General features: G+C 37.2%; 1 protein-coding gene, 1 long non-coding RNA gene and 2 pseudogenes across 3 annotated transcripts; 2 read left to right on the top strand and 2 right to left on the bottom strand.

Moving 5' to 3' along the window:
• Positions 19,577 to 20,430, bottom strand: Gm12393 (predicted gene 12393; annotated as a pseudogene).
• On the bottom strand, positions 141,788 to 156,884 carry Gm42258. 2 transcript variants are annotated; one of them, XR_881142.1, is made up of 5 exons: positions 156,724 to 156,884; positions 148,621 to 148,723; positions 143,290 to 143,392; positions 142,084 to 142,125; positions 141,788 to 141,856 (listed from the first exon to the last, which is right to left on the bottom strand). It is a non-coding gene; the product is annotated as a predicted gene, 42258 (long non-coding RNA). The 2 variants fall into 2 exon arrangements; XR_881141.1 differs by lacking the exon at positions 142,084 to 142,125.
• An 85-nt stretch (positions 156,885 to 156,969) lies between these two features.
• Positions 156,970 to 511,540, top strand: Cnbd1 (cyclic nucleotide binding domain containing 1). The gene is made up of 13 exons (NM_001371269.1): positions 156,970 to 157,121; positions 176,145 to 176,217; positions 181,263 to 181,376; positions 224,371 to 224,526; positions 372,379 to 372,524; positions 384,357 to 384,544; positions 391,773 to 391,904; positions 393,400 to 393,532; positions 417,362 to 417,471; positions 418,916 to 419,072; positions 463,800 to 463,867; positions 493,754 to 493,813; positions 511,386 to 511,540. The coding sequence occupies exons 1-13, from the start codon at positions 157,034 to 157,036 to the stop codon at positions 511,503 to 511,505; spliced, it is 1,545 nt and encodes a 514-aa protein (NP_001358198.1). The 5' UTR covers positions 156,970 to 157,033; the 3' UTR covers positions 511,506 to 511,540.
• On the top strand, positions 433,653 to 435,515 carry Gm11868 (predicted gene 11868; annotated as a pseudogene).
• Positions 511,541 to 574,725: the final 63,185 nt, after the last annotated feature.

Here is a 574,725-nt window from a genome sequence, read left to right as displayed (position 1 = left end):
TACTCTTTGGATCTTGATCAATTATGAAGTTCTGCATAAACTGCTATCTGCCACACACACACACACACACACACACACACACACACAAACACACACACACACAAACACACACACACAAACACACACACACAAACACACACACACACACAAACACACACACACACACACAAACACACACACACACACACACAAACACACACACACACACACACACACACACACACACACAAACACACACACACACAAAACTTTCCTGATGAAATCTGAGATGATGAACATGAATTTTGATTATTTAGACTCTGTGTGTGAGCCTTTTGCCCTAACAAGATTTTTTCCCAGAATGGTTTTCCAGTGAGCAAGAGGAAGACAAGAGGAGGGTTTGGAGTAGTACTGGTTGGACAGTTGTATTAACAGTGCTCTTTTTGATTGTCCAGAAAATGGAATACAATTAAAACAACATGATGGCCTAACTGTGCTGACACTAAATTATTGATCACAATAAGCATGGCACTATATTGCCATCTGACTTACATATTCACATGCGAGCACTCTGTGCCCTTTGACTACCATCTGTGGTGTCTATGACACCTCTTACAAAGAAGATCACTATTTTAAGTAAGCTTCTTTTAGCCCACCCCCAAATAAGCAGAAAATTGTCTTACCTGCAATGACTGGTAATAAAAAGAAAATCAAATCACAGTAACTGCATTCCTTTTAATAAGAACAAGTGTTCAATAGCACGTTCCACTAAGTTTATAGTGGCCTTATTTGTGATAGCCAGAAGCTGGAAACAACCCAGATGTCTCAGAACAGAAGAATAGATGCAGAAAATGTGATTTTCTTACACAATGGAATACTACTCAGTTATTAAGAATGAGGACAAGGTTCCGCGGGAGCCACCTTGGTTCTGGACTCCGCTGCGGGCAGTCCGCACAGGTGAGAGTGTGGACTACAGAGGCTAGCAGCTTCTGGGACACGCGAGAGCCGCAGAGCGCCGTTTTCGGGCTCCAGACATCCAGTCACCTTCCTGCCAGAGGACAGGTGTCCACCCAGCCTGGGAGGCCTTTGCCTCAGGATCCGCAGGAGCCATCTTGGTTCCAGTACTCCGGGGAAAGTATTCTACACAGGTGAAAGTGTGGACTACTGAAACAATGGCTTCTGTGACAGGCCAAAGCAACACAGCTTCTGGGAAAGATCCTGTTTTGGGCTTTCAACTTTGGCCAGGAGGAGGTCGAAACGCCAGATAACTGTGCACCTTCCCTGAAAGAGGAGAGCTTGCCTGCAGAGACTGCTCTGACCACTTCAACTCAGAAGAAAGAGCTAGTCTCCCAGGTCTGCTGATAGAGGGTAACAAAATCACCAGAGGAACAATCTCTAAACAGAGACAACTATAACAACTAACGTCAGAGATTACCAGATGGTGAAAGGTAAACGTAAGAATCTTACTAAGAGAAACCAGGACCACTCACCATCATCAGAACCCAGCACTCCCACTTCGCCCAGTCCAGGACACCCCAACACACCCGAAAACCTAGACCTAGATTTAAAAGCATATCTCATGATGATGGTAGAGGACATCAAGAAGGACTTAAATAACTCACTTAAAGAAATACAGGAGAACACTGCTAAACAGGTAGAAGACATTAAAGAGGAAGTACAAAAATCCCTTAAAGAATTGCAGGAGAACACAACCAAACAGGTAGAAGACATTAAAGAGGAAGCACAAAAATCGCTTAAAGAATTGCAGGAAAACACAACCAAACAAGTGATGGAATTGAATAAAACCATCCAAGACTTAAAGAGGGAAGTAGACACAATAAAGAAAACCCAAAGTGAGGCAACGCTGGAGATAGAAACCCTAGGAAAGAAATCTGGAACCATAGATGTGAGCATCAGCAATAGAATACAAGAGATGGAAGAGAGAATCTCAGGTGCAGAAGATTCCATAGAGAACATTGGCACAACAATCAAAGAAAATGGAAAATGCAAAAAGACCTAAACTCAAAACATCCATGAAATCCAGGACACAATGAGAAGACCAAACCTACGGCTAATAGGAGTGGATGAGAATGAAGATTTTCAACTCACAGGACCAGCAAATATCTTCAACAAAATTATAGAAGAAAACTTCCCAAATCTAAAGAAAGAGATGCCCATGAACATACAAGAAGCCTACAGAACTCCAAATAGACTGGACCAGAAAAGAAATTCCTCCCGACACATAATAATCAGAACATCAAATGCACTAAATAAAGATAGAATACTAAAAGCAGTAAGGGAAAAAGGTCAAGTAACATATAAAGGCAAGCCTATCAGAATTACACCAGATTTTTCACCAGAGACTATGAAAGCCAGAAGAGCCTGGACAGATGTTAAGCAGACACTAAGAAAACACAAATGCTAGCCCAGGCTACTATACCCAGCCAAACTCTCAATTACCATAGATGGAGAAACCAAACTATCCCACGACAAAACCAAATTCACACATTATCTTTCTATGAATCCAGCCCTTCAAAGGATAATAACAGAAAAAAAAAAACAATACAAGGACGGAAACCACGCCCTAGAAAAAGCAAGAAGATAATCCCTCAACAAACCTAAAAGAAGACAGCCAAAAGAACAGAATGCCAACTTTAACAACAAAAATAACGGGAAGCAACAATTACTTTTCCTTAATATCTCTTAATATCAATGGACTCAACTCCCCAATAAAAAGATATAGCCTAACAAACTGGCTACACAAACAAGACCCAACATTTTGCTGCCTACAGGAAACTCATCTCAGAGAAAAAGACAGACACTACCTCAGAATGAAAGGCTGGAAAACAATTTTCCAAGCAAATGGTGTGAAGAAATAAGCTGGAGTAGCCATTCTAATATCTAACAAAATCGACTTCCAACCCAAAGTAATCAAAAAAGACAAGGAGGGGCACTTCATACTCATCAAAGGTAAAATCTTCCAAGAGGAACTCTCAATTCTGAATATCTATGCTCCAAATACAAGGGCAGCCATATTCATTAAAGAAACTTTAGTAAAGCTCAAAGCAAACATTGCACCTCACATAGTAATAGTGGGAGACCTCAACACACCACTTTCACCAATGGACAGATCATGGAAACAGAAACTAAAGAGGGACACAGTGAAACTAACAGAAGTGATGAAAGAAATGGACTTAATGGATATCTACAGAACATTTTATCCTAAAACAAAAGGATATACCTTCTTCTCAGCACCTCATGGCACCTTCTCCAAAATTGACCACATAATTGGTCACAAAACAAGCCTCAACATATACAAAAATATTGAAATTGTCCCATGCATCCTATCAGAACACCATGAACTAAGGCTGATCTTCAATAACAAAATAAATAATAGATAGCCAACATTCACGTGGAAACTGAACAACACTCTTCTCAATGATACCTCGGTCAAGGAAGGAATAAAGAAAGAAATTAAGGACATTTTGGAGTTTAATGAAAATGAAGCCACAACATACCCAAACTTATGGGACACAATGAAAGCATTTCTAAGAGGAAAACTCATAGCTCTGAGGGCCTCCAAAAAGAAACTAGAGTAGGCACACATTAGCAGCTTGACAACACGCCTAAAAGCTTTAGAACAAAAGGAAGCAAATTCACCCAAGAGGAGTAGAAGGCAGGAAATAATCAAGCTCAGGGGTGAAATCAACCAAGTGGAAACAAGAAGAACTATTCAAAGAATCAACCAATCGAGGAGCTGGTTCTTTGAGAAAATCAACAAGATAGATAAATCCTTAGCCAGACACACTATAGGGCACAGGGAAAGCATCCTAATTAACAAAATCAGAAATGAAAAGGGAAACATAACAACAGATCCTGAAGAAGTCCATAACACCATCAGATCCTTCTACAAAAGGATATACTCGACAAAACTGGAAAACCTGGATGAAATGGACAAGTTTCTAGACAGATACCAGGTACCAAAGTTAAATCAAGATCAGGTTAATAATCTAAACAGTCCCATATCCCCTAAAGAAATAGAAGAAGTCATTAATAGTCTCCCAACCAAAAAAAAGCCCAGGACAGATGGGTTTAGTGCAGAGTTCTGTCAGACCTTCAAAGAAGATCTAATCCCAGTTCTTCACAAACTATTCCACAAAATAGAAACAGAAGGTACTCTATCCAACTCTTTCTATGAAGCCACAATTACTCTGATACCTAAACCACAAAAAGACCCAATAAAGATAGAGAATTCGGACCAATTTCCCTTATGAATATCGATGCAAAGATCCTCAATAAAGTTCTTGCTAACCGAATCCAAGAACACATCAAAACAATCATCCATCCTGACCAAGTAGGTTTCAACCCAGGGATGCAGTGATGGTTTAATATATAGAAATCCATCAACGTAATCCAGTATATAAACAAACTCAAAGACAAAAACCACATGATCATCTCATTAGATGCTGAGAAAGCATTTGACAAAATCCAACACCCATTCATGATAAAAGTTTTGGAAAGATCAGGAATTCAAGGCCCATACCTAAACATGATAAAAGCAATCTACAGCAAACCAGTAGCCAACATCAAAGTAAATGGTGAGAAGCTGGAAGCAATCCCACTAAAATTAGGGACTAGACAAGGCTGTCCACTCTCTCCCTACCTATTCAACATTGTACTTGAAGTCCTAGCCAGAACAATTAGACAACAAAAAGCGATCAAGGGGATACAAATTGGAAAGGAAGAAGTCAAAATATCACTTTTTGCAGATGATATGATAGTATATATAAGTGACCCTAAAAACTCCACCAGAGAACTTCTAAGCCTGATAAACAGCTTCAATGAAGTAGCTGGATATAAAATTAACTCAAACAAGTCAATGGCCTTTCTCTACACAAAGGATAAACAGGCTGAGAAAGAAATTAGGGAAACAACACCCTTCTCAATAGTCACAAATAATATTAAATACCTTGACATGACTCTAACTAAGGAAGTGAAAGATCTTTATGATAAGAACTTCAAGTCTCTGAAGAAAGAAATTAAAGAAGATCTCAGAAGATGGAAAGATCTCCCATGCTCATGGATTGGCAGGATCAATATAGTAAAAATGGCTATCTTGCCAAAAGCTATCTACAGATTCAATGCAATCCCCATCAAAATTCCAACTCAAGTCTTCAAAAATTAGAAAGGGCAATGGGCAGATTCATCTGGAATAACAGAAAACCTAGGATAGCAAAAACTCTTCTCAAGGATAAAAAAACCTCTGGTGGAATCACCTTGCCTGACCTGTAAATTGATCCATTTCTATCTCCTTGTACTAAGGTCAAATCTAAGTGGATTAAGGAACCCCACATAAAACCAGAGACACTGAAACTTATAGAGGAGAAAATAGGGAAAAGCCTCGAAGATATGGGTACAGGGGAAAAATTCCTGAATAGAACAGCAATGGCTTGTGCTATAAGATCAAGAATCGATAAATGGGACCTCATAAAATTGCAAAGCTTCTGCAAGGCAAAAGACACCGTCAATAAGACAAAAAGACCACCAACCGATTGGGAAAGGATCTTTACCTATCCCAAGTTGGATAGGGGACTAATATCCAATATATATAAAGAACTCAAGAAGGTGGACTCCAGAAAATCAAATAACCCCATTAAAAATGGGGCTCAAAACTGAACAAAGAATTCTCACCTGAGGAAACCCGAATGGCAGAGAAGCACCTGAAAAAATGTTCAACATCCTTAATCATCAGGGAAATGCAAATCAAAACAACCCTGAGATTCCACCTCACACCAGTCAGAATGGCTAAGATAAAAAATTCAGGTGACAGCAGATGCTGGCGAGGATGTCGAGAAAGAGGAACACTCCTCCATTGTTGGTGGGATTGCAGGCTTGTACAACCACTCTGGAAATCAGTCTGGCGGTTCCTCAGAAAACTGGATATAGCAATACCAGAGGACGCCGCAATACCTCTCCTGGGCATATATCCAGAAGATGTCCCAACCGGTAAGAAGGACACATTCTCCACTATGTTCATAGCAGCCTTATTTATGATAGCTAGAAGCTGGAAAGAACCCAGATGCCCCTCAACAGAGGAATGGATACAGAAAATGTGGTACATTTACACAATGGAGTACTACTCAGCTATTAAAAAGAATGAATTTATGAAATTCCTAAGCAAATGGATGGACCTGGATGGCATCATCCTGAGTGAGGTAACCCAATCACAAAGGAACTCGCACAATATATACTCACTGATAAGTGGATCTTAGCCCAGAAACTTAGGATACACAAGATATAATATACAATTTGCTAAACGCATGAAACTCAAGAAGAACGAAGACCAAAGTGTGGACACTTTGCCCCTTCTTAGAAATGGGAACAAAGTACCCATGGAAGGAGTTACACAGATAAAATTTGGAGCTGTGATGAAAGGATGGACCATCTAGTGATTGCCATATCCAGGGATCCATCCCATAATCCTTCCAAACGCTGACACCATTGCATACACTAGCAAGACTTTGCTGAAAGGACCCAGATATAGCTGTCTCTTGTGAGACTATGCCGGGGCCTAGCAAACACAGAAGTGGATGCTCACAGTCAGCTATTGGATGGGCCACATGGCCCCCAATGGAGGAGCTAGAGAAAGTACCCAAGGAGCTAAAGGGAACTGCAGCCCTATAGGTGGAACAACAATATGAACTAACCAGTACCCCAGAGCTCGTGTCTCTAGCTGCCTATGTATCAAAAGATGGCCTAGTCAGCCATCACTGGAAAGAGAGGCCCTTTGGACTTGCAAACTTTATATGCCCCAGTACAGGGGAACACCAGGGCCAAAAAGGGGGAGTGTGTGTGTAGTGGATTGGGGGGGGGGGTTGGTATGGGGGACTTTAGGGATAGCATTGGAAATGTAAATGAGGAAAATACCTAATAAAAAAAAGAGAAAAATAAAAGTAGTGAAAAAAGAAAAAAAAAAAAGAATGAGGACATCTTGAGTTTTGCAGGCAAGTGAATGGAAGTAGAAAATATCTTCATGGATGAGGTAACTCAGACTCAAAAGGATATGCATGGTATGTATTCACTAATAAGTAGATATTCCCTTTCCCCGCAAAAAAAAATACACAATAACTAGCATACAATCCACAGAACTTAAGAAGGTATACAAGCTGAAGGTCCCAATGAGGATGCCTCAATCCCATTTAGGAGGGAGAAGACCCAATCATAGGAGGTGAGGGAGGGAGGAACCTGGATGGGAAAGGGGCCAGGAAGGGGAAGAAGGGAACATGATTAGGTATGGGGGGGGGGGCAAGGACTGAAGCCCTAAGGATCAGCAGAAAAATTCAAAACAGGCAACCTCAGGAGGTATGTAGTAGGGGTGAGGGGGACCTCTAGAATATACCAGAGACCTGAAAGGTGAGAGACTCTCAGGACTCAAAGGGAGGGACTTTAAATGGAATGCCCTACAGTGGGGAGAGGGAACTTGTAGAGTCCATCTGTACTGTCTAGTTTTGTGTCAACTTGACACAGGCTGGAGTTATCACAGAGAAAGGAGCTTCAGTTGGGGAAGTGCCTCCATGAGATCCAGCTATAAGGCATTTTCTCAATTAGTGATCAAGGAGGGAGGTCCCCTTGTGGGTGGTGCCATCTCTGGGGTGCTAGTCTTGTTTCTGTAAGAGAGCAGCCTGAGCAAGCCAGGGGAAGCAAGCCAGTAAAGAACATCCGTCCATGGCCTCTGCATCAGCTCCTGCTTTTTGACCTGCTTGAGTTCCAGTCCTGACTTCCTTTAGTGATAAACACCAATGTGGAAAATGTAAGCTGAATAAACCCTTTCCTTCCCAGCTTGGTTCTTGGTCATGATGTTTTGTCCAGGAATAGAAACCCTGACTAAGACACCACCTCAAGTAGAAAGACAGGGCATCAAGTGGACAGATAGGGTTGCCATCCCACAACACTCTGACCCATAATTTTTCCTGTCTGGAAGAATTTCAGGGACAAAAATGGAGAAGAGCCTGAGGAGAAGGAGGTCTAGTTATAGGCCCAGATTGGGATTTAACTCAGGGGGAGGTCCCAAGGACTGACACTATTACTGATGTTATGGTGTGCTTATGAACAGGGGCCTATCATGACTGCCTGCTGAAAAGCTCAACAAGCAGCTGAAAGAACAGATGAAAACATTTACGCCCAAGCAATGGACATAAGCTGCTGACCACTGTGGTTGAATTAGGGAAAAGTTGGAAGAAGCTGAGGAGGAGAGAAACCCTAGAGGAAAACCAGCAGTCTCAGTTAACCTGGAACCCCGGGATCTCTCAGACTCTGAGCCACCAACCAGGCAGTATATAGCAGCTGATATGAGGCCCTCAACACATATACAGCAGAGCTCTGTGGGGTCTGGATTCAGTCAGAGAAGATACAACTAACCCTCTGAGAGATTTGGGGCCCCAGGGAGTGGGGAGGTCTGGTGGGTTTGGAGGGTATGGGGATATCCTCTTGCATATGGGGGAGGGGATGAGAGGGTGAGGAAAGGAGGTGTGGGATGTGGAACAGTGGGAGGGTAGACTGGGAGGGGGATAAAATCTGGACTGTAAAAAATAGTTAAAGAATAAATAATAAAAGAAAGAAAAAAATCCTGTATGCTTCAGTAAGTAGAGTATCTCAAACCTTACAAAAAACAACTGAAATTGTGTTTTGATTTATGATTATTAAAAAGATTTAAGCAATTCTTTAAGATTCCTTGGAATTAAATTCAAACAGCCTAAGTATAATTCAAAAGAGAAGACTAACCTCTGAAAATAAAGGAAATCACCAGTGAACAGTCCATATACCCCCCAAAATGACTTATACATAAACAAACAGAAGCCGATTTATTGGAGCAATATCTGTTTTTAGGAGAAGATAATAAGCTAGTAATAATTCTAAGATTGGCTGAGTCATAAAATTTCTCTGTACTGAGTATATGTGCTTAGGCAGGAAAGGAAGTTATTAACTTATTTACTTTTTTAGTTTATAATCATTCAAAAGACAAAGCATTTAATTCTATTTTAATTTCTTCTGTGACCGAAGTTTGGGGAAGATTATACATGGTAGGGTGTATGGTGACTTACAAACATTATTTTGTATAAATCAAGTACTCAATAAATATTTATAAATCAACTAAACAATATTGAGAGAGAGAGACAGAGAGACAGAGAGACAGAGACAGACAGACAGACAGACAGAGAGAGAGACAGAGAGAGACAGAGAGAGAGACAGAGAGAATATCAGAACACAACCTGCACAGAAGAAGCATGTGAGCCCAACACCAGCATATATGAACAGTAACCTGGTCTGTCTCTGTCTGAGTCCCAAGCTTTGCTGAGGAGACCATCTTTATCATCAGTTTTGAGGATGAGGATATTTCCATGCAGATAAATCAGGATGCTGCAGACAGCAGAAGCACCCAGTCATCCAGAGCATCATTGTAAGAAGCAGTTTCTGTGGACAACACAATGTTCTCTGTAAAACCACAGCATAGATTTGTTAAACTACAGCACAATATCAACAATGGACCAGAAAGACACACTGCTTTTTCTGTATTGTACATAGCTACAGATAATATCATGTCCCAAGGGGACTAAAGACATTTATTTTATATGTTTTTATATTTTAAGCAGTTAGTAAACTACTAGCTTTAGATTTAAAAATGTTCAAACAAAACTTCCAAACATATTAAAATTTTTTCTTGAGATGATGGCATTGAATATTTATTAACTCCCAATTCATAACGTGGAGTCATAGAAACTAATAGTCAAAAGAACTTTTATATCATAAAATATCTATAAGTCTATTTAGAATTGTTTTCAATGGTAATTTTCAATGGTAATTTTATGTAACAAAAAACTTCGTGTATTAATATTTTTCTTCAGTCTTCTACAGGTGCAACATGAGCACATATGAATCAATTCAGCTCACATGGAAATTTGAGGCACTAACATGATTTTAACTAAAGTACTTTAGTCACTAGCAATACTTTCTGTTTCTTTGATTATAACACTTGAAGTCTTAAATTTATAATTAAAATGTATGAACAGCAAATGTAACAGACATTAAGGGTAAAAATGCCTTCAGGAAATTGTTAATAGCTAGTGGCATCTGTGACTAATGAATACTATATTAGTTTAGGCTGTGACTAATAGAATAAATGTTTTGAAAAATCCTTATGTTAGTATATGATGAACAGTAATCATATTGTGATGAATTTGTTCTGTGAATAAGGATGAGGTATGTGTGTAAAGTTTTCTCATTGTTGGTACCAAGTGAAGACTATTATTGCTTATTTATTTTCATCTAGTGAGCTAACTAGAAGCATTTCAATTAATTGAACATCCATGATCTACTGTTATGTAAGGAGATTAAAAGTTCAATTCCCAAAGAAGATTGTGTATCTACAATTAGCTTCCCAGTTAAGCTGCTTTTAATGGTGCCTTTTTTATGGTCTAAATATATGAATAATATAGACTAAAGCTTCAGGAAATTCTGAGCCAAACTAAGGTATTATTTATTCCAATAAAATATATATCAACTGCTATTAAAATAGTTGCTAGTTTATGAATAGTTGGTGATTTTTAATGATATGAATTCATATATGTGTTGATGTTGAACCTAGCACAAGCAGATTATTTCTCAGCGTTCAAACTTAGCAAACACAAAACATCTTTATTAGACTAAGATAGTTGGAACTTAAGGTTTTTGCACTCTGCATCCAATTGAAATATCACTTACAATGGCCACTTGTTCTTAATAGAAGCCAGCGTCTACAATAGGAAGAGAGGTTCTTGGTCCTATGAAGGTTAGATAGATGCTCCAGTGTAGAGGAATTAAGGGCAGGGAGGCAGGAGTGGCTGGCTGGCTGGAGGAACAGGGTCATAGAAGCAGGGGGAGGGGAGATGGGATAGAGGTTTCTGGAAGGGAGGGAAAGTGGGAAAGGGATAAAGTTTGAAATGCAAATAAAGAAAATACCCAATCTCAATCTCTCTCTCTCCCTCCCCCCCCCCTCTCTCTCTCTATATATATATATATTTACTGGACCAGAAAAGAAATTCTTCCGGTCACATAAAAATCAAAACATCAAATGCACAAAACAGAGAAAGAATATTAAAAGCAGTAAGGGGAAAGACCAGTATGCACAGTAGAGCACGCTGACTGCAGAAGCAACATAGCTTCTGAGACAGGCCTAATTTCGGGCCTTCATCTTCAACCAGGAAGCAGATCTGAGCTCCAGACATCTGTGCACCTTCTCTGCAAGAGGAGAGCTTGCAGGGGAGAGTTTGACTCCCAAGAGTGCTGACTGAGGCTAACAGAATCACAGGAGGAACAAGCTCCAGCCAGAGACAGCTATAATAACTAAGGACAGAGATTACCAGATGGCAAAAGGAAAATGTAAGAATCTTACTAACAGAAAGCAAGACTACTCACCATCATCAGAACCTAGCACTCCGACCTCAGCGAGTCCTGGATACTCAAACATACCCAAAAAGCAAGATTCGGATTTAAAATTGTATCACATGATGCTGGATGATTTTAAGAAGGAAATTAATAACTCACTCAAAGAAATACAGTAGAACACAGCAAAAGAGGTAGAAGTTAAAGAAGAAGCACAAAAATCCCTTAAAGAATTACAGGAAAATACTGCTAAATAAGTAGAAGCCCTTACAGAAGAAACAGATAAATCCCTTCAAGAATTACAGGAAAACACAACCAAACAGGTGATGGAATTGAACAAAACGATCCAAGATCTAAAAATGGAAGTAGAAACAATGAGGAAAACCCAAAGGGAGACAACTCTGGAGATAGAAACCCTAGGAAAGAAATCATGAACCATAGATGCAAGCATCAGCAACAGAATACAAGAGATGGAAGAGAGAATCCCAGGTGCAGAAGATTCCATAGAGAAAATGGACAAAACAATCAAAGAAAATGCAAAATGCAAAAAGATCCTAACTCAAAACATCCAGGAAATCCAGGACACAATGAGAAGACCAAACCTACGGATAATAGGAGTAGATGAGAATGAAGATTTTCAATTTGTAGGGCCAGCAAATATCTTCAACACAATTATAGAAGAAAACTTCTGAAACCTAAAGAGAGAGATGCTCATGAACATACAAGAAGCCTACAGAACTCCAAATAGACTGGACCAGAAAAAAATTTCCTCCTGACACATAATAATCAGAACAGCAAATGCATTAAATAAAGATAGATTATTAAAAGCAGTAAGGGAAAAAGGTCAAGTAACATATAAAGGCAGGCCTATTAGAATTATACCAGACTTCTCACCAGAGACTATGAAAGCAAGAAGATCTTGGACAGATGTTATACAGACCCTAAGAGGACACAAATGCCAGCCCAGGCTACTATACCCATCAAAACTGTCAATTACCATAGATGGAGAAACCAAAGTATTCCATGACAAAACCAAATTCACACAATATCTTTCTACGAATCCAGCCCTTCAAAGGATAATAAAGGGCAAACACCAACACAAGAAGGGAAACTACACCCTAGGAAAAGCAAGAAACTATTCTTTCAAAAACCCAAAAGGAGAGAACCTCGCAAACATCATCTCACCTCTAACAAGGAAAATAACAGGAAGCAACAATTACTTTTCTTTAATATCTCTTAATATCAATGGACTCAATTCCCCAATAAAACAACATAGATGAACAGACTGGCTACACAAACAGGACCCAACATTTTGTTGCTTACAGGAAACCCACTTCAGGGAAAAAAACCCAAAAGAATGGGAGTACCTCAGAGTGAACGACAGGAAAACAATTTTCCAAGCAAAGGGTCGCAAGAAACAAGATGGAGTAGCTACTTTAATATAGAATAAAATTGACTTTCAACCAAAAATTATTAATAAAGATAAGGAAGGACACTTCATACTCATCAAAGGAAAACCTACCAAGATGAACTCTGAATTCTGAACATCTGTGCTCCAAATGCAAGAGCAACCACATTCCTAAAAAAAGAACTTTATTATAGCACAAAGCACACATTGCACCTCACACAATAATAGAGGAAGACTTCAACATCCCACTCTCCTCAATGGACAGAACATGGTAACAGAAACTAAACAGGGACACAGTCAAGCTAACAGAAGTTATGGACAAAATGGATTTAACAGATATCTATAGAATATTTCATCCCAAATCAAAAGAATATACCTTTTCTCAGCACCTCATGGAAGCTTCTCCAAAACTGATCATATAATTGGTCACAAAACAGGCCTCAGCAGGTACAAGAAGATTGAAATTATCCCATGCATCCTAGCAGATGAGCGCAGATTAAGTCTGGTGTTCAATAACAAAAAAAGCATCAGAAAGCACAATTACACATGGAAGGTGAACTATGCTCTACTCAATGATAACTTGATCAAGGAAGAAATAAATAAAGACTTTTTAGAATTTTAGAATTCAAAGAAAATGAAGGCACAACATATCCAAACTTATGGGACACAATGAAAGCAGTCCTACGAGGAAAATGCATAGCTCTGAGTGCCACCAAAAAGAAACTGGAGAGAACATACACTAGCAGCTTGACAGCACACCTAGAAGCTCTAGAACAAAAAGCAGCAAATACACCCAAGAGGAGTAGACAGCAGGAAATAATGAAACTCAGGGCTGAAGTAAACCAAATAGAAACAAAAAGAATTATTCAAAGAATCAACAAAACCAGGAGCTTGTCCTTGAGAAAATCAACAAGATAGATAAACCCTTATCCAGACAAACCAGAGGGCACAAAGACAGTATCCAAATTAACAAAATCAGAAATGAAAGGGAGACATAAAAACAGAACATGAGGGTATTCAAAACATCATGAGAACCTACTCCAAAAGGCTATACCCAACAAAACAAGAAAACCTGGATGAAATGGACAATTTCCTAGACAGATACCAGGTATCAAAGATAAATCAAGATCAGATGAAACTTAAAACAATCCCACGAAAATCTGGAACTAGACAATGCAGCCCACTCTCTTGCTATCTATTCAATATAGTACTCAAAGTCCTAGCCAGAGCAGTTAGACAACAAAAGGAGGTGAAAGGCATACAAATTAGAAAGGAAGAAGTCAAAATGTCACAATTTGCAGATAATATGATAGTATACTTAGTAACTCCAAAAATTCTACCAGAGAGCTCCTAAACCTGATAAACAACTTCAGTAAAGTGGCCGGATACAAAATTAACTCAAATAAATCAGTAGACTTTCTATACAGAAAGGATAAATGGGCTGAGAAAATAATTAGAGAAACAACACCCTTCATAATAGTCACAAATAATATAAAATGCCTTGTTTTGACTTTAACTAAGGAAGTGCAATATCTCTATGACAAGAACTTCAAGTCTCTGAAGAAAGAAATCAAAGATCTCAGAAGATAGAAAGATCTCCCATGCACATGGATTGGCAGGATTAATATAATAAAAATGAAAAATGGCCATCTTGCTGATAGCAATCTACAGATGCAATGCAAAACCCATCAAAATTCCAAGTCAATTCTTCCTAGATTCAGAAAGAACAATTTGCAAATTCATTTGGAATAACAAAACAAAACAAAACAAAACAAACAAAAACCCAAGGATAGTGAAAACTATTCTCAACAATAAAAGAATTTCTGGGGGACATCATCATTCCTGACCTCAAGCTGTATTACAGAGCAAAAACAAAAACAAAACCAAAACCAAAAAAACATGTTACTGGTATAGAGGCATGCAGGTAGATCAATGGAGTATAAATGAAGACCCAGAAATGAACCCACACACCTATGGCCTATGGTCACTTGATCTTTGACAAAGAGCTAAAACAGTCCAGTGGATAAAAGACAGCATTTTCAGCAAATGGTGCTGGCACAACTGGAGGTTATCATGTAGAAGAATGTGAATTGATCCATTCTTATCTCCTTGTACGAAGCTCAAGTCCAAGTGATTCAAAGACCGACACATAAAACTAGATACACTGAAACTAATAAAAGAGAAAGTGGGGAAAGGCCTTGAACACAGGGAACAGGGAAAAGTTCCTGCACTTAACACCAATGGTGTTATGCTCTAAGATCAACACTCAACAAATGGGACCTCATAAAATTGCAAAGGTTCTATAAGGCAAAGGATGCTGTCAATAGGACAAAATGGCAACCAACAGATTGGGAAAAGATCTTTACCAATAATATATCTGATAGAGGACTAATATCCAATATATTCAAAGAACTCAAAAACGTAGACTCCTAATAACCAAATAACCCCATTAAAAATGGGGTACAAAGCTAAATTCTCAACTGAGGAATACCAAATGGCTGAGAAGCACCTAAAGAAATGTTCAACATCCTTAGTCATCAAGGGAAATGCAAATGAAAACAACCCTGAGATTCCACCCCACACCGATCAGAATGGCTAAGATAAAAAACTCAGGTGACAGCAGATGCTGGCAAGGATGTGGAGAAAGACGAATACTACTCCAGTTCTGGTGGGATTGCAAACTGGTGTAATCACTCTGGAAATCAGGCTGGTGGTGCCACAGATTGGACAGAGTACTACGCAAGAACCCAGCTTTAACACTCCTGGTTGTATACACAAGAGATGCACCAACATATAACAAGAACCTATGCTCCACTATTTTATTTTTTGAACACAGATTGAATTCGTTTTTATTGACAATATGTTACAAATAGCACTGACTAGAACTAGACATATGTTCTTATTTATGATAATTTTATAATAGTTGATGAAATCACATTCATATCTTCAAAACTTTAGAAGAATTTGTAAAATAGTATCACTTTTTGTTTTTCCAATTTTTTTATTAGTTGTTTTCTTCATTACATTTCAAATGCTTTTCTGAAAGTTCCCTATACTCTCCCCAAGCTTTGCCCCCCTACCCACCCACTCCTACTTCTTGGCACTGGCATTCCCCAGTACTGGGCCATATAAAGTTTGCAACACTAAAGGGCCTCTCATCCCAGTGATGGCTACTCAGTAGGCCATCTTCTGATACATATGCAGCTAGAGACACGAGCTCTGGGGGTACTGGTTAGTTCATATTGTTGTTCCACCTATAGGGTTGCAGACCCCTTCAGCTCCTTGGGTACTTTCTCTAGCTCCTCCTTTGGGGGCTCTGTGCTCCATCCAATAGCTGACTGTGAGGATCCACTTCTGTGTTTGCCAGGCACTGGCATCGCCTCAAAAGCGACAGCTATATCAGGGTCCTTTCAGCAAAATCTTGTTGGCATATGCAATACTGTCTGTGTTTGGTGGCTGATTATGAGACGGATCCCTGGAAGGGGCAGTCTCTGGATGGTCCATCCTTTAGTCTCAGCTCCAAACTTTGTCTCTGTAACTCCTTCCATGAGTATTTTGTTCCCAATTCTAAGAAGGGGCGAAGTATCCACACTTTGGTCTTCCTTCTTCTTGAGTTTCATGTGTTTTGCAAATTGTATCTTGGGTATTCTAAGTTTCTGGGCTAATATCCATTTACCAGTAAGCGCATATCATGTGAGTTCTTTTGTTATTGGGTTACCTCACTCAGGATGATACCCTCCAAATCTACCCATTTCATAAATTCATTGTTTTTAATAGCTGAGTAGTACTCCATTGTGTAAATGTACCACGTTTTCTGTATCCATTCTTCTGTTGAGGGTCATCTGAGTTCTTTCCAGCTTCTGGCTATTATAAATAAGGCTGCTATGAACATAGTGGAGCATGTATTCTTATTAGCAGTTGGAACATCTTCTGGACATATGCTGTGGAGAGGTATTGCTGGATCCTCAGGTAGTACTTTGTCCAATTTTCTGAGGAACCGCCAGACTGATTTCCAGTAAGCTTGCAATCCCACCAACAATGGAGGAGTGTTTCTCTTTCTCCATGTCCTCAACAGCATCTGTTGTCACATGAATTTTTTGATCTTAGCCATACTGACTGGTTTGAGGTGGAATCTCAGGGTTGTTTTGATTTGCATTTCCCTGATGATTAAGGATTTTCAACTTTTTTTTTTTTTCAGAAGCGTCTGAGCCATTCGATATTACTCAGTTGAGAATTCTTTGTTTAGCTCTGTGCCCCATTTTTTAATGGGGTTGATTTTCTGGAGTCCATCTTCTTGAATTCTTTATACATATTGGGTATTAGTCCCCTATCTGATTTAGGATTGGTAAAGATTCTTTCCCAATCTGTTGGTGGCCTTTTTGTCTTATTGACAGTGTCTTTTGCCTTACAGAAGCTTTGAAATTTTATGGGTCCCATTTGTCAATTCTCAATCTTACAGTACAAGCCATTGCTATTCTCTTCTGGCATATTTCCCCTGTGCCCATATCTTCAAGGCTCTTCCCCACTTTCCCCTTTATAAGTTTCAGTTTCTCTGGTTTTATGTGGAGTTCCTTGATCCACTTAGACTTGACCTTAGTACAAGGAGATAAGAATGGATCTATTCACATTCTTCTACATGATAACTGCCAGTTGTGCCAGTACCATTTGTTGAAAATGCTGTCTTTTTTCCACTGGTTAGTTTTAGCTCCCTTGTCAAAGATCAAGTGGCCATAGGTGTGTAGATTCACTTCTGGGTCTTCAATTCTATTTCATTGGTCTACCTGTCTGTTGCTATACCAGTACCATGCAGTTTTTATCACAATTGCTCTGTAGTAAAGTTTTAGGTCAGGCATGGTGATTCCACCAGAGGTTCTTTTATCCTTGAGAAGAGTTTTTGCTATCCTAGGTTTTTTGTTTTTTTTTTATTCCAGATGAATTTGCAAATTGCCCTTTCTAATTCATTGAAGAATTGAGTTGGAATTTTGATGGGGGTTGCATTGAATCTGTAGATTGCTTTCAGCAAGATTTTTATATCATCCTTAATATAATAGCCAGAAGCTGGGAAGAACCCATATGTCTTTCAACAGAACAATGGATACAGAAAATGTGGTACATTTTAATCATACTCTGCTATTAAAAACAATGAATTCATGACATTCTTGGGAAAATGAATGGGATAAGAAAACATTATCCTGAGTGAGGTAACCCAATCACAAATGAACACACATGGTATATACTCATTGATAAGTGGATATTGCCTAAAATGTCCTAATACCCAAGATACAATTCACAGACCACATGAAGCTCAAGAAGAAGGAAGACAAAATGTAAGTGCTTCAGTCCTACTTAGAAGATGGAACAAAACACTCAGAGGAGGAAATATGGAGATAACGTGTGGAGCAGAGACTGAAGGAAAGACCATTCAGAGACTTTCCCACCTGGTGAGCCAACTGATATATAGACACCAAACCCAGACACTATTGTGGATGCCAAGAAGTGCTTGCTGACAGGAGCCTGATGTAGCTGTTCCTGAGTGGCTCTGACAGAGCCTGGCAAATACAGAGTGGAATGGATGCTTGCCGCCAGTCATTCGACTGACCATGGGGTCTCCAATGGAGGGGTTAGAGAAAGGACTGAAGGAGCTGAAGGGATTTGCAGTGCATAGGAAGAACAACAGTATCAACCAACCAGACCCCTTAGAGCTCCCAGGAACGTAACCACCAACCAAAAGAGTATACATGGAGGGACCTGTGACTCCAGCCACATATGTATCTGAGGATGGTCTTGTCAGACATCAATGGGAGGAGAGGCCCTTGGTCCTGGGAAGACTTGATGCCCCAGTATAGGTGAATGCCAGGGCGGAGAGGCAGGGGTGAGTGTGTGGGTGGGTGTACACCCTCATAGAAGCAGGAGGAGGAAGGATGGGATGGGGGTTTCCAGAGAAGAAGGCATTAAGTGAATAACATTTGAAATGTAGATAAATAAAATGTTCAATAAAAAAGGGAGAGAAGAAATTTTGACAAGGCATATAGGAAGGACATGAAGAGAGTTGAAGAGGGAAATGGGGAGTTAGATATGGTAATATTTCATTGAATGCATCTATGAATTCTCAAAGAAAAATCAGTAAGGAAAACTAAATTCTTAGGAGAGTAAAAACCCAATAAGCAAAATAAAAAAGGTATATGAATTCCCATTCTAATTTTATGAACATAATTCATATGTATACGCACAAGAGCTTTCGACCAAAGTTAGTGTCCAAAAGAATGTACTTCAATAAGCTTATAAAGACTGTTTCAAGCAATGATGTTGGCAGTGAGCACGGGAAGGCTTCTCCTAAGCAGTTGTAAAACACATTTAAAATGGAACCTGGTGTCACTCTGAAGGAATGTTAACTTTACACTATTGGAGAAGTTTACCAAGTTGGCTTCAGAGTACACTAACTTTATGTAGCAGATTTCAAAAGAAACAAATATTCAACACTATGATCAGGCCATTATATGTAGCAAGCCACAGCATCCGTGATAAAAGAAATCTAAATGAAAATCCCTTGTTGAAATACTTTACATGTTTCATGAAACAGAAATGAAGATAACACATTATGCAGTTAGTGCAAACATCCTCAGTGTCTTTGTTCATACACATGAGTTTTACCTAAAACATGTCATCTTTGTAGCAGGTTTTCTGTGTCTACACTACTTGGCTGAGTGCATAATCTGTTACAATTAGTGTCTTCTTGTCACTTTCCTGGCTTTTCTATCCTCCTAAGATTTGTTTCCTGGCACTGCCTTAGCTACTGCTAGAACCATTGAACTTACCTTAGTTCTGTGGTTTGGCAAAGTACTAACTTCTACTATTGTAGGAGCCAACACTTTGCCTCCAGAATTTCTCCCCTGTTAGGTCTAAAATTTGAAGATTAATTGTTGTAATTGCTAATGTCTTTGGCAATTACATTATTCTCAAAATTGCTCTCATTATTACCAAATATATTATAAATCCACTGCTATCTTTTCTATTATCAGTATGCCTGCCAACAAAGCTGCCATGACCACAGCTGTCATTTCCACCTAAACCACCTCCATGGCTACCACCAAACTTTCCAAAAACACTTTGACCACTTTGATACATGAAGCACTACCTATCTTTTGCTTTTGCAGGGATTTTCTTACTTCACCCCTGTGGCCATTTCTGAATGTCAACTTTATTCTTGGAGTCATGGTCAACAAAGGCAGTTCTCTTCTTTCTACTGATTTTGTTGGTCATGAGGTCATAATTTCAGCACTTTCAACTTTCCCATACTTTTCCGAAAGACCCCATAGACAATGTTCTTCAGAAACAGCTTTAATACCAGGAGATATTTTTTACAGTTAAGTGGAAAACTGGTCTTTGACAGTCTTCTTTTGACATAGCTCTTTTTGGTTTCACAACTTTCTCCATCCACCCATCTGCTCTATCATTCATGGCTACATCTATCTTATCCACAAAGGCTGAGTGACAAAGCCGGACCCAAGAGCATGTGATGTTTGGTTCTTTCATTACCACACAGAAGATGAGTGTCCTTATTGCTTAAGATGGCTCCTCAAACTCACATCAGTTGTTTTCTAGCTCATTCCTCTGATGAAGAACTTTGTTGATATGGACATGACAGAGAAGAAATGAGAACCTGGCTTAGGCAGAGATACTCAATGTGGTCTTATTTTGCATTTCTATGATGAACAGAGAAGTTGAAAATAGTTTTGTATGTTTTTTCTGCTTTTTTTTACTTAACCTTTTTTTTTTTTTTTTTTTTTTAAGAAAAACCTGTTTATTCATTAGTGTATTGTATGGAGTTTTTGTTTAGTTTTTTGCATTCTTTGTGTATTTTAGATAGGAATAGTTTCTAAGACGTATAATTAGTGAATATTCTTCACCCCTTCTGTAGGATGTTTTACATTTGACTAATTGTTTCCTTTGCAATGTAGAACTTAATTTCATGAGATCCATTTGTCTATTGTTGACATTATTTCTTGAGTGGCTGGAGTCATACCCAGGAAGCCTTTCTATGCCTCAAGTGTGAATATTTTCTGTATCAATTTCATACCTTCCAGTTTTACATTAAGATGATTGTTCATTTGGAATGTAAAAGTTTTTGCTATATTTATTTAATGTGTATATATACTACGTGTGTGGTTTTTTATGCAAATATAGCAGCCAGATGACAATTTGTGGGAATCATTTCTCTTCTTCTATCAAGTGGACCCTGAAGATGGAACTTGGGATATTTGACTTAGAGGCAAGTGTCTTTACCTACTAAACTATATCACAGACCCTGGAACTGAATTTTGTGTGGTTAGTGATAGAGATATGGGTTTCATTATTTTGCATATAGACACATAGTTTTCTCAGCACTATTTATTAAAGAGGTTGTTTTTCTATAATTTTTGATTGATATCTTTGTAAAAGAACAGGTGCTTTGAATACCTTTCTCCTTCCTTTGACCTTATGGTTATATCTGTTTTTGATGGTTAGGTATGTTACTTGAATGCAACCGATACACAGATTGTGGTTTTACTTATTTGTTTCTTTTGCTAAAGAATAATTAAATATGCAGGCTGTGGTGGCACACGCCTTTAATCCCAGCACTCGTGAGGCAGAGGCAGGCGGATTTCTGAGTTCAAGGCCAGCCTGGTCTACAAAGTGAGTTCCAGGACAACTAGAGCTACACAGAGAACCCCTGTCTCAAAAAAAAAAAAAAAAAAAAAAAAAAAAAAAGAATAATTAAATATAATTACAAATTCAAATTTTCGCTCTTGTGATATCCACATTATATCTACTTCCTCTAACTCAATTCACTGTGATCCCATTTTTCTGCTTTATTTTAATCTACTAGATTGGGTCTTCTGTTGGAAAATTGAGACAACCAGTATTTAAAATTATTGAAAAGTGTCTATCCCTTGTCACTGTTGACTTTTAAAGTTTTTGTGTCTTCCTACTCTTCATTTGCTTAATTACTATTGTAGTATAGTTTATTCTTTACTGTAGACATGTGGATGGTTTATTTTTCTCTTTAGTATGAAGTATTTCTTGACATATCTTCTGGAGTTCTGGCTTAGAGATCATTGCTCAATCCCCAGTCAATTTGAAAAATGCTGTCTGGAAGTAAATTATTGTTCTTTTTCTCTTTTGCTTTGTTTTAGCTTTTCAAGACAAGGTTTCTCTGTGTAGCCCTGACTGTTTGGGAACTCATTATGTAGACAAGCCTGGCCTCAAACTCAAAGAGATCTTCCTGTTTCTACTGCCCAAGTGTTAGGATTAAAGGCATGTGCCACCATTGCCTGACCTAGAAATAAATATTTTATCAAAGATTTTATCGAAGGTTTGCCATAACATGAACAATGGCAAAATAAAAATCACAATCATGTCTTATGTTCCAAACATGTTATGAATTAAATTAACACTAATTGTACTGTATTTAGTAGTATACTTTCTACTATTAAACTAAAAGTAGAATAAGGAAAAGAAAACAAATAATGGAATAGTAGGGATGTGAGGAAGCAGAGAAGAGGCTGTTTTGTTTGATGTAGAACGAAAGAGAATATATAGAAATACAATGATATAACCTAAATTCAATCAGGTCATTCTATGTTCTTTGTGATACACCATCAGAAGTAAAATGAAAAATGGAAGAAGGGTGAAAAAGAGAAGAAATACTGAAGAGAGAAATGAGGATAATAAAGAGGGCTAGCAAATTAGCTATCCTGCTAATTTGCCACTGAGTATTAAATAAAGGTGGATTAAAAATGAAAGGAAAAACATTACCTGGGGTTATAGAACCTGAGTACAGTCATGTCTTCTTGTTGGCTCCAGTCTTGACTGTCAACATTGCTTCCTTGGTTCCATTCTACCATACTGCTGGTTGTTCCTTTGGTAGGTGTGGCCACAGATGCTGCTCACACATCTGGGGGTCCTTCATGGGACAGGACAAGAATGTGGTTCTTGCACATTTTGGGTAGCCTTTTGTAAAGTTTGGTAAGCACATGTTTGGTCAGTCCTCTGGCTTATATATTCTTTCTACCTCCTGTTCTGCAACGTTTCCTGAGACTTAGGTGTTTGATCACATGCACATGCATCCTATGGGGATGAGCTCCAAAATTCTGTACTTCAACTGGGCTGCGGTTTTCTGTAGTGGTCTCTGAGTATTGCAAAGGGAAGTTTCCTTAATGAGGGGTGAGGGCTACACTAATCTTTGGGAATAAAGACAAGTATTTAGAATAAGTTATGCGGTGTGCCAGTTTAGTAAAATGATAGTCATAGGTTCTCCTCCAAGATTCATGACTTCACTATCCCTGGGTAATTGGCTAGTTTTTCAGTACCAGGCATGGTTTCCATCTTCTTGAGCAGGCCTTACATCCAACCAGAGAGTTACTGTTAGTTAGTGCCAAGGTATGTGTGCCAACAACTGTGTATTTCAATCACTTGTGGTTTTCTGTAATGGTCTCAATCTGTTGCACAGAGTAGTTTCCTTGAGGAAGGATGGAAGACACCAATAGATGTGTTAACTTGGATGAGGGAAATCTAATGAGATCTCAAACCTAGATAAAGAACTGTAGGCAAATATGAATAGTCCATGAAAGAAATAGTCTTTCCCAGGGAAATAGCACACCAATTTGCCTAATACTAAATCATACATGCACAGGAAACAATGCACAGACTGAAATGGTTATATTTATGCATTTAGAAATATTTTTATGTATGTCACACAATCAAAGGATAATAGGCCTTGACTTTGAAAGAGAGCAAGAGGTATGGGATTATTTGGAGTGAGGAAAGTTTTTAATTATGTTATAATTCTCCCAAATATTTTTAAAAGTATTTTTTCTTATGACTTACATTATTTGAACTCTACTGGTATATTTAACTTATATTTGGTAATTCCTTTTGTTTTCTATGAAAGTAAAATTTAATTTTGTAGTTTCTGTTATTTAAATTTTACTTCACAGAATGATAATAACTAAGGGGCTCATGAATGTCGATTTGTTTATGCCTGATAATTGGAGAGTGGGGAAATAAACTTGAGTGTTATCATGGAATTTAACAATGTGACCACTTTCTCTATTTAGAAATTTAATATTTAGTATACTTTTTACTTGTAGTAGAGTCATCATTATGAGTCACTAGAAAGAAGCAACTTCACCAAACAGATCAGAGTACTTATACCAGAGAAAGATTAATGAGCCAGGTTTTATGAAACATTGTTTCCTCCTGTAGATAAGGGCAACACGTATATTTTGTATCGAATATTATTCTCATAAGAGAAATCTTTTTGACTAAGCTAAATAAAATATTTGTTGCATAAATAAACAATTCCAAAATTCTTGGTACAAAAATTTTAATGCTAATTGAAAAATAGGTATTACAAGACGGCCTAATTCCAGTGTTTGAGAACTGGTCTGAGGCACTGCAAGGCCACACAAAAGAAGCAGAAGATACAGGGTGTACACATACAGGGCATAGTTTATTAGGAGATTTTTTGATAGTCATGTGAGGCAGTGAGACTTGGATGGGTCCTCTAATTTAGGTCATATGTGTATGTATATGTATATGTCAAGACAAAAATGACTTCATCCAAGGCATATCATAACTGCTTTAATCTCAAACTAATACTACGGAGGCGAGCAGGGTCTGATTGTAAAGCCCACATATCACTTAAGTGGTTTTGTCTATTTGGATTTTTTTTAATGAGTCAGTACAAACTAACTAGGGCTGCACTGGGAAGTCATAGAGGTTATTAATATCTGAATGTGAACCTGAATCCTATACTTCAGCAGTGATTGTCAGTTTGACCATCCAACCATTGGACACAATTTTCTCTGGCAGTAGACTGTAGTAGAAACAAGGTCAAGTGGACACACAGGAACATGTCTGTGGAATTTTACATTTGAGTTTTCTGACCTATAAAAATTCTTACTCCTTTCTTACCTAAGGCACAAGCAATGTAGCATTGCGACTGCAACAAAAATGTGCTTTGTTAAGCAATTCAATATTTTTATTATTTTTTATAGAATATACACGTTTTGATCATACTTCCCTCCCTAACCTCCTCCCAGATTTCCCTATCTCCTTATTCAACCTACTTCATGTTTTCTTACTCTCAACAAAACAAAACAAACAAGGAAAACAACAAGAGATGAAGTCAAAATCTCTAAGTACTTGTAATGGGTAGTGTACATGGACAAGAGTATCCAGGACAGGGGCTGAGTAGCAAGAGGAAATTTACTTTTGTAGACAGTCCTGTTAATGATATACCACTCTGAGGCAATTTGCAGTCAATAGAAGACACTTTGACAGAGGTGGAAGTCTTGCACAATATTGGAGAGGCCTCTTGGGGGCTATACAGAAGAGATGCTAATACTTATTTATAGCAAATGTTTACTTGGCCTGTTCCATATGCTGGAGTTGATCTACTGACTGGAGGAAGAAGGCACTATTATTTTTTTCTGTTCTATCAATGAGGCCTAGGGATGGTGAACTGGCATTGGGGTTGGGTTTGTCTTTCTGTTTCTAACTATTGTGCTGTAATAAGTAAGGTTCAGGAATCTATACAAGGAAGTAAAAATCTTCAAAAGTCATTTATCAGTGCAGCCTTCAGAAAGCACACATACAGGTATTGTCCTGGGCCCGTTCATTTTACTTAGACCCTTCATACTGACTTTTTATTAATTAAATGAAAACAGCATAGTTTGAGGCTCATAAGGGCAACTGCAAGGTGCTTTTAATAAGAACTGTCATAAGTTCTTTATTCTTTACATTGGTTTGACGCTCCTCTGAATAAAAGCCGTGGCTCTCAAGTGTAAACTTCTGACCAGTACCACTATAACATCTGGATACTTGGCTTGAAATGAGAATTCTCTGGCCTTATTCCTGGTTTTCTAAAATTGAAACTGTGGAGTGGAGCCCAGCAATCCTGTGTTTTTGTAGCCATCTACTTAGCTGTGATGGGTGTCAGTTTGAAAAATGCTGATGTTAGACCTTTGGCACAACTCACTTTTATACAAGAAAATTTTATTTCAAACTCATCAGTTTTAAAGATTAGATAGCATCCATGGGTTTTCCCCCATTGGAAATCGACCATTGCTGTTTTACCTGATGTATTTATTTCTCCTTTCTACCAATGTAACCTGCTCCATTACGTAGATGAGCTTCTACTGTGTCCCTTACAAACCCAGGAGGATCTGGTCTAGATGAGATGACACAGTAAAGCATATGCTTCATTTTTTTCATTTGAGCCTCAAATGGGAATTGTGAATAACATCATTTGCCATGGCTTGGTGATATGCAATGTAATCAACTTGAATTTCTGAAAGAACCAAGTAGTTTTTAATGAACAAACCTGTACCTCTATGGGGACATCATGATGTAGGAAGTGACATTAAAAAATGCAATCTTACTTTGCTGAGAGTTTTGTTGTTTGTTTGTTTGTTTGTTTGTTGTTGTTGTTGTGTGAGCTGCAATACTTATTGCATTAAGGAAGTACACATGTGGAAAGCCAGCTGGGAGTTTAGGCAAGGTCAGATTCATTATTTCTTAAGGTCATTACATTGCTTGATCTGGTTCTCTGTGGGCCTAGAAATTAATTTTTCAAATTTGCCCTGATATCTTTTGGGCATTTTTACTAAATAAAGTCTCCAAGAGGCTGATATATTGTCTAGAATGCTTACTTGGTAATCACAACTCAAAATATTGAACTTTAGGTGGAATAGAATGTGGGGGACTTTTGGGATAGCATTGGAAATGTAATTGAAGAAAATACGTAATAAAAAAAAAGAAAAAAAAAGAATGCATGCTTATCTTGGTATACATAATTGTTTTCCTCTCAGCAAAACTAAAAGTTGTTAAATAAAATCTGGGATGCTGCTCCTTGGTCGTGGACCAGTAAAGGGTTCATGAATAAGAACACTGTTCCAGTACATCTGTCTTCACTTGAGATACACTAGCAAGAATCTAATTGTATAGTTGTCAAGGCATGACTTCTGGATTATCCTGAATAGTCCATTTAAAATGTATCTTTCTGGCCTTGTCAATCATTTCTCTTTTATTACTATACTTATTTTTCATAAGGAGACAATAGAACTTATTTTATTATGTTGTTTTATCCTTATATGCTGAGATATCATTCTAGTATTACAAACTCTCAATTTAACAGTTATAAGTAGTTTTTATTTTCATACATCTATCTATCTATCTATCTATCTATCATCTATCTATCTATCTATCTATCTATCTATCTATCTATCTATTTTTAGGTACAGCTAACATTTCTTTGTTATAGAGGCATACTGTTGGCAATTGCATGCAGATTTTCTACACTTTCATTTCATGTTCAAAGCATAATTTAAAGCAGAGTGTGTGATTTCTGGCAGGAGTGGAGATAATGGATTTGGCCTCCATTCTGCTCTCTTTCATCAAATGTAGGAAACCATTATTTGTTGGAAAAATGTACTATAATGCTAAGGAAAAAAACCATACAAACAAGAACTTCCACCAGTCATGATACAGTCCTTTGGTACTTAGTCTTTATTTTACAGTGGCAGGAAGAGGTTTTCAGATTCTTAAAAAACAGAGTTTAAAAATCACATGCCACTCCTGTGTGTGCACAAAAAGGAAGTAACTGATTGAAGTTTTTCTTAAATGTTTATACATGTTGAATTATGTCCAGAATTTATTTTTAGGTTGGAGCCATTAACTCTCATCTTTCCTTCACACTCCTTCCCTCTTAACTGGGTCATACTACATAGTTCAAATTTGCCTCAAAGCTCATAGTCTCCTACTTGCTTCATTGGCTTCCACCCAAGTATTGGGATTACAGGTACATGTCACCAAGCACACTGATTGCTTGGTCATTCATTCATTCTTCTCTACAATAACAAGATTCCTTATTTCTTTAATCACAGCTCTCACAACTCACACATCACTGTTGATGTAATATTTGTTGATTGAATATTTACATTACCAAAAACTCTATCAGGTACAGTACCTTATTAATCCCGCAGAATGGCTCATTGTGTTAGTATACGAATTATAAATTTGGTCAAATTAACTTGGGTAAATTAAAGTAGACACATATATTCAACCTAGTGAAAACTGGCTTGCTCACTTGCTGTTTTTGTTAAAATGAAATCTCTTCTGTAAGAGTGTTAAAGTTTAAATACTTTTTTTTTTTTTTTGGTCAGCATACAAAACTGTTTTATTATGGCTTGTCTGTCTGTCTGTCTCACACATACATATGCTATTGTTGTGTTCTTAATCACCCTCATACTACCCTCTACCCTTTTCTATAGTCTACCCTGTCGTTCCCCTTTCTTCTCCACAAACAGCCACCATAAGCTTTTGTGTTGAATGTATTGTGTTTTTCTGTTTTTCTCATACCAGCTCCTTTAAGATCTCTTCCTTTCTTCTCACAGCCTTGAGAGGAGGATGATGTAGGTAAATCATTTAGTGCTGAACACCCATCAGTCACATAGCACTTTGATCAAATATGAGTCTCTGAATTGATCAACACCTTCACAAAAGGGGCTTTTTTGCTTCGAGTACAGTTGTGCTTCTCTATGGGTATAAAGCCAAAGTATACACTTTGAAGGCAGTTTGATAACAATACTAATATTCTTGTCCTTTTGGCCCATGCTTTTTCTAGCCACAAACTTAGACTAGGTTTATAGTATTATACCCATGTGGAGTTGATATTATATGTAAAATCTTTTTGTTTGTTTGTTTGTTTGTTTTTCAAGATTCATCTTGTGATCTAGAATGTAGCCTATTTTAGAAAAGTTTCCACCATTGCTGAGAAGGTTTTCTGTTTAAGAACTTGTGCCCTGTGCCCCATGTGCTCAAGGCTTTCCCCCACTTTCTCTTCTATTAGATTCAGTGTATCTGGTTTTATGTGGAGGTCCTTATTCCACTTGGACTTGAGTTTATACAGGGAGATAAGAGTGGATCAATTTGCATACTTCTGCATGCTGATTGCCAGTTGAACCAGCACAATTTATTGAAAATGCTGTCTTGTTTCCACTGGATGGTTTTAGGTACTTTGTCAAAGATCAAGTGACCATAGTTATGTGGGTTCATTTCTGAGTCTTCAATTCTATTCCATTGATCTATCTGCTTGTCACTGTACTAATACCATGCAGTTTTTATCATTATTGCTCTGTAGTACAGCTTGAAGTTAGGGATGGTGATTTTGTCAGAAATTATTTTACTGTTGAGAATAGTTTTCCTATCCTGGGTTTTTTGTTATTCCAAATGAATTTGAGAATTGCTCTTTCTATTTCTATGAAGAATTGAGTTGCAATTTTGATGGGGATTGCATTTAATCTGTAGATTGATTTTTGGCCAGATGGTCAATTTTACTAATCCATGAGTATGAGAGATTTATCTTCTGAGATCTTCAATTTCTTTCCTTCAGAGAATTGAAGTTCTTTTTGTACAGATCTTACACTTGTTTGGTTATAGTCATACCAAGATATTTTATATTGTTTGTGACTATTGTGAAGGGTATCGTTTCCCTAAATCTTTCAACATGTCAGTGGTTTCTTTGTGATGGAGCATTGTTTTGGAGTTTAAATACTATCCACTTGATTTCAGTTACTCCAAGTTATTTTCTTAGTCAGTGTTCTATTACTGTGAAGAGATGCTATGACCATGGTAACTCAAAGTATGTTTGTGTTTGTGTTTGTGTATGTGTGTGTGTGTGTGTGTGTGTGTGTGTGTATGTGCATGTGTGGGACCATAATTACACACTTGTTTTAGTTTCTCTTAGAGCATGTTTGTTGAATACGTTTGTCACAGTGTCCATTAGCATATCAAGTGCTAAGCTACTGTATCTCCAACAGGTTTTCCTGTCACTGTTCTTGCCAGCACATTGGAGTGTATGCTACTGATGTTTATTCCCTATGAACCAGCCATGTTCACCATGTGTGTTTTCTCTTCCGTCTGTAACAAATCACCATAAATATACCTGAGAAAACATGACCTTAGAGTATAACCTTAGAGTATAACAGTTCAGAAGGTGAATAGATTTCAGACTTGTGCTTTTTCTGGAACCTCTGTGGGATGAGAACTAGTTTGCATTTCTTACCTTTTGGCAAGTCTCTGTGGTCTTTGGCTCATAGCCCCTTCTTCCACATTGAAGTCCAACAATGCCTAGATAATCACTTTCACTTCTTTTTCTGCTTCTTTCTTTTAGTTTCAATAGTTAGCTCAGGCACACCTGGATTACCTTGGATAATCTTTCCTTTTTTCAAATTAGCTGAATAACATGTGTAATTCTCCTTTATCATGTGAGAAAGACATTCACAGTTTCTGAGATAAGGATATAGTTCTCATTGTTAGACATATTTGTCACATGAATTTTTCAAGTGATTCATATCAACTTCCTTAAGTGTTTAATAAACTTTTGAACTCATTGAATGGCTTAGAATTTTCTCTGTGATCTGGCTTTCCTGGTTGCAGGATAAGTTAGTTGTTGTCCTGGTTGCTAGTGAGGTGTTGAGGTAAAAAGTATAAAGAGACAGTGCTCTGAGATTTGTGCACACAATGAATGCCCCCCATCTCTCCTTAGACCCAGGCTTCTATGTGATGTTTCTGACCTCTTTGCTCTACTTTCTCTTGAGCTCAGCCTGTCACGGTTACTATGTGGCTCCATGGGATCCTTCATGATCAGGCTTGCTTCAATATTCTAGTCAACCTTCTGGACAGTGGCCTGAAAATATCTTAGTGTCATCAAATCTCTTGTTCTATGTCACCACTTCAGACAGACTTTTCTTTTAATTTTGATGTACAGCTTCTATCACTCTTTACCCTGCCCCTTCCTCTACTTGTGACTTTTAATGCTTTTGTTCCTAACAGCATACTACTATACCTTTGTTTTATACTAGGATGCAAGTCTCATGAAGTCTCAAGCTCATTGATTTTTATAAAAAAATATTTTAAAAAATCATTTATTATTTATTTATTTATTTATTTATTTATTTATTTGTTTTTGTGAGCTTCTTTGTGTTCATGAGTGGAGGTTATATGATAATTTGCAGAGGTCTATTTTCTCCTTTGCATATTGGATTTCCAGGGATCCAGTGATCAGGCTCAACACTAGACATCCTTGCATGATCATCATCTTCCAGGCATCTTGTACTTAATGGATTCAGTATTGCATTAATACTAGGACACGGGATAGTGTTTTATGCATCAAGAAGATGCTCATTGAGTAGCTAGTAAAATGTAAAATCACAGGAGATATTTACCAAGGGCTTTCTGGGAGTTAACAATGTTCTAGAATCTCCAAGGGTGCTATCACATTTCATCCTGTCAATGCCTGCAGATGAGAAGACTGAGTCCTGGAAAAAGAAGGCTCACACAGTTGCTAAGTCCGGTCTCTATGAAGATAGAACTGTTGTTCTGTGAGCTAGCCCTGGGGCATGCATTTTTAGTTCTATGTTTAGTTTTATGTTATAAACAAGCATGCTAGTATTTTCTCCTTTTAATTGCAAAATTAAATTTCTTTCTGACAATTTCATGCATACTCATCATTGAATTTGTTTATTTTTGCCACTTATAACCATAATGTTAATTTTTAATATTTGGTGAGTCATAAAAATCATAACAGTTTATTTACTTGAATGAGCACAAAATTTTGAAAGTTTTTAAAAAAATTCTCATTAAAATTAGGGTAAAGGGTTTTGTCATTTTCTGGATGTTGATTGAACATCATTTTCAGTACCTGTCTATACTGTCTATATTCATTGACAGTGTATGTATAACTTGATCCAGTTTTTTCCTAGTAAATCCAGAGTGAGAGAAAAGTGAAGAACTCATTGCATACATATGTTTCTAAGCCTGGCATAGAATGAGAAATAGGGCAAGGGCTAATTTTATAAATCCCTAAAATATGAAAGAAAATTATTCTTAATAAGTGAGAGTGTTGAGTTTCTGATGTATGTGCCAGATGGCCTGATGGAAATTCAGCACCATTTCCTCCCTCCCATGTTTTCTCCTGGATTCCTGCTAATAACATTTCCAGAATCTGTGCCAGCAGGGTTCTGGATTAGATTCTACCCATGAGAGGCTCTTGTGCAAGATTTGGAAGGCAGAAGAGCAACAGAAGCCATTATTGCCCCTGCAGGCAGGTGCATGGGCTTCAACAGATGGGCCTATATGAAATCTGGCCAGAATCTTCCCAGCATCCTCTACACCAACCATTTGGCAGCTGCAGGCAATTGCAGGCCCACGGGTAGCGGAGCTCTGTGAGCATGCCCAGCCTCACTTCTGGAACATCAGTAGAGACTTCTCTGACCTCTATTGTTCCAAACCTGTAACTGATTTCCATTGGTTTTGTAAACTGTTCAATCATTTCATTACATTTGTTTCTAGACAAACTACCTAGACAAAGTGTTTTCTACTCAGAACACCGATTTTTTTTCTTTTTTCTTTTTCTTTTCTTTTTTTTTTAAGCACATTACTTGCTTTCTTGAGGGATATTTTATTTGATGTGTGACTTATAATTTGTCTCCTTTTTCAGGATAGAAAATATTTGTAATGAAAATGAATAGAACCATTAGCATCGATTGTTTCTTTTTTCACTTGAGCTTTAATTATCTTGATTTGCATTTAATTAATTAATTAATTAATTATTCATTCATTTAGTATGTGTGTGTATCAGAGATAACTTGCATTGGTCAGTTCTCTTCTTCTACCATGTGTATTCTGGGATTTGAACTCCGTTTGTTCAGCTTGGTGTCAAGTCCCTGTACCTGTTGATTGATTTTGCTGCCTTATCAATGTTTTTTAGATTGGGTAAATCATACTCAGTTATTTTTGGATATCATGTTAACATAGCTTTCTTTCTTTCTTTTTTTAATTAGGTATTTTCCTCGTTTACAATTTCAATGCTATCCCAAAGGTCCCCCAAACCCACCCCCCCCAATCCCCTACCCACCCACTGCCCCTTTTTGGCCCTGGCGTTCCCCTGTACTGGGGCATATAAAGTTTGCAAGTCCAATGGGCCTCTCTTTGAAGTGATGACCGACTAGGCCATCTTTTGATACATATGCAGCTAAAGACAAGAGCTCCGGGGTACTGATTAGTTCATATTGTTGTTTCACCTATAGGGTTGCAGTTCCCTTTAGCTCCTTGGGTAATTTCTCTAGCTCCTCCATAAGGGGCCATGTGACCCATCCAATAGCTGACTGTGATCATCCACTTCTGTGTTTGCTAGGCCCCGGCATAGTCTCACAAGAGAGAGCTATATCTGGGTCCTTTCAGCAAAATCTTTAACATAGCTTTCTTAATACTTGCATAACTTCAGAAATAAAGTTGAACTAGGATTCTTATGCAGATAAACATAAGAATTTTTCAACACAAAAAGTGGAAAAATCCTCAAAAATATTCAATAATTTATTCTTAAACAAACAAACAAACAAAAAAAGACTTTTAGATTGCTTCCCAGTTCTTCTTTCCATGAATACTTTCTGTTCTATGCCATTACGCTTAGGATATATCTGTGCCAACTCATATATATACAGGAGTTTAGTTCAAAACACATCTTAAACAACAAATCATTGGATTTTCCCAGATTGAAGCTCAGGTCTTCTAAGATTCCACAACCTCTTGTGTACTTTCTCTTGTAGCACTGATGTTTCTGTTACATTTACATTTCAATATGTTTTCTATGTTATCTACATTTCAAACTCTGAAGACAGAAAGTGTATCCTAATAATAATTGTTTGCCTGATGATTAGTCTGAGTACAAACTACTAGAAGAAGTTCAGAAGAAAGATTTTATTGTTTTTCTATAACTTTACTTCTGATTCAAAATAAACCTATCATATCAAAGGACTAGATGAAGTAATGGACAAAGAGAAGCAAACCATCCACTGTGCAATGTATTCCCTGTATGTAATAACCAATGCAAGTGGAGAGGGAAATTCTTCTTAGAATAATTAAGAATTAAAAAAACCCAATATACATATTAAGTTTAATTACTCAACATTACTGTTTCATGTGACCCAACAATTGTAGGGAATGTGGCCAGAGTTTTTTTTTTTTTTTAAATAAAAAGTTCGTGTTCTTTGCCTGGAGGACTTAACAAATGTCTGCATTAGATTGCTTCAGTGAGAAATTCAGAGAAGGGGCAGAAAGCATGACATGGGATGCTTTATTTTCAGCTAGGTCTTGGGCAATCTTGTGCTGATGAAGAAGAGGTGTGCATTATGGACGCTGTTCCACAGAAAGAGCTGGGTTGCCATCATGGACACCAAAACATATTAGATGTAGTTTATATCACCAATGCTTAATTGTTGACATCAAAGCACAAGAAATGGTGGAAGTTAAACATTCAAGGGTTTTGTTATTGTTGTTGTTGTTTGTTTTTGATACCAGGATTGTGCTGGGATACATAACCAATTGTTACCAAGTCAATAAGGCCATGATCCAGGACTAGGAGAAATTCCTGTTGCCTATACTATATATCTGCTTCTAAGTATGAAATACTCATATCTTATTTCAGCACCCATTACCCTCAGAGTTGGTTTAGAATTACTGCTATTTTAAGCACAGGAAAAGTCATTACTAAATCCATCTGTGTAATTATGTTTTAGGGCAAAATAAGGTAAGGAAAAATTTTTTGTCCTTATTGTAGGTAAGAATAGATAAATATGAATGGTATTACTCTTTTATGAAAATGTTTAGTTTATCAGAGAATGAATGAAAAATAATTTTTAAAAATCAGGTATTGGACTGTGTAGGGAATATGATTAAAGTAAAGGTGAACTTGGATTCAAGAAGATAATTTCTCTATGAATACAAAGTAATTCCATATTCCATTTCATCTCTCTCTCTCTCTCTCCCTCTCTCTCTCTCTCTCTCTCTCTCTCTCTCTCTCTCTCTCTCTCTCTATATATATATATATATATATATATATACATGCTAACATTATGTATTTTGGAATGTAGATCTGTAGTTTGGGAATTAAAATAATTAAACATCATCTTAATTATACCAGTCAAATTTTATCTGATTTAATATATTTTTCCCCCCAGAGCATAGTGTCTTCTTATTTTGGTAGATGTTTCTTACTAGATAAATCACACATTCATCAAGAATTGCTTTGATTGCCTGAGAGAGAGAAGAAAATAACTCACCCTAAATTAAAAATAAGACCCATCTAGTTTAATTATAAAATGGGAATGATTACTACTGCTCACTGATTACTTAAATATTCATGAGAACAAGTCTCCAAATTTAGATGGCTGTATATTCAAAGATAAAGGGTGTGCTTATATTTTTTATAAGGAGATAGTGCTAATCCATATTCCCCTGATAGAGCTCTTGAAAAGCTCTGGAAGAGGACTCTGTGGTTTCTGTGCAGTTACAGGTAGTATGCCAGTCTTCCCCTGAAGTTGGTGATCTGGCTCAGCATGGTTTTGCTTCAGATGCAAAAAAAAAAATATCTTATTGTTTTTGATTGTACACAACACTTCTAAAATTTAATATATGAATTCTGAAAATTGATATTTTGACTTTTAAAATATCCTCATAAAGGACAGTGGGGACAGTTTTAGGTATCCAGAGGAATTCTGGGATTCCTTGAAATAAACTGGAAAGAGGAAGAGGAATACCTCCCCTGTCATGTAATCCCTACTTTTTTAATTCTGACTCTTGAACAGTAGTTGTAGAATGGCCTCTAGATATAGCTAAAGCTTTTGAAGATGAGTTGAAGGCTCAGAGAAATGATAAACAATAGGAAGTCAGAGATAGGAACAGAAATTAAATAAAAACCTCAAATTTTAGAGTTTAAGCTTAATGCCAGTTCTATTATTATTATTATTATTATTATTATTATTATTATTATTATCTTTGTGTCTTCTTTTTTTTTTTAATTAGGTATTTCCTTGTTTACATTTTCAATGCTATCCCAAAAGTCTGCCAAAACCAATCCCACAACTCCCCTACCCACCCACTCCCACTTGTTGGCCCTGGCGTTCCCCTGTACTGAGGCATATAAAGTTTGTGTGTCCAATGGGCCTCTCTTTGCAGTGATGGCCGACTAGGCCATTAAACTCTTTGGACATTCTCAGACTTAAATACACATCTGGATTGTCTCGTAGAAAATAGGATCACCTAAGAGAAGTGTCTTAGTTCACAGAGATCCAGTCCAAGGATTTTTCTCTAGGATAATTTTGTTTATTCCATGGGTTCATTCTCTTTCCACTGAACTAAAATCTTCTGGTAGACACTCTATGACTTATAAATTGGGACAGATAAATTGAAAGATGTAAGGTTTTCTTAGCCTTTCACTTGTGCAGGGCACTCTATCTTACTTTGAAGCTTGATTTTGCACATTGCTCTTTCTTCCTGTGGTCTCTCTCTCTCTCTCTCTCTCTCTCTCTCTCTCTCTCTCTCTCTCTCTCTCTCTCTCTTCATAAGGAGAGTAAGAGCCACAGCATTTCTTCCCTCTCTTCAGGTGATTCAGGAAGGAATGTTGTGAGAATAGCAGGTGGAAATGCATCTTGGACTGAATACCTTGTATGCAGCAGCAGGTAGAAATTATAACTCAAGTAAATAAGCACAGTATGATTCAGTGACTCAACTAAGCTGTAAGCTATGTACACCCACCATTAATTGATCTTCCAGTGGATGAAATCCACTCCAAAGCAGATGATAGTTAGAAAACTATAGTATGCATACTGAAAAGCTTTGTCAGGAATACAATAGAAACCACCTAGTGTACTTTAAACACTTAAACATATCAGTATAGGTGACTAGAGACCTAGGATGCCAGTGTCTAGACTGGAGGAGCAAAGGACAACATTCTCATATCCATTTCAGGTGTTCAGGTATTTAGAAAGTCTTCAAAGTCTTAGGACACCCTGAACACGTTCATATTTCCCTTCAGAAGCTAATGTGACTCCCAGGAAACCTTGAGAGACTTATGCAAAATATCCATATAGGATATTATCTATTTAGGTTTATCGTTTTTGTCTCTTGCAAAGGATAAATAGTATGACTAGTGCTTAATGTTGCCTCTCAAATTGCACGTGAGTGACATTTGCCAGCACTCTTTCACCTTGAAGCCACTGAAAAGAATTCTGAAGAATATTTCGGCTTCTTGGTCCTGAGAATGGGGGAGAGATGCTTTGGTTTCTGAAGACAATGCAATGTTAACAGTTTCCCATTGTTCGTGGTTCCTTACTTTTTACCATTTGTTTTTCTCTATTAATAAAAAGTTCTACTGATAGCTTTGGTCACTATTAATTGGATAATTTCAACACATAATTCATATGTGTATAATAAAGTTCTGACTCTATTAAGAGGTGAGATTGAAAAATTGTTTATTAGCATGTCCTAGAAGAGTGAGTATGACCTTTGGGCCTTAGAAATATTCCTCAAAAATGACCACATAACAATATTCTAGCAATTGTTTTGGAAGGGAATGTATGAAGAATCCACTTTTGTTTGTGATGGAGAGTAAAGAATCTTAGAATCAGAGCTTTGTAATAATTTATCAGTATATATATATATATATATATATATATATATATATATATATATATATATATATATGGTGGCTTTTTCCATGGTGATGAGAGTTGTTTACATATGACACATATCTAAAACTCTAACAAATATTGAACTGCTGATCCTTGGGAGAAAATACAAGTTTCTGTGGTGGGAACAGAGTTTCTGTCATTGATTGTTACCTTTTTTTCAAATGCTACAGATTTACTCATTTCCACATTATAGACCTGTAGAAAAACACATTTTAGTTTATGGATAAAATATCACTTCCCAATGGATTTAGGAAGAGTCATAAAAGGACGATAGGGTATCTTTATGAATAACAGTAATATGTAACAGTAATTAGTAGAACCATAGAAGAACACATTTCTTCTATTATTGTTCTTGTAGGTATGTATATGAATAGGCATGACAAGCTGATATTTATTAATCAATATTGATCACAGCAATGCTCTTGAATTACTAATATTTGTGACTAATTGCAAAAACCATGGTATCTGAAAACACTGTTAGGTTGTAGAATTATATAGCACTGGGACAAGAAGTTTTACAAGTAAGGGTTTTGATCTGTAGCTTTAATGCCTTTTGAGGAACATGAGTTCAGACTGATATTCACTAACTAATATTAATACTATTTATATTAATACTATTTACCTGTTTCTATGGCTGCTTCTTTTAATGAGATTTTTCTATGCAATGGAACCACATGGATGGTGGCTCTATATGCTTCATGAGGCTTGTGATTGGAGTATCAATAAGGACAAGAATGAGAATGGAAAATAATTCACTGTTAAGTTCCAGAGAGCAAAGACCCAGGTACACTGATATTAGTCCTAAGTTTCAATGCTCTCTTTTACTGAGTCTGTACATTCTTTTTCTTTTATTTGCCAAGTACAGAAAGATCTTCTTAATCTACTTAAGCCTTAGTTACTAATTTTCATTAAAAACAATAATATAAAATTTTGAAGATTATTATACCAACCAGTACCCCCAGAGCTCCCAGGGACTAAATGACCAACCAAAAAGTACACAAGGAGGGACCCATGGATCAGCTGCATATGTAGCAGAGGATGGCCTTGTTGGACATCAATGGGAGGAGAGGCCCTTGGTCCTGAGAAGATTCGATGCCCCAGTGTATGGGAATGCCAGGATAGGGAAGCAGGAGTAGGTGGGTTAATGAGCAGGGGGAGGTGGGATGGGATAGGGGGTTTTATAACATTTGAATTGTAAATAAAGAAATTATCTAATAAAAAATTAAATGGAGCAATGAAACATGCATTCTTTAGTGTCTAATAAGTGTTTGGCAAAGAAACTCATCATCACCTTTTGAAACTAAAATATATTATAATTTTTTGAAAACTAAAAGGTCTTCTACCACTTTGTTATACTCTAAGGCTTTATGCAGCACTTACAATGGTGTAGTCACTATGGGAATGGACATAGAGTAGTGTAACTAGGAGAATATGTGGACAGAATCAAAGCAGTTTTTGCTACAAAACTGTTGTGATGCAGTTGTGTTTGTTTGTTTGTTTGTTTGTTTGTTTATTTTTCCTTGAAGTTATGGTAGAGAAGACTGCCCGAGAAGGAAGCCCTTGAAGATTACTTTATTCTGCATGTCACCAAAGACAAAAGTGGCTGTTTATTAATGTATTAGAAAATGTGACTCAGGATTGTAATCATAGATATAGAAAACTTAAAGCAACCTAAACATTTATTACTAACTCATCAACTAAAGTGATTAGTTGCTGATATTTTTAATCTAATTGCATAAACCTCAGTGACTAAATCTTGGTGACTCATGAATATGTTTATCAATTTCAAAAACAACTCGTTCAAATCTACTTCATAGGAGTGTGCAGCTAGATGTCTGGGGTTCAACTGTGCAGCATGGATTTCTTTGAATTTATTTTGCTCATAAAACCCACAGTGGAATTCTTATCTTCACTGCTAGAAAACACTTTACAAATACAAAGTTTAAAATATGCATGTAAATATTGACTTATCTATGCTTCTTTCAACTTTTTATACTTTTCATCAAATAACTATTCATTCTTCTAACAGTAGTGATAGTAAGCAATACATTAGAGAGCAAATACTTTTAAATGGAATAGTCCTAAAATGTGAAAAGAATTACTAATTCACTATTAATAGTTTCTTATAACATAGGCCTTCATAAGATCACAGCTTCTGTAAACATTTTATTTTGAAAGAGTCAAAAGCCCAAGCTTTACCATATATATACTGGGGAGACCAATAGTTTGCTAAATTTGTGACATTCTGTGAGAACTAAATTCAAGATAAATGACAGTATATAATAACATTCATCATAATGGGAGCAGAGAGAAATTTATGGAAGATAAAATCTTGTATTTGAATTCCTTTTCCCCCTTCCCCCCATGCCTGCTTTTTTTTTCACCTAATAGCCCTGGTGAAGTCCACTTTTCTTTTACTTTATTATTTCCATAGTCTCCCACCTAACCTCCCTGTCTTCCTTGTCTCTATGGGCAACCATTTTTAACTTCTAATAATGTGAATTGCCATTGTTGTTATAACTACTAAGTTGTCCAAAACTAAGATAAAGTAAGTATTGTCAAAGACGAGTGTCAAGAATAACTTTCACAAGTGAGAATTGTTGCCATAACAGATATAAACCAAACATGTTATGAAAATATGCTGATGAAGGGTTTAAAACGAGTGACTTTCTATAGAAGTGTACATGCAAAGCATATACAATGGGTATTTTCACGAACAAAAGCACCACTGTCAAGATCTCCCACTCAGTGTTTTGGGTGCTGTACTGTTAAATCAAGATTGAAAGTGAGAAGGCAACATCAGTGTTTTGGGTGCCGTACAGTTAAATCAAGACTGAAAATAAGAAGGCAGCATAAAATTCTAAAATTTTTTAAAATAATTTTTTTAAATAAAAATTTTAAAATAAGAAAGCAGTGCAACATGAGAACAAAAAGAAAAATCTTAGGATAGAAAGAAAGTGAGAATCATTTCCTTCTTAAAAATTATTTTTCTAGTGAATTTCTTCAAAACTTTCAAATCCTTATAGTTTTATGTATTACATAACCCATAACAAATATGCAGGATCATGGGTCAAGTAAACCGTGTGCGGACACCTGTGAGATCATGAGCCAAAATTATTTTCTTCTTTTTGATGTCAACTTAGGCATTGGCCAGTGTAACAAAAATCTGTTTTTATTAGATATTTTCTTTATTTACATTTCAAATGCTATCCCGAAAGTCCCCCATACCCTCCCCACCACTCCCCTACCAACTCACTACCACTTCTTGGGCCTGGCATTCCCCTGTACTGGGGCATATAAAGCTTGCAAGACCAATGGGCCTCTCTTTCCAGTGATGGCCGACCAGGCCATCTTCTGCTACACAGGCAGCTAGAGACATGAGCTCTGGGGGTGCTGGTTAGTTCATATTGTTGTTCCTGTTTAGGAACACCCTACTGTGAAGAACATCCCAATAGAATTCCTGTACATAGATATGATTTCTTTCTTTTAGCACAGTTTTAAAAGATTGACTGGCATACATATTTTTATTGTAGAGAAGCTATTTTAGAAGATAATCATTTGAATAGCCTACAGTATAGACATGCTATGTGTACAGAAATTATTTTTCCAACAGAAATTACTTTCTGATGGAAGCATTGGTTGGGGAACGCCAGGGCCAAAAAATGGGAATGGGTGGGTAGGGGAGTGGGGGGGGGGAGGGTGTGGGGGACTTTTGGGATAGCATTGGAAATGTAATTGAGGAAAATACGTATTAAAAAAAGATATTTATCATCATATTTCATTTTTACGCCAAGTAAAGGTATGCAATTTTTATATATTTCATGTGAAGTGTTTAGGTATATTTTCTAAATTGTGACTCTTATCTCATATAAAGCTATAGTGGTATGTTTTGATTAGGCTGATCAGAGTGAGAAAATATTATGCAAGAGAGTGAACTTTGCTGCAACATTTTATTAAAGAAAATCATAGTTTTTAAAATAATATAAAGATTTTGTTTTCAAATATTTTGTTAAATAATGAATAAGAGCTTAACTTCCAACTCTTTCTGAGAATATTTAATCTACTACAAAGATTTGGTGAAAATGCATTTGTCTATAAGATACAATTATTTTTTCAAGTTATTTATTTATATGGTTTTAGGTAGGAGAGTTTACCAGAAGTAGAATAAATTAAGTTTGTAAGAAAGTTAACACAAATTCTGCTCCTCTCTCTATTACTATACAGAGTTTTATCAGATAGTTTTTTTCCAATTTTGGCTTGTCCTAATTTATAGCCTCAGTTTTTAAAGCATAGGTTTTATAAATTTCTGTCATTGACCTAAATATTTGTTCTCATATTTGCATTAGCCAACTTATTAACACTGTAGTGACATTAACTTGTAGTTGTTGTACTGACATCTTTAGGGATATCCAATTTTAGTGGCAAGTGTGTGTATGTGTGTGTGTGTGTGTGTGTGTGTGTATCTTTTAAATGACTGCTATTTTTGTTTCAGATAATATTCTCCAGGGAAGCATACAAGGAAACATACAAGACTGTTGGGTTATTCTCACTCTTTGTAGACAACCAAGACTTAAAATTGCTCATCATAATACCAAATACTTTGTCCTGAGATATTCTCATCTGCTATTTTGTGAACCTAAAATGTATGAAGAAATGTAATGCTGTATGGACACTATGGAGTATGTCCATCTTTACCTGTGTTTCCTTAGTAAAAGCCTCCTGCTTTCTGTTTGGGAAGATACTGCTTCACTATTGCTGGATACAAGCAATAAACTTTAATCCCTTGCTGTCCTCTATGAACTGTACAGTTGCCAAAACATGAACGCATTATACTTAGTGAATACTAGTACAATACTAGTGAATGTGACTATTTCTGATTTCTAGAAGTTTTGAACAAGTAGACTTCCGGTGGATGGATTTCTTCTACTTGGAAGAAAACTTAGATATGAGAATTTTTTTATTGTAGTAATTAGAGATATATATATAGTCTCATTAAAATTCTGTATTATATGTTATAATCTATCAAAAGGATGAAAATAATCTTAGCTTTAAGTAACTAATATATACAAGTAGGCTATATTGTTTTGAGTGGTAATATTGAATTATAATGTAGATGTGAATAGCTACTTCTGTAACAAATAGAAACAAATTAAAGAACTTCCCTGAAAAAAAAAACACAGTTAAAAATTTACTTTTACTTAGATAATTGTTAAAAGTTAATTTTAAGCATTTTATTTGTTTATGTGTATGTATTGAGGTGTGTGTGTGTGTTTGTGTCTACGTATGCATATATGGGTGTGTGTGTGACAAATCCAGCATGTGGTTATTAGAGGACAACATTTAGGAGTTGGTCTTCTCCTTCCACCTTGTGGTGTCTGTAGATTGAACTGGGGAATGAGGCAAGATGGCAGGCTTCTTTTCTAGTCATCTTGCTGCCCCTACAAACAGTGTCCTTACATATTTCATCTGTGTCTATATGTTCACTGATTTGGCTAAAAATAGTAGTTTTAATTTTCTTGTTTCAACAATTTATATACAGCAATAAGACAAAGAAGAAAAATATTTCTCTATATGTACTACTGACACAAAAATAGAAACACTACTGAATTTGAATTAGAGAGATTATGCTTTATAATCTATTATTCTTATTTGGAAACAAATAAATTGGTGTGTACAAACTTTTATTTCATTACTTGCTTCATCTTTGGAAGTGTTTATATTTTCTTAAATTTTCAGTATGTTACTGAAAGACTCTGAAAGGAGCCCCTCGCTCAGGCCTCAGGACAATAGCGGACACCCAAGAACTCATGATAGACCGAGCTTGATGTAAACCACATGAGGCTTTATTTGGGGAAAGCCAGAGCTCTGGGGACGACTCATATCCCACACAGAGGTAGAGGAGTCGACCTCGAGGGGAAAGAGGTCCCAGTTTTTATAGGCCCCCAGGGTAGAAAGGAGAAGGGGAGAGTAGGGGATTTCCAGATCTAAACAATGTCTATTATCAAGAAATGGGTATGGGAGGGGTACAAGGAAAGAGTCTGGTGCAGGTGTAGCAACTCAGGATTGGCCGGGCTGTGGTTGCTGGGGAGATTTTCTGACTCTTTCTCAGCAACCAATATCACAAACACCTGGCAATGGTCTTCCTCAGTGGGCACACACATGGGTTCAAGGAATGGTCAAAACATTGGCAGACACACAGGTTCAAGGAGTGGCCAGAGCATTGTGCACCTCTATTTTTCTAAATCAGTGAAGCTAGTTCTGCTAACAGTGACATCTATCTTGCCAATTTCAGGGCTTCTGTGACCTTTTACATTCTGTCAGGATCTTTCATTACCAAATAGTAATTCCATTTTCCTGCAACTTATGATATTTACAGAGGTCATGTATTATAAACCTTATAAGCTAGCTTTCATGAATATCATAAAATCCTTATTTTGTGAGTATTGTTGGCATGCTTATTAGTCATGTGTATAATTGTGCAAGTTAAACTGTACTTTTCTTTTGGAGTATGATTTTTGCTGTGTTTATTTTTTACATTGGTGTTTCAAACAAAATTATTTTGGCATATACTTTTTGCATTGGTTTATATATGTTTATGTTTATTTTAACCTTCTTGATTCATTTATAAGTTTTGTGAAACAAACCAGTGTGTTGATTTAATGCTCAGTATACAATATTTGTATTATGTATTTGTCATATTACTGAATTCTTTAATTTTTGTTTTATTTAAAATTTTTTCAATACAGTTTGAATTTGTGTTACTCTTCTCCTTGTAATGTTTCGCCAGCAAAACACACTCGGACAACCAGATCCTTCTATGGCAAAGCTTTATGGCTTACTTCTCAGGAAGACCTCGAATACAGGAAACTCAGTCCTTTTATAACCCACAAAGAGCGGTTGGAGACGTGTCAGCTCCTGATTAGCTGCTCACCATTAGCCCAGATGACGCCACAGGACAGGCAGGGCACAAGGCATGGAAAAATACCCCGGCACATGTGCAGACTACTTGTTTACTAGTTAGAACACCGGACATCAGCGCCATCTTGTAATGGTGATTGCAAGGGCGGCTCCTCACATGTTACCAGTCTCATTCATTATAAATTTTATGCATTTATATGTATGTATATTCCTTTGTAGTTATTATTTTCCCCTAGAGATACATCTATATGGTGTAGGTGTATTAGCTCTCTGTTTTTTAACAGCGCTAACTGACTTCTTATGTTAGTAGTCAAATCATCACATTTCTCTACTTTCCTACCTCTGCTCTTCTGTACCAGCTCCAGCTTTGCTTACTGCTTTCTGAGTTTTGAGTATTTTCAAATTTTAAATTAAAGTACTTGGCTTATCAGCTTTATTTTTTCTCTCTTTTTAAATTTAAATTTAATTTAATTTGTAATTCATTTTTTACACTCCATATTCCATTCTCCGACCCTCCCTATCCACCTATCCACCGTCCAACTGCTCCACATCCCACACCTCCTCTCTACCCCCCATCTCCACGTGAATGCCATCATTCCCCACCCCACCTGACCTCTAAGCTCCCTGGGGCGTTCAGTCTCTTGAGGGTTAGGTGCATCATCTCTGAGTGAACACAGACCCAGAAGTCCTCGACTGTATGTGTGTTGGGGGCCTCATATCAGCTGGTGTATGCTGCCTGGTTTGTGGTCTACTGTTTAAGAGATTTCGGGGATCCAGATTGAGACTGCTGGTCCTCCCACAGGATCACCCTTCTACTCAGCTTCTTTCAGCCTTCCCTAATTCAACAACAGGGGTCAGCTGCTTCTGTCCATTGGTTGGGTGCAAATATCTGCCTCTGACTCTTTCAGCTGCTTGTTGAGTCTTTCAGAGGGCAGTCATGATAGATCCATTTTTGTGAGTGCTTCATACCCTCAGTAATAGTGTCAGGCCTTGGGACCTCCCCATGAGCTGGATCCCACTTTGGGCCTGTCACTGTACCTTCTTTTCCTCAGGCTCCTCTCCATTTCCATTCCAGTAATTCTTTCAAACAGAAACAATTATGGATCAGAGGTGTGACTGTGGGATGGCAACCCCATTCCTCACTTGAGTTCTTGTCTTCCTGTTGGAGGTGGGCTCTGTAAGTTCCTTCTCCCTATTGCCAGGCATTTCATCAAAAGTCTCCCCCCGACCCCCACCCCGTGGGTTCTGGGAGTCTCTCACCTCCCAGGTCTCTGGTGCATTCTGGAGCTTCCCCCCAACCTCTCATTTCCTGAGGTTGCCTGTTTACATTCTTTCTGCAGGCCCTCAGGGCTTCAGTCCCTTTCCCTCACCCAATACCAGATCAGGTTTCCCTCTTGCTACCCCTCCACTGCTCTCCTACCCCTTCCACTTTCCCTCCCAAGTCCCTCCCTCCCAATTTGTGATTACTTTCTTCTCTCGGGATTGAGGCTTCCTCACTTGGACACTTCAGCTTGTTGAGCCTTTTGAATTCTGTGGACTGTATCTTGTGTATTCTGTATGGTTTGTTTGTTTGCTTGTTTTGGCTAATATCCACTTACTAGTGAGTACATACCATGCATGTTATTTTGGGTCTGAGTTACCTCACTCAGGATGATATTTAAACTTCCACCCATTTGCCTGCAAAACTCAGGATATCCTCATTCTTAATAACTGAGTAGTAATCCATTGTGTAAATGAACCACATTTTCTGCATCCATTCTTCTGTTGTGGGATATCTAGGTTGTTTCCACCTTTTGTCTATCACAAATAAGGCTACTATGAACATAGTGGAACATGTTTCCCTGTGGCATGGTGGGGCATCTTTTGGGTATATTCCCAAGAGTGGTACAACTGAGTCTTCAGGTAGATATATTTTCAATTTTTTGAGGAACCTTCAGATTGATTTCCCAGAGCAGTTTTATCAGTTTGCAATCCCACCAGCAATGGGGGAGTGTTCCTCTGTCTCTACATCCTCTCCAACATGTGTTATCACCTGCAGTTTTGATCTTATCCATTCTGACATTTACAAGGTGGAATCTCAGGGTTGTTTTGATTTGCATTTCTCTGATCACTAAGGACTTTGAACCTTTTTTTTAGGTGTTTCTCAGCCATTTGAGATTCCTTAGTTGTGAATTCTCAGTTTAGTTCTATACCCCATTTTTTGATTGGGTTGTTTGGTTTTTTTGGTGATTAATTTCTTGAGTTCTTTATATAATTCGCATATTAGCCCTCTATCAGATGTGGGGTTAATGAAGATTTTTTTCCCAATCTGTAGGTTGCTGATTTGTCTTTTTGACTATGTTCTTTGCCTTATAGAAGCTTTCCAGTTTTATGAGGACCCATTTATCAATTCTTGATCTTAGATCATGAGCCATTGGAGTTTTGTTCAGAAAATTTCCCTGTGTGCCAATTAGTTCAAGGCTCTTTCCCACTTTCTCTTCTATTAGATTCAGTGTATCTGGTTTTATATTGAGGTCTCTGATCCATTTGGATTTGAGCTTTGTACAAGGTGACAAATATGGGTCATTTTTCATTCTTCTACATACAGCCAGCCAGTTAAACCAGCAGAATTTATTGAAGATGCTTTCTTTTATCCATTGTATATTTTTGGCATCTTGGTCAAAGATCAAGTGATGGTAAGTGTGTGGTTTTATTTCTGGTTCTTCAATTCTATTCTATTGATCAATATGTCTGTCTCTGTACCAATATCATGTAGTTTTTAATCATTATTGCTCTGTAGTAAAGCTTGAGGTCAGGGATTGTGATTCCCCCACCTGTTCTTTTATTGTTAAGGATTGTTTTTGCTATTCTGGTTTTTTTGCATTTCCAGATGAATTTGAGAATTGCTCTTTCCATGTCTTTGAAGAATTGTGTTGGGATTTTGATGGGGATTGCATTGAATCTATAGATTGCCTTTGGGAGGATGGCCATTTTTACTATGTTAATTCTGCCAACCCATGGGCATGGGAGATCTCTCCATTTTCTGAGATCTTCGATTACTTTCTTGAGAGATTTGACGTTATTGTCATACAGGTCTTTCACTTGTTTGGTTAGAGTTACCCCAAGATATTTTTATACTATTTGTGGCTATTATAAAAGGAATTGTTTCCCTAATTTCTTTCTCAGCCCATTTATCATTTGTATAAAGAAATGCTACTGATTTATTTGAATTGCTTTATTTGAAATGATATCCAGACACTTTGCTGAAGTTGTTTATCAGCTGTAGAAGTTCTCTGGTAGAATTTTGGGGGTCACTTATATATAATATAATATCATCTGGGAATAGTGATACCTTTATTTTTTTCTTTACTAATTTGTATCCCCTTGATCTCTTTTTGTTGTCTTATTGTTCTAGCTAACACTTTGAGTACTATATTGACTAGATGTGAGGAGAGTGGTCATCCTTGTCTTGTCACAGATTTCAGTGGGATTGCTTCAAGTATTTTTCCATTTAATTTGATTTTGTCTGTTGGTTTGCAGTATATTGTTCTTATTGTGTTTAGATATTGGTCATGAATTACTGATCTCTCCATAATTTTAACATGAAGGGGTGCTGTATTTTGTCAAATGCTTTTTCAGCATCTAAGGAGATGATCATGTGATTTTTTTTCTTTGAGTTTGTTTATATAGTGGATTATGTTAATGGATTTTCATATAGTAAATCAACCTTGCATCCCTGGGATGAAGCCTACTTGATCATGGTGAAAATAGTTTTGATGTGTTCTTGGATTCTGTTTGCAAGAATTTAATTGAGTATTTTTGCATCAATATTCATAAGTGATATTGGTCTGAAGTTCTCTTTTTTTGTTGGGTTCTTATGTGTTTTAGGTATCAGAGTAAATTGTGACTTCATAAAATGAGTTAAGTAGTATTCCTTCTGTTTCTATTTTATGGAATATTTTGAGGAAAATTGGTATAATGTCTTTTTTGAAGTTCTGTTAGAATTCTGCACTAAATCCATCTGGCCCTGGGCTTTTTTTGGTTGGGAGGTTTTTAATGACTTCTTGTATTTCCTTGTGTGATAAGGACCAGTTTAGGTAGTATGCTGGCTAGTTTTGTGTCAACTTGACACAGCTGGAGTTATCACAGAGAAAGGAGCTTTAGTTGAGGAAATGCCTCCATGAGGTCCAACTCTAAGGCATTTTCTCAATTAGTGATCAAGGGGGAAAGGCCCCTTGTAGGTGGTGCCATCTCTGGGCTGGTAGTCTTGGGTTCTATAAGAGAGCAGGCTAAGCAAGCCAGTAAGGAACACCCTTTCATGGCCTCTGCATCAGCTCCTGCTTCCTGACCTGCTTGAGTTCCAGTCCTGGCTTCCTTGGTGATGAACAGCACTATGGAAGTGTAAGCTGAATAAACCCTTTCCTCCCCAACTTGTTTCTTGGTCATAGAAACCCTGACTAAGACAATTTGGTACCAGCATAGTGGCATATTCCTGTGACAACCTGACCATGTTTTGGGGAGGACTGTGGAAGGACTTTGGAACTTTGGGCCAGAAGATCCATTCGATGTTAGGAGCTCTGAATGTTGTGTAGGAGCTTGGAAGATAATGTTGAGAAGAGTGCAGAAGATGGAGGCCTGGCTTGTGAAATTCCAGAGGGAAGATTAAAGATTCTTATTAGGACCATTGCTGTTTTGATTGTGAAGATTCTGTAGTTCTGGTTAGCTGGGGCTGAAGAATCAGCGATGATTAAAAAGATACCAGAACTACTAAAGCAAAAACTTTGCATTACTGGGACTATTGCTGGTTAGCTGGAGCTAAGAAATTAGCGGTGATTAAGAAGAGACCAGCATCACTGAGGTGATATCTTCTGGGAAGTGTTTTTGAGAGCACAGAGGCCATGGAAGGCCATTGGTCAAAGTGCAGCCTCAGTTGCAGTTGATGGCCCAGGACTGAAGGGGTCATGAAAAGGAGTTGAGGCTTGGCACCATGAAGAGAGCCTATGAGAGGCTATTGTTGAAGCCTAGTTACAGTGGAAAACAGCAGTGTTTTGGAGATGCCAGTTCCATGAGATGACCACAAAGAACAGCACCAGCAGTGGAGTACAGGCATCTGGAGCCTAGAGGATGACACATGTGCTACAAAGGGCATGGCTGGAGAAGTGACCCAAGCCCTTAGAGGACCCCAGAAGATCATGAGTTGGATCCCAGACATTGGACAGTTGGAGTTTAATTTTTGCTTTTGATTGTGATTGTGCCATGATATTTTTCCCTCTTGAAGGAAGAAAATATTTTAGTGAAGCCCACAGTTAAGAGACTTTTAATTGTAAAGACTTTGGATTTTAAGAGAGATTGAACTTTTAATAATTTGTAAAGACTGTGGGACTTTTTAAAGTTATTTAAGATGTTGGACATGAGTAAGAACTAAGGGTTGAGGCTTACTAGTGATGTATTTGTGTGTCAAGTTGACAAGGGGTCAATTGTACTGGCTAGTTTTGTGTCAACTTGACACAGCTGGAGTTATCACAGAGAAAGGAGCTTCAGTTGAGGAAATGCCTCCATGAGGTCCAACTCTAAGGCATTTTCTCAATTAGTGATCAAGGGGGAAAGGCCCCTTGTAGGTGGTGCCATCCCTGGGCTAGTAGTCTTGGGTTCTATAAGAGAGCAGGCTAAGCAAGCCAGTAAGAAACACCCTTTCATGGCTTCTGCATCAGCTGCTGCTTCCTGACCTGCTTGAGTTCCAGTCCTGGCTTCCTTGGTGATGAACAGCAGTATGGAAGTGTAAGCCAAACAAACCCTTTTCTCCCCAACTTGTTTCTTGGTCATGATGTTTGTGAAGGAATAGAAACCCTGACTAAGACAAATAGTTTACCTGCTCTTGATCTAACTGTGGTATCTGGCATCTGTTTAGAAAGCCATCCATTTCATCTAGATTTTCCAGTTATGTTGAGTATATGCTTTTATAGTAGGATCTGATGATTTTTTGAATTTCCTTCATTTCTGTTGTTATGTCTCCCTTTTCATTTCTGATTTTATTAATTTGGATACTCCCTCTTCGCCCTTTAGTAAGATTGGCTAGGGGTTTATCTATCTTGTTGATTCTTTCCTTTTGCTGATTCTTTGTATTGTTTTCTTTGTTTCTACTTGGGTAATTTTTCACCCTGAGTTTGACTATTTCTTGCATTCTACTCCTCTTGGGTGAATTTGCTTCTTTTTGTTCTAGGGCTCTCAAGTGTGCTTTTAAGTTGTTAGTGTAAGATTTCTCCAGTTTCTTTACCGGGCACTGAGTGCTATGAACTTTCCTCATAGCACTGCTTCCATTGTGTCCCATAGGTTTGGGTATGATGTATCAAAATTTTCATTAAATTCCAGGAAGTCTTTAATTTCTTTCTTTATTTCTTCCCTGACTAAGTTATCACTGAGTAAAGAGTTCTCCAGTTTCCATGTGTATGTGGGCTTTCTGTTGTTTTTGCTGTTATTGAAGACCTGCCTTAGGCCATGGTGATCTGATAGGATGCATGGTATTATTTCAGTCTTCTTGTATCTGTTGAGGAATGTTTTGTGACCAATTACATGGTCTATTTTGGGTAGGTACCATCAGGTGCTGAGAAAAAGGTGTATTCTTTTGTTTTAGTGTGAAATGTTCCATAGATATCTCTTAAATCCATTTGGTTCATAACCTCTCTTAGTTTCACTGTGTCTCTGTTTAGTTTCTGTATTAATGACCTGTCCATTGGTGAGAGTGGGGTGTTGGTGTGTTTTGAGCTTTAGTAAAGTTTCTTTTATGAATTTCAGTGCTCTTGCATTTGTGGCATAGATGCTCAGAATAGAGACTTTCTCTTGATGGATTTCCTCCTTGATGAATATGAAGTACCCTTCTTCATCACACTTGATAACTTTTGGTTGAAATTCTATTTTATTGGCTGTTAGGATGGCAACTCCTGCTTGTTTCCTTGGACCATTTGCTTAGAAGACCTTTTTTCATCCTTTTACTCTGAGATAGTGCCTGTCTTTGTTGTTGATGTGTGTTTTTTGTGTGCAGCAAAATGCTGGATCTTGTTTGCATATCCTGTCTGTTTTTTATAGGTGAGTTGAGTCCATTAATATTGAGAGATATTAAAGAGAGATGACTGTTGGTTACTTGAATGTTCGTTTTTGTAGGTGGTTTTATGTGCTTGTGACTCTCTTATTTTGACTTTGTTGTAAGATGCTTAATATCTTGCCTTTCTTTGGTTCAGGTATCTTCCTTGTGTTGGAGTGCTCCTTCCAGTATCCTCTGTAAGGCTGGGTTGATAGATAGATACTGTTTGAATTTGGTTTTTGTCCTGGAATATTTTGTTTTCTCCATATATGTTGATTGAGAGTTTTGCTGGGAATAGTAGCCTAGGCTGGCATTTGTGTTCTTTTAGAGTCTGCATGACCTCTGCCTAGCTTTCATAGTCTCTGTTGAGAAGTCTAGTGTAATTCTGATATGTCTGCCTTTGTATGTTACTTGATCTTTTTCCCTTGCAGCTTTTAATATTCTTTCTTTGCTCTATGCATTTAGTGTTTTGATAACTATGTGATAAGAAGATTTTCTTTTTGATGCCATTCATTTGGTGTTCTATAGGCTTCTTTGACCTTTATGTCCATCTCTTTCTTTAGGTTGGAGAAGTTTTTTCTATGATTTTGTTGAAGACATTTTCAGGTCCTTTGATTTGGAAATCTTCCTTCACCACTATTGCAATTATTCTTAGATTTGGTCTTTTCATTGTGTTCTGAACTTCCTGGATGCTTTGGGTTAGGACTTTTTAATGTTTTGAATTTTCTTTGACAGTTGTATTAATCTCTTCTACCATATCTTCTACACCTGGGATTCTCGAGTCTATCGCTTGTATTCTGTTGGTAATACTTAAATCTGTAATTCCTGACCTCTTTCTTAGGTTTTCCATTTCTAGGTTTGTCTCCATTTGTGTTTTCTTTATTGTTTCTACTTCTACCTTTAGGTCTTGGATCACATTATTCAATCCCTTCACCTGTTTGTCTGTGTTTTCCTGTATTTCTTTCAGTGAGTTATTGCTATCCTCCTTAAAGGACTCTATTAACTTCATGAGATATGATTTTAGGACAGATTCCTGATTTCTCAGGTGTGTTGGTGTATTCAGGGCTTGCTGTGGTGGGAGAACTGGGTTCTGCTGATGCCCACATATTTTGGCTTCTGTTGCTTATGCTCTTTTGCTTGCCTTTTACCATATGGATATCCCTGGTGTTTGTTGACCTAGGTGACTCTAAGGAGTCTGCCTTTTTTGTCCCTGAGTTGTCTCTTGGTAGGCTTGCAGCCCCGGCTGGAACAGACCACCTGTGGGTCCTTCCAACTGGGGGCTCTTCACAGGGGCAGAGAAGCTGCAGATCTGTTGCCTTGGCTGCAGTAGATCTCCTGGGAGGCCTTCAGACTGTTGGGTCTTCCATGGAGCAGTCAAGCTGTTTTCCAGCTATGCTGATTACAGCTGACCTTCAACTACTCTGAAAGCATCAGATTCTCAACTGCTCTGCATGCAGAGGGTTCTCAACTTCTCAACTGCTCTGAGTGAAGTGTGTATGACTGTTCCAAGTGTGCAGCAGGTTCTCTAGGATGTATCAGGATATGGAGACTTCACATCAGCATACCAACCGGGAGTCTGCCCCAGCAGTAAGGACCAGGCAGAAGGGGTAGGAGGGATGGAAGGAGGGGGAGTGGTATTTGGGAGGGTGGGTGTACTGGCTGGTTTTGTGTGTCAACTTGACACAGCTGGGGTTATCACAGAGAAAGGAGCTTCAGTTGAGGAAATGCCTCCATGAGATCCAACTGTAAGGCATTTTCTCAATTAGTGATCAAGGGGGAAAGGCCCCTTGTGGGTGAGACCATCTCCGGGCTGATAGTCTTGGTTCTATAAGAGAGCAGGCTGAGCAAGCCAGGGGAGGCAAGCCAGTACGGAACATCCCTCCATGGCCTCTGCATCAGCTCCTGCTTCCTGACCTACTTGAGTTCCAGTCCTGACTTCCTTGGTGATGAACAGCAGTATGGAAGTGTAAGCCGAATAAACCCTTTCCTCCCCAACTTGCTTCTTGATCATGATGTTTGTGCAGGAATAGAAACCCTGACTAAGACAGTGAGGTTTTCATGGGTGATGGGTCCTGAGTCTACCAGGCTCCCAGCAGCAGCTCTGGGACTCAGGACAGTGGGGACAGTGGTGGGGGGTTCTTACTAACTGCTCTGAGTGCAGTGGGTCCTCTAGGATAGATTGGGATATGGAGTCTTCACGGGAGCAGACCAACTAGGGGTCTGTCCTAGTAGCAAGGACCAGGCAGAGCTTATCAACTTTAAATGAGTGCCCTTTCATGTTCTCAGCTTAAAGATGAAAACCAGGAGCGTCACCAGGACCTTTGTGTTGAAGATTTTTTTCTTTTGCATGTGCTTTTACTACCCTAGAAGTGACCATGTTTTGTGAGTGTGTAGGCTTAAGCCTTGAGATTTCTCACTTTTCTTCAGCTAAATCTTTAGTTTTCGATAATGGCTTCATTTTGCCTTGATACCAATTTTGTACTGGAATGTCCTTTCTCTTTCATAGATATTATTTGATTCCTAATCATTTTATTTTTTAAATTTTACTGAGCTTTCTTTGTTCAACCTTACTGTTCAGACTCTTTATTTGTGATGGAGACTACATGTTTTCTTTTTATTTCTTTGTTTTGTATCATGCAGGGGCTGCAGGTGCATTGTGTATTGCTATCCTCCTGCTTCCAAGCTCAGCCATGTTGAGCTCCTCTTTTCTCTGTGCTCTAACTACTTCTCTGAGTTCATTTTTCTATATTGAATTTTTTGTATCTGGGATTATTTAATTACACTTGGCAAATTAATGAACACACACTCAGGTTTTTCACTTTTTCATTTCTCATCATTTTTTTTCCAGCAAGTTTCTCCCTTTCCCTGCTCTTTGGTGACTTTATTTTATTCTCTTTTCTTCTTTCATCCTTTCTTATTTTCCTCTCTATCTTTGTCTCTGTCTGTCTCTGTCTGTCTGTATGTATGTATGTCTTAAAGAAAATGCGTAGTGTCTGTGGAGCTCGGAAAGAGGTGGTATTGAATCTTCTGGAGCTAGAGTTATTGTTGGTTTTGAGCCTCCGTGTACACTGCAAGAGTAACAAGTGCTCTTATATGCTGAGTCACCTCTCAGACTCTTCATTCTTTTGGCATGTTAGTAAAAACCTTCTGTGAAGTCCTTTCATATTAGACTTCATTTTGGTTTGAGAAAAGAGTTTTGTCTAGACTAAATAGTTTCCATCAATTCACATAAGAGGGACTTAAGTAGCCTTTTGGTTGCATATTTTCTCTCACGTGGATATCAGCTTGATCTTCAGGTACGTGTGTTCTACTTGGAATACCATAGAGGTCAGGAAATTAGTAAGAGGACATAGAAGAGTACTTCCAAGAGAACTTAGTGGTACAAAGAGATAAAGAGTGAATAATAGGAAAAGAAACATTAAGGAAATCTACTACAATAGAAACTTACACACACACACACACACACACACACACACACACACATCACAGAGTTAAAATTTCATTACCCTATAATGGGGCAAAAATTCCACTACTAGCTACAATAAAGTATACAAAATACCCAGTGCCAGAAATAGGTTATCTTTTAGAATTGTTGTCCAGTAAGTTGGCATAGACCCTTAAACATATCACGCTATGCCTACTATTGCTTATCCTGCTCCCCAAACTTGACTGTAAGTTTCTATTGCTAAAGATACTACATACTGAGTTAATGGCCAATGGCAACTTTTACAGCAACACGTGCCTCTGAATGAAGCATTTTAGACTCTGCTTCCTTCCAGACATCTAAGATTGGCAGCTCCAGGGCTGTTCATGATTCAGCCTCATCCCATCACAGCAATTTACTACCGCCTAAAAGCTCAGTCTCCTTGTAAGATTCCTGAACCTCTTGTCTACTCCTGTCTTGTCTTTAGTGACAAGGCATTTTCGAGATGCTTTCACAGTTGTCTGTGTGTTCTGCTCTCATTAGGTGCTGCTTATCTCCCACTTTGAACAAAAAGGCTCCACTTTCAGGTTTGCTTGCTCTTAGGAAGTTCTCCATTCTCTTTGGGAGGGGAAGAGATCTGGACTGTACTAAAAGCAGCAGTCCTGCTCATACTGTGGAATGTGCTACCTGGAAGTTCTTGCTTTACCTTTTGCCATGATGATGCAGGGAGTAGTTGTTTGTGGTTATTAATTCATCAGTGTACAGATATGCTGTGTTTCAGAACAGTGCATGTTGTTCACCGATGGTGAAGTAGGATAAAGGAGTTGTCTCTTGAATTCTACACAGATGTGGAATTTAGAGAAATTATGAGTAGTACATGGGTAAGAGCATATGCTTTGTGATCCTGCAGAAGTATCACTATGGGTGGTACCATGCTGTCCAGTGTTCAAGAAGACAGGTGAATGTGAGCAACAAGAACTTCCTGCATGGTCTCTGTCTGGTTTCTGACTCTGCTCCTCTTTCAATGCCTGTCATGTCTTCCTTCTGTGATGGACTATGTACAGGAAATGTAAGTTAAACACTCTCCTTGCTCCACCTCTGGTTGCTTTTAGCCATGAAGATTATAAAAGCATGACAAAAAAGCAAGATAACACATTATACCAATAATATGTTTCCATTTTCTTGTCTATATGATGATAAAATATAGAACCTTTACCCTAGAATTGGGGTGGGATGAAATTAACTAATACACAGTTATTCGTTAGCTAAAACCTGTGCTTGCAGCACACTGGATATTTGACAAATGTGATTGTTGCCCCCGTCTCTACCCCACTCCCACCATATTTCCTTACTCTTACATCTGTTTAGTTCACTATTTGTGAATTTAATTTGTAATAGGAAGGTAAGAAAGGCATGATCAGCTTTCATGTAAAAGCTTTCATATAAAGTTTTTCATATAATGATTTCCAAACTTGAAGTGGTAAACATTTATGAATAATTTTCATATTATTTCCAGTAGTTTCAATTATGTGTAACAGTCAATAGAAGACCTTTGGCCTCAGTATTCATCCAGTTCTACTTTGTGTGCATATCTGCATATCTGTGACAGCTAATGAAGCCTTATTATTCTCTATATGGCTTTTTGAAAAAGAATTGATATATTTGGAAATTTAAGGTGACAAATGAGAGGAAAATATTCAATAAAGAAAACAAATTACTTGAAAACGCCTTGTTGAGGAAGCTCCCATGACTGCATCATAAGATAAATCTGAAGTTGTCATACTTCATTTTGAAATCCAATCTTTTCCTAGTAACTTCATTTCCTTTAAAATAACAAACTCAAAGGAGTAGTCAAGATATAATTGAGAAGTAATTAAAATCAAGTCTTAATTTAAGGTTTTGAAAAATGAAGATGAATACTAATTCGATGCAGAATATGTTGAACATTTGAAAGATGCTTAAGAAAGCCAAATGTTTCAAATTTTCCTTGAATTGATAACATGGGCATGGAATAAATTAACAAAGGAGCATCTGGGTGACGGATATTGTAAGATCCTCAAAACAAGATAACCAAAGGAAAAGAGCGGCATGTAACTGTTCAGACTTATTGTGGTCTTCATACACCACTCTGTGGAGGGACCATCAATGTCTATTTTCGGCTCAATAATCATGTTGCCTGTATAAATCATGATTGGTGCACTGAAACTTGAGAGGAATTATATAGATCGTCTATTGCAATCCTTATAGTAAATACTCCAAGAAGGTAATGTTTCAGTCCTTGCTTAAAATTCTGTCTGAAAAGCAGGCAAATCTCATTTATTAAATGGATTAAATTGTATCCCTAAATTACTAAAATCTTTGGGATTAATATTTCCTCCTCTCTTACATTAAATATTGACAGTTTTCCATTTTCATGTGAGGCAGAGTAGTGCAGTAGTGGAAGTAAAATTTGAGTCACATTGTTCTGAGCTAATATGATTTCTGTGTTTGCTAGGGATGTGACAGTCTATTAATATTCTGTAGTCTCAAGAATCTGTGGTATCTTTGATTGAAATCTGTTGCTCTTAACATCAGCAGCATGGAAACACTGCTAATTTTGCTCAAAATTGTATCTCAACAGGCAAGCACAGTTTTTGACAATAAATAAGGAGGTTCATATGGTATCTATCTATAATGATTGCTCATTTGCCTATTACTAACTCTGAGAGTCATTTGAAGTTGATTGAAGCAGAAGTTGGCTGTGCTTTCTGCAGCCCTTGCTTGGAGATAATTCCTATGATATATGATTTAGTTTTATGAGAAGACAACCTTACTTTTGCCTTTTCCTAACTTGTAATAAACTCTAACTTCTCACTCCTCTGAGGTTCTGAATATGCCTCAAGGCCCAGTTTACACTCCATCATTTTCTTTAAAAAATCTGTGTGTCTCCCTGGGAAGGGGAAATAGAACAAACTTGTAGAACCTCTAGTGGGGAGCAGAACAAGAAAGATCAGGTTGGGAGGAAGAAGTAGGGAGAGAGTACTGGGAGAGAAAATGGAAATCCAGGCATCTTGGGAACAAGTTATAAACCTAGTGAAATAGAACCCTCCAGGAATCTATGAGGGTGACCCCTGCTAAGATTCCTAGTAATGGGGATACAGAGCCTGAACTGGCCAACTCCTGTTATCAGTCTAGACTTCTAGAGGAGGGTTTGGGACACCAACCCAGCACATAACCTTATCAACCACATAAACAAACCAACCTACAATTTTCCTTACCTACAGTTGTGCTGGGGTAAAGGTGACTCAAGTTGTGGAAGGGTCTAACTAATGACCGGTCCAGCCTGAGCACCATGCCAGGAGACGGAGCCCATTCCTGACACTGCCTGCAGAGCCAGAACCCAGAGGCTGGATATTCCAGAGAGCTAGAATGAAAACAAACAGGAATGACAAAAAAACCAAACCAAAGCCAAGACAAATAAAACAAACCAAAGCCAAAACAACAACAACCCTCCTCCAAAAAAAATTTTAAAAAATGAACATGCCTAATAATGTTCTGCTGTACTCAGATTGGTGACTAGCCCAACTGTCATCAGTGAGACTTCACCTAGCAACTGATGGAAACAGGTTCAGAGACCTACAGTGAAACAAACATTAGACAGAGCTCTGGCAGTCTTGCTGAAGAGGGGGAGGACGGATTGTAGGAGCTAGGGGAGTCATGGACATGACAAGAAAACTCAAGAATCAAGTATATGGGCCTCATAGGGGACTACAGATACTGAAACCACAACCAGGAGCCTGAATAGGATTGATTTAGGTCTTCTGCATATATGTTACCATTGTCTAGCTTGGCCTTTTGTAGAACTCATAACAGCATGAGCAGGGGCTGGCTGTAACTCTTTTTCCAGTTTTTGGGACCCTTTTCCTCATACTGAGTTGCCCTGTCCAGCCTTAATATGAGGAGTGATGCCTAGTCTTACTGTAACATGATGTTCTATATTTGGTTGACATCTATGGAAGGCCCTTTCTCAATAGAAATAGGGGAAGAAGGAAGGAAGGTTAGGAGGGTATGGGAAGAGAGAAGTGAGGAGAAGTCAATGAAAATAAGAAGTCAAATGAAAATTTTCAAAACTTATGGGACACTATGAAAACAGTGCTGAGGAAAGTTAAGAGCACTAAGTGCCCTCATAAAGAAAACGGAGAGATATCATACTAACAAATTAAAAATACATCTGAAGACTTGAGGAAAAAAAAGAAGCAAACACACCCATAAGGAGTAGATGGCAGGAAATAATCAAACACCAGGCTGAAATCAATCAACTAGAAACAAAGAGAACAATACAAAGGAAAAAAAAAAAAGCCCAAGAGATGCTTCTTTGAGAAAATCAACAAGCTAAACAAACTCTTAGCTAAACTAACTAAAAGACAGAGAAACAGTACCTAAATTAACAAAATTAGAAATGAAAAGGGAGACATAATGACACTGAAGAAATTCAAAGAATTATTAAGTCTTACTTCAAAAGCCTGTCTCTACAAAATTGGAAAATCTAAATGAAAAGGATAATTTTCTAGACAGATAGCAATTATAAAAGCTAAATCAAGTTCAGATAAACTACCTGAATAGTCCTATAACATCTAAGGAAATAGAAGCAGTAATTAAAAGTTTCCCAATCAAAAAATTCTCTGAGCCAGATGGGTTTAGTGTAGAATTCTACCAGACTTTCAATGAAGAGCTAATGCCTATACTCCTCAAATTATTTCACGATATAGAAACAGAAGGAACTTTGACAAACTCATTCTATGAGGCTGCAGTCACCCCAATACCTAGACCACACAAAGACTTAGCAGAGAAAGCAGATTTCAGACCAATTTTCCATATTATCATTGATGCAAATAATACTCAATAAAATCATGGCAAATGGTGTCCAAGAACATATCACAGATATCATCCACCGTGATCAAGTAGGCTTTGTCCAAGGGATACGAGGGTTGGCTCAATATATGAACATCCACCAATGTATTCTACTATATAAACAAAGAAAAAAAACCCTCATGATCATTTCACTAGAAGCTCTAAAAGAGTTTGATAAAAATCCAGCATCCCTTAATGATAAAATTCTTAGAGAGAGCAGGGACAAAGATGCATATCTCAACATATTAAAGGCAATATACATCAAGCCCGTAGCTAAGATCAAAGTAAATGGAGAAATACTTAAAGCATTTCCATTAAAATCTGGGACAAGACAAGGCTGTACACTCTGCCCTTATTACTTCAATATAGTCCTTGATGTTCTAGCTGGATGAGATTATGGGGTGCAAAATGGAAAGGAAGAAGTGAAAATACCATTATTCACAGATGATATATATGATAGTATACATATGTCACCCTAAAAATTTTACCAGAAAACTCCTACACTTGAAAGCAACCTTCAACAAAGCAGGTGAACAGAAAATTAACTTAAAAAAAAAAAAAAACAGTAGCCCTCCTCTACACATAAATTAACTGAGAAAGAAGTTAGCGAGATAGTAACCTTCATAATAGCCAAAAATAATATAAAATTCCTTGCTGTAACTCTAAACAAGCAAGTGAAGACGTGGATGAAAAGGACTTTAAGTCTCTGAAGAGAGAAATTGAGGAAGATATCCAAAGATACAAAGATCTTTTCATGCATCAGTAAGATTAAGATAGTGAAACTAGCCATCTTACCAAAAGCACTCTACAGATTCAGTTTGATTCTGATGGGGTTCAAATTTCCAACACAATTCTTTACAGATTTTGAAATTACAATTCTCAACTTCATATGGAAAAAGAAAAAACTCAGGATAAGTAAAATAATCCTGAATGATAAAAGAACTTTTGGAAGTATCATAATCCTTGATTTCAAGCTGTGCTACAGAGCAAAAGTAATAAAAATGATATGGTAGTGGTATAGAAACAAAAAGGTGAATGAATGGAATAGAATCAAAGACCCAGAAATAAACCCACACACCTAGGGCCACTTGATTTTTGACAAAGAAGCCAAACTACACAATGGGAAAAGGGAGAGCATCTTCAACAAATGACGCTGGTCTAGCTGGATCTTGTAGAAGAGTGCAATTAGATCCATATTTATCACTTTATATAAAATTGAAGTCCAAATGGATTGAAGTCCACAACAGAAAATCAGATACCCTATGTCTAGTAGAACTGAATATGGGGAATAGCCTTGAACTGGTCGGTGCAGAAGACAATTTTCTGATCAGAACACCAATGGCTGAGGCACTAAGGTCAAAGGTTAATAAACAGGACATCATGAAACTAGAAAGTTTCTGTAAGCTGGGTGTGGTGGCACATGCCTCTAATCCCAGCACTCGGGAGGCAGAGGCAGGCGGATTTCTGAGTTTGAGGCCAGCTTGGTCTGCAAAGTGAGTTCCAGGACAGCTAGGGCTATACAGAGAATCCCTGTCTCGAAAAACTAAAAAAAAAAAAAAAAAAGCTCTGTAAGTCACAGAACATTGTCATTAGAACAAAACAACAACTTGCATATTGGGAAAAGATCTTCCTTAACCCTCCATCTGACAGAGGGCCAATATCCAAAATATAAAGTGAAGAAACTAGACACCAACAATCCAAATAACCCAATTGAAAGTTGAGGTACAGAGCCCAAGTCTGCTAGAGGAGTAGGAACTTTATCTGCTGACTTGTTTCTCCAGCACGATATTAAAATATTTCAAATATTCAGCTTATATTGGTAACAATATTCTTATAGGACATATGGAATAACTGATCATTTATATATAACTGTACAAAATAAACATTGTCTCAAAGGATATATTATTTTCAGATTTCTTTGAATCATTTTAAATCTATGAGACTTTATAAATGTGACCCAAAGCACATTTTTATGTATTTATGAGAAACATGTCTCACACTCCTAAACAGCTGTTACAAATAATACAAACTACCTATCATCTAGCTATCCATCCTTAATCTATTATCTATCTAGTCATTTTAGTCTTAGCGGATTAAAGTTGTTTTTCTGAATTATTTAAATGTTTTGGGTCTTTCCCTGCTAAACTGTAAATGAAGCTTGTGGATAGTTAGATGTCTCAGTGGGTAAGTGACGGCTATGAAAGCATGAGGACCAGAGTTCGAATCCTAACACCTATCAAGTCTGTACCCGGTCCCAGGATGCCTGCAATGTCCTTACTGGGAGGTGGAGGTAGATCCAAGGAGCTTATTGACTAGTTAGCCTACCTGAAATAGCAAGATTTCAGGGTCAATGACCTATTCCGTCTCGAGAGAATAAGGCCCATTTCGATGTCCACATTTAAAACATTCTAGAAATGAGATGTGAATAACTGAACCTAATTTTTACTTTCCCAGAAAGACTTTATGCAAGAATACATACAACAAAATAACCAGAAAAGACAAGTAATAGCTACACAAAGAATGCTTTTTTTCTCTGCCTTTTACATCTGAAGGCAGGTTTTATTATATAAGTTTGATGGGTTTTTGAAGCACAGGACTTAAGAACTTTTTCTTCGGGTAGAGATCAAAAGGTACAACTGTTTCTGACAACATAAAACTCAAGGAGAGGATTTACAATGCCTCACTATAAAAGCTTTCCCCTGAAATGTGCACTTATATGCTGTGTCATGCAACAAATCTCCAAGTGTCTCTTAATGATCATTGACACATCAGTTCACTACATCTTGGGCATATCAACCATGTTTTTCAGTTAAAACCTTGCTTTGGTAATGTATCTAAAATCAAATATATGTTTTATAACATCTTGTGGTCACTTTTGTGTAATGGTTGTAATTTTTCTTATTAAATATATTCTACTGAATCTTTAATATTTATGTTCTGTGTTAGCTCTTATTTTTGAAGTCTGATGCACATTTGTAAGCAAGAACATTTTACTATTCCTTTAGAATGAATAGTGGGCATATTTCCCAGGTGTATGTCTACAACATTTGGTATCACACTGTATTTAAAATCTATTTCAATAAAAATATGGGGATAAGATATGCAGTTTTTTTCATAGTTCCTTAAATGTTAGTATGGCATAAGCTGAGTATGTTAAATAAATGAAAATTTATGTTTCTTAACAAAGAATGATTGGAGTTTTAAATGAATGCAGGTCTATTCTGGTTCCTCAAGTCACTATAAAAGACATTTCATCTCTTTGAACAGAAGAAATCCAACAACTTTCTAACATAATCAGTTTTCTTGATTCTGTCTTCTCTGTTTTGCTCACATTGTGCTCCTTTGAATCCAGAAGCTTTGGATGAACTGTAGTCATTGTCCACTGTAATCAAATCCAAGGAGTATCTGGGAGCTTGATTACTAAGGAACCAAAGAGCATCAGTCAGCTTACTTCCTAAGATTTGATAGTTTCTGGAGGTCAATGCCTCCCCACTTTCATTTCATTGTTACTTTAAAATATTCACACTGAAGATGAAGAGGTAACTCCAGGTTTAAGAACACTGGCTGTTCTTTTAGTGCCCAGAAAGTTCACTGCCCAGCACTGTATGATAGTTCACAATCTGTGGTATGTATAACTCCAGGTACAAGCGATCCAATGCTCTCTTCTGGCCCCCAGAAGAGCCATGTATGCATGTGGTGCCCATACATACATGTAGGTAAGCACTTATATACACGATAAAGAAATATTAAAAATATTTAAAATACCTGGCTTACAAACTGATCTAGAGTACGTCCATGTTGACATCCCACATATGTAGATAGGGACTATTTGAGGGGAAGGCAGTATGAGCAAATTGCAAACTGAAGAAGGTAATTTTCTAGCTATCTATTTATCTCACATAGCTTTGGGAAGAAAAGGGTAAACCAAGGGCTGCCATACACTGCAGTGGTTTGGTGCTGGAAAAGCAGCAAGGTACAAGTGATCTCTGCTCAGGGCACAAGGAGTAGTATGACCTGAAATAGTCTGACACCCAGAGCAGTTTTAAAAATAGCATTATCCTGTGTTATATGCTGTTGTTGAGTCCCTCTGTCAGAATTTAGCAGATGACAGCTAACACAGTCTTTTTGTGTCAGCCAATTACTCCAGGTGTGGCTAATATGCTCAGTATCACTCCATTGGAGCAAACTTGTATTGCCCTCCCAAAAAGGTATGCATTGAAAATAGTTTCTTTGTTGGGTGTAGGTCTTTGTGTCTACTTCCCATTCTCCATACTGTGATTTTGTCTGGTTTGAATCTGTGCAGGTTCTGTGCATTCTGCCATGCTTTCTGTGATCCCATATGTGTACCAGTCCTTTTGTGTCTATAAGACCGTTTCCTTGATGCCTTCCTCCACATCTGGTTCTTATAAACTGCCCCTTTATTTCTGCATAGGTAACTGAGCTTTGATGGAAGGAATTTGATATAGACATTCTCACATTCATCACCTTACACTAATCCATTTTGATGAGTTTTAAATAATTATTGACAAATGGCCTCATTGTACTCAAAAAGGTTTGAATAAAATTATTTTAGTGTTTATGCCAAGATAAGCATCAAGCTCTAACTTCTAACAATTGATTAAATAGAAGTTAAACTAAACAATATTTGAAATTCATTCATTTCAAATTTTCATATTTTAGTTTTGTTTCATCTCTCAAATTGAATGTTTTAAACATTTGGCCAAGCACAATGGTGCATGCCTTTAAATCTCTGGACTTGTAAGGTACATACATGTGGGTGTCTGGAAAATGGACACAGTGATGCGAATGTAATATGCAGATTTATATCCTGCAATGTTCATAAGCAGGAGAGAAGTATGGTTGTTCTTCCTTCAATAACTTATATCTCTCTGTTGTTTTATTAGTTACTTTCACAAAAGTGATTTCATCTGCTCAATTAATGTAGCTATTAAGAAGTATTTTGTATGTTAGCTACGCTGCTCAAGCTCCATTGAAGGCAGTGGATGAGCTATTTTCATTAAACAGGTACTAGTACCTTGGAAAACTAAATCCTAAGAATTCGATAAGTTTGTCCTTTCTGTGTTTAAGAGCTCCATTATCTCTGAATGGTCCATCCTTTTGTCTTAGCTCCAAACTTTGTCTCTGCAACTCCTTCCATGGATATTTTATTCCCTATTCTAGGGAGGAATGAAGTATCCAGGCATTCCCGGGGTCCATCCCATAATCAGCCACCAAACACAGACACTATTGCATACGCCACCAAAATTTTGCTGAAAAGACCCTGATATAGCTGTCTCCTGTGAGGCTTTGCCAGTACCTGGCAAATACAGAAGTGGATGCTCACAGTCATCTATAGGATGGAACACAGGGCCCCCAGTGGAGGAGCTAGAGAAAGTACCCAAGAGCTGAAGGGGTCTGCAACCCTATAGGTGGAACAACAATATGAACTAACCAGTATCCCCAGAGCTTGTGTCTCTAGCTGCATATGTAGTAGAAGATGGCCTACTCAGCCATCATTGAGAAGAGAGGCCCCTTGGTCTAGCAAACTTTATATGCCTCAGTACAGGGGAATGCCAGGGCCAAGAAGTGGGAGTGAGTGGGTAGGGGAGCTGGGCGGGTAGAGTGTATAGGGGACTTTTGAGATAGCATTTGAAATGTAAATGAAGAAAATATCTAATAAAAAAGATTTTTAAAAAGAGTTCCATTATCCTCTTTGACTTCTTTCCCCTTTAAAGTGAGCATGAGACTGTGCTCAGATTCTAGATCCCATAGTGACTTCTGAATGCAGATGTACGTTTAATACAGATACACTATGATATGGATATTGTTCCAAGACAGTGAAACCCTTTCTATAGAAAGCACATTTATATGCTTCTGAGCTGTCAGCAAGAAATTTTGTTACGATGGGTAATTGGTGAAGAATCAGTTTTGACAAGACCTAGTTTATTTTCATGAAGTTTACCAAGAACAATATTTTAAAAGATTATAAACCATTTTCTTTTTTTTAAATTTTTATTAGATATTTTCTTCATTTACATTTCAAATGCTATCCTGAAAGTCCCCTATACCCTCCCCCTGCCCTGCTCCCCCACCCACCCATTCCCTCTTCTTGGCCCTGGCATTCCCCTGTACTGGGGCATATAAGGTTTGCAAGACCAAGGGGCCTCTCTTCATGTTGATTTCTGACTAGGCCATCTTCTGCTACATATGCATCCAGAGACATGAGTTCTTGGGTTAATGGTTAGTTCATAATGTTGTTCCATCTATAGGATTGCAGACCCCATTCAGCTCCTTGGGTACTTTCTTTAGCTACTCCATTGGGGGCCCTGCTCAATGACTGTGAGCATCCACTTCTTTATTTGCCAGGCACTGGCATATCCTCACACAAGACAGCTATAAACCATTTAGTTTGGAGCTGAGACAAAAGGATGGACCACCTAGAGACTGCCATATCCAGGGATCCATCCCATAATCAGCCTCCAAACGATGACACCATTGCATACACTAGCAAGATTTTGCTGAAAGGACCCTGATATAGCTGTCTCTTGTGAGACTATGCCGGGGCCTAGGAAACACATAGGTGGATGCTCACAGTCAGCTATTGGATAGATCACAGGGCCCCCAATGGAGGAGCTAGAGAACGTATCCAAGGAGCTAAAGGGATCTGCAACCCTATAGATGGAAAAACATTATGAACTAACCAGTACCCTGGAGCTCTTGGCTCTAGCTGCATATGTATAAAAATATGGTCTAATCGGCCATCACTGGAAAGAGAGGCCCATTGGGCATGCAAACTTTATATTCCCCAGTACAGGGGAACACCAGGGCCAAAAAGTCGGAGTGGGTGGGTAGGGGAGTGGAGGGGAGGGTATGGGGGGACTTTTGGGATAGCATTGGAAATGTAATTGAGGAAAATACCTAATAAAAATATTTAAAAAGTTGTACATTTTAACAGATTGTTGAAACAGATGGACATATGACATTCACTACTATAATTTACATCAACATGCTTCAATGAAGATTTGCCTTAATAAAACAACAATTCAAACTATTTCAATGATTCAAATTCAGTTTCTTAATATGTCTACTGTATATCTCTTAAACTTAACCTGTCTAAGTCAATTGAAAGAAAAGACAACAGGTACAAAAACTACTTGTAGCAAGCTCTTTTGCAAGATTTTATCTTCACCACTTCTAATTCACAAAATCAATGGTCTCCTGTTGCCAAATGTGTCCTTTCTTTCATTCTGAAGTTCCTGTTTACTGAAATAGAATAGTGAATTGTGTGTTGCATCTGTTTGAGGAAGCAGGGTAACATTGAAGCATCTGTTTAGCATAGTTGTACGTGTTTGCATCTGCATAGAAACTTCCTCTTTCTTTAATCCTGTGCCCTTGCTTTAATGGAGTTAATTAAAAGGATTTTTTTCTTCTTCTCCCACTGTCAGCTTAGCTCAGATTTTTCTACACATGACACTGATTATGTTCTCCAAGCAAATCCAATGCAAGCATTTCTTTTTACTAACAGTGCAGATATTCCTGGCCTTTATTGCAGTTATATCCTAATAAACCCACTACATGTTGAAAATATTATAAGTTGAAGATAAATGTAATACAACAATCAGCAACTCTGTAGGGTATTCCTTCTTTAGCTCTGTGATTAGACGATGGCTAGAGCTGCCTTTCATCCACTGTTAAGAAGGAGGATCATGCAGCAACACATTGCTAAGATCCACATTCACATTCGTTTGCTGTTGATGTGTTTGGCTTTTTTTCTTTTTTTTTTTGTACCACCATCATAAACTAAGAACATCATGAATTGAAGCAATATAACTCATGGCTCATCTACATTTCAAAGAATTACTGAGATTATTAAGAGACTAGAAACATAATAGAATGCATGATAAATATATATGTGAATATGCAGATGTATATCTCACATTGGTTTACTTATTGATCTGCTATTACCTAAATTTTGATTAAAGCACTGTTTTTCTTACTTTGAGGTTAAGAATGTTCTCATGTTACTCTGCTCAGTTTAAACTCAAAGAATGCAATATATTGAGTCGTAGAAGTATGTGATGGTTTTATAGCATAATTATAATTGCCTTTTAACAGCCAGCTCATCATAATTTATATAATAAAGAGTTATTGGAATTTATTAAGTCAAAATGGAAAATGCTTTTATAGTTTATTGCTACAAAATAAAAGGTATATACTAAATTCATATGCATTAGTTTTCCTATTATATATAAATTCATTTTGCTTCATTTAATTTTATCATAGATAGGTTTTATATTCAAATCTTGTTTATTCCCAAAATGAAGCAAGATCCGTAAATGTTGACATAAGCAGTTATATGTGTGAGTCAGAATAAGACCAAACCCCCCAAAACAACAGCAACAACAACAAACCCAAAAACCTAGTGAGTTTCCCATGTGTTCTGAGTCTTGCTAAGCACTGTATAACTCCAGGATAAAGAGAACATACTTATTGCATTGTATATAAGGGAGCTGTTAATAACCATCATCCATCAGCTATAGAAAAATGTTGTCATAAAACACATCCCTTTCAAAAAATTGGATCAGAGATGAAGTGTGCATTGTACAATCTTAAGAAGATAAAACAGATTTATGCCTTAAGCCACATAATACTTCAATTTAAAAGTCATATTTTATACAAATAGAATAGAAATACCCCCAATGTGAATTGATGCAGGAGCAATACTGTTTATGGCATAGACTAAGAAACTGTGTTAAGCACATCTTTCCAGTATGAGCAAAGCATTAGGAATAGGAATAAAACATTTATCTTAGGCACTAGAGCTTAGAATACGATCCAGAGAAAACTGAGGGGAAATAATTTAAGGTTTTTTGGGGGGTGGGGGTGGGGGAGGGGATATGGGACAGTGTAGTAATGACTAAGGGAAGCCTGAAGACAGATGCCTCAAATCAAATTATCTTTAAAGGAAGAAAACCCAAGTGGAATGTATTATAGATGTGTTGTGGTTCAGTACCAGATGACAGACAGTGAATCGGGGTGCTCTGGAGAAAGAAGCTAACCAGTATAGAAGATCACATGCTCCAATTTAGCACACACAAATAGTATCAGTTCATATCTTCTAATTGTTTAAGGATTTTGTACAGGGATGAATAGATGGCTCAGCAGTTAAGAGCACTGGTTGCTCTTCTAGAGTACTTAAGTTCAATTCTCTGTACTCACATAGTAGCTTACAAACATCTCTAACTGCAGTTCTGGGAGACCCACACCCTGTTCTGGCCTCCTAAGGCTCTACACTCATATGGTGTGCATATATTCAAGCAGGAAAAATAATCTTGCAAATAGAGTAAAAAAATAAATATTAAAAAAATAAAGTTTACACATGTATGCAATGTGTTTTGATCAAGTCCACCCATTTCCTTAGTTTTAATTTCTCCTGTTTCTTTCCAGACCATCTGCCCACATCTTAAGTTCTTTTTTTTTTTTTTTATTTTACTCTCTGAATTCACTAAGTGTGGGCCACTAACTGTATGAATGTAGGGCTAACTCCTGGAGTGTGAGCTGCCTCTCAGCACCCAGATGATGATGATGATGATGATGATAATGATTTATGTATTTATTTTACATCCTGATCACTGTCCCCTCCCAGTCACCTCCTCCCACAAACATCCTCCCTTCCCCTCTCCATCTCCTCTGACAGAATGTGGAATCCCCTGGGTATCCTCCAACCCTGGCACTTCAAGTATCTGAATGGTTAGGTGCTTCCTTTTCCACTGAGGCCAGACAAGACAGCCCAGCTAGAAGAACATTTCCCACAGACAGGCAACAGCTTTGGTATAGTCCCTGTTCCAGTTGTTTGGGACCCACATGGAAAGCAAGCTGCACATATGCTACATATGTGTGGGGAGAACTAGGTCCAGCCCGTATATGTTCTTTGGTTGGTGGTTCAGACTCAGAGTCTCAGGGTCCAGGTTAGTTGACTCTGTTGGTCTTCCTGTAAAGTTTCCAGTCCCTTTAGGGGCTTCAATCCTTCCTCCTATTCTTCGTACGTGTCCCCAAGCTATATCCACTGTTTGGCTATGGGTGTCTGTATCTGTCTAAGTCAGCTGCTGGGTGAAGCATGGATAAAGAAAATGTAGTACATCTACATAACTGAATTCTATTCAGGTATTAAAAACAAAGGCATCATGGGTTTTTAGGCAAATGAACAGAACTTGAAAATATCATCCCGAGTGAGGCAACTCAGTCCAAAAGGACATTCAAGGCAAGTACTCACTTACAAGTGAATATTAGCCATAAGATGCAGAAACCATACTATACTCCACAGACCCAATGAAGCTAAACAAGAAAGAAGGCCCAAGTGAGGAAACTTGAATCTCACTTAGAAGGGGGAATAAAATAGTCATTAAGAGGCAGATGGAAGGGAGCTGAGAGGGAGGAAAGTTAGGGAGGGGAATGGTGGGTTCAGGATCAGGTGTGGGAAAGAGCAGGAGAAATTGCTGGATGGCCATGAAAATGAATGGCAATCTGCAACTAAAGGGGGTGAGGAGGTGAGCAGGGGCATTTCCAGAACCAGATACAGACCTGGGATAAAGGAGGAGTCCAAGCATCAATGAGGTTGTGGATAGCCCTGGGGCTAATTATATTTGATGTTAATTCTGTTCTCCTGTGAGTGGCTGCCAACAAGGAGTGAGTCATCACTCAGGTGATTTCCTGTAAACCTCCTTCCCACCTAAATTTGTAAAATAAAGGAGAGCTGATGAATGGGCAGATAAAAGGGAAGGTACATCAGAAAGGGGGAGGGGGAGAAAGAAGAAGGAGGAAATGGAAGAGGGAGAGGACACAGAGGAGGAGGAAGAAGAAGTGTTTTCATTGCTGGGGTATATTTGGGAGATTTACTGCAACAAGGGTGACCTTAGCTGTGACTCACTACATTGATGATATGGAACCTGAAGAGGCCACCTCCTGTAGCCAGTCAGGAACCCCAATGGAGCCAAAAAGACAGCAGCCCACTCACAAAACTTTCAATCCAAAATTTATCCTGTCTATAAACAGCCAGACTCTTGAAGAAAATCTACTTTCCCTTTCCTGTCAGTGATCAATTGCCAGCAGTTCCTCTTAGAACAGTGGGGCTCTGTGACTGCCTCTGAAAGAACCTAGTGGGGAAACCACCACTCAACTCCTGATTCAGCATGCACCCAAGAATCACGAAAAGAACAGAATGCCTTGATGTGAAAACACGAGGTAGTTTAATGGCGGAGCTCCAGGTCGAAACGTATCTCACACAGGAGACAGTGGATTAGACCACAAAGCTTGGAAGCTAGCCTTATAGAAAAGCGGCTGGGGCTGGGGGAGGAATTGGTGAGGTTTCACATGATTGGTCCATTTAAACATCAGCAGACTGTATATGCAGATAACATTTAACTTAGGTCAGAAGGGTGGGATATAGGGAGGCACCGGGCCAGTCGGGACGTGTCATTCTCTTTATCTTTATGGCCAAGCAGCCTCAGGAATGTCTTAAAGACGGGCATGCCCGGGCATGTCCTGGCCTGTTCTGCTATGTTCTCAGCCCCAGGTTTCAAAGCTTACAAACAACTTTTTGGGCTATTTGACATAAATTACATGAATCAGAGGTCTCAAGTTTTATTTTCTTTTACCTCTGCCCTCTGTCTTGGGATTTTTGTCTAGCATGATCCTGTGGTTGCTCTCTCTCTCTCTCTCTCTCTCTCTCTCTCTCTCTCTCTCTCTCTCTTTCTCTCCTCCTCCTCCTCCTCCTCCTCCTCTTCCTCTTCCTCTTCCTCTTCCTCTTCTTCTTCTTCTTCTTCTTCTTCTTCTTCTTCTTCTTCTTCTTCTTCTTCTTCTTCTTCTTCTTCTCCTCTCTTCCTTCCTTCCTTTCCTCCTTCCTTCCTCTTTTCCTTTCTTTCTTCCTCCTCTTCATCCTTCTCTTCTTCTTTTTCACCCATCTATTGCCTTTAGTTCTTAGAGTCTATCCCTCCCTGCTGTGTAAAGATTATTATAGTCATTATTTTTCGTTAAGAAATAAAGACTTTATTTAGGACTTTTATGGTTGGTTTTAGGTAAATAGGTAAATGTCTATTACTATATGTAATGCATTTCGATATAGATAGATATGGATAGACACAATTTGTATGGAACATGGGAAAAAGATGTGACAGTGTTGGTGTTGTGAGGAGATAATACCTGTGCTGGTTTAAGAGAGTGAAACTGTGTCATATATTATATAATCATTTCTCCTTTTCCCATTCCTACTTAGGGTTTTTTTTTTTTTTCTTCTTATTCCTTATCCCATCTTAAGTTCTTCAGACTTATTGGTAAGACAAGTACTGAAAAAAATAATTGAAAAGGAGAAGGGGTTTTTTAAATTGTATGTGTGTGTATATGTTTGTGTGTGTGTGTATGTGTGTGTGTGTGTGTGTGTGTGTGTGTGAGACAGAGAGAGAGACAGAGACAGAGACAGAGAGAGAGAGACTCTTTGTGTCTGTGTGTGGGAATGCCAGCATGGGCACGTAGGTCAGAGAACATTCTTAGGTGCCAGTTTTTACTTTCTCCCTTTTGAGATAAGATTTCTTATTTTTCTTTTATTGTGTAGTTCAAGAAAATAGACTGAGAAAAATCAGAGATTGTCTTGTCTCCGACTTTCATCTCCATATAGGGATTACAGATCACTGTGCTACATGTATTATTTTATGTGGGTTGTGGGGATTGAAACTTAATTCCTGATACTTGTGTAGTAAACAGTTTTATGCACCCACCTTCTCATACTAGAAGGACTTATGCTGAATTAATAGTTCAACACACTCTTAGTTGGCTCCATTCTTTTGGACACAAGCTGAGGCAGAGCATCATGGTAGCCTGGAAGTAGTGTGGCAGAATTACTCACATGGAAGCCAGAAAGTTGAAGAAATAAAAGGAAGGAACCAAGGATAAGATACAGCTTTGCAACACTACTTCCAGGCTACCATGATGTTCTGTCTCAGCTAAAAATGAATTGAACTATTAATACAAAATAAGTCCTAGTTTATAGGCATATGAAAATATTCATATATCTAGAGAAGTGCTGCTAGTTTTCCAGACATCTCTTAATTGAATCCAGTTGACCAGAAAGATTAATGATCACATCTATGCATAGCTCCTCTTGCCTCTTTATTGATGTTTGTTCAACTCTTCTGAATTCACTTTGATTCTTGTGATGGCATGCTGCCCATTTCTTCTTCCACGGTCAGTTTAAATGGTTAGTTACTTTGATATCCCTGTGTATAAGTCTTGTCATGGGGTATACCAAAGAAGACTGCACAGACATGCATTTAAGCTGATTGAAATTTTCAACCCCATAGGAAGAACAACAATATCAACCAACTAGATCCCCCAGAGCTCCAAGGAACTAAACCACCAACCAAGGAGTACACATGGAGGGACCCATGGCTCCAGCCACATATGTAGCAGAGGATGGCCTTGTTGGGCATCAGTGGGAGGAGAGTCCCTTGGTCCTGTGAAGGCTTGATGCCCCACTAGGAGAATGCAAGGGCGGGGAGGTGGGAGTGGGTGGTGGGTAAGGGAACACCCTCATAGAAGCAGGGGGGGGGGAGAATGTAGGGGATCTCTGGGGGTGAACCAGGAAAGGAGATGACATTTGAAATATAAATAAAGAAAATATTCAGTAAAAAAAAAAGAAAAGAAAAAAAAGTAAACTTTTAAGCATAAAAACTATGTTCTAGGGTAGCATATTTCAATTAAAAAAAAAAAACCCAGAAAGGCAACTATAGAAGCCAAAAAGCAAGGTTAGTAGGTTTAGAGACTTTATACAGAACTATGGACTTTGATGGATTGAGTCTTTTCTTGTTTTGTTTTAGCAGGCAGTCTTGTCTATGTTCTGCCTCTTAAAACCTGAATGGCATGTCCATCATGGAGTCAGTTGTGCTAAGGTCTGGGGGCCTGCTAGGGACTTGTGCCTCTTTACAATGTGAACTGGGTATATGCACTTAACCAGGAATCATTCCCAGTTCAAGTACAAACAGATTCAGAGACAGTGTTTGCTTCAAATTTACACCACAACCACTAGCAATCAACTGATTGTCTTTTGCCTATCACATAGTAAGTGTTTTGATATTTTAGCCCCTATATTGAAATACAGCCCATCATAGCTGATGTCTCATACAAAGCTGTTAATATAGTAGCAGTCCATTAGATAGTCCCTCATCATCTATTTATCTGAATGTGAATAAATGCATGGAAATATAATGACAAAATCCTGTATGCCTGATGAGGAACATTAATATCTCCTAGCAAGAAGGTAGTATACCAGCATCTTGTATTTTCCCAGTTGGTTGCTTTGTGTCCTTTGGTGAGTCACTTTTAGTCAGTTTTAAGGAGTCATAAGATAGTGGCATTATGATGGAAAGAATGGGAGAAACATGACTTTACTGAAGGTTTGGCGGACATATTTTGACAGTATTCAAAGATTCTGGAGAAAGATTCATCTAGGGGAGGTGTGTGGGGTCAGTGTAAGTAGATGAATATATATGTACTTACCTGTGCATGTGAATGTGATGAGCGTGAGGTGGTGCTCCTGGAATTGAATATGATATCTATCTTCAAATATTTGCAAACCTGTGGCTAAATAAGAGATTTTATTGTTTAGTATGGCTGTAAGGAAAGAATTTTTCTTACCAAGTAGGATTGAGAGCTCACTAGATATTGTTGTTGCACAATGTAAAAGAAAGTCTGAAAGGCTTATGATCCTAGGATGGATTACTTAAATGTAGTTGGACAACCACTTGGATGAAGGACAATAAAGCATGGAATGAGATGGGCATTGGTGTCAGGGAAATCTTTACTTGAATATCATTCTTCTGTGTGCTTGCTTTATGATTTTTGATAATTAGCAATGCTATTTATCAAAATTCTCCAACTCTGAAATATGGGGATAATATGCAATTAGCCAGTTTGAGAGACATGGAATAGACAATTCTGAAATTATTCAGCATAATAAATAAAAGTTTTGTACCTGAGGTATAACATATGAAAAATAAATCACCAGCTTAGCCAGTTTCACCTCTTATATACTGCTTGTCACTGTGAAAACCCTGTAAGTAGCAGTGGAATATTCTCTCTGTCTTTCTGTCTCTGCCTGTCTCTCTCTGTCTCTGTCTCTCTCTCTGTCTCTCTCTGTCTCTCTCTATCTCTCTGTCTCTCTCTCTCTGTCTTTCTCTGTCTCTGTCTATCTCTGTCTCTCTCTGTCTCTCTCTTTCTCTCTCTGTCTCTGTCTCTCTCTGTCTCTCTCTCTCTCTGTTTCTCTGTCTCTCTCTCTTTCGGGTTTTACCCAAAGGCATATGTACAACATGTATGCTTGGTGTCTGCAGGTATTATAAGATGTTAGATCCTTGGAACTGGAGTTACACATGGTTCTGAGTGACCATGTGGGCACAGGGAACTGAGCCTGAGTCCTCTGCAAGGTTGAGGACTCTTAACCACTGTGCTCCATTTCTCCAGTTCAATTGTTATTATAAGCTTAAGTGGAACAAATGTTAGAAAGCCTGTGATTATGTTCTACACAATGGTTTTACCTGTGTAATCCCTAATTTGAGGCCTTCCAGAACATATATTGGTTCAGTAACAAGAAGTGTAGGATACTGGGGAAAGCACGCCATTAAAGTCAATGTCATTTAAATAATAAAGGGATTTTTCAATGTGTAGAAATAAAATTATTTGAAAGAAAATGCACAATTTTAATTTAGAGGTATAATCCATAAAGCTTAAAAAACTATCAGGACCCAAGCTCTGAGTTTGCAGGGTGATGGTAACGTGAGTGAGTTTCTTACTGGGTTTTATAGCTTGAAGAGGAAGAGTTTGAGGAGACTTAGGAATCTGGCACCCATGCCTGCCAATCACTACTGGAGATATTGTCAGGAAGAGGACCACTCTGTGGCTAGTCCCTGCCAGTGGCACCTGGGACTGGGCAAGAGGAGCCCTGTTACTGATGCTCTTCAAACAAAATACCTTCACTACCTCATTTGCCAGGAGATAAATCCCCTAGTATACAGCTTGCCATAATGTCTTCCAAAGGGCAAATTCACCTTCTTCTGGTATACTTGATTGGAAACTATCAGGTCTTATGTATGTGCCTTATGTATGAGTAGCTTGGTAAGGCAAAAGCATGAACTTAAAATGTAAACAACAACAACAACAAAAGAGATATGAGAATTGTAAGAGCATTTTAGCTATAACTTGATTCAGTTCAGCCTCTGTCCATTCTTCATTGTTGCTACGTTTTATGTGTTTGCTGAAAGGACAGATGCCTGTTACCCACATAGCTTCTGAGGAAAAAAGTAAAAAAGAAAATTTGCACATTATTGAGGCCAGAAAGTCCTTTTAGGGCTGTCTTCTTCTTTTAATCAGAAGACAAGCAGGAAATTGAATGCTTCTGCTGGCTTTGCCTTTAGTGCTGTGTCAAGACAAATGACACTCTGCAGAGAATTTTAATGCCTTTGGCTGTAGTTTTTTACAAGTCAGCATGAGGAGAGTTAACTCATAAATGATTTAGTATTTTCACCAAACAGGAAATATTTGAAGACGTTGGTCCGATTTAATATACCTCTGTTGAACATATAGGAAAAGCCTTATTCTGCTCTCTAAGTCCACTGACACTGAGAGAACATATTTTTCTACTGCAATAAAATCACAACCTGTGTACTTTAATATTCAGGAAGAAGATGGAAAATGAAATTGTCCACATTAAACCCATCTAAATTTGACAACATTTTGATGGTCTTTTGAATCAAAGTATATTTACTTTTGACACAAAATAATGGAACACGGTCAAAAGAAAAATGAAACATAAAATGAAATAGATATGAATAATCTCATCAATCACTCTACTTATATATTGAATAAAATGAACTGACAGCATGTATATGAGTTTAAACTCTACTTTGTAGAGCTTTGTCAAGATACTGGATGTGAAGGATTTTTTGAGAGTCTTAAGCCTTGCTAAGTCATACTTAGCCACCCTTCTGTCAAATACACAGGTTTTAACCTTGTATTTATTATCTAATTACCTTCTTGTAAACATGAATGGATCTTAAAAAGTATCACATTCAGGAGCAGAAACAGTTCTAATGAAACGAGAAGCTCTCATTATCCTTTTTGTTTGTTTGTTTTTCTTTACCTTTTTCTGTTCTTAATTTTCATTAAAAACTAATTTTGAACTCAATACCTTTTGATTAACAGGAATTCTAATCAACTATTTCAGTGCTAATGTAGAGTTGTTTCAAAGTGAAAGAATTAAAATAGAGGATCAGACCTCTGTTCAATTTCCAGGAATATCTATTTTTGTGTGGGAGCAATATGTGGAGGTGTCCATTCAGCCTTATAGTCACCATTCCAGGGACGGCCACAGGGTGAGGAAGCAAATGTGCTAAGATTTTAGTTTTTGAGTAAAGATTGTGGATGGCTTCCTTTCCTGTAGGCTCAGATGAAAGTATTTTATGTTGCCAGGGCAGAACCTATTGGGAGGTAAATGAGGTTGGAGAAAAGGAGTCTACATGCCTACAATAGAGCAGTTGTAGGAATAGATTAGAAATGTGTAGGTCATATTAGACTCCATTATATTTCTTCCTGGTGTGGTTGGAATGTATTTCTCTAAAGGTCATGTGTTAGAACTTTGGTTTCAAATTTATATGTTAATGAGATCTAGAGACCAGTCTCTTGGGTAGTAGTTATGAAGTCATGAAGGTGTGGTCCCTGGACTAGCAGCTTGCTCTCCTTTCCTTGTGATGTTCTCTATAAGTCTTTTCATGTGCATGTGTGTGCACTTTAGGTTTATGTATGTATGTTTACATGTGTATAGTTGAATATGTATGTTCATGTGTGTATAAATATGTGCGGAGGCATGAATTTTACTGGGTGTTTCTTCAAGTGTTCTTGATTGACTACTGAGGCAGGGTCTCTCTAAAAAGCAGAGCTCAATGATGCTGGCCTATGCAGTTAGCCAGCTTCTTCCCTGATTTCCCCTGTCTTTGTGTTGAATGCTGGGATTATAGGTAATCACCACACCACCCAGCATTTTACATGGATGGAGGTTAGTTCTCAGGCTTTTGACAGGAGCACTTTATCCACCAAGTTGTCTTTCCAAACATCTTTGCACTGTTTTGTAGCAAGAAGACCTTGGATGTGGGGCAGACGCTGCTATCCTGTCCTTAGACTTTCCATTTCCTAGAACCACTGGTTAGTTAACTAATCTTCTCCTCCATATAAATGATCACATTTCAGTTAGTTAGTTAGTTATAGGAACTTCTATTTGCTCTGCAAATACTATACATTAGCTTTGTCTCAGAACTTTCACTGTGGAAGAAATTTGAAGGACATAAGGAATTGTTTTGTGGAATGAGTTTCAGAATGATATTTAGGGAATAATATAAATATTAATGTATTAATTAATTAATTTATTTTTTATTAGGTATTTTCCTCATTTACATTTTCAATGCTATCCCAAAGGTCCCCCATACCCACCCCCCCAATCCCCTACCCACCCACTCCCCCTTTTTGGCCCTGGCATTCCCCTGTACTGGGGCATATAAAGTTTGCAAGTCCAATGGGCCTCTCTTTGCAGTGATGGCCAACTAGGCCATCTTTTGATACATATGCAGCTAAAGACAAGAGCTCCCAGGTACTGGTTAGTTCATATTGTTGTTCCACCTATAGGGTTGCAGTTCCCTTTAGCTCCTTGGGTAATTTCTCTAGCTCCTCCCTTAGGGGCCGTGTGACCCATCCAATAGCTGACTGTGATCATCCACTTCTGTGTTTGCTAGACCCCGGCATAGTATCACAAGAGAGAGCTATAACTGGGTCCTTTCAGCGAAATCTCGCTAGTGTATGCAATGGTGTCAGCATTTGGAAGCTGATTATGGGATGGATCCCTGCATATGGCAATCACTAGATGGTCCATCCTTTCGTCACAGCTCCAAATTTTGTCGCTGTAACTCCTTCTATGGGTGTTTTGTTCCCATTTCTAAGAAAGGGTAAAGTGTCTACACCTTGGTCTTCATTCTTCTTGAATCTTATACGTTTGGCAAGTTGTATCTTATATCTTGGGTATCCTAAGTTTTTGGGCTATTATCCACTTATCAGTGAGTACATATTGTGCGAGTTCCTTTGTGATTGGGTTACTTCACTAAGGATGATACCCTCTAGGTCCATCCATTTGCCTAGGAATTTCATAAATTCATTTTTTTAATAGCTGAGTAGTATTCCATTGTGTAAATGTACCACATTTTCTGTATCCATTCCTCTGTTGAGGGGCATCTGGGTTCTTTCCAGCTTCTGGCTATTATAAACAAGGCTGCTATGAACATAGTGGAGCATGTGTTCTTCTTACCGGTTGGGACATCTTCTGGATATATGCCCAGGAGAGGTATTGCGGGATCCTCCGGTAGTACTATGTCCAATTTTCTGAGGAACCGCCAGACTGATTTCCAGAGTGGTTGTACAAGTTTGCAATCCCACCAACAATGGAGGAGTGTTCCCCTTTCTCCACATCCTCGCCAACATCTGTTGACACCTGAGTTTTTGATCTTAGCCATTCTGACTGGAGTGAAGTGGAATCTCAGTGTTGTTTTGATTTGCATTTCCCTGATGATTAAGGATGTTGAACATTTTTTCAGGTGTTTCTCTGCCATTCAGTATTCCTCAGGTGAGAATTCTTTGTTCAGCTCTGAGCCCCATTTTTTAATGGGGTTATTTGATTTTCTGGAGTTCACCTTCTTGCGTTCTTTATATATATTGGATATTAGTCCCCTATCCGATTTGGGATAGGTAAAGATCCTTTCCCAATCTGTTGGTGGCCTTTTTGTCTTATTGACGGTGTCTTTTGCTTTGCAGAAGCTTTGCAATTTTATGAGGTCCCATTTATCGATTCTTGATCTTACATCACAAGCCATTGCTGTTCTGTTCAGGAATTTTTCCCCTGTACCCATATCTTCGAGGCTTTTCCCTACTTTCTCCTCTATAAGTTTCAGTGTCTCTGGTTTTATGTGGGGTTCCTTAATCCATTTAGATTTGACCTTAGTACAAGGAGATAGAAATGGATCAATTCGCATTCTTCTACATGATAACCTCCAGTTGTGCCAGCACCATTTGTTGAAAATGCTGTCTTTTTTCCACTGGATGGTTTTAGCTCCCTTGTCAAAGATCCAGTGACCATAGGCGTGTGGGTTCATCTCTGGGTCTTCAATTCTGTTCCATTGGTCTACTTGTCTGTCACTATACCAGTACCATACAGTTTTGATCACAATTGCTATGTAGTACAGTTTTAGGTCCGGCATGGTGATTCTACCAGAGGTTCTTTTATACTTGAGAAGAGTTTTTGCTATCCTAGGTTTTTTGTTATTCCAGATGAATCTGCCGATTGCCCTTTCTAATTTGTTGAAGAATTGATTTGGAATTTTGATGGGGATTGCATTGAATCTGTAGATTGCTTTTGGCAAGATAGCCATTTTTACAATGTTGATCCTGCCAATCCATGAGCATGGGAGATCTTTCCATCTTCTGAGATCTTCTTTAATTTCTTTATTTAGAGACTTGAAGTTCTTATCATACAGATCTTTCACTTCCTTAGTTAGAGTCACGCCAAGGTATTTTATATTATTTGTGACTATTGAGAAGGGTGTTGTTTCCCTACTTTCTTTCTCAGCCTGTTTATCCTTTGTATACAGAAAGGCCATTGACTTGTGTGAGTTAATTTTATATCCAGCTACTTCATTGAAGCTGTTTATCAGGCTTAGGAGTTCTCTGGTGGAATTTTTAGGGTCACTTATATATACTATCATATCATCTGCAAAAAGTGATATTTTGACTTCTTCCTTTCCAATTTGTATCCCCTTGATCTCCTTTTGTTGTCTAATTGCTCTGGCTAGGACTTCAAGTACAATGTTGAATAGGTAAGGCAAGAGTGGACAGCCTTGTCTAGTCCCTGATTTTAGTGGGATTGCTTCCAGCTTCTCACCATTTACTTTGATGTTGGCTATTGGTTTGCTGTAGATTGCTTTTATCATGTTTAGGTATGGGCCTTGAATTCCTGGTCTTTCCAAGACTTTTATCATGAATGGGTGTTAGATTTTGTCAAATGCGTTCTCAGCATCTAATGAGATGATCATGTGGTTTTTGTCTTTGAGTTTGTTTATATACTGGATTACATTGATGGATTTCCGTATATTAAACCATCCCTGCATCCCTGGGATGAAACCTACTTGGTCAGGATGGATGATTGTTTTGATGTGTTCTTGGATTCGGTTAGCAAGAACTTTATTGAGGATTTTTGCATCGATATTCATAAGGGAAATTGGTCTGAAGTTCTTTATCTTTGTTGGGTCTTTTTGTGGTTTAGGTATCAGAGTAATTGTGGCTTCATAGAATGAGTTGGGTAGAGTACCTTCTGTTTCTATTTTGTGGAATAGTTTGTGAAGAACTGGAATTAGGTCTTCTTTGAAGGTCTGATAGAACTCTGCACTAAACCAGTCTGGTCCTGGGCTTTTTTTGGCTGGGAGACTATTAATAACTGCTTCTATTTCTTTAGGGGATATGGGACTGTGTAGATGGTCAACTTGATCCTGATTCAACTTTGGTACCTGGTATCTGTCCAGAAATTTGTCCATTTCATCCAGGTTTTCCAGTTTTGTTGAGTATAGCCTTTTGTAGAAGGATCTGATGGTGTTTTGGATTTCTTCAGGATTTGTTGTCATGTCTCCCTTTTCATTTCTGATTTTGTTAATTAGGATTTTGTCCCTGTGCCCTCTAGTGAGTCTAGCTAAGGGTTTGTCTATCTTGTTGATTTTCTCAAAAAACCAACTCCTCGTTTGGTTAATTCTTTGAATAGTTCTTCTTGTTTCCACTTGGTTGATTTCACCCCTGAGTTTGATTATTTCCTGCCTTCTACTCCTCTTGGGTGGATTTGCTTCCTTTTCTTCTAGACCTTTTAGGTGTGTTGTCAAGCTGCTAATGTGTGCTCTCTCTAGTTTCTTTTTGGAGGCACTCAGAGCTATGAGTTTTCCTCTTAGGAATGCTTTCATTGTGTCCCATAAGTTTGGGTATGTTGTGGCTTCATTTTCATTAAACTCCAAAAAGTCCTTAATTTCTTTCTTTATTCCTTCCTTGACCAAGGTATCATTGAGAAGAGTGTTGTTCAGTTTCCACGTGAATGTTGGCTTTCTATTATTTATTTTGTTATTGAAGATCAGCCTTAGTCCATGGTGATCTGATAGGATGCATGGGACAATTTCAATATTTTTGTATATGTTGAGGCTTGTTTTGTGACCAATTATGTGGTCAATTTTAGAGAAGGTACCATGAGGTGCTGAGAAGAAGGTATATCCTTTTGTTTTAGGATAAAATGTTCTGTAGATATCTGTTAAGTCCATTTGTTTCATCACTTCTGTTAGTTTCACTATGTCCCTGTTTAGTTTCTGTTTCCATGATCTGTCCATTGGTGAAAGTGGTGTGTTGAAGTCTCCCACTATTATTGTGTGAGGTGCAATGTGTGCTTTGAGCTTTACTAAAGTTTCTTTAATGAATGAGGCTGCCCTCGTATTTGGAGCATAGATATTCAGAATTGAGAGTTCCTCTTGGAGGATTTTACCTTTGATGAGTATGAAGTGCCCCTCCTTGTCTTTTTTGATGACTTTTGGTTGGAAGTCAATCTCATCAGATATTAGGATGGCTACTTCAGCTTGTTTCTTCATACCATTTGCTTGGAAAATTGTTTTCCAGCCTTTCATTCTGAGGTAGTGTCTATCTTTTTCTCTGAGATGTGTTTCCTGTAAGCAGCAAAATGTTGGGTCTTGTTTGTGTAGCCAGTTTGTTAGTCTATGTCTTTTTATTGGGGAGTTGAGACCATTGATATTAAGAGATATTAAGGAAAAGTAATTGTTGCTTCCTGTTATTTTTGTTGTTAAAGTTGGCATTCTGTTCTTGTGGCTGTCTTCTTTTAGTTTTGTTGAGGGATTATCTTCTTTTTTTTTTTCTAGGGCATGGTTCCCGTCCTTGTATTGGTTTTTTTCTGTTATTATCCTTTGAAGGGCTGGATTCATGGAGAGATAATGCGTGAATTTAGTTTTGTCGTTGAATACTTTGGTTTCTCCATCTATGGTAATTGAGAGTTTGGCTGGGTATAGTAGCCTGGGCTAGCATTTGTGTTTTCTTTTTTTTTTTTTTTTTTTTTTTTTTTTCCATTTTTTATTAGGTATTTAGCTCATTTACATTTCCAATGCTATACCAAAAGTCCCCCTTACCCACCCACCCCCACTCCCCTACCCACCCACTCCCCCCCTTTGGCCCTGGCGTTCCCCTGTACCGGGGCACACAAAGTCTGCGTGTCCAATGGGCCTCTCTTTCCAGTGATGGCCGACTAGGCCATCTTTTGATACATATGCAGCTAGAGTCAAGAGCTCAGGGGTACTGGTTAGTTCATAATGTTGTTCCACCTATAGGGTTGAAGATCCCTTTAGCTCCTTGGGTACTTTCTCTAGCTCCTCCATTGGGAGCCCTGTGATCCATCCATTAGCTGACTGTGAGCATCCACTTCTGTGTTTGCTAGGCCCCGGCATAGTCTCACAAGAGACAGCTACATCTGGGTCCTTTCGATAAAATCTTGCTAGTATATGCAATGGTGTCAGCGTTTGGATGCTGATTATGGGGTGGATCCCTGGATATGGCAGTCTCTACATGGTCCATCCTTTCATCTCAGCTCCAAACTTTGTTTCTGTAACTCCTTCCATGGGTGTTTTGTTCCCACTTCTAAGGAGGGGCATAGTGTCCACACTTCAGTCTTCATTTTTCTTGAGTTTCATGTGTTTAGGAAATTGTATCTTATATCGTGGGTATCCTAGGTTTTGGGCTAGTATCCACTTATCAGTGAGTACATATTGTGTGAGTTCCTTTGGGATTGTGCTACCTCACTCAGGATGATGCTCTCCAGGTCCATCCATTTGGCTAGGAATTTCATAAATTCATTCTTTTTAATAGCTGAGTAGTACTCCATTGTGTAGATGTACCACATTTTCTGTATCCATTCCTCTGTTGAGGGGCATCTGGGTTCTTTCCAGTTTCTGGCTATTATAAATAAGGCTGCTATGAACATAGTGGAGCATGTGTCCTTCTTACCAGTTGGGGCTTCTTCTGGATATATGCCCAGGAGAGGTATTGCTGGATCCTCCGGTAGTACTATGTCCAATTTTCTGAGGAACCGCCAGACTGATTTCCAGAGTGGTTGTACAAGCCTGCAATTCCACCAACAATGGAGGAGTGTTCCTCTTTCTCCACATCCTCGCCAGCATCTGCTGTCACCTGAATTTTTGATCTTAGCCATTCTCACTGGTGTGAGGTGGAATCTCAGGGTTGTTTTGATTTGCATTTCCCTGATGATTAAGGATGTTGAACATTTTTTCAGGTGCTTCTCTGCCATTCGGTATTCCTCAGGTGAGAATTCTTTGTTCAGTTCTGAGCCCCATTTTTTAAGGGGGTTATTTGATTTTCTGAGGTCCACCTTCTTGAGTTCTTTATATATGTTGGATATTAGTCCCCTATCTGATTTAGGATAGGTAAAGATCCTTTCCCAGTCTGTTGGTGGTCTTTTTGTCTTATAGACAGTGTCTTTTGCCTTGCAGAAACTTTGGAGTTTCATTAGGTCCCATTTGTCAATTCTCGATCTTACAGCACAAGCCATTGCTGTTCTGTTCAGGAATTTTTCCCCTGTGCCCATATCTTCAAGGCTTTTCCCCACTTTCTCCTCTATAAGTTTCAGTGTCTCTGGTTTTATGTGAAGTTCCTTGATCCACTTAGATTTGACCTTAGTACAAGGAGATAAGTATGGATCGATTCGCATTCTTCTACATGATAACAACCAGTTGTGCCAGCACCAATTGTTGAAAATACTGTCTTTCTTCCACTGGATGGTTTTGGCTCCCTTGTCGAAGATCAAGTGACCATAGGTGTGTGGGTTCATTTCTGGGTCTTCAATTCTATTCCATTGGTCCACTTGTCTGTCTCTATACAAGTACCATGCAGTTTTTATCACAATTGCTCTGTAGTAAAGCTTTAGGTCAGGCATGGTGATTCCACCAGAGGTTCTTTTATCCTTGAGAAGAGTTTTTGCTATCCTCGGTTTTTTGTTATTCCAGATGAATTTGCAAATTGCTCCTTCTAATTCGTTGAAGAATTGAGTTGGAATTTTAATGGGGATTGCATTGAATCTGTAGATTGCTTTTGGCAAGATAGCCATTTTTACAATGTTGGTCCTGCCAATCCATGAGCATGGGAGATCTTTCCATCTTCTGAGATCTTCTTTAATTTCTTTCTTCAGGGACTTGAAGTTTTTATCATACAGATCTTTCACTTCCTTCGTTAGAGTCACGCCGAGATATTTTATATTATTTGTGGCTATTGAGAAGGGTGTTGTTTCCCTAATTTCTTTCTCAGCCTGTTTATTCTTTGTGTAGAGAAAGGCCATTGACTTGTTTGAGTTAATTTTATATCCAGCTACTTCACCGAAGCTGTTTATCAGGTTTAGGAGTTCTCTGGTGGAATTTTTAGGGTCACTTATATATACTATCATATCATCTGCAAAAAGTGATATTTTGACTTCCTCTTTTCCAATTTGTATCCCCTTGATCTCCTTTTGTTGTCGAATTGCTCTGGCTAATACTTCAAGTACTATGTTGAAAAGGTAGGGAGAAAGTGGGCAGCCTTGTCTAGTCCCTGATTTTAGTGGGATTGCTTCCAGCTTCTCTCCATTTACTTTGATGTTGGCTACTGGTTTGCTGTAGATTGCTTTTATCATGTTTAGGTATTGGCCTTGAATTCCTGATCTTTCCAGAACTTTTATCATGAATGGGTGTTGGATCTTGTCAAATGCTTTTTCTGCATCTAACGAGATGATCATGTGGTTTTTGTCTTTGAGTTTGTTTATATAATGGATTACATTGATGGATTTTCGTATATTAAACCATCCCTGCATCCCTGGAATAAAACCTACTTGGTCAGGATGGATGATTGCTTTAATGTGTTCTTGGATTCGGTTAGCGAGAATTTTATTAAGGATTTTTGCATCGATGTTCATAAGAGAAATTGGTCTGAAGTTCTCTATCTTTGTTGGATCTTTCTGTGGTTTAGGTATCAGAGTAATAGTGGCTTCATAAAATGAGTTGGGTAGAATACCTTCTACTTCTATCTTGTGAAAAAGTTTGTGCAGAACTGGAGTTAGATCTTCTTTGAAGGTCTGATAGAACTCTGCACTAAACCCGTCTGGTCCTGGGCTCTTTTTGGCTGGGAGACTATTAATAACTGCTTCTATTTCTTTAGGGGATATGGGACTGTTTAGAAGGTCAACTTGATCCTGATTCAACTTTGGTACCTGGTATCTGTCCAGAAATTTGTCCATTTCGTCCAGGTTTTCCAGTTTTGTTGAGTATAGCCTTTTGTAGAAGGATCTGATGGTGTTTTGGATTTCTTCAGGATCTGTTGTTATGTCTCCCTTTTCATTTCTGATTTTGTTAATTAGGATTTTGTCCCTGTGCCCTTTAGTGAGTCTAGCTAAGGGTTTATCTATCTTGTTGATTTTCTCAAAGAACCAACTCCTCGTTTGGTTAATTCTTTGAATAGTTCTTCTTGTTTCCACTTGGTTGATTTCACCTCTGAGTTTGATTATTTCCTGCCGTCTACTCCTCTTGGGTGAATTTGCTTCCTTTTTTTCTAGAGCTTTTAGATGTGTTGTCAAGCTGCTAGTATGTGCTCTCTCCCGTTTTTTCTTGAAGGCACTCATAGCTATGAGTTTCCCTCTTAGAAATGCTTTCATTGTGTCCCAAAGGTTTGGGTACATTGTGGCTTCATTTTCATTAAACTCTAAAAAGTCTTTAATTTCTTTCTTTATTCCTTCCTTGACCAAGGTATCATTGAGAAGAGTGTTGTTCAGTTTCCATGTGAATGTTGGCTTTCTGTTATTTATTTTGTTATTGAAGATCAGCCTTAGTGCATGGTGATCTGATAGGATACATGGGACAATTTCAATATTTTTGAATCTGTTGATGCCTGATTTGTGACCTATTATGTGGTCAATTTTGGAGAAGGTACCATGAGGTGCTGAGAAGAAGGTATATCCTTTTGTTTTAGGGAAAAATGTTCTGTAGATATCTGTCAGATCCATTTGTTTCATCACTTCTGTTAGTTTCAGTGTGTCCCTGTTTAGTTTCTGTTTCCATGATCTGTCCATTGGTGAAAGTGGTGTGTTGAAGTCTCCCACTATTATTGTGTGAGGCGCAATGTGTGCTTTGAGCTTTACTAAAGTTTCTTTAGTGAATGTGGCTGCTCTTGTATTTGGAGCATAGATATTCAGAATTGAGAGTTCCTCTTGGAGGATTTTACCTTTGATGAGAATGAAGTGTCCCTCCTTGTCTTTTTTGATGACTTTGGGTTGGAAGTCAATCTTATCAGATATTAGGATGGCTACTCCTGCTTGTTTCTTCATACCATTTGCTTGGAAAATTGTTTTCCAGCCTTTCATTCTGAGGTAGTGTCTATCTTTTTCTCTGAGATGAGTTTCCTGTAAGCAGCAAAATGTTGGGTCTTGTTTGTGTAGCCAGTTTGTTAGTCTATGTCTTTTTATTGGCGAGTTGAGACCATTGATGTTAAGAGATATTAAGGAAAAGTAATTGTTGCTTCCTGTTATTTTAGTTGTTAAAGGTGGCATTCTGTTCTTGTGGCTGTCTTCTTTTAGGTTTGTTGAGGGATTACCTTCTTGTTTTTTCTAGGGCGTTGTTCCCGTTCTTGTATTGGTTTTTTTCTGTTATTATCCTTTGAAGGGCTGGATTCGTGGAGAGATAATGCGTGAATTTGGTTTTGTCGTGGAATACTTTGGTTTCTCCCTCTATGATAATTGAGAGTTTGGCTGGGTATAGTAGCCTGGGCTGCAGTTTGTGTTCTCTTAGTGTCTGTATAACATCTGTCCAGGCTCTTCTTGCTTTCATAGTCTCTGGTGAAAAATCTGGTGTAATTCTGATAGGCTTGCCTTTATATGTTACTTGACCTTTTTCCCTTACTGCTTTTAGTATTCTATCTTTATTTAATGCATTTGATGTTCTGATTATTATGTGTCGGGAGGAATTTCTTTTCTGGTCCAGTCTATTTGGAGTTCTGTAGGCTTCTTGTATGTTCATATGCATCTCATTCTTTAGATTTGGGAAGTTTTCTTCAATAATTTTGTTGAAGATGTTTGCTGGACCTTTGAGTTGAAAATCTTCATTCTCATCCACTCCTATTATCCGTACGTTTGGTCTTCTTATTGTGTCCTGGATTTCCTGGATATTTTGAGTTAGGATCTTTTTGCATTTTCCATTTTCTTTGATTGTTGTGCCGATGTTCTCTATGGAATCTTCTGCACCTGAGATTCTCTCTTCCATCTCTTGTATTCTGTTGCTGATGCTCAAATCTATGGTTCCAGATTTCTTTCCTAGGGTTTCTATCTCTAGTGTTGCCTCGCTTTGAGTTTTCTTTATTGTGTCTACTTCCCTTTTTAGGTCTAGTATGGTTTTGTTCATTTCCATCACCTGTTTGTATGTTTTTTCCTCTTTTTCTGTAAGGACTTCTACCTGTTTGATTGTGTTTTCCTGTTTTTCTTTAAGGACTTGTAACTCTTTAGCAGTGTTCTCCTGTATTTCTTTAAGTGATTTATTAAAGTCCTTCTTGATGTCCTCTACCATCATCATGAGATATGCTTTTAAATCTAGGTCTAGGTTCTCAGGTGTGTTGGGGTTCCCTGGACTGGGCGAAGTGGGTGTGCTGGGTTCTGGTGATGGTGAGTGGACTTGGTTCCTGTTAGTAAGATTCCTCCGTTTACCTTTCGCCATCTGGTAATCTCTGGAGTTAGTAGTTATAGTTGACTCTGTTTAGAGATTGTTCTTCTGGTGATTCTGTTACCGTCTATCAGCAGACCTGGGAGACAGATTCTCTCCTCTGAGTTTCAGTGCTCAGAGCACTCTCTGCTGGCAAGCTCTCTTACAGGGAAGGTGCGCAGATATCTTGTATTTGGACCTCCTCCTGGCCGAAGAAGAAGGCCCAAAACAGGACCTTTCTCAGACACTGTGTTGCTTTGGCAGTTCCCAGGTAGTACAGACTCTCACCTAAGCAGACTAAATTCCTAAGTTCCTTGGAGTCCCGGGACCAAGATGGCGACCGCTGCTGCTGTGGCTTAGGTCGCCTCCCCAGCCGGGCGGGCACCTGTCCTCTGGTCCGGAAGGTGGCCGGCTGTCCCCGGCCCACACAGGGTGCTGCCTCAGCGCCTCTGTGCTTCTGCCTGTTCCAGAAGCTGTCAGGTTCTCTGGCGCACCCTCTCACCTGTTCAGACTAATTTCCTAAGTTCGGCGGGTCCCGGACCAAGATGGCAACCGCTGCTGCTGTGGCTTAGGCCGCCTCCCCAGCCGGGTGGGCACCTGTCCTCTGGTCCGGAAGGTGGCCGGCTGTCCCCGGCCCACGCAGGGTGCTGCCCCAGCGCCTCTGTGCTTCCGCCTGTTCCAGAAGCTGTCAGGTTCTCTGGCGCACCCTCTCACCTGTTCAGACTAATTTCCTAAGTTCGGCGGGTCCCGGACCAAGATGGCGACCGCTGCTGCTGTGGCTTAGGTCGCCTCCCCAGCCGGGCGGGCACCTGTCCTCCGGTCCGGAAGGTGGCCGGCTGTCCCCGGCCCACGCAGGGTGCTGCCTCAGCCCCTCCGCGCTTCTGCCTGTTCCAGAGGCTGTCCTAGCATTTGTGTTTTCTTAGTGTCTGTATAACATCTGTCCAGGCTCTTCTGGCTTTCATAATCTCTGGTGAAAAATCTGGTGTAATTCTGATAGGCTTGCCTTTATATGTTACTTGACCTTTTTCCCTTACTGCTTTTAGTATTCTATCTTTATTTAGTGCATTTGATGTTCTGATTATTATGTGTCGGGAGGAATTTCTTTTCTGGTCCAGTCTACTTGGAGTTCTGTAGGCTTCTTGTATGTTCATGGGCATCTCTTTCTTTAGATTTGGGAAGTTTTCTTCAATAATTTTGTTGAAGATGTTTGCTGGTCCTTTGAGTTGAAAATCTTCATTCTCATCCACTCCTATTATGCGTAGGTTTGGTCTTTCATTGTGTCCTGGATTTCCTGGATGTTTTGAGTTAGGATCTTTTTGTATTTTCCATTTTCTTTGATTGTTGTGCCGATGTTCTCTATGGAATCTTCTGCACCTGAGATTCTCTCTTCCATCTCTTGTATTCTGTTGCTGATGCTGGCATCTATGGTTCCAGATTTCTTTCCTAGGTTTTCTATCTCCAGCGTTGCCTCCCTTTGGGTTTTCTTCATTGTGTGTACTTCTCTTTTTAGGTCTAGTATGGTTTTGTTCATTTCCATCACCTGTTTGGATGTGTTTTCCTCTTTTTCTATAAGGACTTCTACCTGTTTGGTTGTGTTTTCCTGTTTTTCTTTAAGGACTTGTAACTCTTTAGCATTGTTCTCCTGTATTTCTTTAAGTGAGTTATTAAATTCCTTCTTTATGTCCTCTAACATCATCATGAGATATGCTTTTAAATCCAGGTCTACCTTTCAGGTGTGTTAGGGTGCCCTGGACTGGGCGAAGTGGGCGTTCTGGGTTCTGATGATGGTGAGTGGTCCTGGTTTCTGTTAGTAGGATCTTACATTTACCTTTCGCCATCTGGCAATCTCTAAAGTTAGTTGTTATAGTTGTCTTTGTTTAGAGATTGTTCCTCTGGTGATTTTGTTACCCTCTATCAGCAGATGTGGGAGACTAGCTCTCTCCTCTGAGTTTCAGTGGTCAGAGCAGTCTCTGCAGGCAAGCTCTCCTCTTTCAGAGAAGGTGCACAGTTATCTGGTGTTTGGACCTCCTCCTGGCTGAAGATGAAGGCCCAAAACAGGATTTTTCCCAGAAGCTGTGTTGCTTTGGCCAGGAAGGTGGCCGGTTGTCTGGAGCCAAAGATGGCGCCGCCTCAGAAGCTCTGTGGCTCTCGCCTGTCACAGAAAAGGCTGGCCTTTGTATTCCACACCCTCACCCGTGCAGCCTGCCCTCTGTGGGTCCCGGAGCCAAGGAGGCTCCCGCCGGGGCCTGAGGCACAAACCTCTCTGGCCGGGCGGACCCCTGTGCTCTCACCAGGAAGGTGGCCGGTTGTCTGGAGCTGAAGACGGCGCCACCTCAGAAGCTCTGTGGCTCTCGCCTGTCCCAGAAATGGCTGGCCTCTGTATTCCACACCATCACCCGTGCAGCCTGCCCTTCGCGGAGTCCCGGAGCCAAGCATGTATTAATTTATATGATCTTTGTTACAAATGCTTGAAAAGAATTCTGTCAAGGTGACATAACACATAACAAACAAGCAAATTGTATTGGCTTCTAAATGTCAGCAGAGTATGGATGCCCAGTAGGAATAATAGAAAAGCTGTCAGAATAATCAATTTATGATTTTGCTTAAAAATTCATTGAACATTACTTTTAAGTAAATTGCCTTTTATGATCAATTCTTGGAAATATAAAATCTCTTTTTTCTAATATAAGAGAACAAAGAGATTAACTATGTATTAAAATTATGCTACTAGTTATCCTCCTGGGCCTGGGATGGTGGCTGGCACTTTCTAGCACCTATATGGTGACTCACAACCATTCATGACCCAGTTCAAGGGGATGTAACAGACACCCACACACAGTACACACTGGCAAACTACTCACACACATAAAGTTCAATAAATCTAAACATTAAGAAAATACATCCCCAGCTATGTCAAATAATTTCTCTGGGAGATAAAAACCCTTAGGAATTGTAATGGCAAATCTCATTATTTCTTCCTTACTATAGTCTGGCTATCAATTCTTATACTGTAATTACTAGGCAGAATGGCATTATATTGTAGGAAAATATTTCTGGTTGTTTAAATAGTCAAAAATATTAAATATATTACATTTTGCTAATTGATATCTAAACTCAAATTCTGTTAGTGAGTGAACATTGCCTGGAGAGAATCGATTTTCTGTGGAATTAGGCCGCCCAACACCAAGAAAAAAGCATTCTTAGCTCTCCAGTCACAATAGATAAACAAGAAGCCGTGCTGCCTCTCTTTCCCAAGTTCACCTATAAATTTTGAAAATTCATGTTTTGAACTTAACAGAGTGTTTAAGCTGTGACATAATTTTGGGGTTGCAAGGAGGTTAAAAGGTTTTCTTTCTAAGGAACCAGTAATGTTTTCAGAGAAAATTGGTGAATTTTTTCCCCATATTTCATACAGTTTTCTAACTAGGCTGCGAGACATCCCGGTGCTTCTGAAGGTCAGATTTTCCCTTACTTTTTCTTTATGTTCTTCTTTTAAAATATTTATATCTTGACTTCTCATCTTGGGTCATTTTCTGACCTACAAACAGATTCACTCCTGACATATCTCAAAATTCCTATCTTGAAAATTCTTTCTCTGGGCCCCCACAGTTCATTTCTGCCTAGCTCTCCATTCTTTCTCATTGTTAAAACAATCCGATATTTATTCTTTGGAGAACCAAGTCTCATCTAATTGAGGCATTCAAATCCCTTAGATTCCTTCACCTTCAAGGTTCAATTTTGCTCATCACACAACACGCATCTTTATAACTAAATTTTGACTGTTCCTTTTACTTTTTCTTTTTCTCCCTCCCAAATTCACCCATCATACACCAGTCCCCTCTAGTCCCTTCCTCTATACCTAAAATCTCGGAGTCTACAGATTGTAGGTTGGTTATCATTTATTTAATGTCTAATATCTACATATAAGTAAATATGAACAATATTTTTCTGTGACTGGGTTACCTGACACAGAACGATTCATTCTAGTTTTATCCATTTGCCTGCAAATTTCATGATGTCTATGATGTCTTTTTTTTTTTTTAAACAACCTAGTAATACTCTATTGCATAAAGTACCACATTTTCTGAATTCATTCTTCTGTCAAGGGATATCTAGTTTTTTTTTCCCCAATGTCTGGCTATTATGAATAAAGCAGCAATGAACATTGTTGAGCAAGTGTCCTTATGATAGCATGACCCATCCTTTGGCTATATGACTATATTGATATAGCTAGAACTTGAATTAGATTGACTCCCTCTTCTCATGCAACATCACAGAGTATACCCCTTTACTGCTTATGCTTATAAAATATGCATAACTCTATATTCAAATGCATTTAATTTAATTGGTTTCCCAAATATCCCTTATTTTATTTCATATATTTCATCCATTTGCATGTCAACCTGTAGTCTAATAATTTGAGCCAATGCCCAGTACCGCACACAGTGCTAGTTTTCAGTTGGCATGCATGCTTATGGTCATAGCAGTTACTCAAATATAAAACTGAGGCAAATAGCCTTCTTTGTTTCTCCTGAGAGCTGTTCTGTATCTCAGGCCTTCCATATCCTAACATCTCCAGGGTTAACACTAAACTTTTGGCTTTAATTATGTTTCACTGTTTTGCTGGAGGGTAGGTGGATGGTCTTTAGAATCCTGTTCAGATGCCAAGGTTAGTATTCATCTTGATTGTTTGTAGCCTGTGTCATAAAAGTATTGCATAGTGTGAACATTTTCTACCTGCAAGAAGTCCATCAGATTTTGATTATCTGTGATAGCGAAGGACAATGGAATTCTTTTTTTTTCATTAGTTATTTATTTCATCTACATGTAAAATTCTATCCCAAAAGTCCCCCACACCCTCCCCCACCCACTCCCTCACCCACCCACTCCCACTTCTTGGCCCTGGCGTTTCCCCTGTATTGAGGCATATAAAATTTACACGACCAATGGGCCTTTCTTTCCACTGATGGCCGACTAGGCTATTTTCTGATACATATGCAGCTAGAGACACAAGATCAGGGGGGTTACTGGTTAGTTCATATTGTAGTTCCAACTATAGGGTTGCAGATCCCCCCAGCTCCTTGGGTACTTTTTCTAGCTCCTCAATTGGGGACCCTGTGATCCATCCAATAGCTGACTGTGAGCATCTACTTCTGTGTTTGCTAGGCCTCAGCATAGTCTCACAAGCGACAGCTATATCAGGGTCCTTTCAGCAAAATCTTGCTAGTGTATGCAATGGTGTCAGTGTTTGGAGGCTGATTATGGGATGGATCCCCAGGTATGGCAGTCTCTAGATGGTTCGTCCTTTCTTCTCTGCTCCAAACTTTGTCTCTTAATCCTTCCATGGGTGTTTTGTTCCCAATTCTAAGAAAGGGCAAAGTATCCACACTTTGGTCTTCTTTCTTCTTGAGTTTCATGTGTTTTGCAAATTTTATGTTATGTCTTGAGTATTCTAAGTTTCTGGGCTAATATCCACTTATCCGTGAGTACATATCATGTGAGTTCTTTTGTGATTGGGTTACCTCACTCAGGATGATGCCCTCTAGGTCCATCCATTTGCCTAGGAATTTCATAAATTCATTCTTTTTAATAGCTGAGTAGTACTCCATTGTGTAAATGTACCAAAATTTCTGTATCCATTCCTCTGTTGAGGGGCATCTGGGTTCTTTCCAGCTTCTGGCTATTATAAATAAGGCTGCTATGAACATAGTGGAGCATGTGTCCTTCTTATTGGTTGGAATATCTTCTGGATAAATGCCCAGGAGAGGTATTGCTGGATCCTCCGGTAGTACTATGTCCAATTTTTTAGGAACCAAGAGACTGATTTCTAGAGTGGTTGTACAGGCTTGCAATCCCACCAGCAATGGAGGAGTGTTCCTCTTTCTCCACATCCTCGACAGCATCTGTTGTGACCTGAATTTTTGATCTTAGCCATTCTGACTGGTATGAGGTGGAATCTCAGGGTTGTTTTGATTTGCAATTCCCTGATAATTAAGGATGCTGAATAATTTTTCAGGTGCTTCTCAGCCATTCGGTATTTCTCAGGTGATAATTCTTTGTTTAGCTCTGAACCCCAATTTTAATGGGGTTATTTGATTTTCTGGAGTCAACCTTCTTAAGATCTTTATATATATATTTGATATTAGTCCCCTATCTGATTTAGGATTGGTAAAGATACTTTCACACTCTATTAGTGGCCTTTTTGACTTATTGATGGTGTCTTTTGCCTTACAGAAGCTTTGCAATTTTATGAGGTTCTATTTGTCTATTCTCAATCTTAAAGCACAAGCCATTGCTGTTCTATTCAGGAATTTTTACCCTGTGCCCATATCTTCAAGGCTTTTCCCCACTTTCTCCACTATAAGTTTCAGTGTCTCTGGTTTTATGTGGTGTTCCTTAATCCACTTAGATTTGACCTTAGTACAAAGAGACAGGAATGGATCGATTCACATTCTTCTACATGATGACTGCCAGTTGTGCCAGCACCATTTGTTGAAAATGCTGTCTTTTTCCCACTGGATGGTTTCAGCTCCCTTGTCAAAGATCAAGTGACCATAGGTGTGTGGGTTCATTTCTGGGTCTTGAATTCTATTCTACTGGTCTACTTTTCTGTAGCTATACCAGTACCATGCAGTTTTTATCACAATTGCTCTGTAGTAAAGCTTTAGGTCAGGCATGGTGATTCCACCAGAGGTTCTTTTATTGTTGAGAAGAGTTTTTGATATCCTAGGTTTTTTGTTATTCCAGATGAATTTGGAGATTGCCCTTTCTAATTGGTTGAAGAATTGAGTTGGAATTTTGATGGGGATTTCATTGATACTGTAGATTGCTTTTGGCAGGATAGCCATTTTTACTATATTAATCCTGCCAATCCATGAGCATGGGAGAGATTTCCATCTTCTGAGATCTTCAATTTCTTTCTTCAGAGACTTGAAGTTCTTGTCATACAGATCTTTTACTTCTTTACTTAGATTCACACCAAGGTATTTTATATTTTTTGTGACTATTATGAAGGGTGTTGTTTCCCCTTATTTCTTTTTCAGCCTGTTTATCCTTTGTGTAGAGAAAGACCATTGACTTGTTTGAGTTAATTTTATATCCAGCTTCTGCACTGAAGTTGTTTATCAGGTTTAGGAGGTCTCTGGTGGAATTCTTAGGGTCACTTATATAGACTGTCATATCATCTGCAAACAGTGATATTTTGACTCTTCCTTTCCAATTTGTATCCCCTTGATTTCCTTTTGTTGTTGAATTGCTCTGGCTAGGACTTCAAGTACTATGTTGAATGGGTAGAAAGAAAGTGGACAGCCTTGTCTAGTCCTTGATTTTAGTAGGATTGCTTCAAGTTTCACTCCATTTAGTTTGATGTTGGCTACTGGTTTGCTGTATATTGCTTTTATTATGTTTAGGTATGGGTCTTGAATTCCTGATATTTCCATGACTTTTATCATGAAGGGGTGTTGCATTTTGTCAAATGGTTTCTCAGCATCTAATGAAATGATCATGTGATTTTTGTTTTGAGTTTGTTTATACAGTGGTTTATGTTGATAGATTTCCATATATTAAAGCATCCCTGCATCCCTGGGATGAAGCCTACTTGGTCAGGATGGATGATCATTTTGATGTGTTCTTGGATTTAGTGTGCAAGGATTTTATTGAGTAGTTTTGCATCGATAAGGGAAATTGGTCTGAAGTTCTCTTTCTTTGTTCGATCTTTGTGTGGTTTAGGTATCAGAGTAATTGTGGCTTCATAGAATGAATTGGGTAGATTACCTTCTGTTTATATTTTGTGGAATAGTTTGAGGACAGTTGGAATTAGGTCTTCTTTGAAGGTCTGACAGAACTCTGCACTAAACCCATCTGGTCCTGGGCTTTTTTTGGTTGGGAGACTATTAATGACTGCTTCTATTTCTTTAGGGGAAATCAGACTGTTAAGATTGTTAATCTGATCCTGATTTAACTTTGGTTCCTGGTATCTGTCCAGGAAGTTGTTCATTTCATCTAGGTTTTCCAGTTTTGTTGAGGATAGCCTTTTGTAATAGAATATGATGATGTTTTGGATTTCCTCAGGTTCTGTTGTTATGTCTCCTTTTTCATTTCTGATTTTGTTAATTAAGATACTCTTCCTGTGCCCTCTCCTTAGTCTGGCTAAGGGTTTATCTACCTTGTTGATTTTCTCAAAGAACCAGCTCCTCGTTTGGTGAATTCTTTGAATAGTTATTTTTGTTTCCACTTGGTTCATTTCAGCCCTGAGTTTGGTTATTTCCTGCTGTCTACTCCTCTTGGGTGAATTTGCTTCCTTTCCTTCTAGAGCTTCTAGGTGTGTTGTCAAGCTGCTAGTGTATGCTCTCTCTAGTTTCTTTTTGGAGGCACTCAGGGTTATGAGTTTTCCTCTTAGGACTGCTTTCATTGTGTCCCATACGTTTGGCTATATTGTGGCTTCATTTTTATTAAACTCTAAAATGTCTTTAATATCTTTCTTTATTTCTTCCTTGACCAAGGAATCATTGAGTAGAGTGTTGTTCAGTTTCCACATGAATGTCATCTTTCTATTATTTATGCTGTTATTGAAGATCAGCCTTAGTACTTGGTGATCTGATAGGATGCATGGTATGATTTCAATATTTTTGTATCTGTTGAAGTCTGTTTTGTGACCGATTATATGATCAATTTTGGAGGAGGTGCCATGAGGTGCTGAGAAGAAGGTGCATTCTTTTGTTTCTGGATAAAATGTTCTGTAGATACCTATTAAATCCATTTGTTTCATAACTTCTGTTAGCATCCATGTGTTTCCATTTAGTTTCTGTTTCCCAGATCTGTCCATTGATTAGAGTGGGGTACTGGAGTCTCCCACTATTACTGTTTGAGGTGCAACGTGTGCTTTGAGCTTTACTAAAGTTTCTTTAATGAATGTGGCTGCCCTTGCATTTGGAGCATACATATTTAGAATAGAGATTTGTCTTGGTAGATTTTAAATTTGAGGAGTATGATGTGCCCCTCATTGTCTTTTTTGACAACTTTGGGTTGGAAGTCAATTTTGTTTCTTTGGACCATTTGCTTGGAAAATTGTTTTCCAGCTTTTACTCTGAGCTAGTGTCTTTCTTTGTCCCTGAGGTGTGTTTCCTGCAAGCAGCAAAATGTTGGGTCCTGTTTGTGTAGCCAGTCTGCTAGTCTATGTGTTTTTATTAGGGAATTGAGTCCATTGATATTAAGAGATATTAAAGAAAAGTAATTGTTGCTTCCTGTAATTTTTGTTGTTAGAGTTGGCATTCTGTTCTTGTGGCTGTCTTCTTTTAGTTTTGTTGAAGGATTACTTTCTTGCTTTTTCTAGGGTGTAATTTCCATCTTTGTGTTGGTGTTTTCTGTTTATTATCCCTGGAAGGGCTGAGTTCGTGGAAAGATATTGTGTGAATTTTGTTTTGTCATGGAATACTTTGGCTTTTCCATCTATGGTTATTGAGAGTTTTGCTGGGTATAGTATCCTGGGGTGGCATTTGTGTTCTCTTAGGGTCTGTATAACATCTGTCTAGGATCTTCTGGCTTTCATCAGCTCTGCTGAGAAGTCTGGTGTAATTCTAATAGTCCCAACTTTATATGTTACTCTACCATTTTCCCTTACTGCTTTTACTATTCTGTCTTTATTTAGTGCATTTATTGTTCTGATTATTATGTGTCGGGAGGAATTTCTTTTTGGTCCAGTCTATTTGGAGTTCTTTAGGCTTCTTGTGTGTTCATGGGAATCTCTTTCTTTAGGTTTGGGAAGTTTTCTTCTATAATTTTGTTGAAGATATTTGCTGGCCCTTTAAGTTGAAACTCTTCATTTTCTTCTACTCCTATTATCAATAGGTTTGGTCTTCTCATTGTGTCCTGGATTTCCTGGATGTTTTGAGTTAGGATCTTTTTGCATTTTGCATTTTCTTTGATTGTTTTGTCCATGTTCTCTATGGAATCTTTTGCACCTGAGATTCTCTCTTCCATGTCTTCTATTCTGTAGCTGATGCTCACATCTATGGTTCCTGATTTTTTTCCTAGGGTTTCTATCTTCAGAGTTGCCTCCCTTTGGTTTTTCTTCATTGTTTTTACTTCCATTTTTAGATCTTGGATGGTTTTGTTCAATTCCATCATCTGTTTGGTTGTGTTTTTCTGTAATTCTTTAAGGGATTCCTCTTTAAGGTCTACTATCTGTTTAGCAGTGTTGTCCTGTAATTCCTTGAGGGATTTTTGTGTTTGCTCTTTAATGGCTTCTATCTATTTAGCAGTTTTCTCTTGTATTTCTTTAAGTGAGTTATTAACGCCCTTTTAAAAATTTTCAGCCACTATCATGAGATATGATTTTAAATCCTAGTCTTGCTTTTTGGGTGTGTTGGGGTATCCAGGATGTGCTGTGTTGAACGTACTGGTTTCTGATGATGCTCAGTGATCTTGGGTTCTGATAGTAACATTCTTACGTTTGCCTTTTGCCATCTGGTAATCTCTAGTGTTAATGTTCTAGATGTCTATCGATAGAGCTTGTTCCTCCTGTGATTCTGTTAGCCTCTATCAGAACTCCTGTGAGTCCAACTCTCACCTGAGTCCCAGTGGTCAGAGCACTCTTTGCAGGCAAGCTCTACTCTTGCAGGGCAGGTGTCCAGAAGTGTGGAATTCTGATCTACCTCCTGAATCCTGGGATCAGAGCCCTCCCTGTAGGCCGACTCTCCTTTGGCAATGAATATGCCCAGGGGTCTAGGTCTCAACTCTGCCTCCTGGCTCAGGATGAAGGCCTGAAGGGACCCTGTCCAAGAAGCTCTGTTGCTTCTGCCGCCCATGTGCTCTTCCATGATCACAGGTCCTAGGTGTGCTAGGGGTCCTGTGGCGTGGAGAGTCCTCTGGTGCCCTTGGCGCCCAAAAATAGTGGCTCTGACCTGAATGGATCCCAGCCTCTTGTAGGGCTGTGTTTCTTCATTCCTGTTCTTGCTGGCACAAGACCCTCTGCGATTCTTTGGAGCTGATGTTGAGTTCCACTCACCTGTGATCCTGAGGTGGTCTCGAGGTCCTGCACTGTGGAGAGTACTTTAGGGTCCTTGGCGGGTTCAGGCAGAAGATGGCGGGGCTGGCCCTGACGGATCCTCCTGGTCCAACTTTTTGTTTGTTTGTTTGTTTGTTTGTTTGTTTGTTTGTTTTTTGAGACAGGGTTTCTCTGTATAGCCCTGACTGTCTTGGAACTCACTTTGTAGACCAGGCTGACCTTGAACTCAAAATCTGCCTGCCTCTGCCTCCTGGTCCAACATTTTAAATCTACTCTTTTAGTCTCTCAAATCACAGACTGATAAAGTACTTGTTATTATAAATTACCTACCTTATGGTGTTCTTTTCAATCAGTAAGAAATGAAATGAAACATACTGCTTTTGCATCTGTGATAGTGTCTACTGTTTACTGACTGAGGTACCAAGAAGACAATTTAAAAACAAACAAACAAACAAACAAACAAACAAACAAACAAAAAAACCAAAAATAAAACCAATACTCTGTTATTCACAATGGGACCATGTTTTCAATAATCTGGTTCTGTAATCATGCTCTATGTGATCTTAAAGAGAAAGAGCTTGGAAAATTTTAGGTGCCTAATTTACTAAAGAATAATAGCAACAAAATGACTCCTAATGACATTCTTGCATAGACCTCATCATAGAAGTTTTCTCATGCTGCAGATAAGAATATAGAGACCCACAGCCAGATAGTGTGCAGAGAGTGAGATATCTTTAAACACTCAGCCCTAAACAGGAGACTCCCCTAGAAGGTTAGGGAATCCTGCACAAGAAACAGCAGAAAGAATACAAGAACAAGAGAGAATGGAGGACATCAAAGAAAGAAGATCATCTAAACTCAACATGACTCACTATGCCTGAATTCACAGATACAGTGGCACCATGCACAGGACCTGCATAAATCAATGCATGATGGGGTTCTAGAGCTGAAAGGAGAAGTGTACACATGTCCCATCTCTAACCCAGAAGCTATCCTAAATTGATAACCACTTGAAAATTAAATGTGTTCTTTGTCCAAGGGGGTTTCATCGGGAGAACAAAGTACTCTTTAGGAAAGATTGCCTGCCTAGCAATAGATAGCCAAAAGAAAATGAACTCAATGTCATCTTTGAAGATTCCTTGGCATCGTGTCATGTTAGGGTTTTTCTTTTACCTTTTTAAATTTGATTTACGGTTTCTCTTATTTTCTTATAGGTTTTCATTTTTGTGTTTTTATGGAATTCATGAGTATGCTAACAAGTGGGTGTCTGCATCTACAATTCATTAATATCCAATTTTTTTTCCTTTTTAAATTAATTAATTAATTTACACTCCAGATTTTATTCTTCCCTCTCTGGTCCACCCTCAGATTGTTCCGTATCCCATATGTCCTCTCACAACCTTGTCTCCACCAGGATGTCTCAATCCCCACCCTACAACCTCCACCCCACCTGACCTCTAAACTTCCTAGGGCCTCCAGTCCCTTGAGGGTTAGGTACATCATCCCTGATTGAACCCAGACCCGGCAGTTCTCTGCAGTATATGTATTGGGGGCCTGATATCAGTGTCAGGCCTTGAGACCTCCCCTTCAGCTGGATCCCACTTTTGGCCTGTCACTGGACCTTCGTTTTCTCAGGGTCCTCTCTATTTCTATCCCTGCAATTCTTTCAGACAATAAAAATTATGGGTCAGAGTTTTGACTGTGGGACAGTAATGCCTCTCCCTCATTTGATGCCCTGTCTTCTTGCTGTAGATGGGTTCTGTAAGTTCCCTGTTCCTATTGTCAGGCATTTAATCTAAGGCTCATCCCTTTGCTGTTCTGAGAGTCTCTCAACTCCCATGTCTCTGGTGCATTCTGAAGGGTCCCTCCACCCCCCCCAACTTCCTGCCTTTTGAGGTTGCCTGTTTCCATTCTTTCTGCTGGCCCTCAGTCCTTCAGTCCTTTTCCTCACCCAATACCAGATCAGGTTCACTCCTCCTACCAACCCCTATTCACTTTCCCTTCTAGGTAGCTCCCTACCTCCGCACATGTGGTTGCTTTCTTCTCCCTCCCAAGAGGGACTGAGGAGTCCACATTGGGCCTTTCAGCTTGTTGACCTTTTTCAGTTCTGTAGATTATATCTTTGGTTTTCTTTTCCTTTCCTTTCTCTTCTCTTCTCTTCTCTTCTCTTCTCTTCTCTTCTCTTCTCTTCTCTTCTCTTCTCTTCTCTTCTCTTCTCTCCTTTCCTTCCCCCTTTCCTTTCCTTCCCTTCCCCCTTTCCTTTCCTTTCCCCTCCTTCCCCTCCTTCCTTTCCCTCCTTCCTTCCCCTCCTTCCCCTCCTTCCCCTCCTTCCCCTCCTTCCCCTTTTCTTCCCCCTTTCTTCCCCCTTTCTTCCCCCTTTCTTCCCCCTTTCTTCCCCGTTTCTTCCCCTTTTCTTCCCCTTCTTCCCCTTCTTCCCCTTCCTCCCCTTCCTCCCCTTCCCCTTCTTCCCCTTCCCATCCCCTCTCCTCCCCTCCACTCCCCTCCCCTTTTCCTTTCCCTTTCCTTTTTCCTTTTTTTCCTTTCCTTTCCTTTCCTTTCCTTTCCTTTCCTTTCCTTTCCTTTCCTTTCCTTTCCTTTCCTTACCTTTCCTTACCTTTCCTTACCTTTCCTTTTTTTCATCTTTCTTTTCTTTTCTTTCCTGGTTAATATCCATTTATTAGTTAGTACATACTATGCATATCCTTTTGGGTTTGAGCTATCTCACTCAGGATAATATTTTCTAGCTCCATTCATTTGCCTGCAAAACTCAGGATAATCTCTTTCTTAATAGCTGAGTGGCATTCCATTGTGTAAATGAACCACATTCTATGTATCCATTCTTCCATCTTAGGACATTTTGGTTGTTTCCAGTTTCTGTCTATCACAAATAAGGTCATTGTGAACATAGTGGAACATGTGCCACTGTGGCACTGTGGAGCATCTTTTGCATATATTCCCAAGAGGGTTTTGCTGGGTCTTCAGGTAGATCTATTTTCAGTTTTCTGAGAAACCTCCAGATTGATTTCCAGAGTGGTTGTACCAGTTTGCAATCCCATAAGTGTTCCTCTTTCTCTACATCCTCTCCAACATGTGTAGTCACCAGAGATTTTGATCATAGCCATTCTGATTGGTGTAAGGTAGAATCTCATGGTCATTTTGATTTGCATTTCTCTGATCACTAAGGACTTTGAACATTTTTTTAGGTGTTTCTCACCCATTTGAGATTCCTCTGTTCTGAATTCTTGGTTTAGTTCTATACACCATTTTTTGATTGGGTTGTTTGGTTTTTTTTTTTTTTTTTTTTTTTTTTTTGGTGGTTAACTGCTTGCGTTCTTTATTTATTTTGAATATTAGCCATATATCAGATGTGGGGTTAGTGAAGATTTTTTCCCAATCTGTAGGTTACTGATTTTTCTTATTGAGTATGTCTTTTGCCTTACAGAAGCTTGTCATTTTTGTGAGGTCCTGTTTATCAATTGTTGATCTTACATCATGAGCCACTGGAATTCTGTTTAGGAAATTTCCCCTGTGCCAATGAGTTCAAGGCTCTTTCCCACTTTCTCTTCCGTTAAATTCAGTGTATTTGTTTTATGTTTGTTTGTTTGTTTTTGTTTTTATTTTTTGAGACAGGGTTTCTCTGTAGCTCTGGCTGTCCTGGAACTCACTTTGTAGAGCAGGCTGGCCTCGAACTCCTCCTGCCTCTGCCTTTCAAGTGCTGGAATTAAAAGTGTGCACCGCCACTCCCAGCTGTGTATTTGGTTTTATGTTGACACGCAGACTTAAGCTTTATGCAAGGTGCCAAATATGGGTCTATTTTCATTCTTTTACATACAGATAGCCAGTTAAACCAGCACTATTTATTGAAGATTCTTTCTTTTTTCCATTGTATATTTTTGGCATCTTTGTCAGAGATCAAGTGTCCACAAGTATGTGGTTTTATTGCTGGGTCTTCAATTCTATTCTGTTGATCAATGTGTCTGTCTCTGAACCAATACCATGCAGTTTTTATCACTATTGCTCTGTAGTAAAGCTTGAGGTTAGGGATGGTGATTCCCCCCAGCTGTATTTTTTTTTTTTTTAATCCATGAGCATGGGAGATCTCTCCATTTTCTGAAATCTTTGATTTCTTTCTTGAGAGATTTGACATTATTGTCATACAGGTCTTTCACTTGTTTGGTTAGAGTTATCCCAAGATATTTTATATTATCGGTGGCTCTAAAGGGCTTTGTTTCCCTAATTTCTTTCTTAGCCTATTTATCATTTGTATAAAGAAAGCCTACTGATTTATTTGAGTTAATTTTTTTATCCGGCTATTTTGCTGAAGTTGTTTATCTGCTGGAGAAGTTCTCTGGTAGAATTTTTGGGGTCACATATGTATACTATCATATCCTCTGCAAATAGTGATACCTTTATTTCTTCTTTGCCAATTTGTATCCCCTTTATGTTGTTCTGTTGTCTTATTGTTCTAGATAGCACTATGAGTACTATATTGAAAAGATATGGGGAGAATGGGCATCCTTGTCTTGTCCCCGATTTCAGTGGGATTTCTTCAAGTATGTCTCCATTTAATTTGATATTGGCTGTTGGTTTGTAGTAAATTGCTTTTGTTACGTTTAGGCATGGGTCTTGAATTCCTGATCTCTCCAATACTTTTAACATGAAGGGTTGTTGCATTTTGTCAAGTGCTTTTTCAGCATCTAAGGAGATGATCATGTGATTTTTTTCTTTGACTTTGTTTATATAGTGGAGTACTTTAATGGATTTTTGTATATTGAACCATTCTTGCATCCCTGTGATGAAGCCTACTTGGTCATCGTGAATGGTAGTTTTTATGTATTCTAGGATTTGTCTTGCAAGAATTTTATTGAACATTTTTGCATCGATATCATGAGCAATATTGGTCTGAAGTTCTCTTTTATTTTTTTTTTTGGTTGGGCCCTTGTATGGTATAGTTATTAGAGTTATTGTGACTTCATAGAACGAATTAGGTAGTGTTCCTTTTATTCCTTTTGTTTCTACTTTATGGAATAGTTTGAGGAACATTGGTATCAGGTCTTCTTTGAAGGCCTGGTAGAATTCTGCACTAAATTCATCTCATCCCAGGCCTTTTTGTTGTTGTTGTTGTTGTTGTTGAATATGGGATTCTTGTGCCTTTTTGTGGCCTCTTTTCCTCCCATGTGTTTTTTCCTATTCTGATATGTTTTTTAAACTATTACTATATTATGTTTACTTTTTTTCTTGTCCCTTAGAAGCTTGTTTCTTTACTATTGAGAGACAGAAAGGGAGTGGAGGATGGGAGAGGGAGGAGAAAGCACAATCACATCATATTATATGAGAATAATCTATTGTCAGTAAAAGACAAAACTAAATATTACAAGATACTAATAATGAAAAACAGCTTGTTTGGAAGTTTTGGGTGCAATAGTATTTTTTGTGTGTTTTCGTTTTGTTATAGTTTGGTGTTGTTTTCTTGGTTTGGGGGATGATTGGTAATATTTTGGGTTTTTGTTTGTTGTTTTGAGAAAGAACTTAAAGTCAGGTGGGCAGAGAACCTGAGAGGACCTGGGAGGCCTGGGGAAAAGGGAAGAATATAATTGACATATATTTAGATTTAAAAATTACTTTAATAACAATTAAGCTATAATAAAAGAAAAACAAATACTTATAGCTTTTGTTTGTCTTCCCTTTTGTAGCAGCTTCCTTGCTTCTGCTATCTTTTTCATGATTTACAGAACTCTGGGCAATGCTGAGTCCTTTAACGTACTCTCAGTGCTCTTCACAGATCACTCTTCTTTACATTGTATGCCACACCAACTCCAGTGAAGTCTGTGTGACAAATCCTAAGGCTTGGATGCAGTCCTGAGGCAAAAAGCTTCACGGAAACTTAGTCTTCTGCAGTCTTGGCATCCCATAGCACGAATGCTCCAAAATTGTCCCTATGTCAGTCAGTGAATGGATCTGTGTGCTTTCCTTCAATATTGTTTTATTATGGTACCTCCAAGGAATGATTTGACAAATTCCTAAGTTGCGTTGAACTTTGCTTACTGGCCTTCAACAATGTCGTAGGCAGTCCTTGAGCCGACGCTGGGATTGAAATTTAGTAAGAATGCTACGCATTCAGACTAAAAGCCTCCAGTGTTGACAGAGAGTGAAAGAAATCAGCCATTGCAATTTACTGGAAAAGAGCTAGAAATCTCAGGGCTAGTTCTACAAAGTAAACTTAGAATAACAGCTGAATCACTCCCATGTGCATGAATTTAAAATGGCCTAAGAAAAAGGAAGGTTGTAGTCTAAGAAGAAACTACAGTAAATACTTAGAATAATAGATGAATCACTCACATACACAGGAGTTTTCATTGGCATAGGGAGAAGGTTGATTATACAATAGACCACAATTGGAACTATGTCAAGGGCATAAAGCCCTTGCACCTGGCTTCTAAGAATAAGCTGACTTTAGGTGAGGCTATTGTTTTTTTTTTTGTTTTTGTTTTTGTTTTTTTTTTTAATTAGGTACTTTCTTCATTCACATCTCCAAACTATCCCAAAAGTCCCTCACACCCTCCCCCCCCCCACTCCCCAACCCACCCATTCCCACTTCCCTCGGGCCTGGAGTTCACCTGCACTGAGGCATATAAAGTCTGCATGACCAATGGGCCTCTCTTTCCACTGGTGGTCAACTAGGCCATCCTCTGATACATATGCAGGTAGAGACATGAGCTCCGGGGGGCACTGGTTAGTTCATATTGTTGTTCCACCCATAGGGTTGTAGATCCCCTCACTTCCTTGGGTACTTTCTCTAGCTCCTCCATTGGGGGCCCTGTGATCCATCCAATAGCTGACTGTGAGCATCCACTTCTGTGTTTGCTAGGCCCTGGCATAGTCTCACAAGAGACAGCTATATATGGGTCCTTTCAGGAAAATCCCGCTAGTGTATGTAATGATGTCAGCGTTTGGAGGCAGATTACAGGATGGATTCCCAGATATGGCAGTCTCTAGACAGTTCACCCCTTCACCTGATCTCCAAACTTCATCTCTGCAACTCCCTCCATGGGCTTTCTGCTCCCAATTATAAGAAGGGGCAAAGCATCCACACCCTGGTCTTCATGCCTCCTGAGTTTCATGTGCTTCCCAAATTGTATCCTATATCTTGGGTATTCTAAGTTTCTGGGCTAATATCCACTTATCAGTGAGTACATACCATGTGAGTTCTTTTGTGATAGTGTTACCTCACCCAGGATGATGCCAGGATGGTCCATCCATTTGACTAGGAATTTCATAAATTCATTCTCTTTAATAGCTGAGTAGTAATCCATTGTGTAAATGTAACACATTTTCTGTATCCATTCCTCTGTTGAGGGGCATCTGGGTTCTTTCCAGCTTCTGGCTACTATAAATAAGGCTGCTCTGAATGTAGTGGAGCATGTGTCCTGGTTATCAGTTGGAACATCTGGATATATGCCCAGAAGAGGTTTTGCGGGATATTCCGATAGTACTATGTCCAATTTTCCGAGGAACCACCAGACTGATTTCCAGAGTGGTTGTACAAGCTTGTAATCCCACCAACAGTGGGGGAGTATTCCTCTATCTCCACATCCTTGCCAGCATATGCTGTCACCTGAATTTTTGATCTTAGCCATTCTGACTGGTGTGATGTGGAATCTCAGGGATGTTTTGATTTGCATTTCCCTGATGATTAAGGATGTTGAATGTTTTTTCAGGTGCTTCTCAGACAGTCCGTATTCTTCAGGTGAGAATTTTTTGTTTAGTTTTGAGCCCCATTTTTAATGGGGTTATTTGATTTTCTGGAGTCCACATTCCGGAGTTCTTTACATATATTGGATATTAGTCCCCCATCTGATTTAGAATAGGTAAAGATACTTTCCCACTCTGTTGGTAGCCATTTTGTCTTATTGATGGTGTCTTTTCCCTTTTAGAAGCTTTGCAATTTTATGGGGTCCAATTTGTTGATTCTCGATCTTACAGCACAGCCATTGCTCTTCTATTCAGGAATTTTTCTGCTGTGCCCATAACTTCGAGGCTTTTCCCCACTTCCTCCTCTATAAGTTTCACTGTCTCTGGTTTTATGTGAAGTTCCTGGATCCACTTAGATTTGACCTTAGTACAAGGAGATAGGAATGGATCAATTCAAATTCTTCTACATGTTAACTACCAGTTGTTCCAGCACCATTTGTTGAAAATACTGTCCTTTTTCCACTGGATGGTTTTAGCTACCTTGTCAAAGATCAAGTGACTATAGGTGTGTGGGTTATTTCTGGGTCTTCAATTCTATTCCACTGGTCTACTTTTCTGTCGCTATAACAGTACCATGCACTTTTTTTTCACAATTGCTTTGTAGTATAGCTTTAGGTCAGGCATGGTGATTCACCTGAGGTTCTTTTATCCTTGAGAAGACTCTTTGCTATGCTAGGTTTTTTCTTATTCCAGATGAATTTGCAGATTGTCCTTTCTAATTTGTTGAAGAATTGAGTTGGAATTTTGATGGCAATTGCATTGAATCTGTAGATTGCTTTTGGCAAGATAGCCATTTTTACTATATTGATCCTGCCATTCCATGAGCATGGGAGATCTTTCCATACTCTGAGATCTTCTTTAATTTCTTTCTTCAGAGACTTGAAGTGGTTATCATACAGATCTTTCACTTCCTTAGTTAGAGTCATGCCAAGGTATTTTATATTTTTTGTGACTATTGTGAAGGGTGTTGTTTCCCTAATTTCTTTCTCAGCCTGCTTATCCTTTGTGTAGAGAAAGACCATTGTCTTGTTTGAGTAATTTTATATCCAGCTACTTCAATGAAGCTGTTTATCAGATTTAGGAGTTCTCTGGTGGAATTTTTAGGGTCACTTATATATATTCTCATGTCATCTACAAAAAGTGATATTTCAACTTCTTCCTTTCCAATTTGTATCCCCTTGATCTCCTTTTGTTGTGGAATTGCTCTGGCTAGGACTTCAAGTACAATGTTGAATAGGTAGGGAGAAAGTAGGCAGCCTTGTCTAGTCCCTGATTTTAGTGGGAATGCTTCCAGTTTCTTACATTTTACTTTGATGTTGGCTACTGGTTTGCTGTAGATTGTTTTTATCATGTTTAGGTATGGGCCTTGAATTCCTGATCTTTCCAAGACTTTTATCATGAATGGGTGTTGGATTTTGTCAAATGCTTTCTCCACATCTAACAAGATGATCATGTGGTTTTTGTCTTTAAGTTTGTTTATATAGTGGATTACATTGATGGATTTCCATATATTAAACCATCCTTGCATCCCTGGAATGAAACCTACTTGGTCAGGATGGATGATTGTTTTGATGTGTTCTTCGATTCGGTTAGCAAGAATTTTATCGAGTATTTTGCATCGATATTCATAAGGGAAATTGGTCTAAAGTTCTCTATATTTGTTGGGTCTTTCTGTGGTTTAGGTATCAGAGTAATTGTGGCTTCATACAATGAATTCAGTAGACTACCTTCTGCTTCTATTTTCTGGAATGATTTGTGCAGAACTGGAATTAGATCTTCTTTGAAGGTCTGATAGAACTCTGCACCAAACCCATCTGGTCCTGGGCTTTTTTTGGTTGGGAGACTATTAATGACTGCTTCTATTTCTCTAGGGGATATAGGACTGTTTAGATCATTGATCTGACCCTGACTTAACTTTGGTACCTGGTATCTTTCTAGAAATATGTCCCTTTCATCCAGGTTCTCCAGTTTCGTTGAGTATAGCCTTTTGTAGAAGGATCTGATGGTGTTTTGGATTTCTTGAAGATCTGTTGTTATGTCTCCCTTTTCATTTCTGATTTTGTTAATTAGAATGCTGTCCCTGTGCCCTCTAGTGAGTCTGGATAAAGATTTATCTATCTTGTTGATTTTCTCAAAGAACCAGCTCCTCATTTGGTTTATTCTTTGAATAGTTCTTCTTGTTTCCACTTGGTTGATTCCCCCCCCCCCCCCAGTGTGACTATTTCCTGCTATCTACTCCTCTTGGGTGATTTTGTTTCCTTTTATTCTAGAGCTTTTAGGTGAGTTGTCAAGCTGCTAGTGTATGCTCTCTCTAGTTTCTTTTTGGAGGTACTCAGAGCTATGAGTTTTCCTCTTAGAAATGCTTTCATTGTGTCCCATAAGTTTGGGTACTTTGTGGCCTCATTTTCATTTCTCTGAAAAGTCTTAAATTTCTTTCTTTACTTTTTCATTGACCACGGTATCATTGAGAAGAGTGTGTTCAGTTTCCATGTGAATGTTGGCTTTCTGTTATTTATGTTGTTATTGAAGATCAGCCTTAGTCCATGGTGATCTTATAGGATGCATGGGACAATTTCAATATTTTTGTATCTGTTGAGGCCTGTTTTGTGACCAATTTTAAGGTCAATTTTTGAGAAGGTACCATGCTGTGCTAAGAAGAAGGTATATCCTTTTGTTTTAGGATAAAATGTTCTGTAGATATCTGTTAAGTCCACTTGTTTCATAACTTCTGTTAGTTTCACTGTGTCCCTGTTTAGTTTCTGTTTCCACGATCTGTCCATTGATGAAAGTCCTGTGTTGAAGTCTCCCACTATTATTATGTGACGTGCAATGTGTGCTTTGAGTATAGTAAAATTTCTTTAATGAATGAGGCTGCCCTTGTATTTGGAATATAGATATTCAGAATTGAGAGTTCCTCTTGGAGGATTTTACCTTGATGTGTATGTAGTGTCCCTACTTGTCTTTTTTGATAACTTTTGGTTGGAAGTCGATTTTATTAGATATTAGAATGGCTACTCCAGCTTGTTTCTTCAGACCATCTACTTGGAAAGTTTTTTTCCAGCGTTTAACTCTGAGGTAGTGTCTGTCTTTTTCCCTGAGTTGGGTTTCCTGTAAGCAGCAAAATGTTGGGTCCTGTTTATGTAGCCAGTCTGTTAGTCTATGTCTTTTTATTGGGGAATTGAGTCGATTGATATTAAGCGATATTAAGGAGAAGTAATTATTGCTTCCTATTATTTTTGTTGTTAGAGTTGGCATTCTGTTCTTGTGGCTGTCTTCTCTTAGGTTTGTTGAAGGATTACTTTGTTGCTTTTTCTAGGATGTGGTTTCCGTTCTTGTATTGTTTTTTTCTGTTATAATCCTTTTAAGGACAGGATTGGTGGAAAGATAATGTGTGAATTTGGTTTTGTCATGAAACACTTTGGTTTCTCCATCTATGGTAATTGAAATTTTGGCTTGATATAGTAGCCTGGGGTAGCATTTGTGTGCTCTTAGTGTCTGTATAACATCTGTCCAGGATCTTCTGGTTTTCATATTCTCTGGTGAAAAGTCTGGTGTAATTCTGATAGTCCTGCCTTTATATGTTACTTGACCTTTTTCCTTTATTGCTTTTAATATTCTATCTTTATTTAGTGTATTTTTTGTTCTAATTATTATGTGTCGGGAGGAATTTCTTTTCTGGTCCAGTCTATTTGGAGTTCTTTAGGCTTCTTGTATGTTCATGGCCATCTCATTCTTTAGATTTGGGAAGTTTTCTTCTGTAATTTTTTAAAAATATATTTGCTGGCCCTTTAATTTGAAAATCTTCATTCTCATCTACTCCTATTCTGTAGGTTTGGTCTTCTCATTGTGTCCTGGATATCCTGGATATTTTGAGCTAGGATCTTTTTGCATTTTGCATTTTCTTTGCTTGTTGTGCTGATATTCTCTATGGAATCTTCTGCACCTGAGTTTCTTTCTTCCATCTCTTGTATTTTGTTGCTGATGCTGGCATCTATGGTTCTAGATTTGTTTCCTAGGGTTTCTATCTCCAGCATTGCCTCACTTTGGGTTTTCTTTATTGTGTCTACTTCCCTTTTTAGGTCTAGTATGGTTTGTTCATTTCCATCACCTGTTTGGATGTGATTTCCTGTTTTTCTTTAAGGACTTCTACCTGTTTGGTTGTGCTTTCCTGTATTTCTTTAAGGACTTTTAACTCTTTAGCAGTGTTCTCCTTTATTTCTTTAAGTGAGTTATTAAAGTGTTCTTGATGTCCTCTACCATCATCATGAGATATGCTTTTAAATCCAGTTCTAAGTTTTTGGGTGTGTTGGTGTGCCCGGGAGTGGGCGAGGTGGGAGTGCTGCGTTCTGATGATGGTGAGTGTTTTTGGTTTCTGTTAGTAAGATTTTTACGTTTGCCTTTCACCATCTAGTAATTTCTGGAGTTAATTGTTATAGTTGTCTCTGGTTACAGCTTGTTCCTCTCGTGATTCTGTTAGCCTCTATCAGCAGACATGGCAGACTAGCTCTCTCCTGAGTTTCAGTGGTCTGAGCAATCTCTGCAGGCAAGCTCTCCTCTTGCAGGGAGCACAGATATCTGGCTTTCTGACCTGCCTCCTGGCAGAAGATGAAGGCCTGAAACAGAACCTGTCCCAGAAGCTGTTAGCTTCTGTAGTCCACACTCTCACCTGTGCAGACTAGTCTCAAAGGGATCTGGGAACCAAGATGGCTTCCCCAGGTGCTCTGGTACAGTCCTCCCGGATGGGGAGGACCCCTGTCCTCTGACAGGTAAGGTGCCCGTATGTCTGGAGCCCGAAAAAAAGAGGTCTGCCTCAGAAGCTGTCCTCTAAGGACCTTGGGGGTGTCCTCCGACTCCTCGCCCAGGTGATCCGGTGCTGGTGCAGGGACTTGTGACCCTGGTCAGGCTGGGTTTACTGCTTCCCTAATGCTGTCTCAGGTCCTGCCTGATTGGAATGGAACAGAAGTTGTGCTCCACTCATCAGTGGTCCTAAGTTCTCGTGGAGAGTCCTCTAGGCACCTTTCGTGGCACTGTCCACCGACTCCGTGCCCAAGGTGCTTCCCTAATGCTGTCTTAGTCCCACACAATTGGAATGGAACAGAAGTTGTGTTCCACTCACTGGTGGTCCTAAAATCACGTGGAGAGTGTCTAGGGACCTTGGGGGGGGGGGTGTCTGCCGAGTCTGCGGTGAGGCTACTTTTTATCCCAGTTGTAAACACTTGGTTTTTTTCCCAGTTGCAAACACTGCCTGGTTCCTGTTAGATTTTATGTACGTATTCCTCTGTTTTGTGTAAAGAGTAATTTTGCATTGAGTAACCTCAATGTACCTTCAATGACCTTAATGTATCACTTAATTTCCTTGTTTTCTTCTGTAATATAAATCTGATGCTCGCTTTGAGAAATTACACTCAGATTCAACACTCTGATATTCATGTTTGTTTGTCACCCTGCCGACTCCTTGCCCACCTGAGTACTAGAATCCTGATTCTCCCACAGGTTGAAGTACCGACTGAGTCCAGTCTGCAGCAATTGTAATTCATCACTTCTGCATTTAAGCAAAACTACTATTAATAGAATATCTGTTATGTCACTCAAATGAATAAATAAATATGAAAAAGTCATCAGGGGAATGCAAATCAAAATAACCCTGAGTTTCCACCTCATACCAGTCAGAATGGCTAAGAACAAAATTTCAGGTGACAGCAGATGCTGGTGATGATGTGGACAAAGAGGAACACTCTTCCATTGCTGCTGGGTTTTCAAGCTGGTAAAACTACTCTGGAAATCAGTCTGGCAGTTCCTAAGAAAATCGGACTTAGTACTACCTGAGGACCCAGCATATACCCAAAAAGTGCTCCAACATATAACAAGGACACATGCTCCACTATGTTCATAACTGCCTTATTTATAATAGCCAGAAGCTGGAAAGAACCCAGATATCCCTCAACAGAGGAATAGATAGAGAAAATGTGGTACATTTACACAGTGGAGTACTACTCAGCTATTAAAAATGATGACTTCATGGAATTCTTAGGCAAATGGATAGAACTAGAAAATATCATTCTGAGTGAGGTAACCCAATAACACAATATCACACATGGTATGTACTTTCTGATAAGTGGATATTAGCCCAAAAGCTTGGAATACTCAAGATACAATTCACAGACCATATGAAACTCAATAAGAAGGAAGACCAAAGTGTGGATACTTCAATCCTTCTTAGAAGGGGGAACAAAATACTCTCAGGAGGCAGAGGGTAGGTGGAACTTTGGAGGAAGGGGGGGGAACAGGGAGGTTCAGGTATAGGAGGGGACATCAATGATATATAGAGGGTCAGCAATTTGAACAGAGGTATGTAGCAATTGGGGATTGGAAACTGGGAGTAACCACCAGCAAGTCCTAGGTGCCAGGAAAGCAAGAAGCTCTCAGTACCCAAAAGGGATGAGATTAGCTAAAATGCCCAACAAAGGGGAAGGAGAACCTATTGAGGCCCCTGGTTGGGGGGTAGGACCACCCACTCATCTCAAAAATTTTAACCCATAATTGCTGCTGTCTAAAGAAAATATGGGGACAAAGTGTGGAGCAGAGACTCAAGGAAAGGCCATCCAGAGACTGCCTCACCTGGGGATCCATCCCATGTACAGGGATCCAATTAAAAATATGAAAAACTTCAATATTTCCAGTTTCATTAAGGATGAAAAAATATGATTATGTCTAATTTTGATTGTACATGTGAGAAGACAGAACCTCATTTGAGGATCAGTCTTCCATCAGATTGCTCTGTGGGCATATCAGTGGGACATTTTCTAATTGGTGTAGGTGAGCACAGCTCATTGTTGGTATTAACATCCCTCAGCAAATGAGCCTGAACTATATAAGAAAGTTAGCTGAGCATGAGCTGGACAGAGAGAAATACATAATCAGTTTTACTTCGTGACTTTTGCTTCATGGTCCTAGCTTGAATTCCTGCTGTTTATCCTCAATGAGGACTATCACCTATAATATGAAATACACCTTTTTCTTTTTCTTCCTGTGTGGATTTTCCTCAATGTTTCATGACAGTACCAGAGAGCAATCTAAAGCAGATGCTGAATGTTTGCTATGTCTCCCTAAATACCAAATTCCTCTCCAAGGCAGGTGTTTTCTAAAAATAGTATGAGTAAGAATTTTTTAATTAATATGTTTGCAGCAACCTTGTTTCTACTCTTTATTTATTTCATTAGAGGAGAAAAATGCATAGGGAACAATATAGACACGTTAAAATGACATACAATTTTATTTTCAAGCCTAACAATCAATCATTTAATCAAATCAATCAATTGATCAATCATGTAGGAGACATCTATTGGTTACTTAATACATACCACATGCCATTCTTGGTCCTGGGTATACAAGATTAAATAAGCAAGACATGATTAAAAATGAAGAATTTCACCAAGAAAAAAATGATTCCAGTCTTGATAAATACACATAAACAATGCAATAGCATTGTTTAAACAAAAGCTCCCAGCTAGAGTTCTGACCAATGCAATGGAGGCTTGAATTGAGGGGGCTGCATATGTCTGAAAAAAATAAGAATGTCAAAGAGGAGGTCATATTCTAGTTTAATTTCACAGAAAGGGAGTTTTTATAAGTGGAAGGAACAAAAAGGTAAAGAAATAAAGTTGGTTAGTCTAGTCATAATGGACTATCATAGATAATAAACAATGTGAAAATTTATCAAAATATTACTAATAAGTATTTTTCAAAGTATTAGTAGATAGATGAAAATTTGCAACTTATAGCAACCATTTGAAATAATAATAGTTTTTTTTTTTTGTCTGTGTGCTATATGGTGCATACATGTTTGTGAATGTAGAGACACATATATGCTTAGGTATGCAGAGGGCAGCACTGTCTTGTTGATCTTGGAAGTTTTGCTAGCTTGGCTGGCAAATAATTCCCATAAATCCTCCTGTTTTACCTCTGCAGTATTGGGGCTTCAGGTGTGCTCTGCCAAAATTGACTTTAAAAATACATATAAACTTGACTTATCTTTAATGAATTTCATTTTTACATCTCTTCTGCTTCTTGGTCCCTATCTCCATTTCTTCCCACATCTCTGCAAGTCCTCAAATTCATAACCTCTTTAATTGTTGTAATGTATACAACCTATTAAGTCCTTTTAGTGTTGTTTATATATACATGTGTTTGTGGCTGACTTCTTGGGATAACTTATCAGGGGTCTTGTTCCTGAAGAAGACTAATTCTCCCTCTCTTAGTGACTACTGAGCTCCTGGAGATTTTTATAAAGGGATGTGCCTTTGTGAAAAAAATTCCCCCCATGTTTGTGTCTCAACAGGTAGTGTCATTATTCAGATTTTTTCAGTAGCTATATTGTTTAGATTTTATGGGTGAAGCGTCCCTGTTATATTGAGATGAAAGTATCTCACACGAAGCATCCTGCTACTGTGACTCTTAAAATCTTTCAGTGTAGGGCTGGAGAGATGGCTCAGAGGTTAAGAGCACTGACTGCTCTTCCGAAGGTCCTGAGTTCAAATCTCAGCAACCACATGGTGGCTCACAACCACCTGTAATGAGATCTGACGCCCTCTTCTGGCACATCTGAAGACAGTTACAGTGTACTTACATATAATAAATAAATAAATCTTTAAAAAAAAATCTTTCAGTGTGATGTCCACTGAGCCATAGCTGTCAACATTGTATTGTGTGGACCAACTAGGGATGGACAGACCCGTGGTTGTTTATTCTCTGCATTTGACCAGTTGCGGATCTCTGTAGAAGCCTTTGTGTGTTGTAAAATGATTTTTCTTTGGTAGTGGGAGGATGAGATTTGCACCTATTTGTAGGTAAAAGGATAAGTATTTAGTATACTATTCAAGATTATATCCCTTTAGGGAAATGGGAGTTGTAGGTTTTTTTCTAGGGTCTATACTTTCTTTATCCAAAACAGTTTGCTCTGTTTACAGTACCAGACATTAATTCTCTCCTTGGAATGAAATAATAGTTCAATTAGATAACTATTGGTCATTCCTAAGAATACCACTATTGCACTATCAGGAAAACTTTGTCTAATAAGTAATTTGTTTTGTAGTCTTTTCAACTGTATAGAACCAATCAGTGCTTTCTTTCTTTGGCAGCTTGCACACCAAATTCAAACACTGTGAGCCAGTTCTCAGTGAAAAGCTTCTAGGTCAATTCCGGCTCCATTGTTCCAAGTATCCTAAGTATGTGGTATTAGTACAGCAATGTTACTTTCAATTTCTGGGAAGCAACCAAGGGCTATGGTAATCTCCTGTAGAAATTTAGGGGAAATCTCTTGTACACCTCTGACCAAGAGGGAACTCACAAGCATTGATCGGCATCTGTTGTTACATTGTCCTCCTTCTCTTGATGATCCAATTCAGCATGTTTCCAAGCAATCAGAAGCCTTTTTCCTTAAGTGTCTATCTTCTTCCTTAATTCAAGTCATCTCTTGTAATGTTTTTGGAGGACCTTAATGTGACTCTGCATGAACATATACAACCTAGACCCACTTTCTTTACCCCATTGCTTCTTCTTTTATATGATATGAGAGCCTTTTCTAGCTTACTTATTTCACTGGTATTTCAACAGGCATGTTAAATACTTGCACATTTTATGAAAAGGCAAAGATTATGTTGGGAATATTTGGAGGCTTTGGTTACAGTAACTACATGGAGTACAGCTGCTCATTTTGGAAAGGGGAGGATTAGATGAGGTAGGGGTGAGAGGGACAGCCTGTGTCAGGATTTTTCAGACTGCATGCTTTTGAACTCTAGGCCTATGGAGTCTTCTACTTAATGCTGGGAAACATTGGTGTAAACTGATATTTTAGCACCAAGGTCACTGTTGGAGTAGTTGGCAGTCACCAATGATTTTTAAAAGCTTATTACAGGTCTTGTCTAGGATGCTATCTTTGAACCACAAATATTTAGTCATGAGGACAAAGAGAAATGAGTTACACAAAAGTTAGGGGTTAAGGAGAAGAAAATACACTAATTAATGTCTCCAATAAAGTGTGTTGATTATAAAAGAAGCTTGATTCATGCATACACTGGGTAGAGACTTCAGTTTTATGTGGCTAACTTGAAGAGTCTCAGATTGTGTCATTCTTTGTAAATTATCAAAAGGCTTTACTCTTCTATACGGGTAGGTCTTATTTTGGACAACAACAGTACAGATTAGTTTTTCAGGAATGTGACTGCAGCAGAGATTTTGGGGAACAACCTGGCTGAGAGAATATCTAACTGTCTTATGTCCTTCCATGAAGGAATTCTGCCTGTACATACTTGCTCACCTTAGTTCCTAAAGAATTCTCTCTTGAGCAGGAATAATCCAGACTTATGTTAGGTGAACTGTCACAGTCAAAAAAAAAAAAAGTCTTCAGGATGTATAAAGGGATTGTTGTAGGGTTATAAGAGAAAGGACTTCATTTCTAGTAGAGCCACATCTCACTATTCCTCCTTTTACAATTATGAAACTTTTTTTTTTTGTCAAACATCTTATACTCTTAGAGAAATGTGACTCTATAAGGACACTTTTGTTTGAAGGCTGTTCAAAAAATTCTCTGGAAACTTTTGATTGGTTCTGATGGTTAAATAATGGTACAACTTTGTTTTGAAATTTACATGACAATGTTTAGCTTTTTATTTTATTTTTTGTCTAAAAAGTGGGTAAGAAAGAAGGTAAGCATTTAGATCATTCCCAACCCAAATAGCATTTACAATTTTCATTTCCAGTTTATTCCCTTAAAAGATTATTCCTGCCGGGCAGTGGTGGCACACGCCTTTAATCCCAGCACTTGGGAGGCAGAGGCAGGCAGATTTCTGGGTTTGAGGCCAGCCTGGTCTACAAAGTGAGTTCCAGGATAGCCAGGACTATACAGAGAAATCCTATCTTGAAAAACAAACAACAAACAAACAAGCAAACAAAAAAACCCAAGAAACAAAAGAAGAAGATTATTCCTGAAACTCTTCTGTTTCTGTCCTATTGAAACCGGCACCTGGAACCCAAGCTGCCACATAAATAGATCACACCTACCAGTTACAGATACACTACCTGTGTTTTAGATGAGCAAACAAATAGCTTCTTGATTCTCTTTCTCTCGCTTTTCTGTAATTCGTGTCTTGACATCATATGGCTGGTATGATAAAAAAAAATTATAGATTGGGTGGCTTAAGCCAAAGCTTCATAAAAATTTACAGCTTGTAACCCTTTGCATAAGGCATGTTTAAGTACCTTGAGGATATAAGCATATATAATTGGTATACAAACCAAATGTTTACTGATAATAAATCATAAAGAAAAGTCAATTATTTGGTACAGGTATATAATTTTACTTTTTAAAAACCACAAAAACAGATTTTCATTCTAATGTTGAGGCTGCATTTATTTTTACATACTTATATTTTGAATGAACATTTAATACTTCAGGATTTAGAATACCTTCAACATTTTCCAGAATTGATTGCTGTTTTGATTTTTATTATAATTATCAATGCTGAAAATGCCACTTTACAAAAACATGTATTACAAAATGTCAGAAGAATGTTTTGGGCCATTTCAGAGATTGTTAGAAATTTTGTTCTAATTCTAAGCCAAAATTCGTTTAATGAGTTTTTTAATGACTTACAAGTCATTAAATCAGAGAGCAATTTTAAAAATCAAACATAATGTTCTGACTCTGTGTCATTAAAAGCTGCACTAATTTGAAACTTACATGATAAGGAATGATTGTAGGATAATATTAAAAGCCTGTGTTTTCTATAATTAAGCCATGATTTTTCTGTGAGAGCAGCAAACTTTGAGTGCATAGTAAAAGCACTGCAATTCATAATATATAATAGTCTCAAAGCTCAACTAAGATGTTTTAGGAAGCCTTCACTGTTGGTGCAGAATATTTCACAATGCCCAGTGTCTGTGTACATTTTGTATGTTTAGAAGCCAGGCTATGGTGAAGCCATACAAATTAACACAGGTGAATGCTGCCCCAAACACATTTGCTCATTCCACACTTGGATTAACTCAGGTACACAATGCCACTCAGGGTCATGACCTATAGTTTAACAAATTCAGATTTAAGCAACAGCAATAGTTATGGAGGCTGAAAGTGAAGATGGAGGTCAGAGGGTCTGCATTACTGGAGGTGTTGTTTCTTGTTCCTTACAGATGAGTGAGGCAGAAGAGGATAAGCTTTTATATTCTCCTCGTGAACATTCTAGCAGCTTATCCCAAATACTGCTAATGCTGGCTTCAATAGAAAGATTCAAGTATGTGCAAGTTGTATATACACTCAGTTTATAAGAAATAATGTCTCCATGACTTACTCTTATCTGGAATAAATTCTTAACTTCTGACATTTGTGTACAATGTCCCTTTGTTTTGTAAAGCAGTTGTATATTTCATACTTTCCCTTCACTCACCAGGGCAGTATCATTGTACATTTACTGATGTTAGGCTGAAAATGTCACTTATGTTTGCATCTGTTGAGTGATAATTAGAGTTTAATGCAGAATGGCAGTAAAGGTCCAGTGTGAAAGTGTAGAAGTACCTTATAAGTCATCAAGTGCTATGTCAATAGAAAATAGGAATGTTGTGATATTTAGTAAGGGCTGGCTGACATGTGCGAGCATATAAGATCATAGATACCTCTCATTTATATGTGAACTAAACAAAAATATCAAGTATTTTTGTGTTAAATATTGTTTTAAGGATTAACGATGGATCAAAGAATGTGATTTACATTGAAACATTTAGGCAACATTGATTTCAAACTGACTGTAAGTGGCTGAATTTATTTTGTTAATCCACAGGGAAACTCAGGAAGAGAGTAGATCAGCTCAAGGAAGTGAAAGCTTCTAGTGATATGTCTATAATCTATCCTCACTTTTCCAGGACAGATACTCCTAGAGAACATGCTAACATCCTACATTTTATAATGGTCATCTTTATGCACCTGACTTACTTTTCTGGTTGGCTATGAGAGCCCATTTTGAGTTTAGATACAAGCTTTTTCTCTATATCCCATTAGATTTTTATTCTTACTGGTATTAGTTATTTTTTTCTCTGATTTGGACAATTGACTTTTACAAATATGTCCCATCCAGTTATTTGAGGATCTCTCTTTGTTTCATTCTTTTATTTCTGTTATATCCACATAGTTTGCTGGTATTTTTGGAAGTGGCCTAAACTACCTGGGTGTTGGTATGCTTGGGAGGAAATGAAAGCAATTGTAGTTCTTACTTGGCAGGATTGTCATGAGGATTAAACATCCCATCAGCACTGTTGTTGATAATGGAACTGCAGTCGGCAATCATGATTTACTGATTAGAAACCACCAGCCTCAAAGTCAGTTGTTTAGAGGAGGAGAAATTGCAGGAGGATATTTCACAGGAGATCTAGGTCATGGTTCCCAAAAAAAGCAGGAAGTAAATGAAGCCTCACTATGCTGATACCTGCCACTTCCCTCTGTATGTTCATTCACTGGATGAACAATTAGGATTTTATTATATATACAACTTGCATGTACATTCAGTTTTGCTACTTAACATTTATTCTAATGTCATCAACATCATGAATTAGTAGTAAAATAATGCAGCTTTTGTTTGTTGAAGGAGAGGGAGAAGTTCCAGCTCATCTGCTGGGATTCATTTTTGGTGTTTAGTTGGCAGAAGAGCTTCGGTTTGAATTTCAGCCTTTGTTTTATTATGAAAGAAGATCAATTTTTAAAATTTAAAATAGGTTCTTTTGCAATACAATATATCCTGATTATAGTTTCTTCTACCCTCTACTCTTTCCATCTTCCCCCTACCTCTCCTCTCCTTTGTTTTAGATTCATTTCTTTTCTGTCTCTCATTATAAAAGAACAGGCTTGTAAGAGATAACAACCAAGCATGACAAAATAAAATATAGAATGATGGAAAAAACTTCCATACTGAAGTAGGACATGGTAATGCAATAGGAGGAAGACTTCCAAGAGTAGGCAAAAGAGTCAGAGACCTGTTCATTCTCATAGTCAGGAGTTCCATAAAAATACTAAGCTAATAGCTATAATATACATTCAGAGGATCTACTGTTGACACACGTATGCCCAATGCTTGCTGTGTCAGTGTCTGTGAGCTCATAATGTATTGTGTCTTTCTTAGTTGATTCAGAAGAGAATCATAAGGACAACTTAAAAAATCTGTACTCCACCAAATTGGAAAATCTAAAATAAATAATTAATTTTCTGGATAGGTACCACCTAGCCAAAGTTAAATAAAAATTAAATAAACAATTTAAATAGATCTATAATCTCCTTGTGAAATGGGAACAGGCAACAAATGTCTTCCAAACAAGCAATAACAACAGAAAATCTCCAGGATCAGATGGTTGTAGTAGAGAATTTTACCAGAATTTCAAATAAGAGTTAACATCAAAACTCCTGAAATTATTGGACAAAATAGAAACAGAAGGAGCATTGCCCAGTTTATTTTATGAGGCCAAACTATATAAAGTCTCAACAAAGAAAAAATTACAAACCAACATTCCTTAAGAACATAGATGCAAAAATACTCAATAAAACATTTGCAAACCAAATCCAAAAACACATAAAAAATGATCATCACCAAGATCTATCAGGCTTCATTCTGGACACACAGCAGTGGTTCAATATATACAAATCAGTAAAAGTAATCTAAAATATGAACAAATGGGGGAAAAAAGCACATTATCACCCCATTACATGCAGAAAAGTCCTTTGAAAATGTCAACACCCATTCATGACGAAATTTCTGAAGATATTAGAGTACAAAGGACATACTTAAACATAATAAAGGCAATTTACACCAAGTCTATGGTCAACATCAAATTAAATGGAGAGAAACTAAAAGCAATTCAACAGGAGTCAGAAACAAGTTACTCTCTCGAAAGCAATTCAAATAAGTCAGAAACAAGATACTCTCTCGATATCTATTCAGCATAATATTTGAGTTACGAATTTCTCTCCTGTGTCTCTCTAAGCTTTCTTCCACTCAGGAGAGTACAGGCCACAGAAGCAGGAGAGCTTGTGGGACAGGGTCCTCTGAGACTACATCTGCAGCCAGGAGGTGGAGCTGATCTTCAGTCCTCTGTGCACCTTCCCTGCCAGAGGAAAGCTTGCCTCCAGGGAGTGTTCTGATCCTGGGACTCAGGTGAGATAGGCGTTTTCTCTCCAGTGTCTCTCTAAGGCGGGTCCACTCAGGAGTACACAGGCTGTAGAAGCAACAGAACAGCTGGGACAGTGTTGCGGCCGCCAGCAGCTCGCAACGTGAACGGTTCGACTGAGAAGGCCGCTCGAGCTGTAAGAGAGGAATCTAGACGGGGCGGAAGAAAGAATGTAGCCAAGACAGTTACTCTGATCAAGGCTCAAATTTTATTGTTGCGACACTAGTTATGAAGGAAGGGGGAGGGGACCCGATTCCCGCCGAATAATCTCTGGTCCAGTAGAAAGGTGCACGGGTGTGGCTCCGCAGGTTCCAGCAGTGGGCGTGGCAGAACGAATGAGCAGGAAGCTCCACCCCTGAGCAAGCAGGTTTCAGGCTGGGGGAGGGGAGACTACATCTCCTCCCTATTATTAACAAAATAAAAAAAAAAAAAAAGAAAAAGCTGGCCTGAGGGGGGAAAAATTATCTATGCTCAATAGTTCTGCCTGGAATCTAGGGTTAAAGAAAAAACTTGCTTCACTGGGATTCTTTAACTTTTCTTATGGTAAACTGTATCTGGCTTAAGACTGTCCTTTCTAGTAAACAACTAACTGAAAGGCCTGGAGCTGCAGATTCTGACTTTATAATGCTAATTAGTACTTTATAGGTAACTTTCTAGTTGAATTTTAAGTAGGGCGTTGGAACTCTGGCTAAGTTTGACTGAACGATGTGAAAATAACACTAAGTTGAATTCCTCCGCATTTTTGGAAGATAGGTGGGAAACAGGGAGAAGGAGTGACCGGCTCTTGTAGTACAAGGCCAATTGGCTTTTTTATTTGGGTGGGAGGCAGTGAAGGGCTTGCCCTTTCAATAGTACGTCTCCAATCTCTCTCCCCCCTATTAATTAAGTTAAATAAGGCAACGCTTAACTGAGGTGATCAAATGATTTTCTCATCCGTAGATGAGTGGGCTTTTAACCTTGGCTTGGGTGGACATGGACCCGATTCCTCCCGTGGGTAAAACCCACACATGTGGCTCTTGGTACCTTTTGGGGAGGCGAGGTAGAGCCGGAGAATATTTTTTATTTTTAACCAAAATTTGGTACCAACCTCTTTCAAACCGGGTTTATCTCACAGGAAACTCAGAAATGGTCAAGCCGGACCTTCCCTTGCAGTAAGTATCTCTGCACCAAACGGTGCCCATACTGAATTTGTACAATCACAAACCAGTATGCACAGTTCTGAGTGCTGTGCAGCTCCTAAAGGAGAATTATCAACCTCAGAATTAGCAAAGCCTAAGCAAGAATTATGTCGTTAGTAACACCACGATTTGTGGCTAAAATAGGAGCTGGAAGTCGTTCCTCCTCATCCCTGTTTTTTCCACAGCCTATTGAGCTAAGGACACCTTGCAGTAACAGCAAGGGTGAAAAGCCAGAGGTCAGCTAAGGGGCTAAGCCTGTCTATCAAAATAAAAACCAATCTTTATTAATATAGAAAAATCTACTCTTCTAGCCCTCTAGGTAAACCTAAATTTTTAACTCAGACTGAAAGCCACATGCTGGAAATGTCCTGAGACTGGGGGTAACAGCTGCCACCTGTGTGCTCTAGGGGGGCAGGGATGCACATCCACTGGTCCGCCTCGGGAATGTTGATTTACCTGCTTGAAAGACAAAATCTTGAAAGACAGTGAGAAAGTAGGAAAGCAGAACTTCTTTCGGGGAAGTCTAGGTACTTTATTCAAATGTAAATTGTAAAGCTGAGGCTAGTCTCCTGCCTCCTGTCGGGAGCTGGTTCAGAGAGTAGCTGGAGACACAAACAGCTTTGAGAGCTGTTGCTCTCAGCTGAATTTTAAGCACAAAAGGAATTTTAGTCTTTAGAATGATACTTACCAGAAGAGTCAGAATCTGTGTTCATCTGACGAATTAATCTCTCTGGCAGCCACCGCGCTCCATCTTCATCTCGTGAAAAAACACAAACTGAGCCCCTACCCCAAATTAGAACTGGATCTGGACCCTTCCATTCATTAGTCAGGGGGTCCTTCCATTTTACCAATGCATAAGAATTACAAGTAACTGGATGCCAGTGGCGATCCGCTGCAGACTGGCCCTTGATATCGGTGTGCAAGAAATTTAGGACAAATAAAGTGAAGGCAAGGTGGGCCTTTGGTGACCTTGGGGGATATAGCTGACCCTCTTTTGTCTTAAAAAGCCAATTCTTTAAGGTGCGATGAGCACGTTCAACTATTCCTTGTCCCATGGGGTTGTAAGGAATTCCAGTTTTATGTTTAATACCAAATTCTTTACAGAATGAAATAAAGTTTTTACTGGAATAAGATGGCCCATTGTCTGTCTTAATAAGTTTAGGCAATCCCATGGCATTAAATGCTTGTAGGCAATGATCAATTACGTTTTTTGAAGCTTCTCCTGTATGCAGAGAAGCAAAAAGAAATCCTGAACAAGTATCAATGCAAACATGTATATATTTTACTTTTCCAAATTCTGCATAATGGGTTATATCCATTTGCCAAATATGATTAGGCATAAGGCCTCTAGGATTAACTCCTAGATGCGGCACTGGAGATAAAGTAATACATTTAGGACATTGTTTTACGATCATTCTCGCTTGCTCCTTTGTGATCTTATGTCGGAGTCTTAGGGTATGGCTAGAAAGATGAAACCTTTCGTGATCACGTTGGGCCAAAGCAACCCGATCTGAAACTAAGGCTTCTCCTATTAGAGCTCTGTCAATGCGATCATTACCCTCTGCCAGAGGTCCAGGAAGACCAGAGTGAGACCGTATGTGGCCAATATAAAACGGATTTTTCCGGGCGAGAATGATGTTTTGTAATTCTGAAAATAAAGATCCTGACGGCGTATTGAAGTTAAACGTACCACAGGTTTCCAGTAAGGGTACTGACTGAGCAACATATAAACTGTCAGTAAAAATATTAAAAGCCTCATGCACAGACTGAAAAACCTTCAGTACTGCTGTTAATTCGGCGAGCTGAGCCGAGAGACCAAGAGTCTCTACGATAACCTGTTGATTACTAATAAGATATCCAGCTCGCCCTTTAGAGGAGCCATCAGTAAAAATCAATAGAGCATTATTTAAAGGCTGTAAGGAAGTCATCTTAGGAAATATCATATCATGCACATTTAAGAATTTTATCAACCTATCTTGGGGGTAGTGGCTATCTAGAGTTCCTTCAAACCCTAATTGCGCAAGCAACCAATCTGTACTATGCTGTTTCAGCCAAGTGTCCTGACTCACGCTGTAAGGCTGGACAATGATATCTGGCTCCTTTCCAAAATAAGTCAATGCCTGCCTTCTTCCAGTGATAATCATCTGAGCCACTGCTTCGTGATATGGCAAGATATTACGTTTGGGAGAAATCCTCGAATGTATCCACATTATAGGAAATTTTTGCCATAGCAATCCCATAGGCACATGAGTCGTATTAAAAATTAACAGGTGCAGTGGCAGGGAGTAATCTATGTAAGTGACAAACTGTTTTTCAATAGCCTTTTCCACTAGCTGTAAGGCCAGTAATCCTTCTGAGGTTAGGGATCTAGGGGAAGTGGGATCAGAACTCCCTTTAAGAATATCAAATAAAGGTTTCAACTCCCCTGTAGTAAGCTTTAGATAGGGGCGAAGCCAATTTATATCACCTAACAATTTTTGAAAATCATTTAAGGTCCTTAAGTTATCTCTACGAATAACAATTTTCTGGGGAAAAACAGCTTGATCAGTGAGTCTAAAACCCAAATAATTATAAGGATCCTGAGTTTGTATCTTTTCAGAAGCAATTTGTAATCCCTTATCAGCCAGGGCCTTTCGTAAGTCTCCATAACACAAAAGCAAATCTTGGGGGTCCTTTCCCGCCATCAAGACATCATTTGTGAAATGGATGATGTAAATATTTGGCCATTGTTGTCTAACAGGCTGAATTGCCTTTGCCACAAACCTTTGACATAAGGTGGGACTATTAGCCATGCCCTGCGGGAGAACTGTCCAATGATATCTTTTCATGGGTTCCTTGAAATTTACAGAAGGAACACTAAAAGCAAATCTCTCACAATCCTTTGGATGCAAAGGGATGGTAAAGAAACAATCTTTCAAATCTATAACAATCTTATAATATCCCTTAGGAATGGCTACTGGGGAGGGAAGCCCCGGTTGTAAAGTTCCCATAAGTACCATGGTTTCATTAACCTTTCTTAATCTTGCAACAGTCTCCATTTTCCCGATTTCTTCCTGATAATGAAAATGGGTGTATTCCAGGGAGAGTGAGACTCCACCAAATGTCCTGCTTCTAACTGCTCCTGCACTAGCAAAGAAGCGGCCTCTATTTTCTCTTTAGGCAAGGACCACTGATCTACCCATACCGGAATATCATTACGCCATTGAATTTTTTCGGCGTGGGATGCAGGCAAGACAGTGGCCGCTACTGAAAATACTGTAAACCTCTCACGTTAGAGTGGGGTTTAAGATCCTCAAAAGTCTTAATTTTCTGTCCCTTCTTTATTAGTCCACGATCAGGCAGGGGTCCCTGCCTGAACGTCTGTTCAGTCACCATCTCCTTAGAACTGCACAGGATAACGCCCATCTGTGACAACAGATCTCTTCCCCACAGGGTTACAGGCAAATTTGGCATAACATACGGCTGAATACTTCCTGATTTTCCATCCTCATCTCTCCAGGTTAGCAATTTGGAACTACGTTTTGGGTTACTGGCATAACCAATTCCTTGAAGGTGAGTCAAGGAAACAGACAGGGGCCAGTTTGAGGGCCAGTCCTGCCCTCTAATTATCGTTACATCGGCCCCGGTATCTATTAATCCTTCAAAGCTTTTTCCATCAAGAATCAATTTAAGGTTAGGTCTCTGATTAGTGATAGATTTCACCCAATTTACGCCAAGGGAGTCAAAGTTATTCTGTCCTTCTTCATTTTCAAAGAATTTAGATAGTGACCAGCGCAAAGGGATCAAAGTAAGTTGAGCAATTTTCTGATTAGCGGGTATAGTTATAGCACCACGAGGGCAAGCGGCTATGATTTTAATTTCTCCCTCATAATCATTACTTATAACACCTGGATAAATCTGCAGGCCTTCTACAATAGAACTGCTTCGTCCTAAGAGAAAACCACAGGTTTCTACAGGTAGTGGTCCAAAAACTCCGGTAGGCAGAGTTTGGACTCCCACTTCTGGGGTTAATGCTACATGGACAGTGGAACAGAGGTCCAGTCTTGCATTTCCTGGGTTTGACCTGACAAGCTCAAGAACTGATCTTGTTGGCTGGGCAGCAGATTTATAGCCCCATAAGCTGTCTTCTTTGAGTAACTCGGGGCCTGGGGCTGACCCCTTTCCTCGTTTCCCGGCACCGGGCGGCTCAAAACCCTCGTTTTATGCTTACAATCTTTTGCCCAGTGGCGGCCCTTTCCACACCGGGGACATATTCCTGGGCCACGGCCTGTTTGTCTAACCTCAGCACCCTTGTTCTGAGGACAATCAATTCTAAAATGATCTAAACTTCCACACTTAAAGCATACATTTTTCCCTCGTTTCCTTGAGAACATTGCCTGCGCGTGGGTTCCCTGCAAGGTCTCGCAGGAAGGCCCGATGTCTGCGCAAAGGCGGACATATCCCGCCAAATCTGTCGTTCCCTTATGCGGTTGAATCGCAGCTCGGCAAATTGCATTAGCATTCTCATAAGCCAATTGCATAACGAAAGGACTTCCCGTGTCCGGATTTCCAAGGATTCTACTAGCTGAAATCAATAGCCTATCCACAAAATCCTGATATGGTTCATCAGAACTCTGCCGAATGCTAGCTAAACTTCCACCAATCTCTCCTTTGACTGGCAACCTTCCCCAAGCACGGCGTGCGGCCGTCGCAATTTGCGCGTACACTGCAACGGGAAAATCAATCTGATTTGTCTGTCCCTCATAAGGGCCCTCTCCTAAAAGCATGTTGCTATCCCAATCTGAATTACCCGCCTGAGCGTTAGAAGCAGCAGTTTTCTTACTGGCATCTCGCCATTCAGAATCCCAAAGCAAAAAATCTCCTCCTGACAGGGTAGCCTTAGAAAGAGTCTTCCAATCTAAAGGGGTTAAGTGTGACTCCACAACCGTGTCCAGTAATGCTTGAGTGAACGGGGCTGAAGGGCCATATTGCACAACAGCCGCCTTTAACTCTTTTATCAACTTGAAATCTAAGGTCTGGTAATGTCTGCCCCTAGTATCTTGCTGATCAACTACCTCGACCACCGGAAAGGCTAGCGTATTAGACATATTCTGTCCTTTCCCACGAGCCTGACTCACAACCTTTTCTAGCGGCACCTGGTGAACTACAGAAGAGTTACTCTTCTCCGCTTCTGACATCTTTTTTAGTTCCCGAAGCTCATTAGTCAGCCTCTGAAGCTTAATCTCAAACTCTAACTCGCTTAGTCGTGTGTCCCTATGAGTGGCACCTCCCGAAGTGGGGACTACAGGTGGAGCGGGAGATTCACAAGAGGACCAATTCTCATTAAGGTAATGGGCAGCTCCTCTATCTGAGTGATTTTTGTTAAAAATCAGTTTTTCATCCGAGTTTCCACATTTATCAATTTTTGAGTTAAGAAGATCTTTTTCTGAGGAGGCCCTCTCTGACAGGCACTCCTCCTGAGATACCACAAGCTCCGCCTGGGGGCAACTTAGCCCTGGGGAAGTGGCATCTTTTATTGCATCATTTACGAGCGCCCAGAGGCCTAGGGTAAAATTATCTGCCTGAGTGATTTTTAAGGCCTCACCAACTTTCTCCCAGGTTCCACAATCTAGTGTTTCTTCTTCCTTGAACCATGGGCAACAGCTATCTATCTTACCTAAAAAATTTTTTACTAATTGTACTTCAAGCCTTACTCCTCTGGCCTGAAACAACTCCTGAAAACTTTGGGCAACCGCCTGATCCATGACTTTAAACCCTTTCTTCTTCCACCTAAGCAGCTTCCTAAAAAGCTGCGGCTAACCTGCCTGTTTCCGTTTCTAGTTCCGATTAACACGCTGCTGACCCAAGCAGAACCAGCGTTGGGTTAGCACTGATTCAAGCTTAATTCGTATCCTACCGCATCCTCAGCAACACTTTACAAAACTGAAATTTTAAGCTAGCGCTAGCATGTGTACCTGTCCGTTGCTCCGATGTCCGATACGAAGATCCTTTCCTGTGGAGCTCCAATGCAGCGTTCCTCTTAGCATCTCTCTGCCATTCTTCAGGTCCCAGTTCTGGCACCAAAATGTTGCGGCCGCCAGCAGCTCGCAACGTGAACGGTTCGACTGAGAAGGCCGCTCGAGCTGTAAGAGAGGAATCTAGACGGGGCGGAAGAAAGAATGTAGCCAAGACAGTTACTCTGATCAAGGCTCAAATTTTATTGTTGCGACACTAGTTATGAAGGAAGGGGGAGGGGACCCGATTCCCGCCGAATAATCTCTGGTCCAGTAGAAAGGTGCACGGGTGTGGCTCCGCAGGTTCCAGCAGTGGGCGTGGCAGAACGAATGAGCAGGAAGCTCCACCCCTGAGCAAGCAGGTTTCAGGCTGGGGGAGGGGAGACTACAGGACAGGGTCTTATGGGCCTACGTCTAGGACCCTACATCTGCAGCAAAGAGCTGGGGCTGTTCCACAGCCCTCTGTGTACTGGTTTTCCAGGAGAGAGCTGGTCTCCCAGGAGTGCTGGATTCAGACTTACAGAATCACAGGAGGAAAAAGCTCCTGCCAGAGACAGCAAGAAGATCTAACACCAGAGAACACCACTTAGCTAAAGGCAAACATAAGAATCTGACCAACAAAAACCAAGACTACTTGAAATAATCAGAATCCAGTACTCCCTCCACAGTGAGTCCTGGATAACCCAGCACACTGGAAAAGCAAGATTTAGATTTAAAATCATATCTCATGATGCTGGTAGAGGACATTAAGAAAGACATTAATAATTCCCTTAAAGAAATACAGAGAACAGAGCTAAACAGGTAGAACCCCTTAAAGAGGAAACAGAAAAATCCCTTAAAGAATTACAGAAGACTTGAAGTTCTTATCATACAGATCTTAAACTTCTTAAGTTAGCATCACGCCAAGGTATTTTATATTATTTGTGACTATTGAGAAGGGTGTTGTTTCCCTAATTTCTTTCTCAGCCTGTTTATCCTTTGTATACAGAAAGGCCATTGACTTGTTTGAGTTAATTTTATATCCAGCTACTTCACTGAAGCTGTTTATCAGGTTGAGGAGTTCTCTGGTGGAATTTTTAGGTTAACTTATATATACTATCATATCATCTGCAAAAAGTGATATTTTGATTTCTCCCTTTCCAACTTGTATCCCCTTGATCTCCATTTGTCCAATTGGTCTGACGAGGACTTCAAGTCCTATGTTGAATGGGTAGGGAGAAAGTGGGCTGCCTTGTCTAGTCCCAGATTTTAGTGGGATTGCTTCCACATTCTCACCATTTACTTTGATGTTGGCTACTGGTTTGCTGTAGATTGCTTTTATCATGTTTAGGTATGGGCCTTGAATTCCTGATCTTTCCAAGACTTTTATCATGAATGGGTATTGGACTTTGTCAAATGCTTTCTCCACATCTAACAAGATTATCATGTGGTTTTTGTCTTTGAGTTTGTTTATACGGTGGATTACGTTGATGGATTTCCATATATTAAACAATCCTTGCATCCCTGGAATGAAACCTACTTGGTCAGGATGATGATTGTTTTGATGTGTTCTTGGATTCGGGTAGCAAGAACTTTATTGCGGATTTTTGCATCGATATTCATAAGGGAAATTTGTCTGAAATTCTGTATCATTGTTGGGTCTTTCTGTGGTTTAGGTATCAGAGTAATTGTGGCTTCATAGAATGAATTGGGTAGAGTACCTTCTGCTTCTATTTTGTGGAATAGTTTGTGCAGAACTGGAATTAGATCTTCTTTGAAGGTCTGATAGAACTCTGCACTAAACCGATCTGGTCCTGAGCTTTATTTGGTTGGGAGACTATTAATGACTGCTTCTATTTCTTTAGGGGATATATGACTGTTTAGATCATTAATCTGATCCTGATTTAACTTTGATACCTGGTATCTATCTAGAAATTTGTTCATTTTGACCACGTTTTCCAGTTTTGTTGAGTATAGCCTTTTGTAGAAGGATCTGATGGTGTTTTGGATTTCTTCAGGATCTGTTGTTATGTCTCCCTTTTCATTTCTGATTTTGTTAATTGGGATGCTGTTCCTTTGCCCTCTAGTGAGTTTGGCTAAGGGTTTATCTATCTTGTTGATTTTCTCAAAGAACCAGCTCCTCAATTGTTGATGTTTTTAATATTTCTTTTTATTTCAACTTGGTTGATTTCGCCCCAGAGTTTGACTATTTCCTGCCGTCTTCTACCCTTGGGTGAATTTCAAGTCTCTGAAGAAAGAAATTAAAGAAGATCTCAGAAGATGGAAAGATCTCCCATGCTCATGGATTGGCAGGATCAATATAGTAAAAATGGCTACCTTGCCAAAAGCAATCTACAGATTCAATGCAATCCCCATCAAAATTCCAACTCAATTCTTCAACGAATTAGAAGGAGCAATTTGCAAATTCATCTGGAATAACAAAAAACCTAGGATAGCAAAAACTCTTCTCAATGATAAAAGAGCCTCTGGTGGAATCACCAGGCCTGACCTAAAACTGTACAACAGAGCAACTGTGACAAAAACTGCATAGTACTGGTATAGCAACAGAAAAGTAGATCAATGGAATAGAATTGAAGACCCAGAAATGAACCCACACACCTATGGTCACTTGATCTTTGACAAGGGAGCTAAAACCATCCAGTGGAAAAAAGACAGCATTTTCAACAAATGGTTCTGGCACAACTGGCAGTTATCATTTTAAAAGAATGGGAATTGATCCATTCCTATCTCCTTATACTAAGGTCAAATCTAAGTGGATCAAGGAACTCCACATAAAACCAGAGACACTGAAACTTATAGAGGAGAAAGTTGGGAAAGCCTCAAAGATATGGGCACAGGGGAAAAATTCCCGAATAGAACAGCAATGGCTTGTGCTTTAAGATCGAGAATCGACAAATGGGACCTCATAAAATTGCAAAGCTTGTGTAAGGCAATAGACACTGTCAATAATATAAAAAGGCCACCAACAGATTGGGAAAGGATCTTTACCAACCCTAAATCAGATAGGGGACTAATATCCAATATATATAAAGAACTCAAGAAGGTGGACTCCAGAAAATCAAATAACCCCATTAAAATTGGGGATCAGAGCTAAACAAAGAATCCTCACCTGAGGAATACTGAATGGTTGAGAAGCACCTGAAAAAATGTTCAACATCCTTAATCATTAGGGAAATGGAAATCAAAACAACCCTGAGATTTCACCTTACACCAGAAAAAATGGCTAAGATCAAAAATTCAGGTGACAACAGATGCTCGCTAGGATGTGGAGAAAGAGAAACACTCCTCCGTTGTTGCTGGGATTACAAGCTTATACAACCACTCTGGAAATCAGTCTGGTGGTTCCTCAGAAAATTGGCCATAGTACTACTGGAGGATCCTGCAATACCTCTCCTTGGCTTATGTCCAGAAGATGTTCTAACTGATAAGAAGGACACATACTCCACTACGTTCAGAGCAGCCTTATTTATAATAGCCAGAAGCTGGAAAGAACCCAGATGCCCCTCAACAGAGGAATGGATACAGAAAATGTGGTACATTTACACAATCGAGTACTACTCAGCTATTAAAAAGAATGAATTTATGAAATTCCTAGTCAAATGGATGGACTTGGAGGGCATCATCCTGAGTGAGGTAACCCAATCACAAAAGAACTCACATGGTATGTACTCACTGATAAGTGGATATTAGCCCAGAATCTTAGAATACCCAAGATACAAGATACAATTTGCAAAACACACAAAACTCAAGAAGAAGGAAGACCAAAGGGTGGACACTTTGCCCTTTCTTAGAAGTAGGAACAAAACACCCATGGAAGGAGTTACAGAGACAAAGTTTGGATCTGAGAGGAAAGGATGGACCATCTAAAGACTGCCATACCCAGGGATCCATCCCATAATCGGCCTTCAAACGCTGACACCATTGCATACACCAGCAAGATTTTGCTGAAAGGACCCTGATATAGTATAGTTGTCTCTTGTGAGGCTATGCTGGGGCCTGGCAAACACAGAAGTGGATGCTCACAGTCAGCTATTGGATGGAACACAGGGCCCCCAATGGAGGAGCTAGAGAAAGTACCCAAGGAGCTAAAGGGGTCTGCAACCTTATAGGTGAAACAACAATATGAACTAACTAGTACTCCCTGGAGCTCGTGTCTCTAGCTGCATATGTATCAAAAGATGGCCTAGTTGGCCATCATTGGGAAGAGAGGCCCTTTGGTCTCTCAAACTTTATATGCCTCTGTACAGGGGAATTCCAGGGCCAAGAAGTGGGAGTGAGTGTGGAGGAGAGTGGTGTGGGAGGGTCTGGGGGCTTCTGGGATAGCATTTAAAATGTAAATGAAGAAAATACCTAATTAAAAAAAAAGAATTATTGGAAATCAAAACCAACAGGTCAAGGATTTGAAGAAAACCATCCAGAATTTTAAAATGGAAGTAGAAACAAGAAATAAATCACAAAGGGAGACAACCCTGGAGATAAGAAAAAAAACCCTAGGAAAGAAATCACGAGCCATATATGCAAGCATCACCAACAGAATACAAGAGACAGAAGAGAGAATCACAGGTGCAGAATATTCCATAGAAAACATGGGCACAACAATCAAAGTAAATGCAAAATACAAAAAGCTTCTAACTCAAAACATCCAGAAAATCCAGGACAGATTGAGAAGACCAAATCTAAGGATAATAGGTGTATACGAGAATGAAGATTATCAACTTAAAGGGACAGTAAATATCTTCAACAAAATTATAGAAGAAAACTTCCCCAACCTGAAGAAAGAGATGCCCATGAAAATATAAGAAGCCTACAGAACTCCAAATAGACTGGGCCAGAAAAGAATTTCCTCTGGACACATAGTAATCAAAACGCCAAATGAAGTAAGCAAAGATAGAATATTAAAAACAGTAAGGGAAAAAGTTCAAGTAACATTTAAGGGCAGACCTATCAGAATTACACCAGACTTCTCACCACAGACTATGAAAGCTAGAAGATACTGTGCCCATGTCATACAGACCCTATGAGAACACAAGTGTCAGCTCAGGTTACTATACCCAGAAAAACTCTCAATTACCATAGATGGAGAAACCAAAGTATTGCATGACAAAACCAAATTTACACAAAGTCCTTCCATAAATCCAGCCCTTCAAAGGATAATAAAGGGAGAATTCCAACACAAGGAGAGAAACTACACCCTAGAAAAAGCAAGAAAGTAGTCTTTCAATGAAACTAAAAGAAGATAGCCACATGAACAGAATCCTAACTCTAACAACAAAAATAACAGGAAGCAACAATTACTTTTTCTTAATATCTCTTAATATCAATAGACTCAATTCTCCAATAAAAAGACATACATTAACAGACTGGCTAAATAATCCCAACCCAATATTTTGCTGCATTTAGGAAACACACCTCAGGGGAAAACACAGACACTACCTCAAAGTAAAGTAATGGTCCCCAGAAATGAACTGGAGTACCCATTCTAATATCAAATAAAATTGACTATCAACCTAAAGTTATCAAAAAAGACAAGGAAGGACACTGTACTGGCTAGATATGTGTCAACTTGACACAGCTGGAGTTATCACAGGAGCTTCAGTTGAAGAAATGCCTCCATGATACAAGTGTAAGGCATTTTCTCAATTAGTGATCAAGGGGGAAAGGCCCCTTGTGGGAGGGACCATCTCTGGGCTGATAGTCTTGGGTTCTATAAAAGAGCAGGCTGAGCAAGCCAGAGGAAGCAAGCCAGTAAGTAACATCCCTCCATGGCCTCTGCATCAGCTACTTCTTTCTGACCTACTTGAGTTCCAGTCCTGACTTCTTTCAGTGATGAACAGCAATGAGCAAATGTAAGCTGAATAAACCCTTTCCTCCCCAACTGCTTGGTCATGATGTTTGTGCAGGAATAGAAACCCTGATTAAGACAGACACTTTATACTCATCAAAGGTAAAATCAACCAAGATGAACTCTCAATTCTGAACATCTATGCTTCAAATGCAATGGCATCCACATTCATTAAAGAAACTGTAGTAAAGCTCAAAGGACATATTGTACCACACACATCAATAGTGGGAGGCTTCTAGACCCCACTCTTAACAATGGACAGATCCTGGAAACAGAAACTAAACAGAGACACAGTGAAACTAATAGAAGTTATGAAACAAATGAATTTGACAGATATCTATAGAACATTTTATCCTAAAACAAAAGGATATACCTTCTTCTCAGCACCTCATAGTACCTTCTCCAAAATTGACCATATTATTGGTCACAAAACAGGCCTCAATAGGTACAAAATTATTGAAATAACCCCATGCATCTTATCAGATCACCATGTGCTAAGCATGATCTTCAATAACAACATAAATAATAGAAAGCCCATATACATGTGGAAGCTGAACAACACTCTACTCAATAAAAACTTGGTCAAGGAAGAAATAAATAAAGAAGTTAATGACTTTTTAGAGTTTAATGAAAATGAAGTCACAGCATACCCAAACGCATGGGACACAATGAAAACAGATTTAAGAGGAAAACTCATAGCTCTGAGTGCCTCCAAAACGAAACTGGAGAGAGCATACAGTAGCAGCTTGACAGCACATCTAAAAGGTCTAGAACAAAAGGAAGCAAATTCACCCAAGAGTAGTAGAAATCAGGAAATAATCAAACTCAGGGCTGAAATCAACCAAGTGTAAACAAAAAGAACTGTACAAAGAATCAACCAAACCAGGAGCTGTTTCCTTGATAAAATCAACAGGATAAATAAACACTTAGTCAGACTAACTAGAGGGCACAGGGACAGTATCCTAATTAACAAAATCAGAAACAAAAAGGGAGACATAACAACGGAATCTGAGAAAATTAAAAAAAACATCAGATCCTACTACAAAAGCCTATACTCGACAAAACTGGAAAATCTTGATGAAATGGACAATTTTGTGTCTTTTTTTTCAGGTACTCTTTTTTTTATTAGATAGTTTCTTCATATACATTTCAAATGCTATGCTAGAAGTCCCAAATAACCTCCCCGTGCCCTGCTCCTCAACCCACACACTCCCGCTTCCTGGCCCTGGCAATCCCAAGGGCCTCTCCTTCCAATGATGGCCAACTAGGCCATTTTTCTGCTACATATGCAGCTAGAGATAGGAGCTCTGAGCTCTGGGGGTATTGATTAGTTCATATTGTTGTTCCTCCTATAGGGTTGCAGACCCATTCAGCTCCTTGGGTATTTTCTCTAGCTCCTCCCTTGAAGGCCCTGTGTTTCATCCAATAGATGACTGTGAGCATCCACTTCTGTATTTGCCAGGCATTGGCATAGCATCAAAAGACACAGCTATATCAGGGTACTGTCAGCAAAATCTTGCTGACATATGCAATAGTGTCTGGCTTTGGTGGCTGTTTATGGGATGGATCCCCAGATGGGGCAGTCTCTGGATGGTCCTTTCTTCTGTCTCAGTTCCAAACTTTGTCTCTGTAACTCCCTCTATGGGTATTTTGTTCCCCATTCCAAGGATGAACTAAGAATCCACACTTTGGTCTTCCTTCTTCTTCAGTTTAATGTGTTTTGCAAATAGTATCTTGGGTATTCTGAGCTTCTGGGCTAATATCCAATTATCCGTGAATACATATCATAAGTTCCTTTGTGATTGGGTTACCTCACTCAGGATGATATCCTCCAGATCCATCCATTTGCCTAAGTATTTCATAAATTTATTGTTTTTAATAGCTGAGTAGTAATCCATTGTGTAAATGTACCATATTTTCTGTAACCATTCCTCTGTTGAGGGACATCTGGGTTCTTTCCAGCTTCTGGCTATTATATATAAGACTGCTTTGAACATAGTAAAGTATGTGTCCTTATAACAAGTTGGAACTTATTCTGGGTATATGCCCAGAAAAGGTATTGGTGGATCTTCCAGTAAACTATGTCCAATTTTCTGAGGAACTGCCAGACTGATTTCCAGAGTACCAGCTTGCAATCCCACCAGCAATGGAGGAGTGTTCCTCTTTCACCACATCCTCGCCAGTATTTGCTGTCACCTGAATTTTTGATCCCAGCCATTCTGACTGGTGAGAGGTGGAATCTCAGGTTTGTTTTGATTTGCATTTCCCTAATGATTAAGGATGTTGAACATTTTTTTCAGGTGCTTCTCAACCATTTGATTTGCCTCAGTTGTGAATTCTTTGTTTAGCTCTGTACCCCATTTTTAATGGGGTTATTTGGTTTTCTGGAGTCCAGCTTTTTGAGATCTTTGTATATATTGGATAATAGTCCCCTATCTGATTTAGGGTTGGTAAAGACCCTTTCCTAATCTGTTGGTGGCCCTTTTGTCTTATTGACAGTCTTTTGCTTTAAGACGCTTTGCAGTTTTATGAGGTCCCATTTGTTGAATGGTCCCATTGCTATTCTGCTCAGGAATTTCCCCCCTGTGCCTATATTTTCAATGCTTTTCCATACTTTTTCCTCTATAAGTTTTAGTGTCTCTGGTTTTATGTGGAGTTCCTTGATCCACCTGGACTTGAACTTTGTACAATGAGATAAGAATGGATCACTTCTAACATGAAAACTGCTAGTTGAGCCAGTACCATTTGTTGAAAATGCTGGAAATGGACAATTTACTTGACAGATACAAGGTACCAAAGTTAAACCAGAATCAGATTATTAATCTAAACAGTCACATATCCCCTAAAAAAAGAGAAACAGTCTTTAATAGTCTCCCAACCAAAAAAAGCCAAGGACCAGATGGGTTTAGTGCAGAGTTCTATCAAACTTTCAAAGAAGACCTAATAACAAGACTCCTCAAACTATCCACAAAACAGAAACAGAAGGTATCCTATCCAATTCGTTTTATGAAGCCACAATTACTCTGATACCTAAACCACACATAGACCCAGCAAAGAAAGCAAACTTCAGACCAATTTCTCTTATGAATATTGATGCAAAAATACTCAATTAAATTATGTCAAACTGAATCAAAGAACACAACAAAATGATCATCCATCATGATCAAGTAGCCTTCGTCCCAGGGATGCAGGTATGGTTCAATATATGGAAATCCTTCAATGTAATCCACTATATAAACAAACTCAAAGACAAAAAACACATGATCATCTTGTTAGATGCTGAGAAAGCATTTGCCAAAATCCAACACCCATTTATGATAAAAGCCTTGGAAAGTTCAGGAATTCAAGGCCCATACCTAAATATAATAAAAGCAATATAAAGCTGCCACGCACTCTGGTCGAGTCAGCTTGACAAGCCGAGAGGCCCAGAGGGTCTGCGGCATAAAGCAAACAAGTAGCCAACATCAAACTAAATGGAGAGACACTTGAAGTAATCACACTAAAATCAGGGACTAGACAAGGCTGCCCAATCTCTCTTTACCTATTCAATATTATACTTGAAATCCTAGCCAGAGAAATTAGACAACAAAAGGAGATCAAAGGATACAATTTGGAAAGGAAGAAGTTAATATGTCACTATTTGCAGATGATGTGATAGTATACATAAGTGACCCCAAAAATTCTACCAGTGAACTCCTAATCCTGATAAATAACTTCAGTGAAGTAGCTGGATATGAAATTAACTCAAACAAATCAGTGGCCTTTCCCAAAAGAAAGGATAAACAGGCTGAAAAAGAAATGAGGGAAACAACACCCTTCAAAATAGATACAAATAATATAAAATACCATGGTGTGACTCTAACTAAGCAAGTGAAAGATCTGTAAGATAGTAAAAATGGCTAGCTTGCCAAAAGCAATCTACAGATTCAATGCAATTCCCATCAAAATTCCAACTCAATTCTTCACTGTGTTAGAGTGGACAATTTGCAAACTCATCTGGAATAACAAAAAACCTAGGATAGCAAAAATTCTTCTCAATGATAAAAGAACCTCTGGTGGAATCACCATCCCTGACCTAAAGCTTTACTACAGAGCAATTACTCTGGTACTGGTGCTGCATGGTACTGGTTCAGCAAGAGACAGGTAGATCAGTGGAATAGAATTGAAGACCCAGAAATGAAACCACACAACTATGGTCACTTGATCTTTGACAAAGGGGCCAAAACATTCCAGTGGAAAAAAGACAGAATTTTTAACAAATGATGCTGGCTCAACTGGCTGTTCCCATGTAGAAGTGATCCATTCTTATCTCCTGGTATGTAGCTCAAGTCTAAGTGGATCCAGGAACTCCACATAAAACCACAGACACTAAATCTTATAGAGGAGAAAGTGAGGAAAAGCATTGAAGATATGGACTCAGGGGATAAATTCCTGAACAGAACTGCAATGGCTTGTGCTGTAAGATTGAGATTCAACAAATGGGACCTCATAAAATTGCAAAGCTTCTGCAAGGCAAAAGACACTGTCAATAAGAAAAAAAAGGCCAACAACAGACTGAGAAAAATCTTTACCAATCCTAAAATTGATAGGGGGCTAATACCTAATAAATGCAAAATACTCAAGAAGTTAGACTCCAGACAACCCAATAACCCTATTAAAAATAGGGTATAGAGCTAAACAATGAATTCTCAACTGAGGCAAACTGAATGGCTGATAAGCACATTAAAAAATGTTGAATATCCTTAATTATTAGGGAAATGCAAATCAAAACAACCCTGAGATTCCACCTCAAACCAGTCAGAATGTCTAAGATCAAAAACTCACATGACAGCAGATGCTTGCAATGATATGGACAAAAAGGAACACTCCTCCAATGCTGATGGGATTGCAAGTTGGTACAAATGCTCTGGAAATCAGTTTGATGGTTCCTTCAAAAATTAGACACTGTACTATCGGAAGATCCAGCAATACCTTTCTTGAGCATGTACCCAGTATATGTTCCAACTAGTAATTATGTCACATGCTCCAGTATGTTCATATCAGCCTTATTTATAATAGCCAGAAGCTGGAAAGAACTCAGATGCCCCTCAACAGAGGATGGATACAAATAATGTGGTACATTTACACAATGGAGTGCTATTCAGCTATTAAAAACAACAAATTTATGAAATTCTTAGGCAAATGGATGAATCTAGAAGATATCATCGTAAGTGAGGTAACCCAGTCACAGAAGAACACATATGATATGCACTCACTGGTAAGTGGATAGTAGCCCAGAAGCTCAGAATAGCCAAGACACAATTTGCAAATCACATGAAACTCAAGAAGAAAGAAGACCAAGGTGTGAATACTTCGATCCTTCTTAGAAGGGGGAACAAAATACCCATGGAAGGATTTACAGAGACAATGTTCGGAGCAGAGACTGAAAGAATGACCATCTTGAAACTGCCCTACCTGGGGTCCATCCCATAAATGCCCAACAAAACCATATACAATTGCAGATTCGAACAGGTTTGCTTACAGTAGTCTGATAAAGCTGTCTCCTGAGAGGTTCTGCCAGTGCCTGAGAACTACAGAAGTGGATTCTTAAAACCATCTATTGGATAGAGCATAGGGTCCCCAATGAAGACATTAGAGAAAATACCCAAGTAGCTGTAGGAGTTTGCAGGAGTAGGAAAGGGTAGGAGGAACAACAACATGAACTTACCAGTATCCCTAGAGCTACCTGGGACTAAATCACCGATCAAAGAAAACACATGGTGGGACTCATGGCTCTACCTGCATAAATAGCAGAGGATGGCCTAGTCGGTTATCAATGGGAGGAGAGTCCCTTGGTCCTGTGAAGGTTCTATGCCCCAGTGTACGGGAATGCATGGGCCAAGAAGTGGGAGTGGGTGGTTTTGGGAGCAGGGCTAGGTGAGGAGTGTTGGGAGCTGGCCCGAGGCTCACATGGACTGGGGTTACTCCTAGAAGGCAAACTGGGACTGAAAAGACAGAAACTAGGTGGTGGAGAGAAATAATGGAGCCAAGTCAAGGTTCCTGATCAAGGCTCCAATGTTTAATAGCAATCTGTGCTTATAAAGGGGCTGTGGAGGGGGAGGCCCATCCCCTGCTAATCCATTCTTGGTGCCTGGAACCAGCTTCAGGTGAAGACTGCAGGATAGAGTGTAGTCTCCAGAATATCTCAGGGGCCTCTCAGTAGGTAGCAGTGTCTTGGAGGAGCAGTGGCAGGTGGCAGAACAATAGAGCCATCTAGGCAGGAAGGCTCCACCCCAGGTGGTCTCCTTCTTAGTGGCAGCAAGGTCAAAGTCTTGATCAGCCTGTTTCAGGCTGTGGGAGGTTACAGGGGAGAGGATAGAGGATTTTAGAAACTAGGAAAGGGGATAACATTTAAAGTGTAAATAAAGAAAATGTCTAATAAAAAATACTTGAGTTCTAGCTAAAGCAATAAGACAATTTAAGGAGATAGAGGGGATACAATTTGGAAAGGAAGCAGTTAAAGTATTGTTATTTACAGATGATATGATAATTTGCATAAGTGGGCCTAAAAATTTCACCTGGGAATCTCCTGTGGATGTTCAATACTTTCATTGATGTGGCTGGATACAAGATTTAAAAAAAAAAAAATCAGTAGCTTACTTATATATAAATGACAAATGGACTAAGGAAATAATGAATGAAACAACATCTTTCACAACAGCCTTAAATAACATAAAATACCTTCGGGTAACTCTATCCAAGCAAGTCAAAGACTTATATGATAAAAACTTTAAGTCTTTGAAGAAAGAAATTGAGGTGGATATCAAAATAGAGAGATTTACCATGTTTATAAGCAGTAGAATTAGCATAGTGAAAATGGCCACCCTAGTAAAAGAAATCTACAGCTTCAATGCAATTGCCATAGAAAATCCAACACAATTCTTCACAGATATTGAAAGGACAATATGTGACTTTATAGGAAAAAGCAAAGAAACCAATATAACTGAAATAATCCTGAATAATAAAAGAACTATTGGAATTATCACCATCTCTGATTTCAAACTGTACAGTACAGTATAGTACAGTAATAAAAACTACAATGGATTGGTATAAAAATAGATTGATTAGTGGAATCAAATTGAAGTTACAGGTGCAAATTCAAACATATTTGGACATCTTCATTTTGATAAAGTAGCCAGAGGTCTACACTGGAAAATAATACAGAATCATCAATAAATCAAGCTGATCAAATTGTATGTTATCTTGTAGAAGAATGCAAATCGAACCCTATTAATGACCCTGCACAAATTCAAGACCTAGTGGATAAAAGACCTCATTGTTTATCTGAAGAGAGGTTCAGATTCATTGACCTTTTCAATATGAAAAGTAGTTAACCATTGACTTAGAATTTCAAATAATCCATGCACAATTTCAACTGTGAGGGAAATAATATATGTGTTTAGAAAGAGGATATTTTTCTGAATACCTACCAAACATTCAGTTTTCTCATTTCTTTAAATAAGATGCATTGTCATTTTTGTTCTCAGTTATTAGCAAGAAGAAAATATTAGTCATGAAAAAATGTAATGTGACATCACTTTTATTGTACTGGATTATAAGACTTTAGAAGCTTAGTTGTTTCCTTATATTTATGTCAATTTTGAAAAGTAATCCTATAAAACCTGACCTGAGAAATACTTCCATGGCCCCTTGAAGAATAATTCATATCATACCATAACACTGTGTGGCTGGTTTTTAAATGTTCATGTCAATCTTATATTTACCCCATCTCCAAGCATTGACACAGTTGTCAAACTCTCATGACCATTCAAAAGTTTATGTGTAAGTTCCACTGTGAGATTCAATGTAAACTTGTAGCTCTGAGCCCTGCAAAATAAAAATGAAAATTACATCCTCCAAACATAAAATGGTAAGCCAGTGTCTATGCTCCTATTAAAACGTGGAAAGGATAAAAATACAGCAAGGAGTAACTGAGCCAAAGCAATACAGAAAACACATAATAAATTCTGTAACTTCATGTTCACCATTCAAGCTCCAAATAACTTGGGCAGAAATTCCCCCCCCCCCCACCTCCACCCCTTGGCTTTTCTGGTTGCAGTACTCATTTTAGCCATATTGTTGCCTGAAGCTTTGCTTGGTAAAAGTTTCATATTGGATTTTCTAGTTTTGAGGGTGTTCACTGTGTCTTCATCTCTACTCTTTCAACTTTATGTGTACTGCCTTCTTAAGAGTTTCTCACTGGGAATTTGACTCTGGTATACATTATCTTGTTTTCTAAGCTTCCTTCTGCAATATTTGTGGAAGCCTCCATGTAATGCTTGAATTCAATTGACCTCATATGGAAAATATCAAGCACTGTAGCCATCTTAAGCAGTAGTAGGGATGTCTTAGGTCATGACAGCAGTGGGCTCTGAGTGCTTGTATGGCTAAACATGACACATGTAATACAAGTCCTGGGAAGACAGCTCTTTAGACATCCCTGTGCATGAAAGTGTCTTGAATTTTCTCTCTTCAGAAGGCGCAGTCTTTTAAATGAGAGACTGTGACTGGTAGGGTTTACTGATTTCTGAGTTGTTCCAGGAAAAACTACTTTGCTTTCTTAAAGGAAACTGATATTTTTAAAAACTATACCCTATCTCCCAAACCCTGAGTCAAAATAAATTCCTTCAGTTGCTTTATCAGACATTTAATCATGACAAATCCAAACAGTGCTTCTGTATATTTTTTCCTAATGCTTATACTAACTTGGTGAAAAACGACTACTATTGCCAATGCCACAGCCTCATGTTCTGTCACACCGGAGGAGTCTTACTTATTTAGATTTTCTTAGATTCAACCTCTGGATCTGTCTCAGGCTGGCTATGAATTTACAAAGCCATCACTCTTCTACCTCTGTCTTCTTCCTATCTCCCAAACATTAAACCTTTGATTTTCAAGTGCAAGTGTTGCAGTTATGTTCCATAATATCTAGCTTAATTTGCTTATTATGTTTAAACTCTGCCTCTCTGAAAGTCTAAGTACAAGAACAGAATACAGATCGGTTCTCTTCCACAGTGTCACACAAATGGGATCCAGCCTAATTTTCGAGAGAATCCTAATTACCATCTGATATGTCATAAACCCAATCTTTTTTCTTTTTTCTTTTCTTTTCTTTTCTTTTCTTTTCTTTTCTTTTCTTTTCTTTTCTTTTCCTTTTCTTTTCCTTTTCTTTTCCTTTTCTTTTCCTTTTCTTTTCCTTTTCTTTTCCTTTTCTTTTCCTTTCCTTTTCCTTTCCTTTTCCTTTCTCCTTTTCCTTTCTCCTTTTCCTTTCTCCTTTTCCTTTCTCCTTTTCCTTTCTCCTTTTCCTTTTTCCTTTTCCTTTTTCCTTTTCCTTTTTCCTTTTCCTTTTTCCTTTTCCTTTTTCCTTTTCCTTTTTCCTTTTCCTTTTTCCTTTTCCTTTTTCCTTTTCCTTTTTCCTTTTCCTTTTTCCTTTTCCTTTTTCCTTTTCCTTTTTCCTTTTCCTTTTTCCTTTTCCTTTTTCCTTTTCCTTTTTCCTTTTCCTTTTTCCTTTTCCTTTTCCTTTTTCCTTTTCCTTTTTCCTTTTCCTTTTTCCTTTTCCTTTTTCCTTTTCCTTTTTCCTTTTCCTTTTTCCTTTTCCTTTTTCCTTTTCCTTTTTCCTTTTCCTTTTTCCTTTTCCTTTTTCCTTTTCCTTTTTCCTTTTCCTTTTTCCTTTTCCTTTCCTTTTTTTTTCCTTTTCCTTTCCTTTTCCTTTCCTTTTCCTTTCCTTTTCCTTTCCTTTTCCTTTCCTTTTCCTTTCCTTTTCCTTTTCCTTTCCTTTCCTTTCCTTTCCTTTCCTTTCCTTTCCTTTCCTTTCCTTTCCTTTCCTTTCCTTTCCTTTCCTTGTCTTGTCTTGTCTTGTCTTGTCTTTTTCTTTTTTTACTTTCAGAATATTTTCTTTTTTTCCCTTTTTTCTTAGATATTTTCTTCATGTACATTTCAAATGCTATCCCCTTTCCTAGTTTCCCCTCTGAAAGTCCTTTTTACCCTCCCCCTGCCTGCTACCCAACCCACCCACTCCCACTTCCTGGCCCTGGCATTCCCTGTACTGGGGCATATAATGTTCGAAAGACCAAGGGCCTCTCTTCCCATTGATTGCCGACTAGGCCATCCTCTGTTACATATGCAGCTATAGACACGAGCTCTGGGGGTATGGAGAGCCGAGATAACATTTGCCATCACAAGATTGCGCCGGCTTCCGCAGTGCCTTATGCCACCTAAACAAAGAACAAGTTATGGTGCACAAGAGCTAGGAGTAATACGCGCCAAGTCTTAGCCCACCCCGGGGCGTGTCAATGAGATCGTGGGTAAGCGACCAGTCAGGCGTGGACATGCCACGATAGGGGGTATATAAGCAGCACCTTTCTGAGGCTCGGGGCGTCTACCTCATCAATATGCAATAAAGATTTGCTGCAGAAGAATCCTGGTGTTCCATGCGCGTTCTTGCTGGCGAGACGGTAGCGCGGGACATGGGGATACTGGTTAGTTCATATTCTAACCTATAGGGTTGCAGACCCCTTCAGTTATTCTTGTTAAGATTCAGGCCTCCTGAGCACCCATAAGTAACATCTAGAAAACTCAGCTTGTAGCATTCTACATCTTTTCTAGCCCATGTCTCCGGATCTTTGCAGGAGGAAGAGAGTAGGCTTCTGAAGCACATTATCAGTAATAGTCACAACAAATACCCCACTCTTGGAACCAGTTTTCTATCTCAGGTAGCATTTTACTGTTGTTAGTAAGTGTTTGACAAACTACTTGAAGAGAAGAAAGATTGTTTTTATCTAGGCTCACAGTTTTATAAACTGTAGCCCATAGTTGTCGAGTTCATTGACTAGGCCTAGAGTGAGGTAGAGTACCTACACAATATGCCCTTCAAAGGCATCCTGCTATGCTTTATTCCTTCAACACGTTGTATCTGTTAGTTTCATGACTTCCCAATTATGCTATTGATTAGGTTATGAATTTCAAGATCCAATCACCTCCCACCACATGGGATACTCGCCATCCAGGGACCAAGACTTTAGTACATTTTTTTTTTCATGCAAATTTAATGCATAAACCATAACACAATATTCTGACATTTTCAGCTCATTCTGAATTTTGCTTTTATTGCAATGAATGTAATTCAAGGAACTTACTAAAGAGCTAAATGCTTTTAAAGAAAAAAGTGCAAAATGACTTCTCTATGATGAGCAAATTCAGAGGCTGAAGTTTATTGGTAGCTTTTTGCTTTTAAGTTTTCATGAATAGACAGATATAGCTGGAAAGTAACAGCAACTTGAGACAAATTTGACAATTTCCAGGAGACTGAAGAATGACTTTGATGCATCTGAAAATATAGCTAAGAGGAAACATCTCAGCTAGGGTCACCATCAGTCAACCTCTCTGCTTGACAGTCTTTTTCAATGTTTTGTCACAATGGTATTGGAGGTTTTTTTTTTTTTTTCTTTGAAGAAATATATGGTATTTTCCTTAGAGTTCATGCATTTAGAATTAAAGAAAATATGTGTGGCATTCTAAATTTGGCAATCTGAATATGCTTTAGACTTAATTTCAGTCTGATAAGTATAATTTAATATGAAACAAGTATAACTTTGAGAATATGTTTAAGGTTTTTAAATAATTCATGCAGTTTTTAATGCGTTCTGAAATAGCTGTCTCTAGTACTAGCCCACTTATCTCCTCATTACTGTATGGCTCTCTCAAAAATACTTATGTCCATCATCATCATGCTGAAGAAATATTAATACACAATGGTCTAAGTATGCAGAAATTTTAAAAGAAAGTGACTTCTTTTCTTTGAATAGGTGAAAATTATAGAAAATGCCAATGCCAGCATAGATTTTTCTTAATTTTTAGTTTTTGGAATGCAGCTGCATTACAGTAGGATACCATGATTTGATTTTTTAATGTTGGTGATTGAACCTTGTGCTATAAGAATGCTGCCTCCTGAATTTCTCTCTCTCTCTCTCTTTTTTTTGTTGTTTCCATTGTGAAGCCGCAGCATGGGTGGCTAGGTAGGAGGTAGGGTTTGTTTGTTTGTTTGTTTGTTTTTGTTTTTTAACTATGTGTTATTTTCTCACTTGTCCAAGGGAGAAGTACACTCAGTTAAAGAACTGTTCCAAATCTTTAGTTACTAATTGAAAATGGCACAGCAGACAATTACTTAGATCAACTCAATTGTAAAGAAACACTTAAAACAAATGACAACTGCCCTTTCACAAAACTGTCAAATAAATATAACATTTAATTCATTTTTGGTTAATCTAGAATCACAGTACACAAATGTAGAAAAAAAATAGATTGCTTATAAGTAAACCTTAAAATCTGTAAAGTGGTTCTTCAAAAATTTAGAACAACAATGCCATATATGAGAACACATAAAAGTAGTGTTAAAAACTGCTACATCCACCCCAGTAGTGACAAGCGCAACAACCTGGGCACTGTCCGGAGGCGAAAAGTTCACGGAAACTTAGTCTCCTGGAATCCTGGCATCCTGTATAAAGAATGCTCCAATGTCCTTGCTTTAGTTGGTAAACAGATCTGTGTGCTTTCCCTTTATTACAAGTGCTCCTAAGGATTGATTTTTTGGCATATAGCTAAATTAGATTCTAGGCAGTCCTTGATCCGACCTTGGGCATGGATAGCTAAGTCACGGCCCTACACAGGAATTTACCATTATCTAGGAAGAAGGAAGTTTGTGATCTAAGAACGAACCAGAATAGATACCTAGAACTATAGATAGCTGAGTTACACCCATACACAAGTATTTACAATGGCCTAGGGGGAAGGTGGGCTATACAATAGACTAGAATAGGAACTATGGCAAGGGCACGAAGCCCTTAACCCTGGCTTCTAAGCTTAAGTGGACCTTAGGCGGAGCTGTATTTGATCCCAGTTGGTTCCTGCCAGTCCTTCCGTGTTTGCATTCCTCTGTTTTGTGTAAGAATCCAGTAACCTCTTTGTAACTTGCCGGTGTGTCACCCAACTTCCCTATTTTCTTCTGTGTAAAAAGTTTGATGCTCGATTTAACAAATTACATTCAGATTCTATACAACCTTTTGTGTCTGTCATTTCTGTTTGTCATTTGCCAACTTCTTGTGCACCTGCAACCAGAGACCTGTTCCATGCAGCAGATAGGAGATCCAAAAAGGGAATAGTCTGCGGCAAAAAACAATTTGAGTTTCATTACTTAAGTCAAAAAAACATCAAGAGTTATGGTGGGCTTTGGGGGCATTCAACCAGTATCTTCATCAAATAATTAACTAAACAAGTGAAATGAGTATAACATATCATACATACTGATAGACATATGTAATATATAGATTTAACAACTCCCATACTATCAATCAATCAATGTAATTGAATTCCAATGGAAAGAGCATGTCCTCTGGATACATAGTTTCTCTGTACCTGACCTTGCATCTGTTGCTAGGCAACAGTTCCTTCCAGGAACTGACTTCAGGCAAAGCATTTGAGTGTTTATACATAATACTATAAGCCAGTTTAGTTGGCCACCTTGGACAAAGCTATCAAAAACAAAAAACAAAAAACAAAAACAAAAACAAAAACAAAAACAAACACAAACAAACACACAAACAAAAAACTAGAATTGCATTGCTGCATCAACAGATACCAAAATATAATGGCTAAAATTAAAATGTAAAAATTAGGAATCTTTGAAATTAAAGCATGAGTCCATTTAGCACATGTGACAGTGTTACAGCTAAATTGCTTTGCAACACACGACTATAGCTCTGAAGTATAAGCAATCCTGACTCAGGATCATCATGTAATCCAAAAGTGTATGTTATCTTAAAAAATATATATTTAGATTTCTATTTAAAATGGTGAAAATTGTAAAAAAAAAATGTTTAAATGTTTAAAGTACTTTAAAGTCTAGGTTCCATAATATGTAATAGTTATTTGAGGTCTTTCTATACTCTTTTGATATTGTTTTCTGATCTAGATTTGGGCTAGGAGAGGTGTCAGTGCAAAAAAGAGAACACCCTGTGTTATACATTTAAGATGATAAATAAGGGCAGAAGACTCAGGTGAGTCCAGAAGAAAAATAGTGAGGGAAACAGCTGCAGGGCACAGCCATGAAACAACAGAAATCTGAAGCAATTGCAAGGTAGGCATGCACTTGGTTCCCATAAGGGCTTTCATAGTCTGCACAGCATCCTGAATTAAAATGTAGAATATATTAAAGTGACATGACTGAGAACGTTTTGTGAACTATGAAATAAAATGTAGGTAATATATGCCTTTCCTGAGGCTGTGGTAATGATACCAAATATTAGCTACTTTAAAACAATGTCTTTAATTATTACATAGTGTTGGAAGCTATTAATCTGCATCAAGATTTCAGCAGTTCCAGGTTCTCTCGGAACACTCAAGGGTAGAAGGAATTCCTTCTTTTAAGAAAGATTTATTTTGTTTGTGACCCTGACCTTTAATGGCTGAGCCATCTCTGCGGCCCAGTGAAAACCAAGCCACTAGGTTAAAGGTTTTCTCTAGTGGAATGACACAGGCTGTACCAACTACTCCAAGGCAGGCCCATGGTCAAAGTAGTTCACCAACAGAAAATGAAATCCACGGGTTTTGTGTTTACTTTTATTTGATTGCATGAGTTTTGGGGGGAGGGGTTATGTTGTGGTTTTGGTTTTAGGGGGTTTTATTTTATTGTGCTTTGGTTTTGGAAAAGAATGTAAATTTGGATAGGTAAGGAAGAAGAGAGGAGCTGGAAGGACTTGGGGAAGGGGATGAGTAAGATCAAAATATATTTTAATTTAAAATTATTTTTAAAATAAAAAATAAATCACAACAAAGGGTAGGGAGAACCCATGGAGACCATATCCATAAGTTAGGAATATTCCCCTAGTAGAAGGATGGGGCCACCCACTCATCTCCAAAATTTTAACCCAGAATTGTTCCTGTCTAAAGTAAATATAGGGACAAAGAGTAAAACCGAGACTTAAGGAAAGGCCATCCAGAGACTGCCCTAGCTGGGGATTCATTCCACTTGTTGACACCAAACCCAGACACTATTGCAGATGCCAAGAAATGTTGCTGACAGTAGCCTGATATAACTGTCTCCTGAGAGCCTCTGCCAGATCCTGGCCAATACAGATGCTGAGGCCTGTAGCCAACCATTGGACTGAGCACTGGGATCCCAATGGTTGAGTTAGAGGAAAGACTGAAGGAGTCTTGTCTGGCATCAATGGGAGGGGAGGCCTTTGGTTCTGTGAAGTCTTGATGGCCTAGTGTAGAGGAATGCTAGGGCACTGAGGCAGGAATGGGTAGGTGGGTAAGAGACACCCTTATAGAAGCAGGGTAAGGCGGGATAGGATAGGAGGCTTGCAGAGGGGAAACTGGGAAAGGGGATAACATTTGAAATGTAAATAAATAAAAGTAGATTAATTCACAATTATTTTACTTTTCTCCTAAGAAGGAAGGAATATTATCAGATCTCTCTGTCTCTGTCTCTGTCTCTGTCTGTCTCTGTCTCTGTCTCTGTCTGTCTGTCTGTCTGTCTGCCTGCCTGCCTATTTCTCTCTCTCTCTCTCTCTCTCTCTCTCTCTCTCTCTCTCTCTCTCTTTGAGATACAGTTGACTATGAGAAATCAGATGTGGGTTTTGGGAACCAAACTCTAAGCCTCATCAAGAGATACAGATTTCTCACCACTGAAGGGTTCCACAAACCCTTCCCCATTGCCTCAGTTTTTCTGTTTGCTAGCAATTTTCAGTAGAGATTTGTAGATGGGTCAGTTAAACGATCATCTTTTCCTTGTCTATTTTCACATTCTCTTCCACACATAGTCATGACCAAAATCTCAGGTTGTATAAGAAAGTTAGCCATGCTGTGTCAGGATTTGCTTCACATCCTCATTTTAACCCCTTTATTTCCATGACAATCCTGTTTTGAGAGAAAGAAGAAATCTCCTGAGGTATAGCTTGGCATCCATTCTTCGGGGTGACACAGTTCTTTATATAACAGGCATATTCTCATTGGTCGTATTTCACATGCTTTAATGTTTGCTCAGCTTTTGCTGTCCTATTTTGTTACTACCCTTGTAATTTGCACTATTCATTTTTGTCTTTTTCATGGTGTTTGCTTGAACCCTAGGCCTCTTGATGTTACATAAATGCTGCACTGTAAGTTACTGGAGCTGGCACACAGATGTTATTCTAAACATCATTGTTACCATTAATCTCTTGAGTGTGTCAAGGATAGTGATTTGGGAGCTTTTATTTCATATGCTTAGGTATATGAGATTATTGAAGAAAGGACAAGGGAGCAGATGAGGTATATGTGTGTTCTCACTGTGTAAATTGAAATACCAGAAATAAAACTCATATTCCATATATTTTTAATGGCTTTGGTTCTCCTGATTAAGTGTGACTGGTAGCATTGATATGGGAGAAGCAGGAACTCAAGTAATGAAAAACAAGTAAGGATTTTTGACTAGAATAGTGTGAATTTTTGAGAAACAATTTGATATTATCAGTGAAAACAGAGAAGAATCAGAAGTGATGTGATCCAAACTGTGTTTCTGTCAGATTTCACTCAGATAGCTACATTGTTTCAGCTAAGGCGTTTTCCCATTACCCATCAAACTGTTATATATTTGTTGTAGAAATCATGTAATGAAATAGTGATTAATTAAAAACATCAAGGATATTATCAGCTATGTGTAATATATGAATATATGTGCATTGAATATAGTTAGTATAAAATAATTATAAAGAGCAGATGCCACCAAAAAAGAAAGAATGAAAAAAAAGAGAAAGAAAAAGAAACAGGTAATAAACAATTATACTGCTAACATGCTTTACTAAATTATTACTGGGAGTTCTCCTGAGGAAAGTGCACAATAGTGGATATTTACCTAAACAACATTTCTTACTAAAACAGGCAATCATTTATAATATTACAGACCATTTCAGACGTTGCTACAGGATACTTTGTACAGGCTGTACTATGTGGTGCAAATTATAGTGATTTGTGGAAGTGTAGAGTGAAAGACTAGAGCAATAAAGAAAGAAGAATAATAGTCTTCCTTAAATCATGGGGAAACGCAGAACTCAGCACATATCTCTAAGCAACTTCAAATAGTATAGTGCATCAAAGTTGCAGACTTGAAAATACTCAATCTAAACAATAATAGGATGACGTTAGAGAAGATCAGGAGGACATGGACAGTACCTTGTTTAAAGTTAGGGAAAGTCAGGAAGATATGAACGATACTTTCTTAAAAGATACTTTCACTTTTATAGTAGATAGTGATTAATACAAAGACCCAGAACCAGTCACCTGCCCAGAGAGTAAGAGCAGATGCAGTGCTCAACTGGAAATGGGACATCTTGTCACAGCCTCTTTCCTAGGGCTGAGCTGTCACAAGAGGAGGTGGAAACATGGCAAGAGGCAGGAGGAGTAGATGTCTGCAATACAACATGATTCTCTGGACATGAGCTCACAGGGAACTGGTGGCAGCCAGGGGAGCCAGTTTTCAGGGATGCAGCCTGTCCTAAACCTATACCCATACCGACGGCAAAGTAGACTTGGTTAATAAAATCAAGAGGCCACATGAAGTTGGGATGAAATGGTGGTAGAGAGACAGGAAAGCAGTGGGAGGGGATGGGATAGGAGTAGATTTGATGCAAATGGATTTATCCATGTATGGATATTAAATAAAATATTGTGACTATAATAAAAGAAAAAGTCACTTATAGTACAAGATTAGAAGTACTGCAAGAGATTTGGTGAGAATCATATTCACTTATGAATTATGTATGAAAAGGGGCAACAGCCAGGTGACAGGGTTTGGTCAAAATAGGACTTTTGATTGGGGTTTTATATGGTTTGAATAAAAAAAAATATCTTCTAGAGGCTCTGGTGTTAAATGACGAATTGAATGCTAGCTTTGGACATATATATTCACTTATGAATTATGTATGAAAAGGGACAACAGCCAGGTGACAAGGTTTGGTCAAAATAGGACTTTTGATTAGGGTTTTATATGGATTGAATCGAAAATAATATCTTCTAGAGGCTCCTGTGTTAAATGAAGAATTGAATGCTAGCTTTGGAAGTATGTTTGGATCAAGAGTACTCAACCCTATCACTAGATTAATCCAGTAATAATAACTAGGTGGACTACCTGAAGGTGCTTCTCTTTAAGAAAGTGGATCATGCCTTTGTCAGGTATATATTGTTCTAAGACCCTGTGCTCTGCCTTTTTTGCTTTCTGGATGTCACAGTGTGAGCACCTTTCTTGTTCCATGGCTGTTTGCCATGATGTTACGGCCTTGCTACAGGATTAAAAGCAGTACTACTTACTAGTCATTCATACCTAGGCAACTCTCCCTTCTATGGCATCTAAGTAGGTCTGAGTATGAACAATTGAATATTTGGGAATATCTAAGTCATACTAAAGAAGATGTAAGAGGTTGATAAATAAGAGAGAATGGACTGTTTTCTTTTTCTAAGACCAGGAGATATGGATCATGTCCTTGTGCATATAAAGTAAATATTTTACTTTTAGATTCAAATGACCTTGGGCACCTGAAAAGCAAAATTTTGTCACAATAAAGTGATGTGGAAGAAAGAAAGTGAGAGCCAGTATTCACAGTGTGCAGAAACAACCAGGTAAGGCCTTGCTGATGAATGATTGCATGCCAGAGTTTTTCTTCTAATAGGAAATGCTACATTTAAAATACATCTGAGGAAATTGTTGTTGAACATTTTTTTTTTTACAAGAACCAATGCTGAACCAACAGACTATGCAGTGAGCCTGGGTTTCAATAATGAAACTGTGTTTCGGTGACTGGAAAATTTAGAAATTTATTTAATATAATCCAGACTTTATTTAATTGACAAAATGGGGACAATATCAGTTTCTGCTGCAAAGACTCTTGTATTTATCAAATTGGGTAGCAGATGACATAGGGAAGTCACTTGGCTTTAATAGAGAAATACAGCCCACAGATATTGTTAGCTAATCTGTTATTATTTTCCTATGAACAGACATCCTCACAGAAATGCTTTAAATTAGTCTTCTCTTGCAATGTTACTGAGTTCACCCTGATCAAATAAATTGAATGGGGTGGTTTGTAAGTAAAGTACCAATGATTTTGTGAGTTGCATAGGGAGTTTTCAGTAGATATTAGCAATTTTGAACACTAACATCTAGTGAAACATGCTTTAAATGTGCAATCCTTTAAAAAAAACTACATAATTTAAACATTTTATAGTCTTTATTTTGTTCAGTACAGAACCAACTTCAATGAGGAGCCTCCATGTACTTGTGAGTCCTTACAAAGAAAAATAACTTAAAATTTAGTTGAAGGAGATATTTTAAAAGTCTTTTGATTATAATGTAGTAATTGTGCTAAAAATAGATTTATCAGAAAGCTGGCATGGAGCTACCATGCTAGCACATGAGACAAGGCTTTCTGGAACCAGTGGCTTTCTCGAATAAAAGTTTAATTATTCTTGTGATCAGCTGATGTCATCTGAGATGTGACTATTTATAATAATCTGTATTGATAATATTAGGATTATTATGAACATCTATCTTCCATTATTAAAGTATACTGTACTACAGAGCAATAGCAATAAAAACTGTATGGTTTTGGTATAGAAATAGACAGGTTGGTCAATGGAACCATATCAAAGACCCCGAAATAAACCCATATACTTATGGACATCTGATTTTTGATAAAAAAGTCAGAACTATACCATGGAAAAAGGGAGAGCATCTTTAACAAATGATACTTGCCTAACTGAATGTCTTCATGTAGAAGAAAAACATGAATTCATATTTATCTTTTTTTTTTTTTGATTTTTCGAGACAGGGTTTTTCTGTGTAGCCCTAGCTGTCCTGGAACTCACTCTGTAGACCAGGCTGGCCTCAAACTCAGAAACCTGACTGCTTCTGCTTCTCAAGTGCTGGGATTAGGGCGTGCACCACCAATGCCTAGCTGGATTCATATTTATCACCCTGCACAAAACTAAAGTCCCAGTATATCAAAGGCTCAATATAAGACCAGATACACTAAATCTAATAGAACAGAAAGTGGGAAATAGCCTTGAACTCATCAGTACAGAAGACAGCTTCCTAAGAACAGCACCCATGCCTCAGACACTAAGATCAAGAATTAATAACTGGGATCTCATGAAACAGAAAAGCTTCTGTACATTAAAGAATCCTGTCCATAGGACAAAATAACAGCCTACAGATTGGGAAAGAATTGTCTGAAAGAGAGATGATATCCAAAATATATAAATAACTCAATAAGTTAGGTACCAACAAGCCAAATAACCCAATTTAAAAATGGGGTACAGAGCTAAACAGAGAATTCTCAAAGGAGTCTCAAATTTCTGGGAAGCACTAAAGAAATGCTCAAATTTATTTATTTATTTATTTATTTATTTATTTATTTATTTATTTATTATTTTCTTTATCTACATTTCAAATCCCTTTCCTAGTTTCCCCTCTGACATCCCCCTATGCCCTCCCCCCTTTCACTGCTCACCAACCAAACCACTCCCATTTCCTGGCCCTGGCATTCCCTTATACTGGGGCATAGAACCTTCACAGGACCAAGGGCCTCTCCTCCCATTGATGACTGACTAGGCCATCCTCTGCTACATATGCAGCTAGAGCCATGAGTCCCACCGTGTGTTTTCTTTGATTGGTGGTTTAGTCCCAGAGAGCTCTGGGGGTACTGGTTAGTTCATATTGTTGATCCTCCTATGAAGCTGCAAACCCCTTCAGCTCCTTGGGTACTTTGTCTAGTTCCTTCACTGGGGACCCTGTGCTCCATCCAATAGATGGCTGTGAACATCCACTTCTGTATTTGTCAGGCACTGGCAGAGCCTCTCAGGAGACAGCTATCTCAGGCTCAAGATCTTTAGTCATTAGGGAAATGAAAATCAAAATGACTGTGAGATTCCACCTTACACTCATCATATCAAAAACTCAAGAGACAGCACATGCTGAAGAGGTTGTGGAGCAAGGGAAACACTTCTCCACTGCTAATAGGAGTTCAAGTTTGTACAACTACTGTGCAAGGCAGGCAAATGGATAGAACTAGAAAATATCATCCTGAGTGAGGTAACCCAGACACAAAAGAACACACATCGTATGCACTCACTGATAAGTGGATATTAGCCCCAAAGCTCACAATGCCCATGATACAATCCACAGATCATATGGAGCTTAGAGGGAGAGAAGACCAGGGTGTGGATTCTTCAGTTCTGCATGGAGGGCAGGCTGGATGATCTCCGGAGGTGGAGGGAGAGGAGGACCTACACCTAATTCTTACATCAGAAGATTCTGTGGGCTTGGCCTATCAGAGTGGACCATGAAGGTTCTTGAGGGTTCTAATGTGTCATGTTCCAAAGATAAGTATGTTCCTCTAACACTCAAGTAGTCTCTATCCACCTGCCTTATAAGATGACAAGATGCCTGTGGATTCTCTTCCAAACAGTATTTTGGCCCACATGTTAGCCATTAGCAATGTGCCTCCTCCTCCACTTCACAGTTTGCCACGTAAGTGACACTTTTATGAAGGCCCATGCCTTCGTTGTTGTTTCCAACGGTACTTGGTTTGTTGTAAGCAACAGGCATTTGAGAGTCAGTGGGAACACAGAGGTACTTATAGCACATTATAGCCTAGTAATGGAGAGACATAGTTGTACAAGCCTGGCATTACGATATGAGGCTATTTCAACCATTTAGGTCTCAAATATCGTTTTCTTTGTAAAATCGGGATCTTGATAAGTTCTTGGAGCTTCAACAATGCTCTTATTATATATAAATATCAAAATACCTTGAAGGAAGAGAGATTCCTTGTGATATTCCAGGGAACTACAGACAAGTGTTTCTGGAAAACCTCATCATGTCTACTACGAGTTGGTCCTACTTCTATGAGTGTATTTTCCATAGGGATTTCTCACTTTAAGTTTGAAAGGGGAAAAAGTAATTCGATTATTCTGACTGAAATATATTCCTATTTTTCTTTCATGTTCTAGCTTTTGATTTTTTTAGCTCATAGGTGTTATAAATACAGAATTAAATATTTTGAAAATTATACATTGAACAGTATTTATTCTGTGTAGTCAGTCAATGTAAGCCCAGGATGTTGTACTAGGGTAGTATATAGGGTTATGGCTATGCAATTCTTACATGTGTTTGGAAAGTACTCACTAGTAACCTACAATAGTGTCTGTTGAAATCCAACAACAGCTTTAGGTAACATAAGTAATACTAGTGGCTCAGAGCTAAGTAAACAATTCTCATATTTTTTTTTCTATCTTTCCATGAGAGTTAACTTCTAGATAAAATTTAATATTTCACTATTATCATTTCCAGAGAAAAGATATAAAATGCAAAAACTTATGCCTTTTGAAGAAATATATTATGTATTTGTGTGTATGTAAAATACATCTAGATACACATAAAATATTAAATACATATCATACAAACTATAATTATTAATTGTTACTTTGAATATTTATTCCAATAAAAATATTTTATACTTTTTTACCAAATGAAGTTAAGTCCAAAAGCGATTTTCAAAATAGTATGTTTACCATAAACTTTTCTATTTCTATTTAAGTGGCAATAGTTATTCAAATAATTTTGCTTCAAACCCACTACTGTCAGATTTTATTTGTGGAAAAATAAGTTACCCCGGGACTTTTTTTTTTTTTTTATCAATTCAGGAAGTGTAATAGCTGGGAGTTAAAAGATCAAATTAATTTAGAATCAATGGGATGAGATGTGTGCTACCCTCTGCAGTCTCTTCCAAGGACACTTGACTTCTGTGAAGTGATTAAGAGATGAGAAATCAGCAATAATTTAGATCTCAGTGCTGAATGGAGCACAGTGGAGAGCAGTAGACAGTGGTGTTCCTGGTATTCTCTGTAGTGGTTCTTAGTGGATATTCTGTGCCGGAGTCTGTCCTTTGGAGATATGTCCTACTTGCTTAATGGCTCGGTCTTTGTGTTATTAACTCCAACAAGCCTACAGTTTTCCTTAGCATACTTTGTTGTTACAGCTGAAACAATATTCTCATGAAAGCTCAGAGTAGAGATGCTTTGTAGAGTGACTCAAACTGTTTCATATGGGAGCAATAAAAGTACAAATGTTCATAAATAGGGATGCTTGGTTAAATACCTAGAACATCTAGCCAGTATACACATCTTTGTTTGCTTTGAGTTTGGCCAGTAAAATTCGACTTAGCAATACATGCTTGTTTTCTTTTTAAATATTTACATGTGCATAATGTTTTAAAACATTTACACTGAGTACTTCCTAGGGAAAATTTATAAGTAGTTTCTCTCTTTTTTTTTTTCCATTTATTTCTGAAAAAAAAGAAAAAAAATGCACACACACACAAAGCCAGAAACCCTGTGAAGTCTGTGGTAGGCAGAGCAACAACCCAGCAATGATATCTACATCCTGAATTCCAACAACTATGAATATGCTAAGATACTGAAAAGGCAAAGGGTTGTTATGGCTACAGCTAGAATCAAGGCAGCTAAATCAGCTGCTCTTGTGCTGGAGAGAATATCAGAGATTGTAGTGTACACTGAAACTCTAAGACTTGTCAGAGAAAGGAGAAGATGAAAAAAAGACTTGACTGACTACCACCAGCTTTGGAGACGAGGGAAGACATAAGACAGGGAGGCATCTGGGCAGTGCCAAGAAGCTAGAGAAGACAGAGATGAATTCTGCCCAAAAGTGTTAGGAGTATCACAATCCTGCTTAGAACTTCATGCTAGCCCAGTGACCTACTTCCCACTTATGGTTTCCAGAGTAGTAACACATCACATTGATGTTTCTGGTAATCATTTACATGGACAAGAAAAAAAAACATACATGCTCTCTCTTACAATTAAAGGTAAAGAGGCTTACATACCATAGTAGAAGTCACAATGGGGAACAGGTGGATGCACCTCAGAGTATCCTCACAAAAACCACAGCATCAAAGTCTGTAGAGACTTCAATTGCATTTTGCATTTTGTTTGCTAAGCACCTCCCAATTCAAAGGACTCCTCCCAATGACAGCTCTTCAAGCTATGCTCTGGTTCTTCTCGCCTATGAAGTTATGACTCCTAGATAGTGCGTGCAGACCAGCCTCCTGAGTTGGTTTCCAGTTAGTTTTTGTTTCCTTTAGGAACTTTCAACTCTTCCCTCTCTGTAATCTTCTGCTTGTGATTCAGAGCTCTTTGCAGCTTGATAAGCCTAGGGAAATGGGTTTTCTCAAAAGCAAAGAAGTCTTTTCACATTTTATTCTCGACGAGAACTATTTCAAAGAACTTGGAGTTAGAGGAGTGTATTTAATGGTTTTCTCACCTGCATGAAATTGCGGATGTTGGAAACACTCACACTGACCTACTATTACAACTCTTGAAGCAATAGAAGCAAGAGAAAGCATGGGAGGGGAACACAGGAGCCTGCCTGCAGGAACCCTTGGACTTGCAGTTAGGAGTTTGGTCTAGTGAGCTTTGCTTTTGTTAATGCGATTCTCCTCCATTTCTCTCATATTTTTTAGGCTTATCTTTCTGAAGAAAGTTTTAAAAATAACTTGCATGCTTATTTTTAGCTCGTCTGGGAGGAATTAGTGCAATAGTGCTCTGCTTAGTTTGTATCAAAACCACTTAAAGTTCACAAGACCATTTGCATGTTTATGTTGCTCGTTATCTTTTATTACGATACAGAAGGAAAATAAAAGAGTTCGAGACCCCAGACATTTTAGGGAAACTAGAAGTAAGATGGTACTCTTAAATGAATGGTTTTCTCTGCTCTTTTTGTCTTCTTGTGTGTTTTTACTGAAAGCCTAGAAATATCACGCTGCCATTCCTAAGACTTCAAGGGCATTTTTGGTAATTTGAGAGTTCTTTAACAGCTAAAGATTAAATGAGTCTCAAAACATGTATTGAGAAGAGTGAGCTGGGATGATTTTAATAATCTTAAACCCATTAAACCTCTCCAGGCAGGCTGGGGTGAGGAGGAGCAGAAGCAGAGGGGATTGTCAGTAAAAAACGAAAGCTGTAGAAGTGTATTGTAACGCTAAAGCAGCATGGAAAAGAAAACTGGATATAAAACAAGCAAGGATGAGAACAGAAGTTCCAAGAAGACAGAAAAAGAAAAGATGGTTGATGATGTGTTTCTCTGTGCTTAAAAAACAGTAAGTATTGGTATTGCCAGGAGACAACTTAGGGAACAAGGCATACATTGGAAGATTTTTAAAAATATTTTTCAGTGTAAAAGAATGTCACTTTTTGTTGTTAATAGCATGGAGAAAAAAATGGACATTTCACTGGAGGAGAAAAACAGAAAGGGAAGCTGGGCAGTGTGGCACAGACCTATCTATAATTGCAGCTGGAATCCTAGAATTCCAGGCAGAAGGCAGAATGATTTCGCTGATCTAAACACCAAAGTTTTGTTTAAAAAAATATTCCTTTCTAAAAAAATTATAATCATCAATCACATCTATCTCAATATATGCATATCTTTGTTAGACAATCTTGAGTGTATTTTAATATAAATGTTTAATTTTTTGAGAATTTCATATTGGAATATTGAGTTTACATCATTCCTCCGACACCTTGTGTCCCCTCATTCTTTTTGAAATTCATGACCTCTTCTTAATTATTATTGGTTTTTATACAACGTACACACAAACAAAACACTAAAAAGCAATAAACAGACCTAGTGAATCCATTTGGTGTTATTTGGATGTATTTGTGCTTGGGCTACGCACCTTGAGTGGTTATCTTATCATAGGGCTCCTCCTCTGGACTCATTCTCTCTCAGCAGGCATTGACTGCTGATAGCTGTTCACCTGGGGGTGGGGCCTTGAAAACTTCTTCTACCTTGCCATGTGTTATGCAGGTCTTGTTAAGGCCGTCATATTGTCGAGGTTTCTTGATTGTAGCTTCTCTGTCATACACAGAAGACTATCTTGCAGCACACATCTTAGTTGTCTGACTCTTGGAGTCTTTCCATTTCCATGTCCTTGATGTTCACTGAGCCTTGAGTATGTGGGTCATATTGGAAATCATCATTTGGGATTGGGCACAAAGTCAGCACATTTGATCAGTTGTGGATCTCTGTGTCATCTCTACTTCTTTTAAAGACCAAAAAGAGTTTTGTAAGTGAGAGGTATTCTTATCTGATTGTATTAAAATTGGCTTTTATAAATTAAATTCCAAGAATTTCAACTTGAGCACAATCATGCCTGAACAGGAAATGGTGAAGAAAATGAAAATTCTTGCAAGTCAGATGTGTCTCCTAGATGCCAGCTTGATCTCCCGGAGGCATGCAACAGTTGTGTCCTCAGTTTATCCCAGAAATTAGTTTTGTTATCAAAACTACTGTAATGTCACTCCCTCAGCCAGATGGACCCAGGCTCTGTCACTTAACTAACCTTTGGTCTTCCTTCCAATCTGTAAAGGGAACCATATATTTATTTTGTAGAATTGTTAAAGAAATTTGGTCACATTAATACTCAGAAGCTTAGGGTTCTGTTCTCCAAATCTTAGCTGACAATTTATTTCCTCTAATTAGTATTTATATATTTCAAGATGTGGCTAGTATCTATCACTGTGTCCTACTTTTTACATTTCCATTGATACAATATTCCTCTATCCTTAAAATGATTATCTTCCCTTAAATCTGTCAGTACTGATGCTTAGGAAGCAATGACTGTGGGGCAAGCATAAGGGGATTTTTCATGATTAATTAGACATTCAAAGGTTCACAAGAGGGGCATTTGAGTACAGGAGCATGGAGAAGCTCTCCAGCAGGCCAACTTCCCAGAAAAATGGCTTCTCAAGGTGGTGGACTATAGCCTATAAGGTAAAATAAAGTCTCTTCTCCACCCCCAAAGTTGTTTTTGGTCAGTATTATATCATACTAGTAGAGAACAAATTTGGATACTTGACGAGAAAGCTAAAGAGTTTGGCTATTTGCAGCTTCTTGATACATAATATATTTTTTTCATATCATCCTAGGAAAAGCCACATACAGTCTCTTATGAGATACATACATAACTTGCCAGCATTTCACCCCATTCTGTACATGTCTCTTCAATGTTAAATGATATTTTCACTGCTCATAGGATTTTCAGGTATATATATTTCATTTTTCTCTTTTGTCTTTGATGCCTATGGCTTGTTGTTGTTGTTGATGATGATGCTATATACAAGAAAGTATTTCTCAGACTCACATGGTTGCCACCTTTTTTCCTGTCTACTCACTTTAGGGTTTTTCAATTTCAGGCTTTTTAGTTAAATCTTTAATACATTTGAGTTGATTTTTTGTACTACCATGTAGGGAAAAAAAAAGGTGCAAATTTTTGTCTTTTTCATGTGGATATCTACTTTTCCCAATACCAAACCCTAAAAAGATTATCTTTCCTACATTTATGTTCTCAGGAACTTTCTTGAAATTTAAAGGTAAATGGACAGATTTTTTTTTAATTAGGTATTTATTTCAGTTACATTTCCAATGTTATCCCAAAAGCCCCACACACACTCCCCCACCCACTCCCACTTCTTGGCCCTGGCATTCCCCTGTACTGAGGCATATAAAGTTTGAAAGACCAATGGGCCTCTCTTTCCACTGATGGCCGAGCACAGAAACTTAGAATACCCAAGATATAAGATACAATTTGCAAAACACATGAAACTCAAGAAGAACGAAGACCAAAGTGTGGACACTTTGCCCCTTCTTAGAATTGGGAGCAAAACACCCATGGAAGGAGTTACAGAGACAAAGTTTGGAGCTGAGACGAAAGGATGGACCATCTAGAGACTGCCATATCCAGGGATCCATCCCATAATCAGCTTCCAAACGCTGACACCATTGCATACACTAGCAAGATTTTGCTGAAATGGACGGATTTTTAAAAACCTGCTTCTGTTTACTGCTATGTCTATGTTTACACCAATATTGTGCCACTTTGATTATAAGCTTTTTAATAAGATTTTTCTTTTGGAATAAGCTTTGTTCTCTTCACTAAAGATTGATTTATTGTGAAGAGTCTTTTGTTGGTGTTCTGTATGAACTTTAATATTGATTTTCTATACTGGTGGAAAATAACATTTGGATTATTGTAGGGTTGCATTGAATCTTTAAATACTATGGATCAGTATGGACATTTAAAAAGTATTGATATTTTCCATGAACATGGGAATGGAATTTTAAAGATATGTGTGGTAGGCTATTTTATTTTCTTACATAGCATTGTTTTTTACTTAATAGGGTTGTCTTTTCTTGATAATATTCATATTTACTTAATCTAAATGGTTGTATATTTGACCTTGAATGTAGTAAGAATCTTGCATATAATTTATTGAATAGTTGTCTGTTCTTCAATCCTGCTGCTCTGATTGCTATCCAAATCTATCCACAGTGATGTGATGTTAGAGAAAGAATGGAAGGCAGGACAGCTAAGATAAAGAAAGTACTGGTTTTTTTTCCCTTTAGTTTCTTGTTTTGGATGGACTCAGCCTTGTTTTCTTTTCTTTTTTCCATCCAAGCAATAAATATATAGCATCCAAAAAGTTTAATAATTCAACTACTTCCCCCTGGCTTCATCAGGAATAGTGTGGTTGATGCTTCCTGGCTATTACTTGATATTTCTGTTTCTTTCTATCCTGGAGCACTTGTTTGACAAGTCTCTGCATCAGCTGCTTATAATAAAATAACTGCTGTGCTTTCTATGTCCTGATCACAGGAGACTGACTAATAAAATGAGAATTTGTTCCTAGTTAGTTTTGTCATTTCAACCAGACAAACATATCACATATGGTTTAAGTGTTAGTCTTTTGAAATGTGTGTGGAATGGCTTTATTTTGGCATATTGGCACATACTATATTATTGTTGATCTTCTGATTTTACTTAGCTTTCCTGCTTACACTGTTTGGACTCCTTTCCCCAGACTAGCACTCTGTCTGACTACTTAACTCTGCCTTTTCTTCCCTGGTCTCACCTCAAGGCTATTCTTTTTCCTTTCATACCCCTCTGTGCTTTCCTGAATTATAACCTTATACTCATATATATAAAATAGACACATATAAGCATATAAGGAAAAATTCAGTTTATCTTTTAAAATCTGGTTTATTTTGTTTAACATGAGGATTTCTAGATGCATCATTCTTTTTTTTCTTCTTTTTTCAGATTTAATGAGTTCATATTTTCATAGCCAAATAAAATTCCATTGTGACTATATGACCTACTTTCTTTATCTATTCCCCTGTTGGTGAATGTCTAGCTATTTTTAACAGTCCATTAGTAACACGGATGTACAGTTATCTTTATGGGAGGACGTTTAGTCTTTTGAGAGAATATTCACAAGAGAGATTATGTCAGCATGATGGATCAGAGACATAGCTCCACCCTGCCACACTCATCAGCTTAAGAAGCTATCCTAGACTTTTAAGGACTGAAACTCAGGCCAAATAGGGGTTTGTGATTTGATGTTGAAAAAGGATTCAGAATTAGCTAGTAGAGTGAATCAGAGCATGAGAGTTAAGAGGAAGATAATCAGAAAAAGGAGAGTATACCCAAGTGTGGTACAAAATTTTCCAAGGAGAGCAAGCTATTACCTAAGCATTAGTTCATATATACCATTCTGGTGGCTACATTTCAAAAAGTTGCTAAAAAAGAAAAAAAAATTCTCCATTTTTCTCTTATTTTTTTCTGATAAGAGAGACATATCAGGTGGCTCCAGAGACTGATCAGTTGAAATTATAATCTGATCATGTGAAGCCAGAAGCCATTACATTTATATCAGGAGTTAAATGTGTAGATTCTCCACATGAGGTGGTCTAGAGAATTTCAGGTTCACAGAGGGGAAGGGAAAAGGACCACAAGCAGTGTTAATTGTGCAGGAGTTCCGGAAGAAAAGGCTTCAATTAGATTCAGGCATAGAATCTTCTCTCTCTCTCTCTTCTCACAACCCCAAATGTCTTCTGCTTCTCTGACTTCTAGAGTGGCTCCACCAGTTCACATATCAGCAGTTATCACAGCTCCCTGCTTTGCCAGCATGAACATGCTCATCAGCAGGAGCATGTTCTTCTTTTCCTTCCTCTCTTTCTTTCTTCCTTTCTTCTTTTCTTCTTTTTCTCTGTCTTTTCTTTTTTTTGGTGTTTAAAATTCATTAAAAAAAAAACAGTAAGATATCTTAACAAATGCATAACCACCATTTTCTTTTCTTGTTTTTTTTTTTGTATTTGTTTATTGGTTATTTTATTTATTTACATTTCAAATGTTATCCCCTTTTCCAGTTTCCCCTCTGCAAACCCCCATCCCAATCCCTCCCCCCTTGCTTCTATGAGTGTGCTCCCCAACACATCCACCTACTCCTGACTTCCTTCCCAAGCATTCCCCTACACTGGGGCATCAAACCTTCACAGGACCAAGGGCCTCCTCTAGCGTTGGTGTCAGATAAGGCAATCCTCTGCTACATATGCAGCTAGAGCCATGGGTCCCTCCGTGTGTCTGATTGGTGGTTTAGTCCTTGGGAGCTCTGGGGGGTTGGAGGGCGTCAGGTTGGTTGATAATTGTTTTTCTTCCTATGAGGTTGCAAACCCCTTCAGCTCCTTCAGTTCTTCCCCTAACTCCTCCATTGAGGTCCCTGTGCTCAGTCATATGGTTGGTTTCAAGCATCTGCATCTGTATGGGTAAGGCTCTAGCAGAGACTCTCAGGAGACATCCATATGAGGCTCTTGTCAGCAAGCACTTCTTGGCATCAGCAATAGTGTCTGGGTTTGCTAGCTACATATGGGATGGATCTCCAGGTGGAGCAGTCTCTGGATGGCCTTTCCTTCAGTCTCTGTTCCACTCTTTGTCCCTGTATTTCCTTTAGACAAGAGCAGTTTTGAGTTAATATTTTCGAGAAGGGTGGGTGGGCCCAGCTCTCAACCAGGAGTAGTTACTAACCTCTGGATGTAGTCTCTACAGGTTCTCTCTCCCCTTAGTTGGGTATTTCAGCTAATGTCATCCCTGTTGAGTCCTGGGAACCTCTTGCTTTCCTGACTTCTGGGACTTTCTGGTGGCTACTGCAAGTTTCCCATTCCTCACTGCTACACACTACTGTTCAATTTCCTGACTTTTGTACATTTCTCCCTTCTCCTCCCACACCTGATCCTTTCCTCCCTTTTTGTTTACTCTCCCTCTTTTTGATTCCTTCAAAGTCCCTCCCACCCTCTACTTCCTGTGACTATTTTGTTCTCCCCTCTTAGCAGGACTGAAGCATGCATACTTTGGTCTTCCTTCTTGAGCTTCTTGGTCTGTGAGTTGTATCATGGGTATTCCAAGATTTTTGCCTAATATCCACTTATCAGTGATTACACACCATATGTGTTCTTTTGTGATTGGGTTACCTTACTCAGATGATATATTCAAGGTCTATTCATTTGCCAGGGAATTTCATGAAGTCATTGTTTTTAATAGCTGAGTAGTACTCCCTTGTGTAAATGTACCATATTTTCTGTATCCATTCCTCTGTTAAAGGATATCTGGGTTCTTTCCAGCTTTGGCTATTATAAATAAGGATGCTATGAACATAGTGGAGCATGTGTCCTTGTTATATTTTGGAGCATCTTTTGGGTATAAGGCCAGAAGTGGTATAGCTGGGTCCTCAGTAGTACCATGTCCAATTTTTTGAGGAACAGCCAGACTGTTTTCCAGAGTGGTTGTACCAGCTTGCATTCCCACCAGCAGTGGAAGAGTGTTCCTCTTTCTCTACATCCTTGACAGCATCTGCTGTCACTTTTGTATTTGATCCTAGCCATTCTGACTGGTATGAGGTGGAATCTCAGGATCATTTTAATTTGCATTTCCCTGATGACTAAGGATGTTGAACATTTCTTTAGGGGCTTCCTGGAGATTCAAGATTTCTCGGTTGATAAATCTTTGTTTAGCTCTGTACCTCATTTTTAGTAGGGCTATTTGGTTCTCTGGAGTCTAACTTCTTGGATACTAGCCTTCTATTTGGATGTTGGATCGATAAAGGTCTTTTCCTAATCTGTAGGTTGCCATTTTGTCCTGATGACAGTGTCCTTTGACTTGCAGTAGCTTTTCAATTTTATGAGGTCCCATTTGTCTATAATTGATCTTAGAGCATGAACCATTGATTGGTGTTCTTTTCAGGAAAATTTCCCTGTGCCCATGTGCTTGAGGCTTTTCCCCACTTTATCTTCTATTAGTTTCAGTGTATCTGGTTTTTACGGAGGTCCTTGATACACTTGGATTTGAACTTTGGTACAAGGAGATAAGAATGGATCTATTTATATTCTTCTACATGGCAACTGCCACTTAAGCTAGCACCATTTTTGGAAATGCTCTTTTTTTTTTCCCACTGGAATTTTTTTTTTCTTTGTCAAAGATCAGGTAACCACAGGTGTGTGGGTTTAATTCTGGGTCTTCAATTCTATTTCATTGATCTACTCATCTGTCTCTGTACTAATACCATGTGGCTTTTCTTACTACTGCTCTGTAGTACAGCTTAGGTCAGGGATGGTGATTCCCCCAGAAGATCACTTATTGTTGAGAATAGTTTTCACTCTCCAGGGTTTTTGTTGTTTTCAAATGAATTTGAGAATTGCTTGTTTTAGCTTTTTGAATTGGTTTGGAATTTTGATGGGGATTGCATTGAACCTATTGATTGCTTTTGATAAAATGGCCATTTTTACTATGTTAATCCTGCTGATCAATGCGTATGGGAGATCTTTCCATCTTCTGAAGTCTTCTTCAGTTTTTCTTCAGAGATTTGAAGTTCTTGTCATGCAGACCTTTCTCGTGCTTTGTTAGAGTCTCAGTAAGATATTTTATATTATTTGTGACTATTGTGAACAGTGTTGTTTCCTTAATTTCTTTCTCAGCCCCTTTATCCTTAGAGTAGAAGAAGGCTACTGATTTGTTTGAGTTAATTTTATATCCAACCACTTTTCTGGGTTTATCAGCTGTATAATTTTTCTGGTGGAGTTTTTTGGGATCACTTAAGTATACTATCACATCTTCTTTAAATAGTGATGTCTTTACTTCTTCCTATCTAATTTGTATCCCCTTGACCTCCTTTTGTTGTCTAATTGCTCTAGCTAGAACTTCAAGTACTATATCGAACAGATAGTGGGAGAGTGGACAGCCTCTTTGAGTCCCTGCTTTAGTGGGATTGCTTCAAGTTTCTCTCTATTTATTTTGATGTTGGCTACTGGTTTGGTGTATATTGCTTTTATTATGTTTAGGTTTAGACCTTGAATTCCTGATCTCTCCAATACTTTTAACATGAAGGGTTGTTGAATTTTGGTAAATACTTTTTCAGCATCTAATGAGGTAATCATGTGGTTTTTTTCCCTTGAGTTTGTTTATATAGTGGATTATGTTGATGGATTTATATATATCGAACCATCCCTACATCCCTGGGATGAAGCCTGATTGTCGTGAATGATTGTTTTGATGTGATCTTGGATTTGGTTTCTAGAATTTTATTGAGTATTTTTTAATTGGATATTTTATTTATTTACATTTCAAATGTTGTCCCATTTCCCAGCCTCCCCTCTGCAAATCCCCTATCCTATCCTCCCTGATCCTACTTCTATGAGGATGCTCCTTCACCCACCTACCCACACCCACCTCACTGCCATAGCATTTCTCTACACTGGGTCATCAAGGCTTCACAAGACCAAGGGCCTCCCCTCTCATTAATGCCAGATAAGACCCCTTCAGCTCCATCAGTCCTTCCCATAAATCCTCCATTGTGGTCCCTATGCTTAGTCAGATGGTTGACTGCAAACATCTGCATCTGTATTGGTCCAGAACTGGCAGAGCTTCTCAAGAGACAGCTGTATCCAGCTCCTGTCAGCAAGCACTTCTTGGCATTAGCAATAGTGTTTGGGTTTGGTGTCTGCATGTGGGATGGATACCCAGGTGGGGCAATCTCTGGATGGACTTTCCTTCAGTCTCTGCTCTATTCATTGTCCCTGTATCTCCTTGAGACAGGAGAAATTCTGGGTTAAAATTTTGGAGATGGGTGGATGATGCCATACCTCAACCGGGAGCCATGCCTGACCTTTAAATATGGTCTCTACAGGTTCTCCCTCCCCTTTGTGGATAATTTCAGCTAATGTCACTTTTAAGCTTTCACTTTAATTATTTTGTATCTATTATATTAATTGTATGTGATATCAATTAATATATTATATATACAATATTAATTATATATAATATATGTCACTTGTGCATGTGAACTTTCTTCAGATGAGTTTCTGATGTAAGAACCTAACTTCCTTCAGGTTGAACCAGTAAAAGAAATTTGTGGCTAGATCTATGCCAAGTAAAGTGGGAACATTAGTTGATTAGACCAGGAAAATATGTCTGAACTACATGGCTAGAGCTAGATTTTAGGGTAAAGGAAGGGAAGCAGGTAGAGGGAGGATTATGACAGCGAGGGTTATAATTACCTGACAAAATTGCATTGTGAACAAAGCAGGCACGTTTGCAGGTATCATGGCCAGAGCTAAGCCTGTAGATGTAGAGATGGAGACGGGCAGAGAAAGAATGGGAGCAGACCAGAGCCATTTTCTAGGCAAAGGATAATTGGAAACAAAACGGTCTTCCAAACTACTGTTACAGAGCTTGGGCCAACTAGGGCAGCTGGTAAATAGATAGGATTCAAGGTCCATGATTTTGGAGATAGGCCTGCCTAAATGCTTTATTTAGTTGTGTAAAGTGCCTTATTTATTCAATATTATTTGACAGAAGATTAAATTTGGAATTTTATAAAAACAATAAAAATTAGATTAAAAATGTAAATGAGTTCCCTATTGATCTTTAACGCAGGTACAGTGAATGAACTCTCAACATGCATAGAGTTATTTTCTTTCCCTAAATTTGCACCTATGATCTAAGTATGTAAAAAGACTTGATCATGCTTATAATCCTTTAATATTCTGTCAAACTTCTTTTTAATTCTACAGTTTTGTGCTAGAGTTCATTGATTGCTTGTTACAGTACAAGGGGAACAAGTTTGTTGTTAATATTTCTGTTTTCATTACTGCCAAACTCCTTACTTACATATTGATAATTGTATTAAGAAAGGGTCTGCTTATCACTGGTTTATTAGTGTGCACAGAAACCTTTTCAATAGATCTCACTCTTCTGTTTTTCAAACTCACTGTATTCTGACATTTCCACAGGGTCATTGTGACATTTTCTCAATGGCTCTACTGGTCCATGCTTTCACCTCACTGAGAGTTAAAAAGATTTGATTAAAATTGCTCTTGTTATTAGGAACAAAATTAGTAGGTGTGGAATGTTAGGGATATTTCTTAAATGTATATATGTTGGCTTCTCTCTTGGCAAAATAGAAATGTGTTCTGAGACTCAACTTCATCATAGTAACTTTTTCCTGTGTACTCTAAACCATATGCTGTTTATCTCCACAGAAAACTTGTTTGCTTGTTAAGTATAAACCATTTTTCTGACTTTTCTTTGAGGGTTGAGTAAAATATCTCTTTATCAAAAAAACCAACCAAACAAACAAACTAAAACAAAAAAACAACCAACCAGTCAAACAACAAAACAAAACAAAACAAAACAACAACAAAACCAGAAACAGTTTACTGTTTGTTAGGAGAACAATGTAATCTATGCATACTTTCTTTGATATATGACAAAAGTATTAAATTACATTTACCGAAACAAACGTCCATCTTAATAATGTTCAATGACCACATGTCCAATGTGACAATAGACAGTTGGATATTTGATTGCACAATGGGTTTCGAGTGTAGGATTAATTTATAGCCATCAGCTTCAAATCCTTTTTCACAGGTACTTTGGTTAAAAATCAAAGATTTTAGCCTCATGCTAAGGTTAAGTCCCTGCTGCTTTTGTCAAAAGCTGGGCTAAAGCAGTTCAGCAGGGAAGAGCAAGACCAGAAAACAAATGTAAACTTTCCAGCTGCTTCTCATTTACGTTTTATTCCTGACTTGATCTATAGAAAACAATCAACATCTGCCCCCTCTTTCTTTTAATTTATTTTTTTAATTAGGTATTTTCTTCATTTACATTTCAAATGCTATCCCAAAAGTCCCCCAGACCCCCCCACCCACCCACCAACTCCCACTTCTTGGCCCTTGCATTCCACTGTACTGAGGCATATAAAGTTTGTAAGACCAAGGGGCCTCTCTTCCCAATGATGGCTGACTAGACCATCTTCTGCTACATATGCAGCTAGAGACTCGAGCTCCGGGGATACTGGTTAGTTCATATTGTTGTTCCACCTATAGGGTTGCAGATCCCTTTAGCTCCTTGGATACTTTCTCTAGCTCCTCCATTGGGGGCCCTGTGTTCCATCCAATAGCTGACTGTGAGCATCCACTTCTGTGTTTGCCAGGCCCCGACATAGCCTCACAAGAGACAGCTATATCAGGGAACATCTGCCCTTTTTAATAGTTGCAGTTTCACATTGAAACATTTAGTCTTTTCATTTTTAAGCAGTCTGCTTTCAAAGACATCTTTAACATGGCTAAAACTCTTCATATAAAGACCCTTGTAACAAACACAGCTGAGAACAGGCTCAATAAGAAAGACAACATTTTGACGAGGTGGAACCTATAGGATAGGAAGAGGAGCCAGAACCACAGAGTTTTGGCAGCTTTTATTGGGGATTTCTTGGATAGATGATTAAATAATGGTAGGGTGTGTTTGCCATCTAGGGGTGTAGCTTGTTTTATATCAGTTCTGCTTTATGTTCATTGTGTGGGCATTTTGTGGGTTGAGAATTTACTAATATAAATCTGACTGATAAATCAGAAGCCTCTATAGAGTTTTGATTTTTATAGAGGCTGGGAATGTAAGCAAAATCCGAAGCAAGAGAACTGTGAGATAGGCGGTAGCTGCATGGGGTTAGCTATGGAGGCAGCAAGACAGTCAGGGCAGAGAGTAGCCCGCAGTAGCGTGGGATGGTGCCTTTTAAAAATATTTCCACCTACATTAATTAATTAATATACATTTCAAATACTGCCCCTCCTGGTCCCCTTGTAGAGTTCTTCCCCTCATCCATCCTCCCCTTTGCCTCGGTGCAGCCCCCACCCCCACCCCTGCTCCCAACCTGTGTCTGCCCATCCCCACCCTTGCTTCCTCAGGTCTCTATAGGATTATGCTCATTCCCTCCCACTGAATCCAGACATGGCAGCCTTCTGGGACATTTGTGCTAGGAACCTTGGACCATGCCATGTGTGCTCTTTGGTTGGTAGCTCAGTCTCTGGAAGCTACCCTCCGGTTACAGGTTAGTTGACACTGTTGGTCTTACTGTGCTTCAATCCTTCCCTTAAATTTTTCATCGGGTCCCTGACCTCCTTCCAATGTTTGTCTGTGGGTGAAAGGAAATAAAACTTGAGACCTGTGATTCATGTAATATATGTCAAATAGCCCAAAGAGTTGTTTGTGAGCTTTGAAACCTGGGGCTGAGAACATAGCAGAACAGACCAGGACATGCCCAGGCAGGCCCATCGCCTCCCTATCTCCCACCCCTCTGACCTAAGTTAAATGTTACAGGCTGCTGATGTTTAAATGGACCAATCATGTGAAACTGCGCCAATTCCTCCCCCAGCCCCACTCCTTTTCTATTAAAAACCCCTAGCTTCCAAGCCTCATGGTTGAATCCACTGTCTCCTGTGTGAAATACGTTTCGACCCGGAGCTCCGCCATTAAAATACCTCGTGTTGGTACATCAAAGTGTTGTGTTCTATTTGTGATTCTTGGGTGCACGCCAAATCGGGAGCTGAGTGGGGGTTTCCCCACTAGGTTCTTTCATGGGTATCTGCATCCGTCTCAGTCAGGTGCTAGGAAGAGCCTCTCAGAAGGCTACTAGGCTAGGCTTCTGCCTGCAAGAACAACATAGCACCATTAATAGTATGAGGGACTGGTAGAGCCTCTCAGGAGACAGCTATATATCAGGGTCCTGTCAGCAAGCTCTTATTGGCATATGCATTAGTGTCTGGGTTTGGTGGTGGTTTATGGGATGGATCCTCAGGTGGGGCAGTCTCTGGATGGCCATTCTTTCAGTCTCTGATCTGAATGTTGTCTCTCTAACTCCTATCATAGGTATTTTGTTCCCCTTTCTAAGAATGATTGAATTATCCATACTTTGTATAGCAAAGCTTTATTTTGCTTCATTTGAAATAAACAATTCTATATGATAGAAAATCTAAAACACACAGTCTTTTATCAACTAAGGTTTACCTGAGAAATATGGGTAGGGAGGTGCCTCAATCATATAAATAGTAATTCTAGATTTAATAAAAGTTATGATGTTTGAATAGAAATAAACTCTCTGCTTGATTCCTCTTACTTTGTTTTAATACTTAGAAAACATTGCTGTTTAATTTTGAAGTCATCCAGGGTCCATATAAAACCCAATTTTATCATTCTGGAACTCTGAATTAGAACTTATAAATTTGTATATACCAACTCTTCACAATTATAATATGGTCATTGAATGACTTTAAAAGCTTGAAAAGTACATTAACTAACTTATTTTCTCAATAACTTTTCAATAAGGGATGAAATAATTTGTATAAGTAAGTATTTATTAGTGTGTTTCATTCCATGTTTCTAACAGTTCTAGCAACATTGATTGTTCTGGACTGATGTGGATGTCTTCAGATGTGCATGTACATCCACCACATGTTGTACTTATCACCTTGTTTGAAAGATGTTTGCTCATTGTGGCACTGAAAGAGAATCACAGTTAATTTGCTTCTTGGATGTGAGCAGAACTTTTATTTCTTAGGGAGTCTTTTGTGATTTTCTCAATTGGAAATTCATTCTACATGCTGCAAAACCCTCTGAAGATTGAGCATCATCTACATAGGTAGGACTTTATAAGGGAAGTGTGAGAGAGGAAAGGGACAGGAGAAGGGAGAAGATGAGAGGAGAAACAGAAAGACCCAGGAAAACTTTGCTCTGTTCTGTGTCTAAAGTAGTTCTTAGACTAGTTTGGATGTGAAAGATCTTGACAAATAATTCTGAAAGACCTTTTTTATCCAAGAGATATGACTCATACCAATTCCACTCTTTACTGCAACTAGAAATTGCCAAACATTCTTCTAGATCAAAAAATTAAACTCTGTTTGAAAAAAGCCATGTATAAACATGTGTAACTTTAAACATCCATATATTTATTGCATTTTTAAAGGGCTTTAATTACATTACCTTACAGTGCAATATTGTGCTTCTCCCAAGGGTCAAAAATCCTACTACTTGCTAAGCAGTGTCTCCTTCTGAGTTGTTGACTAGGTGTGTTCCCCACCACTCTAACAATACAGGGTATTGGCATTTATTGGTTGCCCATCAGAACTTGATGGTAAGGCTATTTTTTGAAAACATTACATACTTTGATCACAGATCATGGAAAAACAGAGCTAGTGCTGATCCAGAAACTGTCTTCCTCCTGGCTTGCTTTCATAGAGACAGAAATTTCTGTGCAGGCAGCTAGAGAAACACAGTCTTATCCAGCTATGAATCTGATGATCTATAACCACCACTGATATGGCAAGTGTATCAATAGTATTAAGGTTATTGGTGTAAGCAATGATTTTTCAATTGGATATAAAGCATATTCCACAGGTGAGTACTTATATCTGGCATTGTAAACCTGGCCATAGACCTGGCACTAGATCCTAGGGGAAAAACTATTACTACTTTGCTAAATAGATGTAATATCAAAGTGCTTTCTGAGTACTTAGCTTTATACCAAAATATTAGAACAGCTCACATCTCTCATCAAATATTTAATGAGACCCCATAACAGGTCAATATCTACAAAATAAGTGACTATGTGTTTCTCAACCCTAAGTGGAGTGTATATCACCAACCCTTCCCCAACAGCCTGAGAAATATGCATACGAGGAAAGAGAAAGATTTGCACAGTCAGAGGACACCTAGGAACACTGCTGGAAAATAGTGTCTTTTGAATATGACAGGACAGCTATACTCATGAACTCAAAGCAACTATGGTTACCTGTACAAGACTAGTACAAGATCAAGCCAAAAACCATTTTGGCATGGAGTTTGAAGAGGCTATGCCTAGTTTCATAGCTATAAGCAATTGATGGCTTTTTAGGAAAAGAAGCTCATTTTTTTTTTCAAGGACTTACCTGGTTGCTCACCTCCAGTGGATGGTCCTACACCCATGCTTAAGTGTTCAATATGTTCAATATCAATTAAACTTCATGGATATAAAGAAAGCATAAGTAGATGTGAAGTTCATGGGGGAGAGATAGATGAAGGTGAAAGGGAGGAGGGGGTAGGTGTCAGTAGTATACACACACGACCAAAACACATTTTAAAAGTGAAATCCATCTCACCTGAATTATCATACTGAATTTCATTTGTGTATTAGTGACTGTGAATACAATATCTCACTTCATGGTCACTGATTTTTTTTTCTTTACTGTGATGAATGTTCCCAATTAAATACCACTTATACACTTGCTTAATAAGATAACAGAAAATTACTCACACTTTTAATTGGTTTCGTTTTGCAGGCCTGAGACTGAGCAAAACCATTAATTATGGTCAGCTGAATGCCTTATGCCACATTAGAGGACTAAAGAGCGAGTGAGTTACTTATGCATTTCTTTTCCTATCATAGAGAAAGTGAGGCTTCTACTTGTTTATGGATAATATATAGTAATAAAAAAATGCTAATTCTTACAGCTACCTGACTTAGTACATGAAGAAATACAATTGAAACCTGCTGTTTATTTTGACATACTGAAAAATGTAAATTGGTCATAAAATAAAATAAAAATGTTTATGGCATAGCTAACCAATTTAATACAAAATAAATGTAATTCATTCCAAACAGGGCTCTTTTTAGTTAAAAAACAAAAAAACAAAACAAAACAAAAAACAAAAAAATCAACAAAAAAAAGCAGTCACAAGTAGAAAGACTTAAATGGTTGAAAATACAAATATTGCATAAAATGCGCATCTGAGAAGAGAATAGGGTGTGGTCTGGAGACACAGAAACAGTAATTTGTCCTGCTCAGAGTTTAGGATTCCTAAGAGGCCTGAGAATTCAGCATAGGATTTTAAAATGGGTTCTCTTGTTGTTTTAGATGCTGTTGTATTGCTGTGATGGCCAAGACAACTCTTGGGAGTTGGGAGCTTGGTTACAGTTTTATAGGGTTAGTCCATTATCATCGTGGTGCAGAAACAGACAGGTTTGGTGCTAGAGCAGTAACTGAGAGCTTCACCTTCTTATCTTCAGGCAGTAGGTCTCTAGAAAGAAACACTGGCCATGAATGGGCTTTTGAAATCTCAAAGCCCACTCCCAGTGACACACTTCTTCAATAAGGACACACTCCCTCCGATAAAGTCCAACTCCTCAACCTTCCTAAATAGTTCCACTAACTGGAGATTGATATTGAAATATATGAGCATATGGAATCTATTCTCACTCAAACTACCACGCAACTACTCCCTGAACCTCATAGGATTGAAGCTATTTCCTAATTCAGAATGCATTCACTCCAACTTCAAAAGTACCCATAGTCGTTCCCAGTGTCATTACTATCTCAATATCTCTTCTGAGACTCAAGCCAATCTTTTAACTGAAACTCCATGTAAAAGTAAAAGCAAAAACCAAATAAAATATTTTCAATATACAATGGCATGTTATATACACTACCATTCAAGAAGGGAAGCAGTACTGCACCAAAGCAAGGTCATCCAGCAGGGCAAATGACACATTCTGCAGCCATGTCTGATCTTAGAAGGTTTATTAAATGGTCAATTCCATCCAGATCTGCTAATTGCACCACACTTCTCTCTCTTTGGCTAATTCCACAGGCCCGTAGAACCTATCATTGACAGGTGTCACATGAATCCTGCCTCTCCAACATTGACGTCTCCAATGCAACACAGATTTCACCTTCCCAGATTCATGCAGTGGCCTCTTTGGGCTTCCTATATATGGCTTTCCCTTTTAGATGCCTGGTCTCTTTAGCTTTTCTTTATTGTAGAGGAAGGTTCTACAAAACCTTTGTTTTATTTTTCTTGACTTTAAATCTAGAATAAGGGCTAAGCTGCCTTGTTATTCTGCTCAGTAGCTTTGGAACCTGGCACCCTCCTTGAGTTGCATTTGCATAAGCTTTTTGTTGACCAAAGATTCCTTTGCTGCTTAAACATTCCTTTAATTCCTTTTCATAAATTGGAAGCTTAGCTGGTTGGGGTCTTGCTCTGAGGGTACAACTCTCTTTATTCTATTTTGAATAAGTTCTTTCTTTAAACGTTTTACTCCTTCTTGGAGCACAGGATTTGGCTCCAGAATTACATTTCCTGGTAATTCTGGCTCTTTTTCTCTTTAAACTGTACATTTTGTATTTCTTTGTGCCTACTTGTTCCTTTTCATTATAGATCTTCATAAGAATGATCACTGATAACTACACAATACTGTAACTACTGGGCTGTCTTGAAATTTCTGCCAATGACATTAATTTACATCTCTTTGATTTCGCTTCGGGTAGATTTTTAGGACAAGGGCAAAGAGCAGCCACAATCTTTCCCTAACCATGACAAGAGTGGTCTGTAATCCACTTATTAATATTGTTCCCCTCTGAAACCACTGGAGCCGTGCCTCCAGAGTCCAAATTGCCCTCTATACTATTATCTTCTATGTGTCTACAGAGATGAGCCATTAAGTCCTGCTTAAAGCATTCAACTACTTTTTTAGTCAAAAGTCTCAAAGTCTTCCATACTCTTTGTACAAAAAGCATGGTCAGGCTTACCTAGCAGTATCACAGTCCCTGATATTTCTTTGAAAGTCACGATGACCAAGGTGACCCCTAAAAATCATTTAATTGGGGGCTTATTTTCAGTTTTAGATGGTTAGTGCACAATCATCATTGTTGAAAACAGACAAGCAAAGCACTGTAGCAGAAGATGAGCGTTTCTTTCCTGTTCTGAAGATAGAAGCCGGAGAGAGAGAGAAAGAGAGGAGAGAGACTGGGTCTATTTGGTATTTTGAAACCTCAAAGCCCACCCCCAGTGACACATCTTCTCCAACAAAGTCACTCCTACTCTAGCAAGGCCAATCATATTTGTTCCCAAACAGTTCATCAACTGTGGAGCAAGTATTTACACATATGAGCCTATGAGGATAATTCTCATTCAAACTACCACAACTGTAATATCTTTGTTAGTTGTGCTTTTGAAATTATAGTAGCCTAGCTACTGCTGTCCATGTAACCTTTCTTCAGTCATGATTACTTTGACAAAATGCCTTAGATTTACAATTCTTTTCCTCTCTTCTTTAAAATACTTCTTAAGTTCGTATTTCAGTGAGTATTTCAAACACATCTTTTCAATTCTTCTTAGGAATGCCTTAAAGATGGAAAGCAAAGATTTAACCTCTATGATTAACTGGTCGTATACCTCTTAGTATATAACTGTTATGTATACCTCTATGTTGACAATCATTTTGAATCATAAACTTATTGGTTAACAAATTGTGTTTATAAGTGAAGAAGGTGGTCAAATGATTCATAGTAAGAAAATTAGGTTTCTAAAGTTGTTTTAAGATAAGTGCAGAGAAGATTGAATAGAGTTGAACTATAATGTGGTATCTGGAGAGATCACTAATTGAATGACCTCTTTATTTAGATAAAGGCCTTTAATAATGTTAAATTTATTAGCATCACTACATAGCATTTTCATCAACTTATTTTCTATATTGACATTACTATCCATTACAAAGATTCATCAGTGTATATTCAGGTAACTTACAGTAACTTTCACCTGCTCCCCTGAAAGGGCAGTACTCATATTTCTTTCAATTTGTCAAGAAAATGTATAGACTACATTTTTTAAAAGACAAATTCAGGTGGAAATAATCTGTAAGAAGCCAATTGGGTTAAACTTTTTTAGGTTATTTAATTTAAAATAAAAAGTGTGAATTGACATAAGATAAGTATGTAAATATAATTTATCAGTGAACATTTAATTGAGAGCTTGAAGAGAATATGGGACACATGAAAATATTATGCAATATATTTTCATCTAGTATGTGTACACCATGAACCTTGAGTAGTTTACTTTGATAAATCTTTTTTCTCCTCTTTTTCTTTAAGCTATAAAGGGCTTTTGTTGTTTTTATTTTTGTTGTTGTTGATTTGTCTTTTTGTTTCTGTTTTGTTTTTGTTTTTTGTTTTTGTTTTTTGTTTTTTTTTTTTTTACTGACAGGATGTTTCAAGATTGGGATTTTAGGAGTCTATCAAACCTTCGTAATTTCATTATTATACTATGAATCGTTCATCCAGAAACTCCCCTAAACAATGCAGGGTATTGCCATTTCTCTTAGTGCCCAGCAGAACTTGATGGTAGGATTCTATTGCTGAAGAAACCACACAGTTTGAACCCAAGCCAGGCAAAAAAAAAAAAATACAGCTTTTTTCAGTGGATCTTGAAGCTTCATCATTTTGCTGGCTTATTTTCATAGACTTCAATCTAGACAGGGAAAGGACATTAGGGCCTTTGATGGAAGATATTCTTAAGACTGAAATATAAGTACACATCTTTCTTTGTTCTTCTTTATACTTCACTTTCTTGAGTTCAGCCATATTAGTGTTAGTGTGATGTTCTTAGATAGGGAAGTGATATGTATCTCTTAGTGTCCTAGGCAGCAATTCCTAACAGCTTGACATGCAACCTGGCCTTCTGCCTTCCCTGTCAGACTACACCTACTCTATATAATGCATCTGCAGACTGCATCTATGTTTACATAATGTATTTTTATTTTACTATGTAAACTTGAGAAAATCATTTAAACCCTGTAATCACCATCTCCTTATCTATTGAGTGTCTGAATAATAACTGCAATTTATAAAACACTTTTTCTATATTTACTTCAAAGACTTCTCCTACACTGTCTTTTTTTTTTTCTGTTGCAGTTAGACTATATCTTTCAATGTCCCTTGTAGTTCTACGTCACCAAAGACAGTCACATTGGAGGTATAAGGCTTCAGTATATAATTTGGTTTTTAGAGGGGATAAAATAAGTCATGGCAATTATCAACATTTTAAAAAACCCTATCAAATGTGCACAAAAGTTATTGCCCAACATTTCTTAACAGTTTTCCCTAGTTCCATATATCTTGCTTACTGGCATGTTTACAGTGGAAGAATTCACTCAGGCGAAGTCACTGAGGTACAGAAGTTTACCTTTTTGTACCATACGAATTTGTGATTTATCAGTAAAAGAATTAATTGTCCACTCACCAAAACTATCTTAGATGATTCCAGTGACTTTCCAGAGTGGGACATGTTGAGGTTTTTCACATACATAACAATTATTTACTATAGATCTAAAGCACAGTACATAACATTTTCATCAGTTATTGCAAAAACTTAGAAGACTGTATACAACGCATAAGTGTGTGTGTATGTCTGTGTATATGTATATATGTATATGCATGTGTAGGCAAAAGATTTGGGAATCATTTTGGAGAAATTTTACTATGCTGAATTAAATAACAGCTTTATTCAACTGCAAAAATAAAAAGCTTGGCAATAAAAATAATACAAAATTAATATAATAAATTAAAACTCTTGTAAAAAAATGGTGTGTGACCCTTACAGCTCTTCTCCCTATCTTGCTTTAGCCAGCATTCTTCCCTTCGTTCGGAAGCTCATGATGCTTTCATCAAGCAATATCCTCAAATATTCCTGCGTGAAAAGACAGTGTTGCCTAAAGTTTCTCACCAGGTTGACAAAAGGTAAAATCGGTTTTTTTGAAAGTGAACTTTATCTGTGGATATATTTGATATTTGTGCTTTTTATGGTTGGTGGGTGTTTATATTACATAGTGCTGCTGAGTTTCATAATAACAATTTTATTCCAGGAGATTATGTCTCGTGACAAACCAACTTCTCTGAATTCCCTGTCTGCCCACTGTCTTATATTTTCCCTCTAGTCTCCTTTTAAATTTCATGACATATAGTCATCTATTATTTATTTAAGTAATTTTATGTATCCTTGTAAAATATAGGATCCATAAAAGGGGAAAAAACTTATTTGTCTGTTTTTTAAGAGTTTGCTTCTTTCACTTACTATGATGGTCTTCAATTGTGTCTGTTTTCTTTCAGTCTAATGTTTTGTTTGCTTGTTTAATTTTCTTTTGACTGGGTAAATTTCTGTTGTGCATATTGGAAATTTTCTTGTTCTAGTTATTTGTTGATCAAGTAGGCCAACCATAAGCTTGACTATTGTGAATGTTGTTGCAATAAACATGGATGTACAGATATCTCTGCCACGTGCTGATATAGAGTTCTTCAGCTATACATCCAAAAGCTGTACAGCTTACACGATCTGTGTTGACTAATTTGTGTTCCCTGTGCTCCTTTCAAAAGTGCATTAATCCTGTAGCTTAATGAAGACTTAAGGGGAAAGAGAGGTATTTTAGTTATTTAAGTTTCTCATGATGTCTTATTCTATAAGCCTAGCCACAATAAAACATTATGAAACATTCCAAAACTACTCAGTTTCCTGTACTAGCCACCTGCTGACAAGCTTCTCTTAGTATTATAGATAATCCTTCTGAAACCATAAGTCCATATTAACTCTTTCATCTATAAGGTACTTCTGGTTTTGATATATTATTATAGCAGCATAGAAATAACTAATACAGGGTGCAAAATACATAACACAACAGGAAAACAAGCAACATTGATTTATGTGCCCGATCAGCCAATCAAATTAGCTTGAGAAGTATGGAGATTTTAAGGTGTATTTCTGATATATTTGGGAAGAAAGCCAGCTTCAGGCTTAAACTATAATTTTGATAACTATTTTCCTTCCTTGGGTCTGCCTCACCTTTTTGGAGGATTGGTTTCATTTTCATACTTGTTATGGTTGATTTGGACAGATTAGATTTATTAAGTTTCAGGTAAGAAAAACCTAGTTTTAAAAATAACTCATTTAGAAATTTACCAGAATTTCTTGTGAATTAATCATGGATTATCAATAAGCTTTGGTTTGCTAGTCTTGAACCCCCTACCTACCCATGTAATGGGAAAATATTGCTGACACACTAAATAGAAACCACTGGGGTAAAGGTCTGAGCACAAGGAGAATCTATGAAGAAACTAAAGTGTTAAAATTGTGGATGAATGTATAAAAGTTTGTTGAGAATTGCTTGAAGGCACGTAATTCAATAGGAGATTTAAAAGTTTTTCTTTTTGAACTAGGTAATGTATTGAAAGATGGAGTCTTAGTTAGGTTTCTATTGCTGTGGTAAAACACTATAAAAAAGCAACTAGAGAAAATACTCGGCTTATAGTCTATAGTTCATCCTCAGGGGAAGCCAAGGCAGCACATCAAGGCAGGAAATGAAGCAGGAACTGTTGAGGTTTGGTCTGTTGCTATGTATTATAATGCTAAATACTGGGTCTGGTTACCTCAGGGACGAGAGAATTCTCACATACATCAAGTAATGCTATGTGATCTTGCTCCCATAGCCTATAGCTGGGCATAAGACAGGAAGGTGGAATTTTAGTTCCTGGGCTTGGGGTCTTAGGAGGACCACAAGGAGAAGGAGAGAAGAGGCGATGGGGTCAGTGTGTCATGAAAATATGGCCATTGCAGGCTGGCCAATTGGAGTTAAGTGCAGCCCAGATAAAATATAGCAAGGTATAACTAGGGATTATTGATAGGGAAGAAGACATGTGCTTAGAGGATAGGTATCTGCCTAGCTGTAGTGCTTTGTAGGCTTATTATAAATATAAAAGTTTATGTCTTTCATCTGGGAACAAAATGGTTAAATGCAGGGTAGAAACCTCCATTTAAGAAAAATATTTACTATAAGAGATCATAGAGGAATAGTGTTTCCTGGAGTGTTTTCCATACTTACTCAGCCTGCCTTACAACCTAAGACCACCTCCCATGGGTTAGCAATACCTACAGTGGGATGGTCCCTCTTATCAATTGTTTACCAAGAAAATTCTCTACAGAATTATCTATATGTCAACGTGAGGGGTAATGAGTTTTCTTTTTCCTAGGTATGCCAAGGTTTGTGTCAGAGTGACAAAATCCAACCAGCACCAAACAAAGAACTTTGAAACCATACTTACAATCAGAGAGATTGTACACATTTATTATCTAACATAGTGCATTAAAATAAATTAATATCAGGATTAGAAGAAATGACATTCAACTATTTAGAAATTAAACAATAGCCTAAATTCAAACCTTTAAAATATCCTATACAATTTTAGGCTAAGAGTCAAAATTGTGCTACATGCTTTAGGTACATATCAAAGAAGCAGAGGAAATAAAAGAAAGCTACACAAGGGTTGATGGTAAGCTAGGACACATTTCAAAGACAAAGGAAAGAGAGTAAGGACATAGCAATGAATTGGGAGAAAATATCTGCAAATATTCTACATTTGACATGCAGGACCCAAAATACAGAAGGAACTTAATAGCAAGAAATCAACATGAGTGAATAATGGGCAAATCTCTGGAAGTCACTTCTTAAAAGAAGACATTAAAGAACATTTGATGGAAATCAGCATGTGCCTCATGGTAAAAGAAAAATCACGGTTTCATCTCTTGAGCATGTGGCTGTTAACAAAAGTGAACATTGATCTTGGATCCTGGATCCCTCAGAGACAAGTCTGCACAGGTGAAAGTGCGGACTGCAGAAGCGACAGGCAGACGCAACAAAGCTTCTGGGACAGACCCCATTTCAGGCTCCAGACATCCGTGCAACTTCTCCACCAGAGGAGAGGTGTCCACCTGGGAGGGCTCTGCCTGACAGAGCAGGTGAGGGAGCCATCTAGAGTCCTGGGTCCCTCAGAGACCAGTCTGTGCAGGTGAGCGTGCACATTGCAGAGGCAACACATCTTCTGGGACAGACCTGTATCAAGCCTTCATCTTTAGCCAGGAGGCAGGTCTGAACACCAGACCTCTGTTCACTGTCCCTGCATGAGGAGAGCTTGCCTGAAGAGACTACTCTGACCACTGAGACTCAGGAGAGAGCTGGAACCCCAGGATTGCTGACAGAGGCTAACAGAATCACAAGAGGAACAAGCTCCAATCAGAGACAACTATAACAACTAACTCCAGAGACTACCAGATGGCAAAAGGCAAACATAAGAATCATACTAACAGAAACCAAGACCACTCAACATCATCAGAACCCAGCACTTCCCACCTCAGCCAGTCCTGGATACCCCAACACACCCGAAAAGCAAGACTTGGATTTAAAATCATATCTCATGATGTAAGTAGAGGACTTTAAGAAGGGCATTAATAACTCACTTAAAGAAATACAGAAGACCACTGCTAAAGAGGTAGAAGTCCTTAAAGAGGAAACACAAAAATCCCTTAAAGAACTACAGGAAAACACAACCAAACAGATGAAGGAATTGATCAAAACCATCCAAGACCTAAAAAGGGAAGTAGAAACAATAAAGAAAACCCAGAGTGAGACAACTCTGGAGATAGAAACCCTAGGAAAGAAACCAGGAACCATAGATGCGAGCATCAGCAACAGAATACAAGAGATGGTAAAGAGAATCCCAGGTGCAGAAGATTCCATAGAGAACATGGGCACAACAATCAAAGAAAATGCAAAATGCACAAAGATCCTAACTCAAAACATCCAGGAAATCCAGGACACAATGAGAAGACCAAACCAATGGATAATAGGAGTAGATGAGAATGGAGATTTTCAACTTAAAGGGCCAGCAAATATCTTCAACAAAATTATAGCAAAAACTTCTCAGACCTAAAGAAAGAGATGCCCATGAATATACAAGAAGCCAACAGAACTCCAGAAAAGTCAGGCCTATTAGAATTACACCAGATTTTTCACCAGAGACTATGAAAGTCAGAAGATCCTGGACAGTTGTTATGCAGACCCTAAGAGAACACCAGAATGCCAGCAAAACTCTCAAGTACCATAGATGGAGAAATCAAAGTATTTCTTGATAAAACCAAATTCACACAATATCTTTCCATGAATCCAGCCCTTCAAAGGACAATAAAGGGAAAACACTGACACAGGGACAGAAACTATACCCTAGAAAAAGAAAGAAAGTAATCCTTCAACAAAACTAAAAGAAGACAGCCACAAGAACAGAATCCCTAATTTAACAACAAAAGTAAGAGGAAGCAACAACTACTTTTCTTTTATTTCTCATAACATCAACAGACTCAATTCCCCAATAAAAAGACATGGACTAACAGACTGGCTACTCAAACAGGACCCAACATTTTGCTGCTTACAGGAAACCCATCTCAGGGAAAAAGACAGACACTACCTCAGGGTGAAAGGCTGGAAAACAATTTTCCAAGCAAATGGTCTGAAGAAACAAGCTAGAGTAGCCATTCTAATATTGAATAAAATCGACTTCCAACACAAAGTTAACAAAAAAGACAAGGAGGGACACTTCATACTCATCAAAGGTAAAAATCTTCCAAGAGGAATTCTCAATTCTGAATACCTATGCTCCAAATACAAGGGCAGCCACATTCATTAAAGAAACTTTAGTAAACCTCAAATCACACATTGCACCTCACACAATAATAGTGGGAGATGAAAACACCCCACTCTCACCAATGGACAGATCCTGGAAACAGAAACTATACAGAGACACAAGGACACTAAAGGAAGTTATGAAACAAATCGATTTAATAGATATCTACTGAACATTTTCTCCTAAAAGAAAAGGATATACCTTCTTCTCAGCACCACATGGTACCTCCTCCAAAACTGACCATATAATTGGTCACAAAACAGGCCTCCACAGATACAAAAATATTGAAATTATCCCATGCATCCTATCTGACCACAACAGAATAAGGCTAATCTTCAATAACAACATAAATAATAGAAAGCCAACATTCATGTGGAAACTGAACAACACTTTACTCAATGATTCCTTGGTCAAGGATGCAATGAAGAAAGAAATTAAAGACTTTTTAGAGTTTAATGAAAATATAGCGACAACATACCCAAACATATGGGACACAATGAAGGCAGTCCTAAGAGGAAAACTCATAGCCCTGAGTGCCTCCCAAAAGAAACTGGAAAGAGCATACACTAGCAGCCTGACAGCACAGCTAGAAGCTCTAGAACTGAAGGAAGCAAATTCACCCAAGAGGAGTAGACAGTAGGAAATAATCAAACTCAGCACTGAAATCAATTAAGTGGAAACAAAAGGAACTATTCAAAGAATCAACCAAACCAGGAGCTGGTTCTTGTAGAAAATCAACAAGATAGATATACCCTTAGCTAGACTAACTTGAGGGTACAGGGACAGTATCCTAATTAACAAAATCAGGAATGAAAAAAAGAGACATAACAACAGAACATGGAGAAATCCAAAACATCATCAGATCCTACTACAAACGGCTATACTCAACAAAACTGGAAAACCTGGATGAAATGGACAACTTCCTAGACAGATACCAGGTACCAAAGTTAAATCAGGATCAGATAAATGATGTAAACATTCCCATATCCCCTATAGAAATGGAAGCAGTCATCAATATTCTCCCAACCAAAAAAGGCCGAGGAACAATTGGATTTAGTGCAGAGTTCTATCAGACCTCAAAGAAGATCTAATTCCAACCCTCCTCAAAGTATTTCACAAAATAGAAAAAGAAAGTACTCTACCCAATTCATTCATTGAAGCCACAATTACTCTGACACTTAAATCACACAAAGATCCAACAAAGAAATAGGATGTCAGACCAATTTTCCTTATGAATATCGATGTAAAAAAACTCAATAAAATACTTGCAAACCGAATCCAAGGACACAACAAAATGATCATCCATCATGACCAAGTAGGCTTCATCCCAGGGATGCAAGGATGGTTTAATATATGGAAATCCAGCAAAGTAATCCACTAAACAAACTCAAAGAGAAAAACCACATGATCCTTAGATGCTGAGAAAGCATTTGACAAAATGCAACACCCTTTCATGATAAAAGTCTTGGAAAGTTCAGGAATTCAAGGCCCATACCTAAACATGATAAAAGCAATATATATCAAACCAGTAGCCAACATCAAAGTAAATGGAGAGAAGCTGGAAGCAATCCCACTAAAATGAGGGACTAGACAAGGCTGCCCACTTTCTCCCTACCTATTCAATATAGTACTTGAAGTCCTAGCCAGAGCAATTTGAAAACAAAAGGAGATCAAGGGGATACAAATTGGAAAGAAAGAAGTCCAAATATCGCTATTTGCAGATGATATGATAGTATATAAAAGTGCCTCCAAAATTCTACCAGAGAACTCCTAAACCTGATAAACAGCTTCAGTACAGTAGCTGAACATAAAATTATCTCAAATAAATAAATGGCCTTTCTCTACACAAATGATAAACTGACTGAGAAAGAAATTAGGGAAATAACATCCTTCGAAATAGACACAAATAATATAAAATACCTTGGTGTGACTCTAACTAAGGAAGTGAAAGATCTGATAAGAACTTCACGTCTCTGAAAAAGAAATTAAAGAAGATCTCAGAAGATGGAAAGATCTCTCATGCTCATGGATTGGCAGGATTAATGTAGTCAAAATGGCTACCCTGCCGAAAGCAATCTACAGATTCAATATAATCCCCATCAAAATTCTGACTCAATTCTTCAACTAGATAGAAAGGGCAATTTGCAAATTCATCTCGAAAAATAAAAAAAAACCTAGGATAGCAAAAATTATTCTCAACAATAAAAGAACCTTTGGTGTAATCACCATGCTGGACATTAAGCTGTACTACAGAGCAATTGTGATAAAAAACTGCATGGTACTGGTACAATGACAGACAGGTAGATCAATGGAATAGAATTGAAGACCCAGAAATGAATCCACAAAGCTATGGTCACTTAATCTTTGACAATGGAGCTAAAACCATCCAGTGGAAAAAAGACACCATTTTCAACAAATGGTGCTGGCACAACTGGCAGTTATCATGTAGAAGAATGCAAATTGATCCATTCCTATCTCTTTGTACTAAGGTCAAATCTAAGTGGATCAAGGAACTCTACATAAAACCAAAGACACTGAAACTTATAGAGAAGAAAGTGGGGAAAAGCCTCAAAGATATGGGCACAGGGTAAAAAATTACTAAACAGAACAGCAATGGCTTGTGCTGTAAGATTGAGAATTGACAAATGGGACCTCATAAAATTGCAAAGCTTCTCTAAGGCAAAAGACACTGTCAATAAGACAAAAAGGCCACCGACAGATTGGGAAAGGATTTTTACAAATCCTAAATCTGATAGGGGACTAATATCCAATATATACAAAGAGCTCAATAAGCTGGACTCTAGAAATTCAAATAACCCCATTAAAAATGTGGTACAGAGCTTAACAAAGAATTCTCAACTGAGGAATACCGAATGGTTGAGAAGCACCTGAAAAAATGGTCAACATCCTTAATCATCAGGGAAATGCAAATCAAAACCTTGAGATTTCACTTCACACCAGTCAGAATGGCTAAGATCAGGTGACAGCAGAAGCTGGAGAGGATGTGCAAAAAGAGGAATACTTCTCCATTGTTGGTGGGATTGCAAGCTGGAACAACCACTCTGGAAATCAGTCTGGCATTATGTCCTCAGAAAATTGGACATAATGCTACTGGAAGATCCTCTCCTGGGCATATACCCAGAAAAAGTTCCAACTGGTAATAAGAACATATGCTCTTCTATGTTCATAGCAGCCTTATTTATAATAGCCAGAAGCTGGAAAGAACCCAGATGCCCTCCACAAAGGAATGGATACAGAATCTTTGGTACATTTACACAATGGAGTCCTAATCAGCTATTAAAAACATGGAATTTATGAAATTCTTGGACAAATGGATGTATCTGGAGGATATCATCCTTAGTGAGGTAACCCAATCACAAAAGAAGTCATTAGATATGCACTCCCTGATAAGTGAATAGTACCCCAGAAATGTAGAACACCCAAGATACAATTTGTAAAACAGAAGAAAATCAAGAAGAGGGAAGACCAATGGGTGGATACTTTGTTCCTTCTTAGAATAGGGAACAAAATACCCATGAAGGGAGTTATAGAGACAAAGTCTGGAGCTAAGATGAAAGGTTGGACTATCCAGATACTATCCCACCCAGGGATCCATCTCATAATCAGCCATCAAACCCAGACACTATTTCTTATGCCAGCAAGAGTTTGCTGAAGGGACCCTGATATAGCTGTCTCATATGAGGCTATGCCAGTGCCTGGCAAACACAGAAGTGTATGCTCACAGTCATCTATAGGATGGATCACAGGGTCCCCAATGGAGGAGCTAGAGAAAGTACCCAAGAGATGAAGGGGTCTGAAACCCTATTAGAGGAACAACAATATGAACTAACCAGAACCACCAGAGTTTGTATCTCTAGCTATATATGTAGCAGAAGATTGCCTAGTTGGCCATCATTGGGAAGAGAGGCCCGTTGAGCAAGGAGGGTATAAGGGACTTTTGAGATAGCATTTGAAATGTAAATGAAGAAAATATCTAAGAAAAAATGTGGGGAAAAAAAACTATATAAGCTAGGCAGTGGTAGCGCACACCTTTAATCCCAGCACTTGCAAGGTAGAGGCAGGTAGATTTCTGAGTTTGAGGTCAACCTGGGATCCAGAGTGAGTTCCAGAATAGCCATGGCTATACAGAGAAACCCTGCCTCAAAATAAATAAATAAATAAAGAAAGAAAGAAATAGATAGATAGATAGATAGATAGAAAATATCTAAGAAAATATAAAAAATAAAAACAATACTGAACATTAATCTATATTCTTCATATTATAAAATGCAATCTACTTCAAAGGGACAAAAAACATACTGCCAATTGAGTTAAAATCCACAGTCTATTAAAAATTTGAACTCAGTTGCTGCTCCCACAAGAGTTCTTCATGCAATGTATTTATATACAGCACTCTATCTCTTTTTATTATAAGGTCCTGTATTATAGATGGGAGGAATGTCTAATGTGGATGCTTGCACCTGTCAAGAATTAACTTTTTATTTTCACTCATATTAAACATCAACATAGAAAAGGGAAAAAATACAAACTGCACAGTATATTCAATACCGTGAGAATAGAGCACCAGTTAAGCAACATATTTTAGGAATAAATATAGTCAGGAAACAATTGTTAGCAGAGGCTAAATAGCTCTGTTATTAAACTGTTTTGGATACCTGATCTATGCAATGTGTGACCAGGGTTACTATGTATAGATAGGAGAGGGAAGCTTGATTTATTGTTATCTTCCTGTTTGGATGGCCTTGATCTCCTTTTTGTCCTGGAGGTACTGTTCCTCATGGTACTTGATCTTAGACCTGGAAGCCAGGAGCTCCCTGTGAGTCTTGTTTGCCTCCAGCTTGTGGTTGTGTTATATTGGGTTCCTCTCTCATAAACTGTTGACAAAGAACATGCACCGCCAGCTTTCCAACAGTCCAAACTAATGGGGAAATTTTCTCAATTTCTTATTTCTCTTCCAAAATGAGTACATCTTGTACCTAGTTCCTACAAAACTCGTCAGCTTTGGGTTCCTCCAGATTTTCCTTTTGGTACAATGGAAACTACAGGATAGCCTCTCAGGAGGCCTAAGCATAGTTTTGGCTGTGGCTTAACAGTCACAGAAAGGTATTATTAAAGCTATTGACCAACACCAGTGCCTATTACGATTGTTATAGTCAATATTGTATATTTCATTTAACTGCTTTGCTCTGGGCATCTGGAGAGGGCCTGATGTGAGAGCACTTGTAGAGACCGGAAGAACTCCATCCATCATGTATAAGGAGTGAGTAAGTGCTTCTCGTAAGTAGTGAAGCTCACTGGACTAGAGTCATATTAATGAAAATAAACAGAAGACCTTGCTGAGACATTGAGAAGCACTTCTACAGAACATTAAAAAATGTTAATTAAAAACTTAAAAAATAGATCAAGGAGAGGTCAAAGAGGGTTTGGAATTGTTGGCACTATCTAAACTTTATTTGGAAATATATTAGAAGGTGAATTTCTAGAATATTTTAGGGTAGAAGAAATGCAAAATAGAAGCAGCTACATTTTGTTTAGTTTTTAAAGAACACCATATTGTGACCTTGAAGACTGGAGTTTGGTATCTTTATTTTGTCTAATAGCATCAACGTACCTTTAGAAAGTTCTTATATGCCTTTCACTTTAAGTTTAACATGATAGCTCACTGTTCTATAGTGGACAAGCCTTTGAAATATAGCTTTTGAAATATATACATTACTACCATGTACTGTGGAAAATGGTGGTGCTTCATATAATCATACCATTTGTCCTCATTTCAGTTTTATAGGTGTGATAACATATACACCCCCCCCCCCAACAACCAAAGAGTACACATGGAGGGACCCATGCATCCAGCCGCATATATAGCAGAGGATGGCCTTGTCAGACATCAATGGGAGGAGAGGCCCTTGGTCCTGTGAAGGCTTGATGCCCCAGTGTAGGGGAATGCTAGGGCAGAGAGGTAGGAGTGGGTGGGTGGATGGGGGAACAACCTCATAGAATCAGGGTGAGGGGGATTGGGATGGGGGGTTCCTGGGGGGAGGGGCAGGAAAGGGAATAACATTTGAAATGTAAATAAAGAAAATATCCAAAAAAGTATAACCCCATAGATAGATAGATAGATAGATAGATAGATAGATAGATAGATAGATAGATAAGATAAAAGGCAATATAGGAGGATGAGCTTTGTAGCACACACCTTTAATCCCAGCACTCCTTAGGCAGTTTGAACTCCATGCGTTGAAAACCAGCATGTTCTACATAGCAAGTTCTAGCACATCTAGATGGCTAGACTACATGATAAACTCTACCTCACAAAAGTAAAACAAAACAAAACACAAAACAAAAGAAAAAGCAATACAAGAAAGGAGGAGATTATTAGGCTTGCAACTTCTGGTTACAATCAGTTGCTGCAGAGAAGTCAAGGTTTGAACTTAAAGTCTCTCATCCACAGTCAACAGCCTCCAAAGAATGAGCACGTGGCACCTTGCTTGTGAGATTTCAGCTAGCCTTTTCTCATTATGGAATGGTGCCTCCTACAGGAGTGGTCTGTGTCACTCACAAACATTCCCCAAAGCCAACCTGCTCAAGATATGTTTTTATTAAGATGCTTTTCCTAGGTGATTCTTGGCTAGGTCAAGTTTGCAGATAACAAAAAGTAGTACACTTTGTTAAAGAAATTCCCCACCTCCAAAAACCATTAAAACAGCAACATAAAAAAAAGTTACTAGCTGGACACTACATAAAATTCCATTATGTTTAAGGAGCTTGTACAACTAAATTACTTTCATATTCAAATCACAAGACAAAATTCTCTGTAGCAGGATTTGCTCTTCATAATAGTATTATTAGTGTATGTCAATTGATGAATCTGTTACTAGAATATATAATGATGATGATTTTTGAAATCAGTAGGTCTGGTAGCCATAGTCAAGTATTTTAAATAACTTTATTCATTCGAGTGAGCCTATTTACATAATTATATCTATATTCTATGCAAAGAAGATGTAGTCATTATCAACAAATATCAGCAAAATCCTAATGTTTATGCTAATAGGTAGGGATTGTGCTGTAAGTAATCCTATGGTAATTTCATAATATTTTTGATCACCAATTAGAACTTCAGTATCTCTACTGACATTTTCATTTCTTTAAAATAACATTTAGGACTCTTGGAAGTGGTTTCCAGAGAACTACATCTGCAAATGTGGATAAACAATGCCGTTATCAGAGCAAACTAGGTTAATGGTTTGCATTTGAAATATATAAATATAATTTCTCTGAGAAGTACAAATCAGTATCACAGGTGATTTTTATTTAGACTATGTCAAATGAAGCACAATCTACATCTTTAAGTAATTATTCACTTCACATTCTTTGAACATAGATGATGCTTAGGTCTATGATAAGAAAGATTTAAAAGCCCCATACAAGGAACATCAATATGAACTAACCAGTACCCTCAGAGCTCCATGGAGCTATACCACCCATCAAAGAAAACACATGGTGCAACTTGGGGCTCTAGCTATATTTGTAGTAGAGGATGACCTAGTTGGTCATCAATGAGAGGAGAGGGCCTTGGTCCTGTAAAGGTTCTATGCCCCAGTACAGGGGAATGCCAGGGCCAGGAATGGGAGTGGGTGGGTAGGAGAGCAGGGGGAGGGGGGATGGAATAGGGGATTTTTCGGAGGGGGAAATTAGGAAAAAGGATGACATTTAAAATGTAAATAAAGAAAATATCTAATAAAAAATGAAAAAAAGAAAGATTTAAAAGATTTGAGTGATTAGACAGTAAAAGGTTATAATGCTTGTAAATTAAACAGATCTAGAAATATATCAAGTAATGTAAAGTTTGTTTCTGACAGTATAACCACAATTGTTTGCATTAATTCTTTTTTTCAATAATTAATTTGACTAACACCAATCTAGAATCCATTGTTTGTCTGGCACTCTGCTAGTACAGAATAAAATAAATATAGCCTTCAGCCTGTAAGCGGTGATCATTGCACTGTGATTAATATTTATGAAGAGTCATTAGTCCAGTCTTTTGGATGTTAAGAATAGGAACTCTGTTCAAAGGAACAGGTACAATAAAAAAGCAGTTGCCTACTGGCCTACCTACATCACAAGAGGAGGGATGAAGATGGTCATAGGGAAGATAAAATAAAATATCTAGATGTGTGTGTATGTCAAACTTTTGTTTTTCAAATTTTTATTGGATATTTTTTCCTATTTTTTATTGGATATATTCTTTAAACTGGTCCCCCCTCCAGAAATTCCATGTGCCATTCCCCCTCCCCCCGCTTCTATGAGGGTGTTTTCTCACCTACCCACTCCTGTCTCCCCAAAACTTCCAATCCCTGTTTGTATCTTCACAAGAACATGACTGGTGTGATTTGTACTGTTAGAAGCTGTGGCACAAAGAGAGAAAGAACACAAAATTTTCCAAATGAAATAATTTTGGGAAAAAAAAAAGACTCAGATGGCCTTAGCCTTGGGCAAATGGCAATCCATCTGCTCAAAGATCATGTCTGGATCAGAGTGCAGGGGTGCTCTGCACAAAGAGCAAAGAGACTAATAACCATTACTCTTCTCCTGAGCATGGCACAAAATTAATATGTGTAATAGTAGTGATTTAAAAATTCTATGTTTCCTCAAACAAGTTTAACATCCACACTTTTAAAGGCTATGACAGATTTGTAGCTCATTTCAAGAGTAAAAAGAAGTTTTAAAGAAATGATAGCAGTTGAGAAAACTAATAATTTTATACAAAATTTTGGCATCTCCATCAATGACAAATTTATTCAAAATGCCACTTATTTTAAAAGCAAAAATTAAGGTATTTACAAGTCTGGATATAATTTATTTAATTTTTATAAAAAGCTATCTTTTTATCATTTTAGTTCCTGAAAATTTATACAGCATAAAACAAAACTATTGTGATTTTAACAAAAATTTCAGATAAAGTTTAAGAATACCCTTATATTAGTTTTAGATTCCCTTTGTCAATGAGGAAAGCTATTTCTAAGAGGCTGAAAACTTAAATTAATGTACAAACTGTGGGGAAACCATTAGTCCTGTTGAATAATTAGCTATTACATTTCTTTTCAGTGTTTTCACAATTACTAGGTAAACAAAAGCAGAATTTGGATTATTTTGAAGAAAATATTAAATTAACTATTAGATATATTTTGACTTATCCAACATCTAAATTAACAAAAGTCAAGAATTAGGTAGTTTCTAAATAAGTATTCCTTAAATTGCATACTTTAAAAAGTGTTAGTTTCATTTATTTAGTATTAGAAAGAAAGGAAGAAATATAGAATAAAGTTTAAATTTATGATTTGAATGAGCAATCACCAAGTATATTAATAGCAGTAATGAAAATAGATACTAACTCAAAATGTGTAGCACAAGGAAAATGCTTATGCTATAGCAATATATAAACTTTTATTACTTTCCAGAACAAGATATTTAAGAGCCATTTCTACTAATTATATATATACATATACATACATATATATGTATATACATACACACACACACACACACACACACACACACACACACACACATATTGCTCAGTACTAGAACTCCAGGATTCATTCATAGGAGGAGTTGTACAGCAAAGGGTTCAGGATGTAGAAATACATGGATGGTTACTGAAGAAGCCACATATCCTAGTATGATGCTAATCAGCTTAGAGAATACAGTAGAATCATCTGGAGAGTGTTTATTTAATCCTGATCAGGATGACATATTAAAGAACCCTAAAAAAAGAGTAGGCCTTGAAAAATCTAAACGTACAGTAAGGAAGCGACTTTTTTTTTTTTTTGGCCTGCAGCTAGCTGAGGATCCAGAGTCTCAGGAACAGGAAGAGATGTGACTGTGATGTGGCTGTAGCTTTAGGCTATAGAGCTTTGGGTAGGACAGGAGAAGGGGAGTCTACTGAGACAGAATTCTGAAAAATCAAGAAGAGAACAGAAAAGATACATGAAGTAGCAAAAAACAAACAAACAAACAAAAAACAAAACAAGAAAAAAACAAAACAAAACAAAAAAACCATGTGCAGTCTCTCCACTGCAGGAACCCCAGCAGATTTCTCAGACACACTGCAACAGAAATATCATTAGCTCCCCAAATCACACGGGGATCTGCATGTCCAGATGCCTAGGGGTCAATGTCTCCATCTGGTTTCTGATTAATCAATAAAGAGCCAAAGGCCAATGGCTGGGCAGGCTGGAAGAGAGAGGACTTTTAGGACTCCTGGGAAAGAAACCAGGGATAAGACGAAGGGATTCTTTCATGAGGGGCATATAATGGACCACACCATGACAGAATCAGAAAGAGCAGACTTAAACGCCCACTGACATGTAAGAATCCAGGATTGGGTGTGGGGTAGCAGAGATTAAATATAGATTTTAAAAGGTGTTAACTCAAAAATACTGGAGGGGAGTATAAGCTAGCCACAGGGACATCCAGGAAGTACTCAATCATTGAGCTACTAAGGCATATTAAAAATAACACTGCACTCTGTGTGTGTGTGTTTCATTCACAAATACAGAGCTCTTGGGTGGGTGCGTAGCAAGTGTGACTACCAGAATCTCAAAGCAGTCTAACTATTCACTGCTACAGATCCCTCCCAAGACAGTTTCCAGAAAAACACATTAATCAACTGAGTTTTTAATTAATTTTGGGTTTTTGGTTTTTTGAAATAGGTTTTCTCTGGGTAGCCCTGGCTGTCCTGGAACTCACTCTGTAGACCAGGCTGGCCTCAAACTCAGAGATCTGCTTGCTTCTGCCTCCCAAGTGCTGGCATTAAAGGCATGTGCCACCAGTGGCTGGCACAACTGAGTTTTTAGAGGAAGCAGAAACTTTCATTTCACCTTACCTTCAAGCTATCTCTGCATCTCCTTCCACAAAATCTGTTCATCTTCTCAGGTTATTTTTGCTAGGGTATTTTATTACAGCAACAAGAAAATAATCTACAAACGGTTCATTGTGCAAAAATCATATACTTTATATGGGCATGATCCTATCGGTTCACATCCTACATAGCCAAAGCTAGATATTTGTGACTGGAAAACTGTACTTTTTATGTTTTTGTTTAATTTCATCTTAAGTTGAGGGTTATAAGGAACTTATAGTACAGAAAAAGCCAATTTCTAAAGGACTCCTAATTAGTTACTATTACAATAGTTCTTATTATTTAAAAGCTAATTATTGAATATTTGCAGAAGTAAGATACCTTGAAGCCAACGACACAAAGGTGGTTTTACTCTTGACTTATTGTCAAAAACTCCAAGGAAACAACTAATGCTTTCCAGTGTTTTATGTATGCACAAAACCCCTTGGGGAACTAAGTGTAGATTCTGAGGTGGGTCTGGTGGTTCATGCCTGTAATCCCAACTCTCTGGAAGATGGCCCAAACAAGGGAAAGCATCATGAATGCAGGTGTTACTGGAGCTACATCATCTACTATAGAAACATAGGAAGACTATTTCAAATAAATATAGATTCTACTTCAGATGGACCTGGGGAAATGGTACAATGCTACATGTATGAGGATAGTAATTTATGGACATTACAAAAAAAGAGAAAGAAAATATGACAGCAGTATAAAACCAGAGATTTGACATGCTAAATAAACACTACCATTGAGCTACAACTCTACATACTATAAATATAAATATAAATATAAATTATAAATATAAATATAAATATATATATAAACAGGTTTACAAACAGAAATCTAATAAATTCTTTGCTTTGGTTGGATATAAATTCTTTATATCCTCTGTGGCCCTGTCCCTTGGGCTCCTTTGTTCTTTTAAGTTTTTTTTTGTTTTTGTTTTTTGTTATGTACACTTAATATGTTAAATATGATGGATCACTGAGATTTATTTTTCTGCTTGTGTATTTGGTGTTCTATGTGGGATTTTTGTTTTTGTTTTTTTTTTTTTTTTTTTGTATCTATATAGGTGTATCTTTCCTTGGTTTGGGGGAATTTTGTTCTATGATCTTTTGAAGATCTTCTCTGTTCCACATATTGGGATTCTTCTGTCTATGCCTGTAGTTGGAAGATTTGGTCTTTTCATGACGGCGCTCATTTCCTACACATTCTTCTATGTGCCCCTCCTTCATATTTTTTGATTGGTTTGTCTACTTCTACTTTAACTTCAAGTCCCAATAGGTAGTCTCTCTTATTCTTGATTGATTCTACTATGTCTTTTTCTTAAGTTTTATAATTGTGTTGATCAGTTTTTTTCAAGTCTATCTTCATTTAAGCTTGAGTTCTCTTCAGTGTCTCTGTATCTTTAATTTTCTTCTCAAATCCTGGATATTCTTCCTCATTTCCATCTACCTTAAATTTCTGTTTTCTATGGCATCATTGAAGTGTTTCTTCTCTCCATAGTTCTTGATTCATTTCTTTTTGTCTTCTTCAAGCTCAATGTATTCTTTGATAGAACTTATCATTTTTCTTTTAAATTTTGTGCCCTGGTGTTTATTCAGGCAATTCTTTTGGAGAACATTGTTATAGGACTATTAAAGATCTCTCTCTCTCTCTCTCTCTCTCTCTCTCTCTCTCTCTCTCTCCTGTGTGTGTGTGTGTGTGTGTATGTAGGGGATTAAAGGGTGTAAATATTGCCATGATCTTTCATATTATTTGTATTTTATATGAGATCTAATAAGTTTTTTGTTGTTAGTTCTGTGTCTGATATGAACATATCAACCAGAGACAGTGCACAGAATATGCAGTTTAGGTAAGACTTAAATATTCAATTTAGCCTAGGTGGGATGAAGTCAAGTGGACACAAGTTTAGCCTCAAGTTTGGAGGCATATGGAGCTTAGAGATTTGAGGAGAGGAGAATTAGGTAGAACCACACAGTTAGACCTTGGACCAAGTTGTTCATAACATGACTGAATTATGAGAGTGGGGGTTTTGTGGGTAGGTTCCAAGCTATCTGGACAGAGCCTTCAGGTTTGGGTGGAATTGAAAATAGGGATCTTTATAATTAGCTAGGATATTCACATGGAGAACTTGAGAGGGTGTGTGGACAGGAGGATCTGATGGGTTCACTAGCTATGTCCTAGTGTAAGACATATAGGACCTGGCTGGATGGAAAAGTTGTATGTGGTTGGTTGCTGTTTTTAGAAGTTGAAGAAAGATGTCCATATGGACACTGGAAGACAACTGTAAATTTATTAAATTTAGTAGCAAATCATACATTGCATTTTATATGAATAACATGGAAAATTGAAGTTTTTCTCCATAAAAATGTTTTAATAAAGTCTGAATAGTCTCTAAAATTAATTAGATGGAAGATAGTTTAAAGACAAGAGAGTCCAAGGTAGCCTTTAGAAAGTAGAAGTTTCTAGGTTTGTGACTTACTCATGTAGTAGCAGTATTTTGTGAAATAATTTTCTTACTTTGTGTTATATAACTTTTAATTATATAATTTTGGGAAAGAACTTATTGACCTTTTGCCATCTTCCTAGCAGAGAGACAACTTTTACAGTACCCTCAAATGACAGGGGCAGCCTGCTCAGAGATATATTTTAGGTATGTGTCTCATGGGCCTATAATTTTGAATGGTCAGTTAGCTATGTTACCCATCACTTCCAAGCTGTCCAATTATGTCAAAGCAAAGAATAGTCATGTAAGCTTTGACTAAAGCCACTAATGGTTATAGTAACACAGTTGTCTGACTTGGGATTCAGAGATCTACTTGGTGTAATATCAATACACATGTAGATTTCATGTGAATTAAATTAGTAAAAGACTTATCTGAAATATATGCAATTCTAGACTATATTAATATATTAAACATATTAATATATTGAGTATCATATATTAATATATACTATATATGTTTCCTAAAAATATTTGAGGGCAGTCGTTTTGTTCACTGAACCTATAGTCTTGATGGGTTCTACATTTTTTCTAAAAGTGTGATTTGTAGAGGATATTAGAAAATAAATAAAAATATTTGGAAATGAAGCAAGATAAACTTGAAGCAACCGATTTCTGATAAACTGTAAGATTTGAATGTCTGTATAATTGCTTTGTGAGATTGTATTTTAAATGTCTTCCTCCCAAGTCTTGCTTAAGTTACCTACATGATACAGTTAAATCCAAGGACTTCTTATTTCATGCTATCTTGCATCTTTCCGCAAGACCATGAACAAATGTTTAAATCATGTGATAATTGAAAGGGTCATATGTATTTTAAGTTGGATTATTGAAACTGCCATGTTATGATCACAGAAATCATATTTTTTTTCCATTTTTTATTAGGTATTTAACTCATTTACATTTCCAATGCTATACCAAAAATCCCCCATGTCCACCCACCCCCACTCCCCTGCCCACCCACTCCCCCTTTTTGGCCCTGGTATTCCCCTGTACTGGGGCATATAAAGTTTGCAAGTCCAATGGGCCTCTCTTTCCAGTGATGGCCAACTAGGCCATCTTTTGATATATATGCAGCTAGAGTCAAGAGCTCCGGGGTACTGGTTAGCTCATAATGTTGTTCCACCTATAGGGTTGCAGATCCCTTTAGCTCCTTGGCTACTTTCTCTAGCTCCTCCATTGGGAGCCCTATGATCCATCCATTAGCTGACTGTGAGCATCCACTTCTGTGTTTGCTGGGCCCCGGCATAGTCTCACAAGAGACAGCTACATCTGCGTCCTTTCAATAAAATCTTGCTAGTGTATGCAATGGTATCAGCGTTTGGATGCTGATTATGGGGTGGATCCCTGGCTATGGCAGTCTCTACATGGTCCATCCTTTCATCTCAGCTCCAAACTCCGTCTCTGTAACTCCTTCCATGGGTGTTTTGTTCCCAAATCTAAGGAGGGGCATAGTGTCCACACTTCAGTCTTCATTCTCCTTGAGTTTCATGTGTTTAGCAAATTATATCTTATATCTTGGGTATCCTAGGTTTGGGGCTAATATCCACTTATCAGTGAATACATATTGTGTGAGTTTCTTTGTGAATGTGTTACCTCACTCAGGATGATGCCCTCCAGGTCCATCCATTTGGCTAGGAATTTCATAAATTCATTCTTTTTAATAGCTGAGTAGTACTCCATTGTGTAGATGTACCACATTTTCTGTATCCATTCCTCTGTTGAGGGGCATCTAGGTTCTTTCCAGCTTCTGGCTATTATAAATAAGGCTGCTATGAACATAGTGGAGCATGTGTCCTTCTTACCTGTTGGGGCATCTTCTGGATATATGCCCAGGAGAGGTATTGCTGGATCCTCCGGTAGTACTATGTCCAGTTTTCTGAGGAACCGCCAGACTGATTTCCAGAGTGGTTGTACAAGCCTGCACTCCCACCAACAATGGAGGAGTGTTCCTCTTTCTCCACATCCTCGCCAGCATCTGCTGTCACCTGAATTTTTGATCTTAGCCATTCTGACTGGTGTGAGGTGGAATCTCAGGGTTGTTTTGATTTGCATTTCCCTGATGATTAAGGATGTTGAACATTTTTTCAAGTGCTTCTCTGCCATTCGGTATTCCTCAGGTGAGAATTCTTTGTTCAGTTCTGAGCCCCATTTTTTAATGGGGTTATTTGATTTTCTGAAGTCCACCTTCTTGAGTTCTTTATATATGTTGGATGTTAGTCCCCTATCTGATTTAGGATAGGTAAAGATCCTTTCCCAATCTGTTGGTGGTCTTTTTGTCTTATTGACGGTGTCTTTTGCCTTGCAGAAACTTTGGAGTTTCATTAGGTCCCATTTGTCGATTCTCGATCTTACAGCACAAGCCATTGCTGTTCTGTTCAGGAATTTTTCCCCTGTGCCCATATCTTCAAGGCTTTTCCCCACTTTCTCCTCTATAAGTTTCAGTGTCTCTGGTTTTATGTGAAGTTCCTTGATCCACTTAGATTTGACCTTAGTACAAGGAGATAAGTATGGATCGATTCGCATTCTTCTACACGATAACAACCAGTTGTGCCAGCACCAATTGTTGAAAATGCTGTCTTTCTTCCACTGGATGGTTTTAGCTCCCTTGTCGAAGATCAAGTGACCATAGGTGTGTGGGTTCATTTCTGGATCTTCAATTCTATTCCATTGGTCTACTTGTCTGTCTCTATACCAGTACCATGCAGTTTTTATTACAATTGCTCTGTAGTAAAGCTTTAGGTCTGGCATGGTGATTCTGCCAGAAGTTCTTTTATCCTTGAGAAGACTTTTTGCTATCCTAGGTTTTTTGTTATTCCAGACAAATTTGCAAATTGCTCCTTCCAATTCGTTGAAGAATTGAGTTGGAATTTTGATGGGGATTGCATTGAATCTGTAGATTGCTTTTGGCAAGATAGCCATTTTTACAATGTTGATCCTGCCAATCCATGAGCATGGGAGATCTTTCCATCTTCTGAGATCTTCTTTAATTTCTTTCTTCAGAGATTTGAAGTTATTATCATACAGATCTTTTACCTCCTTAGTTAGAGTCACGCCAAGATATTTTATATTATTTGTGACTATTGAGAAGGGTGTTGTTTCCCTAATTTCTTTCTCAGCCTGTTTATTCTTTGTATAGAGAAAGGCCATTGACTTGTTTGAGTTTATTTTATATCCAGCTACTTCACCAAAGCTGTTTATCAGGTTTAGGAGTTCTCTGGTAGAATTTTTAGGGTCACTTATATATACTATCATATCATCTGCAAAAAGTGATATTTTGACTTCCTCTTTTCCAATTTGTATCCCCTTGATCTCCTTTTGTTGTCGAATTGCTCTGGCTAATACTTCAAGTACTATGTTGAAAAGGTAGGGAGAAAGTGGGCAGCCTTGTCTAGTCCCTGATTTTAGTGGGATTGCTTCCAGCTTCTCTCCATTTACTTTGATGTTGGCTACTGGTTTGCTGTAGATTGCTTTTATCATGTTTAGGTATGGGCCTTGAATTCCTGATCTTTCCAAAACTTTTATCATGAATGGGTGTTGGATCTTGTCAAATGCTTTTTCTGCATCTAACGAGATGATCATGTGGTTTTTGTCTTTGAGTTTGTTTATATAATGGATTACATTGATGGATTTTCGTATATTAAACCATCCCTGCATCCCTGGAATAAAACCTACTTGGTCAGGATGGATGATTGCTTTAATGTGTTCTTGGATTCGGTTAGCGAGAATTTTATTGAGGATTTTTGCATCGATATTCATAAGAGAAATTGGTCTGAAGTTCTCTATCTTTGTTGGATCTTTCTGTGGTTTAGGTATCAGAGTAATAGTGGCTTCATAAAATGAGTTGGGTAGAGTACCTTCTACTTCTATTTTGTGAAATAGTTTGTGCAGAATTGGAATTAGATCTTCTTTGAAGGTCTGATAGAACTCTGCACTAAACCCATCTGGTCCTGGGCTTTTTTTGGTTGGGAGACTATTAATAACTGCTTCTATTTCTTTAGGTGATATGGGACTGTTTAGATGGTCAACATGATCCTGATTCAACTTTGGTACCTGGTATCTGTCCAGAAATTTGTCCATTTCGTCCAGGTTTTCCAGTTTTGTTGAGTATAGCCTTTTGTAGAAGGATCTGATGGTGTTTTGGATTTCTTCAGGATCTGTTGTTATGTCTCCCTTTTCATTTCTGATTTTGTTAATTAGGATTTTGTCCCTGTGCCCTTTAGTGAGTCTAGCTAAGGGTTTATCTATCTTGTTGATTTTCTCAAAGAACCAACTCCTCGTTTGGTTAATTCTTTGAATAGTTCTTCTTGTTTCCACTTGGTTGATTTCACCCCTGAGTTTGATTATTTCCTGCCGTCTACTCCTCTTGGGTGAATTTGCTTCCTTTTTTTCTAGGGCTTTTAGATGTGTTGTCAAGCTGCTAGTATGTGCTGTCTCCCGTTTCTTCTTGGAGGCACTCAGCGCTATGAGTTTCCCTCTTAGAAATGCTTTCATTGTGTCCCATAGGTTTGGGTACGTTGTGGCTTCATTTTCATTAAACTCTAAAAAGTCTTTAATTTCTTTCTTTATTCCTTCCTTGACCAAGCTATCATTGAGAAGAGTGTTATTCAGTTTCCACGTGAATGTTGGCTTTCCATTATTTATGTTGTTATTGAAGATCAGTCTTAGGCCATGGTGGTCTGATAGGATACATGGGACAATTTCAATATTTTTGTATCTATTGAGGCCTGTTTTGTGACCAATTATATGGTCAATTTTGGAGAAGGTCCCGTGAGGTGCTGAGAAGAAGGTATATCCTTTTGTTTTAGGATAAAATGTTCTGTAGATATCTGTCAGGTCCATTTGTTTCATCACTTCTGTTAGTTTCACTGTGTCCCTGTTTAGTTTCTGTTTCCACGATCTGTCCTTTGAAGAAAGTGGTGTGTTGAAGTCTCCCACTATTATTGTGTGAGGTGCAATGTATGCTTTGAGCTTTACTAAAGTGTCTCTAATGAATGTGGCTGCCCTTGCATTTGGTGCGTAGATATTCAGAATTGAGAGTTCCTCTTGGAGGATTTTACCTTTGATGAGTATGAAGTGTCCCTCCTTGTCTTTTTTGATAACTTTGGGTTGGAAGTCGATTTTATCCGATATTAAAATGGCTACTCCAGCTTGTTTCTTCAGTCCATTTGCTTGGAAAATTGTTTTCCAGCCTTTCACTCTGAGGTAGTGTCTGTCTTTTTCCCTGAGATGGGTTTCCTGTAAGCAGCAGAATGTTGGGTCCTGTTTGTGTAGCCAGTCTGTTAGTCTATGTCTTTTTATTGGGGAATTGAGTCCATTGATATTAAGAGATATTAAGGAAAAGTAATTGTTGCTCCCTTTTATTTTTGTTGTTAGAGTTGGCATTCTGTTCTTGTGGCTGTCTTCTTTTTGGTTTGTTGAATGATTACTTTCTTGGTTGTTCTAGGGCGTGATTTCCGTCCTTGTATTGCTTCTTTTCTGTTATTATCCTTTGAAGGGCTGGATTCGTGGAAAGATATTGTGTGAACTTGGTTTTGTCGTGGAATACTTTGGTTTCTCCATCTATGGTAATTGAGAGTTTGGCCGGGTATAGTAGCCTGGGCTGGCATTTGTGTTCTCTTAGTGTCTGTATAACATCTGTCCAGGCTCTTCTGGCTTTCATAGTCTCTGGTGAAAAGTCTGGTGTAATTCTGATAGGCCTTCCTTTATATGTTATTTGACCTTTCTCCCTTACTGCTTTTAATATTCTATCTTTATTTAGTGCATTTGTTGTTCTGATTATTATGTGTCGGGAGGAATTTCTTTTCTGGTCCAGTCTATTTGGAGTTCTGTATGCTTCTTGTATGATCATGGGCATCTCTTTTTTTATGTTTGGGAAGTTTTCTTCTATTATTTTGTTGAAGATATTAGCTGGCCCTTTAAGTTGAAAATCTTCATTCTCATCAATTCCTTTTATCCGTAGGTTTGGTCTTCTCATTGTGTCCTGGATTACCTGGATGTTTTGAGTTAGGATCCTTTTGCATTTTGCATTTTCTTTGACTGTTGTGTCGATGTTCTGTATGGAATCTTCTGCACCTGAGATTCTCTCTTCCATTTCTTGTATTCTGTTGCTGATGCTCGCATCTATGGTTCCAGATCTCTTTCCTAGGGTTTCTATCTCCAGCGTTGCCTCGCTTTGGGTTTTCTTTATTGTGTCTACTTCCCCTTTTAGTTCTAGTATGGTTTTGTTCATTTCCATCACCTGTTTGGCTGTGTTTTCCTGCTTTTCTTTAAGAGCCTGTAACTCTTTAGCAGTGCTCTCCTGTAAATCTTTAAGTGACTTATGAAAGTCCTTCTTGATGTCCTCTATCATCATCATGAGAAATGTTTTTAAATCTGGGTCTAGATTTTCGGTTGTGTTGGGGTGCCCAGGACTAGGTGGGGTGGGAGTGCTGCGTTCTGATGATGGTGAGTGGTCTTGATTTCTGTTAGTAGGATTCTTATGTTTGCCTTTCGCCATCTGGTAATCTCTGAAGCTAGCTGTTTTAGTTGTCACTGTTAAGAGCTTGTTCTTCAGGTGACTCTGTTAGCCTCTATGAGCAGACCTGGAGGGTAGCACTCTCCTTAGTTTCAGTGGGCAGAGTATTCTCTGCAGGAAAGCTCTCTTCTTGCAAGGCAGGTACCCAGATATCTGGTGTTCGAACCAGACTCCTGGCAGAAGTTGTGTTCCACTCACTAGAGGTCTTAGGATCACGTGTGGAATCCTGTGTGGGCCCTTGCGGGTGTCAGGCGACTCAGCTGGCAAGGTAGCCGGGGCTCGAGTGGAGTGGAAGGGGTTTGAGCCCCAGATCAAGCCCGGGTAGCCTGCTTCCCTATGTACCGCAGTCTCAAGTTCCACGCGATTGGATTGGGGTAGGCGCTGTGTTCCACTCACCAGAGGTCTTAGGGTCCCCTGGGGAGTCCCGTGTGGGCCCTTGCGGGTGTTGGGCAAGACTCTGCTGGCAAGGTAGCCCGGGGCTCGAGTCTCGAGTCGAGCGGAAGGGACTTGTGCCCCAGATCAGGCCCGGGTAGCCTGCTTCCCTATGTACCGCAGTCTCAAGTTCCGCGCGATTGGATTGGGGCAGGCACTGTGGTCCACTCACCAGAGGTCTTAGGGTCCCGTGGGGAGTCCCGTGTGGGCCCTTGCGGGTGTTGGGCAAGACTCTGCTGGCAAGGTAGCCCGGGGCTCGAGTCAGAAATCATATTTTCTCTGAAGTTCTGAGGTTTATTAAGTGAGAATTTTTCCCTTTTGTATTTACAAAGCGATAGTTTATTGTTGTTATTCCATATACAGTCTACTTTTAAATTGTTTCCAATTATTTAAGTGATCTAATCTATTTTCAGGACTTAATTTGTGACTGTTTTCTATATTTTATACCCTATTCTCTCTCTCTCTCTCTCTCTCTCTCTCTCTCTCTCTCTCTCCCTCCCTCCCTCTCTCTCTCTCTCTCTCTCTCTCTCTGTGTGTGTGTCATTTATTTATTCATTTATTTATTTACACTTCAGATTTTATTCCCCTCTCCTGGTCCACCCTCTGACTGTTCTACACCCCATACGTTCCCCCGCCCTTTTCTCCATGAGGATGTCTCCACCCCTGCACCCATACAACCAGACCTCTAAACTCTCTGGGGACTCCAATTTCTTGAGGGTTAGGTTCATCTTCTCTCACTGAAAACAGACCTGGCAGTTCTCTGCAGTATATGTGTTGGGGGCTTCATATCAGCTGGTGTATGCTGCCTGGTTTGTGGTCCAGTGTCTGATAGATCTTGGGGGTCCAGGTTAATTGAGACTGCTGGTCCTCCTACGGGGTTACCTTCCTCCTCAGCTTCTTTCAGCCTTTCCCTAATTCAACCAGACGAGTCAGCAGCTTCTGTTCATTGGTTCGGTGCAAATATCTGCATCTAACTCTTTAAGCTGCTTGTTGGGTTTTCCTGAAAGCAGTCATGTTAGGTCCTTTTTGTGAGTATTTAACAGACTCAGTAATAGTATCAGGACTTGGGATCTCCCCTTGAGCTATATCCCACTTTGGTACTGTCACTGGACCTTCATTTTCTCAGGGTCCTCTTCATTTCCATCCCTGTAGTTTTTTCAGACAGGAACAAAAATGGGTCACAGTTTTGTCTATGGGATCTCAACCCCTCCCTCACTTGATGCTCTGCCTTTCTGCTGGAGGTTGGCTCTATAAGTTCCCTGTCCCTACTGTCAGGCATTTCCTCCAAGGTCCCTCCCTCCCTTTGAGTCTCTTATCTCCCAGGTCTCTGGTGCATTCTGGAGGGTCCCTCTAATCTCCTACCTCCCAAGGTTTCCTGTTTCCATTCTTTCTGCTGGCTCTCAGGACTTAAGTCCTTTTCTCTCAACCAATACCAGATCAAGTTCCCCTCTCCCATCACCCCCATTCACTTTCCCTCCCAGGTACCTCCCTCCTTCTCCATATGTGATTGTTTTCTTCTCCCTCTCAAGTGGGACTGAGGAGTCCATACTTGGGTCCTTCAGCTTGTTGAACTTTTTGAGTTCTGTGGACTGTATCTTGGGTATTCTGTACTTTTTTCTTTTCTTTCTTTCTTTCTTTCTTTCTTTCTTTCTTTCTTTCTTTCTTTCTTTCTATCTTTCTTTCCTTCCTTCCTTCCTTCCTTCCTTCCTTCCTTCCTTCCTTCCTTCCTTCCTTCCTTCTCTCTCTCTCTCTCTCTCTCTCTCTCTCTCTTCCTTCCTTTCTTTCTTCCTTTTTTTTTTTTCTGCTAATTTCCACTTATTAGTGAGTACATACCATGCATGTCCTTTTGGGTCTGAGTCGCCCTACTCAGGATGGTATTTTCTAGTTCCATATGTTTGCTTGCAAAAGTCAGGATGTCCTCATTCTTAATAGTTGAGTAGTATTCCATTGTGTAAATGAACCACATTTTCTATATCCATTCTTCTGTTGTGGGACATCTCAGTTGTTTTCAGCTTCTGGCTATCACCAATAAGGCCACTATGAACATAGTGGAACACGTGCCCCTGTGGCATGGTAGGACATCTTTTGGGTCTATTCTTAAGAGTAGTATTGCTGGGTCTTCAGCTAGATCTATTTTGAATTATCTGAGGAACCCCCAGATTGATTTCCAGAATGGTTGTGACAGTTTGTAATCCCACCAGTGATGAAGGAGTGTTGTTCTTTCTCATCCTTCCCAGCATTTGCTGTCACCTGAGTTTTTGATCTTAGCCATTCTGACTGGTGTGAGGTGGAGGAATCTCAGGGTCATTTTTGATTTGACTTTCTCTGATCATTAAGGACTTTAAACATTTCTTTAGGTGATTCTCAGCCATTTGAGATTCCTCTATTCTGAATTCCTGGTTTAGTTCTTATTTTTCTTTTTTTTGAGATTTTTTTTTATTAGATATTTTCCTCATTTACATTTCCAATGCTATCCCAAAAGTCCCCCATACCCTCCCACCCACTCCCCTACACACCCACTCCGACTTTTTGGCCCTGGTGTTCCCCTGTACTGGGGCATATAAATTTCGCAAGTCCAATGGGCCTCTCTTTCCAGTGATGGCCGATTAGACCATCTTTTGATACATATGCAGCTAGAGTCAAGAGCTCTGGGGTACTGGTTAGTTCATAATGTTGTTCTACCTATAGGGTTGCAGATCCCTTTAGCTCCTTGGGTACTTTCTCTAGCTCCTCCATTGGGGGCCCTGTGATCCATCCAATAGCTGACTGTGAGCATCCAGCCTGGTTTAGTTCTATAACCCATATTTTTGATTGGGTTGTTTGTTTGTTTGTTTGTTTGTTTTTTTTGGTGGGTAGCTTCTTGAGCTCTTTATATATTTTAGACATTAGCCCTCTCTCAGATGTGGGGTTAGTGAAGATTTTTTCCCCCAATCTGTAGGTTGCCAATTTGTCTTATTAACTATGTTCTTTGGCTTACAAAGTTTTCCAGTTTCATGAAGTCCCATTTATCAATTCTTGATCTTAGAGCATGAGCCAATGGAGTTCTGTTTAGGAAATTTTTCCCTTTGCCAATGAGCTCAAGGCTTTTTGACACTTTCTATTCTATTAGATTCAGTGTATCTGGTTTTATGTTGAGGTCCTTGATCCACTTGGATTTGAGCTTTGTACAAAGTGACAAATATGAGTCTGTTTCCATTTTTCTACATACAAAGAGCCAGTTAGACCAGCATTATTTATTGAAGATGCTTTCTTTTATCCATTGTATATTTTTGTCAAATTTGTCAAAGATCAAGTGTGTGTAAGTGTATGGTTTTATTTCTGGGTCTTCAATTTTATTCCATTGATCAACGTGTCTGTGTCTCTGTATCAATACCATGAAGTTTTTATCACTATTGCTCAGTAGTAGAGCTTAAGGTCATGGATGGTGATTTCCCCAGTCATTCTTTTTTTTTTGGTTTTGTTCTTTCTTTCTTTTTTTTTTCCTTAATTTTTGTTTTTTTTCCATTTTTTATTAGGTATTTAGCTCATTTACATTTCCAATGATATACCAGAAGTCCCACATACACGCCCACCCCCACTCCCCTACCCACCCACTCCCGCTTTTTGGCCCTGGCGTTCCCCTGTACTGGGGCATATAAAGTTTGCGTGTCCAATGGGCCTCTTTCCAGTGATGGCCGACTAGGCCATCTTTTGATACATATGCAGCTAGAGTCAAGAGCTCCGGGGTACTGGTTAGTTCATAATGTTGTTCTACCTATAGGGTTGCAGATCCCTTTAGCTCCTTGGGTGCTTTCTCTAGCTCCTTCATTGGGAGCCCTGTGATCCATCCATTAGCTGACTGTGAGCATCCACTTCTGTGTTTGCTAGGCCCTGGCATAGTCTCACAAGAGACAGCTACATCTGGGTCCTTTCAATAAAATCTTGCTAGTGTATTCAATGGTGTCAGGGTTTGGATGCTGATTATGGGGTGGATCCCTGGATATGGCAGTCTCTACATGGTCCATCCTTTCATCTCAGCTCCAAACTTTGTAACTCCGTCCATGGGTGTTTTGTTCCCACTTCTAAGGAGGGGCATAGTGTCCACACTTCAGTCTTCATTCTTCTTGAGTTTCATGTGTTTAGCAAATTGTATCTTATATCTTGGTTATCCTAGGTTTTGGGCAAATATCCACTTATCAGTGAGTACATATTGTGTGAGTTCCTTTGTGAATGTGTTACCTCACTCAGGATGATGCCCTCCAGGTCCATCCATTTGCTTAGGAATTTCATAAATTCATTCTTTTTAACAGCTGAGTAGTACTCCATTGTGTAGATGTACCACATTTTCTGTATCCATTCCTCTGTTGAGGGGCATCTGGGTTCTTTCCAGCTTCTGGCTATTATAAATAAGGCTGCTATGAACATAGTGGAGCATGTGTCCTTCTTACCAGTTGGGGCATCTTCTGGATGTATGCCCAGGAAAGGTATTGCTGGATCCTCCGGTAGTACTATGTCCAATTTTCTGAGGAACCACCAGACTGATTTCCAGAGTGGTTGTACAAGCCTGCAATCCCACCAACAATGGGGAAGTGTTCCTCTTTCTCCACATCCACACCAGCATCTGCTGTCACCTGAATTTTTGATCTTAGCCATTCTGACTGGTATGAGGAGGAATCTCAGGGTTGTTTTGATTTTCATTTCCCTGATGATTAAGGATGTTGAACATTTTTTTCAGGTGCTTCTCTGCCATTCGGTATTCCTCAGGAGAGAATTCTTTGTTCAGCTCTGAGCCCCATTTTTTAATGGGGTTATTTGATTTTCTGAAGACCACCTACTTGAGATCTTTATATATGTTGGATATTAGTCCCCTATCTGATTTAGGATAGGTAAAGATCCTTTCCCAATCTGTTGGTGGTCTTTTTGTCTTATTGACGGTGTCTTTTGCCTTACAGAAACTTTGGAGTTTCATTAGGTCCCATTTGTCAATTCTCGATCTTACCGCACAAGCCGTTGCTGTTCTGTTCAGGAATTTTTCCCCTGTGCCCATATCTTCAAGGCTTTTCCCCACTTTCTCCTCTATAAGTTTCAGTGTCTCTGGTTTTATGTGAAGTTCCTTGATCCACTTAGATTTGACCTTAGTACAAGGAGATAAGTACGGATCGATTCACATTCTTCTACACGATAACAACCAGTTGTGCCAGCACCAATTGTTGAAAATGCTGTCTTTCTTCCACTGGATGGTTTTAGCTCCCTTGTCGAAGATCAAGTGGCCATAGGTGTGTGGGTTCATTTCTGGGTCTTCAATTCTATTCCATTGGTCTACTTGTCTGTCTCTATACCAGTACCATGCAGTTTTTATCACAATTGCTCTGTAGTAAAGCTTTAAGTCAGGCATGGTGATTCCACCAGAGGGTCTTTTATCCTTGAGAAAAGTTTTTGCTTTTTTTTTTCTCTCACTTTCTTTTTTTTTCCATTTTTTATTAGGTATTTAGCTCATTTACATTTCCAATGATATACCAAAAGTCCCCCATACCCACCCACCCCCACTCCCCTAACCACCCACTCCCCCTTTTTGTCCCTGGCGTTCCCCTGTACTGGGGCATATAAAATTTGCAAGTCCAATGGACCTCTCTTTCCAGTGATGCCCGACTAGGCCATCTTTTGATACATATGCAGCTAGAGTCAAGAGCTCCGGGGTACTGGTTAGTTCATAATGTTGTTCTACCTATAGGGTTGCAGATCCTTTTAGCTCCTTGGCTACTTTCTCTAGCTCCTCCATTGGGAGCCCTGTGATCCATCCATTAGCTGACTGTGAGCATCCACTTCTGTGTTTGCTAGGCCCCGTCATAGTCTCACAAGAGACAGCTACATCTGGGTCCTTTTAATAAAATCTTGCTAGTGTATGCATTGGTGTCAGCGTTTGGATGCTGATTATGGGGTGGATCCCTGGATATGGCAGTTTCTACATGGTCCATCCTTTCATCTCAGCTCCAAACTTTGTCTCTGTAACTCCTTCCATGGGTGTTTTGTTCCCAATTCTAAGGAGGGGCATAGTGTCCACACTTCAGTCTTCATTCTTCTTGAGTTTCATGTGTTTAGCAAATTGTATCTTATATCTTGCGTATCCTAGGTTTGGGGCTAATATCCACTTATCAGTGAGTACATATTGTGTGAGTTCCTTTGTGAATGTGTTACCTCACTCAGGATGATGCCCTCCAGGTCCATCCATTTGCCTAGGAATTTCATAAATTCATTCTTTTTAATAGCTGAGTAGTACTCCATTGTGTAGATGTATCATATTTTCTGTATCCATTCCTCTGTTGAGGGGCATCTGGGTTTTTTCCAGCTTCTGGCTATTATAAATAAGGCTGCTATGAACATAGTGGAGCATGTTTCCTTCTTACCCGTTGGGGCATCTTCTGGATATATGCCCAGGAGCGGTATTGCTGGATCCTCCAGTAGTACTATGTCCAATTTTCTGAGGAACCACCAGACTGATTTCCAGAGTGGTTGTACAAGCCTGCAATCCCACCAACAATGGGGGAGTGTTCCTCTTTCTCCACATCCACACCATGATTTGCTGTCACCTGAATTTTTGATCTTAGCCATTCTGACTGGTGTGAGGTGGAATCTCAGGGTTGTGTTGATTTTCATTTCGCTGATGATTAAGGATGTTGAACATTTTTTCAGGTGCTTCTCTGCCATTCGGGATTCCTCAGGTGAGAATTCTTTGTTCAGTTCTGAGCCCAATTTTTTAATGGGGTTATTTGATTTTCTGAAGTCCGCCTTCTTGAGTTCTTTATATATGTTGGATATTAGTCCCCTATCTGATTTAGGATAGGTAAAGATCCTTTCCCAATCTGTTGGTGGTCTTTTTGTCTTATTGACGGTGTCTTTTGCCTTACAGAAACTTTGGAGTTTCATTAGGTCCCATTTGTCAATTCGCGATGATACAGCACAAGCCATTGCTGTTCTGTTCAGGAATTTTTCCCCTGTGCCCATATCTTCAAGGCTTTTCCCCACTTTCTCCTCTATAAGTTTCAGTGTCTCTGGTTTTATGTGAAGTTCCTTGATCCACTTAGATTTGACCTTAGTACAAGGAGATAAGTATGGATCGATTCGCATTCTTCTACACGATAACAACCAGTTGTGCCAGCACCAATTGTTGAAAATCCTGTCTTTCTTCCACTGGATGGTTTTAGCTCCCTTGTCGAAGATCAAGTGACCATAGGTGTGTGGGTTCATTTCTGGGTCTTCAATTCTATTCCATTGGTCTACTTGTCTGTCTCTATACCAGTACCATGCAGTTTTTATCACAATTGCTCTGTAGTAAAGCTTTAGGTCAGGCATGGTGATTCCACCAGAGGTTCTTTTATCCTTGAGAAGAGTTTTTGCTCTGCTAGGTTTTTTGTTATTCCAGATGAATTTGCAAATTGCTCCTTCTAATTCGTTGAAGAATTGAGTTGGAATTTTGATGGGGATTGCATTGAATCTGTAGATTGCTTTTGGCAAGATAGCCATTTTTACAATGTTGATCCTCCCAATCCATGAGCATGGTAGATCTTTCCATCTTCTGAGATCTTCTTTAATTTCTTTCTTCAGAGACTTGAAGATTTTATCATACAGATCTTTCACTTCCTTAGTTAGAGTCACGCCGAGATATTTTATATTATTTGTGACTTTTGAGAAGGGTGTTGTTTCCCTAATTTCTTTCTCAGCCTGTTTATTCTTTGTGTAGAGAAAGGCCATTGACTTGTTTGAGTTAATTTTATATCCAGCTACTTCACCAAAGCTGTTTATCAGGTTTAGGAATTCTCTGGTGGAATTTTTAGGGTCACTTATATATACTATCATATCATCTGCAAAAAGTGATATTTTGACTTCCTCTTTTCCAATTTGTATCCCCTTGATCTCCTTTTGTTGTTGAATTGCTCTGGCTAACACTTCAAGTACTATGTTGAAAAGGTAGGGAGAAAGTGTGCAGCCTTGTCTAGTCACTGATTTTAGTGGGATTGTTTCCAGCTTCTCTCCATTTACTTTGATGTTGGCTACTGGTTTGCTGTAGATTGCTTTTATCATGTTTAGGTATGGGCCTTGAATTCCTGATCTTTCCAAAACTTTTATCATGAATGGGTGTTGGATCTTGTCAAATGCTTTTTCTGCATCTATCGAGATGATCATTGGTTTTTGTCTTTGAGTTTGTTTATATAATGGATTACATTGATGGATTTTCGTATATTAAACCATCCCTGCATCCCTGGAATAAAACCTACTTGGTCAGGTTGGATGATTGCTTTAATGTGTTCTTGGATTCGTTTAGCGAGAGTTTTATTGAGGATTTTTGCTTCGATATTCATAAGAGAAATTGGTCTGAAGTTCTCTATCTTTGTTGGATCTTTCTGTGGTTTAGGTATCAGAGTAATAGTGGCTCTATAAAATGAGTTGGGTAGAGTACCTTCTACTTCTATTTTGTGAAATAGTTTGTGGAGAACTGGAATTATATCTTCTTTGAAGGTCTGATAGAACTCTGCACTAATCCCGTCTGGTCCTGGGCTTTTTTTGGCTGGGAGACTATTAATAACTGCTTCTATTTCCTTAGGGGATATGGGACTGTGTAGATGGTCAACTTGATCCTGATTCAACTTTGGTACCTGGTATCTGTCCAGAAATTTATCCATTTCGTCCAGGTTTCCCAGTTTTGTTGAGTATAGCCTTTTGTAGAAGGATCTGATGGTGTTTTGGATTTCTTCAGGATCTGTTGTTATGTCTCCCTTTTCATTTCTGATTTTGTTAATTAGGATTTTGTCCCTGTGCCCTCTAGTGAGTCTAGCTAAGGGTTTATCTATCTTATTGATTTTCTCAAAGAACCAACTCCTCGTTTGGTTAATTCTTTGAATAGTTCTTCTTCTTTCCACTTGGTTGATTTCACCCCTGAGTTTGATTATTTCCTGCCGTCTACTCCTCTTGGGTGAATTTGCTTCCTTTTTTTCTAGAGTTTTAGATGTGTTGTCAAGTATGCTGCTAGTATGTCCTTTCCTGTTTCTTCTTGGAGGCACTCAGAGCTATGAGTTTCCCTCTTAGAAATGCTTTCATTGTGTCCCATAGGTTTGTGTACATTGTGGCATCATTTTCATTAAACTCTAAAAAGTCTTTAATTTCTTTCTTTATTCTTTCCTTGACCAAGGTATCATTGAGAAGAGTGTTGTTCAGTTTCCACGTGAATGTTGGCTTTCCATTATTTATGTTGGTATTGAAGATCAGTCTTAGGCCATGGTGGTCTGATAGGATACATGGGACAATTTCAATATTTTTGTATCTGTTGAGGCCTGTTTTGTGACCAATTATATGGTCAATTTTGGAGAAGGTCCCGTGAGGTGCTGAGAAGAAGGTATATCCTTTTGTTTTAGGATAAAATGTTCTGTAGATATCTGTCAGGTCCATTTGTTTCATAACTTCTGTAAGTTTCACTGTGTCCCTGTTTAGTTTCTGTTTCCATGATCTGTCCATTGGTGAAAGTGGTGTGTTGAAGTCTCCCACTATTATTGTGTGAGGTCCAATGTGTGCTTTGAGCTTTACTAAAGTGTCTTTAATGAATGTGGCTACCCTTGCATTTGGAGCATAGATATTCAGAATTGAGAGTTCCTCTTGCAGGATTTTACCTTTGATGAGTATGAAGTGTCCCTCCTTGTCTTTTTTGATAACTTTGAGTTGGAATTTGATTTTATCCGATATTAGAATGGCTCCTCCAGCTTGTTTCTTCAGACCATTTGCTTGAAAAATTGTTTTCCAGCCTTTCACTCTGAGGTAGTGTCTGTCTTTTTCCCTGAGATGGGTTTCCTGTAAGCAGCAGAATGTTGGGTCCTTTTTGTGTAGCCAGTCTGTTAGTCTATGTCTTTTTATTGGAGAATTGAGTCCATTGATATTAAGAGATATTAAGGAAAAGTAATTGTTGCTTCCTTTTATTTTTGTTGTTAGAGTTGGCATTCTGTTCTTGTGGCTGTCTTCTTTTTGGTTTGTTGAGGGATTACTTTCTATCTTGTTCTAGGGCGTGATTTCTGTCCTTATATTGCTTCTTTTCTGTTATTATCCTTTGAAGGGCTGGATTCGTGGAAAGATATTGTGTGACTTTGGTTTTGTCGTGGAATACTTTGGTTTCTCCATCTATGGTAATTGAGAGTTTGGTCGGGCATAGTAGCCTGGGCTGGCATTTGTGTTCTCTTAGTGTCTGTATAACATCTTTCCAGGCTCTTCTGGCTTTCATAGTCTCTGGTGAAAAGTCTGATGTAATTCTGATAGGCCTTCCTTTATATGTTACTTGACCTTTTTCCTTTATTGCTTTTAATATTCTATCTTTATTTAGTGCATTTGTTGTGATCATTATGTGTCGGGAGGAATTTCTTTTCTGGTCCAGTCTATTTGGAGTTCTGTAGGCTTCTTGTATGATCATGGGCATGTCTTTCTTTATGTTTGGGAAGTTTTCTTCTATTATTTTGTTGAAGATATTAGCTGGCCCTTTAAGTTGAAAATCTTCATTCTAATCAATTCCTATTATCTGTAGGTTTGGTCTTCTCATTGTGTCCTGGATTTCCTGGATGTTTTGAGTTAGGATCCTTTTGCATTTTGTATTTTCTTTGACTGTTGTGTTGATGTTCTCTATGGAATCTTCTGCACCTGAGATTCTCTCTTCCATTTCTTGTATTCTGTTGCTGATGCTCGCATCTATGGTTCCAGATCTCTTTCCTAGGGTTTCTATCTCCAGCGTTGCCTCGCTTTGGGTTTTCTTTATTGTGTCTACTTCCCTTTTTAGTTCTAGTATGGTTTTGTTCATTTCCATCACCTGTTTTGATGTGTTTTCCTGTTTTTCTTTAAAGACTTCTACCTGTTTGGTTGTGTTTTCCTGCTTTTCTTTAAGGGCCTGTAACTCTTTAGCAGTGCTCTCCTGTAATTCTTTAAGTGATTTATGAATGTCCTTCTTGATGTCCTCTATCATCATCATGAGAAATGTTTTTAAATCTGGTTCTAGATTTTCGGTTGTGTTGGGGTGCCCAGGACTAGGTGGTGTGGGAGTGCTGCGTTCTGATGATGGTGAGTGGTCTTGATTTCTGTTAGTAAGATTCTTACATTTGCCTTTAGCCATCTGGTAATCTCTGAAGCTAGCTGTTATAGTTGTCTCTGTTAAGAGCTTGTTCTTCAGGTGACTCTGTTAGCGTCTATAAGCAGACCTGGGAAGGTAGCTCTCTCCTTAGTTTCAGTGGGCAGAGTATTCTCTGCAGGCAAGCTCTCTTCTTGCAGGGAAGGTACCCATATATCTGGTGTTCGAACCGGCCTCCTGGCAGAAGTTGTGTTCCACTTGCTAGAGGTCTTAGGATCCCGTGTGGAATCCTGTGTGGGCCCTTGCGGGTGTCAGGCGACTTCGCTGGCAATGTACCCCGGTGTTTGAGTGGAGCAGAAGGGGCTTGTGCCCCAGGTCAGGCCCGGGTAGTCTGCTTCCTTATTTCCAGCAGTCTCAGGTTCCGCGCGATTGGATTGGGGCAGGCGCTGTGTTCCACTCACCAGGGTCTTAGGATCCCATGGGGAATCCTGTGTGGGCCCTTGTGGGTGTCAGGCGACTCCGCTGGCAAGGTACCCTGGGGCTCGAGTCCCCAGTCATTCTTTTATTGTTAAGAATTGTTTTGGCTATTCTGGTTTTTTGCCTTTTCAGATGAATTTGAGAATTGTTCTTTCCATATCTTTGAAGAATTTTGTTGGGATTTTGAAGGGGATTGCATTGAATCTGTAGATTTCCTTTGGTAGGATGGCCATTTTTACTATATTAACTCTGCCAATACTTGAGCATGGAGGTTCTCTCCATTTTCTGAAATCTTCACTTTCTTTTTGAGAAACTTGAAGTCATTTTCATACAGGTCTTCTATTTGTTTTTTTACAGTTACCCCAAGATATTTTATATTGTTTGTGGCTATTGTGAAGGGAGTTTTTTCCCTAATTTCTTTCTCAGCCTCTTTATCATTTGTGTAAAGGAAGACTACTGATTTATTTGAGTTAATTTTATTTCGGGCCCCTTTGCTGAAGTTGTTTATCTGCTAGAGAAGTTTTTTGCTAGAATTTTTGGGGTTGCTTATGTACACCAAGCAAATAGTGATGCCTTTATTTCTTCTTTGCTATTTTGTATCCCTCTGATGTCTTTTTGTTGTCTTATTGTTCTAGCTAGCACTTTGATTACTATATTAAATAGATATCAGGAGAGTGGGTATCCTTGTCTTGTACCAGATTTTAGTGGGATTGGTTCTAGTATGTCTCAATTTACTTTGATATTGGCTGTTGGTTTGCCATAAATTGCACTTATGAGGTTTATGGGCCTTGAATTCCAAATTTCTCCAATAATTTTAATATGAAGCAGTATTGTGTTTTGTCAAATAATTTTTCTGCATATAAGGAGATGATCATGTGATTTTTTTCTTTGAGTTTGTTTATATAGTGGATTAAATTAATGGATTTTCATATATTGAACCTACTTTACATCCCTGGGATGAAGCTTACTTGATCATGGTGAATAATGGTTTTGGATATGGTTTGCAAGATTTTTATTGAGTATTTTTGCACTGATATTCATAATCAAGATTGATCTGAAATTCTCTTTTTTGGTTGGGTCTTTGTGTAGTTTATATATCAAAGCAATTATGGCTTCATAGAATGAGTTAGGTAGAGTTTCTTCATTTTCTCTTTTATGGAATAGTTTGAGGAATATTGGTATCAGGGCTTTGTTGAAAGGTCTGGTAGAATTCTGCACTAAATCCATCTGACCCTGGGCTTTTTTGTTAGGAGGTTTTTAATGACTTCTTCTATTTCCTGGTGAGATATGGGCCTGTTTAGATATTTTACCTGTTCTTGATTTAACTTTGGTATCAGATATCTCACTAGATGATCATCCATTTCATCTAGATTTTTCAGTTTTGTTGAGTATAGGCTTTTATAGTAGGATCTGATGATTTTTTAAATTCCCTGTTTCTGTTGTTATCCCTTTCCATTTCTAATATTGTTAATTTGGATACTGCCTCTGAATTATTTAGTTAGTTTGGCTAGGGGTTTATCTATCTTGTTGATTCTCTCAAAGAACCAGCTTTTGGTTTTGTTGATTTTTTTGTATTGTTCTCTTTGTTTCTATTTGGTTTATTTTGGCCCTGGGTTTCACTATATCCTGCCTTCCACTCCTCTTGGGTGAGTTTGCTTATTTTTGTTCTGGAAATCTCAGGTGTGCTGTTAAGTTGTTAGTGTAAGATCTCTCCAGTTTCTTTATCAGGGCACTTAGTGTTATGAATTTTTCTCTTAGCACTGTTTTTATTGTGTCCCATAACTTTGGACTTGATGTGTCAGCATTTTCATTAAATTCCAGAAAGCCTTTAATTTCTTTCTGTATTTCTTTCCTGAACAAGTTATTGTTAGTTTGAGAGTTATTCAATTTCCATGTCTATGTGGACTTTCTGTTGTTTTTGCTGTTATTGAAGACCAGTATTAGGCCATCGTGATCTGATAGGATGCATGGTATTATTTCAATCTTCTTGTATTGGTTGAGGTTTGTTTTTTGGTTTTTGGTTTTTGGATTTTTTGTTTGTTTGTTTGTTTGTTTTTGACCAACTATAATATGGTCAATTTTGGAAAAAAAGTACCATGATGTGTTGAGAAATTGTATTCTTTTGTTTTAGGGTGATATGTCCTTTAGATATATGTTAATTCCATTTGGTTAAAAACCTTTATTAGTTTCACTGTTCAGTTAGTGTCTCAGTTCAGTTTCTGTTTCAATTACCTGTCTAATAGTGAGAGTATGCTATTGAAGTCTCTCACTATTATTATTATTATTGTTGTTGTTGTTGTTGTTGATATTGTTGTTGTTGGATTTTATTGTGTGGGGTTCAATCTGTGTTTTGAACTTTGGTAAAGTTTCTTTTATGAATGTGTGTACCCTTGCATGTAGGACCTAGATGTTCAGAATTAAGACGTTTTCTTGGTGGGTTTTCCCTTTGATGAATAGGAAGTATCCTTCCTTATCATGCTTGATAACTTTTGATTGAAAGTCTATTATATTAGATATTACGATGGCAACTCCAGTGTGTTTCCTAGGACTGTTTGTTTGGAAGATGTTTTTTCATCCTTTTACTCTGAGATAGTGTCTGACTTTGTTATTGAGATGTGTTTCTTGTATGCAGCAAAATACTGGATCTTGTTTGCATATCCAGACTGTTAACTTATGTCTTTTTAATAAGTGTGGCTTAGTCCATTGATATTGAGAAATATTAAAGACAGATGACTATTGATTTCTGATATGTTTGTTTTTGTAGGTGGCTTTGTGTGCGTTTAGTTCTCTCCATTTTTTAATTGGGTTATTTGATTTTCTGGAGTCCATCTTCTTGAGTTCTTTATATATGTGTTGGATATTAGTCCCCTATCTGATTTAGGACTGGTAAAGATCCTTTCTGAATCTGTTGGTGGCCTTTTTGTCTTAATTGACAATGTCTTTTGCCTTGCAGAAGCTTTGCAATTTTATGAGGTCCCATTTGTCCACTCTCGATCTTACAGCACAAGCCATTACTGTTCTGTTCAGGAATTATTCCCCTATGCCCTTATGTTTGAGGCTGGAACATTTTCTGCTCTATAAGTCAGCATCTCTGGTTAAATGTGGAGTTCCTTGATCCACTTAGACTTGAGCTTTGTGTAAGGAGGTAAGAATGGATCAATTTGCATTCTTCTACATGATAACTGCCAACTGTGCCAGCACCATTTGTTGCTGTTTTTCAACTGGATGGTTTTAGCTCCCTTGTCAAATATCAAGTGACCATATGTGTGTGGGTTCATTTCTGGGTCTTCAATTCTATTCCATTGATCTACCTGTCTCTTGCTGTACCAGTACCATGCAGTTTTTATCACAATTGCTCTTCAGTACAGCTTGAGGTCAGGCATGGTGATTCCACCAGAAATTCTTTTATTGTTGAAAATAGTTTTTGCTATCCTAGGTTTTTTGTTATTCCAGATGAATTTTCAAATTGCTCTTTCTAACTCGGTGAATAATTGAGTTGGAATTTTGATGGGGATTGGATCGAATCTGTAGATTGCTTTCGGCAAATTAGCTGTTTTTACTATATTATTCCTGCCAATCCATGACCATGGGAGCTCTTTACATCTTCTGAGAACTTCTTTGATTTCTTTCTTCAGAGACTTGAAGTTCTTATCATACAGATCTTTCACTTCCTTAGTTAGAATCACACCAAGGTATTTCATATTACTTGTGACTATAGTATGGTATAGTTCCCCTAATTTCTTTCTCAACCAGTTTATACTTTATGTAGAGAAAGATCACTGATTTCTTTGAGTTAATTTTACATCCAGCTTCTGCACTGAAGCTGTTTATCAGATTTAGGAGTTCTCTGGTGGAATTTTTAGGGTACCTTACATAAAGTATTATATCATCTGCAAATAGCAATATTTGGACTTCTTCCTTTCCAATTTGTATCCCTTGATCTCCTTTTGATGTCGAATTGCTCTGGCTAGGATTTCGAGTACTATGTTGAATAGGTAGGGAGGAAGTGGGCAGCCTTGTATAGTCCCTGATTTTAGTGGGATTGCTTCAAGTTTCTTTCCATTTAGTTTGATGTTGGCTACTGGTTTGCATGATATTGCTTTTATTATGTTTAGGTATGGGCCTTGAATTCCTGATCTTTCCAAGAGTATTATTATGAATGGGTGTTGGATTTTGTCAAATGCATTCTCAGCATCTAACGAGATGATCATGTGGTTTTTGTCTTTGAGTTTGTTCATAAAGTGGATTACATTGATGGATTTTCCTATATTAAACCATCCCTGCATCCATGGAATGAATCTTACTTGATCATGATGGGTGATTGTTTTGATGTATTCTTGGATTCGGTTAGCAAGAATTTTATTGAGTATTTTTGCATCGATATTCCCTTTATTATCCTGTGAAGTACTGGATTATTGGAAAGGTATTTCGTGAATTTGGTTTTATCATGGAACACTTTGGTTTCTCCATCTATGGTAATTGAGAATTTTGCTGGGTGTAGTAGCCTGGGCTGACATTTGTGTTCTCTTAGGGTCTGTATAACATCTGTCCAGGATCTTCTGGCTTTAATCGTCTCTGGTGAGAAGTCTAGTGTAATTCCAATAGGTCTGCCTTTATATGTTACTCGACCTTTTTCCCTTACTGTTTTTAATATTCTATCATTATTTAGTGCATTTGTTTTTCTGATTATTATGTGTCAGGAGGAATTGCTTTTCTGGTCCAGTCTATTTGGAGTTCTGTAGGGTTCTTGTATGTTCATGGGCATCTCTTTCTTTAGGTTTGGGAAGTTTTCTTCTACAATTTTGTTGAAGATATTTGCTGGCCCTTTTCACTCAAAAGCTTCATTCTCATCTATACCTATTATACTTACTTTTGGTCTTCTCATTGTGTCCTGGGTTTCCTGTATGTTTTGAGTTAGTATCTTTTTTGATTTTACATTTTCTTTGATTTTTGTTTCCATGTTCTCTATGGAATCTTCTGCACCTGAGATTCTCTCTTCCATCCATTGTATTCTATTTCTATGCTTCCCCATTTCTTTCCTAGGGTTTCTATCTCCAGAGTTGTCTCCCTTTGGTTTTCTTTATTGTTTGTACTTCCATTTTTAGATCTTCAATAGCTTTGTTCAATTCCATCACCTGTTTGTTTATGTTTTCCTGTAATTCTTTAAGGGATTTTTTTTGCTTCCTCTTTAAGGACTTCTACCTGTTAAGTGGGTTATTAATAATAACCCACTTAATTATTAATTATTTAATAATTAAGTGGATTATTAATGTCCTTCTTAAAATCCTCTACCAACATCATGAGATATGATTTTAAATCTGAATTTTGATTTTCTGGTGTGTTGGGGTATCCTGGACTCACTTTGGTGGGAGTGCTGGGTTCTGGTGATGCTGAGTGGTCTTGGTTTCTGTTAGTAAGATTGTTATGTTTGCCTTTCGCCATCTGGTAATCTCTGTGGTTAGTTGTTATAGCTGTGTCTGGCTGGAGCTTGTTCCTCCTGTGATTCTGTTAGTCTCTATCAGCACTTCTGGGAGTTCAACTCTTTCCTGACTCTCAGTGGTCAGAGCACTGTCTGCAGGCAAGCTCTCCTCTGGTGATGAAAGTGCACAGAGTTCTGGGTCTCAGCTATGCCTCTTGGTTGAAGATGAAGTCCAGCAGGGACCCTGTTAAAGAAGCTGTGTTGCTGCTGCAGCCCGTGAGCTCTCCTGTGCAGACTGGTCTTTCAGGGACCTGGGATACAAGATGAGGCAGATGATTCTGGGAGTCCCAGAGTGAGCATTGCAGAGCTGGGAATCAATGTAAACTCAAGAGGAATATATTGTTCTAACATGTTGGGTGCACACCTGCACATCGAGAGAGAAAATGACCCACTATTTTTTTAAGATGAATATTGCAATTTATTTTCCTGTTACTTACTCTTTCAAAAACTCAACACAACAATTTAATAAATTTTCTATGTGGTAACACCACTGACAAATAGGTTTGTTTTATCGAAAGGGAAGAATAGTTGTTAGTTTGACATTTTTCCTTGAATTATATAATATTTTAAATGTTTACAAGTTATAACATATAATTAAATTATGTATAGTGAAAATAAATATGTTAACTTCTAAACTTAGGGTACAATGGAGTACAAATATGACTACATTAGTGACTGGAAAAAAATGGAAGCACTAAGAAAGAATGCTATTCAAATGTTCACTTGTTGTCAAATGATGTATTTCTACTAGTGAGAGTAAAGTAAAACTCTATGTAATGTTTTTATGTACTGTGAAATATTATTATTGTTTCCTTGTTCAGAAAATCTGCTCTAAAGCTAGCAGAAAAGAAACACCAACCTGTTATGGCACACAACATATCTGCCTATCTTAGAGAAGCTCGTGGTGGCCCTTCTATTGATGAAAAAGAAATAACTGAAGAAAAGTTCCAGGAGTTCTTAAATATCTTAAAGAAGCTGTGAGTATTCTTAATGGACCAATTTATTTCATTGAACACTATTGTAAATAGTTGGTGTTGGTTGCTTGAAAATGCATGTGCATTATTTATTCATGACTTATCATGGGTGTTGGGATCAGAAGAGGAATTCCTGGAGACTATTCTATGACAACAATCTTCATGATCTCAATATTCATGGCAAGCTCTGGATAGCTACCATTTTTAGTTTCACATTGCAAGAAATATATGTAGTTTGTACTGATGTTAAGTTAAAACTTATTCTTATGATTTCATTAGTTTTTGAATATTTGATGGCTTTGCACAGAACTTAAATTGTCTTTTCCATCACAGAGCCTTTAAATACACTTACCTCTTATTACCTGTAATTTCCTGGAGCATTTTTTCTTGTAACTGGGGCACCACTGCTTAGTGGTAAAAAGAAAAGAAAAGGAGAGGGGAGGAACATAGTGACAGAGAAAAAAATGAGATTATAATACAGTTACATCATCTAACATTTCTTCTTCCTTCCTGTACATTTTCCCACATAACTTTCCTCACTCTTTTTCAAATTCATGGCTCCCTTTTAATTAATTGTCGTTACTTAACTATATGTTTTATATATACATCCAGTTCTCATGACAGTTCTTTGAGGTAGATGTGTTGAGTTATTAGAACAATATGTGTGCTAAAATCAGTCTCTGTGCTTCTATAAAATGTGCGTTTACTCCTTGTTCACTTAATACTAATACATTAATATTATTGTTGTTGTTTATTAAATTATTATATACTTAGTGACTTAAGTAATGTGCATTCTGATATCTTGTGTGTGTGTCCATGTGTTTCTTTTTCATCTTATTATCTTTAGGCAAAGTGTATCTGCTCTGCTTAATCTGTCAAACTTCCAACTTAGGTATGTAATGAGCTGTTCATTTCTGGAACAAGACATCCTCTTCCATGGTCATATTGTTGGCAGAATTATAAATTCCTTAAAGTTAAAGAATGAATATCTTCACTTTCTTGCTAGTTCTCAGTAGGAACATGCATCTTAGACATGCCAAATAGTCTCACGATAAAAACTGTATGGCCCGACCCCATAACTGTTGCTGTATTCTAAGAGTTAAGTATAGCCCTTGATTCTACATATAAACTCAAAACCATGTGGGTAGATAGTTCTCCTAAGGGTGCTAGCCATATTTAATAACATGAATACTTATATGTTAATCACATTTGCAATGGAGATGCATGTTTTAAGTGCAAAACACAAATGTGATTCGACTAAATTCTACTTCTTGATGAATAAGTTGTCAGGTCTATAGTCTTTTGTTTATTCCCAACTAAATGAACCATGATCATGTAAGTTGGTATGCTGCTTTATTGAGTAGATAGTAAGTTAGCAGAATTTTAAAAGTAACTACCTTACACGCTCTAAAATTCTGTGTTATACTGTTTGAATTTTACTAAATAGAAGTTAATTTTGAGTTGCTGTAGTTACTTTCAAATGAAATAAAATATTCCTGAGAACATTAACAATCTATTGAATATTGATAATTCAGTGTGATATTAGTCACATTGACTTTATCATAACTTATATTTCAATTCAGTAATTCTGAATTTAGTATTGATGATATATGATGGCTTTGAAACATTAAAATCATCAGCAGACATCACATCATTGAACTGGCATGACACAGTACTGATTTGAGAATAGTAAATTGATTGTCAAATAGATGGGGTGAAGGAAAGAGAGGAGAGAGGATAGAAAAGTTGCTTGAGAGACTTATTATTATTATTATTATTACTAGTTTTTGAGACAGGGTTTCTCTGTATAGCCCTGGCTGTCCTGGAACTCACTTTGTAGACCAGACTGGTCTCGAACTCAGAAATCTGCCTGCCTCTGCCTCTGGAGTGCTGGGATTAAAGGCATGCACTACCACACCCGGCTTAAATTTTGTTTTTTAAAGCATATTGTATTGGCTACAAGTTCACGTGGTAATTCTATGTGCTAATTAAGGCACTGAACTCTACAATAAGACCTGGAGTTGGGAATTAAACTACAGTAAACAAAAACAGGAGTGAGGAAACTAGAAAAATGTTAGGGGTGCTCATCACAGCAATGTAAGTACATCCTAAAGATGGTGAGATAGAGTTTAGCATCAATTCTCAAATGCGTTTTCTCATTGATGATTATTAGGACATCAGCTTGTTCTTTCATCTACCCATTCCTTAGACAAATCTTAAAGGGGCAGTATATTCTGATGAATACTTTTATTGAATCTAGGCATAGTTGGCAAAAGGGATCACTTCAAAAGAAAACACATTTCAGGAGGAGCAAGCATTGAACAATAAATACAACTAGAAGCTGTGGGCAATTTTGAATTGTTAAACAGTTTGGACATTATGGATATGTAATTTCACACATTTATGAACAAATTCAATGTAAACATTGTGTTCTTTTTAGTAATATTTCCAGCATCACAATTTCAGAAACAACCAGCATTTTACTTTCTGTAGAGCTTATATTCTTAAATATAAAGAGCATCACACTACTCAGTGTTCAGGGCTTAAGAGAAGGCTAATCCAGCCTCAGCAGACAGAGGTTGCTGGAAACAATCAGTGAAATTCTCTCTGATGGGCAACAGGATGGGATATTGTATGAAATAAGAAGGTAGCTCCCAATGGAGGAACTAGAGAAGGTACCCAAGGAGCTGAAGGGATCTGCAATCCTATAGGTGGAACAACAATATGAACTTAACCAATACGCCCCCCTCCCCCACGGAGCTCGTGTCTCTAGCTGCATATGAATCAGAAGATAGCCTAGTCGGCCATCAGTGGAAAGAGAGGCCCATTGGTCGTGCAAACTTTATATGCCTCAGTACAGGGGAATGCCAGGGCCAAGAAGTGGGAGTGGGTGGGTGGGGGAGTGGTTGGGGGAGCGTGTGGGGGACTTTTGGGATAGCATTGGAAATGTAAATGAAATAAATAGCCAATTTAAAAAAGAAGAAGAAGAAGAAGAAGAAGAAGAAGAAGAAGAAGAAGAAGAAGAAGAAGAAGAAGAAGAAGAAGAAGAAGGAGGAGGAGGAAAAAAAAAAAAGAAGGTAGCAGCCAAATATCTCAGATAAGTGTATTCTGTTATAAGCGTGGTCATGTCAGTCTACATCATGGTAGTACAATGCCAGTAAGAAGGACACATTCCTGAAAAGTACACAAGAGAGGAGGAGGGCTGGGGAGTTGGGGGAGATCTTGGAAGGACTCAGGAACCAGCTCAGAGACAGTGATGGGATTTAATGATGGTGGATTGGGAACCATCCATGTTTTTGTAGTAAAACTGTGATTGCCATGAGGAGAGTCAAGGTGGGCTATCCATCTGTGGTACTGACTATAATACCACCAGCTTCTAAAACATTATTATGAAATTCTTATAGAAAACAATTTATTATTTATAACCTGCTACTCTTTAAAAAGGTGACTTATATGAGTATGGGGATGGTACAAAGAGTGTGAGATGCAGGGAACTAAAAATGCCTGTGAAAGCAGCTTGAGATCCTTAGAGAAAACCTGGCCCAGTTGTTATCTCTTCTACTTTCTCCAATTAAACATGCTTCCTTCGAGGGAACGTGGCATCTGAAGATCATTAGGTTTCAGCAGAGCAGTGATGCAGAGCCACTTCTCAGGAAGGACTCAGAGGACCCACTCCCTGAATGAAATCAGCCTATTTGCTTTTTAGAATTGGGCCATGTAAAATCCAAATGCAGCCTGGATCTCCTACTGTGTCCTGTAGTGAAGTGGCTCATAAGATAAGGAACCACAGTCTGGGACTACATTTCCGGGCTATGTGCCAATCAGAGTAACATGCTATGAAGCTATTAATTTTGATGAAAAGCCACACTTGAAGGAAAGCTGCTTGGAAACAGGCTGGGAAGGTTCTCATCTAGAAGAAACACCCTTCATTTGAAACTGGATTAATAAAGAATTGTGTAGGATAGTTGCTTCGTCAGAATAGGTATTTCTGATAGGGACCATGATCATAGATGGTACAGGAATATGATTATAAGAAGACAATTACTTGAGATGAGATAACAAAGAACAGAAATGTCAATCTTGTTGACATAATGTAGATATTGTGAAAGAGAATGGGTCTTGGTCTGTTTGTAGCAGTAAGGGACACAGTTTTACTTGGGAGATATGCACTGCAGTCATCAGACAAAAGCAGGTAATGAACCAGATTGCTATGAAAATTAGCTGTGTACTGTTCGGAAAAATTCTACCTCTTAATTTTCTGTTCACTAATCTATAATCGGGATAAACTCATGTTATCAGTGTCGTTAAACCCAAATGAACCAAAATTGCTCTGTATGTGCTTTATGTGAATGAATTAGAAAAGTTTGCTACCATCTCAAGGTAATTCTCTCCTTACAAAAGAATATATATTTTCTTATGATATATGAACAAATAATAACTGTTACTTATTTATTAAGTATCTGTATTAGTTTACAAAGTTGACCATAACATTTTCATGCTACAATTTAAAATGCTTCATATTACAGTTCAAACTTTAGTGTGCTTTTGAAAATGTATTCTTACACCAATCTTCTGTAGTTTAGAAATAAACAAGGTCTTCTACTATATCTAGTAACATACTTTACTATATTAGTATATTATTTCACAATATATTTTAAAGTATTTTTTAAAAATTTTATTTAATTTTTATTTTTAACACCTCATATTCCACTCCCCACCCTCAGTCTGCTCCCCATCCCACACCTCCTCTCCAACCCACCCATTTCCACATGCATGCTCCCACTCCCCACCCCACTGGACCTCTAAACTCCCTGGGACCTCAAGTCTCTTGAGGGTTAGGTGCATCATCTCTGAATGAACACAGACCCAGAAAGTCCTCTACTGTATGTGTGTCGGGGGCCTAATATCAGCTGGTATATGCTGTCTTTTTGGTGGTCTAGTGTTTGAGACATCTCGGGGTTCCAGATTGATTGAGACTGTTGGTCCTCCTACATGATCACCTTTCTACTCAGTTTCTTTCAGCCTTCCCTAATTCAACAACAGGAGTCAGCTGCTTCTGTCCATTGGTTGGGTGCATATATCTGTATCTGACCCTTTCAGCTGCTTGTTGGGTCTAACCTTAGCATTCTTGGTTTAGGTAACTTTTTTTTTAAACATTTCAAGGTAGAATTCTTTTTCATAGAAGTGTTTTAAAAGTATAATAGAAACACACATTAGGCAACTGTAACATCAGGTTCTTATGGCCTTATTGGAAGATTTTAATATGTATTTTACTACAGATTTAATAACACATAAGAACAAAGAATCTTATGTACAAATGTAAGAGTTGTCTATAAACAAGCACAGACTGTTTCTTAAAAATGTAATGTCTAACAAAATTTTAATTACCTTCTCCATATACTTACTAAATTCTCACAAATATTTTGTCATCTTGTGAGCCAGTCCTGACTTCTTAAATGGTTTTAGTTTACATACGTACAACTGGGTTTACAAACATAGACATGCAGTTTTACTATAAGGAGTCATGTGACATGCAAAATAATTTTAGAAAGACTTAGAAAATGAAAATAAGATCATATCAAACCTAGAAAATCATGTGTTATGTAACTATTTCTAGTAGAGTATGGGTCTGTGTAGCCATTTTGTAGGTCAAACTCTAGATATATCTATAGAGATGTTTCAAATACTTTGGTTGTCTTTAATAACTTACAAATTAATCCTATATGTCATCTGTCTCTTTTATCCACTAAATATCTGTTCTTTGGGTCTCTATGTACTCAAGGGTTACTTGTTCTATAAGCTTGCTCTACAAGTCTTAGTTTGACTAAGAGATGAGACAGTAGTTCCAGTGTGTAGTTCCCTTATGTGTTTCCAATATCTATTTATGGTTCGTGGCTTGGCTATTATGCACAGTGCTGCAATAAATATAGACAGTGTCAGTGTCTCTGTGGTATCTTATTATATCAAAAGGTGTAGCTTTCATGTATATGTAGGTTTCCTGTTGTTTTTTGTTGTAATTGATGAGCAGCCTTGATCCATGGTAATTTGATAGGGTGTATATGGGATTACTTCAATCTTATTGTATTGGTTGAAGCTTCTTTTGGTCAATTTTGAAGAAGGTATCATTACATGTTGAGAAAAATGTATATTTTTTTGTTGTTTTGTTTTAGCGTGAAATGTTCTATAGATATCTGTTAAATAATTTGGTTCATCACTTCAGTTAGTTTCACTGTGTCTCTGGTTTCTGTTTCCATGATCTGTCCATTGGTGGGAGTGGGGTGAAGTCTCCCACTATTATTGTGTGAGGTTCAATGTGTGCTTCGTGCTCTATTAACATTTCTTTTACAAATGTAGGTGCCTTGTATTTGGAGCATAGATGTTCAGAACTGAGAGTTCATCTTAGTAGATTTTTCCTTTGACCAGTATGAAGTTATCCATTTTAATACCTTTTGTTTGAATGCTACTTTTATTCGATATTATAATGGCTACTCCAGCTTGTTTCTTTGACCATTTGCTTGGAAATATTTTTCCAGCCTTTTACTCTTGTCTAGTGTCTGTCTTTGTCAATGAGGTGTGCTTCCTGTATGCCGGAAAATACTGTGTCCTGTTTATGTATTCAGTCTTTTCGACTGTCTTTTTATTGGAGAACTGAGTACATTGATGTTAAGAGATATTAAGGACCAGTGAATGTAGCTTTTTTTAATTTCTCTTGTTAGAGGTAGAATTATGTTTGTGTGGCTATCTTCTTTTGGGTTTGTTATAACAAGATTACTTTCTTGCTTTTTCTAGAGTGTAGTTTCCCTCCTTGTGTTGGAGTTTTCCATCTATTATCCTTTGTAGGGCTGGATTTGTAGAAAAATACTGTGTAAATTTGTTTTTTGTTTTTTGTTTTCATGGAATATCTCGGTTTCTTCATCTTTGTTAATTGAGTGTTTTGCTGGGTATAGTAGCCTGGGCTGGCATTTTGTTCACTTATGTTCTCTATGATATCTGTCCAAAATCTTTTGGCTGTTAGAGTCTCTATTGTGAAGGCTGGTGTAATTCTGAGAGGTCTGCATGTATATGTTAGTTGAACTTATTCCCTTACCACTTTTAATATTCTTTCTTTGTTCTGTGCATTTGCTGTTTTGATTATTATATGATGGGAGGAATTTCATTTCTGGTCCAATCTTTCTGTAGGCTTCTTGTATATTTATGGGCATCTCTTTCTTTAGGTTATGGAAGTTTTCTTCTATAAATTTGTTGAAGATTTATACTGGCCCTTTAAATCTTTGCTCTCTTTTATACCTATTATTCTTCTTAGGATTGATATTTTTATTGTGTCCTGGATTTCCTGGGTGTTTTGGATTAGGACCTTTTTGAATGTTGCATTTTCTTTGACTATTATCACTGTCTTCTATGGTATCTTCTACACCTATTATTCTCTCTTCTCTCTTTTGTATTCTGTTGGCGATGCTTGTCATCTATGACTCCCAAACTCTTTCCTAGGTTTTATATCTGTAGGGTTGTCTCCCTTTGTGATTTCTTCGTTTCTATTTCCATTTATATATCCTGGATGGTTTTGTTCAATTACTTTACCTGTTTGGTTGAGTTTTCCTATATTTCTTTAAGAGATTTATGTGTTTCTTCTTTAAGGGATTCTACTTGTTTGCCTGTGTTCTCCTGTATTTTTTAAAGGGAGTTATTTTATGTCCTTCTTAAAGTCCTCTACCATCACCATGAGATGTGATTTTAGATCAGAAACTTGCTTTTCAGGTGTGTTGGGGTATCCAGGACTTGCTGTGGTGGGATTAACTGGGTTCTCATGATGCCAAGTAATCTTGGTTTCTGTTGCCTATGTTCTTACGCTTGCTTCTCACCATCTGGTTGTCTCTGGTGTTAGCTGGTCTTGCTGTCTCTGACTGAACCTGTTACTCCTGTGAGCCTGTCAGTGTGTGATCTTAGTATGTCAGCACTCCTTTGAGCTTAGGTGTGTCAGCACTCTTATGAGCTTAGGTGTATTAGCACACCTGGGGGACAAGTTATCATTGGGCATTATTGGGGTACAGAGAGCTATGGTATAGAGTCAGCTCTTGGCTTGCAGATTGAAACTGGCAGGATTGTGTCCCAGGCTGCCCTGAGGTTCCTGAATTCTCTGGGCCTTGGGTGAGTGCCTCTTGGGCCAGGTATTGGGGTAATAGTGGTGGTCTCACCTGTGAGCTTAGGTATGTCAACACTCTTGGGTTATCACTCTTGGGTTATTGGGGTCTGGAGAACTGTGACATAGGGTCAGCTTGTGGGTGCAGATGGAAACCAGAAGGCCATCACATTTTTCTTAGTGTAAATTTCTCCCCTTTGAGAATATGGCTTGCTTCTCACGGAGGGGGGTGGGGGAGGCTGTGTGTAACTCTTCTTCAGCATATGCCATAGTACTGAGTCTCATTAGCCTTCAGATTGTGTACTCGTGTCCTCTGATGTCTTGTTCAATGTTTTCTTTTTTAGCTGGGTCTTATCTGACAAGTCAATTGCATTCACTGGGTTCTTCTAATATTCATCTACACCTTCAAAAATACATGTAACAGGTGATCATTATGAAATTATTTGTTTCAAGTGTTTATAAATAAAATTTATTTCTTTAGAACTTCCACTCATAATTACTGACTTGTGATACAATTTTATTATATTTTAAATGTGTTCTGTATTTTGAGCAACTACTCTGTTTTATTAAATTTTATGTCAATTTCATATGGATTTAGGAATGATTTTATTTTATGACCTGTTTTGTTACTTGTTGAGAAAATATCTTAGTGCTTTGTAAGTGTACTCAATAGATAAATAGTAACTTTCTTATTCAGGAGCTTGGTAGATATTTATGTATTCTTTAAACTTCCCTAGTGGACCTTAGAAAAGTTTCATATAGGTTTACGTTTTTAAAAGAGAATTTCCCTTTTAAAAACACTTTTTCTTGGTTATTTTGTTTATCTGCATTTCAAATGTTACCCCCTTCCTGGTTTGCCCTCTGAAAACCCCTTATCCCGCCTTCTATGAGGGTGTTCCCCCACCCACCCTCCCACTCATGCCTCATTGCCTTAGCATTCCCCTATCCTGGGGCATCAAGCCTTCACAGGATCAAAGACCTCCCCTCCCATTGATGCCAGATAAGGCCATCCTCTGCTATGGATGCAGATGGAGCCATGGGTCCCTCCATGGGAAGTTTTTGGTTGGTAGTTTAGTACCTGGAAGTTCTGAGGTGTCTGATTGGTTGGTATTGTTGTTCTTCCTATGGGGTTGCAAACCCCTTTAGCTCCTTCAGTCCTTCCCCTAATTCCTCCATTGGGATCCCTGTGCTCAGTCTGATGGTTGGCTGCATGCACCCTCTTCTGTATTTGTCAGGCTCTGACAGAACCTCTCTGTAGACATCCATATTACCTCTTGTCAGCAAGCTCCTCTTGGCATCAGCAATAGCATACATATATGGGATGGATTCCCAGGTCGGGCAGTCTCTGGATGGCCTTTCCTTCAGTCTCTGCCCCACTCTTTGTCCCTGTATTTCCTTTTGACAGGATCAATTCTAGGTTAAAATTTTGAGAAGGGTGGGTGGCCCCATACCTCAATTGGGGAGGGGGCATGCCTAACCTCTGGATATGGTCTCAACAGGTTTTTTTTCTTTGCATTGTTGTGTATTTCAGCTAATGTTATCCCTGTGGAGACCTGGGATCCTCTTGTTTTCCTGGCATCTGGAACTTTCTGTTGACTACACCCAGTTTCCCATCCTGACCCTCTTTACATCTCCCTTGTCTCCTCCCATACCTGATCCTGCCCCCTTCTTTTTCTCTCCCCCTCCTCTTTTCCTCCATGTCCCTCCCACTCTACCCCCCATGATTATTTTGTTCCCCTTCTAAGTAAGATTTAAACATCCACACTTTGGTTTCCCTTCTTCTTGAGCTTCATATGCTCTGTAAGTTGTATTGTGCATATTCAAACCTTTTCCCTAATATCCACTAATCAATGTGTACATTCCATGTGTGTTCATTTGTTACCTCACTCAGGTTACCTCACTCAGGATGATAGTTTGATAGTTTCTGGTTCCATCCATTTGCCTGTAAATTTCATGAAGTCATATGATGTCACTAGTTACATATTCCTGTTGCTGTGATAAAACACCTTACAAAAGAAACTTAAAGGACAAGGGCTTTATTTCAAGTTGCAGTTTAAAGATACATTCAATGGTATCTAGAAAGGCATGGCATCCAAATCTTTAGCAGCTCATTAAATTACATTTCCAGTCAGGAAGCAGATATTGAGAGATACACATGCTCATCTTGCTTCCACAATTTTATTCAGGCTTACATAACAGCCTAGTGAGTTATGCTGCTCACATAGAGTGACAGCCTTCCCACCTCTGTTAACCTGATCAATATAACTCTCCACAGATATCATCAGAGACTTTTCTTCAAGGTGATTCTAGACTCTGTTAAGTTTGCAACCAATATAAGTCCTCAACCTAGAATAAGATTATTTTATTATACTCTTTATGAATCTTTAACATATGTGAAAGTTATTTAACTAGGAGCCCATGTATTTGTAAATGGCTGCCTTAATGAACACACAGTATTATAATATATTTACATATATATTCTTTTAATTGTTTTAAATGATTAATGAAGTTTGGAAATAATGGTAATTTTATCATAATTTTATCATTTTTCAAATTTAAGATATATATATATCTTAAATTTATATATATATCCATTTTGTGGTAATTGGAGCATTAAAGCAATGACAAAATGGTTTTCATGCATTTTAGCAATTTGTTTATAGAAATTTCCCATACCTTAAAATGTTGGCTTTTTTAAGAATTGTGACTGAGTTTTTAAAGAATCTTGCCTGAGTTTTATCATTTAAATCTATGTTAAATATATCTAGTTTCTAGTGCATTATAAGACTTAAAGGGCATGTACAAGAAGTACCTAAATGCACAAAAGTATGCAGAGTAGAATCTCTCTCTCTCTCTCTCTCTCTCTCTCTCTCTCTCTCTCTCTCTCTCTCTCACACACACACACACACACACACACACACTCCCCATTTTCTATTCTAAGTTAGGCCCCAACATGATGGCTTACGTTAGTTACATCAGCTATGCTTCCTTGCTATTCACTGTCAATTGAATCCATCCAGTGTAAACAGTAGAGAATAACAGGGGTCAGAAGCCTTAAGGTCTGAGTTTTCCCCTGGCTTCTTCTTGCCATTCTGCCATGGTTGGGTGCACGTGTTTATAAAATGCCTATATTAGCTGCGTTTGTGTCACTGGGACCAAGACAACTGACAGAAACAATTTGAGAGCAATGCCAGCCTAAAGTCAAGTATTTGTATCACAACTATATTGACAACATTTCACATTCAAACTGTAGTCTCTCACCTTCTAGTTCTCTCTCTGAATATCAGTGACCTCAACTTCCCTTGTACCTTCAGGCCAAGAATGCTCAAAACTTTTCAGTTTGTTTTTTATTTACCTGGTTTCAGCTCCAGACCTATTAAACCCTTACTGTTTTCCCTTAATCCTGTGTAGTTACTTCCATATATAGTCTTTTCAATTATCCTCCCTCAGAATGTTATTCTTTGTATGGTGGAATATATGTGTGGGTGTGTATATCATCTATATCTATATCTATATCTATATCTATATCTATATCTATATCTATATCTATATCTATATCTATATCTATATCTATATCTATATCTATATCTATATGCTTCTATATTATACTTATATATCATCCTCAGTAGCCCAGATTGCTACACTGATCCACACTGTCTGGTTCCTAGTAGAAAACAACCAAACCCAAATCACAACCTTATGATATCATCCCATGTTCTCTAATCAGAAATTTCTTTCCTTCACCTTTGGCAGTGTTTTTCCTTTGCTTTGAAAATTTCTCTTCCTATCAGGTATCCACTGTATTCATGAATACTTTTAGAATACTTCCACATGCACATTTTTATTTAGACATTGTTCTCAGCAATTTCCAAAGAGCTTATTTCCATGGACACTTGTTACTAAAGTGAAATATTTCCCAAAGAGCAAAGAGTCTTGCCTCTTCATCCTAGTTTTGTGTTTGCTTTGCATAAAATTCATAGTGCACACTAAGCTATTGAAGACATGTTCACATTGAATTCGGCTGTATTAGTAGCAGGGAATGCATGCAGTCCTTGTCAGAATTGGAATATTGTGGTCTATTGTTATCACAGTCTAGTATTTTCATTGTTTTGATATGTTTTTCATATTAAGTTGGGACTTTAACACAAACTAGAATTCCATTGAATTTAAACTACATAGGATGTGTAGATTGTAAGAAAGGTATTAACTCTCCTGGAAGAATCAGTGCAAAAGAATGAGGACTGAAGAAGCTGTACTTATTTGAAAATCAATGCTCACTTAATTTCTTATGATGACTTCATACTGTAGAATTTGGACTTTTAACTGGATTCTATCAAGAACAGAATAGGATAGAAATAAATATTTTTTTTCTTAATGTAATTAAATCACCTAGGGAAACGTTCTAACCAAGGAAGATGTGGTCTAGAGAACTATTGAAAAACACAATATAATAGAATGATGGCTCCATGTGTAGAATACTTCACACATATGAAAAAGACTGAATGTGGATGCCAAGAACCAGATGAAGCTCAGTGTGGTAGAGCATGAATATAATCCTAGCACTACTACAATGTCATAGAATGCAGAGACAAGAGACTCCCAGAAGCTCCTGAGTGTACAGCTAGATTGCTATATATAGGGACACATAATATAAAAGCCTTTATTAAATATAGTGGAAATTGAGGACCTATACCTGAGGGTGTACGTACGGCATACAATTCACATACCTAAAAGGTGTACACACATAGACATACTCTCACATGAAGATTTTAAAAAGGATACAAAATATTTATTCTGTAATGTTAATTGTGATACATATTCAACAATAAATATCAAGCGTTTACTTTACGGAAAGAGCAATAGATAAAGACAAGTACACATATGGGAAAATGCTTGGCCTGAGGAGAAAGAGGGGAATGACCAGTGATAGTAGATCATCGGTATATCCCATGAAATGGGGAAAAAGTGAGAAAATGTAAACCTGACAAAAATTGTATTCTAGATACACATCCACACTGATATGGGTAAATGAATATATAATAATGTTTAAAAAAACAATATTGTGCAGAATTTTTAAATTTTCACACACTTGCAGGGCACTCTGGCCCACAGAGGAACAACTGTACCCATTTATACCTCACACAAGAGGTTATTGCTATTGTGATTGTGACAGATGGCCCACCCTCAGCAGTCATCCACGAGAGAATAGTGTAAACCACAGTAGAGCTACACAGCAGACTGCGGCACTGCTGGAGAGAGGATTCTGAAACAGTGTTCACCCACACAGTGATAACTGCGATACAGAGTTGAGTTGTAAAGTAAGTTGTGGCTATTAATGTATAACATCATTTTATTTATTTATTTTAAATTTAGAAGGAAATAATAGCAAATGTATTTTGTGTGGAATAAAATGTGGCTTATGAAAAAGGAATAACAGAGAAGACACAAAAGTATTTTAACATATTCTACTTCTTAAAGCACAGTAATTAACTAGAGTTTAACATTTTTATTGCTTTAATATTTAAAATGGGTACATGTGGTATAATTTTGTGGATTATTTACATACCACATAGAGATTTAAAAAAAATGTAGGTCACCTTAAACATGAGACTATTCTCATTTGAAATATAAAGTGTCAAAACCCATTGAATAGCGTTAAATTTAATTTATCATGTCTAGGAAAATAATTGGAAAAATTCATTTTTAATAATAGGAGTCTACATGGCCTCTTTCCTTTTGTATTTTTCTTTAAAATGTGTAACTAAAATCCAGCAACCACATATGCAATAGAAGTGTTAGTTTGAGGTATGTAGGTGTTATAAAGTATCACTCCAAGCTAAATTTCTGTCTCTGTATATGTCATTTCTGTGAGGGAAGAACATTGAATATCCACTCATTTATAAGTTTTGAAATATGTAACACATTTTAAATGATAGTCATGATCACCAAGTGTCTTCTTCACTCTGATATTTTGTGTCCTTTCACCAATATCTCCTCTTTTGCCATCCATTGCCATCTTTCCCCCTCCCCCACACCTAGTTACTGTTTTACTGTGTGTGACTCCTATTAGTTCAACCTCTACAATACCACAAAAAAGTGAGGCATGTGATATTTGTCTTCTGGTGCCATCTGACTTCAGTTTGAATAATGCTCCTTAGATTAATCTACATTTCCACAAATGATAATTTCCCTCTGTTTTGATATACGAACATCACATGTGAAATAATCAGCTATATGTTGACAGGCACTGTGGTTGTTTTCATATCCTATGCTGTGAGCATGGGGTCCTTCTGTCCTTTTATTTTTTTATTTTGTTCTTTTTTAGATTTATTTATTTATATGTAAGTACACTGTAGCTGTCTTCAGACACCCCAGAAGAGGGCATCAGATCTCATTACAGATGTTTGTGAGCCACCATGTGGTTACTGGGATTTGAACTCGGGAATTTCAGAGGAGCACTCAGTGCTTTTAACAGCTGAGCCATCTCTCCAGCCCCAGCAGCTCATTTTATTTTAAGATTTATTTTACTTTTGTATATGTTTGTTTGTGTGAAATGTATGCTATGTTTGTGTGTGGGGGTACCTGTGAAGGTCTAAAGAGGGCAACATTTGTGAACCTGCTGATTCGGGTCTTGCAAACAGAATTTGCATTCTCTAAAAGAACACTAAGCCATTTCTAACCATTGAGCTATCAGGTTTTGTTTGTTGTTGTTAAATCAATCAGTCTATTGGATAATGATTGTACAAATTTACATCCCCAATGCACAAAAAATTTGTCTCTGCATGTTTGTCAATATATGTTTCCATCTCCGATTATAGTCATTATAACAGTTTTTCATTGCATTTAATTTGCAACTCCTTGTTCATTAGTGTTGCTCAGTGTTTTAAATATATTCATGGGCTACTTCTGTGTCTGTCTTAGTCTTAGTACATTTTCTGTTATTATAACAAGTATTACAGTCAGAATGGCAGTCACCAAGAAAACAAATAACAAGTGCAAAGATGTAGACACAAAGACGTCTTCATACACTGCGGAGGAAGATACATACATGTCCAGCCACTATGAAAAACCACTATGGGATTTTTGTCACCACCACCCCCCAAAAACAAACAAACAAACAAACAAAAAACAAACAAAAAAACAGAACTGAGACTGAGATATGATCTGTCTTTGAATACCATCCCATGGTTTTCTTTATGTGTGATACATTGAGATATGTAACAAACGAAAATTTATCATTGTAAGAATGATATCATACCAGACAGGTAGATCAATGGAATAGAATTGAAGACCCAGAAATGAACCCACACACCTAAGGTCACTTGATCTTTGACAAGGGAGGCTAAAACCATCCAGTGGAAAAAAGACAGCATTTTCAACAAATGGTGCTGGCACAACTGGTGGTTATCATGTAGAAGAATGCGAATTGATCCATTCCTATCTCCTTGTACAAAGCTCAAATCTAAGTCGATCAAACACCGCCACATAAAACTAGATACACTGAAACTAATAAAAGAGAAAGTGGGGAAAAGCCTCGAAGATATGGGTACAGGGGAAAATTCCTAAACAGAACAGCAATGGCTTGTGCTGTAAGACCAAGAATTGACAAATGGGACCTCATAAAATTGCAAAGCTTCTTCTATAAGGCAAAAGATACCGTTAATAAGACAAAAAGGTCACAAACAGAGTAGGAAAGGATTTTTACCAATCCTAAATCTGATAGGGGACTAATATCCAATATATACAAAGAACTCAAGAAGCTGAACTCCAGAAATCCAAATAACCCCGTTAAAAATGTGGTACAGAGCTAAACAAAGAATTCTCAACTGAGGAAAACCAAAGGACTGAAAAGCACCTGAAATAATGTTCAAGGCAGAGGCAGGCAGATTTCTGAGTTCGAGGCCAGCCTCGTCTACAAAGTGAGTTCCAGGACAGCCAGGGATATAAAGAGAAACCCTGTTTGGAAAAACAAAACAAAACAAAACAAAACAAAACAAAACAAAACAAATGTTCAAAATCCTTTATCATCAGGGAAATGCAAATCAAAACAACCCTGAGATTCCACCTTAAACCAGTCAGAATGGCAAAGATCAAAAATTCAGATGACAGTAGATACTGGCGAGAATGTGGAAAAAGAGTAACACTCCTCCATTGCTGGTGGGACTGCAAGCTTGTACAACCACTCTGGAAATCAGTCTGGTGGTTCCTCAGAAAATTGGACATAGTACTACCAGAAGAACCAGCAATACCTCTCCTGGGCATATACTCAGAAGGTGTTCCAACTGGTAATAAGGACATATGCTCCACTATGTTCATAGGAGCCTTATTTATAATAGCCAGAAGCTGGAAAAAACCCAGATGTTCCTCAACAGAGGAATGGATACATAAAATGTGTTACATTTATACAATGGAGTACTACTCAGCTATTAAAAACAATGAATTTATGAAATTCTTAGGCAAATGGATGGATTTGGAGGGTATTATCCTGAGTGAGGTAACCCGATCACAAAAGAAGTCACTTGATATGCACTCACTGATAAGTGAATATTAGTGAATATTAGCCCAGAAACTTAGAATACCCAATGTACAATTTGCAAAACACAAGAAAATCAAGAAGGAAGACCAATGCATGTATATTTCATTCCTCCTTAGAGTAGGGAACAAAATACCCATGGAAGGAGTTACAGAGACAAAGTTTGGAGCTGAGACGAAAGGATGGACCATCCAGAGACTGCCCCACCCGGGGATCCATCCCATAATCAGCCACCAAATGCAGACACTATTGCATATGCCAGCAAGATTTTGCTGAAGGGACCCTGATATAGCTGTCTCCTGTGAGGCTATGCCAGTGCCTGGCAAAAAGAAGTAGATGCTCACAGTCATCTATTGGATGGAACACAGGGACCCCAATGGAGAAGCTAGAGAAAGCACCCAAGAAGCTGAGGAAGTATGCATCCCTATAGGTGGAACAACAATATGAACCAACCTGTACCCCCAGAGCTCATGTCTCTAGCTGCATATGTAGCAGAAGATGGCCTAGTCAACTAGGCCATCATTGGGAAGAGAGGTCCCTTGGTCTTGAAAACTTTATATGCCTCAGTACAGAGGAATGCCAGGGTCAAGAAGTGGGAGTGGGTGGGTAGGGGAGAAGGGCAGAGGGGAGGGTATAGGGGACTTTCGGGATAGCATTTGAAATGTAAATGAAGAAAAAATTTAATAAAAATTTGAAAAAAAATAAAAAAATAATGATGTCATAAAACAAAACCAAATTACTTTCTTATTTAGTGAATAGTCTCGGGAGTGTCTGTATTGCCTCTGACGTGATCTGTCTATTGGGATGTGGACTGCCTATGTCAGTCTTTTACCTCCCATTTTGATGAAGAAAGAGATCCCAGGTACAATGTTCCTGCCACCCAGCAACTGGGCAGAGGATGAGGGGTGCCTATGCTCTTTTCATTTTCAATATTTCATCCCTTTCCTGGTGAGTGTCTGGTTCACTGGCAAATATTTATGTATTAATTTAGTTTTATTTTCTGTTTTAAATATAATTTGAAACAGCATAAACATTCAGCAACTGAAGTAGATAAAAAGTTAACATGTTAAGTCAATTAAAATTAATAAATAGCAGTTCACTTTGAACACAGGATTTACTTTTATAGCTTTGTAAATTATGCTATGAAGAGTCTAAAGAGATTCCTTACAGTTTTGCTATGGTTGTCAGTGTGTTATGGAATAAATTATTTGTATATTGGTGTTAAGAGATTTGCAAACTCTCAGGATGTAGACTACTAATAAACATTGACATTTATTGAGCTTTTCATTAATTGCTTTAACATTTGTAATAATCTAGTCCTCTTTCAACAGATGAAACTATGTGTATTAATACCAAGGTTTAGGTGAATCAAGGTTCCACACTGATGCTGGGCTGACAGCAAGGCTTCTGTGATCAGATACCCATGGCATGCCACAGAGTTTGGCAGTTCTTTTATGCACAGGTGTCTGGACCTTTCCATGGACCTGTGCACAGGGACTTCCAGAATGTACATACTAAAGAATATTCATTAAGACAAATGGTTGGGTCATGGAGCATAGTCTAGAAGATTTTCATAAAATTGAGAGCATCAACATTCTAATATAAAAGTAGAATACAGGCTGGGTGTCATACCGATGTGTCAGCTTGGACAGCACTTTGTGTGTGTCTGTGTGTTTGTGTGTGTGTGTGTGTGTGTGTGCGCGCGCACTCACATTTGAGAGGCTCTGAAGGATGTGGTAGTGACATATGTGTTAGAAACAACCAGTGCAGCATCCATGTCGTTGTCTCCCAGGTGAGCTGTATCCTTCACTGGGTTGTGTTTTCCCACTAACGTCTAGTCTTCTGTCTGATTTTCAGCATTCTATGTTTCTCCCATCCAGTCACATTTAGCATCACTTTGCTCCTATTCCAATTGTTTTAACTGTAGTCTTTATTGAGTTACAATTTAAATAAAACAAAGTTTCGCCCTTTAAACTGTCCAAGTTGGTGGATCTTGGCAATTGTACTCAATCTTGTAACCATGACTACAGTGAAGAATTCTAAGTATGCCTTTTATGTCCTTCAACCCATTCTCTTCCCCTGCTGACATGCCTGCAGCTTTTAAACCTTTACCTTCAGTAGAATTTTATGCCAAAACAACCATATAATGTAGAGGCATTTCATATTGTTTCATGTATCAACATCATACCCCCCCCCCCCCTTTCTTAGGGCAGAGTACTAGTCTGTAATAAGACAGGCCAATTGTTTGTAGGCTGGGTCGAATTAGTTACTCCCAGTTTCTGAATAACATGAATAAAGATTTGCTGCAAGACCTTTCCTGAGAAGCTATGACCAAATTTTATTCACCCCAGACAGGTAATTGATGTCAGTGCAAGGAAGCCATTCCAGTCAAGCATGGCTAGGAGCTGTGAGGTTATTGGAATTCCTTACAGGAGTTGTAGAGAAGGGTTTATTTTCAGGATCATGGGTGCTTCAAAGGTGTCCATTTCACCAAAAACCAAACAGAAACCAAAACCAAACCAACAAAATCAAATAACCCATACCATCTTGGATGATAACTTAGAAAATCTAGTCTTGCATGCATCAATTTCTGGCAACTCTGCTAGTGGCATAGTTTCTTGCAGGTTAGCATCTGGATAGAGTTCCCCCTCAGCAGCTGCCATTGTTTATATAACCCCCAAGAGATGCCTCTGATTCCTCCAAGTTTGAGTGGTTTTCTGAAACTTAAGCATTTTGTTTACTTACAGAATCTTAACAAGCCCCTCTCCAGAAAGGAACGCTTGAGACTGAGGACATAGCTACAATCGACTTCTATTAATGTGGCTGTGTACTTTATATTGACATCTGCCTATTCTTACTTTGGATAAACCTGTAGACACCAGATTGTTGGGCCACTTCATAAGAGCCTCTGGACTGTTTTCTTACAGCCTGTATTGTTATATTACTGTCAGCAATGGAACAGTTAGTTCCTTGTACTTCTCAGTAGCACTCAGGGTTGACAGTCAAAAGTTTCAGACATTCTAGAGGGTGGGTAGTGGCATCTTATTGTGGATTAAGCTCTTGTCTATTTAACAGTCATTGATGTCAGATGTGTCCTTGTGTGCTTAGCTTCCATTTCTGTGTGTTCATTTAAAGTGGTGGGTGGTATTTTGTGGCCATCGTCTTTTATGAATTCACTATGTATTCTGGGAACCAGCACTCAGCTAGTTGTATTTTCCCTGGTTTGTCACTTAATATCTATTTTGATAGTTGTTCCTTCAAAGGTGTCAACGCTTTAAATAGATCAGACAAATTTTTCCAAGTTTTGTCCTGTGAGTTGGGGAGCCTTCACTTTTCATGTGCTCTGTGACCTGTTTGTAGTCACCCTTTAATAACTGCAGGGCATGAGGGAAGAGTGGGTGTCCTTTTGCATGTGTGACTAGGTAGCATCAATTGCTGCAAAAGACTATCTACTAAATTACTTCTATAGGTTCATTAAAAATTCATTTAATCAAATTAGAACTCCTTTCAAATTATTTTCAAATGTTTTAAAATGTATATTATATATTCTTAATGTCAGTAAGACAAATCTTTGTCACAGTTCATCCATTAAATGTTGAAACTAAGGTCTAAAAATTCTCACATTTCATAGTATTTGTTTAAATTCTCTTGTCTATGCAAAACTATTCACAAGGCATGACTATACATATATAAGGAATATAACTATTATGATTATAAAACAGTTTTTATCAAATCCTTAAAATAGTAACCAAGTAGAATTAAAAAGTTATGATCAAAACAGGCAAAGTAAATTAATAATAGACTCATACTAATATGCTATTAAATTCTTTAACAATAAATAATTAGAAATTAAAAATTAAAAATTTACCATTTCATTTCTAAGATCATCAAAGAAATAACAAATTCAAAGTACTATAAAGTGTATAAATCTCACAGTGAAAACTATAAAAATATAATAAAGATATTAAATAAGATCAAAATAAATGGATAAAGGCATATTGAATTTTGAGTAACAAACCCATTTTAAAATTTATTTGCTAATTAATCCTAAACAATGTTGATAATGTTGTTTTGTTTGTGCTTGTTTTACAATCATACTTTTATTTCTGCTCTTTTTAGTAGTTGAGTCTCATTATGTAAGTGGTAACTTGCTCCTCAGATTTTTGTTGTTGTTGTTTCAGTTTTTTCAAAGCATAGTTTCTCTGTGTAGCCATAGTTGTCTCAGAACTTGCTGTGTAGACCATGCTGACCTCAAACTCAGAGATCAGGCTACCTCTGCTTTCCAAGTGTGGGCATTAAAGGCAGGTAGTGCTATTCCCAGTTCTCTGATTTTTTGACATAGTTTATGTAGAATTGGTGCTATATTTTCAATATTAGGCAAAATTTACTGATGAAGACGTTTGAGGATATAGTTTTTAGGTATAATTTCTAATTAGGGTTTCAAAAGGTAATTCAAAATCCCCATTGCTACTTTTTTAGGTTGTTTATTCTGTGATTTACATCTAAATTAAAATCTAAACAGTCAAATTCTCGGGCAGAACAGTATTTATTTATTTACTTATTTACTTTTTTATTTAATTACTTATTGTATCTGTGAGATCTGAAATTGGATCTCATCTTGCTTCTCTGAATTGGTAATTGATTTTATTTTCTTGAGCCTGCTAGCTGTGGATCTCTTAGTTTCAGAACCAGCACCGCCCCATGACCTGAAAGGATTAGTAGGTCAGTGGAGCCTGCTGTGTTGAAAAAGACCTATTTCTATTTCTGTGGAAATTACAGTTCCATGAACAGTTTAACAGGAAAGAAAGTGAAGATGCCAGCACAGGCTCAGTATTTGCTTAAATGTAGGGAGTAAAATAAACAAGGATTTTGATAAAGATGAGGGGAGTGGAGAAAAGAGGTTGTGTCCTATGTACAGAAGTCCATTAGAGGCTGTAATAAGTCACCTGAAATCTGAGGGCATCAGAGAGCTGGTCAGTGGAGAGTTAATTAATGTGCTAAACAGAAAGAACATCTTGTGGGAGGCTGTACAGTTAGGATAGTTTTAGAGGAAGCAAGTAACATGTGGGCAGGGTCGAATGTGGAACAAGTCAAGATAGATGTCCTGGGCAGAGTCAAGCTTTGTATTAACTTTTGAACTACTTTAGGCCACACAGTTCTTGATTTAATGAGTTATGGGATTTTTCACAAATATTTATGAAACAAGGTATTGAGTTCTGTGCTTGAGTCACAAAACATTAAATATTAAGAAACAAATTCATTTATTGCGACAACTCAGCTGTGCACTAGCGTGCAAAGCATCCATAAGAAACTACCAAGTGAAGCTGTGTTCCCCAAGAAAGAGTCGGACTGGCTTCAGCTGATAACCACACTTCCCAAAATCCTGACACAAATCAAGCTCTGCCTGTCATATGGTCTTAGGTTTAAAAAAATGCAGAGTAATTAACTCAGACAGAATTTTGAAGTGTGAGTACTTATTCTATTACAAAATAAAATAAAATTTTCTTTTTTGTTTTTTATATTTACATTTCAAATATTATTCCCCTTCCTAGTTTTCCCTCCACAACCCCCTCCCCCTCTCACTCTCCCCTGCCTCTGTGAGCGTGCTCTATCACCCACCCACCTGATCTTTCCTGCCTCAGTGCCCTGGCATGCCCCTACCCTGGGTCATCCAGCCTCCACAGGACCCAGGGGTACCCCTCACAGTTATGCTCCATAAGGCAGTCCTCTGCTACATATTCAGCTAGAGCCATAGGTCTCCCTTGTATACTCTTTGGTTGGTGGTTTAGTCCCTGGGAGCACTGGTAGGTTTGGTTGATTGATACTGTTGTTCTTCCTATAGGGTTGCAAACCCCTTCAGCTCCTACAGTCCTTGTCCTAACTTCTCCTTTGTGTTCCCTGCATCCAGTCAGATATTCAGCTGCATACATTCACATCTAGATTGGTCAGGCTCTGGCAGAGCCTCTCAGGGCAGTCTACCAGGCTTCTGTCAGTAAATGCTTCATGGTATCAGCAATAGTGTATGGGTTTGGTGTCAGTAGATGGGACGGATCCCTAGGTGGAGCAGTCTCTGGATGGCCTTTTCTTCAGTCTCTGCTCCACACTTTGTTCCTGCATTTCCTTCTGACAGGAGGAATTCTGGATTAATAGTTTTGAAGTGGGTGGGTGGCCCCATCCCTCAAAAGAAGGCCATGCCTAGCCACTTGATATGGTCTTTACAGGTTCTCTCCCCTCTTTGTTGGGTATTTCAGCTAATGTCCTCACTGTTGGGTCGTTGGGAACCTCTTTGATCCCTGGCATCTGGGACTTTCTAATGACTACCCCCAGTTGCCCCCCCCCAACTGCTACACACCTCTTTTCAAATTCCTAACCTTCTGTACTTCCCCATATCCTACCATATCTCACCTGGCCCTCTGTTTTCTCTCCCCCTCCTCTCTCCCTCCCAAATCCCTCTCTCCCTCTACCTCCTGGAGATTATTTTGTTCCCGCTATGAGTAGGACTATAGAATCCACACTTTGGTGTGCTCCTCTTTCTTCTTGAGCTTCATATGGTCTGTGAGTTGTACCATGGGTATTCCAAGCTTATTTTTGGCCAATGTCCATTTATCAGTGAGTACATACCACTTGTGTTCTTTTATGGCTGGCATACCTCACTCGGGATGATATTTTCAAGTTCCATCAATTTGCCTGTGAATTTCATAAAGTCATTGTTTTTAATAGCTGAGTAGTACTCCATTGTGTAAATGTACCACATTTTCTGTACCCATTCCTCTGTTGAGGGATACCTGGGTTCTTTCTAGCTTCTGGATATTTTAAATAAGTCTGCTATGAACATAGTGGAGCATGTGTCCTTCTTATATGTTGGAACATCTTTTGAGTATATGCCTAGGAGTGGTATAGCTGGGTCCTCAGGTAGAAGTAATTCCAATTTTCTGAGGAACTGCCAGAGTGATTTACAGAGTGGTTATATGAGCTTGAAATCCCACCAGCAATGGAGAAGTGGTCCTCTTTCTCCACATTCTTGCAAGTATCTGCTATCACCTTAGTTTCTGATCTTAGCAGTTTTGACCAGTGTAAGGTGGAATCTCAGGGTTGTTTTTATTTGCATTTCCCTTAAGACTAAGGATATTGAACATTTCTTTAAGTGCTTCTCAGCCATTTGATATTCCTCAGTTGAGAATTCTCTGTTTATCTCTGTACCCCAATTTTAATAGGATTGTTTTGTCTTCTAGTCTAACTTCTTGAGTTCTTTGTATATTTTGAATGTTATCCCTCTATCAGATGTAGAGTAGGTAAAGATCTTTTCTAAACCTGTGGATTGCTGTTTTGTCCTATTGCCTTACAGAAGCTTGTCAGTTTTCTAAGGACCCATTTGTTGATTCTTGATCTAGAGCATAAGCCATTTGTGTTCTGTTCAGAAACTTTTTCCTTTTACCTATGTTTTTGAGGCTTTCCCCCATTTTCTCTTCTATTACATTCAGTGTATCTGGTTTTATGTGGCGGTCCTTGATCCACTTGGACTTGAGCTTTGTACAAGGAGATAAAAATGGATCAATTTGCATTCTTCTACCTGTTGACTGCCGGTTGAAACAGCACCATTTGTTGAAAATGCTGTCTTTTTTCCACTGGATAGTTTTGCTTCAAGTGATCATAGGTATGTGGGTTCATTTCTGGTTTTTCAGTTTTATTCTATTGAGCTACCTGTCTGTCTCTGTACCACCACTATGTAGTTTTTATCACTATTGCTTGGTAGTATAGCTTGAGGTCAGGAATGGTGATTTCTCCAGAAGGTTTTTATTGTTGACAATGGTCTTTGATATCCTGGGATTTTTTGTTATTCCAGATAAATCTGAGAATTTCTCTTTCTATCTATATGAAGAATTGAGTTGGAATTTTGATGGGGATTGCATTGAATCTGTAAATTGCTTTTGGTAAGATGTCCATTTTTATAATGTTAATCCTGCCAATCCATGAGCATGGGAGAACTTTCTGTCTTCTGAGGTCTTCTTCAGTGAATATCTTCAGAGAATTTAATTTCTTATCATACAGAACTTTTACTTGCAGTTATCCAATAAAATAAACTTTCAACCAAAAGTTATCAAAAAATATAGGGAAGGATACTTCATAGTCATCAAAGGAAAAAAAAATCCACCAAAAGGAACTCTCAGTTCTGGACATCTATGCCCCAAATGAAAAAGCACTCACATTTATAAAAGAAACATTACTGAAGCTCGAAGCACATGTTGAACCTCACACAATAATAGATGGAGATTTTAACACCCCATTCTCACCAATGGACAGATCATGGAAACAGAAACTAACTGAAGTTATGAACCACATGGACTTAACAGATGTCTGCAGAACATTTCATCCTAAAACCAATGAATATACCTTCTTCTCAGCACCTCATGGTACCTTCTCCAAAATTCACCATATAATCAGACACAAAACAAACCTCAACCAATAAAAGAAAACTGAAATAATCCCATGAATCCTATCAGATCACCATGGACTAAGACTGGTCTTCAACAACAACTAAAACAACAGAAGCCCACGTACACATGGAAGCAGAACAACTATCTACTCAATGTTAACACGGTCAGGGAAGAAGTAAAGAAAGAAATTGACATTTTTAGAATTTAACAAAAATAAAGGCACAACATACCCAAATTTATGGGACAGAATGAAAGCAGCACTAAGAGGAAAATTCATATCTCTGAGTGCTTCCATAAAGAAATTGGAGAGAGTATATACTAGCATCTTATCAGCACATCTGAAAGCTCTAGAGCAAAAAAAAGCAAATACACCCAAGAGCAAGAGTAGTAGATGGCAGGAAAAAAATCAAACTCCAGGCTGAAATCAACCAAGTAGAAACAAAGACATATAAAGTATCAACAAAACCAGGAGATGGTTCTTTGAGAAAATCATCAAGATAGATAAACCCTTAGCCAGACTAACCAGAGGGCATAAAGTATCCAAATGAAGAAAATCAGAAATGAAAAGAGAGACATAACAATAGAAACTGAAGACATTCACAAAATTATCAGATACTACTAGAAAAGCTCATACCCAACAAAACTAGAAAATCTGGATGAAATGGATGATTTTTAGACAGATACCAGGTACCAAAGTTAAATCAGGATCAGATAAACCATCTAAACAGTTCCATAACCCATAAGGAATTAGTAGCAGTCATTAAAAGTCTCCCAACCAAAAAAGCCCAGGACCAGGGGATTTTAGTGCAGAATTCTATCAGACCTTCAAAGAAGACCTAATGCCTTCTCAAGCTATTTCATAAAATAGAAAAGGAAGGAATAATACTCAATACATTCTATGAAGCCACTGTTACACTGATACCTAAACCACACAAAGACCCAACAAAGAGAACTTCAGACCAATTTCCCTCATGAATATTGGTGCAAAAATACTCAATAAAATTCTTGCAAACTGAATCCATGAACACATCAAAACAATCATTCACTATGATTAAGTAGCCTTCTTCCCAGGGATCCAGGGGTAGTTCAATATACGGAAATTCTTCAATGTATTCACCACTATATAAACAAACTCAAAGGAAAAAAAAACACATGTTCATCTCATTAGATGTTGAATAATACTTTGACAAAATACAATGCACCTCCATGCTAAAAATATTGTAGAGAATAGGAATTCACAGTCCATACCTAAATATAATAAAAATATTATACAGCAAGCCAATAGCCAACATCAAACTAAATGGAGAGAAACTTGAAGCAATCCCACTAAAATCAGGGACAAGAGAGGCTGCCCACTTTGCCCCTATGTTTTCTTTTTTATTATTATTATTATTATTATTATTATTATTATTATTAGGTATTTATTTCATTTACATTTCCAATGCTATCCCAAAAGTCCCCCACACCTTCCCCCACCCACTCCCCCACCCACCCACTCCCACTCTTGGCCCTGGCATTCCCCTGTACTGAGGCATATAAAGTTTGCACGACCAATGGGCCTCTCTTTCCACTGATGGCCGACTAGCCCATCTTCTGATACATATGAAGCTAGAGACAGGAGCTATGGGGGATACTGGTTAGTTCATATTGTTGTTCCACATATAGGGTTGCAGATCCCTTTAGTTCCTTGGGTACTTTCTCTAGCTCCTCCATTGGGGGCCCTGTGATCCATCCAATAGCTGACTGTGAGCTTCCACTTCTGTGTTTGCTAGGCCCCGGCATAGTCTCACAAGAGACTGCTATATCATGGTCCTTTCAGCAAAATCTTGCCCCTATATTTTCAATATAGTACTTGAAGTTCTAGTCCGAACAATTAGGCAATAAAATGAGATGAAAGGGGTACAAATTGGAAAGGAGGAATTCCAGATATAACTATATATTTGCAGATGATATGATAGCATACATAAGTGACCCCCCAAAAAAATCCACTAGAAAACTCCTACAGCTGATAAACAACTTTATCAAAGTGGCTGGATACAAAATTAACTCAAACAAATCAGTAGCTTTGCTCTGCTCAAAGGATATCAAAGAAAATACATGGTGGGACTCATGGCTCTAGCTGCATATGTAGCAGAGGATGGCCTTGTTAGTCATCAGTGGGAGGAAAGGCACTTGGTCCTGTGAAGGTTCTATACCCAGTATAGGGGAATGCCAGGACCAGGAAGTAGGAGTGGGTAGGTTGGGGAGCACCGGGAGGGGAAGCGGGTAAGTGGTTTTCTGAGGGGAACTAGGAAAGAGGATAACATTTGAAATGTGAATAAAGAAAAATATCTGATAAAAATGTAAATAAAGAAAATATCTAATAAAAAAAAAAGAAGAAAGTATCACTCTACTAGAAAGGATGCCTGTGATATAAAGTGATCCTGGAATGGCATGGAGTCTAGGCATTAGACAGGGGAACATCTCTGAGTGGAGTATACATCATACAGAGAGGAAGTATTAAAACTCATTTGGAGACTGATGAGGTAAAGATCTAAGAAACAAACACAATAAAGTATTTTCAGTTAGGCAAAAGCAGATGCTTAGATTATATAACAAGTCTGCACAAATGTTTAGTTGTTAAATGACATTTGTGTGAACAATAAATTGCAGTGAACAAAAGTGAAAGTTGGTTTCTTGTTAAAATCCCTCAACACCTTATTACGTTTTTTTGTTGCTTTTAATGTTTTTGTTGTTTGTTTTTGGATTTGTAATTTTCCAAATAAACCTGAACTTCAAGTGCTATCAAGGACCTGTGTAGCCTCCACCCACAAACCCAGGCTACATTTGTTTGTTCTCGTTTCTCTGGTAATGAAGCTCAGCTCCTAGATTGATTTCCATCTGGATCTTTGGCTTCTCTCATTTGCAGGATCAACTGCTCCCTCACCACATTTTTTTTTTCAATCCAGGAAGCATTTCTAGATGTTTCCTAAGGCTGTTTTATCTTTTGACTGTGACTTATAGTTTGGGCACCTTTTTTGCAAGGCCTTATTTGTGATTCTGTTGTAGCTGTACTTCTTTTGTCTCACCAGGATTGTAAACTTTATCGGGATAATCATAGCTTCCTGCAAAATGCTTGTCTTAATGTAGAGAATTCTCTAGAGCCAAGTAAACACATTGATTAATTGATACAAATATCAATAACATTGAAATTTCTACATTTGCACAAGCTGATGCAAAAACCCACTTTATATATTTGATATTTTTGTTAGAATTTCTAAATCACTCTTCATATTGTTATTTAGCATGTATAGAATATTCTACCTTAAAACATTATTGTAGTCTTCTGAATATTTACAAATATTTATATGTCTGTTTTTCATTCCTAAAACTAAGATATTTTCTGTCTTAAGGTAGAAAGAGGTGTCCTAGTAATCAATTATGAAACTGTCCTGGAAAAGGGCATTAAGCAGAGTTGCGAATGTCATCACGTGGGCACAGCAAAATCTCAGTGAGGTTAAAGTTTAAATAGCTATGCATTCATACCTTTGTCTCTTTTGGCAGCTGTAACTAAGTGCCATCAAATAATTGGCATATAAACCACAGAGATTTGTTTTCCACAGTCGATGTAGGGAAGTTGAAAATGAAGGCACTGGAGTACCGGTGATGAGTGGTTCTCTGGTCTTTAGTCAACACACCTCTGCAACGTCAGACTGTAGAGGGGGCAAGGGCAGCTTCTGAGGGACTTTTTCAATGGACCTAATTAGCTTCTGGAAGCTTCATCTTTTGAAGCTATGGGAAGTATTTTCCGTGTATAAAATAATTGAACAACATAAATATTCAAACCACAGCAAAACCCCAATAGAAGTTCCTAAGATTCTAAGTTTCTTGGTACCTTTAATTTGGAGTGCATAATGAATAATAGATTTTTCTTGGGGGGGGTGTAAAATGATTCAATTAAATGAGGCAGTTTGCTTTAATCACACAACTAAGAGAATGTAGGAAAATCCTGTTAATTAAGGTTGAAGTTTACCACTGACTGAATAGAGTTCTGAGCTTGGTCATAATGGAGGACTCCCTTCACTGGCCCTTCTCTGACTTTGTCTGGGGAGCTCAAAAACCTCTATACAGCTCTACCTGCAGAATGTCACATGGCCTTCATTAAGATTACAGGTTTAACTTTCTTCCTTTAAGAACCCATTAGCTAGCAGCTGATATTCCTGAAATGCTTCCTCATGCTAATGAGGCATTTCAGTACCTTTAGCCTTCAACCAATGATCTTTGTCCATCCTGGATATTCTGAGCCCGATACCCTAAATTCTATGAGCTTTGAATCATCCCAACTAAAGTTGATATGCCTCCCTGCAGCTGGTCCCGGGGTCATCTTTTACTGTATGTGCTCACAGCTCTATTGAAACCCAAATCTGTTGTCTCTGCACCCCTCATCCTCATGGACTTATGTAGGCCATCAATTTCCAGGGGCTGAGAGAGTCAAAAGAGAATTACTCCCAGACTCATGGCTCTAGCTGCATATGTAGCTGAGGATGGTCTAGTCTGTCATCAGTGGAAGGAGAGGCCCTTGGTCATGTGAAGGCTCTATGCCCCAGTGCAGGGGAATGCCAGGCCAGGAAGTGGGAGTGGGTGGGTTGGTGAGCAGGGGGAGGAGTGGTGGGTTAGGGGGTTTTTGGAGGGGAAACTAGGAAAGGGGATAACTAACATTTGAAATGTAAATAAAGTATATCAAATAAAAAAACAGAAATACTATCTAAAAATGCAAGTAAGGTAGGTGGAGCTTCTTGGGTGCTGCTGGCTCTATCCTACTGCAAACTAGGAAGAAGTTGTCTTTTATCGTTTTAATAAAAGTGTGACTTTAAAATAAGTCATGGTCACTTTGTTAGTACAGCCAGCCATTTGGTGATTATTTCATATTTTCAGTCCTTATGGCAATGAGAGCTCTTTTGTGTAGGAAATAAGAATCAGAGAACAAACACCTCTGAGGCTGTCACTGCAGTAACTGGAATAGAGTCACTTACTCTGGTTTTCTCCATAAGCCTAGAGTGTTAGAGACTGGGTATGCTAGTGAAGGCAAAAGAAAGCGTCTAATATGTTCTGCATGCATGGCATTAAGATCTCTGAAAAGTAACAGGTGTGAAGGTTAGCAACTTTGTAGAGATAATTTCTTGTACTAAATGGAGCATCACCTGTCAATAAAAGGCTAGTTGGTCAATGAACTGAGGTAAGATTAGAAGGTGGGCAATCTGCTCGATAGAGAGGAACTCTGGAAAAATAGATGTGTAGGATTTGCCCCACAGAAGAAGATGGACATGTGAAACTGAGGACCAGGTAACCAGCCATGTGGCATGAGTTAGAATAAAATAAATATGTAATTAAGATATTAGCTAATCAGGGAATAGAGCCACAGCTATTGGCTCAAGCATTCATTCATATATAAGAAATCTCAGTGTCATTATTCCTGAGGCTATAGTGGATAGATGGAAAAACATGAAGTTACAGGTAGTTTCTTCTACACAGCTTAGTTCCAACTAACTTGACTTCATGGCTCACAGTGTCCCTTTAGCCTGAAGCTGGATCCCCTTCTAATACATTAAATAATCATTCTTTGTAGTAAGGCAATGTTTCCCATTCAGCCGTTATCCTTAACTACAGGACCTTTGGTCATTAGTGGCAGCGCAGGATCAAACTCGTGTAATAGAGTTCAATTTTCCTTTCTAAGCATATTCCTTTAATTTTATGTGCTAAGGATGATCTCTAAATATTCTCAGGATTTCTTTTCACATGCCCACAGCACAGCACAAAAGTACACATATCTTACAGCCTCATGGCAATGCAGACGGTAGTGGTTATATTCCGTGGATTTGCTGATGGTTTTGACTATTGGTCCTAAAAGAAATGAAGGTGGTGTTTTGGGGAGCCTCTAAATATAAATTCTCCATCAAACCTAACTCTATATAAATTTCTATATAGACGTTTTGTCTAACTGATATTATTGGATTCATGAACATTACACTCACATACAAAGGTACTGTCATGAGCTTGTGCCTGAATAAAGTTTTTCTGTAGTATACACATGATTTCCTTCACATACATCTCAAGTTTCTTGGTCTCACAAACACTGGATCACAGTTAAGCTATTATATTGAAGATCATTGTATACAATGAAATTTCCAACAAGCACAAAGATACGCTAGACTGTGAAAAGGACACCTGGTTATAGTGTGAGAACTGAGAAGGAAGGCAGAACTTTGGTGTCTCAACATTAGTTGATGTCCCACGCATTGGGCCACCCAAGTTGCTTGCCCGTCTTCATTTGTGCACTCATTAAGTGAAAACACATGACATTTACTTGGCATTACAAATACACTTTTATAAGATAGGGGATTGATATAGAATATACAAGTAATGAGTTTGAACTATATAGAAGCATACCAGGCTTAATTTATTTTACAACATTCTAAACTTTGAATGTGTTAGAAATGGTCACTCTTAGAACTACTCATTATAGAAATAGATCAAGCAAAGTAACATTACTATCTCACCCAGGTTTTAAGTCCTGTCACCAAATTTTGGGGGGGGAGGGGTAAATAGATTTTTACTTATGAATGAGTCTTGTCCTATCCTGTACCTCAAAGCTTTCTGTAACTTGTCTCTGTGCAACTTCCTTATTGTATTGACTTCATTGAATCTATTTTAAAATGAAAAAGGAGTTTCCACCCTAACCCCGATCTTATTCCCATTGTCTGCAATGAATGTAGTCATCTGAAGACATAGGCTGACTCATATTAATAATGGAATATCTGATAATTGAGACAATCAGCCTGTTGAGTCTTCTTTTGAGTAATATGGATGTTTAGATGCTTGGCAGAGCTGTAGAGCCATGGCCACTTTAAACTTCTTTCTCATTTTCCTATTCCCTTTCACCCACTAGCTAAGCTGCTTCTATATCCAGATCTCAAGGTATAGGACAAAAGGTAGCTCTGGGGAGCTTGGATCTTGCTATGAAGAGTTGTTCTTACTCTCCTTACTTATTTACTTACATTCTTTATTTACTTTTCAAATGTTATCCCCTTTCCTGGTTTCACCTCAGAAAACTCCCTATCACTCTCCTCCCTTACCCTGCTCACCAACCCACCCATTCCTGCTTCCTGGCCCTGGAATTCCTCTACTCTGGAGCATAGAGCCTTCACAGGACAAGGACCTCTCATCCCATTGATGACTGACAAGGCCATCTTCTGCTACATATGCAGTTGGAGCCATGAGTCCCTCCATGCATACTCTTTGGTTGGTGGTTTAGTCCCTGGGAGCTCTGCGGGTACTGGTTGGTTCATATTGTTGTTCCTTTTAAGGGGCTACAAACCCCTTCAGCTCCTTGGTTACTTTCTCTAGCTTCTCCATTGGGGACCCTGTGCTCAGTCCAATGATTGGCTGAGAGCATCCACCTCTCTGTTTGTCAGGCACTGGCAGAGCCTCTCAGGAGACAGCTATATCAGGCTCCTATCAGCAAGGTTATATTGGCATCCACAATAGTGTCTGTGTTTGGTGACTGTATATAGGATGGATCCCCAGGTGGGGCAGTCTCTGGATGGCCATTTCCAGCTTTGTATATTTCTCAGGTGTTTCTTTACTGGGAAAGTTCATGTACAGTTATGATCATGTGAGCATTACCTGTGGCAAATGTCTGTAATGACTTCCAAACTTTCTCCTTTCTCTTTCATCCCATATCTTGGCTTTTGCAGGATTTCCTAACAGGGTCCTCTCAGTCTGAGGGGATGGGAAGTCAGATATCTTTTCTTCTTCAAAAGGCAGCTTGCTCCTAAGAGCAATATGGTCTTTTTACTGCTTCTCAGGCAGAAAAATCTCTCTCTTGCCTTTAATCCCTCCAATATATATTAGATACTAATGGTTTGTTTCTTTGAACTTCGGGAGAACATATACATTTTTACTTATTTAAGCCACAGTTGAACTTGCTAATTACTTTCCCATGGGCCACAGTTGATCTTTGTAAGTAACTTGACATGAGATGAAAGTAACTATTCTAATTGCTTACAAGTGGTAGGGAGAAGGTAGAAAATCCTCCAGTGATTCTTTTTAAAGCATCATTCCTTTGCTCTCTGTGCATGGGCTTTGGCTTATATTGCAGAACCACCAACATTATTACTTTGGGTGTCCCATGTGTATATTCATAATCTTGCTGTGAAATGTGGCATTTCTAATATGAAATTTCTGATCTGGAATATGAGTTTTTACCAACATTTTATTTTCAGTATGCTTTCTAAGAAAAGGGCATGTCTATTATTGATTAAATCTTCTTTAAATTCTTCTTCTTTTTTCTTTTTACTTTCTACAATAGTGATTTGGTTGAATAATGTACAGTCACCGGATTTAGACATCCAGGATTAAAGTGAGAATTTAAACTCAAAGCCCAGTTTTGCCTTCTACTCTAGCTGTGAACACTCTTTTCTCTTTCTCAAAAATATTCCAGATACAAATAACACTTATTCTTAGCAGGTCTGAAACTCCTCTCAGATGTCTTCATTCTAAGTCCTGTGTGCCTTTTTTCAAGTGTCATTTGAGGCCCATTTAGGCAGCCAGTTTAAGCTTGTTTGTTTGTTTTTGTTTTTATAAATTAATTTTTATTTTATTTTATGCCATTTTTCCTGTCAATAAATAGTTGTAATCAAGAAAAACCTTACCAATGAAGCTGTTTTTTTTAATAAAAGGAGAATATTTTAGCTCTTGCCAGACCTCCTTGTTAGAGTGACATCATATTTAAATCTTTTTTTTAATTAGGTATTTTCTTCATTTACATTTCCAGTGCTATCCCAAAAGTCCCCCATACCCTCTCCCCCCACCCCACTCCTCTACCTGCCCACTCCAACTTCTTGGCCCTGGCGTTCCCCTGTACTGAGGCTATAAAGTTTGCACGACCAATGGGCCTCTCTTTCCAATGATGGCCGACCAGGCCATCTTCTGATACATATGCAGCTAGAGACATGAGCTCCAGGGGTGCTGGTTAGTTCATATTGTTGTTCCTCCATTCTCTCAACTCTGCTTCCTGTATCTCACTCTCCCTGGTTTTTTTCAATACAACAGCTCCATCATGTAAAATGTAAATTATTTAATTGAGCTTATTGTTTAACATCTTTTTTCTAAATGTTTTATGAGTCTTCGAGGACATGCTTATCTTGCTATTGTATTATGAACAACTAGAAACATTCCTGGCATATATTTGAGAAAGACTTACATTAGACATTTTAATTGTCTGATTATCTCTATAATGACATCTTAAAAATTAAATTCAGACACCCCTTTCCCCACAAAGCTATTATAAATCCATACTCATGAAACTTGGCCAATGAGACCACTCTTCCTGATATTTATCTTGGGCAAGACTAGATATTTTTTAATGTTTGAAGATAAAAAGGATACTTAACAGCAGATGTTTGAGTAATATACCTCATACTATTATGTAGAAACATAATAGTAGGTTGAAAAAGTTTTGCAATTATTCTTTGTCCTACAAGTTTTGGTATGTGAAATCTTTATTTCATAGTTTTAAAATAATAACAACTAGCAATATTTTTTGCTTTACTGACTCCTGCATTTTCAATATCATAAAATACCTGTATTATGTACCCTAATAATGATGAAATGAAGTCAAGTAGCACGGAAATAGCTACTGACAACTGGAGTAGATCCCTGTACACATTTCAATTGTCCCATAGACACTAAATGGGTGTGACATTTAAGAGTTACTTAAATCCTGAGTAATTTAAGAGTCCTTTGTAATGTAGTAGCTAAACTCTTATTAAGTATAAAGACAGAATTAGAAAAAAAAAAAAAAACTCTGAAAGAAAGGGGAAGAGGGCAGGAAGGAATGAGAGAGAGGAGAATAAACATTCCAGAGAATTGATCATGCACATAATAAGAAAAGATGAGAAATCAAACACGAGTCATTGATTTATAAGTTGCTATAATGAGATGAACAAAGGAAGAAGGAAAAGCTATCAGACTTTGGGAACCTGATCACCTGCTTGAAGTGCTAACAAAGCTGGATTTGAGGAAACCTAAGAGGAAAGAAGGACTGAGCGCTTTAGGAGATGGAATGCACAGGAGTGTGGAGGGAGATCCTTTCCTGATACACCACCTGAGAGGTCTGACTCAGTTGAAAGCCAGTTCCCAAAGCAGGGAAAGAACAAGGAATGAATCTACTAGTAAGTGGGACAGAACTGATAAACAATATAAGGACTAGACTTGATATTTTACACACACACACACACACACACACACACACACACACACACGTATTTTCCTATAACTATTAATGAAAAGTAGACCTGCTTACATGTTTTCTTTGTTTCTATAGATAATAACATCATAATTTATTCATATCTTATAAGCTTACATATATTTCTTTTGAGATAGTATCTCATTTTTTAGTTTTCAGGTTTCTAATCCCCATCCTTTTAGTGCCGGGATTATAGGCATACACCTGACTATACTTTATCTTATTTGTTGTTTTAGCAAAGATTTTATCTCCATTAATTCTGCTTGTTGGAAGTTATTCTCTTATGAACTCTTGTAAGTTAGTTTTCAAATCGCAAAACACAAGTATCTAAGTGATGTCTTTTCCAAATGTAATTGAAAACTCAACAGTGAAATCTCGTCACATACTTTTCCAAAGAGCTAATTCACAGGAAAGATGTGCTACCTAGTAGTTGTTTCTGGCAAGAATGAATTCCCATATGCCACATAAAGGGAGTGAGAAGAAACCTAAAACTAAGACTATATCACTTTTAATTTGAATAATATGATATATTATCTTCCTTGGTATTTAAGCAAGTTGTTCTTTGTAATTCATACCACCCTCAAGACTAAGTGTTGAGATTCAAAACATTCAGTGGTGACCTTTAATATTTTAAACTAAAACTGGAGTTCTTTTTCTAATGGGTAGTAATAAAATAAAATAATCTGATACATTTGGACAAGAATCATAAAAGCTGTCTCAGACAAGCCAAGACAGTGCACATTTTGAAATACACTAGTTATAAATTACTTCATGTAACAGCCAGATACTTATTGAAATATTTTAAAAGATTACACCTTAAAATATTAAAAAGGGAAGTTCTAAGTCACTAAAGTTATGTTTCATGATAATAAATAAGGTTTTAAAAAATTGCTTTGACAATGTTTCTCTAAGTTAACATACAGCAGGAACCCCGTATGATAATATAGGTATTGTTATTACAACAGCAAGTTAATGCCATATATTATATCCTTTCTGATGTTTTTATTTACGCTTGCCTCCTTATTGAGGAATGCATAGTCTTCTCTCCTGGGTATTGAGTATCACCAAAATGTCAAAGAACATTGGCATTGGAGACACTAAATAGGCATGGAAAATTCTCTTTGATACTGTTGAGTGGGGAAAAGAAACTGAACTCAACTTGATTGAAGCAACAGGTTGAAAGGTTTATAAGCATAAAGATGAGTTAGTGCAACAGTATTGGAGGCCATTAGGTTTTTGTGTGATTAGGCCATCTGTGTATGTTCATTGGTGCTTGGATTTGGGGTTTTATCTTCCTTGATGATCACAATTCAAAGTGATCTTCTCAGATGTGTGTATGAGAAAGACATTACTGTAAAACCAGAATGAGAGTGAGAGGAAAAGGCCAAAAGTTCAGGGGCCACAGTGCAAGAGGAAGCCTACCCAGTTTAGCGAGGCAGATAGGAATCTTGTCAAAAGATCTCACAGTCAGCCTCTTAGAGGTAAGATTCAGGTTCAAGGCAAGACTATAAAGGTGTTCTGCAGTTTTCTTTTCTGCTAATTGCCTCTGGACAGTTCACACATTTGTGCAAGCACACTGGCTTCTCTTGCTTGCCACTACCTTCTCACCCATGTCTTCCTTCCCCTTTTCTCACAAACCTTTCTCACATTTTTGTACTTGTTTGTGACCCTTTAAGGTTAACCAGGGTCTTTTATGTGACCCTGTTGTTGGAACAATCTGTTATGGACCTTGTGCACTGAGCAGTGGGTATGTAACTAAAAAGAGTGGCTGGTGATCTCCCAGAATGTATCAAAAGCCAATGGATCAGTTGGAAAGGGCAGGGCTCTGGGAACCTCGCCTCCTTAACAGTTTGTTGATAGGGCTGGTTTTGTGTGGCATCGATGCAGGTGACTATACTTGTTAGGATTTAATGGTTGCCAGGGTTGACATTTCACTGCTCTTTACTGTATTGCCTGACTCTGACCTATCTTCTAGTCTCTTGTGCATCTTCTGTGAGTCTTAGATAGGTGATATAAATGACTTTGAGGGATAGACCCACAACTATTTAATCCAGAACCATCATGAGTCTCTGAATTGCTTAGTGATACCGATGGAGGAAGCTCAGTATACTTTTGATTTTCATTTCATAGGATATGAAGTCTTATAAAATGTAGGATATCATAAATGTATAAACATAGAATAATAATTTTTTAATTTACCTACTGGCCATCTCATCTTTTGAAACGGATTTGTTCATTGCTTTAGCCCAGTTATGAATTGGATTTTTCATTTTTTATATTTTTTATAGCTTCACATTGTTTACCTTTTCCAGATATTAATCTCCACTCCTCAGTATAGTTGACAAAGATTTTATCTTATTCTTTGGGCTCTTTACCTTCTTTATTGTTTCTCTTCCAGTGAAGAAGTTTTTTTATTTCTTCAAAATCTTGAGATTAATTCTTAAGCTATTCAATTCCTTTAGAGAAAGCCTTTGGCCCAGTCTACATCATTAAATGTTTTGCCTAGAAATCGTCAAGTAGTTTTTGAGTTTTGTGTCTGACATTAAATTCTTTGATCTGTTTTGTATTGATTTTTGCACACAGTGTAATATATGGATCTATTTTCATTTTTCCATTTGTGGACATTCAATTTTCCCTGGATTAATTTAACATTTAAAAATATTTTTCTTATATATGTGATATATATAAGATGCGTGCATGTGTGTGTGTGTGTGTGTGTGTTGTAGGTAGACCTGTGTAATGTGGGTGTGTAGGCTGATACTGACCTTTTCCTTATTCCTTTGCTTGAGGACCTGAGACAAGACATGTCACAGGGGAACACGGAGCTGGCACATATGACTTGAGTAGGGACCCAGCTTGCTCTGGGGATCCTCTCTCTCCATTCTCGGGCTGCTAGAATTACAGAATGGACACCATGCCCACACAGCATTTACCTGGATTCTAGGACTCAAACTCTGGTCCTCACCTGTTCATGCTTGCACTGCAAGTAATTCTAAATCGAACAATCTTCCCACCTACATCCCAGCACATCTGTTGAAGAAATTGTCTTATATTCAATATATGCTTTGCATACCTCTATCAAAAATTTGTAGTTGTGGGGATTTATTTTGGGGTTCTGTTTTTTATTCTCTGTGTCTGTGTCTCCTTTTTTGTCTGAGAATTTGCTATTTTCCTACAACAATTCTATAATGAAACTAGCAATTAGGTATTGCTGTGTCTACAACTTTCATATTTTTACTTAAGATTAGCTTGGGTAGTTTTGGTGATTTCTATATTTGTGAAGAGATTAATTGAGATTTTAATGATGTCTTAAACTCTAAAAAAAATTTTAGTAGTATAGATAATTTAGGGAAATTAATTAGACAAGTCTCTGAACATTGGAAGTCTTTGCATTTTTTTTTAATTTTCTTTCTTCAGGCACCTAATGTTTTCACTCTAGAAATCTTTCAGCTCTTTATATTAAAGCAAACTGAGATAAGAACCTTACCTTGAATTTGATCCCAAGTAAAACAGAAATATTTTCTTTAAAACCCTAGAAACTCTTGTTTTTTAATGTTTTTAAGTAGCGCATACTTTTGCATCATTTGATTTAATTTTCCACTGGATTAGCATTTGTGTTGCTTGCTTGTGAAATCTCTGTGAGCTTTCAGTGAGGATGCCCTTTGTTTTTCGAAAGGATGTGTGATATTTTTTAAATCCAGGTTTTACATTTGTTTCTTTTCTATCTTGATTTTGATCTTCTCTTAGTGACATTTGACTTCCTGCTATACTTTAGAGTATTTAAAAATACAAGTGTGGATATTTCATTCCTTCTTAGCATGGGGAACAAAATACACATGGAAGGAGTTACAGAGACAAAGTTTGCAGCAGAGCCTGAAGGAAAGACCATCTAGAGACTTCCCCACTTGGGGATCCAACCCGGAAACAACCGCCAAACCCAGACACTATTGCATATGCCAACAAGAGCCTGCTGACAGGAGCCTGATATAGCTGTCTCCTGCGAGGCTCTGCCAGTGCCTGGCAAATACAGAAGTGGATGTTCACAGTCATCCATTGGACAGAACACAAGGTCCCCAATGAAGGAGCCAGAGAAATACCCAGGGAGCTGAAGGGGATTGAAGCCCCATAGAAGGAACATCAATATGAACTAACCAGGACCCTCAGAGCTCCTTGGAACTATACCACCAATCAAAGAAAACACATGGTGGAACTTGTGACTCTCGCTATATATATATATATATATACATATATATGTAGCAGAGGATGTCCTAGTTGGTCATCAATGGGTGGAGAGGCCCTTGGTCCTGTGAAGGCTCTATGCCCCAGTATAGGGGAATGCCAGGATCAGGAATGGTAGTGGACGGGTTGGGGAGCAGGGGGAGAGGTGAGGAGATAGGGGATTTTTGGAGGGGAAACTAGAAAAGGGGATAACATTTGAAATGTAAATAAAGAAAATATCTAATAAAAATATTTTATTAACAAAAATATATAGTTCAGATAGTAGGCTAGTTAATTTTTGTCAACTTGATACAAATTATAACCATCTGGGAAGAGAGACCCTCAGTGCAGGAACTGCCTCCACCAGATTTGCCTGTCAGCAATTCTGTTGGACAAGTTTCTTAATTAATGCTTGCTCAGGGAGGGCATGCCAATCTGGGCAGTGTCCTGCTTGGACACATGGTCCTGAGTGTATAAAACAGCAAACTGAGCAAGCCATGGAGGGCAACCTTGTAAGCAGCATTGATTGGTGGTTCTGATTCACCTTTCTGCTCCAATTTTGGCTATGGATTCCCTAGATGATGATGGAGGTCCACTTGTAGCAAAAAACAAAAACAAAAACAAAAACAACAACAAAAAAAAAACCACTTTTTTGGCCCCAGGTGTTTGTTTGCTTGTTTGTTTTTTGTTTGGTTAGTGTTTTTTATCATCCACATCCTTATCAAATCAACAGAACAAACTTAAGACAAATAACATCTTTTGTGGTTAAAATAATGTTCACGTATTCCTCTTGAGATGATTGTGATCAATTAGAATTTACTATTTAAATTCCAAATATCTAGGCAAAATGATAACTGGTTTATTTGATGAATTATTGGACATTGTTTCCACAATAATTAAATGCTTGTAAAATCATAATTGTGCCTGGGTATTTTAAAATGAAATACTTGTTTTTCATAGAGGATGCAAAAGATTATGTCTGGTCATTTATATTAAGGTTGTTTTTATGGATGATTTCTATGAGGTGTGGGAAGCTCTTTTCCATACTGTAAATCTCTAGGGCTACGGTGAATCAGGGCTGATGTAATAGGTGCTGGTAGGACCTATATGAGCTCAGGTTCTCTAGTTACCAACAGTGAGCAGCCTTACACCTGGAGGTGGGTAAGCATCAGGGTGCTGGTATTTCCTCTATGAGTCTCACAGAAATTACTTTCTTTGATTAAAGCTTTGAATATTTCTGTCTTCAAAGTTCTTAATTAGAATTTATTCAGGAAATGTCATTTTTTTAAAGGAAGATTTAATACTCAGAGTTGACACATCAAATGTATCCCTGTATCTAAATGCCCGCTGAGAGAAGTATTTTGCTTCAGCTAAATGTCTAGAAAGAAAAACAGAAAGCACCAGGGAGTAAGCTGGATGCATGAAAGTCAGTCCCTTAGGAGGCAAAATTGAGTTAATGTTAGTCAATAGGAAGTGTTAAGAGAGAACAAGATTGTGCCAAACAGTTTCACAAGCTTATTTGAGGAACACTGTTTCTTCTTCTTTTTCTTTTTTAGACAAACAACTTTTATTCATCTTCCTTAGAAGCAAAATGTCAATTCACATTACCCAAAATGGTTTGGTCAGACGCAAGCTAGAGCTTTTTGTTATTGTTGCTTAACTGTTTGCATTGATCTGCATTTGTCCTTAAGTCTAGTGCTATCTGCCTCTTAACTGTGGCACTTACTCTGTTTGTTATAAAATATAGTCAGGTGTCAGGCAGACTTATTTTTCTCTTTTTCCATTTGAGTTACCTGTTTGTGTAATTTCTTCTTTCCTTTGAATGTTATGTGGCTAGATACACAGTCCTTCATTTTTCCCAGAAAGTATAAAATTGATCCTTAACTTACTGGGCTCTATTTAAAACAAAACAAAACAAAACAAAACAAAACAAAACAAAACAAAACGAAACAAAACATTCTGTATACCACAAGAGAACTTAAGTGATCATAGAAATACTTATGTCATAAACATTCCCCTTTGTTTTGATATTTTTTGGAGGGAGGGTGGATACCTGGTCTCATGTGGTCCAGTAAGTTCTCAGACCCCCTATGTATGACCTTCAGGATGACGTTGGCTTGCAATCTGCTTGCTTCCACCTCCTGAGTGCTGGAATTAGAGCATGCACTATCCCAGCTGGGTTTAAATGTCAGTGGGGAACCGAGTGGAGGGCTTCCTGTAGCTATGCATGCAGTGTACTAATCTAACTACAGTCTTATTCTTGTCTTTTGTTCTTTTTTGCCCACTGATTTAATTCTACATATATTTCAAAAATACGCAGAATTGTTAGTGTTATGCATTCCACCATTCACCTACATACACCTATAAATTAATCTTTCAGGTACTTTCCATATCTTCCTGCACTTGTGTGTTGTAAAACAGGATCAGCTTTCTTTAGGAAAGAACACCAGTTAGTACTTCTGGATAATGTATGTCTTCTAATGACAAGTTTTCTTTGTTTTAAGGTTTTTTTTTTTTCCTCTGAACAGAGAGAATTCTAAGTTGGAAATATTTTAAGGACACAAGTTTTGTCTTTCTCCCAGTATTTGGATATAGGGGGTCTGACCAGGCTTTCTGTACCCCTTTTGCTCTTTTTTTTCTCTCCTTTTTCCATAACAATTATTTAACTACACTAAAGATGCCACTCTACTATCTCAGTTAGAGCTCATAGCTTGCTTCGACAACCACTTTCCCTTTCTTTCCTTTCCTTTTCAAATAAGGTTACCTATTTGGTTTTCTTTTTAAAAGGAATATCTTTAACTCTGGAAGATGCTTTTTTCACTTGTTTTTAATTTTTGGATTTGTTTCCTTTAATGTATCTACTATTTAATTTCATATTATTTCAAGTTAACAAAATTCAATGAAATTTTAGCTTTACTCTTGTTAATTTTGATTTAAAAAAATTACATGATCTTCTCAGGTATTGCTTTGTACTCTCCTGACCCCATCCCTCACCCTCAACATCATTCCAGTTCTGAACCTTTAATAAAATAACCCATTTGCTTCTGATACTAATTTCTTTTTATTTTGCTTTATCTTTGAGATTTTATATAATTGCAACACCTCTCCCATTCCTTCCTCCAAACCCTCACTTGTACCTCTCCTCATTCCCCTTCAAATCTATGACCTCTTTGTTCAATAATTGATATTACTGATTTCTTATTTTTCCCTCCAGTTCACACCAAGAAGCTTCATTCTGATGCTGTTCTGCTTTCTACTTCTCAAGACATTTGTGTCTAATTTGTTTACAACGCTACTGGCTTTCTACTTTTCTGCTACAATATTTTCCTTGCAAGAATTCACTTCAATTCTCCTAGGTTCTATTTCTACAATAAAATTCATGGTGTTGTTACAGATTGTTTTGAATACTTTGAACACAGTCCTTTGAAATACATGTCAGAAACCTCCACTGGTTGGAACTCTTACACATTTCTAATACGTGCTTTTTCCTTTTTGTCTCTAAATTTTTGATCATTCTGTTCTTTCTCTTGGCAGCACTAGCCATGTATCTTCCTCCTGTAAGGATCTGATGCATTTCTAGTAGAGAAAATAAAACAGGTCACCTTATGATGACTATTGAATTCACGGTTGTGGGGGATTTACTTACAATCATTTATTTCTAAAATGCAGCTCCACCAAGTCTTTTGAAGCTTACAATAGGCCTCTCGCCTTTTCAGGTCCCTGATTTCAATATTTAATCCTCCAGTACTGAGATAGCAGAAACATCTGCTTAGATTTTATGGTTTTTGGTTTCTATTGCTCCTTTCTTTCATGGCTTCTGATTCTGTGTATCATCAGACTCTTGGAGAGAAGACTCAGCTAATTGCTCTCACCTTTTTCAATGTTAGTCCCTGCAACTTTTTGTTCCTTGCCTGCTTTGGGTGTCACTGCTACATTCAACAGTCTGTCCTACTGTTATTATTATTATTTTTTTAGATTGTTGTTTAAAATTCACTTCTTTTTATTCTTGGTTGGTGGTTGGAGTTTCTATGAAATATAAAGTTAATTTATTGAGCAAAGTTGCTTTTAAAAATTTCATGTAATATTTTCTCTGTAAAGAAAAACAAACAAAAACCCAACAAACACCAAAAAACGAAAACAACAACAACAAAAACAACAAAACCCTTTCTTCCCTGAGAGCATACACTGTAATAGGAAGCTGTTGTCAATGTAAGTGGTGGTAATTGGTTTTAGGAATGTTGGTAATTTTGTTAGTTCTTGCTGCTGAGTTCTGTGGTATGCATAGCGTATGAAGCACTCTCCATCCTTTCTGAAGACTTTGTAAAGGCTGATTCAGTGAGTTTCTACATCATTTGTGAATACTTTGCTGTGAGTCCCATTTCCTGTAATATTCCAGTTGTGCTATACAGATGTGAGATGTGAACACTGATAGCTAAATGTGAATTCAGAGTCACATTTCTTAATTTGAATTGCAGAGTTTTAAAAGTTTTAAAAAGTACTTTATTTTGAGATGTTTGTTTCCAGTGTTCTTGATACATAAAATCAGTGTTATAATTTTTACTATTTGCCAGGCATATACATTTAAAGAAGACTAGACATTGATGTGTGAAACAATTAATACATACATACTCATTTTTAAATAAATGGATATCAGTATTTTTATGAAAAGTAATTATCAAAAATATTAATAGCAAAGGGAGGACCTCAGGGCTTTGGAAGTGACGCAAGAGGAGGCAGAAGTACATGAGCCAGAGTACATGGGTGACACGAAGGAAACAATGTCTTTGAGACAGCAGGACTGATGCACATGGAAACTTGCAAACTGCGGCAGCATACATGGGGGCTGTGCAAATCCAAGCCAGACTGGGTCCCAGTGTTGAAAGCAGGAAGGAAGGAAGTTAGGGAAGTTTCCCTAACCTAGAAGCTCTTGATCACCAAAGCTGGCTTGAAAAGGAAACTTAGTTTGCTTCAATGGAGTCTCACTGAGTGGCTAAACCACCCTTAATGGTCAACTTCATGCCCAGCAGGGGATGACAAATACAAGCAGATTCAATGATGTTCTTGCAAATTATCTTGTTCTCATATTGTTTTTTGGGGAGGGTGTTTTTTATTTTTTTTAAATCTTACTAGCCTTTTGCTTATATATTCTCATATTGTATTTCTGTGGCTTTTGTTTGGCACTGTGTATGTACTCTCTTGGTGTGACTTTCTTATGCTTTTTCCTTATTTTTTGAAATTCTGTTTTATTTTTATTTGGCTGCTTGTTTTCCGAAGAGAGAAAGAAGGCATAATGATGTGTCAGGGTGGGGACAATTCGAGAGAAAATGAGGAAAGGGAAACCGTGACCAGAATATATTATATGGATTTCCAATCAAAAATTACTCATAACTAACCTTTCCCATTGGAACCAGATCACCAGATAGTTAAACTTCCCCTCATCTATAGATGCCATTTTTCAAAAGAGAAAACAAAATAACATGCAGGAATGTATTTCTAGGATATGGCAAATATTGTAGAATATCTCTGACTTCCTAGAATTCACAGAATGATTACATGAATAATCATGACAACCCAATCAGCGTCACAAAAAGTTGCTAGTATTAAAAAGAGTGGCAGGCTGAAGGAGCTAGATGTGAATTTCAAGTGGTCTTTCATGAGTTAAAATCTTGCACATATCATGGGGCGGGGGAACTGTGCCTATCTGTTGGGAGCCGCCCTCACATTTGCCATTACAAGATGGCGCTGACAGCTGTGTTCTAAGTAGTAAACATAATCTGCACACGTGCAGGGGCAGTTTTCCCGCCATGTGTTCTGCCTTTCTCGTGACAACTGGGCCGATGGGCTGCAGCCAATCAGGGAGTAATACGTCCTAGGCGGAGGATAATTCTCCTTAAAAGGGACGGGGTTTTGCCATTCTTTCTCTTGCTTTCTTGTTCTTTCTCTTGCTTTCTTGTTCTTGTTCTCTCTCTTGCTTTCTTGTTCTCTCTCTCTTGCTTTCTTGTTCTTGTTCTTTTTCTTGCTTTCTTGCTCTTGCTCTTGCTCTCTGGCTCCTGAAGATGTAAGCAATAAAGCTTTTGCCGCAGAAGATTCCGGTTTGCTGCGTTCTTCCTGGCCGGTCTCGAGAACGCGTGTAAGACCTATCGTCATGTGACTTGCTTTGACTTACAGATTGATTGCAATGTTTTGCTGGAATTTGGGGTATACGTTGTTAGAAAGCTGTGAGCTGTAGAGGTTATATTTTCCTGTTAGGGAGAAGAGGTGCAAGTGATGCAGATGAGATCCAGTAAGGCAAACACGTGAAGAAAAGTATTTCATCTCAGGTGACACTGGCAAAGAACCTCCTGTAAGGGGGAGGGGAGAGGAAGAGTAGAACTCAGGAGCTCTAGCTTGCTTGCCTCCCAGGTGACCTCAGTTCCACCTTAATTCTCTCGGTGTTATACTGGTGTGAACTGTCCCCTTACAAAGCTCTCATGTTTGAACACTTGGCTCTCAGCTGCTGGCCCTGTTTAGGGAAGTTGGTAAACCAACTGAGAACCAAGTGTTCAAATAAAAGATCTTGGAAAAAGGCATTTCACATTCAAACATGAACTGCAAATGTGTCCCAGGAAAAGTGAATATAATACCTAGTTAATCTTTTTTTCTTAAAACTTACTGATTCATATTCTGTTTATGTGTATTCGTGTGTGCTGGGAGTTTATGTATATACAGTGCCTGGGAGTCCAGAAAGGGTGACAAATCTCATGTAACCAATTAGCAGTGGTTGTGAGCCACTAGTGTGGGTATAAAGAACTGAACCTGGGTCCTCTGCAAGAACAGTAAGAGTTCTTAACTGCTGCATCATCTTTAAGTTAATTATTGATAAATATCAACTTTTAAAACATGATAGAAATGTCTAAATATTTTTTGAGAAAGAGATACTTTACAATTTGCTGAAAACTTGAACTTGCTTGCTTAAATCATAAAATTAGGTATCTAAACTTTAACTATACAAAGAGAAGAGGCAGTTGTTTTGAGAAGAGCACATACACATTTATACATGTGCACATACACAGACATTGCATTTTCCTTTAGATACCTTTAATAGTACTTAAATTTACAAAACAATTTTCTGAGGAACCACCAGACTGATTTCCAGAGTGGTACATTTACACAATGGAGTACTACTCAACTATTAAAAAGAATGAATTTATGAACTTCCTAGGCAAATGGATGGACCTGGAGAGCATCATCCTGAGTGAGGTAACTCAGTCACAAAAGAACTCCCAAAAGAACTCAGTGATATGTACTCACTGATAAGTGGATATTAGCCCAGAAACTTAGAATAACCAAGATATAAGATACAATTTGAGAAAAGCATGAAGCTCGGGAAGAAGGAAGATCAAGGTGTGGATACTTTGCCTCTTCTTGGAATTGGGAGCAAGGCACATATGGAAGGAGCTACAGAGACAGAGTTTGGAGCTGAGACGAAAGGATGGACCATCTAGAGGCAGCCATATCCGGGGATCCATCCCATAATCAGCCTCCAACCGCTGACACCATTGCATACACTAGCAAGATTTTGCTGAAAGGACCCTGATATAGCTGTCTCTTGTGAGACTATGCCGGGGCCTAGCAAACACAGAAGTGGATGTTCACAGTCAGCTATTGGATGGATCACAGGGCCTCCAATGGAGGAGCTGGAGGAAGTACCCAGAAAGCTGGGGGGATCTGCAACCCTATATGTGGAACAACAATTTGAACTAACCAGTAACTCCCCCCCTGCCCCCGCCCCCTCCCCCCGAGCTCGTGTCTCTAGCTGCATATGTATTAGCTGCATATGTATCAGAAGATGGCCTGGTCGGCCATCAGTGGAAAGAGAGGCCCATTGGTCATGCAGACTTTATATGCCTCAGTACAGGGAAATGCCAGGGCCAAGAGGTGGGAGTTGGGGGGGGGTGGGTTTGGGAGGGTGCAGGGTACTTTTGGGATACCATTGGAAATGTAAATGAAACAAATACCCAATAATAAAAACAAATAAATAAATAAAAATAAATTTACAAAGCAGTAATCTAGTCATGTATTTCTTCAGTCAATTTTCAATGCAACTGTCATGTTAACCAACTTCTCCCTGTATCCACGAATGCCAATCAAGCTTAATGATGTGGAGATAAATTCTTAATAACTTTATTTATTTATTTGTTTATTGTTGTTGTTTTCGAGACAGGTTTATCTGTGTAGCTCTGGCTGTTCTAGAACTCACTTTGTAGACCTGGCTGGCCTCGAACTCAGAAATCTGCCTGCCTCTGCCTCCCAAGTGCTGGGATTAAAGGCGTGTGCCACCACTGCCCGACTCTTAATAACTTTCTTAAATGAGTGAGCATGGTAATATGGCTAGATGTCTTCCTTGACTGACAAGAAAACCTATACTTTTTCATTTGAAATGTTTTCTACAACTACAAATTAACTCTGGAATTGCTTGGTCATTAATTGAAATTGATATAATACAATTTAGTTTTGTATATTTTCTTTGTGCTAAAGGATAGGATACTTCTAACATGTAAAATGCAAACTGCCCTTAAATTAGTGTATCATACAAAAAGCAAGAATATATTCTGGAGAACAGGTAGACATTTCCTTGTTTGTGGTTTTCATAATGATGACAAGAATCATTTTACCACTTTTAACTTTATGTGTTTACCATTAAACAACAGTGAGAAAAAATGTTACCATTTGGATGCCCAGTGGCAGCTTAAAGCTTTTTGAAAAGGAAATCATTATATAAGATATGAGTGAATTTTAAAAAATCATTTCTTTATAAAGATTTTTGTCAATCACATGTAAATCACAAGATCTACAAAGACTGATATATAAGGAGAGGAGCGGGATTCTACTTTTTTTTTTCAAAGATTTATTTATTATTTTATGTAAATACACTGTAGCTGTCTTCACACATTCCAGAAGAGGGCATCAGATCTTGTTACGGATGGTTGTGAGCCACCATGTGGTTGCTGGGATTTGAACTCTGGACCTTCGGAAGAGCAGTCAGGTGCTCTTACCCACTGAGCCATCTCACCAGCCCGGGATTCTACTTTTATAGTAATTGCTTTTCTGCAGTGAATAGGGTTAGAGTGGCTGCAGGGAAGACTCTTCCCTCTTTTGTCTTTTTTCTACTTCATCTTTACCATACTTCCCCTTTCCATCTTTCTCTTCCCCTGTCTTTTCCTTTATTCCTTTTCATCATAAAGTCATTTTGTTAAAATAGCAAAATTTGAGGAAAAACTATGTATTTTTTATATTTCTGTTGGCAAACAAAATCTATTCTAAATTCTGCCTATGTACAGAATATGGCTTTAAATTGTAAAGTGAAATATAGCACCTATTGTTGGCATTTTGTCTATACTCTGTCCCAAAGTTAATGACAACACACAGGTGTGCCTGACTCACTATAAAGGGGCTGCTTGCCCCCCTCCTTACCCTCTTACTCTCTTGCTCCTGCTCCCCTCTCTCCCATTCCCTTCCCTCTTCTCTCTCCACAAGCTCATGGCTGGCTTCAACTCCTCCTTCTCCTTCTCCTTCTCCCTCTCCCTCTCCCTCTCCCTCTCCCTCTCCCTCTCCCTCTCCCTCTCCCTCTCCCTCTCCCTCTCCCTCTCCCTCTCCCTCTCCCTCTCTGCCTTTCTCTCAACTCTCCTCCTTGTGCCCTAAATAAACTCTATTCTATACTATACCATCATATAGCTGATCCCTCAGGCAGGAGGGATGCTTCAGCATGGGCCCATAGAGGCACCCCCTTCCCCTCACCTGACTGACATCCACCAAACATATTCCTTCTCTCCTTATCTTTTTATAAAACACAACACCTATGGGATTATTTTGTGATTTCATGGGTTCAACTCATGTGTGTGTGTGTGTGTGTGTGTGTGTGTGTGTAACCTCTTATGGGGTGCTTAATTTTTCCCAGAGTCTGATTGATAAATAAAATACCTTCATATATAAAGCATGTTTTATTTTGATATACATGGAAACTTCTGTGATTGACACAATAAACTAGAAATCACATACCCATAGCACCACTGACATTTCTTCCATGATAAAAATATTTGAGATGTACTTGTTTAGCAAATTTCAAATATGTAGCATTCAAATTTGTCTCCAGGCTAAAAGTTAGGTTTCATGAAGTTATTCATAACTGAATGTGCAAACTTTGACCAATACCTCTTTTTCTTGTTCTTTATGTAGACAGCATCTGGCAAGCACTATTCTGCTGTAGTCTATTATAAATTTGACATTTATTTTTAAGTTTCATAGATGAGTGAAATCACGCAATATTTATCTTTCTATATCTGACATATATGACTGAAAGTGCCTATCCTCTAGGCTTCATGTTGTAATAAAAGTGGAAATTTCAATTTTTTAAGACTAAATATTTCATTTGTATTTTAAGGGTATTTTCTTTATGCATTCATCTGTGGAGTATATATTTCTGTCAGATAAGGATTTCCCAACTTTGGATGGTGGTTTTGCAGGATAAAGAGACAATTCTATTTCTAATTTTTTGAGCAAACTCCTTAGTGTTTCCAAAATGGCTGTATTAATTTTGCTCTTCTATCAACCCTTTAAAACATTTCTTTTTCTCTGCATTTTCATCAGTACTTGTTACTTCTTGGCTTTTTAAAAGTATCCATGCTCACCTTGAGAAGATACCTTATTGTAATTTGATTGACTTTAAAAATAGTTATAGGTATATACTGATTTAAAACATTAGCAACTTCTATAATTTTTTTGTGGAGGTTTGAATAATGTCTTCTAAATTTGAATTTAGGCTCAATTGTGTACACAACTGTTCACCAGTTGATGGAAATATTTACAAAAGATTGGGAGGTGTGGTCTTGTCGAATAGGTGTGTAAAGAAACAGGATTTGAGGTATCAAAAAAGTCATGTCATTCCTCGTGTGACTGCCTTGTCTCCTGTGTGCCTTTGCTTTGTCCTCATGGAACTAACCCTCTGCAATTGTAAGCTCAATTAAACACTTTCTTTTAGAAGTTGCATTAATCACGATGTTTTATCATAGCTATGGGAAAGTAACTAGAACTGAGGGCTAGGAAGTGGCCTATTACTGTGACTGGACTAAACATGTTTGCTTCTGGAGGACTAAAGATGACTTCAGACTTAAGAAAAGAGATCGAATGCTGTAAAAAAATTTTTAAAATTGTTGGCATGTGAAAGATTAAGGAGACTTTTGAAGTTGGACCAAATAAATTTTGTATTATGATATGATCACAAGTTATTGGGGCCTAGGGAGAGTAATCTCGTGGTTTGAATGAAAATGTTTTCCTCTTAGACAGATTCATTTAAATACTTGGTCTACAGTTGGTGGAACTTTTTGTAAAGGAGATATGGGGCCTTATTGGAACAGGTGTGTCATTGGGGATTGGCTGTGAGATTTCAACAGGCTTCCTGACACCAATCCCTGTGTACCTTCTTGCTACCCTCATGGACTCAAACAGTAATCTCAATTAAGTGGCTTCTTTTACAAGTTGCCTTGGTCGTGGTGTTTTATCATAAAGACAGTCTTAAATAGAAAGTGTTTGTGGACTCTGTGCTCCCCATGGGTATATTGTTCCCCCTTTTAAGAAGGATCAAATTAACCACACTTTGGTCTTCCTTCTTCTTGAGTTTTATGTGTTTTGCAAATTGTATTTTGGGTATTCTGAGATTCTGGGTACAAGGTCCACAATGAAGGAGCTTGAGAAAGGACCCAAGAAGCTGAAGGGGTTTGAAGCCCCTTAAAAGGAACAACAATGTGAACTAACCAGTACCTCCAGAGCTCCCTGGGACTAAACCACCAATCAAAAAAAAAAAAAAAAATGGTGGGACTTATGGCTCTAGCTGCATATGTAGCAGAGGATGGCCTAGTCGGTCATCAATGGGTGGAAAGGCTCTTGGTCTTGTGAAGGTTCTATGCCCCAGTATAGGGGAATGCCAGGGCCAGGAATCAGGAGTGGGTAGGTTGGAGAGCAGGGGTAGGGAGGAGGGGATAGAGGATTTTCAGATGGGAAACTAGGAAAGGGGATAACATTTGAAATGTAAATAAAGAAGATATCTAATTTTTAAAAAGAGAGAGAGAAAGAAAGAAAGTACTTGGGGGTGGGAAAAATATTTGTTTGTCCTGAAACTTTCTTCTTGGTTGTGTGCACTGAGTTGTTCCATTTACATAGCATCATTTTTTGCTTCATTTTGGAATGTAGATTAAAATTAAGTATAGTTTTAAACTGATTTATACAAAGTAGAAGACAGTGCAGAATCATTTAGGGAAAAGGAGACAAGTTAACAAAGCTACAAGTAGACAACTGTACTAAAGTTGACCTTTGTCACCTATTGTGAGCAGTTCTCAATGCATATAAATGGAAACCCAGAATGTAGAATCAAGAAAAATTATCACATTTTTTGTGTTGTTCCAAATTTTGATGTAACAATATAAACATATATTTGAAAATAGGGAGGCCAACCAGTGTGAGGATCAAAACCTATGATGTGCTCTGAAAGGAAGGTGATAGAATCTATAGGTTATTGACCAAAACAATAACAGTACATTCATATTATTTTGAAATGAATATCAAAATTTATTTCACTTACAACGGATTTGAGTGCCAGAGAAAAAGAAAAAGAAAAAGAAAAAGAAAAAAACTAAAAGCCAGCTATAGTTATCAGAATTGGCTTTCCTGTGTAGCAAGACTGGGGAAGGCATGAGAAATGCTCAGAAAGAGTTTTAGTAGAAATCCTTAATGGTCATTTGAAAAAAATTTTTTCTGTAAAAAAAATAGTTTTATATCTTACTAGTCTCCTGGCATAATTATTATGTCATAAAGGTATATATATGTGTGTGTGTTTACATTTATTTATTTATTTGTTTGTTTGTTTGTTTATTTATTTCTGTCTGTCTGTCTGTCTGTCTGTCTTTCTGTCTGTCTGTCTGGTGTCTGGGATGAAAGCCATAGCATGCATGTGCATGTCAGAACATGTGCATGTCAGAAGATGCCTTACTCTTAGTCAATTCTTTCCCTGATCATGTCGCTCCTTAGGACCACATTCATGGAGTCAGAATTAGTACCAAGCATCTCAGTTGTTGATCCATCTGACCAGTACTGAAGTTTCTACTTTTAGTGTGTACTTTTATTTTAAGAAATCAACTTAAAACAGAAATTCTAGGCTCTATGTAGAAGGAAAAGATTACAATCTACCATGGAAGAACACTCCTATTCTGGGTTCTGTTTTTTTTTTTTTTTTTTTTTTAATGTCCTATGACAAGCATATCTGCATGTGCTCAGCATTTTACTTCGCAACTGGAATAATAAATATGAACTACTAAAAGGAACAGTAAGATGAACTTTGATATTAATTTCAATGCACTCTGTATACCATTTGTTAGACTGCACACATCTGTTGGATTCTGAGTATACTATCACACAACAAAGCCAGCCTAGGTAGTCAACTCAAATATTCTTAAAAACTGTAAAAGAAATGCTTAATGCACCATTTTTTAAAGCTGCTTGCTAAATATTTTATGGCTGCTGGTTCAATACTGGTAACCATGGAAACTCACAAAGCTTTGTGATTGAATGGGATTTAAAATACCCATGTTAAAGCAGAAACACTCTGGCAGCTGTAAGTGTACTGACATTAGTTCAAATTCTGATTTGATGGTACTATTTGGAGAATGTGACACATACACATTAAAGCTGAAGAATCTCCAGGGTTGGCAAGATGGCTAAGCAGAAAGGATGCTAGCTATGCACATTTAGCTAGCTGAGTTATACTCCTGGAATCATGTAAACAACATTAAAAAGAAAAACCTCAAACTAAAATATCTTTAAATAGTCTTGAAATTTCTTATTTATTTATTTTTGTGTGTGTGTTTATGCGTGTGTGTGTGTGTGTGTGTGTGTGTGTGTGTGTGTGTGTGTAGAGGGTGGTGTATGTGGTTGTGCTTGCCCATGTGTGTGCATGTAGAGACCAGATGTTGGGTATCTTTTTTCTATTTCTCTCCACCTTATCTGTTTATTTTGAGATAGATCTTTTCACTGAATATCACTCTAGCCATTTCAGCTAGGATGAATGGTTGGCGACCCCTTGGGGCCCACCTATCTCTATCACTAACTATTCACTGTTCTGATGTTATAGATATGTGCTGCAATGTTTCACGTCTACGTAGTTGCTTATGCTTGCCAGCAAGCGCTTGATCTACTGAACCTTCTCTCTAACTAGTTTTAAAATTCCTAAAAATCAAGTGGGTATTTTATAGAGTTTTCAGTCCTGGTTGGTTTAATAAAGGCTCAGGAAAAACCTAAAATTCCAGATATTGCCTAAGTACATGGCAATCACATGCTCCTTTTGGTTTCATAGTATAGACTGTTTGCTTTTCTTCTTTCTTAAGCTAGCAGACAGTTCATTTCTTTTAAGCATGTTTTGAATTCAAAGTGGTTGGCTATTTTGATTCTGTTCCCAACTTCACCATGAATACAGCACATTATTTCCATTCTTTAAAGAAATATGAAAGCTTGTCAAGTTATCAGAAGTCACAGGTCTATTTTTATGTGTTACAGGATTTTATTTATCAGTTTCTTATTTATAATTTAATATGATTTACCTATTTAAATTACATAATTTTTAATGCTTGAGTATACTTAAAATTTAATGTTTTAATTTTACAAGTCAAACTTTATAAACTCATTTAAGTGTTCATAGCCTAAAATATAAAATTAAAGTATAGAGTTTGAAGCAGGAAGAAAAGTTCCTTAGTGCTATTTGTTCATTCCTAGGAAGAGTTTCTCAGAATACAAGTGTTTGGACTCTTTTATCTACTTCTGCTATTTTTATGTTCAGGTCTAAATGGATCTCTTGGATTTGTCTATGGCAGTTTTAATACGGTTTGCCTTAGCACATGCTTTAAATAAAAGTGACTTATATAAATTACAACTGTATTTCTCTCTCATGGAGTGGACTAATCATCCAAGGAAGGTATAGAGATCTGCTCTATGATAAAACACAGTAGCTCAAATAAGCATGTCCTTCACAGCTAATGATTCCTTATTTGCCATCAATGGGAAGAGAGGCCCTTGGTCTTGAGAAGATCATATTCCCCAGTACAGGGGAATGCCAGGACCAGGAAGTGGGAGTGGGTGGGTTGGGCAGAAGGGCTGAGGAGGGTATAGGGGACTTTTGGGATAGCATTTGAAATGTAAATAAAGAAAATATCTAATAAAAATAATAATAATAAAAACAAAGAAACCAGCACATGTCCCATTAGAACTTAGTCGTGTGGCCGTACAAAGCAGTGAGTGAAAAGGCAAGATGGCTGAGCCTGACTGTCCACTCTGGCTGTAAAATAGTGGGTGAGAAATTAGGTAGGATGGGCGAGCAGACCCAGCCACTCCTTAAACTTAGCTTTGCTCTTGCAGATATTCTCTCTAGGTTTAATGTACAAATTCAGATGAAAAATCCCTGTATCCTTCAAATCTCGTGTCTTGCTCCCCTCCCCCTTTATGCTTCTTTTAGTTCTGGGTTGCTATGTGGACAACAGTCTGTCCCAGTTTTACAGAACGAATATTGCCTACAGGTATTTTAGGTAGCTTACATTTCCCCTTTTATACAACTTTTGTTCTTTTGCTAGAGATAAAACTGTCCTTCACTTTTTCATTTGCTGATTTCCACATCTAGAATTAATTTATGTCAACCGTTCATACAATGTATAAAAGTTTCTCAAGAAATCCAAGTGTGTCCAAGTATATGCCCATACCTCTCCCCCTCCCTACTAAAATCAATGCCCTGCAGGCCTGGCCTACCATTTTCCTTAGTGATCTGTGTTCTCCAGGCATCCTTTAGAACCACTTCTTGGGATTTCTTGCCTGTCTCCTGTAAAGGGTCCCCCAACTTTGCTTGGGAAGATCATCTAGCAAATGCTTTCTGTTCTTTTCTAAAAGTCAAGCATGGGGGAGAACAGACATTTTCAATAGTTCTTTTCTTTCATTAAGGCCAGAAGGACTCAGGCAGTGGTCAAACACAGTGCAGATCCTGGGAAAGTTTGATCTTTGCAATTCTTGCCTCCATCACATACAGAAACTGTGCTTTCTCTTTAATGAGAAATTCCTTTTCAAAATGCCCTGTCTCATGCTTATGAAGTCTCCAGTCAGACGTTCTATGTCTGAACACATGAAAAAGGTCCCTGATTGTCCAAATCTCCATGAAGAGGTATTTGTATCACATTTTTGTTTTTGCTGGCTCAAGTGCACTGTGTGCCATACAGCTGATAAGTTGGACTCCATGAGATAAACTGTGATTAAATGGGATTAGTATACTTCCACAGACCTAATCAATCATTTTATGTGGGAAACTCATTTGCATCACACTGATTAGAACTACAGTGCAATTTGCAGAGTAAACAAATAGTACAAACAGTATTACTTTTCAGGAGCAGCACAATTGTCCCAAGTGACTGTGTGTGTGTGTGTGTATGTGTGTGTGTGTGTGTGTGTGTGTGTGTGTGCGCGCGCGCGCACATTTACTTTTTTTTAATTTTATTTTAATTAGGTATTTTCTTCATTTACATTTCCAATGCTACCCCTAAAGCCCCCCCCCACACTCCTCTACCCCCCTACTCCCATTTCTTGGCCCTGGCATTCCCCTGTACTGAGGCATATAAAGTTTGCAAGACAAATGGGCCTCTCTTTCCAATGATGGCCTACTAGACCAACTTCTGATACATATGCAGCTAGAGACATGAGCTCCGGGGGGTACTGGTTAGTTCATATTGTTGTTCCATATATAGGGTTGCAGACCCCTTTAGCTCCTTGGATACTTTCTCTAGCTCCTCCATTGGGGGTCCTGTGATCCATCCAATAGCTGACTGTGAGCATCCAAGTCTGTGTGTGCTAGGCCCCGGCATAGGCTCACAAGAGACAGCTATGTCAGGGTCCTTTCAGCAAAATCTTGCTACTGTGTGCAATGGTGTCAGCATTTGGAGGCTGATTATGGGATGGATCCCCAGTCAACCATTATGGCAGTCTCTAGATGGTCCATACTTTTGTCTCAGCACCAAACTGTGTCTCTATAATGCCTTCCATGGGTGTTTTGTTCCCAATACTAAGATGGGGCAAACTGTCCACACTTTGGTCTTCATTCTTCTTGAGTTTCATGTGTTTTGCAACTTCTATCTTGTATTGTGGGTATTCTAAGTTTCTGGGATAATATCCACTTATCAGTGAGTACATAACATGTGAGTTCTTTTGTGATTGGGTTACCTAACTTAGGATGATGCCCTCCAGGTCCATCCATTTGCCTAGGAATTTCATAAATTCATCTTTTTAATAGCTGAGTAGTACTCCATTGTGTAAATGTACCACATTTTCTGTATCCATTCCTCTGTTGAGGGGCATCTGGGTTCTTTCCAGCTTCTGGCTATTACAAATAAAGCTGCTATGAACATAGTGGAGCATGTGTCCTTCTTACTGGTTGGAACATCTTCTGGGTATATGCCCAGGAGAGGTATTGTGGGATCCTCCAGTAGTACTATATCCAAATTTCTGAGGAACCACCATACTGATTTCCAGAGTGGTTGTACAAGCTTGCAATTCCACCAACAATGGAGGAGTGTTCCTCTTTCTCCACATCCTCTCCAGCATCTGCTGTCACCTGAATTTTTGATCTTAGCCATTCTGGCTGGTGTGAAGTGGAATCTCATGGTTGTTTTGATGTGCATTTCCCTGATGACTAAGGATCCCGAACATTTTTTCAGGTGCTTCTCAGCCATTCGGTATTCCTCAGGTGAGAATTCCCTATTTAGCTCTGAGGCCCATATTTTAATGGGTTATTTGATTTTCTGGAGTCCACCTTCTTGAGTTCTTTATATATATTGGATATTAGTCCCCTATCTAATTTAGGATAGGCAAAAATCCTTTCCCAATCTGTTGGTGGTCTTTTTGTCTTACTGACGGTGTCTTTTGCCTTACAGAAGCTTTGCAATTTTATGAGGTCCTATTTGTAGATTCTCGATCTTACAGCACAAGCCATTGCTGTTCTATTCAGGAATTTTTCCCCTGTGCCCATATCTTCGAGGCTTTTCCCCACTTTCTCCTCTATAATTTTCAGTGTCTCTGGTATTATGTGGAGTTCCTTGATCCTCTTAGATTTGAGCTTAGTACAAGGAGATAGGAATGAATCAATTCGCATTCCTCTACATGATAACCGGCAGTTGTGCTAGCACCATTTGTTGAAAATGCTGTTTTTTTTTTCCAGTGGATGGTTTTAGCACCCTTGTCAAAGATAAAGTGACCATAGGTGTGTGGGTTCATTTCTGGGTCTTCAATTCTATTCCATTGGTCTACTTGTCTATAGCTATACCAGTACCATTCAGTTTTTATCATGATTGCTCTATATACAGCTTTAGGTCAGGCATGGTGATTCCACCAGATGTTCTTTTATCATTGAGAAGAGTTTTTTGCTATCCTAGATTTTTGTTCTTCCAAATGAATTTACAAATTGCCCATTCTAATTTCTTGAAGAATTGAGTTGGAATTTTGATGGGGATTGCATAGAATCTGCAGATTGCTTTTGGCAAGATAGCCATTTTTACTATATTGATCCTGCCAACCCATGAACATGGGTGATCTTTCCATCTTCTGAGATCTTCTTTAATTTCTTTCATCAGAGACTTGAAGTTCTCATTATAAAGATCTTTTACTTCCTTAGTTAGAGTCATGCCAAGGTATTTTATAATATTTGTGAGTATTCAGAAGGGTGTTGTTTCCCTAATTTCTCTCTCAGCCTGTATATCCTTTGTGTAGAGAAAGACCATTGACTTGTTTGAGTTAATTTTATATCCAGCTACTTCACTGAAGCTGTTTATCAGGTTTAGGAGTTCTCTTGTGGAATTTTTAGGGTTATTTATGTATACTATCGTATCATCTGCAAAAAGTGATATTTTGACTTCTTCCTTTCCAATTTGTATCCCTTTATCTCCTTTTGTTGTCGAATTGCTCTGGCAAGGAATTCAAGTACAATGTTGTATAGGTATGGAGAAAGTGGGCAGCCTGGTCTAGTCCCAGATTTTAGTGAAATTGGTCCAGCTTCTCACCATTTACTTTGATGTTGGCTACTGGTTTGCTGTAGATTGCTTTTATCATGTTTAGGTATGGGCCTTGAATTCCTGATCTTTCCAAGACTTTTATCATGAATGGGTGTAAGATTTTGTCAAATGCTTTCTCAGCATCTAACAAGATGATCACGTGATTTTTGTCTTTGAGTTTATTTATATACTGGTTTACATTGATGGATTTCCATATATTAAAGCATCCCTGCATCCCTGGAATGAAACCTACTTGGTCAGGATGGATGATTGCTTTAATCTGTTCTTGGATTCAGTTATCGAGAATTTCATTGAGTATTTTTGCATCGATATTCATAAGGGAAATTGGTCTGAAGTTCTCTCTCTTTGTTGGGTCTTTCTGTGGTTTAGGTATAAGAGTAATTGTGGCTTCATAGAATGAATTGGGTAGGGTACCTTCTGCTTCTATTTTGTGGAATAGTTTGTGAAGAACTGGAATTATATCTTCTTTGAAGGTCTGATAGAACTCTGCACTAAACTCATCTGGTCCTGGGCTTTTTTTTTGGTTGGGAGACTATTAATGACTGCTTCTATTTCTTTAGGGGATATAGGACGGTTTAGATAATTAATCTGATCCGGATTTAACGTTGTTACTTAGTATCTGTCTGGAAATTTGTCCATTTCATCCAGATTTTCCAGTTTCATTGAGTATAGCCTTTTGTAGAAGGATCTGATCTTTTCTTCAGGATTTGTTGTTATGTCTCTCTTTTCACTTCTGATTTTGTTAATTAGGATGCTGTCCCTGTGCTCTATAGTGAGTCTGCCTAAGGGTTTTTCTATCTTGTTGATTTTCTCAAAGAACCAGCTCCTCATGTGGTTGATTCTTTGAATAGTTCTTCTTGTTTCCACTTGGTTGATTTCGCCCCTCAGTTTGATTATTTTGTGGCTTCTACTCCTCTTGGGTGAATTTGCTTCCTTTTGTTCTAGAGCTTTTAGGTGTGTTTGTCAAGCTGCTAGTGTGTGTTCTCTCTAGTTTCTTTTTGGAGGCACTCAGAGCTATGAGTATTTCTCTTAGAAATGTTTTCATTGTGTCCCATAAGTTTGGGTATGTTGTGGCTTCATTTTCATTACACTCTAAAAAGTCTTTAATTTCTTTCTTTATTCCTTCCTTGACGAAGGTATCATTGAGAAGAGTGTTGTTCAGTTTCCATGTGAATGTTGGCTTTCTATTATTTATGATTTTATTGAAGATCAGCCATAGTCCATGGTGATCTGATAGGATGCATGGGACAATTTCCATATTGTTTTATCTATTGAGGCCTGTTTTGTGATCAATTTTGGAGAAGGTGCCATGAGGTGTTGAGAAGAAGGTATATCCTTTTTTTTTTAGGATAAAATGTTCTGTAGATATCTGTTAAATCCATTTGTTTGTTAACTTCTGTTAGTTTTACTGTGTGCCTGTTTAGTTTCTGTTTCCATGATCTGTCCATTGGTGAAAGTGGTGTGTTGAAGTCTCCCACTATTATTGTGTGAGGTGCAATGTGTGCTTTGAGCTTTACTAATGTCTCTTTAATGAATGTGGCTGCCCTTGCATTTGGAGCATAGATATTCAGAATTAAGAGTTCCTCTTGGAAGATGTTACCTTTAATGAGTATGAAGTGCCCCTCCTTGTCTTTTTTGATAACTTTGTGTTGGAAGTCGATTTTATTCGATAGTAGAATGGCTATTCTAGCTTGTTTCTTAGGACCATTTGCTTGGAAAATTGTTTTCCAGCCTTTCACTCTGAGGTAGTGTCTGTCTTTATCCCTGAGATGGGTTTCCTGTAAGCAGCAAAATGTCGGGTCCTGTTTGTGCAGCCAGTTTGTTAGTCTATGTCTTTTTATTGGGGAATTCAGTCCATTGATGTTAAGAGAAATCAAAATAAAGTAATTGTTGCTTCCTGTCATTTTGTTGTTAAAGTTGGGAATCTGTTCTTGTGGCTGTCTTCTTTTAGTTTTGTTAAAGGATTACTTTCTTGCTTTTTCTAGGGTGTAATTTCCATCTTTGTGTTGGTGTTTTCCCTTTATTATCTTTTGAAGGGCTGGATTCGTGGAAAGATATTTTGTGAATTTGGTTTTGTAGGTGAATACTTTGGTTTCTCCATCTATGGTAATTGAAAGTTTGCCTGGGTATAGTAGCCTGGGCTGGCATTTGTGTTCTCTTAGTGTCTGTATAACATCTGTCTAGGATCTTCTGGCTTTGATAGCCTCTGGCGAAAAGTCTGGTGTAATTCTGATAGGCCTGCCTTTATATGTTACTTGACCTTTTTCCCTTACTGCTTTTAATATTCTATCTTTATTTAGTGCATTTTCTGTTCTGATTATTATGTGTCAGGAGGAATTTCTTTTCTGGTCCAGTCTATTTGGAGTTCTGTAGGCTTCTTGTATGTTCATGGGCATCTCATTCTTTAGATTTGGAAAGTTTTCTTCTATAATTTTGTTGAAGATATTTGCTGGCCCTTTAATTTGAAAATCTTCGTTCTCATGTACTCCTATTATCCTTAGGTTTGGTCTTCTCATTGTGTCCTGCATTTCCTGGATGTTTTGAGTTAGGATTTTTTTTTTTGCATTTTGCATTTTCTTTGTTTGTTGTGCCGATGTTCTCTATGGAATCTTCTGCACCTGAGATTCTCTCTTCCATCTCTTGTATTCTATTGCTGATGCTCGAATCTATGTTTCCAGATTTGTTTCCTAGGGTTTCTATCTCCAGCGTTGCCTCACTTTGGGTTTTCTTATTGTGTCTACATCCCTTTTTAGATCTAGTATGATTTTGTTCATTTCCATCACCTGTTTTGATGTGTTTTCCTGTTTTTCTTTAAGGACTTCTACCTCTTTGGTTGTGTTTTCGTGTTCTTCTTTAAGGACTTGTACCTCTTTAGCAGTGTTCTCCTGTATTTCTTTAAGTGAGTTATTAAAGTCCTTCTTGATGTCCTCTATCATCATCATAAGATATGCTTTTAAATCTAGGTTTAGCTTTTTGGGTGTGTTGGAGTGCCCGGGACTGGCTTGGCTGGGAGTGCTGGTTTCTGATGATAGTGAGTGGTCTTAGTTTCTGTTAGTAAGATTCTTAAGTTTCCCTTTCGCCATCTGGTAATCTCTGAAGTTAGTTGTTATTGTTGTCTCTGGCTAGAACTTGTTCCTCTCGTGATTCCTTTAGCCTCTATCAACATACCTGGAAGACTATCTCTCTCCTGTGTTTCAGTGGTTTGATCACTCTCTACAGGCAAGTTCTCCTCTTGCAGGGAAGGTGGACAGATAACTGGTGTTTGGGCCTGCCTCCTGGCAGAAGATGAAGGCCCGAAACAGGGCTTGTCCCAGAATCTGGTAGCTTCTGCAGTCCACACTTTCACCTGTGCAGACTAGTCTCGGTGGAGTCCCAGAACCAAGATGGCTCCCCCAGATGTTGTGGGAAAGCCTTCCCAGGTGGGGCAGACACCTCTCCTCTGGAAGGGAAGGTGCCTGGATGTCTGGAGCTGGAAATGTGGTCTGCCCCAGAAGCTCTGTGGCTTCTGCCTGTCCCAGAAAGCTGTTAGCTTCTCTAGTCCATACTCTCCCCTGTGCAGACTAGTCTCAGCCGAGTCCTGGAACCAAGATGGCTTCCCCAGATGCTCTGGCAAAGCCTTCCAGGGCAAGGTGGACACCTCTCCTCTTTCAGGGAAGGTGTCCGGGTCCGTAACTGGAAACACGGTCTGCTCCTAGAAGCTCTGTGGCTTCTGCCTGTCCCAGAAGCTGTAAGCTTCTGCAGTCCACACTTTCACCTGTGCAGACTAGTCTCGGCGGAGTCCTGGAACCAAGATGGCTCCCCCAGATGTTGTGGCTGTACATTTACTTTCTTAATCATAAAGTGTTAACTCTCTGAAGCTCCATCCTCCACAGGATTCTAGAATGACTTTCCACCCATAGTGATGTTAGCCTTATTATTTTTAACAGAGTTCTTTCACAACTTGAAGAAACTACTTAGTGTGCTTTTATCATGTCTAAAGATATTATAACCATTTTATCCTGAGGATTGCATAGATGAACTGGAGTAATTTTAAGTGGCTTTGTTTTGTGTGTTCTAAGCATAAAAAATATGATTTTAATGTAAAATATTAAGGCAAAATTTACACAAATAGTTATTTAAGAAAATCAACAAAAGCAAAATAAAACAACAAAAAAGTGTGACAGAGGGCTACATGACCCTGCTAATGACTTCTCTGTGGATACCTATGTAGCTATTTTTATACAGTGATGTGACCTGTCAGCACAGCAGATTTGACACAGAGAATGTAGTGATCAATGATATTTAAGATCTTTCAGCTGGGTGCTAATTGCTGAGCAGAGTCAGACACTTGTCCACTGGCAAGCACTCTCATTAATGCCAGGAGGACTGTGACACCTGCAGAAAGAAATGTGGAAAGAAGGTTGCTTAGCAGCAAACCAACAGTCCACATCCATTCAAAAATATAAATAAATTACCATAACCTCCATTCGAACATATTAGAGCAAGAACAGTGGCCTGCAAGTACAGCTAGAGTTGATTTCAATTCTGTCACTTCTATTTTAGTAGTTATTCAAGATACTATTCTGGTTGCTTATTTTGAAATACTTCATATACTGTAATAATCTGTGATGCAAATTTAATATAGCCCTTGTGGCCTTGATTGAAAGTATTATGCATGTTCACAATTCAAGATGGAGATGATGGAAAATAATAGTAAGTGTTAGACAAATGGCATCAGTGCTAGGCAGTCATTGATGCAGCTTCTGACCTCATGTGGCCTTAGTCCACATGTGGCTGGCTACCCCAGTAACACAATAGAACTATAAGAACTGTAGTTCAGGTTAGATGCATATAAAACACATTGGATTTTGTAAGTGTGCCTGTAAGGCAGACTGACAAATTGTTGCTTTGTCTGATGAAGATAACTGTTCCAGCATATAACAAACAGTCTATACAAATATACTACTTAGCCAAAGAGCAGAATTCACAGGAGCCATGTGGCAGCTGCCAATTCACTCCTACTTAGAACAGTAGCTGCTCCAGAAAAGAGGTGTGTTGATTGCATTAGCTTTTTGAGGTTGTTAAAAAATAATAGTGTAGTCCATAAGAAGTCCACAGGACATCCAATCACACCAACACAGTGTACAGAACAGGCTAAATTCTCTCTTGCTTTACAGTACCATCTTTGTTCTCCATAAGTATTCACATAATCATGTGTCTGGTTCCAAAACTGAATCTCTTATTCAGTTTTGACATTTTGATACAGAGATTATAAAATTATAATTGCCTAACTTTAGGCTTGATCTCAAATAAGATCCTTAAATCTTCAAGTTTAACTTAAAAAAAAAACTGGAGCTTTTCCTGATGGTCAGTCAACACATACGTCAGCCTCAGAGTTTTCAGAAAGGAAGATTAGAAATTCTAATTCAGGTTTTATTATTTATATATCAATTTGAGAAAAATTCCTCTTTCCAAGACTGACTCTTCCAGGCTGTGGATAAATCTTGTTATCTACATTTATTTAATTGCTTCAAACTTCTCTCAGTGGAGTGAAGAGTTTTCTAAAAAGAAGACTTTCACATCTTTATTGGGATCTTAGGAGTTTAATCCCCTACTGCTAACACAAGTGGTGTCTTTAAATATGCTATTTTATTTATAATTGCTGCTATATAGAAGTGGAATTCTGCGGACTATATCTTGGGTATTCTGTACCCCCCCTTTTCTTCTTCTTCTTCTTCTTCTTCTTCTTCTTCTTCTTCTTCTTCTTCTTCTTCTTCTTTTCTAAAGTAAGTATACACCATGCATGTCCTTTTGGGTCTGAGTTTCTTCACTCAGGATAATATTTTCTAGTTCCATCCATTTGCCTGCAGATGTCATGATGCCCTCATTCTTAATAACTGGGTAGTATTCAATTGTGTAAATGAACCACGATTTCTGTATCCATTCTTCTGTCCTGAGACATCTGGCTTACTTCCAGCTTCTGGCTATCACAAATAAGGCCTCTATAAACATAGTGGAACACATGACCCTGTGGAATGTGGGGGGCATCTTGGGAGAAGAAAGCAATCACAAGTGGGAGAAAGAGGAACACTCCTCCATTGTTGGTGGGAGTGCAGGCTTGTACAACCACTCTGGAAATCAGTCTGGCGGTTCCTCAGAAAATTGGACATAGTACTACCGGAGGATCCAGCAATACCTCTCCTGGGCATATATCCAGAAGATGCCCCAACAGGTAAGAAGGACACATGCTCCACTATGTTCATAGCAGCCTTATTTATAATAGCCAGAAGCTGGAAAGAACCTAGATGCCCCTCAACAGAGGAATGGATACAGAAAATGTGGTACATCTACACAATGGAGTACTACTCAGCTATTAAAAAGAATGAATTTATGAAATTCCTAGCCAAATGGATGGACCTGGAGGGCATCATCCTGAGTGAGGTAACACATTCACAAAGAAACTCACACAATATGTATTCACTGATAAGTGGATATTAGCCCCAAACCTAGGATACCCAAGATATAAGATATAATTTGCTAAACACATGAAACTCAAGGAGAATGAAGACTGAAGTGTGGACACTATGCCCCTCCTTAGATTTGGGAACAAAACACCCATGGAAGGAGTTACAGAGACGGAGTTTGGAGCTGAGATGAAAGGATGGACCATGTAGAGACTGCCATAGCCAGGGATCCACCCCATAATCAGCATCCAAACGCTGACACCATGGCATACACTAGCAAGATTTTATTGAAAGGACGCAGATGTAGCTGTCTCTTGTGAGACTATGCCGGGGCCCAGCAAACACAGAAGTGGATGCTCACAGTCAGCTAATGGATGGATCATAGGGCTCCCAATGGAGGAGCTAGAGAAAGTAGCCAAGGAGCTAAAGGGATCTGCAACCCTATAGGTGGAACAACATTATGAGCTAACCAGTACCCCGGAGCTCTTGACTCTAGCTGCATATATATCAAAAGATGGCCTAGTCGGCCATCACTGGAAAGAGAGGCCCATTGGACTTGCAAACTTTATATGACCCAGTACAGGGGAATACCAGGGCCAAAAAGGGGGAGTGGGTGGGCAGGGGAGTGGGGGTGGGTGGATATGGGGGACTTTTGGTATAGCATTGGAAATGTAAATGAGTTAAATACCTAATAAAAAATGGAAAAAAAAAAAAAAAAAAAAAGAAAGTCAGACTTTGAAGATAGGTTAAACAGCTTGACCTGTAGTTGAGCAGCCATCCATTCTTTCATTCTTTCGTTGCTTTTCAACTTGCATCTATGCTTTTTATCACCAGCATAAACCAGACTTGACTTACTGATTTACACAGACAAGGGAAGAAAGTACTTATAAATATATAACATCTGACTTCTCAAATCCTGACAGGTTTTAGTTACTTTACAAATAGTTTGCATATAAGAAGACAGTTAAGAATGTACTTTTAATGAATCCATATAATAAATTTTAGTCATATTTTGTACTGGTAAGGAAACGTAATATTCAAAGGACAGAATGAGAAGAAAATAGCAATTGATTTTTATTTCAATCCAATTTGATCCCTACACACTTTGAAGGTATTTTTATATTAAGAAACAGACATGTTCCATGAAGTTAACTAATTTTCCAAAATGGTGGCATCAGATTGTATGTACCTAAGTTGGGATGTTGGTCTCAGTGTGTCTTGTAAATCTTGCTTCTCTTTTGGTCATTTGATTTTAATACTTTTAGAAGTAAAAGCTGTATCAATGAATAAATAGATGTACACATTCATGTGTCAGAGAATATAATAAGTTGTCAGAGTTTATTCAGGATTTTACATTTAACATTATTAAATATTATTAAAGTATATTTGAAGAACCTTCAAATACAGTATTTTACCTTTCATTTCTGAGTGAAATTACCATTCTTTTTATTATTTTCTTCTTTCTCACAACAAAGCACCTTTGCTCCATGACAGAAGTGCATCCAAATGCCACTCAATTAAAATAGTTACCTATCTTAGTATCTCCTATGATTTCCTACACAGGAAGAAAAATATTATTTTTGGATGCTCTATTTTCTAGGATTTAGTAGGTTCAGAAACTATCTTGCACAAAACACTCCATGCTACAAATAACTTAACAGTGAGTTCAGTTCCCAGCACCCACAACAGGGCATTCACAGCTTCCTATCACTGCAGCTACAAAGAATCTACCCTTTTCTTCTGGTGTCTGTGGTCACATTGGACTGATTTTTCACACTACATGGCTGTGATGGCTATATCCAACATCCTTCTGAATTCAATTTTCTGCCTCCAGCTACAACTTTCCTTTCCCAGTGTCTGGCATTTTGAACTTTCAGGGGTTTCTACTAGAGCATTAACTTTGCTCTCACACCTTCTCCTATTACTTGGAGATCACACAGGAACCATAACCTTATCTATCACACATAGAATGTCTTCTCAGTTTTTCCTTTGAAATCTGGATGGAAGACTCCTTGAGTTCTGTTGTAGCCTTTGAATTCTTAGAAAAAAAAATCTTCTCTATGTAGTTCGATAAAAGAGGTGTTCCACAAGCTGTGTTGTGTAATCAAAGGGAAAGTCTTTTTGTATTTTTGTTCTTTCCTCACTGAGCCTGTGATATGCTGAGGTCATGCTGCTTTCTTAGGTGTCCTATATCATTAACTTGCAACTTTAAACAGACTTATTTTCTGGCCAAACTATATTCTTTTAAATCTCTGGTTTGCTTCCTCTCTGAAGTCTTAAGGTAAACCTGTCTAAAAGCAGACAGTAATACCTATGCAACCATCTAAAAGCTGAGCTGACACTTGGCCTTTTCTTCAATGTGAGTGCAAGGTTATGGAATTTATCTACATATTTATCTACATAAATGTATATTTCTAATGATCAGGATACACCTCTTACTAGGGGTAGGGAGCTTTATCTTCTTGCCTTTGTGTTCAGTGGCAATGGCTTTTCATCTGCCTCCTATCCCCTGTCTTTTGGAAACTACAGTATTTCTTGCCTTTCCTTGAGTGGCTTGATTTTTTTGCTCATAGTAGAGATTGGTAAGGCAACTCCAGGCAAAGCTTCTTGCATTTCTTCGAGTTATTGTTCTTTCTCTTTTCTAGGCATATCAATGAGGGGGACATTTTTCATTCTTCTGTCCACCCTTCATTGCCTCTCTGACAGCCTTGGTAAAATCAGAAGGGAAGAGTTGAGAATGACTCTGAGTGATTTTTCAGTAGACCTTCCTATGCTGTGCCAAGCTTTTTTCAGCTGCCCCTGTAACCTGAGGGTTCTCGTACATTTGAGCTCTGCTAGACTTCTGAAGACTGTTTAGATCTTTCCGGTTATTAAACAGTGATAATTTTTCCAGCTTTTTGCTTGTTTAGCAGATTGTGAATAGGTTGTAAATAGAATAAAATAAAGTATGTGCAAAAATAGCTGAGCTCAAAGTATAGTATAAATTATAGTGAAATAAAATGTGATAATACTGAAGCCAGGTTACAGTTATCTAAATGCTGATCTTCTGAAATACTATCTGTTGAGCAATGTGAATATTATAAACTGGTTTGTATTAAATACCACAACACTGAACATTTAAAATGATGCTGTTATGAAATGTGAAAGAATTCATTAAATTATGGGACTATATTTACTAAAAATGCAAATTATTGAATTGATATTAGCTCATAAGGCAAAGGATTATAATTCTCCTGGTAGGCATTTGTTTTCTAAATGATTTCTAAGGAACTGTAAATCAGATCCTATACAAAGGCATTATTTATCACTTGCATTTGGATGTTTCAATTGAATTTAAGAAAAATTTAGTTTTAATCACCTGAAATAGATAAATCAATAAAGCGTAATAAATGAAGCCTGTAAGTTTGAGTGAAAGTTTCATAATATTTCAATCTCTACAAAGTATCTCCTAGTTGAATCAACCTTTTCCAAGGGGATACAGTATGTTTTCCTAATTTGAATTAAACTTTGGAATCTTTTCTGCAACCATCAGTGAGTTCAAACTTTCTTAGTTAAAAATAATCTGCAAATGACCTTTAGAGATGCCAGGAAGCAGAGAAATGAATACCAGTGAGGTAGTTCTTTTGTTCTTTTTTTTTTTTTTTTAGCTTTTATAAAAAACAAAAGTTTGGTTTTTTTTAAACTTTTTTTTTAGGTATTTTCTTCATTTACATTTACTCAAAAGTCCCCCCATACCCTCCCTCCCCACTCCCCTACCCTCCCACTCCCACTTCTTGGCCCTGGCATTCCCCTATACTGAGGCATATAATGTTTGCAAGACCGATGGGACTCTCTTTCCAATGATGGCTGACTAGGCCATCTTCTGATACATATACAGCTAGAAACACGAGCTCTGGGGGAGGGGGTACTGGTTAGTTTATATTTTCGTTCCACCTATAGGATTGCAGACCCCTTTAGCTCCTTGGATACTTTCTCTAGCTCCTCCATTGTGGGTCCTGTGATCCATCCAATAGCTGACTGTGAGCATCCACTTCTGTGTATGTTAGGCCCCAGCACAGCCTCACAAGAGACAGCTATATCTGGGTCCTTTAAGCAAAATCTTGCTAGTGTATGCAATGGTGTCCAGTGTTTGGAGGCTGATTATGGGATGGATCCCCGGGTATGGCAGTCTCTAGATGGTCCATCCTTTCCTCTCAGCACCAAACTTTGTCTCTGTAACTCCTTCCATGGGTGTTTTGTTCCCATAACTCAGTTCTTCACAAACTATTACATAAAATAGAAGCAGAAGGTAGTCTACCCAATTCATTCTATGAAGCCACAATAACTCTGATACCTAAACCACAGAAATTCTCAACAAAGATAGAGAACTTCAGACCAATTTCCTTATGAATATTGATGCAAAAATACTCAATAAAATTCTCGCTAACCGAATCCAAGAACACATCAAAACACTCATCCATCCTGACCAAGTAGGTTTCATTCCAGGGTGGTTTAATATACGGAAACCATCAACGTAATCCACTATATAAACAAACTCGAAGACAAAAACCACATGATCATCTCTTTACAAGCGGAGAAAGCATTTGACAAAATCCAACACCCATTCATGATAAAAGTCTTGGAAAGATCAGGAATTCAAGGCCCATACCTAAACATGATAAAAGCAATCTACAGCAAACAAGTAGCCAACATAAAAATAAATGGTGAGAAGCTGGAAGCAATCCCACTAAAATCAGGGACTAGACAAGGCTGCCCACTTTCTCCCTACCTATTCAACATTGTACTTGAAGTCCTAGCCAGAGCAATTAGACAACAGAAGGAGATCAAGGGGATACAAATTGAAAAAGAAGAAGTCAAAATATCACTTTTTGCAGATGATATGATAGTATATATAAGTGACCCTAAAAATTCCACCAGAGAACTCTTAAACCTGATAAACAGCTTCAGTGAAGTAGCTGTATATAAAATTAACTCAAACAAGTCAATGGCCTTTCTCTACACAAAGAATAAACAGGCTGAGAAAGAAATTAGTGAAACAACACCCTTCACAATAGTCACAAATAATATAAAATACCTTGGTGTGATGATAACTAAGGAAGTTTAAGATCTTTATGATAAGAATTTCAAGTCTCTGACAAAAGAAATTAAAGAAGATCTCAGAAGATGGAAAGATCTCCCATGCTCATGGATTGGCAGGATCAATATAGTAAAAATGGCTATCTTGCCCAAAGCAATCTACAGATTCAATGCAATCCCCATCAAAATTCCAACTCAATTCTTCAATGAATTAGAAAGGGCAATCTGAAAATTTGTCTGGAATAACAAAAAACCTAGGATAGCCAAAACTCTTCTCAATGATAAAAGAACCTCTGGTGGAATCACCATGCCTGACCTAAAGCTAGCTGTACTACAGTGAGGTAGTTCTTAAAATTCATTGTATATAGTGCTGAGTGCCCAGTAGATGTTCAGTGCCAAACTAGACACACCAGGGATTCAGACTGCAAGGAAAGTAGTTTGTTTCTACTTTCAAAGATAGAATCAAACACGACAAAAATATAAAAACAGAAAAAATTAAATATGTATTATAATACTCTTGAACATTCTTTTTTTTTAATAAAACAAGTTAAAAGTTTAGTACTCTAAAACTTAAAAGGATTAAGATTGAAGGTTCAAGATTGAAGACTTTTTTTCTAGTTCTATTTTTCAACAAATTTCATGATGTCTCTTTTTTTTTAAATTGGATAATACTACATTGTGTAAATGTACCATGTTTTCTTTATTCATTCTTCTGTTTAAGGACATCTAGATTGTTTCCAGTTTCTGACTATTATGAATAAAGCCTCAAAGAACATGGTAGAGCAAATGTCCTTGTGGTAGGATGGAGCATCCATTGGGTATATGCCCAAGAATGGTATAATGCCGTATTGAGGTAGATCAATTTCCAGCTTCCTAGGAAAGTACCAAATTGTTTTCCACAGTGGCTGTACATGTTTACACTTTCATCAGCAGTAGAGAGAGGGTGTTTCCCTTGCTCTATATCTTTACCAGCATGAACTATCACTTGGGTTATTCATCTTAGCCATTCTGACATGTATAAGATGGATTTCAATATAATTTCCATTTTCATTTTCATGATGGCTAAGTATGTTGAACATTTTTGAAGATGTGTCTTGGACACTTAAGTTTTCTCTATTGAGAATTCTCTGATTAAATCTGTACACTATTTTAAAATTAGAGTATTTAATTTTTAACATCTATTTCTTGAGTTATTTAATTGTTTTGAATGTTAGTCCTCTATCAGATATGAAGTTAGTAAAAATCTTTTCCCAATTTGTAGGTTGGCACCTTGTCTGCCAGTGTGTTTGCCTTATAGAATGTTTCATTTCTATGATATCTCATTTATTGATTGTTTATCTTAATAGCTGTGCTTTTGGTGTTCTGTTCAGAAAGTTCTCTTTTCTCATTGTGTTCAAGGCTATTTCCCACATTCTCTTCTGTTAGGTTCAGTGTATTTGGTTTTATGTTAAGTCCTTGATCTATGTGGACTTGAGTTTTGTGCAGCATGATTAATAAGTATCTATTTCGTTTTTCTACATACATACATCTAGTTTTACTAGCACCATTTGCTAAATATCCTTATTATTTCCATTGTGTTTTTCTGGCTTATCAGAAGTCATGTGTCCATATTTCTTTGGGTTTATGACTGGGTTATCAATTTGATCTTGTTGATCAATATGTATATTTTATGGCTACACAATGCAGATTTTATTGTTGCAGTGATGTAGTACAAACTGAAATTGGGTATGATGATAACTCCAGCAGTTCTTTATAGGTCCAGGATTATTTTAACTATCCTGGTTTGTTGGTTTGTTTGTTTTGTTTTTCCATATGAAGATGAAAATTGTTCTTAAAAGATCTGTAAAATATTTTGTTAAAATTTTGATTGGGTTGTATTGAACCTGTAGATTGCTTTTGAGAGCATGACTATTTTTACTATGTCAATCCTACCAATCCCTGAGCATCTTTCTATATCTTCTTCAATTTCTTTATTCAAAGACTGCAATTCCATCATACAAGCCTCTCACTTGCTAGGTTAGAATCACCTCATGATATTTTAAATTATTTGTGGCTATTGTTAAAGATATTGCTTCCCTGATTTATTCTCCATTCCTTTGTCATTTGTAATCAGCTGCTACTGATTATTTTGAGTTAATATTCTATTCAGTCTCTCCCTGAGTGTGTATATCAGCTATAAGAGGTCTTGAATTTCTTTGAAGCTTCTTCTATAGAATACAATTCTCAGAACCAGGAATTTAGAGCTTTAAATTATTTTAAAAATTATCAAGTTCAATTTTCTCATTTTCCAGTTTGAGTAAAAGTTCAGAGATGTTAAGAGACTTGGCAAACAGATGGGGAGACCTGGAAGAGCACACACTTTCTGTGAATTTGAACTTGTATTTCTTTTCAATATTCTATGTTTACTCTTTTAAAAAAAGAAAGAAAAAATCTGATGATGTTATGGGCATGTGAGGTCATTTGTTAGCATTCCATAGAATCTGGATGCAATAAACTCTTTGGAATTGTTCTATAGAAATTTCTCAAAACACAGATTGTGGGTACATGCAGATGGTTATAAATGTAACTGTCAAATTAAAATGTCTGGTGGAGTTTTCTTTTTTCTTCAAAGACATTTTCAAATGTTTCATCTTTGACACTTCACCTACCAACACTTTGAATATTAAATAATGTTAGAGGTTAATGCACTACTAATGGTAGGTTGTTAACCCCCAATTGACCCCTTTTGGCATGAAATGTTCAATAAAATATTCTCTTGTTTTAAAATTAAATAGTTTTATTTATGTTTGTCTGAGAGGGGGTGGTAGATTTTTATGTCTTCACATGGAGTAACTCTTTTGGGATACCAGGAAGAATCTTTGTGATTTTCATAAATTATTTCACAAACTATTTGATGACTTCACTCTTTTTTTAATGCTTTCATTCAGAGTTTTTTTCTCAAAGTAGAGTTTGTTTATAAAATATTATACATGGCAACTTAACACTTAATCGAATAATTTAGAAATCACATTTGAGATACTTTGTTATATTAACATCAGTATAACTAATAAAGGTTAAGATAATTACAGAGACTATAAATCTGAACATTGGATCTACTATTCTTCTATTAACACAAGCATTAGTCAACTTCTTTTTATTTTAAAGATAAAAGAGTATATTGTATTTAAAAAATTAATTTATAATCTAAATCTTCCTGAAAATAAATTGAAATACTTAATGCAATGTTAACAAAAAGATCAAGCATTGATTTTCTTGACATTTTGGTATGTGGAGTATGAAAAAAGAATTTCTATTTTTGCTGATAGTTTTGTAAACGAAACACGGTATTGTCACAATTAAATATAACACCTTTTAGTATCTATGGAGAAACGTGTTTAGCATACTCCAGCATACTACAAATTCTTATTGTTTAAACTATATGTGCAACATAACATAGTTATTATATAACCTGTGTATATTCTCCAACATGCTTTGATCCATTAATAAATTAGTTGAAATACTTAATGAATTGTAATTTTTATTGTGTTAGGGCTTTATTGCTCTGAACAGACACCATGACCAAGGCAACATTTATAAACGTTTATTTGGGGCTGGCTTACAGTTTCAGAGGTTTAGTCCATTAGCATAATGGTTTCATGGCAGCATTCAGGCAGGCATAGTGCTAGAAAAGGAGCTGAAAGTTGTACATCTTTATCTGAAGGTAGGCAGAAAGAGATTATCTTCCTCTCAGGGTAGAGCTTAAGCAAAGGACCTCAAAGCCCACTCTCACAGTGATGTACTTCTTTCAACAGGGCTACCCCTTCTTCAACTACCAAACCTCTTAATAGTGCCATCTCCCATGGTCCAAGCATATTCAAACCACCACAGTTACTTAGTTTTTTTACTACATTATTTAGGGAATTATAGCAAGAAATATGCTTGTACATAGTCAATATAGACACATTTAAAAAGATTGTTTTATATCTTGGTGATATTGAGAATTACAATTTAAAATTTTCATAAACATAAAGAATATTATTTTCACTTCTATAGGGAATTATGGCAAGGAAAACGCTTGTACATGTTCAACAAAAACACAATTTAAAAGAATGTTTTATAACTTGATGATCTCGAGAATTACCTAGTAAAGGTCTGCATTTACTTAAAAGAATATTATTCTGCCACTGTGCAAAGAGTTAAGTCAAATATGTGGTGTCCTGAAAGGAGAATCATGAAAATATGTGAAATGGTTATTATAGAATATTCTAAACATCATGTGATTAACTTAGTTTTAGACATAGAGATACAATCAAGAACATAAACATATTTATCATGATAGATCTTGATTTGGCAAAAATCAGTGATGAGCTAAATAGGAAAAAAAAAAACTAGGGCTTGTCAAAGAGTGATAGATGCATTTGATAAGATTAACATTTTGGATGCTTTGTAGAATATTAGAAGAATGAAGGTTGAAATTCGCTGTTGTATTTGTCAAAGATTCTTCTTTCTATACAGATAAAACTTACAGGATAGTGGGATTACATATGAAGGGTTAATATTAGAAAGAAGTAAGAAAATGTCTTGAGAATTATAAGATAAGAAATTCAAGTTGCTGAATTTCTTATCTTATAATTCTCAAGACATTTTCTATGCCCCTCCTTAGAAGTGGGAACAAAAACACCCATGGAAGGAGTTACAGAAACAAAGTTTGGAGCTGAGATGAAAGGATGGACCATGTAGAGACTGCCATATCCAGGGATCCACCCCATAATCAGCATCCAAACGCTGACACCATTGCATATACTAGCAAGATTTTATCGAAAGGACCCAGATGTAGCTGTCTCTTGTGAGACTATGCCGGGGCCTAGCAAACACAGAAGTGGATGCTCACAGTCAGCTAATGGATGGATCACAGGGCTCCCAATGGAGGAGCTAGAGAAAGTACCCAAGGAGCTAAAGGGATCTTCAACCCTATAGGTGGAACAACATTATGAACTAACCAGTACCCCTGAGCTCTTGACTCTAGCTGCATATGTATCAAAAGATGGCCTAGTCGGCCATCACTGGAAAGAGAGGCCCATTGGACACGCAGACTTTGTGTGCCCCGGTACAGGGGAACGCCAGGGCCAAAGGGGGGGAGTGGGTGGGTAGGGGAGTGGGGGTGGGTGGGTAAGGGGGACTTTTGGTATAGCATTGGAAATGTAAATGAGCTAAATACCTAATAAAAAATGGAAAAAAAAAAAAAAAGAAATTCAAGTTGAATAAGGTTCCTCATTTCTCCTCTTCTCCTATATTGTGTTTTGTGTAAGTATAGTTATGCAGAAGAATATACTGTAACATGTCCATTTTTATTCACATAGTTCCATGGAATCCATTTTCAAGGGATGTGAAATTTCTTTCATTCAGGATCTTTCATTCAGTTGCTAGTTGACTAGTACAAAGTCGTGAGTCAGGGGACAAAAAATTCACAATCAATAAGCAAATAAATCTTGCTGTTTCTTCATGTCTAGAAGACAGAGATTTAGAGATGCGCAGGACAGCTGATGCTTTTGAGATGCTTTTAAATAAGGCTTTTCTTTTGTCATTTGGTAATATGTCCTTCTTGAAGAACAATAGTATATCTCAAATGACTAATTCATTAAAAAAATTTTTAAAAAATAACCTAAGTTGTCATTACATGATGGTTAACTGAGGACTGTATGCTACTCAGTATCCAATGAAAACACGAAGTGATTGGCAAGGTACTCATCCCCTGGAGGCATCATTTGTTGATATCTGACTGATCTAGTTGTTGGCACACTTTAATGTAATACATTTATATTTGGATGCATTAGGTATAAATTGTATATAAGATTATGCTGATAATCTCTGAAGCCAACTTTTAAAAATAAAATTAAGTAATTATTTGTTATTTTTCTGAGAAAGGTTCTCATGTAGCCTACCCTTACCTGACATTTGTGCATAGCTACAGATGACCTTGAACTTCCTGGTCATGCTACTTCCACCACACAAGTGCTAGAATTGCAAGAATTGACCAGAGCACCAAGAACGCAAAGTTAATTTTAATTCAAAGTCGTGTTTTTTTCCCCCAAAGTTTTATTTATCTGTATATCATAAAGAATTAATTCATGGAGTTTATTGGCTAACCACACTTAAATTATTAATTTTCCTCCAGAAATTTTCCTCCAAATAAGATATCTTAAACAGACTAAGTTTTTTTAGATGTTAAAAATAGTTAAACAGATAATTAAGATTTGCAAATTTTAATTTATTGTTTTTTATTATTCAATTTTTACCAGTACCAATTTCCATGGAATTTTATGTGGCATGTCTGGCTTGTAAATCTCATTATACTGTATATTTATACAATAGTGGTACATGTTCTGTATTATTAGAGTGCTTGTGGTGTGTGTGTGTGTGTATGTGCACACATGTGTGTATGTGTGTGTTTTAATTGACTCTGTCTGTGTATGACATATGTGTGGTGCCCAATGAAGCCAGTAAATACCATAAGATCATATTGGATGTGATTAAAAGTGCCTGCTGTGCATTCTGGAAATTGAATTCCTGTCCTTTGGAAGATCAGCAGTATTTTTAACACTGATTCATCTCTCTAGCCCTAAATTTCCTTTCTTACTACAATCCTAAAGAACTTTAAAAAAAATGCTTCAGCTCCTTCTCCTGACTACACAATCACTACGCACATTACATGGAAAGGCAAAGGAGAGGATATTCAACATAGAAAGGCTGACGGATCAGGTACCTTGACTCCCAGGTCCAAAACCTCTATGTCAAACTGTGCAAACTCCGATCATCTAAGGGACCTGTCTTCATTTTGCTTAGGGAGCAAAACTTTTCTACTTACGTTTTATGTTCAAATTTCTCCTTCTGTAATTCATATTTAATAGTTCAGCAAGGGAATGTTCAGAGTTTTGTAGATCTTAAATGTCAGTTGAGATAGAAACTAAAAGGCATCCTCCTTGAGCAAGGGACTGGGTGACAAAATATAAATTTTTAGAATCTACATCTTGAAGTCTGCTGTGCTTCATGTCCATAACACCCTGACTCCAGATCCTCCGTCACTTATAAATGAAGTGGACAGTGTTCGCCTCAAATCTTTTCTATATTAATAAGGCTGTAGTTTCTATTATAGTATATTCGTGTTTACAGCAAGGCCAGAGAGATGCAGGCCGTATATGTGTCCGTAAGCAGGTACATGTCAGTAAGGATCAGAAGTCCTTTCAAATAGCCAAGAAAAAAACAGAGGCATTGTGTTAAAGAATTTATAGTTCAGGAATTCTTTTCCTGCTTGCTTTCTTTTTATTATGCTAAGGGTAATTCTTTCATATAACAATCACAGATAAATAAATTTACTCATTTCACTTAACTGAGGATATAGATGAATTAAAATATGTCAAGAAAATAACCAGCACAATGAGGTGAACATACTGGTTACATTTCTAACTCCACCTGCCTTCTGGTCTGGAGGAACAGCTTGTTTACTGACCCTTCCTAGTAGAGGACATCCTGTTTGTCACAGTCTTCAGTGCATAGGAGCTCCAGACATACCTGTATGTAGTTTTCCTTTTTCTACTTTACAGTTTGCCTTTATTTCCTGTGCTGGGATTTTTTTTTTTTTTATACAAAAGTGGCAAACATGGCTGTTTTTCAGGGCCTGGTCTCTGGAGTTGTTCTTTCCTTATGCTATTCAGTTATTTTCAGTCTACCGGAGGGCATAGAGGAACATCTGCATGTTATTATCTCATGGATTTATATCCCCAACTGCTAACTTCTTTTGTGTGATCCAGATCCATCTATCAAATCTGAAATTAGATATCTCACAGATTCATATATTCAACACCTGCAAAACTTTATTCATAGATTCTCCAAAACCTCTCTGGATTCCAGCCTGCTTCATTTCAGCTGACAAGTTAGAAATCTATCTGTCATCCATCTTTGATCCGTTTCCTTAACAATAGCCCATCCAATTAACTGCTAAATCGTTAGCATCCTGAATTGTCTCCTGAATACAAGAAATAGAGGTTGTTAACCTATTGATAAACACCAGCTCATTCTTTCTAACTTCTTGGACAGATGCATGCACATTTTTTTTGAGGACTCTTCAAAATATCTGTAGATTTTAGAAGTGGTTAATTGATGATTTTACATTTTATTTGCATATGTATATGTACACATACATTATTGAAAGTGATCCACTTCACTCAGAATTTACTGTTTACTGATTTAATAATTTAAAACGGTGTTTATTGTGTTGCTTGGTGAAACAGGGGCACTATAGGTAGCATTGATTAAATTTAATTATTAAAGTAGAGGAGCTATTCCATTCTGACTGTGCAAGTTAGTCTGGTCTTATGTTATTTTCCTCTAGTATGGCTGACCATCCCTCACTGGGTTTTTGTTTTGTTTTTTTGTCTGTTTGTTTGTCTTAGGGTGGTTTTTGTTTTGTTTTATCTTTTCCAAATAGTTTTCTTCCACATTTGCAAGAAACCTCTTTCATTTCCTGTGTTCTTTACTTGTACTGATCTTGCTTGTTCACTGGAACCCACACAGATTCAACAAAGTTAATTTCCCTGTTCCATGCTTCCAGTGACATACTAACCATTTGGTTAGAATCTCTGGTCCTTTCTAGGCACAGTATCATACCACCTTCAGTCATTACATCTGCAGCAGGGTCTTCCTTAGAATATACTTGACTTGCAAGTCAGCTCTAGCAGATGTTCTGAAGTCCCGTTCCCCCCCCCCCCCTCCCCGCCGCCTCGGGTGGTGGGTGGTGCTGTTTTAAGTTTATTCAATCCATCTTTACTGTTCATCACTGGTAGAATTACACTGTGCTCTGCATAGGGACAGCATGGTTGATAGTGCAATGGATAAGAGGACCAACGTCTTATTTTTCAGGAGAAGGCACTTGGAAATCAAATTCTTCTCTATTCCTTATGTAACTGCTAGAGCACTTTGGAGGCTCAGCGGCTTCTACCTCATAAGAAGGGCTCAAACTTGTCTAAGATAAGTGAAGGGATGGATGTCCTGATGCATTTAATGTAATCCCAGCACTCAGGAGATGGACTCAGAGGATTTTAAGACAAAATCAAGTGGGAAAATTTCGTGACATCTTGTCTCACAAGAAACAAATAAACCAAAAACCTAAATAAAGAAAGAATCTATATAAGGAAATAAAAGACAAATGTCTTAACATAACGTAAAAACATGAATCTTCATTTTTAGGCTTTAGATCATATATACATGCAGTTCTTATCTTTTCCTTGATTTAATATATATATATATATATAATTTTTTTTATTGTCTTTCTTTCTTTCTTTCTTTCTTTCTTTCTTTCTTTCTTTCTTTCTTTCTTTCTTTCTTTCTTTCTTTCTTTCTTTCTTTTTTTTTTTTTTCTTTTTCAGACTGAGGACCAAACCCAGGGCCTGGCTCTACCACTGAGCTAAATCCCCAACCCTCCCCCCTTTCTGTTATTTTTGTCTTTTTAAAAAAATACATATTTTTAAAGTTTTGCTTTCTACTGAAATCTACTTTGATAGTCTAGCAAAAAAATGGGGGCATCTATTTCACAAACTTAATTATTTTATAATTAAATACTAACTTGTAAAAGACTTCAAAATCTCCATCTTGCCCTCTTAAATGATGGATGACCCCATGGTTCTGGGACTATTAAGCATTTTCTCCTGTGGATCCCTGTGCACAGGCCGAGGATTAAGCCTGGAAGCCAGAGTATGAGGGTTCTTTGGATAGGAAGACTTCTGTTAATTCCACAACAATGGTCTACTTCTGAGAAGATGTGCTTGGCACCCTAAAGCAGCAGAGACCCAGGAGCTTACCCACCTCACCTCAACTGTGAATTCTTCAGATAGGAAGATTAATTATGGTTCCTACTGTGTTACACTCTCACAAAATACAAAACGTAGCTCGAAAAAGTTCAGAGGCCTCAAATGGGAATGAGTGACCTCTTTAGGAACTAGGGAACAGTTTAGTTCACATTTGTATTCCTGAAGGAAAAAAGACCCGACTGGGTTAATGTTATTTTTAGTCTAAATGTACTTAGCAAATTAACACAGTGGCTGCATATCTTTATCCTAGCTCGTCCTCAATAACTACACAGAGAGACTGAGATTGGTTTTCAAGCTTCACATCTGCATATGCCTGGGCAGTCTATTGTAATGCCCTAAATAGTCTGGCTACCTCCAGCCAAGATCCCAACAATACTTGCATGTATGGCCTTGCAGTGTTCAACAAACCTCCTTGGACTCCTTTGTCCCACCTCCTTCTGCAGATCTGAATATCCCTTCCTCTCTGTCTCTCCTCCCCCTGGCTGGTGGAAGTTCTATCCATTCTCTCATATACTCTGCCACTGGGGGATCAACATTTATTGACAAGACAAAGAATAAATGGTAAGAACTGTTTACACAAACTCAAGACAGGAGATTCTTGAGACAAGCATTACAATGCACTGTCCAGACTTAAATAAGGGAGGAGGGCAAGGAAATGAGCTTCTGAATAACATAAGGGTAACCTTTACACAGTGTACAGAAATGAAATGGCTAAACTAGTGGGTTTTTTGTTTTTTTTAAAGACGATTCACTTGGCAGCCTTTATTGACTTTTTGAGCATTTTTTCCTTAAAGTTTTGATTTCTACTGAGATATACTTTCATAGGTTGGTAAAAATTGGGGAGGGGGGAGTGATTTACTATTAAACATGCTGAAGTGATTGTTCTGGTAAACCTGCTCCCTCCTTTATAGGTACCCGTTTTAGTACTTTCCATATCTCATTTTTCTTCACTCTCAGATTATTAGATGTCTTTCTTCTTGCTAACAAAATAATTGGTTAGTAGCAATTCTTCATCATATTACTGGAGAAGGTGGCCCAGTAGTTAAGACAACTTACTGCTTCTCCAGAGGCTTCAATTCCTAGTATATACATCAAAACCATCTATATTTCCAGTTCTAGGGAGACCAAAGGCCCTCTTCTGGCCTTCAACAGCACTCGGCATGTTCGTGATGCAAAAACATATAGGAAAGTATCTTCTCATATATGTAAAATGAAAATAAGTATTTAAAATAAATCATAATTAATAGGTTGTGTGCGTGTCCTCTGTTGAACTGCCTGTTGGCAGCTGCCTGCTACATCTTGCTAATCTCTGATAAGGCCTGCGTGCATGTGCTACCATGGGAGGAAAGAAATGCATCAGCCCTTGACATGAAATGCTCTTTGCCTCTTTCTTGACTACACGTACCTTTCAAGGATTCTAGGCTTTCCTTGTTCTGGAATCTCCTGTTCTGAAGCAGTTGTGACGTTGGGTATAGTTCTAGTGATGACCTCTCTAGGACAGTCAAACCTTTGCAAGCTTTCTTTCCTCCTTTCCTACTCCCCCTCTCCCTCTGTCTCCCTTGTTCCCTCCCTCGGTCTCTCTCTCTGTCTGTCTCTTTCTATTTCTCTCTCTCTCTCTCTCTCTCTCTCTCTCTCTCACTCCCTCACTTGCTTACTCTTTTATTTTCTTTATAATAAAAATGCCTTTTTTTTTTCAAATGTGAACAGAGTGGAAGGGACACAATGTACGTTTCCTCCAGTTTAATGAATTAATTGTTGAGTTTTAGCAAAATGAATCTGGGAAGAAAAAAGATCATAGCCCTTAAGAGGAGCTGGGGTGAAGGAGTGATTGCTCTGAATTTTTTCTCTGCCTTTGGGCTTCTTTCCTGTTGTTGGCTGTGGGGGTTTTCTAGTTTGCTTTTTGCTTTCTTTGTACCTCTTACACAACTTTTTTCCTGGTCTTTAGTCCAAACATCTGTACATAGTGAGACTATGAGATTGAAAACAACTTGAAGTTAGACTCCTTTAAGTACTGAAAAGAAAAGACCCTGTCTGGAGTGGTTATGAGCTTGCCATCTCAGTCAGTATTCAGGAGGCTAGAGCAGGAGGTTTGCCAGGAGTTGAAGATTATCCTGGACCAAACATGAGATTGAGGCTAGCTGCTGCTGGCTGCATAGTAAGATCTCTTAAAAACAAACCTGAAAAGACAATGGTGAAGTAGAGGTTAGTGGGAAAAAAGATGGTGGGTCTTACAGAAACAGATATTGCTTCCTGATCACTCCATACTGCCTCATCTTGTACTTTTCTTGTCAAACCATCTTTGTGAATCAACGGTTTGCTTTTGGGAGATGAGGGAAGACACCTTTAAAGTGTTTCTGTTCTTTTTATTGGAAAATAATGTACAAATGAGAATTATGTATCATCAACTGTACAAAATGCTATATTTTTAAAAAAGATATTCTATGTTTCCAGTAGTTAGTTACATCTGCAATTTACAAAAGAAGAAATGAAGGCTCTTTGTTCAGGGAACACATAGGTAGGCTCATACCCCTCAAGAGATAAAATATGACTCATGCCGGGAATGCAAGACTCCAAAGATGATTTCTTTTCATATGAAACACTTCAGTTTTCACAGAGACAGCTTGCTATCAGGGAAGAAGCTTCCAGTTCAGTTCTAATTTGATTGATCCACACACTACAATCACTACAATTGAGGTTTGTATTATCTTTAGCACTGAAAATCCTTGCTGTTGTTCTTGGTTGCTAGGATACTAACTAGTTCTAGTGGGTGACTGAGACCCATGCCAAGAGAATGTATTGCCTAAGGGGAGTGTCTGGTGCTTCCCTGACCAACAACTCATTAGGAATCTCATTTCTGACTGAGAACTTTGCTTAGTAACTCTTGGCTTTCAAGAGCTGAATTATCGAGACATGGGAGATGCCTATATATCTTTTTTTAGGTCATACTTTTTAATTGACTCACAAAGTAGTGTTTTTTTCAACATGGCTTTTTGTGCATTCTTAGTTTTGATTATGCTCCTTTCCACCACTCTTATCTCCTCCATTCCCAATACCTGTTCCTTCCTAAATCTTTCCAGTCCACACTTTCTTCTCTCTGCTTTTGTCTTTCTTGGATTATACAACCCACTCCTTTTAAGGTAGCCACACTCCAATAACTCTTTTCTCATTTCCTTATTCCATAGTACTGTTGGTTAAACAAAGAAGTCTAGTGACTTGCAGCTATGAAGGATCCATATCTTGGAGGGAACATGGTCTGCTTTTCTGAGATTAATAACCCTGCTTACTATTACTTTGTCTAGCTTAATTCATTTCTGCAAATTTCATAATTTAAAAAATGTATAGCTAAATAAAACTCCATTGTGTAATTGGACCACATTTTCTTTATGCATTCATCAGTTGATGGACATCTGGACTGATTCTATTTCCTAGCTGTTTGGAATAGAGCAGTGATGAACAGGGATAAGCTAGTATCTCTGTAGGCCTTCACTGTCTCATTTGCCTTTGACAATTCTTCCTCCTTAGGACTATGTGCTTACCTTATTTAAATGGGAAAAGGGCCATACCTCATCTGAATCAGGAGGATGGCTTCAGGAGAGAGGCATAGCCACTTTCCCATTAGTGAGTATGGCTGCCGGGCTTTATCTTCCAGTTCCACATTTAGACTGCTGCAAGAGCCTTTACAAGCTACATCTTGGTTATTCTGATTAAGTTTCCTAACAAATATCGTGAGCATGTGCCCTAACCCAATGACACAGGTTTCATTTGTCTCTCTCTTCTTCCTGATTCTCAGATGAAGTCTCACAGTTTGCACAGCACAACAGCTGTGGTCACTGCACAATCTGTGAATTTATTTTTAGCCTTTGAAGAATTTTTTTACTATGTGGTACAGCCACGGAATGATCTACCAATGGGTATCAAAAGCAAAGCTTGCCTTTGAAAGGGCTGACAATTCCACAACTCATCATCCAAAGCTATACTTACGTGTTTACCTTCATCTCACTCGGTTGCCTGCTGGCCTTAATTGCTGTCTCTAATCAAGTGCACATCTTTTAAATATCTACACTGAAAGCTCCAACCTGGTGAACTCCTGCATTTATAGCACTTTTCACTGACATTTCAAGGTCAACTTGTACAAACTCAAACTTTTGGTTTTACTCCCCGAGATGAGATTCTGGCTGTCCTTAGATGAGTTTGCTAAATCATAGCCAAACTGTGCCAGTTTGACTCTCCTTCACTGTCTAAAATAACCCTCCCTGCTTCATAGCTTCTACAAACACCACATTTTGCTATTTTCCTGAAGACAGTGAGCACAGTAATGCTGGTGGACACTGACCACCCTTATTTCTTTTCCCTCCATGCTGTTTCATTATGTCCTTCTTCAAATGGGACAGCTGCAGAGAGACCCTTGCTAACTACCTATTTACAGTTTTCATTGCCCATGGCTACTTTTCTATATTTTATGGTCTGTGAGTATTTTTAATACTACTGCTTTATTTCTAATAGTTTTTATTCAATTTAACTATGGCAATATAAATTTTAGAAAAGAAGTGTCACATTGTTCCTGTACATTTTTATAATGCTACTGACCTATTTTAATAGTAACTAAAATATAGTAAATTTTAATAATAAGTAAATATATGGCATGCATTTGATGAATGCCTATCTCTGGAAAAATATACCTTGGAAGATCATTACCTTTTCTTGTCTTTGACTATTGCTGCACTACCTTTACCACAGTGTGTTGTCCAGTAGCTTTAATATAGACATGGATATAACCTCTTGAGAAAGCTAAAAAATGGACAGCAGTAATATATTCCAACGAGTTCTTGACATCAGTGCATAATCCATTTAAAGCCAAGTCACAGCTCAGTTATTTACTTGGTTGCCTCTGTAGCCTTTTGAATAATTTATTATTCCTCTGTTGATTTGTTTGTAACATTTAGAGAGGAAATAGTATCAGTATTATTGGAATCATAAATAGTGCTCTAATTAGAAAAAGAACTTTCTTTTCTTAATTCCATGATGATTCTGAATTCATGTATTTCCCCATAACTGAATCCCAGGCTTTTTACTTAATACAATGACTTCTTATTTTCGTTTTTAATTTAAAATAAAGTTTTCCCATACAATATGTTCTGAACATGATTTACATTCCCTCATGTCCTCCCAGATCTTTTTGAATTCTCCATCTTTTCAACCCCATGCTGCCTTTCTCTTTTAAGTAAACAAACAGGAAAATAAAAAGAAAGATAGAACAAACTAACACACTTTAAGTAGTACATTGAACAGGTATGAGTAGAGTAGACAACCTTGTCTTGGTTCTAATTTTAGTGGAAACACATTGAGTTTCTCTTCATTTAAGTTGATGCTGGCTATGAGCTTGCTGTAACCTGCCTTTATTATGCTTGGGTTTCTTCACTGTATCACTAATCTCACCAGGACTTTTGTCATGAAATGGTATTGCATTTTTGAAGGTCCTTTCCTTCATCTAATGAGGTGATCATGTCGTTTTGTGTTTGTCCCTTTTATGTGATAGATTACATTTACTGGTTATATATTTAAACCATCTATCCCTTTAGCTCTGGTGTGAAGCCTAATTGATTATGGTGAATAATCTTCTTGATGTGTTCTTGACCTGAGCTTGCAAGTATTTTAGTGAGAATTTCTGCATCTATATTCCTAATGGAAATACGTCTGTAATTTTGCTTTTTCATTGGGTCACATTAGGGTATTGTAGCCTTGTAAAAATGATTAGACAATTTCTTTCTGTTTCTATTTTATAGCACAATTTGAGGAGTATTGTTAATTGTTCCTTGAATGTATGGCAGAGTTCTGTGCTGAATCCATCTAGCATGGGCTTTTTTGGTTGGTAGACTTTTACTTACTGCTACTATTATTTCATTAGATGTTATGGACCTGCTTAAGTAGGTTATCTGTTTATTAATTCTATGAATATTTTTGTATATTTTATGTTTTCCTGAATGTAATTTAGGCATCACTTGTGCCTAATAACAGCAGAGGCAAGATGAGGGTATTGGATGCTCTGTAACTCGAGTTACAAATAGTTCTGAGATGTCATATGGGTGATATGAGCTGAAAGTGAGACTTCTGAAAGTGTGCTCTTAACTTAATCTTTGAGACATCTCTGCAGCTCTTAATGTTAGCATTAGTATCTGTGCACCAGAGATTTATAGCTAATATTTTTGTGAGATGAAGTTTTGGCTACTACTATTAGTATACAAGGGAATGCATACTTTTTATTAATCCTTGTTGGAATAAAATATTTGCCCAAACTCAACACATAAATAACTCATATCCAACTATCATTATAATAGGGACTTGCATTTGTAACACAACCTGTTAAAACCAACAAATAACAAACTAATATCAAGGTTTTATTTACAGATACAGAGAATCATATTTGACAGTGTAAACTACAACATTCTTATTATCCAACAATTTATATACGCTATGACTCTTTTCTAAACCTTTTTGCAGTTGTGCCTCCCCAGACTCTGATCAAACAACCAAAAAATTTGTTCCAACACACCTGTACTTATTATTACCTTGGGTTAATGTTCTTCCTATGCTGAGTTGATGTCTTGATGAATTCTTCAGAGCTCTAAGCCCTGGAGGCTTGTCCCTGCCCATGATCTTCTGGGTCAAAACCAATGGATTTAGAGTAAAGTTACATTATATTTAATGAATGAAGAGTTCCCAAACATAAATATATATACTTGCTCTAAAGTATATGTTCTCCATGTGTGTCCTATTGGGGCTTTCTGTATTTTCCTCTATTAAATTTTGTCCATGATATTACTTCTATATGATGCTCTGCTGGCATGTGACCTGAATGTATGAACAGCTTTGTTGCTCTAGATCTTATGAAGAGTGACTTTTGTATTACCTAATGAGTCAGTGCAATAATACTTCTTTAAAAGTCTGATAATGCCTACCCATTATGCTTGTTTTTGTGTGTAAAGCAAGATGCAGTTGAAAATACTGGCTTTTTAGAGTGGAAAGCTTGTCTCAGCATGCCTCAGGTCAAGGGCTTTTTGGAACTGCATTGGTTTGGCAGGCATCCACTGGCCTCTGGTGCATGAAATGACCAGCATATCCAGAGTACTTGCCACTTTCCACTTACCCAGTGTCTGCAATATCAGAACTCATTTTGTGTGTGTTTTTTTTTCTAGTACACAGATGATTCCAGTCACTTTGGACTGCTAAGGAAGAATGTTAAAATTATTTTCAGAAGAAGGAAAAACAAAATCCAAATGTGCATATTTTATACCACATGCAAACTCTAGTGACCCTGTACTAATGGACATGGGAAAAAAATTGAAAGATGAGTTTCCTATATCAGTGGCCTCACCCACTGTCTTAGTCAGGGTCTCTATTCTTGCACAAACATCATGACTAAGAAGCAAGTTGAGGAGGAAAGGGTTTATTCGGCTTACACTTCCATACTGCTGTTCATCACCAAAGGAAGTCAGGTCTGGAACTCAAGCAGGTCAGGAAGCAGGAGCTGATGCAGAGGCCATGGAGGGATGTTCCTTACTAGCTTGCCTCCCCTGGCTTGCTCAGCCTGTTCTCTTATAGAACCAAGACTGCCAGTCCAAAGATGGTCGACCCCCCAAGGGGCCTTTCCCCCTTGATCACTAATTGAGAAAATGCCTTACAGTTATATCTCATGGAGGCATTTCCTCAACTGAAGCTCCTTTCTCTGTGGTAACTCCAGCTGTGTCAAGTTGACACAAAACTAGCCAGTACACCCACATACTATAAGTGATGTTTTGTAAAGGTCCAAAACTACTATATCATCTGCATCAGGATTACTATGTAGTAGAGTTTCCAGGAAGGACTCTCATCTGGCATGAACTGTGTATGCATGCATATACACACGTGTATTTGTGTATAGGATATAGACTAGTTAAATAATAAATTGAGACATAATGTAAAACAGGATCAACATACCTCAGAGTGTAAGATCTCTAAGAGATTAGTCCTTACAAGCTGATATTTTTCTTTTACCTATTAATGTGCTGTTTATCATAGACTTCCAGGATTTTTCTATTAAAAAAATGTTTCATTACCACTGGATTCTTACAGATGCTAAGTCTTTTTTCCCTGTTGTATATTCAAGGACTAAACAAATGACAAAGAAATGTGTCCACATACTCACTAGAAAATGGAAGAACCTCAGACTTTTGAAAAATCTAACATAAACCCTGTGGTTTGGTGCTCATTTTGGACGCAACCCATAGTGTGGTTATTTTCTCCTTTCCCCAAAGTATAATTCCCTGGCTGCATGGGCTATGGTAAATTACTGGGAGAATCACTTCTTTTTAACATTTATTATCACATACATCTGTGTGTGTGTGTGTGTGTGTGTGTGTGTGTATGAATTAATTCACTACTTCCATCATGTACAGTCTGGAGCTTAACTCTGCTTGCTAGGCTTTGTAGCCAGTGGCATGTGCCTTTTTTATTTGAGCAATCTTGTGAGCCTGAGCATCACTTCTGAATGCACTTGATGAATAGTTAGAATGATTCCTCAAGCAGATCTGGCTTTTCTTTTTGATGTAAGCTTAGCCCGATATCTAGTTCAATATGAAGAACCTGGAGAAATGATTTGTCATTAAAAAAATCTTATCAGCCTTACTTATTGATCTCTTTGGAATTCATAGTAAGCATGGTTTCTATGAACTGTTCATGGATCATTCCTCAAGAGCACCAGGCTTCATGGGCCATGCTTATGGAACCCTTAAATCAGGATTCTCTTCTCATTATAGTTTACTGCTATGAGGGGCTTTTCTACCATTTTAAGAAATTATTTTCACCTTGTTTCTAGCTATTAAGAGTTTATCCACTGATAGTTTGGGAATCCATCTTGCCTATTACTACCAAATATTTCTGTTTTAAATCTCTATCCTCTGCTTACAAAGTTCTGATACTATAGTTTATGAGGATGTTCATACTCATTTCCCTTCGTGGAGACCTTAATTATGGTTTTCCCTGTAGAGAACAGAGTAAGGTAAAGACTCTTCCACAAAGATAATACTTGAGTCCCAAGATTAAATTTTTTGAAAAAATTCTGTTATTACAGAATAAATTAAAAAAGAATTAGTATTCTATTTCTTCATTGCCATGACAAGCAAACCACCATGAGCAGAAAAATGAAAAAAGTAGATAATTATAATAGTAATAGTAATAATAATAGTAGCAATAACTGAACAGAAAAAGGAATTAAAAGGCTTTAATTAAAAATTCCTGAGTGGTTGATGAAGTGTGCAGAAACTGAAAATTTATGAACTATGTAAAGCATACAGTTGATGACATACCAAATTACACAAATAGATCATGGGTGGTGCTGATAAACATCAGAGAGTATGGTTGAATCTGCCCTGTGTTAGCTTTTATCATGCTAAGTATCTCCAAGGAAAGGTTGACATTGAATAGCTACTGAGCTAGGCTAATGCTGGCAGCAATGTCAGCTTTCTTCTGATTTGCTGATCCCTCTACCAGGTCCACAATTTTGACTTTCACTTCAGATCTCATTGATTTTGGCACTCTTATACCCAGTTTTTCAACCCATCAAACTGCGAGCCTATGAGAGCCATCTGAGTAGATGCATCTAAATCTGTGTAATGTCCCTTCACCTGTGACAATCTGAATGTAATACTCTTCAGTGCTGCTGACCTAATGTTCTAATATGCTGGAAAATAAAATTTATTACCAAACTGGTACAGTTGGGTTAACTCTGGCTGTGGAATGACATACACTCCTTGAAGGGAATGTGCTCAAGAAATGGTTTCTCTGGTGAAGACTGAGAAACAGACAGGTCATAGTATAGCTGTGATTAGAGAATTTGACAGTTTTGGCCAGCCCAGGATGGTTGCACCTTTGGGCAAGAGAGGCATTGAATGTGACAAAGAAAATCTGTTTGACATACTAAAGGATGGGTTAAAGAACACCAGCAAAGTACTGGCTTGTTCAGCTATGCAGTTGTGAACTTCTGTACTCTTTTCATGATCTTGTGACCATCTTTTCCACTGAGAGAGATACAATCCTTGGAGAGGTTAGGAGTCTATGGGTAGCTCTGCTATTGGTCAAAAGGCTGCTGGTGTCCTCTTCTAGTTTGTGAATAACAAAAGTAAAACTTTTAAAGAAAGTTATAATTCTCTCAAGAAAATTCTCTGCAATGCTGATAGGTGCATCATCTTCTACTGATATCAGCTTAACTAATCCTCTTTTCTTGCTGGTGATATTGCCAGCTCCTTTTCCCTATAAAAGTAGCTAATAGTCAGAGTAACATGGAATTTACCTCCAAACTCATCAGTATCCATGTGGAGCAGAATTATAGAGGACTAGGCTTTGAGTGATTAAATCGTTGGTAGCTGGTAAGGATCAATACCAAAACCTGCAGGAATGCAGTTGAGATAGACTGCAAATGCTCCCCCCATTCCATCTCTTTTCCTCCAAGTAGACAGGAGGAAGGGAGAAGAGGCAAAGGAAAATGAGGACCTGAAAAAGAGAAACCCAGCATTCAGGGTAAGGGCAGACGTGGGTGGTAGGAGGAGAAAGGGTGGGGACTGCTTCATCTACTGCTTTTGATGGTTCTGCCAAAAGCATCAAGACCAAGAGTTTTAGAAAACAGCTCTACCATAATTGGACCCATCATCTTCCTTTCCATTTCAAAGCTTCTGTGTTACTTAATGTAGGGCACTCGGTCTTTGAGATTCTTATGGAGCAAAGTATTGATATATCTTTAAGCACCATTGTCAAGATATGGCATTCAGTGTTATGAAAAGGTGCTGTTTTTGATTCCATGTTATTGTTTTCTGTTTCCTGGTCTTGTTTCTCAGTACCCAGAATTCATAACTTGACTCGCATTCCAATTCCAATTAACAAAATCTATAGTGTCTTTACTACAAAAACCAAACAAACAAAAACAAAACTCATTTCTCATGTAGTGGTCCAACAGTATAAGCCCTATAGAGATGTGCTTATATGTGACTCTTAGTCAGAGACTAGACAGGAGATGTTGATCAAAACTGAAGATGGCAGTGTTGTCCTATAAGATGTCTTATTGGAGAACCCTATGCTGTCAGTAGGATATTTCTGCCTGCACAGAAGATTCATGGTAATCTAGAAGTACAAAGCTCTCCCCTGACAATCACAAATATCCACATCTCAGACGTTCAGACACCTGCTCTTTTTAGCAGGCTGATTTTGTCCTGGAGCACTGTATAGGATGACTTCAGTCTTCCTTATGTTCTACTAATCATTCAGTGAGTCCTAGGCTTCATCTCCAGTCTTATTAGCTCTCCAGCTGTAGTAGATGAAGGCTTCTTTACAGGCTGGCAAGCGAGTCCACATCTTCTATGCTTTGAATAATAGATTAGAGACTATCCTTCTTCTTTGCATAGAGGCCACTCTCAGCATCAGCTACTCACTTGCATAATTTTTCGTTCACTGTAACCTGTGTCTCCAAAACATCAAAGACTGTGTAAGCTAGTGTATTGGCCACTTAGATTGTGGTCTATGTGTCAGAAAGAAAAGGTTTTTCTAAGTATTTCTACATCATTATACCAAGGACTATTAAATGGAGTCTTCTTAGTCATCTGGCAAATGAAAATTTAATTTTAGAATCTTATCTTTAGTAAAGTCTTAAAGAACTCTTTTAAGAGGGTCTTACATCAGGTTTCTAAGAAATGGAGCTTTTCTAAGAAAGTAGGCATTCCTGTGTAAAACATAGTTCTTAGGAAAAACTTGTAGAACAGCTAGGAAAAAAATCAGGATAGGGCAAAGGGAGCCAATGATGGCCTCATATAGCTATATAGTTAGATTGGTCCCATGGTGTGTTCTGAAGCATAAAACATACCATGACGATTTTCTTCCCCATCTGGCCATCAGTCATAACCCTAGGACCAATGCCAACCGGTGGATAGGCACAGGACCAAGTAGGGATCTTGGAGGTTATACAGAGGAGAGCTCTGGTATGATCATGGACAGTAGCCGAGGCTACTGTAAGTTGATAACTAGTAGAGAGAACCTAACGGTAACGGAGAACTAGTAGCCAAACCTGTTTTCATCTGCTATACCCTACCTTACAATATTGAGAAAAAATGTAGTTTTAGAGAACTAATTTCATTTGGACAAGACAATTAATCTTTGTGATTCTGTTTCTTCTCTAGGGAAACATAGGATGAGAAGTCACCTGAAGGGATTAAGTGAGGACAAATTTGTAAAAGAGCTAGTCAAGTGCTTCCCTCTGATGGGTTTGGAATCAGTGTTACATTAACAATAGAGGCAGAAATTGGCTACTTTACCAAGCAACAGATTAGGTTTACCTTACATTGAATCTGGCATCTATTTCTTTTTGTAAAAATAATTTGTCACTAGTACAAAATAATGCAATTTTATAATATAGGAATAAACCTGGAAAATATTTATGACAAAGAAGTGAATGTTGTAGAACATAATGTGATTAGTGTTCAAAGAGAGCAAGTTACTGTTAGAATTTTCTTTAATACACCACCAGTAATTTTTTGAAAAGCTTATTGATAATGTGTGTGTGAAATAAGATACATCTCACTGAAATAAACACTCCTACACACTTCAGAATTCATATTGGCCTAGAATTTGCTATACAGAAGGATTTATTAAATAAATATTATACAGATATGGAGACTATTATTATTTGACTATTCATCTCTCTTGTTTGTATCAATTTAATATAATCTTTCAAAGATGGTGTATTTACCTGTCAACTAATATTTAGTAAATGTCATTTGGGAGGACTTTTAACAAGTGCTTCCTGTATGTGGACTCCTTGTGTAATTCTAAGAACATTTGTATACACTAAATGACACAAATTTATCGAACAGTTTTAGGATGACCCGTGCACCTGTGTTTTATGTTCCCATTCAACGCACATACAATTTCTGTGTCTGACCATGTCTCTTTGGGGGTTGCTTTGTAGGCAATAATATTCATATCATGTTTGTCAAAAATGAAATAGCTATAGAACCAATACTTAAAGTAATTTTACATCTCAATATAATATCACAGAAAAAGTTAGGCAAGTACTTGCAATGATTCTTTGACAAATGCCCTTTAAATATGACTTACTCAATCTGCCCTATGAGAAAAGACATATGCTAAGGAATGTTTTGGGTCTGTTAAAAACACAAGTAAGAACTATATGTATAAAGATTTGTTTTGCCACAATACATTATTCTCAGGCATGCGACATTTTAAAAATACTTTAGACAATAGTAACGATAAGAAACTGTCAGATATATGTAATATACATTATAAGAATCTTATAGGGTTTATTTCATTACCTCTGTTGAAACATAAGATAGCCAGGGAAATACTGAGAAATTAGGTCAAAACAGACTTTGAATAAAGCTTAGGATTTAACTGTATGTTGATGATGTAAACATTTATCAAATCCCCATAGAACCCTGGAGTTCCTCTTGGGTGACTACAGTGATGGACAATGCTAGCAAAAAATGTGAACGTGTGACACGAATTGCTTATTGCTTGTGAAAATCAAGATAGCTAATCCCATTTCCTTAATTTGGTTCCATTTTTATTGAATGATGACAGTACATATATATCTTTATTTAAAAACCAAAATAATGGATGTCACTGTGGTACTTGTGAAGGCTTAAGGACAACTTAAGTTTAGTGCAATGTTACTGTCACTTCTGCTATCTCTGGTCAGAGTAGCTGAAGCTGGTCTTATTTTTTTCACATGCAAATATCAGTCAGAGTATTTATTGTGGCTTATGGCATAGAACTGGATGACTGATGAACTTTAATTCCTATCTGTTTCCAAGCTCTATAATTTAGGGAGAATTACATAACCCATCTTCAGTTTCTTTTCTCATAAGCAAGGGTCTGTACCAGTTAGTACTGGATGTTTTCTGTGGGGATAGATGTGTCTCTTATGAAAATCGGGGAAACAACTTCTCATTTAGAATGGCACTGTGGGGCTTGTAGGATGACCCTTTTTAAAAAAATAAAAGTAGATATTTTCTTTATTTACATTTCAAATGTTATCCCTTTCCTCATTTCCTCTCTGAAAATCCCCTATCCCATCGCCCCTCCCCTTGCTCACTAACCCACCCACTCCTGCTTCCCTGTCCTGGAATTCCCCTACACTGGGGCATCCATCCTTCACAGGATGAAGGGCCTCTCCCCTCACTGATGTCCCACAAGGCCATCCTCTGCTCATTTTATTTCACGAAATGTGAGAGACAAAAATAATAGGCATGGGATTTAGTAACCGGTTGGTGAAGAACCTCAAGCAATTTCACTTAACTTCCATCTCTCAGCTTTTTGTCAACTAGATCTTCAGTCTTGCAATTTTGCCAAATGACTTATTGTCTTGTCTTAAACCTTATTTAGGGCTGGATGAGATTCGTGAAATATTTCATTAAGGATTTTTGTTTCTGTGCTCCTGAGAGACATTAATGTCCCTTTTTGTATGCTTGTGCTCTGCCTGTTTCAGAGGCCAAGATTACACCGGATCCATCAGAACACTGCAAAGTGTTCTCTAAGTTTTCTGAAAAGCTTTTGTGTCATGTGTGTTTCCTCTTTTCCTTTCATGTTTATAATGTTTTACTGCTAAGGTATGCACCTTTATTATGATAAAATTTTTATTTGTGGAATTTGATTTACTTAATAGAGTTAATCATGCTTTCTGTTTTAATCTTCTTTGTGGCTTTGGTCGATGTATTTTCAAAGAACTTGTTCAATCTACATTTTCCGTTATTTTTGATATGTTTCATAATTTTATTATTTATTCAATGACTAAGTCTCTACTATTTTGAACAGCAACAGTTTTAGATTATTGCTGTTTTTTTTTTTAAGTGTATGGGACGTAGTTGGCATTTAACAGACTACCCATATTTAAAGTATACAGTAGAGGGTGCTTGTAAAGTAATGATACTGTTACCATATCTAAGTTAATAAACATCCCATGACTCCTCATTTCCTGTTCATCTTGCTGTTCTCTCTATCCCTACCACCCTCAGGACATCCTCTTCCTATGTCTAATCTCATGTCTGCCTTGTGGATTACTAGAATTTTCCAGAATTCATATCAAAGGAATCCTGCACACACTGTACTTTTTTTCTCTAGTATGTTTTATTTAGTAAAATTATTTTCATTTGTATCTGTGGTGCACGTGTTAATTGTGCATGCCTTGGTAAATTTCAAAGCATATTCTCTTATATCAATATGACACAACTTGTCTATTCATTACCTTGTGAATAGACCTTCAGATGGTTTACAGTTTATATTACACATAAAGCTGCTATAAATAATCACATGTAAGTCTGTTGATGCACATTTGAATTCATTTCTCTGGGGAGTAAATTCCTAGGCACAGGGTATATCTCTCAGATGGCACGCACATGTCTAAGTATTAAGGACCTGCCAAAATGCTTTGCACAGTGGTCACATTACTGTGCATTTCCAAAGATGGTTCTAAAAGTTTGAATTTTCATGTACCCGACATTTTAAAAATAGCTTTTTTAGTATGTCCTCAGTGTGGCTACATGCTGCATTTTCTAGTGTTAACAGATCTGTGTCTTTTTGAGTGAATTTATTTTTTACATTTACATTTTAAAGGGAAACATCTTGTCAAATCTTTATTTTTAAAACACCGGGTTTTCAGTATATTATTGTTAGTATAATTAGTGCTGAGAATTAAAAATGAATTATGGTTAAAACTCCTTTATTAAACAGGTAATTTGGAAATATTTTCTTGTACTCTGACCCATGTCTTCATTTTTTAAATACTAGCCACTTGTGAAGCATAGAGGTTTTGAATTTTGGTAAGGATTACTATCTTAGATTTTATGAGAGGAATCTTTATCTAATTAACAGGATCACAAAATTTCTCTATTTTTCTAGAGTTTTTAATGTTGGGCTATATAATTATGTTTATAACACATTGTCAGCTAGCTTTTCCACACTGTGTGTTTTTGTGTTGATAAAATATATAATTTCTCTTCTGAGCTGACTCTGAATTTTTGTTATAAATCATATCTGACTGCACCTAATCTTTGACTATATTTTGTGAATACAGTCTTTAATTTTACATTTTAAAAAACACTAATTGATTAATTACTTAATTAACTAATTAATTAATTAATTTAGTGTGTGCTGGACCTGATTCATGTAATCAAGTCTGACAAATACATTTAACACTGATTCACCTTGCCAGTTCCTATTGGTCTATCTTTATAAAACTATGTTACATATTTACTTAATCAGTATTTATAACGAACAGTGTTAGACTAAAGATTTTTTTTTTTTGCATAAGCCTTGTCAGTGTGAAGTTTCTTATAGGAATATAGGAAGATTTTTAACTACAAATTAAGTTTAAATTTTGTCTCTGTATTTCTATCTCTCATATATATATATATATATATATGTATATATATGTGCATATATACATATATATTAGTATTAATATAATAATTATTAAGGTTATTGATTTCTTCTTGAATAAGTTTTGCTAAATTGTATGCTTCAAAAATTTGCCTCGTAAAGTTACATTACATACTACTGTTCATGTGGATTGTTCATTCTGGGGGTGGTGGTGGTGTTGAGGGCAGGGATGGGAATATCATAGTTATTATAGCCAGTGATGGGTGCCTTAGCTCTACTATGCTGCTTTAGGCATTTTAGTGTATTTCCTGGTACAAAAATGTAAGATAAAAGAGAGATGAGGAGGGGCTGTGGTTCTAGGTACAGTGGTTTCATTTTCTTTACTTGACTGAATTGTTGTGCTTTCCTTGGTAGATTGATTTTATTCCCATGAACCCACCTCATGTGTAGCTACAATGTGATAAAGATTTTTTAAAAATATTTTTATTAGGTATTTTCCTCATTTACATTTCCAATGTTATCCCAAAAGTCTCCCATACCCCCCCCCCCACTCCCCTACCCACCCACTCCCTCTTTTTGGCCCTGGCGTTCCCCTGTACTGGGGCATATAATGTTTGCATGACCAATGGGCCTCTCTTTCCAGTGATGGCCGACCAGGCCATCTTTTGATACATATGCAGCTAGAGTCAAGAGCTCTGGGGGGTACTGGTTAGTTCATATTGTTGTTCCACCTATAGGGTTGCAGTTCCCTTTAGCTCCTTGGGTACTTTCTCTATCTCCTCCATTGGGAGCCCTGTGATCCATCCAATAGCTGACTGTGAGCATCCACTTCTGTGTTTGCTAGAGACTGCCATATCCAGGGATCCATCCCACAATCAACCTCTGAACGCTGATACCACTGCATACACTAGCAAGATTTTGCTGAAAGGACCCTGATATAGCTGTCTCTTGTGAGACTGTGCCGGGGCCTAGAAAACACAGAAGTGGATTGTCTTTTATTTGATTCCTTTTATATACTTCATACATTTAGTAACTGAATTATATGTTTAAAATTAGAAAGGCTACATATTTATTTTGTTCCATTGAAAAATATTAACATAGTTGTTGGCTAGGTTAAACCCCATTTTGAAAGGTCCATGATTTTCAAAGAATGATACCAAAGACTCAAATAGTATGCAACAGCAAAGATTTTTTATTCTGCAGAGAACCTGCATTCAGGGGTTTATCATACTTCCAGATGAAATACAAGGGCATAAACGTTCCAGGGTCAATTTAAGTCTTTCTGATTGGCTAAGGCTCTGGAGGATTTGGGGAACTTTTGCTGATTATACTTGGCTCAAGCTAGGTGGTGGGCCACCTTTTACAGCTCCTGAATAGCCATAGATGAGGTCGACTCGGGAGATGGTGGGGCAGCTTGCTAATTGGCTGACTGTAAGGGGTGGTTTTTCCTGGAATTGACTTTATTTTCCTTATTTACATTTCAAATGTTAACCCCTTTCCAGGTTTCCCACAACCCAGAAAACCCCCATCCCATCTTCCCTGCCCCTGCTTCTATGAGGGTGTTCCCACGCCCACCCACTCCTGCTTTCTGGCCCCAGCATTCCTTTACACGGGCATCGATCCTTCACAGGACCAAGGATCTCTCCTCCCATTGAAGCCTGATAAGGCCATCCTCTGCTACATATGTGGCTGGAGCCATGGGTCCCTCCATGGGTAGTCAGTGGTTTAGTCCTTGGGAGCTCTGGGTGGTCTGGTTGGTTGATAGTGTTGTTCTTCCGATGGTGTTGCAAACCACTTCAGCTCCTTCAGTCCTTTTTCTAAGTCCTCCATTGGGGACCCTGTGATCAGTCCAATGGTTGGCTGCAAGCATCTGCTTCTGTATTTGTCAGCCTCTGGCAGTGTCTCTCAGGAGATAGCTATATCAGGCTCCTGTCAGCAAGTACTTCTTGGCATCCACAATAGTGTCTGGGTTTTGGTGACTGTATATGGGATGGATCCCTAGATGGGACAGTCTCTGGATGGCCTTTCCAACAGTCTCTGCTCCACAGTTTTTCTCTGTATTTCTTCCTGTGAGTATTTTGTTCCTCCTTCTAAGAAGGTCTAAAGCATCCTCACTTCACTCTTCCTTCTTCTTGAGCTTCATGTGGTCTGTGAATTGTATCTTGGGTATTTGGGGCTTTTGGACTTATATCCACTTATCAATGAGTGTAGACTGCGTATTCTTCTGTATTGGTTACCTCACTCAGGATGATATTTCCTAGTTCCATCCCTTTGCCTGGGAATTTCATGAAGTTATTGTTTTAAATAAATGAATAGTACTCCATTGCCTAAATCTACCATATTTTCTGTATCCATTCCTCTGTTGAAGGACATCTGGGTTTTTTTAGCTTCTGGCTATTACAAATAAGGCCCCTATGAACATTGTGGAGCATGTGCCCTTGTGATATGTTGAAGCATCTTTTGGGTATATGCCCCAAATTTTCCTTTCTTTAACACATGTTTAGAGTCTTTTAATAATAAAATGGAACATTTTTCTAAGGTCTTTGCTTCCAAACAATAATCGACATATTGTTATCATTTTTATTTGATACTATCTTTACCTATCTATAGGTCTTTGTAGACCGTATATTGTGTTTGTTATTGAATTTTCCATCTTAGTAATCCAAGTGGTAATTCTCTGGACTTTTAAGCAAACCATTTTCATTTAACCATAAAAACTGAAATTATAAAATTCTACTGTGACTTCTACCAATACTCTTCATACATTTCTAGTGATAAAATAATCAACATACTAGTTTCAAACTCCTCTTTGTCATGATATCTTATATTTTGAGTTAGGATATCCTGAAATTCATTCTTTCAGGTGACCCTGAAAGATAGGTCTTTCTGTATCCACCTGCCAAGTGTAGATCCCACACATGGGCCAGTACACCTAGCTTCTAGTGTTTGATGACAGTATAGGTGATTTTATATTGTTTTCCATTTCCTGTGAAAAAAGCATTGCTGATGTAAATGCCTGTGCCTGTATTTTTCACTCTAGGAATCATAAAACAAAATTCTGCTCAATCATTGTGTGTATCTGTATTATAAATGGCACAAAATCTGCTACACATGGCCAGTTCTATCATTCATGGTCGAGTTAATGTCTGTCCTACTCAGGACAGATGGCCTTACATTTTTAATATCTTTAGCTTTAGACATTTTCTAAGTCCTCATGAGTCAAGCACATTCAATGGTTTATATTTTATTGGTCTCTGCATACTATTTTCAAATAATAACTCCAAGGGCTGAAATATAAAGGATTCATAATCATATTAGGTAAATGAAGGGTGGCAGATGTATCATTAGCATAATGGATAAAATGTAGGACAAGATCAATTAGTAAAGGTCCTATGAATACTCATAAAAATTTTAATCTGACCTTATGCCCAACTACATTTTATATCCCTACAAAGGGAAACAATCTCTTTCAAAATTTTACTGTAATCAAGGCCCACATTAAAACTTTCATGTGATTTAAATATGTCAGGTGCATAAAATAAATTTATAAGGTAATTATTTTTTTAAAATTTGGTATTGGTGAAGACCATAAATAGATTTCTAAGCTATGAACAAAATTCTTTGTGTAGAATAGGCTGGAATAGTCATGTTCTGTTATTCTACATCTAGCTTGTCTCTGAAATGTGCTATTTGCAATTAGATTTTATTATGTTATTTTTAAATATATTTCATTAGCAGAAAGATAAATGTTTCACTGTCATTATTGTCATTCACACACACATGCATGCACACACCTATTTTTAACCTTCCTACAACCATCCTCCCACTTCTCTTGATCATACTGTCTTTCACTTTTACTGGTCCACCTCTTCTCCTAGTCTCCTTTCTGCTTTCTTTCATAATACATGTATTCTATTACTTTATCTTGTTCCTCTTCCCTCCTCCCTCAGACCTCTACTTTATTGATGAAATAAAAGGTAAATTTTGATACTTCAACAAAGGATGGTAGAGAAAAATGCCAAATGATAAACTAAAGGCATCAGGTCACCTTATGGATGACTGCAACATGGAGAAGTATTAGATTTGGAATGGCTGGTACAAATCAATCAGAAAGTAATACTGTGTGAAGATGCATATAGCTTTGTGAGGTTGAGATGTTTCTCTATGAAAGGGTATTTAGCCATAGGAACTTCAGTGTGGGTAGATGCTCTGGGTTGAGGACTTTTCTGGGATCAGTAACTGTCCATGAGAAATAAGATAGCCTTTCCTCTTCTTGATTTTCTTGTGTTTTACAAATTGTATCTTTGGTGTTCTATGTTCCTGGTCTAATATCCACTTATCAGTGAGTGTATATCTAATGACTTCTTTTGTGATCATTCCTCCTTAGAACAGGGAACAAAATACCCATGAAAGGAGTTACAGAGAAAAAGTTTGGAGCTAAGTCAAAAGAATGGACTATCCAGAGACTACCCCACATGGGGATCCATCCCAAAATCAGCCATCAAATCCAGACACTATTGCATATGCCAGAAAAATTTTGATGAAGGGACGCTGGTATAGCTGTCTTGTATGAGGCTATGCCAGTGCCTGGCATATACAGAAATGGATGCTCACAGTCATCTATAAGTTGCAACACAGGGTCCCCAATGGAGAAGCTAGAGAAAGCACCCAAAGAGCTGAAGGGGTCTGCAACCCTATAGGTGGAACAACAATATGAACTAACCAGTACCCCCAGAGCTTGTATCTCTAGCTGTGTATGTAGCAGAAGATGGCCTAGTCGGCCATCACTCAGAAGAGAGGCCCCTTGGTATTGCAAACTTTATATGCCCCAGTCCAGGGGCATGCCAGGGCCAAGAAGCAGGAGTAGGTGGTAGGGGAGCAGGGCAGGGGAAGGGTACAGGGAACTTTCGGGATAGCATTTGAAATGTATATAAAGAAAATATCTAATAAATAAATTAATTAATTAATAAAAAAATAAGATAGCCTTGAAGGGGAGGACTAGAGAGAGCTTAGGCTCAGCTTTAATTCAAGTATGGAGAATGGAATGTCATAAAGGCAGAATTGTTTTAATAGTCAACATCTTTAAATCAATCATTGTTAGAACAAGTGAAATGTACTAAATCTCTCTATAAATTTATGAAGAAGTTTAGATATAATATTTTTTTCCATATTTTATTAGGTATTTAGCTCATTTACTTTTCCAATGCTATACCAAAAGCCCCCCATACCCACCCCCCCCACTCCCCTATCCACCCAGTCCCCCTTTTTGGCCCTGGCGTTCCCCTGTACTGGGGCATATAAAGTTTGCAAGTCCAATGGGCCTCTCTTTGTAGTGATGGCAGACTAGGCCATCTTTTGATACATATGCAGCTAGAGACAGGAGCTCTGGGGTACTGCTTAGTTCATATTGTTGTTCCACCTATAGGGTTGCAGTTCCCTTTAGTTCCTTGGGTGCTTTCTCTAGTTCCTCCATTGGGGGCCCTGTGGTCCATTCAATAGCTGACTGTGAGCATCCACTTCAGTGTTTGCTAGGCCCTGGCATAGTCTCACAAGAGACAGCTGTATCTGGGTCCTTTCAGCAAAATCTTTCTAGTGTATGCAATGGTGTCAGCGTTTGGAAGCTGATCATGGGATGGATCTCTAGATATGGCAATGACTAGATGGTCCATCCTTTCGTCACACTTCCGAATTTTGTCTCTGTAACTCCTTCAATGGGTGTTTTGTTTCCTATTCTAAGAAGGAGCAAAGTGTCCACACTTTGGTCTTCGTTCTCTTGAGTTTAATGTGTTTAGCAAATTGTATCTTATATCTTGGGTATCCTAAGTTCCTGGGCTAATATCCACTTATCAGTGAGTACATATTGTGCGAGTTCCTAAGTGATTGGGTTACCTCACTCAGGATGATGCCCTCCAGGTCCATCCATTTGCCTAGGAATTTCATAAATTCATTCTTTTTAATAGCTGAGTAGTACTCCATTGTGTAAATGTACCACATTTTCTGTATCCATTCTTCTGTTGAGGGGAATATGGGTTCTTTCCTGCTTCTGGCTATTATAAATAAGGCTGCTATGAACATAGTGGAGCATGTGTCCTTCTTACCGGTTGGGGCATCTTCTGGATATATGCCCAGAAGAGGTATTGCTGGATCTTCCGGTAGTACTATGTCCAATTTTCTAAGGAACCGCCAGACTGATTTCCAGAGTGGTTGTACAAGCTTGCAATCCCACCAACAATGGAGGAGCATTCCTCTTTCTCCACATCCTTGCCAGCATCTGCTGTCACCTGAATTTTTGATCTTAGCCATTCTGACTGGTGTGAGGTGGAATCTCAGGGTTGTTTTGATTTGCATTTCCCTGATGATTAAGGATGTTGAACATTTTTTTCAGGTGCTTCTCTGCCATTCAGTATTCCTCGGGTGAGAAATCTTTGTTCAGTTCTGAGCCCCATTTTTTAATGGGGTTATTTGATTTTATGGAGTCTACCTTCTTGAGTTCTTTATATATATTGGATATTAGTCCCCTGTCCGATTTGAGATAGGTAAAGATCCTTTCCCAATCTGTTGGTGGTCTTTTTGTCTTATTGACGGTGTCTTTCGCCTTACAGAAGTTTGCAATTTTATGAGGTCCCATTTATCGATTCTCGATCGTACAGCACAAGCCATTGCTGTTCTATTCAGGAATTTTTCCCCTGTACACATATCTTCGAGGCTTTTCCCTACTTTCTCCTCTATAAGTTTCAGTGTCTCTGGTTTTATGTGGAGTTCCTTAATCCACTTAGATTTGACCTTAGTACAAGGATATAGTAATGGATCAATTCGAAATCTTCTACATGATAACAGCCAGTTGTGCTAGCACCATTTGTTGAAATGCTGTCTTTTTTCCACTGGATGGTTTTAGCTCCCTTGTCAAAGATCAAGTGACCATAGGTGTGTGGGTTCATCTCTGAGTCTTCAATTCTGTTCCATTGGTCTACTTGTCTGTCGCTATAGCACTACCATGCAGTTTTGATCACAATTGCTCTGTAGTACAGCTTTAGGTCTGGCATGGTGATTCCACCAGAGGTTCTTTTATCCTTGAGATGAGTTTTTGCTATCCTAGGTTTTTTGTTATTCCAATGAATCTGCCGATTGCCCTTTCTAATTCGTTGAGGAATTGAGTTGGAATTTTGATGGGGATTGCATTGAATCTGTAGATTGCTTTTGGCAAGATAGCCATTTTTACTATATTGATCCTGCTGATCCATGAGCATGGGAGATCTTTCCATCTTCTGAGATCTTCTTTAATTTCTTTCTTCAGAGACATGAAGTTCTTTTCATACAGATCTTTCACTTCCTTAGTTAGAGTCAGGCCTAGGTATTTTATATTATTTGTGGCTATTGAGAAGGGTCTTGTTTCCCTAATTTCTTTTTCAGTTGTTTGTCCTTTGTTTAGAGAAAGGCCATTGACTTGTTTGCGTTAATTTTATATCCAGCTACTTCACTGAAGCTGTTTATCAGGCTTAGGAGTTCTCTGGTGGAATTTTTAGGGTCACGTATATATACTATCGTATCATCTGCAAAAAGTGATATTTTGACTTCTTCCTTTCCAATTTGTATCCCCTTGATCTCCTTTTGCTGTCTAATTGCTCTGGCTAGGACTTCAAGTACAATGTTGAATAGGTAGGGAGAGAGTGGACAGCCTTGTCTAGTCCCTGATTTTAGTGGGATTGCTTCAAGCTTCTCACCGTTTATTTTGATGCTGGCTACTGGTTTGCTGTAGATTGCTTTTATCATGTTTAGGTATGGGCCTTGAATTCCTGATCTTTCCAATACTTTTATCATGAATGGGTGTAGGATTTTGTCAAATGCTTTCTCAGCATCTAACGAGATGATCACGTGGTTTTTTTTTTGAGTTTGTTTATATACTGGATTACATTGATGGATTTCCATATATTGAACCATCCCTGCATCCCTGGGATGAAACCTACTTGGTCAGGATGGATGATTGTTTTGATGTGTTCTTGGATTCGGTTAGCAAGAACTTTATTGAGGATTTTTGCATCAATATTCATAAGGGATATTGGTCTGATGTACTCTGTCTTTGTGGGGTCATTTTGTGGTTTAGGTATCAGAGTAATTGTGGCTTCATAGAATGAGTTGGGTAGAGTACCTTCTGTTTCTATTTTGTGGAATAGTTTGTGAAGAACTGGAATTAGATCTTTTTGAAGGTCTGATAGAACTCTGCAATAAACCCATATGGTACTGGGCTTTCTTTGGTTGGGAGACTATGAATGACTGCTTCTATTTCTTTGGGGGATATCGGGTTGTTTAGATCATTAACCTGATCTTGATTCAACTATGGTACCTGGTATCTGTCTAGAAACTTCTCCATTTCATCCAGGTTCTCCAGTTTTATTGAGAATAGCCTTTTGTAGAAGGATCTGATGGTGTTTTGGATTTCTTCAGGATCTGTTGTTATGTCTCCCTTTTCATTTCTGATTTTGTTAATTAGAATGCTTTCCCTGTGCCCTCTAGTGAGTCTGGCTAAGGGTTTGTCTATCTTGTTGATTTTCTCAAAGAACCAGCTCCTCGATTGGTTGATTCTCTGAATTCTTCTTGTTTCCACTTGTTGATTTCGCCCCTCAGTTTGATTATTTCCTGCAGTCTACTCCTCTTGGGTGAATTTGCTTCCTTTTGTTCTAGAGCTTTTACGTGTGTTGTCAAGCTGCTAATGTATGCTCTCTCTAGTTTCTTTTTGGAGGCACTCAGAGCTATGAGTTTTCGTCTTAGAAATGCTTTCATTGGGTCCCATAAGTTTGGGTATGAAGTGGCTTCATTTTCATTGAACTCTAAGAAGTCCTTAATTTCTTTCTTTATTCCTTTCTTGACCAAGGTATCATTGAGAAGAGTGTTGTTCAGTTTCCACGTGAATGTTGGCTTTCTATTATTTATTTTGTTATTGAAGATCAGTCTTAGTGCATGGTGATCTGATAGGATGCATGGTACAATTTCAATATTTTTGTATCTGTTGAGGCCTGTTTTGTGACCTATTATGTGGTCAATTTTGGAGAAGGTACCATGAGGTGCTGAGAAGAAGGTATATCCTTTTGTTTTAGGATAAAATGTTCTGTAGATGTCTGTCAGATCCATTTGTTTCATAACTTCTGTTAGTTTCACTGTGTCCCGTTTAGTTTCTGTTTCCATGATCTGTCCATTGGTGAAAGTGGTGTGTTGAAGTCTCCCACTATTATTGTGTGAGGTGCAATGTGTGCTTTGAGATTTACTAAAGTTTCTTTAATGAATGTGACTGCCCTTGTATTTGGAGCATAGAGATTCAGAATTGATAGTTCCTCTTGGAAGATTTTACCTTTGATGAGAATGAAGTGTCCCTCCTTGTCTTTTTTGATGACTTTGGGTTGGAAGTCAATCTTATCAGATATTAGCATCGCTACTCCAGCTTGTTTCTTCATACCATTTGCTTGGAAAATTGTTTTCCAGCCTTTCATTCTGAGGTAGTGTCTATCTTTTTCTCTGAGATGAGTTTCCTGTAAGCAGCAAAATGTTGGGTCTTGTTTGTGTAGCCAGTTTGTTAGTCTATGTCTTTTTATTGGGGAGTTGAGACCATTGATATTAAGAGATATTAAGGAAAAGTAATTGTTGGTTCCTCTTATTTTTGTTGTTAAAGTTGGCGTTCTGTTTTTGTGGCTGTCTTCTTTTAGGTTTGTTGAGGGATTACCTTCTTGTTTTTTCTAGGGTGAGGTTCCCGTCCTTGTATTGGTTTTTTTCTGTTATTATCCTTTGAAGGGCTGGATTCATGGAAAGGTAATGTGTGAATTTGGTTTTGTCGTGGAATACTTTGGTTTCTCCATCTATGGTGTATTAGTCAGGGTTCTCTAGAGTCACAGAACTTATGAATAGTCTCTAAATAGTAAAGGAATTTATTGATGACTTACAGTCGGCAGCCCAATTCCCAACAATTTTTCAGTCGCAGCTGTGAATGGAAGTCCAAGGATCTAGCAGTTACTCAGTCTCATGCAGCAAGCAGGCGAAGGAGCAAGAGCTCGAGCTAGACTCCCTTTTTCCAATGTCCTTATATTGTCTCCAGCAGAAGGTGTAGCTCAGATTAAAGGTGTGTTCTACCACACCTTTAATCCCAGATGAAAGGCGTAGCCCAGATTAAAGGTGTGTTCCTTAAACTCGGAGATTCAATCTTCTGGAATCCATAGCCACTATGGCTCAAGATCTTCAAACCAAGATCCAGATAAGGATCTCCAAGCCTCCAGATAAGGGTCACTGGTGAGCCTTCCAATTCCGGATTGTAGTTCATTCCAAATATTGTCAAGTTGACAACCAGGAATAGCCACTACATATGGTAATTGAGAGTTTGGCTGGGTATAGTAACCTTGGCTGGAATTTGTGTTCTCTTAGTGTCTGTATAACATCTGTCCAGGCTCTTCTGGCTTTCATAGTCTCTGGTGAAAAATCTGGTGTAATTCTGATTGGCTTGCCTTTATAAGTTACTTGACCTTTTTCCCTTACTGCTTTTAGTATTCTATCTTTATTTAGTGCATTTGTTGTTCTGATTATTATGTGTCGGAAGGAAATTCTTTTCTGGTCCAGTCTATTTGGAGTTCTGTATGCTTCTTGTATGTTCATGGGCATTTCTTTCTTTAGATTTGGGAAGTTTTCTTCTATAATTTTGTTGAAGATATTTGCTGGTCCTTTGAGTTGAAAATCTTCATTCTCATCCACCCCTATTATCCCTAGGTTTGGTCTTCTCATTGTGTCCTGGATTTCCTGGATATTTTGAGTTAGGATCTTTTTGCATTTTCCATTTTCTTTGATTGTTGTGCCGATGTTCTCTATGGAATCTTCTGCACCTGATATTCTCTCTTCCATCTCTTGTATTCTGTTGCTGATGCTCAAATCTATGTTTCCAGATTTCTTTCCTAGGGTTTCTATCTCCAGTGTTGCCTCACTTTGAGTTTTCTTTATTGTGTCTACTTCCCTTTTTAGGTCTAGTATGGTTTTGTTCATTTCCATCACCTGTTTGGATGTGCTTTCCTCTTTTTCTGTAAGGACTTCTACCTGTTTGATTGTGTTTTCCTGTTTTTCTTTAAGGACTTGTAACTCTTTAGCAGTGTTCTCCTGTATTTCTTTAAGTGAGTTATTAAAGTCCTTCTTGATGTCCTCTACCATCATCATGAGATATGCTTTTAAATCTGGGTCTAGGTTTTCGGGTGTGTTGTGGTGCCCTGGACTGGGCGAAGTGGGAGTGCTGGGTTCTGATGATTGTGAGTGTTCTTGGTTCCTGTTAGTAAGATTCCTACGTTTACCTTTCACCATCTCGTAATCTCTGGAGTTAGTTGTTATAGTCGACACTGTTTAGAGATTGTTCTTCTGGTGATTCTGTTACCGTCTATCAGCAGACCTGGGATTCAGACTCTCTCCTCTGAGTTTCAGTGCTCAGAGCACTCTCTGCTGGAAAGCTCTCCTCTTACAGGGAAGGTGCGCAGATATCTTGTGTTTGGACCTCCTCCTGGCTGAAGAAGAATGCCCAAAACAGGACCTTTCCCAGAAGCTGTGTTGCTTTGGCAGGTCCCAGAAACTGTCAGCTTCTGTGGTGCACAATCTAACCTGTGTAGACTAAGTTCCTAAGTTCGGTGGATCCCCGGAACCAAGGTGGCGCCCGCTGCGCCTGAGGCTGAGGTCTTCTGAGCCAGGCAGACACCTGTCCTCTGGTCAGGAAGGTGGCCGGCTGTCTGAGGCCTGAAAAGGGTGCTGCCTCAGCGGCTCTGTGCCTCCGCCTGTCCCAGAAGCTGTCCGGTTCTGTGATGCACCCTCTCACCTGTTCAAACTAATTTCCTAAGTTCGGTGGAGTCCCGGAACCAAGGTGGCGCCCGCTGCTCCTGAGGCTGAGGCCTTGCGAGCCAGGCGGACACCTGTCCTCTGGTTGGGATGGTGGCCGGCTGTCTCTAGATATAATATTAAATTGGTATGAAGTCATGCACAATAGGGCATTTTCTCATGAAATTATATTTTTACTTTTCTTCCACATTCACAATTACATACTTATCAGTTTGGGATAGTTTTTCTTCTAGTCTATCAATTGTTTTGAAAAATATTGAACTGTAAAATAAGAATGGTTATGTATCTACACTGAAATATGGGCCTCTGGGGAGCTATCTTCACTAGTATAGCAGTTTAAGCAGGCATTGCATAACAAAAATGAAGCCCTTGCTGTACTTCTTATTTTAAGATGAACACATGTTCATTTATTCATTAATTCAATCATTTTTTAAAAACCCCTATTAGAAGCCGGCATAGTTTAGGCACTGATGCTTCAGCAGCCAACAAAACCACCCTCATGTGTCATTTCTATCTTGGATCTGACACTCTGTAAAGTGATCGATAACAAATTAATTACTCACAAGCTGAACAGATTTTATTATTGTGGTGCATTCAACTTCTTTTAAAATTTTAGTTAGCACTTGTTATTTGTCCTTTTTTTTGCCATTTATATTTCTCAGGAACAAATACACATCTCAGTTGTATAACATTTTATTTTTGCAGATGTAATCAGTAGTTCTGTCACTGCTGCTAATCTGACCCTGTCTTCATAGTTTGCCATGGTTTTCTAGCAGCTTAGTTTTCTGAATAGGTATCTCACTGGCTCTTGGTTTGTATTGATTATCCCAGAGTATATACCATTACCAAGAATCTGAGAAGCTTAAGCTTTCAGACTGTTTTTGAAGAAGTCTATATGGATACATTTAATTTCATCAAATTCAATGATGAATACTTCACAGTGTTTGTCAGTATATGTATGCAACATGTTAATTTATATCATTAATTGAAATAATTTATTGTTACATCTGATTATTAAAACATCTTCTTAATGTAAAATATTGGTCAAATGTAGTAAGTCACAAAATAGTTCTTCTTGACTTACAAAGGAACCTTGGAAGGCATAAATACTAAAATCTAGATCAATTTATGGCAGATTACTTTTAATACACTTCAAAAATTGCTAACCTAAGATATGCCCATCTATCCTGAAGGAAAGTTAATACTTTAACCATATGACAGAAAAAATAAATCCAAGGGAGTCCAGGAATTATGTAAGCTAAACATGAATTGGCACATAAGCTTGGAGACTTCTATGTTGACAAAATTATCTGAACTTCAGAAAAGGCAAAAGTAAATTCTTTTGGAAGCAAAAGCATCCTTAATGTATGTCCTAGACAATTTTTACAATAAATTTAAAAATACAACTTTACTTTAAACATAAAGTCACAAAGCATATAAAGTAACAATGCAATATGACTGAGATACAAGAAAAAAGGTTATTATTATATCTCAATCGCCTTCAGACATAGAATGAAGACAATTTGACAAAAATATTTTAAAGTTTATAAGTTTAAAACATATACTATAGACATGTATTTACTTACTTAATGTGCATTGTATTCGCATGTATGAGTATCACAAGCATGTCTAATGCCTGAAGAGGCCAGAAGAGTTTGTTAAGAATCCTAGGAAACGGAGTTACATGGATTCATGAGGTGTCATTGCCAGCCCTACAACACAGGCTGTAAAGACATAAAAAGAACCTTGTACTCAGGTGCGGTGTCATCAACTTATAGAGCAGCAAAGACAGAATAGAAATCATAACAGCAGCTAGAAGAAAATAGACATGATTACAAGGGAATGAGAAATACATTGAAAGCCGATTTTTTTTATCAAAAGACTGAAAACAAAATACACTACATTTAAAATATTTCACATCTTGAAAAACAGTAATATCAATTTTAGAATTTGTAGTCGTTATAAATATTTTTCTTGCTAGAGGGCCAATTGAAAACACCTTCAGATACATAGTGCTTAATAGATGATTTCCAAGGAAATTTCCAAAGTATAGGAAAATATGAAATGATTCCAATCCCATAGTTTGAGGTACAATACAAAACACTAGGCAAACAATCTCGGTAAACTAGTATAATAATAATTAAAGACCAATGACAATAATAAAATAATGTTTTTTTTAAATAATACAATGGTGATGATGAAAGGAACCTTTAATTCAATTCAAAAGGAAAGGTGAAATAACGTAAAACAACAACATAAGATTGATTGATTAGACTTGATGTAAAAGTAACTTTTATTTCCTCAGAAGACAGGAAGAAACAAGTGCATTATGTAAGCTGTGAGAATACATTGCTTAGGCTGAACACTTTTTCATCTATTCTAACTATCCCTCTGCCTAGTCCTAGAAGCTTCTAGCTATAATTCAATCTGTTATAGGTGGAGAATGTTTCAACCTCTGAGACTTACTGTTGAATAAACTCACCCTTTCTAGTTCTTTCTGAACCTTGGCTGGATGGTTCAACTTAGCTGTTCTCACTCAACCTCTTCTTCAAGCTGACTGATTCAATCTAACTTCTCTCAGATTCTCATTTAATTCCTTTCTTGACCTCAAACTAACTCTGGCAATGTGTTCTAATCTTCTGGATCCTTTGTAGTCTTTGGCTTCAAGTGCCTTTGCTGACCTGCACTGAACTGAATGAACTGACCCAATTGACTGCCTCTTTTTCCTTGTTCTGCTCTTATATATGGCTCCTTTCCTGTGCTGTTCTATGGAGAGTTGGGCATGTATTTTCTCTGACAGATTCTTTCAAATCTTTGATTTGTCTCTTTGTCTGCTCCTCAACTAGATGTCATTTTCAAACATGGTTGTTGCATAATATTTGATCCCACTGTGAACCCTGAGAATGTGTTATTTACTGAAAATAGCTGTTTCTAGTTATGATTTGGTTCAGCCTTAGCACACACCTTTAATCCCTCTGGCTAGAAAACTGATATGCTCTTAGTACATACCTTTAATCCCAAATGATGATGGTAAAATCAGTTTGTAGAAGAAAGCATCCATGTTTGAAAGTGATAGCCTAATTGAGTGGCAGACAAAGTAATGAATCAGAGAAAGACTTGACAAAATAGGATATGCTCAGATCTGATGAGATCAGAGCAGAAAGGGAAGCTACTTAAGAGAGAACAAACAACATAGATAAAAAAAGAAGAAACATAACAGACAAATTTACCAGGACAGTTTTACAGAGACAGGTTGAAGAGAGAAAAAGCTAGACCCAAGGTAAAATAGAATGAACCAGCAAGCGAGAAAGAGCCAGAAGATTAGAATAGATTGTTAGAATTCAGGAGAGGCTGACAAGCAAGATTAAATCAGTCAGCTTGGAGAAGTGTTTGAACCAAAGCAGTTGAGTCGAACCAAGCAGCCAGATTTCAGAAAGAATTAGAAAGGGTGTGAGCTTATTCAGCGTTTAGTCTCAGACCTAAAACATTCTAGGCCTAGAACAGATTGTATGATGGCTAGAAGCTACCAGAACTAGGCCTAGGTTAGCAGACAGAGGCAGTAAGCCTTGGAGATGACAGTCACATCAGGCAAATAAAAGCTACTTTTACACATGGCTGCTTCCTTCTACAGACTAATTTTACCTTAAAGGTGTGGACCAAGGGTACATCTGTATTCAAACTAGAGTGATTAAAGGTGTGTATCATGACTGCATTCTAGTCAGCTCACACAAATAAAGGTCTTTGAATGTGATAACTTGCCAGAGGAGCCGTGTTGCTAGATTTTAAAAAGTCCTCTTTACTTGAAACATATGAAAATATTTGTTGTATGCGGTTGCTCACTGTATAATCCTTTCTTGATATTTCCTGGCTATTTGCTTTAGAATGCATTGCAGATAGCAAACCCTATGGATGCTCAAGTCCCTTAAGCAAAATGATCATAGGTTTTTAGAATTACCTATAAACAAGGAGCTACATTCTTTAAATTATATCTAGATTTCTTATAATGCTTAATACCTTGTAGATGCTATATAAATAGGTTTTGGTATGGAAAGGCTTATGGAATTATAATCAAGAAACTAAAGGAACTTTTCTGTTTATGCTAATAAATGGTGAAATAAAAAAGGAATCATGATTTCTGGGTAAAGCATTAAACTAGAAGATGTATCTCTGACCTGGTGAAGAAGAACCAGGGGGAAAAAAGAGACTTCAAGCTGATCACAACTTCAATTTTGCCATCCTCTTGTATGGGGGAGTAAATGAAGCAGACTCACCAGTACTGGTAAAAATAGAATGGCATGTCTACCCTCAGAACAAGCATCAAAAGATGCAGAGCCAGTTTCAGGGTTTGGCAAGACAGTAAACCCTTCAGTAATGTCAACCCAAAGAGGGTCTCTCTTTGCCATTCCATTTGACTAGGATACTTGCTAGGTACCATACTGAGAGGGAATTTACTGTTGGAAACTAAACTACATTGAACATATGAGCAAAAGGAAAATGGACAAAATATGGAGGCTGATTTTAATATGCCGTAACCTGCAGGGAATACACAGTCCTACAGTACTGCTGATGTGAACAGAAGAGCCAGGCATTGATAAGCCACACAATGCAGGTTCCTGGAGCTCAGTTTACACATTGAAGTTCATAGGGGAGTTACTCTGATTTGAATTGTCAGGAAACATATCTCAGCAAATAGTTTGATACCCTAGAACTAGAGGTAAATATGTGGATTAACTTCTGTAAGCATCTATTTGATATAAAATATGAAAACTTCAAGTCTCCAGTAGTCTTCTTGACAGCAGCAACTCCATCCTTGTATCATGGAGATTAAAATTTAGAAGGTTCAGAAAGTAGAGATTAAAAACTTAAAAGGTTTGTAAAATAGGAGAGATCATTACCTGTACATATCTTTGTAGCATCATTGTTTCCCACATTCTCGATGTATTTGCAAACCATCTGAAGTTAAAAAAATGACCTCCCTTGGGTAGTAGGGGTTACTTGTGGGAAGTTCAAAATCATTTCTCCAATGCCATTAGTCCAAAATTTGAAGTTGTTTTCATTTTGCTTGTGTTGGTAAGTAATTTCCTGAGGTCTGTAGATTTGAATATCTTAAGGCTGACATCCAAGTCACATTGCTCTCCCAGCCTGTCTAGCAGCCTAGTTTTTCTACTGTGATAAGCAACACTGATCTACTTTCTCCTCTTTTCAGCCAAGACTGAGAGCAATCCATGCACCTTTTTCATCCTTTGTGTCTGAGAGCAATCAATGCTTCTGTTTCACCCTTCTTTCTGCAACATTAGCATTTCTCACTGGCCATATTTGCAGCAATCCAAGATTTGTTTCTGGAATTTTTCCATTACATTTAACTATGATAACTGTAGATAAATGCCTCCATTTGCCATCTGATCTTTACAAGTAGCCTCTTCCTTAATATTTGTGCTCTATTCACACTTTCTAATAGTCTGTTTTCTTTTCCTTTTATAAAGATTAGCTGTAGTTATTAAAAAATACTCAAACATTCAAATTACAAATGATGTTATCTTCTATGTCAAATCTCCCAGCGGCTTTTCCTGATATTAAAAGGAAAATGGTGAATCTTGGTTTACCTTGTGAAAATCCTCCTGGGGTGTCTTAACACAGAGTATTCTATTGCATTCCCTATCTACAGCCTGTATATCTATTATCAGAAATCAAGAGGTTTTACATTTTACAGTGGTTGTTACATTTAACATGAAATCCACTGATTTCTGAACTGAAAGAAATTATTCTGGGGAAAGGGAATTGTTAGTGTAATAGAGCAAAGATCCTCTATATCCAGGGGTTCATTGGCAAGAATCTTTCATGTAGTATCATATTTTCTTTCTTTATTAATTTTTAAAAATTTATTCATTTCACACTCAATATCAGCTCCCACTCTCCTCCCAGTACCTCCTCATATAGAACTTCCTCTCATCCCTTTGTATCCTTCTCCTTTGAGAAGGAAGAGCCTCTCTCTAGTTATTACACCCCAACCAGAGTACTGCAGAACTAAGCACTTTCTCGCCCACTGAGATGAGACAAGGCAGTCTATTTAGGGTAATGGTATCCATAGGTAGTCAGACAGGCTGGCAAAAGTTTCAGGAACAGCCCCTGCTTGTGTTTGTTCGGGACCAAGCTGCTCTTCTGCTACATATGTACAGGGGGCCTAGGTATAGCCCCTGCTTGCTCTTTGGTTGGTGATGTAGTCTCTGAGAGCCACAAGGCTTCAGTTTAGTTGACTCTGCTGGTCTTCCTGGGTAGTACCTGTCATCTTTGGGTTCCTTATTCCTTCTCCCAACTCTTCCATAAGATGCTCTGAGCTCCTTCTAACATTTGACTATGGGTCTCTGCATCTTATTCCATTGGCTGTTGGGTGGAGCCTCTTAGGGAACAGTTATATAGACTCTGCAAGCATAACAGAGTATCACTAATAGTGTCAGAAATTAGTTTTGTCCATGAGATGGGTCTCAAGTTGACATAGTCATTGGTTGGCCATTTCCTTAGTCTAAGCTCTATCTTTGTCCATGTATATCTTGTAGACAGGACACTGTTAGATTGAAGATTTTATGGGTAGGTTGCTGTTCTTATCTTTCCACTGGGAGTCCTGCCTGGCTACAGGAAATGGCCACTTTTAGATTCATACCCCTTACTGCTATGAGTTTTTGATCTCAGCCATTCTGACGGGTATAAGGTAGAATCTCAAACTCATTTTTAATTGCCTTTCCACGATTTTTGCTGAAAATCCAGGATGAAAGTGGACTCTGATGTATTTTCACAGTGCCCCTTGTCTATCTGCCCTAGGGATAAATAACCTTCATTTTCATGCATCTTGACTCTCAGTATGTAACTTAATTTTGGGGAGGAGATAGGATGTTGATCTAAGGGAACTCAGTCCATGTGTTGGTCAAAAAAGTATGGTGGCATCATACCCAGTAAGAAATAGAAAAAGAAAAAGGAAAAAATTAGAAGAATTATTTATTTTATGTATATGAGTACCAGAAGGAGGCATCGGATTTTCTTAGAGATGGTTGTAAGCTACCATGTCGTTGCTGGGAACTGAACTCAGGACCTCTGGAAGATAAGTCTAGTGCTCTTAACCACTGAGCCAACTCTCCAGCCCCAGAATGTCTCTTTTCTTTCACAAGTTGAACTAACAAAACCATGAAGTGAATCAGGCAAAAAGGAGAAGTTAAAAAGATACAGCAAATTCAGTAGCCACTGGTAAACTCACTGGTGGACAGAATTGAGTCAACAAAGAAGCTCCAGAGGTGGAAAACAGCCATGCAGAATGAAAACCAAAAGGTATTTGTTTACATGGGTCATAGTAATAAAAGTATAAAAACATTTAATTTTAAAAGGCTGTGCAATAAAAAGACAATCTATGTAGCTTCCTGCTTTTGTTAGTCTTTAGGGTTCCTATGATTCTCAGTTTTGTTCCAGTTCTATTTTCTGTGAGGCTAAATCACTTTTAGTTAAAATTCTTTGTCTCTTTTTGTTTGGGTTAATAGTCTTTTTCTCTCAAGAGAATAAAATCTGAGCAGCTTAATCAAAACCCACAATTCATTTCAACATTGTATCCAAAAGAAAAGGACACTGAACCGAATTAAGCAGGCAGGAAGAAGTCTATACAATTGCACTGGGAGTCCATGCTGTTGCAGAAGGAGAGAGGGATCTCTGAGTCATAAGACAAAGGCAGATGAGTTTTAAGCCTTGAAGCAAGGTAGTGGGAAAGTACTGGAGGACTTTCAAGTGATGAGACAATGTGATTAAGATACTGCTGACTGGAGCTCCTGGAAGTTAGCCTTAGTCCTTCTCACACACTGAGGAATGGTTACATTTTAAAAGACAGCATCCTGCTCTTCTAGAAAGCTATTGGGCTGTAAACAAGCAAAGAGAGCCTGGGACAAAATTTTTATCTCAAGAGACAGATAAGGAATTTGTAGTAACTAGTGTTCAGAAGTAAAGGCTCTAAGAAGAGTGAAGTGAATCAGGGGCATATAATCTGGATGAAAATTGGTTAATGTTGAGTCAGACTCAGGCAGCTTTAAGGTTAAGGGCATTTTATCATTGATCTTTGTGATAGTGACACTGGCAACTAAGCTTATGAGGAATAAGCAGTCAGAAGGCTGCAGGAACCCTGGAGGTATCTTGCTTCAAAATTGCCATCAGTAGTATCATAGTTTCTAATTCATTGAATAAAACATTTTGAGAAAAAAATTCCATAGTTTACACATAAATAAATATTTATTTAATAATTCTATTAATATTTTCATTTATTTGGCAGTTATTGATTGTGTATCTTCAATATACTAGGCACTGGTCTAGTCAGTACAGAGTTTCAATCAGTAAATAAAATATTCAAGATGTTCTGTAGGCCTAGAGAGAGTTCAGCCATTAAAAGCAGTTGTTACTCCTCTAAGGCACTGACTTCAGCTTCCAGCACCCACATCAGATAGATCATGACTGCCAGTCCAATAGCCTTCTTTTGGATTCTGGACACACCCAGCATTCACACACATGCATGTACACACAGATTAAAAAAATAAATCATTAGAATGTTCTATAATCATGAATATAGGAGAGCAATAAGGAAAAGAACAAAATTAATGAATTTGTATGTAGTAAGACATTTGCCAGTCTGTTCCATGAAGAAAATGAAATTAAAGGAAAGGATGTACTATCTCTATCACAGTGACACATGCTCAATATTTGGACCTCCAGAAATTGTTCACTTTCTGGATAACTGCTGAGTTTGAAGGACTCATTGTAAGAAAAAGAATCAGAGGTATTTATCAACCTTGAATTGTTAACTTTGAAATATCTTTCTACAATGTATTTTATTATTATTTGAGTATTTTTCACAAAATCATTCATCATTTACAGATTAAATACTCTTAATTTGCTTAATATTTAAAGTATAAATTATTATTTTAATGTATAACAAGGGTTAACTTTTGTAGGAGACCATGGGTCATATTTATTTTAGAATTTTTCCTTATTTAGAGCTTTTCATTCAAGGAAGAATTATTTTCTGAATCAATTTTTAAAAATGTAAGTTTATGCATAATTTCATCATCATCACCATAATGCTACTTGTAAAGACTTCTTTCATATTCTCTTACATAAACTGTCAAATATGAGACTAGGGAAATCAAGGCTTGCATATGAAGGCACTATATACATATCAAAGAACTCCCAACCTAAATGTTTATATTGTTTAATATGACTGTTCACCTCATCATAAGTATTTTGAAGCAAGAAAATCGATAAATTATACACAAAACCTGTGAGAGATTCTGGAGTTGTCCATAGCACTGGTAGGTAGATATGAGTGTGATTCCAAAAGGAAGAAAATATCCAGGATAAGCCAGGCAGTAGAGAATAGAAACATTTTGAAGAGCACAGTCTGTGCACCTTGGTTTCCTTCCTGAGTTAGAGCAGGACCAAGCTTCTAAATCCTGAGAGAAGCCTCAGCTTGGAAACTTCTCCATCATAGTGAGCTGCCGCACCACATTTTCCAAGTGCCTCTAGAAACTAAATCCTCATGCATATCTATCCTTTTTTATTGTGAGATATCACACTAATTATTTTTATATTTGTGTTACAAAATTTTCTATCATAAGAACTGTTCAATTTCAAAAGAAGTAAACAATAAATTTCAGATCTCACAGTTCTGTGATTTCAGGAACTACAGTCTATTATTTCTGTAAAAATATTCCTCTGTTCAAATAATGTCAAAATGATTTCCAGTAAATAAAGACAAGGCACAAGGGAAGCAATTATTTCAATGTGATTCCACCCACATTTGTTGAAAGGGTATTTCTTGATACTTGTACATAAGGTCAGTTTTAAAAAGAGTGGTATGTGGTTGTATTCCCACTTTTTTTTTCTTTTCTTTTTTTTTTTACTTGACTGGTTAGCTATTTACTCTTTGGCTTGTTGATGGCTCTCCTAATTGGATAGAAAAGGTGTAGTTACTCACCACACTATAAAATATTGAAAGGTGACAGAAGAAAAGCACTTTACTGGTCTCGTGGGGGAAGAAAATTGCTTATCTGTAATTGTTTTGCTCTCTGAAGAAATATATCAGACTGCCATTTCCACGTGAACTTTCTAGATATAGTGTGACCCACTATTTTAATGTCAACAGAAACAAGCCCTTGTAGAGTGTCTGCTTTTTGTATGCTCTAGTTAACCCAAGGGACCTTTCAGCTGTAATTTGCCAAGAAAAACTGCAGTCTGACATTCGAGAGATATAGACTGATTTCTAAGCCATGTTGTAGCATTCCGAGTGATAAATTGTGGGCAAAAGCAAGGAAGAGAGGGAAAGAGGTAAATCACTTAGTACTCTGCTCAGTGCTCACTAATCATCCCCAGGGGCAAACAACTTTCAACACTATTGGCTGTAAAAAGCAAACAGGAAAAAACAAGCAAGCAAACAAACACCAGCTTCTAACTCAGAAATTATGTCAGTTCAGTTCAAACTGAGCCATGCTTTTCTTGCGTTGTCTTTCACAATGAGTACTAACTCTAGAGTCAAAATGAAACCGGAGATGTAGAGGGTTTTGGATTCCTCAAGTGCGCGTGTGCACTGGAGCAAGGAAATATTAACTGGAGCATGGTGGGACCCAGCCTCAGTCATCTCCCCTCGATTTCCTCAGGGCTCCACTCTGAATTTTACTTCCCGAGCTTAGGAACAGTGCAAATACCAAGCAGTGTGCATAGAAATGAGTCCACATGTTGAAGACAATGAGTGTATCTGAGAATCGTCCTTTCAGGGCTGAGATACAGAAACTCTTGTTTGCCCTTGGGCATCCCTGAATGTGGCAGGGCACACAGTCATCCACAGGAGCATCTTTGACTCAGTAATCACAGAGAGAAATGGGCAGTTCACAGAGGGATAGGCATGTAACTGCATCTTTCTTTTCGTTTGCTTTCTTCCTTTTTCTTTTTTTTTTTTTAATTAGATATTTTCTTTATTTACATTTCAAATGTTATCCCCTTTCCTGGTTTCCCCTCCAGAAAAATCCCTCCCCCAATCCCATCCCCAACCCTGGTCCTGGCATTCCCTTACACTGGGGCATAGAGCTTTCACAGGACCAATGGCCTCTCCTCCCATTGATGATCGACTAGGTCATCCTCTGCTACATATGCAGCTGGAGCCATGAGTCCCACATTTCTTAACAGTTCACTTTGCTAGAGAATAGACAATGGAGCCATAAAAAGATGATACTTCTGAACATAGGGCAAGTTTACACACATGACAGTGGGTGGGGGGGGAGGGCTTACATTTGGATTTTTCATTGTCTTTATGCTTCTGCGTCATCCTTGAGCTGTTAAAATAGTGAGTACCATGAGTTAAGTGTCAGGTCCCCACCCACTGGAAGGCAAACTCAAGTCCCACGTACCATAAACTTATGGTTGTCTTCTTGTAGTCGTCGTGGAGAGGCCTGTGCCCTGGTCCAGGTCTTTGTGCTTGACTTTAAAAAATTTTTTTTGTATATTCTGAATATTAATTCCCTGTTAGATGTATAGCTGGCAAAGATTGCCTCCCACTCTGTGGACTTCGTGTTTGCTCTATTCATCACTGTACAGCTGGGTAAAAGCCTTTTAGTCTGATTTGTCAATTTGGGGCTTTAATTCTTAAGCAAATGGAGTCCTGTTCAGAAAGTCCTATCTTATACCTATCATGTAAGACATTGCCTATCTTTTCTTCTAGCAGTTTCAGTGTTTCTGGTTTCACAGTATGTCTTTGATCTGCTTGGAGTTAGTTTATATACAACGTAATAGATGTGTCTAATTTCAGTCTTCTGCAGGTGGATATCGAGTTCTTCTAATAAGTTTGCTGAAGGTGCTGTCTCTACTGCAGAGTATGTTTTTAGCATCTTTGTCAAGTATTAGATGATTATAATTATGTGTTTTATTATTACATTTCAGTTTTAAATTTTGATCTCTTGGTGTACACGTCTCTTTTTGTGTCAGTACCATATTGTCTTGATTACTATGGCTTTCTAATATAAATTGAAATCTGGAATAGTCATCCATTAAGATTGTTTTGGTTGTCTGGGGTCTTCTGTTGTTCCACTGGAAATGTATGTATAGTTTGTGAAGAATGAGATAGGGGCTTTGATTCTGTAAGTGATCATTTCCATAATAATTATTCTACCAGTCTCTGAGGGTACGATATCTTTCAATTTTCTAGTGCTTTTATTTCTTTCTTCAGAGGTTTAAAGTTTTCATCATAGAGATAGTTCACCTCCTTGGTTAGGTTTAATTCTAGTTATTTTATGATTTATGGTAGAATTTTGGGGAACTCTTATACATAATATCTTATTTTTACTGCCCAAATAGGCATGAGTAAGGGGGCCTCCACTTGAGCATGTAACATCTCCATGTAACACTCTTAAAACTGTCTTCCCTTCTCCAGAAGCCACAAATTGGCTAAGGATAATTAGTCAGAGATGGGGAGATGTAAGACTCCCCCCATCTCCATGGTAGAATATTTACTAGCTTGATTTTGTACAGGTTTTATGCAGACACCACTAAGGTCCTGAGTATATGGTAGTCTTGCCATGGTCCGAAGACAATCAAACTACCTTCCATGGTGACCAATAACATTTAGTAGGAGGGATTGATATTGATGTTTCATTCATGTTAGAGCGAGCGCTCCACTGACACTTGTCCTTTGGATTTTGAGTAGTTACTAATTTCTGCATTCACTACTGGGCACTTCACAAAGAAACCTCTATGATGAGGTCAGAGAGTTACATTAATCTGAGAATACAGATACATACTTAGAAGACAGTTTGATACTATGCCTCATTGGCATAAATAATAATAATAATAATAATAATAATAATAATATAATAAAAATAATATTCACATAAGAGCTTTAGCCTCACAATCATTCATTCTGGTGAGATTTTTTTTGTAATTTTCACGTATCTTCATATATGGATTATGCCTTAAATCCAATCAGAAAGAAATTGGTTGCCCATAAGTTTTTTTCCACTAATGCACTTAGAGTCTTATCTTGCCAGGCTGGAATTATTGTTCATATTGGCTCACACATAGTTGAGACTGTTTATGACTCCCCCACCAAAAAGCCTACATACCTTCTGACATTATGAAAGCTAGCCACCAGGAGGAAGCCTCCTGGTCATATCAACTTGATGTCTCCATGTCCTATGACCAAAGTGTGTGGTGGCTTTAGCAAAAGAACATTTTAAAGAATAAACTTAACTGATAGAAAACAACTAAAAACAAAGGAGTCAAGTTCTAAAAGGAAAAGAGTATCTGGTTATCAATTCTAAATGTATCTTAAAAGTCCAGAAATAGAGGAACTTACAAATGTTGCTTTATGCCAGTGCCTGGCAAATACAGAAGTGGATGCTCACAGTCAGCTATTGGATAGAACACAGGGGCCCCAATGAAGGAGCTAGAGAAAGTACCCAAGGAGCTGAAGGAGTCTACGACCTTATAGAAGGAGCAACAATATGAACTAATAAGTACCCCACCCCATAACTTGTGTCTCTAGTTATATATGTAGCAGAGGATGGCCTAGTTGGCCATCAATCGGAGGAGAGGCCCTTGGTCTTTTGAAGATTATATGCCTCAGTACAGGAGAATGCCAGGGCCAAGAAGCAGGAGTGGGTGGGTTGGGGAGCAGGGCGGGGGGAGAGTATAGGGGACTTTCAGAAAGGAAACTAGGAAAGGGGATAGCACTTGAAATGTAAATGAAATTTTTAAATAAATAAATAAATATTGCCATGATTCTACATACAGAAAATATTTTCTTTTGTTCATGTATTCCTTTCATATTTTAAATGCATTTGATAAATTATGTACTTCCATAGATGAGTTTTGTAATGCATTTTCCCAATTATTTTGGAATACATAAATAAAATTACATATAATTTTATTGTGTATGATTCCTGGACAAAATGAATTTAATAAGGGCTGTGGTCAGTTGGCTGTGGGAATAAAGTACAGAACTACATGGTGTATATATCCCATTTCCTTGTGTTTCTCTTGTGGAAGGTAAACTCTACATTCTAGTTCTCTACTATTACAAATCAGAAATCTGGTTCCCTCTGTAGATTCTGTTCTGAAGAATGAAGCCTCTTGGTTTCTTTTCTCCTGTTTTTTAGAAGAGAGGAGCATACATTTACAATGTGTGTGTTAAGCAGGAGTAAACAGCTATCTAATACCTAGAAATTTGATCAGAGATACCTTAAAACTAGATTGATTGAGAATGAAATCGACACCACACAAAGCTTGTAAAGGCACAGAGTTAAGGCTTCTGTAACTGCCTTGTTCAGGGGGTTATTGAGAAATGTGTCACAGGATGAGCTGCTGTGTCCAAGCTGAAATATGCAGATGTATGAACATCAGTGCATAATTTTAGAAGACAGTCATCTTTGAAAATCAAGTTCACACTATGGCTGTGCTAGCAATCGTTTGTGTGCCATTTCATTTCTGGGGTTTAAAATCGATTAGCCATGTCATTTCTTTTATGATCAGCTTTTTTCATTGAGTTGGCTGATTGATTAATTTATGCATCAAAGTCCATGTGTCTGTTTTATTAATTTGAAAATAATAGAAAATAACAATTCAGTAATGAAGCATGCACACACTGGGGAATAAGTTGGTGTATCTGAAACTGCAGAATACAAGACAAAGGCAATGATATGGACCTATCTAGGTATGATGTCATCACCTCACGTGGCTCATGTGATGACTTCTACATTCTGTGCAAACACTGCTGACTATATACAGAAATATATTTAGTATTCTTTGCATTCAGCAGAACGTAGTAGCAAGAGTTTTGGCTGACATATATATTTTTAATGTTTTTAGTTTTGCCCTCTCCTATCCTCTTTTGAAATTCTTATACACTGGAGGTTTTGCCTAGAGGTTTGAGTTGACTCCCAGAATACCCCCCCAACCCCCGCCAAACAAACTCAGGCAGGGCAGAGGGCCATCAAAAATTCTGAGGGCTTGCTTATAGTATGGGAGTTTGAATAATTTATTTTTCTTCCTAGTGCATTTGCCTTTTTTTTTTTTTGTCTTCTTGTACAAAATACTCTATTTGATCTTTTGAAATGCAAAAGAGTATTTTGGTGTGGGTAAATAGCTGTCATTTCTCCATTTGCTATAGCTCACAATAGAGGCACATACTAAAATGAGAGCATGTACACTTGTTGGGAGCTTTGCACTCAGGCCGATGAGTGCATTTACTGCTTAGTGCTCAGACGGAGTATGGAGTATGGGCAAATTACTCTTCTTGTGGTAGCAGTCATTTCAGGGGTTGGATGGATGGCTCTTAGTAGATTTTCATTAAGATGCAGTGAGTGATGCACAGTTTGTTTCAGATAGTTTTGATCTTCAGAATGCCCTGAGTAAATGAATCTGTCTAGAATATTATTAATTTGACTGTAGGGTTGAACTCTTTTGACTCAAACTTCCAGTGACAAAAGCTAGACTCCGTATTTTATTAGCTAGAAGGTTTCATAGTATGCCCTTATTCCCATTCCCTTTTTTATAAGGTGCCTAATAGAATTCATAACAGATCCTTAGCAGTGTATGCTAAGATGAGAAGATTCAGTGAGTTTTACATGGCTCTTAAACATGAGACACACAATGAAGACTCAAAACTATTTTTGGACAAAATAGATTATAAGATTATTAAAACTTTGTAGTACTTTTAATGGCACTATGAAAAATGATAAGGGAAACTTGACTTTGTTTCTATGAATATTGTGCTCAACTGTAAATTATACTCATTATTAATGTCTCAGGTTTCTGGTTTTTTAAAATTAGTTTTGAACTCTGTTGTTACTTCTGTATAGTGTTTTGAAATTTGAAGAACAACATAAATTCAGTGACCTTGCTAGTTTTAAGCAATGAGCCCCTTTATGGGTCATGGGCAGTTGGATCTTAAAACCCAGAAACAGGAAGCAGGCTGTGATCTTACAGTAAAGTAATGGGTGTTCAGGTGATGTGTTTAGGAATGTTTTTAACTTGAGTCTAATGCTTACACTGATCAGGAATCAGTCTAAGAGTTTATATAGTGTGAAAAGTGGACATTGAGAAAACAGAGCCATTGTGAAGCAAATTCTTTTCTTTGTTGTGTAAGTAATTGTGTAGAAAACAGATACATTTTACACTGTAATAGCCTGCACGCTATCATTTGGTAAAATCAAGCTGTAAAAGCTGAATCTACACAACTTGAAGCTTTATACTGTTTATTCCTAATTTCATTCTTTAGTTTGTTTTCAGTTTTTAGTAACTGTTTTTCTTCTGCAGTTAAGAAGCTGTCAACATTTAGCTTTATTATAAGATATGAATATGTAACTTTACTTTTACAACTTGGTGGATGTTATCTGTTTTAGATTTGTGTATGTGTTAGAACAAAAGATTCGTACTGAATTTCAAATCACTATAGATTCAGACTATATCAGGACTTGTGTTCTTGATAGCAGTTTATCTTTCTGTCAGGTCCAGTGAACTCAACTTCACTGTGTTGAATTAAATGAGGCCAAGAATATTACCCAACTCATTTTAAAATTTCTGTTTTTATTTATATGTATGTGCATGTGTGTATGTGTGTGTAAGAGAGAGAGGGGGGATGGAGGAGAGGGGAGAGGAGAGAGAGAGAAAAGAGGGAGGAGGGAGAGGGGGAGGGGAGAGAGAGAGAAAAGAAGGAGGAGGAAGAGGGGGGAGGGGAGAGAGAGAGAGAGAGAAAAGAGGGAGGAGGAAGAGGGGAGAGGGGAGAGAGAGAAAAGAGGGAGGAGGAAGAGGGGGGAGGGGGAGAGAGAGAGAGAGAAAGAGAGAGAGAGAGAGAGAGAGAGAGAGAGAGAGAGAGAGAGAGAGAGGGAGAGAGAGAGTTCTGCATGTGTAGCAGCCCTCAGAGGCCCACAACTTCTACCAGGTTCCTTGGAGTTGGAGTTGCAGGCAGTTGTCAACTGCTCAGCACCAGTGCTTGGACCTGAATTTGGGTCCCGCGGGCGGATGAGCTGGGAGGTTCTTGAGCCGCTAAGCGATCTCTTTAACCCCATGCTTACTTCACTTTTAAAATTTTGCACACAGTAAACCTTAAGAATATTTTACTTTCATGACACACAGAAACCTTTTCTGATTAAAAACTTCTTTTGCTCTTATGGAATTAGCATGTTGTATTAAACATGGTATGATACGCTGAAGGCCACAGTCCTTGGGTGTGACTCTGTCTTCAGAAAATGTTTCAAGGCTGAGATGGAACAGGAATTAAATGCCACCTTTACATTTTCTTTACCTTAGGGCATGACAAGTCTTGCCCTACTTAAATTTGTCACAGTTATACCCTAAATGTCGAGATTTCTGTTGTCACGAGAGTAACTTCTTTGCAGCAGTCTTGAAGTTCAAACCTTGAAGGTATTCAGGCTGGGTCAGATTACCAGTTCTTCAGCACTTATTTCTGTCTGCTCCACAAGAGCCCTGCTCACACCACTGCACAACTAATGATTGGTTGAAACATGTGTTATACAATGTTCTTTTATTGTCTGTATGTAATAAATACAAAGCTCTTTAGCAAAACACAGCTAGATGTGTCTCCTAACATATCAGAAACAGAACCATTGTCTTAGTCTTGCAATGACAGAAATAGCTCTCCTGTGGGATGAAAGACATTTTAGAAAATCCTACTTCTAAATATATACACAGAAGTTCTGTGTATATCCAGCAAGTATAACTTTTAAGCATATACATGATTAAATTATATCATCTTGAAGTACTTTTTGTGTTCCAAAGGATTTTTGTGGAACTAAAAATATAAGTAAAACAATTTATTTTTAATAAGGTTTAACAATAAAATATTACATATTTTAATTTGTGTAAAAGTAAATTTATAATTTTCAGAAATTATAAAAATGTCTCCTGGCATAAGTATAAATGTCAAAAGTGAAAAAGAAGAGCTTTTACATGTTCTTTAAATATTTCTTCTTATGTGTATCTTTATATATGTGTATCATATGTACATATGTGCATGTGGTAGAGAGGGTTGGCTTACATGTGTAGATGAAGGCCAGAGGGTGATCCTAGGTATATTCTATCAATCGTACCTTTTTTCTTTCTTTTTTTGTTTTTCTTTGGTTTGTTTCTATTGTTTTATTTTATTTTATTTTGTTTTGTTTTGTTTTGTTTTGTTTTGTTTTGTTGTTTTGTTTTCTTGCAACAGGGTTTCTTACTAAAACTAGACTGGCTTACCAGATAGCCCATAGATTCTGCCAATCCCACCTACCTATTGCATGAGTTGCATACATATGTCAATACATTTCTGGTTTTACTTGGATGCGCAGGCTTTGAATCCTTGTATGAATTGATGTGTAGTGAGCACTTAAACCACTAAGCCATTTTATAATATTTTGCTTTTTACTATAGCATATAACATTAATATTTTCATAAAAGAATACTCATCAATACTATCCCAAAACCAAACTCTGGATGCTGTCTACACAGATATTCTCTGTGACTTACTTCATAGCAACATGACTTTTATATGGAGGTCAAAATTGACTCAACTCTTGAGTTGTGAATATATTCTAGAATTATGTTATTGATGCCTTAAAACAGTGGTTAAAAATCATTAAAAGGATTATACTCTGCTTAATATTCTCTTTCGTTGTCATTCTTTTTAATTAAAATAGAAATTACTAGAGAAATAATTCAGAGATTAACAACACTGAGAGCTCTTCCACAGGACCAGTGTAGAAGTCCCAGTACTACTGACTTGGCAGCTTACAATCACATGTAGTTACAGTTTCAAGGGCTCTGCCAATTTCTTATGTATGTGGACACTAGACACATATGGCACATGGATATTCATATAGGCAAGACTATAATAAATAAAAATAATAAATTAATATATTTTAATGAGTTAGTTAATTGTTCTTGGTGCCTGTTTGATTGCTATTCTGTTTAGATAATATTTTCCTATGGCAATGAGTTCAAGATTCTTCTCTACTGTTTCTTCTATTAGATTTTGTGTATCTAGTTTTATGTTGAGGTATTTGATCAATATGGAATTGAGGGATTTTGCAGGTAGATAAGTATGGCTCTATTTGCATTCTTCTACATGCAGACATTCAATTTGACCAGTACCATTTGTTGGAGATGCTGTCTTTTTCCAGTCTGTAGTTATGACTTTGCTGTAAAACAAGACAAAACAAAACAAAACAAAACAAAACAAAACAAAACAAAAACCAAAGAAAGGCAAGATCGTGGCATGTGAACTTTTTTTTGGGTCTTCAATTAGATTCCAATGAGATCACCATTTCTGTTAATATGCCAACAAGCATGCTGTTCTTATTTCCATAGCTCCGAAGTATAATTTTAATTTAGGAATGGTAATACATCCAACAGTTCTTTCATTATTAAGGATTTCTTTAATTATCCTGTTTTCCTGTTTTTGTTGTTGTTGTTGACAATGATGATGATGTTGTTGATGGTACTTTTTTCCTCTTTCTTTCTGTTCTTTTTGCTGGTATGTGTGTATGCATGTATGTGTGTGTGTGTGTGTGTGTATTGATCTGAAGCTAAGAATTGTCTTTTCAAGTTCTATGAAGGATGTGCTTCAAGTATGATAGGGATTGCATGGAATTGATAGATTACTTTTTGTATGATGACAATTTTTACTATATTTATCTTACAGACAGTTCCTTGTGCAGTGAAGGTCTTTCTATCTTCTGATATCTTCTTCAATTTCTTTTTTCAGTGTCTTAAAGCTTTAATGGGCATTTGCTTATATGTGGCTATTAACTTATGTTTTCTATAAACAAGCTATAATTCCTATAGTGATAGAGGTTATGTATAGTGTAAGGAGTTATGTGGAAAGATTGTCTCTCTAGGAAGGGGAGATAGACGTATATGAAATAGACATGGAGTTCGAACAGAAGGATCAAACACAAATTAGTAGGAAGAGGAGAATGTGAGAGGCAATATGAGGGATGGCTAAAACTAAGGACCAGTTGAAGATTTGTATTAAAATCTAATATAGTAGAAGCTTCCTAAGATATACACACATATAAAGATGATCTAAATGAAATTGCCAAATAGGGGGAGATGGAGCCCCAACTGGCCATAAATCATTACGAAATGATACCCACAGACTTGATTACTCTGTGCATTCAATGAAGTCATTAACCAAAGGGGCAACATGGGAACCCCCAAACAACTGGGATTGTTTCATATTGCTTATCACAAATGAATAATAAGACCCTAGGGCTGATGACAATAACTACAGAACTTTCTGAATTTGGAGAAATTCAGCCCTTAGCCCTAGCCACTAGTGTTCATGGTACTGAGAGGTACTTTGCCCATTATCAAAAGAAAAAGATATACACCAATCCAGCTACAATGGTCTACAATGGTAACCTCCCTGCAAGATTCACTTTTGCAACAGTGACACATAGCTAGTTGAAGTTTCCTCTTTGGTAGATAAGAACAAATACAGAGACCCACAACTATTGTGCAGAGTGAGAGATGTTAGAGTACCCAGTCCTAAAAGGGATGTCTCCAGCAAATCTTTCCCTTCAGGTCTCAGAGAACCCTTCAGAAGAGGAGGCAGAAAGACTGTAAGATCCAGAAGACATGAAGGAAACAAGGTCCTCTCAACACAATAGCACTGATACATATATGAACTTACAGAGACTGTGGCAGCGTGAATACTGTCCCACAAGCCTGGACATGATGAGACCCAAGCACTGAGAAGAGAAGTGAAAACAAGCCACATCTCATGGAAACAAGCCACATCCCTAACCCAGTTGCTATGTGCAATTAGTAACTGCTCACAAATGAATAATTAGTTTTCTCCAATAGAGGAATACTATAATGGGTATACAAACCACTCTTAAGGCCAAACCCCATGCCCAACACTAGATGGTCAACACCAAATAAGTTCAATGGCAGTTTGGAATGTTCGTCTTTTTTCCCTTTTCTTACTTTACTGATCCTTTGCATGAATATGATGGTTTCTGATTTGTAAGTTTTATGGGATTTATATGTGTGAGAACATATATGTTTGCATTACAGGTGTTTCTTTAGTTTTTTTCTTTGGATTTTCCTTTTACTTATTTGTTTTGTTTTATGCTGGCTTATTTTTATTTTATATTATTATTATTATTTTTATTTAGATGCCTGTTTGCATTTTAATGAGGAAGAGGAAAAGGGTCTGGATTTGGGTAGGTAGCGATGTAGGGAATATCTGAGAGAAGTTGTGAGAACAGAATCTGTTATCAGATTATAGTCTTTGAAAAATATCTATTTTGACACCACCAACAAAAAAAAAAAAACAACAAAATGAAGATGAGTTATCCTATAAAGTGATGAGTTGTGACACTTTCATACATATATGTGTATGTGATATTCTCATACTTTGTTCTTATTCATTTCCACCCCATTGTTCTAGCCCCTGTGTCTGTTTTGCGAATTAACTTCATTCTCTCTAATATTACTCTGGTATGCTTCCATATAATATGTCTTCCATGACCCCTTTCTTTTCTCTCTTCCTACCCAAAGAATTCTTTTTATCTCTCTTACAGTCCTTTTTATATTTTCGTTACATACATACATACACACACACACACACAGAGAGAGAGAGAGAGAGAGAGAGAGAAATCTTGAATTTGCATCTGAAAGGAAACATGTTGCATTTATCTTCTGATTCTCACTATTCTTTGGAAAAAACCTTTTGGAGTCAGAATAAAATCTGTAATGAAATCCATGGTCGAATCTATAAAGCATAGTCTTCATGAAATGAGATATGATTCTTACATTCTATTAAATTCATTTTATAATTTTTCAAAAGCAGACTTCTATAACCAGACTATTTGTCATCGCAAATGAGGATTTCAGGATTTACTACACTAGACTAGTATTTGATGACTACCCATACAAGGGTGAAGTAGATTTCCAAAATCTGGAAGAGTGAACTAGAGAAATGTCACATAACCAATGCTTAAAGAAAGTTCTACCAGCAAAACAATATGGGGAAGATTATAGAACATTCTAACATCTCTTATGCACTTCTAAATGATTATGTAAGGTTGGATCACAAAAATAAAGGATGGATAAAATTATAAATCATGTAATACCTGTTGAACAACAACAACAACAAAAACAAATAGAGGATAGGGAGAGAAAAGAGGGAATATTAATGAGTAAGAAAGGAACTGAGTATATATGACAATGCTGTAGAGTTTCAAAAACAGGAATCCAAATACATTTCTACTCAGTGTAAACATATTCAGACAATAATTTTGTTGTATATAGTTTACCAAGATATTAAGCTATGTAAATACACAGCAACATAAAAGAATAGAAAAATGGGTGGCTGGAAGAACTGCTAAAACACAATATAAATTTCACTAGTTAACTTAGAAGCTTATGAAAATACTGAACATGAGATTCATGGGTGTGTATATGTGCTTCAATGAACTGCAAAACAATTTCAAACTGGGTTATTTACTGCTGTACAACAGGTGCTGTGCACAGGGGCACATCATGGAGCCTAGAGACGCTAGATATTCAAATGTAACACGAGACTTTTTAAAAAACAGTCTCAGCTGCTCATTTTCACCTTTAGTTCTTTTTGCATAATTTTTGAAGTTTAAAACAAGGAGGAAGAAGTCAATAGAGCAGAGAAAGTCTTACTTAAATCGAAGCAATGATTAATACTCAGAATTATTTTTAAATATATGGGTAGAAAATAATTATTCACTAAAAGTAATATTTCAAAAGATAAAATTTGAGTACTGGGATAGCAAAATTATACCAAATTATCATGAATTTTTTCCTGTTCTTCCATTTTTAAATTGGAAAATTAGTGCTTTATACGATTGCTCAATATTGGCAGTGGTTTTAATTGGCTAACATAAAAATGATTCTTCTCATTCTGAAATAATTCTAATCACTATTTTGCCCTAAATGTTTTCCTGTTAATTTAAACAATAAACGATTAGTACTTACGGAGAGACAGATGTTATATTAGTCTGTTTGTGCTATATCACAAACTATCACATACAAACAGAAGAGAAATGGGGGCTCCCTTACTGTTCTTTGAGGCTGAGAAGCCCAGATGAAGTGTGGGTCAGCCTGCGAAGGCTTGCTTCCCTTGCTTCTGGTTAACTCTTTGTTGTTGCTTCAGAACCGAGAGTATGTATCTGAACTGTGCAGGAGGTTGAAAATTGGCAGGGCAGAGGGTAGTACTTGAATGTGTTTTCTGTAAAAATCTAAACATTATCCCCATGATAATATTCATACAGGGCAACACTTCAGAGGTAGTTAGGTTCTGGAAGCCCCTCTTCTCATAAATTAGGGCCATTATATAAAACGATTCATGAAGGGAGACTGTTATGCTATGTGAGGAAGCAGCGCCACTTCTCAAAAGAGGATGCTGTGTTCAAGGTATCACACTAGAAGAAAAGCAAGCAACCTAAACATCATTAAAGCTAACATTGTGATCTCAGCCACTCAGCCTCCAAGCCTTATGAGAAGCAGATTTCTTTATGTCCCTCTTGTAGATATTGGATATATCATTCACCCTTGTAGATGGTGAATATCTTGGAATCACCCTTGGAGATTTTGGATAATCTTATAAATTAGTCTCATGGGTTTTCTTAGAACAGCACAAATCGGTTACAAGAATAGCTCTGTGATTAAAACTGTTTTTAAATTGACTATGCATGGGACAGTAAATCATGTCTGGATGCTTGGTAGTCAGAACAAATTGTGACCCCAGAACTCATTGGTGCACACCTGAGATGGTAGGCGCCTCACTCCTTCCTGACAAATTCCTGGCCTAGAACACGTGCTACACTTCCCACTTAAGGAAATGTGACCTGTGGTCACACAGGCCCAGAACAGAGTTCATCATTCTAATGATGCCTGAGGCCTTGAGGGCTTAGCCAGTAAGCTTCCCATCACAGACATTTCTCCCTGCAAAAGGCAATCAATCTCCAGGTCACCCTGAGAAGTTGATACGGTAGACATCCATTTTCCACAGTGGACAACTAATAAAGAATTTGGAACCAAGGACTGTCTCTTTCATCTACCACGAACATGGGAAACATGGAGCAGGCCTTCACCTATGGAGCCACTGCCTAATCCTCCCATAGAATACTCATCTGCACTCCCAGCCATAACTGCTGCCAACCTGAGGACAATCACTGCTGAGCTAAGCCGGAGATCCCCCTTCCCGCAGCCCAGGCCTCTTCCTCAGCTCGCAGGCCTCTTCCATTCTTGGCTCTTCCTAGACTCCCAGCGGCCTGGATGTCCAAGAGTCCATGGTCTCAACCTCGTCAGAAGACCGGGGACCACAGACATTTTGTTCCTGACTCCTCTGTGTGCCACCCCATGGACAACTGAGTGCGGGGAGGCTCTGAAGTCCCCAGCTTCAGCTTTCCCACATCCCAGACTGTGTTTTCCTGCCCCTGGAGTGGTGTCTTGGTGCTTCCTGAAGCCTAGCACCAGTCTGGAGGGGACATTGGGGATAAGCACAGTTAAGCTCCACATTTTGCTTCCCAAACAGCCTTGCCCTGTAGTGGAGTGGAATGCGTACAAAGAGCTATATTTAATTTTTGTTCTTTCTAGGAAGGGTGTAAACATAGTTCCATTGGATGACATTGAAAATAAAATTGGTTAAATAACTCTGATGTAAAATTTCAAAGCTAAAAGGGATACATTTCTCTTTCTATGTACATGCGTCAAATTAAGAGAACATCTAAGCAGAAAATGCTTTATAAAACTTCAAAAACAGTAAATGGCATTAATGCTAAAATAGGGTGAAGAGAACACGAGGTCTTTTCGAGGCAGGAGGAAAACATATAGCTAATTGTCTATCTTACTTGATTTAACAATAGCTAAAAAAAATAAAAAATAAAAAAATGAAGCTTTAGCATCCTAGAAGAAAATAGAGCCAGTTAATAAACATCAGTTTAAAATGTCAGTTCTTTAAATGTTAAATGCTTTTGCCTCTCAAGAGGCAGACATTGAAATATATAATTGATAATCCTATGTAACATCTTAGCTCTCCAGTTTTGTTCATTATCTAAATGAATATCTATATTGTCATGCTTGTTATCAATTTTCAAAATATCAATTTGATTAATGATTAACATATTTATATTGTTGCATTTTAATAAGTGGCACACACTCATATCTCTCCTGGCAAGACTGTGCTTTTGATTTTTGGGAGCTTTGTTTCTTTGTTGTGCATATGACCCCACAACTAATGGAGAATTTAAACCAAGATGAAGTCCATTCAATCCTATGTTTGACCTTTACACAAGGATACAGTAGATCCTAGAATATGCTAAAGAAGAACTTGTTTGGATTTTGTTATTTTCGTGTTAAGTGTTCTGCAGTGACTGGACTATAGTCAGCAATTCAATACAAATACAAAATCATTTTGAAGGAAAAATTTCAAATCAATCAATCAACCATCTTGACAAAGAAAGCCCTTCAATGCCATTCTAGAGGTATTAATGGTGGAAGGAAAGTTGCCTGCTTATATATCAATTATACTTCCTTTCTCTTAACTCATTAAAATCCCTTAAATATATTACAAGCTAATTTTAAATACTGATCTGCTAGATAAAATGGTTCATTATATAATCTATTAAAATAAGTTTCCAACTTCCGGATATCAATTTTACAATGCCCCAATTCATTCTTTTCTGTGTAGTCATGCTGCATTAAAAAACATGTTTAACTGTTCAGTTGTGCCTTATAACTAAGCCCTTGGATGACTTTATTTTTCTAACAGCAATGTCCAAACCTTTCAACAGGATTTACAACGCATTCTAACATTTTGCCTCCCATATTACCTAGGTTCATTTTATATCCAATTTCATTACTGTTCCTTGCAGTCAACAATTTGGCCTTTCTAATTGGTGTGTTTCTTGACTTTGTGATTCTAACTCCACATAGTTTATGCCTCTATGATACACAAATTTCTGCCTCTTATAATACTTTATTTACACTCATTGTATTTAATGATTGACTTTCTAAATTTTAAATTGAGTGTGCAAGGGCTGTATCTTTTGTTTTCCTAGCCTAATGTAGAGGATTTTTTCTTCTTTAATTTTTTTGCTGACCAAAGAAATCATAAATGTAGATAGAAACTACTACTTGTGTTTTAAATCTGACATTTAATTATGCCTCTTGAATAAAAATAGTATGATTAAGTGAAGAGTAAATATAATTCTATTCAAAATGTCAGTTTCTCTTCCTGAAAAATTTATAGTATTAGTGTTGTATATTAGAAAAAAAAAGATGTTTCAAATGTCTAAGTATAAAAGAAAAGTCTTTTTTAAATATCAGTTTTATGCTATGTAGAGTACATATTTTTTATATATTAAAGTATTACATGACTATTTTGAATATTGTGGTTGGAATGTAGATGACTATTTTGAATATTGTGGTTGGAATGATCTGAAAGTAAGGTGAGAGGTAATTTTGAAGTGTATTGTGTAACCCAGCTATACACATTTTGGCAAGTTTGTTGCAAACTGCTCTAACATTATAGCCTACATTTTTGAAAGGTGCTTATTATGAGTGCTTTTGATGAGGAACCTTGTCATAGGATGATCAAAAATTGCAAATTTTGATTTGAAACAATAAACATGTAGAGAAATGATCTGTAACATTTTTTTAGTCAGTCATGAACCATATAGAAATTTAGATATGAAACTAGCTTATTATTTTCTTCAATAACATGGAGTTATACAAGAGCTTGGCTTTTTCTTTTTTGCTCCTCATACACTCAATAAGGGTTTCCTTTCCTTTATAAACTGTAGTTTATTTTTAATTTTAAAAGTAGAGTTTGGTAATGAAAAGGCTGAAAAGAAAGTTAAAGTTAATGTCTTCATTTATTCAATTTCTATCTGTGTACAGAATAACAGAGAGGGACCAGTCTTCTGGGCCACTGATGTCTCTACCCTATGAATAACAAAGAGGGACTACTGGTCTACTGGGCCACTGATGTCTCTACCCTATGAATGACCAAACCCAGCTTCTGGAGGAGCTGATAGTGTTCAGCATTTGTTCTGTGAACTTGGATGTTCAAATAAAACCAATTGTTATTCTGTTCATTCTTCCTTGACTGATGAAGAAATCCAAAAGAGAGTCAGACAGAGAATGATGTGCATATTAATGATTAGTGATTCAAGAAATAGTTCAAGTGAATATTACATTCTAGGAAGTAATTTTATAGTGAATTACTTGAAAGTCTGCAGGGATAAAAAGGGGATCTTCAGAAAAAATGAGATTTTGAGAGAATCATATTTTTAATTTTTATAACATATATTTGCAATGTGTGTGTGTGTGTGTGTGTGTGTGTGTGTGTGTGGTGTAGGTCAAAGGATGATGTATAGGACTTGGTTGTCTCCTTTTACCTTTTGATTCTTGGGTATTTATTTTCTTAGGCCTAGCCTTCCTTTAACAGTCTTAGACTATTGAAGGTATAAACTCAACCTCCTGTTTTCCTGGTAACATTGGAAATGTAAGCATCAGTTTAGTCATTTCTTGGGATTTAAGTTAACATATAAAAAGGTAAAGGTATGTCTTTAGCTCTAGCTAGAGACATGGTTTTCCAAGCTACCCGAAAAGAGATGGTGTGCTCCTTAAATAAGATAATATACCTTTCCTTCCCAGAAACAACTTCTCAGTGCAGATGATCTCTTCCTTTCAGGGGATATATGACATTGGCCTGTTGGCTTTTCTGAGTTAAGCCCCTGTTCTAACTGCCTGGGTTTATGGCTGATGTAAAGGCACACTGGCTAATAAAAGGGACTTGAGTGCTAGCCCCTGATGGAGTGGTTACATATAGATTGGTAAATTTAGTTATAACCTCAATGAGGTGAGCCAATAGTAAGGAAGGGGTTCCACCAGAGGCTTGGGTAATTTCTCTGATTTTATCATAATTGACAGTAGAGTGGAATTTTTGTTTGTTTTGCACACCCTCTAAAAATCATGTGATCATCAAATGGATCCAGTGAAGCTACCCTCAGGGAGTTGGTAATTTTGGTTGACTAGTTGGCTGGGGTTGCCTCCTCTGAAGAGAGATTGTGTTTATTTACAGTATGTAAATGATCTCTAAGGGCCTTGGTAAAAATACAGATGCATTTCTTTGTGCCTGGGTTGGGAGGGGAGATTTTGATAAAGTATATGTCATGCTAGGGTGACCTTTCCTGTATTTGATTTACATCTGAGTGGGAAGATGGGACATATGCTCATATCCACTCTATCTTGCAACCTTTCTCACGGGAAGCACCTGGCTGTGAGTACAGAAGTGAGCATGAGCAGAAGAGAAGAGGATGGGGAGGTGAGGATTTTAGGAAAGATGGTTCATGGTGGCAGAGGAGGGAAATGGGAGACAGGGTCCTGGAAGGAACCAAGGAGGAGGGGTGGAGAAGGGTGGAGGAGGGGTGTAGAAGGGTGGTGAGAATTTAAAGGAAAAGATTGCAAGTTGGGAGGGGTGAGGAGGAATCTAGGAATGGAGGAAAGTAGGTAGTTAAGGGTCAAGAGTTGCAGGGCTATGAGGTGAAGTGGCATAGGAGCGATTGGTTGAGTAAAAGCAAGGTTGGAAAGGGTGGAAGCAGGGAGGTGGGTGAGTAAGTTGGGAGGTTCTAAAGGATGTTTGCAAGGACACATTAGCTGTGAAATGTGAGCCAGATTTGCAAAAGAAGGTGGGAATCAGTCCATAAAATGACAACAGATGTTGAGGAACTCCCAGAGTTAAGGAGAGGGTATAAAACTGGCTTTTTCCAGCTATTGGCTTAGCCTGAAACTCCCACTGAATTCACCATGGATGCAGTGTGATACCATGTGGCAAAGAGTCTCTGCTCTGGAGATCCATAGATAGATAGTAAGAGAGAGAAAGGAGGGACGAAAACACAAACAGAGTTAACATATCACACGAATATTAAATCCTGAAGAGGGGCTGGAGCAGTTAATAGGGCAAAGGGTCTTAGTTACTATGGTATTTTGAATACATTTGGTCCCCATAGACTAATATATTTGAATGCTTAGTCACCAGGGAGAAGAACCATTTGAAAGAATTAAAAGGATTAGAAGACATAGTCTTGTTGGAGTAGGAATGATCTTGTTTGAGAAAGTATATCACTGGGTAGTGGACCTTTAGGTTTCAAAAGCCAAAGCCAGGCCTAGTCCTTCTCTCTCTCTCTGCCTAGGGCATAGCATGTAGCTCTCAACTATTTTTCAGAACCATACTTGCCAGCTGCTATGTTCCCTGTGATTCTGATAATGGACTAATCCTCTGAAACTGTAAGCAAGCCCTTACTTAAGTGCTTTTTCTCATAAGAGCTGCTGTGATCATGGTGTCTCTTCACAGCAATAGAACAGTAATTAAGACAGTATTATCACTGTGAATAAACACTATGATCAAGAAAACACATTCAAGAAAATATTTAGTTGGGGGCTTGTTTATAGCCTCAGAGGATTATCTTCACAGCAAGTATCGAGACTGGCAGGTATTGTGTTAGATTAGATTAATCATGATAGATTAGAGCTGTATCATGGTCTACAGGCAGGAGAAAGAGAGAGACAGAGAGAGAGAGAGAGAGAGAGAAAAGGGAGAGATGGGGTAGGGGAGAGGCAGGAGAGGGGGTAGAGAGAGGGAGGGGGATAGGGAGGGGGAGAGAGAGGGGAGGGAGAGAGAGGGGGAGAGAGGGAGGGGAGAGAGAGAGGGAGGAGATGGAGGGAGGGAGGGGAGAGGAAAGAGGGAGGAGAGGGGAGGGAGAGAGGGGAGAGAGAGGAGGGAGAGAGGTGAGAGAGATGGGGGAGAGAGGAGAGAGGAGAGAGGGGAAAGGAGAGAGGGGAGAGGGAGAGGGAGGGGGGAGAGAGAGAGCTGCTAGGAGAGAGAGAGAGAGAGAGAGAGAGAGAGAGAGAGAGAGAGACTCTGCCTGGCATAAGCTTTTGAAACCTCAGAGCTCACTCCCATCAACATACCTCCTCCAACAATGCCACACCTATTCCAAGAACACCACGCTTCTTCATACTTCCTAAACAGTTCTACTAGCAGGGACCAAGGATTCAAATATAGGAGCACATGGGGACCATTCTCATTCAAGCCACAAAACCCCAGAAATTGTAGGTTATAATTGGTGGTTATTTATTCCATGTAACAAGGTCAGCAAGTAGTCATACTCTTGACCAGATATCAGAAAAAGGAGGGAGACAGGTAAGGGTTGATAGGGAGATTGCATGAAGAGTCTTATGTGCAAGATCCCAGAATCTATCATGGCTTTTAGGACCAAATGTTTTATCAGGATTAACATTAGCAACATGGAAATGAAAGAAAGAATGAATCGACCTTTAACAAGAGCCATTTATCCTTTAATCAAAATAGTAGGGGTGAGAATGTCTCCATAGAAAGAGAGACCTCACAGACATGCCTCAGGGGGCATTATGGGCAAGGTAGTTTTGTGGGTGGAAGATTTCATCTGCAGGTCTGTTTCCCTACAGTCTCAAAGTTGTCATTACCAATGGAGGTTAGTGTGGCTTCTCAGGAGAGCAGATATTCTCAGAGGGAAAGGAAGATTCCTTGGTTTATGAGACCATACCATCTTCCCTTTTCCAGATTCTACTGGGCTACAGATGATATCAGCCTGAGCCTGCCCTTAGTTCAGGAGATCATACCCCTCTGACTAGTCTTGCCTGGGTTCCTTATCACACTTGAAGCTTTTGTGTCATTAGCACTTTAATTTGGACAGCAAATTTAGGTGCATTTGAGTAAGGAGACATTGCATTTAAATCTAAATGGATATAACTTTTAGCGTTTATTTTTTGATCATCTAAAACTTGAAATGCAGGCTTCTCAGCATCCTAGGTAAGTATGGTACAATGAAGATGTGCACTAGCCTTTCATTGCTGCTTAAGCAGCTATTTCTAGCTCTGCTAGTGTAGGAATGGCTATCAGGAATAACCTCACTGCACACTGTTGTAGCCAAAGAGCATCTTGTCATGTGGAAACAAATGAAGGGCTCAGCAACCAGCCAGCTGCTGGAGAGTAATGCAGAGAGAGTAGCATGGACTTAAATGTATTTATAGAACATATGCTTTCCAATGACAGCTCACATAAGAAAGAAATGTGGATATACATTGTCCTAACTTTTAAAACAAAAAATATGACATGACATAACTTTGATGACCTAAAAGGGATATTTCTAAATATTTATAAAGAAATGTTGTACCCATTTTTCTGAACCCCAAAAGACCACTAGGTAGCTGGTTCCAATGCAAATGCACTAGGGTCTTTATTCAAACTAGACCTTAGGCTGCAGCACCATCTCTGACACAGCAGGAGGAGGGGAGGAAGCCCTAAACCCAGTTTCTAGTGTAAGCTTTTTTAGAGGTAAGCAAACCTGCAAGGGGGTTTCTAGCCTGGCACTCATCTGATGAGGTGGGGTGGGGGGGAGGCTATTATGGAATTTTGTTGCCAAAATGCATAAGCCTCATTGTCTTTACATTCTTACATCTTAATAAATATAAGTAAAATAGTGTTATAATATAGAACTTAAAAGAACCATAATCAATTTTCTACGAACCAGTGATGCTCAATCTACTAGTCATCTCATGAGCAAGAAGTACAAAGGATTAGTGAGTGTGAAGTCAACAGGCATGTAAAGTCCTATAAATATGTGTGTCTACAGCTGTGGATGTGAGGTCTGGACTACAAAGTGAGGATACCAAAGGTTAAGTATGAGAGCTAAATTCAGATGGTATTTGCCTTAGGCAAATCCTGAGACAGAGGGATAACTACTTGTTGTGACTCTTAATGAGCCTCCAGGTTTCACATCATGCTGAGACAGAAAGGACTAGCAAAGAATTTCTGAATATTTATGTTGCTTCAGAGTATACCAGAAATTCCTGGCACATGCTGTTTTTTAAATCCTTCCTTCAGTCCCTGCCTCCATGCCTCCCTCCTTCCGTGTGTGTGTGTGTGTGTGTGTGTGTGTGTGTGTGTGTGTGTGTGTGTGTGTGTGTGTGTGTGTTCCTCCCTCCCTCCCTCCTTCCCTGCCTCCCCTCTTTCTCTGTCTCTGTTTGTCTGTATGTCTCTCTCCTGCTTCTCCTCTTCCCTCTCTTCTTCCTCTTCTTTTTCTTGCTCCTTCTTTTAAACAGTTAGAATTGTAACTAACGTGGTTAAACATTGAATGCTATCTCCAGAAACCTGTGAAAAGACCAGAATACCTATTCTGAATGCCTTTGAATCCCTTTCTCAGAGTTACAATAGAAGTCTAATCAAGGAACACCAATTGTGAGACAGAAGTAGAAATTCACTACGAAAGAAAATGAAAATTGTTTGTTTACAAATTATATCTTTGGTTTTATGTTGTTTTATAAAAAGACCAGAATGTGTTTTCGTAGGTCCAGATATGGTGAAGTGAAAGGGGTGCCTCGGTGTGCTCATGCTAAGGTATCTCTCTCTCTCCTGAGGTACCAGCCATAAGAAGGATATAGGGATATAGTATAAAATAGAGTTTATTTAGGACATGGGAGGGGAAGTTGTGAAGGCAGGGAGGGAGAGAGAGAGAGAGAGAGAGAGAGAGAGAGAGAGAGAGAGGAGAGAAAGAAGAGGGGAGAGGGGAGGGGAAAAAGGAGAGAGAAGAGGGAAGGGAGGGGAGAATAGGAGAGAGAAGAGGCTAGCAAAGAACATGTGGAGAGAGAGGGAGAAGGAGAGAGAGGGAGAAAGGGATCAGAGGGGCAAGGAGAGCAAGGAAGGAACAAACAGGCCCTTTTTATAGCAATCCAGGCCTACCTCCCTGGATATTGCCCTGTAACTATTGGGTGCAGTCTAGAAGGAATGCTAACAGGTATAGAAAAATCTTGAGAAATGCAGTGGATTCATTTCAGATAATAAAGGGTATCAACAAACTGTAGGATATGTTCAAACCTTATCCATACAATCTATATGCTAGCAATGAACACCTTTGACCATTTCAAATAGCCTCTAATACATAAATAACAAGGTGCAATGTAAAGAAAAACAAAAAAAAAAAAAACAAACAAACAAGACCTAAATAGTAAAAACAATGGAATATTGTTGAATGTAAAAATAAAACTTGAAAAAAAAATAAACAAACCTAACCCTATTCTTTAGTTTAATTAAATAAAGGATTTTTATGTATGCCCTTATGATTTTCTGAAATTCTTCAGTATCTGAGGTAGCATTTTCCCTTTCATTTCTGATATAAAATATTAAAATATATATTTCAAATTTTATTTTATGTGCAGAAATATTTTGTCTGCAAGTAAGTATGTGTTCCACATGTCTTCCTGTTGCTTGTAAAGCCAGAAAAGGATTCAGATACTCTGGAATTGGATATACAGATGGCTGTGAGCTCTCAAATGAGTACTGGGACCTGAACCAGGGTCCTCTGAAAGAGTATCCAGTGTTGTTAATTACATAGCCTTCTCCAGCCATTTCAGCTCTGAATTTAGTAATTTGGGTCTTCTCTGTTTTCGGTAATTTGGTTAAGGGTTTGTCAATCTTACTAATATTCTTAAAGAACCAAGTAATCATTTAATCAATTAATTTTTTCTACGTCTTCAATTTCATTCTGTTTTTAATTATCTTTTCTTGTATATTCTTTTGGAGGTATAGTCTCTTTTTCTATATCCCAAAGCTTTCAGGTGCATCATTAAGCTAACAATAATGTAATTTCATAGGTTTTGTAAAGTAGGCTATTTTTTGCTATAAACTTTCTCCCTAGGACTTCTTTGTGTCTCATAGATTTGGTATGTTGTATATTTCTCAATTCTTATTAGACATGTTTCCTTTTTTGAGTAGATAACAATTAGCATAGGAACCTAGAACTTGTCATTGAACAAAGAATAATAGATTGTGTGGATTGTTCATCCATAAATGTTACATCTATACCATATCTCTTCCCTAGCATTAAGGGATCATCACAAAAGAGGGAAGCAAAACGATTATAAAAAACAGAGTCTTCATGAATGGTTAAAAGAAATCAGTGTTTTCAAAGCAAAATTTGTTTTTGCACATGTTACACATAGTTGCACATGTGAACTCATAGCAGTTGTGACACCATGCCTAGATTTGTACAAACTCAGGCCAGACAAAAATCCCTGTATGGTGTGTCTCTCTCTCTGTGTGTGTGTGTGTGTGTGTGTGTGTAAGAAACAGACAGACAGACAGAGAGAGAGAGAGACAGAGAGAGAGAGAGAGAGAGGTGACGGGGCAGGTATGAAATTCTAACCTTAGATAAGGAACTCTTGGCAAATAATAACTGTTGAGAAAGGGAGAATGTTCTTTTTAAGGGTGCGGCACTTCGTAGGTCACATGATGATATCTTACACCCAAGAGAATTCAGTCCGCAGACATACATTCAATTAGTTTAAAAAAGAAAGAGAATATTACAATTCAAGAGAATTCAGTCAGCAGACATACATTCAATTAGTTTAAAAAAGAAAGAGAATATTACAATCCATGGTTAAGGAGGTGGGGTTGGTTTGGGAGGAGTTGGGAAAATGTGATCAAAATACACTATGAAATTCTTAAAGAAATAATAAAATATTATTTTTTAATTTTGAAGGAAAATATCTCTTCTTTTCATAAAATTCAACCTAGTCTTCTTGAGAGTCTTCTTTGGTATTTTTAAACAAGGCATATACCATTACAAAAGAAAGGATGGCTCACTAGGGAGACTTGCATTTTTCACTGCAACTCCTCTTGGATACTGTGACACACTGGTCATGTTCCTTGGAAGATATCCCCCCCCCCCCCCCGAGCATTCCTTCCAGATGAAGCACTTATAAATGCTAATATTGCATGCATTAATTCAGACCATGTTATTGGTCATGCATTAAAATTGCAATCTAAATTAAAAATATATTCCTGTGGCAATCAGAGTCTTCCTGGGGTGCTAGATTTTCTGCATATGTGCTGCAGTTGTTTAACTTTGGTTTTGGTGAGACTCCTTACAGAGGGAGTGAGGTATCTCTGACAGTTTTGCCTGTTTTTTTGTTTGTTTGTTTGTTTTGTTTTTTTAATTAGATATTTTCTTTCTTCATTTACATTTCAAATGCTATCCTGAAGATCCCCATACCCTTCCCGCGCCCTGCTCCCCTACCCACCCACTCCCACTTCTTGGCCCTGGTGTTCCCCTGTACTGAGGCATATAAAGTTTGCAAGGCCAAGGGGCCTCTCTTCCCAATGATGACCAACTAGGCTATCTTCTGCTATAAATGCAGCTAGAGACAAGAGCTCCAGGGTTACTGGTTAGTTCATATTGCCTGTTCTTCAAATATTTTTTTTCTCCTACTGGGTTGCCTAGTTCAGCCTTGAACTGAAGGTTTCTCCCTAGTCTTACTGCATCTTGTCATGCCATGTTTAGTTGGTCTCCCTAGAAAGCCTGCTCTTTTCTGAAGGGTAATGAAGGAACAATGGATCTGGGGGAGCGGGAAGGTATAGGTGGGTGACTGTGAGGAATGGAGCAAGAGGAGTCTGTAGTCAGGATGCATTGCACGAGAGAATAAATAAGAAAACAAAACAAAACAAAACATTCTGGTTTGTCACCATTGTGTGAGGAGTACTGCCACTGAACAGTTGTGGGATGGTGACCTCATAGCTTCATGAAGTGCTCCATTAGCTTCTGTGTTTGTTAAATAGAAACATTCATGCCTTAATCTCCAGAAAGAAAACTTGGCACACAGCACTATAAATGGGATCCTATTTCTATTCATATGTATGGGTTAAAATGTACATACATATTTCTGTTGTAATGTGTTATATGTACATTTTTCATGTATTTTGATATATAATCACGTACTCACATACATATATGATTTTATGTCTACTAAGTGAGCATACAAATTCTTTTTATCTTCATGTAGAACACTAAAATTTTGACCACTTAGTAAGCTATGCCTCCCTATGGCTATTTAATTTTTAAATTTTTTTAAATTTATTTTTTACTTATTCACTTTACATCCCAGTCATTGCCCACCTCCCAGTCACTCCCTTCCGCAATCCTTCCTCCACATCCCATCCCCTTGTCTGTTCAATTCTAGTTGGTTAGAACTCAGTCACATGGTAGTACAGGATATAGAAATTAAACTTAATAACTGCCTAGTGAATCAATTTTTAGTAGGGATGGTATCTTCAAGTCTCTAACTCTTGCTAGCTACCTACTATCTGCACATAGTCTTTTGAAAGCTTGTATTCATTCTTTTAAAAAAGATAAACTAAAAGCTTCATTTAGGACTGTATCGCAAAGTTATGGCTATTGGTTATAGCCTTCCTTCCATTAACTGCCATTATAGATATTTCAGGTCCACTAACATACAAAAACAGCTTTCTTTACAGTTGCACAGTAGTGAAACCAGGGAAAGGTGTTGAATCATTAACAGCATATTAACAAACAAACAAAACAAAACAGAGTCACAATTAAAGTATTGATTCATAATAACCATGCTGTTTCCATGGGCCAATTTATTCAATTTTCCTAACAATGTTGCAAGTTTTAAATTTAGATCTTGGATCTTTCTTTCTTCCTTCCTTCCTTCCTTCCTTCCTTCCTTCCTTCCTTCCTTCCTTCCTTCCTTCCGCCCTTCCTTCCTTCATTCCTTGTTTCCTTCCTTTCTTTCTTTTTTTTCTTTTTTTTTTTTTTTCTATCATGGAGGGAGGGTCCTGGGAGTGAGCACCTCTTGTCTTTAATCTCTTAGAAGTCTTCCCTTATCTCTTATCCCAGTGAACAAATCTAACCAGGGGATTAGAGAGAGTGCTCCATTTGAAGATGAGGTGTCATACAATGTGTTTTGGTTTGAAAGCTCACTGACTTACAGGTTTATTAGGTCATAATACTGGATATTTTAAAGGTACACATTCATAAAATACATAAAGGCATCTACATACCTCTAGTACTATCTGCTTGTCTGTGAGCAATGTCAGGGCTGTGTTGCAGATACTGTTTTCAAGGCTGTTTTGTCTCTGCTCACCTTCACTCTGCTCAGCTTCCCAGAAGGCCTTCTGGGTCAGTGACGTAGATGGGAAGCCTGACCTCGACGTTAGGCCTTTGCCGAAGCGTAAGGCATCTTCTTTTAACAAAGAAGACGTAAGGAATTAATAGGCCTGGTAGAATCATGCTTTTTGTCCACTGGAAACACTTTTTTTTTTTTTTTCGGCTAAATGGGTCAAGGAACTACTTCATTTTCATGACTGTCCTTCATGTTTCTGTCTTCCACCCTTCCTTTCACTTGTATTTGAAATTGCTCCACTGCATCAATGATCCATTACTTCAAGTGAGCAATCCTAAGCACACTAAATACAATAGTGTTCACTGAATAAATTTTCTAAGCAGATTGTCCATGTTTTACACACACACACACACACACACACACACACACACGTATATATACATTATATTACATAATATATATCATATATACCATGTATTATATATTTTATAATTATATACTATATTTATATATAATATAATATACTTATGGCATATTATATATAATATATGCTATATTATATATAATATATTATATTTAGTATATGTTAATAAATATTTTACATAGAGAAAGAGAAGCAGTATCTTTATGATGATTACATTACTGACATATTTGATTTTATTTTTAAAGTTATTTAGTGCCTTGGAGAATATGGCCAGACACATTGGAGGAAGAAGACACATTGCAAGAGCTTATTTCTTTTTTCACAGTATTGGATTGAGAGATAGAAACTAGGTCCTCATGCTTGGCAGAAAGCACCTTTATCTTCTGAGCTGTCTCACTGAATTCAATGATATATATCTTCTCCTTTGGATATTATACCATTAGAATCCTGATATAGTAATTATGTCTTACTGTATCTTAGAGGTACATTTAAAATCATATTTATTTAGTACAGATCCAGTTTTCTAAAAATAGTTTCTCAGAGTGACTATTAGCTATTGCTTTTGAATGTTTTGGATATGTTACAATAGAAAAAAAACCCAATTTTGATCACCATTCAAGATACACATATATAAAGATATAAGGCCAAAAGCACATGCATTAATTACTTTTCTGTCGCTGTAATAATGGACCATGATCAAGACAACTTATAAATAGAATATATTATTGAATTTATGTGTCCAGATTTGAAGAGTTCATGATGGTAGAGTGAAGCATCTTGGAAGGAAACGCTGAGAGCTCACACCAGAAGAGGGAGGATTATTCAGCACACTTGGTGATACTAGGGGACTTTTGAAACCTCAAATCTGCTCTCAGTGTCTCACCTTCAGACCACACCTTCTAATCCTTCCTAAAACAGATACTCACTAGGGACCAAGTATTGAAATATATGAGCCTATTAGATCCATTTTTATCCAAAATACTATAGCACATGAAGTCTATAGTGAAATTATTATTGAAAAAACTACTCATGTGGTATGTGCACCCTAAGTTCCTTTTCTGGGTCTAAGCTAATTTTTTGTATTGGCCTTAAAATTACTTGAAAATACAGAATTTTTCTGTAGTTGTATACCCAGTAGTTATGTTATTCCTTTCAGAAATTAGTGTAACATGAACTTCATACCTCTATTGTAGTGTTGTTCTTACTCACTAGTATATTTAATAAGAAATAAATAATTTAATAACAATCTAAGGCCAGATGTGTCTGCATATGCCCTTAAACTTAGTGATTAAGATGTTGAAATAGGATGCCTATGGTTTACCTGTCACTCTGAGCTACATGGGATTCTGTCTTTATATGAACACATAATTCCATTCATGATATATGAGAACAATATATTTAATTTAAAATTACACACACACACACACACACACACACACACACACATATTCACTTATAAATGGTTAAGAGTTAAATTACAACTTCATTTTACCCAACTTTAATAATACACAAATACTATTAAATGATACAGTCTTTAATTGTGATTAAGTTTCTACTGAAGTTTAAAGCATCATTGCATATCTTACTATTGGAGAGATAGTGAATGTTGAAACTATTTTTAGAAGCCAACTATCTAAATAAGTGCCATTTAAAATGTGTATCCAAGATGCAGCAATAAATAATTATATTGGAAAACTAGTGATATAATATCCAAAGCATAAAATATGCATCATTGGGGTAAGATACTATTAAGGATCAAGTATAGAATGTAGAAATTAAAACATCTTTAGTTAATATCTAAACAGTCTTTCTTTATTGCTAATAAATAATAGAGTCTTTAATTGTAATTAAGTTTCTATTGAAGTTTAAGGCATCATGGTGTATCTTATTCTTGGAAACAGAATAGATGTTAAATATTTCTTAAAAATCTAAATGAGATTTTAACATGGTTCTTTTGAACAAATTCTAAATGAAAATAAAATAAGAAATTGGAAAATTTAAATCTGCCAATACATTATCTTGTTTTTCTTTTTGCTATAATCACTGAATTTATAATCTCTTTCATATTTTTCTAAGGCCAGTTTATAGAACAACACATGAGCATAACATGGTGTGGAAGATTTTGCAGAGTATTCCAGAGTTAACCTCTCAATTTAGCAATGAGGATCTGAAAATCCTGAGTAAGAAAGTGATATCTGAAACCTGGATCAAAGGTAGCACAGGTACGTGACTAACATAGGACATCTGGCAGAATGGAATGCATATATGTATGTCAACTTTGTGATTGTTAAGTGCTTATAAATGTACTTGGCGTGCTAAAATATTTGAGCTTTTCAAACTTTAGTAAGATTTATAGCATATTGTTTTAGTTAGGGTTTCTATTGCTGTAAAGAGACACCATGACCACAGCATATCTTATAAAGGAAAACATTTAATTTGGGCTGCCTTACATTTCAGAGGTTTAATCCCTTGTCATCCTGGTGGTAAATATGGTGGTATGCAGGCAGACATGGTGCTAGAGAAGAAGCTGAGGGTTCTACATCTTGATCCATAGGCAGCAGAATGAAACTATCATACTAGGCCTACCTTGAGTTTATGATACCTCAAAACCTACCTCCATGGTGAAACATTTTCTCCAATAAGGGCACATCCACTTCAACGTGGTCACACATTCTAATAATGCCACTCCCTATAGGCCAAGCATTAAAACACATGAGTCTATGTGAGTCATTCCTATTCAGGATAATACATCTATATTTGTGTACTTGCTATTGGAATAAGTATCCAAATTACTCTACTGCCCCTTGAAACACAATGGGCTTAATTCCCTAGACTTATGGTTCATCAGATCTTGAATAGAGACTAAAGTATATTTATAATCATTTCTTGATTATACAAACACACAGTACAAATTTATTAGCAATCCACAGCAGTCTTTCACAGTTGGTTAAAATGCTTGTCTACCTAATTGTAAATATGACTCTAGATATTGGGAAAGCACTCATTAGACATAATATTCATCTTTGGTCTCTCTACCAAGGATGTAGGAGTTACTTCAATATAAATGCATGCATCTGAACCTTTTAAGGGAAGGAAATCAAGACTTTTTGTGTCTGTCAAGAAATTCATTTTTTATTCCTTACAGAAATAAAATGATATCATTGTTTGCAGGTGTGGATCCCCAAGGCATAAACATATTACACAGAGGAATTCTGCTTGCAAATGAATTTTAAACACACTTCAGCCTTCTGAACTTGCCCTCTGTATTTGCTACTGTTTGTGGAAAGCAGTTAATCAGGAGGCTGACATTTAAAATGAAATTGAAATCTTGGAGACTCATGATTTTTGAAAGATTTACCTAACTTGAGGATTTTTCCTCAATGGTTTTCTCTCTTAATTGGCTCCATGTAATTAGTGTCTAGTGGCAGAAAATAAATCAAAGGAGTTTGCCGTGATTAAAATCATTTTAAGGCACAGGGAGAGGGTGCAAATGCTCACTGCTGCTTGAATATTAGATCAGATACTAATTAAAATTTCTTTATACTATAAAATTATATTTCGAATGATAACAATTTATGGTACAACATAAGTGTCCTTCTATAAAAGATTGACAGCCTTCAGTTCATGGACTTGTAGGTACTGACTGAAAAGAATATCTTGCCCCAGCCCTCGGCCCCTTGGGATGGTCATTGGGGGTAGGTGGTAAGATGACATGGAACCAAAGACACCGACTCTGGTAGTCAGACCAGAAGCAGAAGTAGACTCTTTTTGCAGAATTGGGGAGTGCCACAGCTGTTGCACATGTGTGAGCCATTACTAAGCACCAGTCAGGGTATGCTGACTCATTCTGCCTATAAAAATGTTCTTGTATTTGCATGCATATGTGTGTGTCTCTGTTCAGAAACACGCATGCATGTGCGTGCTTGTACACACGCTCACACACAAACACACACACACACATTTACAAAAGGTAGTAAATAAAAGTACAACAGTACAAGCTTACAATTATCTATAAAAAGTCTAAATGTATGAAAATACACATATATATATATTTAAAAATGTAAGTGGATCTAGAATGACATTTTGAATTTACATACATTAATTTTTTTCTTAGTGGGGAAATGTACAACTGGGGCCTAATATGGTTTGGGCATGGTTTGAATGTTTCAAAACAATCTACTGTGATCGAAGCCTTTGCCTATCTGTGGCCTAATAAACAGTGTTGCGAGGTAGTAGAACCTTTGGGAGGTGGGTCCTAGAAGGATATTCTTTTAAGTGATTTTGCTATAATATATGTGTTATTTATTTAGTTCTTGTAGGGGATTGTGATAGTAGTAAGCATGGCTGTGTTAACACTGTCCTTTCTTTGGTCCTGTTAGATATTTGGTTGATACAGTATATCTTCACAATATGGCTTTACCATCAGCTCAACAATTGGGATATGTGATCTTTGGTTCATACCTACCAATCATGGCCTAAATGTACCCTTTCCCACTACAAAGTCAAATAGCTCAGGCTTTTATTGAAATAATGAAAGCTAATATAAGATCAGTAAAGGCAAATAATTTTCTATTTCTTCTACATGTATGGATGGGCTAATTCATACAATAATTTTAGAGTCATACATACTTTAATCAGATTTATATTTTTCAAGGAAGTTCTACAATTAAAAATACAAAAAAACATTTGATTCTGATGGCATATTAACACTTGTCCATAATTATTAATAAAATACCAAGTCTTACAGGATCATAAGAAATACAGGATTTCATCTTGCATCTTCTAGTTCTTTAAAAATTTATATGTCTCTGTTTTTCTTCACCTACCCATATTCAGATCCCTTGGAATTTTTTAGACATGTAGCTCTAGCTGCTCAGATGTTTCTCTATCAAAGTGTCAGCTCATTAGGTTCACAAACTTTGAAGTTCTCTTTGTTCATCCACCTTAAGAAAAAAGCCTAGTTAGGTGTCTGCTTCTCTCCATTTGCTTTATTCGCCTGTGTGCTTTCCTCTGTCTGCTGTGATTTAAAGTGCTCCCTCATGCAGACCCTTGTCCCCAGGCTGCTGACTTTCAATCTGCCACAGAAACTCATTTCTCTAGTGCAACTCTGCACAGCTGTTTGTACCTTCTGTTTTTTGTTTTTTGTTTTTTTTTTTTCCTTTTTAAATGGCCATTAGTTCTTTTGAACAGCATTATTTAAAGAAGTTTCCTGAATAATTGCATCATCTAATAGCCTCTTATACAAACAAAACATGAAACAAGGAAACAGTACTAGAACATAATTAAATCAAGCATATATATGTTTCTAAGTAATTATGGAACTAACCATGTTATATTATTATTTACTATAAAATTAACATAACTTAAGATGGCTTATATTAACTGTACCAAATTACTGAAAATAAGAGATGGAGGAGATGTTCGTCAGTACAAATTGTGAATCAGGTGTTGCTCTGTAGTCTTTCTCCAGACAAGAGATGATGTTAGCTCATGATGCAACACAGACAGAATGATAGAGAATCAATTGACAGTCAATCTGGGGATTTTCTGCATTCTGCAGTGTACTGTGTTGTAAGGCTGTCATACATAGCAGACTATGTGTGTTTCATGCATTTTTTTATTTCATTTATTTTTAATTTGTGTAACCTTATCTTTGTTCTTATGCTTGGAATAAAATTTATACAGTGACAACTAAAGAAGAGAAGAAAAATGTACTTCTACATGGTTTCTTTTTTGTTTTGTTTCTGTTTTATTTTGTTTTGTTTTGTCTTTTCGAGACAGGGATTCTCTGTGTAGCCCTGGCTGTCCTGGAACTCATTCTGTAGACCAGGCTGGCCTCGAGCTCAGAAATCCACCTGCCTCTGCCTACCAAGTGCTGGGATTAAAGATGTGTATTACCACTGCTTTAAGTTCTTAAAGAACACTGTATATGTATCCAAGATCATATAGTAAATCCCTCTTCACCACAGTTTGAATTAACGAATAAAATATTTTACTGACAAATCAATAATCATCACATATCAATACATATAAAATAAATAAGCAAATGTTTTTGAATGATGAGGTTCGCACATTCTAAAAAACAGACTTGTGCATTTAAAGCTGTTTTATATATTTACCCAAAATGGATAAATGATAAATTGTTATACATCTAATATTCATAGATACATATTTATAAATACATCTAAAATTTATAGATATAAATGTAAAACTATTTTAAATGTAATTAAATGAAAATATTCCTCAAGCTAAATGATTAGTGTCCCAATAACTACAATCAGATGAAAATACTGAAAGTCAGAAATGCTTCTGTACCAGGTAACTCACATATAGCAAGCTCTAACTGTAGAGTTTTGACACTAGCCTTCGGAATCCCAGGACCGCTTGTGATCTGTGACTTGCTGTACAATCTGTAGATAGCACCATATGACATTTTACAAGCTTCAGAAAAGATTGATTTTGAAACACTAAGGCCAGTTTTTACCTGAACTTTTCCAGTACGTCAAAAAGGATGATGCATAGTCACAGGTTATGTGTATTGCTATGAAATGATAAATCCTTAACTCTTCATTTAATCTTTTCTCTCTGTACCAAGCTTAGATGGAAAGATAAGGCCTAAATATTGCAATCTTTGCAATTTTTTTTAACATAATTTTTCTTAAGGGCAGTTTTAACCAGTCACTTCAAAACAGGGATGATTTAGTTAGGAAGTCCTTTCATGAAGATCAATCTCTCAAGATTGCTGAAACCTGCTTTCCTGCTTTATTCTGTGACTTCTGTCCCTCTGTTCTAGTAAAGTCTATCCCAAAAGCTTTTCTGTTTCCCTTTTCTTGATGAAAGTGTTCATTCTTCCTCTGCCCAGTGATTCAGCTCCAATAGACATGGTTCTGAGTCTTCTATTCCATGGCCCTGACCTTACTCATATTGGTGGCTGCTTTGGGTTCTCTCTTTCCTAGCACACCTGTCCAAGAACTTGGAAAACTTCTTACAAGCAAACTGCTTGCCTTTTACTAGACATAGACATAGATCTTTTTCTATGAACCATTTCACACATGAAATCTTAAAAACATGGAAATTTAAGCTACTTTTTTCCCCTAAAGTAATTGAGTTCATTCTTTCCTCCCTCCCTCCCTTCTTACCTTTCTTTTTCCCTCCTTCTCTCCTTCCCTCCCTTTCCTTCCTTCTTCCCTCCCTCCCTTCCTTTCTCCCTTCCTTTCTTCCTCCCTCCTTCCCCCTCCCTCCCTTCCTTTCTCCCTTCCTTTCTTCCTCCCTCCTTCCCACACTCTCTTCCTTACTCCCTTCCTTCCTTTATACGTCCCTTCCTTCCTTCCTTCCTTCCTCCCTCCCTCCCTCCCTCGCTCCCTCCCTCCCTCCCTCCCTCCCTCCCTCCCTCCCTTCCTTCCTTCCTTCCTTCCTTCCTTCCTTCCTTCCTTCCTTCCTTCCTTCCTTCCTTTTCTTCCCTTGTTCTCATAGACTAGTTCAATCCTCCATGTATTTCTTCTCATCAACTCCTCACAGGTCTCCCCTTATTATTGCATCAGGGGGCACATTTGTCTGCTATGTCTATAGTTTAAAATTAAGAATCTAGTAAGACCATCAATGTTATTTGTTTCCCCACAACCTGCATTACAACCTTTGGCACAACGAGTGCTGGCCACCCTGAGAAAGCTTCCTGAACAGTTTAAAATTGATTTCTCTATTCAGGGTGCGTGGTATCAGTAATAGTGTCATACTATTTAAGAGTACTATAACTAAGAGCAATAACTGCTTATTTCAGGTACCTCTGGGGCTTCTCAGGGAGTGGTGGTGTCACTTATGTATGGAGACTCCACTAAATCTCCTTGTTAATTTTTAAATGATATATTGAAGTCAGCTTAATAACTAGTGTATTTCTCTCATACTCCCAGTAGTGACTTTTACATTTGCTTGGAGTTATCTATCTATTTATGACTTACTTCTAAAATCCAAAATGAAAAAAAGAACAGTCTGGATTTTTATGTTTCTTGATTTTCAATGCTCTTTAAAATTTTGATTATTAATATTTGTTGCAATAGCACATACATATGATATCAAGGATTTATTCTTAATTTGAAATTATTGTTTATTTAAAATATAAACATTTTTATTTCTAAGGCTTAAAATATGATTGTGGAGTATTTGAAAGATAGTTACCATTTCAATTGCTTCTAACAAGTATTCTTAACATTCTTTGAATTAGATAACTTAAAATACTTTTTCTTATACCTATGTTTAAAAATGCCTGAGTTTTGTTTCCTATACTTGACTGATGATGAGATAATTTCATCTCGCTCATATCTGTGTTTTGGTTATAGTTTTCCTGTATTGTATTATATTGTATTGTATTGTATTGTATTGTATTGTATTGTATTGTATTGTATTGTATTGTAGGAAACACTTCCAAATAAAATCCTCTACATTTCCAAGTCTATTCCAAATGCCATCTTTTTCAATAAGACAGTTTAGATGATTTACACCAGATATAACATTTTTATCTTGTCATATAGTTTCTACTTCTTTTAGAGCACTGAGGTTTGGATGCTTCATCTAATTATAATACATTTAGTGGCTTCTATTAAATATTTGTTTTTTATTTTTGTCCTGAGAATAGACTATCTCAGTGGTAACAGGCTATTTTAGTGTATTGGACAATTTTTCCCACCCTCACACTTCAAAGTACACATTATTTGTAGATTGTTTTACTCAAATTATAGATATATAATAAGAAATCTTATTATACTTGTGCTAGGTAACTTCTGCTTGCATGAAATAAGAAAGAATATATTAACTTTATGCTCAGTGTATTCATCTCCAAAGATGCCTAACATAGTAACAGCTATGAAGAAACTATCCATTGTTTTCATTCTATTTTCCGTGGAATCATGTAGTATTTCTAAAGTAGCTTTTATGAATCAATATTTCAGAATCTTTCTAAACACACACACATACATAGAGACATGGTTTAGTTTTTACTGAGCTTATATATAAGAAGATATAAAGAAAGTAGATATTCAAACACCATTTGAACATTTGAACATTTCAACAGCAGACAACATTCTAAGTGAAATAAAGGGTCTTTGTACCCAAAACAGTAAATACTCTGGTGTTTCTTCAGATCATTTCAATCTTCTACCTTTTATGAAAGTGTGATTTAGCCTTCCAAGAAATGCGTGCTAAATACCCCAAATGATCAAAGCTGTGTGCTCAGGGCTTTTAATCTTTGATGAGAATGAGGTATTTAGGTAGAGTATAAAGTATTCCATGACACAAGTGCTGTGAGGAAACTTGCCTGTGAGGGGCATTAGTTATTTGGAATAAAGCTGGCCAGGATCAGGGAAGTCTTTCCTGATCAATAGATGACACTTAAATTCAGTTTATAGGTCAAAGGAGTATTAGCCAGTTGACAGTATGACCTTATTCATCCAAACTGTTTGGAACATTATGTTCAATTTGGAATGGGTGATCTTAAAGACCTGGGCATCAAAGAAAGGGAGACACTGAGTAATTAACAAACATTTGCTTTAATCAACCTTTGTGTTTGGCTTTTAACCTTTGAAAAAGTCAATAATAAAATGATTAATTAAAATTCCCTTCAGTTTTAAAATTCCTTTAAATGCCTCTTGTTCCCCTTATATAAGTAGTTAAAAGAGTTCTCTGTTTTAAATATGAAATTATGCAATCATACATTTTTACAAATTTTAAAATATTTCCTTGGAATTTTTTTTGTAATGTAACTTACCTATATAATACTTTTTATAAAAATTAGTTCTAATTGGGTAGGTTTCATGAACTTTCTAGTGTCTAGTATTCTATATTTTATGCCTCTGAAATCAGTATTTCTATAATATTGTCTGAGTTTTCTATGGTACTTAAAACTCTTTTACTTGAATATATGAACAAACATTTTTGAAACATGTTTTGAAACATGCTTTTTAAAACTTAAAAGTAGCCGGGGGTAGTGATGCATACCTTTAATCCCAGCACTGGGGAGGCAAAGGCAGGCAGATTTCTGAGTTCGAGGCCAGCCTGGTCTACAGAGTGAGTTCCAGAACAGCCAGGGCTACACAGAGAAACCCTGTCTCGAAAAACCTAAAAACAAAACAAAACAAAACAAAAACCTTAAAATTAAACATAGTATAATATATACTCCTACTCTCTATATACACTCATTATATACATATTATTTATATATAGTCATAATATATATTTTATATATAATCACTAGTGATATGGGTATATGTACATATACCCATTATATATGTTCATTACATATCCATATACTATTTCTATCTATCTATCTATCTATCTATCTATCTATCTATCTATCTATCTATCTATCTATCTATCTATCTATCTGTCTGTCTTCATAGCTACATAGATTACACTAACCAAGATGGGAATTTGAAGTCTTGCTGTGTTGAAAACTGTCTGTACTAATATCAGGGTCTGGACTTAGAGACAATATTTCCTTTCTCACTGTCTTCAGTTTTATTGTTTATAGAATAAGAGCAAGCATAATACCTGACCCAAAATATCAATAAAGATAAAAATAGTGATCACATACAATATATTTTAAACGGCCTATAATATAGCAATGCACTTAAAACAAGGGTTATCAATTATTTGCTTTAATGAATGGACCCTCATTGTCCCTTTAACAGTTTTTCACTCATTATATTAACATGTTGTCTTAATATTAAAGGCATATTTTAAAACACCATCTCTTGTAATTACAAATGCAGCACATATATGTTTCTATGCACCTCTGTATCTATCTATACATTTATCTATCTACACACATACACATTATCTTCTAACAATAATGTATACATTGCATCTAGATTACATCCACATCTGGATAATCATTTGTTTTACTCATACAGTAATTTGAAGCTTATAGTCCAACTTAATTCAAACTTTTTGATAAGTGTAATTTGTGGTTATGACATATGTTCTTGTCTAAATATTTTTCCATGGTCCTGTAAATCTTCCAGTTTGAGTCCTTCATGGCATTATTTTAAACAGAGATTCAACTAAACAGAGAATATATATAAAAGTTACTGTCTCTCAGCAAAGCCTACAGGACAGGAATGCTTTCTTTAGAAGAACAATGAAGTAACCCTTATCTACTAGTGAAAATGTTTTATGTGGAGCATGCTGCTTATGTTTGTGGCTCCTAGTGTGACAGCTGTGTACGCATTAGCACATGTACAACAACTGATGATGTACCATGAACTGTAAGAGAGATTACTGTGAAGGAGATTTTATTATAATGATGTTAATTTTTACAATAGGAATCCACACATAACAACGTGATAATTCTTTTTATCAGATCTGACTTATCTAAATATGGACTTGAAAACCATTGCATTTGAATGTTACATTTCTGAGAGTTATATATAGCTCTCCTTTTATAAAATAACCTTCTTTAAATATAGTTGCTTAAATTTGATTACTTCTGTGTTTGCCAGGCCCCGGCATAGCCTCACAAGAGACAGTTTTATCAGGGTCCTTTCAGCAAAATTGTCCTGGTGTATACAATGCTGTCAATGTTTGGAGGCTGATTATGGGATGGATCCCTGGATATGGTAGTCTCTAGATGGTCCATCCTTTTGTCTCAGTTCCAAACTTTGTCTCTGTAACTCCTTCCATGGGTGTTTTGTTCCCAATTCTAGGAAGGAGCAAAGTGTCCACACTCTGGTCTTCGTTCTTGAGTTACTGGGGCCTGGCAAACACATAAGTGGATGCTCACAGTTATCTATTGGATGGATCAAAGGGCCCCTAATGGAGGAGCTAGAGAAAGTACCCAAGGAGCTAAAGGGGTCTGCAACCCTATAGGTGGAACAACAATATGAACTAACCAGTACCTCCCAGAGCTCGTGTCTCTAGCTGCATATGTAGCAGAAGATGGCCTAGTTGGCCATCTTTGGGAAGAGAGGCCCCTTGGTCTTACAAACTTTATATGCCTCAGTACAGGGGAACGCCAGGGCCAAGAAGTAGGAGTGGGTGGGTAGGGGAGGGGGGGGCCTGGGGGACTTTTGGGATAGCATTTGAAATGTAAATGAAGAAAATACCTAATTAAAAAAATAAACCATAAAAACAAAAACAACAACCCCCAAAATTTGATTACTTATATATGGCTTATATTCCCCACAACAATGCAGCTATGTATATTAGTAATACATAAACCAATCATACTTAGAGCCAAGGAAAATACTGGCAATATCCATACAGACACAGAATTCAGCTTCTATAATAAAGAATTAAAGGGCATTGTTCAGACAAACTATTTATCTTACTTTATAACAAGACACCTTGCAGGGGGGACCACTTAGAAAATGTCAGGATTAAAAAATAATTAAAAAAATAAAAATAAAAAATAACATAAAATAAACAAACAAAAAAACAAGTAACAAAAAAACACGCCGGGCAGTGGTGGCGCACGCCTTTAATCCCAGCACTTGAGAGGCAGAGGCAGGTAAATTTCTGAGTTCGAGGCCAGCCTGGTCTACAGAGTGAGTTGCAGTACAGCCAGGGCTACACAGAGAAACCCTGTCTCGAAAAACCAAAAAAAAAAAAAAAAAAAGAGAGAGAGAGAGAGAGAGAGAGAGAGAGAAATGTCAGGATTATTTAATTGTTCTATATTTTTATTTTAGTTTCAAGATATTTTTCTTAGTTCCAGCATCATATGCTGGTTCTCAGAAGCCAGAGGAATGGATGGGAATACTTGGAAATAGTCTCCTAATCTTTTACTAATCAGATGGTATTGTGTAAACACACATGTTAAGAGAATTGTGAAGTAGTACTTTTAATATTGCTTGTATGGCATCCAATAAAATTGAAGGTTTCTTGGCCAAGGGTCGGGGGAAGATAATTCACCCTGAGAAAGAAAGTAGTGATGTGCATCAGAATCTACACTGGACATACCCTTCCTACAACTGTTAATGTGAACAATGCCTGCTTAATCTGACCAAAGCTCCAACAAAGATGTGATGTCTTCTGATTTACTTTGCTCCTGTCTCCATCCTATATGGTCATAGGTCACCTAATTATTTTTATTTCAGTTATCTCACTACACAGATTGTTTAGTGTCTGATAATGTACCACCCACAATGCAATTCATTTTAATCATAGACATCCATGCAAAACTAATGTTTGCTTATAAAATTAAAATTACTCTTCCATAGCATTGGGAGAATAATAACTGAGAGAGTTAATAAATTCTTAAGTTAGAGAAAAGTGCAAAATATACAAGCAATTGATGACATTTGGAGTAGTATAAAGACATATAATTGCCTCTGAAAATCAGTTTGCAAAGTGTCTACTTACAGGAAGTGAATGGGTAACCTGTAAGAAAGTATCTCATAGCACTTTAATGGTATTCTCCATTCATAATGTGATGTAAACAGTCATGGAATGGGAAACTACAATGCCCACTCTCCATATTACAAAGAATATGCTTTTTAAGAACTGGAAGTGATTGTGAATTATATTACAGTACTAACAGGAGAATATACTTCCCAGGGCTGCAGGTACACAATTGAGCATCAAGAATCAGGTAGGACAAGACGTTGTTGAAACTTACTGTGTAATAGGACTAGTGCTGCCCACTATCTTTCCGGGGCAAATGTTAATAAAATTATTAGTAGGGATGTCTTGCTATATAAAGCAGGAAAATGGCAATTTTGTGGCGAGAAGATAAGGGTTAAAGATTTTCCTAATCCTATTTTTCTAATAATGGCTTGTCTATTGATAATGAATGTTACCTTGTTCTTTTTATTAAAATCCAGTAGTTACTGCATGACATGATTTAGAAAGGGAAGGGGTAATGATATAATTATATGTAAATTAAAATAAAAATATTCCTAACTGAAAATAATAGCCTAAATCAAATATTCCTGTTATTCTTTTCTGATTGTGAGTGCCTTCGTATTGCCCTGAAGTTACTATGCTACTGTAGGCTGACAGAAATTAGCTTAAGGTATGCCAGGTTTGACCGATGTGTTAGATATGTATTTGGTTTCCATTTATTTCAGTGATTGGTGATGATGGACTTTATGTCTTACTGACGGGCCAGGCTCGACGTCGTGTAAAGGTGTTTAGAAGTCTGATCGAAGAAAATGACTCAATCATCACTTCACTCTACAGGGATAGTTTTCTTTTTGATGCAGAGTTACAAGATTCTACAGTGGCTCAGCTGTATGTACCTTCAAAGAAATTAATAGTAAGAAATTTTATTTCTTTATAAATACTGAGAATAATATTACAATTTTTAATCTCCTTTAAATTTCTAGATGCCAACATCTTTGGACATTTAAATTGACCTAAATAACATACTTTAAATTATAAATGGTGCTGATAGTTTTGAACTTAATACTTGATTGAAAATTTTAATTATGAAGCCTTCAGGAGCTGTTGTACACTTGAAATGGTTACATGGTGTATTTTGTAAAATGACAAGATAGGAGTGGCTGATACACTGGAAGTGAAAAAGTATTATCTTGAATGAAGAAATGAGGACAGATGGCTTAAGGGGGACAGAGGAGGTTAGTAACATGTGACTTTAAAATCACAGCAGAATGTGGTTTTTTAAATGTTTTTCTTAATATCAATGCTTAAGGAATCACAGAATAGGTTGCATTATAATAAGCAAAACATACTTTAAAAAAATCTCTGGCTTCTTTGTAGTATTTCATGACTGTTAATGTAACAAAAATACAAGCTTAATAGCTTTTGACTCCATATATAGGTTAGAATAATACCTTTCCTTTCTTTTTTCCCTAATATGTTATTAATTTTTTAAAATTATATAATTTCACGTTTCCTCTCCTCCCTCCTTTCATATATGCACCCCCTCAGGTTGATGGCCTTTATTTCTTTTGTTATTGTTACATGCATAAAGATGCATAAAAAATGAGGCAGGAAGTCTCACCTTAAATATGGACAACATCATTCCATAGGCTTGATCTCAGACAGAATTAATGCACAAGTGACCTGAGTAGCATCCTCCATCTTTCTCTGCTTCCTACCAGTAGACTGGTTGTCATTTTGGACTGGCTATACCTTCAGATATTAAACCACAATTAATTCTGCATTCTTTACAGTGATTCTTCAGAGAGTTTGTCAGAACAACAAGGAAAGGTACTAGTCTCTTCCTTCAGAGATCTTTTTTCTTCTACAGGTTTTTGTTAAGTTTGTTCCTAGATAGATTCTTGAGACTCTTTGGGAATTGAAGTAGAGCCTGTTATCTTTCTCAGTGTGTTTTGCTGCTGGTACATAAAGAGGCTTCTGATTTTTGTAGGTTGATTTTACATCCTGCTGCTTTGTTGATAATTTCTAGAAGTTTTCTCAGGAATTTTTGAGTTCTTATTATAAAAACATATCATCTGAAAATAGAGATATTTTGACTTCCATTGTGCCAATTTATATTTCTTTATTTTTTCCCTGTGTTTTGTGTTCCAGGTAGTGCTGTAATCATAAAACGGAAAAGGAATTAACTGAAGTAGAAATTTATTTTTTAATGAAAAAACTGTTTCCTATATTTAATGACAACAATTTCATACAAAATAATTTTTAAAATTTTGATTGTAAGAAAGTGAGAAATTAAGTAATTCACTAAATTGCTAACATTAACTTAGGATATTTAACTTGACATGCCATTCTTTAAGCTTGTGTGCAGCTGTTAATATGTTGTGTGGTTGTAGGGGCTCTGATAGAACACTTTCTTAACTATAATTATGTTTTCTTTATTCTTCTCTCATAAAATACATTCTGACTGCAGACTCCCTTCCCTCCACTCCACCAAGTTACCTGTATCCTCCTATCCTGTTCCCCATATCTACTCCTTCTTTGTTCCCCTTCAGAAAAGATCAGGGTTCCTAGGGATAGCAAACAATCGTGACATACGAAGTTGGACACAAACCCCGCTATCAAGTCTGGTTAAGGCATCACAGTAGGAAGAAAACTGACCCAAGGAAACACAGTGAGTCAGGGACCCCCACTCACAAAACTCCCATTGGTACAAGTGCACAAAACTTCTATTTCTGATTATAATAGGCTTGCCTTTTGCCTTAAGATATGCTGGCTATGGCAGTAATAAAGTTCTCCTATAAGACCTTGTTCTCTCTAGCCCTGGGTAAATAGCTAGATTTTCAGTACCAGGACTACATTCCTTGCTTTTGAATAGACCTTAAGTGCACTTAGAGAGATGCTGGTATTGTCAAAGCCAGTATTGTATCTTTAGAGATATTTTACCATGCTGGTAGTTGATGAGGAAAACTCAAACTCAGAGGAATTTTCATGCCTCTAATGAATTCCAATCTAGTTGAATATTATGATGGTTAATCTCAGTTGTCAATTTGATGAGATCTGAATTCATCTGGCAGACACATCTCTGAGCCTGCCTTTGAAGGATCATCTTTACTAGATTGAGGTAGAAAGGCACTCTCATGGTAACTGGCCCCATTATTTCTGATGGAACCTGAAATAAACAGGAGAAAAATGAGCTGAGCACATGAATACAACTCTCCTTTGATTCCCAGTTGTAAATCTAGTGTGACCAGGGTGTCTCAAGCTTCTGCAACACTGACAGTAATTTCACTATGGGTTCTACTACATTGAACTTAATTTTCCATTTTCAGAATTTTTTTCCAACAACAGAAAAGTAACTAAGGCAGGAGTCTATACTTGATCACATACATGTTAAATGCTTTGGAAGAGTGTCAAGTTACTAACACAAAGTTTGATGAGATGTTAGAGATGGGAAGTTTTCTCCTGGGAGAGGAGGAAGCTGAAATGAAGTCTAATGAAGTCTAAGGAAAAGTAGTAACTGTCTTTGGTACAAGAACAGAAGGAGTTAAAATATTATTATAAAACTTAATGATTCAAATAGGTATTTAAGAAGGAAAGTGGCTGCATTAGTTTAGGCAAACCTTACACCTCATGGCTTAGAAGATTTCATTCAAAGGCTCCCTTGACTTCTGGGTTAAAATTTAGTCCTTGATTCCTCCAGCTCGAGACAGAAAAATAATGGACAGTTTAATTCAGGACCCCTACTAGTGTCAGTGTCAAGCTCCCAAAAAATCCTCCTGTGTGTTCTTTGTAAATCTAGAGGAGTTACCGGCATCCTGCCCATCTTATGAGATATTCCATCTGATGACTACATGACCACAAAGAAGAGTTCTTCCAGGGTTTTACTCTCTTACCACCCAAGGTATTTTTTCCTTTGAGTGGGATCTTGAATAATAAAAAGAATAAAATCAAAACAAATGCTTTATAATTAGTATCATGTCAAAGACATACTAAAAGATTTAAAAAGAGAACTAAGAAAAGAACCAATGAACAGAAATGGGTATGTAAAGGCAAAATTGAGATTTTTATTTAAAAAATGAAGTGTAGCTATCATTGGACGAATAATCACTAAAAGTCACAATGGAGATAGCAATGCAAGACTAAATACTATTAATAACAGAGAGATATGGAAATGGAATCAGAATGGCGGTTTAGTAGATAGAGTTATTAAGAGCTAGAGGTTGCAATCTAGAGTCACTGGCAAAACTATTCTACAAAACACTAAAGAGCAAAGTCATAATCTCTAAATGAATAGAGCCCTGAAATGATATGGTTTAGATGATAATATATTCATGGAGAAATGTTCATCAGAGGTTGAGATGGGGCTGCCATTTCAGTAACTGGTCAGAACTGGCAAATGGTTTGAGAGTTTTCCAAGTAGAGGTAACTTCATGGTACCAGCATTAAATTGAGGAATTTAAAGTACAGAACAGAGAGCAGAGGCTGGAACCTTTGCAGAGACCCCAGTGAACAGTGAACTTCATCCAGCTGCAGACAGATGTTATATGAAAACACGTGGATCCCATGGTTGCTCCAAATGCTATACGTTGCATTCAACCCTGCTTTTCAACAAATCAATCTGTTCTTCTCTTCTTGGAAACAAACATTTTGATTAATATTATTTTTCCTTCATATGTCCAAAGATCAGTAATATAAAAAAATAATAAGGTTGTTTGGTTGGTGCTGTAAGGTACTTTCCCCCTCTGACATCATGAATCTTTCAAAGTTTTCTCCTGGGATTCTTGACAGCATTCACAAATTCACTGTAGAAAAAAAAATGAAGTTAGCATTACACTTTACTGCAGAGTCCTCCAGCAGACTGTCTCTTCATGCTGTTGGCTTTTCCTTCACACTTATTTGATTCTTCCCAGTTGCTCATTAAAGAACAACTTTAGTGTTTTATTCAAATACCCGTTGACATTTCAATTTACCTCTGATTTGTTTTCTGTGGTGCACTTTGATTAATTTTTCTCACATTAGAAACAAACATTTGGAATTAATCTCACAGTTATTAGAGGTCTATAGAGATTTATTGAAACTATTGCATGTAGATATACTGCAAGTATATGCTGTGTGTACTGCTCTGTGAAGAGCAAGCATTATTTTTTCATGTATGGAGGTAAGCTTGACAATGAAATATATCTCTGAAACTACAGAAGTATTTCTCATAGATCAGACACGGTCATAGGTTTTGAGGCAAAAAGACATCCCACAAATGAATTACATTCTTACCCTCTAAGACAATTATTCTGAGGCACAATATTTATAATTACTCTAAGATGACCATGTTTTGCCTCAAGTTTCAGTAGAAGGTGGGATTAGAGGAAGATGATGCTATGTCTCTTTTTACAAATGTAAAGAATATATATCTTTTATTTTTCTCACTGGTGGTTAATTGTATATGCTAATATGAGTGGACTAAGGTGGCTAATAGCAGGCAAAACATTATTTTTGGCTGTGGTATGACTCTGAGGGGTGCTACTCCTCTGAGTTATTTCAGGATGAGATTAAGTATTTGAGATAGTAAACAGAGAGAAGAACCACTCTTATCCATGTGAATAGACAACATTTTTTCCATTGAAAACCTGAGTGAAACACAATAGTGGAGAATAGTTGATGGGTTTTTGTTGAATTGAAGTATACAGATTCTGGTACCGTTGGTCATCAGAAGGATTTTTTAAAAATGATTGAGACCTTCTATCTTATTCATTTATTTTGAGTGCTCAACAGTATCATTTATATTTTATCTATGTTGCATTCAGTTTTGTTGCGTTATTTCTCCTTAGGTAGTGTATTTTTCTATCTGAAATTTGTCTTTTAAAATTTTGTTCAACATAGTGTATAGAACCAGAATTGCATTGGTTTTTCTCTATTTCTTCATTATCATTTTATATAAATAAAAATTCCAGGTTAGAAGTTGTTCCACCTTAACTTTTTTGTTTTGTTTTGTTTTTTTGTTTGTTTTGTTTTGTTTTTTTGAGACAGGGTTTCTCTGTGTAGCCCTTGCTGTCCTGGAACTCACTTTGTAGACCAGGCTGGCCTCAAACTCAGAAATCTGCCTGCCTCTGCCTCCCCAGTGCTGGGATTAAAGGCGTGCGCCACCACCGCCCAGCTCCACCTTAGCTTTTTAATGATAGCCATATTTACAGAACAAATTATAAATACTATAAAAATGAAAAAGTAAAATCAATTTGATGAAACTATTACAAATGCAAAAGGTACCAAAAGCCTTACAATTTCACAATTAATAGCAAGGGTTTCAATGTCATTTGTTCATTAATCAAGAAAAAGGCCTTCATGATTTTTGAGGAGTCATGGATACCTTCTTGTATAATGGATTGTGAAGTAATTTGGACTAATTGACTGATGACAACTAGAAATGCCAAGGAACATAAGGCATAACATGTCTGCTTAAAATTATTGGTAAAGGGGCACCAGGAAGAACAGGATCTTTCCTTACTTCAGCACATGAGTACTGAACACAGACCCAGCTTGTTCTTCATGTGTTCCTCTATTTGAAAGGCTTAACTTTGCAATCGCTGTCATTCTCTGACTATGTTCTCATGTCCTTTTTAACTGCTCCTGGAGTTTCCATACTTGGTATTGCCTATCCATTTTCTAATCTGTTCAACACCCTTATTTCTATTCCTTCCACATTTATACATTTTAAGTGCTAACTGCATATTGCATATAAGTTCAATTTAAATTACTTTTACTACAAATAATGCATACATTCAGTAAATTTTATTTAAAGATCTTTATTTTATTTTTCCTTTAAAATACTTTTGCTATTTTTATTTAATGTTTTGATTTTTGTTTAAATAATTCAATATGAATAACTTCTTTTAAAAATAATGATGATTTTCCTTCTTTTGTGTTTATTCACATATATGTATTATCATGTTATTTAGTTACTTTAAGGCTACTTGCTTCTGCTGGAAATTCTTTTCCTCCTAAATTTATACACAAGCTTAAATATTGTACATTCCTTAGTTGTTACGAGGATTTTTATTAACCAGTCCACTGCGAGTCTTGTACAATATAAAAACTCTGCATATATCCAAGTTGAGTTGCAGGGCTAGATATTTTATTTTCTGAAAATTCTGCCAGGACTCACAGATAAAAGGAAAGTTTCTGTGTATTTAATGGATTAGTGGATATAGCTTTTCTTGTCTGCATTTTACACGTCCAATGTTTATCAGAATTCCTAGACTTTTGGATCAATTCAGGTGTCTCGCCTTGCATGGTAATGAGTTTAACTTCTGCTCTACATTCTAACAAGCTCCATGACCTCATCCCAGCTAAATAGCACTGTGGACCACTTTGGCCTCTGCAGGGATTCTCTGATTTAAATATTCTCTTTCTGTAGGGTTACTATGTCATGCTCAACTATTTATTTCATCAAAAAGAAAAAGAATCAGTCTTTCTCTGTATTTTAAATAGAATTGTGACTATCCTTCACCAAACTGTAACATCAATAGGATTGTGTCACTTTTCATTCATATTTTCTATCATTTTTCCTAGGAAAGCATAACATAAATACTCAATGAGGATATGAATTTTTTTACCATAATGATTTTAATATTCTGGTGATAACATGCACTGTTTAAATATTTATCTGTCACATATTAAGTTAGATAACTCTACACACATATACACATATGAGTGATTTATCCATGGCATAACACTGTATTCATTTTGTTTGTTATTACCAGCATACATGGCTATTAATAAAGAAGAAGTATACTGACTATTTGTAGCCCTTCTTCCATCAAATAATTGTTCAATTCTGACTCTATGCCAAATATTTCCCTGGCACTTAAAGGAATGAATGAATAAAAGAAAGCAAGGTTCTTTCTAATGGTATTTTCTTTATATTGCTGAGGAATAAAAGATGCTATATCAAGGAAAAGGCATGTTTGGAGATGCATTAATGGTCAAGGCAAAGATGAGGGAGGGGGGTAGTCCTTCTTCCATGGCAGTGGAACTAGAACTCCAGTCCCCTTGCTGACTCACCTAGACTGTTCAAAAAATTCTCACTGGTGTCTGTGTAAGTAGAAATCAATGAGTAATGCTGATTTGTTTTTTTGTCCTCTTCACAGGTGAAACAGTGGGGTATCTTTGGATCACTGAAAGACAGAGCTGAAATGGATGAACGTGACCGTTCAGTTGTGACAGATTATGACTGTGAAATCCTGAAAATAGCTGCAAAGGAGTATGAGAAGTTAAAATTGGTATGCTGTGTACATCTATTTTGCTTTTGAAGTTTAACTTGATTGTAGAGACTATGACTTGTAGTTTATTGACTAATTGGGACTTTGTCAGCTTCTTTCAGTACTTGTCAGGAAAACCAGGGTCTCTGTGGGCATACATTATGAGTATTATTCCACGTTTTTATGATTTTTAAATTCACTCATTCACTCTTTCAGGCAATAAGTAGTTTGTGTTTCTCCAGCATTTCTGTTTGATGGGGACACAAATGATTGGATGGTCACAGAGTTACTGTTTTCAAGAGCTCACTAATCTGTACCAATCTTCCTTCAGAATATGTGACTAGTTACTTTTTGACAACTTGACACAGTACCACTGGAAGAGGGATTTTAGTTGAGAAACTGCCTCCATCAGTTGGACCTATGGTAATATTTCTGGGGCATTTTCTTGATGGCAAATTAAAGTAAGAAGATCCTGGTATACCTGTGCAATATAAGAAAGGTAGCTGATTCAAGTGGAGAATTAACCCCCAGCAGACATTTGCCTAAGGTTTTATGTTCTGTTCCTGCCTCCGGGTTCTTGCCTCAAGCATCTATCCTGGCATTTCTAGATCATGCACTGTAGTGTGGGGGCTGAAATAACTGCTCTCATCCTCAAGTTGCTTTGGGTTATTTTGTTTATCATAACAGAGAAACAAACAAAGACAGAATGGTTGACATGCTAATCCAGAATTGCACGAACTTTCAAAATCAGAACTGGATGAAAAGACATTTAAACTTTATTCTGAGCATCAAATGCTGCTGTTTATGACATTTTTATGTAAATTTGTGTTTTTCTAGTCTAAACCAAAACTGTTCCTGCCCTGTCCCCCACACTTCTTTTAGAAGGTAGAAGAAACTTATCTAAACAATGAGATTGAGAGGTCCCTGTAGTCTTCTTGACAGATTCTAATGTAGGTCTAGGTCCTGCATGATACTTGAAGGTCCAGTACTCATCCTGAAAGATGAAGAACATTTCTCTTATTGCTTAGGATCTCAAAGAGTAAGAAATTTATTTTGATGTGGTGACCTCACAAACCTGGGGCTGTCTCAGAATTCAACATTTTCCCAAATTCCAGATATTACTATGTTTGAATTTCAGAATGTTTTGCTTAAAATAGTTTTCTTGTTTTGTTTTTTTCCCTCGTTAAAATCAATTATATAGCTACACACACACACACACACACACACACACACACACACACCCACCATTTGAGCCTTGTTCATAGTATCTTTAAAATGTGTTAATATTTATAGAAATTTAAAGCATTATAGAACAACTTGAATATTTTGGCAAACAAATCTGAATATTAGAATTATAGTATAGCTATCAGTCATAGTGATAGCCAAATGTTACTCAAACTTATACTGTGAAGTGGCCATATAGCTGTTACTTTTCTTTTTTTGACTTTTTTTTGGCTAGTTTTTGTTAATTTTTAATTATCACATTTTGAAATCTGACAAGGGCATTTTTTTACAGGAAAAAGTAAAGCATGAAAATGCACAAAAGTTGAAATTAATCCGCAAGTGTCCTTTTTATGAAACCTGGCCTACTTTATCCATATGGGAGCTAGTTTCAATTTGTAAATTCAAAAATTTTCCTCCAGGACATGGTGAGTTTAATTCAATATTAGACTATCTTCTCATGTAAAAGTTCACTATTGTATTTGCAATTCTTTATAGTTTTGATAAATTAAAGAATGTAAGTAGTATATCTTTATATATGCATTATTTTACTTAATGAATTATTAAGTATGAATTACGTGTTTTAAAACTTTTTAATTTAAAAAAAAAAAAACATATTTTGTTTCAAGAGCAGCTTCCGTCCAAGCCCACTTTCTACATCTCTCCACATCTTCAACTCTCCACACTCACGTGGCTACACAGTGAGAATTACAATAAGGCCCAACCTACAAAGGATAAGGGCAGGAAGTCCATGTAGTCGCTGGTTTCTTACTTTCTTGGTTAGTAAGTTCTTAACCAGCTAGTTTTCAATCAACTTCTGTGTTACATCTTACTAATGAAAAGGTAAAAATTACAAGTTATCTATCACTTACCAAAGCCTTGATAAGGCATTTAAGATTCAGTTCATACAGCTTTTGTGATATCTCATATAAATATAGACGTAACTTTGGTATGGGTAAAAAGGCTAAATATGAAATTCATTTGTAACTCACATTTACTTTCTGCACATTGCCTATAGTTCCCACACTACTTTATGTGTACTTGTATTCTGATTGCGATCTATCATGGGAGGTCAGATGTGTAATTTTTTAAATGTGGCATTATGTTGGGTTAATAGCTTATAATTTTGGAGATTTAATATTTTCAATTTCTGGACGTGAAGTATCAGTAAGATAAACAACAGGCAAAAGTCTGATTTCATTAGCCAATCTGGGGTGCACGTACAGGCCTCTTAGGGTATGTGTAAACGAAGGCATACACAGTATTGAGTCTTTTTACATCATTTATTAACCTATGAGAACCAAGTAAACAAGAGAAGACAATGAAGACAGACCTACGCAGCTGTGGGTAAGAGTTTTTGTCTTCAATTAGGAGTCCCTTTGACCCACCCAATACAGCCACGAGCAGCAGAATGAGCAAGCAGTGAGACCTGGCACTTTTCTCCGCTCAGTCACTGGTGGAACGAATACTTGAACAAACATAGTTAAAGAAACCTTTCAAGAAATACTGCTATCCAAATCTTGCAGAGCTGCGAGGGCAGAGAGGTTAATTTCAAATTAGGAATGAGATTATAGCTCCCACAACTTTGATTCTGAGTTATAAATCTTAAAACATAGATAAGATATCCTTCAGAGGAATAGGTAATAGAAAAGTGGGTTTCAGTTTAGTACCATGAAATTGTTCTTGGTGATGTATTATGGAAAAAAGTTAGTATTATGAGTGGGAAGCTTACGTTTCAGATCACAGAAATACTCCAATAAGCCATATTTGATACATTTCTTTCAGTATTCATATTTACAATATCATTTGTTTTATATTGTATGTTTTCATTATTTACATTTCAAATGGTTCCCCTTCTCCCCTTCTGGAGCCCCTTATCTCTCTCTCCCCCTGCCTCTATAAGGGTGCTCCCCCATCCATTACCCCACCCCACCCCACTCCCATCTTCCTGCCCTGGCATGCCACTACACTGGGACATCAAACACCCAAGGTCCTCTCCTCCCACGCCATCCTCTGTCACATATACAGCTGGAGACATGGGTCTCTCCATGTGTACTTTTTGGTTGGTGGTCTAGTCCCCACAAGCTCCAAGGGATCTTGCCAGTTGACACTCTTGCTCCCCCATGGGGCTACAAACCCCCTCAACTTCTCCAGTCCCTTCTCCATCTCCTCCATCAGGGACTCCAAGCTCAGTCCGATGTTTGGCTGAGAGTATCCTGAGCTGTATTTGTCAGACTCTGGTAGAGTCTCTCAAGAGAAAGCCATATCAGGCTCTTGTCAGCATGCACTTCTCGGCATCCACAATAGTTTCTGGGTTTGGTGACTGTATATGGGATGCCCCAGGTGTCACAGTCTCTTGATGGCCTTTCCTTCAGTCTCTGCTCCACACTTTGTCTCCATATTTGCTCCTGCGAATATTTTGTTCCCCCTTCCAAGAACTGAAGCATCCACACTTTGGTCTTCCTTCTTCTTGGGCATCATATGGTCTGTGAATTGTATTTTAGGTATTCCAAACTTTTAGACTAATATCCACTTATCACTTAGTGCATACAATATGTGTTGTTTTGTGACTGAGTTACCTTACTCGGGATGATATTTTCAAGTTCCATCTATTTGCCTACATATTTCATGAAGTCATTTTTTTAAATAACTGTAGTATTTCATTGTGTAAATGTACAACATTTTCTGTATCCATTCCTCTGTTGAGGGGCATCTGATTGTTACCAACTTAGGTTTATTATAAATATGGCTGCTATGAACATAGTGGAGCATGTGTCCTTATTACATGTGGAACATTTTCTGGGTCTATCTATGCCCAGGAGTAGTATAGCTTGATCATCAGGTAGTACTATGTCCAGTTTTCTGAGGAACTGCCAGACTGATTTCCAGAGTGGTTTTATCAACTTGTAATCCAACCAAAAATGGAGGAGTGTTCCTCTTTCTCCACATCCTCGCCAGCATCTGCTGTCACCTGAGTTTTTAATTACCCTTTATTAAAAAAGATTTATTTGATTATTCTGTGTACAGTGTTCGGCCTGCTTGTGCACTGGCAGGCAAAAAGAAAGCACCAGATCTCATGACAGATGTTGTGAGTCACCATGAGGTTGCTGGGAATTGCACTTAGGACATTTGGAAGAACAGTAGATTCTCTTAACACTAAGCTATCCCTACAGCTGGTCACCTGAGTTTTGGATCTTAGCCATTCTGACTGGTATGAGGTGGAATCTCAGGGTTGTTTTGATTTGCATTTCCCTGATGAATAAGGATGTTGAACATTTCTTTAGGTGACTTTCAGCCATTTGAGTTTCCTCAGTTGAGAATTCTGTTTAGCTCCATTCCCCATTTTTTAATAGGGTTATTTGGTTCTCTGGAGTCTAACTTCTTGAGTTTTTTGTTAGTTAGTTTGTTTGTTTATATTGTATATTAGCTCTCTATTGGATATAGAATTGGATAAAGATCTTTTCAACAAAATGCTGGGTCCTGTGTATATATCCAAAAAAGTCTATGTCTTTTTAGGGGGAGTTGAGTCAATTGAGGTTAAGAGATCTTAAGGAATAGTGAGTGTTGCTTCTTGTAACTTTTGATGTTATTTTTATGTTTGTGTGGCTATCTTCTTTTGAGTTTGTTGAAAGAACATTACTTTCTTGCTTTTTCTAGGGTGTAGTTTCCCTTATTGTGTTGGAGTTTTCTATCTATTATTCTTTGTAGGGCTGGATTTGTGAAAAGATATTGTGTAAATTTCATTTTGTCATGGAATATCTTGGTTTCTCCATCTATGTTAATTGAGAGTTTTGCTGAATATAGTAACCTGGGCTGGCATTTGTGTTCTCTCAGGGTCTGTATGACATCCAGGATACATACATGTATCCTGTATGTCCAGGAACTACTAGTTTTCATAGTCTCTGGTGAGAAGTCTGGTATAATTCTGATAGGTCTGCCTTTATATGTTACTTGACCTTTTTCCCTTACTTCTTTTAATATTCTTTCTTTGTGTTGTGCATTTGATGTTTTGACTATTATGTGATGGGAGGAATTTCTTTTCTGGTCCAGTCTATTTATAGTTCTTGTATGTTCATGGACATCTCTTTCTTTAGGGAAGTTTTCTTCTATAATTTTGTTGAAGATATTTACTGGCCCTTTAAGTTGGGAATCTTCACTCTCTTCTATACCTATTATTCTATGGTTAGTCTTCTCACTGTGTCCTAGATTTCCTGGATGTTTTAGGCTAGGAGCTTTTTTGCATTTTCTTTGACTGTTGTGTCAGTGTTTTCTATGGTGTCTTCTTCACCTGAGATTCTCTCTTCTATCTCTTTTATTCTACTGGGATGCTTGCATCTATGACACCTAATCTCTTTCCTAGGTTTTCTATCTCCAGGATTGTCTCCATTTGTGATATCTTTATTGTGTCTATTTCCATTTTTAGATTCTGTGTGGTTTGGTTCAATTCCTTTACCTGTTTAGTTGTATTTTCCTGTAATTCTTTAAGGGATTTTTGCGTTTTCTCTTTAAGGGTTTCTACCTGTTTACCTGTGTTCTCCTGTATTTTAAGGGAGTTATTTTTTAATGTTCTCTATCATCATCATGAGATGTGACTTTAAATCAGTCTTGATTCTAGTGTGTTGGGGTACCCAGAGAGACCTAGTTTCTGATGATGCCAAGTAGCCTTGATTTTTGTTGCTAATGTTCTTGTGCCTGTCTCCTACCATCTGGTTATCCTTGGTGTTATCTGATCTTAGACTCTCTGATTGTGACTTGCCCCCAACCCCCTGCAAGCCAGTGTGTCAGAACTTCTGGGAGAACAGCTCTCTTCTGGAGGAATTTGGGTACAGGGAGCTGTGGCACAAGATCAGCTCTGAACACAGATGGAAACTGGAAAGGGCCATAACAGCATTTCTTAAAACAGAATATTTAAACCATACTGCATCAATATCAAATATATATTTCTCATGAAATCTAAATATTAATAATATTGGAAGGGTAGCAAGTCCTAAACACTAAACCATCAGCCAGGGAAATGATACTGATTTTTTTCACAAAGTATTTTAGTAACTAGGTGAGAATACTCCCATTTAATTAATGTACACATGAAAATCACAGAATCAATTTATAAAATTAGAAGTTTAGTTTTTCAAAATTCAGTATATTTATTGCAGAGAAATACTTGATGATTGCCGTTACTTTGGGTTTATCATTAGTTTCCTACTTTACACCAGACATGTTTAATATTTCTCTTAGAGGACAGTATATATAAAAGTAGATCATAATTAAACTATATAAAACTATGTGAACAAAATATTCTGAATGTGGAAGGATCAACTATTCTATGACTTAAATGCATTTAGTTACTATTAATAATGTTTCTCAACTAAAACATGGAACTAAAATACTTAAAGAGCTAAACACATTAAAGAACTAAAAATATATCAGGGTCCATTCAGCAAAATCTTGCTTGGGGCCTAACAAACACAGAAGTGGATGCTCACAGTCAGCTATTAGATGGATCACAGGGCCCCCAATGGAGGAGCTAGAGAAAGTACCCAAGGAGCTAAAGGGATCTGCAACCCTATAGGTGGAGCAGCAATATGAACTAACCAGTACCCCCCAGAGCTCGTGTCTCTATCTGTATATGTATCAGAAGATGGCCTAGTCGGCCATCAGTGGAAAGAGAGGCTCATTGGTCTTGCAAACTTTATATGCCTCAGTACAGGGGAACGCCAGGGCCAAGAAGTGGGAGTGGGTGGGGAGGGTATCAGGGAGGGTATGGGGGACTTTGGGATAGCATTGGAAATGTATATGAAGAAAATACCTAAAAATAAAAAAAGAACTAAAAATATACTTGGCACAGCATGTTTCATATACTTCAATATCTGAAAGGTAATATTTGTTATACTATCTTCTGTGTTAGACACCTTGTTGTACTGAATAAGTAAAAATAAAACTCTGTTATTATATTAAATTAATAGACTTTAGGACTTATCATTGGCAGTTTCTGACTATGTTCTTTTCTGGATATTCACAGCTTCTTACATTTTGGCTTCATACACGAAAGAACCTGATAACCATGTTTTTTTAGCATTACTGGTAGTTTTCTCCTGAGTTACTCTTTTTCAAAGTGTGGCTAATAACTAGCTTATTTTACTAACCACGCTGTTCCTATCATATACATAGCATATACATATATAAAGAACATAGGTTAACTTGAGAATCATTGATTATTATCTTCTTTCTATTGGTAAACAGTCATTTTTCTCAAGTAGAACTTGACATAAACAGAAAATAAAGAAAAAGTGTAATCAACAATTTACTTCTTAAAGACCAATTATGGAAATGTCATTATGGCACTGAGAAATAAAGTCTTGTCACCAAAAGCCACAAGAGTTTGAGCTATCAGATACATGGTTTGGCACTTGGCCTAGAGAACAACTGCAGTTTAAACCTCTGAGATACAGTCAGGATTTTGGCATCAGCGTCTTATCGATCAAACTTAGTATACATTTAGTATCATTCTATCATGTACTAGTTTAATTCTGGACATTTAAATGAGTACTGCAGGTAATCAACAATCTTGGTCCAGTAACTATTAGGCTCTGGCAGAGCCTCTCAGGAGACAGCTATATCAGACTCCTGTCAGCATGTACTTCTTGGCATCCAAAATAGTGTCTGGTTTTCGTGAGTATATATGTGATGAATCCCCAGGTGGGACAGTCTCTGGATTGCTTGTAGCTTATGGTCAATTTTCCCACTAGGCTTCACATTTTTCTGGAATTGACTCATTTCTCTTCTTTTTCAGTAGGAAAAAATTACTCTAGGATTTGTAAACTTTTTAAAATTTGTTGATGAATGACTGTTATAGTGGCAGTGTTTTTGCAAAAGCTATGATTTATTACTAGGTAAAGAAAATAATTAAACTCCATGCTGGCCAGTTCATGTAGGTTCTTTTAGCTCTTAGTACAATATTTTCACTGAATTAGTTTTGCTGATTGAATTTTAAGACCCCAAATATGCTCTCTGTTCGCAAATTTTCTACATAAAAATGTTTTTATTTGACTTTTTTGTTACAAATTTCTCCCATTAGAAGGAATTAGTAGAGAGCTCTGTCATTGTAATGCATTGCCTATTAATAATTCTGAAAATCCACAAGTTTTAAACACAATAAAGGTAAATGAAACCCAAAATGGATTTGAGATGGTTGTAAGTAAAGTAGACAGTTTCATGTTGTTAAAGACATTAGGTAAAAAGTGTCTGAAAGTCCATTTTTACCATGAAATCACCAGTAGTAAAAAAATTTGTAGAATGTATTGAATATCATACTTAATTATATTTAAATCTCATTATTTAACTTTCTGCTTTATAAGATGATAAATCAAATGATCACTCATAAATAAAATTAATCAAAACCTCCCAACATATTAAAACTCTCTTCTTGTATGCATCCTGCTATAAACATCACATTGGGAACCACACGCATATGAACTGTTGAGAGACTTCCTAACATCTTCATCTTGCTTGCCAAGGGATGAGAAATTTAGAGCTCTTCCCTGGAAACCTTCATGGAGATTTGGTTCCTGGTGATGGACTGAGATCCTCAACAGCCTTTGAAGGGGATTGGCTAACAGCTTTTTTAACAAGCCTGGTGAGGAGCAAGCTAGTCTGAGGCTCAGCATTTGTACCACAAGTGATGAAACTAAGCCACAGCAATGGGGTTTCCTCCAGAGCTGCTCTACTTTGAGCAGACTTTTCCACTGTTGGTTTTACTTAATTGCTGCTTTCTGCCGAAATCTAGTTTTGTACTATTCCTGATGCTTTCTAACACTGAAAAATAAACTCTTTTGTTTCTTTGTTTCTTTGTTTCCTTGCTTTAAAACCTTTTGGGATAGCATTGGAAATGTAAATAAAATAAATACTTAATAAAAAAATAAAAGAAACCTTAAGGAAGTCTTTTGTCTCTGCCTAAAAATCAAAAGCTGTGAGCTGGTTAACAATTTTATCAAAGGCAACTAAATTTCCGTAAGGATTTGTCAGAATATTATCATTTGACTTTGGTTAATTACTTTGTTTACTGAACAATGGCTGAGTGTGAAATGTTATACTAGTTGGTTTATGGCAATAAAAAAGCAATGTATTTCTAATCACTTAAAATCAAATATTTAAGTAACTACAAAGTATTCATTACTACAGAGTTTGTATTTTAATTTTAAAGATTTAGTAATTAAAAAACATATGGAGTGTAATTTAAAACTGATGAGGTGTGTTACAAATATCATCCATTAAAATAATGTTTAATAGGTCATACTATATTACCAACTGTAGCAAATATTAGTTGACTGCTTTCTAACATACAGTAAAATAAAAATGAAAATGGGTATTTGATTGTTTGTCTGTATTTAGAAAATACAAGGAAGCAGTAATCTAGATTGGAAAAGTGACAGGTGTATTTGGCAGACCTTGCTGAAAATAGCTGATAAAACAACCTGACTTTGGGCTTGAGTATAACTCAGCTGTGGAGTGTTTACATAGTACAAGTCTCCAAGATTCTTCTCTGCTGCTGGCAAAAGAAGACTCAGTCAAAAAAAACACAAGCAAGGGGCTTTTCCTATGTAATGAAATCCAGTGATGCCCCCAGAGGCTCTTTTATTGTTGAGAATAGTTTTTGCTATTCTTGGTTTTTGAATATTCCAAATGAATTTGAGAATTGCTCTTTCTAACTCTATGAGGAAATGAGTTGAAATTTTGATGGGTATTGTATTGAATTTGTATATTGCTTTTGGCAAGATGGCCATTTTGACTATATTAATCCTGCTAACCATGAGCATGGAACATCTGGTGAAATCACTGTCCCTTAAGACCTGGAAATTAACCCACACAACTGTGGTCACTTGATCGTTGACAAAGAAGCTAAAACCATACAGTGGAAAAAAGGACAGCACTTTCAACAAATGGTGCTTGTTCAACTGGACCATGTAGAAGAATGGAAATTGATCCATTCTTATCTCTTTTATAAAGCTCAAGTCCAAGTGGATCAAAAATTTCGACATAAAACCAGATACACTAGCCGGGCATGGTGGCACGCGCCTTTAATCCCAGCACTTGGGAGGCAGAGGGAAGCGAATTTCTGAGTTCAAGGCCAGCCTGATCTATAGAGTGAGTTCCAGGACAGCCAGGACTATACAGAGAAACCCTGTCTCGATATCCTCCCCCCCGCAAAAAAAAAAAAAGATACACTGAAACTAATAGAAGAGAAAGTAGGGAAGAGCTTTGAATACATTGGCACAGGGGAAATTTTTCTGAACAGAACCCCAGTGGCTTATGCTCTAAGATGAACAATAGACAAAATGGAACCTCATAAAACTACAAAGCTATTGTAAGTCAAAGGACACTGTCAACAGGACAAAATGGCAACCAACAGATTGGAAAAAGATCTTTACCAATCCTACATTTGATAGAGGACTAATATCCATATTTACAAAGAACTCAAGAAATTAGACTCCAGAGAACCAAATAACCCTATTAAAGATGTGGTACAGATCTAGACAAAGAATTCTCAACTGAAGCATATTGAACGGCTGAGAAGCATCTAAAGAAATGTTCAACATCCTTCATCATCAGGGAAATGCAAATCAAAACAACACTGAGATTCCACCTCACAACAGTCACAATGGCTAAGATCAAAAACTCAGGTGACAGCCGATGTTGGTGACCATGTAGAGAAAGAGGGATACTTCTCCAATTTTGGCAGGATTGCAAGCTGGCACAACCACTCTGAAAATCATTCTGGATGTTCTTCAGAAAATTGGGCATAGTATTACCTGAGGATCCACCTATGCCATGCCTGGTCATATACCCAAAAGATGCTCCAATGTATAACAAGTACACATGCTCCACCATGTTTATAGCAGCCTTATTTATATTAGCCAAAAGATGGAAAGAACCCAAATATCCTTCAAAAGAGTAATGGACATAGAAAATATGGCACATTTATACAATGTGATACACTCAGCTATAGAAAACAAAAAACAAAAAAAGCAGTGACTTCATGAAATTCTTAGACAAATGGATGGAACTATCATCCTGTATTTGTAAGTCCTTGGTCCTATGAAGTCTTGAGAGATGCTTCATTGTAGGGAAATGCCAGGTTGGGGAGGCAGGAGTGGGTGGGTGGGTGTTAGAACACCCTCATAGACGCAGAGAGAGGGGGATGAGATAGGGGGATTCCAGGGGGAGAATGGAAAAGGAGATTATATTTGAAATGTAAATAAAGAAAATATATAATGAAAAAAAGAAAATTCAATGAAAAAACTATATGTGTGTATATACACACACACACACACACACATATATATATATATATGTGTGTGTGTGTGTGTGTGTGTGTGTGTGTGTGTGTGTGTGTAAGCATCAATGATAGTTGAAGGAATAAAGACACTGAAAAACCTAATGGTTAGCAATTGTTTTATGTAAACCACACGCACAATAGGCAATGATGATTAATGATTAAAAAATTAATGACAAGCATTTTAATTATTCAAGACTATTGTTTAGCATATAATATATCACGTTTCCAGTACATCTTAACCCTATTGGTGAGAAGTCTTCTCATGCAGGGATTTCAAAAATATCATTTTTATTATTACTCTTTATATTACCATTCCTATTCCTATTATCATCATCATCCTCACTATTACAGGAAGAACAAGCCATAAAGTCCTGTCTGGCTTTAAGGTTATTTTTAGTCCAGGCTATCCTGAAGCTCAGTATCCTTGTTTTAGCCTCTCAAACACTAAGATCATGGGCATGTTCTAATATGCCTTTGTGTTTTGATTTTAAATGTCATACATATTACATGGCTGCTAGTCAGATGCAGGACTGCGGATGCCCAGGAACACACTCCAAACACCAAGCATGTGGGCTTTGGAAGCACAGGGTTCAACATGGAGGTGGGATGATCTTTTCTCTAATATTTCCTAGAAACATTTTACTACACATCACCCTTATCTGAGTGGTTTTAAAATCTAATCTAATATTTATATGATCCTGAAATTTTTCTAAGCCCAAAGCTGAAACTGAGTTTCCAGAATGGCTTATGCACAGATATTTGAATTTTTAAATTTTTATTATTAATCTTGCATGTTATAAATTCTAGAACTTTAATAAAATACATGATTTTATTTATTTCTCTCTTCATTTGGGTATTAAAATTCAAGTTGCTCTTTATGTTGACATCGGAAAACACCCTTATATGTGCTAACAGGAACATGCTATATTTATTTTCAGCTTTACTATGTAGCAGTACTTATTTATGGACTTACAATAATATTGCTCATTGAAGAATACAATTCAGGATCTGACCATCTTTATTACTTTATAAACATTCTTTGTCATTATTACTTAGGTACAATTTAGTGTTTTATGTCCTTTCTGTGATACAATATTGTTTGAGAAGACTTTTTCTTTCCCTCTTTCTCTGTCCTTACCTCTTTTCGTTTCTTTTTCTTTAAAAGATCTGTGTGTGCTTAGGCTCATCTGGAACTCATGATCCTCCTGCCTCAGCCTCTGTAGAATTGTGATTTTAAGGCTGAAGCCATCATGAACAACCCCTTTCATTTTGTTCCTATGAAGCATGCGTTGCTTTCCTTTTCTATTGTTTTAATTGTTTTTCTTATGCTATGATGCAAGAAAATTGTTGCTGGTGCAGTATCTAGTAAGAGAAATGTCTGATTAATGTTTAAAATTTAATAAATTCAAAATATTCTACGGAAATAATTTCTACTAGTATCATTATATAAGTCACAGAAACTTAGTCCTAATTTACCTTTGAGTTTGGTGCAACTCAATTGAGTGCGGTGAGCTCAGTTTGGAGCAGAGGAGTTGACTTCAGAGCAGTTAAGTTCCTGGAATTCAGAGGCAGTCTTTCCAAGTAGAGTAAGACAAGAGAAGTCAATTTGAATGGCAAGGACTTTGAGCCAGAACAGCTGAGTTGAACCAGTTATACAGAGTTCAGAAAGAGATAGAAATATTGAGTTTCCTTAGCATTAAGTCTCAGAGGCTAAAATAAAACCTGCTAGGCCTAGGTTAGTAGATTGAGGTTGGAATCTAAAGCCTTCATGGCTGGGGGGTCCAGAAGACTAGATTGTATGGAGGCAAGAATCTTTCTGGCTTAGGCTGAGGCTCTGAGCTCAGCCCAAACCATGTATTTTTAAATATTTGGTATGCCTCCCATCTCATCTTTTCATGTGAGGAAATAAAAGCAATATTTTCATTTCCACATATTAAATTTATTGTTTCTTTTATTTATTCAATTTTTGTAAAGAATTTTATTGAAATTTTGATGGGGATGAAACTTTAGATTGCTTTTGGTAGTATGGTCATTTTCACAATTTTGATCCTACCAATCAGTGAACATGGTAGATCTCTTCGTCTTCTGATATTTTCTATATCTTTTTACAGTTTTGTACGGTTTTCAATGTACTTTACTTCCTTAGATTTATTCATGATTTTTAAAAGACTATATTTAATGCTATTATTTATTTCCTTGTGGGTGTGTATGTCATTTCTAGGATGTTTACTCTTTTGATGAGAGTATTTATAAGCTGTAAGATTTTTCTTATGGGCTCTTAAGAATATATATATATATATATATATAGTGTCTAAAATCACATCTCCAAAGAACAACCCTTTGCTATTTCTATCCAGTTTATATCTCTCATTTGTCTTATTGTTGTAGCTAAAATGGTGAGTACTATTTTGAACAAGAGTGGACAGACTGGATATCTTTGCAGTCTTTCTGATTTTGTGGAAATACTATGAGAATTTCTCTAGTTAGGAGGATTAAGATGATCTTAGCTCTGGATATATTGTATATTTGCCTTTATTATGTAGGGAAAAGTCTTCAGGAATTCATTCATGAATGAATGTTGGATTTTATTAGAGATCATTTTTGCATGCAGTAAAGTGATCATGTGCTTCCTGTTCTTAGAGTTAATTTCTTTCAAATATTGCATTTGCTGATATCATTATGTATCTTTGAGATGATGCTATGAGATGATGCTATCTTTGGTTGTGGTGGAAAATCTTTCTGATGTACTCCTGAATCCCATTTCTAAGTTATTTATTGAAAATGTTTGTGATTATTTCATCAAAAATAATAGTTTATAATTTTATTTTTGAAGGGTTTTACTTGCTTCTTATATTCTTTTGGCTATTGTAATAGGCATAGAAATGACTTCAAATATATCTCTATCTCTATCTATCTGTCTACCTATCTATCTATCTACACACACACTTATCAGAAGTCAAAATTGCTAATTTATTTGCCAAATGACTAATTCACATGTAATATGGCAAACTATGTTTATTTATTTTGTTTGTTTGTATTTTTTTGTTGTTGTTGTTTTTTTGAGACACGGTTTCTCTGTGTAGCCCTGGCTCTCCTGGAACTCACTCTGTATAGACCAGGCTGGCCTCAAACTCAGAAATCCACCCTCCTCTGCCTCCCATGTGCTGGGATTGAGTGGTGGTGTGTGCCACCACTGCCCAGCTATGGCAAAGTATGTTAATGAATGACTATATCCGAAATTTTCAAGTAGATTATAAGTACCATAACACAGAGTCTGATAAGAAAAATACAGAGAAACTTTGATAGGGAAATAATCAGAATAGAATAGTCAGTCAGAGAGTAGACTGATATGACCAAAAGATAAAATCTAACACAGTTAACAGATGCTAGCAGAAAAAGGTAATTAGTGCCTCCCCAGCATCAAGCTGCCTGGGTAGTTAATTTTATTTACCCCTTAACATAAGTTATCAGGGCTCAGGAACTCAACATTACACCATTTTGCTTTCAATGTCTTTTCTGTTTGTTTTGTTTTGTTCTTACTTTGTTGTTACTGGAACTACATGAAACCAATACAATTATATATGATGAATTTCCTGGTGTTTTGTTTTGGATTTATTTTTCAATATGACAAATTATATGTTCAGAATGTAGAATAGGTCCAGATAGGATTTGCTTACAAATTTGTAGTTTCAATTCTTGATTTATCTCTCTCATTTTAGTTATTGTAAGAGAGAGAAACAACGTGTTTAGCAGTTATGTAAGCTTAAAAAATATTACTGCTGATCTTAAAAATCTAGCTTCCAGATAGTAAATTAAATGAAAATGAATTTTAAAATTATTATTTTTTTATTATTCCTGTCCCTTTGATCCAAATAGCATACAATGAGGTACATTCCAATAATAGAGTGCTCATGTAGTTAGAATCCTTTTGAGAGAAACCTTGCCTTGCATTTAAACAGATAACTGCTGAAGTTTTTCTTAGGACATATACCACATTCCTCTAAATTTAAACATCTATTCATACATATAATCTTTATCAATCTTATAATTTCATGGAAAACTATAATCCCTATTAGAAAATTGACTATTAAATATGTATCTTGACCTTTATACATAAAGTTAAATTTATCTAAATTAAAAAAAAATAAATGGTCAAGTGTAATTGTGCACTTCTGTAATCCCTGTACTTGGTCAGTGTGTAAAAGTATCATATTTGCCTGATGTCATTGTTGTCTTGGAGGCTTTCTGCTAAACAAGATCAAGCTTTCTTGTTCTTTATGAATTTTAGCTGACTTGTTCAAAGTCAACTGTTCTTGTTCAATCTCCTCTCCAAGATGACTGATTCAATCTAGCTTCTCTCAGCTTCTCACTGAACTGCTCTGCTTGGTGTCAAACAAACTCTGGCAATTTATTCTGATCTTTTAGCTCCTTCTCATTCTCTAGTGCCAATTGCCTCTGCTGACCTGCACTGAATTGCATCAACTCACAAACTCAACTTCACTGCATTCATTAACTGCACTGCCTTCCAACTCAGTGACAAACTCACTGAACTGCCTTCACTCAGTTTGCTTTGCTATCTCTACCTAAATAAATAAATAAATAAATAAATAAAATAAAACTTCTCCAATGGCAATTTGCTTTTCTTTTTCTTTTCTCGGTCTTCATTCCAGTTCATGTTTTTGTTTATTTGTTTGTTTTAGTTTTGTTTTTCACACTTTTGCATGCATTAAGTTTTACACAGGTAATTATTTAACCAACTATCTCTAGTACCAACTTTCAAACTCAAAAGATACTTTTGTTTGGGACATTTTTAGTGGATAAAAGTATCATTTTATAAAATGCAGACATCTCAGATAATACAACATATCAGTACTTCACTGAAACATGACATTTTTAATTAGAGGAGAGCTATGGCAAGGATTTGTTTTTCTATAGGTTTTTTAACATTGGTGCTGCTATATGTGTATATATATATACATATATATATATATATATATACATATATATATATATATGTGTGTGTGTGTGTGTGTGTGTGTGTGTTAAAATATTTGCTGTTAACTTGTTTTGGATCAAAAGATATATTAATAGCATTTACATATCTCATATCACTTTCTTTTAATTTAAAACATTATTTCTATTATTAAATGCTTATCCATGTTCATCTGCAAAATCTTGTTTTATGATGTTTATTTTAACATTAATTCATTCTTTACTTTAAAATCCTTGGCAAACTTCTTTAATAAAAGACTGTTTATTTAACTTCTAGTTTAGAAAGGGCACAGTGATACAGACAGAACTTGCCACTGTGAACACACATTTCATTAATATTAATCTTAGATTTGTTTGATGAATATCAGTTAAGAAAATATTGCTAGAATTTATTTAGAGAATATTTACAATGCAAAAACTATGAATCAAATTTGGGTTTCTATCACAGAATACATGACTAGTGTCTGAAACATTAGTAATAAATATTTTGCCATTCCATGGAATAATTCTGATTGCATTCCTAAAAGGCTACTCACAAGAAGTAGCGTGGCCTGTCATGTACTTATATATGTAAAGCACAGTTCTAAAGAAAGGAAATAAGATACTTACAAATTGATTAACTTCTCTTCAGGCAGATAGGAAGCATCACAGAATGCTACTTAGCAAGCTCCTAGCACCTCACGCAGCATCCTAAGTGACATGCTGTCTTTGAGAAGATCAGGATTAGTTGGTTGTCCTTCTGAGGGAATTCCAACATCTATGCCTTTATGTTCTTGTCAGTAAACTTTTCAAGTGACCTACTAGAATTATGAGTTTTCAATAAAGAAAAGCAAGATTGGATAGTGACATCAATTCAATATTTCTAATGTTTAACCACATTTTCTTACTAGAATAAATTTCAAGTTTCATTTTTTTCTTTAAGAATATTTTCTAGTTAGACTACAAATTAATGTTTATTTGAATTGTAAATAAATAAAATATCCAATAATATATAGATATAAATAAGTAAGTATCTTTTAAATTTTCCAAAGAAAGGAAAATATCAAAACAAATCCCTTTGTTTTGTATATTAATGATCATGAATTAAGTATCAATACACAAATATCCAGCTGATAAATTATTCCCTATATTAGAAATGAGGTAGATTATAATTCATATAAATATAACTCTACCAAGTAAATAGTAAACATTTATAGTCACAAGGTAAAAGATTGAACACAAACACATGAGAGAAATAAACACATTGGGAAAGGGACAAAGTGGTAGAAATAGAATAGAAGTCAGAAAAAGCAATGTCCAAAGAGAAACAAAGGACTGCAAATATTATAACATTCATTATTACACAGCATTGCCAAAGTAAGTAAATGATAATTGTTTGTCCTTTAAGCAGGTGTGTACAATGGTGTAATGTATTTCAAAGTTAATTTGATAAAAATAATATGGAATAAATCTAGATACTGGATAAATCTGTCTAAAACATTGTACTAATATATGCAGACTTCCTACAAAATTTTAGAAACAATTTAAATACCTAACAAAAATGACATGGGTGAATTTAGTCTGGAACAGTATAGAGTGAGACACAGCAGCCAATAAAATTATCCATGCACATGTAGAAAAAAACGTTCCATACATATCAGTAGGAAAAATATGGCAGAATGGGAAAAGAGATGGATTCATTATGTAGAGTTAGTGTCTTAAATGTTATTGTTTTTCTAGATAAGCTGAAATGAATCTAGATTTAAATATTTCATATAGTGTACTGTATTTCCAAATATAAATAAAGGAATCAGATCACCTGAGAATGAAGTGTGCCTGTGAGACCTTGAGTGTTCTCTATCACAACCCCAGAAATATGTATTATATGAGGTTGATATCAGAGTTCTGTTGAATTTCTGCAGAACTTGTCATTGAGCAGGTAGCTAAAATGAGCAATTTTAATCACAATTTAGCATCATTCTCCTTCAAAGAAGTAACATACCCCATGTTTCATGGAGGGCTAATGTCCAAACTCATGATAATTCTGTGAGTTCAAAGCCTCCTAGCTTGGGGAGAAAGAGGATAAATGAGGACATCAGAGAAGGAACTCCTTAAGTAGTTGAAAGAAGTGCTAGCCTAATCATGAGATTGGAAAAGCAGATCTTTATGTTTACAAGAGCATGTGTCCAATGCTGGGTTGTTGTAACTCAGGGAAGAAGGAAATAGAAGATCAGCAGCCACTCTAGGTCAACAGAATGTAAAGGATGTTGGAAGAGAAAGTGGCACCTTAGTTCACGTTAGAATGATGCTAGTTAGCTTCAGGAAAGTAGTTTTATAATTGCAGTGGTGGATGAGGAAGTAAGAAAATGCCAATAAACAAATCCTTACCCTGGAACTGGACATACCATCCATGGACCAAAAATGTGGTCTAATAAAAGCTGATGAGTCTGATTTTCCCAGGGATATTTTGTATATTGTTCTAACCATTTGTCAGTATCAGTCATAAAACTAACAAGTAATAGACATAGTTCTCTTCTCCACTCACAACACTTCAGAATTCTTATTTCATAAAATGGAGCTCAGAAGTGTATTTGAAAAATTCCCCAAACTCCATTTTTGGAATAATAAATGAAGACACAGAAAGTAAGTTGGCCTTATTGGAAAATTCCTACTACACAAAGATAAATGAACTACAAAAGCAAAATCATGAGAATAACTCGTGGTCATAGGAGCACACTTTCATTCAGCAGATTGGTTATAAATGATTAACAAATAGAGTGTTTAAATTTTTACCTCAATTAATTTATTTCACAGTTACAAAACATTGTTAGATTTCAAAATAACAAGTATTTTAAATAAAGTAATTAACAATAAAAGTGTTAAAAGCTGGGTTAAAAAATGTGAAATGGTTTTGTGTAGCTCCGATTAGTTCCTGCGCTCAGAAGAATGAGGAAGCAGATGCTTGGAGCTGCATCATTTAATTGAAGTTCTCTTACCATTTAGTGCTAGTTCTATAAAATTCTTGCTGTTTTAGAGACAACATTTCATGAATACTCTTATTTTTTGCATAATTACACAATTGTAAAATGATTTGAATAAAATAAAATTATTTTCTTCCCTAGTAAGAAAGGTTCTTAGGAAAGTGACATGTTCCAAAATGGAGCACAGCTTTCACATCACATGACAACAACAACAGCAGCAAAATACTATTTGCTGCTAGAATAGCACTACATACAGATTGGTATTCTTTTAAGTCGGAAGACAGAACTCAGAACTGATTTGGACCAAATGCACTGGAACTCACTCTCAGGCTTGTAACTTGTCATTCTGCTCTTTAACTATGTTACAGGATGTTCTGCGTGTGGTATGACGTGCAATCTAACTGCCTAAATGTGACATGTTTGAGTTGAGTCTTGATTTCTTTACTTTTAATTAAGGGAGACCATGAGTTCTGCTGCAAAAACATTTAGACTATGGAACGCTCACAAAAAGGGACCTTAGCATGACCACACTCCGGAGGATCCAAGAAGCAGCTGAAGTCAGATGCAGATATTTGCACCCAACCAATGGAGGGAAGCTGCTGATCCCTGTGGTTGAACTAGGGAAAGACTAAAAGGAGCAAAGGAGAAGGGCGACCCTGTAGGAGGACCAGCAGTCATAATTAATCTGGACCCTGAGATCTCTCAAACACTGGACCACTAACCAAGCAGCATACACTAGTTGATATGAGGCCCCCAACACACATATAGTAGAGAACTGCCGGGTCTAGGTTCAATCAGGGACGATGCACATAACGGTCAAGAGACTGGAGGCCCCAGGAAATTTAGAGGACAGGTGGTGTGAGGGGTGGGGACATCGTGGAGACAGGGGGTGGGAAGGATGTATGTGATATGGAACAGACAGAGGGTAGACTGGGGAATAAAATTTAAAATTTAAAATAAATAATTAAATAAAAAATAGACTGGATATATTGTAACTTATCTAAAATGTATAATGTAAAACGGTGTTGGGACAGTTTTAGAGTTTCTGCAAAGACATCCCTGAGTTGTTTATTATCCTCGGAGGAAGGCTTTAGTATGGTTGAGATTGTATATTAGCTATGAACTCTGTATCTACAGTGTTTACTGCATTGAGTTAGTTTCTTTCTATTCCTGGATTTGTTAAAGTTTTGTATTTTATTTATTTTATTTTTATAATCATGAAAAATTGTTCAACACTATTGAACTGAGATCAGATGACAGGGACAATTCTCACTTGGACATGGGTCATGGTCCTCTACATAGCCAGTTCAATTTGATGAGCCAGTTTCTTGTAAAGGTTGTTTAAACTGGTAACATTAGTCATATAGGCCTGTAGTTTTCTTTTCTTAGAGTAGCTTTTCCTGTATGAGCTATCAAAATACTGCCTCATTCATAAAATGAACTAGTTACTACTCTTGCCCATTCAGTGTTTGGCAGACTCAAAGAAAAAGTGATGTTATATCATCTTTTCCAGAGTTAACCTGACCATGGGAGGCTTTTGTTTACTGAATCCAAATCCTTATTAGATCTATCTGTTCAGGTCTCCTATTTGTCCATGATTCAGGATTTGTATAGTAACTATTGCCAGTAATTTATCCATTTATTGCAGGATATACAATTGATGGCATGTTTATACACAATATTTCTACAATCATTTTTATCATATCAATTGGTATTTCAACTTTCATCAAGTTTTATTCACATCTTTTAAAAAATTGCTAAAAATCTAATTTTATATTAATTTCTTTTACTTTTTTATTTCAAGTATTTATACTCAGATATTTATGGTTTCCTGGGAGTTTCTCCTTCTCCTTTTTATACCTTTCTGGCCCCCTGACCTGTGGCCCTTCACGGGAGGTCCTTGTTTTCCTGAAGTGGGCATTCATTGCTGTAGACTTCCCATTAGTAATACTCTTGCTTTATCTCTCAGGATTTGGTATACTGTGGTTTCGCTTTTATTTCATTTTAGTGCTTTAGGTTTTATTTTTAATGTAATTATTGTGAAATATTTTTCCAATAATTTTATTTTTAGGGGCTTTACTTGCCTCCTTACTAATTTTAAGAGTTGTGTTTTTTGATTTTGCATGTTAGTTCTTGGATGGATATATATTTTATTAACATTTTTTTCTCTTATGGCTTAATTTTTCATCATTAGGAATATTCTTTTTTAGAGTAAATTTCTCTTTTAATTTTCTTAGGTCTGGATTATGCATCCAATGCTCACAGATTTATTTCCAATGTCATACTCTTGATGTTAGTGCTAAAACCGAGGTTTTATAGTTCTATAGTCTTATGGTTACCTTCTCATAGTATTGCTGGGTTTCATTATACATTTAGGTCTGTGATTCATCCGAAGATTTTTTTTGAAGTGTAGAAGGTTAAAGTTTGAATTCAGTTTGTAATCTGCTGAATATTCTCAGTGTTTGGTCTTTGTTTCTTTGTCCAAAATCATTTGACTATATGTAGGTCAATTTGTATGTTCTTTATTTCATTGCAGTGTGCTACCTGTCTCTTCTTGTAACTTTAACACATTTGCAGGAAGGAGGCTGCACAAGAAGTCTTCATTTTAGTAGCGTCTTTCTTTCTAATTTCCTCCTTTCTTTCAATATTTTGCCGGTGTCCCTATGTCTTTTTCATCTTTCCAAGAAATATCAAATCAAATTGTTTTATTTATGAATTAACAGTGGAGTTTTAATGAGACCTCTACGAACTTCAAGTTCTCTTTTTTCACTTTAAACATTTATTATTAGTCTAAAAGAGGCACTTCTGAGTCTATAGATAATTTAGGGAGAAACTTCCATAGAAACAATATTGAATCTTTATATTTATTGATTTAAAACATTTCTCTACTTATTTAGAACTTCTTTGATATCATTTGTCACTTGTACATAATTTGTAAATTTGTACATGTTTTGTAGCTTTTCTCACTTACATACATTGGTTAGCTTTATAATGGAGTATTTCACTCACGTGAGATGCAGATGTATATGATATTGTGTTATCTTAATTATTTGTGTTTATTATTTGAGAATTTTACGTGTAAATAAAATATACCTTTATTATATTCACCCTCATTTCCCCTGGAACTTTCAAACAGTTCCTTCCAAACTCAAGCATTTTTTCTATTATTATTATTATTATTATTATTATTATTATTATTATTATTATTATTATTATGTTTTAACTCACAGTAGTTGCGGCCTAAATGCTCAACCATAAGGATCAACTGCTGGGTATTAAGAAGCCACCCTCTCTCTCCATAGAGAAACATGATTTTCACTCCCATAGAAGTCACCAAGTGCCAAGAACCTAGGTACCTTTTGCCCCCACACCTGTGTTGGAATTTTCAGGGGTGTCGATCTTGAGCAGGTAACACAGCTGCTTTTAGCTCATGAGTGCAATGGCCATATCATATCCGGAAGACTGAGCTGCACAGTGCTTCTTTCCTTCCTCCAGTCTTTAGAGTCTTTATGCCCAAATTTCCAAGATTCACCTGGATTTCACTAGGGGATATGTCAAAACACAACTTAAGTAAGAAAGGTTATACATAAAACGTTATAGTCTATCACTCCCTAGAAATTATGACAGTGGGAAGTGGGAATTTGAGACCACAGGTCACATTCCATCAGGGCTCTAAAAGAAGACAGCAATGACTGTTGGTGCTCAGCTCCTAGCTCCTTTTATTCTGTCTAGACATCTAGTACATGGAAGAATGCTGGACACATTTAGGATGTGACCTCTTACCTCAGTTAACCCATTCAAGAAATCCTCTTATAGACATGTCCAGAGATGCAATTTTATTTTGATTATAGATTCTGTAATGTAAATAATCAAGATTAAACATCACAGTTCCTAAGAGGAATGTACCCTTATCTTAAATAAAATTAGGAAAAACTGAGCCAAGTTAATCACATTTCATAATGCATTAGGTATATCTATATCTATATCTATATCTATGTCTATGTCTATGTCTATGTCTATGTCTATGTCTATGTCTATGTCTATGTCTATGTCTATGTCTATGTCTATGCCTATGCCTATGCTTATGTCTATGTGTCTATGTCTATCTGTCTATCTGTCTGTCTATCTATCTATCTATCTATCTATCTATCTATCTATCTATCTATCTATCTGGGTAGTACAATGTGAAAATAATCTGAAAACAAGAAATATGAAAAAAATGTCTTAACGAGGTTATTTGCAAATAGAAATTCAAAATAAAAAATAAATTTCTGGAGAAAATATTAGGGCAAACCTCAGGCCAATAAATCAGGAAATTGTCACTATATGAAATATTTGAGTTGACAAACTAAAAAGATGTTCTACAATAGGATATTATGCAAAAATGAAAGCACTTAAATTAATTAAAATAAAAATTGAAATGCAGTCAAAGAGTTACAATCTAGCCTAGTAGATTAGAAACTGAGCTAAAAGTAAAGGATTCAATGTTAAAAGAAAACAACATGAACTAAAAATTTAAAAGCTGAACATTCACTTTAAAAGGATATTTAAAATTAACAAAATTGAAAATGAATAATAAAGATTGATTGATCTAATTAGGTAAAACTCCCAGTATTATAAGAACATTTATACCTTATAACAGTACATATGCAAATATAATTTAGTACTTTAAATATAACATTTTGTGTTCCTTATGGTTTGTAGTATTAGAGGTACATGCTTATAGTCTTCATACTGATTCTTGCTTATGGTTCTTCTTATCCTTCAGTAATTTTTCAAATTAAGATTCTATATACAGGTATAATATCTAGACAGCCAGAGTTTCAGATTTCACAGTATTTTTCATATATAGTATTTACTCTGTGGCAGACAAAGCTAAGTGTGTTTCCTATATTTACTAAAGAAAACATCAATCACAGGGGAAATTAGATTTTATCTCACAAAGCAAGGCTCAAAGTTAAAATGAAAAGGGAAAAATCAAACATGAAATTCTATAAAGATCAGATTTTCAAATGCCAAAGTAACAAGACCCGCAATATTAGACAGAGTATGGTGTATTAGAGATCTGAATAAGAGTTCCCTAAAAATACCATAAATACACAAAATAAAAAGTTTGGGAACTCTGAAGAAAGAAACCTTTAAAGAAAGAACTTTGAGGAAACGTCTGGGTTGGAAAAACACTTACACTCACTCTACCTCTCCACAACGCTCATTTGTCTTCCAGGAACAAGATGGCCAAAAGCCACAGATTAGAGAAGTTATATACTTTTTATAAGGACATACAGGAGGTAGCTGTGGAAGCTTTACAGTAGGGCAGCATGCCCCCAAAACCTTTAGTTATAACCACTGCTATATTAAGAAAGTTTCTGGTTTCCAGATGAAGGTATGGAGTCCGGAGAGTTATAGTTAACATTTGTGAAAGTCATTATTCAAATCTATAAAAGTTTGAAATCAGACACATTAGACATATTTTTTAAATATCATTTTAAACCTGGTATGTGTTTACATGTGTGTGTATGTGCAAACACTTTAGTGAAAGTGCCCAAGGTGGCCAGATATATTGGATTTCCGTGGAACTGGGGTTCTAGGTGGTTGAGGGCCACCTGATGTGGGTGATGTGAACCAAACATGGGAAAGAAGCAGGGAACTCTCTGAACTATTGAGTCATCTCTTCAGTACCTAGAATAATTTAATATATAATTCAGTAAATGATGCAGGTGAGTACTCATCAATGTTTATTTCTATAGCAGTAGTACACACACACACACAGACACACACACACACACACACACGCACAATAGGTACACTTTTAAAATTTCTCTTTACACATGCAGTGTCTATAGGTTGACATTTATTCAGAAAATACCATAGTTATTGAATTAAGTAGCCTAATTTTGTCAGAATATACTAAATAATTTTTTATGTCCCAAATGTAAAAGGTCTCTCTTTCACTCTTTCTCTTTCATTTTCAGTGTTAGTAGAAAGTGGAACTGTCATTTCATTTGTGGGTTATATCAACTCTGGATATTGTAACATTTACAGAAATGTTGTTGGACTTGTGGACCTACCAATAAACAAAGTGGTGAGTTTCAGCTTATTTGCTTCTTTTGAGAATTAACTACTCTAATGACTTAGGGATGCTGGATAACATTTTCTCATACATATTGAACACCATACATTTGGTATTCTTAGATAATGAATTGCCACACATACAGAGTAAAAGAATCTACGATAAGTTGCATGGATCTCAACATAGGTGGTATGAAAATCTCAAACCCCAAAAAAGCACAAGATACTCATTTCACTTTATCAACCAGGCAAAAAGGAGTGATAGAAACAGAAAAAGAATGAATGATCATTTCTCTGATACTCTGTAATAGGATTCAATTAAATATGTAAACTGGCTTATTCTCTGACATTTCTGTGATATCCACAGTAAAGCTTTACCGTGTCCAAAAATGACAAATATTTAAATTTTTATGACTTGATTTCAACACACTTACTAAAGACTTCCTCCTTGTTCAAGTGCCAGCCAAATCCTTGTCTTGGGGAGATATTTGTTTTTCCATGCTTACTGTTGCCTGATCATCATAGTTTTGATACAGATTAGATCTCCCAGGAAAGATGTCATCATCTTCTCACCCTCTGCAGAACCATCTGTACTGAAACTGCAGCAAAGTTTATCACAAGGACCCTGATTTGAAATAAATTATTAGATTATTCAACTGAAATCACCTTTTTTCTAAGAAAGCATAATAGTTGGAGATGCAGCTCACAAAATTCCCAGTTGTGATATGTAAATGGACCTGAGATTAATTCACAGTAACACACTTATAAGCAAACACACCCACACAATAAATGAAGAAAGACAAGAGTGAATAGCCATCTCAGTGTATGCCATCACTTGTAGCTATTAACTTTTCTTATCTCCATCCTCTCAGTTACTCCAATAACAGTGTCTTCCACCTGAGACTGAAGTTTATTACAGTTGGTAGTTCACAAAATATTGTTAAGTTACACTCTGTACTATTCTTGGGGCTTTGAAAACTTGAACTAGTTCAACATTGCTCAGACATCTTAACATATTCACAAATAAAATGTAGGATAGTTAGATGGCTCAGCTTGCCACCAAGCCTGACAGACTGTGGAACCCACATAGTAAAAGGAGGGAACTGAAGTTCTCCTTAGTCATCTACATGCATATCATCATCACCACCATCATCATCATCAATCATCTCATATTCACACATACTCTGAATTAGTAGACATTAAAATAATGTAATAGCGGCATAACTAAATGGCAGTTTTGTCAGCTATCTTTCATATACTGAAGGGTACTTGAATGTATTATTGCTTTATTATAAATGGAGTAATATACAATGAATAAAAAGTAAATGTTTCCTCTGATGTCAATAAACTTGGCTACTAATTTCCTTTAGCCAGAAAGTCTATGAATTGCTCAGTTTCTAATAATAGTGATTATGTGAATATTTTCATGAAACCTCTATTGTCCCTATATTTTGCAGAAAAAAATTAAAAAACTTGTTTATATGGGTAAACTTAAGGAGAAGGAGTCCTTTGGTGAGATCAGTATTCTTCTTCAAGCTCCCTTCACATGCACAGTTATTACTGGACAAGAAGTTGAGATGGCAGTTATTGAAGATAAGGACATACAGGGTAAATGTATGAATGTCATTTAACTCTTTGGCCATTTAATCACTGGGGTTTTTGAAAAGAGAATAGAATTTTAACTGAAAAATGGAGACTTATAAGTGAGTGTGGATTCATGCATAATAGTGGCTACAGATATATTAGATTTTAGATAGATATGTAGTAGAAAGATGCACCCCTTACATTATTCTGACTCCATTTTTTTACTTTCAGCTTGTTGAGTTTACTAGTCTTTTTTATCATTCACTGTTAAATGTAGCAGTCCTGGTTTGACAGAATGATTTATACTATATTTAAGGTGTTTCTTTAATGATTTTGAACCGGGTAAAATATGTACAATGCTAATGTTCAAAGACCCAATCATACACATATACATGACATAGACAGCATACACACATGCATAGATGCATTCTCACACGTTAAAAACACATGAATTCAATGCATGCCTATACGCACATGCATACATATGTGTGCATACACACATCCAAATTTTGCAATATTTAAGTCAAATATTGAAACCTTAGGGCTTTAGTAATAATAAAAGAATAGTGATGCTGTCACAGATTAAGATATGCAATTGAATATAAACAGAAATGAGTGATTAAGCCATTATCCAGTATAATTCTAAGTGCTTCTCTGTACACTCATGCTAAAGAATGCCATATACCATTAAATAATAGAATAGGAAACATTTTTGGACATAAAGATTGGTGAAAGATTTTTTCCTTAAACTACCTCAATTGAACAAAATCCTTGGATTCCAAATTTTGAGTATATAAATCTCCTGGAGAATGTACCACCTACACTTGCTAAAACTTTATTCAAATGAAAAGGCTATTTCAAACTCGTGTCTGTTATTAAAAAGTGTGGTTCTGAAGTGGTATTTGTTAATTTTCTTCACGTCTGTGTCATTCAAATACAACTCCCTTGAAGTTAAATATCACTTCACAACACCAACTATGAATTAAAACAATAATTCCTTCAGTATTTAACATGTTTTTCTTTCACTAACAATATTAGTGGGTTACATAAACACATTAGATACCATTTTACTTAAATAAAGATTTCACACATTACACATGTCCGATTGTTAGTGGAGGTAGAGAATCTTCATGGTTTGACAGACGGAATGTCGGGCTTTAAACAAAGTAGGCAAGTGTTCTTGCACTGATACACTTTTCACCAAAAAATTGCTTCATTCAGGGCTTTACAGAGAAACAGAACCAACTGAATATTTATATCTGTTAAGGAGATTCACTGGGAAGCACCTCATCTCTAGCCAGGAGTTCAGCTGTGGCCTGAGAATAAGGGAAGCTGTTGGTGGAACAAGTTTTGCCATAGTCTGAGACTAAAGATCTCAAAAGTTGTGTGTGTGTGGGGGGGGGAGTAGGGGTGGTTGTGTTTGTGTGTGTGTGCACACACACACATACACATACACATGTATATGTAGTAAGGAAATTAAGTAAGTTTTGGATTATGAATGTTTGATAATCTTTTTCCTTAGTGGATAGAAAAACAGTGTTCCAGAATAAGGAGACATATATAGAAATTAGAGATACTGAAGGAGAAAGAATCCATGCTGTTTCTGATTTTGTAGCTCTGCTGGTATATTGAATTACTGAATTTTACCTTTTCCCATTGATGACCAAGTTTCCTTACTCTTTCTTCTAATTTAGATATTAATACCTTTTAAAGATATTCTTATACACATACCTGAAAAGGGTTTTCATCATATATCTGAAATTGTGTATCCCCATCAAACTGACCATATCAAACACATGAATGTGTTTCTTTCAAGCATTTATTAGAATCTCCTTTGCCACCTGGCAGCCCAAATTTAAATAGATGGTATAATATAGAGATGAAATTGTTCATGTGCATGCTATTCATCTTCTAAAATTTATTCTATAGTTCATTTATTTTAAGACTGATTTCACAAGGCTACTGTCATGCTCTTTCCTTGATTCATTAGTCTCTAGGGAGAATTATGATTAGGAACTATATTTTCCAAAAATTTATAAGGCAGTAGAATAATAAGTTTATTGTAGAATATATTTATATTTCCAAATTGTAAGTATTGCATATTTTATTTCAAGGGAATTAAAATACATTTAAAAAACAAAAGTAGCTCAAGGAAATTAATGCATGGTTGGTTTTAATGAAAGGAAAATATTTACACATGAAAAGGGAACTTTATATATAGTTTGTGTGTATGTCCGATTGTGAGTGGAGGTAGAGAATCTTTATGGTTTGGGGGATGGAATGTAGGGCTTAAGCAAAGTAGGCAAGTGTTCTTGCACTGATACACTTTTCACCAAAAAATTGCTTCATTAAAATTCATATTTTTTACTTTATTAGATATTTTCTTTATTTACATTTCAAATGTTATCCCCTTTCCTAGTTTCCCCTCCAAAACACCCTATCCCTCCCCATCCCCCACTCACCAACCCACTCCCTCTTCCTGATCCTGGCAATCCCCTATACTGGGGCATAGAACCTCCATAGGACCAAGGGCCTCTCTTCTCATTAATGACCAACTAGGCCATCCTCTGCTACATATGCAGCTAGAGCCGTGAGTCCCATCATGTGTTTTCTTTGGTTGGTAGATTAGTCCCAGGGAGCTCTGGAGATACTGGTTAGTTCATATTGTTGTTCCTCCTATGGGACTGAAATCCCTTCAACCCCTTGGGTACTTTCTCTAACTCCTTCATTGAGGACTCTGTGCTCTGTCAAAAGGCATTCACGTCTGTATTTGCCAGGCACTGGCAGAGCGTCTCAGGAGACAGCTATATCAGGCTCCTATCAGCAAGCTCTTATTGGCATCCACAATAGTATCTGTGTTTGGTGGTTGTTTATGGGATGGATCCCCAGGTGAGTCAGTCTCTGGATGGTCATTCCTACAGTCTATACTTCCCTCTTTCTTTCTGTAACTCCTTCCATGGGTATTTTGTACTCCCTTCTAAGAAGGATTGTCGTATCTACACTTTGGTCTTCCTTCTCTTTGAGTTTCATGGGTTTTGTGAATTGTATCTTGGGTATTTCGAGCTTCTGCTCTAATATCCACTTATCAGTGAGTGAATATCATGTGTGTTCCTTTGTGACTGGGCAAATTCCAGCTCAGTTCTACACAGAGTTACAAAGGGCAATTTGCATCATCATCTGGAATAACAAAAAACCTAGGATAGCAAAAACTATTCTCAACAATAAAAGAACCTCTGGTGGAATCACCATCCCTGGTCTGAAGCTGTACTACAGAGCAATTCTGTTAAAAACTGCATAGTGTTGGTACACTGACAGACAGGTAGATCAATGGAATAGAATTCAAGGCCCAGAAATGAATCCACACACCTATGGTCACTTGATCTTTGACAAAGGAGCTAAAACCACCCAGTGGAAAAAGACAGCATTTTCAATAAATGGTGCTGGCACAGCTGGTGTTTAGCATGTAGAGGAATGTGAATTGATCCATTCTTAACTCCTTGTACAAAGCTTAAGTCAAAGTGGATCAAGGACCTCCACATAAAACCAGAGATACTGAAACTTATAGATGAGTAAGTAGAGAAAAGCCTTGACCATATGGACACAGGGAAAATTTTTCTGAACAGAACATCAACAATGGCTTGTACAGTAAGATCAAGAATTAACAAATGGGACCTCATAAAATTGCAAAGCTTTTGTAAAGCAAAGGACACTGTCAATAGGATAAAAAGGCAACCAACAGATTGGAAAAAGATCTTTACCAATCCTAAATCTGATAAAAGGCTAATATCTAAAATATACAAAGAACTCAGAAGTTTGACTCCAGAAAACCAAATAACCCTATTAAAAATGGGGTGCAGAGATAGACAAAGAATTTTGAACTGAGGAATACCAAATGGCTGAGAAGCACCTAAAGATATATTCAACATCCTTAATCATCAGGGAAATTCAAATCAAAACATCCCTGAAATTCCACCTCACACCAGTCAGAATGGCTAAGAACAAAAACGCAGGTGACATCAGATGCTGGTGAGGATGTGGAGAAAGAGGAACACTACTCCATTGCTGGTGGGACTGTAAGCTTGTACAACCACTCTGGAAATCAGTTTGGCGGTTCCTCAGAAAATTGGACATAATACTACCTAAGGACCCAGCATACCACTCCTGGGCATATACCCAGAAGATGTTCTAACTGGTAATGAGAACACATGGTCCACTATGTTCATAGCAGACTTATTTATAATAGCCAGAAGTTGGAAATTACCCAGATGTCTCTGAACAGAGCAAAGAATACAGAAAATGTGGTATTTACAAAATAGAGTACTACTCAGCTAGTAAAACAATAAATATATAAAATTTATATTTTAAATACAATTTGTTGACAGTCTCTACACATACAAAGTGTATGGTGAATACTCTCATATCTTCTTCCAAACCCTCCCAACATCCCAATCTTAGTATAAGTATGCCTCTCTGCCTTCTTTATGTCTTTTGTTCTTTGGGCCATTGAGTTTCCTCACTGACATCCTCACAGCTGTGGTTTGTAACTGTCTGTTGAAGACTGGTGAGCTCACCAATGGGAGACTCCTTGATGTCCAACATCTATCAATACCCAAAGGTTACCAAGGAAGTGGTAGGGATCTGTGAACCACTCCCTTACCGTCCCTTACCATTTATTGACTCTTCACAGGTCCAGAATAATGCAAGACAAGTATAGAAAAATCTAAACTGCTATGAGATCTTGGTTGTATTGGCTGTGTCGTGCCCAGAAAATAATATTTCACCATACTTCCCCTATAATTCATCTCCTATATTTGTTGTCCTGTCTTCTAAAAAATTTCTCTGAGCCTTAGCGAGGTTATTGGTGTAAGTATCCTATCAAGCTATGCACATAAACCCATCAGTTCTTCTTTTTCCTCTTTTATTCTTCTCCCATATATTATAGCCTGATCATAGCTTCTTCTCCCTTCACTTTTTCCTGTCCTTCCCCACACCACTCCTCTCCCTCAGATCCCCTCTCAATCCCAGATTTCTCCACAAGAAATAAACAAAAGAATCAACCAGGTCTCCCAAGGATATCCACAGCAAATGGCATAACAAGATACAATGCAACTAGGCACAAAGTCTCATACTGAAGCTCGAAAAGGCAACCCAGTAAAAGGAAAAGGATTCCTAGCACAGATAAAAGGGTCAGAGATGACCCCACACACACACTGTTAGGAGTCCCATAAGATCACCATGCTACACAGCAATAAGGTGTGTGCAGATGACTTAGCTCAGACCTATACAGGGTTCATGTTTGTTGCTTCAGTCTCTGTGAGCCCTGTGTGTTCTGCTTAGTTGATTCTCTGGGTCATGTTCTTTTTTTTGTCCTCTATGAGCCCTACAATCCTTTCTCTCCCTCTCTGTTGGGGATCCTCCTGGCTCTGCCTAGTGTATGTCTGTGGGTCTGTGCATCTGCTCCCACCGGTTCCGGAGGATGCCTCTCTGATGACAATTGGGTTAGGCTTCGATCTATTAGTATAGCAGAATATCATTAGGAATTAGTTCATTGACTATTTTGGCAATCATGTTTGGGTCCATTCTGGGTCTCTGGGATGTCTTGCAGCTGGTTTCTGACTTGCCTCGTGTCCAAGTATGTGTTCAATTTTGAAGAATGTTCCATAAGATGCTGAGAAGCAGGTAAACCCTCTTGTGTTTGGCTGAAATGGTATGTAAATATGTTAGGTTTATTTGGTTGATAATGTTGCATAGCTTCATTATTTCTCTGTTTAGCTTTTATGGATGACCAGTCTATGGCCACAGGTTGAATATCACCATGTGAGAACCAATATGTGAGTTAAGCAGTAGTGATGTTTCTTTTACAAACGTTGGTGTCCTTGTATTTGTGCATAAATGTTTAGAATTTCAATATCCTTTTTTTGTGGATTTTTCCCTTTGATAAGTATATAGTTTCCTTCCCTCCCCTGACTTTCATTTACATTTGAGCTATTCTCTTCTCTACAATCCAAATGGCATCCCCTTTCCTAGGCCTTTTAAGAGTGTATGGAAAAATAATTGGAGGTCATTATAAAAATCCCCTCCCTCATTCTACTTTAAGTACCTTTAATATGTGTAAGAGTCTTAAAGATTTAGTTCTTCACAACTAATTTGAAAAACAAATGTGTACTTTATCACATAGGCTGCTTTAGCTACCAAGCTGAGTATTTTACTCTACCTTCAGACTATGCATTCGGAGCCAGGCAGTATTTTGCATGTTTTTATTTCAACGTTCACAACAAGTACAGAAAACAAGATCACTTACTGTCCTTTTATCAAGCAAAAACTGGAATATAGACATGATAGGTGATTTCACTCTCCTTTCTCTAATAATCCAAGGAATATACCAATAGTTGATTGATTTGTGTTAACATGTAATAGAATTAGAACAAACCTTGTGAAAAACTGTAAATTGTATCAATGAGAGAACACACAAAATACTCTTATAAGATTCCTAAATTGATTAAATGTCTAGGGAAAACTGTCTAAGGAAGTATAAATCTGTTACAAACTGAATGATGTAAGAAAACAGCCTGTTTCCATACATTTTATCTCATGGATGAGTATGACAAAGATAAATCTATAGAAAACAGGTGTAGCAGGTAATTAGGTTAAACAGGAGATGTGGTATTTGGTATTTTATACAGGTCCAGATGACCTTGATATGTTTGTCCATAATCGAGTCACAAATTGTCATTGTTCACCTCACTTTATCATAGTCATGAAGACAGATCTCATGTGAGGTGTTTTGTCTCTGTAAATTTCTAATAAAATTCTGGGACCTGGTTATGAGTAGAAGATTATTGATATACTTTCAAAACTTAATCATCATTTTCTCAGGGAATTTCTTCTATTATACTTTTTAAGGACTAGAACTGTGACTTACCATCAGACCTCTATTTCCAGAGCCCATGTTATCAAGACTGTCCTTTAACAGGTTAATTAACAATTCTAAAAATTCTGGTTAATCCATTGTGGATCTTTTGCCTGTACTTACAAGTGTTTTAGCTTGATTTTACTAAGCCATACCAAATAACAGTCTCTATTACACTTCATGAGGAGTCAGTTTTCCTCCCTCTGAGACATTATTACCTGATGTTAACAATCTCTGAACAAAATAATTAAAGAACTGGCAACCTATGTCAACTCTGTCACTTCCCATCTCTTATCTGAGTGACCTGTTTTCCTTTTTGAGGCAGAAAAACTAAAATGCATATTTATATTATATTTTATAGCTACCTACATAATTATTGCATCACATTGTTTTGCCACCTAAAATATGTAATAATTTGCTTTTAGGGGGAAAAAGAGAATGTGGAAAGAGAGAGACCAGCCATGGCCAAGAGGAGAGATGGGGGGGGGTGGAAGGAGAGAGAGAAAGAGTGAAAGGGAATAAGAAAGGTGAAAGCTTAGAGAGAGCAAGGAGGGGCCAAACAGCCCCTCTTATAGTGGGATTGTTATCTTGCTGTTGCTAGGTAACTAGGAAGAGTCTAGCCTGAAGGTCAGAAGCTTGGGACATTGTGTTTGTGACTACTAGCCACAAGCCTCTCTCGTGGGGGCTGTGGGGGCAGTAACTGAGACAGGATCCAGGGGTCCAGGAAACATGAGGGAATGCCTTCTATCCCATGTAGGCGGGAATTTCCACCCATCGGGTTCTACCAGGGTTCAGCTAGACTGGAGAGTAGGCTGTCTGTGCATAGCCCATTGCCCCACAAAGAGATTATTCAAATCCCTGAACTTTTACGTAATAAAGTTTTTAATGCCCCTTTTCTCTCCTCTCCTCTCCTCTCCTCTCCTCTCCCCTCCCCTCCCCTCCCCTCCCCTCCCCTCCCCTCCCCTCCCCTCCCCTCCCCTCCCCTCCCCTCCCTTCTCCTTTCCTTTCCTTTCCTTTCCTTTCCTTTCCTTTCCTTTCCTTTCCTTTCCTTTCCTTTCCTTTCCTTTCCGTTTATTTTTGGAGACAAGGTTGTTTCCATGTAGTCCTAGCTGTCCTGGAGTATATTATGCAGATTGAACTGGGCTTACCTTGAATTCACAAAGAGTATCCTGCTTCTGCCTTCAGAGTGCTGAGATTGAAAGCATGCACTCCATACCTAATTTCATTCTTAACATTTTAAATGCAATTAATAGATATGTGACAAGTTTTCCCTAGATTTGTGAAACAGGTTTTCTCTTTTTGCAAATCATTAATTCAATAGATGATGTGGTAGATTTAAATATTCAGTGGATGTGAATTTTATAACTATCTAAACCATTTCATAGATGAAATATCGACTAATAAAAAATGTTCACACTATAAGCAGAATGTCTTCCTAGTTAAACAAATACAACATTAATCAGGTATCAAAATAAAGCTATCTCAATGGTGCTGAAAATATTTTACTTTTAAAATTTAATTTTAGACTAAGTTAATATAAAAATTTAGTTCAAGATCCTATGTAAAGTTTATGATTCTCTGTCTTTGAAGTTATTATAACATTATGTATATACAAATATAATTTACATATGTGTAGTTACGATTTACTTATATTGCATATAGTTGATGTTTACCTCAACAGCTAGGACTCAAGTCTCTAGCCTCGTTTTTGAAGTATTGTCTGGATTAAGATTAGCCTCTGAAGCCAAGTGGTAGTGGTATAAACATTTAATTCCAGTACTCCAGAGTCATAGGCAGGTGGTCACTTGAGTTCCAGGACAGCCTGGTCTACAAAGGAGTTTCAGGACATCCAGGGCTACACAGAGAAATCATGCCACAAAAAAACTAGCCAGCCAACCAACCAACCCACCAAATAAACAAACAAATAAAAAAACAAACAACTAACCAAGAAAATGAACAAAAGTTTAGTCTCTGAGCATATCTGTGTGAGATTACCTTGGTTAGCTTGTGTGCTAAGATGCATTGTAACTTTGGATGGGACTATTCTCTGAGTGAGGAATCCAGAGCTGTGTAACATGTACTGTGCAAGCTGAGCACTCACATATGTGGACGTATTGCTCCATTCTTCCGAATGAGGACGTAATGTGACAGTTCTATCAAGCTCCTGGGTCTGTGGCTTCCCTCCCATGATGGATGTACTGCATCCTGCAGTTGTGAGGCAAATAAACTCTTGTCTCTTATGAATTGCTTTTATGAGGATGTTTTATTACAACAGCAGGAGAATCTAGAGCGTAGACTATTCATAGGACAAGAATGAGTCCTGATTTATATTGTATTGTCAATGTTTGATTAACTGTTTCAAGTTTCTACAGTTTGGATTTAGGAACTTAATATAGTTACTGACAATCCTGGCTAGGCTTCTTGAATATTGTGTTTTTATTGTATGTAATATTCTAATTTTTTTGGCTTTGTAGTATTATTTTGTCAACTAATCTTCTAAAATCATTTATAAAACGATTCATACAAAGGGGAATAAGAATGTAGACAACAACATGACCAACAGTTATCCACTCAAAGAAACATAACCAATGAAATGTTTTTATCGTGAGAAATGTATGCTGTTTTATACTATATTACATTACTGTTGTCTGATGGTTTTCTGATAGGACACTTTTTGGTTACTAACATTTAGTGTCATTAATCTTAATAGGAAATCATTTCATTTAGCAACATGTGTATTGTAAGAAATTTGACAAAATTACTTCTACTTAAAGAATTACCCACAATTAACAAAAATAATTAAATTAAGATAGTAGTTTTTAAATTGTGATACTAATAAGATTAACTTTAGTTAAGTCAGCCTCTGAGGATTTAAGTTTGGTGTCTGTACGTGCTTTCCTTTACACATATTTTTATTAAACTTTGAAAATTTTATATAATGTACTTTGGTCCCATTTTACCCCAATGACTTCCCTTAACTTCCCTCATATCTAGCCTTACCTCTCTATTCTCTAAACTTCTTGTGGTTTTTTTGTTGTTGTAATTATAGCTGTCTCAGTTCAATTTGTGCTTTTCATATACCTTTAAATGTGGGGCATTCACTAGAGAGTGGTTGACCTACCCTTAAAGAAAACATTTTCCTCTTAGAAGCCCTGTCTATAGCTTTCCAAAAGGGGTGATGGCTCATAAGTTCCTTGCTGCTCTATGTAAGAATAGTAACCGATTGTTGCATACATTCTGCAGGTTCATAAGTAAACAACTGATCCTGTCATATCTGAAAGCCTCTCTATTCTTCTGGGCTCCCTGTGGCATGACTCTTAACATCTTTCCACTCACTCTTCTGTGATGGTTTTGAAGAGTGGGGAGAGCATGTGATCTAGCAGTTCTGTTTCTGGCTGAGCACTGTATAATCACTCATTCTTTCATCTTAAAGGGTTGTTAGATTCTGAATTGCCTATTATTTACTGCATAAAGAAACTCCTCTGGTGAGGTCTTATATGGATAAAGGGTTATGAATTTAGAGTAAATTTCTACTGATGTATAATTAGTAAAATTATAGTAGGTGTGTCCCTTGAGCCGAAGATCTTTCCACCATTGAGTCTTGGTTATATATTTTTAGTATCAAGCCTGCGTATTGGGGCCCTATATATATAATTGTTAAGTTGACTACTCACATTATATTCATATCACCACAGCATCCATGATCATTTCTTGGGGACATCCTGCCATACTGGTTTTCTTTTTCAAAACAGGCTGCATAGCACCTGCAATACTATGAGAAGCAGCTAGCAGGAAGATTTCTGGTTAGTGTTGACTAGATTTTTCCATGTTCTGTGACCAATGAATATGGTTTCTTCATCAGTTTTACCAGGTGACTAAGAGCAATGATCATAGCTTGCATTTTTATGGTAGTTTGCAGGACAACTCTGATCAAACACTTAAGGGAATTTATCATGTGCCTTATGATAACTTCAATTAGACTATTGTATATATTTATTAATACATGAAAAAATATTAATCTATTATATATATATAATATAGCTTATAAAATAGTAGGTATATATATGTATGTATATATATATACATATATATATATATAACTTATAAAATAGTAGGCTTATATACTTTTTCAAACATACTTACATTTATTACTCTCCTAATTCCCTCCTCTGCCATGTCTTTCTATTTCTTTTTCAACTTAAATATTCCTTTCCACTGTGTCTCTTTTCCTCATTATATCACCTTTGTTATATTATCCTCTATTGTGTGACACCATTGCCATGGGGACATGAAGAAATATCTGTCAGGGATAAGGACTCTTTGACAGGCAAATGTATGAATAGAACTAAAGTCCAATTGGTGAACTAATATGTTTGTTAGTCTTATTTACAGAACTATAAGTGGAGTTACTTTTAGGAGCAGAAATCATGGTTAAATCAACAAAACTCACAAAAACATTATGAGGACTCACAGAACTTAGAAACCTGGTACTCAAGGTACAACTTGCACTTGGCTCAACAGATGGAAGACTGCCTCTCTCTGACAGCTTAGGTGGTCTGAGTTTTTTCCAGGCTACTAAGTTGGTCTCTGTCTCTTCCGAGCTTCTTGTCTTCTCTCTGCCCATTGCAGCCTGCATGGCTGGTCTAAACATTGCAGCCTGCATGGCTGGTCTAAACATTGCAGCCTGCATGGCTGGTCTAAACATTGCAGCCTGCATGGCTGGTCTAAACATTGCAGCCTGCATGGCTGGTCTAAACATTGCAGCCTACATGGCTGGTCTAAACATTGCAGCCTGCATGGCTGGTCTAAACATTGCAGCCTGCATGGCTGATCTAAACATTGCACCCTGCATGGCTGGTCTAAACATTGCAGCCTGCATGGCTGGTCTAAACATTGCACCCTGCATGGCTGGTCTAAACATTGCACCCTGCATGGCTGGTCTAAACATTGCAGCCTGCATGGCTGGTCTAAACATTGCACCCTGCATGGCTGGTCTAAACATTGCACCCTGCATGGCTGGTCTAAACATTGCACCCTGCATGGCTGGTCTAAAACTCTTCTAGGCACATCAGCTTGTCTGAGACTATCTCTTAAGTTCTTATTGCTTACATTCATTTGAGGAAGGAGAGGCCTAATATATCTGGTCAGTTTTAGGGACTTCTTAAAGTCTTTGAGTTGTTTATTTCCCTTACTTAATAAGTTTACCTGCAAGATATATTGAGTGTTTCAGCTCTCTTTACAAAGGCTTATATCTTAATGGATGTTCTGCCAGGATAGAAAGTTTATCTCCTATTAAAAATTTCTTCTTTCCCCTCCCCAATGGGTTCTTTCCAGTTTCCTGGATTCTGCATGCACTCCAAATTAAACACATACCTGTAAAGAGGTGATACAAAACTCCACTTATAGTAACAACATGAGGTACTTATCTTTCTGTATCTGGATTATTTCACTTAGTATAACATTTTCCAGCTCCATTTAAGCATCCCGTGCTGCGTGTTTTATATGGTAGAAGTGGCTAGTTGCTGAAAAAAAAAATCTTTCTTTACTTTTCCTGTACACTTAAGAAGTTAATTCCCTGCCTTTCTTAGTAATGTAACTGGCACTCTGTAGCGGCATAGAAGGAACTTATTATTGTTTGGCCATGAAACATTGATCTTCCATGATCTCACTCAGTGTCTGGAAATGAAATTCTCTGAAACAGAATTATAAGACAGTGGGAATCTGAAGCCTGGATTTTTCTTTTTTGGATGGAGCTATCCAGTAGAATAGCTCATCCAGGAACATCTGTATTGAACTTTGTGTAAGTGATAAATAAACATTGATTAAATTAAGCATCCAAGTTTTGGTTTGTTTGTTATAGCAACCAGAAAGTGATGCCCGGAGTCATGCAGCTGACAGAAGGGCAAGGCTTTTGGAGGCAATCTTTACAAGGTAATAATTTCCCAATTAAAACATAAAATGAATGTTTTACATAAAATTTAATATTAAGAAATATTTGACTTAAAAATTTGATATTTACCACACAAAACAACATAAAACAAAATGCATATGTATAAGGAAGATATATTCATCTATATGTCTGCTTCTGAGCAGGCTGGGGTAGTATTGTGAAAAGAACCCCATATGTAAAAAGATTCTACTGTAATAATACAACATTAAAAATAACTTGTGATTTAGTTACATATTTCCATGATCAAAGAAAACCTACTCTATGGTATCCTATATTATATCTGTGAGCAAAGAAGCAGAATTTAGTACATTTAAAACTGAAAGCATTCAACCTCCTTAGTCATCAGGGTAATGCAAATCAAAACAACCCTGAGATTCCACCTCACAGCAATCAGAATAGCAAAGATCAAAAACTCAGCCAACAGCAAAATATGTTCATAGCAGCCTTATTTATAATAGACAGAAGCTGGAAAGACCCCAGATGTCCTTCATCAGAGGAATGGATACAGAAAATGTGGTACATTTACACAATGAAGTACTACTCAGCTATTAAAAACAATGACTGCATAAACTTTTTAGACAAATAGATGGAACTAGAAAATATCATGCTGAATGAAGTAACCAAAACCCAAAAGGATACACATGTTATGTACTCACTGACAAATGGATATTAGCCCAAAAGATCGGAATACCCATGATACAACTCATAAACCATATGAAGATTAACAAGAATGAAGAACAAAGTGTGGATGCTTCAATCCTACTTAGAAGGGAGAACAAAATAATCATGGCACAGAGAGGGTAGGAGGGACCTGGGAGGGAGAGTGGAGGCATTAAAAAGGGGGGGGGGTTAGGATAAGGTATGGGAAGAGACAGGAGAAAAGTCAAGAGGGTCAGGGAAATGAATAAAAATATGTAGTATTGGGGCATGAGGAATCGGGGGGTTGTGAGGGTCCACTAGAAAGTTCCAGACACCAGAGAATCTAGAGGTTCCCAGGACCTAATGGGGATGTCATTAGTCAAAAAAGACCCCTACCCATCTCAAAATATTTAAACCAGAACTGTTCCTGTCTAAAAGAAGTGCAGGCATAGAAAATGGAGCAGAGACTGAAGGAAAGGTCATCCAGAGACTGTCCCACATAGGGATCCATCCCATCTGCAGACACCAAACACCTACACTATAGCTGATGCCAAGAAGTGTTTACAGACAGCAGCCTAATATGGCTATCCTCTGAGAGGCTCCACCAGCATCTGACTAAGACAGATGCAGATACTCACAGCCAGCCATTGAACTGAGTCCAGGGACCCCAATAAGAGTTAGGGGAAGGACTGAAGGAGCTGAAGGAGATTGCAACACCAATAGGAAGAACAATATCAACTAACCATACCCCTACTATCAAGCCCTGCCCAGAGCTCCCAAGGACTAAACAACCAACCAAAGAGTATACATGGATGGGTTTATGGCTCTGCTACACATGTAGCAGAGAACTGCAATATCTGGCATCATTAGGAGGGGAGGCCCTTGGTCCTGTGCAGGCTTGTTACTCCAGCATAGGAGGATCCTGGAGAGGTAAGGTGGGAGTACATGGATGGGAGGGGGTACCCTCTTAGAAGCAAATGGAAACGGTGGATGGGATGGGGTGTTTCTGCAGGGGAGCATGGAAGGGGGACATTTGAAATGAAAATAAAAAAAATGTAAACAAAAATGAAAGCAAAAATATATCATCATTTAAAATTAATATCGGTCGGGGGCACGGACGGTGGTGGGCGCTGGGGTCCCACCAGGGGAACCTGTCCGGTGGCAGAGCCCGGATGTGGCCCGAGCCGGGGGCCCAGGATGCTGAACGTCCCTTCCCAGGCTTTTCTGGGCCCCGGCTCCCAGCAGCGCGTCTCCTACCAGGGGCGCAGCAAGGTACCTTTAAAACAAGGCAGGAGTCTTATGGATTGGATCCGACTGACCAAGAGTGGAAAGGACTTAACAGGATTGAAGGGCGGGTTAATTGAAGTAACTGAAGAAGAGTTTAAGAAGCACAACAAGAAAGAAGACTGTTGGATATGCATAAGAGGGTTTGTTTACAATGTCAGCCTTTATATGGAGTACCATCCGGGTGGGGAGGATGAACTCATGAGAGCCGCAGGAGCGGATGGAACAGATCTTTTTAATGAGGTTCATCGTTGGGTCAATTACGAATCCATGCTGAAAGAATGCCTGGTTGGCAGGATGGCTGTGAAGCCTGCTGTTCCAAAAGACTGTCATGAAGGAAAGAGAGTCTTAAATGGCATGCTTCCCAAGTGTCAGACACACTGCCTAGGGATGTGACAGACACACTGCCCAGGGAAGGCCTCAGTTCTCCAAGCTATGATTGGTTCCAAACAGAGTCTTCAGTCACCATTGTGGTATACACCAAACAAAAGAATATCAGTTTAGACTCAGTAATCGTTGACCTCCAGGATGACTCCTCGAGAGCAGACGCAGTCATCAAGGATCATTCTTACCTTGTACATGTTGGGCTAAGCCATGAAGTTCAAGAAAATTTTTCTGTACGGGTTATTGAAAATGTTGGAAAAATAGAGATTGTCCTACAAAAGAAAGAAAGTGTTTCTTGGCAATGTCTTGGTGATCACCTGGAGAAACATGATCCTTTCATTCCAAAGAAAGATACAGGCTTGTACTACAGACGGTGCCAGTTAATATCTAAGGAAGATGTCACTCATGACACGAGACTTTTCTGTCTGATGCTGCCTCCAAGTACTCACCTTCAGGTGCCAGTTGGACAACACGTTTACCTCAAGCTCAGTGTCACAGGTGCAGAAATAGTAAAGCCATATACACCCGTGTCTGATTCCTTACTCTCAGATTTTAAAGAACCAGTTCTTTCCCCAAATAAATACATCTACTTTTTGATCAAAATCTATCCTGCTGGACTCTTCACACCAGAGCTTGATCGTCTTCAGATTGGAGATTTTATTTCTGTAAGCGGACCTGAAGGCAATTTTAAAGTATCCAAACTCCAGGAAGTAGAAGATCTCTTTCTATTGGCAGCCGGAACAGGATTCACACCAATGGTCACTGTATTGAATTATGCTTTGTCTCACATGTCCAGTCTCAGGAAGGTGAAGTTGATGTTCTTCAATAAAACAGAGGACGATATAATTTGGAGATGTCAGCTAGAGAAGTTGGCATTAAGAGAAAAAAGATTTGATGTTGAATTTGTTCTCCCGGCACCTTCTCTAGAATGGAATTGCAAACAGGGACACATATCACGAGCTCTTCTCTCTGAATTTTTGCAAAGAAGTTCAGAAAACTCTAGGGCCTTCCTTTGCATCTGCGGACCAACACCATTTACTGACGAGGGGATAAGGTTGATGCATGATCTTAACTTTTCTGATGATGAGGTTCACGGATTCACCGCTTAAGAAAAAGCTGCCATTGTCTTTTATTCAACTAGTTTATATTTGTGATTGCCTAGGAGTTTTTAAATGAGTTTTTGTATGTACGGAAGGCTTTGCTTTCTGGAATGAAATCATGTATCTTCAGTACAAGTAACTTCTTGGTTTAATTTTGTACCGTGACTTATCTTACTGCTGACCCTGACCTGGAGGGTCAGTCATGGCAGCAGGTGCATATGGGAGCCTTTGTTATGAACTGCAAGTTTCCTGACCACTGAAGTTGTATCGCTGTTCTGCAGTCAACACTTGTATTTTATGACATGGTAAACTAAGCAATCATTTTGGTCACTTTTTATGCTGCAAGATATCTTCTGAGCAATATGTATTAAATATTCCACTGCACTGTTCACTCAGGAATTGATGGTGTATGTCCTTAGTAGTCTTAAAACTTGGAATGCTGTAACTATTGGTGGTCCAGTTTTGTGAACTGGACAGATAGAATAAAACTATACTTTCATACTTTAAAAAAATAAAATAAAATAAAATTAATATCAACAGATTGTGTGTCATAAAGAATCTTTTTTTTTCCTCAGAGTAATATCTTAAGGACTGAATGAAAGCCTTTTAGTTAAAATATTATTTTGTTGGCTGTACTATACTTTCAAAAGAAGCAATAGAATGTGCTGTAAAATCACACAACTTAATTTTATTAGATATTTTCTTTATTTACATTTCAAATCTATCCAGACAGTTCCCTATACCCTCCCTCCACCCTGCTCCCCTACCCACCCACTCCTGCTTCTTGGCCCTGGCATTCCCCTGTACTGGGGCATATAAAGTTGGCAAGACCAAGGGGCTTCTCTTCCCAATGATGGCTGACTAGGCCATCTTCTGCTACATATGCAGCTAGAGACACGAGCTCAACTTGAGCTGGGCGTGGTGGCACATGCCTTTAATCCCAGCATTTGGGAGGCAGAGGCAGGCAGATTTCTGAGTTCGAGGCCATTCTGGTCTACAGAGTGAGTTCCAGGGTAGCCAGGGATACAGAGAGAAACCCTGTCTCGAAAAACCAAAAAAAAAAAAAAAAAAAAAAAAAAAAAAAAAAAATCACACAACTTTATTTTAAAAGTCTTATTGTAAATATTTAGCCACAGATTATTGCTTATAGTTACTTTATATTACAAGCTCAATTTGTGTTTGATACTTCATCAAGACATTACATTCCCATTTTAATAGTCCTTTGACATACTTGTGAATGAATCTTTAGAATCTAGGGGTTTGTCTCAGAGTGTATAAACAGTTAGTTTCTGAAAAATTAGGAGCCCAGTGGACTTTACCAGAGCTCTGAAAGTTATGATTAAGCAAGAGGAGTAAAAATGGAGTTTGAGAGGTTGCTAACTCTGACTGAGACATGATCAATATTTGAATCAAAGTAGATTAGTACAACTTCATAAGTAGAAAAAGACTTCTCTGTGGCAGTGTGTAAAATCTAATAAGGGATAGAATTTTGCTTGTATACTTTTATTATTACAAAGTAGAATAAGCTAAAGATACCTCTAAAGCCATGTACCTTTCATGTAATTAGCCACAAAATATTTCTGAACACTGGTATCTCTCAGTTCTAAGAGAATACCATCAAAAAAGTATCTTAATTCTGTGAGTTCATACTCTGAGAATACTCATAGTCTAAGAATTGCTTTCGTAGACTTACAGAGTTTCTTTAAGACATGTTCTCTCTAATCTACATTGCTTGATTCTTCTTGACCCAAACATAGAGTGCAAATCAGTCAAGTGGAGGTATTAAGTTTTTATTTCCATTATTTGTTCTTGTTCATTAGTGACATGACATCATTTAGAAAACGGTAAAGCTATTGTCTCCTAACTACATATTGAAGGTTTATATTGTCTATAAGCAACATAAAAATTTTTCTTTTTTCCAAAGAGTGTATTTCATTTTGTTCACTTTCTTTTTGAAGACAATGGAATTACAGAATAGCAATAATGGTTGTAAGTTTCACCATTGTTCACACACATTCAACATATTCAACACATAGAATATAATTCTATACTCATCATGGCCCATGGAGTTGAATATAATCTTTTTTTCTGTTTCAAACATATCTCTATTCTTCTCTGAGAATATATAAATACTCTCAAAAACTAAATATCAAACAATCAAATAATCCAACATAAAACCCAGCAAATAACCAAAGTATACAGTATGTCTAAAGGAAGATATACAAGGAGTCTGGAAGGATTGCCCAGTGGGTAAAACATTTTACAGGCAAATATGAAGACCTGTTTAGATGTGTAGAATCCATATAAGTTGGTCTCAGCATTAAAAATCTATAATCATGGATTATAAGGTAGCGGTATAAAGAAGGAGATTCTCTGTGGTGCAGGTTGGGCTTGATAAGGTACCCACCTTTGTGGACTTGTATTTTAGCCTCTCCAGTAGAACATGGTCATTGTTGAGTACTCTGCACCTAAGTTCTGAAGGTTTACCTTAGTGACTAAATAGATCACTTTGCACTGAATTTTAGGAAAAAATAGACAGTCATGGAGTCATGCTGAGTTTTAGCACTATGAAGACAATAATCTCAACCAAAATTACCTTCCAAATTTAGAAAGAAACTACAAAGAGAAAAAAAAAGAAGCAAAGTCCACTGTACCTCATGACTTAGATATGAAATATGTCAACTATCCACTACCTGAACAAAGAAATGTGAACCACCATGTTCTTCTCTTTCAATTATTAAAGAAACACAAACTATTATTTTAAACATAGCTCTTCAGGGGAAAACAGTGGAGAAAAGGAAAGACTCTGTACAGTTATCAGAAAGAAGATGGCACTTTCCTTAGGAGGAAAAGACATTCAATATATGATAACATGGTTGACATTTTCCTAAAAGAAATAAACCATGAACTAAAGGCCAAAGAAAACCCTGACTTCACATTCAGTGCTTAAGAGAGTAAAATCCATAGAATCAAAGATTGTAATAGTAATAATCAGAAACTAAACGGAGAATGGAAATTTTATATTTTCGTAAATCTGTTAACATCAAGGTTCAGAGAATGAAGATGAATAAGCTCAATCAAGATCTGTACTAGATTGCACAAATGATCAACAATATCATATTTTTGAAAAATATCTCATATTTTTAACCTAACAAAATTAAGTAAGATGTTTATTTTGTGAACATGCATATTTCTTCATCTCTATTAGGTTTTTATGAATATACTACAATACTATAGAAATTATTAGATCAGAACTAAGTATTAGAGTTTAACAAAGTGAAGTGAAATATAATTCCTAACAAAACAAAAATTGCTAAATGCTACATAATTTAAGCCCTACCTCTGGCCAGAATCAGCCTTTAAATTAAGGAAGGCCAAGGGAGTGTGAACTAAACAGAGCTATCATAAGATAAATTTACCTTCAGTAGAATTTATCCCGCAACCTACTGAGTCCACTCCAGGGTTATATAATTTCATTTTTCATACATTTTGGGTGATCCAAAGAGTCTGTTTCCTTCAGAAACACTTTGTGTAATTTGGTTACTGCAGCATTAGAAAATTTATGTGAGTGTTAAGAATAAACATATCCTCTACAAATGTTTGCACACTTCCTCAGTTGGCTTATTTTCTTTGCTGTCTGTTGCTTCATCTGTCTTCTTGATCCAATACCCTAATAAGGCGATTTCTCCTAACAACCAATTATTGTTTCTGTAAGGGTGATATATGAGGCTGGCATGGAATCCATCCATATTTTTCCTTGGAAATCTTGATATATGACTTTACCACAAGATATAATTTATATCCCTAGATTACAGAGAGTTTACAAAAACATACATATCTTATCTATTTTTTAGATTAGCAATAGAAGTATGACAAAACATATCATTTAACAAACCTACAGCTTTCAGAATTCAAACAGGTTTCCTCCTTTCTTTTCCACTACTAAATTATCACATAATGTAGATATGGTCATAGTTTCATTCCTGAGATAATCATCAATTTATAATAAACTTAAAATAATCAATCTTTTCTAAGTTTAGAGATATCAGTATAAGTTTTATTATTGTATTGCAACTCTAGACCAAAACTATGGATTTTATACTAATTTTGAAGGATTTTAATATTTTTATACATTTTCTGGAGACATTTAAGCATAGAATTGTAATATATATATATATTTGGAGCCACCTAATCTCATGTTTCTTAACTGACTCAACACTGAACTCAAGCTTATGGAGAGAATAGACCTGCAAAGAAAAGAAAAGTTTCAGAGTTTCACACAAACTTGTGTGTATCAGAAATTCAATTCATACTTCTGAGAACCCATCTACTCTTGCATAGTTGACCAGCAATGATATACACATTCTAGTGGTCCTTTCAACCCTGCAAAAGTCTTCAATATCCTTCCATTCTGTTGTGTATATTTCTATATAATACTACTTTGGTTTTTATAATCCATTTTTTTAAACCGAATCCTTTCTCCTTTTATCTTTTTCCAACTGTACTTTTTACCACCCCCGGTTGTAGAAGGCCTATGTGCTTACTGTAATTCCTTTCTTAGAAGTTTAAATTTGCCATGTCATTCCTGCTTAGTATATCAGAAAGCCAATGCATTTTGCCTAAGGCTTCTACATGCCTTTTAAAACTTTCTCTGTGACTTATTGGACCCTAACTCTATTATTAGAATTCATTTTCCAACCTAAGGAAGGCAGTAAATCAAAACCAAGCATAACAGTATTGCTGCCACAACTTTTATATCCACCTATCATGTGGAGAGAAAATGTACTATTCTTTCCTATTGTCAACTGTCAAGAGTTTTTTAAATTTAGTTTTTCCTTCATTCCTTTCTTCCATCCTCCATTCTTTCTTTCTTTTCTTTCCTTCTTTCCTTTTTTCTTTTGTCCTTCCTTCCTTCCTTCCTTCCTTCCTTCTTTTCTCCCTCCCTCCCTGCCCCTCTTTTTCTTTCTTTCTTTCTTTCTTTCTTTCTTTCTTTCTTTCTTTCTTTCTTTCTTTCTTCCGACTAAGTCTCTACATAGTTCTGGTTGTCTACATAGTTCTACATAGAACTCACTGTGAAGCCCACACTGGCATCAAAGAAATCTATTTGTCACTGACTCCCAGTTGCTGGGATTAAAAGCATGTTAATTCTTAATTTAATTGAACAATATCTTTTTTTTCTCATGGTGATTAACTATTTATATCTGTTTATTCCATTGCAATGGATCACTCTATTCTGAATATATATTTTATTTTTTGTTATCTAGTTATTTAAAAGAGAAATGTTAATATACAATGATTTAACTGGGTATAATAGTTCATGCCTATAATCCCAACACCTCGAAGATGGAGGTAGACTGTGAGTTTAAGACCAATCTGGGCTATACCTGTGAATCCAAGAAAATTTGGACATTGTACTGAGACTCTATGTGAAGAGGGAAAACAGATAATGGTTATATTTCTTATTATTGATGTCTTTATTTTATTCATAGATGTGAAGCTTGACATTTAAGAAACAAGGATTTTATTTATTTATTTAACTTTATTTTTTCTAAATTTTCTCTATCTTTTTATTTACAGTCTATTTATTACCCCCCTCTTGGTCTGCTCTCCAACAATTCCTCATCCCATTCCTCCTCCCCATCTCCAAGAGGATGTCCTTGCCCCCCACCCCACCAGGCCTCCCTACTCCCTGGGGCCTCAAGTCTTTCCAGCGTTATCTACAGCTTCTGTCACTGTGGCCAGATCAGGCAGTCCTCTGCTATATGTGTTGGGGGCCTCATACTAGCTAGTGCATACTGCCTGGTTGTTGGTTCTATGTCTGAGAGATCTTGGAGGTACAGGTCAGTTGAGACTTCTGGTGTTCTGGTGGAGGGTTGCCCTCCTCCACAGCTTTTTCCAGTCTTTCCCTAATTTGACCACAATAGTTCAGACTTCTATTCATTGGTTGGGTGAAAGTGTTTGTGTCTGTCTCATTCAGTTGTTTGTTGATCCTCTCAAAGGACAGCCATGATAGGCTACTGTCTGTAAGCACACTATAGCATCAGTAATAGTGTCAGGCCATGGGGCCTCACCTTGAGCTGGATTCCAATTTGGGACAGTCACTGGTCCTCCTTTCCGTGATTCTCTTCTCCATTTTCATGCCTGCACTTCTTTTAGACAGGAACAATTCTGCGTCAGAGTTTTTGACTGTGTGATGGCAACCCCATCCCTTTACTTGATGTCCTGCCGTTCTACTGGAGGTGGACTCTGCAAGTTCCCTCTCACCACTGTAGGGCATTTCATCTAATGTCCCTCCTTTGAATCCTGAGAGTGTGTCACCTCCCAGGTCTCTGGTACATTCTGGAGGGTATCCCCCAACCTCTACTTCCTACCTCCTAAGCTTTCCTGTTTCCACTCATTGTGCTGCCACTCAGGGCTTCACTCCTGCCCCTGCTCCCCAATACCTGATCATGTTTCCCTTTCTCCCCAGTTCTGTCTCCCACCCAAGTTTCCTCACTCACTCTGCCCCCCTGTAATTACTTTCTTCTCCCTCCCAAGTGGGATTGAGGCATCCTTAGTTGGGCTCTTTGGCTCAAGAATCAAGAATTTTAAAACAACTTCTGTGCCTTGAGCAATGTTAGCATTAGGTGGCACAGGAGTGAAAGCTGGTATTATTTTAGGATAACTTAACATCCTTCCTGAATCCTATTCTCTCCTTTCCCCTATGCCTCCGTGTTCTTCATTAGTGAATTAGACTCTTAATTGAGGATATACATGTAGAAAAGAAAGTAGTTTGATTTTTGTTTTTAAGATCTTTACTTTCAAATGAAGTGCAAGAACTTCACATGTATTCTGGTTTATCTTGGATAGTATTTGAATCTAAGCTTTATCATTTTAGTACAATTTATCTTGGCATAAAGATATATTTATATATTCCTGTCACTCAGCTGGAAAGGGTAAAATTGAAAGTTCAACGTCAGTTCACGCTACATATAAAAACCCTGTCATAAGTCCAATATTATAACCTATTGAATTTAACTTGAATAACTTGAACCATCAGTGATTTACATACAACAATTTCCATATGTGTTTTTCTAAATAGTAAGAAAAATGATGTGAGAAAACAATAATGTCAAGACACAATTGAGTACTTTAGGATGCGGAAACAATATTTGGAGCTATAAAACATGTATCAAATTCACACATGAGATATGAATGCTTACAGCACTGGCAATAAAACTTCACAGAGAGTAGTTTCTATAGCAAGATGTGAGTTGTACCCTTTAGATTTTGTCTCAGAGTGAAAATAGGATTCTTACTGACCCTGAAAACTGCTAATTAATTGCCCATACAAGTTAAGTTACTTTTGCACGTAACTCAACCAAATATAGTTTTTCTGGGCTTTTACTGAGAAATCCAGACCTGAACTACATTGCTGGATTTGGTACTCTGTGACATGTAACATTTTGTTGCTGAAATGCTCTACCATTCTTGAGTAGAAAACGCCTGAAAATTCAATGCATTGTCTAGTTATACTATACATGCACTTAAAAGCAAAGGAAAGGCGTTAGAACTTTGAGAAATATCAGGATGTTAAGAACATTATTTTTGTACTACTACTAAGAATTTTCAAGAAATTGGCACGGTTAAACCTCTCATGGTGTCATAAATAAATAACAGAGTTTATTTATAGATGCTTTTCCTCCCACTCATTGCTATACAAATTAAAAGACTAGTCATTTGGTTCTTTGTATTATAAAAAGTGTGCTATAATCTGAAGCTAATATCTGATATTGAGAAGCAGAATGGTAGGAAGATTATTAGATGATAAGATCAAGAAACAAGTAACTGTACTTTCAAAATAAGCCTGGGTTAAAAAAAGGGGTGATTGCTTTGACTATATATTGCTTTTGAAAACATAACTAAACTACATTACTAGTTCTTGGAATTTTAATTTAATTAATTTGTCTTAGAAAGTGGTTTTGAGCTTTGTGTTTTTCAAATACAACTACTAGATGGTTTCTGAGAAATGATTCTTTCTCTCTCTTTTTTTTTTCATTTTTTTAGATATTTTCTTCATTTACATTTCAAAGCTCATTTACATCCTCAAAGCTCCATATACCCTCCACCCTCCCGGATCCCCAACCCACCCACTCCTGCTTTCTGCCCCTGGAATTCCCCTGTACTGGGGCATATGATCTTCACAAGACCAAGGGCCTATCCTACCACTGATGGCCAACTAGGCCATCCTCTGCTACATATGCAACTAGAGACACAGAGTCTCTTTAAAGAAGATCCTGAAATACAGACTAAAGAATTAAGCCATATGTCAGGTTTAGTTTATCATTTTATACCAATTAATTGGTGAATCTGAGATTAGTTATTGCATAAAAGCTTTCAGTGGCACTAAAATTTATACACTCAAAATCTATTTATGAATACATTTTTTAATCATATAAACAAATATATGAAAGCAAATACATAAATACATCAGAATCCTACTGAAGTTGTAACTACATTGAAATAAATATAGTGTCCAAATAAGTCCCTAGAATATTTTGTTTTCTAGGGGACAGTTACTTTCTGAATTAATACTACACTGGAAAATATGACCAAAGGCTTGTTCCCTCCAAAATGAAAAGGCATATGGTACCCATCTTAGATATGCAAATGGAAAAAAAGAAGTGTAGTGTTTTTGTCACTGATGCCAGATGCTTAGGGTAGCTTGTTGGGTGAGCCTGATACCCCTCTTCTCAATGTGCCATTGAGGCTGATATGTGCTGGGAACTCATAAAAGTGTATTAGTCAATATTATGACCTTTCCTACTGTTGACTTTTTAGATGTGGTGCTTTGCTAGCCTCAATCTGTTATACAATAAGTAATGCGCCTTTCAGCACAGGTTGCAGTACCAAAAGGGGCTGAATTCACACGGCACAAGTTTCAAAATGGTACCAAATTGAGTTCTAGGTTAATTATAGTAACAACGTCTGTCCTGTTTGGAAGGAAGTTACTATTTTTTATTGAAACATGGATGAATTTGAAGTCTATGGAAATAAGTATTGATATTGAGCTTCTAATACCAGTTTTCACTTCCATAACTCGAAATATCCAGATCATCTGATAAAGTTATACTGACACATATCCCTGAAAGCATGAGAAGTCCTTCCTAGGAAATGATATGTGACCCAGTTCTAATTATTTTTAAATCCCTTGGAAGTTTTCCTTTGTATTCATACAAAAAGCAATAGGAGACCGACAAGCTTTAAAAACCTCATTTATTTTTTTAGAATAATAGGTATCAGAAACTACTTACTATTTCAGAAAGTTTGGGTTGGGTTTTTCTTTTAATACATATGAATGTATTGAGAATGTTGTAAAAACATAATGTGAGCAAAATTAAAGAGCAAAGACATTATCTTTGACTGTGAGAATATAAAGTTGATATACTGTTTCCTATATTATAGTCTCTTGGTGTATGAAACTGGAAAAGTTAATGAGTGTTAAGTCATAGATGGCTCCACTTGCTATGCTAAGAAATCACTACTTGTCAAAATAGAAGCATGAATTCCTTAGAGTTTTCTAGGAAAGCAAATGGAAAAATGACATGAAAACACCTGCAAGAATGACAATGAGAAAGGAGGACAGGATAGACTCCCAATGCAGCATTTTTCTATGGAGACATTTCAGGGGATGAATACTGAAGAAAGGAATTGTTACTGCACATTCATACAGGTGTTATAAAGGCATATATGCATAATATGATTGGCTCTCTTCCAAAGGAGCATAAGAGTTGGCTAAACATTTTTTGAAGCTCAAACAAGGAGAAACTCCATTCAGCTTAGTTGAGCTTTTATTTCCTTACTAAATGACCTTTCATATATGTAGATTTTAAATATGGCATACTAATCATAATGTGGCATAATATAAAAAGTCACAACAATATTGAAAACTACAAGATACAAAAATGACTTGATTGAAAATATTACTCTGCTGATGTTTTTCAATGTCCCTTTCATACATATTGTTTAAGACTATTCATTTAACATTTATTGTGGTTGGCATACCCCATCTATATACCAACCAGTAGCTTCATCTATTGTAGGATGTTGCATGAAATTCTTCATGAAACAGTTTTGAACTCAATACATTTGTGTTTTCTTAAGATATGAACTAACCAGTAATCCGAGAGCTTCCTCGGACTAAACCACCAACCAAAGAAAACACACGGAGGACTCATGGCTCTAGTTGCTTATGTAGCAGAGGATGGCCTAGTTGGTCATTGATAGGAGGAGAGGCCCTTGGTCCTGTGAAGGTTCTATGCCCCAGTGTAGGGGAATGCCTGGGCCAAGAAGTGGGAGTGGGTGGGTTGGGGAGCAGAAGGAGGGGAAATGATCAGGGATTTTCAGAGGGGAAACTAGGAAAGGGGATAGCTTTTGAAATGTAAATAAAGAAAATATCTAAAAAAAAAAGATTTACAGAATGTTGCTTTCCATCTTTAGAGTACCTTTTCTTATGTTTAAAGGAAAACTTCATACTATATATACTTATTCTTGTTCAATGTGGGCACTCACTAACAGACAACTGAAATGTAAACTAAGTGAAAGTATTGTCAACAAATCATGGTCAAATACTGTGAAATAGCAATGTTGTTTGGAAATATACATAATGTGTTTGCTAAGAAAGTAACCTGAAGTGGTAAATCACCATTTTAGGGAGCTTTATTATATGTTACAACACAAATTATTTGAATTTTAACTTCTTTGAATCCCTGAACCCATTTCTCTATAGGAGAATGGTTATGGTAACAGATCTGATCTCAGAAAACCAGGATATTATTTCACAGTAAATGACCATGATTTGTATACAAATACTCTTATTAAGTTTATACTTCAGATTTCCAACTTTAAAGAAAGACAATTACACTCTAACCCATAATTGTTCCTGTCTGAAAGATCTTTAAGGATGGAAATGGAGAGGAGCCTGAGGAAAAGAAGGTCCAGCAACAGGCCCAAAGTGGGATCTAGCTCAAGGGGAGGCCCCAAAGTCTGACACTATTACTGAGGCCCCGGAGATCTCTTAGACATCAGATCACCAACCAGGCAGCATACACCAGTTGGTATGAAACCAACAACATATATACAGCAGAGGTCTGCAAGGAAGCAAATGGGGCCTGGAGTGTAAATACATACATACATACATACATACATACATACATACATACCAAAAAAAAAAAAAAAAAGAAAGAAAAAAAAACCTAATCAGACCCCTCAGAACTCCCAGGGACAAAACCACCAACCAGAGTATTTATGGACTGGTCCATGACTCCACTTATATATGAACGAGAGGATGGCCTTATCTGGCATCAGTAGGAGGGGAAGTACTTGGTGTTGTGGAGGCTTGATGCCACAGTGGAGGCTTGGTGCACAGAGGAGGAGGATGCTAGAAGAGTGAGGCAGGGGTGGTGGGTGGATGGGGGATGCACCCTCTTACAGCAAAGGGGAAGAAGATGAGATGGGGGTTTTGTGGAGAGGAGACCAGGAAGAGAAACAACATTTGAAATGTAAATAAATAAAATAATTAATGAAAAAAAAGTTCCTGGAAATTCCTGAAAGTGAACAAACATACTAGATTGACTCCCTCCCAAAAGTGTTTAAAAGAGTCTCAGATCATCTCAGATTCCAGATAGAATCAGTGACCGACCAGCCTAATGGTATGGAAATGTCTCAAATCACACAAAAAGCCTAGGAGAAACTCTGTAACATGATGAAATAACGTAGTGCACCCCTGGGTTTCCTGATTTCATGAGCTATCACCCATGCCGGCGGCATGGCAGTTTCTTCTGTATTTGTGTTTGAGCCTTATCTGGTATTGTAGATAACTCTAAATAAAAATCAACAACAACAACAAAGCAAGAAAGCAAGAAAGCAAGGAAGGAAGGAAGGAAGGAAGGAAGGAAGGAAGGAAGGAGAAAGGAAAGAAAGAAAGGAAGAGAAAGAAGGAAGGAAGGAAGAAAAGAAAGAGAGAGAGAGAAAGAAATAGAAAGAGAGAAAGAGAGAGAGAAAGAGAAAGAGAAAGAGAGAGAGAGAGAGAGAGAGAAAGAGAAAGAGAAAGAGAAAGAGAAAGAGAAAGAGAAAGAGAAAGAGAAAGAGAAAGAGAAAGAGAAAAAGAGAAAGAGAAAGAGAAAAGAGAAAGACAATTGCTTACAGAATTTTGGTAACAGATCCTGTAGAGATAGGTCTGACAAATGGAAAGAGTGTAAGATCAGAGGTAAGCTGAATTTCAGCATAGAAAAATCCAACTGAAATTTTTGTGCAAGGAAGAAGAACAGAGTAACTTGGAATGTTGCAGGGATATGAATAGATGTGCTCAAACCCATCCAGGTTATGGTTCTTACAGAATTGAAACAATGATTTGAGGTGTATACCAACAAGGCTTGAAATTGATTAGCTATCACTTTTATATCTATTTCCTTATATCAGCTGGTTCTTTGGATTTTAAAGTTATTACTAATTTAAAATGCTAATTTTCTGCTCTTCTTTATTAAAGCATTTAGCACTGAATATAAACCCACATATAGAACTTTTGCTCCAGTACTGAGCAGAGTAAGATATGGAGTGCTAAAATTATTAATTTTTATAGTATCAATTATTTGAATTTGCTTATTGTGATCCTTTAAAGTAGCCCTAGATTTGTCACATATTATATTTTTAAAAGTAATTCTGTAGAGTCTACAGTAGAGATACTTGTGTTTTAGTCTGTGATTTACTAGAGGTGGAATTCCTATATTCTGTTTCCAGTGAGCAAGTGAAATAGCAAATGTCTCACAGTCGCTTTAACACAGGAATACTCTGTTATTAGTGGCTCAGCTATCATAATCATCTTTGCCAGAGAATCCTGAACTTTAGAATGGTGTCTATTTTCTCTATTTATTCATGTGAACTTCCTACTAACTTTGGGCATTTGTTCTGATAAAGAACAGATTGACTTATATCCAGGATAAAAGGACAAAACCATTTCTGTTTTGTGTCATAGAACAGTTATTGCTAAATAGAGGGAAAACAATTTTCACTTAGAAAGTAAATGAATGATTCTCTCTCAAGTTGCACTTGCTGCACCTAATATGTTCAATCATTGTTAGAAAAAGGAGAGTGAAGAGATATAATAATGTTTATTCAGGGGGCTGAGAAATGCCTCAGTAGTTAAGAGCACATTTTGAACTTGTAGAGTACCTGAGTCTACCATGTAGCACCCATGTTAGGCATCTTACAAATGCCTGTAAGTTTTGCTCCATGGGACTTATTAGCTTCTTCTAGACTACAGAGGCATTTACACATGTACAATGTTTTTCCACATAGATATGCACATATATGCATAATTAAATATAAATGAATAAAATAAATTCAGCTTTTTGTTTGAGAGATTTGAGACTTGATCTAAAACACTCAAAAACTCAATGTCTCTTAGTCCCATATTATCAATTTATGGAACTATATTTAATTAACTGGTTCCTATTTCTTACTTAAAGATAGTTTATGGAAGATTGTTGGAAAGCATTAACATTATTGTCATCATAACAGTTGAATGGTTCTTAGTGGTATCTTCCTGAAGGAAGCTCTAGAAGTCTATGGAATGCAGCTATTTCCTTTGAGTTTCAATAGCAGAGATTTTTTATATTTGCTTGTCAATAATTCATTAATGGTGTACTACTGTCTAAAATAAGAATAAAAATTTTATTAATCTTTGATTTTATGAAGTACTTACTTTGGTAAATACCTACAATAGGGACAATTTAAAAATTGATTCATGGAAAATATGACTTATGGATAGAATAAACAAGAGAGAGGTCATAAACAAACATATTCCAATATAGCAGCTCAATGAAGGCCATGCTTAATTTTCATCTTGTTTTGTATACTGCTAGCATGGTTTTGCACTGAAAGCCTATTCTGAAAAGATTTTTCTTTTTGTGGTTTTTTTGAGACAGGGTTTCTCTGTATAGCCCTGGCTGTCCTGGAACTCACTTTGTAGACCAGGCTGGGCTCGAACTCAGAAATCTGCCTGCCTCTTTTAAATGTGTCTTTATTTCACAAACATGCATACATACACACATAAAAAAGTTTAATCCACTTTAAATTCACAAACTTTGTACAGTTGCCAAAGTCATTTGTCAGTAGGTAACAAAATAGAACAGCTTCTTAGAAACATAATAATAAAACCCCATAGATAATAAAGTAACTGTCAGGAGAAAATCTTTTGTAATGACACACTTTGGTATTTGCAGTCTTCTATTCTGAAATTGGACATATTCCCTTAAAAACTTTAAACATCATTATTACAACAACTGCTTTGTATTCATGTTTATTTCCTAAGTTCCCTTTCAAATATGTGTATTGAATCTTTCCACTGTGACAATCGCAGCAGGAATGAATACTGTCTTAATGACACTCAAGTAAGATTCTTCTTTCAATACTTAGATGAAGTAGTTAGAACTCTAAAGAAACTTCTTGCTTAAGAATGTGAAATATTTTACTTAAAATGATAAGAGATCTTTGATGATACACTGTTTTCTTATTGTGTTTAACCAAATGAAATTTTTGGGAATATCATTCATTTTATACACAAACAACCTTCCTGTTGATTAGAAGTAAATTCATATTACATTTGTGATAACAAAATGTTCAGAAAAAATTTGGGTAGCCAGGAAAATTTTCTCCTTCTAATTGAGCTTCTTTTATTTATTAAAAAGATGTATTTAATAATTTGATGTGTTACTACTACCCATCAATGTTGGCATCCAGGAACCTGGAGTTATAAGCAGGCAGTCAAGCTTATACAAGTTTTTTCCTAAGATGCATTTCTCAAGAACTGCTCTTCTAGTTGGGCATGGTGGCGCACGCCTTTAATCTCAGCACTTGGGAGGCAGAGGCAGGTTGATTTCTGAGTTCAAGGCCAGCCTGGTCTACAAAGTGAGTTCCAGGACAGCCAGGGCTATACAGAGAAACCCTGTCTCGAAAATCAAAAAAAAAAAAAAAAAAAAAAGAAAAGAAAAAAAAGAACTGCTCTTCTTTATGGCTGCATAGCATCACTCATGGCTGGGCTGGATACTGCCACTATGCAGGCTGCATTTCTATAAACTAAGCGGCTAGACAGGCCAGGAGCACAATCTATTAACTCAAAAGACCCAAAAGGGTTGAGGCCACATTGAGACCAGTGCCATGTAGTGTTCAGAGTTTTATCTCAGTTACTTAGTTGGTTAGTGCAACCAACCACCCTTTCTACTGTCATTTCTTCCCTGCTTCTCCCTTCTCTTTCCTCCCTCCCTCCTTCCCTCCCTGCCTCTCTCCCTTCATCTCTTCCCTCCTTAGTTTTCTCTCTCTCTCTCTCTCTCTCTCTCTCTCTTTCTTTCTTTCTTTCTTTCTTTCTTTCTTTCCCATTCCTTCCTTTATCCCTTCCTTTTCCCCTTCCTTTATTTTTTCCTTCCTTCCTTCCTTCCTTCCTTCCTTCCTTCCTTCTTTCCTTCCTTCTTTCCTTCCTTCCTTCCTTCCTTCCTTCCTCCCTCCCCCCTTCCCTCCCTGCCTCCCTCCATCTCTTCCCTCCTTAGTTTTCTCTCTATTTCTTTCTTTCTCTCTTTCTCTCTCTCTCTCTCTTTCTTTCTTTCTTTCTTTCTTTCTTTCTTTCTTTCTTTCTTTCTTTCTTTCTTTTGTTCTTTCCCATTCCTTCCTTTATTCCTTCCTTTTCCCTTCCTTTATTTTTTCCTTCCTTCCTTCCTTCCTTCCTTCCTTCCTTCCTTCCTTCCTTCCTTCCTTCTTTCCCTCTTGTCTGTCTGTCTTTCTTTTTCTCCTCCTCCATCTTCCCCTCCTTCTTGTTGTCTTCCTCCTCCTCCTTCTTTTCTTCTTTTATGAAGTTTACAGTTTACTGTTAAAAACTACCTGGAGCCTGCTATGTAGCCCAGATGGAACTTAGACTAATAATTTTCTCATCTCTCCCTCACTCTCAAATAATAAGCAAATGCTACCATGATTACTAGGATATGTTTGAGTTGAGAATCCATTTTATAATAAATATATAACTGTACAATGTGTACTTTTGCAGATGATTTGTAGATGTACATAGACCAGATATTTTTCTCTTTCCTCAGGGAAGGTGGAACTATAGAAGCCACTCAATGTAGTTAAAAAGAAACAGTTTTGTTGGCTACTCAGTGCCTTTTGCAGGTATTAAAAAATGAAAGCAACATTTGACTTTCAAACTTGCTATAGATTGAGATTTAAGACTTTGCAACTTCCAGAAGATACCAAGAACTGATACTGTTGGTTTCAGAAAACACTGAGAACCTTGATAGCCACTGTGCCATGGATATTTGATACCTGTAGGTCATTTATCCAGATTCCCTTGATTTCTTCCCTTTTAGACTGTGAGAGTTATATTTAATGCTAAAAGTTCAGATGTCTCTATCAACACTATTAGAATAAAGATATATTACCTTTAGAGTTATGAATACATCATATTTAGGCACGATCCTTTGTTTTTTGTATCCAACAAAGGCATGTATGTGACTAATACTGGAAGTTTTGAAACCTATCTTTGTTAAAGTTTCCTGCTCTACTTTTCTAAATTCCTTTTAAGATAGTGTACTGGCTAGTTTTGTGTCAACTTGACACAGCTGGAGTTATCACAGAGAAAGGAGCTTCAGTTGAGGAAATGCCTCCATGACATCCAGCTGTAAGGCATTTTCTCAATTAGTGATCAAGGGGGAAAGGCCCCTTGTGGGTGGTACCATCTCTGGGCTGATAGTCCTGGGTTCTATAAGAGAGCAGACTGAAAAAGCCAGGGGAAGCAAGCCAGTAAAGAATATCCCTCCATGGCTTCTGAATCAGCTCCTGCTCCCTGACCTGCTTGAGTTCCAGTCCTGACTTCTTTCAGTGATGAACAGCAATGTTGAAATGTAAGCTGAATAAACACTTTCCTCCCCAACTGCTTCTTGATCATGATGTTTGTGCAGGAATAGAAACCCTGACTAAGACAGGTAGCATAGATGGAACTTTATGATTCCTGCCTGAACAAGTATGGATTAATTTTTGTCATGGAAGACTTTGGTATTCATATAAAAGTCTTGGTAGAATGCTATAAAAGTTAGAACAAACCATTACAATAAATGAATATGGTCTTCTGTTCTTTAAGTTACTGGGAATTATGTAAGTAACCAGATATTATTCAGATTAAATAATTAAGTATAATACTATAAAACTTTAAAACAGGTCCCTTCCTACACCAATTCTCTCTCTCTCTCTCTCTCTCTCTCTCTCTCTCTCTCTCTCTCACACACACACACACACACACACACACACATATTATACACACACACACACATTATACACACACACAGAGTGTCACATACATACACATTTACATACATTCACAAACACCCAATATACTTCTGAAAGTTTTCCATTCAAAATTAGTGAAAATTTTTAAATATTTACCCAGAGCATCTGTGACACTTTTCCTGAGTTTGAGATGAGCAGTGATATTATGTTCACTAAAAGAGAAAGAAAACATAGGTCAACCTTCTCATCACCATTCAGAATCTGCCATAGCACTTTAGGGAACCAACATGAATATTTCTTGAAGATAATGGGAAACATGACTAAATGTAATGTGCATAGTATGCCAAAAAGACTTTATTTTTATATCTGAGTAAAATCTGGTTGCTTTTAGTGAATAAACAGGATAATATTGCAAGAATTATGTATGTTTTAATCTGTAGGGGAAGTTTTTTAAGCTGTCATAATTAAACTCATTAATTTGCATAATAAATATATGCTAAAAAGAAAGGGGTGATGGCATTTGTAAATATGAATCTACTACAGTGAAATAAAGATCAAAATATTGCTAAATAATAAAATGGGTATGCTGAACAAATAGGAAGCAAATAGTAAAATACAGAAGAGCAAGAAAGATTACTCAGTGGTTAAAGGCTCTTGCCTGAATACTTGAGTTCACTTGGACCCAGGTAAAAGGGAAAGGGAAACATCTCTACAAAGTTGGCCCCCCATGCCAAGGTGTAAGCCTCAGTGTAAGTGCACCCTCCCTCATAAACACACTTAATAATTTGCACATTTAAAAGACAGAATACCTACATAGAGCTTCCTAGGAGCAGAAATGATATAAAATATTAAAAGTGCAGAAGAGTATAAATTAATCACATGAGCAAACAAAACAATATATATAGCCATAAAACCCTATTAAACAAAGAAATGATTTAGTAGAGATAAATAAGTTTTGTTCATTTTAATCTATTCTTGTAAAGATGGAATATATATGTACATACACACACACACACACACACTATATATATATATATATATATATATATATATATATATATATACATATACATATACATATACATATACTATATAGGGGATCTCATGCCTGGTACTGTAAATCTCACCAAGAACATTGTAGGAAGTTTATAGCCCCCTAGAATGAGCCTACTAGTATTATTCTCCTAAATGGACATTGTGCTAATCTGTACTTTTAAATTTATGTCTCTATACTCAAAACTTAGTGTTGCTTTCTGACCTCAAAATGCAATGATACATTTCAAGCCAAACAAGGCAGATTTTGACAAAAAGTTCTAAAATAAAATTTACAGTTTTAGCCAGGGAAAGAGTAGACCCTTGCAGCTTGACACTTGTAGACACTACCACCAATAGAACACACAGTAAAAATTTCAGACCCAGAACTGTTCCTGTCTAAAAGAACTGCAGGGATAAAAATGGAGAAGAGATCAAAAGAAAGGCTTTCCAATGACCAGCGAATCTTGGGATCCATCTCATTGGACTGCCCCAAAGCCTGACACTACTACTAATACTATGATGTGCTCACAGGCAGGAGTCTAGCATGGCTGCTCTCTGAGAGGTCCTATAGGCAGCAGACTGAGACAGAAACAGATACTTACACTCAACCACTGAATTCAAGTCAGGGACCTCTATTGTTGAATAAGGGAAAGGAATGAAGCTAAAGTGGAGAGTAACCCTATAGGAAGACCAGCAGTCTCAACTTACTCAGACCAAAGGGAGCTCCCAGAGACTAAACCACCAACCATGAGCATACATGGGCCAGTCAGAGGTCCCTGGCACATATATAGCACAAGTCTGCCTCTTAGACCTTAGTGGGAGAAGATGTGTTTAATCCTCAAGAGACCTAATTCTCCTAAGGAAGGTAGAGGCCTCGTGTGTATGTGTGTGTGTGTGTGTGTGTGTGTGTGTGTGTGTGTGTGTGTGGGAGCACCCTTTTGGAGGCAAGTGGGAAGAGGAGTGTGAGAAAGAAGTGTGGGAGAGGAGACAGAGAGTTGTGGGCAACAACTGGAATGTAAATAAAAAATAGGAAGATACAAATAAAATATATATATATATAAAATCTCCAAATATTGTATTGAAAAGACAGGGAAATAATATAAGTCAATTATAATTATATATTTTATATATACTTATAAATTATATATAAATTATAATAATAAAAACAAATAATATAAATACAGTCCATTGAAAATTATTAAATGTTTTCATTAATCCAGTAGTAATTGTAAAAGAAACATAGGTTAATCTTTGACAACTTTGAAGTATTTAAGTTGCCTATACAGATGTTTTTTATTTAGGTCTGGAAGAGGTTTAGAAAATAGTCCTCACCATGATGCAAACTGAGCCTTGCACTTGCTGAAGACGCTGTACAGGGCTAAAACTTTAATGCTCAACTTCAAGAAAAACATTAAAGATTTTGTTGGGTCTTTTAAAGAATAAAATTTAAAAACTTGTTTACATATGTATTATAATAACCACCAACTGCAAAACATTTCTTAAAGGATGACTTTTGAGGACAAAAAAAAATGCCACCAATTGTTTAGTGACACTGAAAGACATAGGTAATATTTGGGAGAAATACTAGGATAACCAAAAATTGTGGAAATATAAAGTGTGCTTCAAAACTCACTAGTAAGAAATTTAAGTCAATATTTGCGTGAACAAATTTAAGTGTTCTCACTGACAGCTAGTAAATTGAATTGTACATCATTTACAAAGCACTACAGACCACACCAAGGTAGAATCTATCCCCAGAGTAGAGGGTGAATTTATTGTACCTTAAGTAATATCAACTGTCAGTTCAGTATCACACATTTAAAATACCACCTTGATAGAACTAGAGATCTCATTAGAGAAGATTTTCTCTTGCAGTGTATGGGAATTAACATAAGGACTCATAACTAGACTCCACGCACAGAGTAAGATTGGAACACTCATCCCTAAATGGGATCTATGAACATCACCTCTTGCTGCAAGGCTCAGGAATCTATGTGGAAAACAGGTAAGCAGCTTGTTGTAGCCAGAGGTGGTGGATGACTCCCAGGAATACATGTCTTCTAAACACACACAGTCTGTGACATCCCACACAAGAACAGTACAGGTTCAAACCAAACAAAAACTCTAGCATCAAGAAGAAAAAATGAACACAAAGTTCAACACTAACCAAGAAGCTATTTTGAATTGACTGCTGCTAGAAGAGGGAAAATCAATTTTCTTCAATGGAATGACACTAGGTATAACTACATATCAGGACAGGCTGCACACTCAATAGTTGCTTTTGTTTAAGAGAGAGGATACAACGTTGGACAAATAGGAACAGACTGACATGAAAGCAACTGGGGGGCACAGAGAATAGGATCTGGAGAGATGGTTCAGGAACTAAAAGTATATACTGCTCTTTCAGAGCACTCAAGTTCAGTTTCCAGTACCCACAATGGATAGATCGTAGCTTCCTACAATGCAGTTGCTGCAGATACTATGCCCTCTCTAGCCTTGCGAAACACACACACATAAGTGAGTGAGTTTTATGAATAGACATGATATCAAAAAAATCAATAGTTTGAAAATTGAAGAAGTGTTAAAAGGCTGAACTTACATTGTTTCTCACATCACATCATATTTCAGAGGATAAATCATGAAAATGTGTTCTCCAGTTAATCCAGACATAAACAGAGAAGACAAAAATCCAATTATACCACAACCAAGAAAAATTGTTTTGTGGTGCCCATAGATTAAAAATACATCACAATGGAATTATAAAGAATCTACATTTAATTGAACACACTTATTGTACATCAAAATTCATTGATTGCAATAAATGACATCATGTTTGTAGAGAAAGAATTGTAGAAATGATAAAATACAAGAGGTGAAAACAATAGCTTATCACCAGCTTCATGATAATAAAAATGAGAGAAAGAGGTAGGAAGTGGAGAGGAGGGGAGGGGAGAAGCAGAAAGGAGAGGAGAGAGAATGGAACACAGAGTTCTAAATGGGATGTTTCTATCAAATCTCTCCCATCAGAGCTTAAGAAATCCGTGGAATAGGAGGCAGAAATAATGTGATAGCTAAAGGGGAAGAAAGTCACCAGTAGAACAAGTCCTCTAAATCAACCAAAGAAAGCACATAAGAATTCAGAGACCGACAAAGCAAGCACGGGAGCTGCATGGGTCCTCTGCATATATATTATACCTCTCCATTTAATAATTTCATGAGACTCACAAGTGTGTGAATGAGTGGGTCTCTGATTCTTACACCTTTCTCCCCTTGGGCTCTTTTTCTTTTGTTGATATGTCTTGTTCAATTTTGATATGATGGCCCATAGGTTATCTTACTGCATTTTATTTTGTTATGATTTGTTGTTATCACATTCTTTTCTAATAAGAGAAAGAAAGGAAATGAACCTAGAAGGTGAGGTTGAATTGAGAGGAGAGGGAGGTGAAAATGTAATCAGGATATTTTATATAAGAAAAGAATGCATTTTCAGGAAATGAGTTTCAAGGAATAAAATCATAGGAAAATTAACAAAACATAATTTAACATATGGAGTCAGCCCAACAGCAGAAATTGTTATTAAAGTAAAAGGTAACTGAAAAGAAAAATGAAGTTGATAAAACTCTTAAGGAGGTTTATATAGAAAAAGAGAAATGATTATTTCTTATATGAATATTTTAAAAGCATACAGATGATGGTTTGTAGAAACTAAAACAGGCTATTATCATTATCCATGACAATATATTTAAATACTTAGAAGAAAAGGACAAATTCCTGGAATACCAGAAAATTCACAAAAAGTGAGTTATATTGTTTATCAAAATAATCTCACTGCATTAACTGCTTTTAGCTCATGAACTTACAAAGTATTTAAAAAGACACAAATTAATTCTACACAAGAAGATATATTATATCCTGTTATATATAATAGATGATAGTAGTTCTCTGTGCTATGGACCATACTGATTGTACTACTTCTAGTCCTACTTGACAGAGACAGAAAAATTATTGGCCAATCTTAAAACCAGTCATAGATGCACGACTGTAGCATTTAATGCAGTTTCATAGTGTGTGAGTGTGTGTGTGTGTGTTGTGTTGTGTTATATATTTTATAGTTTATCGGTTTCATTCCACAAATACAAGATTAATTTAAGAACCAAAAATTTTTACATTTCACTGCAGTTTTAGAATGAAAGAGAAGCATCATGTATCTCTTCCCACAAACTGTTATTTTTTTTGTAGAGTGAGCTCAGATATAGGCCATTTCTTTCACAGTTAGTGAGCTTTAAAGCTCCACATACACATTTTCATGAAAATCTGTCAACTCTTGAGGGCATTCTGCTTTGGGGAAATCGGCTAACAGCGGGATCCTTTGAATTACATCCTGCAGATCAATCTGACATTACTTTTCCAGCTGTTCCTCCTCAGGACTTTCTAAGACTACAAAGGAGAGGAAACAATAATTCTCTTATGACTACCATAATTACTGAAATGGAATCACCTGGTATTTCTGCACCCATCTCTGCCTGCTAAATGTTAGAGTGGAGATTCCATGTGCCAGAAACAACTGAAGCACAGAACTATGTTCTTTGCACTTTGACTTCTGCTTTTGCAATGAGTCACGCTAGAATGAAATGAAATTGGGTTATTATTCAGAATACTTAATATGTTAATCTGGTCATGCAATTGGAATTCTTGATTTAGAGACAATTCTTGACTATAAGAATTGTCTCTAAATCAAGAAATATATGTAAATATATATAATCTCTTCATGCATATAGTAAATAATGGTATGTCTAGAATTTATGATATTTCTAACATTACTTTTTATCCTTTTGCAAATATTTCATGCTAATTTTCATACCAGTAATAGGTAAGGATTAATCTCTCCCTATATTGCCATAAGTATTTATTGTTTGTTTTCTTGAGGATAGTTATTTTGACTGGAGTAAGAAAGCAGTGTGAATTTGTATTTTTCAAATGTCCAAAGAGGTAAACAACTTTTTCCATTACTTATTGACTGTTTTTTCTTTTGAGAATTGTCTGTTTATTACCACATTTATTATTAGGATGCTTTCTTTTTTTGTGTGTACTTCTCTTCAAAATTATTTGTTCTCTAGGTTTTAATTTAGTGTCACAAACGTAGTTCATAGGATTTTTCACTTTAATAAATTATCTTTTGGCTATAGTGATTATTTTCTTTGCTGTACGGAAGAGCTCACTTGTATAGAATATTACACAAAGCTCAACTCCTGGCATGTTTTCTAGTGTTGCTGGATGTGCACCATAATGGTCCATGGTTACTTAACAAGGGTCAGGGAGCTTTATCCCTGAATACTTCAAACATGATGATTGCAGAAGTTGGCTTCCTCACCCCTTTCAACCTGCTGCCATAAAACCAGCTCCCCCACCATCAATCCTAGCAGGAATTTATTACCCTCACAATTATCAGGCTTCACTGTTTATTTGACTCATACAGTTTTTGGTTTTTCCCACAGGGGAATTCACTTGAGTATGTAGAGAAAGTATTTTCCAAAATTCCTGCTATGGTCAGTGGGACAGGAACACACAAACCTTGCCCCAGCAACCCTGTGCACCACCCCAGAGGAATAAATACCCCTTTCCCTCTCTCAATAAAAGAACCAGTTCCTTGAAGCTATTCCAGGCTGTGTTCTTCGCCTTCACACTCATTGTTGACTGAAATGCTGCTAACCACCCACTGGTGCCCAGTTCAGCTCTCCCCTCTCCAGGGCAGCTCTATGCACAACATATCTGGCTATCCTGAGGGAGAAGTGGACACTGGGCGGCAACTGGGGTTCTTTTTAGAATCTTCCTACCTATATTTGTATCTCGAAGAGTTTTATTGTAGTAATTTCAAACTGAGGGGCCTTAAAGTCTTTGACCCACGTTATTTACTCTTTGTGCAGAAAGATATGGCTTTTAAAATATTTTTCTATGTGTGAAAATCCAGCATTCTCAACAGCATTCACTTAAGTTGGTCTTTCCTTCCATGCATGATTTTGACAGTCTTGTTAAAAATTAGGTGATTATAGCTGTGTGAACTTATGGATCATTTATTCTACTCCATTGGTCTACAGGTCTGTTTAATGTATCAGTTCAGACTCTTTTTTTGTTGTTAAAATATGATTAAAATCAAGTATTATGATCCAGTTTAATATTGCTTTTTCAATATCTATAGAATTAATGTTTTTATTTTATAGCTTTTAATATTGCTTTTTTTCTTTGTATTTTGAGATCTCCAGTATACTATGCCTCAGGCATAGACTCTTTTCTGGTCATGTATAGTTTGTATTCTAAATGTATTTTATTTTAAATCTCTTTTTTTCTCTAGATTGAGGAATATTCTTCAATAATTCTTTGAACGTATTCTGTTTATCTTAGCTCCTTCTTTCACTTAGATTCTTAGGTTTGTGTCTTATTGTGCTTCTGAGATCTTGGCTATGTGGGGCCATATTCACATTTTCCTTATTGAATGCAGTATTTGTCAAACTTGTGCTCAATCTCATATGTTCTTTCCTATGTTTTAAAAATTCATGATAATGTTTTCTGTGGTCTCTAAATTGAATGTGTTAGTTTGTGAACTTCTGTATGTTCTTTCTAGTGTCAGTACTCTCTATGAATATTTCTGACTTTTTCATCTATGTTGCTTTTTCCCATTCTTACAGATAATTTCTCCATCCATGATTCTGACACACTTTCCTAGATCCTAAATTAAATTAAAATTCTTATTCTATCCCCTTTAGAGAATATTGATTCTTTTGATCAGTAAACTTTTGATATTTTCTGGGCATTTGACCTCTGAGAGTATATTTGTTCAATAATTTTGGAGTCAAGATTTTTTTGGTGAAGTTACATTGCTTTAGTTTTTAATGTGTCTTTGTTTCTGTGTAGAAGTTTGCTCATCTACTGCTTTGGCTATCTCTTTATATTGAGTGTGGATCTTCTCACTAGATGAACAACTATTTACTTAGTCTTCAGTCCCACTCACAGAGGTGACGTTTTCTGTAACAGCAACTGTAAAAAGTCCTACCAGATATAGAAATACACTTAAATTTGTCTAGAGGCTATTCTATCAATAATTATGATAAAAAGACAAATGGAAAAATGTCTAACAATATGTGATTAGAGTTAAATTTTTTTAGAAAATAACATCATATTGCATACCTCTATTTACTGACAAGGAAGGCAGAAGTCAGTGGGTTCAGCCTAATCTACATATTCCCAAGCTAGCCAGTGTTACATAGTGACACCATGTCACAGGGTCCCCAATGGAGAAGTTAAAGGACTAAAGGAGCTGAAGGGATTTGCAACCCATAGAAAGAACAAGAGTATCAACCAACCAGACCCCAAGAACTTCCAGGGACCAAACAGCTCTCAACAACCAAGAGTATACATGAAGGGACCCATGGCTCCAGCCACATATGTAGCAGAGGATGGCCTTGTGGGTCATCAATGGGAGGAGAGGCCCTTGGTCCTGTGAAGGCTTGATGCCCAGTGTAGGGGAATGCAAGGGTAGGGAGGCAAGAGTGGGTGGGTGGGTGGGGGAGCATCCTCATAAAAGCAGGGAGAGGGATGATGGGATAGGGGGTTTCCAGAAGGGAAACTGGGAAAGTGGATAATATTTGAAATGTAAACAAGTAAAATATCCAATAAAAAAAATTGTAAAGGAATTTTAATCCAGCAACATGGCCACTCTGGTAAGGGATTGCATCCAAAGAAATGATTCTCCTGGAATGCAGAGAGACCTTTTGTGTATATCTTCATTCCAAAAAAATGATGTACAATTGAGGAGCAGACAGAGTAATGAATCAGAGAAATATTTAACAGAATGAGTTAGAGATAGATACATCTTACTCTTAGGGGAATATACAGTAAAAAGAGGCTATTTAAAGAGCAGAGAGGGCTAGATAAGAGGCATTTGTACAAAGACAGGTTGCAGATGAACACAAAATGAGCCAGAGAATGGGAATGAGCCAGAACATTAGTACAGATTGCCAGAGTTAGCTTAAAGCCAAGCAGAGCAATTTAGTTTCAAGCCAAGAGAAGCCATTTTGAATCTGTCAGCTTCAATAGGAGTTTGAGCCATAAAAGCTGAGTTGAACCAACCATTCAGAGCTCAGAAATAACTATAAAAGACCAGTTTATTAAGACATTAACCCCCAAGAGGACAATTACACCTAGGGAATAAAAGTTAACATTTACAAAAGCTTTGTAAGGCAAATATGGAAGTAATGTATAAACTCTATAGAGAAACCTGTGCAGGATAAGGAGGAGATTTGAAAACATAGTTAAATGAAAAGAAAACTGGAATAAAAGAAGGGTCTAATTTTAAAGAACTTAAAATTAAACAAAAAGATTATTAAACTTCAGGGTTAATTTGGTTTTGGATTTTTGGGTTTTTGTTTTGTTTTCTTTACTCCTGGTTAACAATGGTGGATGGCTTTACCTTTCCAATACATGAGTGAGCCATCGTTTCTGTTCTTACCCTCCTTTGGCTTGTCAGAAGCTAGCCCTCCTGCAATTTGTAACAACCTCCCTATCCTTTTCCTGATTTTGCAGCAATAGCAGGTTTAACTGAGTTTCCCTAGCCTATTCCTTGACGTTATTGTAGTTCAGTTATTTTTAAAGGTTTATTCAGTAATTTAAAAATTATTATTTCTTTTCCTTTTTTGAAAATAGATTTTTTTTCCTCAAGGAATACATCCTGATTATGGTTTTCCTTCCTCTATTCTTCCCATTTCTTCTAATTTCTCCTCCTGCTCAGATCTACTTCCTCTTGACTCTCATTAGAGAGCAAACATGCTCTGAGATGCAATAATAAATAAAATGAGCTATAATAAGATAAAAACTAATACATCAGAGTTGGAAAAGATAAACAAACAGAAGGAAAAGAGTCCAAGAGAAGTTATAAGAATAAGAGAGCTATTTGTTTGCATACTCAGGGGTCCCATAAACACACTGTGCCCAGACTTATTGTGAAGGTTTGTGCCTGGTTCTATTGTATCTTGTGCTGAGTTCACCTGACATTCCTGAGAGACCAACTTTATTTTTTTCTGGAGGGAGGTAGGAGTATGTCACCTCAGAATGGAGGGGAGGGAAGCTGTGTTTGAGATGTATTTTATGAGAGAAGAATAAATAAAAGTTAAAGCTAGGTGAAAGTATCTTTGTTTTAATTCCCTTCCTACCTGCCCAACCCCACACATACACACCACATGCATGTTCTTCTTACCATGCCTGCATACGTCCTTGCTTTTTTTTTTGGAGACAATGTCTTACTCTCGATCTTAAGGTGCCTAACAACTCACTCTATGACTCAACCTACATTAAAGCCACAGAAAACTGTCTAGCCTTGGTCCCTGTAAGTAGTTATGTTACCAACATTCACTGTTGCCCACCTTCTTTTCTCGGAACTTTAGGCATTATTTTACTTCCAATGTGTATTTCTGAAGCCTTTACTCTTTGCTGTCTCCCCTTTCCTTAAAAATATTAACTGTGAGCTTTGTCAGGTTACACAGAAGTAGCTTATAGCCTATCAATGGCTCAAAATACATTTGTTTTTTGATACCTCCCAAATGCCCTATGTCTGAACCACAGAGGGAAGCTAGCCATTCTGAGCCTCTTTTATGTTTTAGAATCTATTCTTCACCAAATGTCCACAATCACACTTCCTTTTAAATTTCATTGGCAACGTATTCTACTCTACTTGTATTATAATTATAATTAACTTTCTTTTACTCTCATAAAGCCACACATTTGAAAGATAAATTGTATGTTTTCTCTTAGTTTAGATCATTTCCCTATATCTTGGGAACATGAAATCCTTTAAAATAGTAAAACAAATAATATTTTCATACTGTGTCATGGAAATGATTCTTCTAAGAGTATGTCAGGAATATTAATTTTGATTATGCTTGTGAACACTGTGACATCTAGACTGAATCAATTATGTTCCAATGCTGTGAGATGATGTGGTTTTCTGTGCAGGTGATTTGGGATGAGTAAATAAATCAGTTTTATTATTAAAGAAAATCCAATTTTGTCGTTTATTTTGACATAATGAAGAATGAATTAGTTTTGGCTTTTTCATTATTTTTGATAATGTTATTATTATTTCTTTCATTTTCTTGTAGCACTAGATCCTGTGACCAAGGAACTTATGATTCAAACTGCAAAACCAACTTTTGGGCATCTGACAGAAGTAAGAAAAATGTTTATACTAAAGTAAATATCATTAGTTACAGGAACTAAATGCTAATAATTATTTCTGATGCTCCAATATTTTGTTTCTTTCTCACTAAAGTGATTGTAATGTGACATATTCTTTAAGGAAACAGCTTGATGAGATACTTAAGATATTTGCAATGATTTATCCATAAATGAACACATAAATGTGTCTTCTTTTTTATAGCATGACTATTTAAGTTGCAAAATCTATTATGCACTACCTTACCAAAACTGCCTTACATTTAATATTTTTACATTTTAAAGAAGAATTATAAACTTAAACAAACACTTCAAAGATGTAGTTAATTTTGGGGGGAGGGAATTTTAGTTTTAAATTACATGTTTTATGTGAATAACACATGTGTATAATACACACACATAGATATGTACCTATATACACACATATAGTATGTTAATCTATATAAAATTGTAACTTTAATGTGCTTGTAAAGGACATAGAGGCTTAGTGCATACCAGAATGTTAACTGTCTCACATGGTATACAGAAAAAAGGCAATAGTAGTCTAGAGAGATCTATGGGAAGTCCATATGTATTACAGGCATTGATTCTTTTGAAAAGCAGCTAGAACTCAAGTGGACTAAACATTCCTATGGCTAATGCACAGACCTGCTATATTCAAAATGTGGCAGATCTTATCTTATATAAATATAACATCAAGGGAAATTATTTTGATAGCTTAGCTCTACAAGATCTTTGAGGGCTAGCAATGCCTAAAATGATTTTTTTTTAAATGTTGACTTGTTTATACTATGGTGCTAAGTGACAGTCTCCTATCTCCGAAATTTTAGTGAAATCCATGACACTACCTGATGCTTTCAATGTTCCATTATCATTAGAGTTAGACACATGCTAAGCTATTTCAAGATTAAACTTTGATGAGAATAGAAGTTTCACTCCTTACATTAAGGATGTGAAATATTTATTACATTTTGCAAATTTCTCTTGGGTTTGAAAACTGAGATGAAACATTCAGTTGATTTTGGGTTGAGTCAAATGATGTGATAAAATGAAAGTACTTCATCACAATAATAAGCCATAAGGCTAGCTGGACTATTACCTTAAAGGAGTGGCATTGTGAGATGAGAATTTGCAAGCATTGATGAATACTGTTAGTGCCAATAACAAATGCACATTTCTAGAATATAATTCTCTTTCTGCTGATATAAGTATAACTTTGTTTGACTTAGTAGAAAGAAGCAGGTCTAGAAGAGAGGAAAGGTGCTATTCTTTTTTTTTTTTCCATTTTTTATTAGGTATTTAGCTCATTTACATTTCCAATGCTATACCAAAAGTCCCCCATATCTACCCACCCCCACTGCCCTGCCCACCCACTCCCCCTTTTTGGCCCTGGTGTTCCCCTGTACTGGGGCATATAAAGTTTGCAAGTCCAATGGGCCTCTCTTTCCAGTGATGGCCGACTAGGCCATCTTTTGATATACATGCAGCTAGAGTCAAGAGCTCCGGGGTACTGGTTAGTTCATAATGTTGTTCCACCTATAGGGTTGCAGATCCCTTTAGCTCCTTGGCTACTTTCTCTAGCTCCTCCATTGGGAGCCCTATGATCCATCCATTAGCTGACTGTGAGCATCCAATTCTGTGTTTGCTAGGCCCCGGCATAGTCTCACAAGAGACAGCTACATCTGGGTCCTTTCAATAAAATCTTGCTAGTGTATGCAATGGTGTCAGCGTTTGGATACTGATTATGGGGTGGATCCCTGGATATGGCAGTCTCTACATGGTCCATCCTTTCATCTCAGCTCCAAACTTTGTCTCTGTAACTCCTTCCATGGGTGTTTTGTTCCCAAATCTAAGGAGGGGCATAGTGTCCACACTTCAGTCTTCATTCTTCTTGAGTTTCATGTGTTTAGCAAATTATATCTTATATCTTGGGTATCCTAGGTTTGGGGCTAATATCCACTTATCAGTGAGTACATATTGTGTGAGTTTCTTTGTGAATGTGTTACCTCACTCAGGATGATGCCCTCCAGGTCCATCCATTTGGCTAGGAATTTCATAAATTCATTCTTTTTAATAGCTGAGTAGTACTCCATTGTGTAGATGTACCACATTTTCTGTATCCATTCCTCTGTTGAGGGGCATCTAGGTTCTTTCCAGCTTCTGGCTATTATAAATAAGGCTGCTATGAACATAGTGGAGCATGTGTCCTTCTTACCAGTTGGGGCATCTTCTGGATATATGCCCAGGAGAGGTATTGCTGGATCCTCCGGTAGTACTATGTCCAATTTTCTGAGGAACCGCCAGACTGATTTCCAGAGTGGTTGTACAAGCTTGCACTCCCACCAACAATGGAGGAGTGTTCCTCTTTCTCCACATCCACGCCAGCATCTGCTGTCACCTGAATTTTTGATCTTAGCCATTCTGACTGGTGTGAGGTGGAATCTCAGGGTTGTTTTGATTTGCATTTCCCTGATGATTAAGGATGTTGAACATTTTTTCAGGTGCTTCTCTGCCATTCGGTATTCCTCAGGTGAGAATTCTTTGTTCAGTTCTGAGCCCCATTTTTTAATGGGGTTATTTGATTTTCTGAAGTCCACCTTCTTGAGTTCTTTATATATGTTGGATATTAGTCCCCTATCTGATTTAGGATAGGTAAAGATCCTTTCCCAATCTGTTGGTGGTCTTTTTGTCTTATTGACAGTGTCTTTTGCCTTGCAGAAACTTTGGAGTTTCATTAGGTCCCATTTGTCAATTCTCAATCTTACAGCACAAGCCATTGCTGTTCTGTTCAGGAATTTTTCCCCTGTGCCCATATCTTCAAGGCTTTTCCCCACTTTCTCCTCTATAAGTTTCAGTGTCTCTGATTTTATGTGAAGTTCCTTGATCCACTTAGATTTGACCTTAGTACAAGGAGATAAGTATGGATCTATTCGCATTCTTCTACACGATAACAACCAGTTGTGCCAGCACCAATTGTTGAAAATGCTGTCTTTCTTCCACTGGATGGTTTTAGCTCCCTTGTCGAAGATCAAGTGACCATAGGTGTGTGGGTTCATTTCTGGGTCTTCAATTCTATTCCATTGGTCTACTTGTCTTTCTCTATACCAGTACCATGCAGTTTTTATCACAATTGCTCTGTAGTAAAGCTTTAGGTCAGGCATGGTGATTCCGCCAGAAGTTCTTTTATCCTTGAAAAGACTTTTTGCTATCCTAGGTTTTTTGTTATTCCAGACAAATTTGCAAATTGCTCCTTCCAATTCGTTGAAGAATTGAGTTGGAATTTTGATGGGGATTGCATTGAATCTGTAGATTGCTTTTGGCAAGATAGCCATTTTTACAATGTTGATCCTGCCAATCCATGAGCATGGGAGATCTTTCCATCTTCTGAGATCTTCCTTAATTTCTTTCTTCAGAGATTTGAAGTTTTTATCATACAGATCTTTCACTTCCTTAGTTAGAGTCACGCCAAGATATTTTATATTATTTGTGACTATTGAGAAGGGTGTTGTTTCCCTAATTTCTTTCTCAGCCTGTTTATTCTTTGTATAGAGAAAGGCCATTGACTTGTTTGAGTTAATTTTATATCCAGCTACTTCACCGAAGCTGTTTATCAGGTTTAGGAGTTCTCTGGTAGAATTTTTAGGGTCACTTATATATACTATCATATCATCTGCAAAAAGTGATATTTTGACTTCCTCTTTTCCAATTTGTATCCCCTTGATCTCCTTTTGTTGTCGAATTGCTCTGGCTAATACTTCAAGTACTATGTTGAAAAGGTAGGGAGAAAGTGGGCAGCCTTGTCTAGTCCCTGATTTTAGTGGGATTGCTTCCAGCTTCTCTCCATTTACTTTGATGTTGGCTACTGGTTTGCTGTAGATTGCTTTTATCATGTTTAGGTATGGGCCTTGAATTCCTGATCTTTCCAAAACTTTTATCATGAATGGGTGTTGGATCTTGTCAAATGCTTTTTCTGCATCTAACGAGATGATCATGTGGTTTTTGTCTTTGAGTTTGTTTATATAATGGATTACATTGATGGATTTTCGTATATTAAACCATCCCTGCATCCCTGGAATAAAACCTACTTGGTCAGGATGGATGATGGCTTTAATTTGTTCTTGGATTCGGTTAGCGAAAATTTTATTGAGGATTTTTGCATCGATATTCATAAGAGAAATTGGTCTGAAGTTCTCTATCTTTGTTGGGTCTTTCTGTGGTTTAGGTATCAGAGTAATAGTGGCTTCATAAAATGAGTTGGGTAGAGTACCTTCTACTTCTATTTTGTGAAATAGTTTGTGCAGAACTGGAATTAGATCTTCTTTGAAGGTCTGATAGAACTCTGCACTAAACCCATCTGGTCCTGGGCTTTTTTTGGTTGGGAGACTATTAATAACTGCTTCTATTTCTTTAGGTGATATGGGACTGTTTAGATGATCAACTTGATCCTGATTCAACTTTGGTACCTGGTATCTGTCCAGAAATTTGTCCATTTCGTCCAGGTTTTCCAGTTTTGTTGAGTATAAGCTTTTGTAGAAGGATCTGATGGTGTTTTGGATTTCTTCAGGATCTGTTGTTATGTCTCCCTTTTCATTTCTGATTTTGTTGATTAGGATTTTGTCCCTTTGCCCTCTAGTGAGTCTAGCTAAGGGTTTATCTATCTTGTTGATTTTCTCAAAGAACCAACTCCTCGTTTGGTTAATTCTTTGAATAGTTCTTCTTGTTTCCACTTGGTTGATTTCACCCCTGAGTTTGATTATTTCCTGCCGTCTACTACTCTTGGGTGAATTTGCTTCCTTGTTTTCTAGGGCTTTTAGATGTGTTGTCAAGCTGCTAGTATGTGCTGTCTCCCGTTTCTTCTTGGAGGCACTCAGAGCTATGAGTTTCCCTCTTAGAAATGCTTTCATGTGTCCCATAGGTTTGGATACGTTGTGGCTTCATTTTCATTAAACTCTAAAAAGTCTTTAATTTCTTTCTTTATTCCTTCCTTGACCAAGGTATCATTGAGAAGAGTGTTATTCAGTTTCCACGTGAATGTTGGCTTTCCATTATTTATGTTGTTATTGAAGATCAGTCTTAGGCCATGGTGGTCTGATAGGATACATGGGACAATTTCAATATTTTTGTATCTATTGAGGCCTGTTTTGTGACCAATTATATGGTCAATTTTGGAGAAGGTCCCGTGAGGTGCTGAGAAGAAGGTATATCCTTTTGTTTTAGGATAAAATGTTCTGTAGATATCTGTCAGGTCCATTTGTTTCATAACTTCTGTTAGTTTCACTGTGTCCCTGTTTAGTTTCTGTTTCCACGATCTGTCCTTTGAAGAAAGTGGTGTGTTGAAGTCTCCCACTATTATTGTGTGAGGTGCAATGTATGCTTTGAGCTTTACTAAAGTGTCTCTAATGAATGTGGCTGCCCTTGCATTTGGTGCGTAGATATTCAGAATTGAGAGTTCCTCCTGGAGGATTTTACCTTTGATGAGTATGAAGTGTCCCTCCTTGTCTTTTTTGATAACTTTGGGTTGGAAGTCGATTTTATCCGATATTAAAATGGCTACTCCAGCTTGTTTCTTCAGTCCATTTGCTTGGAAAATTGTTTTCCAGCCTTTCACTCTGAGGTAGTGTCTGTCTTTTTCCCTGAGATGGGTTTCCTGTAAGCAGCAGAATGTTGGGTCCTGTTTGTGTAGCCACTCTGTTAGTCTATGTCTTTTTATTGGGGAATTGAGTCCATTGATATTAAGAGATATTAAGGAAAAGTAATTGTTGCTCCCTTTTATTTTTGTTGTTAGAGTTGGCATTCTGTTCTTGTGGCTGTCTTCTTTTTGGTTTGTTGAATGATTACTTTCTTGGTTGTTCTAGGGCGTGATTTCCGTCCTTGTATTGCTTCTTTTCTGTTATTATCCTTTGAAGGGCTGGATTCGTGGAGAGATATTGTGTGAATTTGTTTTTGTCATGGAATACTTTGGTTTCTCCATCTATGGTAATTGAGAGTTTGGCCGGGTATAGTAGCCTGGGCTGGCATTTGTGTTCTCTTAGTGTCTGTATAACATCTGTCCAGGCTCTTCTGGCTTTCATAGTCTCTGGTGAAAAGTCTGGTGTAATTCTGATAGGCCTTCCTTTATATGTTACTTGACCTTTCTCCCTTACTGCTTTTAATATTCTGTCTTTATTTAGTGCATTTGTTGTTCTGATTATTATGTGTCGGGAGGAATTTCTTTTCTGGTCCAGTCTATTTGGAGTTCTGTATGCTTCTTGTATGATCATGGGCATCTCTTTTTTTATGTTTGGGAAGTTTTCTTCTATTATTTTGTTGAAGATATTAGCTGGCCCTTTAAGTTGAAAATCTTCATTCTCATCAATTCCTATTATCCGTAGGTTTGGTCTTCTCATTGTGTCCTGGATTACCTGGATGTTTTGAGTTAGGATCCTTTTGCATTTTGTATTTTCTTTGACTGTTGTGTTGATGTTCTCTATGGAATCTTCTGCACCTGAGATTCTCTCTTCCATTTCTTGTATTCTGTTGCTGATGCTCGCATCTATGGTTCCAGATCTCTTTCCTAGGGTTTCTATCTCCGGCGTTGCCTCGCTTTGGGTTTTCTTTATTGTGTCTACTTCCCCTTTTAGTTCTAGTATGGTTTTGTTCATTTCCATCACCTGTTTGGATGTGTTTTCCTGTTTTTCTTTAATGATTTCTACCTGTTTGGCTGTGTTTTCCTGCTTTTCTTTAAGGGCCTGTAACTCTTTAGCAGTGCTCTCCTGTAATTCTTTAAGTGACTTATGAAAGTCCTTCTTGATGTCCTCTATCATCATCATGAGAAATTTTTTAAAATCTGGGTCTAGATTTTCGGTTGTGTTGGGGTGCCCAGGACTAGGTGGGGTGGGAGTGCTGCGTTCTGATGATGGTGAGTGGTCTTGATTTCTGTTAGTAGGATTCTTACGTTTGCCTTTCGCCATCTGGTAATCTCTCTCTGAAGCTAGCTGTTTTAGTTGTCACTGTTAAGAGCTTGTTCTTCAGGTGACTCTGTTAGTCTCTATAAGCAGACCTGGAGGGTAGCACTCTCCTTAGTTTCAGTGGGCAGAGTATTCTCTGCAGGCAAGCTCTCTTCTTGCAGGGCAGGTACCCAGATATCTGGTGTTCCAACCAGACTCCTGGCAGAAGTTGTGTTCCACTCACTAGAGGTCTTAGGATCTCGTGTGGAATCCTGAGTGGGCCCTTGCGGGTGTCAGGCGACTCTGCTGGCAAGGTAGCCCGGGGCTCGAGTGGAGCGGAAGGGGTTTGTGCCCCAGATCAGGCCCGGGTAGCCTGCTTCACTATGTACCTCAGTCTCAGGTTCCGCGTGATTGGATTGGGGCAGGCGCTGTGTTCCACTCACCAGAGGTCTTAGGATCCCGTGGGGGGTCCCGTGTGGGCCCTTGCGGGTGTTGGGCAAGACTCTGCTGGCAAGGTAGCCCGGGGCTGGAGTCGAGTGGAAGGGACTTGTGCCCCAGATCAGGCCCGGGTAGCCTGCTTCCCTATGTACAGCAGTCTCAGGTTCTGCTCGATTGGATTGGGGCAGGCGCTGTGTTCCACTCATCAGAGGTCTTAGGATCCCGTGGGGGGTCCCGTGTGGGCCCTTGCGGGTGTTGGGCAAGACTCTGCTGGCAAGGTAGCCCGTGGCTCGAGTCCGGTGCTATTCTTTACGACTGTGACATCAGCCCAGTATAGGAAACAATATTTCACAGAGATGTGTGGAAGAGTCTCCTTATTTAGAAGCAGAGTCTCCTAAATGGATTTTGAGTCACTATTAGCCTGAGCAATATAGTAAATCTTAGGAAAAAACAAACACAACAATATGTCTACGTAATAATGTATAATAATGTATCATATAAGAATACATTTTTGTATCTGTAAGTATTATATGAATGGAAGAAAAGGCATCCTTGTTTACTGTAGAAAATGTATAATTTTTCCCAGCTTGATGAAGACAGGAAGGACTTGAAATGACTGAGTATCTATCTGGGGAAGCAGTCTGGATTATGCATCCCATCTTTGCAAGCAAAATGGGGTTTCTGATTTATTAGGGGGAGCAAACATTTGAAAGATAATTAAAGACAATAACGTAGATCAAGGAGAAAATTTGAGGTTGGAAATTTTTACAGAGAGGGATTTGGAAGTAGAAGACTCTAACTAAAATATTTCATGTGTTTTCAGGGTCAGCTTTGCAGTAAGGCCCTTTCCCCTCAAGTTCTTTATTGCTCATTAATTATTGTTATGTGGATAGATTATTTTTGAATGCTGAGGAAAATAACATGCCAAATCCATCTTCCAATTTGGTGAAGACAAGCCTGGATTCTGCACACTAAGCCATCCACATCTGTGCTTAACACAGACAAATAAAACAGAACCGGTCACTATGGCAGTGTGTTAATAACCATGCACTCATGCTTCAACTGTCTTTGTCCCTATGCTCTTTATGACACTTACCCAGCTGCTTATGTTCTCCATGCCTTTAGGTATTATTTTTGGTTCTTTGCAAAAGCTAGTATCATTTTGTTGACTCTATTCTAACACAATCAAAATGTAGTGAACAAATTATTTTTTGAATTGGAATTTAATTATTAATATTAATTAGTTTGTTGCTATCCACAAAATAATCTACTGTGATAGATTTTTTTATTTAAAAATATTATTTAAATTTTCAATTTTTTTTGTTTTTGTTTTTGTTTTTGTTTTTTTGAGACAGGGTTTCTCTGTATAGACTTGGCTGTCCTGGAACACACTCTGTAGACCAGGCTGGCTCTGAACTCAGAAATCTGCCTGCCTCTGCCTCCCAAGTGCTGGGATGAAAGGCGTGTGCCACCACTGCCTGGCCCTAAAATTTCAAATTTTTATTGAAAATATATTAACAACACTCTCCCTACCATTTCTTCACCTACAATCCCTCCTATGCTGCCTCTGATATCAATTTCATTTCCCATATATACTCACTCTGAAGTTGATAGTCTCTTTTTCCTTGCTTGGCTTTGTTTCATTCATATTTATATATGTATAACTATATAAATACAGGTCTCTGAGTATGCTTAGTATTGCTGTGAATTCATGGTTTCAAGCTGACCACTTTGTATTGCATAATCAATGGGAGACTCATGCCTTGGACATACTAATTCTCTCTTTCAATAGTTATTAGTTACCTATAATTCTTTGTCCTCACTTGGACCCACTTTAGGCTTTGCTTTTCAATAGTTTTATTTTGATTTGCATGCACATGCATTTTGGTTTTATTTATTTGTTTTTACTCTTCCAGTTTTATGCTTCAAATCTATGAGTTGTTAAGCTTCGTGTAGTTTTTAGAGACTTTTACCTTGTGTAAAAATTTTTGATGAAAATGAAGGCAAAACACACCCAAACATATGGGATACAATGAAAGTAGTACTAAAAGGAAAATTTAGAGCAATAAGTGCCTTCACAAATAAACTGGAGAGATCTTATACTAGGAACTTAACCGTACACCTGAAAGCTCTATAGCAAAAGGAAGCTAATATATTCAAACAGAATGAATAATCGGAAATAGTCAAAGTCAGGGCTGAAATAAACCAAGTAGAAATACAGGGAACAATACGACTCAACAAAACCAAAAGATGATTCTTTGAGAAAATCAACAAGATAGAAAAATTCTTAGCCAAACTAACTAAAGGCTCAGAGACATTATTCACATTTAGAAAGTCAGAAATGAAAAGAGTGACATAAAAACAGAAACTGAAGAAATTTTTAAAAATTAAAAAAATATCAAGTCTTACTCAAAAGACTCTACTAGACAAAACTGGAAAATCTAAATGAAATGGATTATGTTGCAGGTAGATAACATGTAGTAAAGTAAAATCAATGTGAGGTAACTACCTAAACAGTCTCATAATTCGTAATGAAATTGAAGCAGTCATTAAAAAAATCAAAACCACAAACCAAAAGTAAAAGCAAAAGCAAAACAAAAACAAAACCAAAAAACAAACCAAAACCAAAACCCCAAACCCCCAAAACCCAAAAAAACAAAAAAAACCCAAAACCCCCCAAACCCCCCAAAAACCCCAAAACCACCCAAAACCCCAAACCCCAAAATCCCAAAACAACAAAAAAACAAAAACCCCAAAACCCCAAAGCTCCAACCCCCCAAAAAACAAAAAACCTCAAAAGACCCCCAAAAAACAAAACAAAAAACAAAAACAAAAAAACAAAAAAAATCCCCAACCCCCCAAAAACCCCCAAAAACAAAAAAACCCCCAAAACAAAAAAAACCCAAAAAACTAAAAACCCCCAAAAAACAAAAACAAAAAACAAAACAAAACAAAAAATCCCCCCAAGCCCCCCAAACCCCCAAAACCCCAAAAAACCAACCCCTCAAAAAACCCAAAAAAACCCAAATCCCAATCCCCCAAAAACTAAAACCAAAAAACTCCCAAAAACCAACCCCCCAAAAAAACTCAAAAAAAACCCAAAAAACAAACAAACAAACAAAAAAGCTGAAAAACCCAAAAAACAAAACTCCCCAAAAACCTCAAAATACAAAACAACCCCCAAAAAACAAAAAAGAACACAAAACCCAAAAAACTAAAAACAAAACAAAACAAAAAACAACCCCCAAAAGCCAAACCCCCCAAAAAACAAAAACACCCCCCAAAACCCCCAAAAAATCCAAAAACCAAAATACCACCAAACCCCCAAAACAAAACCCAAAATTATCAAAAATACCCCAAAACCCAACCCCCCAACACTTCCCAAACCCCCCCAAAACACAAAAAAACCACCCCCCAAAACAAAACAAACAAAAAACCCAAAAACCCAAAAAAACAACAAAACAACAAAAAACCCAAAAAATCTCCCAAAACCAAAAAACAAAACAAAACAAAAAAACAAAAAAAACCCAACAAAAACAAAAAAAACACAAAAAACAAAACAAAAACAAAAACAAAAACAAAAACAAAAACCAACCAACCAACCAACAACAACAACAACAACAACAAAAGAGCCCAGGGCCAGATGGTTTTAGTGCAGAGTACTACCAGATTTTTAAAGAAGAGCTAACAAGAATATTCCTCAAACTGTTCCACAAAGTAGAAGCAGAATGATCACTCCCTAATGCATTTTATGAGGCTACAGTTAATCTGATACCTAATCAACACAAAGATTCAACAAAGAAAGAACTTCAGAACATTGACACAAAAATGTGTATTTATTATTTATTGTGTATAAAGTCCTTGCAAACTGAATCCAAGAACACATCAACATCGTTCATCATGATCAAGTTGGCTTTACTGCAATTGTAGTATATAAACAAACTGAAATGGAGGAATCACATGATCATTTCGTTAGATGCTGAAAACATCTATGACAAAATGTCAACACTCCTTCACATTAAAAGTCTTGGGGAGATTAGAAATACAAGTAATGTGCAGCAACTTAATAGCCAACATCAACTTAATTAGAGAGAAACTTAAAGCAATCCCACTAAAATTAGGGACAAGACAAGGTTGTATACTCTCTAACTATCATTTTCATATAATACTTGCAGTTATAGCTATAGGAATTAGACAAGAAAAGGAGATCAAGAAAAGAAAGAAATCAATATATCACTATTGATGGATAATATTATAGTAAACAAAGGTGACACAAAATTTTTACCAAAGAACTCCTACAGCTGATAAGCTTATTCAGCAACATGGGTGGTAACAACATTAAGTCAAAGGAATCAGTAGCACTTCTTTTCACAAATGTTAAAAGAGCTGAGAAAGAAATTATGGAAACAACATCTTTCACAATAGCCACAAATAGCATAACATATTTAAAATATCTTGGGGTAACTCTAACCAAGCAAGAGAATGGCCTGTATGACAAAAACTTCAAGTTCCTGAAGAAAGAAATCAAAGAAGTCCTTAGAAGATTTAAAGATTTCCCGTGTTCATGTATTGGTAGAATTAACATAGTAAAAATATGTATCTACCAAAAGTAGTCTACAGATTCTAACACAATTCTTCACAGACATGGAAAGAGCAATTCTAAACTTCACATGGAAAAACAAACCCCAGGATAGGGAAACATTTCTCAACAATAAAAGAACTTCTCAGGGAGTCACCATCCTTGACCTAAAGCTCTACGTACTACAAAGCAATAGTGATAAAACCTGCACGTTATTGGTACAGTGATAGACAGGTTGATCAATGAAATAGAACAGAAGATCCAGAAATGAGCAACACACCTATTGAACTTGAAGTGAAAAAATATAAAAGCAAAATAATAGGCCTTTAGGCCCAGGCTTGGGAATGTGACCTCTATGACTCAATGCTCCAAGGTATGCTAATCATAAAACAGACAGCGACATTCCTCCACCCACCGCTTCCTGGGTTCAAAGAGTGTTCATTCAAAGAATGTGCTATTGTTAGGGGCTCATAGAAACTGTCTTGAGAGATAACCCGAACAATTACCAGGTATTCCTTGTGACTCTTGTGACTTTGCACTTCTTTGTGACTCTTAACTGGTATCTTTGGTATTTTCCAACAACGCCCTTCCCACTTCCTTGAGTTGTGGTTTCTTCCTTTAAATATCCCCCTTAACCAGCTACTTGGAGCAGGTACCACAGTCCTCTACCCCTGCGTGGTGTATGACCATGGGCCGAGAGTGCTCTTGAATTAAAAGTCCTCTTGCAGTTTGCAGCAAGACCGTTTCTCGTGAGTGATTTGGGGTGTCGCCTCTCCTGAGTCAGAACGTGGGGGAGTCCTCACGTTGTGGGTCTTTCAGAAGTTTGACAAAGTCCACCATACAGTGGAAAAAAAGAAGTATCTACAACAAATGGTTCTGGTCTAATTGGTGATAAATTAGCTAATTGATAAAGGTTCAGGCTTTAAGATCAAATATTCATAAATGAGAATCTGCATGTAGAAGAATGCAAATTGAACAATATTTGCCACCTTGCACAAAGCTCAAGTACATGTGGATCAAGTACCTCAACATAAAACTGGATTTAGTGAATCTCATAGAAGAGAGAATGGGAAGTACCTTGAATGAATTGGAATATAAGATTAAAAAAAACAAAAAAACAAAAAACAAAAACAAAACAAAACAAAACAAAAAAAAACCAACAACAACAACAACAACAAAACCAAAACTTAAGGGATAGCACTTATTGTTGAGGATGTGGAGAAAGTGGAACACACCTCCATTGCTAGTGGGATGGCAAACTTGTATAACCACTCTGGAAATCAGTCTGGAGGGTTCTCAGAAAACTTGAAATAGTTCTACCTGAAGACCCAGCTTTATTCCTACTGGGCATATACTCAATAGATGCTCCAATATCCTGCAAAAACACATGCTCTACTATGTTCATAGCAACCTTACATGCAATAGCCAGAATCTGGAAGCAACATAGATGTTACTCAACCTAAGAATGGACACAAAAAGTGTGGTTCATTTACACAGTTTTCATCTATTAAAAATAAGCACATCACTGATTTTTTCAGGCAAATTGATTGAACTAGAAAATATCCTCAGTGATATAACCCAGACCCCAAAGGACATGCATTGTATGTTCTCACTAATAAATACATACTAGCCATAAAGTACAGAATACCCATTATATATCACATAATCACAAAGAAGTAAAACAAGAAGTCAGGCCCAAGTGAGGATGCTAAATCCTACTTAGAAGGAAAAAATATAGTCTTTGTAGACAGAGGAAGTAGGGATCTGGGTAGGAGAAGGGAGGGGGAAGGGAATAAAGAGAAAGCATGAGGTATGTGGAGAGAGACAGGACCAGAGAGCAAGGAGAATGAGTGGAAATATGCAGCTCCTGGGGCTGGGATCATCATCAACCCTACAGTCGACAGAGGGCTACTATCCGTGTGTGTGTGTGTGTGTGTGTGTGTGTGTGTGTGTGTGTATGCGTGTACGTGTGTGTGTGTGCGTGTGCGTGTGCGTATGCGTGTGTGTGTGTATGTGTGCATGTGTCTTTGACAGCAAAAAAAACAAAAAAACAAAAACAAAAACAAAAACAAAAACAACTCAATTTAAAAATGGGTTACATAGCCAAACAGAATTTTCATCAGAGGAAAATGATTAAAGTCTTTAGTCATCAAGGAAGTGCAAACCAAAAATAATCTGTGATTCTACCCTATACAATGAAGACCATGCAAGCTAATTAGTACCACTCAGAAAAGCTGATCTTGAACGTTTTTGTTTGTTTGGTTTTTGGTATTTTCGAGACAGGGTTTCTCTCTGTAGCCCTGGCTGCCCAGGAACTCACTTTGTAGACCAGGCTGGCCTCGGACTCAGAAATCCACCTGCCTCTGCCTCACGAGTGCTGGGATTAAAGGCGTGCGCCACCATACCCGGTTTGAACTTTTAGCCTTAAGAAATATAAACAAAACCCAACACACCAGTAAATGTGTGGTAATGTGTTTAGTGGTTATAAGGAATTAATATAGATATTCTCATATGAACGCTATGAATTTCTTCTAAAATGTTGTAGATCTTCTAAATAATTTATTATTAATGAAAGATTTAATCCTTTTGGCCTATTTGGTAGAAAGTTTATAGGAAATTGTCTTGATCTAAACTTACCTGTTTTCAGATTGCCTTCTTCTAGTTTGTAGATTTATGCTTATTACAAGGCCTAGATTAATTCTCATTTATATTATGTATATGTGAATTTTACCGGCATCTATGTGTAACATACATACATGCTTATTGTTTGAGGAGGGTAAAAGATAGCACTGAGTTTCCTGGAACTGCATACAGACAATTAAGAATTGCCACATGGGTACTGAAAACCAAAGCAAGTACTATTAACTACTGAGCCATGTCTCCAACTCCATAAGATCATTTAGAGGTATGTATTAAATGAAGAACCCATGAAAGTTTTCATGTCTTGAAAGACAAGATTGTTAATATTGGTTAGTCATGGTGCCACACATCTTTAATCCCAGCACTCAAGTGGCAGAAATAGGATGATCTCTGTGAAACTGAGGGCATCCTGGTTTATGTAGTGAGCTACAGGATAGCCAGAACTACATAGAAAGATCCTGTCTCAAAACTAACAGATCAAGCAAAGGAACAAACAGATTATTAATGTTGCAGTCTCTTTTTCTAGTTGCTGAATTGGGACAGGCTTCATCATAAAAAAAAAATCATATCACCTTTTATACAATTGTAAAACCAATCAGTTTTGTCCAAATTTTGAACATTCTAGACTTTCACCATTATGCTTTAATAACCCTATATTCAGAATTTTTTAAAAAATATTTGCTTTTCTGACTCATTTCATATTTGTTAAGTAGTTCATTCTTTTTTAAAAAATATTTATTAGATATTTTCTTTATTTACATTTCAAATATTAGCCCCTTTCCTAGTTTCACCTCTGAAAATCCCCTATTCTTTCCACCCTCTCCCTGCTAACCAACCACCCACTACTGCTTTCTGGCCCTGGCATTCACCTACACTGGGGCATATGATCTTCAGAGGTCCAAGGGCCTCTCCTTCTATTGAAGACCAACTAGACCATCCTCTGCTACACATGCAGTTAGAGCCATGAGTCCCATCATGTGTTTTCTTTGGTTGGTGTTTAGTCCCAGGGAGCTCTAGGGGTACTGTTTGGTTCATATTGTTGTTCCTCCTATGGGGCTGCAAACCCCTTAAGCTCTTTGGGTACTTTCTCTCGTAAGGGACCATGTGCTCTGTCCAATGGATGGCTGTGAGCATCCACTTCTGTAGTTTTCAGGCACTGGCAGAGCCTCTCAGGACACAGCTATATCAGGGTCCTGTCAGTAAGCTCTTATTGGCATCCACAATAGTGCCTGGTTTTGGTGGTTGTTTATGGGATGGATCCCCAGGTGGGGCAGTTTCTGGATGGCCATTACTTCAGTCTCTGCTTCACACTTTGTCTCTGTAACTCCTTCCAAGGTTATTTTATTCCCCCGTCTAAGAAAGAATGAAGTATCCACACTTTAGTCTTCCTTCTTCTTGAGTTTCATGTGTTTTGCAAATTGTATCATGTGTATTTCAGGCTTCTGGGCTAATATCCACTATCAATGAGAAGATATCACGTGTGTTCTTTTGTGATTGGGTTATCTCACTCAGGGTGTTATCCTCCAGATTCAGCCATTTGTCTAAGAATTTCCCGAATTTATTGTTTTTAATAGCTGTTTAGTACTCCATTGTGAAAATGTACCACATTTTCTGTATCCATTCCTATATTGAGGGGCATCTGGGTTCTTTCCAGCTTCTGGCTATTATAAATAAGGCTGCTATGAACATCGTGGAGCATGGGTTCTTGTTACATGTTGAGCATCTTCTGGATATATTCCCAGGAGTGGTATTTCTGTATCCTCTGATAGTACTATGTCAGTTTTTCAGAGGAACTGCCAAACTGATTTCCAGAGTGGTTATACCAGCTTGCAATCCCACCAGCAATGGAAGAGTGTTCCTTTTTCTCCACATCCTAGCAAGCATCTGCTGTCACCTGAGCTTTTGATCTTAGCTATTCTGACTGGTGTGGGGTGGAATCTCAGAGTTGTTTTGATTTGCATTTCCTTGATGACTAAGGAGAACTCCTAAACCTGATAAACAAGTTCTGTGAAGTAGCTGGATATAAAATTAACTCAAACAAATCAGTGGCCTTTCTCTACACAAAGGATAAACAGGCTGGGAAAGAAATTAAGGAAACAACACCCTTCACAATAGTCATAAATAATATAAAATACTTTGGTGTGACTCTAACTAAGGAAGTGAAAAATCTGTATGATAAGTACTTCAATTCTCTGAAGAAAGAAATCAAAGATCTCACAAGATGGAAAGATCTCCCATGCTCATGGATTGGCAGGATTAATATAATAAAAATGGCTATCTTGCAGAAACCAATCTACAGATTCAATGCAATCGCCATCTTCACAGAGTTAGAAAGGGCAATTTGCAAATTCATCTGGAATAACAAAAAACCTAGGATAGCAAAAATTATTCTCAACAGTAAAAGAACCTCTGGTGGAATCATCCCTGACCTTAAGCTACACTACAGAGTAATTCTGTTAAATACTACACTGTACTGGTACAGTGACTAACAGGTATGTCAATGGAATAGAATTGAAGACACAGAAATGAACCCACACACCTATGGTCACTTGATCTTTGATAAAGGAGCTAAAACCATCCAGTGAAAAAAAGACAGCATCTTCAACAAATGGCGCTGGCTCAACTGGAGGTTAGCATGTAGAAGAATGAGAATTGATCCATTCTTATCTCCTTGTACAAGGCTGAAGTCTAAGTGGATCAAGGACCTCCACATAAAACCAGAGACACTGAAACATATAGAAAAGAAAGTGGTGAAGAACCTGGAACATATGGGCACAGGGGAAATTTTCCTGAACAGACTACCAATGGCTTCTACAGTAAGATCAAGAATTCACAAATGCTACCTCCTAAAATTGCAAAGCTTCTGTAATGCAAAGGACACTGGTCATCAATGGGAGGAAAGGCCCTTTGTCCTGTGAAGATTCCATGTCCCCATATATGGGAATGCCAGGGCCAGGAAGTGGGAGTGGGTGAGCTGGTGAGTGGGGGATGGGGGACGGCAAAATTTTTTTTCCGGCAGGGGAAACTAGGAAAGGAGGTCACATTTGAAATGTAAATATAGAAAACATCTAATAAAAAAACAGAGAGAGAGAAGACAAAAAGGCAACCAACAGATTTTGAGATGATCTTAATGAATCCTAAATCTGATAGAGGGCTAATATCCAATATATACAAAAAACTCAAGAAGTTAGACTCCAGAGAACCAAATAACCCTATTAAAAATGGGGTACAGAGCTAAACAGAATTCTCAACTGAGCAATACAGAGTGGCTGAGCAGCACCTAAAGTACCTCATTCTTTCCAAATGCATCACTGTTCTCTCTGTAGAGTGCTTGGCTTTTGAAGAAATAATCAGTATCTCAGAAAGGATAGCTTGGGCTTTTCATTCATGTGACCTTAACCATAGGTTGAGATTATCTTGTAACCATGACTTTACCTTCACTTACTATCACAGATGTGTAGTAAGATAGTGAGTGTCTCTTTCATTAACTACATGAGAGAACTGGAGAACCTATCCATTGAGTCTTTATGGCATCAATTTAACAAGTCTTTGATTTCTGTAAGCTACTGAAATAGGTCTAGAATGCAATCTTACCCAAAACATGGTCATAAGCAATGGATGGTCCTAAAGTAGGTGTTGTAGAGATCCATACATAACATAAATGTGCCTGAGAGGCACATAGTAAGGTTAATTTCTATACAATAAGGAAATTCAGATGTAGTTCTATGACACAAACTTTTTCTTTTTCTTTTTTTTTCTTTTATTGGATATTTTCTTTTTTTACATTTCAAATGCTATCCCCTTTCAAGATCTCCCCTCTAGAAAATGCCTATCTCATCTCTCCCCTGCTTCTATGAGGGTGCTCCTCCAACCACCCACCCACTCCTGTCTCCCTGTCCTGGCATTCCCCTACATTGGGGCATCTAACTCCCTCAGGTCCAAGAGCTGCTTCTCCCACTGGTGTCCAACAAGGCCATCCTCTGCTACATATGTGGCCAGAGCTATGCATTTCTCTGTGTGTACTCTTTGGTTGGTGCTCTGGTCACTGGGAGCTCTGAGTGTTCTGGCGAGTCGACACTGTTGATTCCCCCCATGGGGCTGCAAAACACTTCAGCTCCTTCAGTTTTTTCTCCTCCATTGGGGACTCCATGCTCAGTCCAATAGTTGGCTGTGAGCATCTGCCCCTGTATTTGTCAGGCTCTGGCAGAGCCTCTCAGGAGACAAACTTTTGATACTTTACAGGCACGTAGACACACACACACAGAGAGAGAGAGAGAGAGAGAGAGAGAGAGAGAGAGAGAGAGAGAGAGGAGAGAGGAGAGAAACAGAGACAGAGACAGAGAGGCAGACACACAGAGACACACCGAGACACACACACAGAGAGAGAGGGAGGGAGAGAGAGAGAGATTGAGAGAGAGAGAAAGAGAGAGAGAGAGAGAGGAGAGTCACAACCAGAGTCTTCCTGCAAACCATTTAAAGCCCTTAGTTTATAGAACCGTTTCATTTTATTTTTGCTCTTGAACTGACAGCTCATTGAAAGACTAGGCACAAAGCAAAGGACATCTGTTTGGAGAAGCTTTTCCTAATTGATATGTTAATTAAAAATGACTTCTGGCTCTTAGAATTTTGTTTATTTTTCATGATACATCTGCCCTGTGGCATTTCATAATGGGTGTTGTCACATAAATATAAAATATAAATAAACAAGGCAAAAGATTCATTACTGCTTATGGACTTCAAGTAGTATGTAATGTATGACTAAATGCATTTGTTCACCTTATTTTGGCCAGAACATTCTGGATTTCCTCCAGGATAAAGAACAGCTCAGTGGGATTCATGCATCTGTCACATCTGGACAATCTCAAAAGAGCCTAGTCAGTGTCCCCGGAGGCCATGTGAAGGTTTTAGATTTCAAAAACTTTAACAGCCTGCTTATATTTATAGCCAAAACTACTAGCTTGTTACTCAACTTTCTACTTTTTAGTGCAAAATTCTAGTACAATCATTTTTTAAAGCATAAACTAGGACAAACTTATGCCATGTTAAAATCGTTCAGCATCCCCAGAGAGTCCAGGCTAAAGAGACCCCTGGCTCTTCCTTTAGAATCAAGGCTTTAGACAGAGACAGTGTCTAGCAATGGAGATGAGACAGACTTGTCAAGGATTGCATTCCAACAGTAGAAGAACATAAACCTCAAGCCACCTCAGTACCAGCTTAAAAATCCTGGGAAGCTTTCCTCTGTCTCATTTCTAAATGGAATCTATGGTTTGGAAAATGTTGAGAGGTTGTGTGCTCCAATCCTCTGTCATAGACCTTAAACTTCTCAAAGATTTGGATTATTGTACTTTGTAGATGTCAAGATAGACAGTGATATACATAGCATTCATTAAAGGGATAGTTTATATTTTCGATTTGACATGGTGATTATTATATAAACAGACAAATGATTACTACAATTTTTCTCTGATCACACATTATTTGTGAGCAGAAATTTGTACTAAGCTGAAAGTTAATACAATTTTGGACCACCAAAATACCAAAATTATATCTTCACACAGATGTATCATAGTTCTAGTCATCAATGAAAGTAAATGTGAATTTTATAATCCACTGAATTCTGATGTAATAACAAAATACTTTAAATTGTAAAATAGCTCATAACATTAAAACCATGTGTGATAATTCATATTTTTAATTATAATAAATTAAGAAATGTGATGAGGGAATATTTTGGGCACTACAGTTGAGGAAAGATTATATTTTTATAAACACTAAATTAAAATATGTACAGTAACAACTTATTGGGTCTAAGTATTTAAATTTTAGTCTTTACTGGGCCTTTATAGCATTCAGTAATGCTTGTCTTAAGTTCTTGGAATGAGGTAATTAAAATAAAAAGAAAATTTAATTTCTTTAGAAAGTTTAACAATAGATTTTAGGATAAAATTGCATGATACTTGATGAATGATGAGACATTAAAATTTGGCTCTCTCTAAAGTATGACAATTTCTTTGATTCATCAGCAAATGCAGGTAACAATAGTGAGTGTTTTATATTGAATACTTTATATGAAGTTCAAAACAATGGATCCCAAAACAGGATCATATTTCCTTTCTAAGGATAAAAAATAAAACCTAGAAGCTAAAACTGCTAATCCAAATCCATGCTTTTGTACCACCCCTGTGAATGCTTTTATGGTGTACTATAGAGATGACCTATGTAACTAAGATCTGATTAGAACACCTAATATATATGTCAGTTTTTCAGCATCTGATTTTTGGTTATAGGATAAAATCTACATATTCTAATATGACCTAAAAATAGAAAAGTCTTTATTCTGCGTCTTTTTCTCCCTACACAATTAAAACCCTTCTTATCCTCTGGATTTCTTGCAGTTGCCATTTTCCTTAACTTGGGTCTTTGTGCATTTGCTCATGCCACATGCCCTCCCTGCCTTGAATAGCTTTTACTTTCCAACTTGAGACATACACTAATTCTTCATAGTCAACTCTGGTGTCATTTGAAGCAGCACCTGTTTTCTGACACTGGAAATCTAAGATCACTGTCTGCATTTCCTTCTGCATGTTATGATATACAATTTTGTTGGCATGTCTTGTTTGTCTGCTGTTGTAAACCGGGCCACGGCTCACATGAACTGGGTTTCACCGGGGCTGAAAGGAGAGGGGAACTAGGCAGAGGAGAGAGAAATGGAGCCAAGGCAATGTTCTGATCAAGGCTCAAATATTTAATAGAACTCTGCACTATAAAGGGGGAAACCCATCCCCTGTCATGCCAAGTTTCCTGATGTTGAGATGCCAAGTTGTCAGCACAGCCTTTTAGCAGTAAGTTGCCAAATTCACAAGTTGCAGTTAACTCCAGTTCGGCCTCACGGCAGGTGGTAGGCAGTGTCACATCAAAGGAAACTAGCTGAGTTGGAGGAGCTGCATTGCACTGCACTGCAGGTGGCCCCGCCTCAGTGGCATAAGGTCTGAACCAGCCTGCCTAGGCTGAAGGAGGTTACAGTCTGCCTCTATCCTAGCTGGATCACAAACTTTCTGAGAGCAAACTATCATATGCTAGTTCATTAGCCTTATGTATGTTGTATAATAGAAAACAAACAAACAAACAAACAAGAAGAGCCCATTAAAGAACCAGATTTATGACATCTGTTTTAGATGACAGAGGCCTTCAACTAGGAGGACCTGTGATAGGTATACAGATGCAAATATAAACAAAAACATATACAGACATGGGTATGGACATGGGCATGTATAGAGACATATAGCTATTGATGGTGGCTACATAGATAGATGTCACTAGTAGCGATTACTATTCACGATTCAGAGATCATTGCAGATGATTTGGTCTTTGCATCAATTTCATGATCATCCAGCCTAATCTTAATCATTTGCCTATAGTATGCGATTGTAGATGACTTCGAATGTGTGATATAGGTTTTAATTCCACAACTTTATAGTTCATTATCAATTATAAGCCCTATATATTTATCTCTGAGTGTTAAAGAACTAAAGTTGAAGTAACTTATCTGATTAGTGATTCAGTCATGCTCCAGTCCCTATGACCTTCTCAATCTATTTCCATCAACTGCAACTTACACTGGATTAATGTTCAATTTTCCCAAACTCTCCAAAGCCATAATCGTATTTAATAAATCTGTACTTCTGCCTGGATTTCTAATTTGCTTTTGTCCCAGTGAATTTCAATCATTTGAGCTTCTTCTTTGAAGCCATTTCCAATGCTCAGAGCACTGTCCCTTCATGGAATGCATCTGCTATGGTGCTTCAGCATTTGCATGTAATTTCAAAGTGTTCTTCAACTCTTTATGATTTCCCATTCTGTCAGCTACAATGAAATTTACCTAAATGCAGAAGCAATACCTTCCTTGTTGTCATACAGATTTCATTTCAGGCATTAGCATGATGTAAATATTAGTCAAACTTGTCTCAAATTTTAGAATGCATTTTTCACAGTAAGATTTGATTGATGTTTTGTTGGTACTTGTCAAAGAAAAATAAATTCTTTAAGCCAAATGTCTAAGTTTAAGTAATGCATTTATATGTTGTGTAAAGTATAAATGTAAAAGTTGTCATACTCTGATAATATGCCTTGTTATAAGAACTAGCTTTTGTTTAACTTCTTATAAGTTATACTTATAATTTGGGGAAAATACTTCATAGTGTTTTCCCCAAATCTTTTTGTTGCCTTTCTGAGAAATTTGACAGGATAATTGTTCAAACTTCTGTTTTTGTTATCAAACTTACAACTTGCGCACTGAACTTGCCAGTGTCTGACAGTGGAAGTAGGGAGGTAACCTAAAGGGAGTGAGAAGTTGAGCATTTGAATTTAATTCTATTTACTTTTCATTTTGAAACCCACAAAATGGAATGCATTTTTGTTGCTAAGGAAAGACAATATATATGAAAAGACAGATCAATGAGTATTTAGATAGCATTTGATTTTAATGAGTTTTCAAAATAGCTTTGATTTTATTATAAACCCTTTGTTTATAAGATATCTTTCATTCTCTTAACCAAGAATGCAGTAAGTTATTTTCAAAATCATGACTTAAATGTTTCATGCACAAACTATGCTGAAGATTGTGAAATAAAAATAAAGTATTTCTAGTCTGCTAGTATTTTCTACATAATATAAAACAAAATCATCTATATTGAAAATACACATGTTGAGAAATTACAATAAACATTTTAAGTCATCTTGAAAATGATTCAATATTATAGCAATGTCTTCAATTTCTATAGTCATTCGATAATTTTTTTCCTATTGTAAATTACTGTTTCTAATGGATAATATTTAGTTTTATGTTTAAAATTCTTTCTTCCATTTCTTTTTCTTATTCAAAACAAACCTTTTTCTTACATAGATTTTTGGAAAATATTCTCATTTTTAATGTTTTCATCTTCCAGTGTTTTCAGATACAAAGTTGAGTTCTAGTTTGTTCAAGTGCATATCTCATTCCCCTTGGTTCCCATTCATTGCCCAATTTGGCAGAGAAATAGTCTCACTCCAGTCTTCCCTTGCTTCTTTGGTTTTTTGTTGTTGTTGCTTCTTGGTCTCCCTGTTTCTTTCTTTCTATCTGTCTCTCCTTCTGTTTTTCCCTTTTTTTCCTCATTTTTCTGTCTGTCTCTTCCTTTTTTTTCTTTTGTTTCTTTTTTCTAGTTTGTCATCACGTCTTATTTTTCTTTCTTTTTGACATAATCTCAAAAATATATATTTCCAAATGTGGGTCTATTGCAGATGAAATTATATGATTCCTTTACCTTTTATTTTAAATAACTCCAAATTTTAGCCTTTTTGTGTGTCAATTCTATACATACTCATTTACAATTTATTATTCTCCTACTATGTTTCAATCAATTTTCTGTGTATAGCACTAAATAAAATAAACCCCATGCCTATAGTTAAGCAAAGGTCCATAGGGACAATACATAAGTAAATGTTTTTCATCATAAATTAACATTATAGGGATAGATACAACCAACTAGGGAAAGAATGCTTGATTGAGAAGTGTCACTATAACAAATAGACAAAGAATCATGGCATATCTACTGACATTGGAGCAAACACTTGAAGGAACTGAACAGGAAATTTAGAGGAGGGTATTCTGGAGATAATTTATAGCCAAAGTCTCACATTCCAGTAAGTAGAACATGGTAATAAAAATTTAAGGACTAGAAATAATGCTAAAGTAGTGAGAGTTGAATTAACAAGGGCTAAATGGAAAGAGATGGATTTTAAAAGTTATTAGTAGGAGATCACATTAGTCATAAAGACTCTAAATGCTGCATGGCCTCCTGCTGTGTACATATGAAATGGATATTGAAAATCTTTCAATCAGCTTTAACTTTTCTAATACCATCATACTTTCCATTTTGCTTTATTTCCACTTTGTAATCTATTGAATACAGTGAAATAAAATTTAGTTTTAGTCTTATAAACTAGCGAGGTTGCTCAACAATAACAGCTCCATTAGCATAAAAGAGGGATAGGGGATTAGAAAGAGTGAAAGGTAATAACCCAGTGGGTGTAAGAAAAGCAAAGAAAAAGGATTTTTAAAAACAGGGAAGTTTGAGAGTTAAACTTTCTTTTTGTTTTAATTAGATATTTTCTTCATTTACATTTCAAATGCTATCCCATCCCAAGAAAGTCCCCTATACCCTCCCCTCCACCCTGCCTTCCAACCCACCAACTCCATCATCCTGGCCCTGGCATTCCCCTGTACTGGGTCATATGATCTTCACAAGGCCAAGGGCCTCTCCTCCCATTGGTGGCCGACTAGGCCATCCTCTGCTACATATGCAACTAGAGACACAGCTCTTAAAATACAATAATTTTATTTATTTTATACGTGAATATATCTGTATAAAATATACTCAGTGTTTCATTGCAAATGCAAGGGAAATGAAAACAATTATATTTTACTCTATATATACTCCTAGCACAACAGATTGGTATGTAACTAATATGAAAAAACTCCTTTCAAGTTTCAAAAGGGTGTAGTATTTGGAAAATAAACTTTCCTCGTGTTTTAAAGGTTAAAGTCTGTTTGTGTTTCACTATTTTGTCAAACAATGATTTTAGTGGTGTCCTGGGTTCTTCTCCACTTTTGTAATGGTTAAGGATCTATAAAATTTGTCATATTCTTTACTTAGAAAACACAGCCAATCCTATACTGGAAACAGCTATAAAAATAAGGAAGTAGATTGTTCTAAAATTCAAGTGGAAATAAGTATGCTTTATAAAAAGAAAAGAAAGCCTGGGAAAGGACAAGTAGATTTTGCCTGTAATTTCAAGACTTATTATAAAGCTAAATGAATACCATATACACAGGCAACAGTAAGCTTACCTACATTGTAAACTAAACCTAAAAACGTACATATGTAAAACTCAGCAAAGTTTATGTAATATTGCATTCAACTCAATGAGAAAATAGCATTCTTGATAACTAAATATTTCTGCAAAACTAATAAACTTCTATCACTATCTTTACTACACAGAAAAAAATATAAATGTAAATCAAGTAAGCATAATGGTGGTGGTTAGTATTCACCATCTAGAAGGGAGAGGGAGTCCCAATGAATTGTTTTGATTAGGCTGTTTTTTTTTTTTTGTTTGTTTGGTTTTTTTTTTTTTTTTTTTTTGTTTTTTTTGTTTTTTTTTTGCCACTTAGGGATTGTATGAATTGGCTTAGTTGGGGTAGAAAGATCATGCTATATGTTGGCAGCATCACTTCACCAGACCAGGCCTCAGACTGAATGAAAAAAAGGAATGTAGAGGAACAGCACTATGCATGTATTAATTCACTACTCTGTGCTCCTGGGGCAGATGTAATGTGATTAGCTGTTTCAACTTCTTGCCACCTTAAATTGCCTGGAATATGGTTTGTGCATCTAGTGAGACTTTGAAGGAGACAGTTATTTCTTCCTTTGTGAGTGGTTTTCAGTTGGAGATAGCTTTTAGGTCAGGGATGGGGGGGGGTCTATTTCTGCACTTAGCACTGAACGTCCATCTGGCTTAGACCTGTGCAGGCCCTGTCCTCACACTCACAGTCCTGTGAGTTCATATTTTTGTCAGTCTTGTTGTGTATCAATGGCCTTGTATCCTTGCTGTCTCCCGTCTTGGAGAAAGGGAAACAGTAAGCAGAATATACTTTATGAAAACCAAGCTATATTTTAAAGAAAATTGTCCTGCAGTGATGAGCTATTCTTAATTATAAGCCAAGTGAATACTTCTGTTTAGCTGTTTATGTCATGAGTTTCTCCTTCTCTGTTATTTTAGTTTTAGAATTTAGAATGCTATAAACATAAAAGCATTTTATGTTTGCTCATATATTATTTGCTTGTTTATTTTAGAGGAGTTCATATATAAGTGTAGTTTTTAAAATGTTTTTCCTTCCCTCTCATCCCTATAACTTATCCTGTGTTCATTCTTCCTCAATATAGTCTTTTTTCGTTAGTATGCATATCCATACTCAAATGTATAAAATCACATACATGTTCCCTTGAAATAATTTATTCTGATGATAAAGATAACTTTTTAAAATATAATCATTTAGTTACTTTGTTATTCTTATATTTTTATTATTGTTGTTGATGCTGTTGTTATAATTGCTGTTACAATGTTCAGAATTTAACCAGAGACTTTTGAATGATAAATAAGGGTTCTCACTGAGCTAAACTCCTGACCCATATTTGTTAATTTCTGTAAAAATACTATAAAAAAATGAAAACTTAGGGGTTTAAAATTTGTGGTTATCATTACCCTCATTTTCTTGGAAGAAAGTGATTTTGGCATGGTGAATGGTTACAGTGTGGGAGGATATCATTATCTAATACATGAATGAAATCCTACTCTCAGCAGACACTGCTGAGTGTAGACCCTGGGTGTGCAGCCAGCTCTTCTCACACAAGCCAGGGCATCTAGGATTTCCACTGCTGCATATGTTTAGTGTGTCACCTTGGACATCTGCTAATATTGAACATCTGTTTTGTGATTTCACTGGACTGCCAAAAAGTGAGTGGGGTCATTAGTTATTCCACAATGTGAAGTAAGGCAGAACACAATCCTTGTATGAGAAATAATGTCAGGAAAGCCATATCCACCATAATTAATTCAAAGTTTGCTTCATGCTGAGAATTATTACTACAGGCATCATTTCAGAAGAGGTTGCCAAACATCTCCTATCCAAATAAAGACTAAATATTTCTGCACAACATTTTTTACCCAGAAATCTTTGTGATTCCTTCATTTTCTGACCATCAAAGTAAAATATGTAGTGAATAAAATAGGGTAATTCTATATCTATTAATTAATTTTTAAATTATATTTAATATTGATTATGTTCACTAACACTTATTAAAATGAGTCATATTTATGAATTACCTATTAATGTATTCAATTTTATTGGCATTTACAAATAATTAGCTAATTATATTGGACAAATGAAAATATACTACCCAGGAGACTTGAGTTTCAGAGGATAAATTATGTATGGTATATTTTATAACTTACATTTGAATTATGTTAATGTTGAGTGACCCAAAGCTGTGTGACAGACTGTTTTGAATAGTTGAATGGAACAAGCTTTTCCTGTTTAAGAAATGTTTATATTCTCATATGTCTAATAAAGTATTTTTAAAACATAACAGAAATAAAATCATTATAAAGCAAAATTCTGGTATTTATTTTATAACTTAAAAGTATGTAAATCATGAACAAAACAGTGATTTTTAAATATTATATAAAATTGTGCAAACATCAAATCACCATATATAGATAGCCATATTCCCTTAATATGCTCATTGATTTAATTTTAAGGTCATTATGGTCCAAGAGAAAAATTAACAGAAGAAATGGAATAATAATAGTATTATATACAATATACAAATCATCTTAGAAAATATATTATAATAGAAGATATAAATAACATAATTGCCTTATAATTTATTAGGTTGTCACCTTATTAATATTGAAAATGTTTGAAGGGACTTCCAGGTAGATATATTGTTTGTGACTAGGCATCCAACTATCACTTTTTCTTGTATTTTTGTCACTTGTGGCTTTTCTTTTTTGGGGGGGATTTTCAAGACAGGGTTTCTCTGTATAGCCCTGGCTGTCCTGGAACTAACTCTGTAGACCAGGCTGGTCTTGAACTCAGAAATCCACCTGCCTCTGCCTCCCAAATGCTGGGATTAAAGGTGTGCGCCACCACTGACCAGCCACTTGTGGTTTTTCTGTAATGACCTTTGTCTGTTGCAAGATGTTTCTCTGATGATGGTCAAGATCTATACTTACCTGTGAGTATAGGAATAAATATTTAGAATGTTAACTAATAATTCATTTCAGTGAAGTAACAGTCGTAGATTCTCCTCTGAAATCCATTCCCTCACTAGATCCAGGTGATTAGATAGATTTTTTAGTACCAGACATGCTCTCTCTCTCTCTCTCTCTCTCTCTCTCTCTCTCTCTCTCTCTGAGTAGGGTCTAATTCCAATTAATGAGTTGTTGGTTACAAACAGATATGTATGTCCCTTTTGCTGTCAGAAAAAAAAAATTGCACCATGCTGGTTGTTATTGTAGTTCATAAGTATAATATCTGGGCAGGGTTACTCTAAAAACAAAATTCTGGTAGCTATCAGAGACCATAACTTAAACTCAAGGGTTATAGCAGCAAAGAGGTCAGAAGGACTGTAAGAACCAGAATAGGAGGTTTCCTGTGAACTTGCATATCCTAGAAATGTTAAGGAAGCTATCCATGCAGTGTCATTAATATTTCTGCCTGAACAAGACTTGAACCAGAGTGTAACCAATAGATATGCTACCATGTAAGGGGGAAAGAACATGAGGTCTCAACCATAGACTAAGAAATACAGACTGCTGATGAATGCTGAGAGCAGGAGAAAAAGTATTCCACAAGGAAGACCTCACCAAGATGTTAGCCAACATCAACACCATCATATTTTTTCCTTCTCTTTGTGCCTGATAAAGTGATTTGCGCTTTTTATGGCTATATGTGGTTATGTGTTGTCAAGGTTTTCTGTACTAACTTTATTGGTTTTATTAATATGCTAATCAATCGCCAGTCCTGGTCATTAGTATATGAACTGAGAAGACGGTACTTAAAAATTTAAGGACATGTATGTGTTGTAGCAGGCATAATTTTCCCATGCTCCAGCAAGGAACTTTCTTGAATGTATCTACTAACAACCCTAATTAGTGTCATTGGGCCTAGGATATACACAACACACACACACACACACACACACACACACACACACACACAAACACACACACACACTCATGAGAGAAAGATGAAAATGAGAGGACAACTAGAACTAGTTGTGAAAGAGACAGGAATAAGATGTGGGATGGGGTTAAAATAGGGTAATGGGAGTTGAATATGAACACTGTATATAAGTCTGAAATTGTCAAATATATGAGACAGTCTAGGATATATGTATTCTCATTTACAAATTTGTGATAAATTCATTCATATAGTAATTATTGCTGGTAAATTCTAATAAATTATACTTCTAGCAGGCATGTGTCTTTCAAGGTCCAATCCTATGATTTGTTAGGGAATAATAAAAGAAGCTTGCCCACTTGTTTTAATTTTGTGCCTGTTAAACTAGAGGCTATTCTAGGTGCTCATGGTTATGTGTTGTCAAAGTCTTCTTTAATTGTAAATTATGTGTTGGATACATAGCAGATACTAATCAAAACTATTACATACTTACATGAATCCTATATTTTCTTCTAGGAAGACGTAAAAAGTGAATACATAAAGAGTGTACAAGCAAAAGAATGGAAATATTTCAAGGTATGATACTGTATGCACCAACAAAATGTGAAGTACAACTAATTTCTTTTCTGAATGCAGACTAATTTCAGCAAATTTAAGAAATAGATATACCAAGGAAGATATCCTCATTATAATGAATGTATGCACAAATGTTTACAAAGATAATATATTTAATTTTTATGCTTAAGACAAAATAACTGTAACAAATTAGCAGGGCCAAATGACTTACATATTTCTCAATTGCTAAGCAATTTAAATGTCTTACCCATTTCCTCTGCTTTAAGTATAAAAGCTGACTGAATATTTTATAGGAAAATAAGGGCTAAAGGTGTTAAGAAACCAGATACATCAGACAGTTCTGTTGTAACTCGAAATTGTTCTCTTCCTTAATTTATTGGTCACTAGAACTTAGAAATAATGAGGATGAAACCATTTCCAATTTTCCATATAAACATCACATGAAAAAATATTCATGTAAGCATTGCTATTGGAGCAACATTAATTTTGCATGACTTGGAAAATTTCCAGAGTAATTCTTGTTGTTAACTTTATCCTCTTTGCTACCTTAACCATCACATATCCCATAATTTCTTTGAGATTAACAAAGTGGAAAAATAATTCAATGTCTCATTTGTATACATATTCATTTTTGGGTGGGGGAAAGAAGGTCACCACTTGAATATTTTATGACACTCCTGAGAAAGATACTTTCAATACATGTAAAAAAATTTAAAGAATATAGTGGAAATATTTAATAAACTGAATTGTATTTTAGATTATTTTAATTCTCAACACGTGACATAGTGTGAAATTACTCATCATGAATAGGAAGCAAATATGGTGACAAGTGATTTTCAAACAGCATGTTTTTATGTTTTTCAACAATGATTTCAGGATAGGATTACAGTTCAGGAGTAAAGTGGGTACTTAGTATACCCGAGAGTTTTGGGTTTTTTTGTTTTGTTTTCTTTTGTTTTGTTTTGTTTTCAGTATATAGGAGAGACCTGTTAAAAACATACTCCCTTCAGATTCTTGATTATTTCGCAGAAAGGGGTTTTTAATGGCTCAATTATCAGCTCTGTCCCTGGAACCCCAGCTTAGTGGCAGAATGACTATTTTAGACTCACATTCATTTCACCAATTTATGTTTGAGGTCCATTGCTTAAGGAATATGTCAAGACAAGTTTCCAAACAGTTGTTTCTTTTATGAGAAAAAACAGTGAAACAAAAAGTTGGACAAGGGCCTCTGTGAAAACCCCACCTCTCAGGCCATCACCAACACTCAGTTTTGGCAGAACTATGATTACTCTTGACTTTAATCTCTTATTCTGCATCATTTTAAGATGGTTCTTATGAACTAGCTTATATTTTCATTGATCAGTGAGTTCTGCTTGAGCCCCAGGTGAGACCTGTATTTTTCAGTGATATACTAAGGTTATTAAAATATGAAGGCTTAATACACTCTTAAGAATATTTCCTTTTATGTTATGATTGTTTCTAAAATAACATTTGCTCAATTTACTCCTATTAAGTAAGATAAATAAAACAAACCTTTCAGTGTTTCTCCATTTTACTGAAAAAAGGCCAAATCTCATTGATTCGATTACAACTGTTCTGTGGTCATTTTATTTCTCCCAAGCCTCCCTGCCCAGACTTATTTATCTATGAAACTAGTATTCAGCAACAAGAAGAGCTAGTTTTCTCACTTACGGGATCTTTACCTGAACTGTCTTGTAAATATGTGTTTATGCTCAGACTTTCTAGCTTGCAGCCTTAAGCATGACCAGTTCTCTTCAGACAACTTACTTGTTTAATTCACCAAAAACAGGAGCAAAATATTCATTTGGGAAAAAATATGAAGAGGCATAATTGTTCATAATACCAAATATTTTTAACAAACCACCTACCCACAAAAAACTATACTTATAGCACTTGCAAATTTTTCTTAGTACAAAACTATCATCGTAGCCAATTTCAAGTTACCAGCAGAGTCTTGTTGTGGGGAAATGGGCAAAATATCTTGTCACAGCACTAAAGTCTCGAGCATGACTCTGCTTTTTCATATCTTGTAATGTTATTAGCTTTAAATTGTCTGCATGATAGAGTAACTGATGTGAACATGAAAAGTCATCCCAACAGGACTAGAGGAAGGAAGCAGACACTTTCTCAGGAGAAGCAAAATGCTTGCTTAACATTTTTTACATATAATAAAAGAAAACCACTTAGTAAGTTAGGGTCTAATACATCTCAGTATCCTTATCAACAAACAAAACATTCTTTACACTTCCATAGAGTACTTCTCATAGTCTTACTCTGTCTTCTCAGGTAAATTTCAAAGGAATAATCATTGATTTTTAAAAGTTCTTGACTATTTACACGGATATTACATACCAGCTGTATATGTAACTGACTGTTCTAACTGCCTGACTCTATTTGAATTTCCTTGCTATTCTAAGCAGTTCTGAACTCCACAAATATGTGGGTTACTGCGATTCCTTTTACTTATCATGATGCTGTTTGCACCTCTTTGGCTCCTCCCCCCACACAGCTAGAGACTTAACCCAGTAGCTCACAAATTCTCCCCATGGCCTCTCCAAGCTGAGCTTTTGCGCCAGTCCTTACATTTCAAAATGCTATTTTCCCTTTGTCCTCGTGTTTTCCATTGACTTATCAACCAATTGCTGACCCCAAACTTTCTTGGAAACATAACACCCAGTATATGAAAAATTTCCCTAATTACCCATGTGTCCCATTGATAATCCATTCTTGCTGAACATAAGTTGTACATAATTTGTATTTTTAATTATATAATTTTAAATTATAAATAAGTGGTGAATTATTGTTATTCTAACATATTATGACACATATCTTTCTTTCTTCTTGTAAGGATATCTGCAGGTACTTGTGAATAATGCCTATGCGAAATAGCATAGCATTGGCTACATCAGGAAAATTGTATACTTGAGAAAAGGATTAGAAAGGGTACTTTGAATCAGTTTTCTAATGCTTTCATACAACCTTAGCTTTATAACCTTAAAATGTCACAATGCTTTTGACAGTTTGTCATACAAGTGGAATTAAAAAACAATCTGGTCATTAATAATGAATAATAAGAGTAACATGAACTTAAGGAGAGTTGTAAAAATGAAAAATGCATTTAGCGTAAAATATAGTGAAATAAAAGCACAAGTAAAATAATTGTGAAAGCTGTTTTCAAACTACATTTCCTATTTTTTTTAAATCATTTTAGGCATTTTCATATAAATAGATCACAGACATTATATTTATTTTTGTGATAATCATGGTCTTAGCTCTTATCTAAAACTGATAATTTCATGAATTAATTAGTTTTATGGATTAGAAAAGAGTTACAGTGATGAAATTGTGGTAGCTTATTTCTTGTGAATTAAATGATTAATGGTGTCTACGACAGCTTGTTAGGTTTATTTTAATCAATGTTTACACTTAATAAGGATCTCAAATTAATCTAAGAATGCTGATATTCTTATAACATTAAAAAAAAAAGACAGACTAGCTTCAGTGTATCCCATATCTCAAATTTGAGCTATAAACATACAACTCAACACCTTAAAATATACCATAGAGAGCAAACTAAGAAAAGAAAAAACCTCAGTCATTTATTGCCAATATAAATTATTAGTTTCTGAGATTCCTGAGGCCAAGATAGAAAATTCTACAAAAAAATGTGTAATAAATGTTGACTATTGAATACCCTAATTGTACATATATTTTTGTTGCTGTTATATCTGTATTAAAATTCATATTAGTTTCTCAGCTCAGATATTCCTCTATTATACTCACTTTTAAATTTTTTATTAATTATTCTATATGTTTATATCTCTAATGATATTCTACTTCCCAGTTACCCCTCAACAAGACCCCCATCCCGCACATCCCTCTCCTCCCTCACCTTTGCCTCTATGAGGGTGCTCCCCCACCAACCCACACTTTCCCCACCTTTAAGGATTAAAAAAGGAAATTAAGTATTTTTTATGTGTCTTTTCTTGAGGCTATATTTCACTAGCTCCTTCTGTTTCCCCATAAATCCTATTATTCTACTCCCCTTTAATTATGTTGTTTTCTCCTCTGGATTCTCAGAGATTAACATGAGATGACTAAATTAAATTTTAGTTATTATGTCCCACAGTGGTGTATTAATTGACCTCATACCTCAGGCTCTGCTCCATAAGTGAAATAGAGTGTATTGTAGAATGGGAAAGAGAAGAATAACAACAAATCCATTTTGACACTGTATTCTCATCAATTGCCACAGATACATACCTACAACCATCATGTTCTATATGGTATGTTTCAAGCATGTTTTCTGTTAGTTAATTCTGATTTTAGAAGAATCAAAGAGACAACAAAATACTGTATCTGGGTCCACTGTCTACTTCCCAAGTGAGAATAAAATTTTGAATGATTTGGGACTGATTACAATTAGTCATCAAATTGGCCTCAAACTTAGTTTTGAATCCTTTACTTTTACTAGAAAAATATTTTAAATAATCACAATATGAACTCAGCCATTTTCCAGTATACCAACTATTGTCTTTAATAATAAATTTTACTCTTTCCTCCTACTAAAATACTGTGAAAAGAAATAAAAGTTATGAATTAATTAAATTCTATGACTTCATCTGCAGTAAAGGTTTGCTTTATAATTTTCCTTTTAAACTGTTCCTTAAGATTTTATACTCAATTGGTTGGTTTGTGCTTTCTTTGAGAGAGAGGATCCCACTTAGAAAACTTTCTATTTATATGGATATGGCTTTAAGTTCTTCATTGTCCTACCTCCACCTCCAAGACCTGAGATTGTGGATGTGAACAACACATGAGACCTTCCATATTTTGTGAAAACATTGTCTCAGATTAAGAATAATTGTCATTTTGTTCGTCCCACTGGACTCTAGGAAATTGAGCTCCTTGTAATCACTTTTCAGATATTTGTCCAATATAAGCAGACTTTCATATGCTTAAAGTGAACCCATGTCTAATTCACAAATTGACTATCACTTCCTGTTGAAAAGGGAAATTTTACAAATAACTATTTTTTTTCTTTTTAATTACACAGTGCACTGTGGCTTGCAACTATTCATAGGCATAGATCTGGCGCTCCCTAATGAGTCATGAAAAATATAAAAATTATATATGTATAATATCTTAGCTTCATTTCTATTGCTGTGACAAAATAACTTGATAAAAAGCAAATTAAGAGAAAATGACTTAGCTCACAAGTCCAGATTAAAGTCTAGCAATAAAGGGATTTCAAGGTTTCAGGAATTAGAAAAATTGAAAGGTCCATGATTTAGCTACAGTTAGTAGGTAGCAATAGATACCAACATACTTGCTGGTGTCCAGCACCTCTCTCCATAAATTGCATAGCCTAGTCCTTTGAATCATGCTGTGTACACTCAGGTTAGCTCTTCCACTACAATTGAAGTAACCAACAAAACTCTCCACAAAAGTTTTACAAGCCAAACTGGTTAAGAAATACATGAGACTCCATCCTAGATAAATCTAGATTTTGGTGAGCTGAATTAAAAGTAACCATCACTTGTAATAATAACTAGATTAATAGAACTGTGAGATTTGCTATAAACATTTTGTAAAGAGAGAAGTGGGCATAAGATAATTTGTATGTGCCAGTGACTATAGACTCATCAAACATCTTTTCCTTTGAAATTCACTGAATTTGCATTTATGTGTTTAGGACTAATTATAATATTCTTAGTTACTTTTAGGTAATCGTCAAAGATTATTTTGTTTGTTTTATATATTATATGATGACTATATTATATATGCCCCAATTAAAACATTTTTGAACATTTGAATATAAAATCTATATGGAAATTTAAGTTGTTCTTAAAGTTATTGTCTTTTATTTTCTGCATTTGCTAGTTACTTTCGTCTGCTTTCTTTTTTGTTTGTTATGATGCTAGGGATAAAATTCATACTCGAGTCAGGCATCTACCATTAAGTGACATCTTCAGTCCTTATTTTATTTTTTCATATGGAAATACTTAAATTTGAAATCATCTGGCTATTATATAGCTTTAGGTGGGACTTTTAATTATGAATGCTTGCATTACATAATTAAAATTTTTTCTGAATACTTGCAATTTTCTAGGTTTTCCTTTTATTTACAGAAGTCTAAACATATTTTTGGTGGCTTAACGCTCCTATCAGCTAGGTGAATATAGAGTTACTTGGATGATTTCCTCAGGCTATTTCCAGAGAGGATGAACTAAGGAGGTAAAGCCTATTATGAATATAGGAGGTACTAGACCATACTCTAATAGAGTCCAGAATTAGTGAAAAAATGAGGAAGGGGAACTGCTTGGGTACTCCTGTTCATGTCCCTGCTTCCTGACTACAGTACAATATGACCAGTTGCTTCTATGTTTCTCTGTTCTGCTTGTATGAATGCCATTTTAGGCCATGGACCAAAATAAATTTTCCTTAAGTTGCTTGGTAAAAAAATACAAAATACTGGTGTTGGGAAGCAGACTTCTTGTTCTAACAAAACAACATGGCCTCTAGGCCTTTGAAACTATGGAATGAATGTAGGAAAATGTGGAGATGTTAGCTAAGGAATCCTTACAATGTTGTAATCAGATCTTCATCTGATATTCTATTATGAACGTAGACATAGGAGGGAAGACAAAAAAGAAATGTGTTCTCAAGATTTTAGAACTGCTGTGAAATGTACTAGAGGCTGTTATTAACATTGCCATCTGCTAAAAATATCTGACTTCTCCCTGCCTGGGTATTGAGAACTCCAGTGGGGCTAGAATTGGAGTGGTATAATTTGTTTTGTGGAAGATTTCAAAATAGCATAGCATTCAGGCTGTATCGTGATTACTACCGACTCCTTAGGTTTGCAGTAAGAGAAAGCTTCATGTGGAGTGAAAAAGATGGCAAAAAATGTAAAATTTGTTGAGGAAGGGAACCTGATTACTCGTAACACTCCCAAAAAAGCCAGCATGGAAAACAGCAGAACTAATTACTGAAAAGCTATGTGCAGTGAGAATGAAGCCTCACACACAGTATACTTGATGAGAGTAGGAAAAATGTCCTGAGACTCATCTTTTACTGGTAAAATTACAAAATAATTGAAATGAGAGAGCTTGAATTTGGGGACCTTCTAAATCAATTCTTTTCAAAATCCACCTCTTGGGGAAGGATTTTTCCAGGTTTGGCCACTAAGGCACACAAGAGCCTACCCTAGCTGTGCTAGGGGTTCACATGTTTTGTCAAGTTGGCAGTAGAGCTTGCCAGTATTATTCACATAGTGCTGATTTTCAGACATACAAAATGAAAGACTTATGTGTTCATCTGGATTTGTACCAGAGTTCCGGAAAGTCTCTGAAGCCAATCAGTTTACTGTAGTGTCAGATTTCATGTGAGGAATGCCTGGGAGGCCATTGATGAAGTTGTGATGGGAGAAATCTAAGTTGTCATGGAGAATGATGGAGAACCTAGGGTGTTTAAGTTCCAGGATTTTGTGATGTTCGTAAGCTAAGAAAACCTGAAGTCATATATTGGAATTATCCCAAGAAAAACTGTGTTCTTCAATAAGTACCATGGATGGAAAGCGGTCTAAATGTACTAAAGCCCAGAGGAGGAATTATTATTACCATACAGTCAAATGGAGTCATAGTAATCACTGCTGACTTACTGGTTTGGTTTTGGCCTGATTTTACCTTGCTATGTACCCATTCTTTCTGACTCGAATTAGCATGCTTCTTTTTGTGGCATTATGTTCCAGACAAGTTTCACTTATCTTTTTATTTATAGAGTCTCCGAGTTAAGAGATTTCCTCAAAAATCTTTTCTGAAGTACTTTCTTCAGTTATTTTTACAGCACCAAGTACAGTTACTAAGTTGATGTGCTATATAAGTAGTAATATCCCATTTGAATATATATTTCTGTAATTTTATTATAATGTAAGACGCCAAATAATTCCTGAGATCTTAATGTAAATATGTATCTCCTTAAGGTGTAATTAAAAAAAATCTGTAATCAGTCTAAATTGAGAATTGAGTAGATGAAGAAAGTTGTCCAGATATCGGAAGTTTGTCTAGTTATCTGTTGTATGTCTATTTATCTGAACTTTGTCAAGTTGTCTGAAATTTGTTCAGTTATCTTCCATAGGAGGATGAAATATTCAGGAATGAGAGTTAAGACAAGCTTTACCAATCTACTAGACATAGACTTATTGCCAGTGGATTCTTGTGAGTTTTGAGATAAAAATTCAGGATATTAAGCCCAAGAAGAAGATTTAAACCCCATGCTTCGAGAGACAAACAGTATCCTAGGAGTTGGTATGTGTATGCGTATTTTATACTTAGGAATCAAAGACTGACCCATAGTTATATATTAGGGGATAATGTAGCGAGAATCAAGCCAAGCTACAAATGAAATATCTTGACTGACATACCTAGCAGTTTAGAGGTTAAGAGGTACACCAAAACTTTAGAATGATCAAGGATTTTAGTCTCTGAAACCCAGAATTCCAGATAGGAAAGTCAGCTCGCCACAGGAGCGATTGCTTATTTACCTAACCAGCACAAGCACTTTCTGATCTTAACTTCAGGGTGCATGGCAATCTTCAGCTTGACAATAAAAATGTCAAAGTTGGTTTGATGATTCATAATCAGGGTTGTGCATAGTGTGGGATCTTGCAGCAGAATGTTGGGTTATGTGCTAGAAATGTTTATGTATGTGAGGAATACATATCTATATGAGGAATATATATGAAATATTCACAAATATCCATGAAATGCTATATGGCCTGTAGGGAGAGGTATGCCTACAAGTATAAAATTGGTCTGAGACATTGTAGTAATGAGTATTGAGTACTTTTTGCCTTCTAATGCTTTTGCTTCACATACTTTAGAAAACACGAACTGTTTGTAACCAAGTAAGTGACATCCCCCATCATTTGGTGATCACTTGTTTTTCCACATTTGATTCTGTGAGCCTGGTGCTAGTGTGAGAATCAAGATGCGTTTATTATGTAGCTTCACTGAAAGTGAAATTAGCCCTCATCACTGTACTGATAGACTGTGGATGGGTAAAGGGGAAATGTGAGTGCAGATTCTAGGATAAGTTAATCCCCTCTAAGAATGAAGTGGCTAGTGGACCAAGTTCTTTCATCAGAAACTCACAGGCAACTGATGCTGGGTTATGATTCTAAGAGTGTAGGAAGAGGTGGACAGATGCCTTCTGTTGTGTTTACCTTGGCGAGCTTTATCCTCACTGGCCATTGCATTGCTTTATGTCAATGGCATGCTTAGCGTGGTTTTTAATAGAAAAGCCTGCTATTTGGAAAGGAGAGGTTCTATTAGGAGAATGCATTGCAGTTATTTTATTTTAAATCCAAGCATTAAATCTGCAAAGTTCCGCATCTAATTTGAACCACAAATAAATATGTGTTTAAATCAAGTTTCTAGTGTAAGTACTATTTCCCTTTTCTAAGTTTGACCTAACACAATACCCACTATAATTTATAGTCCACTATATAATACAGTCTACTATTATTTTTTTCAGTTTTCATGTTCTTACCATATTCTTGCCAAGCACACTCATATTTTCCATCTAAGGCATAATGCTACAAGAGAGAATAAGCTTTTGACACAGGCTGCAGCTCAGATGTCCTTAGAAGGCATTGAACTGAGAGATATAGCTAGACAAAGAGGGGCACATTGTATATGATTCTTCTCCCATGACTCCTCAAATTCACTGAAACAAAAGGTTCAATAGATGTTATCTGGAACTGAGTGGAGAGCAGTTTGTATGTTAACTGATTAGTTGGTACAGAATTTCATAGTTGGGGCATGGGATCATGTCAAAGAGCAGAGCCTTTAACAATGAACTATGCCTTTACATTTGAAATGTAAGTTAAAAATATCCAATAAAAATGTTAAGGATGCAAATTTATATTACATTTTGTAAGAAGAAAAGAAAAATAGATATTAGAAAAGTTAGAAATAGATATTAGAAAAGTTAGGTTATATTCTGATTTCCCATTTTTTCCTTTTTTCTTCTTTCTGTGTTTACAATAATTAAAACTTAATGTTATAAACAGAAATAATACTAGTACTCTATAATTCAAGCCTAATATAGCACTACCAAAAAATCAGCAAATCTGGCTTTTATCATTAATACTTAGTCTTTTGTACTTCTCCTCTTTTATTATAATTTCACTTATGTACACAATGCATATTGGTCATTTCCCTCTCTAAAGCTCCCATTCTCCCAAGAGCTTCTTCCAAACTTTGTGTTCTCTTTCTTTATAAATCAGTAAATCTTACTTGTTACGCCTGTTTGTGTAATTCCATGAGGCAATCTACTGGGACAAGGGTAACTTACTGATGGTGAACATTTCATAAAAAGCAATTCTCTTTTATTCAGTATCCATATATTGCCACGACTTTTCAACTAGACCTAGAGCATCAGGAACATTTTGTTTTCCAGTTGGAGTTGAAATACTTTTGATTTTTCACATGTAACTACAGCCTCTAAGTGTATAACAGCAATGTCATACCCAGAGAACAGTCTTACGCAACATTCCTTCTATACTTTGGATCTTACATTTTTTGGCATCTAGTCTTCCATTATATCTCCAGAAACAGATCTCACTTATTTTTAACATTATTTTCTTGATCCAGTGGCTTGTTTTCAGCATTTTAAATGGCTATAGAACTATACATTAGCCCGGCATGGTGACGCAAGCCTTTAATCCCAGCACTTGGGAGGCAGAGGCAGGCAGATTTCTGAGTTCAAGGCCAGCCTGGGCTACAAAGTGAGTTCCAGGACAGCCAGGGCTACAGAGAAACACTGTCTCGGAAATCCAAAAACCAACTCGCACAATATGTACTCACTGATAAGAGGATATTAGCCCAGAAACTTAGGATACCCAAGATATCAGATACAACTTGCCAAATGCATGAAATTCAAGAAGAACAAAGACCAAAGTGTGGACACTTTACCCTTTCTTAGAAATGGGAACAAAACACCCATGGAAGGAGTTACAGAGACAAAATTTGGAGCTGTGACGAAAGGATGGACCAGCTAGTGATTGCCATATGCAGGGATCCATCCCATAATCAGCTTCCAAATGCTGACACCATTGCATACACTAGCAAGATTTTGCTGAAAGGACCCAGATATAGCTCTCTCTTGTGAGACTATGCTGGGGCCTAGCAAACACAGAAGTGGATGATCACAGTCAGCTATTGGATGGGTCACACGGCCCCCAATGGAGGAGCTAGAGAAATTACCCAAGGAGCTAAAGGGAACTGCAACCCTATAGGTGGAACAACAATATGAACTAACCAGTACCCCGGAGCTCTTGTCTCTAGCTGCATATGTATCCAAAGATGGCCTAGTCGGCCACCACTGCAAAGAGAGGCCCATTGGACTTGCAAACTTTATATGCCCCAGTACAGGGGAACGCCAGGGCGAAAAAGGGGGAGTGGGTGGGTAGGGGATTGGGGGGGTGGGTATGGGGGACTTTTATGATAGCATTGAAAATGTAAACGAGGAAAATACCTAATTAAAAAAAAGGAACTATACATTAAGCACTACCCTCTATTAAAACAAACTTCTCTTGTCAAGGGTGAAAACACCACAAGTTCATGAATATGCATATGAATATTCTTAATAAAGTTTGGCATGATTTCCTTCCTTGCAGAAGGCCTCAAATCAAATCAAGAAAGTCGTACCAGTTTTCACCTCTTGAGGCATTATTTACCAGTGGGAACATCTTGCCCAGTGGGTAGATATTTTGGCATTCATGATCCAACCCTGTGTAACAAAGACTATTAATGTTATTTTTTTTTCTCCCCCTGGATACGACATAGAAATTTAAAGCACTGTGAAAGATATCCAACAAGGAGAGTATTTCATGGTTAGTTCAAGATTGATTTCTCTATGTCCTGAGACCAAAATGTGAGGCATCTTCAACAATAGATTCTTACAATGGAATTCTTATGGAAAACCAGGGCAAATAATAATAGCATACCTCGATTTGTTGCCTCTGAAGAATTCCAATCAATAATTTGTTGGAAAGTCACCTGTAAATGAAATGATAAATTGAGGATGCAGCCAGTCTAGTGGGACAAACTCTTTACCAACTAGATCTCTGGCAAAAGATTACTGTATAGTTTATAAAATAAAAATAATAGTAAAATAAAATCATAAAGTCCAATGAAAACATGGCTAAGGGTCTGAATGGCCAAAACTAAATATAAATGGCTATTAAATAATTTTTATAATGTTCAACATCCCTTAGTTATCATATAAATAAAGAGTAAAAATGCCTTACCATTCCATCTCACTGCTGTCAGAAAGTCCATCATTCTTCATTGCTGAATCAATATAAACTAGTACAGTAAATTTTGAAAATTAGTCTGAAAATTACTCAAAATCATGGAAACAGAAGTACAGTTCGACCCAGATATGCCATCCCATGTCTAAGCCAAAAGACACAGGATGTATATCCTACTTCATACTAACTGAACATCTGTGTTTATTGCCTACTTACAAGAGGTGAGAAACAGATTAGCCTTCATGTCCATCAAATGGTAAAGGGACTGTGAAAATGTGGTACATATATAAAATGAAATAATACTCATCATAGAAATCTGAACTCATGCAATTTGTAAATAAATTATTGCAACTGAAAAACTATGTTGAGTGAGATCAACCAGGTCCCAAAATAGAAGTCATTAATATTCTATCTTAAATAGAGGTGCCAGCTTTAAATCTTGTGTTTTGTGCATTTAGCCTGAAATACTCATGGTGTTCATGAAACTAGCAATGGACCAAAGTAGGAATGCAGTTAAGGGGTAGGATATGTATTGTAGAAGCAGAGAGGGAAAGGATTCGATTCAAATAGTTGCAAGCAGACAGTGGACTGATGTGGATTAGGAAACATAGGGAGAGAAGATTTAAACAAAATGAAGTGTGCCTGAAAGAGCTACATGTGAACATGGATGGAACCATAATAATGTAATGAAGTAAAGAGCATCGTAATAATAAATATTATAGCAGATGTGATAGGAAATAGTAACAATAATGGGAGCTAAACATTTGATAGGAGGGTACAGGGGTATCCGGAAGTGTAAAACAGGTTATGAAGTGAAAGTCTCTGTGGCAGGCACAGCTAGTTATGTATCTAAGAAAGTCAAACATAGTGAATTAGTAAAACAAAATGCACAAACTCAAGCCTCCCTGAAACCTCGTGCTTGTACTTACATCTTTAACATCTGTAATCAGTGTGAAAAAGAAAAAGAGCATTGGTTCATTTGGTTTATAAATGAGACAAGAATGTAGAGACAGGGAACATTGTATAAAATATCAGAAGGACTGGGGGTTATATGTCACTATGCATTTGCTTCTCCATGTGATTGACCAAGGTGGCATCCTGAAGAGTAAAGGGTTGTATTTTCAAACTGGCAGAACAGGTTACAGGTGTTCTTCTCACAACACATAGAGCCACTGACCCAGGGCTGAGTGAGAGAGGGCTCATTGCAGAACATGTCATTGATGTATCTGAGAAGGACCAGATGTCCCTTAAAGGCTTTAATTTCATTAGATAATGACAGCCATGATGTTCTTGACTAGAAAAAAAAAAAAGATATCCAAGAATGATCAACTCCAAATTCTTGTGAGTTCAGGGACTCAGGTTTTTTTTTCAATAGATTATAGGAAGTGAGGACATTAAAGAACTGTTTTTTTCTAAATACTTTGGGATAAGTAAATTAATGGATCTCTTAGTGATTGCTCTTTTTTCTAAAGATATATTATATTTCTGCTGCATTTGACCATCAAGTAGTGTCTATCTATATGTCATAAGTGAATATATTCCCTCGGCAATGGGAGAAATGACATTTGTAAGGTAATCATGATAGTTATTTTGGTAGTCTGCTTGAGTGTATTTAGAACCATCTAGAATATATAATTTTGATGATGTCTTTGGAGACATTTCCAGAGAGGTTTAACTGAGTAGACAGGATGCAAACTGAAGGAGTGTGGCACCAGCCCATGAAAAGCATGCTGAATAAATCAATTTCAAAATAAATGAAGGTGCTAAAAGGAGCCTCACCAATAAGATTTCTACTTTTTTATGTTTTGCTTTTTTGGTATTTATTTATTTGTTTATTTGTTTGTTTCTCTATTTATGTATTTATGTTAGTAGCACACTAGATGTGACAAGCTTCCTAAAATTCAACTGCATTATTTCCTGCTGAATTGAATTATAACTCTTTTTAACTATTAAACTTGGGACCAATGTTATCTCTTCCTTCTTAGAGCTGCTTTCCGTCAGGTGACCAATTACAGTGATGAAAAGAATTACAGTAGACCTTGGAACTTAATTGCCTTTGGAGACAGATACTGGGGCTGAAGAGCCTTAGCATCTGCTGAAGCAGTACTTCTGTTCAGCTGCTCTCTTTGCATACATTGTATCTTTCATGATAAGCAACCACTAATCATTTTATTAAAAAGAAATATAAATAAAAACAGACATATCATTCAATTCTATATTACTTCCACAAAGGTATTGGTATCTTCTTCTGAGTGATGGCCCATATTTTTTATGGTTTGCACTGATATAATTCTCTGACATTTTCTGACCCTATTGGTCAACATACTTCCTCTTGTGTACATAGCTTATTTTTTCTTAAACTATGAAATGATCACCTTGACACTATTCACTTATATCTGACTGTATACTTATTTTATGGCACCAGAAAGAATTAGGTGTTTGTGTTTGTTTATGAACTTCATTTTCGTGGATCTGAAGGATTCAGCTGTACATATAAATTATTAGAGACTTAACTTGGGAATTTTTCAGGTTTCTGGACACTTCTAAGTTTTCCATATGTTTCAGTTCGCCTGGAATAGCTCCCATTGTAAGAATATCATAGCTCTTATTATTATCATCTTTATATAAATAGTGCTTATTATTTTCAGTTTAAAAAAAACATTATAAAATTCTTCTAGCATATTTGGATTGGTAATTTCAAGTTACACAGAAACTCTGCTAATCAATTTCAGCTAAATTGTAAAATTTTGAAGGTTTTGTGGAATTGGTTATTTAATAAGGAATAATTTGAAGCACCTGAATGGAAAATAATTTCATGATAGGATACATAGAAAGACAAAGCATACAATCTCTCAAATAAGAGTTGTGATACAGAGATTAAATTACCATACTGAACTCAATAGTATTAGTTTATTAAACAAATGAGAAAAAAAAGTTGTGCTATAATAAAATGAACGATGTTCAGTTTGTTGAGATCAGATATAGTTTCAATGTAATTATATTGTCTTTTACATTAAATTAATGCTAACTTGAGTATTATTGGTTTCATAATTGTTTTTGTGAACATTTGTTTCACCAGTTGGAAACTACTTCTTATTTAAGAATTAAAATCTAATCATTATATTAATTTAAGTCAATATGTAATGCAGTTACTAACCAGTCATGAAAGTCAGAAACTTTTATTAAAAAAATGCTTTAAGATTCTCATTTAAAAACTAAATCTTTCCATATGGTACTGTTGCTGTAAGAGTTAAATGAAACATTTTTATGTAACACAACCCTATTCATTTTGATTACTAATAAATTTATTTTACACTGGTCTTAAATATCTGATTCTTAAAATAAAGAACAACATAAAAATACAATCAGGCATAGAATGAGATATGCTTTTAAAATATTAGCATCATTTTCAGATTAAATTATTCCATGCATTGTACAAATAACACTTAACCCCTGCTATATATAAACTACAAAAGTTCATACTACAGCTGACTGGCTAGGGAGGGAAAGCACAGCTGCCATTTGCTCTCACTTTAGTCTGGCTTGCACAACTAACAATATGACAGTGTTCCAGGCTGCAGAGGGTGTTTTCAGAGCTCACACTTACAAGTCTCCACTCAGTGCACTGGCCAGGTACATTTCAAGGCATATGAACATGTTCTAAATAAGCATCATGCAGAGGCATCCATGAGGCACTAGGCATTTTAATGTTAAACAATGCCTGCATCTAAGGCTTAGGGAAAATTGATGAAGAGTGAAAAGAAGGATTTTAAGAGCCAGAGGACCAAGACGTCTGTTGTGACAATCTCTCTCTCTGTAATATCAGAAACTATAAGCATAAGGTTTCACTACCAAAACTGCCTAAGTACGAGTTGAATAAGAACAACAATAGACATGGCATAGTAGACAGAGGAAAGAACACGAGGCCTCACTCCTACACAAGGAATTGTAGGTAATTAGGAATACCGAGAGTGGGAGAAATCGTTTTCCAATTTCTTGTCTGCTAGAAATGGTCATATACACAAGTAGAAATGTACAAACTGAGCATGATAAATTTAAGAACACACACACACACACATACACGCGCGCGCCCATGTGTGTATGCAGGAAATTTTAAAATGTAGACCTGCAGGCTTCCCGTGCTACCTGTGGCAACGGGCGGACCACATCACAGTAAACAAGTAAATCAAAACTCTCGAAGCTTATAATTAACCGTTCAGATTTCTGTATCAATAAATTCTCAATTTATAAGATGCCAATAAAATAATTTCAGAACCAATTGATAATGATAAAAGCTTTGTCCCAATTATTCTAACCTTATGATATCATAACTACCTGTGGTGGGTTAAAGCCGTGCTAATTCGTGGTACGCCTCCATTCTGGCCTTCCCCTCTCCCTGACATGCTCTGTCTCTGCAGCTCTTAGCTGCCTCTCTTATCTCTGTCCAATCACAGGCCTCCTGCTGTCCTAACGTAATTAGACAGGGAAAAGCCTACAAAATATGTGTGTTTGTGCGCGAGTTGAAAGGAGAGCAAAGAGGGGTAAAGAATTTGTAGGGCAGAAAGCACAGGGAAGATGATGTAATTTTATTAGATTCATTGATAAAAGAAACAAAAGTTAATGTCAATCATTTCTAGAATTTTTAAAAGTTAGTGGTCTTGAGAAGTTACAGAGTTTACAACATGGCTCAGCAGGTAATGATGTTTGTCACCAAGCTCAACGATCTGTGTTGGGGGTCTTGGAGCAATATGGAACAAGGAGAGTACTGACTACCAAAGAATGTACTCGAAACATACAGACAGATAGACAGACAAACAGACAGACAGACACACACACACACACACACACCTACGAGTGCACATAATATACACTTTTATATCTACATATGTACACAATAAATGCAATTTAAAAAAATAGGAATTATAAAAATATATCAATTAATTACTTTTTATCTACTTATCAATAACAGGAAGACAAAAGCAGGCATTGTAAATTTAGTTATACTTTTTTTTCCTCTGTAATTTTTTTGAGTATTAAAACAAGTTTTACTAAGAAGTTTAATTCACAAAATTTTATGAAATTATTCATTGTATATATTCTGTCCATGTAAAACTTACTCCATTAAAAGGTCTATGATTTTTATTGCTTGTTGTAAAATGTATGCTGTTAATATTATCATGTCAATGTTTAAATATGGTAGGACTGATTATTAATATTTTTTTCTCTTTATAGAATAAGACAATTCAAAGAATCTTGCATAGTAACGGAGTTCTTCCTGGCTTTGGAAGATGGGAACATTATTGGCCAACGTTCCCTAAGAATCTCAAGAAACCTCTTATCAGTTACTCATGATACAAGTCTTTTTAGAGTCCATCTTTAGTATCAAACTGCTTTTTGCCTTTTTATTTTAGTATTTCTTTAGAATTGCTTTACAGAGTTATAATCTTATATAGAACTATATTTATTTTATTTCTACAACAGATAATAATAATCTTTCTAGTTATTTAGTTAAATATTACTTCTCAATATATTTGCTTGGTGTAAGTAAATGATTTTTATATTGTCATAGGTTGTCCATTGTGAGATAGTAAATCATAAATGAAAATGAGTGGTACCTTAAATAACAATGATTTTAAAGGACTCCAAAGTTTTAAGTAAAATATTTTCTTACACAGAAATCCTAAGTAGAGATATTTAAATAAAATACCACATTTTATTTCATTGTACTGCATATGACAATAAAAACATTTTCCTTGCTGGGAAGTGGTGGTGCACGCCTTTAATCCCAGCACTTGGGAGGCAGAGGCAAGTGGATTTCTGAGTTTGAGGCCAGCCTGGTCTACAGAGTGAGTTCCAGGACAGCCAGGGCTACACAGAGAAACCCTGTCTTGAAACAAACAAACAAACAAACAAACAAAAAACAAAACAAAACAAAAAAACCCACATTTTCCTTTAAACACAGCAGTTTTGATTAAAATCTTAGAATTACTTACAAAGCACAGTCGATTCACTTTTTGCTAGATACTGTGTGTAAGAAATGAGGATTTCTACCTATTAAAATTGGGTCATTTTTAATAAATCTTACTATTCTAAATTATCCCAGTAACAATTTATTTTTACAACTCTTCCACTTTCTTGCCATTTTCATACATGTTCTTTGTACAATGGATACTTCTAACTTCTATAATATCTTCTACATAAAACATTTTACATTTTAGAATTTTACATTTAAAATTATTTTTCTAGTTCTATACTATGTATCTCACTGTAATTTTTCATTCATGTAATATGTAAAATTGTCTAATATAAGAAGAAATGACTATGGTGAAACTAAAGATGAATATATACATAGAGGCACAAAAATTCATTTGTATCCTTATCCTTACTTAGAAGCACTGAATTAACTCAATAACAATTCAACTGGAATAGAATTCGAAAGCAAATTTCTCTATATATGAAACTCAAATTTTTATAACACTATTTTTTGTATGAGAAATGTCTCAAACATAAAACATTTTCAAATTTTCCCAATGATTTCAAGCCAGGTTTTTATTTTATTTTATTTTATTTGCATGCTTTTAACATTTTTTAAAATGATTTTTTTATTAGATATTTCCTTCATTCACATTTCAAATGCTACCCAAAAGTCCCCTATACCCTCCCCCACCCGTTCTCCCCAACCCACCCACTCCTGCTTACTAGCCCTGGCATTCCCTGTAATGGGGCATATAATCTTTGCAAGACCAAGGGTCTGTCCTCCCAATGATGGCCGATTAGGCCATCTTCTGCTACATATGAGGTTAGAGACACGAGCTCTGGGTGTACTGGTTAGTTCATATTGTTGTTCCTCCTATAGGGTTGCAGATCCCTTCAGCTCCTTGGGTACTTTCTCTAGCTCCTTCACTGGGGGCCCGGTGTTCCATCTAATAGATGACTGTGAACACCCACTTCTGCATTATACTTATACAATGCAGTACTACTCAGCTATTAAAAACAATGAATTTATGAAATTCTTAGGCAAATGGATGGATCTGAAGGATATCATCCTGAGTGAGGTAACCCAATCACAAAAGAACTCACATGAAATGCACTCACTGATAAGTAGAAATAGTCCAGAAAGTTAGAATACCCAAGATACAATTTGCAAAGCACATGAAGCTCAAGATGAAGAAAGACCAAAGTGTGGATACTTCATTCCTCCTTAGAATGGGGAATAAAATACCCATGGAAGGAGTTACAGAGATAAAGTTTGGAGCTGAGATGGAAGGAAGGACCATCCAGAGACTGCCCCACCCAGGGATCCATCCCATAATCAGCCACCAAACACAGACACTATTGCATATGCCAGCAAGATTTTGCCGACAGGACCCTTTTAACTTGTCTCTTTAAGATTTGGTTAGCAAGTTTATATTGACCCTGATCTCATTTTTGAGTATATGCTAGTCTTGCAATTAAAATCTGCAGTGGTAGAATTACAGCTATGCACCAACATGCCCAGAATCCAAACAATCTCCTAAGAAGTTAATATCTTATAATTTTAGGAGAAGAAACAGCAGATATTACTAGCTAAGATTACTATAACATTTATAATTATTATGTGTCACTTATAAAACATTTATATAACCCATATATTGTACCTTACATGAAATTGAAATATAGTGAGCCCATGGACCCTTCTCTTTAGATTAATCCATGTGTAAAAAAAATAAGAAAAGAATATGGAATTATGTTATAAACACAGCTATAAACATACAGTGAGAGTCATGTTGTCATTCAGGGAATAGCTCCTAAAATTAATTTTTAAGCAATGATTTCATGAGTAAATTATTTGGTGTTTAGAGTAAAATAGTACTTCTAAGGAAGAGAAACTGTCTAGTAGAGGGATATGGAGCACTGTGTAACTTAAAAGAGGAACTGCACTGGAGTTTTGGACCTTTCCTTCCAGGGCCATCTTTTAAAAAGTGAACTCCTGGAAACAGAAGAAAATGATGTTCCGTGTGATAAGGTCAGAATGTGGAACCTATCACTTGTCCAAGACACAAAAATCCTCATTTATGATAAATGGTCTTTTGTTTTTATCTTAAAGGTTTTACTTTTTGAAAATGTGGCTTCATTTCCAATTTTTGTTTTGTTTTTTACTATGAGAACTACACCTTAGTGAATTTATGAGTGAATTTATGTAATGAAATAATCCAATATTATTAGTTCTTTATGAAGGTCACACAAGTGGAAAACTTAAAAGCACAGACACAAGAAAAAAAATCACATTAACTGAAATAAGCAATGCTAGAAAGAGATAGAGGAAAACATTCAGATATTTTTAGAAGATAAAAATGGAAAGTCTTAGGTCAGTATTTAATAAAGAGAAAATATGATTCTAAGGTTTTTATATCAAGATGTTTTCATGGATTTAGACCAACTGACACCCACTCAGCCATAAGTCTTAAAACTTTGACTTCTGGCTAGTCACAGACATGTACATAGATAAAGGACATTGGGTACTGAACTCTTGAAGTCTGCATAACTTCAAATTCTGTAGGACCTCAAATCTGTTTATATGGTTGCAGTATTCAGTTTTCAGAGAATAAGCCATTATTCTAGAGACAATACTGGAGATATAGTATGTATCCATATGGGTGCAGATGTATGTATGTGTTTATGTATGTACATATGCATGTATATCTATACTTACACACACACACACACACACACACACACACACACACACACACATATTCCTAACTACTTCTCCCATGTTAATTTTTTCAAATCTTAAAGAATTTTCTTACTGATAACATGTCAGATGAATTAGAAATAGGAACAGGAATTCACAGTAGGAAAGCATTATAATTTCAACATCAAAAATATTAAATTTCAGGGCTAGAAAGATTGCTCAGTAATGAGTGGCATTTCCTAGTCTTACAGAAAATCAAAATTTCATTCAAAAATTGTCAGTCAGACTTTAACTCCCTATAACATTGAGGTTCAGAGAATCAAACACCCTCCTTTTGCATTCAGAAGCCTTGAATTCATGAGCATAAATATACACAGACACATATTTGCAAACATAATTATTTTTTTAAAAAAATTTAAGTAGCTGGGTAGCCTGGCAGTGGTGGCACACACCTTTCTTTCTTTCTTTCTTTCTTTTTTTTTTTTTTTTTTTTTGCCAAGTCATTTTTTTAAAATTAGGTATTTTCCTCGTTTACATTTTCAATGCTATCCCAAAAGTCCCCCATACCCACCCCCCCAATCCCCTAATCCCCTACCCACCCACTCCCCCTTTTTGGCCCTGGCATTCCCCTGTACTGGGGCATATAAAGTTTCCAAGTCCAATGGGCCTCTCTTTCCAGTGATGGCAGAGTAGGCCATCTTTTGATACATATGCAGCTAGAGACAAGAGCTCCGGGGTACTGGTTAGTTCATATTGTTGTTCCACCTATAGGGTTGCAGATCCCTTTAGCTCCTTGGGTAATTTCTCTAGCTCCTCCATTGGGGGCCGTGTGACCCATCCAATAGCTGACTGTGATCATCCACTTCTGTGTTTGCTAGGCCCCGGCATAGTCTCACAAGAGACAGCTATATCTGGGTTCTTTCAGCAAAATCTTGCTAGTGTATGCAATGGTGTCAGCATTTGGAAGCTGATTATGGGATGGATCCCTTCATATGGCAATCACTAGATTGTCCATCCTTTCGTCACAGCTCCAAACTTTGTCTCTGTAACTCCTTCCATGGGTGTTTTGTTCCCATTTCTAAGAAGGGGCAAAGTGTCCACACTTTGGTCTTCGTTCTTCTTGAATTTCATGGGTTTAGCAAATTGTATCTTAATCCCAGCCCTTGGGATGCAGAGGCAGGCAGATTTCTGAGTTCGAGGACAGCCTGGTCTACAAAGTGAGTTCCAGGACATCCAGGGAAACACAGAGAAACCCTGTCTCAAAAAAACAAAACAAAACAAAACAAAAAACAAAAACAAACAAAAAAAAAACCGAAAAATATTAAAAAGTGCATGAAAAAGTTTCTATTGTCATTTTATGTACATAGGAATGAAGGCACATAGATTAATATTTTAGTCTATTCTTTTATTTTTATAACAGAAACATAAAATAATGTGTAGTCCACTACAAACTAATCAATAAAGAGTCTTCAGAGTATTCCTAAAAGGAAAGGAAACACAAATTCTAGTTATGTCACATGATCTGATTCTCCATGTTAATATAGGTTTTTTTGTTGTTGTTGTTGTCTAGAAACACACTAAACAATGGGGGCTTTACTACAATTCTACGGCTTTTGTTTTAATTTCTGCTCTTATGTGTTGTTTCACCTTCCCTTTATGAATAATGTAATCCTTGGTACAATTCTTTTCAGCCATTGATGATTCCAAACTGATGAAAATACATCAGATCATAGACAAATTGCTATGTGGAGTGCATGTTGAGCTGCTGCATTATAAATTAAGTAGAGGCGATTCCTGATTACAAATGTGAAGAAGGATGATGGTAAAGTGGTTTATACTATCATGAGCATATAGAGTTAAAATACAGACGTCTATAGGAGCCTTAGAAATCTGTCCAAGCTCTTTGCCCTCAAGCTGTCAAATGTGTGGAATGCTTGTGAAAGCATTTTTCTTTTTTTCTTTCTTTCTTCTTCTTCTTCTTTTTTTTTTTTTTTAGTCTAAATATAACCAAGCAGTAAACTCCCGAGATCCTTTTTGAAATGATTTGAGTTTTACCAAGAAATAAATCTCTTAATTATATATAACCAAATTTGTATTTAGTTCCTTGAATGGTAACTATTTCTTCTAGAAAATCATAAATACTTCCATGTTTCTTTTAAAGGTTTCATTGTTCTTTTCATGATATCTTAATTGTCTTTTTTAATTTTATAAGTAATTTGAAGATACAATAGCCAAAAGTTAAAATACAGTAAATGATTTTTGTGTAGTACTGTCATAATGCAATAGTATTGCTCAGCCATTGTGCATTAGTGATTCTGCACAAAACCTAGTTGAAATAGTCTATCATTCATATAGGCCCTTCTATTCTCTCTCTTTTTTTTCTGAATTTATTTTACTTATTTACATTTCAGTCATCTCCCCTCCCAGAGTTCCTTATCCTATTCCTCCTTCCCCTTGCTACAAGAGGGTGCTTCCCCTTGCTAGGACTCCTCCATTCCCCGGGCCTCAAGTCTCTCAAGGATTAAGCACATCTTCTCTTACTGAAGTCAGACCAGCCAGACCTCTACTATATATGTGCCAGAGGCCTCGGACAGGCTCATGTATGCTCCTGTTTGGCGACTTAGCTCTGGGAACACCCTGGGGTCTGGGTTAGTTGAGACTTCTGGTCTTCTCATGGAGTCTTCCCCCCTTCAGTTTCTTCAAAACTTGTCCCAATTCAAACATAGGGGCCCCTTTCTTTTGTCCATTGGTTCCGTGAAAATATATGAGTCTGTCTCAGTTAACTGCTGGTAGGGCCTCTTAGAGGACAACCATGCCAGGTTCCCAATTGTAAGCACATCACAACATCAGTAATAGTTTCAGGCCTTGGTATGCTCCCCTCCCCCACTCCAGCAGGAGATGGATCCAAGTTGGGCCCTTCCCTCAATATCTTCTCCATTTTTGACTCTTCAGTTCTTTTAGACAGGATGAATTCTGGGTCAGAAATTTTGACTTTAGGTTTGTAATCCAGTCCCTCTACTTGAGGCTCTGTCTCAGGGTCATTTTAATTTGCATTTCTCTGATGACTAAGAACTTTGGATATTTCTTTGAGTGCTCCTTATATATTCAATATTAGTTTGGATTCTATAAAGTCTTTTATTTATTTCTTTATTTTCTCCATGACCAAGTTATTATTGAGCAAAGAATTTTCATGAGCGTATGATGGGCTTTCTGTTGCTTTTGTTATTGAGCTCTAGCCTTAGCCCCGTGATCTCATAGAATATATGGAATTGTTTCTGTGTCTGTTGGAATTTGTCTTACGTCTGATTATTTGATCAGTTTTGGAGCTAGGTCCATGAAGTGCTGAGAAGGTATATTCTCTTATTTTGGGGGTGAAATGTTCTGTATATATTTGTTCAATCTATTTAGTTCATAAACTCTGTTAGTTTCATTGTCTCTGTTTAGTTCCTGTTTCAATGGGCTGTCCATTGATGAGAGTAAGGTGTTAAAGTCTCCCACTATTATTAAGTGAGTTGCAATGAGTGCTTTGAATTTTAGTAATATTTCTTTTACAAAGATGGGTGCCCTTGAATTTCTGGCAGAGAGGTTTAGAATTGAGGCTTCCTCTTGGTGGATGTTTCCTTTGATGAATATGAAGTGTCCTTCCCCATCTCCTTTGGTAACTTTAGGTTGAAAGTTTATTATAGATCCTAAGATCAAAAATTCAGGTGACAGTAGATGCTGGTGAGGATGTGGAGAAAGAGGAACACTCCTCCATTGCTGATGGGATTGCAAGCTTGTACAACCACTCTGAAAATCAGTCTGGCAGTTCCTCAGAAAATTGGACATAGTACTACCAGAGGATCTCGCAATACCTCTCCTGGGCATATATCCAGAAGATGTTCCAACTGGTGAGAAAGACACATGCTCCACTATGTTCATAGCAGCCTTATTTATAATAGCCAGAAGCTGGAAAGAACCCAGATGCCCCTCAACAGAGGAATGGATACAGAAATTGTGGTACATTTACACAATGGAGTACTACTCAGCTATTAAAAAGAATGAATTTATGAAATTCCTAGCCAAATGGATGGACCTGGAGGGCATCATCCTGAGTGAGGTAATCCAATCACAAAAGAACTCACATGATATGTACTCACTGATAAGTGGATATTAGCCCAGAAACTTAGAATACCCAAGATATAAGATACAATTTGCTAAACACATGAAACTGAAGAAGAACGAAGACCAAAGTGTGGACACTTTGCCCCTTCTTAGAATTGGGAACAAAACACCCATGGAAGGAGTTACAGAGACAAAGTTTGGAGCTGAGACAAAAGGATGGACCATCTAGAGACTACCATATCCAGGGATCCATCCCATAATCAGCTGCCAAACGCAGACACCATTGCATACACTAGCAAGATTTTGCTGGAAGGACCCTGATATAGCTTGTGAGACTAGACCAGGGCCTAGCAAACACATAAGTGGATGCTCACAGTCAGCTATTGGATGGATCACATGGCCCCCAATGGAGGAGCTAGAGAAAGTATCCAAGGAGCTAAAGGGATCTGCAACCCTATAGGTGGAACAACAATATGAACTAACCAGTACCCCCTGGAGCTCGTGTCTCTAGCTGCATATGTATCAGAAGATGGCCTAGTCGGCCATCACTGGAAAGAGAGGCCCATTGGTCGTGCAAACTTTATATGCCCCAGTACAGGGGAACACAAGGGCCAAGAAGTGGGAATGGGTGGGTAGGGGATTGGGGGGGAGGTTATGGGGGACTTTTGGGATAGCATTGGAAATGTAAATGAGGAAAATACCCAATAAAATTTTTTTAAAAATTAAATTTACATACAGGAAAAAAATAAAGTTTATTTTATTGGTTATTAGAATGGCAACTCCAGCTTGTTTCTTGGGACCATTTGCTTTCAAAGCTTTTATTTTACCAGACTTTTTCTTTGAGGTAGTGTCTGTCAGGAGCTTTTTACACTTTGTATTTTCTTTGGTTGATGTGCTAATATTGTGTATGTTATCTTCTATGCATGAGATCCTCTTTTCTACCTCTTCTATTCTGTTGCTGATGCCCACATCTGTCGCTCCGGATCTCTTTCCTAAGTTTTCCATCTCTGGGATTGTCTCCCTTTGTATTTTCTTTATTGTTTGTATTTCTATTTTTAATTCTTGGACCATTTTTTTTTAATTCCTTCACCTGCTTGAGTGTATTTTCCTGTATTCCTTAAATGATTTGTGTCCTCTTTAAGTGTTTCTACATATTTGCCTGTGTTTTCCAGTATTTCTTGTAGGGTATTATTTATATTCTTTTTAAAAGCCTCTATAATCATAATGAGATGGGAATTTAGGTCATTATCTCACTTTTCAAGTATATTGAGGTATCCAGGGATTGCTGTGGTGGGATAACTGGGTTCTGGTGGTGCTGACTTGTGTTGGATTATGTTGCTTTTGATATCTTGTACTTGCCTCTCTCCATCTGGTTATCTCTGGTATTAACCTGCCTAGGTGTCTCTGACTGGAGCCAGCCTCCTTGGAGGCAGGGGAGCTCTATAAAATAGTTTAGAACCAATCTCCTTGGAGGCAGGCAGTGCTATCCCTAGTTGGGATGAGTCTCTTGTGTCTCTGGTGAGAGCAGGTCTCCTGTGCCCCTGGTTACAACATGTATCCTGTGTCTTTGGTATGGAGCACCTCATGGGAATCATGCAAGCTGTAGCTTGTAGGCAGGTATAGAGCCTGCAGATCTGGTCTAGGTAGGTAACTGCCCTGGAAGGAAGATGAAGCTGGTAGAGAAAGTCGGCTGTCTGCTGGGCACTGTGGGTGTCCCAACAGGTGTGGGTGTCCCACCTGGGGTGGGTATTTGTATAAAATTCTCACCAGTGTCTTTGGTTACTTCAGACCTCCTGGAAAGCACTCAGGCTGTAGCAAATGTGTGGGTGTGGGGCTGCTGACCTTTCTGGAGCAAACCAGAAGTTTCTATTTTTCTTTTAAACTAGGTATTTGCATTAAATTGTCAAGAATGTAAGAATTTGTAAATCAGAGATTAAACAAACAATGTTTTCCTTTCATAAAGAGTGAACAGTAATGAAAAAGATTTTGTCATTTTTCACTAAAAATCTAATGCAGTTTTCATTCATGGTAACATGATTTAATAAGGAAGTCCCATATTTTCCCTCAGTGTGTATTATGCTTTGTAAAAGTTCAGAGCACTTCATAGCATTATTTCTAAGAATGAATCTTAAAAGAAAAAAAAGTTCTCTATGGTAAATCTTGACTCATCCCCTCTTTTTCCTCCTCTCAATTCTCATTTTATCTCTACCTATCATCCTCCTTTCTTCTCTAGGAAAGATGATCAAATGTCCCAAATGGGTGTGACAGAAGCCTGTGGCAAACAAACTAGGCTTTGGGACAACAGCAAAAATTTAACCCAGTCACCTTGTGGATTGTGAACTGGTTTCTTATCCAAAGGGAAGACATGCATAAAAAAAAAAAAAAAAAAAAAAAAAAAAAAAGGAACAAAGACTGAAGGAAAGGTCATAGACCATAGCCTCCTAGAGATCCATCCAATCTGTAGTCATCAAACCCCAACACTAGTGCTGTTGCCAAGAAGCACTTGCTGACAGGAACCTGGTTAGCTGAGATGTTCTACCAGCACCTGACCAATACAGATGCTGATATTCACAGCTAACCATCAGACTGAGTAGGGGACTCAAATGGAAGAACTAGGTGAAGGTCAGAAGGAGCTGAAGGGGATTACAACCCCATGGGGAAAACAATATCAAATAGCTAGACCACTCAGAGCTCCCAGAGACTAAACCACCAACCAAAGAATATACATGGAGGAATCCATGGGTGCAGATACATATGTAGAAGAGGATGGCCGTATCTGACTTCAATGGTAGGAGAAGCCCTTGGTCCTGTGGAAGTTTGATTCACTAGTGAAGGGGAATGCTAGAGCAGTGAGGCTGGAGTGGGTGAGCGAGTAGACGAGCACCCCCATAGAGGCAAAGGAGAGGGAGTAAAGGGCAAATGGGATGGGGAAGTTGTGAAGGAGTAAGCAGGAAGGGGGATATCATTTGAAATGTAAACAAATAAAATGGTGAATAAATAAATTATTCTTAGATTAACTGTAAATTAAAAACCCCCAAAACAAAAATCAAAACAACAACAACAACAACAACAAAAGCCAGATGACTAAGCCTTAGGAAGGCAACAAAGCCCTGAGAAACATTCACACATTCAATCTCATGAACAACCTAGAGCTTCAGTCTCCTATCCTAGGAAACTCTATGTAAGAAAGAATTTGGTGTGGATGTTTCTGTTATTGATGCTCTAAGCTAACTGTAGGGAAATTGATTATGGGGCAATGAATGTTTCATAGCGGCATAGTCCATGTATTAATTTCACAGAAGCTGTGGCTATGAACTAAGATTTTTTTGGCTTTCTTCATTTAGACTTTATATACATTCAGTAGACTTACATTGAATATTCTGTCTGGAATGATATCCATGCAAATGTTTTCTTTGCCTGTGATTTGTTCACTGATGACAAATGAAAACGTGGTTGTCTTTTATATAATAATGTTATACTTTATGTTATACTTTACAAAACAATGAGAATGGTCAAATGATTCCTTAGGTGCTTAGAATGAATGAGTTTAAATCACAGATCAGCTAGAAATCAACTGGCAAAAGTGTACAAATTAATTGCATAACATCTGACTTTCTATTCCACTGGTCTATGTGTCCCTTTTGAGAACAATGAATGTTGAAAAGATCATATATTGTTATTATGCTGATCTCATAGCAAGAATGCAGCCAGTTCAGCATATAAAAAGCCATAAGCACCAATAATGCAGGATATAAAGATAGTCAAGAAAAAAAATCATATGATGATTTTTGCAGGTACAAAAATATAAAATATTATTTTATTTCTTTATTTAGAAAAAATGGGGATATGGTAGTACATCCACTACAATCTCTAGTGAAGACCTAATGTCTTAATGTTTACAAAACGTTTTAATTGACCCATGTATATAATAAATACTAAATAATATGGATTCATATTTCTTGAGGAAGTACAATATAAATAACCAACATGACATGTAATATTACATAAAGAAGAAAAATAAAGTGGGGTAACTGATAGAGGTGATACAGTGAAGTTACTTTTTTAATACAGTAAAATGACAAGTATTCAAATGATCTAATATTTAAATATGGATATAAATGAAATAAAACATGACCCAAATGAAGAATGGGAGGAAAAAACATATAGTAAAGTAATATAATTTACTATATAAGAAATTAAAAAGAATCATTATTAATAAGAAAGTCTGGAACAATGAAATTAAATTGTTTTAACAATACTGCAGTATGCAGAGTTAATTTGCACAAGTTTATAATTATCATTTTTTAACAGTAGAGACTAATCCTGTTATTCCTTTTCATGCAAGTTTTAATCATAAAAAGTATTGACTTTCAAAAAAAAATCCCTTTCAGTAATTATGCATTGGATCGTGTTTTTTTTCCATTAATTTAATTTATGTCCTTTATTATGAATATTGGTTTGTACACATTGAGCCTTTCTTGCATTGTAAATGACATATAATCCAGTAAAAGAGCAGAGAAGAATCAGACACAACACTAGTGGTCTATAGAAATCTATAGCTATCTGATTCTTGAACAATTTCCAAAACACCTCAGGTGTTGAAAATGCTGGATCTCCAATATTTCTCTCTCTTTCTCTGGACAAAACTATTATGCAACTTACTGTAACACCAGAACAATGTTTCTACCAGAGGAAAGTATAGGAGAATCATTTCAGGGTAATCACAAAGGCAATGACTTTCAAGATAGGAATAAATCAGTTTAGGAAATAACAGGAAAAAAACACAAATGGCTTTGAATAGAATTAAATGCTTCTGCATAGTAAAATAATTGAACAGCCTATAGATTGAGAAAACAATCCCTGTCAGGTCTCCATCTAATAGGGGACCAATACAAAGCAAGCACATACCCAAAGCAATATGGCTCAGACTGAGCAGGCTCTTCAAAGAAAGAAGCAGTAATGTCAATAAATACATAATATGTTAAGTGTCTCTGCAATCAGGAATACACAGCTCAAACCTCTATTGAGCAGAGAGAGCACCTCCCTGTTTTATTTTCTGATTCTTTGCTCTGTCCTTGGATGGCTCCAAGATGTCAGTATTTTTTTTTAAATAAAGTGACAAGAATGAAACTCTGTTAGAGAATACTAGTATGTGAAACTACTAGTTAATGTTGCTTATTCGAAAAAGAGCATATGAATATCTTCGCGGTTAAGCAGGAAATACTTTCAACAAAAACAGGTACATAATGGGTAATTGTAATACTATCTTAGGAAACCTAAAGCATTATAATAAAACCTTATTCAAGTACAGACATTTGTTGGATTTTTAAAATTTTTGTATATTTTTTATTTTAATTATTTCAAATTTTGACTCCCTGTGGATTTATTTTTGAAACATAACAGTGAAATGTTTGGAATTTGTTTCTAGAAATAATATGAAAATAAGTTTAGTTTTTCAAAGTGAACACTTGGTCATATGACATTCTATTTTCAAATAATGATAACATTTCTACCTCATTTTTCATAATGTTTGCCCCTCTCCCATGACTTTAACAAGTTTCTGAGAACTGTTTCTGCATAATCATTACAATAATTCAAGCCTAATTCAAACTTTAAAATGCATGCTCACAATTTCCTTTTTAAAATATTTTCTCCATCCCATGTTTTATTTCAATTAGTTGTCATCGCACTAACATACTAAAATTTTAACATTAAATATGAAAAGAGGAAATGAATTAGTGTAACTTCATTTGACTGCATAAACTAGATTAAACAACGATGTGGGTATGTCTTGGAAACAGTCAGAATTTAAAGAAAAAACAAACAAACAAACATAAACATTTTAGTCCACTCTCATTTCTATTTCTATAAAGATAATTTTATTGTGGTAGATTTAATATAAGTAAAACCTTTTGCTTTCTAATAGCCTATGGAGAACCTATTATTCTTACATTGACAATTGGTAATGCTGTTAGGTTATCTTCTAAATATTTATGCCAACACACATAGACTTAGGCTGCTCTTAGGCTTGGTCAGAAATGCTTCTTTTGGTAGTAGAAAGCAATCAATGAAGAGATGCAAGACATGTCAAAGTGAGCCTGTTCACTGCTACCAATGTTCATGAACTATCATGGAAAAGGAGAAAAATAAAACAATCTAGGAGCTTTCCAGAAGTGCTGTGAAGTACTGTGCTTTAGATGTAGCATGCCTTTTATATCATGAACTCATACCAGTTTTGGTTACAGGCATAAGGACTTCACAAGGATTAAGCACAAAATCAGGGCATAAGTGACAAAATTATCTCTAGGTCTCATCTAATTCTGAAGAGCTGCTGGCAGTGGATTGTTACTGGTGGAAAGTGAAATTACTCCCGATTCTAGAGTGGATTGACTCTCCACATGCCAAAATAAATTGAATAAATAAAATAATTAAATACACACATACACGCACACACACACACACACAAACACACACACGAAATTAGGGGAACATTTTCAGTTATCTGGTTAGCATTATCCCATAGTTTTCTTGGCATATTTAATCTGCTTTTATTTATACCAAAGGCTCAGAATTCATTATGACTTTGTAAGTTGTGAATATTTAATCATGTTCTGATTATTTCCTGTATTGTTAATGTGAAGATAAATTCACCGATTGCTACCATAGAAGACACTGTATCAAGCCAAATATTATCGTCTGTATTTTCCACTGGCAGAGCCTCTCAGGAGACAGTTATATCAGGCTCCTTTCAGCAAAATCTTGTTGGCTTTTGCAGTAGTGTCTGGGTTTGGTGGTGGTTTACGGGATGGATCCACAGGTCGGGAAGTCTCTGGATGGTCCTTCCTTCTGTCTCTGCTATGAACTTTGTCTCTGTAACTCCTTCCATGGGTATTTTGTTTCCCCTTCTAAGAAGGATCAAAGTATCCACACTTTGGTCTTCCTTCTTGAGTTTTATGTGTTTTGCATATTGTATCTTGTGTATTCTAAGCTTCTGGGATAATATTCACTTATCTGTGAGTGCATATCATGTGTGTTCTTTTGTGATTGGGTTACCATATCTTCAACAAAATTATAGAAAAAACTTTCCTAACCTAAATAAAGAGATGCCCAGGAACATATAAGAAGAATACAGAACTCCAAATAGACCGGAACAGAAAGGAAATTCCTCCTGTCACATAATAATCAACACACCAAATGCACAAAACAATGAAAGAATAAAAAAAGCAGTAAAGCAAAAATGTCAAGTCACATATAAAGGCATACATATCAAAATTATGCCACACTTCTCACCAGAGACTATAAAAGTTAGAAGATCCTGAGCAGATGTCATACAGACCGCAAGAGAAAACAAATACCAGCCCAGGCTACTATACCCACCAAGACTCTCAGTTACTGTTGATGGAGAAACAAAGACATTTCGTGAGAAAATGAAATTTACACATTATCTTTCCACAAATCCAGCACTACAAAGGATAATAGATGGAATATACCAATACAAGCAGGGAAACTACACCCTAGAAAAAGCAAGAAGGTAATCTCTCAAGAAACCCCAAAGAAGATAGCTACACAAACTTATTCTACCTCAAACAACAAATATAACAGGAAGCAAAACTCAGTTTTCCTTAACATCTCTTCAAAACAGTGGACTCAATTCCTCAATAAAAAGACATAGACTAACAGACTGGATATATAAACAGGACACAGAATGTTGCTGCATACAGGAAACACCTTAGTGAGAAATACAGACACTACCTCAGGGTAAGAGGCTGGAAAACAATTTTCTAAGCAAGTGGTTCAAAGAAACAACCCAGAGTAGCCATTCTAATATCGAATAAAATCGACTTTCAATAAAAAGTTATCAAAAAGGGTAAGGAAGGTCACTTCATATTCATCTAAGGAAAAAAAATCTACCAACACCTCTCAATGCTAAACATCTATGCTCTAAATGCAAGGGCAAACACATTAATAAAAGAATTTTCACTAAATTTCAAAGCACTCATTGCACCCCACACAATAATAATGGGAAACATCCATACCCCAAACTCAGCAATGGACAGATCATGGAAATAGAAACTAAGCAGACACACAGTGAAATTAACAGAAGTTATGAACCAAATGGATTTAACAGATATCTGTAGAACATTTCATCCTAAAACAAAAGAACAGACTTTCTTCTCAGCACCTCATGATACCTTCTCCAAATTTGACCATATAATCCATCACAAAAGAGGCCTCAACAGACACAAGAAGATTGAAATCACCCCATCAATCATATCAGATCACCATGGACTAAGGCTAGTCTTCAATAACAATGAAAACAATGAAAGCCCACATACACATGGAAGCTGAACAACTATCTACTCAATGATAACTTATCTCCAGGAAGAGATAAAGAAATTAAAGATTTTTTTTAGAATTAATGAAAATAAAGACACATCATACTAAAAGTTATGGGACACAATGAAAGCAGTGCCAAGAGGAAAACTCATAGCTCTAAGTTCCTCCAAAAAGAAACTGGAGAGAGCATACAGTGGAAGCTCTAGAACAAAAAGAAACAAATACATCCAAGAGGAGTAGATGGCAGGAAACAATCAAGCTCTGGGCTAAAATCAACCAAGTAGAAACAAAAATAACTATATAAGGAATCAACAAAACTAGGAGCTGGTTTTATGAGAAAATCATCAAGATAGATAAACCTTTAGCCAGTCTAACCAGAGGGCACAGAGACAGTATCTAAGGTCATAAAATCAAAAATAAAATAACAGCAGAAACTGAGGAAATTAAAAAAATAATCAAATCCTACTTCAAAAGTAAATTTTAAACAAACAAACAAACAAACTAAACCACCAAACCAAAGCAAAAAAAACAAATAATCAAACATAAAAACCTGGACAATCTGTATGAAATGTACAATTTTTGAGACCAATACCAGGTGGCAAAAGTTAAATTAGGATCTCATAAGCTGTCTAAACAGTCCCATAATCCCCAAGGAAAGAGCCGTAGCCATGATTGCTACTATAGAAAGTAGCAATCCACGAAGCTCATGGCCAGCTTTATGTTGGTGGGGTGTCTAATTGAAACTGAGGTTGGTGGTGAACAAAGAGAAAAGGAAGAGAAGAAATGTTACAGAGGCCAAAGACAGCACAGTGGAGTTTGAGTTCTGGGACCTCTGTGGAGGCTGTGATGCCGCACATCAGCAGGTTCTCATGTCTGACTCGTCTCTACTAGAGTCATCTGTGAGAAAAGTTGGCCTTGATTACCCACAGAGTATATCTTCTAGCACTCTAGTGACTGAGAACTTGGGATCCCCCTCAGGCACTGGCTGTTCCAGGATCTTCTCCATGCCTTCAGCTGTTTTCAGTCCACTCTTGGGTGTTCCTTTCCCTTACAGAAAATTTTGAAGGAAAGGGAAAGTGTCTCCATGATGGTAAATGCCACTGTGTGGATATCTGAATCTACTTGAAGTTCAAGGCCAGACATAACCTCTAGTATAAAAGCAATAGTGTAGTTCAAGTTCACAAATTACTTGAGGTGTCAGTCACTCATTCACTGTCGACTGTTGGTTCTCTTAATAAAAGCAGTGCAACGAAAAAAAAAAAAAAAAGTCTCCCAAACAAAAAACAGCCAGGACCAGATGGGTTTAGTGCAGAATTCTATCAGACCTTCCAAAAAGACCTAATACCAATACTCTTCAAACTATTCCACAATATAAAAATAGTAGGAACTCTACTCAATTTGTTTTATGAACCCACAATTATGCTTATACCTAAACCACACAAAGACCCAACAATGACAGAGAAATTCAGATGAATTTTACTTATGAATATCTATACAAAAATGCTCAATAAAATTCTTGCAATAGAATCTAAGAACACATCAAAACAATGATTCATCATGATCAAGTAGGCTTCATCCCAGGAATGCAGGAATGGTTCATATCTGGAAATACATCAACATAAATCCACTATATGGACAAACTCAAAGAAAAAAAAACCTACATGATCATCTTATTAGATGTTGAGAAAGCATTTGACAAAATTCAATACCCCTTTATGTTAAAAGTCTTTGAAACATAAGGAATTAAATATATAAGTATATTTATTATACCTAAATATAGCAAAAATAATAAACAGGAAACTAGTAGTGAACATCAAACTAAATGGAGAGAAACTTGAAGCAATCTCACTACAATCAGGGACTAGACAAGACTGCTTTCTATCTCCCTACATATTCAATATAGTACTCCAAGTCCTAGCCAGAGCAATCACACAACAAAAGGTGGTCAAAGGGATACAAATTGGAAAGGAAGAAGTCAAAATATCACTATTTGCAGATAATATGATAGTGTACATAAGTGATCCCAAAAGTTCCACCAGAGAACTCCTAAACCTGATAACCAACTTCAGCAAAGTGGCTGGATATAAAATTAACTCAAATCAGTAGCCTTCCTCTACTAAAAGGATAAACAGGCTGAGAAAGAATTTAGGGAAATGACACCCTTCACAATATCCACAAATTATATAAAATATCTTGGGGTAACTCTAACCAAATAATTGAAAAATCTATACGACAGTAACTTCAAGTTTCTCAAGAAAGAAATCGAAGAATATCTCAGAAAATGAAGAGATCTTTTATGCTAATGGATTGGCAGAATTAACAGTAAAAGTGGCCATCCTACCAAAAGCAAACTACAGATTCAATGCAATTCCCATCAAAATCCCAACACAATTCTTCAGACATGGAAATAGCAATTCTCAAATTTATTTGAAAAGGTAAAAAAAAATAAAAAATAAAAAGCACAAAAACAAAACAAAACAAAACATAAAAACCTAAAAAAAACCCTAAAAAAAACAAAACAAAACCAACCAAACAAACAAAAAACAGAATAGCAAAACCATTACTTAATAATGAAAGAATGGCTGGGGGAAATCACCATATCTGCCCTCAAGTTTTACTACAGGATAGTAGAGATTAAAAACTGCATGGCAGAGACAGATAGGTTGATCAATGGAATATAATTGAAAACCCACAAATAAAAGCACACATTTATGGACACAAATCTTTGACAAAGAAGGAAACATATTCACTGGAAAAAAGAAAGTATCTTCAAGAAATGATGCTGGCCTAAATTGCTGTCCATATGTAGAAAAATGAAAGTGAAGTCATTTTAACCTTGCACAAAGCTCAAGTCCAAGTGCATCAAGGACCTTATCATAAAAACAGATGCACTGAATCTAACAGAAGAGAAAGTGGGAAAGAGCCTGGAACTCATTGGCACGGGGGAAAGTTTCTAAACAGAACTCCAAGGACTCATGTTCTAAGATTAAAAATGGATAAAAGGAACCTCAGGAAACTGAAAAGCTTTGTAAGGCAAAATACATAGCCAATAAGACAAATCAGCAACTTACAGATTGGGAGAAATTCTTCACTAACCCCAATCCATCAGAGGGCTAGTATCCAAAATATATAAATAACTCAAGAAGCTAACCACCAAAAATCCAAACAACCCAATCAAAAAATGGGGTATGGAAATAAACCAAGAATTCACAACAGAGGGATCTCGAATGGCTGAGAAACACTGAAAGAAATGTTCAAAGTTCTTAGTGATCAGAGAAGTGCAAATCAAAATGACCCTGAGATTCCCCCCTTACACCAATCAGAATGTCTAAGATGAGAAGCTCAGATGACAGAACATGTTGGATAGGATGTGGAGAAAAAGGAACACTCCTCAATTGCTGGAGTGCTGGTACAACCACTCTGGAAATCAATCTGGAGGTTCCTCAGAAAATTGGGAATAAATCTACCTAAAGACCCAGTTATACCACTCTTGAGAATATACCGAAAAGACGCCCTACCATGCAACAGAGGCATATGTTCCACTATGTTCATAGCAACCTTGTTTGTCATAACCAGAAGTTGGAAACAACCCAGATGTTTCATGACTGAACAATGAGGACCGAAAATGTGGTTAATTTATACAATGGAATATTTCTCAGCTATTAAAAATGAGGACATCCTCAGTTATGCAAGCACATGGATGGAACTTGAATATATCATCCTGAGTGAGGTAACTCAGACCCAAAAGGACATGCATGGTATGTACTCACTAGTAATTGGATCTTAGCAGAAAAAAAACAAACGCACAAACAAACAAAAATCAATCAATCAAACAAACAAACAACAATAAAAACACACACACACAAAACAGAATACCTAAGATACCATCACCATCCACGGAACTCAAAAAAAAAAAAACAACAACAAAATGGAGGGGCCTGACTGAGAGTGCTATAGTCCTACTTGGGAGGGAGAAGAAAGCAATCTAAAGAAGGCAGGGATAAAGGGACACAAGCGGGAAAGGGGATGGAAGGACAGGGTAACATCTTCTGGTATTGGGTAGGAGAAAAAGACTGAAGCCCTGGGGGTCAGCAGAAAGAATGGAAACAGGTAACTTTTAGAGGTTGGAGATTGGGGGTCCCTCCAAAGTGTACCAGAGACCTGAGAGATGAGAGATTCTCTGGACTCAATAGGAGTGACCTTATATAAAATACCCTACATTGGGGAGAGGAAACTTATATAGTCCACCTCCAGCAGAAAGACAGGTCATCAAATGAAGGATGGGTTTGACATCCTACAGTCAAAACTCCGACCCATAATTGTTCCTGTGTAAAGATCTTCTAGTATGAAATTGGAGAGCAGCCTGAGGAAAAGAAGGTCCAGAGACAGGCCCAAAGTGGAATTCAGCTCAAGGGCAGGCCTTAAGACATGACACTATTACTGAGGCTATAGTGTGTTCACAAAAAGAGACCTTATGACTGCCCTCTGAAAGACCCAACAAGCAGCTGAAAGAGTCAGATGCAGATATTTGTACCCAACCAATGTACAGAAGCTGCTGACCCCTGTTGAATTGGGGGAAAGCTGAAGAAACAGAGGAGGGCAACCTTGTAGGAAGAACAGAAGTCTCAATTGACCTGGACCCCTGAGATCTCTCAGACACTGGACCACCACCCAGTCAGCATACACCAGATAATATGAGGTCCCCAACACATATACTGCAGAGGATTGCTAGGTCTGGTTTTAGTCAGAGAAGATGCATATAACCCCCAAGATACTGGTGGCTCCAGGGAGTTTACCGGTCTGGAGTGGTAAGGAGTAGTGGGTACGGATATCCTTGTGGAGACTGGGGGTAGGAGTGGGGAGGATGTATAGTATGTGGAACAATTGGAGGGTTGACTGGGAGGGGAATAAAATCTGAAGCTTAAAACAAACAAGCAAGCAAACAAACATCAAAAGGATGGACCATCTAGAGCCTGCCATATCCAGCGTTCCATCCCATAATCAGCTTCCAAACGCTGACACCACTGCATATACTAGCAAGATTTTGCTAAAAGGACCCTGATATAGCTGTCTCTTATGAGACTAGGCCGGGGCCTAACAAACACAGAAGTGGATGTTCACAGTCAGCTATTGGATGGATCACAGGGCCCCCAATGGAGGAGCTAGAGAAAGTACCCAAGGAGCTAAAGGGATCTGCAACCCTATAGGTGGAACAACATTATGAACTAACCAGTGCCCCAGAGCTATTGACTCTAGCTGCATATGTATCAAAAGATGGCCTAGTCGGCCATCACTGGAAAGAGAGGTCCATTGGACTTGCAAACTTTATATGCCCCAGTACAGGGGAACGCCAGGGCAAAAAAGTGGGAGTGGGTGGGTAAGGGAGTGGGTGGAAGGGTATGGGGGACTTTTGGGATAGCATTGGAAATGTAAATGAGGAAAATACCTAATAAAAAGTATAAAAAAATAAAAATAAAAACATGAAATGTAAGTTTGGAGTACTAAAATCTTAACAGAATTATAGGATTAGGATATGTTATATATAGTATTATAAATTGTGGTCATCTAATTACCAGGAGTGTAGGATGACTTAATATACTAAAAAAGGTAATCTGAGTTTGGTAATACCAACTCAGTTAGTAATATTTGAAATGTAAATAAAGAAAATATCCAATAAAAAAGAAAATAAAATCAAACAGTGAACCAGGCAGATACCCTAGTTAAGCTGATTTGACTAGCACACAATTTATTCATATTAAACCATGTATATAAAATTTTTACATTCTGATAAAAGGTAATATATATGACCAGTGAGTTAGCTTTGTGGATAAAGTTGTTTGCTACCATGCCTGATGACATGAGTTCAATATCCAGGAGTCAAATGGTAGAAACAGAAATCCATCTCTCACAGACTGTCTTCTGACTTCCACTTTAGAGCCATGCTATACATGTATATGCACACACACACACACACACACACACACACTTATACTGAATAAATAAAAATAGATAGATAGATAGATAAATAAATAAATAAACAAATAAATAAATAAATTTTACCATACTCACACACAAGAAGGGATAAAAAGAGAGCTTGGGAAGAGGAGAGACAGATCCACCCACGTTAGCCAATTTGCCTACAATAGTGTGGAGAACAATTGTAGAGCACAAAACTAGTTGGTGATTCAATACAGAAATGAGGTACTGTGTTGAATAGGATGGAACATGTGTGAAAAACCATGGAAAGAGATGGTGTAACCCTACAGAGGGAGAAACTGTGATATCTAGTGTTAGACTCTACAGGCTTCTGGGGGGTGGGGGGAAAGGAGACAGGGGAGAAGTACAGAGTGTCAGGAAACTGAACAGAGATGTATAGCAGTGGGGGATGGGGGACTGGGGACAGCCCCTAGAAAGTCCCAGATGCCAGGGATAAAAATGGTTCCTAGGACCCAACAGGGATGACATTATCCCAAATATTCAGCACAGGAGAGATAGAATCTGTAGTGACCATATCCAGTGGATAGGCACTGCCCTGTGGGACCATGAAAGGCAGCCTGTTTTCTTAGCAGATTAATCTGTAAGGCCTGGAAGGTCCATTTGACATGCTCCCAGACTTAGGCTCCTGACATGAGGCCCGAGTTCTGTGGCCATCAGTCACGTAGGCTATAGCCAGGTATGCCCCTCCCCACTGTGACCCTGCATCAACCATGTCCAGCCCAATATAAAAGGGACTGCTTGGCTCCTCTCTCTCTTAAGCTCTTGTTCTCTTACTCTCTTACCTTTCTCTCTCCCCTTATGCCCTTCCCTTCTCCTCTCTCTCCACAAGGCCATGGTCAGCCTCTACTTCACTACCTTTTCTCTCTTTTTCTGATTTCTACAATAAAGTTCTAAAACTATGGAAAGTCTCTGCTCAACAAGACCCACCATGAACAATGGAATAGGCCTACCCCTAAAGAGCTACATCTAATCTTCCAGAGGAAGGCCTCCCAGCGTGCCCATGTCTTTCATATACCAGTATGGGTGGAATATGAATCTGTTTCCCAAGTTTCCTATGGAATAATACAACCACATCAGTTTACTTCTCCTTGGATCCCATAAATCTCTCCAGGAAAGAATAAACCATAACTTTTCCCATTAAATAACATTGTGTATGTGTGTGTGTGTGTGGGGGGGGGTATTTCCAGTGAAACCTTATTTTCATTTTTTAAGGCAATTTTTTAATTATTCATTTCATTTTTAGAAGAATCTAAATGCTGTTAAGAGATGCTTTTAAAATAACTTATTCTAATAATTGTATTATCTAATCTCAGAGAGAAGATAATACTTAGAGTGAACCTTTTTTTGCGTGAGCTCCTGGATAGCACCTTTCACTCACCTATATGCTTGATCTCAATGACGTTTTCCTTGTCTTCCTATCTCAAGACAATATTTATAGTTAATATGGTCCAGTGATCACAATATTTCACCTCAAGTTTTAAGTATTGGTGTGCTATAATCTTAGTACCATAATATTCTTGTTAGGCAAACAAATAATTTATTGAAAAACTATCAAGTTTTAAACTTATATAACAAGCTTTTATTAGCAGACATCTGGGCAGTGGTGGCACATGCCTTTATCCCCCGCACTTGGGAGGCAGAGACAGGTGGATTTTTGAGTTCAAAGCCAGTCTGATCTACAGAATGACTTACAGGACAGCCAGAGCTATACAGAGCTACACCCTTTCTCAAAAAAAAAAAAAAAAAAAAAAAAAGTTATCAGACAAAGAAGGAGCAATTTGGACCAATCGCTTAGAGTAATTGGAAACACATGGTGCAAACAGATGTGATTTGCCTCTGGTGCTCTCAAACAAATCTGCTTTGCTTTGGACATATGAGCCAACAGAACAAATGCTTTACGTAATATTTCAACCTTCTTCTATATGCCTACCCATATTACAACACAGTGATAGAAGACTGTTACTTGTTTAAAGATAATCACAGCATTTTACCTTAGGGATGAACCTTGAAATAAACTCTAACAGCTCTAATGTTTTGACCCCATTAAAATGTAGATTTCTTTGAATTTTAAAAACTGGACCTGGTGATACTATACATAAGTCTTGGATTCTAGTTTATTTTCTCAAGCTTTTAAATTTTAAAAACTGGACTTGGTGATGCTATACATAAGTCTTGAAATCTAGTTTATTTTCTCAAGCTTGCTCTTCATAAATTATGAAATAAGCAAACACTTTTATAACCACTGTATCTGGAATGACATGTTCAGGAACACCTCATATATCACACATCTGCCTTCCAACTCTAGCTCTCACTCCCAGGATTTCCATTTACTTAGGTCTGGAAAGGAAAAATATCAAATGATATTATGTCTATCTAACACAAAAATTCCATTGGTTATTCTACTTCCATTTACCTTCCACTTGTAGTCAGTTCAACACTTTTTAGTTGTAAGTAGTGATCAGCAAAGCTGTGCCTAACACATTCCAACTCATAAAAACCTATTTGCACTCTGAACTTCCATGATGGCTATATGAGGAGATTTCAGAAGAGACAGGATGCATCAAAATAATTAAACAGTTTGTTCAAATTTTAGGTTACTCTTAGAAAATAGTTAATACTAATACACAATATAGTTCTTAAAATTCAATTTGTATGTTGGAATTATAAAGAAATTAATTTTCTTTTCTGCTTTCTTTGCTTTTCTCACTTTTTTCTCCCTTCCTTCCTTTTTATAAATAAAATTCAGATTTTACAAATAGTTGTTTAAAAATTTCATACACACCAACAATGTGTATTGATTAAATCCTTTCCTAAAATCCATCTTGTTTCCATTTCAACACTTTTCTTCCCAATTTTATGTGTTTTTAAAATAAACTGAGTTCACTAATTGCCATACATATGTGCATTTGTGTAGGACAATCTATTGGAGCATGAATGGACTCCCAAGAATTACACTCTGAAGAAGTCTGTCTCTTCTTTGATTATGTCTATTCTTTGATTGATTATGAAAGATCCTAGGATATTAGTGTTATCTCATCAATATTTATCATCCATTCATCCATGGGTTGATTTGGTATAGGTCTGTGCAGAGAGCAATAGTTGCTAGAAGTTTGTGTGTCTAACAGTTTTCTCATGTCCTGCAAATATTTTCTCCAAAGTAATTCTTCACAAATTCTACTAAAAGTAATTTCAAAACTCCAATGGAAATAAAACAGGAATGCAAATGCAATCATGAACAATGAAACAGAGTTATTGTATTAAAAACAGCATGGAATTGGTATAAAAACAAATACATTGGTCAGTGGAATAGAAGTGTGTGTTTGCATATGTGTGCATAATAAATTGTAATAATAAATTGTAATAATAGTAGATTTTAATAATAATATATGTGTATTTTATTTAGAAGTTGCTAAAAGTAAAAGTTATACACTTGGTTCAGAATTTTAATATTCCTTTTATTGCATTTTTGACCCTTAACTATAAAAAGAATGTATTGTGCATGCAAATATTTTTGTTGAGAAAATTTGTGGATGTGCAAGAGTTATGTTTGTGAGTGATAAATGTTGCCAATATATTTTCGTTAAATAGTTTACCCGTCTATTTTACTGGTAGGAAAGTTTTACATGTTTAATAAACATTTCAATTAAACAATCTTTAAAAAGTTTAATAGTGTACAAAGCTCAAGTCTAAGTGGATCAAGGAATGCCATTTAAAACCAGAAACACTGAAAGTTATAGAGGAGAAAGTGGGGAAAAGCCTTGATAATCTGGGCACAGGGGGAAAAATTCCTGAACAGAACACCAACGGCTTGTGCTGTAAGATCAAGTATCGACACATAGGATCTCATAAAATTGCAAAGCAAATTGTAAGGCAAAGGACACTGTCAATAAGGAAAAACAGTAACCAATAAATTGGGAAAAGATCTTTACCAATCCTAAATCTGATAGGGGACTAGTATCCAATATATATAAAGAACTCAAGAAGTTGGATTCCAGAAAACCAAATAACCCTATTTAAAAATGGGATAAAGAGCAAAACAAAGAATTCTCAACTGAAGACTACTGAATGGCTGAGAAGCACCTAAAAAAAGTTCAACATCCTTAATCATCAGGGAAACATGCTACACACTCCAGTCGAGTCAGCTTGACAGGCTGTAAAGCCTAAAATCCACTCACGAGGCAGAGAGTTTCATGGAAGCTCACCTCCTGGAGTTCTGGTGTTCTCATTAACCCATATACAATAGGGTATGAGTACATACCCTATTCCCGAGTTAGTCTAGTGTATGGATCCACATGCTCTCATTTAGTATTATCTTATTACAAGTGCCTTTTAAGATTAAATTCTGACATAGCTAAGCCTTCGCCAGTGTTCCAACGTTCTAGAAAGTCCTTGAGCAGACCATGGGCTTGGAATTCAGTAAGAATGTTGCCTGTTCAGTGACATTCAGAATTGCCTCTGGTATTATACTATCACTTAGAATAAAAGCCAAGTTGCTCCCATATACAGGAATTTAAAATGGTTTAGGAAGTAAATCGGGTTGTGGTTTTAGAGTATTGCATTCTTCATGAGATGGTTAGCTAGAACGGAACTCCCTAATTAGAACCATGACTTGGGTGTGAAAGCCCTTGCTCTAGGAGTGTAAAGACCTCACACCTCTAAGACCTGGCTTCTAAGACTATAGCTGACCTTAGATAGGGCTGACTTTGTCTCAGTTTTTTTATTTCCCAGTTCCTGCCAGTCTTTGTGTTTACATTCCTCTGTTTTGTGTGAGAATCATTAAGCATCCGGTAACCTCATTTGTACCTTGCCGATGTGTCACCTAACTTCCCTATTTTCTTCTGTATAAAAAGTTTGATGCTCAATTTGACAAATTACATTCAGATTCTACACAACCTCTCCTGTGTGCATCTGTCTGTCATTTCATCCAACGCTTTGCCCACCTGTGACTGGAGACCCATTCCACGCAGACAAAGGGGCCCAGAGGGTCTAAGGCAGAAACACAAATCAATACTACATTGAGATTCCACTTCACACCAGTCAGAATGGCTAAGATCAAAAACTCAGGTGACATCAGCTGCTGGAAAGGATGTGGAGGAAGAGTAACACTTCTCCATTGCTGGTAGGATTGCAAGCTGGTACAACCACTCTGGAAATCATTTTGGTGGTTCCTCAGAAAATTGGACATTGTTCTACTGGAAGATCTAACAATACCACTCCCCGAAGATGCTCCACCTTGTAATGAAGACACATACTCAACTATGTTCATAGCAGCCTTATTTATAATAGCCAGAAGCTGGACAGAGCCAAGATGTCCTTCAACAGAGGTATGGATACAGAAAATGTGGTACATTTACACAATGGAGTACTATTCAGCTATTAAAAACAATGAACTCATGAAACTATTAGACAAATGGATGGATCTGGAGGATATCATCCTAAGTAAGGTAGCCCAGTCAAAAAAGGACACACATGATATGCAGTCACTGATAAGTGGATATTATCCCAGAAGCTCAAAGTACCCAAGATACAATTTGCAAAACACAGGAAACTCAAGAAGGAAGACCAAAGTGTGAATACTTTGTTCCTCCTTAGAAGGGGGAACAAAATACCCATGGAAGGAGTCACAGAGACAAAGTTCAGAGCAGAGACTGAAGGAAGGACCATCTAGAAACTGCCCCATCTGGGGATCCATCCCATAAACAGCCACCAAACTGAGACACTATGGCAGATGCCAACAAAAGCTGGTTGACTGGAGCCTGATATAGCTGTCTCCTGAGAGGTTCTCCCAGTACCTGGCAAATACAGAAGAGAATGCTCACAGTCATCCATTAGAGGGAGCACAGGGTCCCCAATAAAGGAGCTAGAGAAAGTACCCAAGGAGCTGAAGTAGTTTACAGCCCCCTAGGAAGAACAACAATATGAACTAACCAGTAACCCCAGAGCTCCCTGGGACTAAACTAGCAATCAAAGAAAACACACTGAGGGACTCATGGCTCTAGCTGCATGTTTAGCAGAGGATGTCCTAGTCTTTCATCAATGGGAGGAGAGGCTCTTGGTCCTGTGATGGTTCTATATCCCAGTATAGAGGAATGCTTGGGCCAGGAGGAAGGAGTGGGTTGGTTGGGGAGCGGGGGAGGAGGGGGAGGATAGGGGATTTTCGGAGGGGAATCTAGGAAAGGGGATAACATTTGAAATGTAAATAAAGAAAATATCTAATAAAAAAAGCTTAGTAGACAAAAGTTATAATATTTGTTATAAAATAGAAATCATTATAAAATGTTCAGTTTGGATTTAAGTTTAGTCATATATTAGAAGTTAAAACTAAACAAATATTAAAATGATTTAATTTTTCTTATTTATGAATGCTGTTTTATATTTGACAGTGTTTCTCAAAATATGACTTTATAATTTATCATTATGAACAAAGCTGTCCCAATACATGAAATTATATATATATATATATATATATATATATTCATATATATGTGTGTGTGTATGTTTGTGCACATGTACTTATATTTCTACTTTTACACTGTGTTGTTTGCACTCACTCTTTAGAATGTGTCTGTGAATATACATATATATATATATATATTTCTAGTTTTAGACTTTAATGGCTGTATTATATATATATATATGTATATATATATATATATATATATATATATGAGAAAATTGCTCAGCCTGTAATGTTATATCCACTTAAGAGTGAGGATCTGAATTTGGACATTTATAGCATGTAGAAGAATTTAAAATACAGCAACATGGCTGCTCTAGCAAGGGGCCACATCCTTCTAGGTCTATGTGATCTGGCTAAAATGTAGGCACACATTGGATTACAGTATGATCTGACTCGAATAAAGAAACACCCTTAGTACATACTGTTAATCCCTAGAAATGACAGTAAGTCCATTTGTAAAAGAAAGCAGCTATATTTGAAAGTGATGGCTAATTAAGGGGCAGACAAAGAGATGAATCAGAGAAAGATTTGACATCAGAAATAGGATACACTAAACACCAAACTCTTACAACAACAGCATAGGAAAGAAGAACATGGGGGACGGGTGTGGGGGGAGTTATGTACAGGGCAGGTTGCAGGTGAAGACAGAATGAGCCACAGAATGAGAAGGAACCAGAAGATTAGAACAGAATGCCAGACTCAGTTTGAGATCAGTCAGCGCAATTCAGTCAGAAGCTGAGAGAAGCAAGTCTGATTCAATCAGCTTGGAAGAGAGTTTAAGCCAGAACAGCTGAGTTGAACCAGCCAGCCAGAACCAGAATTCAGCAAAAGCTAGAAGGTGTGAGTATATTGAGCAATGAATCTTTGAGGCTGAAACATTCTAGCCCTAGGTTATCAGATGGAGGGTAGAAGCTGAAGCCTTCAAATTCCAGGCTTGCAGAAGATTATTGTATAGAGTAGCTAGAAGCTTCCAGACCTTGCCAAGGATTAGTTACATAGAAATGTTCTGGGAACAACCCAAGCCATGTATTTATATAGTTTCGGTATAGCTCTCATCTCATCACTTCATCTGAGGCAATAAAAGTGACATTTAAATTTACATCCGCTCTGGTGTAAAAGGCTAGGCCAACATCTTTAACCCTACTAAAGGAAGATAGAGACAGGATGATCTTAATTTATTTATGGCCAGACAGTCTAGCCAAAATCCCAAGTTCCATGTTCAGTAAGAGATTGTCTCAAAAAAACAAAGTGGGGAAAAATAGAGGAAGTAATCTGATATCACGGTTGGCCCTCCATAGATACATGCATATTTAGGAATACCTATACAAACATATGCAAGCATGCAATCATTAAAGTCTAAAACTAGAAATATGTGTATATGTTTACAGACATGTTCTAAAGAGTGAATGCGAACAACATAGCCAAAAAGTCGAAATAAGCACACACACATACATACACATTCTAAAATGTGAAAATATACAGTAAATTATTCTGATGCACATTAAAGGTTGAGAAACTCTATTGTAATAATGATTTTTAAAGAAATTCTAATTTTCTTAAGATTAATTTTAAAACCTACTTTAAATGTTATACCTCAGTGTTACAATGTCACATAACTGAACTTTTGGCTTTTGATAGAATGGATTCTATCAATTTCACCATTGAAATGGCCAAGAATGGGGAACCATCTATTATTTAACATATCCTATTTTTCCTATTTATAGTTCCTGTGAAATAGAAACTTTGAGGCTTTAAGTCCTTTATCCTTTAGATAAGACAACTTTATGACAAATGATAGTCTTGCAGTTCACATATTTTAAATGCAGATTGCCTTCCAAGTGCTCACAGTCCATCAATTTTCTCTTTAGCTATAGAGAGGTTAAAAATACATTACCAGCTTCAGGCATCTTGATAACTTTTTATTTTTTATTTTATTTATTTATTTATTTTTTTTTTTGGTTGTGAGCCTAGCCTTTAACGGCTGAGCCATCTCTCCAGCCCTTGATAACTTTTTAAACTGGAATTTATTAACTATAGAGTGTTTGGTCTCAAAATATATTTTATTTCACAGTGGAATTCAAAGTGACCTGTCATTTTTTTTTTCAGAAATATGTTCCTTTTCTTTTCTGTCTACATCTTTTGTACTCCATGATCTATATAATGATTTTATTATTTTATAATATTTATGTCTTTTGTGGAAAGAATAAGTTATTGAAAGCAAATATGTTTTCAGTATATTAATATAATTCCATTTAGATATTTAATCTAGATAGGTTATGAAGTGGTACAATGGACTCAATTCATTCCTAGACACTTCATTTACTTTCTCAGGAAAGATATAGAAAAGTTTTATGTAAATTCAAATACTATCAGTCATAACAGAGTAATATTGCTTTGGTTAAAATCTAAGAACTAGTTTTGGTAGATGAGTACTAATTCAAGATAGACTATAGTACATTCATGTTCAAGTCAATTTTCAATTGTTCAAATAAGAATATTTTTTCTTTTTTAAATTTATTCTCTAATCTATTTTTACAGTCCAGACTTTATCCTCCTTCCATTACATCCTCTGACTGTTCCACATCCCACACTTCCTTCTCCCATCTCCTAGAGGATGGCGTCATGCCCCCATCCCACCAAAGCTCCCCAACCCCTGAGGCTCCAAATTTCTTGAGGGTTAGGTACATCTTCTCTGGATAAACCCAGAGCTGGAAGTCCTATGCTGTATATGTGTTGGGGGCCTCATATCAGCTGACATATACTGCCTGGTTGGTGGCTCAGTATCTGAGAGATCCCAGAGGTCCATGTTACTTGAAACTGCTGGTCCTCCTATAGGATCACCCTCCTCTTCAGCTTCTTCCAGCTTTTCCCTAATTCAACCACAGGTGTACCCACCTTCTGTCCATTAGTTGCGTGTAAATACCTGCATCTGACTCTTTCACTATTCCTGACCTCAAGCTATACTACTACAGAGTAATGGTGATAAAAAGACTGCATGGTATTGGTACAGAGAAAGGCACTTTGATCAATGGAATAGAAATGAAGACACAGAAATAAAACCACACACTTATGGACATTTGATGTCTAACAAAGAAGCCAAAAATATACAATGGAAAAAAGAAACCATTTTCAGTAAGTGGTGCTGATACAACTGGCAATCTATATGTAGAATAATGAAAATAGATCCATATTTGTCACCTTGCACAGAGCTTGGATCCAAGAGGATCAAGGAACTCAACATAAAAACAGATACACTGAATCTAATGGAAGGGAAAGTGGGAGAGAGCCTCAAACTGACTGTCACAGGGAAAATTTTCCTAAACAGAACTCCAGTGAGTAAGGCTCTAAGATCAAGTATTGATAAATGGGATCTCATGGAACTAGAAAGCTTCTGTAAGGCAAGGGAAATCAGCAGAATTTAATCATTATTTTTCTTTGTAATTTTGTATGTGCGTCTGTGTGTGTGTGCTTCAGAAACAACAACTTCTAAACTATTTTATTTAAAAACAACAAAATTAAAGAAAGTAATACAATTGCTTGGTCGAAAGCATGACAGATTATGATATTAAAGTGGACAGAACAAATTCTGCCAAGTTTGTTGTAAAGACTGATTGAAAACAAAGTATTTAATGAATATGAATTTTAAGTGCATTTAAGAACAGCTGGAGGCAATCACGTGATTCTCAAAATTGTAAAATATAGATACTGATGAATGAGAATATGTGAATCTACAAAAATATCCCAAGCAATCTGGTAAACTAGCACAATATGTGCCATAAAACAATGTTTGACAGGATCAACTGACCTATAGTAGTTAACATTGCACGTGTGCTCAGTATATAGGAGTCCAGTGAAGATTGGGGCAGAAAACAATTACTATAACAACTAGACGTAGATATGAAAAATAATATATGTATGGTTGAGTAAATGGTTAATCAATACTGATTATTCTAAAATGATTGTTGAGTAAAAGCAGTGTTAATAAGGCTCTGCTAATATTCTGTCACATTGGCAAGTAAAATAATTAAAAAAATAATTAAAACGTATTAAGGACAAAACTGACCCAGTTCTCCATGATGTTTATGAGGATGTTTCCAAAATAGACAGCCTTTGAGCTGAGAAACCGAATAAGGCAATTTATTTTCCCCAGTGTGGGTGTGCTTCCTCCAACATTTAGAATAACCTAGCAGAACCAAAAGATAGAGAAAGGGGCCACTACTTCTGTTTTCACTTGACTATGACCTTAACCTGAGATATCTACCTATTCCTGGTATTCATAGTACTTAAACCTTGTATATATACTGGGATTGACAACACTGCTCTTCCGTATCTTGGACCTAAAAATTAAACTATGTCTTATTTTGGTTCTACTTCCTGTGAACTGCAAAATTTCTTGGCGTCTAACATTACCTGAACATATTCTTCATAATTAACACACATGTAATAGGAACAGCTGGAAAATGAAGCTTCAAATTCTTTGTGTCCTTTCTTGTTAGTGTGAAAAATTCCCCAGTACTAACAACTTAAATAAGGATTTATGCTTGCCCTTGGTTTAGAGGGACAGTCCATCAAAAGGCAAAGGTAAGAGGCTGATACTGTGGGTTAATCTTTTCATCTGCAAACAGGAATCTTTGGCAGGAACTAGACACTGTTAAAATCTTCAAGCCCTGGGCTGTGTGACCCATTTCCATCAAATAAACCTCACAACATAAAGCTGTCATAACATCTCTAAAGTACACCACTACCAAGAGACAGTGTAATTAAACCCAAGAGTCGCTGGAGGATATTTAACATTCAAACCATAAGAGCTATTGAACTTGGGAGCCAAGTAAAAGATACTTTGATAAATTATGAATAACGCTAAGAAACTTATTTTCTCTATTCTTTGTATTTTTTTAAAGCAAACAAAATAATGTATTTAAATGCATAGTAATATTGTAAAACAAAAAAAATAAACAGCATGAAGAACTTACAGTAAGTTTCAATTAACACTAATTCTTAACTTTTTTTTTTTTTTTTTTTTAGTTTATTCACATACTCATTTTTCAATTCATACAATGGTGTGCTATAGCAAAGTGCCAATTATTGCCCCAGGAATGTTTCCTCAGGGGATAAGGATTTTCTTAAAAATATATATATCCAGCCACTTTGCTGAAGTTGTTTGTTAGCTGTAGGGCTTCCCTGTTCAAATTTGGAGAATGGTTTATCCTATCATCCACGAATAGTGATAACTTGAATTCTTCCTTTTTAATTTGGATCCCCTTCATCTTCAGTTATTATTTTGAGTAGATAGGCAGGGAGTAAGTGGACAGCCAAGTCTAGTCCCTGATTTTAGTGGGATTGATTCATGTTTCTCTAAATTTAATTTGATGTTAGCTATTGGCTTACTGTGTATTTCTTTCATTAGGTTTAGGTATGTACCTTGAATCTGTATTCTCCTAGACATTTAACATGAAGATCTATTGTTTTTTATTGAAAGCTTTTTCACCATCTAATGAGATGATCATGTGATTTTTTTTCCTTTGAATTTGTTTATATAGTGAATTTTATTTTGATGGATTTTCATATATTGAACCATCCGTGAATCCCAGGAATAAAGTTTACATGATCATTGTGAATGATTGTTTTGATGTGCTCTTGGATTCAGTTTGTGAGAATTTCATTGAGTATTCTTGTGACTATGAACATTAGCAATTTGGGTCTGAAATTTGTTTTCTTTTTAGTGTGGGGATTAGGTACCAAAGTAACTATGGCTTCATAGAATAAATTGTTCCTTTTTCCATTTCCATTTTGTGGAATACTTTGAGGAGTATTGATATTAGCTCTTTGAAGTCGCATATAATTCTGTACTAAAACCCTCTGACCCCCATTGGAAGTTGTTCAATAACTGTTTCTATTTCCATAGCCATTATAGAACTGGTGATAAAGTTTACGTGATCTTGATTAAACTTTAATAACTGGTATCTATCTAAAAAATTACTCATTTCATTTAGATTTCCTCATTTTGTATAGTTTTTAAAATAAGATCTAATGTTTTTTTTTTTTTTTAATTTCCTCAGTTTTTGTTCTTATCTCTCTTTTCATTACTCTTGGTAATAAGGATACTGTCTCTGTGCTTTTTACTTAGTTTGGCTAAGGGTTTGTTTATCTTGTTAATTTTCTCAAAGAGCCAGCTCTTGGTTTGAGGATTCTTTGTATTGTTATCTGTTTCTAATTGGTTGGTTTAAACCCTAAGTTTAACTACATCCTGCTGTCTACTCTTTGTGGCTGTGTTTGCTTTCTTTTATTCTAGAGCTTTCAGGTGTTTTGTTAAGTTGCTAGTTTGAGAACTCCTAAGTTTCTTTATGAAGGTACTTAGTGCTATGAATTTCCCTCTAAACACTGCTCTCATTGTGTCCCATAAGTTTGGGTAGTTGTGCTTTCATTGTTATTGAATTCTAGAAAGTCTTTAATTGCTTTCTTTATTTCTTCCCTACCCATGTGATTATTGAGTAAACAGTTGTTCAGTTTCAAAGGTTATACGGGCTTTCTCTTCTTTCTCTTTTTGTTTAAGTCCAGCTTTAATCTATGGTGATTTGATGAGATGCAAGGACTTATCTAAGTCTTCTTGTGTCTGTCCAGGCTTGCTTTGTTCCTTATTATATGGTCAATTTTGGAGAATGTTTATGGTTGTGCTAAAAAGAAGGTATAATCTTTTATTTTTGTCTGAGACTATCTGTTAGATACATTTGATTCATAACATCTATTAGTACATATTTTCTCTGTTTAGTTTCTGTTACAATGAACTATCCATTGGTGAGAGTGGGGTGTTGAAGTCCCCCCATGTTTAGGGTTCAATGTGTAATTTGGATTTTAGTAAAGTTTCTGTTATGAACGTGGGTACTTTTCATTGTTCAGAATTGAGATGTCACATGGGCAGATTTTTCCTTTGATGAGGATTAAGCATTCTACCCCATCTATTTTTATTAGTTTGGTTGAAAGTCTGCTTTATTAGATATTAGTATGGCTATTATAGCTTGCTTGTTGGATCTGTTTACTTGGAAAACCTTTTTTTAGCACTTTATTCTGAGGTAGTATCTACATTTTTCACTGAAGGGTGTTTCTTATATGCAGCAGAATGAAGGATCCTGTTTGTGTATCTAATCTGTTAGCCTATGTCTTTTTATTGGAGAACTGAGTCCATTAATGTTGCGAGATCTTAATGACCAGTGATTGCTAATCCCTGTTATTTTGATGTTGGGGTTGGCACTATGTGTGTGTGATTCTCCCTCTTTGGACTTGTGAGGAGATGAATTTCTTTTGTTCCCTTGTGTTGGAGATTTTGTTCTGGTAACCTCTGTTGTGTTGGATTAGTAGAAATATATTGTTTAAATTTGGTTTCCTCATGGAGTATACTTGTTTTTCCATCTATGTTGATGGAAAGTTTTGCTAGATACAGTTGTCTGGGCTGGCATCTGTGGTCTCTTAGGGTCTGCAAACATCTGTCCAAGATCTTCTGGGTTTTTAGAGTCTCCTTAAGAAGTAGTCTATTTCTGATAGGTCTGCATTTATATGTTTCTTGGCCTTTTTCCTTTGCATCTGCTAATATTATTTTTTTGATCTGTATAATGTTTTGTTATTATATAGTTGGAGCATTTTTTTCTAGTCCAATCTACCTGTTGTTCTGTTAGCTTCCTGTACATTTATAGCCATCTTTCTTTGGGTTAAAAAAGTTCTCTTCTGTTTTTGTTGAAGATATATTTTAGTCCTTTGAATGGGGTATCTTCAGTCTCTTCTATTACTATTATTCTTTGGTTTGGTCTTTTCATAGTGTCCCAAATTTCCTGAATTTTTGGAGTTAGATACTTTTTACATTTGGTATTTTTTTGACGGATAGAATGTTTTCTTCTATGGTATTTTCTATGCCTGAGATTATCTTGTCCATCTCTTATCTTCTGTTGGTGAGGCTTGCATTTATAATTCCTGTTCTCTTTCCTAGGTAACCCATCTCAGGGTTGTATTAGTTTGTGTTTTCTTTATTGTTTCTATTTCCATTTTTAGTTCTTGGACAATTTTGTTGAATTCCTTCTCCTGCTTGATTACATTTTCCTGTATTTTTTAAAGAGCTTTATTTGTTTCCTTTTTAAGGGCTTCTGAATGTTTGATTGTGTTTTCCTGTATTTCTTTACAGGATTTATTTATATCTTCAAAAGCCTCTAACATCTTCATGAGTTGGAATTTGAGGTCACAGTCTTGCTCTTCAGGTATAGTAGAATATTCAGGGTTTGCTGTAATAGGAGAGCTGGGTTCTCTGGTGCCATATTGCACTGGATCCTGTTGATTATATCCTTGTGCTTGTCTTTCACCATATGGTTGTCTCTGATGTTGGATTGCCTGGTAGTCTCTGGGATTAGTAAGCCTCTGCGACTGGTTTTTCTTGATTGCTTCAGGCCTCTTCTAAGGCAGGCAGAGCTGTGGGCTGGGGTGTAAGGTCCCGATCCTAAATTTCAGGTGAAGGTGTTTACTGGAAGGAAGTTGGAGCTCAGATAAGATGAGGCAAAGATCAAGTCTACTGAGATTGCTTGGGACTCCACAGGTAGTGGGGATTGGTACAGTGGTGTCTCCCCTGGGTGTCCCAGGTTCTATCAGACCTTCTGAGAGGCAGGCAGAGCTGTGGGGAGGGAAGAAGTGTGCTGATTCATGACTGCAGGTAGAGGTGTGGGCGAGCAGCTCTGATAGGGTGGTGTGGATCTCATGGCTGCTGGTCTTGAGTGATGACATTTATTAACCACTATTTTATTCAAAATATCAGTGCCCAAAACATCCTCTATACACTGACTTTTCTTAACATTTGACATCAGTATTTACTATCTTTACTTTTGTCCAGGTTGGAGTCATTTATACTGAATCATCATGTAACCATTTTATGTTCCCTGCTTCCACTTCAAAACATATATTGAAGTTTCCATCATGGTTTTTCAAGATGTCAGGGATCTTTATTTTTAGCTAGTAGCTTAATTAATTCTTCATTTGGTTAATTAAAGACTTCTCCAGATAATTTTATTGGTTCTTTGAGAATTCTGTCCAATGGGTTTGAAATAGTCTTTCAGCCTTTTAAAGATCCAACCCCCTTCCCTTTATGCCACCGAGCTTTATGTCTCTCTCCCTCCTTTTTTCAGTTGTGATGGCTTTATATTTTTGAATGTGTGACTTTGCAGTGGAGCATGTTTGATCTATTAGGTCCTAGATTGTTACAGAAAAATGTCTTGATAGTTCCTTATGTGGCCATGACATCTGTTACCCCTTTGACTACTAGGGGTGAATCAGTTGATCTCGATGGCTATTTAGATATCCTCTTCCTCACTTGTCACACAATATCTAACCCCCCACCCAAAGAAAATCCTGTATGCTAGTCAAAGAGGATGAACTTCACTGAACCGAAAAGAACCTGTCATTAATCAAGGATATGTGGGTTGCTGTGATCTGCTGCTACAACCTCAAAAAAAAAAAAATCTCTTAAGTTTGGAAATTACCAAGAAAATTACTATGTAGACTTTAACATAGAAATTTGGTGTGCATTGCATACACTAGCAAGATTTTGCTGAAAGGACCCAGATATAGCTGTCTCTTGTGAGACTATGCCGGGGCCTAGCAAACACAGAAGTAGATGCTCACAGTCAGCTATTGGATGGGTCACACGGCCCCCAATGGAGGAGCTAGAGAAAGTACCCAAGGAGCTAAAGGGAACTGCAACCCTATAGGTGGAACAACAATATGAACTAACCAGTACCCCGGAGCTCTTGTCTCTAGCTGCATATGTGTCAAAAGATGGCCTAGTCAGCCATCACTGGAAAGAGAGGCCCTTTGGACTTGCAAACTTTATATGCCCCAGTACAGGGGAAGGCCAGGGCCAAAAAGAAGAAGTGGATGGGTAGGAGATTGGGGGTGGGTGGGTATGGGGGACTTTTGGGATAGCATTGGAAATGTAAACGAGGAAAATACCTAATTTAAAAAAAGAGAGAAAAAAAAGAAATTTGGTGTGGAATGAGTTTCAGTCCCTTTCAATGTATATCAAAGAGCATATTGCAGCAGGACATATGATAGCATCTAAAAATATACACTGATACTTAATGAATGAGAGTTTTAGTTGGTACTCAAACTCTCCCTAATTTACCGTCATCAGTTCTCTGGGTTTTGACCATACTAATACATGTGCAGTACCATGTCTCATGATCTTTTTTTAAAAAGTATGTGTTTTAGTGACATGCAGCAGAACATCTCTCTCTAGGGTTTTGCACCATCTGAGTGTGTGTGTGTGTGTGTGTGTGTGTGTGTGTGTGTGTGTGTATTTCAGTGAACCATCCCTACTAATCAGGTTACTTGTCTATTGTTAAGTTCTTGAAATTATTTTTATATTTTGTATTCTAGCGTTTTATCAAATATTTATTTTGCAACCATGTATTCAGTTGACCATATTTTCAGGTTTTTTTTTTTTTTTGATGGTGTCTTTCTTGAAGTTTTCTAAGTTTATGTTGTTCAACTTATAAGCTTTTTTTTTATGAACTATAAAGTTGTTATCTATTTCAAAATGATACCCCAATCTATTTGGTTTAGATTTTCTCCAAATACTATCTGTGATATGGATACTTTCAAGCTTTATATTCTACTTCCTAATTCCTTTTTGTTTAATTTTTATTAAGATCATCAGGCTTGCTTGTATGTTTCTTTTTTGTTGTTGTTGTTTTGTACACACATGTTCAATTGTTCTGTCGGTGTTTTTGAAGACTTTTCTCCATTGTTCTGCCTTTACCTCTTTTTAAGTAATCACTTTCCTGTACTTATTTCACCCTATTTCTGAATTATTTGTATGAAGATATATATATGTATATATATATATATACATATATATATATATATATATATATATATATATATATATATATACACACACACACACACACACACACACACACACACATAATGTGTGTGTGTTTATACAGGAATATTCACTATTGTCACAGTGCCCAGTCCAGTCTTCTATGTCTACTAAAAATCCTAGCAACTTGTATTATAATTATTACCAAACTGATTGTAGATATTGTATGGATAGGCAAAAGACCCAGGGATAGCTAACTTACAGGAAAAATTTTTTGAGAAGAAAAAATATTGGCACACTGAATCTTCTTAACTTCAAATCTTAGACTATTTTACTCAGTGTTTCTTAAATAGTTTTAATCACTTCTATTCAGCTTTTAAACCATTCTTCAAAAGAGTTAGCGAATATACCATGCTCCTTCTTGCATTAAATCCAATTAGTTATACATGCAGTTGACTGATTATTCAGTGTTATCCATTATAGCAAGAACTGGAAGTTGTTTCTGACATAACATAATCACCCCAGGAATTATACAACAGTGTTGGCTTAAGATCATTTAAAGTGTTATTTACATACACTAGAAAATTCCTTAAAAGAGGAAAGCAAAGAGGGTTGTATTATCTGAAGCAACAGGTATATATCACAATAAGAGATTGACCTTGAAAATTAATGCTAGTTGGCAGTAGATTGGAGTTTATAGAAAGAAAATCCTAGAATATAAAGAAAAGGACACTTTTATGTAATCAACAGCAATAATTAAGTTTGCCCATGAGAAAGGAGGAACAGATAAAACTAAATGTTTTAGTCCAATGAAAACAAGAGAAATGCAAGGATGTCACATCTTCATCACCTTTGAGTCTTTTAACACACACTTAAAGAAAGAGTTGTAGCATGGACCATCTAGAGACTGCCACACCTGGGGATCCATCCCATAATCAGCCTCCAAATGCAGACACCATCGCATACGCCAGCAAGATTTTGCTGTAAGTACCCTGATATAGCTGTCTCTTGTGAGGCTATGCCCATGCCTGGCAAACACAGAAGTGGATGCTCACAGTCAGCTATTGGATGGAACACAGGGCCCCCAATGGAGCAGCTAGAGAAAGTACTCAAGGAGTTAAAGGGGTCTGCAACCCTATAGGTGGAACAACAATATGAACTAACCAGTACCTCCAGAGCTTGTGTCTCTAGCTGCACATGTAGCAGAAGATGGCCTAGTCGGCCATCATTGGGAAGAGAGGCCCCTTGGTCTTGCAAACTTTATATGCCTCAGTACAGGGGAACACCAGGGCCAAAAAGTGGGAGTAGGTGGGTAGGGGAGTGGGGGGGGGATGGGGGACTTTTGGGATAGCATTTGAAATGTAAATGAAGAAATTACCTAACTAAAAAGAACCGAAATAGTTGTAGCATTCTTTATTCTATTCTCTCTCTCTCTCTCTCTCTCTCTCTCTCTCTCTCTCTCTCTCTCTCTCTGTGTGTGTGTGTGTGTGTGTGTGTGTGTGTGTGAATGATTTATCAGAAATAGTACTTCCAGGAAAGGCCCTGGCCACGATGAGGAAAGGGCTATTGGCATGAGTGAAACAGGTCTGGAGTTCCTCTTGAGTAGTGGAGTTGCCTCAATTTTCAATTGCATGGTTAGCTAATAATTTAAAGGCAGAATGTATTTTAAGAGCCAAAATATTTTCATAGGTACCAGAAACTTTTATTTGTGCCAGAAGATTTTGGTAGTTTTTATATCATGCATTATAAAAATTAAGATACAATTTAAAGTAAATAGTGCATTTGGGGATAGAGAATGACAATTAATACATCTTACTAACACATACAAGAAACAATTTTATTAAAGATTGCTTGTGCTTAAAAACTAGACCATCGATTATTTCTAATAAGCAAACATAAGTTGCAGAAGAATTTGTCTATGTAGTTATAATTTTCAATAATAATTTGATTGCTCCAAATATATTCAAGTGCTCTAAACATAAAAATCAATTCAGAAAAGCTTGACTCTGTTTGAGGGTAGATCATTGGGCTTAATATTTCAGGAGACATATCTCTGGCTGTTTTTGAAGGCATTTCTGAGAAGTTTAAAAGAGGAGATTTGCCGGGCGTGGTGGCGCATGCCTTTAATCCCAGCACTTGGGAGGCAGAGGCAGGCAGATTTCTGAGTTCGAGGCCAGCCCGGTCTACAAAGTGAGTTCCAGGACAGCCAGGGCTATACAGAGAAACACTGTCTCGAAGAAACAAAAAACAAAAAAACAAAAAAAAAAAAATAAAAAATAAAAGAGGAGATTTATCCTGAAGAACAAACTCACTCTGAGTAGTACCATCCCACAGGTTGGGATCAATGATGGAACAATGAGGAGACAACCATCTGAGTTTCATCGTTCTGAGCTCTCTGTTCCAAGATGGGGACACAATGTGCACAGCGTTTGTGTCTTGCTGCCCTGCCTTCATCATGATGCTGGTTGCTTTTCTCAAACTGTGAGCCAAAACCAATCGTTTTTCCTCTTAAATTATCACATGTTTTGTTAAAGCACTGAAGAAAAGGAAGTAGTACCCAAGGAGTCTAGGATTTCCTCATTGATGTGTCAATGTCAGTAGCATCTTCGGGATCTGTTTCTCAGGTGTTGCATGTGCATGCTGACTCTGTTAATCTTTAACATAACATGCAATGGATTTGAGTTTAGCATTAAATCTACCTCATTCATCACAAGCTATTTTAAAGATGTTTTAATGAAGTGAAATATTTAACACTCCTTTAACCTCCAATGTTCAATTTTAAGAAAATTATTCTAGATCTGAAAAATAGCTGCATAGTAGAACTTCTAATTATGTGTTTAAAGGAAATATGAAAATAGAATCTTTTCCAAAAGAAATAAATTACAATGCATTATTAATATGAAGGGATTTCATTGAGAGCAAAACAATTACTTATTTGCTACTAAAAGTAGACAATTTCAGTGTTCAAAGATGCATATTTAACTTTCAAAAGAACACAGAAACAAACAATAAACGTTCCTTTTCAGACAAAAAGATGACTCAGGTAAAGGTGCTTGCTGCAAAGTCTAACACGCTGAGTTTGAGCTCGAGACTACATGTTAAAAGAAGAGAACAAATCCTCACAAGTTGAACTTTGAACTTCACATGCATACTGCAGTGTGATTATGTGTGTTGTTGAAAAAATACACACACAACCAATGAATAAACAAGTATAATTTTAAACATTTTGCTTTTTCAATATATGAATTTAATGATATTGATTGTATAAATTGTTAATTATATAATATTTGATATCTAACATTATTATCAATCAATTAAAATATTTTATAATTTTAGTTCTCTATTAAATAATATACTAAAAGTGCCCTTTGTAATTACCCTGTGAATTTAGCAGCAGTTCTCTGTAATTGAGTTATATAGTAGACAATATTATTCACATGACAACTCACAGTTACTTACTCATGCAGGAACTGATCTGACCTAAAGAAACTCCCTGCTCAGTTCACATGTTCCCTACAGGATGCCTGCATCTACTACTTATAGATTCCAGAAATATAAAATGATACATTTTCTAAGGGTGCATATTGCTGTATTCTCATCATTTACATACCCATGCCCTAAATTTAAGTGCTTCAAAATGTTACCTTATTTGGAAATATAGTCCTTTAAGGCACTATTTGTCAATGTGTGATTTTACTGAAATATGATGAACCACTAAACCAAGAGAGTTGTGATGATTATAGAAAAAGCAAAGTTAAAGAGATAAACACTTGCACACAACACACACATAGACACAGACACAGACACAGACACAGACACACACACACACACACACACACACGGACAGAGAGAGAGACAGAGAGGTGGAGTGAGAATTTGAATAATTTAAGTAAAGTTACACCACTTTGGTTAATAATAATAACACATGTGTGAGCACACATATGTATACATTTACATACACAGATGATGTCACGAGATGATTGTGGCAGATATCCAAATGATTAATCTAAAGGGGAAAAAAAACCCAGCAAACAACAATAGCAAATGACCAGTAGCTAGGAGGCAAACATGGAGCAGATTCCTGTCGATGGTCTTCAGAAGTAACTGATATTATTAACAGTTTAAACCTAGACTGTTGCTTCCACAACTGTGAGACAATGATAATTCTGTTCTTCAATCCATTCAATTTTTCTGCTTGATTACAGCAGCCTACTGACAATAAGCTGGGCATGTAATCTTTTTGCAGTTTTGGTATATCTGTCCTGATCTATAGCAAGGCTTCTGCTGTCAACATTTCTAAGGTAACACTAAGGTTAGCAACAGAGCTCTTTTCTCATATTTACAAAATATTGTTAATCTGGATATATCTTTCAAGTTAAAACAAGAAATACTACACAATTTAAATTTATTTCCACTCTGAATTTAATTTACTTTTCCATGAAAATCTTTGTTTTAATTTTACCTGTATATTTACGTGTTTATTTCTTTTTCTTCCTTTTTTTTTTTTTTTCTGCTTCCCAGTATTGAACACTGGATGAGATTTTTCAGCCTAAAGACTTTAAAATGTGTTTCAATTATCTTCTTTTGATAATAATTTTTAAAAACATGTTTAGTTTGTTTCCTTCTTTCTGATAGAATTTTATTAAGTATGAAATTTTTGATTGGTAATTTTCTTTCAAAGTATATTATATAATTTATCACATTTCTCCTTTTTCCCTTTTTATTTCTTCTTAAAAACCTCACTCCAATCTAACCATTCATTTTACATATACCTCATTCACTTGAAGGAATTTTTTCTCCAATTGTTTTAGAGGTTTTCATTTTCTTTTCCTCCTTTTATAGGGGAGTTTTTTTTTTTTTTTTTTTTTGGAGGGGAGTTACGCCATAAAATATAAGAGTTTTGATTTCTTCTATATATATACAGGTTTGGATTTCTTAGAATTGGTGCTGTGTCCAGGAAGCAATTCTCTGTATTGAAAGTGACCAATGAAATCCGAGGCATGTAGCTCAGTTGGTAGATTTGTTTGCCTAACATGTACGCAGCCCAGAATTCCATCTCCAGAATTGTATAAAGCAGGCATGGAGGCACAAACCCATAATCCTAGTACTTTGAAGTTAAAGACATGAAGATCAGGTGTAGAATGTCATCCTCAGCCACATACACAGTCTGGAACACAAGAAGTTCTGTCTCAAAAACACAATAAAATAAAAAGAATGAATTTATGAAATTCCTAGGCAAATGGATGGACCTGGAGGGTATCATCCTGAGTGAGGTTACCCAATCACAAAACAACTCACATGATATGTACTCACTGATAAGTGGCTATTAGACCAGAAACTTAGAATACCCAAGTTACAAGTTGCAAAACATATGAAACTCAAGAAGAATGAAGACCAAAGTGTGGTCACTTTGCCCTTTCTTAGAATTGGGAACAAAACACCTATGGAAGGAGTTATAGAGACAAAGTTTGGAGCTGAGATGAAAGGATCGACCATCTAGAGACTGCCACACCCGGGGATCCATCCCATAATCAGCCGACAAACGCAGACACCATCGCATATGCCAGCAAGATTTTGCTGAAAGGACCCTGATATAGCTGTCTCTTGTGAGGCTATGCCAGTGCCTGGCAAACATAGAAGTGGATGCTCACAGTCAGCTATTGGATGGAACACAGGGACCCCAATGGAGGAGCTAGAGAAAGTACCCAAGGAGCTAAAGGGGTCTGCAACCCTATAGGTGGAACAACAATATGAACTAACCAGTACCCCCCAAAGCTCCTGTCTCTAGCTGCATATGTAGCAGAAGATGGTCTAGTCGGCCATCATTGGGAAGAGAGGCCCCTTGGTCATGCAAACTTTTTATGCCCCAGTTCAGGGGAACACCAGGGTCAAGAAGTGGGATTGGGTGTGTAGGGAGTGTGGGGGAAGGGTATGGGAGACTTTTGGGATAGCATTTGAAATGTAAATGAAGAAAATACCTAATAAAATATTTAAAAATCACAATAAAATAAAAGAGAACATGTTTTAAAATACAGTTTATAATCCACACCATGTTTGTTCAATGCATGGTCTTCAGTAGTCTGTTTATGTGTATGCTTGATTTTTCAATTTTGTAGTTTACATCTCTATGCTTTTAGTTGTCATTTCCAGTCTGTAATATGAAGTTGAGAACTGCTTTGACAATCAGAAAAGCACAATAAAAAAGCAATAATTTCTTCACCTCTTTTTCCAAAAACTTTTAAACAAAGCAAAGTAGATATTGCAGATTAAATGAGAACTACTCTGAATGTCATGTGTCCTCATCATAAATTCATAGGCCTTGTAAACATGCTTTGAACGGCGTTCTCTTTTTTCTCCTGCTACCTTTGAGGAAAAATAATTGTTTGTTTGCTTTAGTTTTGATTGCTTAACTAACTGTATCTACTTTATAAGGTCAAAACAAGGGAAAAAATCACAATTTGCAGACCAAGAAATACATATGGAAAGAGATGTTTTTCATCTCCTAATTCTGGCTCAGATCTGCCTTGGTACATTTATTATCAGTAGATTCCCCCTCCCCATTAAGAATAAAGGGGAATTGTCTTTCAGTATTGTAATCATTTTCTTGACTGACAAATACCACCATACTGTCATAAACAGGATCTGCATTGTAAATTTGCACACAGCACACCATAGTGATTATGCTCGTCACCTTGAAATAAAACTAGATGGAATATACAGTTCTACTTTCTTTTCTGTGAACAACAAATACTCTAAACATTGTTTTGTCACATTTATAAAACAGGGATATCATTTACTCTATAATTTAAAGGTTAATTGACCAAATTTAGGGACTTATTAAGGACTAACCATTATTTTAAAGATCATCACTAGTAATAAGCATTTCTCTTTAGAAAAAAACATTAAATAACTATTATGTTATGATTCACAGCTCTCTTACAACTTTTAAATAACATGACAGTCAACAATCATACATTTATATATAAGAAAAACATCTTTTCAATTTTGTACTCTCTTAATGTAGTATTGAAAGTAATATATTTACATTTTTAACGTTTTAACCAAGGTAAATATTATGTAACAATTTAATTGCATAACAAAAGTCACAAATCCGTAGATTTCTTTTATATTACTTTTGTATACAATAGATGAAACAAGTTTTATATTATTAAAGATTTCCATTAATGTGGTTCACCTTTCCTTCTTGCATATAATACAATTTACACAATGCTAAGGAATAAATTATATTTAGAACAGTGTAGAAAGTATGACTTAACATAGTTAAACAGTGTATCATGCATGTGGAATTCATTTCAAATAGCACTATCCAAAACTTCTTACGTGGCATTTTTGATTGTATTTTTTCAAACCCACTACAGACATGTCTCTGGATGACAGAAAAGGCCTGCTTCACTCACTCTGATAGTATTCTTTCCCATGATGTGTTCCCTAAGGCCCAGATGTTCCCTTATCATACTCAAGAGTTTTTGGCACTCAGATTAGATAGTTTAGATTAAAATAGAAAAATGAAAAGAGTCATCCTTTATGAACAAATGTCCTAAAGAGGTTCTCAGTGTTTATTTTGTGGATCATTTGCTTTCTATTATAACAAAATATTCTACGTGAACAACACATTTTCATTTTGTTTGAATGGAATTTTCATTACAATTTTTTATTCCACTTAACATTCTCTTTCTAAGAAACAAATAAATAACTTGTATTTTTGTTATATTTTAATATACCATTTTGCACTTGTCCTATGGAGCTTAACATATATATCAAATAAGCCAAATCTAATGTTTATTATTATTCATTAGAAATAGGCTATCATGTGTGTGTATGTGTGTGTGTTTGTGCAATTGCATTGTAATTTTTCTGTTTCTAAAGTTATCTGAAGTTTGTATCTGGTGACTAAATGGCTTTTATTCTTGAGTACAATACTAAAACATTCAATAAAGATAGATTGCCTGTTTCATATTATCAGTGGGTACTTACATTATGAGAAATTATTTTAGTTTTTTTTAACATTCAGACACATTTATTTACACATACATTCATAAGGAATGTTGGTTTGTAGGTCTCAATTAGGGAGTATTTCTTATACTGTTCTTATAAATTTCATATTAGAAGGTATACATGAGAGTCAAAATGTTACCTGTCCTCTAAAGCTTCATAGTAATGTTTTTAGCAATTTCAATTAAACATAGATTTAAAAAATGAGTGTTTTAATATTTTCAGTACCAATTTTAAAAAATGTGAAACAAAAACCACATGATCATCTCGTTAGATGCAGAAAAAGCATTTGACAAGATCCAACACCCATTCATGATAAAAGTTTTGGAAAGATCAGGAATTCAAGGCCCATACCTAAACATGATAAAAGCAACCTACAGCAAACCAGTAGCCAACATCAAAGTAAATGGAGAGAAGCTGGAAGCAATCCCACTAAAATCAGGGACTAGACAAGGCTGCCCACTTTCTCCCTACCTTTTCAACATAGTACTTGAAGTATTAGCCAGAGCAATTCGACAACAAAAGGAGATCAAGGGGATACAAATTGGAAAAGAGGAAGTCAAAATATCACTTTTTGCAGATGATATGATAGTATATATAAGTGACCCTAAAAATTCTACCAGAGAACTCCTAAACCTGATAAACAGCTTCGGTGAAGTAGCTGGATATAAAATAAACTCAAACAAGTCAATGGCCTTTCTCTATACAAAGAATAAACAGGCTGAGAAAGAAATTAGGGAAACAACACCCTTCTCAATAGTCACAAATAATATAAAATATCTTGGCGTGACTCTAACTAAGGAGGTGAAAGATCTGTATGATAAAAACTTCAAATCTCTGAAGAAAGAAATTAAAGAAGATCTCAGAAGATGGAAAGATCTCCCATGCTCATGGATTGGCAGGATCAACATTGTAAAAATGGCTATCTTGCCAAAAGCAATCTACAGATTCAATGCAATCCCCATCAAAATTCCAACTCAATTCTTCAACGAATTGGAAGGAGCAATTTGCAAATTTGTCTGGAATAACAAAAAACCTAGGATAGCAAAAAGTCTTCTCAAGGATAAAAGAACTTCTGGCGGAATCACCATGCCAGACCTAAAGCTTTACTACAGAGCAATTGTGATAAAAACTGCATGGTACTGGTATAGAGACAGACAAGTAGACCAATGGAATAGAATTGAAGATCCAGAAATGAACCCACACACCTATGGTCACTTGATCTTCGACAAGGGAGCTAAAACCATCCAGTGGAAGAAAGACAGCATTTTCAACAATTGGTGCTGGCACAACTGGTTGTTATCGTGTAGAAGAATGCGAATCGATCCATACTTATCTCCTTGTACTAAGGTCAAATCTAAGTGGATCAAGGAACTTCACATAAAACCAGAGACACTGAAACATATAGAGGAGAAAGTGGGGAAAAGCCTTGAAGATATGGGCACAGGGGAAAAATTCCTGAACAGAACAGCAATGGCTTGTGCTGTAAGATCGAGAATCGACAAATGGGACCTAATGAAACTCCAAAGTTTCTGCAAGGCAAAAGACACCGTCAATAAGACAAAAAGACCACCAACAGATTGGGAAAGGATCTTTACCTATCCTAAATCAGATAGGGGACTAATATCCAACATATATAAAGAACTCAAGAAGGTGGACTTCAGAAAATCAAATAACCTCATTAAAAAATGGGGCTCAGAACTGAACAAAGAATTCTCACCTGAGGAATACCGAATGGCAGAGAAGCACTTGAAAAAATGTTCAACATCCTTAATCATCAGGGAAATGCAAATCAAAACAACCCTGAGATTCCACCTCACACCAGTCAGAATGGCTAAGATAAAAAATTCAGGTGACAGCAGATGCTGGCGAGGATGTGGAGAAAGAGGAACACTCCTCCATTGTTGGTGGGAGTGCAGGCTTGTACAACCACTCTGGAAATCAGTCTGGCGGTTCCTCAGAAAACTGGACATAGTACTACCGGAGGATCCAGCAATACCTCTCCTGGGCATATATCCAGAAGATGCCCCAACAGGTAAGAAGGACACATGCTCCACTATGTTCATAGCAGCCTTATTTATAATAGCCAGAAGCTGGAAAGAACCTAGATGCCCCTCAACAGAGGAATGGATACAGAAAATGTGGTACATCTACACAATGGAGTACTACTCAGCTATTAAAAAGAATGAATTTATGAAATTTCTAGCCAAATGGATGGACCTGGAGGGCATCATCCTGAGTGAGGTAACACATTCACAAAGAAACTCACACAATATGTATTCACTGATAAGTGGATATTAGCCCCAAACCTAGGATACCCAAGATATAAGATATAATTTGCTAAACACATGAAACTCAAGGAGAATGAAGACTGAAGTGTGGACACTATGCCCCTCCTTAGATTTGGGAACAAAACACCCATGGAAGGAGTTACAGAGACGGAGTTTGGAGCTGAGATGAAAGGATGGACCATGTAGAGACTGCCATAGCCAGGGATCCACCCCATAATCAGCATCCAAATGCTGACACCATTGCATACACTAGCAAGATTTTATTGAAAGGACGCAGATGTAGCTGTCTCTTGTGAGACTATGCCGGGGCCCAGCAAACACAGAAGTGGATGCTCACAGTCAGCTAATGGATGGATCATAGGGCTCCCAATGGAGGAGCTAGAGAAAGTAGCCAAGGAGCTAAAGGGATCTGCAACCCTATAGGTGGAACAACATTATGAGCTAACCAGTACCCCGGAGCTCTTGACTCTAGCTGCATATATATCAAAAGATGGCCTAGTCGGCCATCACTGGAAAGAGAGGCCCATTGGACTTGCAAACTTTATATGCCCCAGTACAGGGGAATACCAGGGCCAAAAAGGGGGAGTGGGTGGGCAGGGGAGTGGGGGTGGGTGGATATGGGGGACTTTTGGTATAGCATTGGAAATGTAAATGAGTTAAATACCTAATAAAAAATGGAAAAAAAAAAAAAATGTGAAACAAACAATTAGATGAGGATATTCAGAAATATCAAAAACAAAGAAAATATAACAATGTATGTTTATATTCATACTTTGTAAGGGGAGGTGCTGATACTAAGGTCTGGTTCCATAATTGGTTCTTGATTTTGTCAGTAAAGAAGGCCTGGACTTACTGGTAACAGCAGGAAAAGACAGACACAGGAAAAGGGGGATGGGCATTTTTGTCAGGCTTTGGAATGAAGAGCACTCACAAATCATGTAAGATCTTGTGGAACTATAACCAGCAGCCTCTGCTATGGATGGAACCATTAACTTTAGGGAGAAAGAACAGATGTAGATAATAGATAAGGGAACACATTTCAAGGCAGGGGGTATTTGGGCCAATCAATTGTGCTAGCAGGCAAATTCTAAAGTAATAAAGCTTTCTGAATGGTTTTTATCCATAGTGCAAAGGTGGATAGAGAGAGAAGCTGGTCACTGCTGGCAACTTGGTGGAGCTAAGCCAGGAGGAACAAAAGAAAGCAGGAAGAGGCCAGAGCAAGATCATAGCTCCCAGGATAGGTGTTAACTTGTTTTCTAAAAGTACATGCAATAATAGTTTTTCAATTAAAATAGATGTTTCTCAGAACTATGAGAAGTCCAATGATTTATCTTATTGGAAAGGTCACAAGTTACTACTATTATAACTTCTAGCCATAGATAATAGAAGACTCAAGACTTCTGAGTCAGACTGAAAAGGCTCTGTTGCTTGGCACAGTGAAGAGTGCCTTTCCATTGTTTCTCCTTGTCTCTGAAAATCCATTAAGAACAATGTGAAGCAGTCCATGTCACTCCTGGGAGCTCAGGCAACTGTGTGCCATCCACAGTGCATGTCACACCAGGGAGCATGGCTTTTCAAAACACTAATCTATTAAAAGTCTGCTGTCAAATTGATGGATCTCCATCCTTAAAGGAAACACATATTATTCTCATCAGCAAACACATTTGTCTCTTCTTTCAAGGAAGAAACTATGGTTATCTTGAATACTATACTGTTCAGTATCCTTTAGAAGCTGAAACCTAAGATACAGTTCACAGAATGAACAAGTCTATGAATGATTTTCAAGTATATGTATCTTATTTATTAATTTTTTCAATTTCATGATACATTTTTTTCTACAAAATGTAATTATTCCTTTCACTTAGTAAAACTCCCATATTTGCATATCATATATTTGCTTTTACTTTTTGTTATAATGATTAAATTTTATACATCATAAAATGGACCACAAGTCTAACTGTGCATGATCTTGTTTCTAAGAGTCATTGTTTTGTGTTCTTCATTCTTTTTTTTTTTCCATTTTTTATTAGGTATTTCGCTCATTTACATTTGCAATGCTATACCAAAAGTCCCCCATAGCCACCCACCCCCTCTCCCCTACCCACCCACTCCGCTTTTATGGCCCTGGCATTCCCCTGTACTGGGGCATATAAAGTTTGCGTGTCCAATGGGCCTCTCTTTCCAGTGATGGCCGACTAGGCCATCTTTTGATGCATATGCAGCTAGAGTCAAGAGCTCCGGGGTACTGGTTAGTTCATAATGTTGTTCCACCTATAGGGTTGCAGATCCCTTTAGCTTCTTTGGTACTTTCTCTAGCTCCTTCATTGGGGGCCATGTGATCCATCCAATAGCCGACTGTGAGCATCCACTTCTATGTTTGCTAGGCCCAGGCATACTCTGACAAGAGACAGCTATATCAGGGTCCTTTCAGCATAATCTTGCTAGTGTATGCAATGGTGTCAGCATTTGGAAGCTGATTATGGGATGGATCCCCGGATATGGTAGTGTCTACATGGTCCATCCTTTTATCTCAGCTCCAAACTTTGTCTCTGTAACTCCTTCCAAGGGTGTTTTGTTCCCACTTCTAAGGAGGGGCATAGTGTTCACACTTCAGTCTTCATTTTTCTTGAGTTTCATGTGTTTAGGAAATTGTATCTTATATCTTGGGTATCTTAGGTTTTGGGCTAATATCCACTTATCAGTGAGTACATATTGTGTGAGTTCCTTTGTGAATGTGTTACCTCACTCAGGATGATGCCCTCCAGGTCCATCCATTTGGCTAGGAATTTCATAAATTCATTCTTTTTAATAGCTGAGTAGTACTCCATTGTGTAGATGTACCACATTTTCTGTATCCATTCCTCTGTTGAGGGGCATCTGGGTTCCTTCCAGCTTCTGGCTATTATAAATAAGGCTGCTATGAACATAGTGGAGCATGTGTCCTTCTTACCAGTTGGGGCATCTTCTGGATATATGCCCAGGAGAGGTATTGCTGGATCCTCCGGTAGTACTATATCCAGTTTTCTGAGGAACCGCCAGACTGATTTCCATAGTGGTTGTACAAGCCTGCAATCCCACCAACAATGGAGGAGTGTTCCTCTTTCTCCACATCCACGCCAGCATCTGCTGTCATCTGAATTTTTGATCTTAGCCATTCTGACTGGTGTGAGGTGGAATCTCAGGGTTGTTTTGATTTGCATTTCCCTGATGATTAAGGATGTTGAGCATTTTTTCAGGTGCTTCTCTGCCATTCGGTATTCCTCAGGTGAGAATTCTTTGTTCAGTTCTGAGACCCATTTTTTAATGGGGTTATTTGATTTTCTGAAGTCCACCTTCTTGAGTTCTTTATATATGTTGGATATTAGTCCCCTATCTGATTTAGGATAGGTAAAGATCCTTTCCCAATCTGTTGGTGGTCTTTTTGTCTTATTGACGGTGTCTTTTGCCTTGCAGAAACTTTGGAGTTTCATTAGGTCCCATTTGTCAATTCTCGATCTTACAGAGCAAGCCATTGCTGTTCTGTTCAGGAATTTTTCCCCTGTACCCATATCTTCAAGGCTTTTCCCCACTTTCTCCTCTATAAGTTTCAGTGTCTCTGGTTTTATGTGAAGTTCCTTGATCCACTTAGATTTGACCTTAGTACAAGGAGATAAGTATGATCGATTCGCATTCTTCTACATGATAACAACCAGTTGTGCCAGCACCAATTGTTGAAAATGCTGTCTTTCTTCCACTGGATGGTTTTAGCTCCCTTGTCGAAGATCAAGTGACCATAGGTGTGTGGGTTCATTTCTGGGTCTTCAATTCTATTCCATTGGTCTACTTGTCTGTCTCTATACCAGTACCATGCAGTTTTTATCACAATTGCCCTGTAGTAAAGCTTTAGGTCAGGCATGGTGATTCCACCAGAGGTTCTTTTATCCTTGAGAAGAGTTTTTGCTATCCTAGGTTTTTTGTTATTCCAGATGAATTTGCAAATTGCTCCTTCTCATTCGTTGAAGAATTGAGTTGGAATTTTGATGGGGATTGCATTGAATCTGTAGATTGCTTTTGGCAAGATAGCCATTTTTACAATGTTGATCCTGCCAATCCATGAGCATGGGAGATCTTTCCATCTTCTGAGATCTTCGTTAATTTCTTTTTTCAGAGACTTGAAGTTTTTATCATACAGATCTTTTACTTCCTTAGTTAGAGTCACGCCGAGATATTTTATATTATTTGTGACTATTGAGAAGGGTGTTGTTTCCCTAATTTCTTTCTCAGCCTGTTTATTCTTTGTGTAGAGAAAGGCCATTGACTTGTTTGAGTTAATTTTATATCCAGCTACTTCACCAAAGCTGTTTATCAGGTTTAGGAGTTCTCTGGTGGAATTTTTAGGGTCACTTATATATACTATCATATCATCTGCAAAAAGTGATATTTTGACTTCCTCTTTTCCAATTTGTATCCCCTTGATCTCCTTTTGTTGTCGAATTGCTCTGGCTAATACTTCAAGTACTATGTTGAAAAGGTAGGGAGAAAGTGGGCAGCCTTGTCTAGTCCCTGATTTTAGTGGGATTGCTTCCAGCTTCTCTCCATTTACTTTGATGTTGGCTACTGGTTTGCTGTAGATTGCTTTTATTATGTTTAGGTATGGGCCTTGAATTCCTGATCTTTCCAAAACTTTTATCATGAATGGGTGTTGGATCTTGTCAAATGCTTTTTCTGCATCTAACGAGATGATCATGTGGTTTTTGTCTTTGAGTTTGTTTATATAATGGATTACATTGATGGATTTTCGTATATTAAACCATCCCTGCATCCCTGGAATAAAACCTACTTGGTCAGGATGGATGATTTCTTTAATGTGTTCTTGGATTCGGTTAGCGAGAATTTTATTAAGGATTTTTGCATTGATATTCATAAGAGAAATTGGTCTGAAGTTCTCTATCTTTGTTGGATCTTTCTGTGGTTTAGGTATCAGAGTAATAGTGGCTTCATAAAATGAGTTGGGTAGAGTACCTTCTACTTCTATCTTGTGAAATAGTTTGTGCAGAACTGGAATTAGATCTTCTTTGAAGGTCTGATAGAACTCTGCACTAAATCCATCTGGTCCTGGGCTTTTTTTGGCTGGGAGACTATTAATAACTGCTTCTATTTCTTTAGGGGATATGGGACTGTTTAGAAGGTCAACTTGATCCTGATTCAACTTTGGTACCTGGTATCTGTCCAGAAATTTGTCCATTTCGTCCAGGTTTTCCAGTTTTGTTGAGTATAAGCTTTTGTAGAAGGATCTGATGGTGTTTTGGATTTCTTCAGGATCTGTTGTTATGTCTCCCTTTTCATTTCTGATTTTGTTGATTAGGATTTTGTCCCTTTGCCCTCTAGTGAGTCTAGCTAAGGGTTTATCTATCTTGTTGATTTTCTCAAAGAACCAACTCCTCGTTTGGTTAATTCTTTGAATAGTTCTTCTTGTTTCCACTTGGTTAATTTCACCCCTGAGTTTGATTATTTCCTGCCGTCTACTCCTCTTGGGTGAATTTGCTTCCTTTTTTTCTAGAGCTTTTAGATGTGTTGTCAAGCTGCTAGTATGTGCTCTCTCCCGTTTCTTCTTGGAGGTACTCAGAGCTATGAGTTTCCCTCTTAGAAATGCTTTCATTGTGTCCCAAAGGTTTGGGTACGTTGTGGCTTCATTTTCATTAAACTCTAAAAAGTCTTTAATTTCTTTCTTTATTCCTTCCTTGACCAAGGTATCATTGAGAAGAGTGTTGTTCAGTTTCCACGTGAATGTTGGCTTTCCATTCTTAATGTTGTTATTGAAGATCAGTCTTAGGCCATGGTGGTCTGATAGGATACATGGGACAATTTCAATATTTTTGTATCTGTTGAGGCCTATTTTGTGACCAATTATATGGTCAATTTTGGAGAAGGTCCCGTGAGGTGCTGAGAAGAAGGTATATCCTTTTGTTTTAGGATTAAATATTCTGTAGATATCTGTCAGGTCCATTTGTTTCATAACTTCTGTTAGTTTCACTGTGTCCCTGTTTAGTTTCTGTTTCCACGATCTGTCCATTGATGAAAGTGGTGTGTTGAGGTCTCCCACTATTATTGTGTGAGGTGCAATGTGTGCTTTGAGCTTTACTAAAGTGTCTTTAATGAATGTGGCTGCCCTTGCATTTGGAGCATAGATATTCAGAATTGAGAGTTCCTCTTGGATGATTTTACCTTTGATGAGTATGAAGTGTCCCTCCTTGTCTTTTTTGATAACTTTGGGTTGGAAGTCGATTTTATCCGATATTAGAATGGCTACTCCAGCCTGTTTCTTCAGACCATTTGCTTGGAAAATTGTTTTCCAGCCTTTCACTCTGAGGTAGTGTCTGTCTTTTTCCCTGGGATGGGTTTCCTGTAAGCAGCAGAATGTTGGGTCCTGTTTGTGTAGCCAGTCTGTTAGTCTATGTCTTTTTATTGGGGAATTGAGTCCATTGATATTAAGAGATATTAAGGAAAGGTAATTGTTGCTTCCTGTTATTTTTGTTGTTAAAGTTGGCATTCTGTTCTTGTGGCTGTCTTCTTTTAGGTTTGTTGAGGGATTATCTTCTTGTTTTTTCTAGGGCGTGGTTCCAGTCCTTGTATTGGTTTTTTTCTGTTATTATCCTTTGAAGGGCTGGATTCGTGGAGAGATAATGGGTGAATTTAGTTTTGTCGTGGAATACTTTGGTTTCTCCATCTATGGTAATTGAGAGTTAGGCTGGGTATAGTAGCCTGGGCTGGTATTTGTGTTCTCTTAGTGTCTGTATAACATCTGTCCAGGCTCTTCTGGCTTTCATAGTCTCTGGTGAAAAATCTGGTGTAATTCTGATAGGCTTGCCTTTATATGTTACTTGACCTTTTTCCCTTACTGCTTTTAGTATTCTATCTTTATTTAGTGCATTTGGTGTTCTGATTATTATGTGTCGGGAGGAATTTCTTTTCTGGTCCAGTCTATTTGGAGTTCTGTAGGCTTCTTGTATGTTCATGGGCATCTCTTTCTTTAGATTTGGGAAGTTTTCTTCAATAATTTTGTTGAAGATGTTTGCTGGTCCTTTGAGTTGAAAATCTTCATTCTCATCCACTCCTATTATCCGTAGGTTTGGTCTTCTCATTGTGTCCTGGATTTCCTGGATGTTTTGAGTTAGGATCTTTTTGCATTTTCCATTTTCTTTGATTGTTGTGCCGATGTTCTCTATGGAGTCTTCTGCACCTGAGATTCTCTCTTCCATCTCTTGTATTCTGTTGCTGATGCTGGCATCTATGGTTCCAGATTTCTTTCCTAGGGTTTCTATCTCCAGCGTCGCCTCACTTTGGGTTTTCTTTATTGTGTCTACTTCCCTTTTTAGGTCCAGTATGGTTTTGTTCATTTCCATCACCTGTTTGGATGTGTTTTCCTGTTTTTCTATAAGGACTTCTACCTGTTTGGTTGTGTTTTCCTGTTTTTCTTTAAGGACTTGTAACTCTTTAGCAGTGTTTTCCTGTTTTTCTTTAAGGACTTGTAACTCTTTAGCAGTGTTCTCCTGTATTTCTTTAAGTGATTTATTGAATTCCTTCTTTATGTCCTCTACCATCATCATGAGATATGCTTTTAAATCCAGGTCTACCTTTTCAGGTGTGTTAGGGTGTCCTGGATTGGGCGAAGTGGGCGTTCTGGGTTCTGATGATGGTGAGTGGTCCTGGCTTCTGTTAGTAGGATTCTTACGTTTACCTTTCGCCATCTGGCAATCTCTGGAGTTAGTTGTTATAGTTGTCTTTGTTAAGAGATTGTTCCTCTGTTGATTTTGTTACCCTCTATCAGCAGGCGTGGGAGACAAGCTCTCTTCTCTGAGTTTCAGTGGTCAGAGCAGTCTCTGTAGGCAAGCTCTCCTCTTTCAGGGAAGGTGTACAGTTATCTGGTGTTTGGACCTCCTCCTGGCTGAAGGTGAAGGCCCAAAACAGGATCTTTCCCAGAAGCTGTGTTGCTTTGGCCAGGAAGGTGGCCAGTTGTCTGGAGTCGAAGATGTCGCCACCTCAGAAGCTCTGTGGCTCTTGTCCGGAAGGAGGCCGGCCGTCTGGAGCTGAGGGTGGCGCCGCCTCAGAAGCTCTGTGGCTCTTTCCGGGAAGGTGGCTGGTTGTCTGGAGCTGAAGATGGCGCTGCCCCAGAATCTCTGCGACTCTCTCGCCAGTCCCAGAAACGGCTGGCACTCTGTATTCCACACGGTCACCCGTGCAGCCTGCCCTCCGCGGAGACTCGGTGTTCTTCATTCTTAATCAGTGCTTTTTATTTAAAAGTTTAGATCTATATCTCTAAGTATTTTGTTTTGTAACATTTTTAACAAAATGGTCTACTTTATATTGTTAATGAATAGGAATTTTAAAATTGATTCTTTGGGCCCACCAATTGACAGAAAAATAGGTGGTTTGTGTAATGCTTTTGAGTTGTGCACAGTTTATCCTTTTTTTTCCCTTCCCAACATAAGTTTCTATAAGCAAATCAATAAACATCACTGTCTTCCTTTACTGTGTAGTAATCAGATAGTATAGAATATAAAATTACTCCAGGCTTGGAGCCACACAGAAAACAGAAAAATGGGGAATTGCTCTTATAAAGCCTGAATCATACCTAGAAACTTCAACAAGCTTTTTGCAAATAATAACTTTGAAATAGTTTGTGGGATGATTTTATTATTTTCTATTTAATTTCCCATTGTAATGTAAACTCCATGAGTGTTTTAGTCATTCGCTCCACAAATAATATTTCTATCCACAGTTTGCCAAACTCTCCTTCTCCAGTGTACAACAATGCAAAATTAATCCTTACTACTTAAAAAAAATATTTAACTCTCCTTTAATTGGATAAAGCTTCTATAATTCCTCAGTTTTTTATAATATTGTATAGAGGATACATTTATACTTTTAGGATGTACTTATGTATGTATTAATTGTTTTTATTTTATTGGCATATGTGGTGGTTTGAATATGATTGGCCCAGCAAGTAGCACTATTAGGAAGTTTGGCATTGTTGAAGTATGTGTGGCCGGGTTGGAGGAAGTATGTCACTGTTTGGCTGGGCTTTGAAACCTTCCTCCTAGCTTCCTAGAAACAGTCTTCTTAGAGGGTCCTTCAGATGGAAATGTGTAACTCTCAGAACCTCCTGTGCCATGCCTACATAGACACTGCCATGCTCCTGCATTGATGACAATGGACTGAATCTCTGAACCTATAAGCTAGTCCAAATTAAATGTTGTCTTTTGTAAGAATTTCCTTGGTTATGATGTCTCTTCACAGCAATGGGTACACTAAGACAACATGTATGAGTATTTGTATTTATGTCTGTTTACCACATGCATATCTGGTGACCATGAAGATTAGAAGAAGTTATTGGATGCTCTGGAACTAGAGACACCTGATATGAACTTTGGAACAACACCTGGGTATACAACAAAAGCAAATGTAGTTATCTGCTGGGCGATCTTAGTAGTTACTTAAACATATATATTTCTACTTGTATATTGATTATACAAGGGCAATTTTTGGAATTTTGGCAACTTTCTCTTATTTTCTTTCTAAAAGCTTTTGAGATTGAAAAAAATTATTCCTTGTAGTTCAGTCAGACAACACATGTGTGTGTGTGTGTGTATGTGTGTGTGTGTGTGTGTGTATCAACTAATTGGCTAGGAATAAACTAAATGCTTTTATGTAAGTTCCAGCTGGAGAATGCAACTATCATATACTCAACTAAAGATGAACCCTTCTCTGTCCAGAACACAAAGCTTTGAAAGCAAATCACATAAAAAATTGAGGAAGGAATGGCACATTCACATAACTTGACAGATTAGCAGAATCAATTCTGGCAACCAGTGGAGTGATAGATGTCACAGACATATTGCCCTTGCATCTATAAATATACCTGCATAGTTTAAATGAAAATTTCTCATACAGTCTAACAGAGTACACACAAATATCTGTATAATTTAAATGGAGTTTTCCAGTTAAGACTGGCAAAGATTCCTTAAAGAGCCATAGAAAATCTTACTAAAAGCTCAGTCAGTAATTTCTATACACACATGAGAACTTTTGATAGATTCAAAGGAAAATAAGGGGGGGGGTTGGAGAGATGCTAAAGTTGTCATTTCAGCACTGAAGAGTAATTTGTAGATCCTTCAGAGTCAAACTAAGTTACTACCAACTTAGTGTGCCCTTCCCAAAGCCTTGATTTGGTCAAACAAACCTGCTCAGACACTGGAGCCAGGAGTCTGACTTTGCTACATTTACATCTTCCTGCCAGAGAACTGAGAACTGCCTGCCCATGGAGCAGCAGTAGAGCCTACTTCGCAACTCATTCCAGCTGAAACTAGCAACAGAACCCAGCAGAAACAATGGGATGGGTCCTTGGGTCTTCCCATACATATTCAGTGCTGTAGATTAAAGATTGAGCCTTGAACAGAGAACTTCGTCTTGGCTCATTACCTCTCTTGCCGCCTTTCCCACCCAATCCCATCATTGGTTTCATGAACCCAGTAACTGGTGGCCACTGGCTGCTACAGTGGCATCCAACAAGTGGCTTGAAAATGGAAAGAATGACTGAGGGTACACTGTCTTGGTAGGGCTCCACAGAAAACAGAAGATGTATCCTGCATTTTAAGCAACATACAGTATTAATATCAGTGCTAACTACAATTTTCATCTTTTAAAGGATGTTGATCATACGGGTGCAAAAAGGATACAGACTAGACTGAGTCAGCATTGGCCCTGTCCTGATATCAGCTAGGGGTTGACAGTGGAAAATGGGAGTGAAAAAGTCTAAACAGGCATTAGTCCGCAGTCAAGAACTATATCCGGTGGGAGGAGTAGGGCTTAAAATAAAATAATACAATAAAAAGAGTAAAAAACAACAAAAATGGGGGGAGATGCTAGGTAAACAAATGACATGAGAAAGAGATAAAGAGAGAAGGAAAATGGATTTCAGAGCAATCCCAGGAACAGAAGGAAATTGGGAGATGTGCTGATTTCTCTCTGGCCCCTACAGGAGATTTCTTTAGTTCTGGTTATATCAAGTTCTCTACCCTCTCTGTATTGTCTGTGTTTGGTGTACCAATCTGTCCATGTTTCAATTCCTGTCTGTTTTTGTTTCATTGTCTAAATGACTGTTGTCCTATGTTTTATGTTGAAAAGAAAAAATGGTTAAAACTTTATCTGCTGGCTATCCATCTCCTGATTCAGTCTCAGTTTGCACAGAGGACGCTGATTTAAGTTGCCCCCCATCCTTAGCCAGGAGTCAGCACAGCGGGAGAGGCTATGCTGAAAAGCTGCTTTTAAAGGGGGTCAGCAGCTTCGTAGTTCTAAGGCAAATTAGCTGATGATAGTTTTTTCCTAGAAAAATCTCTGCAAGTGTGATTATTGGGTTCAGCAAATGACAAAGTGCTTTTTCTCTTGAAATTATAGCAAAATAAAATAAAATAAAATAAAATAAAATAAAATAAAAATTCTTTGGTCTAAAGTTATAAGATTCGTGTAGCCACTTCATTTGGTTTCTGAGTGGTCTTAAAGGTATAAATATGATTTGCATGTCTTCATTACAGATTATTGGCTTATAAATTATTGGATATGATTAAAAAGGTGTAACACTGGTAACATGAAAGTTAGCTTAAAACTTGTAACTCAGGTTTGGAGTCGTTTTAAACAACACATGGCATGAACCAGCCCAGGAAACCAGGCCTCTAAAGATACTTCTAAATTGGGATAACATTTTATGTAATTCTTATCCTAGAAACTAGACTTATAAGGAATAAGATTTAAAACAATGTTTCTTTAATGAAGCATTGAAAGTTGCACTGTCATGCATTCATATATAAGAATTGGCTGCCAAACTTTGTAATGTGAAAGTGATGCTTCTGGTATTGAATATAAAGAGAATAGATTGTTTAAAATTGGGTTTTACTTTCCAAGAGTTATGGATATATTCTAATATTTCAAAAGAAACTTAAAAATTATGGCTAAAATTGCCACTGTTCCATTTGCTGCAGTTTGCAGTTTGATCGCAAGCTCAGGATTCTTAACTCACCCATATATTGTAATTAGAATGATTACAAGAGTAATCATCTTATGAGAATGCTAATGCAGCTCTCTGCAGCCATCTGGCCATACGAAGCAAAGACAGACTTATCTGGATATACTCGTGTTTGTGCAGAAATTGGACCCTCATACAATCAGTTTGGCTAAGGTGGCTACCTTACAGGGACAACAGTACAAGCAATGCTTTCACAGCACTAAGGTTATAAGCAATGTTTTAAGTATAAATCATCTTAGGAAAGACTGTCCAAGAATTAGAGACATAGACAATAGAAGCATTTCTTTTGTCTTGCAAACCCTGCCTATGGAAGTTTTGGGGGTCATGCTTCTCCTTGCCTCTGAGGAATTATTTTTAAGCCAAAACAACATTATTACAGATCTATTCAGGTGTTGTTCAAAATAAAGTTTAAACTTAAGATGTAAGAAAGGCCAACGAGACTTTGGAACTTATAGAAACATTGCAATCTGGCCTGCCTACTCCATATAGAATTATTATGGATTTGGAAGGTTTTTTCTTCCTTTGCATCCTGGTAATTGTAAAGGGTTTGCTTCTAGTGGGCTTGTAATCATTGGAAAGTATTGCCTCTAGGAATGACTAATAGCATTCATTACATTAGGTAAGAAAAAAAATTTGTCTCTGCTTCAATACAAGAAGCTAGGACTTTGAATATTTCACTGAATATCGTTTCTTATATGGAAAGTATTTTATTAGCTAATGCCTAAGAAGGGAAATTTACTACAAAACTTTGCTCTTACACAATGAACTTTAAAGTTTGGGGAGTAGTTGTTGCTCCAGAAAAGATTCAGAGGCATTATCTTTTTCAATACTTAGGGCCTCAGATATATCCTAGAAAAGTTGTGAAACAGAAAATTCAAGAAAAAGAAAAGATGATTTGCTTACCTCAAAATTATTTTCAAAAGCTTCCAGGAGATGATAATTGGCTACATTCACCACAGGATGACTTAAACCATTGTTGGATGTTATCAAGGGAGATGAAAACTAACTGGTGAGAGAGGAATAGCTTTGCAGAAAGTAGGGGAAACTTCTGTAATCAATTATTCACTGCGTAGTCTTGTTATTGTTATTCAATGTGCCCACAGCAATTCTCTGGCAAAAGAGAGCATTAATGTGGATTCTTCTTTCTTCATATCCAAGTAAAGATTTAGCATCCTATTATGACGCTGTTGTAGTGTTAATAAGAAAGTATAGCATAGAATCATGAAAGTATTTTTGGAAAGAATGTCTTAAAAACCTGATGAGACATCTACTCCTACTTTCAAACACAAATTAAATTGGTTATTGAAGAATATCGGTATTTGGCCTATTGCATAGCAAACTTTTTAGGTGAAATTGATCATTATCCAAAAAACAAGTTGTTAAAAATTGCTTCTATGACACTATCAAGAAGACAAAATGCCTGGGGCACAAGCCCCTTCCGCTCCACTCGAGCCCAGGGCTACCAGGCCAGCAGAGTCTTGCCCAACACCCGCAAGGGCCCACACAGGACTCCCCACGGGATCCTAAGACCTCTGGTGAGTGGAACACAGCGCCTGCCCCAATCCAATCGCGCGGAACCTGAGACTGTGGTACATAGGGAAGCAGGCTACCCGGGCCTGATCTGGGGCACAAGCCCCTTCCGCTCCACTCGAGCCCCAGGGTACCTTGCCAGCAGAGTCACCTGACATGGGCAAGGGCCCACACAGGATTCCACATGGGATCCTAAGACCTCAGTGAGTGGAACACAACTTCTGCCAGGAGTCTGGTTCGAACACCAGATATA

Source organism: Mus musculus, chromosome 4, assembly GCF_000001635.26.
Source record: "Mus musculus strain C57BL/6J chromosome 4, GRCm38.p6 C57BL/6J".
NCBI classification, from domain to species: Eukaryota; Metazoa; Chordata; class Mammalia; order Rodentia; family Muridae; genus Mus; species Mus musculus.
Note: the sequence above shows the minus strand (reverse complement) of the source record. Positions and strands in the feature narration are given on the sequence as shown.

Bases quoted from the DNA above. Each gene is read 5' to 3' on its own strand.
- Cnbd1 (NM_001371269.1), top strand. From the start codon at position 157,034: ATGCCTGTGGATTCTCTTCCAAACAGTATTTTGGCCCACATGTTAGCC. The intron at 176,218-181,262 runs GTGAGTTACTTA...ATCTTGCTTTAG, and splicing joins ATTAGAGGACTAAAGAGCGA to CCAGCATTCTTCCCTTCGTT. The intron at 181,377-224,370 runs GTAAAATCGGTT...TTCCTTGTTCAG, and splicing joins TCTCACCAGGTTGACAAAAG to AAAATCTGCTCTAAAGCTAG.